We start from the raw sequence: 528,484 nt of genomic DNA on the forward strand, positions 1-528,484 counted from the left end.
ACTTATCCCCTTCCCCCTACTTTCCTGTAGTATAAGATAAATTTTCATAACAAATTGAGTGTGTATGTTATTCCCTCCTTAGGTGAAATGGTATGAGAGTTAGGTTCACTTTTTTCCTCTCAACCTTCCCTCTCTAACCCCCTCCATTGAAAAAGCTTTTTCTTGCCTCTTGTATGTGAGAATTTGCCCCATTCCATTTCTCCCTTTCTCCTTCCAAAATATTCCTCTCTCATCCCTTAATTATTTTTTTAGATATCATCCCTTCCTATTCAACTCACTCTGTGCTCTCTATGTGGGATATAATCCCTCCAACAACCCTAATACTAGGAAAAGTCTCAAGAGTTACAAATATTATCTTTCCATGTAGGAATGTAAATAATTCAACTTTAGTAAATCCCTTGTGATTTCTCTTTCCTGTTTACCTTTTCATGCTTCTTTTGATTCTTGTATTTGAAAGTTAAATTTTCTATTCAGCTCTGGTCTTTTCATCAAGAATACTTAAAAGTCTTCTATTTCATTGAATGACCATTTTTTCCCCTGAAGTATTATACTCAGTTTTGCTGAGTAGGTGATTCTTGGCTTTAATCTTAGCTCCTCTGACCTCTGGAATATCATATTCCAAGTCTTGCAAACCCTTAATGTAGAAGCTGCTAGATCTTGTGTTATCCTGATTGTATTTCCACAATACTTGAATTGTTTCTTTCTGGCTGCTTGCAATATTTTCTCCTTGACCTGGGAGCTCTGGAATTCGGCTACAATATTCCTAGGAAGTGATTGGTAGATTCTTTTTATATCTATTTTACCCTCTGGTTCTAGAATATCAGGGCAGTTTTCCTTGATAATTTCTTGAAAGATGATGTCTAAGCTCTTTTTTTGATCATGGCTTTCAGGTAGTCCCATAATTTTTAAATTGTCTCTCCTGGATCTATTTTTCAGGTCAGTTGTTTTTCCGGTGAGATATTTCACATTGTCTGCTATTTTTTTATTCCTTTTGTTTTGTTTTATAATTTGTTGATTTCTCATAAAGTCATTAGCTTCCATCTGCTCCACTCTAATCTTTAAGGAATAATTTTCTTCAGTGAGCTTTTGGATCTCCTTTTCCATCTGGCCAATTCTGCTTTTCAGGGCATTCTTTTCCATATTGGCTTTTTGGATCTTTTTTGTCATTTGGGTTACTCTATTTTTTTCAGTGCTATTTTCTTCAGCATTTTTGTGGTCTCCTTTAGCAAGCAGTTGATTTATTTTTCATGATTTTCTTGCATCACTCTCATTTGTCTTCCCAATATTTGCTCTACTTCTCTTACTTGATTTTCAAAATCCTTTTTGAGCTTTTCCATGATCTGAGACCAATTCATATTTTTGTTGGAGGCTTTGGATGGAGGAGCTTTGACTTTGTTGTCTTCTGTTTGCATATTCTGGTCTTCCTTGTCACTAAAGTAAGATTCCATAATCTGATTCTTTTTTCTGTTTTTGCTCATTTCCCCAGCCATTTACTTGATTTTTGAACTTTTCGTGGGCCTAGAGCTCCAGAAACAGTGGCTGCAGCTGCCCCTGCTGCTGTGGCTGTGGGGGTTCCTCTGCCCCTCCCCCCCACCTCCCTGGGGTTGGGGCCTGACCATTCTACAAATTCCACAGGTTTTTTCCACTGACCTTACAATTTATCCTTGGTGTTTTGGGATTGTGAAGTCTGGAAACTGTCACAGGTATGTGAGATTCAGTCCCCCCAAGGCCTGCTCAGGTCTGGTCTGTGCTGGTGTGGCCTACACTGGACTATACTCTGCTCCTAACTCTGTATGACAGACAGTTCCTGTTGACTTCCTGGTTATCTTGGGCTGGAGATTTTTTTCATTTGGTCATTCAGTGGGTTCTGCAACTCCAGAATTTGTTTAGAGTCATTTTTTCATAGATATTTGGCTGGGCTCGGGGACAGTGCTCTAGAAAGTGTGTGCTATTATTCTGCCACCTTGACTCCACCTATGTATACTCCTTCTAAGGACCTTAATAATGTGAAAATGTTTATCATCTATCATCTATCTATCATCTTCCCATATATGAATATAAGCATCTTAACTTTACTGATTCCTTTATGATTTCCCTTTCATGTTTACTTTTTTATGCTTCTCTTGAGTCTTAGATTTGAAAGTCAAATTTTCTATTCAGTTCTGGTCTTTTTATCAGGAATGCTTAAAAGTCTTCTATTTCATTCAATGTCTATTTTTGCCCCTAAAGGATTATACCCAGTTTTTCTGGATAGGTTAATCTTGGTTGTAATCCTGGCTCCTTTGCCTTCCAAAACATCATATTCCAAGTCCTCTAATACTTAAATGTGTAAGCTGCTAAATCTTGTATGACCCTGACTGTGGCTCCACAATATCTGAATTGTTTCTTTCTGGCTACTTGAAGTATTTCCTCTTTTACCTATGAGCTCTGGAATTTGACTGTAATATTCCTGGGAGTTTTTATTTTGCAGTCTCTTTCAGAAGGTGATCAGCGTATTCTTTCAATTTGTATTTTACCCTGTGGATCTAAGATACTTATAATTTCTTAAAATATGCTGTCTAGGTTCTTTCTTTCATCATGGCTTTTAGTCCAAAAATTCTTAAATTATCTCTTCTCAATCTGTTTTCCAGATCAGTTGTTTTTCCAATGAGGTATTTCAATTTTCTTCTATTTTTTTCATTATTTTAATTTTCGTTTCTTGGTGTCTAATGGAGTTATTAACTTCCACTTGCCTAATTCTGATTTTTAGGGAATTATTTTCTTCAATTTTTTTTTATACCTTTTTCCATCTGGCCAATTCTGCTTTTTAAGGAGTTCTCATTAATGAATTTTTGTACCTCTTTTATTATTTGGACAAGGCTATTTTTCAAGATGCTATTTTCTTTAGTATTTTTTGTGCCTCTTACCAAGCTGTTGACTCTTTTCATAAATTTCTTGTCACTCTAATTTCTTTTCCCAATGTTCCTCTACCTCTCATTTAATTTTTAAATTTAATTTAAAATCGTTTTTGAGCTCTTCCAAGAATTCTTTTTCTTTGAGGGATTAGCTGCTTTGACATCGTCTTCTTCTGGGGTTGAGTCTTAATCTTCCCTATCACCAAAGCAACTTGTTATGGTTATTTTTTATTGCTATTTGCCCATTTTCCAGCCTATTTCTTGATTTATAACTCTATTGTAAAGTTGGGTTCTACTCCCTGAGGTGGAAGGATCACTTTTCCAAGTTTCAGGACTTTCTTGCTGTTTTCAGAGCTAGCTCTAGGGGGTCTGTAGATTTCCAGTGCTTCCAAGGTGGTATAATCTAAGGAGCGTTGTGGTCACTGTTCTCCTGGCCCGTGCTCTGGGCCCCCAGGAAGGGATATTATTCCCATGTAGCCATCAGTGTTAGCACTCCTCACGGCCCTGGAATTCTAACCAAGTTCCTTGCTGTTCTGCAGTTGCAATTGCTAGTGGTACCTTCTTAGAACTGATACTAGGGTTCCTTCTCCTCCATAAGCAACCACATGCATTCCTCTCTGCCCTGAAATGACCTGGACCCTTGTTCCTCTGTGGCCTCAAGGGCTATTGCTCCTTTTGCCTCTGTGAGCTGGAGCTGCACATAGGCAATGCAAGAGGATCCTCAACCCAGCACCAGCAAACAGTCTCCTGAAATTGTTCAGATCCCCACTCCTGTTACACATTTGTGGGCTGAGTTCCCAAAACTGCTGCTGCATGCAACTGTCCCCATGGCAAGGCTTGTGCTATGTTCCTGGGGAATTGTTTCATCTGACCTTTTGTTGGTTCTGCCATTCATAAATTCCGTCTAAGGTATTATTTTATATTTGTTTGGAGAGGAATTGCGGAGAGCTTGGTTGAGGGTTTCTCTACTCCACCACCGTGGCTCTGCCTCCCGAAGGGAGATAATTTTCATCTTACCAGAAATGAAATGAAATCATAAGTACAAGGGAAGAACAAAGGAGCTGTAAGTATGCCTGCCGTAAGATGGAAGGGAAAAGGAAGAAACATTTCATCAGGGCTTTCCACCCTTTTAGATACTTTGATGGCTGAGCAATGATACTAAATTTCTGTGAGAACTCTAAACACTAGGAAGCTGGAGATACAGAGGTAAGGGAATAAGTGTAAGTGGGATGTGGTTTTGTCTCAGCATCTGGGTCAGTACCTGGTGTTTGGGTCTCTCAGAACAGACTAAATTTATTCTCAGCACCAACCAATCTCAAGATTTAAGGCACACCCAGAGCACATACTTAATGTGAAACATTTAATTCTCAATCTCAATTCTCAGTAACACTAGCACCCTGAGGCTCTGCTTCTCTGGTGGATGTGGGACAGTTTCAGTGCAGATTTTCTAATGATTCTAGGTCAGGATCTCTTAATAGTTCTGAGAGCCCAGCAACAGATGAGAATTGTGGTGATGGGGTCTTTGGGAGCAGAGCTCAACTCAAGCCAGCTGAGAGTCTCTTCACAAAATAGAAGGGAATAAGGCACACCTGCACATGGAACCAATGTTCAGTTCCCAGTCTCTAAGTCCGTGTGCCTTTGTTTCACAGAATACTTTGCTTTTTAATTCCGTAATATATTCACCATGAGATATTCTGTATTATAACTATGTGTTGGTGTCTTATTTCCCTATTTAAATGTAAGCTGCTTGAAGGCAAAGATCTTGTCTTGTTGAGGCTCCAGAGGCATCATTAGTAGAAAATTAACATATCTGATCTGTAATCAATAAAAAGTTGAGTTGGGAAAAATTAACCTAGCACATGGAGTTAATGATCCTTGTACAGGCTAGTTAGTTTCTCAGGGTCACAGACTGCAACCTAACACATACTAGAAATATGTGGCTTTGGTTATGAAGGGGAACAAATAAGACATTGTGGTTAGCTCTGTACAATGTAAACTCAATACCAGAAAAAAAAAATCAAGAGAACATTCTACTCAGGTAGATGGATCACTAGTACCTTTTTTGTGTATGGCAATTTGGAATACCCTCCATTCCACTCTTCCTACAAGCTTTGAGAATTGTCTGAGGCCCAGAGAGGCTATGATTACATAGTGTCAGATATGTACCAAACATTTTATTCCGTTCACTGTGTCATACTACCTTTGTAAATGTTAGAGAAAGAAAGAGTACAGAAGTGGGATGCACTCCCAACACTAATGAGGGCTAGTAAAATATCTAAATTTCATACCACAGTGCTCTGCCTCACTTTTATTTTTATAACCCTTCTACCCTGGGGTCTCTGGTATCAACACATCAGTAACAGTCTCAGAGGCTGGGGTCTGAAGAAGAGTCAGGGGTGGAAAAAGTAGAATTCAGGAAGGAAGAAGAGGCGGGAGGAGTAAAGTTGAGTTTCTAGGTTTTTAAAAAAAAAGACCTTTGGCAGTAAGTTTTGTGGAGCAGTAAAAATTTTCTGTGGTCTAGAATATAACTGCTCTACAGATCAGCAACTGGGAAGTCAGACTGCTTTGGAGATCATCTAGTCCAATCTCTAATTTTACAGATGAGGAACCCCAGTCCAAGACAGAAATGACTTGCTCAAGATCACACTTGATTCTCTTAGTGGCAGACCAAGAACTAACAATCCATGTCTTCTGATTCACATTGTGATATATATCAATTTTTGTGTGTACTTAATTGGAAAGCTTATAGAAACACATTAGACACGGGGAAATTGCATTTGTTCCTATTGAACTCAGAGCTCTTCATTTTTAGTGGGAGAAAAGAAAAGGCAGCATGATCTACAGGTGTGAGCACAGGCTTTGAAATCAGGAGTCCTGCCTCCATTCTCAGGTGGTGGTGATTGTAAACAAGTCACTTTTAAAAAGGTATGGAGTAGGGCAGCTGGGTGGTACAGTGGATAGAGATGATTGCCTTGCAAAAAAAAAAAAAAAGTTATGGAGCCTGTGAAGCCACCTCATTACTGATCTTGGCTAGAGCAGTTAAGGCTGAGACTTGATTACCTACCATCTATAAAATGAGGGGCAAGACTGGTAACATTTAAGGCCTCTTTCTGGCCCCAACCCTATGCTTCAATGAATGCCTGCCCATTGCCAGATTATCAATGGCAACCCTTGCTTTCAAGTTTATTGAGAACACTACCAGCTCGCTGATTATTTGGGATCTTGTTATTTCACATTATTAACAACCTATCCTGTTCAATAAACATTTATGAAGTGATGCTTGGCAACGAGTGTACAAAGAAAACTTACAATCTTACAAAGGAGACACACTATGTATACAAATAATTACCATGAAAGTTAGAACTACAATAATAGATAGATATCTAACCTTTACAAAGTCAAAGTGCTCTAGGGAAAGTAGGGAAAGAAGAAATCCCTTTCAATTGGGAAGGATTCTTGGAGGAGACTGACCAAAGATAGTGAAGTGGTATATCCTAGGAATGGGGAAAAAGCTTATACAAATGCACAGGGGCCAGGAGAAGGTAGAACAAATATCGAAGTTAACCAGTGAGGAGGGAGTGCAGAGATGTAAAATAAAGCTGAAAAGATACTTAGAAGTCAGATTATGAAAGGCCTTAAATGCCAAGCTGAGAAGTTTGTGCCTTATCCGGTAAGCAACAGTGAACCACTAAAAGCTTATGAGCAAGGAAATGTGATGCTTTGTTTCATACATTAGGAAGATTATCTTGGAAATGAGGTAAAAAATGAAAATAATATATGTAAAGAACTTTTGTAAACCTCAAAACAGCACATAAATCCTAATTACAGAATTACTACAACAGAGCAAGATGACCTTAGAATAAGTGACTATACTAATGTAGGTGAAAGGTGATAAAGGCCTGAACTAGGAGGTGGCAGGGTAAATCTAGAGGAGGAAAGGATGCAGATTTGTGGAGGTAGAACCAACATCTGGACAACAGACAGGGGTGGAGGGTTGGGGTGGGGTTTGTGTGTGAGTGAGAGCTCATATCAACAAATAGTAAAGTAGGAAAGAGAGGCAACTTTTGTTTGGTTTTTGGAGGGAATAAAAGAATAAAATAATTGAACTATTTTTTTGAAGACAGGGTTTATATTAACTCTCACTTTACATGAAGGCCACACTCCAGTACAAAATCTCTTTGAAGCTCCCTCTTTCCTCCACAAATAAATCACTTTGCCTGTTGGTGAAAGAAAAGACAAATCTGCTTAGGTTATTATTCTGCTGTTTTGAAATGAGCAGTATATTCTAAAGATAGAGTCAACTGCAATGAAGTGTTGAGCAGGTGGCATGCTAGGGATACTGGGATTATTTTTCAGTTCCTCCTGTGTTCTAACTTCTTCACAATGTGGCCTTATTATCTGCTCTGACATACATTCTCAAATCATACACCCTATGTGTAAAATATAAAATCACATTCCAAGGTCAAACAAATAATTCTAAGGTGATTTTATATCTTCTGTTCCTCACTCAGATTAAAGCTTTAGATAATCTGACTCCTTCCCCCTCTCCCTAATTAAACCCTGTCTGCATTCTTTAAAAATTAAGTCCAGCAATAAGTAATCTTGTCCATACACTTTTGGACAGTCAATGTGGGAATTTGTTTTGTTTCACTGTGTACATGTTACAAGGTTATTTTTTTTCCCTGGAGGGTGTAGGAAGAGAAAATAAATGTTTGTAAATTAAAAAAGAAAATCTAATGAAAACTGATCTTGGTCACCCTAAAATCAGCACCTGCAAATTTGATTGTTCCAGGAATCTATTTTCTTTAGGAAGCTAATTTTTTTTTGGTCTGTTTTCCTTGCAATGATAAAATGATGCTGAAGGTGTTATAGAGTTACCCTGAAGCCTTATCCCAAGTCTTAACAAGTCTTGTTTTACTTCCAGTTATAAAATGCTTATGCTGGAGGGGCCCTTCAAGATCACTAAGAAAGCATAACCCTTTTATTTTGTAGGAGGAAACAGGAATAGAAATTAAGAAACCTTTTCTAATCATTGGGTTGACACAACTAATAAAAAGATTTAAAATATAGGAACCTGCGAAACCTTTGGTAACTATGCAATGTGATACAGTCCATCCAGGCTTCAAGATTATTCTCAGTCATATCTTTCCCACTCCCCTCTATTTACAGCTGGCTCACCATTATCTACAAGTTAACTTTAACCTGCAGTTAGGCCCATTTGCTCATTCCCACTGAAAACTTCACCCACAGGACCTTGGCCGTTTGTCTTTTTAGGCCTGGTACTTGATTTCCTTTGGGTCAAACTGATGTGCTTGTGTCCCACGTACATGATTTCACAGCACTGAGAAGTTAGTGGCATTTTAGGAAGCAGAGACCAGTCCCTTATTTTTACCAGTGGGGATCAGAGAGTGAAGGCCCAGAGAAGTGATGTAACAGACAAAACAAAGATCTACCTCAAACCCAGACCCTCTGGCATTAATTTGGTCCTCTTTCCACTCGTTGGAGCTAACTTCTGGGAAGGTTGCTTTGCAGTCTGAAGATCCTTTATTCCCAAACCTAATTCTATTAGGATCCTCCACTTAGGTTTCAGGGCTTAAAGTATCAGCTTTTCCAAGAATCAAAAAAAATCACCTTGTAATCTGACTTTTCCCCCCTTTTTCAGAAGAAGTTGAATTCAAGTACTATTCTGCCTGAATGATGGTATCTAGGAAAAGTTGTAGGGTCCTTTAAGTTCCTTGCTCAGTGAACAGAAAAAAAAATCAAGGTCTCAATTTCACATTGACATTTTTATTAACGCCAACAGTTTTTTTATTATTATTTTTTTAAAACAATAGCACAAAAAATGTTTCAGGGAAGCAGTCTGACAGTTAATCTGATGACCTTCTGAAATAGTTAAGCCACACCAAATATGAATTCCTGTTAACAAAAAACAGTGGGTGGGGGGCAGGAAAGGGAAGAAGGGCTTAAAAAAAAAAACCCCAAACCAAAAAAAATCCCCATAAAACCCCACTGGATTAGATGGGTGAGGTCTTGTTAGTAGAATATATTGTTGATAGAACAAAGGGTGGCAAGAGATTTATACTCTTACTTTTACCAGTTATCACTAAGATACAGTTCAGCTCTTGCAATCAGTTATCATCCACTTCACACATGCACAACAATTAACCAGGACAAGCTAATGCCATTTTGGCCATGAAGAGGTACAATAGCTGGATCTGTCAGACAAATAATAGCATTTTCTGTAGAACAAATCCCTCCAGAAGACCCAAATGAAACCCTTTATAGTTTTACTGCTGCATTTGCATGCAATTTAGGACTCTTGCAAAAAAACAAAAAAAAAAAAAAGAGGGAAAAAAATCACCTTAAAAAGAAAAGAAAATGTGAATCAGTTTCTCTTATTTAATGTGGCTATTAAAGATGTTTCCTTATTATTCCTTTACCTCTGAGAAGGACACCAAGAGGTAGGACCAAGAAGGAGGGAGAATTGGGTGTTTTGTTTTGTTTGCCAAGAGGTCACACAGAAGGGAAGGAGGCAGAGAGAGACTACTATCCTTGGTTCTGATTGCGTTATGCAGGAAAATAAATCTCCCAGATTATCATCCTTCTACCCCACCCCCCCCCAAAAAAACACACTCGGAATTATGCACAGACTCAGACTATATACCAGCTATCTGCCTTTCATATTAACCGTTCCCCAAATGCACACTACCCTTGGCTCATAGGCTGTTTGTAGAGGCGTTAACCCATTCCTGCCCGAGACACTTCACAAATTCTTCTTGACCCAGAAGCCTCTCAAATTTCCTTTTGTAGGGTTTTACAAACAGAACATCTGCCATTAACATCATAGGAGAAGTGTTAAATCCTTTTAACCACTGACAAGGCTTCAGGAAGTTTCACAGTTTCATTATGCTCTATTTTATTACTATCATATTTACATTTTTTTTTTTTTTGCTGAATTGATTTTTTCCTTTTTTTAATAGAATTTAATTCTGGAGTGTGAGCAGGAACCAGTTAACTACATTCATTGTTCAACCCCCATTGGTTTGAGAAAAGACTCCAAATTCTTGGCATATGAATCAGCTGTAGGGTAGCTCCACCTTCTCCTTGCCAAGAGGCAGCAGGACAACAGTGGTTGCATGCTTGGGGGTTCACACTGTGGGTTGAGAGGCCTTTCGCTCCAGGAGGTACTGATGGATACTTTCGGCATCTCGTTTCAGCCACGCAGCGTTCAGCAGGATATTTTCACAGCACTGCTGGATGGTACGCTCTGCAGAGGGAGCTGGGTGGCTCTCGAAGAAAGCCTGTTGCAAAACAACCCAGAATATGGGTGTTTATGTCATGCTTAATGAGCATTTGAATTCAGAGGAAGAAAGCAACATTTTAAATAATGTTATGGAGGAAAAAATTTAGCTAGCTTGCAAAATTGTCACAAGACTTACTAATAAGAAATTACTACAAGAATCTTCATCCATTTTTTAGCTACTTCATTCCACACCACAAGGCTAAGAAAATGTAAGGAAACCATTCAGAAATTTTAAGATCAATTCTTCTCAAATAAAGTTTATGCAAAATAGCAGTAAGAAAAAACTAATTCTCTTTTTCTTAAGCTCACTTTCTTTATGATATCCTATAGGAGTGTTAGTTTGTAAATGACAAGAAAGCTTGAATTCTGTTTGTATTTTTCTTTCAAGGAGCCCTAGATACTACTAATTTAGTACTGGTCATTCTGCAGTATTTTTCTTTCTATATTTTGCAATGTGATTCAGGAGAAACACTATTTTCCACCAAATGCAGCTCTTTGTATGTAAAACAAGGCAACTATTGAATAGCAAACATAGCAACAGGGTAAGATTCTTTACTTTAGCTGGGGTTCCAGTGATAAGATGCAGAATATCCTAAGAGAGTCAAACTAGCATTCTGGAAAAACTTTCTCCTCCAGAGGCAAGTTAGTTACCTAGTTAACTAAAACAAACATGTCCTTCAGACAGTTTTCTTATATAGCTATCAGGCCTAAAAATCTTCAGATTCTCAGATTTTAGGACCACAGTTTTAGAGCTGGAAGAAAGAGATCATCCAGTCCAATCTTTTCGTTTAACAACTGAGGAAATCTGGGTGAGGCTAAGTGATTTGTCCAAGGCTGTACAGTGACAGAGCCAGGAATCACAATCAGGCTCAGATTTATACTTATGATTCCAAGTTTAATGTTGTCTGATAGACAGGAGAAGTTTGTTTCTAAATACCGAAATTGTTTGCTGAAGTATTTAAAATATTTTTGTAGGTATAAACATCCAGTTTGCTAAGAGCAGAAAATGAGAAACAAGAGCCTCAAAAGTAGTTAGACGTGACATACATGACGACACTGAGGTTGAAGCAGACAACCCCAAAAGGTTAAATGCACTTTGGAAGAGCATAAAGCCCAACTGTTACATGTACATTTGACCAGAAAGATGTATGGAAATGGAGCTTACACATCACTGATTTCCCACTACTAGTAGCTATAGGAAACTTCTGTCAACAGTAGTTCCTATAATTTTCAAGACTGCATATAAATCAAGATAGTCAAGAAAGCCTAAGGAACTGTTATAAACAGTAAAAAGGAAAAAAAGGGGGGGGAGAAGTGAGAGAAAATATATTACATGAAAACTTGTAATCACATTCCTTCTATTCAAATTCCATTCAAATGTTAGTTTGTCTTAGATTTACCCAGTGAAAGGAGATATTAAGGAAAATGGGAGCACTGTAGGTTAATTCCTACATCTAAGTTACACACAAATTACATTCTATGTATGATGCCTTCTGGGAGTGGATACTACTCCAGGTGATCTTAAAAACTAACAATTATGGGGGAAGGTCTCTTTGGACTTACAATGTGAATCAAAACTCTACTTTTTGACACTTTGCAGTTACCCAAAAAGGCTAAAGCAAAACCCAGATTTTAAAAATATTCAGTGATTAAGTAGCCAAGCAATGAAAGACACAATGATCAATTTGGGTCTACAACAAATATGTCAAAATCCCCAGGTGCACAGTCCACATTACAGAGGCAGCATCTTGCTTATAAACCCAGAAAGGCATCTAAGACAATCCTCAGTAAGTGTACTGTTATATCTAAATAGGATTTTAGCCATTTTCCAATTGAGTGTCCAGAAAAGATAACGCTATCTCTTAAGTTTTCTTGAAAACAGACAATCCAGGTTGACCAATGTCATCTTTTCTTTAGATAAGAAACAAGAAACATGTAGATGCCTGAAATAATCTAAACCTGATAATGTCAATGAAATGTCAGACCTAGCTAAGACAACAACTTAGCAAGAACTATTAAAGAGAAATTTTTCATGCTAAAAAAGTTAAATTTCAAATAGTATTCTTACCTTAACTTCTCCAGCCATTTTATCAATTGCAAATCCTTCAACTGAGAGCTGAAAAGGGATAAAAGCATGCACAGTGTTTTAAATTTAACCCACTTCAAAGAAGAATGTTTCACATTTAATTGGTAAAAGAAGTCAGAAACAAATTTCTACATGTCTAAAAACAAATTTTACTAACTCCCAATGCCTTAATATGAGAACTGGGGGGCTGGAGGTTGTGTGTGTTGTGTGTGGTATTTCACTTTGAACAAAAATAAGTCACTTTTTAAAAATAAGAATGGTCTCCTTTGTATGTTTAGAATATAAGCTCCTAGAGAACATGGATTGAATTTTGCCTATACATTGTGGAGGTATCTTAATAATAAACATAAATGATCTTATGTACCTTTATTAGTCTTGATATTAAGAATCCTCCTTGGTAGCGATTATAAAGTTCTTCCCAGTTGTCTTTTATAAATTTCCAAGCAGCTTTCCTCCCCTGCTTGCTACCTCCAGCTACCCCACCAATAACAGACACAGTATCCTGTGGACGTACCTCTTCCTGGAAAAAAATTAAAGAAATCAAGGGTTTAGTCTTTCTAAACTCGCTGTAAGGTAATACTTAGGTAGAATAAGTGGCTAGGTGAACAGTAATCTCCAAAGTTACCATTATTTAGGTAAATGACTACGTGGTATAATGGAAAGACAGATGGATTTGTAGTCAGGAAAGACTTGGATTTAAGACCTGTCTCAGATACTGTGTGACTTTTAGGCAAATCTCTGGACCTCAGTTTTACCATGACCTCTAAGTTCTATGACCTCTAAGATCTGTGATCTAAATGAAGCCACTCAACTTATCTTGAGAAAAGTTAGGAAAAGAGAACCCTATTGGACATGAAGATGGGGCATGAAAAACAGTGCAACAAACCAGATAATTTATAAAAACGCCAAGGGCTCAGCAGTGCAAGATTCTTGTAGGGCAAGGGAAGGGCATGACTAATAGCAAGCACTGAGTCCCCTGGAGAAGGAAACCTTCCCTGAGAAGGAAGTCTTCAAATAATAAAGCTGATGATCAGAAGGCCAAATCAGAGACACCTGAATCAGGTCAGCAGACTACAGCTAGCTTCGAAAGCAATTTTCCAGTTAACTTACTGAAAGTGCAAAGGTGAGGACTTTTTGAATTAGTTCAGGTGGTGAAGTGGCCCCCAGGACTCGTTCAATTCTATTCTTTTCTTCTTGCATATCTGCTTCTTTATGAAGCTAGAAGGAGTAAGAGTACGGTTATTAATTGCCTCTAGGCACTGCTACACAGACTATGCTCTAATGAAATACAACAAAAACTTCAGTAATTAGCACTAAACAACAAATAGCCCCCATTGATTTTACAAAATAATTCACTGCTAGAATTTTGACTTATAATACCCCTTTTTCTGATCTAAGTAGAAACCATGGATGCTAGCCCACTAGATGGCACCTCTACACTAAACTTCAAGATAATTATAGCACAGCTGGTTCCTCCATCCCCCTTACTCCTGTATCACCAAGAGAAAATAAGCCTCATTCTGCCACCAAAGGTAGCAATAGAAATTATTTATTTGAGCTAGGTACTTGGATAATATGACTAATAAACTTTGCGAACAGAACCAAGTAATTTTCACCATTTGTTCTAATTATTGTATGCATTATAGTCTCTGCAAAGAGAAATAAGAACATGCAATTTTTAAAAAGTTTTTAGTCAAAGCTTCTCTCAGTACTCTTTAAAGTAGACAAGAGTTTTGATAGCTGATATGAAATGCAAACGTTCATGTGATTCATGTGGTCCTCACTTATACCAAAATTTCAAGTCATCAAATTATTTATAAAATACACAGAAACTATATCTTCTTCACTAGAAAGAACAGCTTATCTTTGTGAAGAAACTTCAAATGTAATTATGTTAATGACTTTTCATAAACTTGGAGCTGAAACTTAGGAACCCAAAGGATTTCAATTTTGAATTGTTTATTAACATTAACTTATTATTCATAACTGTTTTAATTATAATAACAAAACTAACAAAAATGCTGCCTCACAACCACACAAGAATTTAGGAAATACAAATATTACTATCCCCATCTGAGAGAAGGAAATGGACTTAGAAAGATAAGGTGATTTGGCAATGATCCCACAATATATCAAGTATCAAAGACAAAATCTGAACTGGGGCTTCCTATTTCCAAGTCCAGGGTTCTTTTTCCTACATTATAGTGCCATTTATAGAGACAAATTTTATAGAGACAATAAAACTGCCAAGAAGTAAAAAAAAAAATAATCTTTATTAAATCATTTATGATATACAGCTAGGTGGTGTAGTGGATAGAGCTCTGTGCCTGGAGTCAGGAAGATCTGAGTTCAAATCTGACCTCAGACACTTGACCTCGAGGCAAGTCATTTAACCCTCTTTGCCTCAGTTTCCACATCAGTCAAATAAGCTGGAGAAGGAAACGCAAACCACTCAAGTATCTCTGCCAAGAAAACCCCAAATGGGATCACAGAGTCAGACATGACTAAACTGACTAAACAACAACAGTACTATTCTCTCATTGTCTTTTTATTGGAAGATTATTCTCTGTTGGCGATATGTCCCTTGCCAATTACTAGCAATTGATTAAAAGTAGTCAGGAATGTGAACCTGCTTCCACATGTACTCACCTTTAGCATTATGTCTAAGGTAGTGCTATCACCATGCTTCAAAACAGTCAGATATACCTAAAAGTTAACAATCAAAGAGAAAATTTGGTTAAGTATAACTTTCACTTTCAGATATTCTCAGACATAGTAAACATGTCAAAAAATTAAAAGGTTCTGTGTAGCTGCTATTTACAGTCAGTCAACCATTTATTAAACACTTATGAAAAAAAGAGGGGCAAAAACAGTCCCTGCCTTCAAGCTCACATCCTACAGGAAGGAACAACCTCTGTTTCATGCTTGACTCCTCACATCTCCCACATCCCATCTGCTGCTGAAGCTTGCCAATTTTACCTCTTTCTCTACTCTGCCACCACCCTGGTAGAGGCCTTCATGACCACACACCTAGACTACTGCACTGTCTGGCTGATTGTCTCAAGTCTCTTCCCCACAGTCACTCATCCTCCACTCGGCCACCACAGTGATCTTCCTTAAGCACAGCCTCCTATTCGATAAACCACAGTTGCTCCTAATCACTTCCAGGATCAAATATAATTCTGTTTGGCATTTAAAACCTTTTCATAATTGAGCCCCTTCTTACCTTTATACACCTTATTCCCCTCTATGAACTCTGCAATGAATGACACTGTTCCTCACAAATGACATACCAAATCCTGAAATCTGAGCCTTTTCACTCCACCCTCTTCATTTCTGCCTCCTGGCTTCCTTCTAGTTTTAACTAAAGTCCCACCTAATGTAAGAAGCCTTTCTCACTCCTTGCCAACCTTACTGCCTTCTTTCTGAGATTATCTTCATTTGCATATCTTGTCTACACGTGGCTATTTGCATATTGTGTCCCCATTAGCCTATGAGCTAGCCCCTTAAGAGCAGGAACTGGCTCCCCCTCACCCCCTTTTTTAATCCTCAACACACAGCACAGTCCCTGGCATATAGTAAGCACTTAATAAATGTTTGCTGACTTGATGTGACATGGGTCAACTTTAGCTACTGAAAAGGAAAGAAAGAAATTTTAAATCAAATGATTTAAATTTGTGGGACAGAGTACTCAAGTAATTTAAATAATGTAATAGAGGAACATACAGGACTTCTTAGATCAGCAGAAAGAATCTGTTTCCCATCCACATGGTCCTTAAACCGACGACGTGCTTCTTCTAACGTTGGCTTATGTCCTGATTTTCCTAGTTTTCCCAGAACCAAACCCCTCAGGAGCGCATCTAAATGACCTATGGAGGAATGAGAAAAAATTATGACTAGTTAAATAGGATTCTCTTAAATCTGTAGCCACTTGAACTTCATACTATTTCCACAATATTGAAGGAGTAGAGAATGGTTTTATGACATAGCAAAAAGAAGCTCTCTGATTCAGGAAATAAGGCTTTTGCTTATCATCATTTTAAAATGGTATAATATGCCTAATATTGATAGCGACAAGAAAATATCTTTGGAAGATCCCAGTTCCTGAGATTCCAGCGATTCTGAATGCTTGCAGGTCATCAGCAAAAACTCATTCCTCAACCCCACTTCCCCAATTTCTTTTTAATCTCCCCCTCAATTAATCCTCCCAAAGTCCCAAACAAACACTACCCATACCCTTCCATGGTGCCTTCTGGAATGCATACTCCATTGGCAACAAAATTGTTTTCATCTTTAAAATTTCCCTTTCTCACTCTTGTCCTCTTCTGGCTCCCTTCTCATAATGACACAGCCTCCCTAGCCACACTTCCCAGGAATGGCTCATTGGCAGAGGTGGGGGAATTGGAATATTTACTCTCCACTACCACTTCCAGGTTCTTCTCCATCAACTTGTTGTTATTCAGTCATTTCAGTCATGTCTGGATCTTCATGAGTCCATTTCTTTGCAGCAATACTGAGGAAGTTTGCCGTTTCCTTCTCGAGTTCATTTTACAGAGGAGGAACTGAGGCAAACAGGGTTAAGTAACTTGCCCAGGGTCATATCTGCACTCATGAAGATGAGTCTAGTGCTCTATCTACTGGGCCACCTAGCTGCCTCCATCACCATTATTCAGTAATCTCTTCTCCTTGAAGAGGATCTCCTTCATTTACAATCCACATCTATCACCCAATCAAAATCCTAGTAGCTCTTGTCTGCAGAATATTCCCTTTCTTTCCTCAATGAGTTCAGTACCTGGTTTACAATCTTTCTATCCTCCTCAACTCTCCCCTCGTACTAGGGCACTTGAACATAGACACTGATGCCCTCTCAAACATCCTAACCTCAGTTCCTCTGTGTTCTCATTTCTCATAGCCTACTCTTCCCCCAACCTTAGCCATGAAGATGATCATACCCTTGATGTTGCTATCACTCACAAATATAACACCTCCATATGTCCACAAATTCTGAAAGTCCTTTTTCCATCACAATTGACTGGCTTTCCACCTCTTCTGCCTTCCAATACTAAACCATGCCAGGATCTCCACTTCTTCAACCCCTTGGTTCTTTTCCAGGCCATCACCTCTGCACTAGCCACAGTTTCTTCCTTTCCTGATTTTGACCCTTCGGGGACCCAGTTCAACTCTACACTGACTTACTGAGTACCACCTCCTCTTATCATATCACTCATTTTTTCCCTGGCCGATCATTCTCACCATCTGCTACCCTCACTCCTATACACACACTGCTCAACAAAGATGTAGAAAACCAGGGAACTGCTTATGACTGGGTTCACTGGGTCCCTTTTATGTTGCATAACCTCAACTAGGTCCTAACTGCTGACAGGCAATCAATCAACTTACTTTCCCACTCACCCCAGCAGCTCTTCCAAACTTTTCAACCCTCTTTTAATCCTCCATGGCTTGACCTGACCCCACCCTCTCAGCTGAGAAGTCTAATATTTTACTGAAAAAACTGAGGCCATTCACCAAGACCTCCCTTTTCTTCCTTCCTCCACCTCCTCATCTCCTATTACTCTGATGCCTTCTGCCACTCTCTCCTCCTTAACCTTTTCATGTGAAGAGTTTGCCCTTCTCCTTGCCAAGGCTAATGCTTCTACATGTAAAAGTTTCATCCCAACTTCTCCAATAGACTCCCTATTCTATCATCCCATTCTCTCACTTATCTGCAATCCCTTCATATCTACTATCTGCTTCCCCACTGCCACAAACATGCCTATGTCTTACTCATCTTCAAAAACCCTGCACATGTTAAGCCCATCCCTGTTAACTATTATCCCATATCTCTCATGCCCTTTGTGGCTAAACACCTTGAGAATGCTACCTACAATAGCTTCCTCCATTTCCTTTCCTATTACTCTCTTCCTAACTCTTTATTGTCTGGCTTCTGACTTCAGAACTGAATGAAAACTGACGTTTCCAAACTCAGCAATGATCTGTTAAATGTCAAATTTAGTGGCCTTTCTCAATCCTCATCCTTCTGGACTGCTCTGCAGCCTAACTGTACTGTAAGACACTACGCATTGCCCTCTTTTCCTTGATATGCCCTTCTCTCTAGGTTTTTGGGATACCACTCTCCTACCTATTTGACCACTCCTTCTGTCTCCTTTGCTGGATTATCCAGGTCATACCCATTAACTATAGATGTCTCACAGGACTCTGTCCTAGGACCTCTTTTCTTCTCCCTCTATCCAGTGCTTCTTAAACTATAAACCTTATGGGAGGGAGGGTGTCATGAAAAATTTGGCAACAGTAAAACATTTCTGAACCTCAATGACAAAAAAATTTATTAGAAATCAAACACATAATGAATCTGAGGTGTTTCAGGCAGCGCTTGCCCATGTTGCATCGAACAACTTCACTGCAACCTTGGTTTCTTTCTGAAGACAAAGCGCATGTACTTTGCACTGAGCATGTCAACAGGCCACGCAATGCCAACAAATGCAGCTGAAAGGCTAGAAGGGGTTGTTGTGGAAAAAGTTTAAGAAGTTCTACAGGCCCTACCTCTATACTACTTCACTTAATGATCTAACAGTTCCCATAAACTCAATTATCCTCTCTATGCTGATTATCAAATCTACTCATCCAGTCCTAACCTCTAATCTTGCATCCATCTCTGCTGCTTATAGACCTCACAAACTAGATGTCCTTCTCTTTCTTCACTCTAGTCTATCCTCTCACTCAACTGTAAAATTAATCAGACCATGTCATGATTCATTCTATCATAACATTAAATTTCAAGTAATATTACTATTATTTATAAAAAGTTAATGTTTACAACTGTAAAACATTAGTTCCCTAGTCAACAGCATACAATAAAAAAAAGTCAATCCAATAGAAACACCAGCATTTTTATTTTTACCTCCTAAGCAGCAACAGTTTATAGGAAGACAGATAAAAGTTCAAAGGAATTATGTGAACCAAGATAATGATCTTCTGCTTATCAGGGCCTAATTGGAATTGGTGGCATTAAAATAAGCATATATTTCAGATATGGCTATGGATCTATGGATCTCTGTCTTTTACACATTGCATTTAGCAGGTAATTTAGACAACAGATAGACAATCCCATCTATCAGGCTCCACGTAACTTTCAAGGAGAAGAATGATACGAATGCATCAATAGGAACTTTCAACTTATTAAAAACTGATTAATATCATTCAGGGTTTAAAAACTACATTAATGTCACTATATCAACTGACCAATCTTAATTCTGAAATATGTAAGTATACATCCCCTTACCCTCTCCAGGTTTAGGATCCCAGCCCAGCCTCTCTCCTATAGGTGAAAAGACATCTTTCACAAATAGCTGGATTTCCTCATAGAAGTCTGTGTGGGACAAGAGAGTTGAGAGAATCCCCAGGTTACAGCTCAGGTCACTCCAGACAGTATAATTGGGCTCATTCACAAAAGCCTCCATGACTTTTAGAACATCTACGGTGCTAATGATTCCAGCTCGAGCCTGGGAGAGAAAAAATTAAAATTAATCTAACCTCCAAACAGTATTATAACACATAGATACACAAACAAGTTCACCATTATTCTTGCAAAATGTCTATCTCTGGAATCTGAAGTAAATGACACAACCTAAGTTCAGAAGAGTACTTGTTAGGATAAAAATCCTACTATAGTAGGATAGACAATGTTCTAATAAAATAAGCAAAACTATTCTAACTATTTAGGATGAAAGAAAACTTATCAGTTTCTTGATTCTATTAAGTTTCTGGGGCCTTTACTTTTTAACAGAGGCTCTTTCAAAGTTGGGCCATCCAAACTGTGTCAATTTTACCCTGTTCTTTACAAAATTGAGAAGAAAGTTGACTGAAGGGCACTAAAGCATTCAGAATTCTTTCAAACTCTTCTGTGTACTGACAAGCAGAATTAGGAAAAACCCAATTTCTATTCTAGCAGTCAACTGCACAAAGAGCCTATTCTCTTGAAAGGATGAATCTGTCACTGCAATCAGCAGATTTGAGGTTTTGGGCTTCAATGCTAATCTACATTTATACAAAACAGGAATCCAAAACCAGTTATATCAGCAGGAGGTAGGGAAATCTCAAGATTCAAATTAAAGCAAACTTCATGCTGAGCCTAATAATTATTACAGGTATCCAGAATTATCCAGACTGTCAAAAGCAACCAGAAATTATCTAACACATGTTTGACTATTAAATTAAATATCTCACAAATTCAAATGTTATGTGGTGTGGGGCTTGAAAAAAATCAAAGCATTTTTAAGGGAAAACAGCCTAAGATTCCCATAAGTAAGAGCTATAACTTTTATTTAGTAAGCAATTCTGAATAAAGCATTTTTAAAATCTCAGTAGGAAAGACTATTCATCTATTCAAATAGATTTTCTATAAAAATGAAAAAATTTAAACCTTGGGCAGAGGAGACTCTACAAGGAAACAACTAAACACAACTGCAGAATACTAGTTTAGATTGATGACAAAGAATTGTTACTGAGGGAACTGTGCAAGTTCAGTTGTATTACACTAATTAAGTGACACCTGAAAGCCATAACCACCTTTAGGAAGACTCAAGTCCTTTGAACTATAAGTACATTATTAGTCAAATATTCTAATAAGAGCCGAAGTCCTCAACCAACAAAGTCTGTCATATCATAAAAAAGGAGGTACTCACCAAAGAAAAGAGATCATTCTGAAGCCCCAGTCGGTCCACAGGGGGTAGAGAAAGGTCTCGTATTCCTGGCAATAAACTCTCCAACATAGCAGAACTGTATTGAGTCCGATAAAATCCAACTGTTCCTAGGTTTAACTAGAAAAAAAAGTAAAAATAAAATACCCAACACATATATGCATGCATGCACGCTTATGTATACACATATAAAGAGTAAGATATAAAGTTCCATTTGTTGCCAAGCCAACTTTTAGCCCTAGAAATTTCACATTCATACGGAAAGGTAGTAGTAGCATGGAAGAGTGGGTGGGGGCCAGCTTTGGAGCCCAGAAGACCTGATTTCTAATTGTGCCTCTGACATACTGGCTGTTTGACCCTGAACCAGTCTATAAATTTCTTAAGCCTCATTTTCTTTGTATATAAAACAAAAGGGTTATTAGACTCAATAACCCCCAAGGTCATTTCTAGCTCTCTATGATCCTATGGAGAGAATTTCAAATTTCAGTCATTGTAAATAGTGTTAAATGTCTGAGTTAACTAAGACTACAATGCTGCTAATTTCAAATACTTCGCTGAGGTTATTGTCTCCTTAAGATGACAAGCCATGCTTGCAAAACTGTAACTGCCTCAAGTGATTTACTGCACCCAGTGGTAAGGAAATACTTTACTTCCAAAAAGGTTAGAGAACTTTTAGGAATAATCTCCAGTAACATTTCTCTGCCCTAAGGTCCTCTTTTCTCCTGTATTATGGAGATTTACTGGGATTAAAGGGGAATTCTCTAGATCAGTAGTTCCTAACTTGAGGTCCACAGATAATTTTCAGAGAGGTCTGTGAACTTGGATAGGGAAAAAAATACATCTTCATTTTAAAATGTAATTGGTTTGCTTTGTTACTGACATATTTTATAACATTCTGAGAGAGTCCATAGGTTTCAACAAGTTATGATACAAAAGGGTTAAGAAGTCCTACTTAAGGTATAATTTACTAGATAATCCCTAATTTCACTTTTGTTTAAGGTTATGAATGATATGGCATTATATCCTTCTGATCAAAATTACCTGACATAATCCAATGGAGCCCTACTGAACTGTAAGATGAATACTTTATAGAATGTTAGAGCTTAAAAGCAGTCTAACACCTTCCCTTGCCTTCTGTTCTTATTAGATTGAAGTAGCTCAAACTGTGCTTTGCCTAAAGTCACATGCTAACAAATGGCAAAACTATCTTTAAGACAGAGGTGACACAGTCATGGCCTCAACCAAGACAAAAAATGACAGTTTACTTTGTTATTTGTTCCAAATACAGAATACCAATTGTCCTACCACCACTTCCACATGCTAGCACCGGAAGGGAGGAAAGAAGAAAATAGGGATCTCTACTTGTAACTGAGATTTTTGAGCCATAAGGCTGAGGATAGATGAACTACTACTTTTAACCTCAGAAATTACATAGTAACTATTCCACTCTCAACAAGGCCAAATCCATCCCTCAATGAGAAGAATAATCCACATGGTACCCCAAAAACATGTTCTACAGGGATACAGATTCTCATTCTCTCTACATCATTTTATACAATACTGATCCTAAATACAGTTCTTTTATTTTTGTTATGAAATTAGCTTCAATACTGCATGACAATTAAGGAGTCAGAAAAGCAAAACCCTGACATAATCAATCTTGATTCTCCTAACATACTACCTATTAGATGGTAGAAGCTGTCCATAAATAAAAGTTAACATCTTGGAAACAAAAAAAGTATTTGCAAAAACTAAATGAGGCACTTTTTCCATTCATAGATATGGATAGATTTGGCAGAAACACTTAAGAGCAAAACTACAGCCTAAAAAATAACAAAAAACAGCACTCTTTCTTCACAGGATGGACTTTAGTTAAGCTGTGGTTGCTATGGGGATATACAAAAAGCTGTTCACAGTTCAATTCAAAAGCTGTTCCTGGATTTGCCGATGGGACCATTTGATTTGTCGTGCCTGGACTTGCAAAACAATATAGGTTGTATTATGTGAGATCTTTTTTAGAAGAAAATTTTTGGTTCAAGTCAAACGAATACATGGCAAAATCAGTTTACAGGACTCGAAGAATTAGAGAAAAGAAAGGAAACAGGTCTATCTGGAGCCAGAAAGTAAAGGTCTACTAAACAGAATAAAAGTGCCACAAATAGAACTAACCTTTACCCACTGGTCTAGTTTAACGTTTTTCAAAACCACACTCATTTCTGGTTTGTCCATCAAAATTTTCAGTTTGGCTTCATTAGGCTCATCACTGGTAGAAATTGTTATAGGAACCATCCACTGGGGACAATCCTCTCCTAAGCAAGACAATGACAAAAAAAAGACGCTTTGAGGAAACGGGATTTATTTTCATAATCAAAGGCCTAATTCTATGTGCAGATGAGTAAAAGGCTCAGTTAAAGGGGTTTATCTATTTCTTAGGTTTCCAGAATATCATTAGTACAAAAGAACAATCTACTGATATCCTAATTCCCTGAAAGACTGATTCACCTCATAAAGTTGGGAAATAGCTTACTCATGTGTATGTTTGTATTCTAGTTACTTTAATTGAATTTTGCTGTGCCCCCCCCCCCCCCCCCCCCCCCACTCTCTGTAAGTATAAAATGTTGGGACTGGAAGCTCAATTCCGTGTGGACAGTCTCGGGCAGGTAAAAGTAGGACTTCTAAATCTTAGAGTCTTACGAGGCCCTCCATGAACAGCGGGGGTTCGAGAAGGTCAGACTGAGCTAGCTCGGCTAGCTCGGGCATTTCCGCCTCTCCCCCGGAGATACCTGATGAGTGGAGTCTCCCTGCCCTCGAGGTCGTCCCGGATTGGAGCACACTAGTTACCTAACAGCACGGTATTGAGATGCAAACTGTGTGGCTGAAGATTAAGTAGGATTGAGGAAGCCAGAAAGCTCTCTTTTAGCACGTGTGGAGCCAAAGAGAAAAGTAGGGCTCCGCTTCTTTTCTTTCCTCTCTCCCCTCCCCCTCTCTCCCCGCTTGTACTTCTACTTCCAATCCCTTAAGCTTAGCCTTCTTAGGAAATCTCCCCCTCTTCGTCCTAAGAAAGAAGACTCCCTGCACTTGTAACCGAAACCCTGTAATAAAGCTCAACCCCTGTTTGACTCTGGAACGTCCTTTCTCTCATATGTGCATCCGGCGTGGCCAGCCGAAGACCTCGGGAGGTGAGGTAAGAAAGACTCGGGTAGCCCAATACAGGCCTCTAGGCTTGGCAATAAAAAGGACAAAAGTTTGAGGATTTAAATGTTATCCCAGATGGCTACACTAATTCTCCAAATGGGGGAAAGGGGAGATTCCAGAAACCACATACCAAGTGACAGAATCACAGAAACTGAGTTGGAAGGGTCCCCAAAACTATGTTCCCTGATATAGATGAACAATAAAATTCTGGAATGGATAAATTAATCAGATCATACACACAATACATAGAAAAAGAAAGAAGGAGCAAGGAATCGGTTGGTCCAAGAACAAAACATGCCAAATTGACTTTATTTCCTTCTATTTCAAAAGACAATAAAAAGTAGATGAAAGGAATGAACTGGTAACAGTATACACAATAAATCTAGATTTCAGAAAGGCTTTTGGTAAAATCTCTCATTCTATCTTTGTGGACAAAATGAAAAAATATGGGCCGGATAAAATAAAATTAGGTGCATTTATAGAGCTCACTAAATGACCAAATTCAAAGTATGCTGACGTATACCTGAGAGAGGCTCTTTAGTAGTATGATACTAGGCTCTGGCCTCAGTTCTACCTTGATCAACATTTTATCAATGACATGGACAAAACATAGACTGCAAGCTATCAAATTTGTGAACAAGCTAGCAGGAATAGATAATACACTGGATGGTAAAATTAAGATTAAAAAGAGATCTGGGAAGGCTAAAACAATGGGCCAAAACTAATGTGATGAAATTTAATAGGACTCAATGCAAAATCCTGCACGTGGATTAAAAAAAATTTGGGTTGCTTACATATCATAGGATGAAAAGAACTGGCATAACGATTTCAAAAGGATTAGGAGTCAAGAGTGTGACACGGCTGTACCAAAAGAAGTAGAACATCCAGAACAAGGTACTGTTTAAAATAAGTCACACACTCCATTCTGCACTGGTCACAACAACAACCAGAAGAGTACTATGTTCAGTTCTGTATGCAAATTTAAAGACAGATACTGAAAAGTGCACTATTATTTTTAAGAGGAAGATCAAGATGATGATCTGAAAATTAAGCTGTGGAAGGGACAGTTGAAAGAGCTGGAGCTATTAATCGAGTGAAAAGGAAAATAAGAAATTCTATAACTGTCTATAAATATCTGAAGGCACGTTTTTTTAAAAAAAAGGATTAGTTTTAATTTTTGCAGCTTCAGAGGGTTTTATAAAACAAAATCTGAATTCAATATGGGATAGGTTTCCAAAAACTGAAAAGTCTATCTGGTCAAACACTGAGTTTTCCATCATTGGATGCACTCAAGCAAAAGAAGAACAACTATTTGTTATACACAGCATTTCTATATATGGCATAAAGTTGGGCTGGATCACTTCTAAGATATTTCACAATTTTAAAAACTGAGAAAATAAACTGAGGGGGTTAAGCCTCTCAGATGGCATCTGAGAACAAAAATTTGCATTTTTTTTTTTTAGGCTTGCCATACATTTCTATACATATAGTCTAAACTTCTGAAAAATATGTGCATGTAAACATACGCATACGCACACACGTCAGTGTTTGCTTTCAATTTTTACTACCAGGAAGGCACACTCAAGGAGTAAATCTTTGTTGAGTCAGATAAGTTAGCTTTAATGCCAGGCAACAAAACCAATCCTGCAGTAAGGTGCCAACTAAAAAGACACTGTGCATAATATACAGACAGAGACGAGATTTTTGTTTTCATAAACTTAACCACTAACAATTCAATTCCTTTTGTAAAGATGCATTTGGAATTTTAATCTTGAACGTTAAACTCTTTTAGCCAGGAAATCTAAAAAATGAGTTCAACCCTACAAAGAAACAGCACACTTCAAATGAGACACTGGGTAAGATTTGTACATTAAGTGTTATATCCTTTAAAGACAGTAACTACCACAGGAAAAAATTTCCTCTGAGTTTTATTTTTAAATCTCTTCCTTTGCTTTCTAAAGAGAAATTTAAGTAACAAAACAAACAACAACAAAAATCCTACACGTACACATATACATATAAATGTGTATAAAATGGGAAAAAATGGCACACAGCTCAGGAATAAACAGTCAATTACATACATTACATAGAATGTCTCTCAACTATGTAAAAACATCTCTCCATAGACGTGCCCATGGTTCTTCAGTCCTTCCAACCTTTGATCCCACAATTCCATGGAAAGCACAAAAGCCATGGGGCCAATCCACACAATGCCCCACCTTTTTTTTTTAAATTCCTAAATCCAGAAATATCTTTTAATCCTCTCACTCTACCAGACTCCCAGGAAGGTGAAATCAGCATATATACAAAAATCACTTTCATTCCCTCTTCTAAATAAGTCTTCCCTTACCAAAGATCTATAGGAACAAAGACTGCAACAGTCCCAGTGCAGGGCAGTCTGTAAGTTTCATTCCTCAAGACAAGCTAAATTAAAATGCACACTCATTTTATTTAATCTATTATCACATATTAATTTTGATGTCATTCATTTAAAACAGAAATAAACTGATGCAAAAAATTATTAGTTAGTTGACAAACTGCTGGTGCCACACACATTAAGCTATATTGATTAGCATCTTCTTTTCATCATCAGCTTACCACTATATGGTCCACTGGCAGAGAATTTCCTTTGGGACAACTTCAGCACTCTGTCATCTTCTACCTAAAATGCAAAACAAAGGCTATAGTAGTATTAACAGATTTTTTTTGTAATATTTCTGTGAAAAAGCACACTGTAATGCTACCTCAATACAGAGTCCCTAAAAAAGTACAATGTGCACTCAACATTTACTGGCAATGACAATGCTATGTAAACGGAGAATATTTACAAACACATAATATATGTGCGCAAAGCACTCTCACTACATTCTGGGGATACAAAGGAAAAAAATGTTGCAGTCACATCATAGGACCAGAGAAAAGTATGATAAAAGTATAGGTGTGATGATAACAATGGAGAGAATCAGACAAAAGCACTCTAGGAAAATTTAAAGAGGAGAAAAATGCTCTGGTCTTGAGAAATCAAGTCAGGCTTTATGGAGGAGGTGGCAAATTAACTGACTTTGGAAAGAAAAGGATTCTGAAAAGCAGAGATGGGAATGAATACATTCCAGTTATGGAGGATGGCTTCCACAAATGAAGACGGGTAGGAAATGAACTACCGAATAGATCATGTAAAGTGAAGTAATGAGAAACAGGGCTGGATAGACAGATTAGATCCAGATTATAGAGGGCCTCAAAGATTTTGGATTTTTATCCTACAGACAAAAGGGAGTCACTCAAGGTTTTTGTGTAAGGGAATGAGACATTAGGAAGATTATTTTGGCAGCTGCATGAAAGATGGAAGAGAATCAAGTCAAGAAGACTAAATAGGAAACTGTTATAGTAGTCAAGGCAAGAGTCAAGGATATCTTAAAGTAGGATGGCCATCTGAGTAGAGGATGGGAAAAATTTGCTATAATAGGCAGCAACTTACTGGATATGGGTTAAGGAAATGTCAAAGATACATCAATGTGTCAAACTTGGGCTATTTGGAGGATGGTGGCATAATTTACAGACATAGAGAAATCAAGAGGAGTGTTTTAGAGGAAAGATAAACTTGATTTTGGATATACTGAATTTGATATCTAAATAGGAAAGCCAGTTGGAAAAATCTAGACAGTTGAAAATACGTAACTGAGTTTAGGGGAAAGACACAAACACACTACACTACATCACATCACATCACATCTACATAGAGCTAACCAAATTGATGGGAATAGATGAAACCACTAAGGGATAAAACACACAGAAATGAATGCCTATGACAGATCCTTTAAGGATAAACATTTTTAGAAGCAGGAGAAAGATGAACCACAGGACACTGAGAAGGTATAAATCAGGAAGGAAAACAGTAGAAAGAAGTGTCACAGATGTCAAGGAAGGAGAAAATACCCAAGGAAAGTGGAAGCTAATGACTTCATGATACATCAAGAAAGAAAGTCAAAAGACTGAAAAAGTAAAATAAAATGTAAAATATCTCATTGGAAAAACAAATGACCTGGAAAACAAACCGAAGAGGGGTAATTTGAGAATTACAAGACTACCTAAAAGTCAAGATTAAGAAATTATAAAGGAAAACTGCTCCAATATCTTACATCCAGTCAGTAAAATAGAAGTGAAAGAATTCACTGATCACTTCCTGAAATCTGAAAATGAAAACTCCCAGGAACATTGTAGTCAAATTCCAGAGCTCCCAAGTTAAAAAAACAAAACAAAACATTGGTAGCAAACAGAAAGAAACAATTCAAGTATCATGGAGCCAAAGTCAAGATTATACAAGATTTAGCAGCATTCACCTTAAAGGAGTGGAAAGGTATGGAATATGATGTTCTGAAAAGCAAAGGAGCTACGATTACCACTAAAAATATACCTACCCAGAAAAATCCAGTATAATCCTTCAGAAGAAAAAATGGATATTTCATGAAATAAAGGACTTTCAAGCATACTTGATGAAAAGAGCAGAACACAAAACTCAAGAAAAGTTTTAACAGGTAAACAATAAAGAGTAATCATAAGGGATTCAACAAAGTTACACTATTTATATTCCTATATAGGAAGATGATATATGTACTCCTAAGAACTTTATCATTAGGGTAGTTAGAAGGAGTCTACAAAGAAGGCATGAGTGTGAGTCAATTATGTTGAGACTTTAACGGGCTGAGAAAGAGGGATGCACTGGGAGAAGGGGGAAAGGAGTAGAATGGGGAAAATTTTCTCACACAGAAGAGGCATACAAGGAAGAGTTTTTATAGTGGAGGGGAAAACAGAAGGAAAAGATGGCAGGCAATGTTTGAACCTTATTCTCATCAGAAATAGTTCAAAGAGGGAAGAATATATACATACATACACACACACACACACACACACACACACATACACATATACACACATACACACATACTTATCTGGGTATAGAACTCTATATTCCCCAATAGGGAAATATGAAGGGGAAAGGATAAGAGATATTTGGGGGGGAAGGGGGTGCAGAGAAGAGGGGAGAAATGATAAAAGGTAGGGCAGATTGAGGGAGACAATGGTAAGAAGCAAACCAGACTTCTGAGGAGGGACAGGATAAAAAGAGATAAAGAATGATAAAAAGAAGAAAACAGGATGGAGGGAAATACATAGTTAGTAATTACAACTGTGAATATGAATGGGATGAGCTCACCCATAAACAGAAGTAGACAGCAGAATGGATTAGAAACCAATAATCCAACATTAGGTTGTTTATAAGAGACACACTTGAAACAGAAAGACACATACAGTTAAAATAAAGGACAGGAGCAGAATTTATTATGCTTTAGTTGAAGTAAAAAATTTAAGGACAGCAATCATGATCACAAGCAAAGCAAAAGCAACACCAGACCTAATTAAAAGAGATAATCAAAGAAACTACATTTTACTAAAAGATGGCCAATAGACAACAAAGTAATATCAAAATTTTTACAGCAAGTTTCTCTGATAAAGGCCTAATTTCTCAAATATATAGGAACCTGAACCAAATTTATAAACAGAAGAGCCATTTCCCCAACTAAAAAATGGTCAAAAGGTATGACCAGGCAGTTTTCAGAAAAAGAAATCAAAGCTATCAAGAGTCATATGAAAATTGCTCTAAATCATTATTGATTAAAGAAAAGAAAATTAAAACTCTAAGGGACCACCTCACACCTATCAGAAATGACAAATGCTGGAGGGGAAAACACGTACACTAACAAACTGCTAGTGGAGTTGTGAACTGGTCCAACCATTCTGGAGAACAATTTAGAACTATGTCCAAAGGGTTATAAAACTGTACATACCCTTTGACCTTGCAGTACCACCACTAGGTCTGTACCTCAAAGAAATTATTTTTAAAAAGAAAAGAACCTAAATGTATAAAAATATTTACAGCTCCTCTTTTTGTGGTGATAAAGATTTGGAAATTGAGAGGATGCACATCAACTGGGGAAGAGCTGAACAAGTTGCGGCATATGACTGTGGTCTATGGATTCAGAAAAAACATGGCAAGATCTATATGAACTGATGCAAAGTGAAGTGAGAAGGACATGGAGATCATTAGACACACTAATAGCAATGTTGTAATGCTGATTAACTGTGAAAGACTTGGCTACTCTGATCAATACAATGATCCAAGACAATTTCAAAGGACTCATGATGAAAAAATGCTTTCCACCTCCAGAGAGAGAACTGATGGAATTATGAGTGCAAATTGAAATAACTTTCTTGCTTTATTTTTTTTTTTTTGCAACATGGAAAACATGGAAACATTTTGCCTCATTTCATATGTATAATTGACACAATTTTGCTTGCTTTCTCAGTAAGGGAAGTGGGAGAGAATTTGGAACTCAATTTAAGAACGCTAAAAAAATAATTTTTTTTGGAAAAGAAATTATTGGTAATCTTTGAGAAAGCAGCTTCAAAAAGAGTATTGGGGATAGAAGGCAGATTACAAGCTAATAGTTATCATTTAATGTACACCCCTAAAAAAAGATGATAGTACTCAAAGTGTCCCCCTGGAGAAAGATTTCATATATTCAAAGGCTTAATCAACTATTAAAAAACAACACAGTTTTCTTCTTCATGGAGCTAAGTAGAAGAACGACAAGTTTATAAAGTGGGTTAACATTTGGACTCTGCACCAAAACTCAATTTCAGGATTCTATTGTGTGTGAAAGGACACTTTTCTTTAGGTGATTTACTATATAGTAACATAATATAAGGGTTAGTACAGATGAGAAAAAACTCTACAACTGAAAAGTCTGAAGCAACAGCAGACTCTTATAAACAGCTCATAAGTTAATACCTTTACTTTAAAAAAGAACTTCAACACTCTACTTGTAAGAAAGGGAAAAGTCCCCCAAAATATCTAAACAGGAAGTTTTCTTCAATTAAGAATGGACTGTTCATCTAGAAAAAAATACATGAACAGTTAAGTTGGGCTGGAGTGTTTGCTGCAGTGACAATTTTATACATAAAGAAATAAAGCCAGGTGTCTGTGCTCCTGAAAGAAATACAAAAAAACATATATAAAATAAACTCATAAAGACTTATTTGAATAAGTGCTCTAGAAACAGATTGAGAGGATAGGAAATATTTAAGAGTTGTAAAGCTAAGGAAAAATATGAATGATGTGTGACTATCAAAAGGAAATTCAATCAGGCAATATGCTTTCTTTAAGCACATATTATGTGCCAGGCACTGTAAGCTTTCTATTACAGATAGTTTTTGCATTAGAAATTAAATTGACATTATGCAAATTTGACTTTATGTGAAGAATTTATAAAAAGAATTCTGAAAGAAATACTCATTCCAAAAACACACCTATGTTGACTTTACTGTGCAATCTCTCTCTCTGCTCCTACTCCTTGGCTTAGTGTTTTGGGGCCTTCCATCCTCCCATCCCCAAAACACCTACAAGTGAAAGCAGAAGAATGGAAATGGGGGTGAGACTGCCACCACAGATGATGTTACTGGATGGGGGCTTGGCTTGAGACCTCCAGCTCCAAGAATGAAGACCTTTGCTTTGTTCCTCCACTCCACTGATGTATGTCTGTCTTCCATTTATCTGAGCTCAGGAACCATGTGTCTGTCTGTGGCCCCACATGTTGACCATCTGTTCCTGTCTATAACCAGTTTCCATGTCTGCCCCCCTGTATTCTTCCTCCTGGTTCTGGCCAGACCCCATGTGGCTGACATTGGCCCTTGTAACACACAAAGGCCTCCTGCTCTTACTTCTCTACCCTGGCCTCTAATTGTCCTTGAACCATGTGCCAGCTCTCACCCCAGCACACAGCTCCTTTCCTATTTTACTCCTTCCCTCTTTCCCACCTCTGCAAGCAAATTCATTATGTAAAAATCTCTTTACGTAGAAATCTGCAGAGCCCACTTACATAAAGCAAGGTTTGTTTCTATGACAATGTCAATAACCAGTGCTGAATTTGGAATTAAAGGACACATTCCTACTACTGTGATTTAGAGCGTCACTTTATCTCTCCAAATCTCAGAGGATCATGGGTTTAGAGTTGGAAGGAACCTAAGAGATCATCCAGTTCAATTTCTGAATCTACAGAATGAAGGAGATGGCCTAGATAACTTTGGAGGTCACTTTTAGCTCTACATGTATGATCCAATAACAATGTAACGCACATATTGAGCACAATAAAATTTACTTAAAATCAGTCAAATGTCCACCGTGTGCAGACATTTGGGGCAATAAAGTAAAGTCAAAATCCTAAATTTGCCACTTGCTGATGACCTTGTACAGGTTATTTTATTTTTTTGCTGCCTCAGTTTCCTCATCTATAAAACAGTGCTTCTACCTTTGTAGAACCACAGTGAGAGCAAAGGTAGACTTAGTACTTCATTGAAATGCATGGCCTTAAAAAATTTCCAATGGACTCTTGAGGCAAAACACCTTCCACATCCGGAGAAAGAACTATGGAATGGGATCGCAGATAGAAACAGACCATTTTCTTTTGTATAATGTTTTGTTTTATTTTATTTTATGGTTTCTCTCATTTATTTTAATTCTTCTATGCAACATGTATTTAATAAGAAAGTATGTGTAGAACCTATATAAGATTGTACACTGTTCTCAGGAAGGGAGTGAGGAGGGAGGAGGAAATGAGGGGGAGGGAGGAGAAAAAAACTAAGATATATGGAAGTGATTGTCGAACACTGAAAACAAATAAAATAATTTAATTTAAAAAAATAAACTCGTCTTTCAAAAAAAATAAAATAAAGTAGTGCTTCTATTACTAACTGTCTACTATGGTAATATAAGAGGTATGATAAAAATGATAAACTATAAAGGACAACATAAATATAAGCTATTACTAGTATTACGGATAGAAAAATCAGACTACAATCAAGGTCTTCTGTATTGACATAACTTTCCCTTTCTAAAAGGTAAAGAATATTAGCTTCAGAGATACCAAGCTTTGCCTATGCCAGAGGACTGTGGGACTGTACAATTTTCTAACCTGGAGCTATAGTGTTTTCTTAGCCAATCAACACTTATAGCTGGACAAATTCCAAAAAGTTTAGACACCATATAAATTAGATGACTTAAGTGAAGTGCACTTTAAATTTCCTTCACCTCTGGTCATATAAAATGGCCAAACTTACTTTGAAAAGAAGGTTTGGGGTTCCTGCATTTTCAAATAACAAAATGAAAGCAACCTAATCCATTTTCTCATCTTTCAAAAGAAGAACATTAATTTGGCATTCAGTGAAAAAAAGAAAATCTCGGGAATATAAATTACAATTTTCTAATGTAGGAAACAGAACAATGATATTAGGTGAAAATAACAATGGTGTGTGATTCAGGCAATCTCTCACTTTACTAATAATTAGCTGTAGACCACTGAGCAAGTCAATATCTTTGGGTCTCAGTTTCTTTTTCTCTAAAATGACAGAACTGAACAAGATAATCTCTAAGAGGTATCTTCCCATTCTAAAATTCAACGACCATCATGACACACATTTGTGTTACATATCCAGTAACTTCTATATTTTGCTTTTAAAATGTGAGTATTCTGCCTCACTGTTTAGGTTAGATAAACCTAAGATCTAAAGTTCAATTTACACATACTTTTAAAACAGTAACCTCACATAGCTAACTTATAGCATCTATGGGCTGTAAAATGAGGACTAGATAAATGACCTTTAAAGTCTCTTTCTAGTTCTCATCTACAATCCTATGACTTTTGGTTCATATTTTCAGTCAAACACTTATCCTTAAATGTGAATGGAACACTTCTCTTCAATGCTATTGTTTTTGCCAACATCTTAACAAAATGAAAACTACTATAAATTTTATGGAGTCCAATACTCTTAAAAAATCTGCTACAACAGAACAGTGTAGTGAGGGGGGAGTGGGGGAAACAGCAAACAATGCTGTTAGTCAATAAAATTTAACAGGCATACTAATCCATCAATTTTAATACTTGGTATTCTCTAATCACTTATATTATCAAATTCTTCCAGCCAATCTATTAAATAGATCAAAATGCAGCACCAGAATGGTAAAATGCAAGTCACAGGATTATAATTATTAATATAATTATGAAGGTAAAATTTTCAAGGTAAAAGTACTCCAAAATTTTGCACACTTTGGAATTAAATGCACTATGGAATTCTGCCACCTGCAAAACCTGAGCAGTTATAAACCGATAGCCCTTGTAAAATAGAGTTAACGTCTCAGTCAACAGATGTATAACACCAAGGCATGTTTGATTAAGGATCTGTCCCTGCTTTCCACAAAAAAGGAACAACAAATACAACAAAAAAGTTTAAATGTACCATATAGTTCCTCAGCCTCCCACAAATTAAAGTGCATTAACAGTTCATTTTTTAAAAATAATGTATTTTAATTTTTTCAGTTCTAAATTGTCTCCCTCTCATCTCTCCTTCTCATTGAGAAAGAAAGAAAACAAAACTAATTACAAATATATATAATCAAGCAAAGCAAATTCCCACATTAGCCAAGACCAAAAAAATATGCTTCAATCTGCACTCTGAATTTATCACCTATTTAGAAGCATGTTTATTATAAGTCCTCTGGAATTATGTTTTAAGAGACATTAAGGATGGATGTATAATTCTCACAGTTCTATTGGAGGTTAACTCAGACTTCAGTGTCACTCCTTGAATTCAGTAAACTATCTCTAAAACACCACGTAATACATTCTAATCACACTGTCACCCAACCAATATCAAATATCAATTCCACTGAAACACTGATCTGGCAAGTACGTAAATAAAAGAGAAGAATCTAAAAATAGATGTGGCTTTCTTATCATCTAGAAACTTCAGTTAAGACATCAAGTAGCTTATGTAAGAAGTCTGCTAACATTCCAGTGGGTTTTCTCTTACACAGAATAAGATACGATGCTGGATTTTGTCAATTTACCTGTTCTGATTCCACATAAATGAGTGGAAACCCCATCTGTTTGGTCCATGTACTCATCACAGCTGCAATAGGTTTACCACTGGCATTTTCTAAACTTTCCCAAAGGTCCTCTGAAAAAGAAACACAACCAGTGAAAATCAAGTTCTCCAGAATTCTTTATGCCAAACAAATCAGAAACTATGTCTTTAGGCTACATCACAAAGGTTTTAGATATTATTTGGCTCCTCCTAGATTGAATTCTATTATAAAAACCAATCATTTGTTTTAAGTTAAGAGGTTAAGCTTTGATTAAAGGAATCAATAGCACTAAGTGAATGACAATGTATTTGAATAGCTTTGTTTTCATTTTATTATAAGGGCTCAATTAATACTTTCTTGTGCCAATAGCTGTAATAAAGATATTTTATTTTATTTCTACTAAAAATTATTTATCTTCAAACATCAAAACAAATGGTAAAGAGAGCACTAACTGTTCCCATGTTCAAATGGAAAGCATTAATTAACTGGCATTAATAACTAGCAAGTTAGTCAGATGCATGTCTTTTGACACTTTTGCTCTCAGTCTGATAGTTCATTTATTTACCTACCTTCATTAATTCAAAGAAAGAGATACGTATTAATGTATTAAGCACCTATTACACCTTGAATACTGTACTAAGCTTAGGAAATATAACGATTAATAGTATGCCCCAGTCAAGTAGGATAGATAATATGCTCACAAATAGTTATAATACAGGATAAAATGTAAAAGTACACTACTAAGTATCAAGTGCTTAGAGAATTCAGAAAAAAGAAGAAATTACCATAAGAGGAAGGGGATAATTATGGAAGACTTCTGGAGGAATTAACATGTAAGTTGGGCCTCCAAAACCAAGTAGGAATTGAAAGAAATTGGGGTTTGGGGGGAGAGAGAAGGAGAGGAGCAGGACTGTTTTGTTGTTGTATCCTCAGCACCTAAAGCAGTTCAGGGCATACATAGTAGGTACTTAATAAATGTGTGGCTCAAATATGACTGATAGGTCTATATCCTGAAGACATTTAAAAAAAAGGGAAAAAGGCCTATTAGTACAAAAATATTTATAGCAGTTCTTTTTTTTGGTGGTTAAGAATTGGAAATCATATGAGCGTAATGGAACATTATTGTGCCATAAGAAATCTGGACTTACATGAACTGATACACAGTGAAGTGAACACAATCAGAAAAATTTTATACACAGTAACATAGGTTCATAAAGTAGGTGATACCACTCCCTGGGGGGTGCTAGAATGGATCCAGGGGGGTGCTATAGTAGTTTGAAATGATGCAAATTTAAATAACAAAAAAGCTGTTAAAGAAAGTAGATTTCAGGAGGGTGCTGAGTAATTTTTGTGTTTGAAAAGGAAGTAGTAGGCCAAATAAGTTTGGAAACCTCCGATAGGAGTTTTTTTTCCATCCATCTACAGGTAGCTTTGATTTCTTCTTCTGAAAACTGCCTATTTATATCCTTTGGCTATCAAAGGGGAAATGGCTAAACAAATCGTATATGATTGTGACAGAGTACTATTATGCTAAAAGAAACGATGAAGGAGGTGGTTTCAGAAAAAACAATGATAGGCAAGACCTATATGAACAGATGATGAATGAATGGGAAGACCACTGTGTAGTGACAGCAATGTTGGAATGCTGATCAACTGTGAGAAACCTGATTACTCCGATCAATGCAATGGTGCAAAGAAATTCCAAAGGACTCATGATAAAAAAATGCTATCCACCTCAAAAAGAGAATTCATCAACTCTGGGTGCAAACTGAAGTATAATTTTCTTTGGAAATATGGCTAATGTGGAGATGTTTTGCATAATTTCACATATATAAATTGCTTGCCTTTCAGTGGGCATGGGAGAGACAGAATTTCTAAGTGAAAATTTAAAAAAAAAAAGTGTGTTTTTAAATTTTTAAAAATATTGAAGAAAATAACTCCTTAAAAATCAGAATTGGCCAGAGGTAGAAGAGGTAGAAAACCTCAGTGAAGAAAAATAAAACTCCTTAAAAATTAATTGGCCAAATGGAAGCTAACAACTACATGAGATATCAATAAACAATAAAATAAAATCAAGACTGAAAAAATACAAGATAACCATCAGACACACTTTTAGTGGCATGCAAGTTTATACTATCATTACACTCTGCCTGGTTTTAACTTCATGGAAAAAGACTCCCCAGATGGGTACCTCTCCTCCTAGTGTTCTTCTGTGCCCCCTCCCTTCTCCTGCTTCTTTTGTGTGTTGTTTCACCCTTTAGACTGTAAGATTCTTCAAGGCAGGGATTTTTTTTTTAAATTAATTGTATTTCCAGAGTTTAGCAGGAGCCTGAGTGAAAGCAAATGCTTAATAAATGTTTATTGATTGGGAATGGATGAAGGTCAGTCACCTTGGTCACCAGAACCTTTTCTGTCTACCCCTCCATAATGTAAGACCAACACCATCCCCTTAAATCCCAACTGCTTGTGAAGATTTATGCACATCCCAATTTTTCTCCCTCCCACCCCTGCCCCACCAAATCCATCCCAAATTTAATACTGACTTTAACATATGAAAAACTGAAAAGTACATTATGAAAAATACACCAGGGACAATTAGGTGGCGCAGTGAATAGAGCACTGGCCCTGGAGTCAGGAGGACCTAAGTTCAAATCCAGCCTCAGCCACTTGACACCTACTCGCTATGTGAAATTGAGCAAGTCACTTAACCCTAATTGCCTTGCCTTCCCCCCTCCAAAAAAAGAAAAGAAAAAAGAAAAATACACCAAAAGAAATGTATATCCAGGGAGAATGGAACACTAATTTCAACACAAAGGTTATTATAACAATCAAAAACAACTGTGAGCATTACAGATCAGAATACACTAAAATTACCTCATTTTAGACCCATAATCCCATGTGACCATTTTTAAAAATAGACACTTCCAGATTATTTAATGATCAATTACCTCACAATTGTCTAACAAGCAAGAAAAAAGTTCCAGAATCTGGACAAAGGCCTAGGGTATTCTGCTTGAGGTAAATACAGCACCTTCAGATAATTAAAGAGACTCATTCCTTAATACACTTACCCTACTGTACACTAATCTAAACAGAAAACAGGGCATGTGAGAGAACATTGAAACTGTTATGAGTCAACGTATCACATCAAAGAGTCGCTGAATATAAAACGTAAACTTTCCTTTACTTTTCATACCCTGAAATATTAAAGATTACCTGTGGCTGCATTCTTCTGTTGAAACTTGGTTAAGTATATGTTCATTCCTTTCTTAAAGTCCTGAAAATATAATTTTAGAAAAGGTAATAGTGTCACAATATCAGATTTGTGCCCATTTGTTTCCACACTGATATTCTCAATTCTCCACTACTGCTTTTTATCTCAATTTGTTTCTCCATTTTGGTACTTGAAATTATAGTTATTTTCAAAGTCAGAATTGTACATTTTAAATATCAATGGGTCTTCCTGACTTATAAAAGCTTTCTGCCTGCTACTTGAGAACATATGTACTCCATACATTTCTCTACCACCCCAATTTGTAGTCACTAAAACAAAATCCTTCCCAGAAGAAAATAATGAAAAAATAAACCATCAGTAAACATTAAGAAAATATAAAAGAAAGCAATAGGAAATTCAGAAAAGGACACAAACAAGCAGGGCTGTTTATGCACTACATTGTTAAAATTTAACAGAATTTTTTTTAAATGAGCTATTCTTAAGAGACTCAAGGTTTTTTATAAAAGTCTTTTTGTTCTGTTCTTTGAATATGGAAATAGTTGTTTGTCAAGTTCATACATATATTTAAATGACAATTTTAAAAGACCTTTTTCCATTTCCACTTAACATAAATAATCTAAGCTTTACATTTTCAACTATCTAAGATCATGACAGTCAAGGTAAACAAAACCTAAGGATAAACTAAAATCTAGTAAAATTTCTATAAATAAGAACTTGTCGAGCTATTAAAAATTTCATCTAAATAGAGAATTCACTTCTAAGGCTAACATATTAATACATTTCTTCATAAACAAAAAGTAATGCCTCACTATAAACTTTACCATAAATGGTAGAAGACAGTTTTATGTGAGTTTTTTTTTTTTTTACCTTATCCCCAATGTAGTCATGCAACATTCGGATGACAGATGCCCCTTTGCTGTATGATATAGCATCAAATATCTCATCAACTTCAGAAGGATGGCCCACACTGACCTGGTAAATATGGTATGATTCAAGGTTAATAAAGTAGAAAGACTAAAAAAATTAAATTACTTTCCTAAAAACCTTTATATTCCACAAGAGATTTCTGTCCACTCATTATATGTTACTGACCTACCACAAATTTTAAGTAACATACTAATAAAGCAGAATGGTTAACTTTTATCTCCTCCTGTTTGTTATTCTCTCACAAAATAAAATCAACCTAATATGACTGTCTGGAATTAAAGAAGGAATAAAAAAAAAGCTGGGAGTGGATGAAGTGTAATGAGGGAACCCTAAACCAACAGATGTTTCATTTAGTTTCTCATACTAAGAATAATGATCTATAGCTATGTATTACCATGATCAATGATGTCAATGACTCTCATTTTTGATGTTCAAGACTTTCATTCTTAGTAAATTTTTTTTTCAAATAAGTTAACTGGGACAAAAAAAAAAAGGTTACATGACAATCAAAAGTCATACAAATGCAATGGAAATAGCTACACTGAGCTAATCTTTTCATGTAAGTTTTTTTTGAAAATTCAATTTATTTTAAGTTCCAAATTCTCTCCCTTCTTCTCCCTCCCCATCACCCCAATCACTGAGGTGAGATAAACAAAAAACTTCACAGATATGTGTAGTCACACAAAACAAATTCTCGTTACACATGTCCAAAAAAGAAGGAAAAAGAAAGATGCTTTAATCTGAACTGAGTTTATGAGTTTTGTTTCTGAAAACAGACAGTATGTTTGAAAGGAGTTCTTTGGAGTTGTAGTAAGTCATTGTGTTGATCAGAGTTACTAAATCTTTCAAATTTCATTATCTTTATAATATTGTTGTTACTGTATAAATTGTTATCCTAGTTCTGCTCACTTCACTTTTAATCAGTTCCTCTAAGTTTTCCTACGTTTTTCAGAAACCATTCCCTTCTTCATTTATTTGAGCACAATATTATTCCATCACATTCATGTATTATAACTTGTTCTTCCATTCCTCAACCGATAGAGGCATTTCTTTCAGTTTCCAATTCCTTGCTAACACAGAAAGAACAAATTTAAATATATTTGTACATGTGGGCCCTTTTTTAGATCTCTTTGGGGTATATAGATTTAAGAGCAGTACTGACAGATCAAAAGGCATGTAGGATTTAACAGCTTTTTGGACATAGTCCCAAATTGCTTTCCAGAATGGTTGAACTAGCTTACAGTTCCACCAACAGTGCATTCATGTACCTGTTTTCCCATGTCTCCTTCCAGCATTTATTTACCATTTTTGTCAGCTTAGATAATGTGATGAGTGTGAAGTAAGTATCTCAGAGTTGCTTTAATTTGTATGCCTCTAAATATTTGTGATTTAGAGCATTTTTGCTGTTGATAGCTTGGATTTCTTCCTCCAAAAACTGCCAATTCACATCCCTTGATCATTTATCAATCAAGGAATGGTTATTATTTGTGAAAATTTGACTCAGTTCTCAATATATCTTAGAAATAAAAATTTTCAGAAATACTTGCTACAAAGATTGCTCCTCCCACACAATTTCTTACTTTTCTTCTAATTTCAGCTTCATGTTTTGTTTGCTCAGAAACTTTTAAATTTTATCCATTCTATCTCCTTCAATCTCTTACTTAGTAGTGATCTCTTCCCCTGTCCAGAGAGCTAATATGTAATTTCTTCCACATTCCATTAATTTGCTTTTCACGTAAATTCTTAAAATATAAGGAGCAACAAATTTTTCCCAAAAAAATTTACAGTTAATAACTGTACAGTGAAGGCCAGTCTAAAATGTGCAATTTACAACTATACTTGTCAACAAGTATTTACTGAGTGCCCCACAGATTAGATAATATTCTAGTACAAATTTATATATACCAAACAAATTCCCAGCCTACTTTAAAAATAACCTAAATTAGAAGTTAGCCTTACTAGATTTTGAAAGATTGAAAACATTACAATACAGCAGATAAAAGTAAAATTAACTATGCAATCCTTTCCTCTTTTGGGATTCTTTGAAAAAATTCTCTGTAATAAGTTACTTTTTTTTGCTGAAAAGTGAGATAGCTCTATTTTTAAGGCTAACAGTGGGAAAGAACAGCTTACTTTACTTACTTCAATAGGATGACTATTATCTAAAGCATCAAGCTCCTGGGCTCGGGTATAATCAGCAGAAACAAACTGAGTCCAGATATCATATTCTGGGAAGCAATGGTCTACGCACAGATACTCAATCCAAGAAGCAAAACCTTCATTTAGCCAAAGATGAGTCCACCACTCCTTAAAAAAAAAAAAAAATTGAGGAGCATTTTAAGACATCTATTCAAATAATTTGTACAACGATTCACTTGGCCTATGCCCCAAACACTAGCAATTTAATGAATTATGAAAGCAATTCAAAACATCTAGTAAGTAAACCGTTTCTTTGGAGAAAGCTAAGTTTCATAAAAAAGCAAGCCAAGCAGAACCATATGGAATAAACCTTATTAGTTTAGTGAGGATCTCTCTCAAATGACACTAGCCACTTACAGGTAGCTTTCACTACACCACAATGTGTAGGAAAAAGAAGGGGGCTAATGGGTAAGATATCAAAGAGAGAAAAAATGAGAACATGTTTGTGTAGTTGATTACGACTGGGGAAATTCTTTTCAAAGAAAACAGAAAAGTACTGAGAGAAAACAAGGCGATGTAAAAGAAGCTTCCCATGCTGGCAGAAAATAGCTATTGTCAATCACAATGTAGGTACCTAAAAAAGGTTATATGAACTACATTGAAGGACATGAGCAATCAGTGGGGGGCTAACAGTAGTTTGAGAGCTCTTTAGAATTTCATATGAAACTATATTATGAATAAAATCAATTTTCAATTTATTTTTAGAGAAAAGATCTTGATACAATTTTTGTTATATTTGCTAAGACAAATGGAGAATGAATTCCAACGGATTAATGTGACTATAAAAAACCTTCTAACTTTACTTTCAAAATTCCAGATTTTTTAAAATATCCACTTTATAAGCTGGATGGTGGTCACTAATCATAAATACTTCATGTTATTTAGTCTAACTAAGACTGTAAGTTAGTACAAAATTTTTCTCCAATTTATATGTTCATTTCAGTTAATTTAACTTTAATGGTATCAAAGAATTAGCATTTCATGATTAGGAGAACTGAAGTTATCCTAAAATGTAAGGCACTCTCCCGGTGGAGAGAAATAAGCTGCAACTCACGCCCTCTTCTGATAGCTGTGCAAAAACATTCTTTGTCTGGAAAGAAACAACTAACCCAATTTTACTATGAGAGACACTTCTGCACAACTCTCAACTTTCAAGTATGAGAACACCACTTTTATATTAAATTATTTTTCTAAGAGAACTTCCCTCAACCCAAATAACATTTTAGGATTATCAAAGGGATTTATTTTCATTAAATAAAAAGGTGGGCTTTCTTTTAGAAACCTCAAATATGCCATGTTGGTTTGATAAATTCTTCATTCTTTTCCTTGTTGTGACATATGGACCCAAGCTCCATCCAAGTCACATTCTGCTCTTTGGCAGCCTGAATACCCCAGTTAGGGAATTTGGCTGGTTCCAGAATCTCCAAATCCTTTCACTGAAGTGTTACTTCTAGTTCGTTTATTAAATACTGTGCTTTTGGCATGGCAATCTACTTCCCAACCTCTAACACAGTTGGCTTCCATAAATAGTATTTGTTTAAGGGGTGAGAGAAGAGTGGCAGACTAAGTCTGAAGGACAGGGACTATTCACTGCAGAAATCTAGTAAACAAGGTTTTCAGTATTACAGTGTGGGAATTTATAAACACCTTTCAGCTACACCATTTTCTCTTTGCTTTGATTCCCATTTAAAAGGAGGGAGAGAGGGTGGAGAGACACTACATACAGATCATATCCAGAAAGAGTAATTAAAAAAAAAAGAGACTCATAAAAATTATTTCAAATGCTTTAACAAGTGACCTCCCCCCCAGAAACTCCACCCAGTATCAAAATAGCTGTTTAGCTTGGTACCTGATCAAAACTCTATCTTATTATAGTAATTTAATACTTATGTATAGCTGTTTCATTTAGTCAATGAAAAACTTATAAACAAATGTGAAAACAAGTTAAACACCTTTTCTGCTGAACAAATAATATTCAAAAACACCCAACCAAAAGAAGGATTCTGAAACTCACTTTTCAAGGCAGATCTTTTAAAATAATTCCTCTCCATCACCCAATTATTTCTTTGTGCACAATACTCCAGCCTACCCCCAAAATGCCGTGTAGTCAAGAGGATGTGCAGCAGTAGCAGGATGAAGGTAAATATATTGAAAACACTTAAAAATATTAGATACCATAGTAACAAGATTTCCAAACCATTGATGGGCGAGTTCATGTCCCACAACCAGAGCAACCCACTGGCGGGATGAAGAACAGGAGTTTTTTGGATCAATAAGCAATGCAGTCTCCCTGTGTTTAAAAAGAAAAAAAAAAGTTGATTAATACAGCAAGAAAAACCTAAGTAATGACAGGAAAATACACTGAAAAAAGAATTTCCTGCAAAACAGCGCATAAAAATATCAAATTCAATTCCAGAGACCTACAAGGAAAACATTATTCCATTGTATGCAATATAAGGACAGGAAAAAAAATAAAATTAGATTAGATCTTAATAGAACCTGAGTACTTATAAAAGATCAAAGACTTAACCAGAAAGGCAGAATCTTCTCACTTGGAAGGTAAACTATGAGACTGTCTAAAATCATGGAATTTCATCTAGAAGATAAGGAAGAATCTTGTGTTTCTCTAAAAAATGGAGAAGAGAAAAAAATGCATTCCACATAAACAAAAAACGAAACACTGAGCTGACTGTTTGAAATGTAGTTCATCTGAGCAGACAACTGAAAATGGAAACTGGGAATTTGTTTACAGACAATGCTTTAAAAACCTAATATTTCTAGTAACAGAGATGTACAAACCTAAATTAGAAAATACACAATGGAGGCCAGTTTTCAATGCTAGAGTAATTAACTACAGAACTATTATGGGGAGATCATACATCAATTAAAATTAAATGTATGAAAAGAAAAATCATCTGAAAAATTCCACTAGCGCTCATGTTGAAATCCTTCAACTTTGCATAGCAAGCCTGAAGTGCTCATATGATTTTCTGAAATGCACTCCAGAGGCATTTTTTTAAAAGAAAAAAAAATTTAATCCTGTTATACTACTTTTTAAATGTTTAATGTTCACAGAGGATGAAGTCCAATGTCAACAGTCCTTATGCATAAAAACTAGGAAAGCAAAAGTAAGGCAGGACAATGTGCTGTTAACCTACCTATAAGTAACAAGGCCCCAGTTCTCCATGGCACCTTTATAAAATAAAGACAAAAAATTACAGATATTTATAATACATTCCACTTTCTTATAATATAATTCAAAGATCAATACAATTCAGCAATAAAATGAAATTTACTTTACCAGCTGCAAAGTCTGCAATAGCAATGAGATCAATTTTGGGTAGAGGATAAGGAACATTGAAGTAGTCCTTATAAAAAGGTAGCGTTTTAGCAGCAACCTATAAAAAAATGAAAACAAGGACAGGCCTGATAAAGCTTTTGATTGCAAATGGCCGATAAATCTCAAGGGGAAATCTGAAACTACCCTGGAAATATCAAGTTCCTAAATACAGAAAACACCATCTCCAAAAGAATATCCAAATCTCAGGATTTACAAAAAGTACAGACATTCAAATTCCAGTCAATAATAAACGACAGTATTAAAATTATAACTATATTATTATCCTTCTGTCCCTGGATAAAAGTCAGTATCTCTTTTTATCATAACTTGGGATCCTTTTAATTTACATATTGCAAAACAATAATTCAACACCAAGTTCAGATTTTCTGTTATCCCAACAGCAACAAAACCATAAAGACAAAACAAATTTTTACTAGATAATATTAATTATAAAATAATCCATTAGAAATACAAACTCTCCAACATGGATCCCCACCAAATATATTTACCTCTAATGCAAATTTTCCTTGTTCTGCTTTGCCAACGGGTGTATAAACACGAACACACACTCCATCTTTTGATCTCGTTTCAACGAAGTCATATTCTCCCACAACAAATGCCACCAAGTATGTTGACATGACAGGTGTGCGGGCAAATTTCACTTCAACCAAATTTTCATCATCAGGGTATGGTTTTCGGTCAATTACATTCTATCAAATAGCAGAAAAAGAAAGGAAAATACATTCGTCACTGACAAGCAAAGCCAGTCTACAAAAATAAAAATGCAAAATTCACAAAGTTTTTCTTCAGGCCTTTCTTTCCCATTTAGCTCCCTATCAATTCCCATCCATAATAGGCCCAGTTCTATACACAGTCCTGACTCCCCCAATCTAGTACTCCAACCCTAATCACTGAAAGCTTTCTAACTCATTCATAGTAGGATGTTAGGGATCAAAACATCACTTCTCTGAGGAAGATTGATATTGTAAAAGATACTTGGAGCAGGTGAATATAAAGAAATGATTTGTTAATGGGAGAATATTCTACTATGTCACAAATATTTTTAGAAAGATGTAAGTCTTTCTTAACCAAGTATCCAATATCAGACAGTTTGAGAAATTGACCCAAGTTTGCCCAACAAATTTTATGCCTGATAAGTTCCACTACTCCTTCAATTCAGGTACCTGTCTTCCTGTTTATGTCAACAAAATCAGGTCTTAGGAAAGAACAGGAAAAACTTATTGACCTAAAGGTATGACTGTTTTGGTTTTAGGTATTATACCTTTCCCAAAGACATCTGCTTTCTAATTAACTGACAAAGAATAAAGGAACAAAATTGTGGAATTTCATATTAGCCATTCAGCGTGGGAGAGGTCTGTTTGGAGGCTTCTGAGTCTCTAAAGTCTTTCCAGTGTTACTGGAATCAGTATCATGATGGCTTCCAGCTCTGCCTACTTGTAATGTCACTGGTCATGGCAGTTCTTCAAATGTCATCATACACATGGACTGCTATTTATGAGTAAGATTAGCCCTGGTTACACAGAAATGATTCTAACATATGATTAACTACCAGCTTCCCTCTGTAACACAAATATAAATCTTGAAGCTTATTGAGAAAAAGCCAAAACACTTTCTTCCATCATGTAATAAAAAATTTTAAGTACAGCTTTAACTGGATTCTTGCTTAGCTACTTACAATTAATTGTACTACAAGGGGACATTTCTTTCAAAAGAACATAGATAGTAGATTCAAATAAAAGCATTTAAGAAAATTTAAATCAGTAAACCAAACTTCTGACAGCTTGATACAAGTTCCAAACTACTTATTTACACATACATACCATGTTCGATAAAGCTACTCTGTCCTTAGGGACAACCAATGAGATGTCAAATGTTGCTTTGATAGCAGGTTCATCCCAGCAAGGAAAAGCCCTACGGGCATCAGTAGCCTTAAGAAAAGAAAAATAATTTCTAAATTAGAAAAATAGGAAGCTTCATGAAGAAATCACAAACATTCTATTTTTTCACTGGCTATCATCTACTTAAGTCCTTGACAATAAAAATAGCAGTAGTAATAGTTTAAATTATATATAATTCTACTTTCATCACAAAATATTACACCACTTACTTAAGCTTAATACAAACATATTTACCAATAATATTCACCTCGATAGGAGAAAGTATGTAATAATCAACACATAACTAAGTATATAAGGCTAGGACTAGAAGAAAAGTTAACTCCCTTATTTAAAAAAATAACGTAAAATAGTTATGGAGCAAAATAGAAAGACCTTTTGAAATGCAGGGCAGTCATTGTTTTTAAGTTTCCATTGGACTAGTTTTCCTCAACTTATCTGGCTCTTAGAATTGAATTATAGACATCGTGATGTGCTTCATTCTTTAATAGGAAAAGTAGGAACAGCAATGCTATGGGATACATATCTCCTGATGAATGAAAAGAAATGTACTTCTCTACTAGTTCACACAAATTATATCCCCTTTTGACAAAAAACAAAATTAAGGAAAAAAGCAAAAATACCAAAAAAAGAAAAAAAAACAAACAAAAAACCCCAAACTCAAATCCAACAACTGAATCCTTCTTGAAAGAAAACAAAGCAAGTCTATTTCAGATAAAGTCAAAATCTCAAAGCTCTAAGGAACACTTCCCATTGCACAGGAAATAATCTTCATTCTTTAGATGGTTCGGTTTTAGTAGGAAATTGTCACTTTTCAAACACTAAAAGAATTCTTCTGATTATGAAGAGTATCTTTTCTATTATCAATCAAAATACCAGATACCCAGTTCCCTATCTGTCTGGTTTTGTTTCTTGTAAATGAAGCTATACAGGATGTCCCCAAAGTCTCAGCCCAGAATTAAAACTGGGCTGAGACTTTTGGGACATGAAGCATAAATTCAATCACCATTATAGTTATTTTACTGAAGATGAGACAAAGATTCTTGAAACCACAAATATAGTTAAGGTTAACATCATCTGGCTCTGACTAGTTACTCAATATAATGGAATAAACTTTACTTCAAATACTAATATTTCAAAAACTAAAGTAGTAGGGAAAACAGTACATACCTCAAACTGTGTGACAGCAGCATAACGCACCTCTCCAGAAGGAGTGGTGTATTTACTTCTATAGAAACCTTTCATTTTATCATTTAGTTCTCCAACAAAATCTATCTTTAAGGTTCCTGTACCTGCAACAGAGGACAAATGAAAATCATTGTTATGAAGTTAATGTTTACCTTAGAAACAATGAGATAGCTAAAATTAAGTGCCAGGACTAATTCTAAAGCAAACCTTAAGAACTTTTACTTGTTTAAAAATCTATTTCACCTTTTGGGGGAGTAATATTTTCATGTGACCAAAATCACAGTTAGTATATATCTTATTTAAAAAACATGAGTTAAGGTCATATAACCATGTCACTTGATTAACTTTCAGCCTAAAACTACTAAAATAGGAATGGCTGGGCAAAATGTGATATATAAAGGAATATTATTGCACCTTTGGAAAGGATGAGTATCAAGAAATCAATCTTTTTGCATATGAACTGATGCCAAGTCAAATACGCAGAACCAGGATGATAAATTACATGTACAATAATGTAAAGGAAAACGACCAAATTTATAATTTCATTAATCCTGGAAACCCCTGCAGCAATGCGAGCTGAGACGTTCTTTTCAACTTATAGTCTTTGAGAACCACTAAGGAACTGAAAGGAAAGAAAACTGCCCAGAACCCCAGTGTCAACCTACGTCAGAAATAGGCCCTGGATCTACTCTGCACCCATCTTTAAAAAAAGGCTGCGGTGTGGGTGTGGGTGCGACAACTATATTGCAGGAGAAAATTGTAACTGCTCTTTTTTATATTCTTTGTATATCAGAATGTTTGTGTCGATGTTCATAATAAAAATTAAGAAAATGTCAAAATGTGCATAACAAATAAATCCCTAAGAAAACTCCATAAATAGTCTTTCTTTATCTAGGTTTATTCAAAATAGGACAATGGTTTTTCATCTTGACACCACTGTAATCCTTTATAAAAAGTCAAGGATTGGCCTGAAAGAGGTCAATAAAATGAACCATAAAGATTACCTAACTTTCAGATAACAAGTAACTATACACACTTAATCTATAAGTAATATAATGCCTACAAAAATGTATGATAAGACAGACAATTTCATTCTGTTCGAGCTCAGCACAATCATTCCATCTGAATCTGACTTCCAGAGTGATCAGATTACAAGTGCTTCTAGGGTTCAAGATATAAAATAAAACTGTCACCTATGTTTCACATACCAGGTTACACAAAGAAAAATGGTAACTCTATTACTAATTGCTAACAATCTAAGCATAGTGCTTGGAAAATTCATAAATTTAATTAGGAGTATGACTATAAAGAAACAATTAGAACTTATATGTATCTAGAAAAGTACCACCACTGTTCAAGCAGTCACTTTGGAAGCCACACACTTAGTCTTACTTAGGTTGCCATTACTCAGAATGTTTTGGAATGCCCCTTTCAGAACCTAAAGTTGGAATATCATCAGTCAATCACGAATGAACAAATGAAGAAGCATGTTTTTATTAAGTGCTTACTGTGTACACAATTCTATAGGAATACAAATTTTTAAAAAGACAGTCCTTGCTTTCAAGGAGTTCGCATTTTAACAGGAAGAGAACACAAAAGGTTTCAACTAAAAGTCCGTGAGCCTTGCTTCGGTTGAGTGACAAGCTTGATGATATGCAACTTCTTTAATTCGACAGTGCCAAGGACTCCGGGAACAAATAATGTGTCTGGTTGAACTGGGCAAAATACTCTGGCCAAAAACAAGGCAACTATAAAACAATAATTGATTTTTTAGAGTGAGGCTTCAAAGTTGGTTTTGAAAGCAATTTTGAAAGAAAAGTTCTAAAAAATAACTTAAAATATTAATAGCATCACTGGGCACTAATTTACAGGGAAGGTCATCTACTTGGATATGTGTTCTTGCATGTATTTATCGCATAGCCTTATAAACATACCTCACACGCCACTTCGTTAAAAGGAAAAGAGAAGAAACTCCAAGATAAAAAATGTTCTCTATCTCTACATTCTTTCTCATGTCTCTTAAAGAAGAAATGCTTAGAGACCTAGGACAATAAATGCCTATCTAGTACATGAATTTAAAAGAAAATTGAGACAAAAGGGAACTAGGTTCTTTAAACTATGCTGCCTCTTAAGGAATTTAAAAAAAAACCAAATCAATGAAAAAATGGTTGTTGTTTTTTATAAAGAGAGAGGACTAGTACTTCACCATGAAAAATGCTACTCCACAGGACACAAACCACCAATGTTGAGGTTGCTAAGTATTTAACAATGGTTATAGGCAACCAGCCGGCATTCCTGATGGTGCCAGTTTCAAAAATTATTTTTGTTCAACTGCACATTAACTAGTTTTCACAATGATTACTAGTTTAATAAAGTAAAGAAGAAAGATTACTAATGCCCATCTATGATCTGTTGAAAATTTCATGCTGTTTTTAGGGAAGAAAAACTACCTGTAAGAACTGCTGAAATTCAAAGTAAGGAGAACCTCTCTCCTTGAGCATTAAATGACATAGGCAGTCTCACAGAATAGAATTTGAAAATAAAGATTACACCAAGGAGCTTTAAATCAACTAAAAGCAGATACTCTGTTTCTCTCAAAATGAATTAGGCGCTCTTTAAAGGAGTACAAAAATGGAGCTGGAAACCATTCACAATATAGTTTAGAGCAGCAACCTAAACCATCAACACATTGTTCCCAAGTATTTCTCTTTGGACTCTTAGCACAAGGCTAGAAAGCTAGTGGGGAATAAGGAAACACCGTCCGTTAATGAATAAAACACAAACCACTAAGTCATTTTGTAGTAATTCACCTTATAGTTCTTGATGGCTGGTTTACAAGTAACTGATGTCAGATTTAAACCGACAGCATAGAAATGCCAAATGTTGTGTTCTAGTATCATTCTCCCCTGATTGTCAGATTCTAGTCCTATCCCTTCTTTTTTGAAGATAAAATATAGAACCATGGTGACACAATGCTAGAATTCCTGCAACAGATGATAATAAAAATTATGATAGGAAGTAAGAACTGCAATATTGCCTTACAGTCTCTATCTTTCTAGTCTTAATACTTTATTCATCCCACCACATTCTCTGCAATCTATTATTGCACACTCCATTTCCTGACTCTTTTTGCTTTCTCCAGTTGTCCACATGTGGAACTCTCACCCTCATCATCTCTGTCTCTTTTTCAAGTCCCAACTAAAATACCACCATCTCCAAGCTTTTCCTAATTCCCCTTAATGCTAGTGCCTTCCATCTGTTGATCATTTCCAAATTATCTGGTCTACACCTTGTGTGTACGTAGCTCTTTTTGTATTTCCTCTTCCATTATGCTATGAACTCCTTGAAAAAAACTGCGTTTTACCTTTCTTTTTTCCCTAATGCTGAGCACAAATCAGGCACTTAAATGATTACTGATTGAGAGTAAAATGGATGAACTAGATCACTGAATTATCTGAGCTCCTTTTCAAGTGTGGAATCCATAATAACAGACTATAATTCTAATAAGGTAAACAATACATATCTTAATAATCAGATAAAAAGAGGAAAGAATAAGGCTCTGTTTCGCTTCTTTGGGGAGTAGCTGTATCTTCATTTGACCAAAATCACAGTTACCAGAGCTTTTTCAACAAAAAAATGAATAAAACTATATATTATACCAGCCTTAGCTTTTATTATTATAGATGGAAAGCATACTACTCAGTAACATGTTACTAAAAACTTTGTAGAATAGACAGTTAAAATAATTTTAGCTATATGCTGCTAGTTTTCATCAGAAAAAAAATTAGTTCTTCATTACAACTAAAAATTTATTCAAGCATGAATACCAGCCATATAAATAGAATCCCACTAGCACAGGACAAGTGGCACTTGAGAGGCACATAATCCATTAATATATTCCCTGCAGCCCCTTCCAACCTCTGGGGAGAAAAGAAAAGACACATCACCACCAATCATCCACACAGTACAGATTCTGTCCTTGAACTCCAAGACTTTGGTTCTCCCCAAACTTCCATTCCCAGTTCAACTTTCAGCAAAAACCACACAAGTGGGTAAAAGCATTTCAGAATGACTGGCAAGACTGCCAAAACACAAAGAAGACCATGTAAACATAATGGAAACAAGAGATAGCCCACATTGTGTTTTTCAAATTATAAAATTTGGGAAAAGTAAAATCTCAACAAATACTGATCACCCTGTTCCGGAGTTCATCACTTGTGATAAATGCCTAGGCAACAATTCATGATGATGATTACAAAATATACATATACACATACAGACATATCATGAATGTATACATACACATATGTACACATGCATATACTTTATGTGTATGTACATAGAGATGTAAACCTATATAGGAAGTCTTCAAGAAGAGCAAACCTGCCTATAATCACAAATGTTTAGGGATGAAATTTGCAGTCACTCAAGATTTTTCTGGACCTATATTGCTTTGGCAAGGTTTCAATCAGGTACATATTTAAAATAAATTCCTTCACTGTTGGAATATTATTACTTTAGTTGTTATAGTCAATACCTTGCCTTCTAAAATATAGGTAGAACCTGCTTTAAGAAAATCTGATATCTGAACTGACAGAGCAGATGAATTCTGGAATGATTATTTCCATTACAAAAGGATTCCTGTCTCATGAAAAGCATTCCCTATAAGGCTGTTTTAAACAGCAGACCTCCTTTACTTAACCACCTTATAGACCATTAACTTCCTGGCAGGCATAAAGTGAAAAACTGAGTGAAGATCAACTAGAAATTAAGATAAAACATCTCTGAAAATTATAAATTTAATTCAGAGGAAGAACATGATTGATTTATACACGTTCTTTGAATACTACAATGAATTATATAAGATGACCCACTTAAAACAGGGTAAAGTGACTACTTTTCTCGCTCAGTTCATCTCTTTCATTTAAAAAAAAGAAAAAACTGTTGACCCAGGAGTTGCACTACTTTCAATGAACCTGAATCTCCCAAAAGATGTGCCATAATATTTAATCTACTAAAAATGAACAAGGCATAATATAATTTCAAACTAAATGCTTATACATGTATACATATATGATAAAAAACATGTGGGATATATATTATTGGATAACTAAACATTTTCAAGATGTTAATCAAAATAAAACAATGAAAAATCAAGATATTCTGAATAAAAAATAAGCTGTGTATCTCAGAATTTTTCAGAATACTATTACATTGCTTACCTGTTTGAAGTGTACTAGGAAACGACAGAGTAACTTTCTCATCTTCATTCTGATAGTTAAATCCTGTGGCATGTATTTCTGAAACAAAAAGAATAACAATTTAAACTCATGAAATAAGTTCAGACAATAGCCTATATCAAACAAAAATTTCCATTAAAATTAAATCCTGTACCATCTTAAACAATTTAGCAAATAAGTCTTTTTAACTACTAGAAGTATTATATATATATGTGTATGTGTATATGTGTAATATATATATATTCATAAATTTGAAAGAAGCAGCAAAAAGATAAGGTATCCCTCCAGTTTCTCTAACATGTTTGAGAAATATGTCCATCCTATGATAATTCTTTCTGTGTTGTAATTTCTCTCACACATACTGAAGACATTAAAAATCATCACAATTTCAGCAGATCAAAGAAGCAACAAAGAAAGTTATGCTCCCCTGCTATAAAGACCAATCCTATTCAAGCTCTAAAAATACAATACTTTACAGAGAGCTCTCTTTGTGGAGATCCAAAAAGCTAAAGTTCCACAAAGTTTTTCGAAACAGTAATTTTTCATTGGGAGGTTACTTGAAGTATAATGGGCTGTGATGAGGTATACTTTCTAGGAAACCTCAGAAAATTGATTGAGTCAGCATATTCCAAAATTGAGGTGGGATTTCAAAACGAATCAGAGAATTATAGTCAAAAAATATTTACTAAGTGCCTACTATGTGGCAAGCAGTATGCTAAGTAAGCTCTGGGGATATGAAGAAAGGCAAAAGATAGCATCTGCTCTCAAGGAACTCAACAGTCAAACGCAACAGAAATACAACAACTATATAGAAACAAGCTATGTACAGGACAAGTAAGAATAAATAACAGAAGGGGAAGCACTAAGAGCAATACCTTCATTTTGCAAAAACAAGTAAACAGATTCAGGGAATTAAAGTGACTTTCCCAAGCTCACACAGGATAATAATAAGTGGTAAAGCCAGGATCTGAATTCAGATCAGAAGATCATAAATTTAGAACCATGAGAGATTTTATGAGGTCACGTATACAACCACCTTTGACTTTACACATTCTCAGACTGTAAATTCATCACTGTACACAACCCTAGATAAGTGTCCATCATGATTTCTTTTTAGTAAAACTAACACTAATAGAACTCATTCTTTATCTTACAGGAATCAAACCAAGGTAGGAATCTTTAAGAAATGTTTTTAATGTAACTTTCTTTTGGAGCCTCCTAGAGTTCAGTGTTAAGACGGCCAAAATCTCCTCTTATTCTAATTACTCAAAACGCAGATTCCTGGACATAACAGAAATCCAACATTTGTACTCTACATTATTTATCAAGTTTCTAGATTTAAACGACAATGAACCTTGACCAACAAAAAGCTAGAGATTAGCTCCAACCTAAGTCCCCTGTTTCCAAGGTAGGTATCATGCGCAGCACTTAGGGGAGAAAAAACCCCCACACATTGTTTATAAATGTTCCTTTCTGGCCAATACGTGACATAGCTCTTGGGGAAACTACACACAAAGATCAGATACACCCCAGTGAAGGATGCTAATGTTCACTCAAAACTTAAGAAACAAGCTTCAATATTTCAGTAAATGGAAAAGATCCAACAGAACAGTAATCTTAATAAATGAAGTATCCTCTATACATTTATATCCTACAAAATGTAACATGTAGATAACTATGAAACATTTAATACACATGTTCTAATAGTTACTTTCTAGTTAATGGAACCTAATAATCATAACTTTGCTTTAAAAGCTGGAAACAGGGGGGCGGAAACAGGGGGGCGGAAACAGGGGGGCGGAGCCAAGATGGCAGAATAGAAAGACGCACATACACATAGCTCCGAACCCACAACCCATAGAATATCTGTAAAAAAGAACCCCCGGAGAATTCTGGAGCAGCAGAAGCCACAGAACAGAGGAGTGGATGAGATTTCTGTTCCAGAGAGCCCTGCAAACCTCTCGCAAAAGGTCCGTCGCGCTGCAGACGCAGAGTCGAGCCCAGCCCTGCTGTGGCCATGCGGCACCGAGAGGAGCAGATCTGAGCAGGCTTCAGGGACGGAATCACCAGCAGCTGCGCGGGTCCCTCCACCCACAGGTGACAAGGGTCGGCGAGAGGGTCTCTTTGGCGGGTCGAGAGGGGAGCGGGGTGCCCCCATAACTCAGGCCCCCTCGGGAGGCAGCAGCAGAAGCGGGAGCAGACCAGGGCTCCCCAAGCAGGCAGGAGCCTGGATCCATTGTTGAAGGTCTCTGCATAAACCCCCTGAGGGAACTGAGCTTGTGAGGCGGCCCTGCCCCTACCTGAGCATCTGAACTTAATCTCACACTGAATAGCAGCCCCACCCCCACTGAAAGCCCTGAGGCTGGGAAGCAGCATTTGAATCTCAGACTCTAAGCACTGGCTGGGAGGATCAGGAGGCAAAGCAGGTGTGAAGAGAATATTCAGAAGTCAAGTCACTGGCTGGGAAAATGCCCAGAAAAGGGAAAAGAAATAAGACTATAGAAGGTTACTTTCTTGGTGAACAGGTATTTCCTCCCTTCCTTTCTGATGAGGAAGAACAATGCTTACCATCAGGGAAAGACACAGAAGTCAAGGCTTCTGTATCCCAGCCCACTCAATGGGCTCAGACCATGGAAGAGCTCAAAAAGAACTTTGAAAATCAAGTTAGAGAGGTGGAGGAAAAGCTGGGAAGAGAAATGAGAGAGATGCAGGTAAAGCATGAACAGCAGGTCAGCACCCTGCTAAAGGAGACCCAAAAAAATGCTGAAGAAAATAACACCTTGAAAAATAGGCTAACTCAATTGGCAAAAGAGGTCCAAAAAGCCAATGAGGAGAAGAATGCTTTCAAAAGCAGAATTAGCCAAATGGAAAAGGAGGTCCAAAAGCTCACTGAACAAAATAGTTCTTTCAAAATTAGAATGGAACAGATGGAGGCTAATGACTTTATGAGGAACCAAGAAATCACAAAACAAAACCAAAAGAATGAAAAAATGGAAGATAATATGAACATAAGATGAATATGAAAAACAACTGACCTTGAAAATAGATCCAGGAGAGACAATTTAAAAATTATGGGCCTACCTGAAAGCCATGATCAAAAAAAGAGCCTAGACATCACCTTTCATGAAATCATCAAGGAAAACTGCCCTGAGATTCTAGAACCAGAGGGCAAAATAAATATTCAAGGAATCCACAGAACACCGCCTGAAAGAGAACCAAAAAGAGAAATTCCTAGGAACATTGTGACCAAATTCCAGAGTTCCCAGGTTAAGGAGAAAATATTGCAAGCAGCTAGAAAGAAACAATTCAAGTACTGTGGAAATACAATCAGGATAACACAAGATCTAGCAGCTTCTACATTAAGGATCGAAGGGCATGGAATAGGATATTCCAGAAGTCAAAGGAACTAGGACTAAAACCAAGAATCACCTACCCAGCAAAACTGAGTATACTACTTCAGGGGAAAAATTGGTCTTTCAATGAAATAGAGGACTTTCAAGCATTCTTGATGAAAAGACCAGAGCTGAAAAGAAAATTTGACTTTCAAACACAAGAATGAAGAGAACCATGAAAAGGTAAACAGCAAAGAGAAGTCATAAGGGACTTATAAAAGTTGAACTGTTTACATCCTTACATGGAAAGACAATATTAGTAACTCTTGAAACTATTCAGTATCTGGGTACTGGGTGGGATTACACACACACACATGCACACGCACACGCACACACACATAGAGACAGAATGCACAGAGTGAATTGAAGAGGATGGGATCATATCTTAAAATAATGAAATCAAGTAGTGAGAGAGAAATATATTGGGAGGAGAAAGGGAGAAATGGAATGGGGCAAATTATCTCTCATAAAAGAGGCAAGCAAAAGACTTACTAGTGGAGGGATAAAGAGGGGAGGTGAGAGAAAAACATGAAGTTTACTCTCATCACATTCCACTAAAGGAAGGAATAAAATGCACATTCATTTTGGTATGAAAACCTATCTTACAATACAGGAAAGTGGGGGATAAGGGGATAAGCAGGGTGGGGGGGATGATGGAAGGGAGGTCATGGGGAGGACGGAGCAATCTGAGGTCGACACTCATGGGGAGAGACAGGATCAAAAGAGAGAATAGAAGTAATGGGGGGCAGGATAGGATGGAAGGAAATATAGTTAGTCTTATACAACACGACTATTATGGAAGTCATTTGCAAAACTACACAGATTTGGCTATATTGAATTGCTTGCCTTCCAAAGGGAAGGGGTGGGGAGGGAGGGATGAAGAGAAGGTGGAACTCAAAGTTTTAGGAACAACTGTCGAGTACTGTTCTTGCCACTACGAAATAAGAAATACAGGTAAAGGGGTATAGAAAGTTGTCTGGCCCTACAGGACAAAAGAGAAGATGGAGACAAGGGCAGAGAGGGATGATAGAAGAGAGAGCAGATTGGTGATAGGGGCAATTAGAATGCTCGGTGTTTTGGGGTGGGGGGAGGGGACAAAAGGGGAGAAAATTTGGAACCCAAAATTTTGTTAAAATGAATGTTAAAAGTTAAATAAATAAAAGAGAGAGAAAAAAAGCTGGAAACAGAAACATAAAAAAAGTAAAAAAAACAAAAAACAAAAAACTTTACAGGGACTCCTGAAAAATCATTATAGTTTTATTGTTAAAGACAGATACCTGAGGTGCTCTGTAACTGCTATTTTAATTTTAAAGTGTCTGACAGAATAGGAGAAACTAAGGTTGATAAACTAGAAAAGTTAGTTTAAAAAATTATACAAGAATAACAATTACAAGATAAACACAGGATTAGCTTTATATGCCATTTGTACAAAGCATTTGCCTTATATTTGACTATAATTTGAATGTACTCTAGATTAACTTGCAATGGTGATTAAAAACAAAGGAGAGAATATCACTATAAACACTTTTCTAAATTTAAAAAATTACCAGTGAAAGCACCACTAAGATTTAAAGTAAAATCTCAATTAACCGGAAGATACAAGGCTCTGATTAACTGAATAACAACCAGAAAAATCTCTGCTCCCCTTTAATCTCCTGTTAAGTACCATCCTAAAAATATTATTTAGCCCTCTTTCCTGCTCTTATGCTGAACCTAATTTTAATCATACTTTTATGACTGGAGATCTATCTACACTATTGTTTTTCTGTTCAATAATGACAAGAATAGGAATGCAGCTTTCCTTAAAATGGTTAAGTAGTATCTATCTAAAACCATCATCAGCAAGCATTATCTGTAATGGGGATAAGTTCAAAGCCTTCCCTAAAAGATCAGCGTTTTGTGAAGCAAGGATGCCCACTATCATCACCATCATTCTATTCTGTTCTAGAAATGCTAGCTACAGCAGTAAGAGAAGAAAAAGAAATTGAATTACAATAGGCAACGAGGAAACAAAACAAAACAATCACTCTTTAGAGCTGATATGATCACTTAGAGAATCCTAGAAAACCAATTAAAAAACTAGTTGAAATAATCAGCAACTTTGGCAAAATTGTAGAATATAAAATAAATCCACATAAATCATCACCATTTTTATGTATTATCAACATAGCCCAAAAGCAAAGAGATGAAAAGAAAAATTTCATTTAAAATAACTGTAGACATAAAATATTTGAGAGTTTACTTGGCAAAACAAACCCAGGAACTATGTGAACATAGTTATAAAACTCTCTTTTCACAGATGAAGTCAGATCTAAACAACTGGAAAAATATTAATTGTTCATGGGTAGGCTGAGCTAATATAATGAAAATGACAATTCTACCTAAATTAACCTACTTAGCCATAACAATCAAACTACCAAAAAATTATTTTATTGAGCTAAAAGAAATCATAATAAAATTCATTTGGAAAAATAAAAAGTCAAAAATATCAAGGGAATAGGTGAAAAAAAAAATATGAAGGTGGAATAGCCATACCAGATCTAACTGTACTACAATAATCATCAAAACAATCTGGTACTGGCTAAGAAATAGAGTGGACTAGATTAGGTACACAATACACTGTAGTAAATGCCCATAGTAATTTAGTTTGATAAACCCAAAGATCCAACAACTCACTACTGGACAAAAACTGCTTGGAAAACCAGAAAACAGTTGGGCAGAAACAAGGTACAGACCAACATTTCACATCATTTATCAAGATAAGATCAAACTGGGGACATGGTTTAGACATAATGGGTGATATCATAAGCAAATTAGGGGAGCAAGAAATAGTTCCTCTGTCAGCTCTATGGATAAGGGAAGAATTTAGAACCAAAGAAGAGAGAGCATTACAAAATATAAAAATGGATAATTTTGATTATATTAAATTTAAAATGTTTTGTAGAAACAAAACCAATGCAACAAAAATTAGAAGGAAAGCAGAAAACTAGGGGGAAATTTTACACCAACTATCTCTGATAAAGGCCTCATTTCTCAAATATATAATCAAGTCAAATTTATAAGAGTACAAGTCATTCCCCAATAGCTGTATGGTAAAAAGATATGAACAGTTTTCAGATGAAGAAATTAAATCAATAGACATCTGAAAAAATGGTCTAAATCACTATTGATAAGGGAAATGCAAATCAAAACAACACGAAGGTACCACCTCACACCTATCAGATTGGCTAACATGACAAAACAGGAAGCATTGAAATTATGTCCAAAGGGCTATGTAACTGTGTATACCATATCCTTTGATCCAGCAATACCACTACTAGGTCCGTATCCCAAAGAGATCATAAAAAAGGGAAAAGAACCCACACATACAACAATATTTATAGCAGGTCTTTTTGTGGGGGCAAAGAATTGGAAATGAAGGGGATGCCCATCACCTGGAGAATGGCTGAACAAGCTGTGGTATGTAAGAATAATGGAATACTACTGCGCCATAAGACATGATGAGCAGGTGGATTTCAGAAAAACCTGGACTTAGGTGAATTGATGCTGTGAAGGGAGCAGGACCAAGAGAACACTGTACACTGTGTGATGATGAACTGAGACACAGCTCTTCTCAGCAACACGACGATCTCAGACAAGTCTAAAAGACTCATGACGGAAAGTGCCATCCACATCTAGAGAAAGACTTATGGAGTCTGAATGCAGATCAAAGAATACTTTTCTCTCATGATCTTCCCCTTTTGTTCTGATTCTTCCTTGACAACATGACTAATGTGGATATATGTCTAATAGGATTGTACATGTATAACCTCTACCAGATTGCATGTTGTCTTGGAAAGGGGAGGAGAAAAAATCTTGGAAAATTTGGAACTCCAAATCTTATAAAAGTGAATACTGCAAACAATCTTTACATGTAATTGGAAAAAATAAAATACTATTAAGTGGGGGAAAAAATATGAGCAGGTGGATTTCAAAAAAACCAGGAAAGACTTACATGAACTGATGCTTAAGTAAACAGATCGGGAGAAAATTATACACATTAATGCAACAATTGTGTGATGGTGAACTCCGGCAGACTTAGCTCTTCTCAACAATATAATGATCTTAGACAATTCCAAAAGACTTGTGATAGAAAATGCTAGCCACATCCAGAGAAAAAACTATGGAGTTGGAATGCAGATTGGAGCATACTATTTTCACCTTTTTCTTTCTTTCTTGTGGTTCGTGCTTGTAATGGAATACTATCATGCTAAAAAAAATGATGAGCAGGTTGATTTCAGAAAAACTTGGAAGGACTTGCATGAATTAACACAAAGTGAAGTGAGCAGATCCAGGAGAACACTGACACAATAACAGTGATATTCTACGATGATCAACTGTGAACGATTTAGCAATTCTCAGCAATACAATGATGCAAGACAATTCCAAAGGATGCATGATGAAAAATGCTATCTACCTCCAGGGAAAGAACTGATAAAGTCTGAATGCAGATCAAAACATACTATTTTTCACTTTCTTTCTCTTTTTTTTGTTCTAGTATTCTTTCACAAAATGATTAATATATATGTATAAGCTTATCAGATTGCTTACCATCTTAGGGAGGGAGGAAAGGAAGAAGAACAATCTGGAACTCTAATTTTTTTTTGAAAAGAATGTTAAAAATTGTTTTTCCTGTAACTGGGGAAAATATTAAAAAAAATAATGACTGAGATCAATGTAAAGTATAGAAGATAGCTCTACTTAATTGTAAACTCCTTTCTTTTAAACAATCTCTGACTAAATCTCTCATTGTTTTCTTTAAGCTGAATAAAGGAAAAATCAAACTAAGGTGTGACTATAGTTAAACTTGAAAAATAATTTTAAGTTTCATCTCACTTATTCTTCCTCAATCCATTCGCCATTTTTGTTCTTTCCAAAAGATCTTATCACAAGTGCGTGTGTATCTTACTTACAAGCATAATAAATAACCAATGTAAATAGCATCAAAATGCCTTTTCAGTTAAAGTGGGATATAATTTCTCCAGAAAAATGGAAGCTACTAGAAAGCGAGTGGAGACATATGCATTCAGGACTATGCTGGAAGGAAAATTATAAAATCAACATTTGAGAAAAGCGAAGTATGTCAAACTTTTCATTCCTAAAATAGGAATACTAGTCCTCAGAACTTGAAAATTAGTTATGTTCACATTAAGGTAGATGTCTGAAATTTTGATGACATTTCACAAAGAAGCAATGTTATAAATTAGAGGCTTCTTTGGCCTAGACTATAAAAATCTACTTAAACCTATAGTGTAGTGTTAATACAGGTATGATACTACTTGATAGGGGTGTGTGTGTATTTTCTTCTGCTGTATGTTTTGCTTTTCATTAAAAATCAGAGAGTCAAGCTAAGTTCTGTGTTATTATATCTTTCAATGAATGTAATCTCTGAATGTAGCTATCGACATGGGAAATATCGTGAAGTAGACCACACAGTGCAACAGAAGGAATTTAAAATGTTTTTGGAGGGAAGTGGGGGAGAGGTAAAGGAAGCGTGTGTGTGCGTGTGTGTGTGTGTGTGTGTGTGTGTGTGTGTTTTACAGTTTAACTATTATGAAGAGGAATAAAATTTACTGCTTCAAAACAGGGATAAATATGACATACTATTGTACTGTAAGAAACGATAAGATGGTATCAGAAAAACATGGCAAGAGTTTTATGAGATGATATAGAGAGAAGAGGGCCGAAGCAAGAGAAAATTTTACACGTTAACAATAATATTACAAAGACAATTTTTATACTAAGACAAAATTATTTTTCCTTTAAAAAATATTTATTAATATTGTATTTTTCCCCAGTTACATGTAAAAACCATTTCTAATATTTTTTTTAATTTTGAGTTCCAAATTTCCTCTCTCCACCTTACCCCTCCCTGAGACAGTAAACAATTTAATATAGATTGTACATGTTTAATCGTACAAAACATATTACCATTCTACTCACATTATGAAAGACATAAATCCAAAGGAAAAAACAAAATAAAATACAGAAAGTAAAAAATAGTATGCTTTGATTTGTATTAGAACTCCATCAGTTCTTTCTCTGGAGGCAAATAGCATTTTTCATCATGATTCCTTTGGAATTGTCTTGGATCATTCATTACATCGCTGAGAATAACTACATCATTCATGGTTGATCATCATACTGTACTGCTATTACTGTATACCATGTTCCCTTGGTGCTACTCATTTCACTTTTCATCAGTTCATGTAAGTCTTTCCAGGTTTTTCTGAAATCATCCTACTTTTAATTTCCTATAGCACAGCATACTCTTATTACAATCATATACTACCACTTGTTCAGCCATTCTGCAATTGCTGGGCATCCCCTCAATTTCCAATTATCTGTTGCTGTAAATATTTTTGTACAAATAGGTCTTTTTTCCTTTTTGTTTTGATCTCTTTGTGATACAGAACTAGTAGTGGTATTGCTGGATTAAAAGGGAATGCAGTTTTATAACCCTTTGGGCACAGTTCCAACTTGCTCTCCAGAATTTGATCAGTTCACAAATCCATCAACATGCACCTGTGTCCCAATTTTCTTATACCTCCCCTCCAACATTTATTATTCTCCTTTTCTGCCATATTAGCCAATCTGATAGGTGTAAGTGGTACTCAAGAGTTATCTTAATTTGCATTTCTCTAATCAACAGTGATTTAGAGTATTTTTTCGCATGATTATACATAACTTTAATTTCTTTATTTAAAAACTATATGTTCATATCCTTTGACCATTTATTAATTGGAAAATGACTTGTAAGAAAAAACTCTTTGGAACTCTGACCAAAACAACAACCAACTACAATTACGGATGAAACTCAGATTGTAGGAAAGAAGTGATGGAATACAGATTCAGACTTTTTTTTGACATGGTCAATGTGGAAATTTGTTTTGCTTGATTATACATTTGTAACAAAGGTTTTAGTTTTCTCGCTTTCTCAATGAAGGCAGGAGGAAAGACAAGGCAGAAGGAAGAGAATGAGGAACTGAAAATACAATTTTAAATTACAGCAGGATCTAGTATTTCCCGTACCTTCCTGTCACTTATATAACAAACAGTTGAAGGCTACTGTAGCATCTTAATAGTAATATTCTCAATTTGATGCTATAACATACTCATTTGTACTCTTGTGGAAGTTTCCAAAGGATTAAAGTTGTTGATCATCCAAAGGGCAACAGAGAGGTGCAAGGACAGCATGAACACAGAATGAAAAATATTACCAACAAAAAACTTGCACAGGAGTAGTGTAATGGATATTGGAAAAGAGGATTTAATGAAAAAAGGAGGTATATTGGCTTGGCACAGAAAGTCAAGAGATTCAGAAGAAAGCTCCAAAAATACTGGGTGGGTGTCCTGAGGAAGATGTTATAAAAGTACACAGACAGAAAGGCATGGAGGAACATTGCACTCTACACTAACATATTACCACATCAACAACTACGTAGATCCAAAGTATCTTTGAAATCTAAAAGGCTTTTGCATGATAGTCTGGGAAATTATCTGCCTTATAATTATAACACCGCTTTTATAAGACAATCAGTTCTCTAGTATTTCATTTTCTTGAAGTGTCATTATTACGGATATCCACCCATGATGCTCATTTCACTCCCAGTTCAACTCTCTCTCCAAACTGCTTCAATTTCCCACCAGCTACCTTGTCCACCTTGGAATGCCTCCACCCTAAGGCCTGCTACCTGGCTGGTGAGTTCTTACCCAAGATCTCCATTTCCCAAGGAGCCTCAACTATGCTCTTCACTTCACTTTCAGCTTAACTCCCTCTCTAGAATGCTTCTAATGGTTACAGTTATTCTCACCTCCTTCCCCTTTATCCTTCCTCTTCTGTTCTTCCTCCTTTCACTATTAGAATGCAAACTTTTTTAAAAAAAGAATCTAAGCTTCTGGACAGCAGGAACCATCTTGTTTGTTTACCATAAAGATGTTAATTTTATTGCATAAGTCAGTCAACAGGCATTTATTAGACACCTACTATGTGCCAGGTATTTGTTTTCCTGTGTTTGTGTTCCAATGCTTGGCACAGTGCTTGGCACATACTAAAACAATGAATGCTTTACTTACACAGGAAAAGAGAATATGATACCTGAAAGAAAAACTGAGCAGAATAGCAGCTGTGTGGCATGGTACCCAGAGAGAAGACAATGTTGTAATCTGTGGAATCTCTTTTACCTGAGAATGGCAAAATGAAGAGCGAAAGAAATTTTTCAAAATATTTTTCCCCTAACCACAGTTCTGAGCATCTTCAGTTAGTGGATGAGAGATAATAAATTGACCTGGACCCCATTCAATCTAACCTCTGCTTTACAAAATCCTTTTCTTCCTTTAAGACCTACGGGGGGGGGGGGGGGGGGGGGGGGGCAGAGCCAACATGGCAGAGTAGAAAGATGCATATACTCTCATGCTTCGCCCACAGCCCACAAAATACCTGTAAAAAATGACTCTCAACAAATTCTAGAGCAGCAGAAGTCACAGAACAACAGAGTGAAAGAGGTTTCCAGCTAAAGGTAACATGGAAGGCTGACAGGAAAGGTCTCTCTCATGGGACGCTGAGCGGAGCAGAGCCTAGCCTTGGCCACATGGCACTGGGAGGAACAGTATCTGAACAGACTTCCAGAGCAGAATTCCCAGCAGAGAAGGTTCCAGATCCCTCAACCCACAAGCAAAAAAGAAAGCTCCAAAGGTCAGTGTGGGAGGGCTTTCCCAGTTGGGCGAGAGGGGAACTGGATTCCCACAGAACTGGCCCCAGGCTTCGGTATCAGCAGCAGCAGCCAGTGGCAGGCAGCTACACAGAAGCAAACCTGGGTCCACTGTCCACGCAGCTGATCTGAACCTCAGCCCTCAGTGGTGGGCCTGCCCCCACCCAAAGCCCCTGGGGGAGTTGAGCAGCTGATCTGTATCTTAAGTCTTGAGCACAGTACTGGGGAGAGGAGGAGCACTAGGACCCTCCTCTTGACAAAGGATTCAGAAGTCGAGTAAGTGGCTGGGAAAATGCCCAAAAAAGGGGAAAAAAAAATAACACCATAGAAGGTTACTTTCTTGGTGAACAGGTGTCTCCTTCCATCCTTTCAGATGAGGAAGAATAAGGCATATTGTCAGAGGAAGTCAAGGAATCTGCCTCCAGTACCTTCAAAATGAACATGAAATGGGCTCAGGCCACAGAAAAGCTTGAAAAGTGTGTCAGCAGCCTGCTAAAGGAGAATCAAAAAAATGCTGAGGAAAATAACACCTTTAAAAAGACATTAACTCAACTGGAAAAAGAGGTCCAAAAAGCCAATGAGGAGAAGGAGGTTTTAAAAAGCAGAATTAACCAAATGGAAAAGAAGGTTCAAAAGCTCACTGAACAAAATAGTTCTTTAAAAGAGAGAATTGAATTTAGGGAAGCTAATAACTATGAGATAAACCAAGAAGTTAGAAAACAAAACCAAAAGATTGAAAAAATAGAAGATAATATGAAACATCTCATTGGAAAACAAACTGACCTGGAAAATAGATCCAGGAGAGACAATTTAAAAATTATGGGACTACCTGAAAGCCATGATCAAAAAAAGAGCCTAGACATCATCTTTCATGAAATTATCAAGTAAAACTGCCCTGATATTTTAGAACCAGAGGGCAAAATCAATACTGAAAGAATCTACCGATCACCCCCTGAAAGACAGCCAAAAACAGAAACTCCTAGGAATGTTGTGGCCAAATTTCAGAGTTCCCAGGTCAAGGAGAAAATATTGTGAGCAGCTAGAAAGAAACATTTTGAGTATTGTGGAAATACAATCAGGATAACACAAGATCTAGTAGCTTCTACATTAAGAGATCAAAGGGCTTGGAATAGGATATTCCAGAAATCAAAGGAACTGGGATTAAAACCAAGAATCACTTACCCAGAAAAACTAAGTATAATACTTCAGGGGAAAAAAATGGTCATTCAATGATACAGAGGACTTGCAAGTATTCTTGATGAAAAGAGCAGAACTGAAGAGAAAATCTGACTTTCAAACACAAGAATCAAGAGAAGTATGAAAAGATAAATCAGAGAGAGAAAACATAAAGGACTTTCTAAAGCTGAACTGTGTACATTCCTACATGGAAAGATAATATTTGTAACTCTTGAGACTTTTCTCAGTATTTGGGTAGGTCAAGGGATCACACACACACACACTACAGGTTGAGTTGAATCAGAAGAGATGATGTCCATAAAAAAAAAATACAAATTAAGGGTTGAGGGAGGAAAATATACTGGGAGGAGAAAGGAAGAAATGGAATGGGGCAGGTTATAACTCATAAAAGAGATAAGAAAAATCTTGTTCAATGGAGGAGAAAAGGGAGGAGGTGAGGGGAAAAGTGAAGCTTACTCTCTTCACATATGGCTTAAGGGGGAAATAACATGCTCACTTAATTTGGTATGAAAATCTATCTTACACTACAGGAAAGTAGGGGGGGAGGGGATAAGTGGGGTAAGGGTCATGACAGAAGGGAGGGCAAATGGGAGAAGGGAGTAACTAGAAGAAAACACTTTTGGGAAGGGACAAGGTCAAATGAGAGAATTAAAAAAGGGGGGGGGGACACGGTAGGATGGAAGGTAATACCGTACGCAACATGACTATTATGGAAGTCTTTAGCAAAACAACACATATACAGCTTGTATTGAATTGCCTGCTTTCTCAGTGGGCATGGTAAGGGAGGGAGGGAGGGAGAGAAGTTGGAATTCAAAGTATTAGAAACAAATGTTGAGAATTATTATTGCATATAACTGGGAGATAAGAAACACAGGTAATGGGGTATAGAAATTTATCTTGCCCTACAAGAAAAGAGAGAAGATGGGGATAAGGGAAGGGTAAGGTGTGATAGAAGGGAGGGTACATGGAGGGAAGGGGTAATCAGAATACAAGATATTATGGGGTGGGGGGAAGGGAGAGATGGGGAGAAAAATTGGAATTCAAAATTTTGTGGAAATGAATGTTGAAACCTAAAAATAAATAAATAAATACCAAAAAAACCCAACAACAACAACAAAACCTATCTGAAGTGCCGCCTTTCCTGAAATCCTCAACTACTAGCACCCTCCCACACAAATGAGCTAATATTTATTTATATTTATTCTGTACATACTTATACAGGTCCTTGCCATCTTCTCCATTAGATGCAAACTCCTTTTGAGTAGGGATTATTTCATTTATTATATTTGTAACCTTAGAGTGTCATACAGTGCCTGGTACACAGCAGGCCTTTAATAAATACTTGTTGAGTGACTGATTGGGGCATTAAAGGAATGAAAAGAACAAGATCCAGAATGGTGTAGGTCAGCTGATCTAAATGTCTGTAATTCTGAAATGGAAATGAATAGGGTGAACATCTACTTCAGGTAGTAACATCACTATTAAATTGCTTAGAAAAATACATCTCTAAATCTAAGCTTAAAAAATGCTTTATATACTAAGAGTCCTGAACAAGGCACCAATAGGACGGAAGGAATCCCTCATGATTCATGACTGTTTGATGATAATGATAACCATGACTAGCATATATGTATGCATGTATGTATGTATATATATATATATCTGATACATATCATAGATAAGAAAATTTTAAAGTGATACATACATATATTTTCAAATCACTTTCTATACAATCAAGGTAACAATGCACTTCTAAAGTTTGCATATCTCATATGATTCCCACAACAATACTGTGAGATAGGTGCTATTATTACTGCTACTTTAGAGATGAAGCAATTGAAGCTGAGAAACATGAAGTGGGTTGCCCAGGGCCACACAGCTATTAGTATCTGAAGCGGGATTTATATAAGTAATACAGATTAGAAAATGGTAAAATACATAAAGATCCAAGACAGCAGCCTAAGAGATTCAAAGAGAGAAGGATCACTTCTAGCTGGAAGAAAAGGTAGAAGATTACAGCATGAAGAAAAAAATGGCACTTAAATTGGACTTTCAGTATGAAAGATACCAAGATCAGATGGTGAACACTCCATAGCATAGAGAAGTTAAAGAGAATAACAAGAAAGCCTTTGATGCAGTAATTATCTATGCAACCTCATAGGGTTATAGTGTATGTAGTAAAGTACTCTATAAACCTTGAGTATGAAATAAATACTTATTATTAGATAGGGAAAATAGTGTGTGTCAATGTATACAGGCAGGGAAAGACAGTCTAAAATCAATCAGAAGTATTCCAGTTTGGCTAAAGCACAAAGTGGGCCAAGAGAAATGGATAAATTATTTAACCTCATAAGCCTCAGTAATTTTATTAGTAAAATGAGGGTTTAGACTAGATTTCTAAGATCCTTTCTGGTTTTAAAATCCTATTTAAGATTTTAGAAAAAATAATGAAGTATTTCATGGCACTACTGAAAAAAATTAGTTTCTTTACCTACATTGATGGAACCTATTTTTCTCTCCCAAAATTTATGTAATTTGAAAGCAATCTATGAATATTTTCTTAGTACTTAAACCACTTTATAAAGTCTTAACAATGGGTATCCCAAAAGTGAGGTAAAGTATCAGGTGTGGTGTGACTATGTTATTATACATTAAAACCACACTGTAATGTATAAGGGTCACTAGAATAGATGTATGGGGAGACTAAGTCTTTAATGAATTTCACTTGCTATTTTATTTCTAAAGCTCTTCCTGAAGGAATTAAGATACCTATCTCTTTTAACCAAATTCAATAAAAGCAATCACTAGTAAAAGAAATGTAAATTAATAGAACTGAGATTTTACCTCATACCCAGCAAATTTGCAAAAATAATTTTAAAAGTCAACTCCAGACAGGCTGTAAGGACAGATACACTAATACACTATTGGTAGAACTGTAAAATGATCTACCTCTTTTAGAAACTGAGCCTATTCCTCAATGAAATCAAAAAAGAGAGGTAAAGAACACATAAACAGGAGGAAGAAATTACCTTTCAGATTAATGGATTAAACAACGGATAGAATGGATCACAGGTAGATAAAAATAGTTAATTTTGATTACATAAAATTAAGTGATCTAAAGATAGAAGAGAAATAGTTAACTTGAGGGAGATTATTTTACAGTAAACTTTTCTGATAAAGGTCTTGATTCAATATAACTGATTCACACTTATAAGAATAAGAGATATTCTTCATAAATTGTCAAAATAAAACCAAGCAATTCTCAAAGAAAAAAATCCAAAATAATAAATTATCCAAATCACTATTAAAGAAATACAAATTAAAGCAACTCTGAGGTTCTGTCTCATACCCATTAATTAGATTGGCCAAGATGACAAAAAAGAAAAACGACAAATGTTGCACAGGCTGAGCAAAATAGACAAATCGATGAACTCTTGATGTAGTTGTGAACTGGTACAACCATACTGGAAAGCAATTTGGATCTCTCCACTTAAAAGCCACTAAATTGTGCTTACCCTTTGCCTCAGTGACATCATAACTAGGCTGATTCTCCAAATATGAAAATTAAAGTAAAGGATAAATATGTACAAAAATATTTACAGCAGTTTCTCTTGTAGTGACAAAAATAAGGAGATATCTCTCAAATGGGGAATGACTGACAAATAACGTTATACGAATGTTATGGAAAACTACTGTGCTGTGAAGATATGACTAAGGGAAAGGTTTCAGAGAAACCTGGTAAGACTTGTATAAACTGAACAGACTAAAAAAAAAACCTAGGAGATAATTTATTCAGTAACAACTACACTGCAAAGACAAAAAACTTTGAAAGTCTGAGCAACGGAAATGATCAAGCACAATTTCAAAAGACCAATGATAAACAATGCTGACCATAACTTATGACAGAGAGGTAAGGGATGAAAGATGCAAAATGAGACATATTTTTGGACATAGTTCATGTAGGAATTTATTTTGCTTCACTATACATATTATATTCCTGTCCCCTCCAACAGAAGAGAAAGAAAAAATATTTTTTCTTAACTGAAAATATTAATTTTTTTCAAGTCTCATATATGAAAATAGTGTGGCAGCAAAAACTAGAAACAAATGGGTGAATGTAGTAATACTATGTATGACATGGTAGAATATTATTGCACTATATGAAAAGAATATAAGGAATTCAGAGAAACTTGGGGAAAACTAAGAACTATTACAGAACAAAGTTATATTGGAGAAAAATATGACAATAATAATGAGATATGTCAGAATTCAAATTAATATATTGACCAATTTTTACTGTATAGGACTCATGATGAAGTTAGTCTGTTTACATTTTAGATATGGTCAGTGGGGGGTGAGGAGTAGGGTGAGAAGAAGAGATGAGTATTTCAGAAAAAAGGGGAAAATACCTACCACATCCCACAAACAAAAATCAATGAAACCAAATTACTATTTTCCAAACAACAGGAGAAGAGCATTCAATTAATTTTTCAAAAATCTAATTTCTATGTGAAATATACAACTCAAAATGTCTTCAACTTCTCTGTTTCATTCAAGTTATGTTTGCTTGCTTGCACACTTAGAAAACTATGTATTCCAGGCCAGAAACCTATTTAGAGCCATTTAAAACTGGTGCTGATACATTTTTAAAGAAGGTAATCAGTAACACATATCCAGTTACCTACAATTTGCTCTAAAACAAAACTAATAAAAAAGGCCCATTACACCACCTGTGGTCAGGGGCTAAAAACTTTACTACGATGGCTTTAAAAGACAAAGAAAGGCATTAAAAGCTTAAAGTTTCTTCTTGTTTATTGAGGTTGGAGTTTTATTCTAGTTATCTTAGATCAAAGCTAAATGGTGTGCTTATTTGCAAATTAATATACCTTCGCATTGGATCTATAGTGTATTTTATAAGGAACCTAGAAATCCAAAAAAACCAGGAATTAGAAACTTAAATTATTTTCTCAGCTGAGACTGAATAAATCAACTCAGCTTTCTCATCCACATGAACCTGACCTCTGAATTGTCATTAATAACAATGAAAAGTCACATCTATATAATACTAAATATCGGGCATTATGTTGCACAACAATATTATATTATACTGGAACAGCTCACTGGCACAGTGGATGGAGCGCCAAGCTTGGAGTCAGGAAGATTCATCTTTCTGAGTTCAGATCCAGCCTCAGATATACTTCCTAATTGTGTGACCCTGGGCAAGTCACTTAACCCTGTTTGCTAAAGTTCTCCATCTGCAAAATGAGGTGGAGAAGGACATGGCACACCACTCTAGCATTTGTGCCAAGAAAATTCCAAATGGAGCTATATAGTGTCACATACAACCAAAACAAATGAACAACAATAAGCAGCTTTACAAAGTACTTTACACATTCAACTTATTTAAACCTCATCACCAACAGAAAACTCAGAGTCAGAAAAGTTAAGTGACTTGCCCATGGTTACACAGCTTATATAATTAAATTAGCAGAACCAGGACAAGAATTTAGATTTTTTTTTTACTGCAAACCCAACTGTACTTTCCACAATTTCATGCTCCTTCATAACTCACTAGTTTTGCCTAAGTTAAAATACAGCTAATTTCTTCATCTTCAAGAATCAACAGCACAATTAAAGAGCTATTTAAAAAAAACAAACATAAACATACTCTCTGATTTGGTCAAAATGCCTTCCCATCATTACATTAGACTTTAGGCTCCTTATAGGTGGCAATTTATAAGGATTAACTTTTACATAAAAAGCACTTACCATATAGCATCATCCATATATAGTGTAAATGTTTTCTGACTTTACAAATTATTTCCTGGCTAAGAGCATGGTTAAGCTCACACATCCCTCAAAATGCCAAGATCACAAAAGAAACACTACCTTGGGGCTCAATAAAAAAAATTTAGGAAAATCAAAGTAGAACTTCAAGTTGTTGGATTGAGCAATGGTTTATAAAATACTGCTCAGGCACTGAGAATTTACACTACTTCTTGATCAATTATTTGAGGAAACATCAATAAATTTTTAGATAAGTCAAGTTTTAAAATTCCTATTAAATAAGACTGAATCATAATGTAATCATAATAAGATTGAAACATAACAATAATAACACTTGCAAAGTAATACCAATTGCCTTTCTAGCAATCCCCTTCATTGAAAAAGTATGACTGAAATGTCAAACAGCCAGGAAATTATGGGAGAAAAAAATCCATCGTTCACCCCCCCAACCCAAATTAAATCACTGCAGAATTTATAACTTCCAAAATGTCCAAAAACCTAGGGACTTTCCAGATCGGGCTGAACAGCCTCATGATGATGGCACAATTTTGCCAGGGTATTAATACTGGTAAAGTTTGGCAATATCTAGCATGAACCACTTGTTAACACGTTAAGGATGTAAATTTGGTCTAAGTAACTGCAAGTAGAAACGTATACAACTGAAGCAAAGTCACCATTTGAAATGGTCTCATTTTCATCTTTTTCCCCAAATTGGGCAATAACTGTTAACATTCCCATTATATCTGCCACAAAACCTATTAAGTATTACCTTAAATCAGATCCCTGCACTTCTGAAGTACAGTATGTTCATTCTTCTAATACTAACACAGAATCAACTCCAAAAACTTTTACACAGGGCACCACAAGATATTCTACAAGATTTCACAAAGTAAATGTGTATGTCACTGGAATAGTTTCTAAATTAATAAATGGTTAATAGTCACCAAATTTTGTATGTGTGTTTGTTTTTTAAATCACTTTAGTTGCTCTTTAAACTGTTCTCGCAGTTAAAAACTTTAATGTAACCCTCAGATTACCACAACATTGACTAGATCATTTATTATTAATATCTGGTTCAAGGGAAGTAATTTCTTTAACAACTAGAGTTAAATGAAATCTGCAAACCACCACCCTTCTTTCTCCTATTCCTGAGTTTGTTCTGATCCACTGTCAATAGAACAATAGTAGGACTGAGTCAAGTAACTGTCTATTTGGTTTCACATCATAGTTCAATCAACAAGTTTTGATTAAGGGCCTATATGCCAGGCACTGCTCTCAAAGGGCTTACAATCTATTGAAGGAAACAATGCATACACACCAAAGTAAATACAAATTTCCCACAAGGTAAATCTAAAATTATATGAATGCAAAGGAAGGACACCCCAGCTGTGATATTAGTGTCACAGAGGAGATAATGCTTGGTTTGAGCTTTGTAGGAAGCCCTTAGAGGCATGAAATGTAGTGTGTGCATTCCAGCAGTGGGGAACAGTTTGTGCAAAGACATGGAGGCAGGTGATAGAATACTATGTAAGAGGGCAAGCAGGCCATTTTAGCTGGAGAGGAGAGCACATGAAGGCACATAATGTATAATAAATAACCCTGTTCCAGGTAGGCCAGAGGCAGATTATAAAAGGTTTTAAAAGTCAAATGTTTTAAATGTATTTTATCCTAGAGGCTTAAATTTAAATATTTAATATAGTGCTTTAGTGGACAATCTGTTCAGAAAACAATTAAGCGTAGGGAAGAAAAGGTAAAAAAATACACGTACCACACATACCTTGCCCTCAGTACTTACAATCTAATAGGAAAGACATGTACAAACAACCATGATAGAAAATACTGAGAAGATAGCTATCATAATGTTATCAATTTTATATCTGACCCAGAGCCAATAGACAACCCTTCATGTAAGCCTGAGATGAGCTTCGAACAAGGTGAGGAACTTCACTGAGGAATAATGGTATACATTCTAGTGATGGGGAAAGGTACAGTACAGAGACGACAACGGGGAAGATGACAACAGGGAGATGAAATAGGTCCAAAAAACAATAGACTACAGATTCCTGAACACCAGGATAAGGATAAGGCACTTTTTTACTTGCAACCAAAATTTTTAAGATTATTTGCAGCTTGAATAAATGCAAGGACTATGTCATCCCACTGTACTTCAAATATAACTAAATCACAAAACACTTCAGATTTTTAAAAAAGAAAGGGATTTCTTGATATCACTATCATGTTCATCTTTAAAACAAAGAAAACATAAACTATAAAAAAATATAAAAATAAAATATATAAAACTCTGGACACAATTATATTTACATTTTTGAGTTAAAAAGTCTAATCACTTTTGAGGGCAAAGATTCATGTATCACCTTAAAAAAAATTTTTTTGGGGGTATCCTGAGCATTTAACACTGATTTGGAAGAGATATATACTTAATAAAGTGCATCAGATGCCAGAAGCAGGGTGAAACGCAGATCTTCTTGGCTTCAAGGTCCGCTCAGCATGCCACTTCTCATATGCAGTAAAGCACAGTAGAACCAGAAAAAAAGACCACATGTTTAGAATGACCAGAGAAGAGGAAAGTGGAGTGAATGGACAAATCTAGAATTTTTATCAGATTTGAGGGAATGACTGAAAAATATCAATATTCTGTACACTGAAATTAATTTAAATATATATTCCCATTTCTTTTAAAGCTTAACTCAGTTACCACCACCCTATAACTGAGGCCTCTCCTGATCCTAGTTTCTAGTGCCATCTGCCACCACTCCAAAATTTGTTTTATGTTTATTTTGCATGTTTTTGAAAAATTTTTGTGCATGTGTTTATGGTGACCTACAGACAGTAAGCTGCCTAAGGGCAAAGACGTAATTAGTTTTCTGAATGAACTGTCTACTAAATATTTAAATTCAAGCCTCTAGGATAAAATGCAGATACTCTTTGGCATTTAAAGCTTTTTACATAGATAACATTGCTATATCTCCAAACCCTACTCCAGTGTCTGACACAGAATGGGCACTTCTATAAATGTTTGCTCACTGGTGTACAAGTTACTAAGAAAGTTGACTACACTGATACTCAAAAGTTAAATAAAACATTTAATTTAAAATGCAACCTTAATGTAAAAAATGACTGGGGATGTTAAACTTATAAAATTGGATCCTCTGAAAATTAGTTAAAAATTAGAAATATATTTGGTTCCTCGATTGAATCAAGCACATTCAGTGGTTTTTGCCCAACTAATCCTCCTATTCAGAATAACGCAACATAAAATGGACTTCATGCTATGTGTGCCTTTCCTGCAAATGCACACATTTAGGAATCCTGAGTAAACGCGAGTAAAAGTCCATTCCGTCCTAGTGCCAATGAGCAAAAGCTATCAAATAACAGTTTATGCTATGTTTTGAGAGCACTATACCATAGTTAGTGTTCATGAGTCATGCCACTGACAAGGATCTTTATTTTGATATCCTTTACACTATTTATATAGTTTCTTACTATTATATCATACAGCTATGCAATATTCACAGAATTAGCCACAAACCTTGCCTATCACTAAAATTCTTTGGCATAACAAGGCTCAGAATTGGAACTATCCTTGGATTCCTTCCACTTTTTAGGTAGTTTTCCAAAGTGCCTTACAAAATTCCGATTCTCCTAAGGTTATTTTTTGCCAATATCTTGTTTTCAAAAGATATACTAAAGCTAAAAACTAATCTTGTTCATATTTATCGATTCTATACTAATACAGTATTCTGGCCACATGTTACACATTACACACATTACAAGCCATCGCCTATCTCCAGAATTCTATCATTTCTCTAATGACGTGGTCTTCTTTGGCAACGAAGGACGAACACAACCCCGCGAGCAAAGCCAAACAACTGGGACTTTGTCTGATGTAAAGAAGATGGGTCAAGCAGTCTCTGGGGCAAATTTAAGTTTCATTTTGAAATCCCTGCCTATCTGGCAGTATTCCAAACTTTCACATTTTCTCTTTCTCTGTCCCTCCCTTCTCTATCTCATAAACACACTTTCAAAAATAAATCTGTTAAAATGCATATCCCATGTGATTTCACTGCCTGTAAAATCTATGTATCCGAACTCTGAATGAAAATGTTCTTATACAAATAATTTTACAAACAAAATTCTCATAATGTAAACAGAAGAAAAAATAGTACAGACTGAAGCGATTATTTTCTAGGTTATGTCCAAGCCATCTATTAAGGATAAATTAAAAGGCTCTTTACCTGTCAGGACCTGAGTTCAGGCACTCAAGAGTTTCGTATTTCTCTTGCGGGAGGTGATGACAATACTAATCCCTGCACTGTGTAGGGAGGTGCATTCCTTGCACTGGTTTAAGTGCTAGTGATTTCACCAACCCTTGAAGTGCAGAACAGTAAAAAAACAGTTTTCAGCCGTTTTTCTTACTGATTTGTTATTTTAAAATATTACAAAGTAAGATTTCAAATGTTTTTAAAATAAACTATTTCTATTTAAGGACAAGTGACTTAGCTTGAAGCAACACAGGCCAAGAAGTCTTCCTGGATTACTACAGCAGTCCTTTTTCCATTAATGAAACTTAATAATGAAAGTTAAATATATGGTAATGGTTTCATGCCTTCAAATTATCATCATTTTTGTCTTAATGCACCAAAAGTTAGTCCTTCCTACAGCAAATGAATTAGCTTTTCTGAGAAGTTAAAATTTGTTGTGAGAAGCTATTTTAGATGGTACAAGACTGTTGTTTCTCCCATTTCCCACAATATTTTCATTAATATCTAGCACTTGAAATCTAGTATTAGGATCTTGGGAATCAAATTTAGCAAGTTCTACTACCAGTTTATGGAGAAATATCAAATGAGCATGACTACCACTACTCAAGGGCAAGTACATACTGAGTTACCTGGAAACTGTGATTACTAATAAAATAGCAAGTTATATACTCTGGGTGTAGTTACAAAATAATAATGTTAATAATACTGTAAATAAAGTAAAAAATCACTCTGAATTGTTCAAATTTCTCCATAAATACTTTAAAATAAGAAGCTAGTATAACCTGCTAGCACCAAGTATTTCAAAGTTTGAGTTGAGCGAACAGGCCCTAAAATCTAGGTTGAGGGGGGTCTCCCTCCCCCCTTAAAGCATTGATTATTAATAGCTGTAGGGGACTGGGGCCAGGAAATAAACCTTTGCCTCGTTTGGAGGGAAGAGGGAACTTGAAATTTTCTAAGACCATTTAATGCCTTGTCTGTATTTTTCTCACAGCCTTCTTTACTTCCTTACAAGTTTTCATTTCTCTCCACCCCCTTAATACACCCACTACTTCTTCCGTGGACTAGAGATCATTATCAAGTTGGGCACCAACTTTGAATGTATGCACATTCAAAACTTAAAGGCCCTCTGACTTCTTTCCAGACATTTTCAGAACAATTTTCAAAGAACAACAGACTAGATAAAAATCAAACACAAGCTAACCACCATGCCAGCCAGAGGAGTATTCACTAGTACTGTTTTACTTTTCCTCCATATCCACCACCTAAGATTGGGAACCACTTAAAATTTCTTTGGCATCCCTCCAATTAATTCAAGTGTACTTTCAGTCCACAGCAAAGAAGAAAGCTTGACTTGCTATGGCTGGCTAAGATGCTTCTCATTTTTCTTCACAGTTAGAAAAATTAGATAATCACTCTTTGATTTAACAAGCCATTCCAAACAAACCTGGAAGTTATTCAAATCCATTTAAAGGATCTGCTTCCTCTAAACCTAAAACCACAGCAGTTTGATCCCATTTGTAATCAAATTTAACACAAGTGCTTCATGGTGTTAATATGAACATCTGCCATTTACATTTTGCTTCTTTCCCATGGGCCCAAGAATTTTTAAAATAATCATCAAATAGATCCTCTTGGGTTGTACTTAAACACTTCCTTGAGCAGGCTGAGATGGAAGAGAGTAAAAAATATTACTCCAAATACTCAGTTAAAAACTCAAATCTCTAATTCTTATGGCATATCCAATAGTCTCTTATTAGGAGTAGCAAAGACGCTGATAACTAAGAAGGAATGCCATGGGAGGTAGCAAGTTACAACTTTACTTTTAAAGTCACAGGATCTAGGTGAGATCCTTGCTTTTCTACTTACTATCTATGTGACCTTGGGCAAGTCACTTAACCTGTCTGGTCGGTTTCAGTTGTAAAAGAATAAGCTTGACCTCCCAGGTTTCTTCCTGTTCTAAATATATAATCCTAAATTAGAAGTCAAAAGTAATTTTGCTAGAATTGTCAAGTAATTCTATAAGTTTATGCCAATCATGATTTTTACATGGCAATTTGTGTAGGATTAAAATTTCAACCATCAACTAGCTTGTTAAAACAATCCATCTCCTAATTGCATGATTTAATAAGACCTCTTCTGATCATTTAAAAGATGCCAATATGTAAGTTTCATACACAATGGATTATATTTCCTTTAAATATACTCCTCCTCTATTTAAAGTACCTTTTAACCATTTCCATTTCACCATGGAAACTTTCTTCGCTCCTTTGTTCAATAAGATTCAAGGGTAAAACTAAGAAAACTACATATGAACTAGAACCAAGTTAATAAACTCCTACACTGTATATTCTATATTCAGAGCCCTTCAGGACTTTTAAGCTTAACAGGACTAGTATTACAACAGTTTCAATTATGCATTTGCAAAAACTGCAATCCAAGTTCTTATGATTTATTTACCCAGGGCCACAAAAGAATTCAATGAAAGAAGTAGGTTTAGAATGCTTTCATTTCCATCATCCTATATTGTATTTATTATTCTCAGATCAGAGCATGGCATTAAAATGTCTAACATTCTACATCTAAGGAATTCTTATACAAAGACATTTACTTTCTAAAACAACACACATGTTATAGCATTATCTTTGTTTAACAAGCCAGAGCAGAAAATGGTTCTTACCTTCATCTCCTTCTGGTGCATAGGAAGCTGTAATAATGTCAATGTCAGCACAATTCATCACAATTTGATTGGTGGCCTGCCTTACCTAGGAAACAAGAATCAACAATGTCATGAATCCTCTTGATATTTCTACAAGATGTTTGCTCATTCATTTTAACTCTATGCCATTGTTAATATTTGTTTATGCCAAAACTTCACTTAAAAGTGGACTGTGATATTAAGAGATCAGAAATGGAAATAGAATATATAAGTACATTAGCATAAATCATTAAAATATGTCAAAATTATGACACCTATATTAAAGAAATTTCTAGAATTTGTATATCCTCCAAATGAGTCAAGTAAATAAAGCACTCCTCCCCAAAATTCTGGTTATATACAAATTTATTTTGAAGTACTAAATGAATACAATATTCATTTTAATGAGATGACTCAAACACCTGAACAGCAGAAAACAGTGATGCAAATGTCCTAAATGAAATTGCAACACATCAGAACATCAAGTAACGATTTCTAAACAATGAAAATTGATCACTTTGATCACTAATTATGTGAGAAATTTACATCTAATAGCATACCTCAAACTTATATAAAGATTTAAAGTTTGCAAAGCATTTTATGTACCACATTACCTCATTTGAAACTCATAACAACCCTGTGACACAGGTACTATTGTAAGTCCCTCACCCCTGTTTAATAGATGAGAAAATTAAGCCTTCAGAAATTTTAAATTACCTGCCTAGTATTACATAGCTAGTGAATATCTAAGTAGAATTTGAATCCAGTTCTTCCTCATTCCAAGGCCAGAACTCTACCTACTACTCCATGATGTCTTTGGTAGGGAGACAATTATACCACTAAAAACTAGAAGACAAAATTGTTACATTTTAAAATAGTGATTAATTCTTAGTCAATAATGGCCTTAATCGAATCATTAAAAGTATGGTGTTAAATCTTAACAGATTTTAAAAATCTTCCCCAAGTTTTCTTTTTTCAGTACTAAGGCATTACTCAGCATGCAACATTTTAAAAACATTTGTTCCCACAATTTACTTCAGAAAAATACCCTCAAATAGCATTAAATCAATTATATCACAAATGGCTATTTAATCGACAATATTTGGACTAAGAAGTCTCACTATTCATAAATTACCAACTATTGTACAAGATTGTTACTTTGGAGTAAAGAACAACACATAAATGAAGCAGTGACTATCAGGGTGGGGCCTTGAGGAAACGGGTTCCCCACCCCTGGAGACCATTCCCCAAACAGGCTAAGCATATAGTGATCTTTTGTTGAGTTTGAAGTTTATACTGATATAACAATTACAGTAACTCAGTTACATGTTTTTCTCCTTATCTAGGCAACCACATTTTCATTCTGTCAACATCTAGTGTAGACTTAATGGTAGCCAAGCAGTTAATCTACCAGCTTCAAAATAGTACTTACTCTTAAAATGGCTATGTCAAATTACATTCAGTATCTTACCACTGTTACAATTGTGGAGTAAAGTATGGGCATATCTGAGAAGTTGATAATCTACAACTTCTAGTTGGATATAAATTTCTAATATATTTAGGGAAAACCACCTGTTCACACTAGCAAATTAAAGTGTTTGTTGAGCAATTACTATTTTTTTTTTGAGAGCATTTGTCAGTTCTAGAAAGGGTGGAAAGGAAGTCAACAAAAACCTAGAGTTCAAAATTCCTCATCTCTGTGAAGTCCAATATTAGAAGCTCATTAATCTTTAAGAGCTCAGAAGATGTTACAGCAAACACTAATGGATTCCAACCATAAAGACGCTGTTTTGAGCATTACTAAACATTTTATATTACTTATATAAGATTAGAAAACAATATGCTATATTGAAGTACTTTTAATCTTAGTAGATACTACTCATAGAAGCTATTAAAAAAAATGTTAACAGGCACAGATTAACCTTGGGTAGGAAATACTTGGATGTTCTTAAAACACATTAAAGAAATAAGCAGATTAAAACAAATGATTTCAAAAGAAAAATATTCATTGAACCCATAAAATGGATACTGTAAAATGGTATACACATGGTTCTAAGACGCATCAAGGATGATTACAAAGCTATGCAAAACCAACCTACTCCAAGCTGGTACTTTTCAAATACCAGCACTGATTTGATATGATCTGAGATCAATGATTTCCTTCAGCAGCAAGGTCATATTAACTGTACTGTTTTGCCATCAATTGAACAGATAAATAGTTCAAAAGAATTTTAGCATTACTGCCTTAAGGTATCTTCTTGCTCCAAGGTCCCTAACTTCATTTTCTGGATTTAAAGTAAATATTAAATGCTAAAATTAGCTGCAAAACGTTTTGATAAAAAGCTCATTTTCAACTTTTTCATTTTATTCTTCTATGGAATGAAACATTAGAATGTTCATGTATCCCTTGTTTCCTTCCCAGGTTTCCTACCAGGTTGTCAGCTACAGAATGCTCTTCAACTGAAATGAACACTGAACTGAACTAAACAAGACAGCTTGACCCTTGGTAACAATTTTACAAAAGAGGTTTCCTATGCTTAAAAAGACTGCAATCTGTAGCAGCTCCTGTTTTTCTGAGTAAGTTTTTTACTAGAACCATTCAGAAAGGTATTTGTTATAATGTGAACCAAGAATCTTTACTAAAGTCCAGAAATGTCAATAAAACAAACTCCAGTTGTGGCATTTTCTAAATGCCAGTCATTTTAAAGTCGGACTCACTCATATTAACAATATACTTGAGTTTCACCATGTGTATATAAAATTTATAATAATCTGACTGTGAAGCAGTAATGTAATTTCTCAAGGCAACTATGAGAAGATGATTTGTGAACACAAATATGGGACAAATTTTCTAACACCAAAATGTAACAAGTAACAAAGAACAAGATTATACAAATAAGCAATTGTTCAAGCTTGAAGTTTAAACCTCAAAAACAGATTTCAGTGTCAATAATTCAGAAGACTCCTATCCCACTCAACCTTACCTTGCTGGCCAAAATAGATTAATATTATGACCACAGGGCATGCTCTAGACTAAGTATAAACAGATTAACGAATCTCAGATATACAGAAAAACTCCATTGTTAAGTATAATAAACAAACAATAACTTACTACAATAATAGCTCACTTGCCCAGCAATCTGAACCATGCCAACCATCACTGAAAACCAGGAAGGCAAGCAAAAAAGTCCCTAATCATCTAAAATGCATGACACAAAGTGTATGCATTAAAAATCCAAGCACCTCACCCAAAGGAGATGCCTCAATTTCTCCTTCGGACTATTGTATATCTGATTTTCCAGCCCACAGGTGGTTAGAAGTCACAAATTGGAAGTTGCTTCTTCCTTGGGCACAAGGCATGTAAAAAAAACATTACAAGTCAGGATGAAGGAAGACAATGGAGGAAATCATTTAAAAAGACGCAAGGCTATGAAAAATTTGTCAGGCAGGGGCCATTTATTCTAGGAGTAAATAGCTTTATATACACCTCAATAGCCAGAGTCAATGTCATAACCTATTGATATAGCAGAAAAAGCACAGGATTTACAATCAAAGGAACTAGTGTCAGTACTAGCCCTGTCACTAGCTTGCTGTGTGACCTTGTGGAAGTTTCTTTGATGTTCATCAGTTTACTCCTCTATAAAATAATCAAGTTAGATTAAATAATCTCTAAGGTCCTTTCTAATTGTAAATCTATGATACTGTCATGGCATCTGAGGGAATTGTATTATGGCACAGTAAAGTAACTGATGTTTACAATTACTTTGACTAATTAAAGGTTATATTATATTTCATAAATTTTAAGGTGACAGAAGTATGTAATGCAATTCAGAAATATCTCCATTCAAAATAGTTTACATTTTTTAAAGTTTTGGCAGCTAAGTGAGTAGTAAACTTCAGTTATTTAGAAAACCTGACTTCCTTCCCTGACAACGCAAGCCAAAGGAGTATATTACTGCGTAACAGTTTACTGTACTATAGGCCTCCTCCAAACGACTTATTCAGAGGAAAAAACAGTGACAAGTACTGAAGTCAGTATATGTCAGAACAAAGTCCAATTAACACCTTCAAAGCATTTACTGATCTGAAAAATGCAAGTTCAAGTATACCACCATTCCCCAAAAAGTGGGGATATAAAGAATATCAAAATGATTGCTCGTGGAATATAGAAATGTTTTGAAGACTACCACACCACATGGAGCTGACAATATCCATTCAGGAGCCAGGGGTACTTCCTTTCAGTCAAATTAACTATTTTAGTTGTAACTACACTCTATGTAATACATATTTTTTAGCTGGCATATCCTGATCCCTGGCCTTTAAAATGTGGAGTAATTTTCTGTCTTATCACAGGAGAAAGCCCAAGTATTTTATCAGTCATCATTACAGGCTTATAACCAGGGCACAGAGCCACATTGACTAATTTGTAAACTACTTTAAGTTTACTACTTGAGATACCTACCAAGTGCATTTGCCTCAAAAAATAATAAGACAGAAAAAATATGGCTTGTTTTCCTAGTTATAAGGAAGTAAGTTTTCAAAATCCAAGTCACATACACTAATTTTACTCAAAGGCAAAAGGCCAACACATGGACTAATTTCTTCACCTCCCCCACTCGTCCCCACCCAAAACAAAGTTAAAAATCCACTAAGTTTCTAATATGTAACCTGTACAAATACTCTAGGCTTATCAAAAGATTTTGCAACTAAAGCACCTGAACAGTTTGCATACTTTTTTAAGATACTAGGCCAGTAGAGTTAATTCAATCCATATGCATTACAACCTAGGTTTTTAAAGGTACTAATTTTGTTAATACTCAAATGATAGGAAGAGGAAACTTCTTGTTTTAGTTCACATGATCATTAACAAACCTTGCTAAACTCTCATATCTACATACTATGCCCACCTTTTCACACCTACATATTCTTCTTTTATTGTATATTCCAATATTTTATATGTATATAAAATGTATTTTTATTAAACACTCCAATATTTTAATATATACTCTCAGTCCAAAAATAAGCTTTTATGTAATGTTCATCTCTTTTGGAAAAAAAACAACCTATATTTGCTCCAGGTATTCCATCACAAAGAAAACCTCCAGCCCTACACCCTTCTTTCATTCCTTGAATAAACTATAATGATGAAATAAGCTTGAAATTGTCTTTGCTTGTACATATTTTCTAAATCTCTATGTACTTCTCATAAATCTGCTCTTTGATTTTGAAAAAATGGCAATTCTACCGCTTAAAGAAAGGGTGAAAAAAAAAAGAGTTTTTTAAGCATTACTCTTTTCCCACCATACAAATTCATTCACCACTAAGGTCAGTCTTCCAGCAGGTTTGCCAAGTCACAAGACAAAATAATGTTTACAAACCCTCCCACCCAACCCCCTGTTAATCTATATCAAACAGCAGGAGAAAATCACTCTACTTAAATCATAACTAGACCCAGACTCCCAAATCCTAATTTTAGACCACGATCTTCTCATTCTGCATTCATTTATATAAATGGAAAAATTTTAAGTCACCTTATTTTCACAATGCTAAATTCTGCCTTTTGACGCAGTAGCACATCAAAAATATTCCGTCTGTTTAACAACCATTTTGGAAGAATTTTCACCGTTTACCTTGCCCTTTCGGCTGTCATAGAAGTCTGCCAACTTCACTGAATGAGCTTCTAACAAACATTCCAAGACTAGTTTATATCTCTTTAATTTCACTGATAAAGCCTGTCCTCTAGAACGGAGGCCTATTGGTTTTTTCTATCCTTGGTTGTAGTAAAGAAAAAAATGGGGTGGGGGGAGCCCTAAAATCATTTTAAGTAATTAAGTGCATTATTTAATCATTTTTCTTCTAAAATAGCACGTGTTTTAAAGAATATGCCTGACCCAAGCCAGACTGAACATTTCATATTCCAAAATTCCATTTCATTCTTCTAAAATTGAACCTCTCTAAATGGTACTCGTGTAGGCTTGAAATTTACCCCATGTTTGAGATGATGCAGCCGCGGATAAAAAGTGTGACTTACGCATATCTACAATTACAAGGAACAGAGTATTTTCACCCATGGTATGCTAAAAACTGTTCTTCTCAGGGGGAGGCACCGGCTTGGTAACTATCACTGCAGCAATAAATCCACCTGCTTCACAGTCCCCTAAGCAGGGGCGGTGGGGCTCTGAGAAATGAAGAGAAAGAGGCAAGGGGGTTGCGCCCCAGCTTCGAATGGGGGTGGGGGGAGAGGGGAACAAAGTCACTGCTGCACTGTCACTAGGGGGAGGATCATCTTCCTGGCCTTAGAACAAGGGCGGGGAGACTGTGCCAACAAACCGGACTGAGATTAACCTTCTCCCGCCTCCCCCGCCTCTAATCTCTCCCGGCCCCGGCCCCGGCCCTCGGGGGGCAGAGAAGGGACAAGCTGGAAGGTGGAGGAAGGAGAGGCACCCCTCCAGCGACCCCTCTGCCAACCTCAGTCACCCTCGCAAGAATAATGCAGCAAAGCCCGGAAGGGGCGGAGTGGGGAGACCCACACAGGTGTGCTCCGACGCTCTCTTTAGGGGAGGGAGAGGAGACGCGGGAAGGTTTCTGGGGCCCCCCTACCCCCAGTCTTTTGCCACTGCTCCTCTCCCATAGGGCCTTGCCCCCCCTTCCCCCGGCGCAGGTCAAAAGGAGAGGGAGAGGGTGGGCCCGGCCTCCTTCTCCTCTCGGGCCTTCCAGCGGGGCGGGGCGCGGCCCCCTGCCCTCCTCGCCGCCTCCCCCCCCCCTGCTATGCGGCCTAACTGCCCGGGATACCCTCGCACGCCCACGCACGCCCCCCCCCAGTCCCGCGCGCGGTCCCCGGGACCGATCCCCGGGCTCGGGGGCTACCTGGGCGGCGGCCTCCAGCTTGCCCTCGAAGGTGAAGTCCAGTAGGTCGGGCTTGAGACAGAGACTGTAGTTGATCGGGGAAACGTCGGCCGGCAGCCGCTCGAAGGGCCTCTTCTCCGGCATCGCGGCGGCGGGGCCCAGGCTGTGGAGGCGGCGGCAGAGGCTGAGACGGCGGAGGAGGAGGACGAGGGGGGGAGGAGGAGGAGGGCCGAGGAAGCGCAGGCGGCGGCTACGGGGCAGGCGGCGAGCTAGGGAAAGGGGGGCGGCGGCGGCGGCGGCCAGCCACATCCACAGAGCGCGGGCTACCGCCTGAGGAGACCGAGAGAGAGCCGGGGGGAGGGGGAGACCCAGCTCGAGCGACTGCGAGGGGCCGAAGGAGGGAGCGAGCGAGCGATCGGGCGGCACACGGGGGGAGGGGGAGGGGGAGGGGAGAGGAGGGGGTGGAGGGATGGGAGGAGGGAGGGAAAGGGAGGTGGAGGCGGCGGGAGGCATGCGTGCGCGATCCCGCAGTCGGGCGCGCCCCCAGCGCGGCGCGCACGCCCAGGGCTGTGACGCGACGTACGGGGGGGCTGGGGCGCGGGCCACAGCCCAGGGGAGCGGAGGGGGAGGCGGTGCACCTGTCGGGAGGGGGGCGCCGTGCCCGTGAACAGCGCGTCCCGGAAAGGCCGGGACCTAGTCACTTCGGCGAAGAGAAAAGATCCAAGTTTTAGCGGGACTTTTTTTTTCCTCTAAGCGAAAGCTCGGCCAAGGCTCTAAGGCCGGGCCTCGGAAAAATTCGGCCAGGAAAATCCCCTCTTGGCTTCATCAACCTCGTGGAATCTTAAGGGGATGAAAAACTGGGAGGAAAATTCTGCCGTGGCTCCGGCTCGCGACGCCGCAGCCCAGGGCAGAGCCGAGGAAGCGACGTGGAACCTTCCCTGCGGCCGGGGCGGGGGTCTCCATCCCGGACCGAATTTTCCCTCGTCCGACAGCCGTCTTTTGTTAATTAATTTAAAAGGCACCTATTAAGAGCCTGTTTGTGCCATGCGCCGCGCTGCCAGGAGCCCCGAGATACCAGGACAAACCACGCCGCCCCTCAGAAGGCTGGCATTCTACCGAAACCGACGTGGGATTGGAGAGCTGGAGCTGGAACGTCTTAACGTCCTGTAGGCCCATCCCATCCTTGTATTGTACAGACGAGCTAACGGGGTCATTAAGTTTAAGTGACTGACTGTGAGCAGCTAGTATCAGCATAAGGTCCAATCCATTAGCGTAGCCACTAGAGCTAGATTACATTAAAAACGGAGGGAGATTGGTAAATGGGGGTGGGACTCTGGAAGGGCGTCCTGGAGACGATTGCCGCACTCAGGAGAGAGTCTTAAGTCACGTGGAGGAGGCAGAGCCTTCTGGGCATGTGCAAAGGCCCAGACGTGGGGAGGGGGGGAGAGGGCAACAGGTAGACCAGTGGGGCTGGAAAATAGGAAGTATGGAAAGGTAGGCTGGTGCGCAGTTCTTTAGAGCAAGGTCTTTAAAAGCCAGACGGGAGTCTGTTTTATCTGAGAGGCAAAAGAGAGTCCCCTGGAGGTTCTTGGGCAAGGGCGTGACATGGTCAGAACTGTGCTGGAGGACTATTAGTTCGGCAGCTGTGTAGGAGATAGATTGGGCAAAGGGCAATTGTTAGTGCCTCCAAAAAGTCTTCCCTAAGCAATTTGCAAACTATATATCAATCTATAAATGAAAGTTATTCTTCTCTTAAACTACCTCCCAGCTAGAAATACTCTTCTGCATGCTCATGCTACCTCTTAGTACCCTTTGTTATTGCCCTTATTCTGTTTTGTCTTACGTGCAGATTACCTCCACAAGACTATATGCTTCTTGGGTAGTAATTTCTACTTGCCAAAGCTAACCCCACCATTTAAACCTGTCCTCTCCCAGGGATCTTGTTTGTTATTCATCCCTTCTTTGTCATATTTGCTGTATCTATCTTTATTTGCTTCTTCCCTTCTCCCTACAAACATTGATTTTCCTCTCTGTAAAAAAAAAAAACTTCCCGAAATTAAAGCTATCTATGAATATATGAAAAAATGCTCTAAATCACTATTAGAGAGATGCAAATCAAAACAGCTCTGAAGTACCATATCACACCTATCAGATTGGCAAACATGACAGAACAGGAAGATGATAAATGTTGGAGAAGATATGGAAGAGTTGGAACACTAATTCATTGTTAGTGGAGCTGTGAGCTGATTCACCTATTCTGGAGAGCAATTTGGAACTATGCCCAAAGGGCTACAAAAATGTGCACACCCTTTGACCCAGCAATGTCACTTCTAGGACTGTATCCCCAAGAGATCATAAAAATGGGAAAGGGTCTCACATGTACAAAAATATTTATAGCACCTCTCTCTGTGGTGGCCAAGAACTGGAAATCAAGGGGATACCCAACTGAGGAATGGCTGAACAAGTTGTAGTATATGAATGTAATGGAATACTATTGTGCTATAAGAAATGATGAACAGGAAGACTTCAGAGAGGCCTGGAAAGTCTTACATGAATTGATGCTGAGTGAAAGGAGCAGAACCAGGAGAACTCTACATAGCAACAACCACAGTGTGTGAGGAATTTTTCTGGTAGACTTAGTACTTCATTGCAGTGCAAGGACTTAAAAAATTCCCAATGGACTCTTGAGGCAAAATGCCTTCACATCCAGAGAAAGAATTATGGAATTCTATAACAGAATGAAGCAAACCATTTTCTTTTGTGTTTTGTTTTGTTTTATGATATCTCCCCTTCATTTTAAATCTTCTATGCAATATGACTATGGTGAAAATGTTTTTAATAGGAATGTATGTGTAGAACCTATATAAAATTGTATGCCATCTCAGGGAGGGAGTGGAGAGAGGGGAAAAAAATCTAAAATATATGGAAGTGATTGTAGAACACTGAAAACAAATAAAATAATTTAATTAAAAAAAAAACTTCCCTCCATTCAACTAGCATCTGAAGTTATCATCCCATCTTTTTTTTTTCCCCACTGTTAAACTTCTGGAAAGAATAGTCTACACCAGTAGACTGTTGTCCCTAGTCACTGTTTTCTTAAGATTCCTAAACTCTATTGACTTCATTCCTACCACTGCTTTCTCTATCACCAATGACCTCTTTATTACCAAAACTGAAGAACTTTTCTCAGTCCTCATTTTCCGTCACTTTTCTTTGACTTTTATTGGCCAGTTCTTTTTCCCTGACACTTTACTTCGCTGATCTTCTATGAACTTCCCTTCTCCTACCTGTGACCACTCCTTAATTTCCTTCTATGAGTCATCTTCCTCCTCTCTAACTGCAAGTATTCCCTATAAATGAGTGGAAGAAAAAAGAATGTATTAAGTGTTTTCTATGTGCCAAGCACTATATTAAGCCCTAGGAATACCAACACAAAAGTGAAGATTGTCCCATCTGTCAAGGAGCTTACATTCTAATAGAGGGAAGCAACACATAAAGGAGTAGTGGCCAGGAAGGGATATTTTGGTTTGGAAAGATGCAAGATGGTACATGGAACCAAAGTGGGATAGATTAACAAATCCTTTCCTTTTTCCAGTAGCAGTGACAGTATTGATATTGATTTGGATATATTTCCAAAATTGGAAGAGAAAGATGGTAGGGAAGTAAAGCAAAGCATGGATGGAACGACAAGTCAGGGACTCACCAATCAGGATTTTGGAGTCCCAGGATAGGAGCTAAAAACGGTTAAGTTCTCTAAGGCATGGCCTTTGGTTTTGCTGGCAGGACTGCTCAGAACGTAAATGGGGAAAATAATGAAGCTTTTTTACACACTTCAGCCTTCTTGCCTCTCACTACAGTGTCTCCCTTAGTGATCATAACTATTACCAAGGCTTGTTATCAACATCTCTATGCAGCTGATTATAACATCTGCACATCTAGCCCCAGACTGTCCCTGGACCCACAGTACCACATTTTTAAATGCCTGCCCCTCCTTTTCCTACATTCCTTCCACATTTCTGCCTGTTGAAACCTTTTTTCAAGGACCAGCTTACCTTAATTACCCCTCACCTCAAGATCAAAGAACTATTTCTTTCCTAAAATTTCTTATACCACTTTGGCCAGGCCTCTTTCTTATCATTCTTGTCTGTGTTCACGTATTAGTCCATTAGTAAACCACTTGAGAAGAAGGGTTGTAAATTTTTTCTAATTGCTATCATTGTTTCGCTCAATAAACTATCAACCAAGTCTGTGTGCCTCTTCCATTTCATGTTGCCTACACTCTAGTTTTCAAGCCCTAATAAATTTTTACTTAGATTACTTACTAACTTCTTAATTACTTTACATTCAGCTTCTCTTTCCAATCCATCCTTGAAACAGCTGCCAAAATAAGTTCAAAAATTTTCAATGGCTCCCTCCCTCCTATCAGATTAAATATGAATAGCCTTCTACAATCTAGCTCTCATCTACTTTTCCATCTTTATTTCCATTTACCTGCCCTCATACACTGTTTCAACCAAAATGAACAACTTCAGATATCTCCTGATCTTACCCTGTTCTTCCTCTATACCCAGAACATACTCCCTTCCACATTTCTGTCTGATGAAATCTTTCTATTTCTTCAAGGTCCACCTTAGTTGAGATACCTCCTGATTATTCTTATTATTCCCAAGATGAAAGTGCTATTTCTCTACTAAAATTTCTTGTAGCATTTTGTCTCTCTTCTGTCCTTAGACTAAATTTTATTCTTATTTGCATACATATATTATCCCCCTATTAATAAGCCCTTTGAGAATAAGGTCTCTATCTCCTTTTTTAACCCCTAGCATAATGTCTTGCTTAATTCAATAAACAAAATGAATTATCTTTGCTTTGCACATAGTAAAAATGTAATAAACTTTTGTTGAATGAAAGACATTCTACCAGTTATGGTCGTCAGAAGCAACACAAGGGAACAGAGAAGGAAATGTCTCATTTTGAGAGAACAGGCTGATTTTAGCTGTACAAATCACACTAAATATTTAAATACACATATACATAGTAGATACATACTCTTCATCAGTTTTTTGTGATATGTAGTGCAGAAAAATATTTAGTCATCTAATTAAAATAGAGCCCCTACAATGCATTTCTATTACAATTGTCTTAAAATGCATGTATGTAGTGATAAATTTATTTCTAAGCTAGGTATCAATTTATAGACATATATAAACATGCGCACACCCCACATATTTTGTAGATAGGGATAAAAAAAATGTTGCAAGTGGTAAATCGAGGGACAAGAAGGTCCTGAAAGAGATCAGGCTGCAGATTTCAATCTAAAGAAGTTTCAAAAGGTACAATTCACTCCCTAACTTTTAAAAGCTTTCCACAAACATGCTTTGACTGGCCTGACGACCTTACTTTCATCTTGAGTGGATCCTGTACACCGTTTTGAGGGACAGACTTCAAAATTCTACTGTCTTTTTAAAATTTTATTAGAAAGGAGGGATGCAACTCCTTGTGCAGGAGTCTTTTCCAAGTCTCCCCAACTGCTAGTACCTGTCCTCAAAGGTTACCTGCATCTGCTCTGAATTTATGTTTTACATACCCATTTACGTACTTGGTCTCCCTCATTGGAATTAGAATGTCAGGTCTTTGGTAAGCATGGCTATTTTTCACTGTCTTTCCATCTTGGCCCCTACACACACACACACACACACACACACACACACACACACACACACACACACACACACACACACACACACACACACACACACACACACACACACACACACACACACACACACACACACACACACACACACACACACACACACACACACACACACACACACACACACACACACACACACACACACACACACACACACACACACACACACACACACACACACACACACACACACACACCGGACTCTTGGCAGACTACCTGGAATGTAGTAAGCACTTATTTGCTAAATAACTGACTGGCAACTAGATGATGAAGTGGATAGAGAGCTGAGCCCGGAATCTGGAACACCTGAGTTCAAATCTGGCCTCAGACACTAGCTGTGTGACCTGGGCAGGTCAAATAACCCATTTTGCCTCAGTTTCCTCATCTGTAAAATGAGCTGAAGGAAATGGGAAACAACTCCAGTATCTTTGCCATGAAAATCTCAAATGGGGTCACAAAGAGTGGGGTACAAGTGAACAACAAATTGACTCATTTGTCCCACAGACAAATGAGCTATCATTCCCTTATACTTTCGTTATTATAGCTTTTATCTGCTCTCCCTGCCTCCAACCTCTTCCTATTCCAATTCATCCTTCATATATTCAGAAATGCTCTTTGTCAACTAACTGCAGGCCAGCATCATTGCTGTCTGAAGAAAGCCAGCACTTGGCTACAGCATTGCTTACAGAGACCCCTCCTCCAGTAGCCACAGTCATAGCAGACAACCTCAGCTTCATCATTTGTAAGATGAAAGGTTTCAATTAGATGATTTCTAAGACTCTCCAGGTCTAAAACTGTGATGATAATACATCATACAATTTGCCTCAGTTATTTACACCATCTGCTGACTATTACAATAGATATAAATTCATAAGCCCAGCTAACAAACAGGCCTCTCCACCATCCTTCATTATTTGCCTATTTTATGTCCTCTTACTTCACACCCCCTTCATACCTACTGAACTAAATTTGTTGTCCTCTAATGCACTTCTGCTCATTCCTTTTTCCGTGCCTGTGCACATGCCAGTGTTGTTGGATTGATTTCCTCTTTCTGCCAGCCAATCCCATGTCCTTTCTCTTCCACAAAACTCACCTGATCTAAGAAGCTACCTCTGATTAATTCCACCATATTCTGTTTACTATTACTCAGTGATCTTTCAACACTTATGTACTCAGTTGTGGATATGTGATTTTCTATTTCTTTGCTCCTTAAATGCCTTTTTCATTTGTTTCACGTGTTCCTAACTACAAATATCACATCTTCTAATTATTTTATACCCATTCCACCACCCACTCACCCCCACAGGGTCCTCCTATAGGATTTTTCATCCCAATTATTGTAATGTACTGAAAAGGAACAATTTCCTACATACTTTATTCATTTTCCCCTCACCTTACTATTCTTCACGCATTGAGATCAAGATCTCAGAAAGGACTTTCTTTTGTAAAGGCTCCAAGATGTAGAGGTAGCTATGGACTTCTTAATAGTGAAAAATGAAAGCACTAATAGATAAAAGGTTGAACCTTGTTTGACCCCAGTCCTCACAGCTGGGCAGCTGCAATGCAGGAAGTCAAGGGTAAACTCAGGATTTGACATATGTTCTGCTTATAATGTTGGGTGGGACCAGAGATAGGCACATGGTGTAATGTCTATGTATATTCTAGGCATATATGAGGGTCTAGGATGGGGGGAAGAAATCATACCTCACCCCACATTGCTTTAGAAGGTCTAGAAGTACAAGTATTGCTTCACGGCTAATAACTATTTCCTGGACTTTCTTGGTTACCCGGAAGCACTTAAGATTTTTCAGATAAAAAACATTAGGAAAAGATCGGTTTTACCTCTATCTTACATTACCAACCTTGGCAGTTTGGAGATATGTCAACTTGTGTGTGTCAGGTCCACCAATGACTGGCTCTGTCACCTAGGGGCACCATTCCAGAAGGACTTGTGTAGAACAGGTGTTCAACAAATGTTATATTGAATAGCTTTGTACGTCAGCCCTTTACCTGCAAAACAGATGAGAAATGATACCTGCATAAGCCATGTTCTTACTAAAAGGTGCTTCTTCAAATGTGATTTGGGCTGGCCTAAGGAACTTTTCTAATTCAATACATTTAAGCACTAGGGATAGCAGATGAAAGATTGGAGTAAAAGACATAAAAGGAAGCACTGGAAGGGACATTTTTAAAGTAAAGCCTAAAAAAAACTTAAGAGATGGATAATGGGAAAGAGTGAGGGAGAAAGAGAATAAAAATAAAGCATCACTGGTTGTATAATCTTAAAATGGAAAAAGCTAAGGAGAATGCTGAGAACTCATTAAGATACATCCATGGATCTAACATCTCGCCAACAATGCTACTCTTTCCACACCCTCTCATCCTGTGATTCTTATCTGTATTTTTTGGTAAGTCTTCTACAAGGGACACACCTACTACTCTGGAGCTTTCCTTTGGTTATTTTAACATTTTGGAGACACCAACAGAGTGCATCTGGTGTCTCAAATTCTCAACTACACTATCAGTTTACCTCCTCTGGTCATCTCTGACATCTCTGACAATGTCTTTTCCATCATTTCATGGAAGCAATAAATGATCACTGGTAACATTTTGTAGCCTTCTTATATCACCAGCCATCTTTTCATTGTATTTTGACTTATAATTTTTATTCCAAGATAATTTTGCACCCTATGGAATATTAGTATTTAAAAGATGGGCTTTCACAATAGCAAATAGTTTAGAATCATTGAAAAGAGGGCAATTTTTAAAATGCACTAGACAGAAACCTACTACTACAAAGTTCTAGGTCCAGCTCATTGTCTATCTGCCCTGCCTTATCCGAGATACATATATTGATAGATTAATTCAATAGGCTACCCAATCCAATTTTATGGGCCAAAATGGTTTTCATTCACTTTGCTTTTATATAGTGTAGATAGTTAGCTCTTTCTGCATTGCTTCAAATTTCACTGAAGAGGTTCTGTAGCATTCCAAGTTGTCATTCAATTAATACACTGTCATCTGTAAATGGCTCTGGTCCTTCGTTGATGACATCACTATGCTAGAGTCAAATTTCAATGTGTCTGACTGTGGTTGATCAGACCAATATGAGCCTGGAATGCTCTACCACAGGTCGGGCACAAATAGTCCATGTGAACATTTGGGGTGGATACTCTAAATTTGAGCATCTTGTGTTTCCTTTGAGCTGTTTCAGTTCTGTTTTGCTCACAGAACATAGCACCTTCTGCGATGTGGGCACACCAGTCCCCTGTCACCTCCCATGTCACACAACCAATTCCAAAGTTCTTAAGAGAGACCTTGAAAGTGTCCTTTTATTGCTTCTTCTGACCACAATGTGAATACTTGCCCTGTGTGAGTTCTCCATAAAATAGTCTTTTTGGCAAGCGTACGTTTTGCATTCAAACAACATGGCCAACTCATTGGAGTGCTCTCTGAAACAGAATTTGAATGCTTGGCAGTTTAGTTCAAGTAAAGATCTCAGTGTCTGCTACCTTATCCTGCCAGGTGATCTTCAGAATCTTCCTAAGACAAGTCAAATGAAACTGATTCAGTTTCCTGGCATGGCATTGGTGGACTGTCCAGGTTTCACAAGCAGACCACACAATGGCTCTGTAGACCTTCAGTTTGGTAGTCAATCTATACTTCTTATCTAGCATAGGGAATCCTTTTGCATAGATTCTGCAGGATATACTCTATAGCCTTAGCAAATATATACCTTAGGTGAGCATATGTCTCTTTGTTTTATGCCTGGACTGATATTGCTGAACAAAGTTATTATTTTCATAATTATATCTTTCACAAAAATCTGTATAATTTTTCCCTATTAATGATAGATATCTTATTGGATGAGAACCTTCAAGGCTATAATTTTCTTCTAAGTTGGAAGTTTTGGGGTTTTTTTAAATTAACAAACAATAAACAGTATTTTTTATCTTCTACACTTTAATCAATTGTAGGACCATAAAAAGATTGTCTGCTATAGAAAATGGTCAGCAAAAAATCAACCTACACATTCCCCTCCCCATCAATTTCCACCTCTTACTCAAGGACTGGTAATCAAATCAATCATTACCATTACCACTGTGAAGGACGTGACAATCTTCTCCCCCATGGTTAAGCTCAGAATCCCAACAATTCTAAGTCTTCTAAAGTCACAGGCTACCTAGGCCAAAGCTCCTTTCATGGGTCACCACTCTTTCTACCTCATACCTTCTATGTCAGCCTTATCCCTCCAATGTCCCCATCCCATTCTACCCTACCTTCCTGCCTTGAGCCCTTACTTACGTTTGACAAACTGTTCTTCACACTAGAATGAATACTCTCCCCACAAATTGCTTTGTATAATATATTTTATATTTAATTTTCTATATTCACATTGTTCTTCCCCATCCTTCACCCCCCCAAAAAAAAAAAAATTTCTCCCACTGAGAGAAAGATCTGGTTTTTTGTCACCATAGTGCCTGGCACATAGTAAGCACTTAATAAATGCTTGCTAAATCATTACATTTTCATTGATACCATCTAAGCATATGATGCATTATGTAGATTTCTTGAAAAAAAAATTGCTGTAAATATCATGGCCTAACTAACTGTTCCCATAAATTTTAACATGCCTGCCATCTTCAGGTGTGGAAACTGTAAACATCTCAATAACGTGTTTCTTACCTACAGAATGTGTTGAATATGCGGAGTTCCAACATGAAGGCAGAAGTCCACAAAAAAAAGTTTGATAGCAAGCTATTAGACACTGATGTCATGTAGACCTAATCTTGACTCCTTTCTGGAATTCAAAATGGCTGTTGGGATGACCGTTGAAAATGAAAAGTACAGATGGAATGTTGCCTGTCCACCCTGTAGGTTAGGCTAGCTCTGTAGGCCATGCTTGCTTTAATAATACGCCATATGTAAACATATAAATAGTATTAAAATAGAAGTGTGTATAGATATGTTGATATGTGTTACATAGAAATATGTGCATGTGTATATATGTATGTCTACAGATATGTGTAGTCTGTTGCTTTAATTATTGACTTTTTTTATGCTGACCAAGTGACTTCATCAGTAGGAAGAACTCTTGGGTATGCAAACTTCTTCCTCGAAATAGTGATCAGTAACTCTTCTATCTTAGAGAGTTGTGCAGGGCACTAAGAAGTTAAGTAGCCTGTGCATGATCAGTTAGTTGATGCCAGAGGCACAGTTTGAATTTCCCACTTACCCATCTGTTACTTCATCCACTATGCCAACAGCTGCCTCCCCTTAATCCCTGAATGATGTTAAACACACAAATGCCCATATAGACCTGGTGATAGACTTTATTTCTATTTTTTGAGAAGCAGTCTAGAAATTTTAATCACAGTTGGATGAATTTTTTTGGCCCTAGCAATTTTCCAAGACCATCTAAGTCACAAAAGTATACTTTGATGGAAGGACCACCACCAGAACTGATGAAATTAAAGTACACTAAAGTGATTATATAGAGCAGAACTGCACAACCTGTGGCCCAAGGGCTGCTTCGCCAAAGGATCTCAAGCGGCCCAAAATAAAGGTAGAGGCTGTTTTCCTCTACATTTTTGGGGGGGTCACCGGAGATCCTTTGGTGGGCCACAGGTTGTATAGGCCTGACATAGAGTATGATAATGCTTTCTTTTTGTTTGCGATTGACAGCATGAGTACCTCATGCATGTGAATGTGGTTGAAGGAAGGCTTTTTATATACCTCAAATTCTTTTAATTCTCTTGGTATCTTTCCATCAGGAAGTTGAAATTGAGTCATAAACTAGTACTCTTACTTCCTTTCTAACTTCTTTTTCTTAACTCACCTCTTCCTTCTTCACCATACTTGACCCCAAGTCTAGCACTAGCTGTTTGCCAGCCCCTGATGACTGAAGCAACATGACCAAACCCAGCCCCTTGCCACTAATCCTCAAATCAAGATGAGCCAGTCTGGCTAAAACCTCTCCTGGCGGGTTTGCCACAAAGGCTTTGCAAAGTGTACATCCACCACTTCAGTACAGCTCACACCCTCCATTGCTGACAAAAATGCATCTGTGGGTGTATGAGGCGTGGGTCTCTGGAATGCTACTCCAACATTTCTCGAAGAATCCCAAGGCTGTAAAGGTTACAGTTCTGTAGCTGACATGTTAGTATTAATAGTAATTAGTTCCTTTGGCTGTCTGGTTGGGTTTTTTTTTTTTAAGGGGAAAACAAGGGGGAAAAATGGATCAGAACTGAACCACTCCAATGGAGTTAACTAAAAGAGAGGAGACTTAAAAATCACAAAATCCTGGAAATCTTAGCATCCAAGTGGCCTCAATTTCTCCTCCCTTTAATTTTATCTCTAATCTGCCATTTTATGGATTAAAAACAAGTTTATGTTGACCCTTTCACCTCACAGAAAGCATTCCCAGTCTTTGTCTAATGTTAGGTTTGAGGTGAGCAGATTTTTAAAGCAAGAGTTTAGTAGACTCAAAGATATGCAGGTCTCATGGGGTCTGTTTTTATAAGGGCAGGTGTTTGCCCTGGGGGCTTTTGTCTCATACCATAAGCAATTCAGTATTTGGGATAGTATGCTATCTGCTAATATAATATGACCCTGAAGAATCTGTACTGCATATGGGTGTAATAAATCCTTCAAGAGCCTAAGAAAGCTAGAACTTGATTCATGTAGGATGATAATTTTTTCTGGCAGACGTATTATTTATACTAACTAAAATGTTGCTGTGCCCGTCTCCGTACACACCTCTGACCTTTTTTTTTTACTGGTTGTCCCCATGCCTAGAACACTCTCCCTTTTCTTCATTTCCTAGCTTCTCTGGCTTCCTTCAAGTCTCAGCTAAATTCCCAACTTCTTCAAGAGGACTTTCTGAATCCTCCTTAATCTACCCACAATTTATCATTATACAAAATTGTTTTCATGTTGTCTCTGCCATTAGAATGTGAACTTCTTGAGATCAGAAAGCTTGTTTTTGTTTTTCTTTGTATCCCCACAGCTTAATGTACTGCGGGGCACACAGCACACTAGCTAACTGCCTGCCACAAATAGTAATAAAATTATTGTTTAAAAAAAAAAAGATATTTGCTGCTTTATAATACAATCTGACATCTGGTAGAGCTAGACCACCTTCACTAGCATTTCTTTTCATTAGTTCCCTTGATGTTCTGGACCTTTTGTTCTTCCCAGTGAATTGTGATATTATTTTTTCTAGCTCTAGAAAATAGTTATCTGATAGTCTGATTGGTATGGCACTGAATAAGTAAATTAATCTAGGTAGAACTGTCATTTTTATTGTATTGACTCGGCCTACCCATGAGCAACTGATGTTTTTCCACTTACTTAGATCTGACTTTATTTGTGCAAAAAGTGTTTTGTAATTGTATTCATATAGTCCCTGGATTTGTTTTGGCAGATAGACTCCCAAATATTTTATGGTGTCTACTGTAGCTTTAAATGGGATTTCTCTTTCTATCTCTTGCTGTTGGGCTTTGTTAGTAATATACAGAAATGCAGAAGATTTGTGTGGGTTTATTTTGTAACTTGCAACTTTGCCAAAGTTGTTTATTATTTCAAGTAGTTTTTTACTTGATTCTCTGGGATTCTCTAAGTATATCATCATATCATCTGCAAAGAATGATAACTTAGTTTCTTCTTTGCCTATTCTTAATCCTTCAATTTCTTTTTCTTCTCTTATTGCTACAGCTAACATTTCTAGTACCATATTGAATAATAGTGGTGATAATGGACATACTTATTTCACTCTTGATCTTCCTGGAAATGCATCTAGTTTATCCCCATTGCATATAATGCTTGCTGAAGGTTTTAGGTAGATACTGCTTACTATCTTATGGAAAGTTCCATTTATTCCTATGCTCTCCAGTGTTTTCAATAGGAATGGGTGTTGTATTTTGTCAAAAGCTTTTTCTGTATCTATTGAGAAAATCTGTTTCTGTTAGTTTTGTTATTGATATGATCAATAATGCTAATAGTTTTCCTAATACTGAACCACCCCTATATTCCTGGAATAAATCCTACCTGACCGTTAATGTATTATTCTCATGATAAGCTGCTGTATTCTTTTTGCTAAAATCTTATTGAAAATTTTTGCATCTATATTCATTAAAAAAATTGGTCTATAATTTTCTCTGTTTTGGCTCTTCCTGGTTTAGGTATCAAAACCATATTTGTATCATAAAAAGAATTTGGGAGGACTAATTCATTGTTGGTAGAGCTGTGAGCTGATCCAACCATTCTGGAGAGCAATTTGGAACTGTGCCCAAAGAGCTACAAAAATGTGCATACCCTTTGACTCAGCAATACCACTTCTAGGACTGTGTCCCCAAGAGATCATAAAAATGGGAAAGGATCCCACACGTACAAAAATATTTATAGTAGCTCTCTTTGTGGTGGCCAAAAACTGGAAATCAAGGGGGTGCCCATCAATTGGGGAATGGCTGAGTAAACTGTAGCATATGAATGTAATGGAATACTACTGTGCTATAAGAAATGATGAACAGGAGGACTTCAGGGAGGCCTGGAAAGACTTATATGATCTGATGCTGAATGAAAGGAGCAGAACCAGGAGAACTTTGTACACAGCAACAACCACAATGTGCGAGGAATTTTTCTGGCAGACTTAGTACTTCATTTCAATGCACGGAGTTAAAAAATTCCCAATGTTCTCCTAAGGCAAAATGCCTTCCACATCCATAGAAAGAACTGTGGAATTCAATTGCAGAATGAAGCAGATCATTTTCTTTTGTATTATGTTTTGGTTTGTTTATGATTTCTCCCATTCATTTTAATTCTTCTATGCAACATGACTAAGGTGAAAATGTATTTAATAGGAATGTATGTGTAGAACCTATATAAAACTGTATGCCATCTCAGGGAGAGAGTGGAGAGGTAGGGGGGGAGAGAGGGGAAAAAAAATCTAAGATATATGGAAGTGGTTATAGCACACTGAAAACAAATAAAATAATAATAATAAAAAAGAAAGAAAACCAGTAATAGAGAACTTATTTTCCCTACCCCTTTTCCAAACTTCCCTATTTCTGTTGAAGGCCTCACCATTCTTTCAGTCTCCTAGGTGTAAGCCTCACTTATCCTCCATTCCTCATCCCTCATCCTTCACATATCCAATCAGTTGCCACATCCTTCTATTTCAATCTCCGGCTAGATTATAATGATCTTCTAATTACTCTCTTTGCCTCAGATCGCTCCCCACCCCAATCTATCCTCTACACAGCTATCAAAGTGATTTTTCTAAAGAACAAATCTGACTATGTCATTCCCCTACTCCAACAACATCAGTGGCTTACTTTTGCTTCTAGGATAAAATATAAACTCCTCTTAGCTTTTAAAGCCCTTCACAATATGGCTCTAACTGATCTTTGTTGCTTCACTGGATATTACTCCACTTGCTACAATCTACAATCTAGCCAAAAGAGACTTCTTTCTGTTTCTCACACAAAATGTCCATCTCTTATCTCCTAGTTTTTGCAATGGCCATCGTCACATGTCTACTATGCACTGTCTCTTTACCTCCACCTCACAAAAGCCTTTACTTCAAGACAGATGCTTCCAACAGCTAGGGCCCTCCCTTCCCTGAGGTAGATTTAACTATGTTGTATTTATTCATCTGTCTACCCTACAGAAAAGAAGCACTTAAAAGAGTAGGCATTATTTCATTTTTTGTATGTGTATTTTCAGTGAATAGCACAGTACCTGCCTGGTACCTAGCAGGCAATTAATAAGTGCATGTTGACTGACTGAATAAAACCAACTCTGGGACTCTTCAGTTTTCAGACATGCAGGTTTTTGGTTTTTTGCTTTTTTTTTTCTTAACTCTTGCAGCCATAGGTCAAGGAGAAAAACTAGTGTATTTTAAAATATTAATTTAAATAGTGTCCCATCTGCAGACATTATGGCTGTATTAGTTCAGGAGAGCTCAAAGAAGAGCTCTGATAGTTACTGATTTTCTTTGGCCCTGGGAAACCACAGCATGTTTCTAGATATAGTCTATTTTAGTTCAAAGTGGGATGTGTATGTGTTTGTGTATACATATATATGTATATATGTATGTATGTACTATATATATGTATGTATATATATACATACATATATATACAGATTTATTTATATAGGATGGGCCAGAGCACAGGTACCCTAGGTGTCTGACAACACATGTCAAGGCAGTGCACAAAAGAAAAATAAAGCTTTTTTAGTCAAAGAGGCCTAATTCAAATCATTCAAGGAAGGTTTACTAATTGTACACTAATTGTCCAATGGTACAATAAGCTCTAAGGGACAGAAGATAGATTGAGAAGCCCACTGCTCTCAAATGTTTTACATTATCAAAAGCATCATCATCTTCAGTGGACTCTATACATCTCAGAGGATTCAGGAGCTCCTCTTACCATCTTATGCTAAACAGGGAAATCTATCTAATATATGAGAGTAAAGGATTAGAAGGTCTGAGAGAGTAGAGAACGAAAGAAAACTTATAAGGAAGCAAAGGAAAAGATGGACAGCTCTCAACACAATGTGTAGTATTTATTACATAGGCTTTCTTGAAAATGGAAATTTCTTGTTTATATATTTTGAATCCTCTTTTATGTTCTGTGTACATGACATACTTTTAAAAATTTGTATTTAAGTTTCAATATTTAAATTTAAATGTTTCTTTTTTCCTTTCTTATTGTGTATTTAAGCTTTAGTAATTAAAAAAAGAAAAAAAGGTCTGAGATAGTTGAACGAAGAGGAGGGATTCATTAGTCTATAGTACCTGCTATCCTTATTCTCTGTTTTGTTTTGTTTTTCAGGAGAATAGGACTATTAGTTCTATCTAAGGGGAAGCTAGGTGGTGAAATGCATAGAGTGCTGAACCTGGAGTTAGGAAGACCTCAGTTCAAATTCAAGCCTCAGACATTAGCTATGTGATCCTGGGCAAGTCACTTATTCCTGTTTGCCTCAGTTTCCTCATCTGTAAAATGAGCTGGAGAAGAAAATGGCAAACTACTCCAGTATCCTTGCCAAGAAAACCCCAGATGGGGTCATGAAGAGTTGGACATGACTGAAAAACAACTGAACAAACAGTTCTATCCAAGTTGAGAAGAAACTCAGTTCCACAAATTGCTATCCTGGAAGCGAAGGCTTGCATCATCCGAAATAGGAATTTAACTGGTCGGCATCTTTTTTTTTCCTTGATAATACCTTTGGTCCCCCTCACTGATCTTTCTTTTTCTTCTAGAAGAAAGAGACACAAAGAAGGCCTGTCATGTTATGAAACATTAAGGTTCAGGACTTAAGCTGAGCCAGAGGTCAGAGAAGCTGAAATCTGTTTAGTTTTTGTTTTGTTGTTGGGTTGTTTTTTTTTTAAATACTAAACATAGCAAAAATAAGTTTTGGGAAAAAAATGGAACCCTAACCCTCATGAAGTGGAGGGGCATCTGAGAATTTACCTAAAGTCTAAAAAAGAATATTGTTCTTTGAAATCAACTGGATTTCTAATTCCCAGTTCTGTTCCATATTGAAATATACTTGCCTTCCTAGGTCACTGTCCAAATTCCTATTACCCAAAGACAACTAATTAATGGTATCCAGTACTGAGCACCTATAACAAGCAACTGTTGTGCTAATCATGTTAATATGTGGTTTTCTAAGTCAATATACAGCTGGCAGGGATCCTTATCTACAGGGTTAGCTCCCTTTCTTCTATTTGAGTTTGATGACACTGCTCCACAAAATGAATTAATATACCCTACCTATTAAGAGGTTACAGTGCTTTGATGGACTTGGGGGACCTTTGAACCAATCCAGCTATAATTTCCGCAGAGATGGCACCATTTAAATTAAAAAACAAAAATATAGTACAAGACTGGACTTTAGTGCTGTAAGAGATTAAAAATCACTTGGGGTGGTTCAGAAAAAGAAAGAATGACTTCCCATTATATTAAGTAAAGCATCATTAAGGAAGCATCATTTATGATGGAGCTGGGTAGATGTTCATCAGGCAGAAAGTGGGGTAAGGCAGAAAAAACAGCATGAGCAAAGGTATTCCAGTAGGAAGGCATTGGGTATGTTCATATTCTACCAGGGCTGAAGCACATGCATAGATAGGGCTGTAGCATAAGAAAAGGCTGAAGAGATAGACTGGGTCATGTTGTGATGGTCCTTGTATACAAGGTTGATTAAATCTTACTAGATACATAGTAATTCACAATGGGAGGTATAGGGCGACTCTGTGAGTATAGTTCACATGGAATAAATTTAAAACAAATGAAAGGGTAATTATCAGTTTGTATCTTAGTCTTCCTCACTTTGGGCCAAAGGGCCACGCAAAAAAGCAAGAAGAGCTGGTATCCAAGCCAAATAGCAGAAAGGAAGGCTATAATGTGACAGTCCATAGATATTTATCAAGCACCTACTATGTGCTAAGCAAGCAGTTACATGGCTCAGTGGATAGCAAGCTGGTCCTGGAGTCAGGAAGACCTGAATTCAAATGTGACCTCAGGCATGAACTAGCTGTGTGACCTTGTGCAAGTCACTTACCCTCTGCCTAGGAGGCAGCTAGGTGACACAGTAAATACAGTGCTGAGCTGAAGTTAAGAAGACCCAAGGTCAGATTTGACCTCAGACACTTACTAGCCATGTATATGTGATCATGGGCAAGTCATTTATCTGCAATTTGCCTTAATCCCCTGGAGAAGGAAACAGCAAATCACTTCAGTATCTGCCAAGAAAATCCCAAACATTATGGTCCATGGGATCATGAAGAGTAGGACATGACTGAACAGCTAAACAATAACATGTGACAGGCACTGTGCTAACTGATGGAATACAAACACAAAAACAAGACAGGGCCTGCCCTCACAGAGCTGACAATCTAATGGGAAGACAAAACACAAAAAGAAGCTGGAAAGGAGAAAGAAGAGGACACTTGGGAAGGTCCCCCAACCAGGGACATGGAGGTCGTGGCCCCACCCACTAATCAGAAAGGCAGAATGTGTGATGAGGTAGAGTACCAAGGTTGAGGAGATATTCCAGAATGAGAAGTTCAACATAGTGCTAGCATAGTATAACCAGGAGAGAAATGAGATGTCTGAGTTGGGAGAGCCAGCTCTTTAATGGAATTTTGGAGGTGGTGACGCAACACACTAAAAAATCAAATCCCATTTCTGAGCATCAGCTGTGAGTGAAAATAATACTCCCCTTTAAACACTGTCTAAGAAATACTCAATAACACTGAAGTTTTCTAGCCCACCTTCTAGAAAGAATACCAAGGAATGGATTCCAACTAGAGAAAAAGGCTTCTAAGATGGCTTAATGATCTGACATAATTGTGACCTGTTCTACAAACAAAAATTACATGACATTTCCCCCTCAATTTTTCAACAGAAGTATAGGCTATTAACAAATTTCATAGTCACAGTTAAGAAATTTTTTGAAAATGCCCAAACCCACAATCAAAGGTACATACTGTATTCATCATTCTAAAACATCTTGAACTGGATGTCTCATAGGTATTTCAAATCAACATAACCAAAAAAGACTCATTATTTTCCCTCAAAATCCTTTCTTGTCCCTAATGTTCCCATTACTGTTAGGGGTACTACCATCCTCCAAGTCACCCAGACCCGAAACCTCAGTGTCATCCTTAACATCTTTGCCACATGTAGTAGGAATAGGCATCTTTGAGGTCATCTGTCAGTTTGTTTGGCTTACTTTTATATATTCCCTGATTCCTAGAGTTTGAAGACCAGGATTCAAGGCCCAGGACTACCACTTACTAGTGACCTTGGCCAAATCACTTAATTTCTGAGCTTTGGTTTCCTCATCTGTAACATGGAGATAATACCTGGACTTTCTATATCTACATAGAGATATTGTAAAATCATATGAAATAATGTACGTGTAATGCTTTGTAAACTATAAAGTACTATGACTTTATAGTTCTGCTAATACTATTATTGCTGCAAGTTTCTTCACTCCAAATTGGGAGACGACATACTTAGAAGAAAATGGTAATAATTCAGGAAGAAAAAGTTGGTTTTATTATTAAAATATATTTTGTTCACCACTGTGTTTTTTAAGCAATTAACTTTTCAGTGTTTGAGTTTTTTCCTCTGTAAAATGAAAAGGACAAACTAAATTATTCTAAGGTCTGTTCTAGCTTTTGACTTCTGTTATCCTCTTTTATGAGGAAATGTTCTACATCATATATTGTTCAGCCCAGTCAGCTAGAGGTGATGGGGTTCTGAGCTGTGGGCTCTAGTTGCTTACTTACTCCTTTCTATCTGTCTTTCTGCATTTCCATTTGACATACTCTTCCTGTTTCCTAAAGACTCTTCATCAGCAGTATCCAAGCTTTTCACAACCTGTTCTGCTTCATCATATATTCCTGCCCTCCCGTGCTTTTATGGTCTAGCCAAATTGGCCTCTCTGTTCTTCATACCTAACTCTAACTCTAGTCTCTGTTAATTTGCATTGGCAAGTCCCCTCAGGCCTGTTACACAATCCCTCCTCCCTTCTACTTTACATAAAATCAAGATAAAGCTCTTGTACCACCTTCAACCCAAAGTCTTTCCCAATCCCCCAACTTCGAGCAGCCTCTCCTTCTTAACAACTTTTTGCTTATTTTTCATGATTCTCTATAGATTTATTTTGCTATACTCATACATGTACATGTCTCCTGAAAGCAGGAATTGTTTTTTTTTCTTTGAATCCCCTTACCTAGCACAGAACCTGGCACGCAGCAGGTCCTTATAAATATTTGTTGAATAATTCTGAGTTATCAAGCTGGAATTCACCTTAAAAGTTATCTAGTACAATCCCACCCCATTTTACAAATGAGGAAACTGAAGACCAGAGAGGTTACACAATAAGTGGCAGAACTGAGATTTTAACCCAGGTTCTCTGACACCAAATTCAGCCTTCTTTCCATTATACCACAGTACCTCTCATGTCCCCCTAGTTCTCTTATATCCTTTTCATTTGTTTCCTTCATCTCATTCTTTTCAGTCATCTTTCTCTCTGTCTCTGTCTACCCCTCAATATTTCTTTCTCAGGTTTTTTGTTTTTGTTTTTGTTTTTGCCATCCTGCCCCACCCCTTTCCCTTTTTGTCCCCCTCTCTACTCTCTCCCTTTGGAATCCAGTTCAACTCCACCCTGGCTACCCCTTGGCATTCTTTTTCTTTCCCTTTGTGTTAGCTATATACTTCAGGGATAAAGTGCTTCATTGGGAGTGCTGGCCTAGACTTTAATGACTTACCTGGTGAAGTAGGTAGAGGGCCAGAAAACTGTAAATATCCACTGGCTTAAGACTTGGCCCTTCTATCCTTTGGTCAGCAGCCAAAGTTTCTTGTCCAGTTAACAGGGTAATGTTGTTCAGGCTGAGGCCCTTAGCTTTATCCAGGTCAGGACGTGTGTTTGCTGGCTAATGCTTCCTTATTATTTTTTTGAGGCTGTCTGAGAAATGATCTGAATGACCTCATTTGTCTCTCTGGTATTTTTCTTCTAAGAGTTCTAAATATTTATTTGAGAAAGAGGCAATTAAAAAGTCAGGAAGCCTCTGATACTTACCAGCTGTGAGATACCAGACAAGTCCCTTCTGCTTTTAGATCCTCAGTTTCCTCAAATGTTAAAGAGGAATGATAATGTATGTAATACCTGCCTCACTGGGCTATTGTGTGCATCAAATGAGATAATGTATATAAAGTCCTGTATAAAGCATTATATTAGTGTCACCTTTTATCTGCCTCTTTATTCATTCCCAAAAGAACATTGGAAGGTAGGGATGCTATCCTCTTGGTTTAGATAAGAAAATGGAAGTATAGAGTGACCTTCCAAAGGTCATGCAGTGAACTAGAGGCAGATATGAGTGTAGAATGTGGGTCTTCTGATTCTTAGCCTGGGGCTCTTTCTGCCAAACTACCTTACCCTATAAATGCTTAAGATGCTGAAATATTTACTTATTTATTTCATTCCAATTATGCTTGGAAAATGAACTCAAATTTTTCTTGATAGAACTCTGCAATTCTGGATAAACCCCAGTGGTCTGTCTGTCTCCTCTCCCCCTCACCCCCACCCCCCGACCCCGCCTTTATCACTTGTCATTTTGGTTCACACAGCTGAGATGTTCATAGAATCACAGAGTCATCAGAAGATCATAAACTTAAAGATCATTTTGTAGATGAGGAAACTGAAACCAAGGGAAGATAAATGACTGGCCTTAGGTCATACAGGGAATAAGTGAAAGAGCTGAGATGTAAACCCAGATCATAGGTATCCAGCCCCAGGACTTGTTCTACTGCACTCCTCCACATGCTACTCCCCTCTGAAAAAATGATGTGGCATCTTTTATGAAGAGTAAAGCCTGCTGCCACCTAAATGTGGAGAAGAGACTGGGATTTGGAATCAGAGGACCAGGGTTTAACTCTCAACTTCCTGGGATGTCAAGCAAGCTGCTTCACCTCTCTAAGGCTTGGTTTTCTTCCCTGCAAAATAAGGAAGATGAACCAGATGACCTCTAATGTTCTCTCCTGCACTAAATCAATGAGCCTAAAGCCCTAAACTGTTGGGACATATCACTCAGAGAAGTGGTTATCTCCCCTGGAGATTTGTAAGGTAGACTATTATCTGGAAAGGCTCAGGTACAATCTTACTGAAGGTAGGAGGATGAGTGAGATGACCTCTGGAGATTCCTGTGCTTCTTTTCTTCTATCACCAAATACCATGCAAGTTTTCAAGCTCTGAGTAGTCTGAGATCACACTACCAAAAACATTGACAGAATGGTTTGCAAAAGATTCCTCTTAGGGATCCTGGAATCTTTTTCACCTGCCCCTCATTCTTGCTCTCCCATTCTCCTTTACCCATCCCCCCAAAATAGTACAAGGTATCTGACATTATTACAGAACATACTGTTTCTGATTTTGTACAAGCTTCTGCAAGAAAACCCTTTTTCTCCCAGGCACTTTTTCTCTGAAATTAAATTGAAAAGTAAAGCACCTTCCCCAACTCTCACTGTCTGCCTGTTTCCTCTTGTTATTCCCCACCTCAAATGGATCATTTGGCTACCTAGTTGCCCAAATCTCCCCCAGACACCTCATAAATCTTGGCTGAACTGAGATTCAGAGAAGAGCAATTTAACCTGTTGCTACTTTTCTGTTAAGAAGGTTCTACCAAGGTTTCCAGGATGGAAAACCAGACCTTCACTGAAGAAGTAGTAGGTTTGAGTGATGATTTTCACACTCCACTTTCTAGCCACCACTCTACTGCTTTCCTTCTTCCTATCTATTTTTCCCTCTCCATCCTCACATACACACAGCAATGACATCAGCTCAACTTGGGTCTGGAACTTGTTTTTCCTAGGGCTTGGGCAACAACAAATCCCCTTTTCCACAGGGGCATGACTAGAGGAGTAAGCAGGGGCCACAGCAAAAAAACAAAAATTGGAGCAGAATTTAGAGATCAGAAATAGAAATATGGTTGGGGGAAATGGAAGCCTGGCCAAACTCTGACCTGCCATGTTAATTAAATTTGCAGATGACACAAGCTGAAAAGGATAACTAATAATATGGAAGACAGAATCAAAATTTCAAATTACATTCCCAATTCAGAAGGATTAATTTTAACAGGGATAAACAAAATCCTGCATGTATGTTCAAAAACTCAGTTCAGGACGAACAGGACGCTAAAACTGACAGTTCATGACCACAACCTCAAGGTGAGCCAACAATATAACAGTGACTGCTTTTAAAAACAGCTAATGCAGTCATAGTAGCTTTAAAAGAAAACAAATCTCACAACAACATCAACAGAGGTGATAATCCCATGGCACCCAGCACTAGCCACAGCAAATGGGTGCTACATTTTAAGAGGTACATTGACCAGCTACGTAGAATGTGCTCCAGAAAGACAGACCAAAACAGCAAAGGGTCTAGAAACCACATTATAGGAGTAAAATAGAATGTTTAGCTTGTAGAAGAGAGTACTAAAGAGCAATAGAAGAGCTATGTTATAATATGTGAGGAAGGGGTATCATGTAGAATATTTAGATTGATCCTTTATAGACCAGTAAGGCACAGTGAAGATCAATCAGTGAAAGTTACAAGGTGACAAATATCACCTCATTACAAAGAAATAACTTGATAACGATAAGGATTATTCAATAATACAACAAGTTGATTCACAATAATGAAAGCAGTATGGTATAAAGGAAAGGGCACTGGATTTGAGATATAGTCCAGCAATTCTGTAAAGCAATTTGGAACTATGCCCCTAAAGTCATTAAACTGTGCATAACCTTTGACCTGGAATATATTATCACTTCTAAGGTTAAGGCACATATAGATCAAAGAAAAAAGGAAAATGACATTGTACAAAAATATTTATAATAGTTTTTTTTTAATTATACTAAGAGAACTGGAAACTAAGAAGGGTGCCTATTAATTGGAGAATGACTGAACAAATTATGGTATGTTAATGTAATGAATATTACTTTGTAGTATGAAACGATTAAAGGAATAGTTTCAGAGAAACCTGAGAAGATTTATCTGAACTGAGGCAAAGTGAAATAAGCAAAACCAGAAGAATAATTTATACAATAACAACCACATTGTAAAGAAAAACAACTTTGAAAGTCATAACTACTCTGAACAATGCAATAATGAACCACCATTCCAGAGGACTGATGATGAATTATGCTACCTATATCCTGACAAAAAGGTAAAAAGGTAATGGATCCAGTGTGCTAAGTGAGACATTTTCAGCCACAAAGGATGTAGGAATTTTTTTTTGACTATGCAAATTTGTTAGAAGGGTTTTATTTTTTTCTCAAAGGAGGAGCTTGTGTTAAAAGATAAAGAGTTTCCACTGAGGCATTCTTTAAATGCATAGAAGAGTATAGAAGGAAGGCCAGAAGGAACAAACAGGGCAGCTTCAAAAGTTACGTGTTGAATTTATTATATACTTAAAAGGAAAAGTAAATCATATGTAATTGAGATTTCTCATTTCATGTATGATCTTCTTCTGTTCTACTTTGGATGTGAAAATGCTGATTTTATATAGTTTTAAGGAAATTAAGTTTAAAAAGGACCAAAGAGACTACGAAAAATTAGTGATATCAAGATCAAATAAATGATATTCATACAGTGCTTTAAAATGTACAAAGCTTTTTTTTTAAACAGACCTATGATTTCACTGGTGTCATCTCCTGTCAATGTATCCAGGTACCTGCTCTGCCACTTGTCATCTTACATATATATATGTATGTGTGTATGTGTGTGTGTGTGTGTATATGCTCAAGGTACTGAGAGTGAATTGTCCAGGGATACTCAGCCACTGTGTATCAGAGGCAGGTCTTAAACCCAGGTTTTTCTGACTCTAAATCTAGTTCTCTCTCAACTATCCTAATATTATCTCTTTTTATAATATACAAAGCTCTTCATATATAATTTCTGTAGCTTTTGTGTACTCATTGTTCTCTTATCTATTTGAATTACTTATTTTCCCTACAGGGGATGCTGATGTAAAAGGGTCAATGAGACAAGCTGGTAAGTCATTTCAGGTAGCCACCATGACCTTCTCTCTGGGAAGCTTAGATTCACAAAAGGCATGAAGCCATGTGAAAGGACAGGGAAGTGACACAGTTTGCATGCAGGAGCCTGGGTTTTCTCTCATGGCCTTTCAGACAGAGACTGGAGATACAGGTGAACCAATATAATGAGATGGTGACTTTGGGTCTGACTCCTATGTGATCGTAGCCTCAGGTTACCTGGACCCAAGATTCTATCTGTGATGACCATGGCTGGAAACAGAAATGATGAAGCCTTCCTTACAAAAGCAACATAGACCATGGAGCAGAGGCATGAACTGGAGTGTGAACAGTGCACAGTGCACAAGTCTATAGTGAATATTACTAGACTGGTGAGCCAAGAACAGGGAAACCAATGTTCCCTCCAATGCTCCCCTGCCTTCCCTTATTTATGCTCCCTGACTTGGAGCTGGACCTGGTAATCACGTGCATGCGCACACGTACACACACACACAAACACACACACACACACACACACACACCCTTCCTTTGTTTACTTTTCAAAATCTACGGATAAATATAGTTCAAAAATTTCCTGATTATATCAAAAGAATGAAAAAGATAAATAGGAGGAGTTTGTGGAGATAAAGGAAAGTAGGAGACTCCATGGAGAAGTACTTAATATTTTTCCTTTCATTTTTGCTATGTTCAATAAATTATGAGGCCATTATAAAAATAAAAATAATAAAATGAGAGGATTGGATTGTAGTTCTTTCAGTGCTAAAATCCTAAGTGTCAAAATCCTTGTCTTTGGAAGTTGTCAAACAGAAAATAACATGCCTTTCTGCCAGATATAGCATAGGAAAGATTTTTATATTATATGGACAGTTGGGTAAAACTATTTTTTATTTTTTAGTTATGAGATGACTAAAATGGAAGGAAGGTGAATTAGGCACAGAGAATAGAAGTAATACCCTGATGAAGAGGTAGGGTACATGCATATCTGGAAGAAGGGAAGGGTGGCTCCACATAGAGGTAAACAAACTCTGTGTTATAAAAGAGAGGAAAGCAACCACGGAATACTACTGGGCAAAGTTTCTAGTCTACAGCTTCTAATACTTCTTCCAGCCCAATAGGCTTGGGATTCCAGCTTTGCTGCTTCCCCTTTCCCTCCCTTTTAGGCAGCTCTTATGGAAACTTTGAAATTCTTTCCTTCCTTCCAGATGGAGAGCTCTGGCAGAGGGAATGTTTTGGCCAGGATAAAATGACTCCTTCTCAGTCATGGGATAGAGCTGAGGTTTGCTTTCTTGGAAACCAGCTTTTGTTATTAGGAGGCATGATAATGGCTAGGGAAAGACAGAAACTCTTTGGTAATAAGAAAGTAAGAACAGATATTTCTAGGATTCATTTAAGTAGTGAGTCCCTAGAAAGATATTCAAAGTTTTGAGTACAACATTTGAGTACAACTGGAAGTAAAAGTCATCTCAGTTACTCTGCTCCTCAAGTTACTTATTCCATATGGTATCTTCAGAATTCTACCTGACACAAGTATATTTTCCAACAGCCAATCTTGAAAGCTCTGTCAAACACCTCTCTTCAATTGACTGAGGAACAAAATTAAAGTTAAATTTTAAAAAATTTACAAGTACTTTTTATTGCAAGGTGACACCCTAGGTGGTAAGATTGAAGAAACAGAGGTGACACAGTCATTGGTCTCAAAAAGCTTACATTCTGTTCAGAGGGGGAAGAAGGGAAGGAAGAAGACATCAAACAACTCTGATATGAGGAAGACTACTAAATGCAAAGCAAAAGTCCAAGCAATGTACCACCAGAAATCTTAAGTTCACCTACAACTACAGGGTGGACAAAAAAAGGATGTTGGGAAGCTTCTGAGTAGGAAAGGTATTGTGAGTTGGGGCTGGAAGAAAAGGAAAAATCTGAAGGACTTTGAAAGATTTATATTCTCTTGTGCTAATTTTGGCCTAACAACACCAAGAAAACACAGGTGCTCCATCAGTCACCACCACACCATTCATATGTAGAACCATCAGTTACAGCAAACAGAGAAGTTTTGAATGCTGTAGATAAGTTCACTTACCTTGGTAGAGTCCTTTATAGAAATGTACACGTTAATAATGAGGTTGATGCTTGCATTGTCAGAGCTAGCTCAGTGTTTGGAAGGCTCCAAAGGAAAGTAAAGGAGAGAAGAGGTATTAGACTGATTACCAAACTGAAGGTCTATAGAGCCATTGTGCTGACCTCATTGTTGTACCTGTGAATCCTGGACAGTCCACCAGTGCCATGCCAGGAAACTGAATTGTTTTCATTTGAACTGTCTTAGGAAGATTCTGAAGATCACCTGGCAGGATAAGGTAGCAGACACTGAGGTCCTTACTTGAAATAAACTACAAGCATTCAAACTCTGCTTGAGAGAGCACAACTTTAATGGGCCAGCTATGTTGTTTGAATATAAAATGTACGCTTGCCAAAAAGACTATTTTACGGAGAACTCACATAGGGCAAGTATTCACATTGTGGTGATCAGAAGAAGCAATAAAAGGATACTTTCAAGGTCTCTCTTAAGAACTTTGGAATTGGTTGTGTGACATGGGAGACACTGATAGGGAACTGCTCAGCTTGGTGTGCTCACATCAGAGAAGGTGCTGTGCTCTATGAGCAAAGCAGAATTGCTCAAATTCTCAAAGGAAACACAAGATGCCCAAATTTAGAGTATCCACCCCAAATGTTCACACAGATTATAGTGCCTGACCTATGGTAGGGCATTCCAAGCTGATATTGGTCTGATCAGCCTTAGTCACACACACTGAAACTTGACTATAACATAGTGATGTCATTCAAGAAGAAAGGACAACAACCAACCAATGACCAACTCTCTTTTGGTAGAGGAAGGGAGTAGGAAAAGGAAAGGAGAAGAGGGAATAAGGAAAAGACAGAATGAAAATGAGGGGTGGAGAATAATGCAATTTGGCTGGAATGAAGTCATAATTAATAGCTAGCATTTATGTAGTGCTTTAAGATTTTAAAGATGTTTTACATAATGTTGACTCATTTGATCCTTACAACCCTGTGAAACAGGTGCTAATAGGCACCCACATGACATAGTGTCCGAACTCGGGTCTTCATGACTCCAAGTGCCACATAATCCACTCAACCACTTAGTTGCCACAATCTGATATGATCATGCCTTAAAGCAATGATTTCTAAACTTGTTTGATATACATCCCTATCATTGAAAAATTGTTGGGCCCACCTCCTTAATATCTGTATATGTATATATCCTTAATATCTGTATGTGTGTATGTGTGTGTGTGTGTGTGTATGTGTCAAATATGAGTATTATCAAGGAATCATGAATTTTTTAAAGTACCTGTTATGTTCTAGGCACTGAATTAGCCACTGGGGAAAGATACAAAGACAAAAGTAGAATACTCCTTGCCCTGAAGGAGCTTACGTTATAAGATGGGGAGACATGTACAAACAGAGATGTATATAAAACATATACAAAGCAAATATGAGTTAACCTTGGAGAAAAAGGAACTAGCAGTTGAGAGGATAACTTGAAGGAGCCTAGGAATTCCAAGAATTAGCAGTTGGGGGGAGGGGAGTGGAAAGAGGAAAGTATTTCTGGTGTGGAGTACACAACCAGTGACAAGACATCAAGATGGAGTACTTTGTGTGAGAACAGTAGGTAGTGCAGGGTCAAGGATGAAACTGTTTAAAAAAAAATGAAATATTGTATTCTGCATTTTAGGCCCAAATCTGCCAGAAACCATTTTATTAATTTAACATTATTCTAAATCTAAGCATTTCCAGTTTAGATAAACATCCGAGCTGGCAAAGTTTTCCCATCACCTCAGACATCTCTCTAGAAAGGTTTGAAATAACTTTCTCAGAATCTTGAACAAGGAAAACAAAACAAACAAATAAAAAAAAACAAACTTGAATAAGCATATTACAAATATGCTTCAACATTCTAGGACAGGGGTAGGCAACCAATCCTACTGTGGCCTGTTTGGGTAGGGGAGACTTGTGCCTAATAGTACAAAATTAAAACTTTTTTTTCTTTTAACAGTGTTATCTCTAGGGTTTTTTTCTCTTTTTAAAAAAAAATTTTTATCCCCACCTCAGCACAGTGACTAAAATAAATGTTGATTAACTACTGCCTAAATGACTTTTACATTTTTAAATACAATTCATTGCATTTTAAAATGTAAATACTATCCTTCATAAACTCTGAGGAAAAAAATACACAGGCCACAGGTTTGTTTGGGGACTCCTATTCTAGCACAAGTCTCATTTAATGGTCAGCTAAAACTAGTAGATTCCTTCCTAAAACAGCTCTTTCCAAGGACTGAAAGGGCTTCTTCTCTGAGATCAATGCCCTAATCCTTTCTGAATGGCTTTAGTTGGATTATAGGACCACGCATTCTTGTGACAGAGAGGCAAAGATCTTAACCAGACTTTTTGTTCTAAGTTTGGGTACCACCCTTAAATCTATTTTGCCTTTATTCCCTTAGTTTTTTGTTCTTGACCTTCTACACATTTTTCTAAAAAGAAAAGTATAGATAGGATTAATCACAACTAGATAAATTTGTTATTGTTCAGTCCAACTCTTCATGATCCCATTTGGGGTTCTCTTTCTCCAGCGCTTATTACAAAGGAAGAAACTAAGGCAAATAGGTTTAAGTGACTTTCCCAAAGTTACACTGCTACCAAGTGTCTGGGGCCAGACTTGAATTCAGGAAGATGAGCCTTCCTGACTCCAGGCCCAGCACTCTATCCACTGTATCACCTAGATAAATATTTGTTTCTTAATATTTTCATTTGAACTAAAAGGGAATTTTTTTATTGTGTTCTCATGTGACGGAGGTTGCAAACCAGAGTGACTGGAAGGATGGTGGTGCCCTAAATAGTAAAAGGGAAATTTAGAAAAGGGGTGAGTCTTTTGGGCAAAGATGAGTTCTGTTTTAGACATGCTGACTCTGAAATGCCTATGGAACATCTAACTGAAAATATCCAATAAGCAATTGGTAATATGGGACTGGTGCTCAGGAGAGAGACTAGGGCTGGCTATATAGATCTGAGTAGTCATCTATATAGAAATAATAATTGAAACAGTGAAAGCTGATGATGTTACCTAATGATAAACTATAGAGAAGAATGCCCAGGACAGACCCTTGGACTATGCTCACAGTTAGTAGTCAGCAAAGCAGACTGAGATGAATGATCAGAGGGATGGTAGAAGGAACTCATAATGGCCATGGTGACTACCAGGTGACTATCACAAGCATTTGACACTGTGGACCACGTTTTGCTAGATATTCTCCTCCCTCAATTTTCATGGCACTGCTGAGTCTCAGTTTGCCTCCTATCTCTATGATCAGGGCAAACTATGTCAATGGGAATTTTCTAATGGATTCAGAGGACCCTCTAGCTTTATCTTCTACTGAACAGCATCCATAATTTTCTTCATACCACAACTCAAGTGCCAGCTCCCTAATAAGGCCTTGGCTAAGTGACCTTTCTCCCCAAATTATTTATTTATATTTGTATATACTACTATTTCCCCAGAAAGAATGTAAATTTCTTGAAGGCAGGAGACATTTTGTCCTTATCAGGTTCCCAATGCCTAGAGCAGTGCCCTGCATGGAGGAGGCAACAAATAAATGTTGCTTGATTGTTTGCCTCAACTTTGAAAAGAGTCTAATTTTTACCCTTTACTAGAAATGTGGTCAATGTAAATCTTAGCTATTTCTGTAAAGCAGTTTCAAGAATAATGCATTTCTTATCATCTCTGTGCTAATGATTCTCAAATCTGATTATCTTGCCTTCCCTGCTGCCCTCCAGTCTTGCATCACTGACAACCTATTGGATATCTCATACTGGATGTCCTACAGACGTCTTAAACTCAAAATGCCCCAAACTGAACACGTTATCTTTTTTTATAAATAGTATTTTTTCCAACAACATGTAAAGATATTTTAAACATTCATTTTATAAGATTTTTTCCACTCCTTTCCCTCTCCCTTCCCCAAGAAAGCAAGCAATCTAATATAGATTATAAATATGCAGTCATGTTAAATGTATTTCTTCATTATCTTTTCCCCTAAGTCCTTCCCACTTCCAAAATTTCTATTATTGCTGTCAAGGGCACTACCATTCTCCCAGGTCCCCAGGCTCCCAACCTAGATGTCCTCAACTCCTCCCCATCTCTCACCCCCGATTATCCAATCTGTTGACAAAGCCTGACCATTTCTCCTTTGCAACATCTCTAGATTTCACCTCCTTCTCTCCTCTCACACAGCTTCCTTCCTGGTGCAGGTCTTCATCATCTCATGCCTGGACTATTGCAACAGCCTGCTAATTAGTCTGCCTGCTACCAGTCTCTTCCTATTCCAGTTCATCCTCCATTCAGCTGTCAAAGTGATTTTTCTAAAATACCAGTCCAGCCATGTCATCCCTCTACTTAATCAACTCCAGTGGCTTGCTATTATCTCCAGGAACAAATAAAAAATCCTTTGGTGTTCAAAGCTCTTCTTAACCTATACCACTATCACCACCCCTTCTAGCTTTCCAGTCTTCTTACATCTTACACCCCTCCATGTATTCTATGTTGCTGTGATACTGGCCTTCTTGTCTCCTTGTTGCTTAAACAGCACACTCCATATTCCACCTCCAGGCATTTTCCATGGCTCTCCCCCAACCTTGGAACTCTCTCCTTCCTAATCTCTGCCTCTTGGCTTCCCTGGCTTCTTTCAAGTCCCAGCTAAAATCTAATTTTCTACAGGAACCCTTTTCCCAATCCCTTTCAGTTCTAGTGCCTTCCCTCTGTTGATCATTTCCTACTTATCCCATATATATAGCGTGTATGTATATAGTTGTTCAATGTTGTCTGTCCCATTAAGCTGTGAACTCCTCGCATCAGGAAGTATTTTTGTCTTTCTTTGTATCCCCCGTGCTTTAGCACTGGGTGGGCTCATAGCAGACACTTAATAAATACTTACTGACTGTCTGACAGTAGAGTAAATGTAGACTGATTTCATTCATTTTTACTAACACTATAATCTCCAGGACTGGTATTTGTAAAATCAAGTGGCTGGACTGGGAAACTTCACATACTTGTTTAAATGTCTGAGATTCTTAGAAACCGATTAAAGAAACAGGTAGTCTGATTTTCCCGTTGGTTCTGATCCAGGGATGCTGATGCTACTGATATGGAGCCATAATATCTAGAGAGATTTGGGTGATACTTGAGTAATCCCTGACAAGTCAGGAACAGTGAGTCAGTGTGGACCTCTGTCACCCTTCTGGGAAACCTCTCCAGTAACAGACAGTAAGACAAGACCGGCCTTTCTTTACCAACACCTTCCCCCTGGGGCTCCTTCCCAGTGGTTTCACCCTAGTTTTCCCAGCAGCAGTAATATTCAGTGCCACACCCATCCTAGCTGTAGTGTCCAGTCTTCCCTCTTCCAATCCCACAACTTTACCCAATGTCAAGGAGAAAGAACTGGCACATTCCAAGAAATGGGCATACATCAGGGAGATGTGATGAGTGAAAAAGGAAAGTCCAGAGCTGGATAGAGGGGAAGCACTTCAGAAGACCTGAGGTAAAATGCAAGAGTAGACTCTCAACCCCAGGAATGAATAAGAGGAGGAATGTACTAACCTACAGCGGAACTGGGCAGAAGCAAGGGCTATAAAGTTAGAGCTGGAGTTGGGGAAGCTGAAAGGGGGAGGAGGGCAGAAGAAATTTAAGAGGCCACCTTGTTCAATCCTTTCATTTAGAGATGAGGAAATTGGGACTCAAAAAAGCTAAGTGATTTGCCCCAAATCACGCTGGGATAATGGCAGAGGCAGGTTCTTAATCCAATAAGTAGTACTAGGTACTGTGACTAGGAATTTTCCAACCTGGAAGCAGACCTTCCAACCAATAAATCAACAAAAATACAGAGTTGGCAACTGTGTTGTCAAAAAAGTAGACTTTTGGGTATACAGACTGAACTTCTAGAAGTCTCCTCTCTCCCTCATTTTCCTCCAACTCTGAACTTAAAAAAAAAATTCAGTGTGACAGAGAATTTCAAATTCAGCAAGAAGCCTATAGAGATAGGCAAAGTAAGTCCTGCTCAAGAATGGGGATCATAAGATCTCAAAGTAATCACAGATTACTTGGGTTCCCCAAAGTTCCAATTCCAATGCAGTTTTAGTGCCCTCTAGTGGGAATTTTCCCATATTCATAAGACTGCTCTGGCTTGACTCCGAAAAGATGACAGGCCTTCTAAGACTGTTGTCTTCAGTCAGGCCCATGCAGCCCTAAATTGACCCTAGAGTCACATGAATGACTGGATTTTAAGGGCAAAACCAAGAGTGTACCTTGTACACAGTACTAAAATTACCTTCAAGGTTTATGAAGTATTTTATATACATTCTGTACTATAATCTTTACAATAATCCTGTGAGGCAAGCACTACAAGTTTTATCCTCATTTTGTAGATGAGGAAATAGGTACTTAGAAAGGACTCTCCTGACATCAAGTTCAACTGTCTTTCCATTACACCATGTTAAGTAAGTATTTCACAAAACCACCGAATGTCAGAGACAGAAAGGGCCTTAGACATAATCCAGAGAAGGCCCAAAGAAGTAAAATGACTTGAAGACAGAGGGAGTTTGTGGCAGATCTCAAACTAGAACCGGTCTTTTAATTCTTAATACCGTCTTCTTTGCTCTGTTCTACCCCATTTGTTAATTGAGGGAGCTGGTAGAAAGATTGAACTGTTCTGGCAAGCACCCATATAATTAGCAATTCTTAGGGAGAGAAGAGAAAGGGGGAAAGTTAAGTGATAACATCTAAGAATTGCACCCTTCTTCCCTGTCCCATGCCTAACTGTTTAACAAACATTTAGAAAAGAGTTTCTGTGTATAAAGTCCTATGCTGTATAGAAAAAACAAAAAAATGTAAGAAAAAATTGATCCCTGATCTCAAGGAATTCACATTCTAGCAGGGGATCCATAAATACAAGATAATTTGTAGAGGTAGAGAAAGCACTAATCAATTGTTCCCTCCTATGTGGTTCTGTGCTCAGCAAAGGTTTGAGACTGGGCTTGAAGTTAAGAATTCTAAAAGGTAGAGTAAAAGAGAGAATGAATTCTATGAAGAGGGACCAGGCAGCCTATGTACACATGCCTTTTTGGCTTGACCAATACAAGGGCTGATTTCCTCACCTTCAGGCTCTAGCTGCTAACCTTCTTGTACCCCTGTTAGGGAAAGAAAGCACAAAAGGGGTTGTGAGAGAAAGTGTGTAGGACAGGAAACAGCCATGTGAAGATCTGTCTCTTGATCAGAACAGAGTTAGCAAGGTGAAGCATCGGCAATAGCAGAAGCAGGTGAGGAGTTAAGAGAAGAGCTATCTGCTCCATTCCACGCTGTACCTTAGACTGCTGCTCTTAGATTTATCACCCTAGTTAAATTCTTAGTGTGTACAGTGAAAATGGATAGCAAACCATCCATATTCTGAGAACTAGAACGTTCTGAGACTAGGGGCAAAATTTATTCAAAAATGAAGTTGCTCAAAATAAGTAGTTTAAATAGCCCCATTTCATGGGGTGGGATATATAAGGACCTGGGGTAGGAGGGGGAATAAATGCTAGAGTTGCAAGGACTTGATTAAGATAAGATTAAGAGGAATGAAGTGGTGATGGTAAAGTTGGGAAACTCAGAAATTCAGTTCTTTCCCAGGATAAAGATAATATTCTTAGACTATTTTCTTTATCCATACCTGTTATTTCATTCCATCCACACAGGGAGGTTCCCAATGAGAAAATTCCCTCTACCAATTCAGGTAGGTAACTGTTCAGCAATTTATATTCCTAGGGAGTTGCATGGGACCCCAAAAGATTAAATGAGTTGACCAGAGTCATATATCCTATCTTGTGTCTGTCAAGAGGTATGACTTCAGGCCAGTTCTTTTGGATGAGGCTAGGTCCCTGTCCACTACGTCTGGGCTGCCTCTCTTAGCTACATTAATTTAGTAATAAAACCAAATACTGTACTTGATCTTTTCCATTTCTTTTGTACATAACTTGCCAAGATCACCAAATGCTATCTGATACAAAAGCTTGCCTTTTCAAAACCAACATTCTTCTGGTGATGAATTCTTGCTGAGAATCACTGCAATATCTGAGGAGTCAAAATTGTGGGTAACCCAAAGGACAATAAGAAAATGCCAGGTGGGTTGTAAAAACATGACTTCGATGCATAAAATGTTAGAAAAGGCATTATTAGAGGCATTTACAAACAGAAAAAGGAGATGGATCAGTCACAGAGTGAGACTGAGAGATAACAGTTGAAAAGCCTGAAAGTAAACAGCAGAATCCATGAAATATTAAGAACTAGAGAAAGCCTTTAGAGCATGTGATGGATCCTTCATAAATGGACAATTTATAAAAGGTCACAAATAAGAATTACACAAGAGAAGATATGAATAAATTGTAATCTGTAAAAAAAAAAATGGTTATATATGCCAAAGAACTGGTAACGCCCATCAACTGAGAAAAGATCAAACTGTAGTACATGAATGTAATGGAAAATTATCATGCTATAAGGAACAGCAAATGTGAAAAATAATGAAGCATGAGAAGATTTAAATGAATTGATGCAAAGTGAAGTAAGATGAACCATGAACATAAAGTATACACTATGAACACAATGTAACTGGAAATTCAACAACAAAAAATGAAATGAAACTAAAACTGAATACTATGTAACTATTCTATATAATTGAAATGAGCAAGGTTAGCCCAGAAGAAAAGATGAGGAAATGCACCTTTCTCCCTTCTTCGGAGAGACAGGGGACCATGAGAATATGATATAACATATACTTTCAGACTTGGTTATTCTTGCTGAAATACTTTTTCCTCTTTTTTTTATTCTTTATTATAGGGGATAGTTCTCTGGATAGGGAAGAGACAATGGTATATTTGGAAATGAAAGTGATATAAACACAAAATACATCAATAAACAGTTTTTATTTCTTTAAAAATTGCAATCTGTGCCAATAATGGAAGAACCCACATGAGTAAGATCATGGATGCATCAACAGTATCTCTCTGTGTCTTTCTCTCAGTCTCTCTATGCTATGTACAAAGGATACATATATGGTATTTAAAGCCTATGATTTTTGGTTATTACTTAACATTTCATCTCCTACCTCCAATGCCTTTGTTACCAATTGTTCAGCACACCTGAACTGAACTCCTTCCTTACCTCTACCTCTTACAATCCTTAGCTTCCTTTAAAATAACTTAGGAGCCACCTGCTATGGGAAACCTTTCCTGACTTCCCCCTCCTTCAATCAATAAAAAAGCATTTTTAAGCACCTACTTTATGCCAGGCTTGTGCTAGACTTACATTCTATAAGAAACTTACATTCTACTAGTTATTATTATTCTCTTCCTTCTGAAATTAGGTATCTTTACCCCCTTCTTGAGGGCAAGGACTGTTTTGTTTTTGCAATTCCAATGCCCACCATGATGCCTGGTCTATAACAGACACTTAACAAATGCTCACTGTTCTAGTGGGGAGGTGGATGCTAACTTAGGCCTTTGGGAACCCCAAATTTGAAAGCTGTGTCCTTTACTATTCACTAAAAACTCTGAGCCTTGGCTGTAACGTGTGACTTGACATGATAGCGTGTGCCTGGGAGAACAGAATTTGGAGACAGTAAAATTAAATTTATAAGGACATTTTAGAGAATGTCACCCATTGTGTGTTAGGTGGCTTTCTACCTTACCTACTCCTGGTGGAACCTATATATACCCAAATTCAGCTACAAGTGTGTCTTGATTTGCAATTCCCAGTCCTCCAGGTTCACAACCTAGACATCATCTTCTAATCTTCACTATCTCTCCCCCGCTATATCCAATGTGTTGATAAGGCTGGTCCATTTCAGCTTTGCAACATCTCTCCAATACATTCCCTTCTCTCCTCTCATACTGCCACAATCCTGACATTGGTCCTTATTACCTCATGCCTAACTATTACACTAGCCCACTGGCTGGTTTGCCTGCCATAAATCAATCTCCACTTTAGTCCATTCTCCAAGTCTGATCCATTCAGCTGACAGTGATTTTCCTAAAGCACTGGTCCACCATCTCCTCAATCAATTCTAGTAGCTTCCTATCACCTCCAGAATCAAACACAAAATCCTCTGTCTGGCATTCAAAGCTCTTCATATCCTACTTCTCCTGTGCCCCATCCCCCTTTCCATTCTTCTTACATCTTACAGATCCCATATACTCTTTAATCCAGTGGCCTCCTTGTTGTTCCATGAACAAGATATTCTATCCCTTGGCTTCTGACATTTTCTCTGTTTGTTCCCTATCTGGAACCGTCTCCCTCCTGTTTTCTTTAGCTTCCTTCAAGTCCCAACTAAAACCCCACTTTCTACACAAAGCCTTCCCCAATCCCTCTAAATTCTAGGGCCTCCCCTCTGGTGATCATTTCCTACTTGTCTTGTATGTAGACAGCTTGTTTGTACATAGTTGTTTACTTGTTGTCTCCCCCTTTAGACTGTGAGTTCCTTGAAGGCAGGGATTTCCTTTTGCCTTTCTCTGTATCCCTAGGCCTTAACACAGTACCTGGAATATAGGGGTGCAAGGGGTGTTCAGGGACAACTAACACCTCCTGTTTGAGGGCTTACTGAACCCTTTTCAGGACTGCTTATCCACCTTTGGTGTGCAGTTTTCACTGAACTCACCTGCGGATCCAAGAAGTTGCAGCAACATGTCCATAAAACATAAGCTAAATCAGGTTGAGAGTAACCAGCAAGTCTCAAACCCACTGGTGAATTAGGGAGGTGTCTATTCCAAGCATGTGAAGATTTCCCCTGGCAGAATGGGCACATGAGAAGAATTTATTCCAATGGCCATGAAGGTAGCTGAAGCAGGCACTGTGGAGAGCTTAAGAGTTTGGGCAGACATGGAAGATGTCAAGGTCATCCACTGTATCCCAGACTATCACCAGCAGTGTTGATTTTTGTCTTGTCGCTGGACTTTAATGATTCTGGAAGAGAGAGTGAGACTAATGACTCTGTGCAACTCACTTAAATCCAACTCACTCAAAAGTCAAGACATCACCACCATGTCATTGGTCCTCTTCAAAACAAAGGACAAACAATAACCTGGCCCATAGTAAACTCTTAATAAATGCTTACCGACTGACAGAAGAGCTAATTGGGCTTAGTACCAAGGGTAACTTATAAGACCCTGGGAAGGTACTGTCCAGAAGAGTATAAAACAACTTTAAGGATAACTAATTTTGTGTGGTGGCAAAGAACTGGAAATTGAAGGGTGGCCCATCAAATGGGGAATGGCTAATCAAGTTGTGGCATGTGATTGTGATGGAATACTACTGTGCTCTAAGAAATGATAAGCTGGTTGATTTTAGAAAAACATGAAAGACTTGTATGAAATAATGAAGAAGGAAATGAGATGAGGCAAGAGAACAATGTATATGGTAATAATAAAACTGTTTGAAGAGTAACTGAATGACTAAGCTATTTTGAGTATTATAAATATTTAAATCAACTGCAAAGGACCTATGAAGAAACATGCTATCCATCTCCAGAGAAAGAGCTGATAAGTAGAAGTATGCATGGTATGCTTTTTTTATATGTGTGTGTGAAATGGCGACTTTCTCTAGCGTAGGGTGGGGAGAAAGGTAGGGAGACAGTTTGGAACTTAAAATGTAATGAAAGAAAAAGAGAGAACTACAACTCATCATAGGGTAAAGGCCTTTAGCTACTCTCCATGCTCTAGTTCAGAGGGGTGAAACAGAAACCTACTGGCAGAGTGCTATCCAACCAGTTTAAATGTAATTGGAAAATGTTTAAAAAATAAATAAAAATACAATACAGCATAGAAAATGTGTATTTGTGGTTTTCTAAGTCAATATGCAGCCCACTGGTATTTGTTTCTATTTGACTTTAACACCGCTGCATCTAGTTTACCAAGGGTCACAGTCGTATCCTAGTCAAGCTTAGTCCTTCCTATTTAGTGAATAGAGAATTCTGGCATGAGAAAATATAGTCCCTAGGGTCTGTGAGAACTCCACATTCCAGAGTCCAAAAACTCTTGGCTGTCCTTTCTCTCTTAACCAGAAGGTGTCAGATTTATTCTAGTCCTCCCTCCCCTTGCAGTGGTAATCTCCAAGAATGGAAATGGGTTGCAAGCAGATTACTCTGATCTGTAAGCTTTGCCCCCCTCTCTCTTATCATGGGGGGGAGTCACAAATAGCCTGAAATTCCCTTTTAGGATTACTGTTAGATTTACTAGTTGGGGTGAAAGTGGAGAGAGAGGAGGGGGGCATAAAGCTGGAGACAAGGAAAGGATTAACCCTGGACACCTGGGGCCCATCTGGTGAGAAAGGGATGGAAGGTATCCCCTCGTGTATGCATTCCACAAACATAAAGGCAGTGTTTTTGTCCCAATGTTTTTGTGTGCCCAGCTATTAACAGTGCCAGAAACATAGTAGGTACCTAAATAGCTTGATTGATTGTTGTGTTACAGCATATTAATCATTAAAGAAGCTACAAAATTTAGGTAAAACATTCTCCCTGTCCTTACAGAGTTTAGTCTAATTCTGAACATGCTCCTGGAAAATCTTTACCATCCTTGAAGGGGAGGAAAAGTCCGCCCCAAGGCTCTAAGAGCAGCGAAGGGGATAGAGGCAAGAAGATACTTCACTTTCACTTTCAGACTCAAAAGAGTTTAGGCAAACAATCCTAGAGGTAGTATCAGTCGTCCCCCACCCCATCCCCCCACTTGAGACCTCAGGAGAAAGGGAGTTAAAGGACTTCAGAATGATTTCCAGATCACTCCCAGGATAGGAGCTGCCAACAACTTTACATTGGTTAAGAGGTAGATAACCACCTATGTCTAGCCCAGAGGACAAAAGCATATTCCTTGATTATGCCAGATATAACCCACTCCTTTCAGTACTTCCAGATGGCTAGCAAGCACTGCTTGGTGGTAGCAAATTACCTGACAAAGGCACCGAGTCTCTGAGGGTAGGGAAGGTAATACCTTGAGAACTGGTGGGCAGGTAAAGCTATGCTAATGAATGGGATGATGATGCTAACAAGATTTACCATAGAAGAACAGCTAAAGATCAGTAGAGAATATTGCCTAGAAAATAAATTTCTTAAGTCCTCTGAATAACCCTTGGAAAAATCACCTACCCTCCATTTTCCTCTATTTCTTCGAGATCACATCAGCCTTAAGTGCCCAAGAAAGGAGATATATAGTATAAACACAAGGCAAATCTATTATTTTCAAACTACATGTCATTTAATATCAAAGCCTCCTGATTTTTAAGGATTCCCTCCCCAAATTCAACTGGGCACACATCATCACAATGCAAGGCCAGGAAGTAAAGTATCCAATGGTTCAAGTCACTGTAAGATACTTCCCCACTAAAAGGGGATGAAGATACAGATATCCCCTGCTGCTCCTTGTAGAAAGAATCATCTAAGTTGAAGCTCAGTGACAGCCTCAACAGAGGATACTACATATTTCTTCTCCTTGTGTCTCCGAACAGACAACTCATGTCTGACACTCTGCTTCAGTCTTTCCAGTCTGTTGAAGAAATGTTTATTACGCACCTAGTATGTGGTAGGCTTCATATTTCAAGGCTGTTCCTGCTATATCTTTCTTTCTTCACTAAGTTACACAACTAGCCTTCCTTCCTCCCTTTTCCTCTTACTCACACCACCAAGAATCCTCTTGCCTAAAAACTTCCCCGAAATGTGAACAGCTGAAACTTTTATTTTAGAAAACATCCTCAAAAGTGATAGTTCCTCAATAGAATCACTTATCATTAACAACCTTCTATTTCCCACATGGATAACCAAGAAGGGTTGTACAACAAGGATTATTCAAGATTTACTTCTAAAAGATTTTAGAAGATATTATTGTTCAGTCCTGACTCCTCATGACCCCAGTTGGGGTTTTCTTGGCAAAGATACCGGAGTGGTTTGCCATTTCCTTCTCCAGTTCATTTTACAGAAGAAATTAAAGCAAACAAGGTTAAGTGACTTGCCCTGAATCACACAGCTACTAAGTGTCTGCATTCAAATCTGAACTCAGATCCTTCTGGCACAAGAGTGGGTGCTCCTTCTACTGCACCATTTCCCTGTGGTTTAGATTTAAAAAAAAAAAAAAAGGTCCCTGAGGGAAATGCATGGCCTCCTTTTTAATCTCCGTATCCCCAGAGCCTAGTAAAATGCGTTATCCATAGCAGGTTTTTTAAATAAATATTTGGATTTCATAAACAGATTTTCCTAATTCTGTTTTATCTAGGTTTATGCTTAAAATGAGTCTTCATTCACCCAACAGTATCAAAGGGGAGGCAGCTTAAAGGGGGGAGAGTCAATCAATGCAGGCCTTAACACATGTAGATGGGGGGATGAAGAATGGGCAGCACTGAGCACATGAGGCTAGGGAGTTTGATGTTGGGGTTCTATAGGAGGGACATCGATTCTGCCAGTTGGAGGCTCATTCATGGGAGCTTTTATGTCTCCTACCCATCTCACTAACCACTCCCAAGAGCCAGCCCAGGCTCAATAGACGATCTTTGAATAAATATCCCAAATAGCGCTTCTTTCCCTAACTCTCTCTTCTCTTTTTAAAGGACCTCAAAGCACTTACCTGTAAGAAACATGACCTCTCTCATCCCCAACATTTGATGATGGTAGAGGAGAAGGCAGTTTCTTCCCCTTGACTGGTTACAGGTGAGGAACCTGAATCCCAGGGAAGACAAGTGGCCGGGGTCCAGGTCCCCCTATGTGTCAGGGTCGGGGCTAGGCCTCAGAACCCAAGAAACCTGGCCCCTTCTGCCGCCCCGCCCCCTCCCCGGCCTCTCTGTCCTTCTAGGGGTCATGGTGCCCTGTGTACACCCTAAGATCACTGGCAAGGCGAGGGTGGGGATGTAGTCTCTGCCAGGGCTCGGGGACGCTCCCTGCACACCCGAGCGAGGAGAAGGACCGGGGTGCAGCCGCCCCCTCCCAGGTGCCAAGGACGGGGACTACTCAGAGCGAGGGTAGCGCGCAGGCGCAAGCGCAGGCTCGCCTCCCCCCTGCCCAGCTCTCGGCCTGGTCCCAGGCGCGTGGCAACCTCCGTACGCTCCCGAGCGCGAGCCCGAGGATTTTCTGCCCCTAGCTAGGGAGGGAAGCGGGGAAAGGGAGAGGAGACACTGGCCGCGCGCCCTGGAAAATTCCACTCCCCGGCTAGGCCCCACCCCGTCGTCCTCGCACGCACTCGCTCGCTCCCGCTCCCCCCCGCCCTCCCTGCGCTCTCCCACCTTCCCGGCGGCCCCCGCGCTTGCAACATGGCGGCCCCCGTGAGGCAGGGGATGGTCACCCTGCCCCGGGCTTTGGGCAGGTATTCTCGCCAGGTGGGTAGCCGCGGGCACCGGGGACGAGGAGCAGGGAGAGACGGGGTGGTGTCGACCCCTGCGGCGATATCCAGGCGAGGCCCAGCTGAGGAGAAGCCGCGGGGTGTCTGGGTCAGCCCGAGGCTCCGAGGCCGACCCGTGGAACGGAGGAATGAGCATTTATTTATTAGACGCTTACGCCGTTGTAAGCGCCGGGGATACGCGTCCAGAAGCGAGACATTGCCTGCTTTCCAGGGTCTACACACTTGGGAGAGGGTCTAGCCGCAAGTCCGGTGGTCCCCGAGCTGCTTCGGCAGAGCAGTTGGTCATCTTCCGTTTGTGGGCCGCCAGCGCTCAGTGAGTGCCGCGGGTGGGTCGGCTATAAAGGAAGGCCAGCAGCCTCCTCCAGGAGCTCGCAGTCTGCGTGCCGACTGCTGGGTGTACGAGGTGAACGGGAGGTGCTCTCGTGTGCTGGGGCATAGCGAAAGGCAGAAGGTGGGATCTTAGCAGAGACTTGAAGGAAGCCAGAGGTGGAGATGAAGACGGAGAGAGTGCCAGGCTTGGGAGGCAGGCACTGAAGGTGCAGAGAGCTGGGAGATGCAGCGTCTTATTCGAGGAGCTGCCGGGAGGCCGGAGTAAGTGGAGGGCAGTAGGGTGTGAGAAGGTTGGAAAGGTCGGTTATGAAGGGCTTGGAAAGCCAAAGAGATCTTGTGCTTGATTCTGGAGTTGGTTGAATGTGATCAGACCTGTGCTGCTTTTCAGACGTTCCATGGATGAGACCATGTTGAACCATTTGATAGTGCGAGGATTTGGGGACGAGAACTTAATGTGCTGGGTCTTTTTTTCCAGTGGTTGTGGTTATTGAGGAGGCAGGGGCTGAAGCCCCTGCGTGAATTCAGAGGCATTCGTTTCCCCAAGTTACTCCCTTGAATGATTGGGGGAGACTGCTATTTCTGGGACTCTTAGATTTACCTGCTTAATGTGGTAGTTGGTGACAAGATAGTAAAAAATCTCTCTGTTTGGTATCCCCTCAGTAAACATATACAAATTGTATATTCTGTTTCTCTGTTTTTGTTGGTAACCTCCATCAATGAAGGCTGCTGGGATTGGTCAGGAGACAGGGTGTACAGATAGGAGGATTACTATTCCCCAGGCTTTTGGGCTCATTGTGGGCTGAAGTGTCTGTAACCAGGGTGTGAGCAGAAGTGATGGTTGGAGAGCAGGAGGTTGACCCTGAGATATGTGCTACCTTCTCTCTCTCTCCATTTGGGCCCTGCTGCCACTCTTAGCTAGGCTGGATTGTCTGGTAGCATTTGAACTTTTGCCCTCTTCTCCCTGTCTTCCCAAATTCTTCCCTTCCAAGTAGAGGGAAGGAAGGAAACCAGAGTCTCTAGGGGCTGTGGTTTGAGCAGACCCTATAATTCGAATGTAATCCCACACCCCTTTTAGATTCCCAAGCTAATGGGATGCTTATAATTCCTACCCTGCAGAACCAAAAGTCAAATTATGTAATCTTTTGGGGTCTCACCTTCTTCCTTTATAAAATAAGGGGGTGGGACTACAAACGCCTCCATTAAAGACCTTAACAACCTGACTACAACCTACCTTTCCATGATTGGAATGCAAGCATGACTCTCTCTCACACTTTATGTGATCCAGCCAAACTGTCCTTGCTGTTCCTTACATGTTGCACTCCATCTCCCATCTCTGCCTTTGCACAAGCTGTTCTTCATGCCTGTAATGCCCTCTCTTTACTACTTGCTTACTTATGAGGTTCTTAGAGAGCCTGACTTCTCTCAGAGTCAAGATCAAGGGTCAAGGGCCACCTCCTCCCTGTTGCCTTTTTGGATCCCACCACCCTCCACATCTAAATTACCTTCTGTCTGACTTTGTATATATTTTGTATGAGTGTATACTTTTGTTAGAATTGAGGCTCCTTAAGGAAAAGAGCTGTATCATTTTTGATTTGGTCCCCATATCACCTTAAACAGGCAGATAGGCTGGGGTAGGCTTCATCAGATAATGTGGAACAACTGTCTAGGTGTCTTATAAGATCTCTTCCAGCCTTGATCAGTAACACATGAAAACCTTTGCAGAGACTGTTGACAAAAGCAAAGAAGCAGAACATGCTTGCTTGTTCTTTTTGAGGAGGCACTCAATAGAGAAAGGTTTCTCAGCTGAAAGTATTCAGATAAGCTACACAAACAGCAATTAAGTGTCTGCTTCTTCACTGTACTAAATCCTCCCAGTACAAGGATGAAAAATAGCATATCCTTTTCCCTGGCCTAAGGAGTTTACAATCCAAGAGGATGTACACAACTAAATATGATAGAAGGTAAGATATTAAAAGGGGAAAAAAGAAAACCATGCAAAGTGGAAATCTGCCTTAAGGAAGATACAGACAGAATGCTCTAGGAAAATTTGAGTTTTCATTTGGAGAGATTAGGTATGACTTTGTGGAGGAAGCAATACTTGAACTGGATCTTGAAGGATTTTTAAAAGGTAAGAATGTGGGAGTGCACACCAGGCATAATAAACGAACTGGACAGATATGCTGAAGCAGTAGAACTGGATGATTTTTAAAAACTAGTAGCCCAATTTGGTAAGCAACAAGCATTTATTAAGTGTTTGTCATGGGCCAAGCATTATGCTAAGCCTGGGGACCCAAATAATAAAATGAGACAGACCCTGCCTTCTAACAGCTTTTTTTTTTCTTCTTTTGCATTTGGGTCCTCAGGCTTGCACAATGCTGGCCCATGGCAGACACTTAATCAATACCTGTTGCTTACCAAAGGCCATTGAAAGAAGTGGTTCTCAAACTTAACCCTGACAAAAACTAGGGGTTCCAATAGGCTAAGGTGATAAGGATTGCAGAGTTATCATGTATAGGGAAAAGCAAGGTCAGTTTTGCTGAAATATACAGTGTGTGAGTGAATGAATGGATTTTAAAAATTATTAAGCACTTATTAATATTGAGTACTGTGCTAAGTCTTGGCAATACAATACAATCAATACATGTCTATAAAGCAAGCACTTTTTGTGTGTCAGGCACTGGCTAAATACTGGGGATGCAGAGACAAGAGGCCGTCCCTCCCCTTCAAGAGCTTAAAGTCTAATGGGAGAGACAACATGCAAACAAATGTACGCAAAACAGACAGTAAATAGGAAGAAATTAACAGAGGGAAGGCTTCTAGTAAAAGATTGTATTTTAGTTACGAGTTAAAGGAAGCTAGAAAGGTGAGTAGGGTTTAGTAGGTAAAGTGGAAGAGGGAGAGCATTCCAGGCATGGGGGACAACCAGAGAAAATTCTCAAAGCTGAGAGATGGAGCGTCTTGTTTATGGAATGGCCAGGCAGCTAGTGTCAAAGACAGTCTCTTTCCTGGTGGAATTACTCCTTATAAAGAGGTGGGCAGAGAGGGATATTTTTCTTCAGCAAGTTACAGAGTAGGTAAATGGATCTATATAGAAAGTAGATTGACATATTTTTCTTTCCCATCTGAATGGCGGTGTCAGTTTGATTATGGTTCTAGAACTGGAAAGAGGGTGGTAATCTTAGAGCTGAGAGTGGACATCTGGTAGCAAAGTTAATGGTAAGAAGATGGAAGACAGAAGGGTAATATGTAATCAGCCCAGAAAAGTAGGCTAGAGTCAGGCTTTAAATTCACAAACTGAGGTTCTGTATTTTATCCTAGGGGCTTTGAGGAGCCTCTGTTGCTTCTTTAGCAGGAGAGTGACATGGTCAGACTTGTGCTTTTAGGAATCTCATTTGGGCAGCTATGTAGAGGATAAATTGGAGAAGCTAGACTTGAGAAGAAGTAAAGGGGAATAGTGTAAAATAATACAGGTTGGAGCCAGACTTTGAAGAACTTTAATTCTAGGCTAAAGAGGATATATTTTATTCTTTAAGAAATAGGGAGCTCTCAGGGTGTTTGAGCAGGAGAATGGCATGGTCACACCGATGCCTCGATGACAGAATGCATAGTTGTGCTAGTCTGAAATGAAACAGATGAGGGCATGTACTGTGATACTGCCATTTCCCTATAGTAAAGCTTCCTTCTTCTCTTTGTTTGGCACCATGATATCTGTCCATGGTAGAAACTCAGGGAATGTTTCTTTAATAAATCATAGGTGTTGAAGAGGCAGAGTTTTTTCCAAGGGGATAAAGCGTGTCTTTTTTTTTTTTTCTACTCCTAGACTTTAGAAGTCCCATTCTGTCCAGCCCGAGTAATCCAGCCTATCACTGTGATCCCAGTGAGGACCAAGAAGCGCTTTACACCCCCTGTTTATGAGCCTAAATACAAAACTGAGAAGGAGTTTCAGGAACATGCTCGTGCAGCAGGGATTGTCATTCCCAAAGAACGTCTTGAGCGTCCCATTCATTTGGCCTGCACAGGTGGGGATCCAGGATCCAGGACTCAGACCATTGACCACATCTGACCTCACTGATGTCCTTGGAAGTGGAGACTCTTCAGTTAGGAGGAGTAAGGCTGAGATCAGTTCAGCCTTAAGAATTACAGCATTTACATAGAACCCTGTTTCCTAAGCACTTTTCTTTCTTTTACCTTGATTATTTTCACTCCATCACTGGGTAGCAGACAGAAGTGGGAATAAAACTCACCTTTTTCCAGAAGAGGAAACTGAGGCCTAGAAAAGTGAAGTGATATGCCCAAGGTCACAGTGCAAGAACTGAGACTTCAACTCAGTCCTCCTTATACCCAACCTGAAGCTCTTTCCCCCAAGAGCATACTAACTGTTGACTTTACTGACTCTTTGGAGTGCACAGAACCTAACTTAAATTCACTTCCTTTCATTATTCTCTTTAACATAGTATACCCAGGATTCCTGATTTTTATGACCTCTTGGCACTTTCCTCCTATCTCTTCACCGTCACATCCTCTTTTTTCCTTCCCTTCACAGCTGGGATTTTTGATGCTTACATTCCTCCTGAGGGGGACGCTCGCCTCACATCCCTCTCTAAGGCTGGCCTGAAGCAGAAGACAGAGAAGCTAAAGCAGAGTGTGGCCTCACAGTTGGCGTAAGTGTGTGAGCTCTTGGGGTTTAACCTGGACACAGCTTCCTGCCTTAGCAGTCAGGTATTTTATTCCCAAAGGGGGCACCCTTAATTCCTTATTATTTGGATTAGCCAAACCCTTCATAGTCTAACAGAGCCACTTGGTTCAGTTTAGGAAGTTAATAGCAAGGCAATGTCATGTGCTCTTATTCTTGGTATCTCAGCTTTCTTAGCATTTCTTATTCTATACTTGGGATCATCCTCTTAAATCTTACATTTTAGGGGGTAGAAACACAGAGAATTAGAACTAGATTTTAATGACTGCCTAGTTCAACACTCATTTGGTAGAAAAGGAAATTGAGGCTCATGGAGCTGGTGTTACATGTTAGGGTTTGCATAGTTAGTGGCAGGCCTGGGACCAGAACCCGGGTCTGCTAATTCCCAGACTAGTGATCTTTTCTACTAAGTCAATATTTCTCAAACTACTGCAAGGAATCCTGAAACACTCTTAAGTTGTTTTAAATAAACTTTATTTTGTTTGCTAATGGTCGTTAAAATAACAGTTAAGAGAATTTGGCTACAAGAGTTCTATCACAGATTTGTTTAAACTGAAGGCTTTTACCACTGAGGAAAAGCTTGAGAACCACATTTACTTAAAAAAAAAAAAAGACCTCTGCAGTAAAGGCTGGATTACTGTGATAGGACTGAATTAGCTTTACCATCATGCAGATTATACCTAGAGCACAGGTTGTCTTAGGTTTGAGTAGGCTTGTGATAATGGAGATCCTTGGTTCCCACCTACTTGTCTATCTTTTAGAGGCAGGGTTGCATGGTGGATAGAGAATTGCTGTTGGAATCAGGAAGAATTAAGAGCTCAGTCCTACCTCAGACACTTGCTACTTGTGTGATCCTGAGCAAATCACTTGAAATTTCTTAGTCTCTGTTTTCTTGCCTGGAAAATAGGAGTAATTATACCTGTATAGTGACCTGTTTCGTGAAGCTTAAATGAGATCATGTGTGTAAAGTGCTTTGCAAACTTCAAAGTGCTATACAGGTATTAAAAACGTTTTTTCCTGCATTTTGCATGGTATATTTTGAAATTGTTTTCATGCTTTCCTCCCCAGAATTCGGAAAGTGGCAGAATATGATGCTGATTTCCGAATCAAGACCTTCCCAGAAAAAGCTCAGCAGATCTTTGTTGAAGCTCACGAGTGCCTCAACACGTGAGTGAGGGGGGCTCTTCATCTTGTATCTTTTGTTGTATCATTTTCTGTATATCACAGATTATTCTGTCTAGTTTGGGGAATACTGGTTTTTGGAATTCCTGGACTCTCCTAGGGCACAGTCAGCTGCTGATTAACCTTCCAAGAAACTTTGGAATCTGGCTCAGTCATTGACCTGATGTGGAAGTTGGCAGAGTAGTGATTCTGAAAACAAGATAATATTCATTTCCAAAGAACATAGAGATAGAATTAATACTCTTGAAATATATTTAAAGGTTTGTCCTATATTATTTGCTATTGGGAATATTGATGAAAGTAAACTTAAGATCTTTAAAGGGGATGGCCAAGCCATACTAGAGAGCTATGAATTTCTTTTAATGTCATTGGCTGTGCCAGGCCAGGTTTCTTGGGAAGAAATAAGCTACAAACCCCACCCCCACCTCCCACATTTCAGTCAACCTCACAGTTTAAAATGATGCCAAATAATTTTCTCTGCTCCTCAAATTTCAGAGTTCTTTTATTCTTCCCTTGGGTCTCAGATTTTTAAAGGATATTTTGTTGTGTAGCTCAGTTGGCTTCAGATCCTTATCACTGCAAAGCTCTAAACCCATAGCACAGAAAGCAGAAACCAGTGACATGTTTCTTTTCTTCTTTAGCTCAGACCATGACCGACTTCATGCCCTGGTGACTGAGCGATGCTTCCCGGTAGGTCCCTTCCCTTGTTTGGGCTTCAGGCATCCCCTGTGTTTTTGTTTGTTGGTTGTTTTTAGAAAAGATCTTTTTTGAGAGTACATGGAAATTAGCATACCAGTTTTCGTTTTGTAATTTTTGTTTAGACGTTGATGACTTAAATGATAAAACACAATTACGTTGTATATTTATATAGTGCTTACAGCTTCGTTAAGGCTTGCCTTAATAGTGCACATTTATATAGCACATATATACAGCATGTTATATTGCAAAATACTTTTCCTACTTCATTTAATAGTCAGAACAGCTCTATGATATAGATGCTATTATTATATATTTTACAGATGAGGCAATAAATGACTTTTCTAGGGTCATACATCTAGTCAATGCCCAAGGCAGGATTTGAATTCAGGTCTTCCTGACTAGTATGCTTGTCCTCTGCACACTATATTATGTTATCTTGGGCTATAGTCAGACCCAAGTCAACTGAGTGCACAGGGTAGTTGGAGTATATAATAGAATAGATATGTTTTCTTCTCTAGAACTACTTACACTTACATAAATGCTCAATGTGCCAATCAAATACTCTTGGGGCATATCAAGGAAAGTTGTAATCTTTGCCTAAGAGTGCTAGTTGGGGAAACAAAGAGAGCAACTGTCAAATCAATAGAAATACAGGCAGTAATGAGCAAATTCTGAAAGAACATGGAGAGAAAAGTCTGGGTCGAGTATGTTGACAGTTTGGAGAATGGGTTAGGTCAATCTGGAGAGGTTTCCTGGAAGAGGTAGACTGAACTTTTATTACTGTGAGAGGAAAGATGTGGCAGGAGGCCATTCCAGAACTTAAGCAAAGACTCAGAAGTGGGAAAAGGAAAAACTGAAGAAGATGGGACAGTCAAGAGGAAATTTGGCTGAAAAGGATGGTATTGGGTTCAGGTTGTAGGATATGTGAGGCAGTATGTCAATTTCAGCTGCTTCAGAAGGAGAAACAACTCATTTAATTTTCTATAAAAACAGGAAATGGTCTGGGACATCCAACTTAAGACAGTACGTTGGAGTTTTGTAGAATCTCTGGAACCACCCAGGGTAGTTCATGTTCGTTGCCCAAATATGGTGAGCGAGGGCAACATATATGGCCAGGTCACCGTCCGTATGCACACTCGGCAGGTAAGGGCACCACTTCTCCCACGCCACCTCATTGTATAGGTTGTACAGCTTCCCATGGCAGCAGGTTTTGAAGGTTCTAGAGTGGACTCAGCCCTGTATTTAGTGCCTTCCCCTTTTATCACCACCATCATAGGACAGAACTGGTAGGAAACCTCCCCCTCTATTGATTTGTGACACCCTGGGTTAGTTGATGGAATTTGTACATTATAAGAAGATTGTCCCAAGCGAGACCTACATGCTTTCCCTTCTCATTTCTCCTGACTTTCTTCAAAAGCTTTCCATGGACTATCAGACCAATTTTTTTAAATTTCTACAGACGCTGGCTATCTATGACCGGTTTGGGCGGCTGATGTATGGACAAGAAGATGTGCCCAAGGATGTGTTGGAGTATGTGGTTTTTGAGAGACATTTAACAAACCCGTATGGGGCATGGAGAATGCATGGCAAAATTGTCCCTGCCTGGGCCCCTTCTAAGGAACCCATCCCCAAGGTAACATAACTAACTGTGTACCTAATAGGGTTGACTGTTTCCGGTACTTTGACTTCTCAGGTCACAATGTGAGGCTCCACCTAGTGGGGAGAAGTGGCAATGTAAGGACCAAAAGTAGAATTGCTAGAGGTACCAGATATACCATCTTGTATTTGCCTTGGGTAGGGTAAAGGATGACTCTGCTTTCTGTTCTTTCAGACGGTGATGATCCCCGGTCCCAAACTCAAACCATGGGAAGAATATGAAGAGGTGAATGTAGAAGTTCAAAAGCCTCAGCCAGTTCAGTGGCACAAGTAGAAAGGTCGAATGTTGGAGCGTTTCACAGAGCATATGAAACCAGGTCTTCCAAATGTTATGGATCCTGAGAGCAAGAAGGAAGCCACCCTCAGCCATCTTTCAGTTCAAGAAAGAGGGGCAATTTTTTGAAATAAAACCCTCTCAGGGTTTCAAACTAGTTTTAATGGGTTTTATAGTTTGTAGTCATCCGTACTGGATTGGAAATGGAATTTAAAATGGCAGATGTAGCAGCCACAGGAATCGGAGAGAGAGTGGGATATGAGTGATGTGACATCAACTAAGACAGTATAAACCTGTGAGAAAGACTTGTATTCCCTTCAGTATTCTTCATCAGGTTCCTAAAGGTCATTTACACCCCAGCATGAACCTAGCATGTAAACCTGGAGGGGAAGGGGGTATAGGGTAGACTGGTCTTAACTGGGAAATCAGTCTACAAGACTTCATTACACATATCAATACCTCTTGGCCATAGTGATCACCAGAAAATAGTAACATGTTCTAGTTTTCCCCTTCCTGTCTCAGGTATAAGAAAAAGAGAAGAATTGAACCCACATAAGGAGCCAGTAGACTTTTGCAGTGGCTAATTTAATCCTCTATCCCCAAACCCATTAGTACCAAAAGAAACTTTCAGGATTTCCCATTCTGCTATGTTCTTGAACTATCAGTGTGCTATCTGAAAGCATCATCCTTGACCCACACATGACCCTTTGAGGAAACTTAAGGCTGACTCTTTTATTTATTTTCTATTCAAAAATGGATTCATTTTTCCAGGAAAAGACTCAAGTCTGTCATTCCATGGTGAAGGGATGAGGGTATAGAGGAATTTGCCATGGATAGACAGGAGACTGATTTTCAACTGGCATTGACCTAGTTTGGAAAATTCAGGCAGGGGTGGGAGTTAGTCTAGTAGCAGAGTTTAAATATCCAAACCTTCTAAAACCACCACATCAGCCTGGTCTCATGGAAGCAGAAGTTTGACTCTCAGACAGCTGTGAAGGAAAATCTCTGGCTGCAGAAACAAAGGCCCAATCCCACCCGCCTTATGAAAAGAATAGTGTTTGGTCATTTGAGGCCAATCGCTACCAGTTTCCTGGTACAGCTTTCTTTTAACTGAGTCCTTAGCCATTTTGTCTTGATAGTTACAGTTTTGTAGTGTTAACGTACATATGGCATCGATAGGGGATGGTAACACCTGATTTACTTGATGAAACAAAAAGAAAGTACAAAGGATAGACCTAGGAAATAGGAGACAATAGAAGATAATCTTGGGAGGCAGAGATTAGAGAAACAAAAAAGCATCCTTTAAATGAAGAGTCAAGGAATTAGTTCTGTCTACATGTGAGGAAATCTATCACATGTATTTTTTCAGGGAGGGAAAATGTCCTTGTCTCATTCCCCTAGACCTGTATTACTGAGCTAGGACATTGGGAGATTCCTAAGTATCCATCTACTTGCTTACCATCAGGGAGCAGGGGATAAATATAATTTCATTTCCCTTTGATACCAAATCTGCCAGTGAGTAGATGGCTCCAGATGTTAAGGCAGTGCTTAAAGGGCCAAGCAGGAAGCCATCTGTCAGTGCATCAGGAAAGGGTATGTTGTCAGAGGAGCAGCCAGACTCACCTTGGGGCTCCCCCATTCCCCTCTGGCAAATGTTCTTTGTCCTACTAACTGTGATCCCATTTACCTTTGGGACAGAAATTGACATCAGTAAGCTGAAATCAGTTGTGATGGTCAAGACAATATGTTCTTCATTTTTGGTGCTATACACTTTATCATAGAAGAGACAGTAGCCAACTTTGCTATTCAGAGACAGACCATATTGTAGTATGATTTATGGAATGAGTCAGCATAGCAAGTACAGACTGGCCCAATATCTACAGTCTGGACCCTAGCCAGTATCTAAAGCAACCTGCAGTTTTTATTATTTAAGTTCAGGACAAGGGTTTGCACAGGGTGGGTAGGAGCATTTCAGAAGTATTGAAGAGAACTTCAATGGAAATGAGGTCACCCAGTCCCTGAAAGTGGATGCAAGGTATTACTAACTTTTCTCTCTTCATTTTCCTCACTTTTGGAGAGAAAGTACTTGACTGTCACTATAGAAAGCTCAAGGTTTGAAAAGGGTATTTTTTTTTTTAAAGACATATTGATACCTTTTTGTCCTTACATCACAATCATTTCCCCCTTCAGGGCATTTATTCCTGAAAAGAGCACCTTTGTCCATCTTGTAACTCACTTGGCCGAGGTTAGTCCTATCTGACTCCTTGTGACTCTGTTTGGAGTTTCTTGGCAAAGATGCTGGAGTAGTTTGACATTTCCTTCTCCAGCTCATTTTACAAGTAAGAAAACTGAGGGAAAACAGGGTAAAGTGACTTGCCCAATGTCATTTGAATTCAGATCTTTATGATATAAGGCCTGGCTTTCTATCGGCTATACCATGTAGCTGCCCAAGTCAGTCCTAGGGAGAGCTGGAAGCTTTTCCTTCTCTGCTTTCTATGTGTTAGGTATCATCCTATGGGATTCTTTCCTTACCAAAGGTGACTCCCACACCTGTGCATATGTAGGTTGAGGATATGCTATACCCAGGATTGTGGTCTCTATAGCTTGCTGTGTTAGTACCCTTGCTGGAATGGGCTTCTGTGTTTTACCTCTCCCCTGCCTCCCCCTTTCTTCTCTGCTGTATCTGCTAGTCTTGGAATTCTCTTATCTCATACATTTTAGGCAAGCGTGTTTCTGAAAATAGCCTGACGGGTATATAGGACAAATCATGAGAAGTCTCTTTTGCATTCTTAAGATTAGGATTCTTTGTTTTTACATACATGAAGTACTTAACCTGTCCCACCTAGGTACTTCTGAAAATTAGAAGAGCAATATTTAGTGACAGTAGCTGCTAACTGTAGACTGGACTGCCCTGCTTTTGTGTGCCCTTTTCCTTCTTTGGGAATGATGGTATGAACACAAGAATACAGTCAGTTTGCTGGTCTTGGGCAATTGACTTGGAAGAGTTCCAGCATTGAAGCAAGAAGTGTCATTTGGTCTCCTTCCTGGTAGAACTATGAAGGAGGTAACTGATCAATGAATGATAAGGATTGAGGAGAAGGAAAGGAAAGAAAATTGTGATGAAGCAAGCAATTTCCCTTCTAAATGAGCTTTAGTAGAGAAAATACCTTCAAGCCAACAATGTTGGGTTAGGGTCTCCAAAAGGTAAGGCTAGGGATAAGATATTTTAGAAAGAAATCTATTGAAGAGAAATCTATACTGAAGAGAAGGACTTTGTTTTTTCTTGACCCTTCCCTTGGGGGAGGGATTCCCAAGCATTATTGTGAATGCCTGGGTGGTGAACCAACTTCAGTAATTTTATAAAGAAAATCCATTGTTTTCCCTAGTGACAATAAATCAGAAAGCAGATAGGGAAAAAATAATCAAAAGTCAGTATGACAAGATTAGTAAGGCACTCCAAACTGGTTTCAGTCTTATACCTAATTATGTATCAGGTGGGAACTTGACTTAACTACGTGCTAACCCACCCATTGTAGTCTTCCTGACGGTAGAGACCATGTTTCTGTCCTGGCTATGGGACAGCTCTGTCAGTGTAATAGGGCAGAAATTCTAGGGCAGATGTGGCTGACCTAAGGGTTACAAATTCTTGGTATGATTTGGTTTTTGTGTGCATGTATTCATACAGACATTTGAATTATGCCATTTGTATACTTCAGCAGACCTGGGAGCCCTATTGAAAATAGGTAGGGCAGGAACTGTCGACTCCTTCCCAGATCACATCACTGACTTAAATGAGGAATCAAAACTCTAAGACTGATGACAAACGCAGAAGGTACAGCATAGTCTAGTTGACTTGGAGGATTCTCCAGAGGTCCAGAGTCCTTTTGGTAGGAAGGGGTAAGTGGGAGACTAAAATTGAGGTGGAAAAGGAGTGGTTTATATAGCTGGAGAATCAAAACCACTGGAGAATTCAGGTCTGGCTTATAGTAATTCCTTTAAAGTCAATTTCTTTGAGGCAATCAGATGGCACAGTGGGTAGAGCCCCAAAGTAAGGAGGACCTGAGTTCAAGTCCAGCCTCAGATATTTAGTAGCTGTGTGACTGTAGGCAAGTCACTTAACTCCAATTGCTTCCTCCCCAAAATGAATAAATAAAATCAGTTTGCTTCTGACCCATTTAGAGGGGGAAGATACCAACTCACAACTCTAGGAACAGAGAGCCCAGGGTTTGAATAGGGTGTTTATTCTTTTTAAAAAACTTATTGATACCTTCTGTCTTTTGACAATCATTTCCCACTTCAGGACACTTATTCTTAAAAAAAAAAAAAAATCTTTGTACTTCATGTAACCCACTTGGCCAATTTGAGGAAGCCTGATCCTAGGGAGAGACAGTTGGTGAGGTGGAGTCACTAATTTGACCCTCAGGAGAAACTGTACCTTGGCCCTCTGATGAGGAGAAAAGCTGTTGATCTTTGACTTCTTGGATACTGGTTTCTGAGGTTGGGCCAGCCTCTGGCTTTCCCTCTAGAACATTTTGGGATCCGCTATCACCTTCGAAAGAACTAACAGTAACCTTGGGAACAGAAACTTTGCTTTCTGGAAAAAAGCCCAGAGGTCTGGGAACTGAAAGGCTAGATGGCTGACCTTTAACCTCTTGGATACTGGTCTTTGAGATTGGGGCAGCCTCAGGCTTTTCCTCTGGAACATTTTGGGGTTCACTTTCAAAAGAACTGACAGTGACCTCAGGGATAGAAATTTTGCTTTCTGGAAGAAGAGGTCTGGGAACTGAAAGGCTAGATTGCTTCTCTTGGACTGATAGGGGGATTTCTGCTTCAGTTTCTTCTGAAGCCTGAGGGGCAGGATTCATAGGCAGGGCTCCTGTCCCTTCCCTGGGATAGATTTCTGCCAGGACACCCTCCTGTTTATTTCCTCCTAGTTCCATGCCTTCCCAAGGGCGTACCTCTGCTGTTATGCTCCCCATACTGCCCTGGCAAGGGACTTTGGTTTTCTCTGGCTGTAGGAAATCACCCCCTGGGTCTGTCCTCTCCCAAGGGCAGACTTCTTGGCTAAGTTTCTCTGTTTCTGAAATGTGTTCTCCAGTCTCTCTGGAGCTCCCTTTTCTACATATTTTTCCCTTCAGTCCTTGAAACTCTACATCTGTACCTTCTGCCCCTTTGCTTTTCTCCCAGGGACAGATCTCTGTTTTCCCAATGGGTTGAGGATCCTCTACTTTGCTTGGACTCATCTTGCCCTCTATACCTTCATATACCTGAGAACCAACTTTGGGTTCAGCAGTGTCATGAGGATCATCCCCCAGGTCTGTGCTCTCCCACAGATAGACTGTCTCTTGCTGGCGGATTAGCTTCCCTTGCTTTTTATGTGTAGTGACAGTCACAGCTTGGGTGTCTGATTTTTTAGAGGGTTTTCTTTTTTCCTCTTGAGATTCTCTGCCATGATCCTGCCTCTCTGTCACTTTCTCAGTTGGTTCTTTACTCACTTCCCAAGAACAGATTTCTGCCACATTGCATCCTGGTACATCAACTTGTGGCTCAGTGGCTTCCCATGGATGCACCTGAATCACCCTACTCCCAACACCACCAAGGTTTTGGGAGCTCACAGTGCCCTGAGTGTCTGCTTGGATGGACAGACCCTCTGAATCCGAATCCTCCCATGGACAGATGGATTCCCTTGCTGCACTGAGTGTGATTCCTTCTCTAGAAGGGTGATGTTGAGTCTCTGCAAATATTCCCTCTTTCTCAAGCATTGCATGATCTTTCTTCAGGTATTCTTCATCTATTTCCTGTCCCAGTCTCCCTTTCTCTGTTGTTTTGTCACTCACTTCCCAGGGACAGATCTCTGCTTTCTTGTTGGAAGCATCCTCTTCCACTTCCCAGGGACATACCTCAGCTACTTTGCTGTCAGATGACTGACAGGTCACTGGGGCCTGAACTGAGTGCATGCTATCATCCCAAGGACAAACAGATTCCTGTTTTGCTACTTGTTTGGATGTTTTACCTCCCAACTCTCCAGAGCTGCCCTTTTCTGTAGTTTTCCCTCTATCCTTGGATTCCCCATCTGTTTCCTTTCCTAGTTCCCTTTTCTGAGTTGCCTCTTCTTTTACCTCCCAGGGACAGATCTCTGCCTTTGCACTGGATAAAGCTGCCTCCACTTCCCATGGACACACATCAGCTGTTCTGCTCCCTGAAGCACTTAATACCTGGAAACCAGCTTTGAGTTGACCAGTGACTTGACTGCCTATTTGTAAGGAGGAGTCCCCTCCATCTGAGTTCTCCCGGGGACAAGTGGCCTCTCTCTCCGGGATTAGCCTCTCTGTCTTTTCCTGAGCAGGAACAGCTGTTTCTTTGAGTCCTGATTTTCTTAACCCTTCTTCTGTATCCCCATGGGAATCCTTAGCTACCTCAATTTCCAAATCAATTTTCTCTCCTCCTACATCTTTTGGCTTCCAGGTCATATCTACAGTGTCAGTAGACGTAGTCTGCACTTCCCATGGACAGACCTCAGCTGCTCTGCTCCCTGTACTCCCTGATACCTGGGACCTGACTGTAGCTTGGCCTGTTTTCTGAGCATCTGTCTTGAGAGAAGCTATCTCCCAGGGGCAGACTACTTCCTGTGTTTCAGTCAGCTCATCTAACTTTTTTGAAGCTATAGTAGTTGATTCTTTGGATTCCCCCTTGTTCTCTAGGCATTCCCCTTTATTCTGTTCCTCTGCCCTTTTCTCTGCTTCACCTTCCCTCATCTCCAAGGGATAGGTGTTCTCTTTGGTAGACCCTGTCTTACTTATACTTGGTTCAAGGGCTTCCCATGGACATATATCTGCTGTCCTATTCCCCATAAAGCCAGGCACTTTAGCAAGTTCTGATTGTGGAGGAAGGGCCTCTGGGGCTTTGCCTTCCCAAGGACAGGCTGCCTCCCTTTGTTGTTTCTCAGCTTCTTTCCAGACAGAATGTCCAGCCTCTCCATAGCTCTCTTTTCCAGAGACTCGTTCCTTTTCTTGTACCAATTCACCTGCTTCCTGGCCTGGTGTCCCTTTTTCAACCGTTTTATTCATCTCCCAGGGACAGATCTCAGCTTTTCTGCTAGACAAATCCTCTTCCATTTCCCATGGACATACTTCAGCTACCTTGTTTCCCACACTCTCTGAGAACTCTGAAGTCACTGGAGTCTGAGTTGGGCTGGCTGAGGGACCCCTAAAATCTGTACTCTCCCATGGACAGAGAGATTCCCATTCACCCAGTTTCTTTTCATCTTTCCGAAGCATTGCTTTCCTAAAGATCTGTTTTTCTTCCAGTGAGTGCCTATACATCTCCTGGGGCAAGTTTTCTTCATGTTTTGTTCCATTACTCACCTCCCAGGGACAAATCTCTGCCTTGGTACTATCTTGTTCATGACCTTCCACCTCAGTCACTTCCCATGGACATACCTCTGCTGCTCTTCTTCCTATGCTGCCCAGTACCTGGTGGCTGTCTGTGAGGCGGCTATTGTGTTGAGTACCTGGTTGGGTTGCAGGGCCTCCTAGGTCTGTGCTTTCCCAAGGACAGACTGCCTCTCGGTCCTGCAGCTGCTGCTCAGGCTTTTTCTGATCAGTGACCATCATTCCTTTGGGTCCTGACTTTTCAGGAGTTCTCTTTTCCTCTTGGGACCTCCGTTCTTGATCTTGTCCAAAAGTTCCTTTACTCATGTGCCAGGGTGAGGCCTCTGCCTTTAGGCTGTCTGGTTTATCAGTTTCTAGCTCAGGGGCCTCCCATGGACATATTTCAGCTGTCCTGCTATCTGTGCCGTTAGGCAGCTGAGGACAAGTTTTAACTGGATTCTCATATCTTCCTCTTAGTTCTCTTTCTCTCCCAGGGGTTATCTCAATTGTCTCACCATCTCTGCTCTTGCTGAAAGGATCCTGTCTAGTCTGCCTTAGAGTGGCAACCTCCTTCCACTTTGCTTTCTCAGACCCATGGGAAGACCCCCTAGGCTTGCCCTCTTGTTCCTTGCTCCCCTCCTGGGAACAGCCAGCCAGCATTCTACTGGTGTGAGTGTTCTGCTGGTTCTGGATCAATTCCTCATCATCACAAGGGGCCAAAGCTGCTTGTTTGCTCACAGGTTTGGGCCGGCCTGCTCTTGCAGTTCTATTGGCTGACCCAGTACCCTCTTCAAAAGCCTTATTCTTCCCTACCCTTTCAAGACTGCCATTTTCTTTCTCCTTGTAGCTGCTCCGGGACTTAGTTAGAGCCTTGATGGCTAGTCCTAGGCTCCGCATGGAACCCTGTTGAATGGGAGTCTTGAGGCTTTGGGATTTGGGAAAGATCCTATGTCTTTCATCATCAGTCTCATTAACATCTCCCTCTGGATGCTCTATTCCAGCCCCGTCACCTTCTGTAACCTCTTGCTTCTCCACTGCCACTGCCACAGAAAGGGCTCTAAACAGCCGGGCTCGGGCTGGGAGACGATTCTCCCCTCTATCTGTCCCAGGAGCAGGCTCCTGGGTTGTATTTTCTGCCCTGACTGGTAGTTCTGCATTTTCCCAGGGACAAATATAGGTCAGTAAGGTGGGGTCTCGAGCTGGGGCTGGCATTGGGGGTAGGGCAGGAGCTGGAGCCAAAGTTGATGTGGGGGATAGTGTCTGTGAATCTCCTAAGCATGCCCCACCTAAAGCCAGGATGGGCGTGGAGATCTGATGCCTAATAGGCGAAGGTGGTGGCCACCTTCCCCCTGTCTCATGAAGCTTCCCAGAGGCATGGGAACTATCAACACTGCTGCTCTTGGCAGGTGATGGAGGAGGTGACAAGGAATCTCCTCGAGTCCGCTCTAGTCGCCTGGCTGATGGCCTTCTCGCTGGGCTCCCTGCCCTTGCTTTTCGTCTTTCCTCCCGCTCGAGTGCCAGCCTATAGCTCTCTTCCAGGTAGGCTTGGCTGGCCAAGAGCAGTGCCTTCTCCCTAGAGCCAGCTACTACACTGAGTGATTTCTGCAGAGAGGGAGGCTGTGCCCGGGGAAGCCTCTCTCCCACTGCCAGGTTGTGGGCACTGGCTGACCTGAAGCCAAGCAGAGAAGGCACTTCCATGGAGTCCCGGCTTCCTCCCCTTGAAGCCTTCTTTGCCAGCTTCCTCCGGAGAAGAGAATCAAGGAGTGGTGGGTCCTGCTCCCTTCGATGGTCATAGGTGCTATGAGATTTGCGCAAAGTTGGTGATGGTCTCTCAGGTGTCTGAACCCCAGAACTGAGGAGACGCCGCCGAGAAGAACGAGGAAAGCTACCCCGACCCAGGGAGCTAGAGTCCCGACGGGCCACAGCCTCAGGGAACTCAGCCAGGCACCTCATAAAAGAGCGGCCCAATCCCCGGCGGGAGCTGCCTTTCTTCTTGGGCAGGTGTGGGTTGTTTACTGCCATCTTCTTGGTTTTATGAACCTCCAGCTGGGCATAGAGCTTCTTTAATTCATCCTGTATAAGCAGGTAGGATAATTTAGTTAAAGATGAAATACAACACACAGGTGTACCCTGTCCCTTTTCTCCTCTCTCTAAATCAGAACTCCATTCAGCACCTGCCTTCATATAAGCGCTTAAATGGCAAAATCCTCCCTCCACTAAGCCAAATTTCTTCCAATTTTTGCTTGAAATTTCTTCTATAAAGCCTTCCCTGGCTAACCGCCACTAACTTCTGATAGCTGTTTGACAGAAGGTCCATCCCAGTTTGAACTCAGCTCATACAATCATCATTCACCGAGCTTGTAACATAGCAGAAGGAGCTCTTGACCCAGGAGTCTGGAAAGATGAGTCCTAGCCCCAGGTTTAGTGGCGATGACTGTGGCCTCAGGCACTTTACTCCTAGATCTCAATTCCTCCCTCTTCAAAAAGAATAATAACTACCTTCTTGGGTAGGTTAGGAGTCAGGGTAATTAATTTCATTGCAGATTGGTAGCCTTTAGCCTTAGGGAATTACCTGAGTTATTGTGAGAATGGCATAATAGATGTGAAAATACTTCGAACAAGATTTAATGGACTCTTATATTGCTATCAAATGGTCCCCATTTTAATGACACCCTAACTTCAATAACAATGACCTGTGTTCTTTGAGCAAAGAACTGGTTTAAACGAACTAGTATAGCAATAGAAAGGATAAGAAGTGAGATCTTGAGAAGAACTTGGCTGTTGGATATAGGAGGGAGTGATGGAGGAATCATCCAGCAGCCAGACTTAACTTCAATGTGAGGCATACGTGGTTGGTACTTTTGCTGGGGGCGTTGGGGTGAAGCCTAGCCACTAATGACTTTGCATTGAGAAGAAATCAGGAGAGTAGGAAGCGCTTGGAGGGATAAGGTATTTGAGTGTAGAGCAACAGGGAAAGGGAACCTGGGTGACTCAGTTGCTTACTATGCCAGTTCTGAATAGCTAACATCAAAGGGAGATAAGGAGAGCTGTACACACCCGAATGTCTCCAGGGTCAAGGCTGCATTCACTCCAGCCAGAAGCAATGCTGCTGTTGAGGCAGGAGCCTGATCTTTGCAGGTCCAGCTCATCCTCATAGACCTCAGCTGCAATCTCCTCCCGGGGAGGGACCCCTGGGGTCAGGAACTATAGTTGATAGAATAGAGAGAAGAAGCTTTCCTTCCCTGTTCTAGTGTCTTCCCTCCTCCCCTATGTTCCCTTTGCCCCATTTTCCTTTGATCTTCAGATGACTCTAGGAAGAATCAAGCTATAGGCTTGAGTTGGGACCTTCTTAAGAGCAGTCTCTCCATTAGGAACAGCCTTGTTTTTTCAGATCCTACCTGAAATATCACCATCACACTTGACCCAAGGGTCTTCAAGACTTCATAACTTTTTTCCCCCAAGTATTAGAAGGACATAGGGGTAGGGATTGTTTTCCCCTTCCATCAGATGCTCCTTGTCTTTATACCACCTTCCTTATTTTATCTTTACCCTGTACTAGGATGGGGCAGGGGCCAGAAGGTGGGTGGGAGCCTAGTGGCTTCAACAGGACAAATATATCAACTCTGAGGTTGGGGTGACTTCATTCTCTCAAATCCCCCAGGGAGAAAAAATAAGAGAATGCGAGGAGGGAGGTAAGCCAGCTGGCACAATACCTTAGGGACAAAGAGCAGAGCCAGAGTCGTTGTGACTGTACCATGGGTGTGGATAAAGAAGAGAAGTAGGGTCCAGTCTGGATGTAAGGAGGGGACCAAGATAAACCTGTGAATGGAGTGAGAACTTGGAGCTATAGAGATAAACAGACTCTATATCTCCCCTCCCCTCCCCTCCCAACCCACCCCCAGTGTTGCATTGTTTTCTTGTCCTCCAACTCTGAAAGCTGGGAAGCAACATATTGGGCATGGGAGTGCCCCATATTTTGCATATCTTACTAGAAACTTTCCTTCAAGACTTAACTTAAGTTCCATGTCTATGAAGCCTTCTAGACTATTCCAGAAGACTGGAATAAATGACCCAGCCCTCCTAATTTGACTTTCCCTTTGAATTACATTTAGTTTGTGCTATTTGATACAGTACTTAATTGTATGTTCTTGTGTTGATCATCATTATTTTACGTATCTCCTCACCTCAAATAGAATTGAGGAAGTATTCTCACCTGGCTGCATGGAAGGCAGCAGAGACCAGAAGCTCATTGTGTAGAGCGATACCCATGTAGCGTGGCTCATGAAAGGCAGAGGGCACTGCCCGAGTGGCATAACAGAGGAAACTGCCCCAACAGAGGAGGAGCATCTCAGCTTGGAGGGAAAAAGAGTCAGAGGCTGGGACACATTTGTCAACAACTGTGATCAAAGTATCTAGTCCCCTTCTACAGAGGTGTGTGTATGGTGGGAGGGGGAAATGGGGAGGGGAGCAACACTGAGGAGGATAAGATGGGGGACATTAAGGAGGAAAAAGGCTGAGATGAGACTGACACTGAGGGAAGAAGGGGAGGTTGAAGGATTTGGAGAGGGGTTCATGCTGGGAACAGGAAGAGAGCATCTCACCCACAACCATGATATAGTCCCAGCGATCATAGTGGCAGAGATAAAAGTGACGGCCAGCAGATGTGTGACCACGAATAACCAGGGGTGCATGCTGGGGCCCCCTTTCCAGAGTGCCCACGGTCCAGGCTGCCAGGAAACACAGAACCAGGAGTAAAAGAAGCCCAAGACGCCTCAGCAGCCGGCTACTGCTCAGGTGAGGCCCCCGCTGGGCTGTTCTGGACAGGAACAGTTGGAGTACTCTGTAGGGGAAGGAGGAGGTAGAGTTAACAGTGATGGGAGAGGTCTGAGGGCAGAGGGGTAGATTATAGGGTAATGGGGAGGGGCTTGAGGACCAAGGGGTGGATTATGTAGTGATAAAGCGTAGTGATGGAGTCAGTAAAACAGGATGATAGTCCTGGGGTCAACATATGAGAAAATGCTCAACAAATGAGAAGTGCAAGAAATGAGTTGGGACCTGGGGTTGTGCTTTCTGATGAGTATAGGCACCGGAAGACTAGGTTGGGGGAGCTGGAGCTGGAGCTGGGGTGGTCTTTGCCCTCTGGCACTACCTGTATAGCTTAAGAGTGATGGTTCCATAGACAGTGACGAAGCCAAGTAGGCGCACCCACCGAAGAACTATGCATCGGAATATGCTTGGCTTAAAGTAGAGGATAAAGACCTGAGGCAGACAGGGTGGAGAGTCAGGATCAGTGACAGCTATTGTTAACCTCTAGTTTGAGGGTTTTTTTCTCTTTGTCCCACTGTTGGCAGTTCCATCCCTTCACAGTTTGCGATAGTCTAAAGGAATCCCCCCCATGATCGTTTTTAGCTGCCTGGAGATGGGGAGATTGTTTAGAACAAGGAACACAGGGAGAAGCAGAATCCTAAGGAGGTGGTAAAGACTGTAGGAAAAGGGAAGGGACATGAATACCTAAGCAGTCAGGGAGAAGTGAGGGAAGAACCTAGGGGGCTAGAGTACCCAGGCCCTGACCATAAACTCACAGGGAAGTAGAGCAACAGAGATCCGAAGAGGATGGTCTCCAGTAATATGACCCCAGATGCTCGGATCGTCTGCAAGCCCCAGAAAAGAAGAAAGTTTCTGTGAGCAGGCATGGCACTGGGTAAGGATGGATTGGGGCTCTCACTTTTACTTCATTCAGTAGTATCCTCCCACCAAAATATCCTCAGCCTACACCCATGGCTCTGCTCCTGTCATTAACTCCAGTGAGGTGATGAGCAGTTTGAGCACTGGCCTAAAGTTAAGGAGACCTGATTTTAAATCCTGCCCCAGACACTTCTAGCTGTGTGACCCTGGGCTGTGTGACTTAACTGATGCCTGCCTCAGTTTCCTTGACTGTATAAAATAGGGATAATAATCACATCTACTTCACAGAGTTGTGAATGAAATATTTGTAAAGCACTTGACATGTAATAGGTGCTTAATGCTTGTACTCTTCCCTTCCCTACCCTCTTACTTCCCAGTCACACTTCTGGTCCATCCTTATTGTCATCAGCAGTCCTCTCCCCATAATTCCATTTTTTCCACCTCTAGACCCAGTCCCACCAAGTCACAGCACTGATAGCTTGGCCTCTAACTCCCTACTCTTCCCAGATTGGACAACACTGATCTCATCTGGACATGGGCTTATTCAAACAGCATGACTCACTGCTAGGGAGACCCAGAGAAAATGTGGCTTGTTGGGAGTATGATGTTGGAAAAGGGGATTTTGATAAGGAAGAACTCAGGCTTGCCTTGCTCCTGCGGCAGTGGTAGGAAATCAGCATGCTGAGAAAGACGGCCAACATGCAGCAGGCTTGGCAAACCAACACAGCTGCTCTGAGCACCTGTGTCTCCTCCACCAAGCACGGCGTGGCATCCACACAGTTGGCACAGCCTTCTGGGCATGGATGGCATCGAAGCAATTGGCTGGAACTGCCTCGGAGAGCCCTGTACTGCCCCATGGGCTCTGCATTGCTCTCACCTTCCCCTGTAAGAAAGGCTCCAAGAATGTGAAGGAGAGGTGCTGGGCATGAGTCCCCCACCTTCAGGGGCACCTCCCCCTACCCACTATCATGGGGCCACCCTATTTCCCCTTCCTTTCGGCAGGCAGTGGTCAATTCAATTCAGTAAATGTTTGTAAAGGGCCTACTATGTGCAAGGCACTGGAATTTTTTTAATTTAATTTTTTAATTTAATAAAATTGTTATAAAAATTTCCATGGAGCTATTTTAGACAACAGAAGTGGAGGAGAGTGCCCTAGATCCCTGCTGATCCGTATGTGATTTGACCTCCAAAGATACACACGTTTTCTTATCCGGCCTTTTTGCCCTTTCCCAACCCCTCCTTTGGTTCCCACAGGAACTTCAGGCTCTTCCCCTTTTTCCTTCACCCAGGATGTGATCCCAGCTTCTACTCCTTTCTCCCCCACAGTGCTTTCTCAGTCAATAAACATTTATTAAATGCCTACACCAGCCAAACTCCAGGTATACAAAAAGAGGTAAAAGACAATCCCTACCCTCAAAGAGCTTAAGTCCAACATGGGAGACAACATGAAAACAAATCTATACAAAGAAAGTCATAGGCAGGATAAATAAGAAATAGTTAACAGAAGGAAGTACTAGAATTGAAGCTTCCAATGAAAAAAAGCAGGGGGAGAAGTGGAGGAGTTTAGTTGGGACTTTTTGGAAGTCAGAATGGTCGTCAGTAGGCAAAACTGAGGAGGGAAAGTGTTCCAAGCATGGTTGAGATTAGGTGGCTCCAACCTGGGAAAAAAAGACACTATTGGCAAGATCTGAGGTACCTACCCATGAGGAGATTTGGTCCATAGAAGCCTGGTCGGCAGCGGCAGAGGTAGAGGCCAAGGATGAAGCCATGACTCTTCAGGGGAACACACTGCAAAGAGAGTAAAACTCTGCATTGGTATGGGAAGTGGAAATTTCCTGGTGGAGTCTTTTTTTCTCTAGATAACTCCCCTTCTCCCTTCCACTGCCTCACCACCACCACCACCACCACCACCACCACACACACACACAGAGGAGTACCATCAAGATCCAACTGCTGTGTAGGGAATCCTTTCTTCCCCAGTCATATTTCCCCTTTCCTCCCCTGTATATCTTCTGTCCCTGCCTGTGACCTGAAGATTAGGAATCAGGGGCAGTCATTTGTCTTCCTTATAAAGGAAGCCTCTCTCTCATTTCAGTGGGTCCCTTTTGTTCTTTCCCCCCAAATCCAACCCCCTTGGCACTCTAGTGCCCTAGGCAGGGACCTAGGGTACTCTCCTCCACTTCCCACTCCCTGGGACCCGCAGGGGTAAATAACTTCCCCTTTCTGGAGCCATATGGCTTCAGTGAAAGACTGCACACCCCATCAGAAGTGATGCCAGGAGAGTGAGAGGTCAAGGCCAGACTTTTATTTTGCCTCCATTCCTCAGTCTGTCCAAGATAAGGAAGGACTAAGATCAAGTCTGATAGATGATCAAAGTTATCCCCAAATCTAAATCTTCATCTCCAACCTCTGTCTAGAGTTTTACTTTCATTTTCCACCTTACAAAAGTCAAGGAATAAATGTTGACTTCTCCTTTCTCAAAATGCTTACCTGTCCCTCTCTCTAACCCTTGCTCATCTTTGACTCTTCCCTCTTTCTTATCTCCTATAATCATTCTGTTGCCAAGTCCTCTGTATTCTATTATCACACTATCATCTCTCTCCTCACTCTGCCCTAATTCAGACTCATCATTTTGTTTTTTCTAAGCAACAGAAATAATCTGCCTGCTTCCTTTCACCAGTTTATCCCCTTCTAATTCAATTCAATTCAGTAAATGCTTGTGAAGGGCCTACTATGTGCAAGGTACTGGAATTTTTTTTTTTAATTTAAATTCAATTTATTATTAAATTGAATTTAAATGGAGGAATTGAAAGGGTAGCTTTGGGAGGCTGGACAGGAATTAGGAGTCCTTGAATGAGGAAATGTTCTCACCCAGCTGCATAGAAGGCATTTAGAATTTTCTGCTAGGGGATAAAACATGTAATCAGATAATAAATATGAGGCCATGTGAAGAGGAAGTAAACACTGACAACCAGGGGATTGGGAAAGGCTTCCCATGGCAACTGGCAAATGAGCCTTGAAGGAAGCTAAGTCTTCTAGGAGGTAGACGGAGAATGGAGTATATTCTAGATATGATGAAACAGCTTGTGTATGGCATTACAATAGGAGAATGCAAGTTCAGAGAACAGTTTAGTAGGACAATTTTTCTTAAGCATAGATTTTATTATTATAATAATATAAAGATGATGATAATAATAGTGTATCATAGTAAATAGAACCTTGAACATGGAATCAGGAAAGCCTGAGTTCAGATCCTGCTGAAGAGTCTTATTAGCCATCTGACCCTAGTCAAGTTACTTATCCTCTCTGTGCCTCAGTTTCCTCCTCTGTAACGTATGGAGTAATACTAGCACCTACCTCCCAAGACTATTATGAAGATCAAATAAAAAAATACGTGTTAAGTGCTTTGTGAACTTTAAGGCACTGTTAGCTACTATCATGTTAGCTAATGATTATTAATCTAGCATCGTCCTACCACTGTATCTTTGTACAGCCTGTTCCTCCATGGCTGCAATGTCTTCCCTCCTTACCTCCAGCTCTTAGAATTTTCAGCTTCCTTCTAGAGTGAGCCCATTTGCCACTTCTTAAGGGGAAGACTTTTTTGATTGCCAGAATTGGTTAATACCCTCTTCTTGCACTTATTATTAGTATATGTTATTACATTATCCTGCATTTATTATTCATTTGCATGTTATGATGTACATGTGTGAAAGTAATATGAAGTAAGGCAGGAAAGGTATACTGGAAGCAATTTTTTAAGGGGCTTTAAATACCAGGTTGAAAAGTTTCTATTTTATCCTAGAGGCAAAAGGGCAAGCCACTGAAGATTTTTGAGAAGGGGAGTGAAGCACTCAGAACTACACTTTAGGAAGATTATTTTGGCAGTTGTGTAGGAGATGGATTAGAGACAGGAAGACTAAAAAGCAGAAAGGAAAAATTAGAAAATTATTATGATAACCCAGATGAAAGGTAATGGGGACCTTCCATGGGATAGGAGGGTGTGTATGCTCATGTGAGTCCAGAAAAGGGGACAAATTTGAGAGCTATAGTGGAAGCAGCATCTATAAGATTTGGGCAGGTAACTAGAGTACAGGAGGAAGAAGAGTCCTGAGCTTGTGAACCTGGGGGACCAGAAGAAATAGAAAAATCAGGAGCATTTTGATTCTTAGATCCCTTACAGACATCCATATGGGGAGTTGACTCCAAATCACTTTTCCAGTTGTAGCTTACATTACTCTCCTTGTTTCTGTCGTAGTCAAACAGAACTGCTCACCATTTCGCCTTCTCATCTTACCTCTATGTTTTCTATGATCTTGTTCATAATGACCTTGTCTGGAATGTACCTTTTCCCTTGCCTTGAAATCACTTCTTTTCCTCAAGGATCGGTTCTGTCAATCTCCTTAATGAAAGCCCCCCTGATTTCCCCAAAAGAAAACAGTCTTTTTCATATCAATATTCTCATTCTGTCTTGACTTCTATTTTTCACTTGCATATTCTGTATTGTCATTATTTGTGTCTTTCCCTCCATTAGATTGGAAACCACTTGAGAGTACATTGCATATAATAGGTATCTTTTAAATTGAAGTTGGTGAAATAATGCAGCAGGATAGAACTGGGAGAGTCTTTGCCCAACTTCTGACATTATCCCAAAAGAGAAATAAATGATAGGAGAGAAAAAGAGAAAAGAAAGGGAAGAAATTGTATTCTCATTGACTCATTGGGTAAAGAAATCGAGATCATAGTAAAAACTGTGTCCTTGTCTTAGCCACTTGCTTTCCATAGAATTTGGCTGTTATCTATTGCTAAGGAGAGTTATCCAGTCGTCTCACACATTGGAGACTACAGATGTCCCCCAAATATGGATGATTCAGAATCAGTCCATCCCCTTTCTTGAAGAAACCACTTGAATCACACACCCTACAGGTGAGTCAGATCATCTTTGTAAAGGAAAGGTAATTCCAAGCATCCCCACCAAATGTATACCCACTCTAGTTAGCACAGAACTCTGTAATGTCTTTGCTTTTCCAGAAAATAAAGTGTGTATGTATTTTGGGGCACTCACTCTTGGGAGGACACACTGTATGTGAGTACACACCCTTATCTCTATTGCATTGTAGAGACATCTCCATTGGAATGAAGACCTTGAGTTGACTTCTGTCCAAGGCAGATGTGAGATTTCCTAGAATCACGGATCATAGATTTTGAACCGGGAGAGAACTTAATCTGAACCCTACATTTTATAGATGAGGAAACTGAGGCCCAAAGAGGTTAAACAATTGGTTTGAGAGTCACAAAGACAGAAAATGGCAAAGCTGGGATTTGAGCCCAGGTCTCCTGACTCAAAATCAATTAATCAACAAGCATTTATTAAGTACCAACTCTGTTCTGGGCACTGTTCTGATTGCAAAGGATATGAAGACAATCCACCCCTTCTTGGAATCAATACTCTTCCTCTATATCATGTTTATTCAGAATAAATATGAGGTAGATCTTTGGAATTCCTGGACTTCCTCTCTGGAGCTGCAGTGGTGATCATCAATCATCACCTCTTCTCAGCTCCACTCCATTACTCATAATGCCTCAGTATTGATGTCTGTAGTTGCCAATCTGTTCTTTTATCCTTTTCTCTGCATCTCTCTCTATAGTCTGTTTTTTGTCCCCCAGCCACCAGGAGTGTCCCTGGTAAGGAACAGACCCTGAAGCATGGAGAGAGAGAGAGAGAGTATGCATCAAACACATGGGCAGCTTTAGGGGAAATATGTGGGGACAGAGCACAAATGGGCTCCCTTGAAATCCTCTCCCCCGTTCCCCACTGGACACTCTGGTCCCATCACTATGGTCTCAGTTCAAACCGTGGGAGCAGAGATTTCAGCTTGTTTCTGCTGCTTCTGGTGGTGTAGGTGATGGGAAAAGGAAATGGGACATGAACTGAAATCCTGGGATAAGGAGTTCCCCCCCCCCCATACACACACATATCCATCCACCCCAACCCCAATCTGTCCATACCTGGGTGCTATTGAGGTCACACTGGTGTGTATTGGAAAACCAGCCAGGGCCAGTGGCACATTGATCAATATCCACACTCTGAAGATCCACATCCATCTGCACCAACCCCCTGAAGCAGAAAGGGTGTGGAATGGGACACCTTCCTCCTGGCCATGCTTCTGAGAGAGAGTCCTTTCCCTAGCAGGGACATAACTCTCCCCAATAAAGCTCTATACCCCCTAACCCTACCCCTCCCTCAGCTTTTCTGCTGCTTTGATGGCTCTCTAAGGTCTCTGATGAGTTTGGAGATGGAAGGAGAATTTTGACTGTGACAGATAGAAATGAGCTGTAAGCTCCTTTTCCCAGGCCATGTCTAGGGAAAAGGAGGAATCTAAGTCTGGTGGAATTGGGCACCACCAATGGGAGGGGCTCAGTCTGGAGAACTGGAATTCTGTCAAGAAAGTATTTACACATTTATTCAAACACACACACACACACACACACACACACACACACACACCATATTACCTTCCACCACTCCCCAAGTCACGAATTGTCACAAAGAAGTGAGCATGAATTAGAGCACCCCCAGGTCCTGCTGAGCTGTTCACACCCCAGCTCTTTGCTGTGGACAAATAGGAGAGGGCTTGGCATAAAGGAGTCGGGTGCCTATTAGGTGGAGAGGCATCCTGCTTGGGGGAGGGGGGGAAGTGGGAGAGCTAACAACCAGAAAGGAAATGAACACCTGAAACAATCTCCCTGCCCTATGCAAGGCTGTGACCATGAAATCTTTGCCTTGCTTATCCAGCTGCTGTTTGAGTGCTTAGATGTTTCAGGCTCTCTGCTTGATTTGTTGAACCTACTTAGGGGTTGTGACAGAGCTGGAGAAGGATGGGGTGGGTCAGTTTTTAAGGGGTATCAAGTGCTCCATTGGTAAAGGTAGAGCAGATCTGATCTGTGCAATAACATTGGGAACCAAAAGGATTTGGAAGCTGAGGCAGCTTCCAGAAAGAATGGGCCTCCTAGAACTTGATTGGCCTTAGGAAGGTCCTCTCTCAGAGTTGTTAGTGGTCAAGAGACAACTTCTGCCCTAACTCCCCATGTGGCTTGGAAGTTAGGGCTGTCATCATTTTCCTCCTTTCCTCTCATCTTCCCTACAATACAAAAGTGCTCACCTGATTGCACACATCTTACACTAAAGACAAGTGGACACACATCTGTATATACACACTTATATACACATAAACATATGGACAACTGCACATACCTGTACATGCCTGCAACCAAACCTGTGCAAACATAGCTATGTTGGTGTACAAATCCAAGCATGAATACATATGCACATAAATATTTGTGGATTGCTATGCAAATACATAGGCCAGCATGAGTAGGTAGACAAGTTACACAGAGACAAAAATGTGTCCTCTAGTCCTATATCTACACCCACATAGATTTCCAAAGTATATCCATGTACACACCATTACGCACACCTATATGTGCATATATACTTTACATATATGTATACATTTTACTTATAGAAATAGCATGCATGTGCATATACATATATGCATGTTATTTATACACAAATGAACAAGTGAAAACATACTCACCTGACCTCAGGACTGAGATCGGGCTTGAGCCCATAGAAGGTGGTTGAAAGCTCAACTAGCCATCCAGGTCGGAGCTGACCCCCTTGACATTCCAGAAAGGGGGGTGAGAGACGAACGTGACTTGTGTCTCCTACGTACCCATCACCCCGTGGCCATTTGGGGCTGTTTAGGCTGCCCAGGTCGTTGCTTAGTACTCGCTTTCTTAGACCCATTGTGACCCCAACACTAGCTGGTTTTGCATCCTGGACTCTGGCCATGGATAAATCCTGCAAGAGAGTCTCCTCCCCTGTCCTGGTGGCTCGAAGTACCAGCTGAGGCAAGGTCGCACCAGGGGCAGGATTGAAAGTCAATGATGCCCGGTATGCCTTTGGGTCACCCTCAGCCACACTTCGTACCAATGCTTGGTACCATTCTATATCCTCTTCCACGCTGGACTCTCGGATGTCATTGGCCTGGAGCAACATGTTAAGGAAATTTGCTGCCTGTGTCAAGGTACCTGCAGCTCCCTGCAGGATTTGGGGGAGTCCCAGGCTGCCCCCGGCTCCTTGTGCCTCATAGCGCCTGCTGCAGTTGGTTCCAGCCAGTTTCTGGGCATCCCCAGAGTAAAGGAAAGCTAAAGCTGCCTCTGCCCCTTCTGGAGGTGTCCGAGTGGGCACAGCTCCTAGTTTGTCTTGGGAAGTCAGGAGGGGCAGAGATCTAGAGTCTCGGGGACCACCCAGGGCCCAGTCACAGAAGAAACACCAGCTCAGTAGTCCCCAAATGCCAGGGGCCATCACCTGTGCTCTGATGCTTACCCTCATGCCAACTGCAATGGATTGCCCAACCTCTGAGAGACTTCAGTATCCAGACCACCTGAGGAGGTGGACAGTTCAGGAAACTCTGGGAAGAGGCTGGCTGCAACCTAGAGAGATTATTGTCTTCATGCGTACTGAAAATATGCCTTTCCCTCTTGCTCTCCCTGTCTCTATCTCTCTCAGGCTCGATCTATCTCAGCTGTTATTCCTTTCTCTTTAACTAACGTCACAGGCTGATTCCTGGACGTAGGCAAAGGGGCCCTGCCTCTTCTCGCTCTCCAAGCAACCCCCCCCCCCAACTCAGATAGACTTAATCCTGACATAACATCATCCCCACCAATTCAGCCTACCCCCCTATCCCAACATCTGCTCCAAATACAGATAGACACAGATGGGATGGAAGGGAAAAGAGATGGAAGGAGAATTGTCTGGAATTCTCTCTCTCTCTCTCTCTTTCTTTTTCTCTCTCTTTCCCTTCTCCCTCCTTCCTTCCTCCTTTCCTCTCTGTCTCCCTCTCTCCCTCCCTCCCTCCCTCCCGCTCTTTTGCTCCATTAGGAGAGATGGGCAAATCCGGGAAGGGGAGCCATAGCAACCGTGGGGGAGCTGGTGCCCCCCCCTTCCCACACCTATGCTCTACTGAGCCTTGTGGCAGGAATTGTATCAGGCTTGATGCACAGCCAGGTTGTGGCCTCAGGCAAGCTACTCTTGCCTCTTCCCTCCTCTAAATTTGGAGATAGATGGGGATGGGGTGGGGTTGGGGAAAGGTTGGAATTACTTCTGGAACCAGGGATCATGGCAATAATAATAACATAGCTAAACAGCATTTTAAGGTTTGTAAAGCTTTTTCTTTATTACAACCCTATAAAGCAGGTACTGAAAATATCTCTGCCCTCATTTGCTGGAAATCATCTGTTGTGTCCAAACAAAATGCACTAATACATTTGTTAGAATGCACAGATCCCTTCATTTTACAGTTGTGGACACTGTGACTTAGAAAGGTCAAATCACTAGCCGAATATCACCCAGCCAGTAAGAAGCATTTGAATCACAATTTAAGCCTTACTCTTGACTCTCTCCACTACAACACACCATAATGAGAACAGAACTAGAAGGAATCTTCTGAACATCTTTCTTTATGAAGGAGGAAACTTAGGCCCAGAGATGAGATTTGTCCAAAGTCATGCAACAGGTGGATAGCAAAACCGGTTCTAAAATCCAGGTGTCTTAATGTTTTTCCTACTCTACCACAAATTACAGCCGCTGCAGCAAATGATAATTATAATAATGATGTCATAATGAGCTAAGAGAGACATAAGGGATCTTTTCATGGTTTTAGAAGTTAGAATGTAAGCTTCTTAAGGCCAGGGACTGTTCCCTCCCTCTCTCCCTGCCTTCCTTCCTTCCTTCCTTCCTTTTTAGCATTTAGTAGACACTTAATAACTACAATCTGTCAATCAACTGATTTTAAGTTCATATTCTCCCTCTCCTTCCTTTGTGGGTTTTTATCTTGTGATGCTAATCTTCCTCAAATGAGGAGAGGGCCCTGAACATCAGCTCCCCATATGCCATACTGGAGCCAGTGTGTGTATCTCTGGGTCCCAGATGCCTGGGACAAGCACCTGAGGCTGGAACAGCAGGGTCCCTGTGGGAGGCTCCCGGCAACAAAGCCTTGCCTTCCCTTTCACTCTCCAGTGACCTTTTCTATCACTGAGGACTTCCCTCTACTTTCCTCCCCCATATTTATATTTCCCTTTGATAGAGGTGAGAGTTGTCTCCTTCTTCTGCCTTCACCGAATCTTTTTTCTTGGTTTTTCCTCAATCCATCTTGCTCCTGAGTTAGTCAGAAGGGAAGAAAGGAGGGGACAATTTGAATGGCTCTCAGCCCCACACAATAAACCTCAGTTTCCCTCAGCGTGCCCCATATTTGCTGCTAATTCAGCCTAAGCAATGGTATAAATAGCAGAGAAAGAATGGAGATGGAACCTACAGAGGCCAATGAGCTTGGACTTGAAGGCTAAAGATCTGGATGTGAATTCCTCTTACTAGCTGTGTTCATAAGCACATCCCTTAACCTCTCAGAGCCTCTACATCTTCCTCTGCAAAAATGAGGGTGATGTTTTCACTATTTGCATCTGCATCTTTCCTATTACAAAAAAATAGCTTCTATCATTTGGTGTATATGGGTCCTTTTTTGGTCACTGATCCTTGGGCATATGCCTAGTAGTAAAATCTGCTTTAACTCCTTCATTCTGCAGACAAAAAAACTGAGGCTCAGAAAACTGAGGTGACACGCCCAAGGTCACACAGAAGCAGGATCTTGACTATAACTAGGTATCTTGACTCATAGAGACCTCAGTAACTTTCTGGCATTTCTTAAAGACAATTCACCAGCATCATCCACTCTTGGGAGGCTGGAGTGGGAATGCTGAACATCTTGAGTCTTCCCATTCCTGGACCTAATCACTGAGTTCTTTGGTACAACAAATATGAAGTGTGTGCGTGTGTGTGTGTGTGTGTGTGTGTGTATTTGTGTGGACCCGATCTTATGGAGCCTGGAAAATGTCCTGGGTTCAGGGGAATAGAGATATGTATTGGCCCCTTTCTGTGGGAATGTGCCCTTGCTAAAGGATATATGTAACCTAGCAACTCTTGGTTGGCACTTTCATCTTTATAATGGGATTACCTTGAGCCAGGTAGATAGGTCTCCTTAGCAGAAGAGGAACAGTTCACTTTGGGGCTTTGCCTCTTCTCCCAGGTATTCCCATGAAGAGAAAAAGGGAAGAGAGAAAGGGAAACATGCTGGGAAAGAACCTGTTAAGATAACTGTAACAAATCCTGAAGAAGCTGGTGGGAGCCCCAGTGAGAGGTATCTTTTCTTTGTGAAAACCAGGACCAATCTGGAATGGGATCACTCTCACAAGGAGGCCCCTTTCTTGGAAGGAATAGAAAGCATCAAGATTCTAGTGGCATTTGGTGAGTTATTGCCAGCCCCTGAAAACCCAGGAGAGAGAATATAAATCTTATGCCAGAGTGTACCCCTATCTGTAGCAGGTGTCTACGGTTAAGATCCTGTGGGATTTTGGAATGTGGAGATGAATATGTTGCTCCTAAAACGTAGGCCTAATTCCAATAGGATGGGCCATGGTTTCCAATGCATACAAAGTAATTGCAAGAGGAAGAGTGCGGATTCTTTAAAGAAGAGGATAAGAATCAGGGAAGACGGGTATAGAAGATAGTACCAGAACTGTGCTTTGAAGAAAAGTAGGAATTCACTATAGCAAATAGAGCACTGTAGAGGGCATACAAAAAGATGGGAAGATCTGCCACACGCACCTCTACTCTCCCACCCCACTTACCACCTTGCCCCAAAGACCATAGGGTCTAGAAGCAGAGCAGAAGACATTCCATTTAGCAATTTGAGTGTTCATTGGGTTTGAAGTGCAATTGAGGGAGCAGATAGTCATAGATGCAGAAAAGCAGTCAATCAAGGAAAGCAGTAACTTTGTGGAATGGGAACTCTGCTCCTGCCCCACTGTTCACCCCCATTCTGGCAGGAGAAAAGAGGATTAGCGATGGAGAAAAACAGACTCAGGCAATCTAGGAAAGCAAATACCCAGAAGGCATGATGTACCCAAGGGGAATTCTATGGGGAATCTGCAAAGAGAAAAAGGACTTCTAGGTCCTTCAGTACCAGGAGTTATGAGGTGGCTTTGCCATACCTTTATCTTGTAAGTGTACCTCACTATTATTGTATTAAAATTTTGAGCCCACTCCTCCCATGGATGGTATCTATATGGAATTGTGGGAGGATACATCCCAGGTTTGTGGGGAGAATGCTTTGTAGCCACTGTTTTTTTACTATGCCATCTTAGTAAATGCCTTTGGTAAAAGCAAATCATGTCTATTGACTCATTGTTCATGGGAAGTACACTAAAGGAGGCTTGTGATATTAGGCATGCAAACCCATGGTGTTATCTCCTAAAATCGTAGGTAGCAGCTGTCTGGTGGGGCCTCAAATTTCAAATGAGAGTACAGGTTGTAGAAGTATCCCAATAAGATTTCTACAATTCTCTTTATTTATTTACTTGCACCACATAATATTTGTAGCCATAGTGTTGATTGCCTGTATAATATAAATATAAATTTCCTAGATATGAGGTAACAGCAAGTTATAAAGATTTATTTTTCATAACCTCTAGATAATATTGAATCAAGACCAGAGCTATGCTGGAGCCAATTCAGACCAGCTTATGAGTGCTAATTGTGCAAATATGTGTGAGCATTTATACCCTGGAAATCACCAAATGCAAAATTCAGACTTTGATTTATTATTTTATTGTCTACACTTAAGAAAGTGATGAAGAAAATATTAATAATGCAAATCAAACTTTAAAATGTATTGTGCATTTTGGAGAGCTGGTTATTAAACATTTTACCAGCACATTCTCTGATCAGGACCAATACCTGGTTTCCTTATGAGAAGCTAAGTAAGTATCAGGCAATGGAAGAGAAAGGTAGGCTATACACTGTACGGTAGGAATATTGCAATAGGAATATTGCAGGAATATTGTAGGGGATACTCTAGCCTTTGGGAAAGCCCCCACAGGTGACTGGTTGGACACACTCTGAGGGAACCACTTGAGTGGCAAGTTGTTTAGAGCACTTGCTGATGGCTAAATTACATATTCTACTCTTGTTAGTTAATTCATAAAAACACAGATTTAGAGCTGGAAGGAATCTTGGAAATAATCTAGCTCAAAACCCTGTTCATTTTACAGATGAAGAAACTGAGGTTTAGTGAGGTTAGATGTTTGAACAAAAGTCAAATCCACCAAAGTGGGATTTGAACTGAAGTGGGTCCTTGGACTCCATACCTATTCATTTTGCCATTGTCCCACATTCCCTCTGTAAATTCACAAAAAAGCAGGACATGGGCCAAGTATAGGCTATTATTGCTACCGAAGCATCCAAATGTCACTCGGGGGACACCCATTAAATGCCCACTAAATTCTCCCCAATGTCAGTGTACTTTTTAGTGTGCTTTTTAGAATTTTATGGTCTCAAAAGTCCCTGAAAGCTCTGACATTCTGTGGGTCTTATAAACCGCATATAAGCAAATTGTACAGAAATATAGACTAATATTTGTAATTAAAAAAATTTTGGGGGGTCCATAATATTTTTTTCCTGGTCATCAACTAAGAAGGACACCAAAGATTTGGATGAAGATTCTCTGCTGTCTCCTGAAAGGGAATTTTTGTTTGCTGTGCACTGAATAGACTAAAAACTTGAATTTAATTCTGATTTTTATTACTTTGTACCTGTGTGGACCTTGGCAACCTGTCTGAACCTCTGTTTTAGTATCTGTAAATATAAAACTGTTAGACTAGTTCACTTCTAGCTGTAAATGATATATAAATATCTTATGTAAGTATGATCTCATGAAGTTCCTTGTTTCTCTCCATGACTAATGACAGCCAGTAGACAGCAGAGGGAGCTGCTCAGTCAAGACCTCACTTTATCACTCATTGAATATGGAATCTAGTATCGCTGGAGCAAGGGAAGACAGTTGGACAGGGAGTCATCTGGGAGCCAGGAATTCTGAGTTCTCCACAGGTTCCCTTAGATGTTATGGGAAAGAACTTTAGTGAAGGTCTTCTTTTTTCATGTAAGGAGATGATTCCTGGTTTGAGTGAATGGGGTGGCTTAAACAAGGAAGGACCTTATTTGGAATTCTTTCCCACTGGGTCACAATGATTTACTTGCAGCAAGTGAAGGTTACGGATTTCCTTAATTTTACTTCCTCTACACCCTGTCCCAAGAATCATCTCAGTGCAGTGAATATGAAGGCTGGAAAACCTGGATTTAAAATTCCATCTGGGATATTAGGTATGTGACCATGATGAAGTTACTTAACTTTTCAGTGTACTTTGGCAGCTATAAGTTGCAGTTCATATGTCTATTTGCATTGAAGAAAGAAAAGGAATTTCCATTTCAGGAGTTTCCACATTGATGCAATCGCAGAAAGTGTGTGTGTGTGTGTGTGTGTGTGTGTGTGTGTGTGTGTGTGTGTGTGTGTGAAAAGCCCCACAAATTATTTATTCTTGTAGCCTCTTACTCCACAGGCCCCTTTTCTTCCAGCATGGAATTGATCTAGCCTGGGAAAACTGTCTGAATTACCAGGAAAGAGAGTTAGGAGGAGTTGCCGGTAGTGGTGATGTGGGAAGGTGAGAGGCACAGGACTGGATTTATCATCCTTATCATCAGGATCAGTCTTGTCTTTCCTGCAATAACTTATATAGCACTTAACAGTTATAAATGTGCACAGCCCTGGATGTGTGCCAAATAGTTTTTCCAGATGAGAAAACTGAAACCCAGAGAGGCTGAGAGACATGCCCCAGGACACAGACATAAATGGTAAGCCTTTATCGCAGACCAGGTCTTCTGCTTGAGCTCAGCCTTCTTTCCTTTACACCTGGATGCCTCCATCTCCTTTCCTGCAATAGATTTTGCATCCCCGGCCACTATCTCCAATTCTGTTTGAGAAGCTCAAATGGCACTGACTGACTGTGCTCAGCCACCTGAGCACAGGGCTCTGAACAGTAATCTCCTGTAGTGACAAGCCTTATGAGCTGTGGAAGATTACCAGCTATTCCAGGTCACAAGCAAGATATAGGATGTGCAGGAGGGGAGGGAGGGATGCAGAGTGAGGGCAGAATAAAACACAGCTGCCCTGGAACCCAGAAGGCATTGTGATACAGTCGAAAAAGCTCTGGGATTCAGGGATTTGAGCCTAATTCTCGCCTCCGAGGCCGATTAAATTTCTTATAATTCCAAGGGTCTCAGTTTCCTCATCTGGGAAATGAGGTGGTTGGACTAGATCTGAGGTCCCTTCCAGAGGCAGGTCTGTAGACCTGGCCAAGTCAGGTCAGAGAATGACACTTTTGATCCTTTCTTTGACTTTGTCTGCCTTTTTTTTTTTGGTGTGGGGGGAATGGAAAGTTTCAGTTTTCCCAGGGCTGAGGACACAGACGTTGGAAGGGGAGAGAGGAGAGGGAAAGTGAAAAGAGAAGAAAGAGAAATGAGGAGGGAGGGTGGGAAAGGAAAGGAGAGGAAAGGGCAGAGGAGGGGGGAGAGAAGAGGGAAGGGGAGGGAGACAATAAGAATATTGGTGGAAAAGAATGAAGTACTTTGACTTCGAAGACCGCGTGCGAACGAAGAAGCGCGGGGTTTTTAGTCAAGAGGAGGGTGGAAGGAAAATTGAGTGACGTTCGTCGCGGTGCGAGGCACTTCACAAACATGTGCCCCAGATCCTGACACTGACACAGACCCAGCCCCGGCAAAAGAGGAAGTTGCGTCTGAGCGTGGGGGAGGAGAGCAGGGAAGAGGGCGGGGCTTGGTCACTCACGGAAGTGACGTTAGACCGGGGCGGGGGGCAGCTTACGGCGGCGGCGCGCGGCTGGGCTCGCGCCGGGCTCCCCGGCCTGCGCTTCCCCCTCCTCCCCCGAGCCCCCGCCCCCTCCCTCCCCTTTGCTGCCTCCTCCTCCTCCTCCTCCCTCTTCTCCGCCCCCGCCTCCTCCTCCGCCTCCTCTTCCTCCTCCTCCTCGCCGCCGCCGCCGCGCTCCATGAAGCGGAGGCCGCAGCGGCCGTTGGCGCTGTCGCTCCCGCTCCCGGGGCCGCGGCGGGCGGGGCTCCGGCGGGGCCCAGCCTAGTCCCCTGCGGTCCCTCGCTCCGCGCCTCGCTCCCGCCTTCTCCGATGCAGGGGACCGAGCTCCGGGACGGCGAGGCGGCGGCGGCGGCGGCGGCGGCAGCGGCGGCCTCGTACCGCGTCCTGAGCCGCCTGCTGGGCTACGGAGAAGCGGCCTCGGAGCCGGCCCCGCCGCCGCTACCGCCGCCGGCCCCGGGCCATGGACCCCATCCGCCGCCCCCGGCCCAGAGCCCGCTCCCGCCGCCGCCGCCGCCCTTCCTGCCGAGGCCGGGACCCCGGAATTCCCGGCCGCCGCAGCTGATGGTGTTCCGCAACGTAGGGCGGCCGCCCGAGGAGGAGGAGGCGGCGGCGGCGGGAGCTGGGCCGGGGCCCTCGGAGCTGCTGTGCCCCCGGCACCGTTGCACCCTGGACCCCAAGGCCCTGCCGCCGGGGCTGGGGTTGGGGCTGGGCCTAGGGCTGGGGTTGGAGCGGGGCTGGGGCCCGGCGGCGGCGGCCGCGGCGGCCGCGGGGCTGGAGGCCCACCTGGCAGCTCTGGGGCTGGGGCCGGCCAGCAAGGTCCCGGGGCCCGCCGGGGGCAGCTGTCCGTGCGCCCCGCAGCCGCCCGCGCCGCAGCCCCCACCGCCCGCCGCGGCCCCGCAGGCGGGAGAGGACCCCACGGAGACGAGCGACGCGCTGCTAGTGCTGGAGGCGCTGGAGTCGGAGGCCGAGAGCCTGGAGACCAACAGCTGCTCGGAGGAGGAGCTCAGCAGCCCGGGCCGGGGGGCGGGCGGAGGAGGAGGCGGCGGCGGCGGCCGATCGGTGTCCCTGCAACCCCTGGCCCCGGAGCTGCCGCCCGCGCCCTTCCCGCTGCAGGACCTGGTGCCCCCGGGGCGGCCCTCCCGAGTGGAGCCCCCGCCGCCCCCGCAGCAGCAGCCCTCGGCGCCCCTCCGGCCGCCCCTGGGCACCTCCCGCAAGGGCTCGCTCAGAATCCGCCTCAGTCGCCTCTTCCGCACGAAGAGCTGTAACGGGGCCTCGGCCAACGGGGATGCGGCCGGCAAGAGGCCTCCGGGGGAGCTGGCTGCCTCCTCTGTGAGTCTCACCGACGTGGGAGGCCCCAGGGCCCGGGAGCCAGAGGCGGGGAGGTGAGCTTGCCGGCGGGGAAGGGGTGGGGGGCGCTGGTTGTCAGATACTGCCCTTGTCCCGCATACTCCTACCCCCTCCCCTTTTTCTCCCTTCTTTTCCTTTTCTCTCCCTCTTGTCTTCCTCCTCTCCCTTCTCTTCCCGCCTCTCTCTTCCTCCCTCTTTTCCCCCCTCTTTCTTTCCACCTTTTCTGTCCCCCTCTAAAACCTCTCTTCTCCCTCCTCTTCTCTCCCCTTTTGCCCCTCCTTCCCCTCTTTCTTCCTCTGCACCCCTCTTCCCTCCTCTATCTTTCTCTTTCCCCTCTTTTTTTCTTCAATCTCTCCCCCCTCTCCCTCTTTCTCTAACCCCTCTTGCTCCTTCCCCCATTCTTCCCCAAACTCCTTCCCTTCATCTTTCCTTATTCTTCCCCTTGTCCCTTTCTTTTCCCTTCTCCCCTTCTCCTTCCCCTAATAGGATCTTCTTGAGTTTCCAGGGACCATGTTGAAATAAATAAGACTGGAGGAATGGCACCTCCACTTACTCTTCGAGGACTTAGTGAATTTTATAACTGGTAGAGGAGTAGGTTCCGAAGTCTCCCCCACACTTAAGAATTCTCAGTTAACCTGACCTGGGTGCAGGACTCTTGAACGTAGGCTGATATGACCTGTTACTGGTCTTCACTTTCTATATAGTGCCTTTCATCCTTCCCCTCTGACTTCATGAGTAGCTTCTCATGAGTCAGATTTGTGGTCTTTTGGGATTAGGATTCAGATATTTCTCCCATTTCTTCAGAGGTATTTCCTAGTGTACTCTAGAGTTCACTTCCTTGGCTAATAGGGTCATAAGGCAGAGCAGTTTGAGTCCTCTTGAAACTGGAGCAGAACTTTAGTTTTAGAAACTTAAGTTCCCCAAGTGTATTATAAGGGATCCATGCTGTGTATTGCCAATCTAATTGTGGGCCAGTTGGTGAAAATTCTGGTTTAGAAAAGGACTTTAATTTTCTTCATTTCTGAATGGAGGTGGAATTTTCTGTTAAAGATGTAACTGACAACATTAGTACTGTAGTGCTGATTTAGAAGACTGGATAACTGGTTTCTATCTAGTGGCATTGCAGCTTCACTTGTGAAGACTGCTCTTACGGTTTCATTTCCTGAGTGTTACACACACACACACACACACACACACAGACACCCCCCCCCCCACCTCCCCCCCCCACCTTATGAGTGACATATTCCTGAAGAAGTCTCCATTGTACTGGCATAAGCCTGGGCCATATGGCAGTACCTAGAAGTGAAGAAGGTGGGATCGAGTCAATAGGTGGTGGTCGGAGCAGGCACCTGTATTTCACCGTTTGGTATTGTCTTCATTTTACTGAAGTTCATTTTTTTCTAGAAGATAGGAACGTAAGGTTGATTTGACTTTGCTGGTACTTTTGAACAGCCTTGTTCTCTTCCCGTTGGAGATCAGATTGTACTTGTTTCTAAAAGCTGTTAGTGCATTTTCCCCCTTTAGATGGGTGAATGTTTACCCCTTAAGTATCTTTAATGGATTAATGATGAGAATTGAAGTCTTGAAGTGTGGCTGCTGAAACAGCTTTTTGTGGTGGGTTGTGCACTTGGAATTCTACTTAGTAGTGAAGATTAAATTTTCATCAGTGGTAGGGGTTGGTGAGAGAGTCAAGCCAAATGTAATGACATAAGAAAATTTGCTAATGTTCTTGTGGTTTTTGTATTGCCTTTGTTCTTTATTGACCATGACTTGGGTCTGTGATTCCAGAATCTCCAAATATGAGGTGTGGCATGAAATTAGCTGCTACATCCAACAGATTTGAGGGTGGAATACACTCATATTGTTACATGGCTTTTGCCTTTGGTAGCAGAATTTAATGACCTTTGGGTGTTCTGGCTCCAACTCTCACAATGAGCATAATGAAGATTTCTGCTACAAGGCAAATTGCTCCGCAAAGAGACTAATTTCAGGAAACTGGAGAATTACGGTTTTTGGTCCAGGGACTTTGTGACAAAGGTAGTAAGGTAGTTGCTGATTGTGAACATGTCCAATGTTATGCAATGGCCATTTGGTGAAAGTGCTGAATTGGTTGTCTGGATTTAAGATACCTGTTTGGATTCCAATATCAGTTTGGTAACCTTGGGCAAGTTCCTACTTCCTTTGTTTGCCCCATTTCCCATTTCTAAAATGAGAGACTAATCTCAGTCCCAACATCTTGTGCTGTTTGGAAGAAAAGCTAAGGATATAATTGCAGTAGAAGTTAAGTCCTTTTTAAGTGCTTGGCTGTGGTGCTGCTTGTCATATTTCCCATAGCTTATGATGTGCCAGTCTTGCTGGCAGCCTCACAGCTGTGAGAGACTTGTTAAAAGTCTGTTCCTGGTAGCTATGATTTCTATAGATCTTATTAGCCCAACTCCCAATACAGCCTTGCTAGGGGAAGGGAAGTAAGTAAGATTATGGTTCTTTGAATCAGTGAGACCTGGTAGAGGTCAAACACCTGAACCTCTAGCCAAAGGGTAGATCCCTGTTTGATGGCTGTAGTTAATTATGGGCCTATGCTTTCATTGGGACATAGTTTGACTTTTTTATTAACCTCTGAGTATGTTTGCTACTATCTCTTCGTTCTCCATTCTTTCCACTCCCTCCCCTCCTATTTCTCTGATAGAAATTGACTCTAATGCCGCTACCACAAGCTATTTCACTTGGCTTAGCACTTCTTTTAATATCCTGGCACTAAGCAACAATTATAGTTCTTTTTAAATGCCTACAAAATTGCTGCATGGTTTTACCCCCTTGCATTCTGAGACCTTTGGGTTTAGGATCAGTATCTGTTTAGTGAACACAGAAGTGAAGAAAGAAATGGACCCCACTAGTTAATCAAATTTCATTCCAAGGAATCAGGCTAGGATTTATAACACAAATATTGAAATGGGAACAGCAAAGCTACCACATATGGCCTAAGTCTGGATAGAGCATTGTTTTGGAAAAACCAGAGAAATACCCTAATCCATTTTAAATGTGTTGAAATGGTTGCCCTTTGAATTTGGAAGAAGGAGGGTGGCATCACTTAATATTCTATTTGCCTGGGCCTGCCATTCTCTGGCCTTCCTAAATTGCCTTCCAGATACAAACACAGTTGGAATCTGGTGCCATGTGTTCCTGTATATTCTTCTAGGCAGAATTCCTTTAGGAACTAGTTGATACCATTTTTAACAGTCTTCATAATCATGGAATTGAGGTGGAGGGTGGGTAGAGACAGTATAATTATGGTACTTTTCTTTTTATGTGTATTTAAGGAAGAGATGCTAATCTGTCTTGGTACCAATTTGAGGTCTTGCTGTCATGAAGAGATCTGAAAATTTATGAAACCTTCATGTTTTCTTGTAGTAGTCATTTGTTCAAGGGTTGTTTCTGAATAATTGATTATTCTGAAATAATTTGATTCGTCATCTGCAAAAGTTATCATTTTGGTTCTGTCATCCTGTTGATCTTAAAGTCATTTTCTGTCCTCTCCATTATGGTTATCATCTCCCCATTTATAATAGAGCTTGATATATGACTTCAGTAAGTTCTCTCCATGTTAAAGTCTTTAAGTTTTTCATACCCAGAAATGACACACCGTTATTCTTAAGACTCTAAATGTTGACCCTTTCTATTTGATTTTCCTTGAAAGTTCCATTATTGGGTGCCTGGAATTGGTTCATGAGAGTAATTTTTGACTCTGGTCTTGCTGCATAGAGGCCTTTGTATTGGAATTGAAAATGAACCTCAGGATTTTTGTGCCTTTTTGTATGGTTTTTCTCTCTTTGCACTCATTACTTATTAAGGGGCCAAGATACTCTTGGGCTGTAAAGCTTGGGGGTTGGTATATGACAACTTGGCTTGATTATTTTTGTGTGTGGTTAAATTCTTTTTTTTTTTATTGTTATAAACTTGACAAGTGTAAATAAACACAAACATTTCCATGTACATGAACAGGAAAAAAAAGAGGATTGTATATAAAACTGTGAGTCTCTTACACATACAACTTTTTAAAAAGTATATATTAAATTTAATTCAGTGATGCCCAAACTGCACCATGTGTCTCTCCTGGCTCCAAATTTCTTTCTTCTCCATGGATACCTTTCCCCGCCCCCTTTCACTTCTATGGATTGTCTTCCCCTTGCTTTAGAATCCCCATTCATTAGAATAGTTCCTTGAGGTCAGGGACTTTCTTTTTCCTTGTATTTGTATTCCTTGCACTTAGCATTGGTGCTTGGCATTTAGTAAGCACTTAATAAATTCTTATTGACTTATCTTTATATCCTTCTGAACTTCATTTTGTGTATTTTTTGAAAGAATGTTTTATTGATCCACTATCAATCTTTCAGTTCTCCTACAAAAAACCCCCAAATCTCTTGTAACATAAGTAGAGTTCAGCAAAACAAATTCACGCATATTGGTCCTGGCTGAAAATGTATTCTTCTTAATATTTTTTTCTGCACCTCTAGTCCATCACCTGTTTCATTAGAATCTTCTGAAGTCCTGATTGATCCTTTCATTGATCAGAGTTCTTACTTCTTTCAGCATTATTTTCCTGCATAGTGTTGTATAGATTGTTCTGGTTCTAATCACTTTACATCAATATACACGCAAGTCTTCTAGTTTTCTCTGAATTCATCTTTTTCATAATTTCTTATGGTCTAATAATATTTTGTTGTGTATACGTACCATATTTATCTCTTCCCCAGTTGATAGACATTTCCTTCATTTCCAGTTTTTTGTTACAAAAAAGTATTGTATAAATATCTTTGTACATATGGATCCTTTTTCCCCCTTTTAATCTCTTTTGGGTATTTGCTTAATAGTACTAAAACTGGGCCAAATGATATGCACAATTTAGTGACTTTTCAGGTATGGTTGCAAATTGCTTTCCTTGAATGGTTAGATCAATCCACAGCTCATACCAGTGCCTTTGTATTATTTTACCTTCTCACAGCCCTTCCCAACTATTTTAATTTTCCATTTTTTTTAACCTATCTGCTTATAAGATAGAACCTCAGAATTTTAATCTGCATTTCTCTTACTAGTGTTTTGAAGCATATTTTCATATAGTTGTTAATAGCTCACTTTTCTCTTCTTCTGAGAACTGTTTCTTCATATCCTTTGATCATTATCTATTGGGGACTGGCTCTAGTTCTTCTATGTTTGTATCCATTTCCTGTTTACCTTGGATATTAGACCTTTACCAGAGAAATTTATTTCAAAGATGTTTTCCCAGTTTACAGTTTCCCTTTGAATTTTAATTGCCTTGATTTTATTTGTATAAACTTGGGACAAATTTGTCCATTTTATCTAATGAGATCCCCTTTACTTCTTTCTTGGTTAAGATTTCTTCCTCTAGTCATGTTTGTGAAAGGTATCTTCTTTCTCCAGTTTGTTTCTGATGTGACCCTTTATATCTGGGCTCTGTTTCTGTTGGTAACATTGTGGTATATGATATGAAACATTAGTCTAAGCCTAATTTCTTCCAGATTGTTTTTCAGTTTTCTCAGCAAGTAGTTTTTGTTGAAAATTGAATTCTTAACTTAGTAGCAGGAGTCCTTGTGTTTATCAAACACAGTGCCACTATATTTGATTGCTTCTAAGTCTTGTATTTGTTTCTTGCCATTGATGAACTTTTCTATTTTTTTTGACTTGTTGATTTTTCAAGGGGGTATGTATGCCTTAGAGAATATTTGGGAGATGGATGAAAAAATGAATGGAGTAAGGAAGGAAATTTGACTTTCACAGGTGACCTGTATTTAGCCATAGACACTGGCTATTTAGCCACAGCATTGGCTTAGTCTGTGCTATGACATTGCTTTTTTACCCTTGTTTAAAGCTGTGACATGCCTATAAATTTGTTGCAGCAAAACTAGTGATTTGGATTGTAGAATCACCTTATAGTGCAGCTATTCTATAGCTATAGCCTGGGGAGCAAGTAGTATGCCCAGAACTGTGTTAACTTTCATCCAACTGAGATACTGCCCAGCTGAATTCTCACAATTGACTGTTCCAGTCTCCTCCATACATGCTCTACTCTCCCTACCCATTTTCTATTGCTGGCAAGGACATTATGGCATTGTTATAGGTCCTGGCATATTGCTTAAATGACCTAGGGAAATAATATAGGGGGAGGGAATGATATGGACAAAAATGTACATTTGTTGAAAGAATCCAAACTGTTACTGATACATTAATATTGGTTCCCAAACCTGGTACATTTTGCCCAGGATGATTTTTGATTGGATAGTTTCCTGAAGAGACATTCATCAAGAGGTGAATTTTTAGCTTCTCAATTGTTTATAACTCCCCTAGCCAGGGTTTTCTCTGAATAAGGGAAGTCAATCAGGTGAAACTGTTTGGGGCTTTTGAATGACTGAGCCTAGGCTTAAGTTCACATACTCTTTCTGTTTCATGCTTGTTGAATTCCAGATCCTAGAAATTACCCTCCTCCTCCTCTTCCTCCTCTTGGTTTCTAAAATGCGGAGGCGAGAAGATAGCTGAAGTGAGAAGGCCTCCACAAGATGTGTGCATTTTGGGTACTGCCATTCCTTAGGGTTTGGCACTAAAGAGACTATAGTCTCCAGCATGGGCAGATGGCAGAGTAATGTAGTTTTCTTTGGAAAAAGGCAAATGGCCAAATGGCTGAGGTGTGAACCTTTTGAAAGACCAATGCTTTAGGTTTTTGCTTACTGAATTTAATGTGCCCCCAAGTTATTTTTTAAAAAATCATTCTGGAAGCTCTGTAGCAGACTTAAAGATAGATGTCTATTCACTGGAGTTAAATTTTCCTTTAAGGAGGACTGCAAGTTAGAACTGAGCTTTAGACAACATGATAAGTACTGCGTATCTTTTTTTTTTTTTTATACAGCCAACTGAGTGTGCAGGGGTAGTTTGTACAGCGTATGCATGATGTTAAGAGTACGTGTCTGTTCCCAGCTTAGATTGAAATTTACAGGGAAGAACTGAAGAGTAGCCAGGTTGTGGAAACTAGACATCTTCTCCATTTTTCTCCTCAGTCTTTTACTTTATGACTTCATTGTTTTGTTTTGAAGATGTGGGAACAGTGGCATCAGTTTTACATTGGCTGGGACGGTTCTCCTGTAAAGGATGCAAGGATGCTGTGGTCCTTTAGGTGATGGTCTATAAGGACTGATAGGAACACATATATGTACATAGTAAAAAGTGATTGGAATGGACAGGCACCAACAGCTGGGGTGGGGGTCAAGTAGGAGGTGGCCTTTGAGCTGAGCCAAGAAGGAAACTTAGGGATTTCTTAGACTCCTTAGAAGTAAGGCAGAAGTGTATTCTAGGCCTGGGGAATCTATGCAAAGGCATAGAAATTGAAGATGGAATGTGTATGAAGAACAACAAGAAGGCTAGACTGACTTTAACTGCATTTGATCTTAGAGGTGACAGGGAGCCACTGGATTGAAATAGGAGAGAAACATGATTAGAAATGCACTTTAGAAAAAATGACTTGGGCAGTTGTGTGCAGAATATGTGAGGCGGGGACACTTGAGGAAGGGAGACCAATTAGGAAGCTGTTGCAGAAGTCCAGGAGGTGGCAGTGGGTGTGATTAGAGAGAAGAGGACAGATGGGAGGAATGGTATGGAGAAAGAATCACCAAGGGTCTGTTACATGCAAAACACTGAGCTGGGTGCTGGAGATAGTAAAACCAAAAAAGGAGGGGGAGGGACACCTGCCTTAAAGGAGCTTACTTTTTCACCATATGACTACTCTATAACTTATAATTATGACATTCGTGTGTGTGTGTGTGTGTGTGTGTGTGTGTGTGTGTGTGTGTGTGTAAAACAGTTTTCCTTTCAAAGAGATCTTGTTTTACTGGATCAGCATTAAAACCAGCTTAGATTTGGGAGTGAGCATTTAGGGGGAAAGGTAAACTGACTTCTTTTGACTTTGCTGTTTTGAAACTTTTAGTTCATTTATTAACATGTATACCTATAAGCATGCACATAACATATAAAATGAATATAGGGTGTTTCTAGGAGGTAGGGACCAGCTGGGGGAAATTGGGAAAGGCTTCATCTAGAAGATTTCATTTAAGTAGAGTCTTGAAGGAAACCAGAGTCTGAGAGGCAGAGATGAGGAGCAAACCCATTCCAAGTATGGGTTTCTCTTAATTAGAGCATAAAGGAATATTCTAGTTTCTTGGTGAGAAGCCAGGTCTGATTGAGGTATGACTATGAACTCAACTTTTCTGTGATGTTTCTCAGGAGAGAGTTTGTCTTCAGGTTGGTGCCCCAGAGAAAACCCCAAGTTCTTCATTTTGTAAAGATATCCTCTGGAGCAGAGGATAATGCTGATGAAGAGCCTTAATAACAGGAAAGTATTTGAGAGAATAAGATCAGGGGGAAAGATGTGGGTTAGAGGAGAAACAAATTCTGTCTAGAAATGGATTTATAATAGGCTTTTCTATTTCCTTCACTGATTTCAGTGAGATGGAACAGGGTGAGAATTCTTTCCATGTGAGCCTGTGATGGACAGTGATGGGGCTTTGATTAGATTCAAGAAAATGCCTATTAGGAGAAGGTAAAGGAAAGCATGTCATCTTTAAACAGTTCAGAGAGGACCCAAAGAGGTCTCTTTGGGTTCTGGACTATGCCCAGCTCACTGTGGGAGCTCACTTGTTAATTGATGCTTAAGCTTTTTAATTTGACTGTTCCCTGAGGCCTTTCTTGAGGGCTTGGAGACCTCCTGGTTTATTTGTGCAAAAGTAGTTGAGATCTACATGTGTCTTGTGTAGTACTGTACTCAAATCTAAGTTCTATGGGTATCTTTTAAGACTTCCAATTCTAACAGCAGTCCCCAGGGGGAAAACCGATGCTATGCTCTGGCTTCCATTCAGGTTTGGAGCCTCTTTCTTGGCTCTCATATGAAAATTGACTCTCCATCTGATTCCTTCCTCCTGAAATGGATTTGCTAATTACCACTCCAGGTATTTTACTCTTTTAACGTGCTGGGGGTATGGACAGAGATCCAGAGGGATTTCTTATTGCTTTGTAGGCTATTGAATTCTGAAGCCAAATCTGTTCAAAAAGCTGCTTAATTATTTCATTTCCCCACCTCTTAAATTTTAGGCTTTATTACAAGATTCTTACCAACAGTGACTAGGGATTTCTTTTATTTTTCAGTGCATCTGAAATTAAGTTTTCCAATGAATTCAATGCTCAGGTTTTCTTTCTCACCCGACATTCTTTTTTTTTTTTTTTGCCCTCACAGGAAACCCAGGTTGACAAGAACTCAAAGTGCCTTTTCTCCGGTCTCCTTCAGCCCCTTCTTCACAGGTAAGCCAGGTATACTTGTCATTCTGGTTACTTCTGCTGTCACTAGTAATATCTCTAAGCATCCCTCCCTTTCTTCCTACTGCCACCACCCTTGCTTGGGCCCCCATCACTCCTCACCAAGACTGTCAAAATAATCTCCTAGTTGGTCCTCCTCTCTCAAGTTTCTTACCTCTTCAGAAGTCTCTACTAGCTCCCTATAGCCTCTAGGACAAAATACAAACTCCTATGTTAGATCCTTCAAAATCTGCCTCCAGTCTGCCTTTCCCAGTTTATTATGCAATACCCCACATCACGTTCTACAGTCTAGCTAACCTAGCCTTGTTGCTATTCCTCACATACAGCATTCCATCTCCTTTCTACAGCTTGTCCCTCATACCTGGAGTATATTCCTTCCTCACCTCCACCTTTTGGATTCTCTAGTTCCATTCAAAGCTCAGCTCAAGCACCACCTCTTTCTTGAGGCCTTTCCTGATTTCTGTCCCCAATGGCTAATACCACCCCCTCCTCCATGATTTTATAGTTTCTTTTTATATATTTGTTTCTCCTGAAAAAATGTGAACTCCATGAGAGGAGGGACTTTTTAACTTTTGACTGTTTATACCCAGTACCTAGCATGGTATCTAGTAGGTGATGAGTAAATATTTATTGATTGATTTCTGACAACCTAAAAGGAAGAGTGGATCTGATATCTGTCACAGAAATGCCCTTCTGGGTAGACCATAGAAAGGACTGTTTTTATGGTGTTGAGTATATTCTAGAATTTTAGGGCTGATTAAACACAAAGAAGGATTAAGGCTTGTGGCTTGAGGTAAAGGGCACTTGCCTATAATTAGGAAGCCCCCCCCCCCCCAGCTCAAATGAAGTACACAAACTCATTATTATGACATGAGGATTAAAAGTAGAAATTACCAATATATATGATCACAGTGAAAAAAACATCCATTGGAAGGTCCTGTAGTCCTAGAGCTATAGCCCAAACTGGACTAAAATGTAATGGGAAATGTTTGAAAAAGTAAATATACATGCAGCATATATAATGTTAATTGTGGTTTTCTAATCAGTATGTGACCCACTGTTTCTGTTTGAGTGTAACACCACTGTCCTGGAATATCCATGGATTAAATGACTGGATTCAGGATTATGTAGTAGATTTTTAAAGACTTCCAGTGAAGGGAATTATGTAGTCTTCATATGGTACTATTATTCTGTCTAACTGCCTTTCAGCTGTTAGAGGGGTTCTTCTTTGTGTCCAATATAAGTCACTCCTACTGTTTGTAGCTTTAGCACTGTTAGGAATCCAGAAAAGGATTTCTGGTGTCCTATGGTAACAGCTTCCTGGTTCCTTTATGAGGAGGCTCTCCAAAGAGGGGGAGGCCTTTGTTTCTCATGTTAAGATGATGGTGTTAAGATGATAGGCTTCTGTTTTAATAGACTGTAGTGATGAATAAAGTCCTAAATTTTTGTGGTTTAGCACTTTGTATTGAGTTTTGGTGAGAGAAGGATTGATCAGTCAAAACCTTTTTGAAATTCTTCATTTTGAGATGCCCTAGATTTTATACCTTTTCTTAGTATCGAGAAAATATCAGACCTAGATAGTAGGTTGTTTTCATATGTATGTGACATGAGAAATGATGTCACATTGCTCCAGCCCTCAAATTGAATAATAAATGTTTCTTCCCAGCTATTAATTATTCCCTCCTTGAAGTTGAGAATGCTCAGATTTGTATGAGTCAGAGTTCTTGTGTTAGACTCCCAAAACTTTCTTGATTTCACATGTAACCTTGTAAAAAATGACTTACATTTACCATTCTGGACATCTTTGTTTTTGTATCAGTAAAGTAGGTTGTTAGCAGTTGGATTCTTGGTGACCAGTTTGATTGTGTCTAGTCCTATATGGAGCCACTTGGGCCTCTCTGGCCTATAAGTAGGGAGGGGAGAGGAGGAGTTAATATCACACTCCTTATATTTAATTATTTTGATCCTGATAATAGTGTTGACCATGGCTTCTGAAGGATTGATTTTTGTCTTCTGAATGAAACCAACATCCTTTCAACAAGATGCTAGTGAAGTGTTCTTGTAGCTGTTGTGACCTTTGACTGGAGTGACTTTTAGGGTTGTAGATATAGTTTTCAGCCTCTGTGGTTTTAGTTTTTTGGATTAATCTGAGATTAAAAAAAAAAAAGACTGGCAAAGTGTTCTGTAAAAATCAGAGCCATCTAGAAGGAAATAACTGGTCAGTGATTTGGGATCTTTACTTTTGTTACCATTGCCAGTGTTTTTATTACAAATTATTTTCCTGTCTCTTTCTTCCTGTAAACTTACAGCAAGTGCCCTGCCTTATTTTCTAAGGCAGAACTTTCCAAAATGATGCTTATTTGGCTTAGGAGTCTGTGAATATGAATTGTGATAAATAGGGTTTATGTATATGTGTGTGTTTGTATATCTGTCTATCCCACGGATACACAAGTTATTGACAGAACCTAGATTATGCATTCCTACATGTATATCATTTCCCCAAATGCCTCTTATTCTGTGCTTAATATTCAAAATAGGCAACCAGGTTTAAAATGTATTTTATTACCATGCAGTGAAGACTTAAGCCCTACAAAATAAAATAGGCTTTGGACTTTTGAAGAGTTGTGGCCCATCCAGCCATCCTTGACCTTTGCTTGCTTTTGACCTTTAGCCTCTGCTTTCTGTAACATGCTTGCTCTATGAATCTATCCCTTAGGTGAAACGGTGTCACTTGTGGACGTGGACATTTCTCAGCGAGGTCTGACCTCTCCACATCCTCCAACTCCCCCTCCTCCTCCACGAAGAAGCCTCAGCCTCCTAGGTACAACGCTTCTCCCCTTCACTCTTTCTTGCCCTTTGGGAGGTGGGGTGGCAGGAGTGCTCAAGTGACAAGTTTTGCTTCAGTGGGACACAAGTGAGCCTTTGATGGTTCCCAGTATTAGCCTTTCTGCATTCTTCCCTATCCTATATCTCCCTTCCTTTGCCTTCCTGAAGCTGGAGTTCTTGCATGTCGTGGTACTATTGCTGCTGTATTGACTTCGTTTTTATTTCTACCCTACCTTGGGTCTCTTGCCATTGAGCTGCTTTAGGAATAGAATCATTACTTTCCCAAACACATTGTACCCAAATCTCTCTCCCATTCTGCATTCAAATGCCAACCAGGTTAAGGTGGTTGTAGGGATGCGCCTTCAAAGGCAGGATGGATTAGCCCATATTGCTTTAGGGGGTATCCTGTTGCTTACCACCCCCACTGCTTACTCTGTTCTTTCATTTCTGAACTGCTTGCTTTTGTTCTCTTTTCTAGATGATATCAGTGGGACGCTGCCTACATCTGTCCTAGTGGCTCCGATGGGGTCTTCCCTGCAGTCCTTTCCCTTGCCTCCACCTCCTCCGCCCCATGCCCCAGGTCAGCTTAGCTTTAGTGGCAAGACTTGAGAAAGTAGGGCATATGGTGTGATTAACCCTGGGTGGGGAAGAGGAGGGAATTCGGAGTGAGAGTGGGGACTGGAGCTGAGGTTGAGTGGAAGAAGGGAGGGATTCTATTTGAAAAATGTAAAACTGGAAGAAAACTTGAGTCTTGCCCCCTTGGCTAGGCTAGACTACTAAGAGGAAGTCTGAGCTGTCCTTTCTTTAACATCTTTCTTTTGTGAGTGAATCAGATTTTATTAGGAATTGGGGTCCCCTTATTGAATTTTCCCTGTTTGTTACTAGGAATGACCAGTTTGTAGGTCTTGCATAGTTCCCCAAATCTTCTGTTGTAATAATGGAAGGGCTTTATGAATAACTGGTCATCAGTAGTACTGTGGTTTTTCTAAACTTTTGGTTTTCGCTGCAGCCTGGTAAATAAGTACCAAACATTTAGCAGCCAATACCCATTTTTGCCAGCCTACTAGGAAATAAAATGAATGAGTTGAACATTCTTTTCTACTTGCCTGGCGTAAATTGTTACTCTCCCTGGGCAAGTAGGCGAGTGTCTATTTCCAAGGCTGTTTTACCTGGAACTTTACCTCGATGTGGGAGAAGTTGGAATCTGCTCTAGGCTGGTGAAGCCCCTGAAGTAGTCACCTTAGTCAGGTTAGTGAGTTGCTCCCTTGTTTCTCTGGTGGGGTAAAGACCCCCGCCCATCTTCACTAGCCTTCACAGCTCACATAAGCCCACACAGCTTTCTTTTGGTCCATCCAGCTCTCTCCTATTGCTTTGGCTTTTCCCTTTTCCAGCTTAGCCTCTAATGCTTTGCCCCACTCCCAGAAATTAATATCTGTTTTGGGGGAGTGAACAGATGACCTCTATTGCCCTGCAGATGCATTTCCCCGGATTGTACCCATCCGAGCTACTGAATCCCTACATAACCAACCCACCCAGCACCTTCAATGTCCTCTCTACCGACCTGACTCTAGCAGCTTTGCAGCTAGCCTTCGGGAATTGGAGAAGGTAGGATTGTGCTGGGGACCAGAGGTGCCTTCCTTCTCATACTCCAATTCCATTCCCCACCACCGGGGTGCCTACTATTCCTTGGCCTTTCCAACCTTTCCTTTAGGGCAGGGGTTCTTAACCTTTGTTGTGTTAAAGACCCACTTGGAGGTCTAGTAAAGCCTAGAGACCTTGTTTAAGAAAAAAAAGTGTTTTAAAATCCAAAAGGAAATCATTTATATGGAAATGAAATTATCAAAATATTTAAAAAACAAGTTCACTGACTCCAGATTAAGAACCCCTGCTTCTTTGCCTCATTTGCCTATAGTGAGAATATGGTCTACTCTTGTTAAGTCCAAGGAGAAGGAAAGGGTATTAGATTGTTAATTCATAAAGTCTTTGAATGGTAGAGAGAGTTTTATTTGGGGGTGGAAGAGAATTTACATAAGGAGCTGGATCACTTAGTCAAACTACATCAGTTTACACCAGTGTTCCTTAGTGCCCCTGCTCCTGGAAACACTAGAATTATTCTCCTATAATTGCAAAGGACCAGAAAAACAATGGGCTTATTGTCTATTGCTGATAGGCAAGGCTGTTCCCAGCTAAATTAGCTGCTGAAATGTTTTGAGGATGTGTTTTTCTTTTGGTGGGTTGAACTGTTTTAAATAGTTTACCATTTCTCAATTCTGTTAACCAAAAACCTTCTTTTGTTTTGGTAGTGTGGCTGGTATTGGGGGCCTATGAATTGGGAAGATGCTGAAATGAAGCTGAAGGGCAAGCCAGATGGTTCCTTCCTGGTACGGGACAGCTCTGATCCTCGATATATCCTGAGCCTCAGCTTTCGATCCCAGGGCATCACACACCATACCAGAATGGAGCACTACAGAGGTAAGAGCAGATGATGTTCTCCTTTGAAGAGCCTTGGAATCACAGTGTTTTAGGACTAGAAAGGACTCTAGAGAGGATGTTAAGGTCCAGAGAAAAGCGCATCAGTGGCCAGTGATCATTTTAGTGCTTACTGCAGATAGACCCTTGCACTAGAAATTTTAGTCAAGGGGAGACTATGTTATGCAGGAGAAGTAGAAAACATGATCCCTGCCCTTGAAAAATGTATAGTCTATTCGAGTTCTTTGCTATTATGTGCCATTTTGCCTTAAGATCCATAAACTCTGCTTTCAGTGCTTCCTTTCAGAGTTTACTGCCTGGTCTTCTTTGGAAACGAAGGACGAACACAGCAACTGCGTGGGGTAGCAGCTCAAGACTGAGAATCTGAGTTGGTTCCCTTATTAGCAGATAGCCAACTTACTGCCTTACTTATAAAGGGGAAAAGGAGAAGGGTGAGACTGCAAATAGGAAGAAACCTGACAGAAGAGACTTCCATGAGGGGGAGGCTAGCAAATGTCAGTCACCAGAATAAGTGGTTAAGGGGGCATTGTCTGTGTAAGGGTTTTCTTACTAAATTGTTTCATGAGTAGGAGAGAGGGGTCAAGATAGTTGGGGAAGCTTCCAGTAATGAGTAGCACTCTTTGTAGAAGGAAGACTCAGGGTCATTAGATAAATTGTCCAGTGCTTTGATTATAATTAAACTCCAGCATCTAGAGACTTTTCTGTCTCATGAACTATGCAGATGTGCAAATGGGGATATTTTGCTCTGATCTCCTGGTTGTTCTTTTCTGAGCCTTCTTTGCATCTTATTGTCTATCAGTATAGTAATAAAAATGTCCCTTATGGTCAGCTTTGAAGCCACTTAAACAAGCCCTCTTCAAGAGGAACTTAAGGTGGAGGAGCCTTCAGGTGCCAAACTCTCTTGAAATCAGATGATACTTAACTCATTTCTGTAGTCCTATCTGATTAGAAGTTGACTTGTTGGGTTTTCTAAGGAAGTTGAATTTTTCGCTTTTTTATTTGGTATGTGCCCAAAGGCTTGTGGTGATAATTGAGGTTTAGCCTTGGTAATATGCCCTCATCATGATATCTGTATACTTTCCAAAGAAATGGAAGTGTATATCCTTTGAAGATGTCACGTGATCACTTAAGGTAGGGATCTTAGATCTTTTCCCTCTCTGTTAGGCCAATTGAAACTCATCATGCCAGGCAAGATCTTCCTTCATAATCTTCTTGAACACTTTCTTCTCTTCCTTTCCCATTGCCTCATTTGGATGACATAGGTAGGGTCTGTATCACTTTTGTGGCTGGTGTTAGTCGTTTAGGTTAGCAAGAACTCTATTCTTGTTGTCCCTTAATAGCCTCCTATTCCACCCTAGGGCAGAAGGAAGGAACTTGATTCCAAAGGCTTGGGAACTAATTAGTGTAGCTGTGGGATCAGCTGCTGCCTTTTCTCCAGCTGTTCTTCAAAAAAAAATTGCAGAGCCAAATACTTTGATAAACCAATGAAAATGACAAATAACTGGGCCACAGGAAAAGTAAAGAGATAAATGTTTGACCTTCATATTCCAGGTAGGGAAGATAACAGGAACAACCATTTTAAATCCTTCTCTCTTCCCCCCAGGTTCTTTTCTTTCTGGAATCAATAGCATTTTTAATAGAAACTTTATGTAGCTTTTTAAATACCAGTTTGCCGTGGAACATTTGTCTTTCTCTTTAAAGAAACACCTTGAATAGTGAGTTGTCCCTTCTGCGGTCAGTATCACTTTTTCAGGCAGAACCTTTTGGATACTACTGATTCCTCCTTTTGAAAAACAAACATCAAGAATGTTCACCTTCCTTCTTTTCATTAGGATCCTGAAGTTTTGAGAGTAAATCTTGATAATGTGCTAGAACTAGGAAATCTGTAAGGAGAGACAAGATGCAAGTTCACAGCTTTCTGTCTCGTCTGTTTCTTGCTTATCACAAGAAGACAAGTGAGAGCCCCAAAGGTTTAACTTGTTGATTTCTTTTTAGGGTCACTATTCCTACCTTTACCACTGTTTTAATTATTTATTTAATGGCCAGGTTCCCTAGTATCTTATAGCAAAAGGTAAAGCCTAAAAATGAATTTTGAATGAATAAGGAGTTAGGACCTTTTCTAGAGGATATCCAGAGGTGATTCAGTGTCTGGACTTTAGCCTTCAGAAATTGTGGGTCTTTCCAGAAACTTGTAATCTTTTAGTATCTTCATTTTATATATGACTTGACTTAATGAGCTTACTTAATTCAGACTAGCTATTACTTTTGTGTTGCCATTGGAAGCAGTGCCGTTTTCTTAATGTTGTGAATAGAAACAGGGAGGTTTGGCATTCCACAAGTTTTTTTTTGTTTTTTTTGCCTTGTCAGATGTTATCATGAACCCCAAAAGGTTCAAGATTCATGATTATGATACAGAATACACCTCTACCTCCTTCTAATATGAGTTTTCACTTTCTGATGAAAGGAACTTTCAGCCTCTGGTGTCACCCCAAGTTTGAGGACCGTTGCCAGTCAGTTGTGGAATTTATCAAGAGGGCCATTATGCACTCCAAGAATGGGAAGTTTCTCTATTTCCTAAGGTCGAGGGTTCCAGGTAAGATTTTTGTGTTTTCTAACTGACTTAGATATGATACTGACCTACTTTAGGCTATTGGTTTTGTTTTTTAAATTTTTACTTATTTACATTTAACATTGATTTTTTAAAAATTTTGAGTTCCAAATTCTCTTCCTCCCTCCCAGTCCTCCCCTACCTATTAAGGCAAGTAATATGATATCAATTATACATGTAAAGTCATGCAAAATTTATTTCCATATTAGCTGTGTTACACACAAAAATAAATAAAAAGCAAGAAACATGAAGAAAGTGCAACAAGTATGCTTCGGTCCACTCTCAAAGTTCATTAGTTTTCTCTTTGGAGGGTGGATAGCATTTTTCATCCTCGATCCTTTGGATCATTGTATTGATCAGAGAACCTAAATCTCCCGCAGTTGAGCATTGTTACAGTATTGCTGTTACTGTGTACAATGTTCTCCTGGTTCTACTCAACTTTACTTTGCATTAGTTTAGATAAATCTTTCCAGGTTTTTCTGAAACCATCCTGCTTGTCCTTTCTTATAGTATTCCATAACAATCTTATATTGCAACTTGTTCAGCCAATTAGTGGGCATCCTCTCAATTTTCAATTTTTTCAGGCTGTTGTTTTTGACTGAGATTGTTGTAGCAACCTTTCTTGCTGATGTGTCATGTGGTAAATCTGTTGCCCTTTGTATATTAATGTCTTAGCAAGTTGAGGATGTCTCTCTGGTCATCTGACCATGTGAATGAGAAAATGGATCCCAGTTGTGTTCAGGCATGTGGTGAGCAATTGACACTTTGTGGTGGTCATTTGTCCCCTGCCATAGTCATATGAGCACTTGTATGAGAATTTAGTAATTATACAACCAGATCTGTAGGATTAATCTGTGCCGAAGTAGAAAAGCTAACAAGTTCTTGCTTAGCAAAGCAATTGTGAATGTCAGGGAAGCTGGTTTTACTTAGAGTCTGTTAAAAAATTAAAATAAAACAAACCACCATCATTTCTGCCCAGTCCCCTTCTAACAATAGATATTATTTATAACTTGCCACCCCTACAAACAGTGACAGTGAAGACTGCCCTTCATTTGAGGGAATCTCAGCAGTCGCCATCTTTTGCTCCTTGTCATCTACTTTTCCTGCCCCCTAAATTGGGGGCTGACAGCATAATCCTATCTAAGAAAGAAAAGAAGTAATTTTTTTGTGGGGGTGGGAAAGAGAGAGCTTTAACACATTAGATAGAATAATGGGAAAAATCTGCAGATTTTAAATGAAGGTTTTGTGATTCTCTTTGGGACCATTTGCAGCATGTGAGTAAAGTTGGTATGGAGAGAATACCAAAAACTGAAGAGTACTGGAAAACCTCTGGTAGGAATGTTAGTTATAGGATTGATCCAGTTTATTGGAATATTTGAAATCCTGATAATTTAACTAAGATATGATGGATTGTAAATTAACTGTATTCTCACTTCCTTTGCTGGTGTCAGCATAGTTGGGTCCCTCATTTTTTTTTTTTTAAGAGGAGAAACTTGTAGCAGTTAGGACTCCCACTTCCATATTGAAATTGCCCCTCTTAACATTACTTCTCTACACAGAAAGATGTGATCTTCTTTGAAAGGGTTTTAACTAAGATTCTCAAAACCAGGGGTGAGGAACCTTTGACCTTGAGGCCACATGTGGTCCCTCTAGGACCCTTTGACCGAATCCAAACTTCACAGCAAATTTTTTCTGTGAAGTTTGAATTTGATCAAAGGACTGCACTCAAGGACCTAGTGGACCACATATGGCCTTGAAGCCGAAGATTATTCCTTCCCTGCTCAAAACTATACTGAGTTTTTGAGGAAGTGTTGCATGATAATCAAATAAGGAAGTGGAATCCAGTCCAAAAAGGAGATTTTTGAGAGGACAACCTAAAATGGTTGTGTTGTACTAGGTAGGCACAAGAAAGAATAATTTTCCAGGAATGATTGAGCATGTTTGCTACATGTGGGAGATCATACAATTAACATTAGAAGCAGATTGGGGAAGGTTATGAATGTTTCTTATAGAAGCTACCTCCCACAGAGTTAAATTTCACTGGGGTAAAGAGGGCAAAACCTACTTCCTTCTTAGCCATTACTTCCAGCTCATTTTTGCTTGTTCCTGTAATGTGGGCAGTACATGAGTTCAGTTTAGCACAAATTCATTTCCATTACTGGAAACACTACTTAGAGTGCATGTCTTGTCAACTTGTCAACTCTTGTTGAGAGTATCATTATCACATGAAGTAGGACACATTTATTTTAGTTACAGGCTAGACACTAGGATTAAATGGTTTTGTTGGTAAGTGTGAGAGGACCAATGAACGGTTGACTTCTAGCTGAAAACTTGGCTGATCTTTATAGGGTATAGGCCTCTGTTTTAAGAATCACATGGCAAGTGGCTGGAGCTCTGAAATAATGCCACTTATAGTTAACTGTGCAAAATAACAACCTGATTATAAGGAATGTATGAAAGTATGTAAGTCAAGGACAAAGATCTCTGGACCACAGGGAATGGTTAGGCATTGCAAGAAGACCCTAAATGCCCAATCTTCTTTTCTCTAATATTGCTTTCTTGGGGAGGTAGGGAAAAAGGGAGAGGAGAATGTTACGGAAGGAAAAGAACTAGGGAAGAGCAAGTGCTGATCACATCCTGTCAGTCACTGCTACCCTATCTTGGATTTCTCTATGTGTTTAATCCTTTCAATTTGACACTGGCCTATGGCAGCAAGAATCTAGATAGGTGGATTTATTTTGGGCAGAACTGTCTGTTTCATGAAACTAAATGGTAAGATTAGCACTGGAGTTATCTTGGTTTAAATTGCCATTTAGGAACCCAAGGACAGAAAGTAATAAAATAGGCAAAGTAGATAAGCTCATTAAAATTCAAGTAGGTGTAAAACATCAGATAATTGCAAGCTCCTTTTTTTTTTTTCTGTAGGATATTGATTTAGACCTGGAAAGGACCTTAAATGTCATTTAATCTAACTTCTCACTTAACAAATGAGCAAATTCTTAGACCCAAATGTTGTAATTTGCCCAGGTTATACTGGCAATAAGTAGCTGAGTCTAAATTTGAACCCAGGCCTTTGAACTAGCACTTTTTACATTGTGTTAGGCTACCTTCCAGTACTAGGTATGTTCTGTTAAAAGAGATTATGTATTACTTAGGGAATAGATATATAAATTAGTTAATTTATCAAACATATTGTGGAATTCAGAAGCTTTGCATTATTTTCCTTTTCTTTCCAAATGTGCATGCCTCCCCTGCCTCCCATCCCCCCATGATTTTGCTGTTACTGAAATGTAATTCATTTAGCTTTAAATATTTAAACGTTTTAGTTTAAATAAAATTTTTAAATATTTAAAATTAAAATCTATTTGATTAAACTTGAAACATTTTTATACATATAGGATCTTTTCCTGTTTCTTTAAATGGAAAGAATAATAGCCCCTACCTCTCAGAGTTGTGAGAATCAAATGAAAGAATATTTGTAAAGCACATAGCATGATGCCTGGCACACGGTAGGTCCTGTATAAATGCTAGCTGTTCTTATCATTGTTATTGACAGCTTAGCAGTAATATAGCTAGGTCTGTGACACACACTGTTTTAGTAACTTCTTGTGTATAATTCCAAATTGCTTTCCAGAATGCATTCACGGGTCAAACAGTGCACCAATATATCTGTTTTCCTGCAGCCCCTCCAACATTTATAATTTTCCTTTTTTTTTTGTCATCTTTGCCAGTCTGATAAGGTGGAGGTGGAATCTCAGAATTGCTTTAATTTTCACTTCTAATTTATAGTAATTTTTGTAACATTTTTTTCTTATAGCTATAGATAGCCTGGATTTCTTGCTTTAAGAACTGCCTGGTCACATCCTTATCCCATTTATCAGTTGGGGAATTGCTCTTATAAATATGTGTCAGTTCCTTATGTGTCAGGGAAATGAGACCTTTATCAGAAAAACTTGCTGCAAAGATTTTTTTCCCCAGTTGTTTCCCTTTAATCTGAACTTTATTAGATTTGTTAATGCAAAACCTTTTCAATTTCATGTAATCAAAACTGTCTGTTTTATTTGCTGTGATCTCTCTTGTCCCTTTTTTGGTCATGAACTTTTCTTCTCTCCATAGGTCTGATAGGTAATTTTTTAGGTTTCTCCAGTTATTTATAATGTGACCTTTTATATCTAGGTCATGTATCCATTTGCCACTTTTCTTGGAATAAGGTATGAGGTGTTGGTCTAAATCTATTTTCTTCTATACTGCTATCTAATTTTCCCAGCAGTTTTTATCAAATAGTGAATCTTTATCCTCCTAGCTAGAGTCTTTATCTCTTTTGAGCATTAAGGTACTACATACATTTCTTCTGTCTGTTGTATAGCTAATCTGTTCTATTTTTTTGATCTTTTTGTTTTTTAAAATCAGTACTTAATTGTTTTGAGAATTATTCCTTGGTAGTGTAATGTGAGATATGGAACTACTAGTCTTCTTCTCACTTATTTTTGTTATTTCCCATGAGATTCTTGACCTTTTTTGCTTCTACATGAATTTCATTATTAATTTGGAATGGCATGGAATATTTTTTTAATTAATATTGTCATTTTTATTATATTGACTCATCCTATCCATGAACAATTAATATTTTTCTAATTATTTAGGTCTTTATTTTTGTAAACACTGCTTTGTTGTTTATATTGTTCTTATGTGTCTTGGTAGGTAAACTCCCAGAAGTATTTTAATACATTGTGTAATAATGTTAAATGAAATTCCTCTTTATCTTCCTTTATTGACATTATATAGAAGTGCTAGTGATTAGTATGAACTTATCTTCTATTCTGTGAGTTTGCTGAAGTTACTGTTCCAGTGATTTTTTTAGTTGACTCTTTGGAGTTCTTTAAGTACAATGTTTTATCATCTGCAAAATGATAATTGCATTTTTTCTTTAGCAGTGCTTATTCCCTCTGTTTTTTTTCTTGTCTTACTGTTATAGCCAGCATATGCTATGTCAAATAGAAGTTGTGGCATTCATTATGTCTTTGTTTCATCCCTGCTTTTATTGGAAAGAATTCTTGTTTAACTCAGTTGAATACAATGGTTGCTCTTGGATTTAGGTATATACTATTTACCATTTTAAGGAAAGGTTCATTTAGTTCTATGTTTTCTGGTGTTTTTAATAGAAATGGGTATTGGATTTTGTCAAGGTTTTTGTGCATCTTTTAGTATATTATCTTTGTCAATTTGTTGTTGATAGTTTTTCTAATATGAAATCGGTCCTACATTCCTATTATAAATCCAACCTGGTCATGGTGTATAATCTTTGTAATGTGCTATCTTAGCCTCTTTGCTAATATTTTGCTTAAATATTTTGCATCTATATTTATCCCTAAGGGATATTGGTCTTTAGTGTTTTGGTTATTTTGTCTTTTCTGTTTTGACTGTTCCAGATTTATGAATCAAAGTCACATATACATCAGAAAAGGAATTTGATTGGATCCCCTGTTTTACTACTTTTTGCAAACACTTTGTGTGATTGGGTTTGGTTTTTCTTTAAATATCATAGAATTCAATGAATCCATTTGGTCCTATATTTCTTTTTCCTTTAGAAGTTCATTTGTGGCTTGTTCAAATTATTCCTTTGAAACTGAGGTATTTAAATTCTTTATTTCTTGTTATGTTAATCTGGATATTTTATATTTTTATAAATGTTTTATCAGTTTTATTGGAATATAGAGTAAGGGAAAATTGTTTCTAATTTCCTTTATTTTTAATTCATCATGAATTCTTTTTCATTTTTGTTACAGGTAATTTGGTTTTCCTTTTCCTTTTTGATCAAATTAGATAATAGCTGTATAGTCTTCCCCTTTCCTACCAAAAATATTTTATTAATTAATGTTTTGTTTTGGTTTTCAATTTGGTTACTCTTTGATTTTTTTTTTTAGGCTGTCTATCTTGGCATTTAATTAGTTTTAGAATTTTGTTGGTTTTCTAGTATTTTTAGTTTCATTTCTGTTTCACTGATCTTTTCTTTCTCTTTTTTTATTAATCAAAGTGCTGACAGATATAAGTTTTCCCCTAAGGACTACTTTGATTGTTTCTCCCCAGAATTGGCATTAAATTGTTAGTCATTATCTTTAACAAAATTATTTATTGTTTTTGTGATTTGTTCTTTGATCTACCAATTCTTTAGGATTAAATTAAAATGTTGCTATTATATTATCATTTTATTGCGTTATCAGTAAAATATGTGTATAATCTGCTTTTCTGCATTTATTTTTGAGATTTTTATGTCTCAAGACATGATCACATTTTATAAAGGTGTCATGAATAGCTGAGAAATATGTGTATGCCTTTCTGTTTCCATTCAGTAACTGCCTGAGATCTGTCATATCTAATTTTTAAATACAGGAAGTTTTGCAATTTTAGACTAAGGTATATGCATTGGTGCAGTGCAGTTTTTTTTTAAATCCATAAGGCAAAGAAAATACAGATGGTAGGGTGAAAAATTATTTCACAGTAAAATTAGAATGTCCCCTTGCCATCATTATTTATATTTAAAGTACATTTGCATAGATAGAAGAAAGAAAATATTTTCACATCTATTTCCTGGTAATCATTTATTCAGGAATCACATCTTGAAGACTTTTTTGTAGCTCATTTACTTCAACCAGTTTGTTTTGTTTTGTTTTTTTGCAAATGAAACATGTCATCTCCTGTTCTGGTATTTTGTAGTGTCACATATGCATTATGTTTTGACAGTAGGAGCCCCCATGTCTTCAACCATTGTTGCTGTAATCTCTGATTTGCCATTTGAACAGTCTTCTAGGAGGTGATCCGTGGGTTCTTTTAGTTTCTACTTTGCCCTGGGTTCTAAGATTTCTGAGCAGTTTTCTTTTATGATTTCTTGAAACATGATGTTCTACCCTCTTCTTTTGTTCATAGATTTCAAGTACTCCAGTGATCCTTAGCTTGTTTCTCTTCAATCTGTTTTACAGATTAGTTGTTTTTGCTATGAGATTCTTTACATTTTCTTCTTTCTTTTCTTCTTCAGTGTTTTGACTTTATTTTATTATTTCTTGATGTCTCAGAGTAATTTGCTTTTATTTGGTTATTTTTAATTTTCAAAAAGTTATTTTCTTTGGTAAGGTTTTGTACAGTCTTGTTCAAGCTATTCTCTTCTTAGAGTTTTCTTCTCTAGCTATCACTTCTTTTCCCATTTTTCCTCTACTGCTCTAATTTTATTTTTTTTAAATAATTTTTTAGCTTTTTAAAAAACTCTTGCTTTAACTCTTTTAGGAATTCTTGTTGAACTTGTGTCTGTGATGTATTTTTCTTTGAGGCTTTGCTTGTAAAATGTTTTTGAATCATTCTCTTATGGATTTATGTCTTGAGCTTCCCTATTGCCATAATAACTATTCATAGTGGGATTCTTTTTCTGTTTGCTTATTCTCCCAGCCTACTTCTTGACTTGGGATTTTATGTTAATGATGGGCTTTGCACTTTTTGGGGAGGGGGAATGGGAGTGGCATGTGGCCTGACCTGAGCATCTGTCCTCTTATATCCTGCTACTTTCACACCTTAGGCTGAGACCATTGAACTTTTCTAATTCATCTAATGTCGTAGACTACTTAGCATTGCCTGTTACTTGTTGATCCTCAGCATTTGTACGTTTCTGAACGTTTCTAAGCATTGACTTACTAAGTAAAATTTGTGGGACTTTACAGTATGACATGGGTTGTTGAATATAAAGTAGGACCAAATCAGTGTATAATATTTAGCTGTTGGAAGTGTCTACACATAGCTTGAGAAGCAACAGCTCATTGTAAAAAAGAATCATTTTTATCTTTCAGGCATTGTGGACCTTCATCTCTTTTGTCATTAGCTTACTGTTTATTAACATTTATATTGTCAGTTGTTGAAGGAACTTTGTTGATAGGAAGAATCATTGCTGGAATCAAATGAAGAATTCTCTTTCTCTGCCTCACCTATTTCAATTGTAATAATTATGTCATTGAATTCTGAAATATCTGAAAGCTCGCCCATTGGATGAGTATGATGGGACATTTCTTAATAGTTCTTTTTTTAATTAAGTTTTCTTCTGTTTCTTACATCATTATAATTATCTCAATTATTTTTCCCCCTCCCAGAAAATCATCCTGTGTAACAGATATTTTTTCAAGAGGAAAAATATGTCTAATCAATATGTTGAAAACGTCTGAAAACATGTAACACCTGTGGCCCTTTCACCTACACAAAAGGGTAGTTTGGAGGAGTCCTCTTATATCTCTACACTTGATTCCTGCTGTATCTTTATATTTCTTATAGTTCTAAAATATTTTCATCAGAGAGTCTCTTGGATATTTTATCATTAATGATATAAGCAAAACTATGTTACTATGACAACCAATTCGGATTTTGAAAATCTCCCCCAGATTTTCAAGTTAGCAAAATAGGAAAAATTACATATAAAGATAAATTTATGCTCTATTAATTGTTGACAAATTTTTTTAAACATTTGACAAATTCTACTGATATTCCAAGGGGAAAAGGCTAATAGTATGGGCAAAGAAATGACCCAGTAGAAGTAGTTGTAAGATCACATCTTCATATTTACAATAAAATCATTCAACCAACACATCTGGTCCTTATAGGTAAAACCATATTTAATTTTTTATATAATGTGAAAAGAGCTTTGGAATGCTAAGGAAAGTTGATAACAAAGGATATAGTTGAGGTATGAAGTAGACATGTCTTTTTGAGTTTCAAATGTGCAAAAAAAAAAATATTTTATCATTTGATGAGCCCAGTCCTGTTAATAAGCATTTATTTTTTTCCCCTCTCCCCACTGGAAAAAAAGAAAAACAAAGCACTTTTTAACAAATAGGCATGGTCACACGAAACAAATTTACAGGTTGGCCATACCAAAAAATTTTATATTTCTGTACCTTGAATCCATCAGTATCAGGATGTGGGTATCATGTGTCATCTTGGGTCCTCTGGAATCATGGTTGATCATTGCATTGATAAGTCTCACTTCACTCTGTATCAGTTCATATAAGTCTTCTCAGGTTTCTCTGAAATCATTGCTTTTGTCATTTCTTACAGTACAATATTATTCCATTGTTTGACTGTTCCCCAGTTCATGTTACATCCTTAGTTTTCAGTTCTTTGGGAAAGAACTGCGTATCTTTTTCTCTTTCTTTCCTTTTTCTGGTTTCTTTGGCTTAATAGTGATATTGCTGGTCAGAGGGTATGCACAGTTTAATAATTTTGGGGGAGCTTAGTTCTGAATTGTTTTCTAGAATCCCTGGACCAATTCACAGCTTCAAAAACATTGTTTTAATGTATCTATTTCCTGCAACCTCTCTTATTTGTCATTTTTCTTTTTTTTCCCCCAAGTTGGACAATCTGAGGTATGCAAGATGGAGTTTCATTTTTTTAAATGTACATTGCTCTAATTATTAGTGATCAAGATCATATATGGTTATTTGATAGCTTGCATTTCTTTCTTTGAAAACTTGTGCAAAAACTTCAATTTTATGTGATCAAAATTGTCTATTTTGTCTCCTGTGATCATATCCCATGTTTAGTCAAAAACTCTTCCCAGTGCCTAACTAGCTCCTTCCATTCTTCAGATTTTGATCTAAATTATTTATTCTCCTTTCAGTTTTTTCCTTCAGAGCTTTTATTTTGTTATAATTTAATTTTTTTTAATATATTCACTTTTTCCAGCCATTCTTATAGTCTTTTGGACCCAACTAAATTTTTCCCCCTCTGAGGCTTTCTAGATTCTTGTAGAGTTTTTTTTTTTTTATATCTGAGTTTACTTGGGTTTAAAAAAATCTTTACCTATAGTAGTTCTTCATTGTGTTTAGTGTTTTCATCCTCCCTTGGTTCCTCTAAGCTCAGAATTTGACAAGAGGAAAAGAACAGGTTAGATTGCTTTTAAGGACATCATAAAGCTCTATTAATAAATGTAGTTTTCTTCTCCCCTCCCCCCAAAAAAATTCACCTGTTTTTTTCTTTTTTTAGTGGTGGCCACCTAGTATAGTAATCATGGTGACAATTCATATAAAATGAAGTGTTCCTAAAAGGAGTCACCTATTTTGAAATCCTCACACACCTTCCCAAATATGTGGGATGCCAGAAGAAAGATCCCAAAGAAGTCTTATCAATAGATCAGAGGAAGGATTAAATTAATGGGGTGAAGGAGTGCACATGCATATCTTATTCTTAAAAGCTCTACTTACTAAGTGGGGGAATAAATGGCATGTGGTTTTATCCGGTTCAGTAAAGCTTAAAAATATTGAGAAAAAAAACCTGTCAGGGCCATGTACTTTCTAATTTTGGATATAGCCACAGCCCCTTTCTTTTCCAGTCAATATCTGAACATTTTTCTCAGCTCTAGAGATGGAAAGGACAATTGAGGTTATCACAGCTAAGCCTCTCAATTTGCAGATGAGAAAACTGAAGCCCAGAGAGATTAAATAATTTTCTTGCTCAGATCACCCAGCAACTAAATGTCTTGTTTTTGTTCCTAAAGGACTCCCACCAACTCCAGTTCAGCTCCTCTATCCTGTGTCCAGATTCAGCAATGTCAAATCTCTCCAGCATCTTTGCCGCTTTCGAATCCGACAGCTTGTTCGGATTGATCACATCCCAGATCTTCCTTTGCCGAAGTATGTTGACATTTGGATTTGGGGGCAGAAGGGGAATATGGGAAAAGATAAATATATTTCCTGATAAAACCTGTTGGCTCAAATTTCAGAGATGAAGCTTGGCATAAAATGTTCTTAGCTATCACCCTTTCCAGGTCTTATTTCTTCCTAACTCTAACTCTAGAGCTGTAGTATGCATCCAAATGAGGAGAATGTATATGTATGCCTAGTAATCTCCATGGAAAGTTAGGTGGGGAAGAACATGGTAGAAGTAATATTGGGATTCCTGAAGGTTGAAGCCAGAGAAAGAGCATAGATGAAAATATGGAAAGGGATCTGTATGAAGAGCAATTGAGAATGGTCTCCCTTGTCTATAGGAGGAAGGGAATAGAGCCTTATTTTTCTTTAAAAATTTTTATTACATAATATATCTTTTATTATAATTGCTCCTGCCAATTCTGTGTCGTAGGCCTCTGATTTCTTACATCAGAAAGTTCTACTACTATGATCCTCAAGAAGAAGTATATCTGTCCTTGAAGGAAGCGCAGCTCATTTCAAAACAGAAGCCGGAGGTGGAGCCCTCCACGTAGCGAGGGGCCCCCATGACAGTTGTGTTGCTGTCAGGTCAGGTATGTGCCCTACTCTGCAGTGTTCTCCTCAATGATTTCAGAGGCATGAATTGAGTACTTTCTTTCTGTACTGAACCCTGTATTAAGCGCCTTCTTTCCCTCAAGGAGCTTATAGTCTAGAATAGAGAGGGTCGTAGGTGTAAGCTAGAGCAGACTTTAGAGGCCACCAACTCTAAATTTTGCATATGAGGAAACAAGCTCAGAGAGATTAAGCTATTTGCCCAGGGTTGCATGGGGAGTGAGTGGCAGAGCCAGGTTTTGAACCCAGGCCTGTGACTCCAAATCCAGTGTTTTTTTCCACTTCTGTCTTGATACCTTAAGACATTAATGTGAAACACCTAAAAGAATATTTAGAGAGAAAGGTAAAGATACCTATAAATGAATATGGTGCTGGATACTAAGTGGGTAACTTTTTCCACCTTTCTTGGAAGATGCCCACCCTGAATTTATTCACCCTCAGGTACATAATCAGCTGTGGTGGAGAATAATTTTTGGTTTCTCTCATATACAATTATTTAGAAATCAGAGAAAATCTCTCATCACCAGCAAATTAAATGGCAACCATAGTCAAGAACTCAGAGCATAGGGAGGGCAGCTATTTCACCTCTTTCTAGAGTTCCATTTGGACCACAGGGGGAAAATTATTGGAGACAATTGATGAACCAGAAAATTCACTTTAAGAGTTTATGTACCCTTTGCTGGCCCGCTAATTTTTCTTCCTGTAAAGCTCTTTGGCATCATGTATTTTTAGAAAAATTCTGAATCTTTCTTAATAAAGGATGTTGAAGGATGGAAGAAGAGAGGGGAAAGTTGCTGGAATTCTGTTGTCTTTTTTTCTTTAGAACTGGTAAGACTCTCCCCAAAAAGCCAAAACAAAAAACTATCAATAGAGGTATCTTAAAATGAAAAGGGAGCTTTTACTTTTGATCTTCATCCCTACTGCCATTCTATAATAAAGGGAGAGTAATTTTACATATATTTGCCCATGTTATATATACAACACACTTTATGGTGGGTCTATGTTTTCCTTTAGCTAAGGCTATTCATGAACTTCTCTGTGCCCTTTCTCCTGACTCTAAGTATTCTAAGTCTTTCTTTAGTAAATGAGTTATGTAGACCAATAAGAACAGGGATATTTTGGCAGGATTTAGGTAAATTGCATCTCGGGACCACCTATTCCAACTCTTTTAATTTTATAAATGTGGAAACTAAGACCTAAACTAGAAGCAGGACTCAAATTCTGTCTTTCATGCACTAATTTTGGTGTTGTTTCCACAGTACTAGTGAAATAGTATCTGATGCATAGATCTGTCTTAAGGCAACATTTATAGAAATCTAAGGGATGTAGTAACCAATAGGATTTCTCTGCATGGTAATTTTAGAATGTGTGTACCATAAGGGATGAAAGTGTATGCAGTGTCTCACAGTGCTTCCAAACGTCAGTCAAGAAGTCCTGGCATTTTTATTTCCTGGTTTGCCAACACCATCCCAAATGATGAGACTGTTGCACAGATCTATAGAACCACAGTATTAGGCTATGGGTGCCACCAAAAAAATGTACTTCCCAAAGACAGCATCATTTCTGTGCCCATCCTTTTTTAAAAGGAGAAATTTTACCCTCCACAACCTCCTTCCCCCCACTACCTTATTAATCAGAGTAAGATTATTTTTCTTAAAACTCTGTGGCTAACCCAGTACAGTTGGATAATAATAGATTCATCCAACTCTCTCCTGTGGTTCCAAGAAGCTGTAGCATGGCTAGACCATGAAGGTGGTTGAAGCAGGTGCTATGGAGCACTTAGAACTTAGTCAGACACTTAAGACACCAAGGTTATATCCACCACATCCAGGGCATATCCACTGCATGTAGGGCTCTTGTCAGTTGTCTCCATTTTTGTCCTGCTGCTAGACTTCCAGTAACTCAAGAAGAGAGTGAGGCTGATGACCTTGTGCAATTTTGCCTTACTTAAATCCAATTCGTGTCACCCTGTGATGCCATTGGACAAACAGTAACAACAAGAATAACCCTATATGGTTCCTGCTGTACATATATTGTGAGACCCTTGTCTTACATGGTTATGGTACTTGTTAGTCTACAACTTGAGTCTCAACTGATAAAACCCTTCTTAAATCAGGACCAGTACAAAGTTAAAGCAGCCAACCTCAGCAGCTGTTTTCTTGACCATTTGGTGTAACTTTCCCAAATTGGTGACAGCCTATTAGGAGCCAGGCACCCAAGATGTTAGTGAAGTAATTATAGATTGTTTTAGCCCCAAGGCACTATCCATAACTGTGCCTTGCCTGTGAGGGCCACTTGTGAGCCTATGGGGAAAAATAGAAGGCTATGAGACCTTCAGGAAAGGTGTTAGGGGACACAGAGAAAAGGATAAGGAGTCATAGGATGCCACCAAGTGACAGGTGCCACAAGATGTCTGCCTTTGTTACATAACTTAAGATAATTTTTGTTGGTACCCTTGGTACCCATTGCATTTTACTGTTTAACAATATCCATTCTACTTCAAGAATGTTGGGCCTTTGTCCTTATTGATTTGATTTTTCTTTCTTTTCCACCTAAGGTATTTTGGTGGCCACGCTCCAGTTGCAAAGAACCAAATAAAGCTGCATGGTTGATAAGGGAAGTGAAGAGCAAATGGGAAGAAGGAACAGTTAGGACTTTCTGTACAAAATGTTTGATTCCCAGATAAGGCACAGAAGAAGCACACAACAACAAAGTTCTTGAGGTGGGAATGCCACCTGCCAGCTCTTAATCCCTTGTTGGGATCATACAACTGGATCAGCTCCTCGGAAAGGTGGAAAAAGTCTCAGTACTGTTTCTTTTTCAGAAGTTTTATTTTTGATATTTCCATTTTCAGGATGGAAAACAGTCTTAAAAGCAGCTGGAGATTGTGCCCATTTGAGGTGGGTTTGGGAAAGAGCTGCCCCAATCAGTGACAAGAAAGGGCTTATGAACAGACCCTTTGGTGCTCTGCAGTGGAGAAAACATGTCATAAGTAATAGGGACCTGAGGGAGGTCAGAATGAGGAATTTGGCGTTCCCTAGTTAAGAGCCTTTTGTATAAAGTATAGGCTCCTTAGAGGATCTGATGAATAAGGGCAGACAATATGGAACAAAATATTGTGGGAAAGAAACTGACAAATGGGTCGTGTTCACAACGAATTTGAAGTCTTTTCACACCTGTTTGAGGTCTGAGATTTTGAAATCACATGCCTCTGACATTTAGAAGCTTTTAAAATTTGCTCTACCTATTTCCTGAAATCTGTGACCTCAGGGTACTTCTGTTCCTTCTAAACAGGAAGAAATAAAAAAAAGCATTTTAGTTCTCCCTTCTCTCCTATAGCAGCACATTTTACTCCGGACATGGTACATCCCATCGCTTCTACAAAGGAAATAGTATTTTTATTGTTGCTTGAATGATTCAAAGCCCCAATTGTGGTTTCATATTCTTCATGGAAACATGTAGTGTTTCCCTGCTAATCCATCCACCAGTTACATAGAATGAGGATAGAGGTGAGGGACAAAACCATTGCCCTTTTTCTAGAGATGCTATCCCCAGAGTTCAGGATCCTTAGAATCAGCAGAGTGTTAAATCTCATGTTTTAAAGTTTATCTTCCTGTCTAAGCATGCCATTCAGCTTCTGGACTAGGGAGGTAGCAAGGGGGTGAAGAATACTATGGATCACTGCCCTTCTTTTGATGAGAAATCCAATCCAGTGCTGATTTGTAAGCTTTTCTGTCCTATGGCATTGACCCTTAAGTATTTCTGTTGAAAGGGAAAATGCAGGGAGGCTTTTTGGAAGCTTAAAACTTGTCCCAAAGGTGACCATTACCTGACTCTGAATGATAAGCTTTTGAGATTGTTGTCATGTGGAATTGACTGATTGGAAATTTCATATTAAGATGTAAACTTATAAAAATTCTGATCTAAGAGGAACTGCAGTATAAAGAAGACTGTTCATGCCCTGCAATAGGTGCTCCATGAAACTGTCTCCACAGTTCCCCTGTGTTTATCTCTACTTCATATTACTGTTAACAAACCAAGATCGTGGTTTCCTGAAAGTCTGGAGTGGGGCCTGAAGTGTGTCTCAGTAATTTGTAGAAATACCTCATTTGGAAGCATTGACTACTGAAGGCTGAGATGGTGACTCCTCCTGTCACATGTCCCCCATCTCAAATGATTGGTCTCCCAAACTATAAATCTTTAAAAGGATGTAAAGACACCTAGGAAATCTGGCCATGAAATCTGTTTTGCAGTATTAACATAGCCCGCCACTCATATCACAAGGATCATTTCCTTTCTGTGGCTCTTAAAGGAACACTGTTAATGAAGAAATAGACTGAGCACCTGTGAACCTTGATCCTGAAGAGGAAAGTTGGGATCAGAAAAAGACAGATGCTGAACCCCTATTTTCTTTGTCTATTGCTAATGAAAGATTGATCTTCCGGTATTTTCAAGGTATTGTGGGGATTCAAAAGGAGTCTGGAATCTGATTCCTGCCCTAAGTTTAGATAAGAATTTGGGGAGATACTTTACATTACACAAAGCATTTAAAAAACAGTGTTACAATGTAGAATCAACTGCCAAATTGCAGTAGATGTTTAATAGGAGTTAAGGGAGCGGTCTCTGTGAAGTAGAAGCAGGCAGGGAAGGCTTTGTAGATGTGAAACTTGAAAGCTTGGTGGGATTGAAATAGGCAGAAAGAGATAGAGCAGCATGAGTAGATACCCAGAAGGAGTGAGACATGTTGGGAACCACAGAGCCCCAAGCCATACTAGTTACATGCATCAGCTTTGAGTTTTTCCTCCTTTTCTTTCAGCTCATTGGTTTATAGTAGAAACCTCCAAGATTCATCAGCAGATCTGAACCCCAAGAGGGTATCTGGAGGCAGACTGCTGAGTGGTCTTCAAGAACTACTTTCCGCTTTCCTGGCAGCCTCTCAGGGCCCTCTGAAAACTGCCAACCCCCACCTATTGTTCCACAGGGACAGTTGAGGAAGTAATGTGTAACATTGCCCTTTTCTCTAAAGGCATTTGGATTTCACTGGCATTATTTGAATTCTCAAATCCTCAAACTGACCTGAAAAATTGACAGTTCTCCCCACGTCTTCCCTCTCCTTGGTTGCAGAGGCAGCTGCCCTGCTGGCAGCCTCTTGCTGGTTGCTCATCCCACAGCAGGGTATGGTAGAGCAGAAAAGGGTGGGAAGGGACTTGGCTGTCCTCAGGAAGTGAGTCTGGGAACAACAGAAAATGGTGGCTGAAGGAGTGGCTGAAGTGACCCTGAAAAATCAGGCCCAAGGGGTTGGAAGTAGAACAGGGAAAGGCCGAGCAGCTATGCTAGAAACATATACCCTTCATGCCCTCCTTCAGATACCTTCTGATTAGACTGACTTACCTACCTCTTCCTCATTCACATTAAACTCGATGAAAATGGCAAGTTTACTCATGAACTCATTCTTCCCTACTCCCGTTTTCTTTTTAAGTCACAAAAACTGGAAAAGACAGAGGATCATCACTTCCAAAAGGGTTGGCTTGGGCAAGTGATGTCAGTTGCACCCTTGGGCTATTTGCAAAGCAGACTCACTGAATTAATCCTCTTGTCCATTATTTACTGTAACCTTCCTTAGGACAGGAAAAGATTTAGACTTATGTGAGCTAGTGACAACTACTGCTATAACTTGCTATTACTTGAAATTCGTATGCTGCGATGGGGGTAGGGAGGGTGGGACTTGTGGGGAGATATACATCTATGGGTGAGGACAGATGGCTTTGAGGCTCCTGATCAATAATGTTTGCCTTGGCCTGGGGACCTAGTGGCCCTGTGCCTAGATATAATGATTGGAACCCTCTGGAGCCTGAGCTGCCTCAGGGAAGGGACTTGGAAAGGGGTGGGGCCAACTCCATTCTGTTTCTAGTAGAGCTGCTTATATAAAAACCCCTTCTCTTTATTAAGATTGGGAACAGTGTGGAGGTGACAGGAGCTTCCAACCCACTCTGCTCCCAAGAAGAGTTGAGGGAGGTCAGGGCACCCAAGAGAGGTGCTGGAGATGAGGCAAAAGGAGAGAGACATGCTAGGAGAAGGCCCAGCCTCTCAGGTCTTTGCTCTGGGCTTCTGGAACAGCAAAGCTTTCCTGAACCCTCTGCTCTTAGCAGAAAAAATGTTTTTGTTTTCTCTTTTACCTTCCTTGTTGCCTCTAACTTCCTTTTGAGCTCTGGGGTTGAAAGTCCCGGCAATGATTCTAAGAGGTCTGAAAGTCTGGGTGCATGTCTGTTTTCACTTACAGAATTGTTACCCATCATTTGGGGAGTTGGGAGCATCTCTGTTGGGGGGGACCTGACATGTTTGCCAAGCTTAAGAAAATGTCCTCTGCCCCCAAGGGAGGAGCTTTAGAGTTAGACATTTTCCCTATGGGAATCTTTTGGTTTGGTTTGTGGGGGGTGGGGAGGGTCAGAAGAGGGAGAGGGTAAGTGCTTTTATCTATAGTCTCCAACATAGCTGGTCTTACACTGAATTTGTGCTATTGCATACATGTAGCCATCTTTCTTTTCACTGCAGCAGTGTTTATTGGTAGTTCAAAATGATTTATTTGCTCCTGGGGAGTAAAACTTTTTTTATTTAAAAAGAAAAAAAATTAATGAACCAACCTCCCCCTCTCCCTTTAAAATGACCTTTATAATAATTGTCTAAGGATTATTGGGTCATAAGACTTAAGAAGGCAGAGTCAAGTACAGAAGTCCTTGAGACATCCAGTTATAACCTGGAGAACGTGATCCTTCATGCTCAGCACAATCTAGAGGAGGATTTGGAAGTGATAGATTTGGGGTAGGGGTGGGGTATAGGGGGTAAGCCACAAAGACAGGAAAGCTAGGGATCCAGGTGCTGCAGTTAAAACAGAAATGGTGATGCACTGTTTTTAAAGTTTTATTTTCTGACACAAGGAAAAACCTTTACTTTACATGCAGATTATGTGACATTTCTGTATTTGTCCTCTTCACTCCTTTTCCCTTTTCTGGCTTGGTGCTGCCACCATGTTCCTTCCTCATTCTTCCTGTTGTTCTCCATCGGTCTCTTTCCAGCCAGCCCTGCATGCTGGGTTTGTTGACTCATCATCATTTGTATTTCATCTCATCTTAAAGAGTCCATGGAACACTTCCCACAGAAGGGCATGAGGCAGCAGCCTAGAAGGAAGTCAGGCAGCCAACAGTAGGATAGACTTAAATGTATGGTCGCAGCTGGACTGCGATCTTCTTTGCCCCTAGAGAAGGAATGCAAGAAAAACACAGTTTATACCCTTTACCAAAACTAAGGTGGTCAGTCACAGATGTAGAGCCTCAGCTCAGAAGCTGGAGTCTTCTCTGTCTTAGCTCCTCAGCCTGCAGAAGTGGATCAAGAACATCTGCTTGATTTCTCCCACCCAGGATTCTCTCTTGGGAAGGTTCTAACCCCTAGAGTTGCACCATGAATTTTCCAAAGAACATCAAAATCCAGACACTGATCTCTTGCAAGATTAGCTTGTTTGAATGCAGAAACTGGTGTTGTCAGTGACAAAACCATTATCTGTCTATTCGTGTTCTAGGGAAACTTTAAAAGCAGGGTGCTCAAATCTGGGCTCAGGTTGTTTGCTCATTCTCAACCAGAAGCTAGCCAGTCCCTTCCCCTTTACTTCCCACCCCCAACTTTATGCCCTTCTTGAAATCATCCTCACTACCACCAGCCCAAAGTGACCTGGCTTCTTTTCCCACTGAGTTTGGACATATTTTTCTTCCTACCTTCCCCTTGTTCCCTATCTTTTGTGCTTAATTTATTAAAATAGTTGCTGTATAATTTATTTTCATAAACTATTAAAATGTACTAAATGGTTAAAAAATAGACTTGCAGGCCAATCTTTAAGGGGGGAAGAGTATGGGGGATGGGAAGATGTTTTGATATAAACATAACAAATGCACTTTGGGTGTGTTTTGGTATTTTTCTTGGGGTGGGGGGTGGGGGGATGTTTGGATGTACCTGTAGATTAGTTACAGAATGGGGATTGTCTGTATATATTGTATTAATAGGCATGTTTGGACTCTTGTATTCAGACATTAGTAGCTGCTGCAGGTCCTGTTTGGAAATCCCATGTAAAATTCCCAGTTTTTTTGTAAGTGTTGGTGCGGGAGACATTTGACTCTTGTGTTTGTATCTCCTTTTTATGACTGTTGTTCAGACCCATGTCTTTTTTGGGGATGGGTGGGAAGGGGATTTGAAATAAAAATGTTTAGAAATGGCTTTGTGTTGGTTTCTCTCTAGCTTCCTTGGCCATATCACACAACTTCATCCCTAATAATTAGTATTATTTACTCTTTAATGGAGTCAGATGGCCTTCCTCTAAAGATTGGGCAAATTCCTGGATGCCAGGTAGAATTTTCAAAGGGGAACTTGTGAGATTTAATGATGCCAGAAGGGATGTCGGGCAGAAGCATATGGCACTTGGTAGATGTCTGTTGATAATAATTGTTGACATTTACACAATGTACTTTATATCCATCTTATTACAAAACCTTTATGAAGTCCATATTCCAGGTATCATTCTCATTTTACAGATAGGAAAACTAAGACCCAGAGACAATAAGTGACTCACCAGTGGTCCTATTTGTCTGAGTTGAGAATTTGAATAAGTCTCACTGGAGTCCCCAGTCCATCCATGTTTCCACTTCCTTTCTTGTCTAACTCTTTTCCCTTTTCCTGTCCACCCACAAAAAATGGAGGTTGTTTCAGGCCATTGACCAAAGGCCTCCCTATCACAGGATCATAGATTTGTAGGCGTAAGATTTGGGGGTGGGGAAGAGTAAGAAAAGGAAAGAAATTTGTTGAGAAATGTGGTCAGTCAGGTGACCCCAAGATGCCTTGTTTGAGATTGGTGGTGGAGACTGAATTTGTTTTAGAGAATAGTGGATCTCCATTGTCTCCTTCCTTTTTGTAGCATCATTGTAGTGTGGACCATTACCACTTCTAGTCCACTATCCTCATTTTTTTTTTTTTTTAATATATTAGGAAACTCAAATCCCTGGAAGGAACAAGATCACACAAGAGCAACCAAGATTCATTCTCAGCCCCATTCTGCTGATTCAGTAAGATGGAAACTTTAGAAATAGCTGCACCAGTTCTAAGCGCCTTCAATTTAGGAATTACATTTTTGTAGATCCTAATGGAGAAGGAGAAGCAGCAAAATCTGTCAACTGGTGATAAAGTATTCTAATCCCACTTAAACTTCCTTTTCTCCCTCTGCTGTCTTTTAATAATCTCTCTTCATGTAGTACTGCCATGGCCTTTCCCTCTTTCTGAGACTAGACCAAAGGGCAGTATTGAAGGCAATACAACTGAAAACATGGGGACTTTGAGAGTTTGCTTCAACAGTTTTTCCCTCTACAAAATCAGGAGACAGTGAAAAGGAAAAATGAAGCCTAAAATTTAAATGCTGAGGCATTTGATAATTCTGCCTAAGAGCCTTCAACATCATAACTACAACACTTAGACCTTCTTAGATTTTAACCTGGATCTTTAGGAGTTTAGGTTGCTTCAGCCATCCTCAGGAGAGAGTCACCTAGACACTTAGTGTAAAAAAAGAAAAATGTCAAGTTTCTCTGTGATTGAACTTGTGAGTCGTGGCTGCATTTTCTCCATAAAGAAAGTCAGTATAGCAGTCAAACAAACATACAGTTACCTAACCCCAGAACTGTGGAAAAACACTATATTCACTAAGTCTCCCTATCTGGAATTCATTGACCATCTTATGAAGACACACTAGCATGTCTGTCTGGAGGACCCAAGCAACTGCTATGGCAACCACATAGATAGATGTTTTTTTGTAAACAAGGAATAAATTGAATTGTGCTTTAAAAAAATAACCATTTGGTTGTTTTGTGCAAAAGACTATGCTAGGTTCATAGAAGTAATCTATAGTCTCTACCCTCATGGAGTTTACAATTCAATAGTATGATAACAGTATGATAAATTTTTACTATCCTAATTCACGATAGGGCAGCTAGGTGGTGCTAGGATAGAGTGCTGGGCCCAGGAGTCAGGAAGACTCATCTTCATGAGTTCAAATCCAACCTATGACACTAGCTGTGTGATCTAGAGAACTTAACCCTGTTTGCCTCAGTTTCTCATCTGTAAAATGAGCAGCTAGTGAAGGAAATGGCAAAGCACTCCAATATCTTTGCTAACAAAACCCCAAAATATGGTCACGAAGAATTGGACACAACGTAAACAACAAAATTCATGATAATATGAGCATTGGACTAGCTGAAGTTCAGCCTTTCATATTTCATGGGGGGATAGGGTGGGGAAGGAAAGACAAAAACATGTAAACAAGATAGGCTGAAGAATGTTTAACCTACTAGAGAACTTTTCAATCTCTTGTTAGCATATGTTTGAGTACAATGCTAATTATAAGTAGTTTTTGTCTTTCAGAACCTGTATATGCCAACATCAGAGTAGTTAATAATTTGAATGTTTATTTCGAATAAATAAAATTTTAAGTTTCTTTTTAAAAATATGCCATAAAGTCTTTTCTTTTAAACTCATTTAGGTGGGTGGTTTTTCTAATAGTTCAAATCAGTGATATTTTGTTAGACGTAGGATTTGAGGTATGGTATAGGTGACCATAGATTAGTCTCATTTGACTTGTAGTAAACTAAAGCTCGGAGAAGTTGAATAACTTGTGTAAGGTAAATAAAATGATGGCAGGAAGATCCTTCCCAAATTCCAGCGAGATATCTTAATGTAAACATGATTTTGGTTTCTCTCCAAAACCTCCAAAATAAATGTGCAATGGTCCCAGGCCATGGAAGAGCTCAAAAAGGATTTTGAAAATCAAGTAAGAGAGGTGGAGGGAAAAATTGGGAAGAGAAATGAGAGCAATGCAAGAAAATCATGAAAAGCAAGTCAACAAGCTCACTAAAGGAGACCTAAAAAAATGCTGAAGAAAATAACACCTTAAAAATAGGCTAATTCAATTGGCAAAAGAGGTCCAAAAAGCCAATGAGGAGAAGAATGCTTTAAAAAGCAGAATTAGCCAAATGGAAAAGGAAGTTCAAAAACTCACTGAAGAAAATAGTTCTTTAAAAATTAGAATGAAACAGATGGAAGCTAATAACTTGATGAGAAACCAAAAAATTACAAAACAAAAGAACAAAAAAGTGGAAGATAATGTGAACTATCTCATTGGAAAAACAATTGACCTAGAAAATCGATTCAGGAGAAACAATTTAAAAATTATAGGACTACCTGAAAGCCATGATCAAAAAAAGAGCCTAGACATCATCTTTCATGAAATTATCAAGGAAAACTGCCCTGATATTCTAGAACCATAGGGCAAAATAAATATTGAAAGAATCCACTGATCACCTCCTGAAAGAGATCCAAAAAGAGAAACTCCTAGGAATATTGTAGCCAAATTCCAGAATTCCCAGGTCAAGAAGAATATTGCAAGCAGCTAGAAAGAAACAATTTGAGTGTTGTGGAAATAGAATCAGGATAACACAAGATCTAGCAACTTCTACATATGATATTCCAGAAGTCAAAGGAACTAGGATTAAAACCAAGAATTACCTACCCAGCAAAACTGAGTATAATACTTCAGGGGAAAAATTGGTCATTCAATGAAACAGAGGACTTTCAAGCATTCTTGATGAAAAGACCAAAGCTGAAAAGAAAATTTGACTTTCAAACACAATTATCAAGAGAAGCATGAAAAGGTAAATAGGAGAGAGAAATCACAAGGGACTTACTAAAGTTGAACTGTTTATATTACTACATGGAAAGATAATATTTGTAACTCTTGAAACTTTTCTCAGTATCTGGGTAGTTGGAGGGATTACACACACACACACACACACACAGAGCACAGGGTGAATTGAATAGGAAGGGATCATATCTAAAAAAATAAAATTAAGGGATGAGAGAGGAATATATTGAGAGGAGAAAGGGAGAAATGGAATGGGGCAAATTATCTCATAAAAGAGGCAAGAAAAAGCTTTTCCAATGGAGGGGAAAAGGGAGGAGATGAGAGTGAAAAAGTGAAGCTTACTCTCATCACATTTGGCCCAAGGAAGCAATAACATGCTCACTCAATTTGGTATGAAAACCTATTTTACACTACAGGAAAGTAGGGGAGAAGGGGAGAAGCAAGATGGAAGGGATGATGAAAGGGAGGCCAAACGGGAAGAGGGAGTAATTTAGAAGTAAACACTCTTGGAGAGAGACAAGGTCCAAAGAGAGAACAGAATAAATGGGGGACAGGATAGGATGGAGAGAAATGTAGTTAGTCTTATACAACATGACTTTTATAGAAGTCATTTGCAAAACTACATATATATATATAGCCTATATTGAATTGCTTGCCTTCTCAGTGGGGATGGGTGGGGAGGGAGGAAGGAAGAGAAGTTGGAACTCAAAGTTTTAGGAACAAATGTTCAGAAATGTTTTTGTATATAACTGGAAAATAAGAAATGCAGGTAATGGGGTATAGAAATTTATCTTGCCCTACAGGACAAGAGAAAAGGTGGGGATAAGGGAAGGGAGGGGTGTTAGTATGGAGGGTACATTGGTGGAAGGGGCAATCAGAATGCAAGGCGTTTTGGGGTGGGGGGAGGGGAGAGATGGGGAGAAAATTTGGAACTCAAAATTTTGTGGAAATGAATGTTGAAAACTTAAATAAATTTAAAAAAGAAAAAATGATGTGCACATAATAGATGCTGAATAAACGTTTGTTGAGTAAGTGAATGAATGACTGGATAAATCCTCAAGTCTCATCTATGAAGTCTTTCTTGGTACCACTCACTAAAAGAGATCCCTGTTGCCTGGAATCTTTCAGACCACTCTGACCTCTTCTGTGTACTTAATCATTTTCTATTTTGTGCTACATACCTAATATCCCTATTGTGTACAACTAGCAGCTTCTTGAGGGCAAGGGATTACATCTTGGTGCATTTTGACATGCCCAGTGCCCAGCAGAGTGCCTCAGATATAGCAAATATTTTAAAAAGCCTTTGTTCAATTGAATTGCTCACAGAATCATAAGATTTGGAGCTAGTAGGACCCTTGGAAGTCATCAACATTGATTTTACAAATGAAGAAACTGAGGCTCAGAGAGGATAAGGTCAAAAGTCACACAGGTAAGTAAGGTGCAGAGTGGTTGAAGGAGTGACTGGTTCTTTGAAGTAATTGTCCTGCCCAGAGTCAGTGGGAAGATTGAGAACCTCAGGAAATCTATTTTAGAAGAATAGCTTTTAGAAAAGGACATGTGTGTGTGTGTGTGTGTGTGTGTGTGTGTATACACACAAAAAATATGTATAGCAGTTGTTTTTGTGGTGTCAAAGAATTGGAGATTGAAGGGGATGTTTATCAATTGGGGAATGGCTGAACAAGTTGTGGTATGTGATTGTGATGGAATGCTATTCTCCTATAAGAAATGACAAAGCAGGATGGTTTCGGAAAAACCTGGGAAGACTTACATGTACTGATGCAAAGTGAGCAGAACCAGGAGAACACTGTATACTGTAACAGCTATATTGTAACAATGATTAGCCATGAAAGACTTAGCTACTCTAATCAATATAATGATGCAAGACAGTTCCAGAGGACTGATGAAAAATAATGCTATCCACCTCTGGAAAACTGATGCACACTGAGAGTAGACTGAAACATTTTTTCATTTGTTTTTATTGCTTTTTTTAAAAAAAAATTGTTCTTTTGCAAAATGGCTAATCTGGAAATATGTTTTGCATGACTTTGCTTGTATAGTTGGTATCATATTGCCTCCTGAAGGGAAGAAGAGAATTGGCAACTCAAAGTTTTAAAAAATGAATGTTAAAATATAATTATTTCTTAAAAGCACATAAAATTTTTATGCATTACTTTTAAAACTGTGAGGAAAAAAAGTGTAGCCTTTAGGAGAGGGACTTGCCACAGAGAGATACAGATAGAGTCAAGTGAGGGTAAGGAAGTGGCAAAAGACAGAAGAGCTCCTTGAGGAGTAGAGAATAGAAAAAACTCAATAGAAAACGTAGATATTGGAGGTTATATGCAGAGGTCTATGGCAGACTTCCTCTGCCACCTAGTGGCCAGTGTGAGCTATGTCGTTCTACGTATACGGGATGCTTGGAAAGGCATTTCTAACTTGACCCATAACCATTACTTAACACTACATGGACCTATCCTGGGGGATAGTGCACACCCATTGGAAGGAAGCTGAGTTTTAACCTTCTTTGTGGTTCTGCTGGGAAGCCAGGCAGCTTCCATCTCATGAAATCAGGTTATCAGTGCTAGAAAGGACCTTCGAGACCATTTTTAGTCCAGTCCCGTAGAGGAGAACACTGAGTCTCCTAAAGGGCGAGAAGAGTGGGCGATAGCTTTCTTTATGCTTTCTCTAGCCTTTTCAGGCTGAGGGAACTGACATCTTGGAGGTGAGAGAGATTCTCCCATCCCCCCTCCAAAAAAAGTGGGTAGATAGATGCCTGCTGGTGGCAGTGCCCATGGAAAATGCTATATCCCTTGCCTCTCAAAGACATAAATGGGACTTAATATCCCATAGCTTAATACCTTCTTGGAAAGTGGTGTGGGGTGCGCCCCAAATTCATTCAGCTTTGTTTGTCTTAATCTTTTTTTCTCTCCTTACCACTACCCCCAACCCTGCTCTCCTTTTCCCTCCAGAGAGAGCTGTCATTCCCCTCCAAGGAGGACATCTGGAATGATACTATTGTTGCATCATGTCTGACTTCTGTTTTATAAAGCAACAAATGGCATCTGGGATGGGTTTAGCCCCAGCTAATCCTTGGGGAGGGAGGGCACTGACAGGAGAGACCAAGGGAAAGTGTCCAGGGATAGCTGCTTTCACTGTAAGATCAGATAGAACCCTTCCCCCTCCACCCCGTAGCTATCCTAAATCCTGTCTGCACCCTCCATGATGTTCCGCCTCCCCACCAACGCACACACACAAGACACACATAATCACTTCCTCCCTCCCTCTCTCCAGATCTTCCTCTCAAATGCTTTGCAATCTCAGCCCTCCCTCCCCAGGATTGCATCATCTTTGGCTTTGTTCACCAAGCAGCAGGTGGAGGATGACAACTAGTCCTGCTTGCCCCCTTTCTTCCTCCCATCTCTTCCCCTCAGTCTTCGGTTGTTTTCCCCATCCATCCTGTCCCAAGATAATTCAGTAGCTTCCTTCCTTACCTGCTGCTCCCAGATTCAGCCCTTCCCTTTACCTCCAGGAAATCATCAACTTAGAAGAAATAGAGAGAATGGCCTCAAACGAAAACGGGAGAAAGCCAGGATTTATAAGTCATTCCAATTATTCCTATTCCCCCACCTGGTCTCTGATTTGCCTGGCAGAAGCCTGGTGGATTTAGGTCAACAAGTCAACAAATATCTACTTGCTCGTTGAGGAGTAGCTTGACAGTAGCTAGAAAGCTGGCTCCCTGACTTCAGTCCCTACCTGTGACACAGACCATGTGACTCTAGGCTAGTCTCTTAACCCCCTCAGCGCTCTAAATAACTCTAAGACTGAGTAGTAGAGCTAGTGCCAACTTGCTTTGGTAGAGGGAATTTTCTAACCTGGGAGTTCCCTAGATCAATAAAATCCTGGGTACAGCCCCTATCCCTATGTACTTTGTCTATATACTTTAGATTTATTTCTCTGTGTAAATATTGTTTTCCCCTCATCCCCCAAGGAAATGTAAAGCTCCTGGGGCGGGGGCGGGGGAGAGGGGAATATTTTTTTTGTTGTTGTTTTACTTGGGTGAAAGGAGCTTCCTCACTGGAATATCAGCGAAGTCACAGGTCCACTCCTTCTCTCCATCCTATGTACCAGGTAACAAAAACAAAGGTCATACAGCTAAAGTAACGAGCAGAGAATTGTTGAAAGTGTTGGTAGCTCTTTGTCTGAAATTATAACCTTGTTCAATGGCAAAGGCATTATTGAGAGCCTCAGGAAGCCTCTTTTGCTTAAGGAGAAGCATTAAATATGGAGAAGTGGAAATAAGGTCAAATGAGGATAGGAAACACATTCTCTGGTCTGCTCCTCCTCTCCGTGTCTGCTGCTCTCCCATCTCCCCACTCCCATAGCACTTCAATGATGCTCTGCACTAGAGAGGATTTTTAATATCAACTTCCCAACCCTCTTTCTGCCTGTCATTTCCTTCCCTCATGGGAGGGTTAATCTGCTGGCCGCCTCAGCTTGGGCTTGGAGGCAGGGAAATACTATTGGTTGTCTGTCTAAGCAAGTCTCCCTTCTTGGTCTGTCTCTGCCTTGGAACAGACTCTGTCTGAAGGGACAAAGGGACCCATTGACCCCATAGCCTTGTGACCCCACCCGTCTAACACCACTCTTATCCTCCCCCCTCTACTCCACTGCCAATTGACACAGACTCTTGGATGGCATAGTGGCCACTAGGGCAAAAAGAGGACATAGGAGGGAAGTTGAGGAGAGAACTGTGCCAGTCATCTAGGGGACACCGAGAGGCATGACTGCCCAGAACCCTGGGAAGCTGGGAGAAGGGAGAGAAGTAGAAGTAAAAGGATCTGGATTAATGCTCCAGGGGAGGACCCTAAGGCTTCTGGGCAGAGCCATAAGTGGTATCCCTTCCTTCAAACTGTCTATGGCCAAGCTGTCTATGGGGGTTGGAGGAATCTGGCCCACTGAGGGGGAGTGAGGGAGTCAGACTCCTCCTTACCTCTTTCTCTGGCCCTAAACTAAGTTGTCTTGGGGAGCTCTGGGCCTCCCTGCCCCTGGTCTACATTCCTGCCTCCCTCACCCCAGCACCCCACACATACCCTACCCATAAAGCCCCCTTTGTCCTCAGTTCCCTCCCCTCCAGAAGCACAAAGGATTTCCAACTTTGTCCCTGCCTCTGTTGTGGTGCCCCCCCCCCCCCAATTCTCCCCACTCCAGTGCCTGACAGTGGAATAGGGGGAGGAGAGAAAGTAGAACCAAGTTACCAGAACAAAAAAGACTTGTCCCTTTTTACCCTGAATAGTTTGCTGACTAAAGGAGGAGTCTGGGCGGAGAATCTACCTCCTTGACATACATGGCTCCCTTCTCTCAGTACAAGATCTGTCTGGGTTAATTACTGCCCCCTCCATGCTCCCTGACTGGGTACCCCCACTTTGGGCAGAGTGCCCACCTCTCACATGCCTACTCATGTGACGTCCTTTTGACTCTGGCTTGCCTAGCCAGGCTGGATGTTTCAGGCAAGAAGGGCACGGTTGGCATAAGGAACACCACTCAATAACTCTTCCCTGACAGTCTAGGATGGGAGAAAAACATCTTTTTATCTCTCTCTCTCTCTCTCTCTCTCTATCTATGTATCTATGTATCTATCTATGTATCTATGTATCTATCTATCTATGTATCTATGTATCTATGTATCTATGTATCTATCTATCTATCTATCTATCTATCTATCTATCTATCTATCTATCTATCTATCTATCTATCTATCTATCCATCTATCTACGCTAACCCTGTAGTGTCTCAACAGGATTCAAAGTGAATGTCTCTTAGCTAGGGAGGCACAACATCCTTCAGACAAATTGGTCACATTCCCAAAGTGCCAGGTTCTTTGGATGCTGTCCAGGGACTCTGGCCACTGTTGTCCCTTCTCTGGAACTGGGTAAATAATGTGGATTACTCTTGTAAGAGGGGCAGCATGGTATAGTGGATAGAGTTGGCCTCAGAGTCAGGGAGATTTGGGTTTTGATTCTGCCTCTGACATGCTGCCAGTGTGACTCTAAGCAAGCGACGTAACTTCTTCATGCTTTTGGCAGCTCTGTATGACTAAATTGCAGAAAAGGGGCTAATCTGCATGGGTACAGGGGATGAGCACCCAGACACATGCTCTATTGTCCTTTGTCCATGCCCCCCCACCCCCACCCCTCACCACAATATAAACACAGGGAATTTGGGGGAGGGAATTATTTATGCCCTCAACTCAATTAAAAGCCCTAGAGACAGATGTAGATGATTAAATTGAAGATTCCGGTACAAAACTGAGTCAGGGTTCCCTCATCCTCATCTAGTTTGTCCACTCCTCATCATCACTGGAAAATCAGCAGGCAAGACCCTTTGGCCAGACCTTCCAAACCAACTGGTTTTCAGGACCTGCAGTGTTTTTCACCAAAAAGACAGGATTTACTGAAAGAAGGAATGATGGGGTCCCTGAGCCTCTGGGCTTTCTCTGCCTCAGTCTGGGAAATAAAAGTCAAGTTTTTCTGGGAATGAATGATCCCCTATCTCACTCCAGATGATGTCTCCCCACATTTTTTCTCCCCACTTGAAGATGTTGCAGATTTATTTGTCCGTGGGGCTTGAGTTCCCTGACCCCTGAGAAGGTGATGACGGGCCTCTCCCTTTGAGAGTCCCTCCCCTTCCAATGCCGAGCCTGGCAACCACATGACACGTCTGCAGCCCCTCTCTCTCCAGTGCCGACAGAAAGCAAGGTGCAAAGAGGGGTGGGAGGTGTTGACTGGGTGGGGTCTGTGTTACCGAGTGTGAGTGTATGTGTGATGCCTTCATCAAAGAGGGGCGGGGAGGGGGCGGGCAGAGGGGCGGGACCCGAAGGGAAGGGAGGGAAGGGACTGGGAAGGGGCGGTTGGTGTGCCAGACATCAGCAGCTGCTTCTCTGCTTCGCCGCGGCTCCCCTGCCGCCTGGTGCTGGTGTTGGCACTGCCTGGCCTTAGGCTGGGGACAGGACCTGCATGGAAGGCCCGCTGCCTCCGCTTCCCTCTCCCGCTGGCTGGGCGAGGGTGGCATAGAGAGGGCACAACATGGAGCAGGTAGGAACGGTGGCGGATTGAGAGGGAGAGTGGGAGAGGGAGACTCTAATAGCTGGAATGGATGCTGGAGTCTGGGGACCGCCAGAGGGGAGAGTCCTTGGGGGCGGAGGAAAGGCCGCTCCCTGATTAAGCTGATGGGGGCGGGGCCGCGAGGCTACCCCTGGGCACGGGCGGGAAGGATGCTGGGTTCTGAGGAAGGGGTGGATGTGACATGGAGTGGTATCTCTCTCTCTCTCTCTCTCTCTCTCTCTCTCTCTCTCTCTCTCTCTCTCTCTCTCTCTCTCTCTCTCTCTCTCTCTCTCACACACACACACACACACACACACACACACACCCCATGGGTGCTTCAGGGTAAGCTCCCGCTATTGTCCCCCCACCCTCTTAGTCAACATCTAGGGAGACACAAGGAGAATTGAATTAAAGCATACACCCAGGGAGTGTACATGGGGTACACACGCACTCACACTCATGCGCGCATACACGTATCGCCTTCCCTCAACACTGTACACCTCTCACTGCTATCGCATCTAATGAAAGAGTATCCTACATTTACTAAATGTCCACAATAAGTCTACACAAGTTATGCATGCTCACGGTTTTTCTTTGTGAGGTGTGGTCCCCTTGGGAGTAAGTCCTATTTTGGAGTAGGGGAGGGGGAAGGGGAACTTCAGATTACAGCGATGGTAGCCTTCAGGGCTAAGCAAAGGTAAGGATGTCTGCTTGCTTGGCCCTCCTTTTGGTTCAGACCTCCACAGTGAGATCACTCCCTCCCCTCAGCCTTTCCCCTGAGCCTGGGCTCCCCCTTTCTTCTCCCTCTCTTCTTTTTGCCCCATTACAACAGCAGGAGTTATTTAGTTAACATTTCATGACACGGGAATATGGAGTAGGATGGGGTAGGAAAAGGACTCTGACTGTACCCTTCAGGTACACAGACATGCAGACCCAAAGAGACTCTGTGCATTGGCCTGGTTGGTACATGCCTGCCCACATGTATACACCATGAGAAGTGACATATCATAAGGAGGTCATCAAGAAGCATGGATGCTGGGGATAAACTTACGTGTGTGCCCTGGGGAAATCACATCCCTTTTGTGCAGCAAAGAGTACTTTTATAGACACACACCTGCGTGCATTGTTGTGGGGGGGTATGTGTATATATATATATATATATATATATATATATATATATATATATATATATATATATATGTATATATATACATATATATACATGCACACATATACATAGATGTATATTTATATAGATCCACACTTGTACATACATATATGTACACTTATATACATGTGTATATTTTATATACACATATGTATATTTTCACATATATTTACACTCTATCCCCGAAAAGCTTAATGAAGTTGTAAGCTATTTAAGCCTAAATATACACCCATACCCACACCCACACAGGTGGCTCTAAAATCTTAGTGTATTTTTAAGCTTAAACAAATACCCTGTGTGTACACACACACACACACACACACACACACGTATACGTGTGTGTGTGTGTGTGTATTGGAAACCCCTTTTAAAATAGAATCAGTCATGTTCATCCTGTCAATAAACAGGGGGAGAAAACACAAGCCCAGGATTTTACTTACTGAGCCTCAGAAGTGACTTTTTCTAGGGAGAAGATATTTCCCCCCATACTCACAGTACTCATGTTCACCTAGCTATCCAGAAGTGTGCTGCTTCTAAGGAGTTCTGTGTATATGTAAGGGAGGTAGCCATCGGACCAAAGGCTTTACCCACCCACCTGGACTTCTGAGTGAATTGGGAAAAAGTCTAGGTCCCAACCCATGCATCATGATTCCTTCTGTCCTGATTAAGGATTATCCCTAGAGTAGAGCCAACAGCTGTCAACTGCCAGATGTAGGCATATTTGTAGGACTGGATGCTTTCTTGCTCCAATTTTCTTTCCCAATTTGTGCTCTGTATTCAGGCTTTCCCTATTCTCCCAGGTATCACTGAATAGATAGTCCTGATAGGACCCTGATGAAGGGAGGGCATTAAGGCCATAAGGGAAGTGAACACAGGTTATTCACCTAGTTTAGTGCTGACCAATTGGGGAATCTAGGGCTCAGGATCCCAAGTCATCCCACGTTGTCCCAAGTCAGAGGTAGCAGGAAACATAAGGCATGAGATAGTTGACTTAGAAGTAGATTGATGATCCAAGGAGATGGAGTGTAGAGAAGTTTCCCATGACAAATGTATTCATGTTATATAGCCTGTCTGTGTGTATGGGCAAATATTTCCATCTTTGTCTCTTCTTCTTTCTTTGCTTCTGCTTTAGCAAGGAACACCCTGAGAGGTGTGGTCTAGATCCTTGGTTCCTACTGTATCCCCAGGTTCTTCAGGACTCAAAGCACTCAGCTCAAACAGTATTAAATTCCTGCTATGTGGGGTGGCTAGGTGGTGCAGTGGATAGAGCACAACCCCTGGAATTAGGAGGACTCAAGTTCAAATCTGACCTCAGAAATTTATTAGCTGTGTGATCCTGAGCAAGTCACCCAACTCTGATTGTCCCCCCCTCAAAAAAAATTTCTGCTGTTTACAAAGCACTGAAAATGCAAAGATGAAATTTGCTACTCTCAAGTGACTTAGGTTGGTGGCTAGGTGGTCAGTAGAGAACTAGAAACAGTCAGGAGAGCCTAAATTCAAATCCTGCTTTGGTACAATTTTGTTAAAAAACATTTGTGAAGTGTCTACTGTGTGCCAGTTTTTGTGCTAATCATGTAAATATTTAGAAGCCTTGTGACCCTAGACAAGTCACTTAACCTCCTTAACCTCTGTTTCTTCAACTGTGAAAAGGTGATAATAAAATCACCTTCCTCATAGGGCTGTTGGGAGTCTCAAATGAGATAATATGTAAAGTGCATTGCAAACCTTAAATTGACATATAAATTCTAGCTATTATCATTATTACATTTTAGTGGGGGTGGGGATGGTGCCCACAGATTAGTAAATATAAACTATATGCAAGGTCCTATGGGAAGGGTATGAAGAAAGCAGTAGCTACCTGGGGATATCAGGAAAGACTTCCTGTAGGAGGTATCCCTTGAAGCTTGAGGGGAGCTAGGGATTCTAAGAAACAGAAGTGAAGAGGATGAGCATTCTAGGAATGGAAAAGTATATAACACTCCACCTCTTAGTGGTAGAGTACCTTCTATTTTCTTGAGTTCAAATCTGGTCTCAGACACTTATTCGCTATATGACCCTGAGCAAGTCACTTAACCTTGTTTGCCTTAGTTTCCTCATCTGTTAGAAGGAAACAGAATCAAGAGTGGTGGAATAGGGGAGTGGGAATGGGGATAAGGAGTTAGAGCATCAGGAGGTTGGGATCTGGTATTGGGGTTGCACAAATGCTTACTGCTGGGGTCTGGAAGGCGAGTATATTCCACTGGGAGATGATGCCAACTGACCTCCAGGCCTGTTTGGTATCTGGGGCTTTTAATTCAAATAGTCCCTGGCAGCTTCATAGAACTCTGGGCCTTGGAACAAGAAGACAGGAGGATGGAGGTCTGTGAGTTGAGAGCTAGGATGGTTTAGTGCAGATTAATTGGATTTCTGCCAACATGCCCAGTTGGGGCTCAGGCACTCGGAGATAAGGAGGCGGTGTGTCCCTCCCAGAGGACCTGGAAATCATCCTACTGATTCACTAATGGATTGGGCCTGGAAACAAACTATCTCACTACCTAGTTTTATCTGTTGAAACATCAAGATACAAACTGTCCTCTCTCTCCCATTCAAGCATTGAATCACATCCTTTCTTGTTTGGATAGAAATTTTGGGGTAACTTGATAAGATCTCTCTAATTTCTTAAGACATGTGACTTGCTTTGGATCTTCCTCATTAACCTATAGGTTAGCACCTAGCCCACATAATAGCCCACATAATAAAAATAATAAGAGCTGGCATTTATATAGCCCTTTAAGATTTGAGAAGTCCTTCATATATGTGCTACATCTCATTTGACCTTACAACAGCCCAGTGAGGGATGTGCTTTTCCTTTTGGAGGTCATATCTCTGCTTTATAGAAGAGAAAACTGAGGCTGACAGAGGTTAAGGGACTTGCCTAGGATACTTCCTCTAGTAAGTTGTCTGAGGTAGGATGTTAACTCATGTTTTCCTGATTCTGCTTCCTGGGCTCTAACCACTACGCCACCTAGCTGCCTAGCAAAATATGACAGTATGGCACACTGCTTAGGTCATCAGATGTGGGCACTCTCACTGACCATACATGTATGACCTGAGGGAGTCACTTCCCTTCTGCATGGGGTGCAAAAAGGAGTACTTTTACACAGGTACAGACGCACTTCCCTCCTTCCCCCTATACAGTGTCCCAAAAGTCTTTGAATTGCACTAAGGCTTTTGGGACACTCTCTGTGTGTGTTTGCACATAAATATGTACATATGTATAACTCTATCTGTGCATTAGACTGAAGGTTTTTTGGGTGTGAGCTCTTCCTATTAATGCAGATCTTCACTCCTCCCTGGTTTAGAGTTATAGTCTCATAGTTCTAAAGCTGAAAGGCAATATAGAAACCATTTAGTTTGATCCCCTCCTTTTTCAAATGAGGAAACTGAGGCTTAGGTTAGTGACTTGATCATGGTCTCAGAGTCATGTTCGAGTAGCAGGAAATTAACCCAGGTCTTCTTGACTCCAAAGTCAGTTCTTTCTTCAGTATTAGATGCTGCATCTTATGTTATTTTTAATAAAGACTTATGCATAATGCCTCAAAATTCCAATCCCGGTGGCCCATAGGTATTTCAGAGCACATTCCATGTGCTCTGCTACAAAATGCTGGATGGGTAGGGGCAACAGTTATGCTAATCAGTCAGCACAGGCTGAACCCAGGCTCCCGTTGGTCTAAATGACATCTAAGGTCCCTTCCAACCTCATTTCATGATTCTATTTCTTCTTTTTCAATCCTTTTCTCATGTCATTCTGACTCATGGGATGTATCTGCTGAGGGAAATAAGCAAATCAGCGCTCTCCATTGTATTATTAAATGTAGCCACTAAATTATTTCTGTTATTATCACGATGGACTGTAGCTAATCTTGACCTCATATATAATGAGTGGAACCCAATGGCCATGCTGGTGCATTGCACTTAATAGCTTCTCTGGAAAATTATACATATGTAGAATTTTCATTAACTGATTCCTGTCTTAAAAAGACAAGGACGAGAAGTTATTTAAGGACCTCTGTACTGAAAGTGAAAAAGCCTTTTAAAATGCAAAGAAATATCCCCTGATATGTCCATTTGGTGTGCCTGGCTTTTCTGCAGACAAAACAAAACAAAGCCAATGTTAAAAAATGGAACACAGCTAAAATTTATTGTTGAGCCAGGAATCGCCAGGTATGACAAAGGTGATGACTTCCAAAGTGACATCAAGGTGTGATTAAACCCTTATCCTTTACCTTTCCCCAGGTAATTCTCCCCTCTCCTTCCCTACCTATTTCCCCCTCTAACTTTTTCTCCTTTCCCCCCAGTCTGGGCAGCTTAAAGTTATTATCCTAGACATAAAGCTACCTTTTCCTCTCTATTGTTTTAAAAAAACAATAGCTTATATTTCTATAATAATAGTGTATAGACAAGACTCTGAGATTTATAAAGCAGTTTACATATGCTATCTTTTTTCCCTTAATAGTATTTTATTTTTTCCAGTTACATGTAAAGATAGTTTTCAACATTTACTTGGATAAGATTTTGAATTCCAAATTTTTTTCTCCATCCCTTGCCCCCCGCTGCTCCTAGACTTCAAGCAATCTGATATAGACTATACATTACATTTGCTCTCTTATGTAATATACACAATAACCCTGTGAGATAGGTAGCTACAGGTGTTATTTACCCCAATTTTAGAGATGAGGAAACAAAGGCTCAAAGATAGGGAGTGACTTGCAGAGGGTCACCCAGCTGTGAAGTGTCACAGGTAGGTAGGATTCAAGCCTAGGTCTCTTCTGATTATGAATCTGGCATGTTCCCCATGCTACACCACTCCGTAGCAATACGAATACTCAACATTTCCCTCAGGACAACTCTATGAGTTGGTATTGGATACATTTTACAGATGAGGAAACCAGTCTCAGAGAGGTGACCAAATATCACATCCCTGGAGAACAATGGAGGGCAGGGCTTGAACTCCTGGTCTCTGGATTCCAGATTCTATTGTCTTTTTTACTATTTCATGCTTCTTCTGAAAAGGGAGGTCTAGGGCTTCCCCTCCCACCTTGCACCCATTGCATATGCTAAAGAAAGAGGAAATTGAGCTGACCAGGGGGTGTGCCCAAATGGGAAGTTTCTGAATTCAGCACCCTTTCTTAATTGGGTAGGAGCTTTATGACTCCTATGAGAAGCCAGATGAAAGAAAAAGAAATAAGGCTGGGACCTGGCTGTCAGTGATGTTCACAGGGATCCGCTATTGAGTGGCAGCCTGGTATAGTAGATAGAGATGGATAGAGAGCTGACCTCTATCTTAAACTCTAAGGCAACTGAGCTCTGAAGTTGCAGAAAAAGTGCTAATCTACATTGGTAGAGGGAATTTACGCATCTGAGAGGTTCCTATAATAATGAAATCACAGATCCAGTTCATATCCCTTCTAGCTGCAGTAGCTGCTCAGGTACAGAAAGGTGGTACAGTGGTTAGATCACTGGGCCTTGAGTCAAAAATACCAAGTTCAAATCCAGCCGCAAACATTTACTGACTATGTGACTCTGGGCAAATCATTCATCCTCTGCCTCAGTTTCCTCAACTACAAAATGGGGATAATAATAGTACTTGCCATTCACCTTTCACAGTGTGAATGGCATATGGTAGACACTTAATGCTTTTTCCTTCCTTTCTTTCTCCCAAACTGTCCCCTGTCCCAGTTCCCATGATGTCCAGTTAATCCAAATGAGTGTTTGAGTTCCCACCAAGTATGCTCAGCCCAGAGTGGCAGGGAAATGGAATCTCTTAGATGGCAGTGGATGTAGAACAGAAAGGAACCTTAGATCTAGTTTTTTAGATGAGGAGACTAAAGCTTAGGGCAACAAGGTGGCACAGTGGATAGAGTTCCAGATCTAGAGTCAGGCTCATCTTCCTGAGTTCAAATCTAGCCTCTGACATTTGTGACTCTGGGCAAGTCACTTAACCCTCTTTGCCTTAGTTTCTTTATCTGTAAAATGAGCTGGAGAAAGAACTAGCAAACTGCTCCAGTATTTGTGCTAAAGAAAACCCCAAATGCAGTCACAAAGAGTTGGACATGACTGAAAAAGACTGAAATAACAACAAAATTAAAGTTTAGTAAAGAAGAAAGAAAAGAAAGACTTGCTCAGGATCATAGAACTAGGGAGGGAAGTGGCAAAACTGGGATTCTAACTCAGGTCCTATGACCTCAAATAATCTTAACTTAATGTTGCTGTGATGCTTTAGGGTTTACAAATCACTTTCCTCAAAATGACCTTATGAGGTAGAAAAGGCAAATATTATTGCTCCCATGTTGCAAATGAGGAAACAGAGGTTCAGAGAGGGTAATTTACTTGACAAGCGGTAAGTATCAAATACAGTTCTTTTCTGACTCCAAAATCCATCATGCAAGAAATTCCTTGCTTTGAGAGGTCCACGCAGCTAGGAAATAATATCTCTTTTCTCATCCAACACACAGGATGGACCTCAGTAGAGAAAGGAGACATCCCCACCTCTGCTACCCATGCCAGACCAATATAAGGTACCTGGATAATCAGAGAGAATAGCTGATGCTGGGCAGAGCGGCACGGATGTTCCCTTGACATAGCCCTCACCTTGCAGTTTTCATTCTTGGTGCCATTAGGCAAGAAGTTTAACCTTGATCATCAGTTTCCTCCTCTGTAAAAAGCAGAGGTTGGGCTAAAGCAGCAGTCTCCAAACTTTTTTGAAAGCTTATCCCTATGAGCAAAAAATGTTTGAGCATAACCCCAAACATGTGGCTATTTATTTGTAAATTATATTTGCAGATAACAGTACTTATATATATATATCATAAAATATATGCAAAAACCAGTTTTAAAAGGATGAAAGATGAAATGAATATTTAAAAAATGATTTTCCTTTTACTAAATTTACAAAACTTCTTTATGTTTTCACTAGAGCAATTGTAATGTTTTAATGAAAACAATGTTATTGAATCTGCATATTTGTTTAAATTTTGAGTAAAACATTTTATGATCTAGTGATTCAAAGCTCTGTTTCTAAATTCGGTGTTATTGGCCATCAGTGTTGAAAATGATACTTTCCAAAGACACGGAGAGCCAAATGGAAGAAGCGTATCATTAACTACTCTTACTAAATCATAATCAAAATCCCATCTTCCGATTATGCAAAAATAGTTGATTTTCCAAAAAAAAAAAAAAATCTACTAGTTAAATTCCATTTTCCCTAATGTCAGTCATTCTTGCACATTAATCAGAAAGTGTTGCAGTTTTATATTTTTAACAAATAGGTTCACAATTCATCATTTGGAAGATTTTTGAGTAGGATAGAACATTCTGCTTCCAAGTTCTTGAAAGTGGGTAGATATGAGAGGTTTTTATAGGTGACACACACGTCATTTTGGCAACCCAAGCTTTGCTTTCAAAAGTCTTGCTAAGCACGATGACTCGATACTATAATTGGGCAATATTTCTAGACACAATATACCCTTAGGTAAAGGTTCATCATTAAAGCAGTAATGGAAGTAAATTATATTTTAAACACTCTTCTTGATACTCTAGAATTTGTTTTTTAGTTCATCTTCTTATCAGATCATCGTTTTTGCCTCTTCACCTGACTGATGAACTTGGAACTAGGAGCAAGCGAAGTCTGGGCTGTGTTTTTTCTTTGTTGCTCTATTTTATTCAAATAATTAGTATTTCTTGATTTCTTCGCAAGAATCTTTTTGATGCACTTGTCCATTCAGTGAGGGGTAGTTTATTTAAAACCAGATAACATAATCCATAAATCCACTTCATTAGCTACGACACATTACAACAGGCTGAAAATGAACCAGTGGGGATGATATCACATTCAGCCCCATCCCATTATAGAACTCCAGTCCTCTCCTCTCAGGATACTTTGCCTTACAGTGCATGACCAGACAGAGTGAGGGCACTTAGGTGAATCTGTAGATTAAATATTAGCAAAGTTTAATGTCTTATACTTAATAATACATATAAATATGGTGTAATATTTTTTCTTGCACCCCATTCCATCATCTTGTGCACCCCTTAGGGGAGGGTTGAGGAACCCGTGGCCTCAAGTCCACATGTGGTCTTCTAGGTCCTTGAGTGTGGCCTTTTGACTAAGTTCAAGTTTTATATGACAAATCCTTTTATTAAGGGGATTTGTTCTGTGAAGTTTGGATTCGGTCAAAAGGCTGCACTTGAGAACTTAGAGGGCCATATGTGATCTCAAAACTTCAGGTTCTCCACCCCTGTGCTTAGGGTGTGCACATTTCTTGGAGATGATTGGACTGAAAGATTGCTGGGGACCTTCTAGATTTAAATCTAGGAAATTCTGAAACAATTTTCATTGTCCCCTTCCCTATGGAGGGTAGAGGTGGAAGTGTTTCTCAAGTCTGTGATATCAAGTTGGTGGCATCAGTGAGGTGATGGTGAGTGGATGCCTCCCTCCCATTACTTGGCTGGAAAGATCCAGTCAAGAGTACAGTAGATATATAAAAAAAGAGTAGAGTAGATAACCTTCAAAAGAAATTAACGTTAGCATCTCCTCTGGGAGCAATCCCATCCTGGACCTGTGGCCACCCTTTTGTTCCACTGGGAGCACCTGTGGGTTCTGGAGAGGGTAGACGAGAGGTAGTGGGAAGAAAGAATGTAGGGCGGGGGGAGGACGAGGAGAGCAGCCAGGCTAGAGTAATTAAAGGTGGGAGCAGACGCAAAACTGATTTAACAACCCACAATTTAGTTTCCTCCAGCCTGCCTATATCTTTCCACAAGAGGGCGTTGTTTCTCCTTTGGTTTTAGTGCCCGGAGTCTGAAACCTTTTCTCTCCTGTCATAATTCCTTCCCAGAACAAGAGCCCTCCCCCTGCGTTCTTCTTACCTGCCTCCTGGGGAAGAATGGTTTGGGAGGCAGCGTATTGCAGGGCCAGTTTTAGGCTCTGAGACACTTGTCTCAACTCTCCTCCCTACTTTCCCACATCCCCACTTTTAGAGGGAATTAGAAGATTTGGCTTCATTATCCTCTTCATCACAGCTTTTGGAGCTGGAAGAGACCTTAGAGGTTTGACAGCCAGGATCCCTGTGGCCTTGGGTAGGTCTCTTGCCCTATCAGCCTCAGTTTCCTCCTTTATTAAAAAAATAATTTAGACTCAATGTTCTCTAAGGTGCCATCTAGCACTGAATCCTCTGATCCTTGATACAGAACCATCAATTGGTGTCTGTTCAATCCCCATCTAGAATTGGAGTTCCCCTGGCATTTTTGGGGGGAGGGAAAGGGAGACCCTGTTTAGCCATAGCCACCCATCTATAATTTCTCCCTCATCTCCAGCCACCACTATCTAGGCAATACAGAGAGGGGAAAGGGAGAGAGGGAAGAAGAGGGAGAGGGAGAGAGGGAGAAAGAGAGAGGAAGGCAGAGAGAGAGGGGGATGCAGAGGGAGATAGGGAGGAGAGAGAGAGGGAAAGGCTGAGAGGGAGGGAGAGGGAGAGAAAGAAAGGGAGAGAGAGGGAGAGGAAGAGGGAAAGGGAAAGGGAGAGGGAGAGGGAGAGAAGGAAAGAGTGAGGGAGAGAGGGAGGCTGAGGAAGAGGGAGACATACATTGAGGATGTAATGAGATGTGAGGAAGGAAAATCATCAGATAGGAGGAGAAGGTAGGAGGAAGGTGAAGAGGCTGGAATTTGGGGGGCAATAGGGAAGGAAGGGATAAGGGGATGAGGGGCATAAGATGAGATAGAAGAGAGAAGTGCAGGGGTATGAAGGGACAGGATGGGTGTCTGGGTTGGAGGAGGTGGGTCTACAGTTCAGGAAGAGGTGTGGAAGAGCAGCGAGGTGGGGGAACTTTCTGGGAAGTGGGTGGGAGCAGGATTGGGGGTAGTAGTCAGGGGTTGTGTGTGTGTGTGTGTGTGTGTGTGTGTGTGTGTGTGTGTGTGTGTGTGTGTACTAGTGTATTGTGGACTAAGGAATTTGGCCGGATGGGAGTGTGAGCTCATTTCCTCTTGCCTGTTTCAGGAACTGAGGGCACCACAAGCTGGAAAAAGTGACCAGGGGGCACCCCAGCAGTCACCACTCTCCTTCCCTCCCTTGGACTCAGGTCATCATGCCTGATGCCAGTACCCAGATTCTTAATCAGTCTCAGACTAGTGAATTTCACTCCCCCTCCCCTCAAGGCAGCCTGTTTGTCCAGGAAGGGGAGGATGAACTGGAGAGACAGAGCACTTGGGAACCATTCAGCAGCATGGAGGAAAGAAGTGGGGGACCATGGCTTGAGGAAGTGACAGGAGGATATAAAGAACTGGCAAGAAAAAGTGGAGCAGCACTACAGCATGAAGGATTGAAGTTAGACAGCAAGAATGATTTCCTGTGTTGGGGAAATTCGTGGGCTAAGATGCTCTGAGTCAGCCCTCTGTGTTCTTAAGGCTGGAAGCTTGGTGGGGGTTGCTTCAGGGTTCAGGAAGGCATTTTCCCTCTACCAGATGGAGCCATTTCCACATAAGCATATGGCAGAAGACATAGCCTCCCATTCAGCACCAACGTGCCTTGAGATGAGGTTAAGGGGTATATTTGGGGGTGAGGATGGGGGATCAGGGATAGGGCAGAAATTAAAATAAGACATTCTTCCACCAGACTAAGGAGCCACAGATAAGAAATGAATCTCTCCCTGGGCTCCTTAGGGATAGCACTACCATTCCCCCCATGTTTTTTCCAGCTCTGGAGACCCAACTCCTGCCTTGGTCCAAGGAATGGAGGGCTGGGAAACACTAGATACAATCAAGTCATAGAGAAAGGGTCCCAGGGAAAGGATAAAATAAATAGATGAACAGAGAAGTTTCTCTGCCGCATTTCTAGGCCATATTCCTTTGTATGGACCCTGAACACTTTCCTTTAATCATCTGGAAGCACAGGAAGGTTATCAAATCTGCAAAGGGGTGGAGGGAAATGAAAGGAATACTGAGTTTCATGTAGCAGAAAATATAGAGGTTAGATTGCAGGAAGGACTTAATAACCCGAAAGGTCAGGTGCAACCCAAAGAATCTTGGGTTTCTTCCTTCCTCCCCTTCCCCTCCTCCCCCCTCTTCCCCTCCCCCCAAGTAAGAACATTGCCAGGCTAGACTGAGGGTAGATGGATGAGGGATTTCTAGGTGGTGGTTGAAGGGAGGTGGATTCCTGACACACCCTTGGGATGCCCTTCCAGGCAAATCTTTGTGACTGGCTCAGTGTTAGACCGGAAAACACTCTAGGTGCCTTATGTAGGAGTCCAGTGACTCACAGGTATGTTGTCTGTGAGTATGTGTCTGTCCAATATTTCTTCTCTCATTCTGCACTCCTAGACTAAGATCTTTTTCTCTGGAGGCCACAACTAGTGGGGATAGTAGGCGATAAAGGAATTATGGGGGTAGGAAGGAATTAAGGTAGTCGCTTTATATCTTTCTCTCTGCTACCTCCTTTCTTCTATGTAATTATATTACCCTGACTCCCAAACACATGTACCCCAGGGGGAGCGGAATCAGGAAGCCTGGCTTAGAATGCTTTCCTGGGGAACTGATGATCTATGGGGAATACTGCATTCTTTCCCATGGTGTATCACCACCAAAAGATAATAGTCCAGTTAGGATTCCGACTACCTCTCTCTGTTTCTCTCTCTCGTACATGAGTCTGCCTTTCTGTCTTGGCTCTATGCCTTTGTGTTTCTGTTCATCCCCATGTGTCTAGTAAGTATTTAAGAAATGCTCTGTTTGCCTATCTATCCTGCCTTGTGTAGATCTATATTTCTCTAACTTTCACTTTTGCTACTTCCCATACCACTGTCTCTGTGACTATGTCTGTTTCTCTGTATTTCTCTTTGTCTCTCTGTGCCAGTTCTGGGTAAGGTGCCCTTGACCTCTTTCCCTGACCTCACCAAGCTCTCTATCTGGGCCATTCTGAGGGAGGCAAGTTTTTCTCTCCTCTCCTCTCCTCTCCTCTCCTCTCCTCTCCTCTCCTCTCCTCTCCTCTCCTCTCCTCTCCTCTCCTCTCCTCTCCTCTCCTCTCCTCTTCTCTCTCTCTCTCTCTCTCTCTCTCTCTCTCTCTCTCTCTCTCTCTCTCTCTCTCTCTCTCTCCCTCTCCACTCCCTCTCTCTTTTTCTCTCCCCTTTCTTCCTTTTTCTGTCTCTCTCTCTCCCTTCCTCTCTCTTCACTCTTCTTCCCTCCTTCTCTGCCCCTCCATCCCTTTCTGTTTCTCCGTACTCTCTGTCCCTCCCTTTTTCTCTCCTTTTTTGTCTTTCTCCCTCTCTCTGTGTCCCTCCTTTCTTAATGTCTTTCCCTCTCTGTCTCTATCCCTCCCTCTCTGTTCCTTCTTTCTCCCTCTCTCGCTAGCTCTCCAATCACCATTCTCTGATCTCTATCCTACCCATCCGTTTTCTCAGCCCCAGGGTTCTGTCTGATCTATCATCCCGCGGGTTCCGATGAGCTGGGCAGGTTCTGAGCTCCGTTTCTCTCAGGGTAGGAAAGTAGGGTGAGTTCTCTTCTCGTTTCTCTCTTCCACTTTCTCGCTCCTCTCTCAGTCTCCTCTCACTGGGGTCTGGGTCGGTTCTTCTCTTTGCTCGGTGGGCTTGCCCTTTCCCTACCAAGATCTCCACCTCCTCCTCCTGGGCCCCTTCCTATCCCTCCCAGGTTCCTCCCACTCCCCGCCCAAACTACTCCCACTCCTCTCCAGGCTCCGCCTCTCCCCTCCCCCTTCCCTCTCCCTGTCCCTCCCCAGCCCTGATCGGGCCCCAGAGTCGCCGCTGCTGCCCGATGAATGGAGTCACCTTCTGCCTGGTCGGGATTCCTCCCCGCCCGGAGCCCCGGCACCCCCAGGTGAGAGGAACTGGCAGGGAATATGGACACGAAGCCTGGCTCTAAGGGATACAGGGTATGGGCAAGACGAGTGATGCTACCCAGGAATGATACTGCCACCTCACACAGAGTTCTCCCAAGTGAGAACTGGACATGGGGAGGATCCCCTTCCTGGAATGGAATTGGTTGGTTGGCAACTAGGGGTCCTGGATCCTGGGTCAGGCTGTGGGTGGAAAAAATCTCTGAAGCTACTAGGTCTGCTCAAGGATGGGTATAGTGCCAGGACAGGAGTGGGCATCGAGGGATGGCAGAGAGAGTGGACAGTAAAAACACTTGCCCAGGTAAATGGTGAGCAGGCTTCAGGAGTGAAAGGGGGAGGCCCGATCCCTTTGTCCCTCCGTTTGCCTGCCAGCCAGGCAGGGCGACTCTCACTCCCGTTTCCTCTGCCCGAGTTTTCTTTTTCCGTTGGTGAGGCCCAGACACAGCTGGAGAGGGAGAGAGTGGGGGAGGGGGCTCCTTTCAGAGCTGGATGTCCTCTCCGGGGCAGGCAGGGCAGGCTTTAGGATGCCAGCTTTAGGGCTTAAGAATTGGGGCTACTTCCTCCCCAAGGCCAATGGCAGACTGGTCAGTTTCCCTCCTCCCCCATAACTTACAGCCTCAGGACATATGGCTCCTCAGTTCTCTGGGGGAGTCCCCTGCCCCCACCCTTTGCTCTTGGGCTGCTTGTCTGGGTGGGTGGGTCTGGCCTGGAGGTGCCAGGGGGATTAGTCAGAGCTGTAGTGCTCTCCCTCCCTTGTTTGGGTTCTTTCATCTACCCAGCTGCTGAGGATGGGGAGGGACTGTTCACCCAGAAGCCCACAACCCAAAGGCATCATCCTAACTATCCTGCCTGCATGACAGAGAGGACTGATCTGGGGGGAATACCTTTCTGTCAATAAAGGAAGCCTCATCATCTCCAGATAGGTGCCCCTCTGGTCAGAAACTTCACCTCTTTTCCTGAGAGGGTATTATTGTTTTGTTGCCTGGAAAGGACATTGGAAACGAGGGGGCATTTATTGGCGGGGAACTGCTATACTCCGCTGTACTGTGAACCTCTGAGCAAGCCAAATTACCACTTTCTGCCTCAGTTTTCTCATCTGTAAAATGGGGATAATAATAGTACCCACCTCCCAGAATTGTTGTGAGACTCAAAAGAGATAACCTGTGTAAAGGGTTTTGTAAACTTTAAAATCCTACATAAATGTTAGAGCTATCATCATTAAGAGTGACCAGTGGGTATGGAAAACACCATACCAAGAACGATTCAGCTTTGGGGTCTCTATTGGATCCTCTTCTATCTTTAGGGTTAAATTCTTAGGGACCTCCCTGCCCTAACCTTTTCATTATATGGTTGAGATTTGATATTTGAGAATTCCGTGCTTGTGGGTCTGCGTTTGTCTTCCCAGGACCGGTATACGATGAGATTCTCATCTCTCGAATGACTGTGCCCGCCTGCCCCCTCTCTTCACTCTTCCCCCCCACATCCAAGCCCAAGTGTGTTTCCTAATTACGAACTTGAAATTCAGGATGAACTGGGGGGTGGGGTGGGTCATTAAACATGAGTCCTTTGGATATACCCCTTTTCTACATCTTCCAAAGAGAGGGTGGTTGGGCTGTGAGCCCGTGTGATTGTCCCCCTTAGGCAAAACTACAGCCCCATTATCAAAAGTGCTGGGATTGTTGATTTGATGTGTGCTTTTGCATGTGATTTGCCTCACTTTTATGGGACAATCCCTTTCACCCCAAACCTGGTCCAAAGCTCTCCAACTCCAGTCTTCCTAGTGCCTCTAGTCCAGGCAGGGGTAAAGTGGGCAAAAAGGCTATTTGAGATCAACCCTGTTTCTCCTATTTGCTAGGCACCTCCTCTTCCCTGGCCTTAGAGATATTTTGGCAGAGATGTCAGCTCACTCTGGTACCTTCTTGGGCAGGAACGAGGCAGGGGGGATAGGGGAGTAGTGTTGGGAAATTGGCAGCAATACCAGGCTCAGCTGGGCATGGAGTTGCCATGGGGGTTGGGATGGGTGGTGAGGAGACCAGTTCCTGATCTTCACTCAAGGATTTTGTTCTCCATCTCCCTCCCCCACTCCCAACTGCAGCCCCAGATCTAGGTCTCTTCCCAGCATCCTGGGAGACATTGGGCTAGTTAGGGGAGAGAATTTTGTGCATCTGGATGAGTGTCCTATATTTCTGTTCCTTCCATGCCCTCAAGGAGCAAGTGGACATTCTTAGTTTATCAAAAGTAAACTTGTGCTGCTTGGGCTTTCTTAGGGATGTGTGTGACTGTGTGAGTGTGTGTTATGTTGTATAGTGTATTGTGTATGTGTTGTGTGTAAGACACACATACAGAGACAGCCAGAGACAGAGAGACGTGGAGACATGGAGACAGAGAGGGAGAGACAGAGACAGAGACAGAAAGAGAGAGACAGAGAGAGAGAGAGAATCTGGTTCTAGGTACAGAGTAGGAAGATGGATAGTTTCATCTTCCAGTGAAGGAATACTTTGGAAGGCTTCTTCTCATGCATTACATGACAGGAAGACATTTCAGTTTTTAGCATGAGATTGAGGTTAGATGTCTAGAAGGGATAAGATGAAATGATGTAGTAGGAAAAGCCCTAGATCTTTATCCCAGAGACCTGAATTCAAATCCTAGCCCTTATACTTACTAACCTTATGGTCCTGGATAAAGCATTAAACTTTTCTTAGCTTAAAGTTTCCTTATTGGTAAATCAGGAAATGGTAATATTTTCAGTCTACCTCTTCTGTTTTTTAAACTGTAAAACTAAAAGGTATGAGCTATTGTTATTATCAATAAGCTTTTGTAACTTCTGTCCCTGGTGCCTTGAACAGTGCACCTGGCCCATGGCAAGCACTTAACTGATTATTGATTGATTGATATGGAGGATTGTGTGATGAGGGAACACTAGGCAGCAGAATTTCCCATTCTAGAGTCTCTAAGTATTAGTTTTCTATCACTAGAGGGGGTTATTCAGAGCCTTAGGGCAGACAGAGTAATGATTAAGATGATCTGACAGGAGGAAAGAAAGAGAAAAAAAAACGAATATGAAGAAATGGTTGCTACATCTCCTTGGGTCTCAGTTTTCTCATCTGTAAAGTGAAGAGTTTGAACAACTAGATGATGTCTAAAGCCCCTTCTAGGTCTAAATTCTATTAGTCTTTGGATGATGGCAGCATACATTTAGAACTGGAAGGAGTGTGCTGGAACCAGCTTGAACTGGATTCATGAAAGCTGATTGTTAAATTTTCACTGTGCTCATTTATGCCTCAGAAATGGACAAACTACAGATCAGGGCTTGATTTATTGTTTTGTTGATTTCTAGACCTAAGAAAGTAATGGAGAAAACATTAATAGTGCAGAATAAACTGAAAACTGTGTAATATATACGTCCCACCCAAAGAGCTGGTTGTTAAACATTTACTAGCACACTCCTGCCTAGACATTTAGTTCAACCTACAGGTTTTACAAATGAGAAAACTGAGTCCCACAGAAGTGAAGCAACTTGTCTGAGGTCCTAAGTCTAGCCTTTCATTACACACTAGAATCTATGCAATTTAGTACAAAAGTAATTTTATGAAGATAATTTGTCTTTAAGACTCAGTCAACAAACACTTATTGAGCTCCTACTATGTGCCACATATTATACTAGGTGCTTGGGGATATAAAGAGAAAAATTATACAGTACCCTTTGCTCCGAAGGGCCCTACATTCTACATTCTACCAGGGAGTGTTAGAACAGTACTTCTGTCTGCCTTTGATCCTTTGTCTAAGTTACCTCTACTGACAATCTGATGACCACCATCAATTCTAGGATTTTGTCAAGGGATCACAAGATTGCAGGATTTAGATATGGAAGGAACCCTAGAGGTCATCTGGTCCAACCTCCTCATTTGGTACATGAGAAGACTGAGGCTCAGAGAAAGAAAGCCACTTGCTGAGTCACACAAGTAGTAATGGAAGTAGAGTTAGAGTTTGAATGCAGGTCTTTCTGACTCCTCATCCAGTACTCTTCCCTTCAAGTCAAGGATGACTAAAGTAGGTCTTTCACTCTTCAGCTTGGGCAGGGAGAATAGTGCACAGTATTCCGGGAGATGGTGGGTACTGTTCAGTTCCTTCTTTTCTGACACTAACAGGTCCAATTCACTTTGAGGTTGTGAGTGGATGCTGGGGCAAGGAGAAGGGAGATAGTCTAATACAGCTTGCAGAGGTGAAGAAGGTGGAATGAGAAGGTGAAACCACTGAAAGGATTTTGAATTTTGTATGATTTTGAATTATCTAGCCAATTGACTCCCTCTATCTCAAGAAACATATGAATAGGGCCTGAGAGAGCTGGCTCTGCCTTCCTCCTAACTCCCTCACTCCCTCCTCTCCAGGCACACAACCCGCCTTTAGATCAAGGGCCCCTTTACATTGTGTGAGATGGTGCCAGCTTGTCAGCATGGTCGTGCCAGCCAGTACCCAGTAGGCACCCCCTCCCCCTTCCACTTGCAGGGATCTAGGGCCCAGCCAGCCTTAGAACTGGATCTTAGGACAGGTCCTGATCAAGCACAGTGGGATGAAATGAGGGCATGATTAACCCTTTGTGTTCTCTACTAGAGCAAACATCCCTGAGGTCCAGGACTCAGGAAGGGAGAAGACCAGATGTTTTTAACCTAGAATTTATGAACATTAATATATATATATTTTAATAACTGCATTTTTATATAACTGGCTTCCTTTGTAATACTATGTATTTTATTTTATACATTTCAAAACATTATTCTGAGAAGGAGTCTATGACACACAAAAAAGGTTAAGAACCCTTGGAGTAGAAGGAAGAGGAGGTTTGGGAAATCAGAGAGATAACAAGATAGGATGGTGGGAGTAATTCACAGCCTATCAGAACTTTCTATGGCTTCATCCATAGGAAGTGGCTGGCATTAGTCTTGGGAAGACAGATCAAAGGAAATGTCAACTCACTTTCAGTTATCTGCTTTGTGGATCATTCATTCATTCATCGTCCAATCCAGTTCAATTTAGGAAGTATATATGAAGTGTCTGCCATGTGTAAGACTCTGTGCTAAGCCCTGAGGGGGACAAAGATAAAATAATAAGTAATTCCTGCCCTTGAGTAAGTAGGCAGCTTGGGCTGGAACTTAGAGTGTGCAAAGAAAAAGTTGGTTCCAGATGGTAAGGGACTTTTAGTGACCGTGTTGAAAAGTGTTTTCTGTCCTTGAGGCAATAGGAAGCAACTGGAGGTTATTGGGGGAAGGTGGGGGTGGCATGCTAAGATTTATGCTTTATCAAGATCAGTTTGGCAGTTGTGTAGAAAATGGAATGAAGAGGAGAGAGAGAATGGAATCTGGGAGTTCAGTTAAAAGACTGTTGCAAAATAGTCTAGGTTAGAGGTAATGATGAGTAGCCTGAATTAGGGTGGTGTCCCTGAGAGAGAGGAGAAAAGGCTGAGATATGAGACTTTCAGTGGAGATAAAATTGACAAGATTTGGAAACCGATTGGATCTGGGGGTCGAGAAAGTGGAGGAGTTGAGGAAGATTGAGATTGTGAATCTGGATCACTGGAAGGATAGTAGTGCTCTCCACACAGGTACAGATGTGTGGAGAAGGGATGGGTATTGGGGGAAGATAATGTGTTCTCTTTGGGACTTGGTGAAATTGAGATTTCTAGATGAACTTAGATGTCTAGCACCCTTAGGTGCTTGGAGGATCCACCCTTGTGGAGTTTACCTTTGTATGCTTGAGAAATACAAAGTTGTTTCAACATCAGTCAGATAAAGAGAAGGGAAATCTCTGACTACCTCCTCCTCTCCCCTTCCCGCCCCCCTTCCCGTCCCCCACTCCAAATCCTAAAATGCCTTTGGGATAAAGTACAAAGTTTTCTGTTTGACTTTCAAAGCCTTTTGCAATCTGGCTCTTGCCTGCCTTCCCAGACTTAGAGCAAATTCCTTCATGTACTCTACATTTTAGCCAAACTGGTCTGCTCAATTTTGGAAAGATTGCTGCCTCTAAAGTAGGAGGATCTGTGTGAAGAATTTCATTTCTGATGCTAACTGCCCGTGTGGTCAAGTCATTTATAGAATCTGAGAGATGGAAAGCACTTCAGTGTCCATTTAGTACAATTCATGCACTGAAGGAATCTTTATTATAACCTTACCTGTCAAATGGTTGTCCAGTCTTTGCTTGAAGACCTTTAAATAGGGAGGGGCATCCTATCACCTCTTGAGGCAGCCCATTCCACTTTTGAATAGCTCAAATTGCTAGGACTTTTTTTTCCTTGACAAGCCTAAGTTTGCTTCTTTGCAATTTCCATCCATGGTTCCTGGTTGTGTCCCCTCCAGACTCTTCCCCTTTTCCCCTTGACATCCTTTCAGATACTCGAGGATGACTATCATGTCTCCTCAAATCTTTTTTTCCAGGTTGAACATGGCTAGTTTCTTTAACCAGTTCTCTGGTCACAGACTTGAGAGCCTTCATTATTTTGGTTGCCCTTCTGTGGGCCCTTTCCCCCTTCTCAGGGTCCTTGTAAACTGCAGTGCCCAGAACTAAATGCAGTACTCCAGATAAGGTCTGACAAGGGCAGAGAACAGTGGGGCTACTATCTCCCTGTTCCTCAGAACTAAGCCCCTTAATACAGCCAAGGATCCCATTAACCTTTCTGTCGGCCACATCAGGCTGCTGACTCATGAAGCTTGTAGTCCACTGAAAACCTCAGATCATTTTTAGAACAAAGACTTTCTAACAATGCTTTCCCCTACCTCCCACCCCCACTCCAGACATTTAGAGTTGATTCTTTTGTATCCAGTTTTACATTTATCTTTATTGAATTTCATCCATTTAGCCAAGTACTCTAGCCCATTGAGATCCTTTGGGATAGGGATCATGACCCATCCTATGAGCAGTTCCTCCAAGAATCGTGTTATCTACAAATTTGATAAGCATACTATCCATGCTTTTATTGAAGTCATTGATAAAAATGTTAACTGTCGTAGGGCCAAACACAGAACCTTGGAGTACTCCACTGTAGACCTCCTGCCACATTGACATTGAACCACTGAACTCCTTGAGTCTTACCATCCAACTAGTTCCGAATCTCTCTGACTATCATACCTCCCCAGCTTCTTCACAAGAATCATAGGAGATAATTTACTAGAAGTTTTGCTAAAATCTAGGTAATCGATAGCCACAACATTCCCCTCTTTTACTAGTTTAGAAATCCTACCAAAAAAGGAAAACAAGATTAGTCTAGCCTGACCAGTTCTTATTGATGATCTGTTCATAGACCATCTCTTTCATGACCCTTTGTAGAAATCCCCCTGGGACAAAGTCAAGCTCATTGGTCTATAGTTTAGAGACTTTAAAAAAAAATTGTGGCATTTGCCCTTCTCTAACCTTGTGATACCATTCCTATCTTTCAGCTATCACTGACTGGCTCTGCCATCACATCTGCCAGTTTTTTCAGGACACAAGGTCTCTCTTATGGGCCAAGAGACTAGAATTCATCAAGAGCAACTATCTGCTCTCTTACTCTCTCCTTACTTTTCTTGACTATCAATTCTTAGTCATTTTTGTTCTGTCATTTATAAAACTCATTCAGTAAAAAATTCATTAATTGAGTATATTAATATTAACTATAAAATAATCCTTTTCAGAGAATCAGAAAGAAAATAAAAATTGAGCAACCCTGCCTTCTTTCTGCTATCAGTTACCATTGTCCTGTCTACCCCCAAGGATCTTTGCTTCTTTGATCCTCCCTTGTCTCCCATTAGAACTAAGAAACCCCTTTTGGTTGTCCTTAGCATTGCCAACACTATTTTGAGAGAGCCATGTCATGCTCTCATACTCATCTTCTCTTACATCATCCTGTTTCCATCTTCTGTAATTTCTTAATGTAGTTTAAATCTCCTGGGCCTCGGTTTCCTAATCTGTAAAAAAAGCTGGTTGGACTAGATGGCCTCAGAATCCTCCCAGCTCTGGGTCTCTGAAAGTAGAATCTCCTGACTCTGTGTTTTTGCTGTCTCCTGTGCCTAGAATATATCCCTTCTCACCTCTGCCTTGTGAACTGCCTAGCATTTTATGCACAGAAGTCAAGAACCACTTCCATCAGATCCCCTCGGTGGATGGTGCCCTTCCCCAGAAATTACTTTGTGACTACTTTATATTTAAATTTCTGTGTGCATGTTATTTTTTAATTATATTTTTAATTTATTCATCAAATATTTCCCAATGGCATTAAAAATTAATATTAATTTAAAAAATTTCGAATTTTAAATTCTTTCCTTCCTCCTTCAACCAGTGAGGAGATAAGCAGTATGATATCAAGGATACATGTGAAGTATTGCAAAACATAATTCCATCTTAACCATGTTGCGAAAAAGAAAAACAACTACTGTGCCCATGTTATATATCTGGGGGTGGAATGGAAACATCTAGTGGGCAGGCACTGTTTCATTTTTGCCTTTGTGTCCTTTGTGTCTAATTGGCACTTAATAGCTGCTTGTTGAAGGAATGGATGCTTTTCAGTCAAATAAGAAATGCTTTTACATTATTCACCCCTTTCATTATCAGTGCCAGATTTTCCCTGACCCTAATAATCCTGAGATAATTCCATTTTTTCCCCCCAGAACAGGAAGATGCCTCTATGAAGCTTTAAAGGAAAAATCTGATTTCTAGTCTCTCATAGCACTCAGTGGTTCAGAACCTTGAGCCATTTATATAGAAGGCTAAGCAAGGGCTGTGTTGGGAGCTCCTGACTGCTTTCTGTGAGAGTGGGAGGGAGGACGGGCTGTCTGGGGCTCCCAGTGCACCCTCTCTGGAAAGGGAGGGGCTGCCATGCTCATTTGGATCCCTTAGCCCAGCTTTTTATGACCCAAGGTCATCTTTTCTGTTTCTCAGCCTCTCTAGACACCAACTTCTTTCTTCTTTATCTTAGGCAGAGGAGAAACAAGGGTCACTCTTGTTTTCTCCATCCAAACCATAAATAAATAAATGATAAGTTTATTCATTATTATAAAGAATTGTTATAAATAAATGAATACACTTCATTCCATCATTCGGATAGCTAACTATCTGAGTGCCTTATTTGTGCTCAGTAATGTTCCAGGCACTGTTCCAGTCCCTGCCCTTATGGGGCTTACAATTCAGCTGGGGAGGAATGAAAATGCATGAAAATGGATTTGTAGAAAGGTAGTTAAGTGCATAATCAAATACACAAAATGGTGGCATAGAATACAAGAGTTTTAGGAATTTATATGTGAGGGAACTCTGGAGCAATCAGGGAAAGTTTGGGGGAAGTGGTGGGGGACTTCACCTCAGCCTGAAGGATGGGTGGGATTTGGGGAGGCAGGAAAGAATTGAGTATGCAAGCTTGAGCAAAAGGTGTCTATAAGGATATCAGGCAGTTCTGTCCTGTCTAACTTGGGTCTTTCCTGCTGCACCCAAGCCTTAGTGAAACGGCTCCACCCTGAGGTTGAAGGAGGAGAGATGCCAGGGGTGTCTCAGGGGGAGGGATATGGGGGAAGCCTCTGGTGGTGGCAAAGAGCCCAGGGCTGAGATCGGAACTGGGGGAAGAAAGGCTCCTTGTATCCAGTGCATTTAGGGGTGCCCAGGGGGTGGGGGAACAGTGAGGCCATTGTCTCAGGCCAGGGTCGGGAATTTGGCTGCAGAGCCAGAAGAGCTGTACCTCCCTCCTCCCTTGCCTGGGATGCTAGGCTGTCAGAATTTACCGATGGGTCCCCTCTAACATAACCTCTGGGGGCCAAGCCAGAGACATGGGGGGAGAGAGACAGTCCTGGGAGGAGAAGAGGCAGATAGAGAGAAACAAGGAGATTGTCTGCAAGCTTTGAGTGTTTCCCTCTGAGGGGCAGGGGAGGATAAGGGAGGGGGGCATGTGGGTCAGGAGGAATGTAGCCGTTGCTGTGGGTGACAGATGGAAACCATGTGGTAGAGCCTGGGGCTGGTTGTGGAAAGGTTGGGGTGGGGAAGAGTCCACAGATGGAGAAACAGCATAGGGGATAGAAAGGAGATTTGGGGAATAGTACCGTTAGATCAGTCCTGCTTCGTGGTGGCAGTTAGTCTCACAGTCTGATTTCTTTCACTAGCAACTCTTTTTCCTGAAGGTGTGAAATTCCCCAAGATTTACCTCTCTACCCATGAATATGGGGAGGGGGGAGTTGTAATGTGAGGACTACAATGTTATCAGTCAGCTTTTCCTTCTCTAGAGTACCTGACAGTCAGGAGGGGGATAGAGGGAGAATGCCACCCTCCCATACCAATCACACTTCCTTCCAAGGGGTCCCAGTGTTGTCCCATCTTGGTCCTCTCTGTTTCTGTCACATTATCTCTCTCTCTCTCTCTCTCTCTCTCTCTCTCTCTCTCTCTCTCTCTCTCTCTCTCTCTCTCTCTCTCTTATCATCATCTCTCAATATTCTCTACTCTCAACACCTTTCCCTCCCTACACTTTCAATCTTCCCTTAGAATGAAAGCAAGTCAGGGGCTGATAGCTTCCACAGTTATCTCATCCCTAATCTCACTCCGCACCCCCCAGGTGCAATTATTATTTATTTTGAAGCAATATTATAGGAGACAGCTAGGTGGCACAGTCGTTAGAGCACTGGGCCTGGAATCAGGAAGATCTGAATTCAAATTTGACCTCAGACTCTTGCAAACTCTTTGATCCCAGGCAAATTACTTAACTTCTCTTTGCCTCAGTTTCCTCAACTGGGAAAAATGGTGATAATAATAGCACTCACAGGGTTGTTGTGAGGATCAAATAAGATAACATGTATAAGGTACTTTGGCACAGCACCTGGCCACAGTAGGCGCCATATAAATGTTTTGTTGTTATTCAATCATTTTTCAGTCACGTCCGATTCTTCATGACCCCATTTCGGATTTTCTTGGCAGAGATGGTGGAGTGATTTGACATTTCTTTCTCCAGCTCATTTTATAGATGAGGAGCTGAGGCAAACAGGGTTTAAGTGACTTGCTCAGAGTTACTCAGTTTGTAAGTATCTGAGGTCAGATTTGAACTCAGCAACATGAATCTTCCTGACTTGAGATCTGACGCTCTATCAATTGCACCACCTACCTACCCTATGTCAATGTCAGCCATTTTCAGCATCATTCTTAAAATTAGTATTATTATCATCATTATAATTATCATTGTTCTTATGGAACTAATCAGTCATCCAACAAACATTTATAGGCACTATTCTAGTCACAGGTGATAAAAAGATGAAAATGAAACAATTTTTGTCCTCAAACACCTTACAGTTTATGAAAGGAAACACCATATACAAAATAAACACAAAGTAATTTTCTGGAAGTAGGGAGAAGAGGCTGGAGTGGGCAGGAACAGCTGGGAAGGTTCATGTAGGAGCTGAAATATGAGCTGAGCTTTGAAGATTCTAAGAGATGGAAAGCCAGGGGGGAGTGACAGCTTGTGCAAAGGAATGGAGATGAGAAATCATAAGCGAGGATCAGCCAGAAGGCTAGTTTGGCTGGAATGTAGAGTCCATGAGTATATGACGTTGTAAAGGTAAGTTGGAGTCACCTTGTGAAGAGCTTTAAATATTTATATTTTATATTGGAGTCCAAAGGGAAGCATTGGAGCATTTTGAGTGGGGTAGTGACATGACCACCTGTGCTTTAATACTATCATTTTATATATTTTGTTGTTTTTCAGTCATTCATATGTGTGTATGAATGTATACATGCACATGTGTATGTATAGTGTATAGTTTTTGTGGTTGTCCAGTTATTTCAGTCCTGTCCAACTCTTTGTGACCTCATTTGGGGTTTTCTTGGTGGACATACTGAACTGGTTTGCCATTTCCTTCTCCAGTTCAATTTACCAATGAGGAAACTGAGGCAAATAGGATTAAGTGACTTGCCCAGGGTCACTAGACACATAACTAGTAAGTGTCTAAAGCCAGTCTTGAACTCAGGAAGATGAGTTCTTCCTGACTACAGTCCTGACACTATCTACTGAGCCACCTGGTTGCCCACCATTTTACATATAGAGTTCTCAAAATCAAGTTAGACTTGGTATTTCAATTGGGATATCTTAAGGCAATTTAAAGAACTGGAGAAAACTGATAGTAATATCATGGAACCCACTGTTCAAAGTTTTTTTTTACATTTAAAAAAAATTGTATTTGCTGCTGGTTGTAAATTTGGTGTTTAATAAAATACTGTCCATATAAAAAAATTAAAAATATCATTTGGGCAGCTGTGTGGAGTATAGAAAGCAGTAGAATTTAGGGGAATTAGGAAAGGTTTCTTGTAGGAGGTAGAATTTTTGCTGGGACTTGAAAGAAAACGGGGAAGACAGGAGGCAGAAATGAAGAGCTCCCTGGGAGTGGGGGACATCCAGGGAAAATGCCTTGATCCAAGAGATGGAATGTCCTGTCAGGAGAAGACCAAGGTGGCCAATATCACTGGGACAAAAGAATATATGTGTAAAAAACAAAAGAGTATATGTGTAAAGTGTAAGAAGATTGAAAAGGTGTGGGGGAGGCAGGTTTTGAAGGTCTATGAACATCCAACAAAAGATTTTATATTTGATCCTGGAATTGATGGGACCATTGCAGTTTGTTGAGTAGGTGGGTGATATGGTCAGATATGAACTTTAGGAAGATCCATTTGACAGCTCAGTCGAGAATGGATCGGAGTACGGGGAGATATGGCAGGCAGGCTAGCTAGTAGGCTATTGCTGTAGTCCAGGCATAAGGTGATGAGGGCTTGATACCACAGCATTAGAAGAGGGCATATTCAAAAGTTATTACAAAGGTCAAGTTGACAGATAACAGATTGTATACAGAAGATGATAAAGACTCAGGAGTTTAAGATACACTTGGGTTGTGAGCCTAGGTGATTGGGACGATGGTAGTGTGTGTTCATCCTTCATTGCCAAAGAAGACCATGCTATCAGAGAAATGATGACATGACTTGCACTTGACTTTGTTTTGAGTGAGGGAGGGCTGTACAGGTCGTCAGCCTCACTTCTCCTCCAGAGCCATCTGAATCCAGTGACCAGATATTCATCAGGATGACTGGAGATGACCCAGGATGAGGCAATTGGGATTAAGTGACTTGCCTAAGATCACTCAGCTAGTGAATGTCAAGTGTCTGAGGTGAGATTTGAACTCAAGTCCTCCTGACTCCTGGACTGGTGCTCTATCCGCTGCACCACCTAGCTGCCCCTGAGGATGGTAGTACCTTCAGCAGTAATAGGGAACTTAGGGAGAAGAAAGGGTTTGGGAGGAATAATGAGTCCAGCTTCAGAGTAGTTGCAGATCTGCATTGATAAAAGGGATTTCCTCATAAAGAATCATCTATAACAATAAAATGCAGGTATGGACCAAAAATGAAAAAATTCACAAACTAGGTTGAGTCCAAGTAGGAGCAACCAAAATGCTGAGGGCTTGGAAGATTGTCATATAAGGACCAAAAGAAGAAATTAGTGATGGAACTAATCCAAAGAAGAGCTAGGTTGGGAGAGTCATGGGAGCTATCTTCCAATATTTTAATGACTGTCCCTTCTTCTTGACGTAGAGGCATCTGAGTGGTGTAATAGGGTAGCTAGGTGGCACAGTGGATAGAGTACTGGGCTTGGAATGAGGAAGACTCATGTTCCTGAATTCAAATCTGGCCTTTGACATTTACTAGCTGTGTGGCCCTGGGCAAGTCACTTAATCTTCTTTGCCTCAGTTTCCTCATCTGTCAAATGAGCAGGAGAAGGAAGTGGCAAACCACTCCAATATCTTTGCCAAGAAAACCCCAACATGGGGTCATGAATAATAAAGGGAAATAATATAAAGCTCTTTGCAAACCTAAAAATACTAAATAAGTAGTTATAGACTCTATCTCCACTTCCTCTTTGCTTAATGATTCAGTCACCAGGTATTGATGAGTGCCTGTTATATGTTGAGCACTTCAGTGTGGCCTATAGATACTTGCCCTGAGACAATCTGTAAAATTTCCTTAGGAAGATCAAAATTCCAAAAAAAAAAAAAAAAAGCTGACATTTATATGGTGCTTTTAGGTTAGTGACACACTTTGCCTTCATGATCTCACTTGATTTCCACAAAAACCCTGTGAGGTCAATACTTATAGGTATTATACTCATTTTAAAGAAACTGAGTTTCAGAGGAAGTGAAATGGCTTATCCATGGTCACACAACCAAGAAGTGTTACCGTGGATCACACAACAAGTAGGTCTTGGAGAGAGAATTCAAACCGGGGTCTTCCTGACCCCATATGCAGCATTTTGTCTACTATCCCATGATTTCTCTTGATGAGTAGGGGAAGTGGTAGTAGTATGAGGTAGTGAGTTAAAGGTCCCAGATGAACAGCATAGGACTTTAAAGGCTGTAGGGGTTCAGAGAAAGGGTAGTTTTTATGGAGGAGGAAGGCCTTGACCTTAGCCACGAAAGCTGGATATGATTTGGATTAGGATGAGAGTCAGAGGAGTGAGAAAGTTATTCCAGACTGATCTGTTTGTTATTTTATCACATACACACTCCTCCAACCTCCAGTCCTCTCCCACTCTCAACATATTCCCAGTTTCTTGAATATGGAAAAGTCACCATGCAGGAGATTTCACCCAAGATGGCAAAAAGAGTAAAACTGAAATTGGATTTCACAAAGGCAGTTAAGTGGTATAGTGGAAAGAGTTGTATGGCAGGCTCTAGCCTCTGGCATGACTCTCCTGCTTTCCACTGGCACTGGCTGGATGGGGACCCAGAGATCTACTACTACAACTCCCTTCAGGGATATCCTTGAAGGGCTACATGTGTCTTTCCGAAATTGTAGCTCATGATCCCCCACTGGTGTACTTTCCCTATGATTACCAGCTGGTATCAATAAGCCAGGGCAGCTAGGTGGTGAAGTGGATAGAGTGCAGGGCCTGAAGCCAGGGAGACTCCTCTTTCTGAGTTCAAATCTGACCACACATACTTCCTAGACCCTGGGCAAGTCACTAACCCTGTTTGCCTCATCTGTAAAGAGAGTTGGAGAAAGAAATGGCAAAGAACTCCAGTCTCTTTGCCAAGAAAATCCCAAATGGGGTCACAGAGAGTCAGACACAACCAAAATGACTAAATAACAACGACAATAAATCAATTAGCCAGTCAGACTTCTAGTTATCTTTTAATTAGGGCATATTTATTAAGGGGACTTAACAGTAAGAACGAAACATTCCCTCTAAAAGTCTGTGACACACCCTCCCACAAGTACCTACAAACTATAGGAGAAAGTAAGCATATGGCAAAGGAGTTAGCTCGACCCTCTTGGGAGTCCCTTTGCCAGAATTTGCTAGATGTTCGCTTCCTGAGAGATGGTGTAACTTTCTGCTGGGTTCTTTGTAGAGGCCTGAAGCCACCTTTCCTCAGTGTGTCTAATTTGACTTTGGCTCCTGATGAAGACATTTCATGAACTGTTACTGGGACATTGTCAGAATGAGGATGCCAATGGCAAACCTCAAATCCTTTGGCTTATCCAAGTTCACAAGTCCCTCCTTTGGTTGAGGAGGGAAAAGAGAAGGAGACAGAGACACAGAGGAGTCATATGCAGAATAATCATCTCACTCTACTCTCCACCAAGGGATTCTTTCTCAGAGGTTCAATTCTCTAGACTGCCAAACACACCAATGCTCCATTTTAAACTGTCTTTCTGATTTTTTTACAAGTTCCATAGATTATAACCAAATCTCTTCAGCTAATCCTTGTATACTTCCTGGGCAACACCACTCTGTTCCATTCAATAATAACTTTATGAATAAAACATTTATTAAGCCCTTACTGAGTGCAAAGCATTTTGCTAAAAAGTAAGATAGTCCTAGCTCTCAAGAAGAGAGGCAAACACATAGGGAAGATTTTGGCTACAAGTCACATGGAAATGTCTCATGGTCTTCTTTAGGGTACAGCGGCAAAGCAAATGGCAATACCTCTTCTTTAATGGTATTTCCACTACTAAAATCATATCAGTTTCTGATGTTAAATTACAAGATAGTGTCCAGGATTTAATGACAAGAACTTTACTTTCTAGGTTTTCAGTAGCTGTGGCTGTAGGCCCTGTAGGAGCATTTGCCAGGCTAGATCTCCACAGAAATTGCTTCCCAGGATGATAGCTGAGGACATTAGACTGGATGCATTCCTTTTTCCAAGCTTCAGGGTCCTAGACTGTCTCCACCAAGGCCTGAGGGAGACATGGTGAAGCTGATTTGTTTACCCAGCAAGTGCTGTGTCCTGCCTCCCTCTCAGGTAGCTTCAACTAGGCTGGCCTGCCTGCTCTGTAGGTGGCATCTGATTAGCCAAAAGCTTTCAAGGATTTCTAAACTGATTACTAGGTGATGGAAACAGCTGACATGATCGAACAGCAACAGTCAAGGGCAGCTAGGTGGATGGAATGCCAGGTCTGGAGGCAGGAAGACTCATCTTCCTGAGTTCAAATCTGGTCTCAGACACTTACTAGCTGTGCGACCCTGGGCAAGTCACTTAATTGTGCCTGCCTCAGTTTCCTCATCTGTCAAATGAGCGGGAGAAGGAAATGGTAAACCATTCCAGTATCTTTCCCAAGAAAACCCCAAATAGGGTCACAAAGAGTCTGACACAGACTGAAAATGACTAAATAGATTTGATTGTGACTTTTTTTGCACTTATTCTAAAGCCTTTAATTGTTTGATTCAGTAGAGGAATTCTTACCTGGTTAAGGTATCAGGGCATAATAGCTTGTTAATTATTTCAAGTTGTTAGGGTGATTGAGTGATTAACTAAATCAGTTGATCTTTACCCTTACAGAATGTTGGACTTGAAGTCAAGGAATACTTGAGTTTGAATTCCACAGCATACATTTCCGAGCTGTGTAACCCTGGTCAAGTTAGTTAATCTCTTCCAGCCTTGGTTTCCTGATCTGTAGAATGGGTTTTCAGTTGTGTCACGATGGGAACTTGTGTGTTGAGAGGTTAGGGAGGGACGAAGGCACTAGGCTGGAGAGTTCATGCTGCTTTCTTCCTCTCTCATCTTCTATCCTTCTCCACAGCCTCACTCCCCAGAAACCGAGAACCTCAGGGATAGAAGGGGTGTTACACACCATCAGATAGTACACCCATCTAGCACGTATGGAAGAAGACCAAAGCAGTATGAATGCTGGAGAATGTTGTGGGCAGGGGCCCTCTTGTCTGACAGATCCTAGGGCTTGGTATGTGTCACCTAGTTTCACCCCCACCCTGCTCCCATCATGCTGTGGGGTGAACAACTTAGGGCTCTGAGTTGCATAGTGTCCAACTCTGCACCTTCTAAGAAAGGGCTAAGACCCTCTCCTTCATGGGATCCCTCAATCAGAGATGTCTATGGACTTATTATTTTGTATCTTACCTACATATTAGTCTCTAACTCTTCTCCCCTTTCTCCCATTGTCCTTGTCTAAGTAGTCTCAAAACAGGCTCGTTCTCCCTCCTGCCCTACTCCTCAAGCTCCGTTTCATGACCCCTCCTCTCTCATCTCTAGCATGGCAGGGGGAGGGGGTAGTGCCCCAGATGGCCCTGCCTGTTCTATTCATAGCTCAGGCGGCTGACATGGTTCACATACTTGACATTTCTGATGTCTGGCCCCAGGGATACTGCCCCCCACCTCTCTCTGCCAGCCTCCTCTTGGTGTTCTCACTTTAGGGTTGACAGGGACCTTAGAGATCAACTGGTCCATTTCACAGAGGAGGAGACTAAAGTCTAGAGAGGGGAATGACTTGGCCTAGGTCACATAGCTAGTGATTGAATCAGGACTAGAATCCAGGTGTCTTGACTTCAAGCTCGTGGCAATGTAAGGTGATAGTGATGTAGAAAACAAGATATGGTGTGTGTGTGTGTGTGTGTGTGTGTGTGTGTGTGTGTGTGTGTGTGTGTGTGTTAGGGATCTGGTAATCAATTAATCAATCATTAGCCATTTTATTTATCAATTGCCAGGCACCATGCTAAGCACTGGAAATACAAAGGAAGAAACAGTCCTTGCTCTTGTGATCTAATGGAGAAGACAGCCCATACTATTTATTTATAGGTTGTACATACAGGATACCCTTAAAGCAGATGGAAGCAACTTTAGTAAGAAAGGTTTTAGCAGTTAAGGTGACCAGGAGAGGTCTCCTCCAGCAGGTGGCATTTGAGCTGAGTCTTGAAGGAAGTTGGGGAAACAGAAAAGCTGAGATGAGGATGGAGAGTATTCCAGACATGGGAGATTGCCAATAAAAAAGGATGAGTGTCCTGTGCACAAAATAGAGAGTAGCTCAGTATCTCTGGGTCATAGAGTGAGTGCATGGAGGAGAACAAGAGTAAGAAGACAAGAAATGTAGGGAAGATCCAGGAAGGGTTTTAAATACTAAACTAATGCCTGGAGATATTTCCTCCTGGATGTAATAGGGAGCCATTGCAATCTGAGGGGGTGGAGGTGACCTGATTAGATTTGCACTTAAGGAAATAGCTTAGGTGGAGGATGAATGGGGAGGGTCTTGAATCAGGGAGACCAATTAGAAGGCTATGAAAATAGTCAAGCAGAGAGGTGAGGAGATCCTCAAATAAGATAACCAGAGGGCAGAGGTGACACATACGAGATGGTATGAATATTTTTTAAAAAAAGACAAAATTTGGCAAATAATTGGATATATGGGATGAATGAGAGTGGAATTGAAGGTGACAATGAGGTTTCAGGCCTGGATGACTGAGGATGGTTGTGCTTTTTACACAGTAAAAGGGAAGTTTGGAGAAGGGAAAGATTTTGCTAAAAAGAGAATGAAATCTCTTTTGAACATTTTGAAGTTTCTAAACAAGAGCCGAGGAGAGCTAGGTGGTGTAGTAGCTAGAATGCCAGGTCTGGAGTGAGGAAGAATTGAGCTCAGATCTGGCCTCAGACATTTAGTACCTTGTGTGACCCTGGGCAAGTCACTTTACTGTGTGCCTCAGTTTCCTCATCTGTCAAATGAGCTGGCAAAGGAAATGGCAAACCACCAGTATCTTTGCCAGGAAAACTCCAAATGGGGTTAGAGAGTCAGACAAGACTTTAAACAACTGAACAATGAGTAGGCTTTTATTTGGAAATGTCCAATAGGTAGTTGGTTATATGAGACTGGAGCTCAAGAGAGACTGAGGCCAGATAAATAGATCTGGGAGTTATTTACTATATAATTTATTTATTTATCAGTTTTCAACATTCACTTCCACAAGAATTTGAATTCAAGATTTTCTTGCCATCTCTCCCCACCCTCACCTCAGGACAGCATGCATCCCATCTACTCCTTCCTCCGGTCTCCTCCTTTCTATTACCCACCCTTCTTCCATCTCCCTTCCCCTCTATTTTCCTGTAGGGCAAAATAGATTTCTATACTCTGGGAGTTATTTACTAAAGGATAACAACTGAGCAACTCTGTCTAATCAAGGCCTCTTCCCAGACCCTATCTGCCCCACTTCACGGAAGTGAAGAAAGAGGAAAAGCTAGGTACCTGGATAATCCATTGGGTATCTTGCCCCTGGATGATTAAAAATGGAGTTTCTTCACGGAACCCCAATCTAGATCCTGCCATCTGACCTTTCCTATGTTTTCCTTAGGGATGGAAACAGCTCAGGAAATGGGGGTGGGTTAGGGAGGTTTGGCGGGTAACAGACAGATAGGAAGCAGACCCTTTCCCCTTTCTCACATGGGGGTCTAAGTTAGAAGAATTTAGTCTCTTGAGGCCAGGATATCCCTGAACTTCTCTGAGAGGAAATATTCAATTAATTTCAATAAGCATTTATTAAGTGTTTGTGTAGGGCACTGTGCTAAGGGCTCAAAGAATAAAAAAAAAAAATCCCAAACAAGAAACAATTCCTGTCTCCAAGACACTTACAAAGGGGAAAGGGGAGGGAACAAGATTGTGTGGGAGTGGGGACAGGGAAACATATAAAAACATATCAAAAATCAGCAGCTCTTTCAGGTTACCAATAATTTTATGCATGTTATCTCATTTGTTCTCATTCCAATGATTCCCGGATCTCTATATATCCAGTTTTGGTCTCATCTGAGCTCTAGTCCTGTTGACCCCTGACTGCCTGTTGAAAATTTTGAGCTGAATGTACCATAGGCATCTCAATAAGCTCAACATGTCTAAAACAGAAATTATGTTTTTCCCCAAACCTACCCCTCTTCTGCTGGCAAGGGCACTATCTTTCTTCTGTTCACCCAAGTTCACAATCTCATCATCTTTCCTTTTGACTCCTTATTCTCCCTTCCCCCATCTCTCCAATTAGTTACCAAATCTAGTCTTTTGTACCTCCACAATTTTTCTGAAACTAGCCATCTTCTCTCTCACCTATAGAGTTGCCACTCTAGTTCGACTCCTTTTGTGTTCAGTTATTTTTCAGTTGTGTCTATCTCTTTGTGACCCCCACTTTTTTTTTTTTTTGGTTTTCTTGCCAAAGATCCTAAAGTGGTTTGCCGTTTCCTTCTCCAGCTCATTTGCTAGATAAGGAAACTGAGGAAAACAAGGTTAAATGACTTGTCATACAGTAAATGTCTAAAGTGGGATTTGAACTCAGGTCTTCTTGACTCCAGGCTTGGTGCTGTATCCACTGAGTCACTTAGCTGCTCTTAATACCTCTCATTTAGGTTATTGTAATAGCCTCCTAACTCAGCGACCTGTCTCAAATGTCTTCTCTGCTTCAAACCATCCTCCACATAGCTGCCAGTGATTTTCCTGAACTATAGGTGTCACTCCCTTGCTCTATAAACTCTCTAGTGCTTCCCTGTTACATCTAGAATCAGATATAAACTGCTTCTCTTCTTTCATTTAAAGTCCTTTAGAACTTGGTACCAATCTATCTTTTCAGACTTGTTATTAAACATATTGCTCACTTTCATGTACTCTAAGGTCCAGTCAATTTCACCTTCTTAGGTGAAACTTTTCCAGATCTCCCTAGCTGTTAGTGCCCTCTCTCTTAAAATCATCTCATTTTTATTTTGTTTATACCCATATAGAGGTTAAATGACTCAACCAGGATCACACACTAGTATAGGATGCAGGGGGATTCTAACTCAGGTCTTCCTGGCTCCACGTCCAGCACTCCCCTAGAAATTTAGGAAAGCATGGAGTCTTAGAGCTGAGGGTCTAATACCCTTCCATGAGAGTCTTTGTGGGTTGGTAGAAGTCGTGACGACTTGGTTGACAGTGGCCAGGGAAAAAGAGGGCAGAGGCATGGATGAGCATTCTGAGGATGAGGGAGACATCTCAGACTCATTTCAAAATTTTATGCCTTTGTTAACTCCTACTTTTCACAATGCATTGTGCTGGGGACTAGGGGGAAAACTTTCCTTGCCCTCAAGGACCTTACATTCTATTGGAGGTGTTGGTGATAGTGTGATACAACATATACACTGATAAGCAAATTACCAGTTAATTTTGGTGTGGGGGGAGGGGAGGAGTGAGGAGAGATAGGGATGGATAGGAAGAAGGTGATTCCTGTACTGAGCAGAGGAGAGGACTTGATCTTAACCCCTTCCATTTTCAGAACTCCTATCCCATAACCAGGCAGATTGTGGGAAGGTTCTTAATCTGAAAGTGTGTACTTCCAGGAATTCCTTGATGATCAAATGAAATTCTGTCTGTAAAATGTTTAACAGTGCATCTTCCACATCCAGAGAAAGAACCGTGGAACTGGATTGCGGAATGAAGTAGACCATTTTCTTTTGTATTCTGTTTTGTTGTGATTTATGGTTTCTCTCACTCATTTTAATTCTTCTATACAACATGACTAAAATGAAAATGTATTCAGTAAGAATGTATGTGTAGAACCTATATAAGATTGTATACTGTATCAGGGAGGGCATGGGAAGGGAGGGAAAAAAAATCTAAGATATATGGAAATGATTGTAGAACATTGAAAACAAATAAAATAATTTAATAAAAAAATTTTTTAAAGACCTAAAAAAATGCTTAATAGTGCCCTGCACATAGTAGGCACTTAAAAAACTGCCTATTCCTCTTCCCTTTCCTCACTCCATCCCTCTCAGACAGCCCCTCTTTCAATGTCCCCCTACCCCAATCTCCCCAATGATAGGGAATGAAGACAACTGGGGCTGGGGATGGTATTCAGTTCAGGATCTCATCTGCACGCTGGCATTCTTGTGCTTAGGAGATGTTCTATTGGAGATCTGCCTTTTCCAGAAGAGATCCTCAAATGAGGCTGATATTGGCATTATGGTTTCAAATGGGAGGAGATAGTTGCTTATGCTTGAGAAAGTCTATTGAGTGATAACAGGGAGAAGAAAGACGGGCTGACTTGGGCACAGGCTGGGCAGGGACTGGAGTGAGGGGGTGGGTAGTTTCAGGGGCAGGGCTGAGAACCACTCCTTACCAAGCAGCCCCAGGTGCCCTGAGGAAACTTATGGAAGCTGCTTAGACCTGCCCAAAGAGGGAGGTGTGGCCTAGGCTTGGCTCTGACTTCTCCTCTTGCTCCTCATTGTCCATGCACCTGTTGCCTGGGTTCATCTCTCTCCTGGTCATGAAACCAAATGACCCTGGTGGCGGAGCACAGTGATCCCGGTCTTGAAATTCTCCGCTTTGTCTCTTCCAGACCAACCTGAAAGAAAGAGCTATGGGGTCTTGACCCACAGTGTAGGAAGTGCTGAAGGGTTCTTGAGTGGAAAAGGGTTAAGAAACTCTGGTCTAGAAGAGAGGCAGGGTGGTGGGGGTGGGGAAGATTGGGTAAGATTGGGTAAGTATTGAAAAGAGTACTGAGCCTGGAGTTTAGAGACCTTGGTGCTGCTACTTCCTAGCTGGGTGGCCCTGGGCAAATTACTTCATCTTTCTGCATTCCAGTATCTTCATCAGTAAATGATAAGGTGGGACTAAAGAAGGTCTCCAAGGTCCCTTTCATTCTGGGATCATTGACTCCAGAAGATCCTGTCCTGTAGTTTGGAAGAGAGCCCTGAGAAGTCATTTCCATCATTCCCCTGCCTAGGCAGGGCTGCCCCTATCCCTTACCCAGGCCGGACAGACTCATGTTCTCCTCCCTTTAAATAATCCAGTTGTTGTGGGATGGGAACTTAGCTTTCTTCTATTACTCTTTTCCCTGAGGATCTAACTTACCATTCTGGATTGTAGTCTAGAGTTGAGAAGGACCTCAAAAGAGTCAACCACTAGAACCTCATGAGTCCACCCTCATTTTACATATGAGGAAACTGAAGCTGGAGAGAGTAATGACTTGCCCAAGATTACATTGCTAGTAAGGGATTTGAACGCTTGAGCTGTGACTTGGGGGGCAGCTAGGTGGTGCCATGGTGTTCAGAGTCAGGAAGACTCATCTTCCTGAGTTCAAATCTGGTCTCAGACACTTCCTAGCTGTGTGACCCTAGGCAAGTCACTTAATCTTGTTTGCCTCAGTTTCCTCATCTGTAAAGTGAGCTGGAGAAGGAAATGGCAAACTGCTTCAGTGTCTTTACCAAGAAAACCCCAAATGGGGTCACAAAGAGTCAGCCATCACTGCAAATGACCAAACAGGTGTGACTCTAAGTTCATTGTTGTTTTCTGCTGCCTTTCTGCCTCCCACTTCAACTGTTAGTCATCAAGGATTTATTAAGAGTCTACTCTGTGCCAGGCACTGTGCTAACCAGGGGGGACCCAAAGAAAGGCAAAAAAAAAATACTGTCTCTGTGGTCAAGAAATTCACATTCTAATGGAGGAAACAACAAAGCAAATAATTACATTTATACAAAATATGATTAAAGTGGATGGACGGACATCTCGAAAGGAAGACTCTAGCAGAGGTGAAATGGGGAATAAAGCCTTCCACTGAAGGTGAGACTTGAGAGCTGAGTCTTGAAGTCAAGAAAGTAGGCAGAAGGGAAAGGGACAGAATTCTAGGCTTAGGGAACAGCCAGTGAAAAGTCACAGACTATTAAAGACAATAGGTGGAATGTCTTGTTATATTGCTGTATTTTAAGGTGGAAGAAAATTGGAAGAGTAGGAAAGAGTCAGGTCATGAATATTTAGTATTTTATTTTTTCCAATTACATGTAAAGACAAGTTTTAACATTAATTTTTAATAAAATTTTGAGTTCTACATTTTGTCCCTCCCTCCTTCCCCTCCCCTTTCTTGAAGACTGAGTAATTTGATATGTCATGTATGTGCAATCATGTAAGACCTATTTGTGAAGGGTTTTTAATGCCCAAAGAACATCTGACATTTGATCATGGGGGTAACAGGGAGCCACTGGAGTTTATTAAGTAAGGGGGTGATGTGGTCAGATCTGTGCTTTAGGAAAATCACTTGGGCGGCTAAGTGGAGGATAAATCAGAGTGGGAAGAGACTTGAGTCAGGGAGGCCAACCGGAAGGCCGTTGCAATATTCCCAGCATGAGGTGATGAGCTCATGCACCAGGGTGGCAACTAGATGAGCAGAGAGAAGGGGACATATAGGAGAGATAGAAGGTGAAGGTAGAAATGACAAGACTTGGCCACAGGCTGGATGTGTGGGGTGGGTACTGTAAATTCCTGGGCTTTTCTGAGCAATTGAGTTCAGGGTGAGTGAGAAAGGTGGGTATCAGGAAGGTGGAGATAGGAATAAGAGAAGCCTGAATCTGGCTTGTATGAGGGAGGGGGAAAATGCCAGGATTGTGCCAGCAGGGGGCTCTGCTTTCCACAGGGACCTGACTGTGTGTGTTAGTGTGTGCAGATGTTACTAGTACTGGTAACTTAGACCTCTGTGGTGTTTTTAAGAATTACAAAGTACTTCTCTAAAAGCTCTAAGTAGATAGCACAACTATTATCTCCACTTTACAGATGAGAAAATTAAGTCTAAGAGAAATGAAATGACTTGCTCGTGATTATACAACCAGTATATGTTGGAGCTGGGAATGAACCCAGGTCTCCTGACTATTAAGTCCTGGCCTCTTTTTGTCTCCAATAACACTACATGTCTGGATGAATATGGGTGTGTTGTATCAGTAAGCACATGTATACATATGCATTGCCCGTATGACTGAATGTGCATGAACATCTGGCTGGATAGACTGAGAGATTTACTTTATTAAGCGATTACTGTTTGCCAAGTTCTGTGCTAAGAGCCAGGGATAAGTACAAGCAATGCTTGCCTTCAAGCAGCTTATTCTTCAAATGGAGGAAGACAATACACAAAATGAGGATGAGAAGTGCAGAGGAGAGGAGTCCTGGTTCTTGGTAAGTTTAAGGGAAATTCGCCAATCAGACCAGGAGTTGTCTAGGGTGGAGCCAGTGAAGGATGAGAGTGATGATTGGATTTTAGGCATCATGGTGAGGAGTTCAGTTGTTTAGAATTTTGTGTTGTTCAGTGGCCATAGGCTGTATCCATCACAGCATGTTCTCTCCCTCCCCTGATCCCTCTCCACCCCACTCACTCCAATCTACCTCCCAGATGTGGACCTTGGACCCCAGAGTCACAAACCAAAAGTTCATATCATCTCATTATGCATTCATTTAATACTTATTTTTAAAATAGATTTTTACTTTTGTCTTTTCTTTTTATATTACCAAGATTTCCCCCTCTATCTCTTACCCTCTCCCTATCCCAGGGAACCATCCCTAATAACAAAGAATGTTTTTTAAAAAAAGAGGAAAAAGAGAAAGAGAAAAAATCCTCAAAACTGATACATAAAACATTTTAAAACCTGACATTATATTAGATGCTCCATATCCAAGGGTTTCCCTCTCCCTGCCCCAAACTCCTAAGTCATGGAGGAAGGAGTCTTCTTATATTTCTTCTTTGGGGCTAAGCTTGTTTTTACCTATCTTGTGGCAGTAGGTTCTTTTTGCATTGCTGTGCTCATTGTCTGTGTTGTCTTCTTGGTTCTGCTTATTTCACTTTGTATCAGTTCATGTATACCTTTCTTATAGTACTTACTGTAACAGTGTCACTCTTGCAAGAAAGTGTTCTAGGTATGTGTCACATCTCTCTTGTCATGACTTGGAACTTCCTAAAACAGGGACATTGTAAATATCCCCTTTCTTTGTTCCTCTGTCTCCCTATTCCCAGACCCTCAGCTTCCTCCCCTTCATAGCTTCACTACTACTCCTTTGGGCTTCTCTTTGTCTCTGTCTTTTCTTAAAAACACATAGGACAACTTCTGTATCTGGGCAAACCCAGCTCAGCCACAGATGGAAGTTTACTGGAGAGTAGTGGTGGAGGGAAGGAGTGTGTGGAAGTATTTTTAGGTAGTAAATGACGATGCCCTGACCTCTTCCAATTCACCAACAAGCATTTATCAGGTGCCTACTGTGTACCAGGTATAGTGCTGGGCACTGGGTGATACATAGAGAAAATAGAACAATTTCTGCCCTCAAGAATCTTAATTGTATTGTTGTTCAGTCATACCCGATTCTTTGTGGCCCCTTTTGGGGTTTTCTTGGCAAAGATACTGGAGTGGTTTGCCCTTTCCTTCTCTAGCTTATTTTAACAGATGAGGAAACTGAGGTAAACAGTTAAGAGATTTCCCTAGGGTCACACAGAGAGTAAGTGTCTGGGGCCAGATTTGAAATTTGGAAGATGAGTCTTCCTGACTCCAGGCCTGGCACTCTATGCACTGTGCCAACTAGCTGGCTAACTTAATTCTATCAGGGAATCTTGAAAATAGATACATATATGTCTATAAAGACAAATACAAAGTAATAAGGGAGACACTAGTATCTGGGTATTCGAAAAGGCTTTCTGTAAAAGATAGCACTTAAGTTGAGTTTTAAAGGAAAATAGAGAATCTAAGAAGGCAGAAGTAAGGAGGGGATGCATTCTGGGCAAAGGAAACAGCCACTGCAAAGACATGGAGATGGGAAATAGAGTGGTCTCTGAGGAGCTGTAAGAAGGACAGTTTGATGGGACTGGAGTGTAGAAAATAGGGGTAATATATAATAAAGCTAGAAAGGTAGATTGGAGCCCAGTTATGAAGAACTCTAAGTGTGGAAGAGAGGAATTTATATTTAATCCTGCAGATAATAGGGAACTATTTGAAGTTTATTGAGCAGGGGAATGACATAGGTTTTTACTTTAGGAAAATTGATTTAGTAGCTATGAGGTAGATGGATTGAAATGGGGAGAAAGAGGGGCAGGAAGACCCAATTAGGAGGAGGCTGTTTGGAAAGTCCAGGAGAAAGATAACCTTGGCCCACAGCAGTGTGGTGGCTGAGTAAGTGAAGAGATGTGATAAATGATGTGGAGAAAGAAATGATAAGATTTGGCAATGGATTGAATATGGGGTGAGGGAAAAGAGATGCAAAGGCAGGAGATGTAGATCCCATCTTTGGGGAATTCCTGTTCAAACAAAGAAGCTAGGTCGTACTCAGGAGACAGAAGGAGGAAAAATGAACAAGAGCAGTATTTATGTAATAGAAAGGAATGGACTGGTGGTGAGAAGATGGGTTTGTGTCCAGTGTGTGTCTGCTACTTGTTGCCTTTAGAGTCATTCATTTCCCTCATTGGGTCTCAATTTCCCCCTCTGTACAGAAGGGACAGAAATGGCTGCATCCATCGAATCTAAGGCCCTACACAGCTCTGACAGCACATGTTATATGGAGTGAGGCTAAGCTTGTGGATATTGGTGCTGGGAATGGGGAGGAGGAGGAAGAGAAGAAGGAAAAGGGGGAGGAGAAAGAAAAGGAGTGGGGAGAGGAGAGGAAGAGGAGAAGGGGAGGGGAGAAAAGGAGGAGAAAGAGATGAAAGGGAAGGTGAAAGGTGGAGTTAATCTGGGAAGGCTTCTTGGTAAAGGGGGAGGGGATTCAAAGCAAGTCTTCCCCTCCCCCTTCCTCAGATGACCAAGAAAATGCCTTTATGTTTATTTTGTGGTAGGACTCGGGACTCACCCTTTCTGAAACTGCTTATTTCCCACAAGCTGTGGGCTCCATGGCCATCTAGGCCTGTGGGGAAAGGCTGATCATTTCCCTCCTCCTGCATTCTGTCTCCTCTCCCCTCCCTTGACTGCTCCTTCTCTCTCCAAGGCCCCTCCCCTTTACCTTCACACTGGGGAAGCTGGCTCCACTGCTGTGTAGGGTAGGAATAGGGGATGGGGCCAACCTGGCACCTTTGCCATCCTCCTCTCTCTATCCTGGGAGCCTTAGATGGATGAAGCCTTAGTCTCCTATGGATCCTACAGGAGAAGCCTGGGGTTACTTGTCCAGAGCCTCCTTCTACTATAACACTAGTGAATTAACTCAGTGGTTACTGAGGCTTCCTCCCCCACACTCTCCCAGGTCTGGGGGTAGGGAACCAACTCAGTGGCACTGTAAGTGTGTCATCATGTCTGAGGATAAGATCGTCTGTGTGTATCTAAGTGCATCTTTGTGTATACATCTATCAGTCCATTTATGTGCCTTTTGCTCATTACCTGTGTGTCTGAATGTATTTACTGTGTTTCAATAGCTTCGCAAAATACAATAGAATAACTGTTACATTATTTGTTGTTTTGGATTGTCTGTACCATTTTTTACTCTCCGATTCCTTCCCATATCTTTTCTGGGATAATTAAATCTGCCTGTAGTTTTTAAGTTCCTTTCATACACACACACACACACACACACACACACACACACACACACACACACACACACACACTCCTCATACCCCACCTTCCTAGTCCCATTGGGCAGGAACTCTGGGGAAGAACTCTCCTTTTCCATATACACACATCTGTCTCCTACTATCCCTTAGGGATAGAAAATGAGAGTATATTTTTTGATGCAGTCAGGGTTAAGTGATTTGCCCAGGGTCACATAGCTAGTAAGTATCAAGTGTCTGAGGGCAGATTTGAACTGAGGTCCTCCTGACTCCAGCGCCAGTGCTCTATTCACTGAGTCACCTAGCTGTCCCAAGAATTTATTATATTACTTTTCATTTTCACTGACTAGCTGTCCTGCCTGGAATGCTCTCTCCCCTCATCTCCACATCCTAGCTTCCTTTAAATCTCAGCTAAAGCCCTGCTTTCTACAAGAAACATTTCCCAGTTCTCCTTAATCTTAGTCCTTTCCCTCTGAGATTATCGCCAGTTTATCCTGTCTATATCTTGCTGGTACAAAGTTGTTTGCGTATTGTCTCCTCAATTAGAGTTCAAGCTCCTTGAGGACAAGATCCCCTTCTGTTTGCTGTATCTCTCATTAGTGCTTAGCTGAACACAGTGCCTGGAACATAGGAAGCCTTTATAAGTGCTAGCTGATTTATTGATTGATGGTGATTGTTGCAGTAGCACATGCTCAGTAAGTGTCTGTTGAAGAAACAAATGAGTGAGTGAGTGAGCGAATGAATAAATGAATGAATGGAGGCAGAAGGAAACTATATGATAGTTGAAGATTCATAAACATGTGCAGTCAGCCAGGGTGGTGGTGGGCAGTTAAGTCCCTGATCATGTATGAGCAGATTAGAAGTTAAGATGAAAATTGAACCCTGGTGTTACCCCAGGAACCTTGAAGGACAATCACTTGGGATGCTAAGTATGTGGGAAGAGTAACCCGACTAGTGCAAACCTGAGGGAGACCGAAGCCCCAGAGGAGAACTCAGGGACCTGAAGAGGTCGCCATGGTCATCTCCTTGCCTCTGGGCTCCTTGGCTCTCTGTGACTTAGGAAGGAGATGGGGGTGGGGGTGGGGAGAGGGGTGCAGGGAGTAGACAGTCTTGCTTGGCTGGCTCAGTGACTTGGCTTGTTGGGGCATGTCAGGCAGTGCTGGGAACCAGGCACCCATTGTGGGGCAAAAGGGCGGGGAAGGGACTGAGGGGGTGGTTGTCCTTGAAGGAGGGGACTGGGGCAAGGGTTCATAGGCATGGGGATGGAACATGTATGGAATTTGTTTGGTATCACATTTTGTGCATGCCTGCTGAGTGCGCAATTGGTTTGGTTCTTAAAGTTGGGTGTGATTTGGAGTGTGTGTGTGTGTGTGTGTGCCTGCTGCACACGTGTGCGTTGCTCCAGTATACTGAATCCTTGTGTTGCTCTATAGTTGTCAGAGTGTTCAATGTTGTAACTCTCCGTCTCTGTTTCTATCTCTGTCTCTGTCTCTGTATCTCTCTCTCTGCATATGTAGTTTTTCGGAATTATTTGGTCTTTGAACCAAGCACTTGGGATGCTTAATGGAGATATACAGCCCACCCCCAACCCACAATGAGCTTGCATTTCTGGGAAGGGAAGGGGATCAGATTGAAGGAAGGAAGGAAAAAGGGTGATTCCTGATCTTTGAGGGCCCTTCACTCTTACTTCCTGTTCCCTCTCATCCCTCAACCACTATCAACATTCCCAACCCCCTTTTTTTCTCACTCTATCTCTTGATTCTTGGGCAAGAATTCTTCCAGGGTCATCTCCTCCATTCTCCAGTCCCTGGGCAAGACTTCCTCCCTCCCCCCTTTTCCCGTCTCTGTTCTCCCCCTCCCCCCCAGCTCAACCCAAAGGAATGTCTGTTAAAGTGGTTCTTCTATTGGCTCTGGAGTCCTTGCCCCAACCAAACCATGTGCTCCACACAAGAAACAGGACCCCTCAACCCTGCTCCCAGGTCTCCCTGATTTTAGAGAGGTTAAGAATTTTGTGACATCTGAGAGTGGAGCCCAGGTTCACCTATATCCCAAGGTTCTAAAAGATAAGGGTCACCATGGGACAGGGGAAAGAAATCCTAGATTGAAAGTCAGGAGGCTCAAGTGAGAGGCAGTGAGGGGCAATAGACAGAGTTAGATTTAGAGTCAAGAATACCTGAGTTCAAATCCTACATCTGGTGTTTTCTAGCTGTGTGACCCTAGACAAGTCATTAGCTGTATGGACCTCAATGTCCTCAGTGGAGATAATCAAACCTCTAGTACCCACTCTATTAGATTGTTTTGGGGTTTAAACGATATGCTATTTGTAATGTGCTTTGTAAGCTATAAAATGCTTTATAAAGTCAGCTGTGATTATTAGGGATAGGGGCTGAACTTTTTATTTCACTGGTATAAGGAACTTTCTGGGAAGGAAACTCTACTATTGCAAATCAGAAGCTTCTCTGGAAGTCAGAGAGCTGCCTAGGGCAATGAAAACGTAAGTGATTTATGCAGGGTCACATCACTGAATGAGTCCAAGGGAGAACTTGAACCAAGATCTGCCTGCCCCATCCAAGATCATCCCTTTACCCATAGTGCCATGATGCTTCTCTGTCATTAATATTATTATGCTGACTAGACTTGTTATTTTACTAGGGAAAAGGAGTCCTCAGTGAAGAACTCCCTCTACCAGGGAAGACCAGCACCTTCCTTGAATTTTGTAGTCTTGAGAGCATCTAAATGTTGTAGTGGATAGTCAGGAGGGCCTGAGTTAAAATTTGACCTCAGGCACTTACTAACTGGGTGACCTTGGGCAAGTCATTTCATCCCTATTACCTCCCCTCCCCCCTCCAAAGAATTGGAGAATTGTTGTTGTTCCACCTTTGTTTTCAAAGAGTACCAATGCCACATATGACACAGGTAAGAGTTCAGTGAAGGTGGATGAGCAGCCCTGATAAGGGCTGGGCAAGCCCTTACACCAAAGGTGGTAGTCCTCTTTGAGCACCCCATACTCTTGGGGAATAAATGAGATAAGGAGATGGTTATTGAATATCCAGAAAAGAAAGAGGTGATTACAGAGAGCCAGAATAGCTTCAAGAACAGGTCATGCCAGACTAAACTGATTTTCATGTCTAATAAAGCTGGTAGATCACAGAGATGCCTAGTTTTTAGAAAAGCACTTGATAAAAGTCGCTCATATTATCCTTGCAGGAAATAAGAAATGGAGAAATGTGGGCTAGACAGGACCAGTTGTACTATGGGTCACATCCCCAAATAGTCACTAATAGTTTTAATGTCAGTTTGTAGATCTTCAGTTGATTTCCCCAGGGATCTTTGTTTTGCCCCATGCTATTCAACATTTTTATGAGTGACGTGGGAAAAGGAACAGACAGTGTGCTTCTAACTTTCAGTTGACACCAAGCTAGAATGGCTAGCTCATTGGGGAAAAGTAAGGAATTTGAAAAGATCTTGATCAAGTAGAACATTGGGTCAAATGGGATAAGATTAAATTTGGTAGGGGTAAATGTAGTCTTACTCTTGAGTTTAAGAAATCAGCTTCATAAATACAAGAAGAGACAGGCGTGTCTAGATAGGAGCTGGTCTGAAAAAGATCTAGGGGTTTTAGTGGACTATACACTTGGTATGAACCAACCATGTGATATGGCAGCTGAAAATATGAATGCAATTAATTATGCAATTAATTTTCAGACTACATTAAGGAAAGTTGTATCCCCAGCTATGGGGATAATAGCACTGTTGTACTCTGCCTTGATCTGGACCACGTTTTGAGAAGGGTATTGATAAGCTACAGAACATGCCAAAGAGGAGAACTAGACCTTGAAATCATATCATAAACAAGATACAGTATAAAAAACAAACAAAAACAAAAACGGGGGCAGCTAGGTGGCACAGTGGATAGAGCATCAGCCCTGAAGTCAGGAGGACCTGAGTTCAAATCAGAATTCAGACTTACTAGCTGTGTGACCGTTGGCAAGTCACTTAACTCCAACTGTGTACAAAAACAAACCAAAAAAAGGGCACAGTTTCCAGGATTTAGGCAGGTGATAGTCACACTCTAACAATCAGATCACATTTGGAGTGTCACATTCAGTTCTGGATGCAACAATTTAGAAAGATTTGCTAATAAGCTAAAGGAATGTTATCAAAATGATGAGAAGACTGGAGATTATGTCCTATGAGGATAACTGAAGGAACTGGGCATATTTCACCTGGAAATGAGAAAACTTGGCTGGAGGTTGGGGTGGGGTGAAGAGAGGACATGACAGCTGCCTGTCATGTGGAAGAGAAAAAAAAATATGTTCTGCTCAGCCAAAGAGAACAGAAGTAGGAGCAATGGATGGAAGGTGCAAAGTTACAAATTTAGACTTGATGTAAGGAAAAATCTATATCTCTATCTAAAAATGGAATGGGCTATGTGAGAAGATAGAGGGGGTAACTGGAGGTCTGAAAACACTGAAGTGTTAGATTTTGTAGATGACATTCTATTTTCTAATAGAATAATATTAGACTGCAGAAAAGACTAGTTCACCTCTCCAGTTCCCTTAGTACCAGCTTTAAGGAAAGGTGGGTCAGAATGAGAGATATGAGAGTATTATACAGGTTCTCATCCCTTCCTCCCCAGGAGTGGTTCCCCTTGTTCATCCCCAGGAGACCAGCTTGGATTGCCTGAGGGGTAGAGAAAGTTGGGGAGGTGGTCAGATAGGAGAGGTATCAGAAAGTCTGCTGGGTAATTCTTGGTTTTGGGGGGAGAAGGACTTGGGAGAGGTCATTGGGTGGGGGGAGGTGGGGCGCCTGTGGCAGGAAGCCTCAGAATAGAATCTCAGCAACGCCTGGTATTTTGAAGTGCTTGGCCCCCCTTCCCCCACCTCCCTCCTTTGCCCACCCCACATTCCTTTCCCAGAGGAAATGCTGAGGCTTGAGGGAGAGGGACAAGAGGCATGAGGGACCCCTCCCCTTTCTTCCAGATGGTGAGCCTCAGTGACCCCTCTAAGCAAGTCTTTCTTAGAGGCAGCTAGGAAGAATGGTATGGGGTAGGGGTTGGGGAAGTTGGTTTGTTACAACCCCACCCCTCACCTCTGACAGCCTAGCTGTTTGACTGACTAAACATCACACATGGCTGTTACATTTTCAGGACCTCTCAGCCTGGGATAGAATGAAAACACCAACACCTTCCTCTCCTCTTCCCCCCTTCTCCCAAGCTCTTACCATGTCCCTGGCATATTAAGTGCTTAATAAATGCTTGCTTGCTTGCTTCCTTCCTCCACTTACCTCTTCAGGACAGGGGATAGGAAAACCGAAGTTTAATTGGATTGTAGATTCATAGGATGGTACATTTATTCCCAGTATTCCTGGAGGGCAGGGTAGAGGAAGACTGGATGGATTGACTGAAGGAGAGATAGAGGTGGTAGTGGTGATGGGGTGTGAGTGTGTGTGTGTGTGTGTGTGTGTGTGTGTATCTGTGTGTGTACTAAGAGAAGAGGCAAGTGAAAAAATCCTCTGCCCCTTAACTTCACAAATTTGAAAGAGAAAGTGCTCTTTTTGTAGGTAGTGAAGGGGCCAGTGAGAGTGGAGGTGGGGAAAGGACAAGATGGTCCCTTCTTCTGGAATCAGAGGATCTGGACTGGCTAGAGAGTTGCCTTGGGAGGGAAGGGAGAAAGACCCCCTACCTTGAAATTCTTAGAGGAGCTAGACTCCTCCCCATTGCTGAACTGTTCCTTCTGTGTCCTGAATCCCTCCTGACTCAGCCCCTGTAGCTGCCTCACTCTTCCCGTCCGGCTTCCGCCCCCCGGGGGTGGGGGTGGGGGTGACTCCTGCACAGGGGGCCCAGCTCAGCCTGCAAACAGGAAACAGGAGAACAAAACAACTCCCAGCTCAGGCCAGCCCAGGCCTCCCCCACATTCCTCATCCAACCCTTCCTCCCCTCTTCCCTTTCTCTCCCTTCTTTAATCTCTATGTCCTCCCATTCTTTCCATTCTCTTTACCAGTCTCCCCCCACCTTCGGTCCCTTAGTCTCCCCCATTTTTTGTCCCTTCAATTTCTTTCCTCTCTGTATGTCTTCAGTCTTCCCTGTTTTCTGTTCCTCAGTTCCCTCCTCTTCTGCCTCTTAGTCTCCCTCACTCTTTCCCCTCTGTCTTTACTACACTCTGTCCCTTCAGTTCTCTGTCCTCCTGTTTTCCACACTCTCTTAAGTCCTTTTACAACCATCTGACTTCTAGGCTTTATCTCTCTCCATTCCCTCAGTCTCCCCTCTCTGCCTTGAGTCTCTCTCAACCTCTGGCCTTTGGGCTAAATTTCTCTCTGTCCTTCTGTCTCTCCACACCCTGTTCTTTAGTCTCCCCCATTCTCTCTCCCCACAGTTGCACCCATCTTTGATGCCCCAGTTGCTCCCATTTCTCTCTTTCAGTACCCCCCCATCCCTCAGTCTCCTGTCTTCCTCCTACCCCTCATCCTTCAGTCTCTGCTTTTCTCCTTTGCTGTGTGTTTGAACTCCTCAACTGGAGGAACTGACTTAGTGATAATAACAAGGAGACTGCACTATGATACCACTTGGGAGGCACCCAACTTGGATGATGATTCGGGTCAGAGGCAGCCTTGGTGAGGGGTGATGGATGGGGAGATCATGCTCTGCATTAGACCAGTGGTTGTTCTGGATGAAAACTCTCTATTCTTTCAGGATTCTTCTCTAGTTTGCTTTCTCCAGGAAGGCCTCATTGACTTGAGTAGCTGGTCTGTGGTGTGGAGAAGCCTATCTCTCATCATTCCTCAAAAGCCTGCTCTCTCTCCCCTCCCTTGGAAAGAACTATTTCAGATCCCTGTTTGTAGAAGGGAAAGGGGGTCTGGAAAGAGCGGATAGGAGCAAGAAATGGTCCCAACCGTGGGCCCAGACCCCTGCTCCACCTCACAAACATACTCATACCTGACAGGTCACAGTTACTACCTGACTACTGGGGGAGGAGAGTTGTTTCTGGAGGGATCTATCCCAATGGTAATTGACAAGAAGATGACCCCGAACTGAAACTATTTCACTGATATTAGCATTAAGGATATGAGATACACTAACTTCAGTTTTCCTCTCAACCTACATTTATGGGGAGATATGGGGAGCATTCAGACAGCTGGTACTGTGGGAGGGGTGGGGTGTTGCCTCCCTGTCACCCTGCCAACTCTGGGAGCTGGGTGGGGTCTTTGGTTTGGCTCTTATAGATAGGTAGCATTGGTGTGTGTGTGTGTGTGTGTGTGTGTGTGTGTGTGTGTGTGTGTGTGTATACAATGTTTACAACTCTTCTATGGGAACTATGTATAGTATCACAGGTCATGCTGGGAGTGGGGGAAATGGAGGGGTGGAGGAAGAGGATGGTGCCACTCTGATGAATGGGGAGTAATATTGTGATGTGTCTCTGTGGTATGCTATGTCTCTAGTATGTGCCTTGGGGAGGGCTCTGTGGTGTGGTGTATATAATGTATATCTGTGTAGTTATGTGTAGTGTGTGTGTGCATGTGTGTGAGATTTGCCTGTATGTGGTGAATAAGCAAAGTGACACGTTGGAGAGCTGCAACTGATAGATTCCTGGTCTGTGCATCTGGGTGTGCATCAAGTGTGTGCGCTCAAGTGCCTGTGGGCAGTATATATTTGCATAGTATGTATTTGTGTGCACGCGGAAATGTGTGCGCATAGTGCATAGGCCAGTAGTTTTGCAGTGTGTGTGTGTGTGTGTGTGTGTGTGTGTGTGTGTGTGTGTGTGTGTGTGTGTGTGTGTGTGTGTGTGTGTGTGATGCGCATCGGAGCGGCGTGGAGCTCCCTGGGCGGAGGGAGGGGAGGAGGGGAGGAGGGTGGCCTGTGTGGCCGCAGGCTGGCTGGGGGCCGGCCCTGGGCTGGGGGAGGCGTTTGCTCCATTGCCTGAGTTGCTGGCGTGTCCGGGCTTGGGAGCTTTCAGCTGCGAGAGACTCGGGAGGTGACGGCGCCGCTCCCGGGCCCCCCTGCTCCTCTCCGGCCCCTAGACCCCGGGACCCTCCAGCTGGCTCAGCACGGCTCAGCCTGGCTCAGGAGGGCGGGGGCCAGGGAGGGGGCCCCGTCGGGCTCTCCTCCCACAGGGAGCGGGCCGGGGCGAGGAGCTGGAGCGGAGCAGCCCCGGTTCCGAAGGAGAGGAGGAGAGAGAAGTTGTTCCAGCTCCGGGGAATGCCGAGCCCCTCCCTCCTCCGCTCGTCCGGCTCCGGAAAGCTGGGCCCTCCTCTCTGACTGCTCCCGGGGCCCCTCGTGGCCCGCGCCTGCTCTCGCACCCCTGCGCCCCCGGGCCATGTCGCTGGTGGGTCGTGCGGTGTGGCGAGTGGAGAGGGCCGGGGGTGGGGGCTGGCGCTGGGAGAGGGCAATCGGAGTGGACTGCAGCTCCCCAGAGCCTCGCTGTCTCTGGCTTCCGAGTCTCCGCCACGAAGACCGGCGGCTGTTGGGGCCCCACCGTCGGGGGACAGCGACTAGGGGCAGGGTGAGACGTGCGGCCGACCCTGATGGGACACCGGGGGTCTAGCATTGAGGGGGCTGACGCCCGGAGACTGGGGGGATTGCTCCTGAAAGCAGCACCGATGTTTTGAAGAGCAGAGCTGAAGGCAGGAGCATGGCTGGCACTTCTTGGGTCTGGGAAGATAGCTGTGCCATCTCAATGCCACGTGCAGCTCCCATGCAAACGGGTCTCAAGATACACAGGAAAAGGCCGAAGGGGAGAAGCTTAGGGTTTGTGGGGCCTCTCAGGGTCTTAAGTGTCTAGCTAATTAACTACCAGAAATTCAACTCCCCATTAACCCCTGAGTTTTTCACACCTACTAGTAATTTCATAGTATAACTGGACATTGCTGCCCTCCAACACTAAAGTTGTCTTGAATGAAAGAAAGAGGAACATCTTTGGAGAGACATGCTCAGACAGGGCATCAGGGAAACTGAGCAGGGTGAAGGATGGGTTGGTAGGCACTACCCTGCTTGGTATTCTGTTGATGAAGGTGCAGATAGGTTCTTTAACTGGCACCAGCAAAGTGCTGAGGTGGCAGAATGGTCCATCACTGGGTAGTGACCTCAGGACAAGGGACTGAGAGGGGTTGGGGGGGTAGTGTTTCCAATGTTCGGGATAGACCAGGCTGGTAGGGCATGAGTCACAGTGGGCACATTGCCCAGCATGAACTCTATGCTCTCTGCAATGACCTCTTTATTCTCCCATGTGCCAACTGGGGGGGGGAAGGGGACCAAGATTCCTGAGTTTGGTTCCCTGGCATTGCCACCTACCACGTGCACAGCTGCCTCACTTGTCAAATTTTTGGACAACTGAATAACCCTAGAATTCTTTCCCTATAATTTCCCATATCTAGATCTTAATTTCTTACTTCTGGTGTGGGTGAGTTTGGGTGCTTACAAGGCTGTGACCCTAATGGGGATGGAGTACGTGTGATAGAATGTCTTTATTTACAATGTCTATTGAGGCAAGAATATATGGCCAAAATGACTGCTCCAAAAAAATTGACCAGTAAAGATAAGCCTGAGAGGAAAGGAGAGAGGAGGAAAGAAAATGGAGAGACACAGACAAGAATGGGGGTGGGAATGAAAAAGTTTCAGTGAAAGGTGATGAGGGGTTGAGGTTTGTCCAAATCTCCTGGACTACAATCAGGAGTAAGACATGGTGGATTGTTGGCAGCTGCCAGAACTTTGGGTGTGTGGGCATCGGGGGCAGTGCCTACGGAGGGACCTGTCATGGCCACTTCCCATCCCAGGGACAGCTGTGGACTTAACTATAATCCAGGGGGACGGCGTATGGACAATGAGAGCTGTAGAGAAGCTTGGCAGTGAGGTTGGGGTGGGGGGAGGGGTGGCATCATAAATCCCTGAGGATGCCTAGGAAGTCTGTCAGGATCGGGGTGGAGAACTTATAAGTAAGAGCATCCTCCTTTCTTCAATTTGCTTCATGATAGGAAAGGGTTGTAGTTTCTCCCTTGAGGCCTCCCTCTACCCCCTACCTCTCAGTCAGCAAATATGGGGAATCTTGGAAAATTTAAATCTCCTTAGAATTCCCAGTAAATATTTTCCTCTTCCCCTCTTCCAGAGCCAGGGTTATTGAGTAATCTTCTCTGAAGCCTAAATTGTCCATGATGCTGAGGTTGGGAGTTGGGGGTGGGGGTGGGGATGGTGGTAGGACCAGTGGCCCTCTGTTCCACAGAGCCTACATCAGAGGATCAGACTCCAGCTATAGCTAGCGAACATAACTTCACAAAATCACAGAATCTTGAAGAGACCTCTGAGGTCTAGTTCTATCTTCCTCCTCCATGCTGGTATTCTCTCTATAACATTCCTGACACTCTCTATTTGAATACATCTACTGGAGGGAAGCTCACTATCTAACAGGTAGTTCATTCCATTATTATCCTGATGTAATTGTTAGAGAATTCAAGAATCTGATTTGTAGGAACAAGGATATACTGGATTGGGAGCCAGAACACCTGGGTTCTGATCCTGCCTCTGTTTCTTATTATTTGCATTTCTGTAGTCTCATCCTTGTCTCCACTCAGCCCTAGGTTCCTAATATGTAAAAAGAGGGAGTTGGAACAAATGATTTCTAAAATTCCTTACAACTCAAAAGTTATTGTCACTTCCTTACCCAATAGTCCTATTTCGCTCTCTAGGCTATACAGAGCAAATCTATTCCTTCTAACACAAGACAACCCTTCAGATGATTTAAGACATTGATCATATCCCCTCCTAGGTCTTTTCTTCTTGTGTTTCATCTTCCTCCCCCTCTGGTTTATTTTTCAAAATTTTTTTTCAATTTTTATTTATTTATTTATTTTTAACATTCTTTCCCTGTCTAGTTTTTTTTTTAGTCCACACATTTCAATTTGATGCTCCTTATTTTTACATTTGTCATTTTCTACCCACTGCTTCCAAAAGGAACTCTCCCTTTTGTTGGAGTAAAGCACTTAAAAAAACCCAGCTGATTCGGAGAATATGCCTGATGATGTATACTGTATTCTGTCCCAGTAGGCCCCTCTGTGCTATGAAGGAGAAGGGATATAGTTCATCAGTTTGGTTTTTGTATTTGTCAGCCTCCACAAGCATTATGGCATGGTGGAAATGAACGTACTCAAGAGGGAGAGGACCTGTATTTAAATCCCTGATACTTACTATTATTAAATTTCTGATCCTTATTATCTCTGTGACACTGGGCAAATCAGTTAACCTCTGGGCTTCAGTTTCTTCCTCTGTAAAATGAAGTAGGGTAGCTAGATGGTGTAGGGGCAGCTCTGATAGCGCACCAGGACTGGAGTCTGGAAGAACTGAGTCCAAATGTGACCTCAGACAGTAACTAACTGTATGAACCTGGGTAAATCATTTAACTCTGTTTGCCTCAGTTTTCTTATCTGTAAAATAAGCTGGAGAAAAAAATGGCAAACCAGTTCCAGTATCTTTGCCAAGAAAACCCCCAAATAGAGTCATGAAGAGTCGAACATGATTTAAACAACTGAACAACCACAAAATGAAAGGGTTGTCCTAGCTGTCTCCAGTCAAATCTTTACAGCCTTCCTTTTAGTGATCTTTACATTTCAACCCTCTCACTATTTCAATTCAATATAACATTTATTCATTGCCTTTGATATGAAAAGCTTTGTGCTAGGTGTGGTGGATAACAAAGAGAGAGAAAAAAAGAAAGGAAGAAAGAAAGAAAAGAAGGAAGGATGAAATAGAAAAAAAGAAAGAGAGAGAGAGAGTCCTTACTTTTAAGGAGCTTACATTCTGTTGGGGGCCAGGGAGATACAACGTAGACACAGATATAAAGTAATACAAATTAATTTTGAGAGAGGGTGTGAGGAAAGACCTCTTGTAGAGCAAAGGCTCCTGGGCTGTCCTTTGAAGGAAGGTGGGTTTCCAAGAGTTAGTGGTGAGAAGTGAGGGCTTTCCAGACTGTAGACCACCAGGTGCACAGTCATTGAGGCAGATGATGGAATGCCATGTACAAGTAACACCTAGAAAGTTCATTGACTAGAATGGAGAATTCATGAGAAAGAGTAAAATGAAATGAGTGGAAAGGTAGATAGGAGGAGCCAGATGGCATTGGTTTTGTACTTTATGCTAGAAGTAATAGGGATGATTTTTTGAGTAGGGAAGTAACATGCTCAGATCCATGTTTTAGGAATATCTATTTAATTGGAAGATTGGAGAGGTGAAAGCCTATGAGGGGAGAAATCAGTGAGAAAGCTGTTACACACATTGGTGCTGTGAAAATACCTGCTGTGTGGATTGGTGGAGAAATAAATCAATGAATCATTCAACAAATCTCTCAGAGAGTTTGGCAGCAATTATTTTGAACTTTATCCCCAATCCAGTTGGGAAAATCTCAAGAAAGGCCTTCTTAAGGAGGGCATGATATCAGGATGGTTTGTTCCACCTTCTGTTTCTGAAGCCCCCACCCCCATCCCAGTCCTTTCCCTGTGCATTCCAGACAAAAGCAACTGCATTAAAAGAGATGAAAGGTGTATGTGGGGGATGAGGAGGGAGTATTTTTTTGGGGGGTGTAGAGTGGTGGTGTTGCAGAAATGAAAGTGCCTAGCTAAGGTTTAACCTTTGGGGAGAGTGGGGTTCCTTCTTACCCCAGAGGGTTTAAATTGAAGAGAAGTGTCGTGGGATTTTCCCAGCAGCTCTGCTACTTGATAGTGGCTGGGTTATGAGAGGAGGACAAATGAGGAGGATGTTCCAAGGCAGTATCTGGTGCCCCTTGGGCTCTGGAGTGGAGCATAAGGTTCAAAGAATCTTGTGGGTGGAGGAAGAGTGAAGGATCCACAAAGAGAGACCTAAGGGCTAGAAAAATATCACTACCTCCCTTTTTTTCCTCTTGATCTCTGTATCTCCTTTCTTTCCCTTCATCATTTTGATTTCTCTTCCCATCCTTTTCCTGCTGTCTCTCGCTCTCTTTTACACCCTCCCTTGTTTCTGTTTTTTCCCTTTACGTCAAACTGTCTCTCCTCCTGTCCCTGTTTCTGTCAGATCCTTGAATCCTCAATGTTGTGTGTAGCTTTGAGTACTTAAGGAGAAGGGGAATTATTTGAATTAAAGTGCAGGAGCTCTGTCGCCTTCCCTTGAGCAAACCTTTTCCTTTCCTTTCACAGAGGGGGTCTCAGTTTTACTGGGTTCATAGGATCATAGACTTAGAGGCTGTCAAATCCAGCCACTTCATTTTGTAATCAAGAAACTGAGGCACGGAGACATTGAGTGACTTGTCTAGGGTAATATAACTAGTTAAGGTCTCATGATTTGAACTCAGATCTTTCTGGCTCCAAGCACTCTATTCAGCAACTATTGTATGCTGTCTCTTTTACTAGTTACCACCCCGCTCCTCATCTCTCATTCCACTTTCCTGGGGAATCCCAAATATTCCAGAAAGGGCAGGCAAAGGGCAGACAGATTAAGAAGCATATCTCCACACACCCAGCCTGTTTTAGACATCCTTGGGGATTGAGCCACTAGGCTGCTGGTCTGGAGCCTGTCCTCAAAGAAAGTCCTTTTTCTTACCTGTCCATTCCTGCAATCTTGATCTTGCTCCTTCTCTAGCTATTGCTGAATGGCGAAAGCTTTCTTGGAGGTTGGTAGGAACTCCTCGAGGTAAGAATGATGGGACAGAAAAAAAACGCAGTCAGCAGAAATATGAACTCATATGGACGACTGAGGGAGATAGTAAAATTTCCCTCCCAAGACGTATTTCTCTTCCTCTTCCCCATCTCCCTCCCTAGGCTTTCCTGGCTTGGGGAAGAGACTATCCCATCAAAGAAAGAGGGATAGAGGAACTGGATGTTGGGTCTTTAGCAGTTCACAAAGTACTGATTTAGGGAGTATTCCTAGAGACCTAGAGTCAAGAGGATGAGGGAGGTTAGGGGTGGAGGTGGAGAATGACTTGGTGAGAGATGATTGCAACTATATGATGGAAAGAACACATCAAGGGAGGTTGGCTAAGGCATGGGGGGGCCCAGAGTGATGGAGGCAGAGTGGGGTTTAGTATGGAGAGAGCAAGAGAAAACTCTTGTTCCTCTGCCTCTACATCCTTATATCATGACACTGAGGACTGTGTTCTGTTTTTAGAAAGAATTCAAGAAATGCTCATGTACACTACTGAAAAAACAATAGTTGGTGTCTCTGAAGTTTAATCTCAAAGCATTTTACAACTGTAATTTACCAACAGTACTTTTCTACTACAAAGCAAGGGGAAACATAAAGGCAAAATAATTCATTAAAAAATAATCCAGAAATCAAGGGGAATAGGAAAGAACTGCTGAGGGCATCTCATTCAACTTGCGCCTGAACGAGAATCCTCTCTCCAAGATATACAGTAATACACCTGGTCGTCAAACCTTTGCCTGTAGCCTTTGAGTGAGTGGGAGCTAATTCCCCAGGTCAATCTCTTCTACTTTTGGATGGTAGTCAAGTAGTTAATGTACACAGGAGCCAGTTGAAATGAACTATGGTTAAATTTTCAGTTCGAGCATTTATACCCTGGAAATCAGCAAACATGATAAATCAGGGTTTAATTTATTGTTTTGATGATTGGCTAGACCTAAGAAAGTGGTAGAGAAAATGGTAATAATGCAGATTTAACTTAAAGGTATGTTTTCTTTCTTTCTGGAGAGCCAGTTGTTAAATATTTATCAGCACACTGCTGGTTAACAGGCACCTTCAGAGATTCTTAAACTGTGGATTGAGATCCCATATGGGGTCAAGACCTACAGTTTAAGAAGCACTGAAGGGATCTTGAGTGGAAAAAGCCCTGTTAAGCCATTCATGTCTTTGAGCACTGTGCTAAGAATTGGTGATAAAATAGAGCACCAGACCTGGAGTCAGAAGGAATTAAATTCAAATCCAGCCTCAGACATTTATCAGCTGTGTGATCCTGGGCAAGTCACTTGTTCCAGATTACCTCTTTAAAAAAAAAAAGAGGATTGATGATTAAAAAGAAAGAAAGACAAAGATATTGTCTCTGCCCCAAAGGAGTTCACATTCTTATGGTGGTGGAAGGAGAACATATAAATTAATATGCATGTGTGAAATATATTAAGTGTAAATGGGAATAATCTCAGAGGGAAGGTGGGGATTGGAGGGAATGGGAGAAGGAAGACAGATTGGTCAGGATGGTGACCTTTCAGGAAAAGATGTGATTTGAAGGAAACTAGGGAAATAGAGGCAGCAGTAAAGCAGGGGAGCATGGGGGGGGGGCAGCCAGCAAAAAGGCATATAGTTAGGAGATAGAGTGCCATGTTCAAGGAATGACAAGTAGGTCAATGAATCATAGAGTTCATGGAAGGGAGTAATGTCTAAGAAGACTGGAAGCATATATATTTGTGTGTAATGGTAGCTACCTCTAGGGGAGCAAGTGAGGGGGGAGAAGAAAAAAAAGGAATTTAGACGATAACTTTATAATGTATTTAAAAGGAACAGGAAGCTGTACATAATGGATTTGCAGTTTCATGTGCAAATTTTTTTATTATATTATGTTATAGAAATGCTTGTCTTGTCCCATAAATTAAAAATAAAATAAATCATTTTTTTAAAAAGACTGGAAATGTAGGAAGCGACCAGTTTGAGAAGGGCTTTAAAATGCCAAGCAATTTACATTTGATTCTGGAGATAGTAGCAGACCACTAGAGTTTATTGAATTGGGCTGGGGATAACAGAATTAGACCTTTGATTTTGGAAAATTTCTTTGACAGCTGAGTGGAGGATGGATTGGAGTGGGGAGAACCTCCAGGTCAGGAGACCAATCACAAGGCTAGGAACTTTCTCCTCACATTAAGACCAAATTTGTCTCTTGGTAACTTCTACCCATTCATTGCTCCAAGTTCTGCCCTCTGGGAAATGAAAGCTGGGCTCTGTCTCCCTTTTAAGGGTTCTTTCCACATGTCCCTCCTCTTCCTGTGTATGTATATAGTCATGTTTCATACCAGTTTGGGCCAACTTTATCCAGGTCAGAACTTCAACATTATTCTTCTTATCTCCTCATAGCCTTCACTGGGCCCGAGAGATGTGTGCTCTCTCGGACCCCCCCATCTCTGGCCAGGGCCCAGGACGCTGCTGTTACACAAGAACCCACAAGATGGTTTTGGCTTCACCCTTCGGCACTTTATTGTCTACCCACCAGAGTCAGCTGTGCACTGTGGTGTGAAGGTATGGAGTTGGGCCTGAAGTTACCCTCCCCTAGAGACCAAGGAGGGGACCTGTATCAATGGGATATAGTTAAAAAAAAAAAAAAAAGGCATCAGTTATGGTCAAAAAACCTAGGTTCCAATACTAGCCCTCATTTCTCTAAGCCCCATTTTCCCCATCTATAAAATGGAGAATGATGATACTTTTTTTTAGTTGACAAAAGACAAGTTTAATAAGATTTTAAAATTTTATTTTGTATATTCCTACAAAGGACTAGTATTTTAATACATGATATAATAGCCAAAGTAAGCGCTTCTCTTTTACATAAATGAAAAATTATTTTTAATTTCTTAAGCAAGTCACTTTAATCTTTCTTGGAATTCATTTCTTTGTCTGTAAGACAGGAAAACTGGATAAGATGATGTCCATGTGCTGAAAATAATAATGATACTTTTACTGCTTAGATCACAGGGCTGTTGAGGAATGTGCTTTACAATTCTATATAAATTTAAGCTATTATTATTACCTTTGGTATAATAATAAAAGGTGACATCCTTTTCCCCACACTGTCAATAATATTCCCTGCCAGGAAGTCCTTCTTTGGGTCTAACCTAAATGTCCTCTGCTGCTTGATGGGGCTGTGGCTTCTCCTGCCTGAATCCTATTCTCTGCCACCTCCCATCTGCAAAACAACTAACATTTTCGTAATACAAATAGCTCTTCTCAACTGTAGGTTAGGGGAGGGAAGAAGAGGAGGAAAGGAGGAGAAAAAGAAAAAGGAGAGAGAAACAGAGATAGAGGTAGATGCAGGGAACATTAGCTTCCTTGCCTACCTTCACCAAGGGGCCTCTTAAGGCTTCCTAAGTAGGGACAGGATGTAGGAGGCATTTTGCTACCAAATCTGGGAGTCTAGAGGCCTGTGTTTTAGTCTTGGCCCTTGAGCAAATTGCTTCTTCTTTCAGGGTCATTAGTTTCCCCATGTCTAAAATAAAAGGAAAGCTTGAATGAAGAGGTCTCTAAATTCTCTAGGGCAGTTAACTGACACAGTGGATAGAGTGCAGGGCTTGGAGTCAGGAAGACTCAACTTCTGAGTTAAAATCTGTCCTCAGATACTTACTAGCTGTGTGACTCTGGGCAAGTCACTTAACCCTGCTTGCCTCAGTGTCCTCATCTGTAAAATGAGCTGGAGAAGGAAAGGGCAAACCACTCCTGTATCTTTGCCAGGACACCCCAAATAGGCGGTTAGGGTTAGGGTTAGGGTTAGAGAGAGTTGGACTAAAGAACAGAGTGCTTTTCAGCCCTAATCCAAATCTAAAGGCATATGAAGGAGGAATTGTTGACATGGGGGCTGATCCACAAGCTCAAAGTCAGACAACCTGGGTCTGAATCCTGCCTCTAATTAACTATGAGACCTCTGGCAAGTCACTTAATTTCTCTTGGTCTCTGTTTCCTTATCTATAAAGTGAGGGGGATTGGATTAAACGATCACCATCTTTTCTAGAGCAACGATCCAGTGGTTCTTTGTTCTAGATTTCGGCTCCCCTTACTCTGATCAAAGGTCTAAGGTGAAGTCTGGGAGCTGAGGGAGATTCCAAGTCTCTTTAGTCTGGCCAGAGGTCTAAGGTCAAGTCTGGGAGCTGTGGAGTTGTGGGTGGAGACAGATGCAGCCTCCAAATGGGGGTGTGGCCCCTGCCACTGCAACTGGAGCAGGTTTATTTTGGAGTTTCAGAGTAAATTTGTGATTCTCTCTACACCCTGGGAGCTGGGATTAACCCACACAGCTGTTAAAGGGTTACTCCCTTGAGGGGCTCCAGGCCCATCTGCTAGAGGACAGGGGAGTCAGATTACACTGGGCATATCTCTGAGTTTGAGTGAACCTATGTTCACTATGTGTTAATGTTGATGGATGGAAGTCTGTATTTGTGCATTTCTCAGATGTCTTGTGTCCGTATGTTTCTGTGTGTAGGTGTGTCCTTGAAAGCAGGGGTTGGGGAATCAGACTTGGACTGATTAAAGCTAGTGGGCTCTTCCTAGGCTATCAAAGGACACTAATACCTCCAGTGCACCCTTTTTGACTTGATCTATCTGTACTGCCCAATTTCCTTGTCCCTTCCTGCCACAGATCTCTCAGCTTCTGGCCATTTTCTCCAAGCCTCTGCCCTGAGGGAAAATGCTCATTTGCTCCCCTTTCTCCTGTTCCTTAGGTAGAATTATCTTAGGTTTACAGAAGTGGAGGAAGGGTTGGTCCAAGCTCCAGTTGAATTTTCCGACTTCTGGGGCTGGGAGATTGTGCCCTTTCCATCACTGGGAGGCCTGTTCTGGGTTTGGGGAAGAGCTGGCCAGCCCAGAGGCAGGAGGATGGCTGTCTTCCATCCTCAGTGCTTCCCACCTGGCAGTGGTGGCCCAGAGGCAGCTCAGCTGTCTAAACATATCTATTTCTTCTTCCTCCCGCTTCTGATGTTGTCAGCTCCTATCAGTGAGCACTCTGAGAGAAAAGGATGGTACCCAAACTGGGTCCCTGCCCACTAGCAGTGACATAAAGCCTCCATTTCTGTTACCTTTCTCCCCTCCTGATCCAAGCTATTACTTCCCCTTCTTCCTTCCTCTCCCAGCAAGGTCCAAATCCCTGCATGTCAAGGTGATAACAGCAGATGCCTAGTCCTTCCACACCTTCACCCTTCCCTTTCTCCTGCTACACAAAGCTACCAGATTCATTTTCTCCAAAGCGTGCTTGCATATTGCCCCTTCCTGGCTCAAGAACCGAGATGACTTCTTATTACTGCCTTTCCAGGCAGGTAGAAATTGTTCTATTGGGCCTTCAAGCCCTGCCCTCCATCAGCAGCTGACCTGTCTCATAAACTTAATTCCCTTGTTATTCCCTGATATAGACCCTACTGATCTGTCCCCTTTCTACATCTGATCTGGTTTATTCTTTTTTCTTGTGTGGTCCTTTCCTCCCACTAAGGGTGTCTTTTTCCCACCTCCTTGCACAATTGATTTCAAGTCCCCTCTTAGAAAAACTTTTATGATTAATCCTCCCTGGCTTTCATCTCTCTATGAGTCCATGTTCTTCTGTAATTGATGCTGCATCTTTCATTTGCACTTGTCTCCCTCTATCCGTGGTTCTGTCTGTATCTTGACTGTGTCTTTCTCCCCAGTCAACATGGGACTTCCTTCAGCCTGAGTGAGACTGTTTCCCTATCACCTTGAGAGAACCCTGAGGGAAAGGCCATGTGGTGATAAAACTTGGGATAGAGGGATGGGAGAGGAGACATAATTTCTGACGCCCCCCCATCCATTCCCCTGCACCCTGCCCAGGCTGCCCCAAGGCACTCTTGATTTTCCAGTTAGTTTTAATTCATCTGGCAAGCTAGTAGCATGAATGAGGTGGTAGGGGGTCTGGATAGGTTGTATCAGTTGGCTGCACACTCCCTCTTCAGTTGGCAGGAATTGTCTTAAGGGTCCCCTGTTGGATCTTAGCTACTCATACCAATCTTTTTGTCCTCTGCAGGAGGAAGAGAATGGAAATCGAGGAGGTAAGGAGAGATGATGGTGTAGGAGGCTGGGGCCTGGAGGAGGGTTCCAGACTGGGAGTTGGTCTCTACTTCCTGGGTTCTTGTTCGTTCTACGTTTCTCCATCTACATCCATGTCTAGTGTTTCTCTTGGTCTCTATGCTATCTCCACTCCACCCTTTTCTTTCTCTCTCTCTCCTCTATCTCTCTTTGTATCTCTCTGTCTCTGTCTCTGTCTCTCCCCCTCTCCTCTGGATATCATTGCCTCTCTCTTGTTTCATTTGTCCTTCTCTGGCCAAGTGTTTGTGTCTGTGCTACTGGATCAAAGGACAGGGCGCCTATCCATCCATCAGGTGAGGAACGGGCGGTAGTTGTGGGATATCTCTTAAAATGAGCTGATATTACCATCTTCAACTTTTGTCATTGGCCTCCAGTGTCTCCTCCCCTCCCTTCAGAAGTATGGAATGTCACATGCCCTGCCAGTCTGTGACAGATTGAAACTAGGATTCTCTGTTCCCAGGGCGATGCCCATGGGGCCCTATACATCCTGACCTCTAGTGGTAGAAATTGGGATAGAAATCTTGGAAACTGATATCCTTTTTATTCAATTGATGAGGACCTGTTAAGCTCTATTTCCTCTATCTCTTTTTTCCAACCATTCTGGAGAAACTTTCGTCCTTAGTTCTGCCCTAAGGGGGTGTGTGGGCCACAGTCTTGGAGGAGTTCGGTTCGTGGGGGTCAGGAGAGGGGGAAGCTGCAGAAGGAAGATGGATCATGACCTTCCATAAGAAAAGGCTAAATTTATTGACTCCAAGTGGCTAGGTGGAGGTTCTGGGTTTGGGGGGTGAGCGGGGTGAGAGGAGGAGACTGGAATGAAGTGATCTCACGAGGGTATTAATTCCAGTGTATGTCCCCCCTTCATGGACATTGGGGTGCTCTGGTGCCTCCTTGGAAAGTCCAGCGCTGGGATCCTGGGTTTTCTGTTTTATGTGTTTCTGTTCTCTACGTCTTAATATCTCCCTATGTCATCTCTCACCCCGAGCCCAGCACAGAATGTCCACTTGTCTCTATGGTACAATAGAATGGGAACTGAATTTGGAGCCAGAGAATCCTGGGTTTGAATGCCTCTTCTCCCAATTGCTCCCTGTATGACCTTGGCCAAATCAAGTAACCTCTCTGTGCCTATTTATCATCTCTAAAATAAAAGAGTTGGACCAGATCAGGGGTTCTTGACTTTCTGTGCTGTTGATCCCTCTGGCCATCTGGTGAAGCCTATAGACCCTTTCTCAAAACTGATGTTTTTAAGTGCATGAAATAAAACACACAGGATTACAAAAGGAATCAGTTCTATTGAAATAAGGATGTTCCTGACATCTATCTACAACTCCTTGAGGGGAGGATTCTGTAGACCCTGGGTTAAAAACCTTGGACTAGATCATTGGAAGTTCTCTTCTGGCTCTAAATCTCCACTCCTGTGGTCTTTTGTATGTTTTCGTATCTTAGTGTCTATCTATAGTTCTTGTATACCTTTTTTGTGTTTCTCTGTATTACGTGTATGTTCGTGTGTCTTTGTAAGTTTCTATGTGTTCTCTCTGTGTGTATGGCTACATGTCACTGTGTGTGTATATGTGTTTTACTAAGTATACCTCTGGGTATGTGTGACCCTCGGCCCCCAACCCCCAGCTAACCTGGCCACTGCCTACCAGGGCCCTACCCCCGGAGCCATCTGGAGCCCATGGATACCATCTTTGTCAAGAATGTGAAGGATGATGGCCCTGCCCACCAGGCTGGGCTTCGGACAGGTGAGGGACATGCATGAAGCTCTCTCCATTGGCAACTGCCTTGCTCCTTGCTCTACTTCCTCACGATGCTTGGGGAGGATGCCTTCTGGGTTCCATGAAATAAGTTCCTCCACACCCCCACATCAAACAAATCATGATTTATTTTTCCCTTGTATGGTTAAAATGGAATCCAAGGTATTGTAGGATTCTAGGGTGGGAGGGCTAAGAGAGAGCAAGGGGGTCTGGATTTGTTGCCTGGTTGAGGCAGAAGCTACTCATTCCCCACAATAAACTTTTGTGGGGGGATGGAAATCATGTTCTGAGAGACAATCAGGGTTGCCAACAAGGGATGGTGTGTGTCTCCCTAAACCCCATCCCCAAGAAGTTCAGGTGTGTCATATCCTTAGCCTCCCCTCCCCTCCCCTCACCCCCACCTCCACCTCCACCCCACCCACAACCTGTATCATCAGGAGACCGGCTGGTGAAAGTGAATGGTGAAAGCATCATTGGGAAGACCTACTCCCAAGTTATTGCACTGATCCAGAACAGGTGAGTAACCTCATTTTCTCCACAACCTGAGTTGTGCCCTCAATTGATCAATCAATCAGTCATTATTTACTAACCTACTCTATGTCAAGCATTGAATTAGGCACTGTGGATTAAAAAAATGCAAAGATGTTTACAATCTAATGGGGGAAACAACAAACAAATATATACAAAGAAAGTTATATATGGGATAAATTGGAATTAATTAACAGAGGAGAGGCACTGGGATTAAGAGAGATGGGGGAAGGCTTCCTATAGAAGATGGGATTTTAGTTGGGACTTAAAGGAAGTCAAGGAAGTCAGTATGTGGAGATGAAGAGGGAGAACATTCCAGGCATGGGGACAGCCAGAGAAAATGCTTGGAGCCAAGAGATGGAGTGTTATGTTTTTAGAACATTTTGCATGAAGAGTATGTCTGAGGATCTGTAGTCCCCTGTATTCTTGGACTTCCTTTTCTTCATCTCTCCCCTTGCCTTGGTGTTTGTGTGTGGGGGGGGGGGAGGGGGTGTATATGTGTGTGTATGTGTGTGAAGAGGTGGATTCCAATGGTGTTGGCTGACCACCTTCTCTTGCCTCTTCAGTGATGATGCCTTGGAACTCTCCATCATGCCCAAGGATGAGGACATCCTCCAGCTGGTGAGTTCTCATTCCTTGACCCTTTCCCCAGGCAGGGAATCTTAGCACCCTCCGCATAATGTCTTTTCCTTTTCCCATTAGCACAACAAGAGAGTGAGGAAAGAAAGGGTTAATCCATGGGGGAGGGGTACCTGGGAATTGTCCAGATTGCCCAATGTCAGGGCACCTCCTGGGGGTGGCAGAAGTGTTGCTTCATTGAGGGCAGTTATGAAGAGGTCTCAGCTGGTGATGCCCAAAGTAGATCTGCCTAGGTAGCCTACATTAGGCTACCTAGTACAATGTCAGTTTCAAGAGGACCCTTAATCGTTCTACAGACTCCTCCCTAGATTGAAGAGTCCTTCCTCTCTCCTTTTTCTCCATCCCAACTTCCTCCAGTGAATGAGACTCTCCAGGAGACCAGTTCAGGATGGCCCTCTCCAGCCTTTCTCCTCCACATGTCTGCACACTGATCTTCAGCCTGGAGTGGGCAAAGACCCTCTCCCAACAGTAAAAGGAGTAGGGTGGGATGTTGTCCAGCTTCAGGCTTTTCCCTAATTGCCTGCCCAAGCCTAGGGACAGCACTTTCTGCCTATCCATTTCTGTCTCATGGACAACCCAGCTCAGTCTCCAACTTGGTTTGTTGGGCAGGGTCAGCATGATTTCTGCTTAAGAGAGTAGTGGAGGCTCCGAGGGAAATTTGTCTATTTGTGTGCTCTGCAGCGTTGGTCTTCCAGCTTCCTCAGCCAGCTCAACCTCATAATCACAGGAATCATAGTGACCTCAATTAGTACTTCCCCCATTTCAGGAACTTCAGAACCCCTGACCTAGATCGTTCCTTTGCCTTTCTGGGGGCCCTTTTGAAAAGAGGAGGAATTAAAGACAGTTCTGGCTCTCCTGCTTCAACCTTCATCTCCCTATTTTTACAAAACCTCAGAGAGATTAAGTGATTCACCCCAAATCATGGAGCATGGAGTCAGAATCCAAGCTCCGCCCAGTAAACCCCTCCCTAGTCTTGATGGGCTCTGGGTCGGAAAAGAAACAAATACTGTTGCCCCGGGATTGGGGGGAATGGAGGGGAGAGAGTGTGAAGGAGGATGGAACATGGAGGATAGAGGTCCAGGGGTGAATTCAGAGGGTCGGGAGGGTACTGTGAGAAGCATTGGCATCTTACAGGGTGGCACCTTCCCTCTTGTGCCAAGCATAGTGAGGGGAGGAGCCAGCTTGCATAGCATGAAGGACGGTGTGGAGGATTCTGGTGCCCACACGGAAGGGGTGGACAGAGAGCACCAGATGTCAGTATTTGGACGCAGGCCACTCTCTCTCTCTGTCCCTCCCCCCCCCCCCCAATTCTTCAACAACCGGCAGGCCTAGGAGGGTGGGGCCCAAGCATTCCTGTGGTTGGGTGCCAATACTGCCAGCCAATCAGGGTGCGGGCAGCCACTGACGCCACCGCTCGACACTGTCTAGCCCCCCCTCTCCTCCCTCCTCCCTCCTCTCTCCAGCCTCCCCCCACATCCCGGTCTCAGAGCCAGGGTGGGGGCCCGGCCAGGGAGAACAGGGCCCTGAGAGGAAAGACTGAGGACGAGGCGCCAGGCCTCAGCTGGTTAGTGAGGGCGGAGCTGAGGAGGGGAACCCAGGAAAGGGAGGAGGATCTGGGGGTGGGGAGGCGATGAGCAGAGGAGGCGTGGTCAGGATGCTGTGATGTGGGGAGCCGGCAGGATGGCCGGGAGGAGAGGTATGTGTGTGTGTTTGTGTGTGTGTGTGCCCTTGTGTGTTTGTTTCAGTAGTGCGTTGGTAGTCTCTTGGTCCATTTCAGGGAGTGTCTTCTAATTGTGTGATTGTGTGTGTAGTGTGTGTGTGTGTATGTGTGTAGCCACCCTCCCCACCCCTATCCCCGGTATACCTTCCCACTGGATTATTTCCCTAGATAAGATCCCTTATGGGGCGTTAGGGAGGGGCCAGAGACCAGCTGGTCCGGAGCCCCCAGGCTTCTTCTGGCCAAAGGCTGACGGGGTCCCTCTGTCCTGGGGGCCGCCTCCTTTTTTGGCTGGGTGAGGGCCGGCTCTGTCACTGCTCAGCAATGCAGCGCCAGCCTCAGCCTTGGAGCCAAATTCCAGGACTGAGGGGGGGGCCTAAGAGTCGGGGATGGGGGGCGGGCCCGACAAGCCCCTCAGCCAATGCTGGCGCTGGAGCTGAGCACAAGCTGAGAGAGAGCAGGAGATGGGAAAGTCTGAGATCAGGAGACTTCACATTCCCTCCCTCTTTCCTTCCCTCCTTCCCCTCCATCCTAGGAATCATTTAACCAACAGTAAAAGGCTAGAGGTTTTTGGTTCCCTACTGGGGCCAGAGAAATTATCGCCTTTTCCCCTGCTGCTGCCTCCTCTTCCTCCTCCCAGCCTCCATCCTGGGCTCCTTGAGGTTGCCCCTCCCCAACGCCAGCCTCTTTTTCTACCTCTGGAAGGAAGCTAGGTTTGGTTTCTGATGAGGCTCTAGGCTCTCTCCAAGAGGGGTGTGTATCGCCCCACTACCCTAAGGAATAGAGCGGGGTTATTTCTGGGGAAAGGAGCTGGCAGATCAAATCCTCAGCGCTTAGCTGCCAGAAACAGCCTTTGGCTTAACCACACAGTAAGCATAATATAATTGGCCCCATGTTGGTTTTCTAGTATTTTATATTGGGTTTTGTATTTCTTCCTTCTCTGGAACTCAACAAAGCTTTGCTCTCTCCAGTGCTCCCCCCAGCCCATCTCCATCTTTCCCCAAAGCAGTTCCCACTTCTCTCTGTAATAATAATGATACTATTTATATAGGCTTGCAACACACTTTATGTATGTTATCTCATTTGATCCTCATGAGAACCCAGGGAGGTAGGTGCTATTATTATCCCCATTTTACAGATGAGGAAACTGAGACTCAGAGAACTTAAGTGACCTGCCCTTGGTGACCCAGCTAGTAATTATCTGAAGCAGGATTTGAATTCTGGTCTTCCTGATTCCACTAGGCCAGTCCCTGACTAGACAAATGACCAGTTGGACTTCATTGACTTCTTTCTTCTCTTCCTCTCTCTCGCCTCAGGCTTATTCCCAGGATGCCTACCTAAAGGGGAACGAGCCATACTCCGGAGAAGCCCGGAGCATACCAGAGCCACCTCCACTCTGTTACCCCCGAAAGACCTATGCTTCACAGCCCCGGGCCTCGTCCCGGGTCACCATGGTGTCTGAGCCCCACTCAGCACCACCCACTGACCACTGGCGCCCTTCTCCTTGGAGTGATCCTGGCTATCGGGCTCCACCATCCTGCCCCCATCCAGACAACGCCTGTTTTGGGATGAGCCAGCCGCGCCCCAATCCTAGTGCCTTTCCCCGCCTTGCTCCTGATCCTCAAACTTCCCGTGCCTTCCAGGACCCTGGGGTCCGGGCACCCCCAAGCAAACTGGAGTGCCAGCAGGCACTGTCCCACTGGCTGTCAAACCAGGTGCCTCGGAGGAGTGGCGAGGGGCGATGCCCAGTCATGCCCCCTCGTGCTCGAAGTGTCTCCCAGGACCGACTGGGAGATGTTGTGGCCCATCGGCCATGGCCCTGCTCTGCCTCGCAGGATACCCTATGTCATCTGGGGCATGAGGGTTGGCATCGAGCCCGGTCTGATGACTACTTAGGTCGCTTTGTCCGCTCTGCTGAAGCCCTTGGCCCAGGGACACTGGTGTCTCCCCGATTTGAACACTCTGGGTGGGTGCCCCAACGTACGCCAACCCGACCCCCTGCCTGCCTGCCCCAGGATCCCCCAGGACCGAAACCCCCAGCTCAGCCCCCTCATCCCAGCTTGGATGATACAGGTTACATTGGGTACCGAAGCTATAGCCCCTCTTTCCAGCGCCGGACTGGCCTTCTTCAGGCCCTTTCCTTCCGGGACTCCCCCTTTGGAGGGCTACCTACCTTCAACCTCCCCCAGTCGTCTGCACCACATTCAACAGAGTCCTCGGAGCCACTCAGGGTTACACGGCCAGAGCCCAACACCCAACCACCAGAGCTGCCCACTGAGGAGCGGAGGGAGGAGGTGGTTCTTCGACAGAAACCACCAACTGGGCGCAAGGCTCAGCAGCCTCCTCCAAGGCAGATGAACTTTGGGTTTGGTGATGAGACCTCAGAACCTGAGTCAAGTGGGCAAGGCGAGCATCCAAGTAGGAAGGTGGCACCACTGGCAGCTGCTGAAGACTCACTGGCATCCATTCCCTTCATAGGTGAGTGGGGGCTGGTATGGAGCAGGATGGGAGGATAGGTAATCCGTTCTCCTTCCTATGCCCTTTTTCCTACCTTCAGTGGTCACAGATTTGTTCTGGGTGATGATAGGGGAGTCAGAGGAAGGGAGAGATTCTTTGCCCTTGAGAAGCTTGATGATGATGGTGATGGTGGTGATGATAACTAAGTGTGTCAGGCACTGTGCTAAAACATTTCACACTTATTATCTCATTTGATCTTCACAATAATCCTGGAAGGTAGGTGATATTATTATCCTCATTTTACTGATGAGGAAACTGAGACAGAGGGTTAAATGACTTGCCCAGGGTCACACAGGTAGAGTCTAAGGCTAGATTTGAATTCAAGTATTCCTGACTCCAGATCCAGAACTCTATCCATTGCATCATCTAGGGTGAGACAAGGTCCTACCTGACTTGGATTAGATAATGCCTAACTGGGGATATCAGGGAGAGCTATTTTGGAGAGATTCACACTCAGGGAGGATCAGGAGGGAAGAATGCATGATGAACCAGGCTAAAGTCTCCTTTCCTACTTTTCCTGCTTTTATCCTTCTGAAGATGAGCCTACCAGCCCCAGCATTGACCTAAAAGCCAAGCATGTACCAGCCTCAGCCGTTGTGTCCAGTGCCATGAACTCTGCCCCTGTTATGGGCACCAGCCCATCCTCCCCAACCTTCACCTTTGCCCTTGGCCGCCACTACTCCCAAGACTGCAGTGAGTACCTGTGCCTATCCTCATTGTACCCCAAGCTTACCGCCTAGTCTGTTCATTACTTGATTTGTTACTCTCATCCCCTGATGTTTATGAAGGTTGCGATCTGATTTCTTTTGGACCCACTATCTGATTTTCAGTTGCACCCCCGCCCCCCCGCCCCATTGTTTTCCTTTGTTCATGTGGTTAGAGCTCTGTGATCATTTTCACTGCCAGGTTAGAGACTCTGATGTGGGAATGCTGGGAGGTAGTCTGGGGCCCAGGGGGGGAGAACGAGGGAGGAACCAGGGAAGCACCAGATGTGCCTTCAACCCCAAAATGTACGTATTGGGGATGGGCATTACAGGCAGTATCAAAGCCGGCCGACGTTCATCCTATCTCCTGGCCATCACAACTGAGCGCTCCAAGTCATGTGATGATGGCCTTAACACCTTTCGAGAAGAGGGCAGGATACTCCGGTAAGTCACTCTTCATGATATGGTTTGGTGGGGGACAGAACAGAAGAGGGACATGGGATAAGATCACCTACCATATAAGTAGTACTATAAGTACCTCATTCACATAATGCTAGTTGATTGGGTAGGACAAGGATGGAGGCAGTCTTCTGAATGTTGGATTTAGAATAAAAAGAAAGGGCTTGTTTCAAATCCTGGCTGTAGCTTACAGTTGGTGTGTCTTTCAGCAGGTCACCACCCATCTCTGGGCCTTAAGTTCCTTATTTGTAAAATGAGGGAGGTAGAGTCAGACCTTGGGATCTCTTCTAGCTCTTGATTCAGAGACCCTTAGAACCTGGTATCTCTGCCCTGTTGGAGGGCAGTGTTCTAGTAAGGAAACCCTTAATCTTTTGGATATTCAGAGAAAAGTAGGAGGGAAAAATCGAGTCCCCTTTGCCTTATCCCACTCATTGTCCCCTCACACACCAGTGCTTCTCTCTCCAGACGACTCCCTAACCGAGTGCCCAGCCTTCGAATGCTGCGAAGCTTCTTCACGGATGGGGTAAGTTGATGAAGGTGGGATGGGTTACAAGTGATAGGATAAGCTACTGAAGGTGGGATGGGTTACAAGTGATGGGGTAAGCAGCTGGAGGTGGGATGGGCCTCAGGAGTCCGGTAAAGGGAACTATAAAAGCTGGCAGGAAGCCCTGCCAGCCAGAGTCTTGGTCCCAAGTCTTCCCATTTGGTTAATCTCTGTAACCTAGGACAGCTCACTTATCTGGGCCTCAGTCTCTCCAGCTATAACATGTTTTTGGAATCAACCCTACTCTTTCCTTACATTAGGAGACAACAGGGAGAAATGGATTTATCTTTGGTCATTCTTTTTAGGTCTTATTGACAGTGGGTCTTAGGGGAAGAAGAAAATGGCCCAGTCTTAATTTCACTTTCTTCTTGATGTGATCAGGGCTTTTGTTTAGCCCTTAGAAGACCTTGTTACCTGCTCTGCTAACTTAACTCCTGGTGATCACATCATTTCCTTTGTTTATTTAACTCCTTATTGACGTTATTAGTCCCTTTGTTTACTTAACTCCTTATTGACAGTATCACTTCCTCTGTTGATTTAATTCCTTCCAGTCTGAAGTTGAGGGTTTAGTCAAGTTTTCTCTTCCTAACAGTGTGACACTTTGGGAGGTCATATCCTTTACAACCCTCCCACATCTACTGTGTACATGTCTTATGACCTCAATACAGGAGACTCAGAGAGGTTAAATAAATTACTCAAGATTTCATAACAAATTAAAGAAGAAGGGGAAGACCAGACATAGTGCCCCCCACCCTCAAACATGAGGTATTTGAAGAGGTGTTGGTATGGAGCTCCTGTCTGACCTACTCCTTCCCTTTTCATCACAGTCCTTGGACAGTTTGGGCACATCAGAAGATGCCCCCTCCAAGAGGCATTCAACCTCTGACCTCTCAGACGTAACCTTTAGTGATATCAGGAGAGAAGGCTGGTTGTATTTTAAACAGATCCTCACCAAGAAGGGAAAGGTAAGAGAGGGAAGGGTGGGGTGCAAGACTGTGGGTTGCTATTTGTCTGACCCAAAATCCCCTATGTCAGAAAAGTAACAAGGAGAAGGGGCAGATCTCAAAACATCCTTTACAGAGAAAAGTTCTTCAGAAAGCAGCTTAGGAACCAGAGGAAAATAGCTTCAATTACAATATGAGTGTCCAGTTCAATTCAGTAAGAATTTTTAAAGTATATTGGGCATTGTAGGTGCTGAAGATAGGTAGAAAGACAACAAACGAAGCCAAAAAACTTCCTAACTGGAGTTAAGGCGGCAGAGTTGACTGGGGAGATGTGTCTGTGTATGTATATATATATGTGTATATGTGTGTGTATGTACATGTGCATATGTGTGTATGTGTGTGTGTGTGTGTGTGTGTGTGTGTGTGTGTGTGTGTCCCTGAGTTCAAATCCCTACAATACCAGGTTATGGCAGTGACCTTTCTTTTAGGACTATACTTTCTTCTTTAAGAAGAGGGTATTGGACTAGATGACCTCTAAAGTCCCTTCAGCTCTAAGACTAATAGGATCCTATCATCCTAAGGAGGTTGGATAGAACACATTTTACATATTGATAAAAAGATGATACCATTGGTCCAGGGCTGTGCTGGTAAATATTTAACAACTGGGCCCTTAAGAGAAAAAAAGGTCCCTGTGACACATTTTTAATTTAATCTGCACTATTAACATTTTCCCCCATTTCTTTAAGTCTAGACACTTAACAAAACAGTAAATTGCTTCTGAGGTATAAATGAAAATTTCACAGTTGACTCTGGAGGGCTGATTCTAGCTGGCTCCACCATATCCCTGGATTGATCCCTCTGGTTTTCAGTTGACTTCCTGGGATGACTCTAGCCCCAAACTAATCCCTTTAGAACAACTAAAGGTGCAAATATAAGATAGAAGGGTAGGGGCCTTGTGTCCTGGAGCGGGGTAGAGGGTCTCCCAGAGATGTTAGTGCTAATGTAGCTCCAAAACCTTGGGGACTGGGGCAGGATCGTAGAGAAGTGAGGTAATGGGAACCTGGATCTCAGGAAAGGGAGCAGGCTTTGAAGGAGATGGGGCATTTTTATGGAATTTATAGATCTCACAGAGGCTGGGAGGGCCAGTCTGGAAGTAGTTAGAGGAAGTATTGCTGGGATAAAGTTTCCTCCTCCCTCTATTCCCCTTATAACATCTCTTATAATTGCTCGCTAGGTTGTCTTTCTTCCTCAAATATGCCTTGCCTGTTTCTGGAGATTGTTAATAAACAGCAAAAGAGCCACCAGATTGGGATTTTAAGAAGTCAGGGAACCTGGATTATTCACTCCCTGGATAATCCAATTTACATCTTGGGCAATCAGACACACCCAGTCCCAGCCCCATAAATGCCTACTACACTCTTTTGCAAACCTTGTAATTAGTTCATTTACTCATCCTGGTTAAATGACTGAGAACTCCTTTCCCCAAATTAACCAGATACGGGGAGAGATTTGAGGAAGGGAGGAATAGGAGAAAACTTTTTTGGGGGGGCTTCCAAGCCTGGTTTTGGTTTTGTTCTGCTTTCTTGGGGATTTTGGAAGTCATTAAGTACTAATGATAACTGACATTTACCTCCAAAATTTGCAAAGCACTTCACCTATGTTAGGGGTTCTTAATCTAGAGTCTATAGACAACTCCCCTCCTGTCTCCTGGAGTTTGTGTGTAGATTTCATGGTAGGGGGGAGGGGAGGGTGGCTATGTACTTGTCTAGGAGATAAATTGAAATTTTATTTCAATATAATTGGTTTTCTTTGTAATCCTATAATTTTATCTTATGCCTCTATAAACATTCTTTTGAGAAGAGGTCCATATGCTTCACCAGTGGTCCATGATACACAGTAGGTCCAGAACCCCGGACTTACTAAGCGTCACAAAAACAACTCAGTACTAGGAGTTGTGACAAGTATTATTATGCCCATTTTATAGATAAAGAAATTGAGGCTCAGGAAGGCTATTTCCCATGGCTACATAGTGTGAGAGATGAGATCTGAACCCAGCATTTTCCTGATATCAATCAAGCATTTTTATTTACTACAATTGTACTGCCCCTTGTTTCATGCTTGCCGTACTGTTACCTCTCACTTGTAGATCACTTCAGATCTCATTCCCTTCCATAGCCTGGGTTTGTAGGGAGATTGGGTCTTCAGAGATAACCCATGATATTTTGTGATTATACAGAGAACCCCTCTGATTTCTATCCTCTGATATCTCTTTTTATTGCTCTAATATTTTTATTCTCTATACTCAGCAGAGTATACTCTGCTGGCCGGGAATGAACTGTGATGTGATATTAAACAAAATGAGGACGTGCCTGTTGGGGTCAGCAGGGGGGTGTTTTCCAACCCTATGGACAACCCCACTTTTGCTAGTCACTTAGGGGAAAGCCTTTCCCTTTGGGAAGCCTCATGTATGATAAGAGAAATGTTTGATCCTTTCCTTCAGGGAAACTGCTACTATAGATAGATCATTACTGAATTGGAGAGACAGGTAGCACAGTGATCTGGAGTCAGGTGGCCTCTGCTACTTATTACCTGTGTGACCTTGGATAAGTCACTAACTTTCTGTCTCTGGGCCTTGGTTTCCTCAACCGTTAAAAAGAGCAGTTTAGACTTGATGACTTCTAAGTTCCCTTCTAAATTTGTAAGCCTGTGATCCTATGAATTTGAAAGGGGGGACTCCGAAAATGAAGGTGTCAAGTCCTTTCAGGAACCTGTTCTCTGAGGAAGGTAGGCAAAAATTGTGAAGAGACATAAGGGGTTAAGGGCTTTCTTTGGGAACAGAAGAGGTATGATAGAGGGGAAAGAGTATGGGGTATGGAGTTCAAATGCCACTTTGCTTCTTACTACTTGAGTGGCCTTGGGCAAGTCATTTGGGCTGAAATTTCTTCATCTGAAAAATGAGGAGGTTGGGTTAGGTAACCTCTGGGGTCCCTTCTAGCTCGAAAACCATGATTAATAGGAGTTGAACAAGGGTTTGGGACCATCTGGAAGAAGGTAGTGTACCTATGGCCTAGTTCTCCACCACCTCACTACCATCTCTCCTCATTTTCTGCTGCACACTCAGAGGCCCTAGCTGAGTGACAATACTTTAAAAGGAATGGAATTCCCTGAACAGCAACTGACCATACCCACCATCATGGGTCTAGGAAGGTCAAAGGAGTGCTGGGAGGAGGGGGGCAATTGAAAGTTCAGGTTTTCACCTCTCTCTCTTCTTTCCCCTCTCTGTCTGTGTGTCTTCTGCAGAAAGTGGGTGGTGGCCTGCGCCAATGGAAACGTGTCTATGCTGCGCTCCGGGCACACTCACTCTCCCTGGGCAAGGAACGACGGGAGGCAGGCACGGCGGCGGGCGCAGGTGAGGAGGAGACGGCGCCCGTCTGCATCAGCTCGTGCCTGGTGGACATCTCCTACAGCGAGACCAAGAGGAGGCATGTGTTCCGGCTCACCACCGCTGACTTCTGTGAATATCTCTTTCAGGCTGAGGACCGTGATGATATGCTGGGCTGGATCAGAGCGATCCGGGAAAACAGCAGGGCTGAGGGCGAGGTGAGGGCCAGGGGGCTTCCCACCACGATCACTCTAGGGCAGTGGAGACCATCTCCCCATTTGCCTCTCTTAAACTATTAGAAAATTTCCCACTCCCATGTATGCCCATCTTGTCTACTCTGAGTAGACAAGTGAAGATTTTCCTTTTCTGTGGATCTGAGGATGAGATTACCTTCTCCCTTTTAAGTCCCCAAAAGCAGAGTTGACTCAGGTTACCTATATGGTAGGATTGACCTAGAGAGACAAGGACGGATAAGATGACCTTGAAAAGAGAAAGAGAGGCCTAGCTATTGGAGGCAGTGTAGTAACTATCTCTCATCTCCACTTGGTGCTGTTTCCCAGCGTTTTAGGAGCAGGCATGGTCTGTATTAATATTAACTGAGTTTCTTGGCCCAGGGGAGAGGCCAGTGCCCTCAGAATTGGGCCTTGTGAGTCCCAGCTTCAGCCTCCTAACACACTTCCTGACTTTGTGTTGAAGGGCAGGATCCCAGTGAGTACTTCCTGGTATCTTACCATTTGACCTCTTTATAGCCTCTCTGAGAAGAGTGGGCTTATTCTTTTCCCTCTGCCCACCACAGAAAGGAGTCTCTTGAGATACCCATATCCAAGGAACAAAAGGGTAGACCTCTCTTCCAGGGGTTGCCACACCCAGGTGGTAATGGCATGTCCAGTGATCACAGATATGGGTACCTCAGTGGTGCCTCAGGAAGGGAGTAGGAGTTGGCCTTAAGGGTTCACCTTTCTGTTTTGGGTATGTAAGTCTTTTAACAGGAGAGAAGAGGGTAGGTTGGAGCAAGCACCAAGAATGGGCAGTGGAGGAGAGAGATGCCTGCTGCTTCACTGGGCACTTATGTTTGGTGTATTTTCTCTTTCTCCCCATCCTGCCTCCTCCTCTCTGTCTTTATTTCTCTTTATTCTCCCTCCTTCACCCACCCTTCCTTAGGACCCTGGCTGTGCCAATCAAGCTCTGATCAGCAAGAAGCTTAACGACTACCGAAAAGTAAGGTGAGGACCACCAGGCATTCCCCCTGCACTGCAGCAAGGATAGAGTGCTGGGCTTGGAGTCCGGAAGACCTGAGTTCACATCCTGTCTCAGACACTCACTAGCTGTGTGAACCTCTTATTGACTTCAGTAATAAATCGGAATTTAATAATAGCATCTACCTCTTAGTGTAGTTGTGAGGATCAAATGAGACAATGCAGGTAAAAGTTCTTGCAAATGCTAGCTATGCTTAACCCTGGTTTTCCCCTCTATGGCCTTCTACCCCATAACTGGAAATGGTCCCAGGACAGAGATAATGATGGAAGCTATTTTTTGTATAATATCCTGGCCTTGGGGATTACAGTTCTCCCTTTGGGCTTCCTTTTTAAAATAAAAGAGTTGGATTAGATGACTTCTGAAGTTCCTTCCAACCTCCATATCTTGTATTTCCATGAGTGAAGAGAGTGGACTATGAGGGTGGTCTACTGTTGTAGCAGAAGTGCAAGGAGCACTAAACCGAGCCTGCCAGGAGACTTAGGTCTTCTAGTAATTGGTTGGGTGACTTTGGACAAGTCACTTGCCCTGTCTGTATCTCCAAGTTCTTCTCCTGTGAGATGATGAGTTGGATTAAATGATCCTAGGAACCCTACAGCTTTGAAGGAGACCTCATGTGGAGGTTAAGGGAGCATGTGTCCTGGGATGCCCTTAGTCCTGTTGGGAAAGAACCTGGCCACCATGCCCGTGTCCTGGAATGGATAGGGGCAGCACCTGTGGGGTGGGGCCATCAGACTCAGGGAAAGGAATGTCCTATTGTGGTAACCTTCAAATGAAGACTCCTCTACCATTTTGCTTTTATTTCTTTCCTAGCCATATCTCTGGTCCCAAAGCAGACTCTTCTCCCAAGAGCTCCCGCGGAATAGCAGGGCTCAGGTCAGAGCTCCTGAAGCAGAATGCTCCCCGATCTCCTAGGACCCAGGATCCTCCTTCAGGGACCAAAGGTAGGAGACTGAAAGAGATGTGGGAGGGAACTGGGGGAGGGTCTATGGGAGGGTGAAGGGAAGAGGCCTTCAGGGGTTGTTTGGGGAGAGTGGACTTGGGTCCTTTTGTATCTCTTCATGTGTATTTCTGAATATACGTGTGTTTCCATGGGATTGCCATGTAGATGTGTCTGTATGTCTTTGTCTCAACTCCTGGGGGATCAATGTCTCTGGCTCCCTAAGTAACAACTGTGTGTTCTTTTTCCCCACCCCCACCCCAACCTTGGTACCCTCAGATGATAGTGCTGCCACCTCGAGAGCCCCCTGGGGCATCAACATCATGAAAAAGAATAAAAAGCCCTCCCCAAGGGCATTTGGGGTTCGTCTCGAAGAGTGCCAGCCTGCTGCTGATAACCAGGTGGGGCCTAAGAACTGAGAAGCAGTGTGTAGGACCAGGGGCTGATACCAAAGACTCTCAGAAATTGTGTGTGTGTGTGTGTGTGTGTGTGTGTGTGTGTGTGTGTGAAGTTACTGGGGAGACAGGAGGCTTTGGAGTTGTCTTATTGAGACCCCATAAACACCCATACATACACACAAGTGGAAAAAGGGAAGATAATGTTTCTTGCCCACTTCCTGCCCCTCCACCCCCCATAGGGCTTTGCCTACTAGGAACAGCCTGAGTCTTGATCTTGGTGTGTTTCCTACCTCTTCTGCCTCCTGCCCCTAACATACTTATATCCATTGGTACCAGCTCTAATGGTGATGCCACTGTATTTGTCTGCAGCGGGTACCCCTGATTGTGTCAGCGTGCTGCCGGATGGTGGAGGCAAGGGGGCTTGAGTCCATGGGCATTTACCGAGTGCCTGGCAACAATGCTGTTGTATCTAGTCTGCAGGAACAGTTAAACCGGGGGCCTGGGGACATCAACCTTCAAGATGAGGTAAGTCTGTTGGAGCACCTCTTCTCTTTTTTTGTTTTTTCTTAAATCAGCATGTTGATCTGAGTGTATGGCTAAGGACAGGGGTGTGGTGAAGGCACTTCTGTACGTTTGATCTGGTTGAACGCTTGTCAGCTGAGGAAGCATTAATGGAGCACTTACTGTATCAGGCCCTATAGACCTGTTCTGTTACTGCTCTGCTCAAACCCCTTTTAGAGCTCCCTATTGCCTGAGTAAAGTTCAGATTCCTTTCCCTGGCATTTAGGGTCATCTACAATCTGGTACTGTCCCCACTTCTCCAGCTTTATTTCATGATTCACTCAAATGGGACTTATACTCTATACCAGTGGTGTCCAACTCAAATAGAAATGTGGGCACCAATCTGTAAATAAAGATCTCTGCGGGCGCCATGGTGACTTCATTTTAAAATGTAACATTGTCCATGGTTTGTTGCATTTTTATTTACTTTGTTAAATATTTCCCAGTTACATTTTAATATGTTTCTGGACGTACTTAGAAGTGTTGCAGCCATGTGAGGCCTGCCATAGATTTGATGCCTCTGTTCTATACTTTGCCACCTCCACGCTTTTGCTCACTTGTTCCTTAGGCCTGAAATTTCCACCCATATCTCCTCCTTGGGGCACCTGCTGCTGACTGTGGAGTCAGGAAGGCTCATCTTCCCGAGTTTAAATTTGGCTTCAGATACTTACTAGTCGCGTGACCCCGGGCAAATCACTTGATCCTGTTTGCCTCGATTTCCTCATCTGTCAAATGAGCTGGAGTAGGAAATGGCAAACTGCTCCAATATCTCCACTAAGAAAACCTCAAATGGGGTCACACAGAGTCAGACACAATTGGACAATGTCTCTTATCTGTTGAATTCCTATGTATCTTTTAAGGCCAAACTCAAATAATACCTCTTCTAAGAAAGTGTTCTCTGATCTCTCCCTCCCCTCATAATGACTTTTCCCCTCTTGGACCTTACATAACATGTTTCTTTCTCCTTTTTAAGGAATTCCTCACATATTATATTTTACTTTAATTATTTGGATATGTGACCACCCCTGTTTGCGCTTCTAAGTTCCATGAGGCAATTAGGTGGTTCAGTGGATAGTGCACTGAGCCTGGAGTAAAGAAGACCTGAGCTCAACTCTACTCTTAGACACTTAGTAGCGATGTGACCCTGAGCAAGTCATTTGACCTCAGTTTGTCTCAGTTTCCTCATCTGTCAAGTGAAGTTAATAGCACCTGTCTCCCAGGGTTGTTATGAAGATCTGAAGAGAGAATAATTGTAAAGCATTTAGCACAGTGCCTGGAACATAATAAACACTATATAAGTGTTAATTATCATTACTACCACCTGAGTTCATATCCAGTCTCAGACATTTACTAGTTTTGTGATCTGGACAAGTCACTTAACCTCTGCATGCCTCAGTTTCCTCAGCTGCAAAACAAGGATATAATAATAGCCTCTACCTTCCAGAGTTGTTGTGAGGATCTCATGAGGCAATATTTGCCAAACTTTGCAGTGCTTGGCACTCAGTAGGTGCATTATAAATGCTTCCTATGAAGGACTGTATGGCTATGTTATATCTTCCCAGAGCCTTGATTGGTTGGTGTTTGTCCTTTGTTTTCAAAGAAGAGTAACATGATACTGTACTCATTGCTGGAGCCAGTTTGAAGGGCTGGAGAGCTGGTTGTTAAATTTCAGTGTGAGCATTTAGGCCTCAGAAATTGGAAAATGCTGCAAATTAGAGCTTTATGTTTTGCTTTGTTGATTGTCTAAACTTGAGAAAGTGATAGGGAAAATATGAATAATGCAGATTACACCTAAAATTGTGTTGTGGGTATATCACATGCTGCTACCCCAACAAGAGCTGGTTGTTAAATGTCTACCAGCACACTCCTACGTCTACACCCAATAGCTTATTAGCCTTAAGGTTAATAAGTGCTTGTTGAATTGGTTTGGGAGGGAGAAGATAACCTGGTATGGTGAAAAGAATGCTGGCTCTAGAAATGGAGAACATGGGTTTAAATGTTCACTCTGATAATGTCTTTGTGATTTTGGACAAGTCACTTCACCTTTTGTGCCAAAATTTCCTCCATAAAATGAAGAGGAGGCTTCCTGGCAGAAGAACAGGAGTGGGGTAGAATTAGTAAAGGTGCAAAGACTTAGGGAGCTGTACTGAGGCACTGTGAAGAGACCAGCGTTGGTGTTGGAAGAGGGAGCGGTAAATGAGTTGAGGTTTGTGGAGGATGGATGAAACAGGGGTGGGTTTCGTTGCTAGACTAAGGAGCCATGTAGGTCCTTTAGCAACAGAATAACATGGGCAGAATTATGCCACTTCCACCTAGACTATGTAATCATCTTGTTGTTCAGTCACGTCCAACTCTTTGTGACCCCATTTGGAGTTTTCTCAGCAAAGCTACTGGAGTAATTTACCATTTTTTTCTCCATCTCATTTTACATATGAAGAAACTGAGGCAAACAGAGTTGAGTGACTTGCCAAGGGTCCCACAGTTAGTTGGAAGTCAATTTAAGTTCGGCTTTTCCTGACTCCAGGTCTGATGGTCCATCCATTGCACCATGTAGCAGCCCATATCTTAAGAGCCTCCTAATGATCTTCTTGCCTCAAGAGTCTCCCCATTCTAAGCTATCTTCCATTCAGCTGCCAAAGTGATCGGGTCTGATCATCTTTCTGTCTCTGTCTCTCACTGTTCTCCATCTGTCTCTGTCTCTGTCTCTGTCTCTCCCTCTCTCTCTCTCTTTCTCTATCTCTCTCTCTCTCTCACACACACACACACACACACACACACACACACACACACAGTACTCAGACTCTTCCATGACTCTCCCTGTTACCCTGAGGATCTAGTACTGGCCCTTCTATTTGTATTTAAAACCCTTTTCAGCCTGGCTCCAGATTGCCTTTTGTTCCACCTCACACATTTTCATGTCAACCAAATTGTCTTACTTGTTCTTCCTTATACTGTACATTTCATCTCTAGTCTCCATTGTCCAGGCTTTCCTCCCTGCCTGGAATGAACTCCCTCCTCACCTAGCCTCTTGAAGAAACCCTAACATTCTTTTTTTTTAAAATTTAATTTATTTGTTTTCAGTTTTCAACAGTCACTTCCATAAGTCTTAAATTTTCTCCTCCTACTTCTCCCCTCCCTCCCCAAGATAGCTTGCAGTCTTATATGGGTTCTATACATACATTCTTATTAAACACATTTTCACGTTAGTCATGTTCATAGAAGAATTAAATGAATGGAAAAAACCATGAGAAAAACCAAACCAAAACATAACACTGCTTCATTCTGCATTCCAATTCCGTAGTTCTTTCTCTGGATGTGGATGGCATTTTGCATCAAGAGTCTTTTGGGAATGTTTTAGGTCTTTGCGTTGCTGTATAGGGCTAAGTCTATCAGAAACAGTCCTCACACCCTGTGACTGTTACTCTGTATAATGTTTTCCTGGTTCTGCTCATTTCACTCAGCATCAGTTTATAGAAATCTTTTCAGGTTTTTCTGAAGTCTGCCTGTTCATCATTTCTTATAGCACAATAGTATTCCATTACATTCATATACCACAGTTTACTCAGCCATTCCCCAGTTGATGGGCATCCTCTTGATTTCCAGTTCTTGGCCACCACAAAGAGTGCTGCTATAAATATTTTTGTACATGTGAGACTCTTTCCCCTTTTTATGATCTCTTTGGGATACAGCCCTAGAAGTGATATTGCTGGTTCAAAGGGTATACAAATCCCTAACATTCTTCAGAGCTCAGCTCAAGTACCAGCTCCTTACAGGAAGCCTCTCCTGATCCCTCAAGCTGCTCATACAGTTCAGTTCTACCCCTAATTAGTTTTTCATAGAAGTATGCATGTATCTATATATGGATAAACACATATAGTCCTTACTTACTTTGTACATATTGTTGCAGCCAATAAGATGCAAGATACTTAGTGATAAGGATTATTTCAGTTTTTTTTTTGTCTGCCAAGTGCTTGGCAGCACATAGTAGGTGCTTAATAAATGCTTGTTGAATGATGTATATGGAATAGGGTTGCTGCTAAAGAGACAAGTTAAAGGACTGTTGCTGTAATCCAAGTGGGAATTCTAGACTGCCTAAGTAGTGTGAAGAACTGAGAGAACTAGATGGATGGAAGGAAGGAAAGAAGTATTAACTCAGTGCCTACTGTGTGTTAGGTAATATGCTAAGCACTTTACAAATATTATGCTATTTGATCCTCACAAGAACCTTAAGAGGTAGATACTATTATTATGTTCATTTTAGAAATGAGGAAACTGAGTCAGAGATTCTGAGCTAATAAGAGACATTTACTAGCTGTATGACCTTGGGTCAGGAAGACTTGAGTTCAGATATAGCCTCAGGTTCTTACTGCTGAGTGACCTTGGGCAAGGTAACCTCTTAACCTCACTTTTGTTTCAGTTTCCTCAACTGTAAAATGGGGATAATAACAGCACCTATCCAAGGTCACATGGCTAGTGTCTCAGGTCTTCCTGACTTCAGGCCCAGCACTCTGTCCGCTGAGTCACCTAGGCACTTAGAGCTCTTTTAAAGAGACAAAAGATAACTTGATGCCTTTAGGTATAAAGGAAATTCTAGATGACATGGTTCAATAAAGATCTTGACACTGAGTTGAATCAAATATTTGATTTGAAATTTATAAGGATAAATGTAAAGTCTTTATGCTTGGGGCTCAAATAATCTATGTCCCACATAGATGAGCAAAATATCAGCAGTTAACTTGAAATGGATCTGTGGACTTGAGGGAGCCCCAAGCTTCATTTGAGTCCAGAGTATAAAACGACAGCCAAGGCAGCTTTTAGCTTTAAGAGGCAAAACCTCCAGAAATTAAGGGATGATGGGCCCAGAGGGTTCTGGCACTTGTTAGATGACACCTGGAGCTCTGTGTTCAGTTCTGAGTTCCATGATTTGGGAAAGACTTGGATAAGCTAGAAATAGTCCGGAGAAAAGTAACCAGCATGGTGATGAATGTGGAGTTCATGGCCCCTAGGGACTAGTTGAAGGAATTGGGAGTGTTTAACTTGGAAAAGAAAAAACTCATGAGAGGATATGTATAACTAGCTATCTTAAAACATTGAAAAGGCTGTCTCCAGGGAGAGGGATTAGACTCTTGTTCCCCGAGGCATAATTAGGATCAAATGAATGGAAGCTGCACAAGGTCAAATTTAGGCTTAACAAACACCTTCCTAATAAATAGAGCCATCCCACAGTGGAAGAGGTAACTTCTAGAAAGAGAGACAGCTTAGGTGGTACTGGGCCTAGAGCTAGGAAGACTTGAGTCCAAATCTGGCCTCAGACACTTACTAGCTGCATGACCTTGGGCAAGTCACTTAACTGTGGTCTGCCTCAGATTCATCAAGTGTAAAACAGGGATAACAATAGTACCCACCTCCGAGGGTTGCTGTGAGAATTAAGTGAGATCATATATGTAAAGCTCCTAGCACAGAACCTGACACATAGTAGGTACTTAGTAAATGTTCATTCCTTTCCTTCCCCCACCTCATCCCAGGTCTTCAAGCTGAGGTTGGATGCCCACTTGTCAGGAATGTTGTAGAAGGCATTCTTGTTCAGGGATAGGCCTGCCTGGATGACTTCTGAGGTCCCTTCTGAAATTCTGGGATTCTGGGAGAGAGAGAGTTGTCAAGACTGATGACAAGTTTTTGAGTTTTGAGTTATCTATTACCATAGATAGACACAGGAGAGTGGAAGAAGACAGCTGCTTTTGGAGGAGGAAGGTGATGAATTTGGTTTGGGACATGTTGAATTTGGATCATCCAGGCAGATGTCCAGTGCTTTTCTTGATCAGTGCTGATTCCTTGCCTCTGAGATTATCTTCGATTTATCCTGTCCATATCTGGTTTGTAGATAATTGTTTGCATGTTGTTTCATCCATTAGACTGTGAGGGAACAGTACTATATTAGGGATCTGGGCATTCAATTAATTTAAATACAACCATACTTCTTAAATCACCCACTTTATAAATCCTGAGGATACAAAGAAAAACCAATTACCTGCCTTCATGGAGACACCTGTTGAACCAGTCAGAAGTTAGTTCTTTAAGAGAGAGATTATATTGAGAGAAGAGTCAGAGGGCTGCAGATTGAGTTTTGGAGAACACCCCAAACTAGGGGGAGGAGGAAGAGAATGAATGTTTAAAGAAGTAGGAGTGAGGCCAAGGTAATGCAATAATCATAGAAGGCCAAGAGGGTGGATCTCTATTGTCTCTAGAGGCCGATGTGAGATAGTTTCAAGAAGGGGGTGATCTATGAGGCTGATTTATGGTGTTGAATGCTGTAACCTAAGAAAATTGAGAAAAGGCCATTGGATTTAGCAATCAGAAAATCATTAGTGACTTCAAGAAAGCAGTTTCAGTAGACTTATGAGCATTAAAGGCAGATTGCTGGAGGTTGGGAATAAATCAGGAGAGAAGGAGACATGCCATCTATTTGTTCTTTTGTATAATGTTATCCACCATGCCCTTGGGGAACACAATTCTCTGTCTCAGTTTCAGTAGTAAGGAGTGGATGGTAACTAGAAGGGGAAGCAGAGATCCTCTGTGTGTTTGCAACCTCGTTTCCAGCCCTAAGTCTTCACTCTCTTCACCCTACACATCCCATCAGTTGCCAAAGGTTGTCATTTCTATCTCCACAGCATTTTTGCTATACATTGTCCCCTTGCCACTTACATATGGCCACCATCTCAGTCTGGGTGCTCATCATCTTTTTTTTAGATTGTGGTAATAACCTTGTATATGATTCCCCTGCTACGAGTCTCTTTTCCTTCCAACCATCCTTCAGAGAGCCATAAAGTGATTTTCCAGGTCTTATTCTCAATAAATGAATCAACAAGCATTTATTAAGTGCTCACTATGTGATAGACCTTGTTGTGGGTGCTGGGGATGAAAATGCAAAAAACAATACAGCCACTATTCTTTGTCCCCCTTTTAAAAATAGTATTTTATTTTTTCCAATTGCATGTAAAGACCATTTTCAACATGCATTTTTTGAAAAGATTTTGAAGTTCCAGATTTTTCTCCCTCCCCTCCTTCCCTCTCCCCAAGACAGCAAGCAATCTAATATCGGTTATACATGTGCAATCATTTAAAACGTATTTCCACATTAGTCATCTTGTGAAAGAAGAAACAGTACAAAAGGAAAAAAAACACAAAAAACCCCAAAGTGAAAATAGTCTACTTTGATCTGCATTCAGACTCCATGAGTTCTTTCCCTGGATGTGGAGAGCATTTTCCATTATGAGTCTTTTGGAATTTTCTTGGATCATTATATTGCTGAGAGTTAATCATCGAGCACTGTTATCATTACTGTGTACAATGTCCTTCTGATTCTGCTCGCTTCTCAGCATCAGTTCATGTAAGTCTTTGCAGACTTTTCTGAAACCCACTTTCTTGTTATTTCTTATTGAACAGTGATCTTCCATCACAATCATATACCACAACTTGTTCAGCCATTCCCCAATGGATGGGCATCCCCTTGATTTCCAATTCTTTGTCACCACCAAAAGAGCTGAAACAGCCATTATTCTCAAGAAACTTGCTTCTGAGAAGGGAAGATAATTACTTATATAAATTTTACAGTCCGAGGGAATCAGGAAAGACTTCATGCACTAAATCTTGGAGGAAGAGAGGGATTTTATAAGGTAGAGATAAAGAGGTAGGCTATTCCTGGGATGGGGCATAGCAAATGCAAAGGGAGAGAGACAAGAGAAGAAATCCTGTGTGTGAAGAACAGTGAGAAGAGGAGCTTGGCTGGCTCACAGAATCTGGGAGGGGAAGTAATGTATAATGAGGCTGAAGAGATGTATTGAGGTCAGGTAGTGGAGTGCTTTAAAAGCTAAACAGAGGAGTGTGTGTTTTATCTTAGAGGCAATAAGGAACCACTGGAATTTATTAAGTAGGGGAGAGACGTGGTCAGATCTACCCTTCGAGAAAACAACTTTGGTAGATGAGATAGAGGATGACTTGCAGTGGGAAGACCAGCTAAGAGGCCACTGTAATAGTCTGGGAAAGAGGTGGCTAAGCTGGTGGCTGTGTGAATACAAAGAAGGCTTCATAGAGATGATATAGAAGTAGAAAGGCAAGATCTGGCAGCAGACTGGAGGATATGTGGAGCAAAGGAGAGTGAGAAGTCAGGAGTAATGCCAAAGTCATGAACCCAGGGGACTAGAAGGATGGTGCAGTAATGTGGAAGCTCAGAAGAGAAAAAATGGGTTCTGTCTCAGAAATGCTGACTTGAAATGCCAATGGGACATCTGAGTGGAAATATCCAATAGGCAGCTAGTGACTCCAGTAGGTAGTGTACTTGTGACCTGTGACTGGAGCTCAGGGGAGAAACTGGAGTTGAGTATATAGATTTGTGAATCATTTATGCAACTCATGGGAACTGATGGACACTCACATTTAGGGGGCATACTATGGATGATGAGTCAGCAAAAGTGATAGAAGCGGGATGGTTACACAACTGCGAACAGAGGCAGGAGAGATCAAGAAAACCCAGGGAGAACAGACTATCTAAGAGGAGAGCATGGTTAACAGTGCATGGTACATGGTAATAGTGTCATATGCTAAAGAGAAGCCAAAAACTTGAAACCTGATGTGTCTCATCTCTCAATAAAAAATTCTCGAGGCTCCCTATTGTTTCTAGTATCAAAATATAAACCCCCGGGGCTGGGGTAGGAAGGGGTACAGCTAGGTGGCACAGTGAATAGAACACCAGCCCTGGAGTCAGAAGGACCTGAGTTTGAATTTGGCCTCAGACACTTACTAGCTTGTATGACCCTGAGCGAGTTACTTAACTCCAATTGCCTTCCTACAAAATAAAAACTCTTCTGTTTGATTTCATTACAACCCTTCCTACCTTTCCAGACTTCTTACACATTATTCCCCTACTCACACTTTCTGATGCAGATATACTGGCCTGCTTGCTGATCTGCAAATACAATACTTCATCTTCCATGTCCATACCTTTGGACTTGTGTTTCCCCATGCCATGAGTGTACTGTCTCCTCACCTCTGCCTTGTAGAATTCATGGTTTCCTTTAAACTTCAGCTCAGGCATCACCTTGTACCTGAATTCTTTCCTGACCTCCTCAGCTGCAAGTGCCTCACTCCTCAAATTATGTTGTATTTAACATATATATATAAAACATTATAACATATATATATATGCATATAACATATATATCTCCCCATTAGAATGTAAGGTGCTTAAGATCAGGGACCTTTTTCTTATCTCTCTAGTGCTTAGCATATTATCTCACACTTGGTAAGTAATTAATAACTATTCACTGATTGATTGATTATTGTGTGAAAGCTATGATAGGACCATTGGATAGAGCTGGTTGTTTTATCTTGTATTCATCCATTCTACTCACTCTCACTATTGAATAACAAGACATTCTGGAAGATTCAAAAAGAAACAAGACTTAGCCTTTGTTCTCAATGAGTTTGTGGTCTAGTTGGGTAGATGAAGCATTAGGTCAGAGATTTAGACCTGATGTAGCCCAATCCTTTTATAGATGAGGAAACTAAGGCAGATGAAACTGAAGTAACTTTCTCAAGGTCACCTAAGTACTATGTAACAGAGCTGAGATTTGATCCCTTGTTCTGATTCCAGATATGGTGCTCTTTCCACCTGACCCCACGGTCTCACACATGTAAACAGCTTTAGTTCCAGGTTGGATGAGATCAAGTTCCTTAAGAAAGTTACAAACAGAGTTATAGTGACACAGAGGAGAGAGTGAGAATTCGGATGAATAGGGAGGATTTTCTTGGAGGAGACGACCTTTGGATCTGAGTACTTGAGTTGCCATAGATGGAGATGGGGGAGAGGGGAGGTCAAGGATAAGGTAGCTTTCAAGATGAGAGGGGCAGCAAGAGTAAGAGGGAGGAAAAAGCATGAGTGTTGGTTTTGGGGGTTTGTGTGTTTTTTTGGGGGAAGCAAGTAATCCAGTTAGACTGGAATGTAAGATGTGTGAAGGGGGGGATAGCCAGTGATAAAACTGGAAGGGATGTTGGGGGCACATTTGGAGAGGGCTTTAAAGGACAGGTGAAAAAGTTTGGATTTTATTAGGGAGGTAAAGGGAAGTTGTTGGAGGCTTGTAAGGAGTGGATGGGTGATGTGTGTGATCAGAGCTTATCTTTAGAAAAACTCCACTCCCCTGGTGGTCTAGGATGCATTGGGAGTGGCCCCAATTTTCTGGATCATTGAGTCAAACTGCAGTAGAAATGAAGACCATTCAAAATGCCGTCCACATCCACTATAGAGTCGGAACACAGAATGAAGCAGACTGTTTTCTGTTTTGTTATATTTTGTTTTGATTTGGTTTTTCTCATGGTTTCTCCCATTCGTTTTCATTCTTCTATGCAACATGACTAATGTGAAAATGTGTTTAATAAGAATATATGTTTAGAACCCATATAAGACTGCATGCCATCCTGGGGAGGGAGGGAGGGTGAGAAAATTTGAAATTTATGGAAGTGATTGTTGAAAACTGAAAACAAATAAATTAATTAAAAAATGAAGGCCATTAAACCACACATAGGGATCTCTGCAGCTCATGTTGATTTAGAAAATCACATATTAGCATTATATAATTTCATTGTATTTTTGTTAATTCTGTTAAATATTTCCCAGTTACATATGAATCTGCTTCCTGAATGTTTGATACCTCTGATTTGTACAATGGTCAATCAGGACTTGAATTAGAGGCTGGCAAAGGGAGTGGAGACTGTGGAGGGAGGACAGGACTTAGTGATAGGTTGGACATGAGGGGTCTAAGCTCTAAGGTTTCATGACTAGACTGGAAGATCTGGTGCCAGGAGCAGAAATAATGTTGTCGTGTGGTCGTTTTCAATTATGTCTGACAGTTTGTGACCCCATGTAGGATTTTCTTGGCAAAGATACTGGAGTGACTTGCCATTTCCTTCTCTAGCTCATTTTACAGATGAAGAAACTGAGTCAAACAGGGTGAAGTAACATGCCTAGGGTAACCCAACTAGTAAGTGTCTGAGGCCAGATCTGAACTCTGGAAGATGAGTCATCCTGACTTCAGGCCCTTCAGTATATCCACTGTGCCACTTAGCTGCCCCTCCCCCAAAATATGGAATGTTTCATGAATTTGTGTGTCATGTTCTTTGCATATATTCTCTCATTTGAGACTCATATCAACTTTGTGAGGTAGATACTATTACTCCATTTTACAGATGAGGCAAATGAGGTTGAGAAGTTAAGTGACTTGCTCTGGTATCTGGCACATCGTTGGTACTTAATAAATGCTTTTGACTTGACACAGCTAGGAAATATCAGAGGGAGGATTTAGAACTCAGGTCTTCCTGACTCTAGGTCCAATCTACTCACAAGGCCAAGCTGTCTTCCATAAAGAAGTCAGAAGGAGAAGTGGGTTTGGTGATTAGAGTGGAGATGATGGTGTTCATGTTGTTTGAGGTACCAGTGGGACATTCAGTTGGATATGGCCAGGAGGCAGTAGGAGGCCAGAGGTCTGGCTAAGAGGAAAGGTTAAGGCTAGAGATCCAGACCTGGAATCTTCCCCAGGAATCTCTGAAGCCGTGGATCACAAGAGAAAGTATGGCTGAGGAAAAGCAGAGATTGGGAAAGATAGCCTTAAAGAAGATCCAGATTCTGAAGGAGGTGTGAGGTGGAGAGAAAGTGAAACCAAAAGGGGAAAGAGGAATGGGCCAAGAGCCACATTCTTTGATCTGGAAGGGGACCCCAGGGATCATATAATTCAACCTGTGTCTGAACAAGAATCCATGCATGCTAGAATATAGATAGTTAGGTGACAAAATGAGTAAAGCATTGGACCAGGGGTCAGGAAGCCCTGAATTCCAATCCTGCCTCAGACACTTATTAGCTGAGTACCATGGACAATTACTTAACCTTTGTAGGCTTCAGTGCCCTCATCTGCAAAATGGGGATAATAAATAGCACCTCTCTCACTGGGTTATTGTGTGAATCAAAAGAGATAACACGTGTAAAGGGCTTTTGTAAAGTCCTGCATAAATGCCAGCTATTATTACAGTGATCATTCGCTTTCTGACTGAAGATCTCTGTTGAAGGGAGACATGCTCCCTTTCCAAGACAATCCATTTCACATTTTTTAGAGCTCTGACCATTAGGAAGGTTTATCCTTGTGTCAAGATTAAATCAGCTGTGTGTGGTAGAGCTGCGTTAGAGACGGGGGACCATTTGATCTAGTGCTCTGATCTGGAGGCCATCTGTCTGAGGGTCCTCACTTTACAGATGAAGAAACTGAGGGCTAGGCAAGATATGACTTGACAACCAAGGTCCCACTGGAGGGCAAGCATCAGAGATGGAATTTGAATCCAGGTTCTCCAGATGATAATAGCTAACATCACTGTGCAGTGCTGCTTCCCAGCTCTGCTAAATATTGCTTTTGTGACCTTGGCCCAGGCACTCTGCCATCCCTTGGCTTTGGTTTCCTCACCTGTAAAATAAAAGGGTTGGACTAGATTGAATCTAAGATTTTTTTTTTAGGCCAACTTCTTTCTAGTCTCACCTCTCCCATGTTGACTTTTTAAAAAAAAACACACATATAATACTTCAGAGGTCTTTTCTTTTTCTGTTAGAAGAGCTAGAAAAGTATGGTGCTACAGAAGCCAGGGGAAGAATGGGAATGAAGGAGGACGAGTGGTCCGAGAGTATCAGATACTGCAGAGAGGTCCTGGAGAATGAGGACTGGAAGTCGGTCACCATAAAACAGTTTCAGTAAAGCGGGGTCAGCAGGAATGTGTACGTGAAGGGCATGAAACCAGACTGCACGAGTTCAGGGACTGGCAGTTGATGAGGAAGGAGGGGATACATTAGTGTTTTGAGAAGTTTGTTACGTTGCATCTTGAGTTAAATTTGTTGGGGTGAGGATGCTGTGGTTGGTCTTCCATGGTATATGAGGCAACAGTGCCCTCTGGTGGTGTGAATGTATAATTATTTAAGCAGGCTTTCAGAACCCAGTGAAAGACTCACGTCTTCCATGTATTCAACTCAAACAATCATCAATCAATCATTAAGTGTTAAGGCCCTACTATGTGCTGGGCATTGTGCTAGTTGCTGGAGATACAAAAATCTCCCCCCTCCAAGATAATCTTATATTCAATCACTACATGTCCTCTGGTTCTTTCTCTGTTGCCTACAACCTCACTGAGTCTTCTCCATCCCTAAAAACCTTCTCTGACTCTTTCTGTCCTGTAGCATCCTATATCTCTCTTCCCCTTCTCAGAAAAACTTCTAGACAAAAGCTCTCCGCACTTGTTGCTGCTTCTTTGTTTTATTGTTTATTTGCTTGTTGTCTCCCCCTTTAGATTATGAGCTCCTTGAAGGCAGGAACTGTTTTTTGCCTCATTTTGTATTCCCAGTGCTCAGCACAGTGCCCGGCACGTAGTAAGCATTTAATAAATGTTTAGTGATGGATGCTTCTCTCTCTTTTTTTCAATTCTTTGCGATTTGACTTCTTCCTTATCACATGCCTGGAACTCCTGAGAAAGGAGAACAAAGTTACCAGTGAGATCTTAAATAATTGCTAAATCGAATGGCCTTTAAAAGCCATCGTCCTCCTTTTCTGCAGCATTTGACGCTGTTGACTGTCTTCTCCTTTCGAATACTCCCTCTGTTCAGCTCTCTTTCTCTCTCAGTTCTTCTATTTGTGTGACCACCACCCCTCATTCTTCTTTGCTGGATCAGTATTTATATCCCGCTCTGTAACTGTGGGTGTACCCCAAAGCTCTGTTCTAGGCTCTCTTGTCTTCTGTCTTTTTGTCTCTTTTTCTCTCTCTGTCTCCATATCTTTCTCTCCACGTCTCTCTTTGTCCCTCTTTTTGTCTCTCTGTCTCTCTCCATCTCTCTGTGTCTGTCTCTCCATCTCTGTGTCTTTCTTCTTCTCTCTCTCCATCTCTTGCTTTCTATTCACCCTTCCTCTCCTTCTCCATCCCGCTCTATTTCTTTTTCTCTGTCTCTATCTCTCTGTCTCTGTCTCTGTCTCTTTCCCTCTCTCCTGTACTGATGACTATCAGATCTATATATCTTTCCCCTGAGCTCCAGTTGCACATCACATACTAGTTACTAGACATTTAGAACTGGATGCTCCATGTGCATCTCAACCTCAACATGCCCAAAATAGACCTCATTATCTTTTCACCCAAAACAGGAGTGGGAAATCTCCAACCTCAAGGCCACATGTGGCCCTCTAGGTCCTCAAGTGTGGCCCTTTGACTGAATCCACACTTCACAGAACAAATCCTCTTAATAAAAGGATTTGTTCTATAAAACTTGGACTCAGTCAAAAGGCTACATCCAAAGACCTAGACTTTGTCTTCTGATTTTCCCTGTCTCTGAAGAGGGCACCACCCTTTCAGTTACCCAGATATGTAACGTTGGTATCACCTTGGGCTCGTCATTCTCTCTTGATTCACATATTCAGTTGCTGATAAACCATGTTGCTTCATCCTCTTCAAACAATATCTCTTGTGACCACCCCCCCATTCATGCTCCCATAACCACTGCCGTAGCTCAGGCTCCCATTATCCCTCTCCTGGACTATTGCAATAACCTCCTAATTGATTGACCAGCCTTGAATCTCTCCCCTTTCCAAACCATTTTCTCTATAGCTGCTTTCCTTGTGTGCTCATCTGACCATATTATTCCTTTATTTCCATAAACTCCAGTGGTTCCCTATTTCCTGAAGGTTTAAATACATGCTACTCTGTTTTTTTTTTAAAGCCTTCCCATCCTTACCATGGCCCCATCCTACCTTCCCAACTTTATAACATATTATTTCCCTCCCCACACATTACAGTCCAGTCAAAATGGCCTCCATCCTGCCCCTCACACATAGCACTTTATCTCGGGTCTCTGCTTGCCTTTGTGTTGACTGTCACCCAAGCCTGGAGTGCATTCTCGTTTCACCTTCAGCTCTTAGAATCCCTAGCTTCCTCAAGGCTCAGCTCATGTCACCTTCCACATAAAGCTGATCTCCCTAGATATGGGTGCCTTCCCTCCCAATTACCTTGTATTATTATGTATGTACATATATGCATACAGACACATATATGTCTCTCTTTTCTAGATTATAAGAAAGTGACTAATTTTTTCTTTGTATTTCCAGTGCTTAGCACAGTACTTGGTGCTTAGTAAGGGATTAATGAATGCTTGTTATCTGAGTGACTGAAATAGCCTCTGGCCTCAAGCAGCATACTTTCTATAGGATGTAAATGACAGGTACAACAAGTCTACACGTTGTTGTTGTTGGTGCTCTTTGTCCTTCATTCTCAGAGGACCAGTGACACCGTGAGGGAGATGTCTTCACTTGTGGATGAATTAGACATGAGTGAGGCAGATCTGTGCAAAGTCATCGGCTTCATTGGAGTGGGGGGACCCTAACAGCTGGGGGATTCAGGAAAGGCTTCGTGTAGTAGATGGTGCTTAAAACTGAGCTTTGCAGGAAACCAGAGATTCTAAGAAGGCAAAGATAAGGAGTGAGTACATTTTAGGCATGAACTGGGGATAGGCTGAGTAAAAACATGGAATTAGGAAATGGAGGGCCTGTTGTGGGGGATGATAGCCAGTTTGGCTGAATTAAGTGTACGAAGTGGAGAAATGTATAAGAAAACCCAGACACTCAGGATGGTGTCAGGTTGTAAAGAATTTTAAATGCCAAACAGAAGTTTGCCTTTGATCCTAGATGTAAAAGGGAGCCATTAGTGTTTATTGAGCAGCATAGTGACAGAGTCAGACCTGTGCTTCAGGACTGCTTCTTTGGTAGCTGAGTGGAGGATAGATTGGAAAAAGGCCAGATCTGAGTGCAGAGAGACCAATTAGGAGTTTATTGTGTATTCCATGGCCTATCGTATCATTTGAGCAGCTAGTGGTGCAGTGGATAGAGCACTAGGCCTGGAGTCAGGAGGATTCATCTTCCTGAGTTCAAATCTGGCCTCAAGACACTTACCAGCTGTGTGAACCAGAGTAAGTCACTTAACCCTGTTTGCTTCAGTTTCGTCATCTGTAAAATGAGCTGGAAGAGGAATTGGCAAACCACTCCAGTATCTTTGCCAAGAAAACCCCCGATGGGGTCACAAAGAGTTGAACATAACTGAACAGCATGTGAAACAGCAACCATGTGAAAGTTGATGAAAGATGGAATTAGGATTGTGGCCCTTTGAGTCAAGAGACAGAGATAGATACTTTGTAAAGTCATTAATAATAGCTAGCATTTATAGAGCGCCTGGAGGTTTGCAATGTGCTTTACATATGTTATCTACTCTTAGCCTCATAACAACCCTAGGAGGTAAGTGCTCATTTTTTAATTTCATAATCCCCATTTTACAGATGAGGAAACTGAGGCTAAGAGAGGTTAAGTGGCTTGCTCAGAGTCACTCACTTACACTCAGCTGTAAGTATCTGACGCAAGATTCCAACTCAGATCTTCTTGATTGCAAGTTTAATTTCTAGCTGCTTAGGATTGCCCAGATTCTACCATTTGTTAAGTATTTATTGCATGTAGAGCACTGTATTAAAGCATGGAGGAGCTGAAAAGCTTGGATAAGGCCAAAACCCTGGTATCAATGAGAATATAGCTTAGTTAGGAGGTTCTGACACATATGTATATCTAGAGTTGCAGAAGATCCTAGGGATCATCTCATTCTTTAGATGTGATAACTGAGTTTCACAGATGCGCCCAAGGTCCCACAGGCAGTAAGTGGGGAGGACCAGTGTTAGAACTTTTACTTCCAAGTTTACCAGCATTGCTGCATAATAACTCAAATTGAAGTCTCTCTCAAGGCATACGAAGTATGCCTTTAGTGATACCCTTTGAGGTAGATGGTACAAATATTACCAGGCAGGAGGATTCCAGGGAGAAAGCTCTGGCCTTGGAGTCAGAGGATCTGCGCTTGAACCTTTGTCTCTCTTACTTCCTACATCTGTGACCTTGGGCTAATTACCACCTCTCTGGACATTAGTTTCCTCTTCTGTGAAAAGATGAGATGGCCTCTAAGCTTCCTTTCAGCTCACAAATCTATGGGACTTTGATCCCTTTTCTGTAGATGGGGAAAAAGGCACAGAGGAGTTAAGGGACTTTCCCAGAGTCACACAGCTACAAAGTATCAGAGCCATTTCAACTCAGGCCTCTCGGCTCCAAGCCCAGAGTGCTCTATGTAACTGTAGCAAAAAGAAATACATGATAAGTTAGGTACAAAGTGATGTTGAGAATGTGGGAGAAGATCAGTAGGATTTAGGGAGGAGGCAGTCTTGGAGCTGGGTTACAAATGATGGACAAGATTTCAACAGGTGGGGTAAAAGAGGAGAGGACATTCCAGGCATAGAGAACAGGTCCCGGAGGTGAGGCAGTGCAGAGAACAAACAGGGTATAGTGAAAAGCCAGGCTGTTCTCGTTGTCCAGTCGTTTCAGTTATGTCTAACTCTTTGTGACCCCATTTGGTAGTTTGCTTGGCAAAGATGCTGGAGTGCTTTGCCATTTCCTTCTCCAGTTCATTTTATAGATGAGGAAATGGAGGGAAACAGAGTTATGTGACTTATCCAGAGTCACCGAGCTAATAAATGTCTGAGGCTAGATTTGAACTCAGGAAAGTGAGCCTTCCTGACTTCAGGCCTGGCACTCTAACCCCTGTGCCACCTAGCTGTCCACTACTGCACTCTAAGCTACTCTATACTCCCTCCAGCCAAACCTGACCTTCCCCTACCCCAGCATGTCCTTCCGCTTTTCCCACCTTCATGGCCAGCTTCCTGTACCTAGCATCCTTTCCCTTTCCTCCCATTTTTCTGACCTGTTCAATTCCTATGCATCCTTTAAAGCCCAAGTAAATGGCACCTTCTTATCCAGCAGGTCTTTTGTCATCTCTATGCCCTATTCTTCCGTTAATAATGACCTTTGCTTCCTCAGATCTTACCTAGTATCTTTATATTCACATCGTTAATTTGTGCCTCACCTTCATTTCCCAGTTTATCATTCCTCCTCCCCTATTCATAGTCTCTTAGAACAAGAAATAAAAAAGTAAGGGAAAAAGCAGCTTAGTGAAATGAAGCCATGCAGGAGTGCAAGAGTCAGGGCCAACTTGCTTGCCTATGCATCCTTCCATATCCATGTTCTTCCATTTCTGCCGAGAAGGCAAGGGAGCTGCCTTTTTACGTATCTTCTTTGAGCATTCCTTTTAAAAATAGTTTTTGGTTATTGTTCTTTCTTGAATTCTTGTTGCATTCATTTTCTCATCAAAGTTATTTATGGATGTGCCATACCACTACTTGATGGTAAGTTTTCTAAGTCTTATAAAATGATAATAATGATAATTTTTAAAAGTCTTATATCCTCCAGGACCTAGCACAGTGTTATGCATGCATTTGTAACTTACTAGCTATACTGAGCTGAATTACTTGAAAATGTTTGCCCAAAAGACACTGCAGTCACAGCCCTGGAGCTGCTCTCTTATTGGGCTAACGGGAGGGAGAGGGAGGTAGAGGCTTTGTTGGGTTTGTGAGGGACTTCCTGACTCTCATCTTTACTTCCTAGCGTTGGCAAGACCTCAATGTCATCAGCAGTCTCCTCAAGTCTTTCTTCAGAAAACTGCCAGAGCCTCTGTTCACTGATGGTGAGTGGCTGGAGGGGGAATGGAGAAGAAATGTTCCTCTCTTAGCTACAAGCCTCTTTTGAGTGGAAGGCCTAATAGTGGGCCAATTTCCTGAGTCTCTGAGAGATTCCATCCTCCTGCACTGTTGCTGGTCCTTCAGGGGCTTCCCATGAAGCCTTCCGAGGACTGGTCTCTAGAAGACCTTCTCCCTCTAACCTGCTGAATTTGGATTTCTCAGAGATAAGTAGATTACTTCCTTCTGACCATTGTCCATTAGCTCTGATCTTTTTCCTCCCTTGGCCAGATATACACAAAGGATGTTTGAGTACAAACGATGATAGATCAGAGAGTTCCATGATATTAAGAAAATGAACACACCCAGATGTGACACCTATAGCTGTCCTTCCCATTCTCAGCCCAGCAAGTGATTTCCTTAATGGTATTAACCATGGGTGGGCAGAATTTGTTTTCACTTGGGGTCTATGAACTTATTTTCTTAATATTTTGATAATTGTATTTCAGTATAATTGGCTCCCTTTGTAATCCTGTGTGTTTTACTTCATTCGTTTAAGAGCATCATCCTGAGAAGGGGCTCATAGGCTTCACTAGACTGCCCAAGGGCAGTCACACAAAAAGGTTAAAAACCCCTGGGACTCACTAGTTTCACTAATGGGGACTTGTATACTTTTACAGATAAATATAATGACTTTATTGAGGCCAATAGGATTGAAGATTCCAGAGAGAGAATGAAAACACTGCGGAAACTGGTATGGAAAGAGAGGGGTTATTTAGACAGAGAGGGAAGCAGATGTGTTATAGGACAGGAGAGCCAGTATTCCTTCATTGGGAGTCAAGAGGTCTCAATTTTTGTCCTAGTTCTGTCATTAACTTAATAAGTGATAATATTAGGCAAGCCACTTCTCTACTCAATTTCTTTCACTGTAAATTGAAGGGTTTGACCCGAATGATCTCTAGTTTCCTTCTAAAAATCCAGTGGTTCTAGAGAATCATTCTTCACAAAATTCTTCAGGTATGGCCATACTTCCCATCCCTCCTTTTACCACCATTTTCCCACTTCTAAACCATCAACAAATCACAGAGATTAGAGAAAGGGGAGAAGAGGGAGATAAGGAGAAAGAAGATTCAGTGTCTGCTCTTGGGAATTGCCAGTCTCATGGGAGAGGCATGACATTTAACCTCAAGAAGATTCATCATCATCACTGTCACCAGTTTGGTCAGCACATTACACATGTTATCTCACAAAAACCCTGTGAAGTAGGTACTCTTAGGATTCCCACCTTATAGATGAGGAAACCAAGTCTGGTTTGCCCAAGGTCACACAGTGAATAAGTGTCTCAGGCAAGAGTTGAACCTAGAGTTTCCTGTCTATTACTTTCCCCATTATGTCACACTGACTTCAGGGGAGTTCAGTTTTCTGAACAGGTCGTGGGCAGCATTTAGGTTAAAGGATACATTTAGAGAAGAGTAAAGAACTTAGGAGTGTGTGTGTGGCAGGGTAAGGGGGTAGGTAGTAATGTAGTAGAAGCCCTGAAGGGAATGCTGTTGAAAGGGATTGTGGGCAGATTCAAAGAAACTGACATAGCCCTAATCCCTTTTCTCTCCTTTTTCCCTTCCAGATCCGGGATCTTCCTGGTCACTACTATGAAACTCTCAAATTCCTAGTGGGGCATCTGAAAACCATTGCTGACCACTCAGAGAAGAACAAGGTTGGTAAGCAGGAATAGGAGAGGAAAAAGCCAGGATTCTTCCTGGGACTCTAACGAACCAGCTTATAAAAATGAAAGTGCCACCTCTCTTACCCTTTGTACCTCTTGAGGTCAAGGCATCTTACCTTGTGCCTCTCTGCAGTCCCTTTACCTAACCTGAGTGTGCTGTCTTCTGATCTCCTGAGATGAAGACCCTTGAGCCTCCCAGTGTTTCCCACCAATCTTTGCTAGGAATCCATCTTTTCACCCAGCCATAATACTTCCTACAGAATTGTCTTAGCCTGTTTCGTTGATCGTTGCCCTCTCTCCCTTGGCTCTGGATGGAATAGGGCTTCCTTCAATTTTTAAAATATAATCAGGGCTGCCTTCACTTGTCCCTTTCAGGGATTCCTGCTCCAGATAACTGGGAAGTCCTATCTACCATTTTACCTTTTTCTGTTTTCTGGAATTCATCTTGTATGGAGCAGGCTTGCAGATTACATACGTTCATTCACATGTGTACTTCCATTTATACTGTATATGTCTGATACATACAGTTATTCTCCCTTGTTAAGAATGTGAGCTCCTTGAGAGCCAATGCTTGTTCTCAAACACTTAGCACAGTGCTTGGTACTTGGTAGGCACTTAATCGATGATTGATGACTTGACATGACTTTGTGTGCCTAGTTCTTAGTAAATGTTTCTGTCTAACTGGGGCTTTTGTTTTGGAGCTTATATGGGGCTAACTGGGGCTTATTATGGAGCTTATAAGCAAATGAGACTGAGATGGAGGGGAAGAGAGGAGTTGTAAGGAGTTGTAAGATGGTGCTTCCTAAGAGGGAGGGAGCTCTGTGGGATGTGGATAGAGCCAGAAAGAGAGAAGATTGAAGACCTTTGGGAATGGGTAAGAGGAGAGACAGTAGAAATCACTGACCATCATTTACTTTCCCTCCCTTCATAAGATGGAGCCCCGCAATCTCGCACTGGTATTTGGGCCCACTCTGGTGAGAACATCTGAAGACAACATGACGGATATGGTGACTCACATGCCTGACCGGTACAAGATCGTAGAGACACTTATCCAGCACGTAAGGAGAGCCTGCCTTTTGTATATTTACCCATAGCTATGGGAGACCATACAGCCTAGATTTTCCTAGATAGTTTCAATTTCAGGTCTTCTGTTCCATTCCAAAATCAGAGAAACATCCTATGTCATGTAACTATTAGGATATATGAGGATCCTGCCCAGTCACAACCTGGACTTACATATTGTTCTTTTATGAGCCCAAGGGCAGGTTGTTGGTTGTTGCTCAGTCGTTATAGTCATGTCCAACTCATTGTGACCCCATCTGGGGTTTTCTTAGCAGAGATACCAGAATGGTTTGTCATTTCCTTCTCTAGCTCATTTTACAGATAAGGAAACTGAGGCAAACAGGGTTAAGTGACTTGCCTCAGGGTCACACAGTAAGTGTCTGAGGCCATATTTGGATTCAGCTCTTCCTTATTCCAGGCCTGGCATTCTATCCACTGTGCCATCTAGCTCCCCCTATGGTAGGACTGGAATCCAAATACTCCTGCTCTCATCTACCACCAATGCTTGTTGCTCTCTGACTTGTTTTTCCAGTAGTAGGGGTGAGTTGTACTAAGCCACCTATATTCTCACCATGAACAATAGGCCACATCTGCTAGAAGGCTGGGTAAGGATGCCATCAGTGGCTGGGAATGAGGACTTTTAACTGTGAGAGTGAGAACCCTGTCCCTGATGGAGGAGCCCCAGGGCTGTCTCTATTCTCCGCCCCCAGTGAAGGAACCAGCCTAGCCTGTGGGTAGTTAGTCAGATCTCAATGGGCTCCTTCAAGTATATAATTTCTAAGCCATTTCTTCCCTCTACTCCCTCCACCCATCCCCAGCTCATTCCTGGATGTGCCCTGCCTTCTGAGGTATTGGGAGATCAAAAACTGTGTTTTAAAATAGTATTTAATTTTTTCCAATTATATGTAAAGCAATTTTTTAACATTCATTTTTAGAAAATTTTGAGTTCCAAATTTTTCTCCCTCCCTCCTCTCTTCCTAAAAAGGTAAGCAAGTTGATATAGGTCATGTATGTGTGATGGTATAAAACATATTTTCATATTAGAGACTGAAAACTTTTTAATGTGAATCAGTTCACTGGATGTAAGTACAAAGAATGAAGCAAACCTTACTTGTAATTAATTTACATTTTAATTGGGGAGACAAGTATAAATAGAAATATATGCAGATAAACATGAAGTTAAAATCAAATCAAAGGTAGTTTGAGAGGGTGAAAGCATCAGCAGTTGGAGGGATTTCAGGAAAGTTCCTGAGTGGCATTTTAAAGGAAAAAAAGAACTCAGTGAGGGGGAGGTAAGGAGAAGATGCATTCCAGGCAGGAGGGAGGCCAGTGTAAAGGCTTGGAGATAAGAAGGAATGCTATGAGTAGGGGACAGATCAAAGGTCAGTTTGCATCTCCAAATGCAAGGGATGGGAGGAAGGGGTTAATAAGCTAAACAGGAAATATTTTACATTTTATTGTAGAGGCAATAGGGAGCCAGTGGACTTGGTGGAGTAGGGGAGTCACCTAGTCAGATCTATATCTAAGAAAAATAATCTTGGCAGCAGTGTGGGGCATGGATTGATGAGGCAGGTGGAGTAATTGGGAGGGTATTGCAGCAGTGTAGACAAAAAGTGATGAAGACTTCATCTAAGGTGGCAGCCATGAGGGGAGATAAGGGATTGGATTCAAGAAATGTTGTGAGGGTAGAAACGGCAAATGATTGATATACTCTGTGTAGGATGAGGAAGGGAGAAGGCTTGAAGATAAAGGTGACATTACCAACCTGGGAGACTGGAAGGATAATCATCTCTTTGAGAGATTTTTGTTGTTCCATCCTCCATTCTCAAAGAGGACTGATGATATCAGGAGGGTGATGTCTTGACTTACAAGTGAATTGGATTTAAGGGAGGGAGGCAGAGCTGCAGTCATCAGCCTCACTCTCCCCTCCAGTTATTGGAGTCCGGTGGCAAGACATAGGTCAGGGCGACTGGCAGTGGCCCAGGATGCAGTGGGAGACCCTGACTTTTTTAAGCTAAGGTCTTTCCTAGATCTCAGTTTGTCTGAGGCATCACCCATTTAGTAGTTTAAGGCTAAGTCTGAATTGAGGTCAAAGATGGCCTAGTTTACCTTCATGGAAGAATCAGTCAGCGAGGGGAAGACCTCAGAATTTCTGGTCTTTGAGAGAAATAAGAAGGGAACCCAAGTTTCCTCCTCTGCAGAGCATGGATAAGAATTCAACTATCTACCTTAGAGCTGATGGTGATTCTAATTAATTGATCTGTAGGAAATAGAAGTAGGCAGCTTGGTGTAGTGGAGAAAACCAACTTCTGAACCAGGAAGACTTGGGTTCCAGTCCTGCTTCTGATGCCTTCTGGTTGTGTGATCCTGGGCAAGTCAGTGAATGTTTCAGTTCTCTAGGAAACTCTTTGAAACTAGAAGTTACAGAGAAGATGTGAACCTGGAGTGGTCGGGAGAGTTTCCCCATCTGAGAGTTCCCGGCGCCAATTAAATCATGTCTAGGTGGCATAGTGGGTAGAATGCCAGGCCTGGAATCAGGAAGACCCAAGTTAAAATCCAGCCTCAGACACTTCCTAGCTGTGTGATCCTGGGCAAATCACTTAACCCTGTTTGTCTCGGTTTCCTCATCTGTAGACGGAGCTGGAGAAGGAAATGGCGAACTATTCCAGTGTCTTTGCCAAGAAAACCCCAAAAGGGTTCATGAAAATTCAGACTGTAAAATGACTGAACCACAGAAGTCCAAGATGCAGAGGCCAGAAGGGAGGGTATTCCAGGGCTGGAAGGGAGTGTGTGTAAAAGCACTGAGATTGCAGAAGAAATATCATCACCAGTTTAGCTGAAGTGTAGAATGCATGAAGGGCAGTAATATGATTTCGGCACAGAAGGATAGGTTGCGGTGAAAATGCCGAACAAAAACGTTTGTGTTTTATTCTAGAAGCACTAGGGAGCCACTGAAGCTTCTTGAGCTGAGGAGCACAGTCAGAGCAGTCATTTCTTAGATTGGTAGCTGAAAGAAATGTATCACTTAGTCACTAGTGTATAAGTGTTTCATTAAGACAGTGGGCACAATCTCTCACAATATCCTTGTGGACAAGGTGGATAGCTGTAGACTGGATGATGATACAGTCAGGTGGGCTTAGAACTTGTTAAACAATTGAACCCCAAGAATAGTTGTAATGGAACGTTGCCAACCTGGAAAGATCTCTTGTGGAGTACGGCAGGGTTCTGGTTTTGGCTTCATGAAATAAATAGCATGATTGTTAGATTGAGAGATAAAAATAAATTGGGATGCCTGTCCAACATGTGGATAATAATTATTCTCATTAGCCCTATTAGACTGATCTCCTTGAGATAGGAATTGTATTTTTTTTTTTTTTGCCTTTCTTTGTATACCTAGTACTCAGTATCCCCTGGCACATGATGAGTACTTAATAAACACTCATTGGTCCGACTTGATAATATACAGTTATGTTGATATCATGTGACTGTCAAAATCTTCCTTTAAGGTTTGCAAAACACTTTCCTCATGATAACCCTTGGAGGTAGATGGTGTCAATATTACTATCCTCATTTTCTAGATGAGGAAACTGAGGTGCAGGGAGATTGAACTTGACAACCGTGATCATATATGTAGTAAACATGTGAGCTGGATTCAAACCCAGGTCTCTTGACTCCAATATTCTGTCTACACTCTACCTTGGCTGAGCTGGCAGACTCAGGATTGGAAATCTAAAAATTTCAATCAATGCACTAGTATTTACTAAACAGCTACTATGTTCCCATCATCGTCATCATCCTTAGCATTTCTGTATTGCTCTAAGGCTTTGCAAAGCGCTTTCCAAATATCTCTTTTTTATCTTGTCAACAGCCCTGTCTCCAGGCCCCTCTATCCACTGTTCCTCAGTGCTAAATACTGATGACTCAAGGACAAAAGTGGTGCAACTTCTGCCTTCAAGGAGCTTATATTCTAATGGGAAAGACAACACATACATAACAAATAGATATCTACATAATATACAGAAAATGAAGTTGTTTTCTTATCCCAGGCTTTGTAGCCCTTTTGGGTTTTTTTGGGCAGAGATACTAGAATGGTTTGCCATTTTCTTCTCCAGCTCATTTGACAGATGAGGAAACTGAGGCAAGCAAGGTTAAGTGACTTGCTCAGGGTCACACAGCTAGGAAGTGTCTGAGGCCAGATTTGAACTCAGGAACATGAGCCTTCCTGCCTCCAAGCCCAGCAATTTATCCACCATGCCATCTAGCTCCTGAGTACAGGGTGCTTATGGGAGGGAGGACACTTGGAGAAGGGATCAGGAAAGGCTTCATTCAGAAAGTGTAACTTGAGTTGAGTCTTCAGAGAAACCTGTGGATTCTAGGAGATGGAGGTGAGGAGGGAGAGCATTCCAGGTTTGGGGTGGAGCCATTTCAAAGGTATGGAGTAGCATGTGTGTAGAGCATCAAATAGGCCAATATGGCTGGCCTGAAGGATAAGAAAGAAAGTAATGTGGAAAAAGAGTGGAATAGTAGAAAGTAGCCAAGTTGAAAAGAGTCTTAAAATACTGAATGGAGGAGTTTATTTTTGATCTCAGAGACAATAGGGAGCTATTAGAATTTAGTAAGTAGGGGGTGAGGGTGGTGACATGATCAGATCTGAGCTTTGGGAAAATTACTTTGATAGCTGAGGGGAAGATGGATTGGAGAGAGGGAAGACTTTAATATGTGATTTCACTGGTGTGGGAAACTGAGGTGTGGCTATTCCTGCGTTTTTATCTTCTGTAATTTTGGCATTTTGGAGAGAGGCCTGAGATAGCATTTATATATTGCCTTAAAGTTTGCAAAGCTACGTATGTTATCTCATTTGATCCTCATAACAACCTTGTGAGGTAGGTGCTATTATTATCCCCATTTTGCAGATAAGGAAACTGAGGCATACAGAGATTAAGTGACTTGTTCAGGTTCCATGGCTAAGTCATTGTCTGAGGCAGGATTAAAACTTGGGTCTGGAGATTCAAAATCCAGCATTCTACCTCCTATACCATCTAGCTGAGGTGTTTAAAAAGTTCAATGACTCCTTCATGGTGACAGAGCTAGTATGTCTCAGAGGCAGTACTTGAATCCAGGTCTTTGCTGCCTGTACCATTCAATCAGCCGCCATTTGTTGAATATCTGCTACATGTCAGGTACTGTGATGGACTCTGGAGATGACAAATACAAAGGTGAAATAGTCCCTGCTCTCAAGGTGCTTTTATATTCTGTAGGGGAGGCAACGGGTACTTCTATGAGTATGTACAATACATATGCAAAGCAAGTGCAAGGTAACCTGGGAGGGAAAGATGGTAGCAGCATGGGAGATCCTTGTGCAGAAGAGATGCCTGCTTAAGACAAGTCTGTAAGGAAGCCAGAGATTCTAAGGGATGATGGGGGTGGTGAGGGAAAGCATTTCAAGATATAGAGGGTTGCATGTGAGTAGCAGGGTGTGTATGCATGAATTGAAAAGTACCCGAAAGGGAGCAATATGGCTAGAAAGGCAATGAATAGTCAGACTGTGAAGAGCTTTAAATGCCAAATAGAGGAGCTTGTATTCGATCTCTAAGGGCAGCTAGGAGGTGTGGATTGAGCTCTGGGCTTGGGATCAGGAAGACTCAACTCTGAGTTCAAATTTGGTCTCAGACATTTATAGCTGTATGATCTTGGGTGAGTCACTTAACACTGTTTGCCTCAGTTTCCTGGTCTGTAAAATGATCTGAAGAAAAAAATGGGAAACTCCTCCAGTATCTTTACCAAGAAAACCCCAAGTGGGGTCACAAAGAGTCAGACCTGACTAAAATGACTGAACAACAAATATTGGATGCTAGAGATGATTGGGAGCTGCTGAAGTTTATTAAGTGAGGAGTGACATGCTCATACTTGTGGTTGAGGAAAATAATTTTGATGCCAGTGTGGAGGATTGTTGGAGTGAAGAGAGACTTGGGGAAGAGGGACCAATTCAGAGACTATGATGAGAGACAGAACTAGGGCAGTGGCTATGGGAATAGGCAGAAGGGAGGCAGATATGAGAAATGATTAAGTGAATGAAATAAAAGGCATGTATTAAAACTGGGGAAACAAAGAGAAAGGTAAGCTGTCCTCAAAGAACTATATTTTAATAGAAATAGAGAAGGCTTCAGCTACAAGTCAGATGGAAAAGCCCCATGGTCCTTAGAGGGCTGGCAGCAAAGAGAGATGTTATATTGATAGAAATGACAAGATTTGGCAACTGATCGGACATGTGGGGTGAGGGAGGAGTTGGGGATGACACTGAGTTTGTGGACCTGGGGGACTGGATGTTCTTGACAGAAATGGGAAAGTCTGGAAGAAGGGTGGGTTTAGGAGGGAGGATAATGAGCTCTGGTTTGGAAATGTTGCATCTGAGACGTCTATAGAACATCCAGTTAGAAATATTCATTAGGCAGTTGGCGATTTGGGACAGAGTTGAGAAGAAGCTGGGTCTGGATCTGTGAATCATTTGCAGAGAGATGACAATTGAACCCATGGGAACTGATGAGAATAGGGAAAAAAGATAAGAGAGCCCAGAGCAGAGCCTTAGGCGACACCCACAGTTAGTGGGTGTGACATGAATGATGATCCAGCAAAGCAGAATGAAATGAGTGGTCAGACAGGTAGGAGAGGAGTAGAAGGCAAGGGGGTGAAGAAGAGAGAGAGAGAGAAGGGGAAGGAGGAAGGGGGAGGGAGGGAGAGAGATAAGAGGGAGAGAGGAAAAGAAGGGGGAGGGGAAATGAGAGAGAGGGAGAGATGGAGGGAGGGAGGAGAGAGAAGGAGGGAAGGAGAGAGGGAGGAAAGGAGGGAGAGAGACAAAAAGGAGAGAGAGCAGAGAAAAGGAGAGAGGGAGGGAAGAAGGGAGGGAGAGAGAGGAAAAGGAGAAGGGAAGGGAGAGAGAGAAAAGATAGACAAGAGAGAAGAAAAGGAATGAGAAAGAGAAGAAAGGGAGAAAGTGGAAAAGAAGGGGGAGGGGAGAAAGAGAGAGGTAGGAAAGGAGGGAGAGAGAAGAAAAGGAGAGAGACAGTGATAGAGAAGGAGAGTGGGAGAGGAAGGAGAGGGAGCAACACTAGTGTCATGAAAAGCTTGAGAAAAGGTGGTCTACAGTGTCATATGCTGCAGAGAGGTCAAGAAGGAATAAGACTGAGAACAGGTCATCCATTTTTGGCAGTTATCACAGGTAACTTTGGATGAGCAGTTTCAGTTGAATGATGATGTGAGAGGAAATAGAGGTAACAAGTGTGGAAAGTTTTTTCAAGCAATTTTGCTGAGAAAGGGAACAGAGATGTAGAATGGTGGCTAGTAGAACTGGGAGAATCTAACAAGCATATGTTTTTTGAAGATGGGAAGTCTTGGGAATGTAGGCAGCAGAGAAGGAATCAATCAATAAGAGATCGAAGATTAGAGAGAGAGAAGGGATTATAATGGGAGCAACGTGCTGGAAAAGATGAGAGGGGATGGGATCCCTTCAGGGAGAGATACAGAGGAACAAGGCCACATTGAGACTTGAGTTAAGGAAGTAGGGAAGGATGTCAAGAGACTGTGATATAAATGAGCTGAAGAGAGAATTCAAAGAAATGACTTTGAGTTTCTCAGTAGAATAGGATGCGAGGTCCTCAGATGAGAAGTCACAGGGAGAAGGTTGCTGTGGGAGACTTGGAGACAAAAAAAAAGTTTTGAAGTAATTTCTGTAGTGAGTGGTACAAGGAATCAATCTGGGAGAAGCAAATGGATGGAGGTGCTGCAGTAAGGGCCCAATTAGGATCAGATGTCATGTATTTGCAGTGGCCCCAGTCAGCGCAGTTATATGACTTCTTCCAGTTCCATTCAGCAGCATGAGTAGTAGTGGAGAAGGTGGATGGTGGAAATAATCCAGGTTGTGGTTTGATAAATTGAAATGGCAACAGAAGAAGGTGGCAAAGGATTCAGTAACCTGTAGAAGAACTAGTTCATCAAGTGGTCTTGATTAGAAGGGAGAAGAGTGTAGCTGGAGCCTGGGAAAGTACTGAGGGGATGAAGCTCAAGTTGGAAATGATTTAGGGAGGGTCAGGAACAGAGGTGGAATGATAGGAGATTCTGATAGGATAAAGGAATTTTAGAGCTCTCGATCAGAAAATTGCTGCACTTCTGGGTGACAGCAAGGTCAAAAGTATGAACCTCCCCCCCTTTCCTCTTCCCTTCCTTCCTTTTCTCTCTCTCTTGCTACTCCTCCATTCTCCAGCAGACCTGCTGGAGATTTAAAGGGTACAGTGTGTGATTTCTCACCTATCTCTGTTGGAATGGAGTTGAAGTGCAAGAATAGATTATGAGAGTTGAGTAGGTTAAGAAATTGGGGAATTAGGATATTTGAAGGAACATTGACATGTAGGTTTAAGTACCCTAGGAGAAGGACAGAAGCTGGGGTAGAGGAGACTGTGAGCAAGGCACTGAACTCCTTAAGAAACAAGGGAGAATGTTCAGGGGCTAGCCCACAGTAGCCACCAGGATCTGAATTGGGTGATAAATATGGATAGTATTAATCTCAAAGGTGAAGCAATTGCTAAGTGCTTGAGGCAGAAAGAGAATCTTCTGACTGTTTTTCCAGAAATAGTGCTTTGGGGCAGCAGTGGTGGAGGGTGAACTGGACGGTGGGAGGGGTATGAAAGCAGGTGTGATCAGTACTGGAAAGGATAGCCAGGGATACAGTATTGTCTGGGGGGAGGGGGAGCCAGATATTTGCCTTGAAGAACAAGGAGGGATGTGATGACTAGCCTAGTATTTGAAGAAGAATAACTTCAGAAGAGGTATTAGATTTGTTTTGCTTAAGAGTTAGGACTAGGACAGAGTTAGGAGTAGACCAAGGACACAGAGTTAGAACTAGGTCCAGAAAGATGGAGATTTGGGCTCATTATAAAGACTGTCTTAATAATTAGAGCTGTCCAAAAATGGAATGGGCTGGTTTGGTTAGCTCTCTGTCACTGGAGCTGTTCAGGCTGAGATGAGATGACATTTGTTGGGCGTGTTATAGCGCTTTACAACTTCATGTCAATGATGAGTGATGCAGAATCATTGTAGATCAAAAGAAATGTGAGACATCTCCACTCCAGATGTTCATGTGGACTATTTGTGCCTGACCTGTGTAGAGCCTTCCAGGCTTGTATTGGTCTGATCAGCGAGGTCATTTTGGTTCTCTCCAAGAAGGTACAAAAACCAACCAACCAATTGTATCATATTTCAGGGCGGGCTTGGACTAGACCCTAAAGCTATCCTTCAGCTCTGAGATTGAGGTCTCCCTCTCCATACTGATTTTTGCCTTATTGTGCCTCAGTTTACCCTTTGAGCCAAGCTGGCTTATGAGCAGAAGGGTGGGATTTGGGGCACAGTCATTTATCTGTTCTCAGAATACCCCTCCTGCCCCAGTGTAACCCTCGTTCCCTATCTTGTTTTCTCTGCAGTCGGACTGGTTCTTCAGTGATGATGAAGAAAAGGGAGAGAGAGTAAGTGATTCTGAGGGCTTTTGGGAAAGGGGAGAGACCCCCTGAGTGGGGTTAGAGGGATGATATCACAGAAGACACCAAAACATAGGTGGAGAGGGCACAGGGAACTCTCCTAAGTGTCCTCAGAGTTCAGTGTTGGGCATTTGATGGGTAGGGATGAAAGAGGAAGGGGATTGAAAAGATTTGTTCCTTGTCTTGAGGAGCTCTCAGTTGGAGAGACTCAATCCTTGTCCTCAGGGAGCTTCCTGTTGGTTGGGGAAGAAGATCTTGCCCTGAGGGAACACCTAGTTGGATGAGAGGAAGTGTCCCTGACCATAGTCCTAGGGAGGCTGCCCTCCTTCAGGGAGCAACTAATGGGAAGGGGGAAGACAATTTCAGCTCACACTGATGGCTGTCTCTTTGCAGACTCCAGTCGATGAAAAGGAATCCCAATCAGTACCCAATATAGAGTACCTACTGCCCAACATTGGCAGGACGGTGCCCCCAGGAGAGGCAGGTTCAGGTGAGTGAACCTTTGTATATGGCTGGGGAATCTCCACTAGTCCCAACTCACCCCAGCACCTTTTCTGGGCTGCCTGCTTCCCCTCCCATCCCACTGGCAGCACCCTACTCCCACTCTTGCATGCAGCAGCTAAGGTGGAGGGAGGAGTTGGGTGAAGAGACCATCCCCTCCCACCTGGGGAGGAACCAGCCTGGCCCAGTGCTCCCCACCTCCCTCCAGCTCCAGGGGTTGGGTTCTTTCCCTGATTTCTTTTCTGAGCCTTTAATTTCCTTTAATTCTGGCTTGTGCGCGTGTCCCCTTGGCCCCTGGGCACTGTTTCTCTTTTTTAATATTTCTTCTGTTCTCTCCTTACACCCATCTCTGCTCTCTCTGTCTTTATGACCTCTTTCCTCTCTTCTCTTTACCTTTTCTCTCCCCCCCCACCTCTTCCCTCTTCTTCCTTTTCTCTTTCTTTCTCTTCCTGCTCCTTGGTTCTCCCTTTCCTTTTTCCTCCAGCGGACCTGTTGGAGATTTAAAGGGTACAGTGTGTGGTTTCTCAGCTCTCTTGGATACTAACCCTCGTGGGTGATTATAAGAAGATGGGGGTGGGGAGGTGCCAAGTACAGTAGGAAGAAATGTTTGGGGTCATTGTGGTAGCAATGGCAGGGACACGGGACATGTCACACAGACATAGACACAGACACAGAGCACGGCCTCATGGTAGGAGTATGTTCTGACCCTGGTCTTTTCTATAGTTCATAGTTTTCACCCAACAGCAGTCTCTCTCTGTCTCTCTCTGTCTATCTTTCCGTCTGTCTGTCTGTCTGTCTGTCTGTCTCTCTCTCTCTCTCTCTCTCTCTCTCACACACACACACACACACACACACACACACACACACACACACACACATATACATAGTACATGCTCCCACCCCACCCTGACTTGAAAGAATATGAAAAACAAGCCCAGTCAATGATCAGTTTCTCTTATTTGGGACACTGACATCCCCAGCCCTCAGAGTTTATTGGACACTAGCCAGCATCTCCTGAGAAGACAGCCTTGGGTAGGGGTATAAAGAGATGCCTGAAAGGAAGGTTCATGCAGTAGTTGATTGGTATGCTTAGGAGGGGTATGGAGGGAAGCCCCCATTTCTTCTAATCACCCACTACTAACTCTCAACCTGCGCGGGCTGTGCTTGTCACTGTGTGGTCAACTCATCATCGCTCTTCTCACTGTCTTGAGGTGGGTGGAGAGGGGTGGTGCCAGGAAGAAAAAGCCTAACCTGCTTGCCAGGCAGTATGGATTAACTGGGGCCCCCACCTTCGTGCAAATCCAGAGTCAGGTTATTGCCCCATCTTGAGGCTCATGGAAAGAGAAAGTAGCCATGACAATCATCTTCTGTATCCCCTCCACCCTATGAGTTCCCAACCTCGTCTTACAGACCAATAGAATGAGGTTCCCAGATGCCACGCTAAGTACAAAGTTATATAGCCTTGATTACTCTGCCCTTCCCTTCCACTTAAAAAGAAGAAACTAAGCCCTAGTTGATGCCAGAGAGAACCTGGGCATGAGGGCTTCCAGTGAGGGCTTTCCTCTGCCCTACCTCCTATATCTCATTCAGTTTGTTTCCTGTCCCTTTTAACTAAACAGCCCTGAATGGCCCCATTCTCTCAGGCTGGTGGTGGAGGAGGTGAGGTTGAAGGAAGAACAAACGTCTCACCTACCTTCCCTTCCTCTATTCCCCCTCCTTCCACCGTGGTCTCCATGTATCTAGGACATCTGTGATCTGCTGTGTTTCACCATTGTGGTTTGTGTGGTTTTGGTCTGACTTGTTTGCCTTTCTGCTCTGGTGCTTCACATTAACACAGGGGTGGGACATGGGAAAGAAGAGACCCCACTAATACCCTCCCTTCACCATAGGGTAAATGAAATAACTGAGGTCATGTAGTGCCTCAGGGCCTAAGCTTAATGTCAGTTCCTATTTTGAAAGGAAGCGGAGCCTGACATCTCTTCCTTAAATGGGTAGTTCCCCGGTTTCTGAAGGCACTGAAGAGAGGGTTTATATTCTCAGAGTGTGCTCTCTTCCCTCCCTCACCTCCTCTGCCTCTCCCCTACCCAACTTCCAGTTTTCTTTTTGTCTCTTGCCTACAGATTCTATCAACTGTGGTTCCACCAAGTCCAAGGTAAGGAAGGAATACTACCAAGGTGGGTCTTACACTAAGGGAACTGGGGCTCCATGAATTTCTCCTGGTTGGTCAAAGGCAGTTTCCTGAGAGCCTCATACACTATGAGGGATGGAGGTTAGATTATAGAGAGTTTATTCTTGGAGGAAAGAGGTGTATGGGAAACAGGAATGAGTGAGTAAAGCAGAATGGAGAGTCTCTCTCACTGGTCATCTTTGGAACAGTTCCCAATGATCAGTATAAATACAGGTGAACCATAACAAGTCCACAATGTCAAATAATCCCCAAACATGCCTGTTTGGCTATATGATTAAAAACAAAACTCATAAAATTGTCCATGCCACATTCAAATGAATTTTTATTCCCAGAAGTCACACGCCACCTAGTGGGTCTAAAGAAGTATCTCACTTGTTGAGTGATAAGCTGTCAAGACAACTAAAGTACTTGTGAATACATTGAATTGCCATATTTTAACTGAGTGCTTACTATATACAGCATCCCTGAAGGAATGAATATGGCCCACTCCCTGTCCTCATGGGGTTTATAGTCTAGTTGAAACAATACATAATAAAAAGAAAGGAAAATAATCAATTTCAACAGCTGAAAACAAGAGAATGGATGATATAAGTCCCCTAGAACTGGATATTTGACATGAATGACTGTATCCTGAGGATTTTTTTGGTTTCTTTTCTCTTGAAAATATGAAAATGTTTAATCCTTCCAGATTTTAGGTAAAAGAAAAATTAGACTTGTTTTGTGTGGCCCAAAACAAAAGCAGAATCAATGGATAGTGGCTAAAATGATATATATTTGGGCTTTAACATCAGGGGGAAAGAGTAAGTCAATTCTCTAAGGCTATAGAGTTGCAGATGAGATTCTGATTTGCCTTGATAGAGGGAGTTTCTCCGGATGAAATCCTTGGTCAAAGAATGATCCCAAAAAAAGGAGAAAAAAATGACTAGCAATTAGGAACAGCTGAAAATGAGTTGGATTGCAATCAGGAGGTAATAAAGGCCCTGTCATTGACAGTCCAGAACAGAAGCTGGAGGAGCACCCATGGAGGACATTCTAGAGTGCTTCAGGTACAAATTAGACTCTCAGCTTCTTCCAGTTTGGAGATTCTTTGATTCATCAGGGTTCTGAGGGCTCCCACCACATCTGGGCCTCCAGTTTTAACTTGTGGCAGGGAGTGAAAGATCCATACTTACTGCCCCAGAGACCTGAAGCCTTGTTGAGCTCATTAGCTTCAGAAAGAGTCTCCTTCCTCATTGAAACCAACCAAGGAGACCTTTGCATTTGGCATCAGGGTTTATTATTTTGTTATTTTATTTTTGTTTATTTTTATGATTTAAAATTTTATTTTTGTTTATTTATTTATTATTTTAAAACTTCTTAATATCCTCCACTTCTAGATGTGTTTTCTCCCTTCCCAGTAAGCCATGCCTTATAACAGTTAGTCAATCAGTCAACTAAATAGTTACTATTGGTGAAATGATTTACACATATTATGTCATTTGGTCCTCATAACACTCCAGAAAAGTAGGTGCTTTTCTTATCCTCATTTTACAGATGAGGAAACTGAGGCTAGAAAAGACTTGCCCAAGTTCATGTGATTAGTGGGTATCTGCAGCAGGATTTGAACTCAGGACTTCCTGACTGCAAGCTCCAGACTCTAGCCACTATACCATTTAGCTATCTACAAAGAGAGGAAAGAAAGGAAAAGAAAACAAAACAATTGGGCAAAATGAACCTTCCTATCCATGGAATCTGATGGTTATGTGCAAAGGTCTGTACCAGCAGCTGACCTTAGCTCTGCCAAAAGTAGAAGGAAGCTAAACTGTTCAGTGATCATTGAGCTCCCTTCCAGGCACTGACTCTACAGTTATCTTTCTTGGATCCCTCTGGCTCTCTGGGGACAGAGGTCTGCTGCGATTAATTGCCTTTATTCTTAAACCACTGCAACTAATGCCTGGATGCCCCAATTTTTTTGTTGTTGAGTCATGTCTGACTCTTCTTGACCATATTTAGGGTTGTTTTTTTTTTTTTTTGGCAAAGATCCTGGAGTGGTTTGCCTTTTCTTTCTCCAACCCAATTTACAGATGAGGAAACTGAGGCCAACAGGGTTAAGTGACTTGCCCACGGTCACACAGAGGCCAGATCTGAATTCAGGAAGAATGAGTGTTCCTGACTCCAGACCTGGCACTCTGGGCCCTATGGAGCCACCTACCTGTCCAAGTGTAGCACTTTTTTCCCCTCATTCCTGTCTCCTGTTCCCTCCAGACCAAGAAAATAGGTTTTGTTTACAAGGGAATATACAAATTCACAAATAATCATAGATTTAGGGCTGGAAGGGACCTTAGAAGCCACCAATTCCAACACTTTTCATTTTATAGAGAAGGAAACAGTCCAGAAGAGGTTAAATATGTTGCCCAAAGTCAAGCAACTGTCTGAGGCAGAATTTGAACAGGCGTCCTCTTAACTCTTAAGTTCACTGGTCATTCTACTGTGCTGTATAATACATCCACTTAGAGGACCAATGTTTGAAAGATAAAAGGAAGCAGATTGTGCTGAGAGGGTGGTATAATTAGAAGTGGCAGTATAAAAGAAAATGATTCAGTCTCAGCCTAGGCATTGCCAGGTCTAGCTTGTCCCATCATTCAATTCAGTAAATACTGATTAAAGGCATCCTATGCTAGGCACTTAGGATACAGTGACAAAAGGACAGGATTCTGACCTTTCCTGCAGCCAGGAGCTTTGGGTTTTATTGTGGTTCCCAAAGAGAATGATGTCATCTACCCCAGAACACCCTCACCCGATTAGGAATTTTACTCTCTGGGGGCCCTTGACCAAGTTCATTTGACATTTTCTTTTGACAATACAATGGATCAGTTAGGTGGTGCAATGGATAGAGTGCCAGGCCTAGAGTCAGGAAGACTCATCTTCCTGATTTCAAATCTGGTCTCAGACACTTCCTAGCTATGTGACCCTGGGTAAGTCACTTCACCTTGTTTGCCTCAGTTTCCTCATCTATGCAATGAACTGGAGAAGAAAATGGCAAACCACTCCATTATTTCTGCAAAGAAAATCTCAAATGGGGTCACAGTCAGGCACAACTGAAACAATTAAACAGTACAACAAACATTTCTTTAATGTTTACTGTGTGCAGAGTGTTGTGAGTTAGCTAGCAGTGGCATTGTAAAGCTTAGAGGAGACAAAGTCCTTACCCCCAAGGAGCTTAGGATCTTGTAGGGTAATAGGATGTCCAGGCAGCTGATCACAGAATATTATATTATCAATGCATTAAAGACATACAGAACCAAATTCTCTGTGAGCCTCGAGGGAGAAAATGGTTACCAACCTGAGAGATGAGAGGAAATATTTTAGAAGAGTTGTAAATTTAAATTGAGTTGTAAAGCTTGGATAGGAATTCAATAGATAAAAGAGGAGTGAGGGATAGACTAAGGACTGGGAGCTGCTAACAATGGCAGCTAGGTGGTGCCATATTGCACAGTGTCAGGCCTGGAGTCAGGAAAGACTCATGTTCCTGAGCTTGAATCAGACCTCACACATTTACCAGCTGTGTGACGCTGGGCAAGTCACTTCACCCTGTTGGCCTCAGTTTCCTAATCTATAAAATGAGCTGGAGAAGGAAATGGCAAACCATTCCAGAATCTTTGCCAAGATCTTATCTGGGTGGGCTCAGAGGTCTGTGAGTTGAATCAACACCTACTGTATGGACTGCATTAAGGACTGAGGATATGAAAAGACAAAAGACAGTCCTTGCCCTCAGGAAGCTTAGAGTCTATCAGGGGAGATGATGAGCAAACCAATATATACAAACAAGTTAAATACAGGATAAAAAGGAACTAATTAAACAGCAAGGGAGGGATTGAAGATGAAAATTGCAAGGAGATGATTAGTTGAGCAAGGTCAGGAAGGAAGGGAAAGGGATCAGAGGCACAGGGGGGCACCTTTGCACAGGTAAAGATATGAGTCTTGATGAGTTTGAGGGATAGCTTTTCTTTTTGACCAGAGGGAGGAAGGAGGAGGAATAGGTCTGATACTATGAAATGGCAGTATTAAGAAGAAATGAAGGAGGGGAAAGCTGAAGGGACCTCACGTCAGAAAGTTTCATTCCTCCCTCTGCCCAAAGGAAAAACAAGAAAATACAAACAGATAGGAAGAGTATTCCTATCATGTAAAAAAAAAAAAATGAATACAGTAAACCTCCATTCTGAAAGAACCCTGAGATAAGTCAATCCATTTCTATTCTCTCACTCACTATAGTACTAGGGCTGGAGTCAGGAAGAGCCAAGTTCAAATCCAGTCTCAGACACTTACTCTGTGTCACTGAGCAAGTAATTTCACCTTGTTTACCTTAGTTTCCTCATCTGTCAAATGAACTGGAAAGGAAGTGGCAAACCACTCCCATATCTTTGCCAAGAAAACCCCAAATGGGGTCAGGAAGAGTCAGACATGACTGAAATGGCTGAACAAGAAGAAACTGTGATTCGTAGGACCTTAGAGTGGAATAGGACTACAAATGTCCTCTAGTCCAAACTCCTAGAAATCCCTGCTATGATAGGAGTTATTTAGCTTCTGCTTGAATCTTAGTAAAGGAGAGTTCATTCCCCTATTCCTTTTTTCAGAAGGTGCTGATTGTTAAAGATGTTCTTTCTTATGCTGAAGCCAAATCTGCCATCCTCCTCCAAGCTCAGTTTTACCCTTTTGGAGCTATAGGAAGCTCTTTCATTCATTCTTCAGCCATTGACTAAGTGTGTTCTATCCTCTAAGCACTGGGCTAAGTGCCGGGGGATACAATGACAAAAAAAAAAAAAAAAAAAGAGGAGAAAGGAAATAGTCCTTGCCCACAAGGAGCTTCTGTTCCATTAGAGAGGAACAACTTTATATATAGTTGCAAAAATTCAGTTATTTCAGAGGAAGGGTAATAGAACTGAGGTGTAAGGGACATCTGAAAAGACCTCATGGAGAGCCTTGAAGGCTCTTAGGGATTCTAAGAAGCAAAGGCTGAGGAGGCAGTGCTTTCCAGGCATGGGGGACAACTTGGACCAAGGTGCAGGGCATAGGAGGTAGGTCAATTTGGCTGGAATATGGAGTGCAGGAAGGTATAGAGGGTAAGAGTAATGGGCAGTAAGCCTAGAAAGGCAATCTGGAACCAAATGATTTAGGGCTATAACTTCCAAACTAAGAAGTTTGTATTTTATCCTCATGGCAATAGGGAGCCTTAGGAGCTTCTTGAGGGGAATGACAGGGTTAGATCACCTTGCTTTAAGAATATCATTTGAGCAGCTTTATAAAAGATAGCGTGGAGAAGGGAAGAGATTGGACATAAGGAAACCAATTAGGAGGCTTCTACAGTCATCTAGTTGAGTGATGATGAGTACCTGAATTGGTGGTGTGATGTTTATTTCCACATGACAGTCCTTCACATCTATAAGAACAACTATGATGTCTCCCTTTAGCCTTTTCTTCCCCTTCTAAGGTAGACATCCCTACCTCCTTCGTATGTCCTCATGGTCTCTAGACATTTTTTCCTTTCCTTTGGACATATATTCCCCAGTTTGCAAATTGCCCTCCTAAAGTATGGCAGTGCTAAGGACTGAACCCAGTCCAGCCTCAGACGGAAAAATAGCCAGGTCATACTTTGAGTTCATGTTGAACTTGTACTCAATGAACCACCCCCATACCTGGGAGTAGTTTGGGGGTTTTGTTGTGGTGGTGATGGTTTTTGGAGGCAGTCAGGGTTAAGTGACTTTCCCAGGGTCACACATCTGGTAAGTGTCTGAAGCTGGATTTGAACTCAGGCCCTCCTGACTCCAGGCAGGACCAGTGCTCTATCCCCTCACCACCTAGCTGCCCCATGTTTTGTTTGTTTTTCACATGAGCTTCTGCCAGTTAGAGTCTCTTCCATATAGTATTCCTTGCAGTTAATTAATTTCAAACCTAAATGCTTAAGGTTTTTTTTTATCTATCCCATCATATCTATTTATCATATCCCAATATACCTATTTGTATTTATTTATTTATTTGTTAGGAGCATTTTGATTTTTTCTGAACAGATGTTCCTCAGAGATGCATTTTCAAAATAAACAAAAGACTTTCAACAGTCATGACTGGAGGAGAGGGAGTAGCTGAAATAGTTGTTGGCAGAAGAGGTTTCTGGGTAAAGGGAGGCTGCAACAGCCCCATCAGATCAGCAGGTTTGGAGGAGATACATCATAGGGATAGAGACTGTATTTGAGATTTCATTGACATAGGGAATTCCCTCAATCAAAGCAGATCAGCACCTTCTTTGAAACTTAGAGAACTGCTTAGGGGAACTGAGATCAAGTGACTTGCTCAAGGTCACACAGCCAGTTGTGTGGCAGACATTGGACCTGAACCCACATCTTTATAGCTCTGGAACTGGATCCCTGTCCACCATACCACACTGCCTCATACAGAGTAACACCCTCCTAAGAGAGAACAGTCTCAGATAAAAGCTATCTGTTTTCTTGCTTTTCTTTCTCTGCTCCCTTTTCACACTGGGGAAGGTAAAAAAGACAATAAAAAAACAGCACCTGTTTTGTCATTTACACTATTATCCCACTGGAGCATTACAACACTCCTACAAAGTAAGTATTAGATTTTCTTATCCTCATTTTACAGATGAATAAACTGAGGCTCCAAGAATCACTTAATGTGACTTAATTATCTTTGTGGCTATAGACAAGTGTCACAGTCAGGATCTGAACACTGCTCTTGCTGATTCTCATTCTAGCACACTATGCAAACGAAGAAAAACCTTGGTATAGTCAGGAAGACCTGAGTTCTAATCCTGCATCAGACTTTTTAAAACAGCCATATCACCCTGAGCAAGTCACAGCTTTCCTTGGCCTCAGCTTACACATTTGTAAAATGGGATTCATGGTGCTGTGGAAAGTTACATCAGAATCCCAGCTCTGCCACTTACTAGGTATGGGACATTGAACATGTTACTTAGCTTCCTTAGGTTTCAGTTTCTTCATCTGTAAAAGGAGGAGACTGGACTCAGTAACCTTTGAGGTCTCCAGCTCTAAATCTCCGCTCCTATGATTTTTGGCCAAAAGAATAACGCTAATCCGAACCACAAACCCCTCTTCCCCAGAAACAGAGAGATAACCATTAGTGATGCTAATAATACCTAACATTTATATAGTGCTCGTGCCAGGCACTGTGCTAAGTGCTTTACAAGTATTATCTCATTTGAGCCTCAGAATAACCCTGAGAGGTGGGTGATATTATTAACCCCATTTTACAGTTGAGGAAACTGAGGTGAACACAAGTTATAACTTGCCTAGGGTCAAACGCTAGGACATGTCTGAGGTTACATTTGAACTCAGGTTTTCCTGACTCCAGGCCTAGCACACAGAGAAGAACTTAGAAAAGAGGGAGATGCAGAGAAGAGGAAAAGGTGTGGGGAAGACTGGCCAGTTAGCTTTTGCTTAAAGACCTCCTCTCTCCTGAGACCACTCATTTCATATGTAGCCCTCTTAGGAAGTTCTTCCTCCCACAGAGCTAAAATTTACCTCTTTGCAACTGCCACCCAATTCATTTTCCATCAATAGACTCAGAGGAATAGCCTTTAACAAAATCTAAATCTCATATAGCATGTATGTGAAAAAAATGCAACAAGAACAACAATTTTTAAAAATAGCATGGCAGTGAAAGAACTTTAACCAATATACTCAAACGTATCTTTCAAGGACAAAAAGCTGGTTATATTCATAAAAGAGAAATACTGGAAGCTTTCTCAGGAAAGGAAGGATGCCTACAGTCCCCACTGTCACAACACTACAGGGCTGGAAGGGACCTCAATAGGGACCTCATCTACTCCAACCCCAACTAAGCCTCTCACCATCCTCAACAATGGCTTCTCCAGCCTTGTGTGGGCGTCCCCATGACAGGACCTCCTGAGGCAGTTCATTCCATTTGCAGACAGGTCAAAGTGTTTATCTATGTTCCCATTTATAAGGGGATGGTAGGAGGTGGTCAAGACTGGCACCTTGACTGGTGATTTCATCAATGTGAGGGAAATTAAGTATGGAAGAAGGTTGACAACTCCCCCTCGTAGCCTTAAGGGAGTTAATTAATCCTTTTTTTTCTTCATACTGAGTCCAAATCTCTAGTTTCCACCTGTTAGTCCTACTTCCACTCTTGGGGCCATGGAAAACCTGACCATTCCCTCTCCCACCCAAGATCTGAGGACTGAGTTAAGCATTTCGAGATCAGCCGAGTGTTAGGAAGGCTAGCTGGAGCAACGAGCCAGTGGGACCCCGGGAGGCCCAAATTGGAGGTTTGGTTCCTCTCCCAATTAACGCTCCCTTCTCTTCCCAAGGGCTCGTGGGCCCCAAAGAAAGAACCGTACACTCGGGAGATGCTGGCGGCTATCTCCTTCATCTCGGCGGTCAACCGCAAACGCAAGAAGAGGTGCGAAGCTCGAGGGCTGGGGAGCAGCACGGACGACGACTCGGAGCAGGAGGCCCACAAGCCGGGGATGGGGCTGCCGTCGGTGGCGGTTCAGGACGGCCCCGCAGGGCAACCACCGGAAGCCAGGGACGCCGGGGCGCCGAGCCGCCACAGCCCCCCGAGGGTCCCCAAAGAGGGGGCTGGGGAGCGGCCCGCCGCCGACACCCGCTCCATAGTCTCCGGCTACTCCACCCTGTCCACCATGGACCGCAGCGTGTGCTCGGGGGCCGAGGGCCGCGGCGGAGGCGGAGGGGGAGCGGGCGACGAGGCCGACGACGAGCGTAGCGAGCTGAGCCACGTGGAGACCGACACGGAGGGCGGCGGCGGGCCGCGCCCGGGGTCCGAAGGTCGGCTGCCCCGACGGCCCTCCTTCAGCTCTCACCACCTGATGCACTGCGACACCCTGGCCCGCCGGCGCCTCTCTCGTAGCCGGCCCGACGGAGACGACGGGGGCGCCGGGGGCCGGGCTCCCCACTCCCCCGCCGACCTCGCCGGCTCCGCTTCGTCCAGCAGCCAGGAGTCGCTGCGGCCGCCGCCCGCAGCGGGGGGAAAGGCGGCCCTTACCGCCCGCCCCTCGCTGACCGAGCAGCTACGGCTGCGGCTCCGGGGCTCGGCCGATGACATGTTCGGGGTGAAGCTGCGGAGGCCTCTGTCCCCCGAAACCCGACGGCGCCGCAGCAGCTGGAGGCGGCACACCGTGGTGGTGCAGAGCCCCCTGACCGACCTCAACTTCAACGAGTGGAAGGAGCTGGGAGACGGCGGCTCCCTGACCCCTGGCGAGGGGGCCCCGCCCCGGCCGCACAGTGACATTAAGGACTCGGGCCTCAGCAGTCTGGAGTCCACCAAGGCTCGGCCCTCCTCCTCCTCAACTTCCCTGCCGCCCCAGGCCGGGGAGCTGTCCAGCTCGCGCAGCCAGGCGCCCAGGAGAACAGCTACGTCGCGGCTCCACCAATGTCTGTGACCCCGGCGCTCACTCCTTCGCCACGGAGCCGCCTTTCTGTTCTTGGGATTCCCCAACTTTCCATCTCGGGGTGAGGGGGCTGCTTCTGTCCCTCCCAGAGTCACCTTTAATCTTCCTGCTTGGTCAGAAAGGGGGGAAAGGCAAGTGAGGTCTCTTGCGACTATGTTTTTGTGCTGGAATTGGTGAGAGAGAAGAAAATGGGAAGTTGGGGGCCAAAGTGAGGGAGTGTGAAGAGGACAGGGATGGAAAAAGAGAGAGAGCAAGTCAGGGAGCGAAGAGAAGCAGATAAGCCCTGGAGAGAGAAGGGAGGGGAATATATGAAAGACGGATAGGTGAGGTAAAATAAAGACAATTCCAGGCATTCTGTGATCACCTGTATGTTTGCTTGTATGTATCCCTCTGGAGCCTTACACCCATGCGCCCAAACATCCCCCTTTAATTATGCAGGGGAAGGGCACCCCCTGGTTTTATTCTAAAGGAAAGATGAATGATGCCAATCGCTTACTTCTCCCCCTCTCCTGACCCAGCACTAGTCGTGGATACCTGATTCTCAAGAGTTAGGGAGAGGAGTAAACAATTTCGCATCTCCTGGAGCTGTTGTGTGTAGGAGCTGAGGGAAGCTAGTTAATTACCTTATGTGGATGTATGCCGTGTGTGTCTGTGTTCGTGTGCACTGTAGTCCCAGCCAACAAATTTCTGTAGCAGTTTTCGACCTGCCCCCTGCTGTCTAAAAGCGGTCTCTGCTTGAAGTCAACCTTCACCTGCTTCTTCCTGATCCGTGGAGACTGGGCTATCTTTCTCACTTTGTCCCTTGCTGCTTGTCTAAGTGAGGTCAGAAGGAGAGACAGGGGGCCACGCCCCTGAGGCAAAGACAAACACTAGAACTTCCCCTAACTCTAAACGTTTGCCAAATGTCTCCAAGCTTTGATCATCACCCCACGAAGGGCTTTGACCATGGGGAGCTGCAGTAGCAAGATCCCCATACAGTTTTTTTTTAGGGGGGAGGGGAAACTTTAGGGCCTCTTTCTACTTCCTTCTACTTCTGTTTTGTTCTTCCAACCCAGTCTGCTCTAGTTTTCAGGACTTGTGCATCTGGGCCACCATTTCCCACGGGGAACAGGGATCACTGCCACCAACACTCACCTACATATACACATCCTACTGGCTAAGAAGTCAACTTGTTCCCTTCAAGGTGGGTGGGCAGGGCTACCACCTCTCTCCCCTACATTGTAAATAAACTGAAAATAACCAGATGACTCCACTCCAACTCCAAAATCCAGTCATTCCTGGGAAGCCTTGATGGATTTCACTTTCCATGGCTGGCAGTTTTCCTGTTTTATGCAAAGATTTGCTGTAAAATGGATTTCTCTCCCCACCCCCCTTTTTTTGTAAATAGTGTCTTTAAATGTGTAACATATTATAAAGAATTTATAAGAATTTTTAAAGATGTTTCACTCATTTAAAAAGTGATGTAACAGTGTTGGATAAATTTCACTTTCCCCCCCAACTCTTCCCCTCCCATGTCCGCATGTCTCTTCTTTCTGTGTGTCATTGGGACACCTTTCTTTAGGCAACAACTAAAAGTTTCTGCTTCTGAAAAATCCTGTCTTAAAAGTGCAGTCTATATATTGGAAATAAATGACCTTCTTCAAAGACTCTGTGCCTCACTTGTTTTGGTAGGATCAAAGATTCTGATCTTCAAGAGCATCTTATCCAGTGATTCTTAACCTTTTCTGTAGCACAGATCCCTTTGGCAATCTGGTCAAACCTAGAGACTGCCTTCTCAGAATAACTTTTTTAAATGCATGAAATAAAATGCGTAGTATTACAAAGGAAATACAATAAAGAACATTTTTTTTAAAGTTCAGGACATTAGGTTAATAATCCTTGGATAGTAATCCCCTGATTTTACAAAGAGAATGATGCTAGAGAGGTCAAGTGAACTGGCCAAAGTTACACAGACAGTTATGAAATTCAAGTCCAGAAATTCCAAATCCAGATCCAATACTTTTCTACTGTACCTTGGAGAAGGATGACACAGATTTCAGGGAGGAGAGGTTACAAGATCAATGAGATTTAGATTTGGAAGGACATATAGCCCAATGTCTCACCCCCATCCATTTTATAGAGAAATAGAATTGTTTCTTTACATGCAAAGAACTGTCAATGTAATTATCATTACATCAACAATAATAGCCACCATGGTAGTCCTAGGGTGTGGCTCTATAAGTCTTGAATGCATTTTAGGGTTAATTGACTGGTGAATATACTTTTTCTGTTCTTGTTTGGATTAAGGGTAAGACATGGTCTCTTGTTACAGAAATGAGTCAGTGGATGCCTCTCTTGACTCCCTAGTAGTGTGAAGGTGACCCTGGATTCTTGAAGGCTATGCTTGTGGAGTTCAAACCCTAGTAGGTCCTACCAAGTTGAAAAAGCTTCAGTTACTGACTGGGCTATTGCCTGTGTAGCCTGTATCTGTCACATAAGACTAGCTTCGTACAAGTGGCATCCACTCGTCTTGAGTACAGAAAAGTTCATATATGATGAGGTGTTTTTATATTTTAATTTTTTGGGCACAACTTGCGTAGACTGTTAAGCTCCTGAGGGGATTGAAATTTGTTTCTGTGGAAATCACAAGCCTTTACACGTTTTAAACAAAATATTGTGAACATTTTATTTCAGTATAATGGGTTTCCTTGTGATCCTATGTATTTTATTTTTATTTTATGCACTAAAAACATTATTCTAAGAAGTCCATAGACTCCACCAGGTTGTCAGAGGGGTCCAGAACACAAAGATTTCTAAACCCAATGGCAGGAAGCCATCCTGATTGACTGAGTAATTCTGAGACTGTAGAATGGAAAAAGGAGCCCAATCCAGAGTATTCAGGAGAGCCACTCTTCAAATGGTGTTTCATGGTAGGAGCAGAGGGTGTTTTGGTTTGACAGAATGTCATTCTCAGTACTGGGAAGGCCAACTACAAAATGAGGGAGTTGCAGCTCCAGACATAGAGAATAATTCAATGGGATGCGGGAAAACTTTAATTAAAAGATAACTAAACAAGTCTGGGATTATTCATTTGGGGCTTGTTAATTTTCTGTTTCTTGGTAATGTTTCTGTTTGAATATCTGTAATTTTATTCTTGACTCATCTATCCTTTTCCCTTCTGAGGAAACCCAAGAAAATGAACACCTGTGGTCTGGAATACGTGGCACTGGGGAAGGAAAGAAGGAAGTAGGGCCCAGAAGTACAGCAACCACAATGGCAAAAGAAAGTTGAAGGGTCATTAGCTTCTTGAGACCAGAGACTGTTTTGTTTTTCTATTTGTAGCCCTGGTGCTTACCACAATGCCTTGCACATAGTAAAACTATAATAAGTGTTTTTGGGTTTTTTTCTCATTCACCCATTCATTCTTTAAGACTTGGGCTTGCTAAGTTCCTCATGAAATCATTCTTTAAGTTCATTCACTCCATAAGTCTTGGGCCTGCTGCTTCTCTTTTGAGATCACCCTAAGATTCAGGGTACTTGCTTATTTGTCAGCAGAAGGGATGGAAATCAGTTGTAAAGAGGGACTTCCCCATGAAGAAGACTAAGGTTTTATTTTTTATGATACTGAAAGATAAGGAAACCTAGGCTAGAGGAGCCTGGAGGCAGACTGAGTCAGGATTCTCTGCCTAGACAGTGATGAGTGTGGAATGAAGGGTGAATATATATCTTGATGAGGCTACGGGAGAACAGGAAAAATCCTAGCCATACTCACAACCTCTAATTAATATTGTCTGTATGATATGCCAGACAAATTTATTTGTAGTGAGACAAGTTTGGATCAAACTCCAAAAAACTTGTCCATTTCTATGCCTTTCCATTTTGTTGCTTTCTCCTAATTTCTTGGAATTTTTTTTTTAAAAACTCCATCTCTTAAGGAAAGAGAGTTTCCCTCATCTTGGTCAGAGTTGTATAGCACCCTCCCTAGGGATCAGGAAGGTAAGGCTGGGGTGGGTGTGGGGTGGCAGTCACCAGCCCAACTCTGGATTCCAGGGAGAACCAGTGGGATGGGATAAAGACAAGTGGAATGCCCAAGAAGGGCAGAGTTTGGGCCAGCTATGATGGGCAGCACATTGCCTCCTAGTGATACACCTAGTGTCAGGGCTGGCAGAGAACCATTTGAATAAACCTCAAGTGAGCCTGTCCCATTGGGCAAAGTAGACACAAGTCAAAGGGCTGTATAATGTCTACTATGAATTTGGGTTTTCATTACACTGGAAACTGGGTAGTACCTTGAGCTATTAGAGAGAGAAAAGAGATGCTGGCAATATCCAAGAAAGTGTGCAGAGAGCTGGGTTTGGAAGTCAGAAAGTCCAGCTCATACAAGAAAACACTTCCCTTCATTCCTTTTTTGGGGAAGAGGGGGTGGTAGTGTCCAAAGTTGTGGGTTATTGTATGTATTGTCAGATTTTTTAAAATGTAGATTGGTTTTGCTCATCTTTATCGTCTTGCTCTTTTTAGTTTTTTAAATCTTTGTTATATATTCATTTGTTTTACTCGTTTCCCCCTTGTTATTTTTATTTTTTTTAAAAAATCTTTTGTTATATAGAATTGCTATCTGGGGGGAAACAAGGGGAAGGATAAAGAAAGAAATGTAGGTGATGTAAAAATAAAATATCAATAAAAAGTTGGGTTTTTAAAAAACATCTCAACAACCAAAATGACACTGTGGCTGTTGGAATGAAAGAAGGGTTTGCTAGAAATACTAAGCCTCACTTTGGTAGAACCCAAAGTGAAGTCAAGAGGATGCAAGGATTTACAGCTCTGCTTAGGAATAGTAAAGAGCTTTCTAACAAAGTGTCTGATGATGGTTGGCAGTGATGCTAGCAAGAGAGCAATGGGCCAAGGGAGCCAACAATCTGATCAGAGGGACTCAAGAAACCAGGGTTAATAAGATACATGAGAGCCCAATGGGACAGGCTCACTTGAGGCTTATCTAAATGGTTCTCTGCCAGCCCTGCCACTAGGTGTATCACTCAGGGGCAATGTGCTGTCCCATCACAGCTGGTCCTAACTCTACCCTTCCTGTCTGATCTCAGCCCCACTGGTTCTCCCTGGAATACGGAGCTGGGCTGGTGACTGCCACCCCCACCCCAGCCTCACCTTCCTGATCCCTAGGGAGGGTGCTACACAACTCTTCTGTACTGACCAAGGTGAGGGAAACTCCCTTTCCTTAGGAGGTGGAGTTTTTCCAAAGGAATTCCTAAGAAATTAGGAGAAAGTGGCAAAATGAAAAGGCATAGTAATAGACCAATACACACAAATACATATCTAGGTGATTGGCCATAAACTGGACACTGTGGGGGTACCCAGGCATTCAGTTGGACATGTGGCTAACTTCCCAGCTACCAGGCAATGAAGTGATTGGAAAGAGAGGGGAGAGGAGGCACAGCATCTTGGAAAGGATATTGTAAGATGGCAGAGTAGCTCCCCCTCCAGATTCAGATGATTGAGTTGGAAATGAAGGAGGAAGAGATGGTGCTGCGGAGATTACTCAGGGACTGGCTGGGAGTTGATTTAACAAAAGATTTGATTGGCAAGAAGTCCTAAAGTGGTGGCAATTTCTGGGAGGGAAAGCAAGAGTCAGGGTCCTCCTTCCTGGACAAGGTATATGTCAAAGTGTAATGGAAGTAGCCTTTAGAATCAAAGTATCAAGTCCTGGCTCTCTATTTCCTAGTTATAGGACCTAAGGGAAGTCCTCATTTCTTTAGTTTCCTTCCCCAGCTGGAAGGTGCTCTCTTGGGAACAGGGTCTACCCAGTGGATGGGATTTAAGGTCTTTGACTCAAATTGGGGTTATCACCCCCAGGGTCTAGGGAGGCTATAGGGACTAGAAACTACTCCAGGAAAGTCTCCAGGGTCTCCAGGAAAGAGCTCAGATTAAGCTTCAGCATCTTTGAGAAGCAGACCATTCCAAAGAAGGGCAACATCCAGGACCTTCATAGAACAGAGAAGTTTATAACTTCAAACTAGTAATACTCAGTCACTGGGGGGTCCCCAGAGGAGGTTTGGACTAATATACAAGTTTGCAAGGAGGGGTGTGGTGAGGATTTTCCATTCAATGATACCCTCAGAGTACTCAGGGGGTGGGTATGAAGAGATCTGGGAAACAGCTCCTCAGAATCCTCCAGTTTCCAAGGATACACAGTGGAAGAGTGTCTGAGCTGACCTTAGAACATGAGAAACAAAATAAATAAGTGTTTAGTCCTGAGTTGGCCCTTGAGCCAGTCCGTAATCACTCCAAGGGCCCTTTCCACCCATAGGAAGGGAGCAAGACCCATAGGCATTTCTGGACATCTGCAAGAGGACAGAGGGAGCTGCCAGAGGCTTAGACATCATCCTGACAGCTATCTGGCAGGAGCTGGAGTGGAAATGTACAGAGAGGCATCACACCAAGGGAGAACTGTTGATCTTTGCTGGACCTGAAGGCACATCAGACTGTAATTTATCCAAGAGGAATGTAGGATACATGTAGGAAAGAATTCTTTGGCCTATGGCCTTCCCTGAGTAACCCTTACCCTACTCATGGAGACCCCCTTTACTGGGGGAAGGATGTCTGGTGGAGGCAAGAAGTTAGTGTGCTGCCCAACAGGGAGTAGGGAGTCTTGAAACAGGAAAGCAGAGTATGTTCTTGATGAAGCCAGGGAATAGAGCTTTAAAATAAAGATAGCACTCATCATGGCAGCTAGTTGACTACCAGAAAACCTCTCCTGAGATACCAGCCTTGAAACAGACTCCAAGAAACCATTACTGAAGACTAGAATCATCATTTTAAAAAGGCTGACAGAACACGTCAAACTAGCTCAGCACGATGGAGAGAAAGGGTCAGGTAAAGGTTTGGAATTTCAGGAACTCAAAACTTTGGGTTGTTTCAGGACCCTGGACAGCTGAAAGCTGAGGAGAGGAAGCATTCTTTCTCCCTGGGGCCAAGACCAACACAAGACCCTAGAAGGCCAGGATAGCACACAAGAGCAAATATATTAACAATCCAAAATTATAAGGGAACACCTGGGAGCCCACATCTGGAGAAAGAACATAATACAAGTTCTAGGAGGGGCTTGAGACAGTATCATTCCTGGAAACGATGCCAAATCAATTCTCTCAGGCTAGCTTTTGAGGAATGTGCCAATTCAGAAATCTATTCTTATGACTCCTCCCCTGTACCTTGTGTAGTTACATGGGGTGATAGCGGTGAGATGGATGATAAAAAATGGCTGGGAAATCAGAGTCCTCTTAACACTTTCCGGTGTCCCAAGGAAGCTAGAAGGGTGAAATAACCAGACAGCAGCCCACAGAGCAGGAGATCCAGGAGAGGAAAAAGAAACAAGTTTTATTAAAGCCCCAAACACTTGGCTAGAAAAACCAAAAAGGAAAGATGAGGAAGGACATTAAAAAAGTGGGAGGGAGGAGAGAGAAAGACAGAGACAGAGAATACAGCAACCCTTTTCCATTTAGAAATTGTCAAGTTACACTGACAGAGATCACAGAATATTTAAAGCAGCCAGTCATTGCTACACCAACATGAGCCCCATGGGGGATGGGGAAGGGGGAGCACAGAGTCGCCCCAGCCCTAGGAGACCCCACTCAGGGCTCTTGGGGTGCGGCTCCTGTGGAAACAGCCTACTGGGGGGAAGAAAAGGAAAAGAAAATGCCCATGCGAGAGCCACGGCACAGCAGGGGAGAGAGAGGGGGAGGAGGCCCCCCCCCCCAGACTTCTTAGATTTCTTTTTGTCAAGCACACACAGACGGACAACAGAGAGTGCGAGCAGTGAGGCGCATGCAGCAAGCAGGGCGAGAAGGGCAGAGTGGAAACGTGCTGTGGGTGGGCTGGGTAGAAAACAAAACTTGGTGGGGTGGGGGGCAGGGAAGGGGGGTCTTTATCTGGGGGCCAGAAAGGGCATGGGATTGGTCCATTCCCTTCCCCTGGTGAAGGCTTCGGGAAAGGGACGAGAGGGGTGGGACACAGGCTTGTGCACGGGGGCACCAGGTGCATGGACAAGCATGTAGATGGACACATGCACACTCACAGGACCACGTACCTCCCTTCTTCCTCTCCACACACACAAAGTTGCAAGGAAGGGGAAGAAAGCATCCTCTATGTCTCCCTGGACTCTCAGCCAGCAGAGGTGCTGGGGAGGAGAGCAAGGAGGTCTTTCTAGAAACACATCTGTCCCCTCACCCCTTGGCTTCACACAGGCCACAAAGGGACGTTACACTCAAGACAGTGACAGTGGGCAACACACTTGGCCTCCAAGGGAGAGGGACAGGAGGAGCGCAGGCTGGGGGAGGGGGCAGGTAAGGGAGGGGTGATGATCCCCATAGGGCAGGAAAGGTGCAGTCTGTGGAGGGAGGGCACTGAGCTCCAAAGAGTAAGAAGGAAAGGTCAAGGCTGGGGGAACAGCTTGGGGGGATGGGAGAGGGTTGATCCACTCCCCTAGGTTGAGGTGGGGGAAGGAGAGGGGTGTCTCTGTACAGCCAAATTGAACCAAACCAGAAGTCAGACAAACCTGCCTCCCCGACCCTGGCCTCCCGGCCCCCTCCCCCGCCAAACAGTGGCCAGGGAGAGTGCTTAGGTTTCTTTTTTTTCCCGTTTTTTAAATATTTATATATATTTATATTATGTATATTATATATATAATATGTAAATATATTTTTAAAACAATATAAAATGTTAAGACACTTCACTTAAATGTAAAGAGTTGCCTGCAATTAAAAGTAATTGCATCATTTATGAGGTTCCCCTTTTTTCCCTTATGTTTTTTTTGTGGAGGGGGGGTTCAGGAGGGTTCAGTTTTTGTGAGTTTTTTTTCCTCTTCTATATTATTCTTCAAAAAGCCTCACACACTTTCATACAAAAATGATCCCAATCTTGAAAACAAGAATAAAAACAAAACAAAAACCCAAATTTCCAAGTGTAGCCCCCCTTGCCCCTCCTCCTCTCTGTGCTTGTACTCTCAGGAGACCCTGTTCCTGGCTGAGCTGATTGCACGACCTTGTTTCATGCACTCCCTTTACTGGCACTCATGTACCAGCTGTGCTCCAGATGCTGGGGGAGAGAGTGGAAGGGACCTCCTTCTTTTCTATTCTAGGTCCCCTCCCCCAGTTTTCATTCAGTCATCTATCCCATGGAAGTACTATCCTGGACCCTGGGACAATATCGGATTCGTTCCAGTCCAAGACCCACTTAATGGTCTTCAGGACACCTCCGGATGGGCCCAAATACTCTACAGGGCCCTGGGCCAGTGCAGTTCCTAGACTGGTATGGCCTGAGCACTGGCTGGCTGACCAGTTCCCTTTGTGGCCACCATGACCCATGTTGGGGGTAGTCCAGTGATTCTGGATTCATGCCTGTTGCTCCACCACTTCACTATTTCCCTGAAAATTCCTATATTTCTTATGAGGGAGAGGAGAATCAGATAAACTTCCTTACCCTCTTCTCTTTCCTACAGTCTTTCACTGCCTAATCTCCCAGATTTCCACACAATCTGGCAGACTCCCCCCCCCCCCCAGTACCACATCAGATTCCCAAAGTCACCTATTTCCCTCTGCCTTCCCCCCTCCTTTTAAATAAATTAATGACATTTAAAGTGCTAAATTAATCAACTAAAAGTAAAGTTCCTTCCTGGGGTGTCCTCACCCCCAGGGCAATGTCCCCTCAACACTGGACTGCCCCTGCCCCTAAACTCACAGAATCCAAAACAACCCCCCTCAGCCCAGCTCTGGACTCCGTGGGTAGTTCCTTATTGCCAGTAAATGTCTTCTCTCTCTCGAAGACACGGAGGCCTCCCTGCAGCCCCTGAAGCTGGGGGGAGGGGGGGGGAGGGTTCCATCTCCAGTTCATTCAGCTTGGCTTCCAATGCCTCTTCCAGGGCAAGAGAGCCAGGCTAGCAGCAGTGACGGATTAACAGTCATGTCCAGAGGTCAGACAGTCAGGAGATGTTTCAGGGTCTCTCCTTGTCCCCCCATCTCTGAGTCCCCTCATTGGAGTTGGGTTCAATGTCCACTTCTTCTCCCACGAAGGTATCAGGGTGGGAGAGGGGGTACTTTTCACAGCTCCAAGTCCTCATGGCTTGGAAATTCCAGACATGGGTTGAAGTTCATTTGGAGCAGTATCAGGAAGCCAGAAGGGAGTCAGGAAAAAGGAAGGGGGGAGAGAAGGAAGGAGAGGATGGGTGAGAAGAATGGGGAAGTGCAGGATGGTGAAAGAAGAAATTGGGATAGAAAATAGGAGAGGATGATGGCCTAAGAGGAAACCATTCTGGGACAGAAAGGGATAGGTGGTGTGTTTGATTTTCATTTTTCTTTTGTTTTGGCTTTTTAAAAAAGGTCATTAAAAGTGGATTATTTTAAAAAATCAAAAACACCACAGGTGGTGGTGGGGGGAGGTAGGGCAGCTAGAAGGTGGGCATAACTTCAGCAAATCCTGTTGAGATTCTGAAGAAGGGTGTGTTGGGGGTGGGGAAATGAAGGGAAAATGGTGAGAGGTAAAGTAGAAGGAGACAGAAGAGGGGAGGAAATAGGAGGAAGAACTTTAGAAGGAGATGGAGGAATTCCTTGCCCCAAAGGAAGTCAATACAGGGATGGAGGTTCTGGAAGCAGAGGGTTTTTCTGAGACTGGGCTTGAGGCCTCGTTTGACCCGCTCACTTCTTTAGATGGTCTATTGACCTGGAAAAAAAAAAAAAGCAGGGGTCAGTGGGGCTGAGGGCCATGCTCTGTGCCTCTAGCCAGAGAAAAACCCCTCTAGGCATCTAGGAGAAAACTGTCTTAAAAAGAAATGTGCCAGAAGTTAGTCTGGAGAAGAAAATTCCTAGACTGGGGGTGGGGCTGTGCATACAGATGTGTGTGAGAGAGTATGTTGGACGGAAAGTTAGAGGAGCCAGTAGACCAGGAAGAGAGTGGAGCCTACTAAAGGAAGGTGAGAGAGGAGGAAGTAGGTGGGACAAGGGCAATCCATGCCCAGAATTCCCAGAGAATTAGGGGGGAAGGGCAGGAATAGGAGATGGAGAGGAGGGAAAGGCAGGGAAAGGGAGGAAGAAAAAGTGAAATGTTAGCTCTGGTGCAAACAAGCATCCCTACTTGCGGCAGCATGAGATAGATAGTCCACGTTGGATGGCTGGGGGAAGAGAACACTGTGAGACTCACCACAATGGCCTGAGGGAAGGACCAAAGTTAGGCTTCACTCTGACAGCCCATCTAACCAACTCTGCCCCTTCTCCTTGGCCTGAGGTCCAGGATGAGTAAGGCTCCAGAGAGCACGGCTTTCAGTGGCCCGAGAGAGGAAACTCTTCGATCTTCTCTAAGAAATCTCAAGTTACTAGCCTTGAATATAACTGAATTAATCAATATGTGTTTACTGATTAATGCAACTCCCTTGCCTCTTCACAAAAACCTAAGATATTAGTAACACCAAGACGTCAACAGAACTCATCTATGTGAACCTTCCATCAGATACAGGAGTATCAAGAGTCCCTCGGGCTTTCCCAACCTAAAGTATATACACCTCAAGAAGCTTGTCAAGGGAATGACTTAGTAATAAGTGTATCCTATTGGAATTAAACTCTTATTTTATTTCTAGTGTGAATGCACATGGCAAACTCTAGAAATTATTTCCTTTCATACTGAGTAGGGGAAAAGAGAAAGTTTGAACAAACCCAAATTGTCTGGGGACCAGAAAAGGTGAGGAACACTTTGCTCAGATGGAATCCTTGATGGGTTGCACCCTAACCACTAAAGGTTACTCCAAACTCATGTTCAAAAGATTTCCTTATATTGAGCTGAAATTTGCCTTCCTAGAATAGCCACTCATTAGCCCTAATTCTGCCTTGCAGTGTTCAAGGAAAACTAACTTCTCTTCCACCTGAGAGCCTTTCAAATTCATGGAGGGTTAACATGTTCTCCCCTTAATTCTTCTCTTCCAAAGGCTAAATATTGCCAGCACCTTCAACTGTTTCCTGTGTGACACATTCTAGAGGGGATTCTTGTTCTAATGTTTGTATGTTTGTCCTTCATTGCCAAAGAAGACCATGCCATCAGAGAAATGATGACATGACTTGCACTTGACTTTGTTTTGAGTGAGGGAGGGCTGTGCAGGTCACCAGTCTCACTTCTCCTCCAGAGCCATCTGAATCCAGTGACCAGATATTCATCAGGATGACTGGAGATGACCCAGGATGAGGCAGGATGAGGTTAAGTGACTTGCCCAAGGTCACACAGCTAGTGAGTGTCAAGTATCCGAGGTGAGATTTGAACTCAGGTCCTCCTGACTCCTGCACTGGTGCTCTATCCACTGTACCACCTAGCTGCCCTCTTATTCTAATAGAGGTTTGAGAGATGACCCATGAGTTTCCTTCAAACTCTGAATGTCCTCATCATCTTGGCTGCTCACTTCTCAATGTGCTCCAGTTTGTCAATGTCTCCCACAAAAGTTAACACCCCAAACTGAATACAAAACTCCAGATGACCAGCAGAGAGTACAGAAAGACAACCTTCTCCCTGGTTTTGGATACTATTCCTTCCAATGATTGAATTAACTTTTTGGGCAACCATATCCCATTGAACTTGTAGACAACAAAAAAACCTCTGGGTCTTTTTCACATGAGTTAATACTAAATTTCACATAAACTGCTAATACCTCCCCAACCTGCATTTGTGCCATTGATGTTTTGAGCCCAGGTGTGGGACTTTACATTTATTCCTGTTGAGTTTCATCCTATTAGTATCATCTTACCAATCAAGGCTATTGAGATAATTTGAATCTTGATGTCATATAATGCATTAGTTACCTCTCCAAGATTGGTGCCAACTTCAAAGTCAGATATCACTTATGTGGCTTCATCTAAATTACTGATAAAAAGTGATGCCCCTTGGCACATCATTAGAACCTTCTACCAGAATGACACAGGCCCACTAATTAAGCACAGTAAATTATATAGTTTATCCAGCAAACGTACTGTCATCTAGCCTACATGTCTCCATTTTATCCACAAAGATATCATGGGAGATGATTAAATGCCCTGTTTAAATCAAAGTATTGACTGTTATGACTGTGGCCTTCCCCTGATCTAACATTCCTTTCATAAAAAGGAATGGGTATATTTTGGCTATGGGACAAAGGATAAGAATGTTGGCTTGAAAAACAGGAGGACCTAGGTTCAACACATACTAGCTATGTGACTCTGGACAAATCCCTTAATCTCAGTGCTCTGGACAACTAAGACTCTAAGTCACACAGAAGGTACATGGGCAGATGGAACTTTCTCACCTGGAAGTTCCCTATGCCAGTGAAATCATAGGTCCAGTTCCTCTTCCTCACCTTGTTCTCAGTCAATCCATGTTACCTCCCAATGATCAAAATATTCTGAGTCAGTGAGTGGTTCTCAATCTGGGGGTTAGTAGATGGACTTCAGGGGGTCCATGAACTTAGATAGGAAACAAATTGCATCTTTAATTTCACTAACTTCTAATTGAAATTTAGCATTCTTTCAATGATGAATTAAAAAAAAACAAACCAACATTATCCAGAGAAAGGGTTCATAGCTTCACCAGACTTTCAAGGGCACCAAGATACAACAAAGTTTAAGAACTCTTGTTCTAAGCCCTCACAAACCATATGCTCAGTAATTCATCCTGGATCAATCTCATTGGCCTGTAGTTTCCAGAATTCTTTTTCCCTATTTTGGAAGTCAGAAAAACTTGCCCATCTCAAGCCTTCTTGCTCTTCATGGTTTCTTCATGTCTTTCATGACATGGCTCCATGATGGAATCTACAGGTTCCTTCAGTTTCCTGGGATGTCATTCATCTGGGCCTGGAACTCTGAATTCCTTTAAAGCAGCTCAGTGCTATCTCCTCTCATAACTTTGGATATCAAGTCCTAGAATTGTGATCATTTAATCCAACTTCCTTTTTCTTTCTTACAAAGAAGAAAACAAGGCACCCAGGTAGCACAGTGAATAGGGCACCAGATCTGAAATCAGGAGGGCTTAAGTTCAAATCTGGCCTCAGACACTTAGTAGCTGTGGGACCTTGGGGGAGTCACTTAACCCCTACTACCTCCAAAAAAGAAGAAAACAGTAAGAATGAAATAGGTGAATTAACTTGCCCAAGGTCACATAACTATTAGGTAGCAGCGCCAGGAGTAGAACTCAGATTTTCTCATTCCCCATGTGTTTTTGCAACACCCTGATGCTTCTTGATGCCTCTATCTTTCTCTCATCCATATTCATTCAACCTTGTCCACTTTGAAGAGCCTTCTCCTTGGTGGAGAAGCAGACCAGGAGTAGGGGAGCTATGACTAGGCTGTGGTCCCATCCTCTCCTCATCCTTCATCTAACTTCATCTAACTTCAAACACAGCTTCAAAGAGCTCTTTCCCTTCCCTTTCCCTTTTTTTAAAATTTCAGCTCATCCTGAGCTTCTGCCTTCCTGACCCTGTTCTTGTAGATCTGGGCCACTCTTTAATACTTATCTTTGGTTATGCATCCCTCCTTTTAGGTTTTGTTCTCATCCTTTACAAAGCTGAATTCATTAGTGAGATCCCTGGGCTATCTTTAGATTTTGAAGCCTTTCCCTTTTTCTTTGCATAAGGCATTTGTGATGACAGTATCAGAATTTTGTTTTTAAACAGTGTCCTAGCCCTTTACTTCTTAGAGGCCTGGGCTGTCAGATCATACCTACTTTTAATTTTTTTTTCCTTTGAAATCTGTCTTCTTAATATAACAGGTGCTTCTGCATCACTGTTTCATCTCTGTGTGAAACCAAGGGACTCCAATGTTTCCACAGAGGGAAAAAGAAGGTATAAGACACTGGGAAGTAAAACTGCCAATGTTCTCTCTAGAGCAATCGATCAATTAACATACATTTATTAAGAACTTACTATGTGCCACAGGATGTGGAGAAGTGAATAGAGCACTGGGCCTGGAGTTAGGAGTTCAGATCTGGCCTCAGACACTCACACACAGCTGTGTGACCTTGGGCAAGTCACTTAACCCTACTTGCCTCAGTTTCTTTATTTGTAAAATGAGCTGGAGAAGAAAATGGCAAACCACTCCAGTATCTTTGCCATAAAAATCCCAAAAGGGGTCAATCAGCTGAAATGACCGAACAACAACGCGCCACATCCTGTGTTAATGAAGATATAAGGAAAGACAAAAAATATGGATCCCTGATCTCGAGATCACATGCTAACAAAGGTAGGGGCTGGGAGGAACAAAATAGTAATAACTAGAAACATACAAGATGTACACAGAGTAGATGGAAGGTAAGTTCTAAGGAGAAGGCATTAGCAGCAAGAGGGACCAGGAAAGGCCTCATACAGAAGGAAGCATGAGACCACAGGGAAAATGTACTTACTGCCTAAGACCATGCTGAGGAAGGAAAGCTGCCTACAGCACAGAGGGAGTTATGAGATCTGTACAAAGGGTACGTGATTGGCCTCCCTCCTTCTTTTGATGCTTCCCTTGAGAGCTGGACTTTTTGAACACTGTGGGAAGGATGGATTTGTGGATCCCTAGGCAGCAGGTGCCCCTGGATTGAGACTGTTGAATTTCCCTGAAGTACCTCTGAGCAGCTTAGCAACTGTATCCAACTGTTTCCCAGGGTGGCCCAAGACACTACTGGTCATTGACTGTGACTGTTGGAGCTCAAGGCTGAGAAGGAGACCCAGAACCTGGAGCAGAGACAGGGACCTGAGTGTGCAGAGGAAGGAACCAAGTCCTGAGACTGGCAGCTATTGAGGATCTTGCCAAGTGGTAATCAAGAAGGGAGAAGCCTGGTTTCTCCTATAGCTCTTCCCTTATTTTCTCTCTTCCTAAAGAGAAACTAAGGTCCCAGGCACACACACTTCTCTTTATTCCTTTTACACAAGATATGGGCATGGGGTAGTTCCCAGGAAATTCCTCCTGCCACCCCCACAGAACTGAGAGGGCAGGTAGGAGTAGGTTTCCACTTCTTTCCAGTCTCCTTTGCTGAATCATCAACCACGTCACACTCACAGTGAAGTAGACCCAAAGCTTGGGCTTAAGTCCTCTACTTTCACTGCCCTGTCTCTCCTGGTGACCTCATCCATTCTCATGGGTTCCACTACCATCTCCATGCAGATAACTCCCAGATCCATATATCTAGCTCTAGTTTTCCTCCTGAGTTCCAGTGACACATCAGTGGGAACTGCCTACTGGACATTTCCAACTGGAGGTCCTGCAGGCATCTCTAACTCAACAAACTCTTTAAAGCAGAACTCAAAATCTTTCCTGCCAAACCCAATCCTCTTTGGAGATCACTCCCAGCTCCATCTCTATGATCTCACAGGTATCTCATGTACTTGTCTCCTTCTCTCCTCACTCACACAGCCACCACTTTAGTTCAGGACCTCATCATGTCTCACCTGGACTATCACAATAGCCTTCTATTTGGCCTTCCTGCCTCAAGCCTTTCCTCACACTTCAATTCAGACTCCACACAGCCAGCCACCAAAGTACACAAGTCCAACTATGTCACTTCCCCTCCCTCACTCAAGAAGCACCAGCAGCTCCCTGTTACCTATAGGACAAAAAATTAACTCTGGCATTTCAAGCTCTTCACAACCATCCTACCCTGGTATCTTCCTTCTTTTCTCATCTTCTCCCTACAGTCTGGTCACATGGACATTACTTGCTGCTTCTCACATACAACCCTCTTATCATTGTGGTATATTAGATAGAATTCTTGACTTGGTATTTGAAAGACCTGGGCTTGAGTCATACGTCAGACACTTAATAGCTATGTGACCTAATCTTTCTGTGACTCAATTTTCTTATCTGTAAAATGAAGAATTTGGACTTGACAGCTTCCAAGGCCCTTTCATTTCTAAAGCTATGACCTTGTAATCTCCTGTATTCCATGCACTAGCTGTCCTCCCCTCCTCCCATACCTGGAAAGCTTTCTCTTTTTACCTCCACCCCTTTTTATCACTGGTTTTCCTTTAAAAGTCAACCCTATTCTCTTTAAGAAGCTTCCCCCCACTCCTCCCGCTAGTGCCTTGGGTTACATTTTTAAACCTATTTTGTTACACTTACTTATAGACACATCTTCCCCATTAAAAAGTAGCTTCCTTGGAGACAGAGACTCTTTGATCTTTGCATCTCCATTACTTAGCACAATACTCTTCATAAGGTAGGTACTTAATCTTTGTTGACTGATTGATTGGTTGGTTGATGGCAGAAGGCAGATAGCTCCATGTAGGAGATTTTTTTCCTTCTATTCTGATTATTTTCAATAATCTTTATGATAACAGTATGTGAAGTGTCTGAGTTCTGAAAATGACTAGAGAGAAGAGTCTAGATGTGGGGTAGTTAGATTAAATCCCAGATGCTTACAGCCATGGGTTTAGAGGAATTTGAGAAGGGAACAGGCTTGAATGCCCCCCACTGGCCAGTAGGGATACTGAAAATTTTTAGGAATGTTATCTCAAGCAAGCTCCCGAAAGATTCTTGAGATCACTGAGCTAGAGATCCAAACCAAGGGGAGTAAGTTCAGATCTTGTACTCCTTGACTAGATAACTATTATTGCTTTTTCTTTTTTGTAGGAAAAGCTGGGAACTGAAGTTGGGAAGATTCATCTTCCTGAACTCAAATCTAGCCTCAGACACTTTCTAGTTATGTGACCCTGGGCAAGTCTCAGTTTCCTCATCTGTAAAATGAGCTAAAGAAATGGCAAACGACTCTAGTATCTTTGCCAAGAAAACCCCAAATAAGGTCAAAGAATCAAAGAGAACTGGAAACGACTAAGCAGCAAAAATAAACCTACAAAATTTTTTCTTATTAGATTTCACCCAACATGCTAGCTTGCTAGGATTTTTGCAATGACTCTTGTCATCTAATGTCAGCTAGCCCAAGTTTGTGTTATTTAAAAATTTAATAAGTAGATTATTTATGCCTTTATCCAAGTTAGCAGATAAAAGTGCTAAACAGCATAGGGTCAAGCACAGATCCTTGGGGCACTCCATTGTAAATCTTCCCAGGTGATATTGGACCAATAGTTACTCTTCTTTGAGTTAGACTATTAAACTTGTTCTTAAGGTACCTCACTGTACTATGGCCTAGCCAACATCTTTTATTTTCCACAAGAGTAACATGAGGGATTATGTCAAAATGTTTTGTTAAAAGTTAGGTAAGCCAAATCTAGGTAAAGCTTTTTCTAATCTCCCAGTCTAGTAATCCTGTCAAGAAAGAGAAAAAGGTTGGTCTGGCATGATTTGTTCTTGATAAAGTCATGCTGGGTCTATGTGATCACTGTTTCTATGGGTAGGGGTCCAGGGACTGTACCTGTGATTTCATTAGTACAGAGAAGAACTAATTTGCTGTTGAAGAACTTCCCTCTACCAATGCCGGTCAGTACATTTTCCATAAGTTTTTTAAAGAGGATTTTAGGGAATTGTCCACAATGCTGAGCATTTAAATAACATGTTCAGGGTCACACAGTCAATATGTATCAGAAGTGGAATTTGAACTCAGGCAACCTTGGCTCCAAGACAAATTTCTATCCAATATATACACACACACATAATCAGCATTTGGTATTTTGGGAAAACAACAATAAACAAAACAAAGAAATTTATGCAAAAATTCTATATGGCATAAACTACCACTTGCTTCTCAGATTCAAAGAAGATAAAGAATTTATGGACCTGCTAAAATGAGAAAAGAGATACAATAAAGAGAAAGCCAAAAGAGCATCTGGCTCCAAGGCCAACTTTCTAGTTAGCCTAGTACTTTCTAGATGCTTATTAATTATACCTTTAATATGTCCTAGAATTTTGCCATAGATCTAAACTAAACTCACTCTCCTATAGGTTGGAGACTCCATTTTCTTTTTTATTGAAGATGGAGGAGGAGGAAAAGAAGGAGAAGGAGAAGGAAGAGGAGAAAAAAAGATTATGATGATGATGAGGATGATGACAATCAAGACATTTGCTCATTCCTGTGGTACCTCTTCAATTCTCTGTATTCTCTCAAAGATCACTGACAGTGGTTCAGTCATCAAAGAGTCATTTTAATAGCTTTTTAGGATTTGTAACCTATTTGAACCTTGGAGTACTAAGGAGTAACTTGCCCAAGGTCATGCAACTAGTAAGCATCTAAGGCTGCATTTGAATTCAGGTCTTCCTGATTACAAGTCCAGTGTTCTATCTGCTGTGCTACCTAGCTGCTTCTTATATTCTCCTGTTCTTTCAGTATCCATAGACATAGATCCTTTTTGGAAGCTATCTCCCAAGATTTTGGTTGCTTCTATATAACCAACCAGATTCTCCAGGCCAGCAGTGAGAATGGTTCAAATTTAATCCAGAGTAGTTTCCCTTTGACCTGGGATAAGATAGGGGTCATCATTAATCTGTCAACCTTCTCTGTCAAAACACATATTTTAAAACAAACTTAACATGAGTCCACATCAGTCTCTCATCCTGACTTTCCTCTTTCATTCAACAGCATCCGTTTTTCTGTTTCCAACTCATTTTCTTTTACTTCTCTCCTTGTCTCTCCTAAACGTCTCTAAGCCTTATTTCTTCTTTCAAAATATCTCTCTGACTCATTCTCTCTCCTCCATCCCCATTTCCACAAATCTAATTTAGCTCCTTTATAATGTCTCAAGTATGGGCCCTTGGCCATCTCCTCTCTGTCCTTGATCATCCCTCTCTTCAATGTTTTCCCCTTGGCTTTACCCCCTCTGCTTTCAAACATGCTCAGATCTCCCTCAGCTTGGAAAAAACCCCATACCTCTACTTGATACCTTTGATCCCTCCAGCTACCATTCTCTCTCTTTTCTTTTTTGCCTAATTTCTAGAATACATGATCCACCGTCACTGCCTCTATTCCTCAAAACTCACCCTTTCCTTTATCTCCTTTCCATCCCCATCATGCTATTTAGTATACTGTAAGGCCACTGACCTCCCAACTACTGAACCCAATGACCTTTCCTCTGTCTTCATTCTGCACTGTTTCTCAGCACCATCTGGCACTGCCAACCACCTCCTTACTTGATGTAATTCCCTCTTTACTTAACACTATCTTCTTGATAATACATTCCATTAGTTCTGCTACATTTCTGACCTCTTCTGCTATTTCTCATCATGATTAATAATGGTAACAAGAAACATTATTTTTAGCACTTTATAATTTGCAAAGCTCTGTACAAATGTTATTTCACATGAATTTGGCAACAGTCCTGTGAGACAGGTACTATTATTGTCCCCATTTTACAGATGAAGAAACTGACCCTGAGAAAGATTAAATGACTTACAAAGGCTTACAAAACCAGCAAGTGTCTCTGAGGTAGGATTTGAATTCAGGTCTTCCCAACTCAAAATCCAGTGTTCACTAAGCCACCTAACTGTCCCACTATCAACAGTCATTTGCTGAGTGTCTATTATGTTTGGGTACACTAATGATATAAATTCACTTCCACCAAAGGCCTTATGATCTAATTAAGGAAACAGGATATATAGGCAAAAAGGGACTAACATAGATTCCAGTTAATCTATGTCAAAGACCCTAAGAATGGGATAATCACTTGCTTGAGAAGTTCAGAGGCAGAAGAAATCAAGAAGAGCTCTAGTGGGGCTTCAGAGAAGCCTTCTTCCTCTTCTCCTCCTTCTCCTTTTTCAGAATTAATCAGGGTTGTGACTTGCCCAGGGTCACATAGCTAGCTAGTAAGTGTCTGAGACCAGATTTGAACTCAAGTCATCCTGATTCCAGGGCCACTTTGCCACCTAATTGCTCCCAGAGAAGCCTTCTGAGAAGAGGTGGGGCTTCCACTAGATTTTGAAAGAAGTGTAGGACTTAGGAGGAGGAAGAAACATTTTTTGGAGGGGGGAATGTGTGAGAATGAATGAATGAAAAAGCATTTATTAAGCACTTCCTAAATACAAAGCCTTGTGTTAAATACCAGGGATAGGAATAGAGCAGAGTAGGTGATCCTTGGCATAGAAACATGAAGGTGGGAAAGAGTGAGGCATGTGCAGAGGACTGGGCTGAAACAAAGGTTTGGCAGGGAAGGAGGAAACAATGAGTCTGTAAAAGGTTTAGTTGGAGCCAGACTGTAGTGGATCTTAATTAATTTCAAATAAATAAAACCTTAATTAATCCAGGATACATGGTCCTGAATGGCCCTTCAATGATCAGGCAATGAGGAGACAATGAAGGCTTCACAAGTGAAAGGTTTCATAATTGTGAATGAGGAAGATTAATCCAGCACTGGAATTCAGGATGGATTAGAGAGAGGTAGGGAATAGGGAAAGGAAGACCACGGAGAGTGTGTATGTACATATTGTATGTAGTCTAGGCAGCAGGTAACCAAAACCTGAACCAGGGCATTAGGAGAAGCATGGAGATAATGACTTAGAGACACTAAAGAGAGGGAATCAGCAAGATTTTACACCTGATCACAACAAATAACTGAAGCAAAGCGATAGAGGCAAGGCTTGGTATGTAAAGGATGATTCTGGGATTTTGACATTTCCTTGTCCATGTCTGCACCTTGGCTTATCCTGTTCCTCCTCCTTGGAAAACTCTCCCCCAACCCCTCCACATATTTGATGACCATCTATCTACTACAAAAGTCAGCTAGAGTCCTTGCCTCTGGCAAGAAAATTCTCTCTGACTTCCTCTGGATCCATAGGGATAATAGCTTCAATTTTATCTAGACCTTTCTAATATATAAAATGCTTCCCTCTGCCATCCATTTCAAGAGAAAGAACTGATAAATAGAGGTAGGCTTGGTATGGTTTTACATATAGAAATATTTATGTAATAATAGATAACATAATGTAAAATATAATACAAAATATAAAGCAACATGTAATAAAATTACATCTATAAATATACGTACATATACATATATGTTTGCATCAGATGGCAGCCTTCTCTGGTGCAGGAAGGGGAGGGAGGAAGGGAGATAGTTTGGAACTTAAAATGTAACTACAAAAATTAAATTAAATTTTAAAAAATGCTTCCCTCATAACAGCCCTGTGAGACAAGTAGTATAGGAATTGTTATTTTCATTTTACAGATGAGGTAACTGTGGCTCAGAAAGACAGAGTAACTTACTCAAAGTCCTATAGCAAGTGACAGGATTAGTACTCAAACCCAAGTGCTCCATATTTCCCATCTGGTGGAGCACCATGAGGGCTTCATGAAATGCCCATCACCCCTTGGGGTACATCATACACATTACTTAGGCTGGTTAATATTTTGGCCATAAACAGTACCTGCCTTGTCTCATCTAGATTCTGAGCCCCTGGGCAAGGACATGGTCTGATGCTCCTCATGTCCCCCTTGGCTCCTAGTACAGGGGCCCTGTAAGCAGTGGAGTTTAATAAGTAGGAAGTGATTGATTTTTTTACCCCCTAATTTCATTCTAAATTCCCTTGCAACTTTCTCACTACTCTTTTAAAAGGACCATGCCCCATTTCACAGAATAGAAAATTTAAAGCTCACATCAAATATAATCAGATTTTTACAAAAAAGCAAAACGGTGTCAGGAAGTCCTCAGTTTAAATCTCCCCTCCTATGCTCACTGTCCACATGACCCACTTCCCTCCCTGGGCAAGTCCTTTCACTGCTACGGGTCTCAGTTCCTTCATCTGTAAAATGGGGTAACAACAGCATCTACCTCACGGGCCTAATGTGAGAACCAATGAGATAACAGGTTTCAAACATCTTGCAAAAAGCTTAAAGCACTATGTCTGGTAGCGAGAATTAGGTCATTTGTCCACCTCGAGGAGTGTTCTTATAGAAGGGAATGACAGGAGGGGTGCCATGAAGAGCAGGGGAAAGGAGTGGAGCTAGCAGAAGGTCAGTGATGGGAGATGATGGCAGAGCCAGAAAGAGGTGAAAGGAAGATAGAGGGCTAGGGGAGCAAGGTCAGTTACTGCCTCAGTTTACATCTGGGCTCCAGGAAGGACGCTGCAACTTTCACTTAGGAGAAAGTGATGAGGGCACAGGAAAGGGCAAATGCCCTTTGGTTGGAGCTTAGAGAACTGCAGGGAGTCAGGAGGAGAGTCTCCTTCCTACTTCAGGGGTATTTGGAAGGACTGGCATGGTGGGCACCAAGGGGCTAGCCGCCCCCACCCAGAAGTGGGCAGGTCTCCACCTTCATACCTGCTGCTGGCCCTGGATCCTCATGTACTCGGACCGCTGCTTGCTGTGCTTGCCTTTGTCTGGGCTGCTTGGCTGTCCTGGCTTCAACCTGGATGCTCCTGGCGTCACCATCTTCATAGGTGGGATGGAGACCCCGCCACTCTGTGGAGGGGCAAAAACCGGGGTGAAAGTTAAAGAGAATCCTAGAAAGAAGGGGCTTTGGGCTGGGCTTAGCTAGCCCTTCTCCTTCCTTTCTCTGGAGCTATTCTGGTCCAGTGCTCTCTGGGCTTGGGGCCTTATTTGTAGGATCTCTCAATAAAAAGGAAAACATGCTTCCTAGCCAATTCTTCACTCCTTTAGTCAGAGCTAAGCAAACAAAATGGGTATTGATCTCAGCAGATGTCAGCCTCCTCAGTCTTCTAGAATAGGGGTTTATAACCTTTTCTGTGGGTGTCATGGACTCCTCTGGCAGTCTGGTGAAGCCTAGGGACCCTTTTTCAGAACAATGTTTTTAACTGAAGGAAATACAAAATTTTAGTTAGAGGTCAGTGAAAATAAAGATGCAATCCTTCCCACTCCATTCTTCAAGTTTATGACTCTGTGGACCCCAAATTGAGAACTCTTCCTTGAGAGGATATGGGATAGTGAAATGAAGTAGGGTAATGGATAGAATGCAGGGCCTGGAGTCAGGAAGACTCAGCTTCCTGAGTTCAAATCCTGCCTCAGACACTTACTAGCTGTATGACCCTGGGCAAATCACTTGACCCTGCTTGCCTCAGTTTCCTCATCTGTAAAATGAGCTAGAGAAGAAAATGACAAACCATTCTAGTATCTTCACCAAGAAAACCCCAAAAGATGTCATGAAGAATCGGGCACAACTGAAAAATGACTGAACAGCAAACAAATTTGAGAGGGTTCTCTTCTGGGGTTCTCCTGCCCCCTGATCATGGGAGGTGCCAACAGCCATAAGAAGAAGGCCTTCCCAGGTCACTTCAAAGAGGAATGTCACTGGCAATGCTGATCAGAGCATAGCAGGACAGAGATGGCACTGTGCCTGCAACAAGAGAGGGTTGTGTTGTGTAGTGTATGATCTCCATACCCAGGCAAAGAGCCCAGGACCAGAGCACTACAGCTGCCAGGGATTTTAGAAAACATCTCCTGTTAGTGTAATGCTCCCATTTTGCAGAGAGAGGAAACTGAGACTTAGGGGTAAGAACTCCAGTCTCCTGATGCTGCTCACTCACTGTCCCTCATACTACATTGCTACATGCTTAGAGGCCAGGCTCTCCTCTCTTTTTTGGTTAATGGGCCTCATTCTTTCTACCTGCCTTCCAACCATGGGTAGGAGCTCTGAGAATGATGGATGGCTGCAGACTCACTCAAACACCAGGCCCTGGTCCTAACCAAAGAGGAGAAATAACAAGAAGCTGGAAGGGAGAGACGCAAGCAGAGATAATTCAAGAGACAGAGAAAGAGTCAGAGACATAAGTGGTGGGAACAGGGGTGAGGAGGAGGGGGAGAGTATTTTTATTTGTTAGCTTGTGGATACAAAGCAGGGGGTGGAGGACTGGGATAGGGCTGGGGGTGGTCACAAGTAGGAGTTGGACCCCTCTTGAACCATCTTCTTCACACCCTCCTCTCATTCCAGCGCAAGAGCCAGGAAAAGAGTTGGGCAAGGGGTCAGGTGAGCCGACTTCCCAGCCTCACATGGACACAGTTCCCCCTGGACTTCCAGTCTCTCACATTCTACAGTCACAAGGCAAGGAGCAGAAAGAGACCCCAGGGCAGGTGGGAACAGAGCTCAGGTCTCTTCCATCCTCCCCTCTTCCCACAACTCAGAAGGACAGAAGGGAGAATTGTGTGGAAGCAGGAGAGGATACAGGATAGATCAGCCACCTGGGAAGTGGGGCACTGGGACAGGGTCCCAGAAAGGGTGCCAACGGGGGATGCTGAAGGGGCCATGACCATCGCATTTAATGTGGCCTCCAGCTCCTGGATTGTCTCCTCCAAACTGTCAAATTGCTGGAAAGGGAGCCAAGGACTAGCATCCTTCTCTGCTGAGTCCAGACCAAGAGGACCTTTCTCCCTCTGGGCCTGAGGCACAGTCCTCTCTGCACAGTCTCCCATGGGCATGTGGGTACTGTGCCCAGTGTGTGTAATGGTTTCTTCTGGTCTCACAGTGGCAGAGGCAGCACCTACAAAGATGCCTGGACACCGACTTTCGTCTGACCCCTCTCCCCTGTGGCCAGTCAGCCTTGTTCCTTTTTCTTCCACCAGCTGTTGGATGGTCCCTTCTGTTGGTACTTGGACCTTGATGACCACTGTTTTCAGTGATTCCTTCTCCTGCCTTGGTCTTTTGGTACTTCCAGGTGGGCAGGCATCAGCTTTTGCCTGAGGCCTCATTACCACCAATTTGGCCCCTGCCAGGTCCTGGCCAAGTAGTGGTGCTTGGCACTGGTTAGTGACTCTGCTTCTACTAGCACTCACTAATGTCCGGGGCAGTGGGATGGGCATTATCTTTGTGCCTGCCCCTTCAGCCATAACCTCTGGAGGTGATGGTGGGTTGGAAGCACATTCGGTTAGGATGATCTGAGGGATACAGAAGCTTCTGGGCAGGGGAACAATCTGGGGGGAGAAGAGAGATAAAGAAGAGTGAATAAAGGACCCCCCCACAGGGGTCCTCTGAGCTATCCTGCCAATCCCACCTCTCCCAGTTCTTTCTGGGGGTTTCCCAAAGCCAGCTAAGGGAAGGTTCAGTCTATACCCATCTCTACTTCTGCCCAAACCCAGGGAGTCCATAATCCCAAGACTACCACTAGCCTCTACCTGGGGTGGTCAGTGAAGCCACTTGGAGATGGCACCAGGAAGGTGTAAAGAGAGGTACAAGAAACCCCTTCCCCTAAACCCTACCCCCTGCCTGAGGTGTGTACTTACCTGCTGCTGGGAGGGGTGAAGCCTCTAGGGAGGCTCTGGGTGAGAATACTCAAGTTGGCACCACACCCAACTGGCTCCACCTTCTGATGGTGCAATGCAGGACACAGAGTGGGCCCGTCCGGTCTGATGCTCTGCCTTGGCACATATCTGTGCATGCTCATATGACGTACGTGCATGTGTGTGTGTGTGTGTGTGTGTGTGTGTGTGTGTGTAGCAGGCTATGTATGTAAGATTACCACTGGTGGTGAGGGGGAGAGGCTATGAGACCGGCCTCTCAAACCCGGTCAAGGAGTTGCTGCTCATACAAGGTGGGCTCACTGCTCAGCTCCTCCTCTCAGGGCAACAGCTCCTTTGCTACCAGGCCCTGTGGTCTCTCAAACCCTGGGCATCCTGAGAATGACTCTTTTCCAAGGTAACTGAGTATTCCTAAGCTACTCTCTCCTCCCCGAGGCACCTGTCCCTTGGGGAGAAATTACAAGACAGCCCTGGAGCTTCTAAGCCAGAATGGAAATTGGACTATGGCCTAGAATGAAGTGAGATCAGGGAGTTATGCCCTTTCCCCCTAATCCTGGAGCAGACCTTCCCCAAGTTGAAAGCACTCAAGTTCCCCAGGCTCTGTCCCCCTCTTCTACCAATGGCATCCTCCCATGGCAGAACCATCCCAGGGTCCCCAGGGAGTACAGAAGCCAGAGAAAAGGTGTGGAAGTCAGACAGCAACAGGGACCAAGCTTAGAGAGAAGGAAAAACTTCCAGATGCTAAGAGATGATAGGACCAGAGAGAGGCTAAGGGAAGCTGTGGGATCTCCCAGGAACATAGATTCACGGATTTACAGATGAGGAAGTTAAATGTCTCAAAGGTGGACACAGTCTCCCTGGACCAAAGTGAGTGAGATGAGGCCGAAGAGGGAAGAAGGGGCCAAGGAGCAGCCTCATCCCCCAATTCGGGGGCCCCTGGAGAGGGACACAGCTGGAGAGAAGACACAGACTTAGAGACATAAGGTCCCTACCCTGGGTCAGGCCCCAGAGGGGCAGAGGTGGTGGCCATGCACAGGCGGGGGACCAAGAAGTGGATTGCTACTTGGGGGCCCAGGCTGAAGAATTCCTTCTGGAATTGGGGGGCCACAGGTTCCCCCAGGGGGAGGGTAGGAGGTTGTCAAGGAAAGGTTAAGTGTCCAGTTGGTGATGTGAGGGCAAGTCCATAAGTGTCATTCCCGGTAAGTGAGAGATTGGAGGAGACCATGAGCAGGTGAGCAGCGTATTAGCGTGTTAGAGTATTAGCGGGAAAGAGGCAGCAGTGGCAGAGGGAGCTGTGAAGGGACAGGCAGAGAGACAGCAGTTGAAAAGAGGTTCAGGCTGGTTACCTTCCGTGGGGGGCCCGGAGTGGGCCCAAGGGGCCCAGATTCCTGGGGGGAGAACGAGGCTGGGAACAGCTGGCAGCGGGGCATGGGGGAGAGGGGCATTGAACTTCTTTCAAACACCTGAGGAGGCAGAAGGTTGGGGGTGGGTTTGGAGTGGGGGATCAAAACTTTGGGATGGGGGGGGTCTGTTCAGGTCAGGGACTCCTAAAGAAGATGGGGGACATTGATCTAAGTTTCTAGCCTTGCTTAGGGAGGTGAGGGAAGAACCAAGGGTGGGCTGACCTCCCTCAAGCGGCCAGGATGCTTAAGAAAGCAACTCTACTTCTCCCTCTTGTCTCCTTCCCATCTGGAGAACATAGTATAACCCCCACAAATTATTCTCTTTCTTCAATCGCAGAGCTTTTAGGTATGAGAGATCTCTAAGTCCTTAGCTATAGAAATCCCAAAGTGATTGAAGAAGAGAAAATGGAAGAGTTTTCCTATCAATCTCAGTCATGTGAGGAAGCAAATCAGACTTCCTCCTCACATCTTACAGTGGGGTGGGTGGTAGGGAAACTGAGGCAAAGAAGGATACTGTTAACTCATAGTTTGCTCAGAGACTTGGGGGGCAGAGTTGGGAACAAAAGCTGGGAGTCTGTCTCCTCCTGGCCTCAGGCCCTGTCTTCTTTTCCTGGGCATGGAAGAGGGAAGGAGCTGCTGTGCCAGGAGCCTGGAGCCTTGAGCCTGGGCTGAACCCTGTCACATACCTCCAGTTCTGCTATGATTCGGTCCTCATCATCTTCATCCTTGATGGCTGACGCCATTATAGGCGGCGTGGAGGCTGGACGGGCCACCTCAGACACTGTCCGGCGCAGTTTCACTTGGGGTTTCTGGACCTCCAGCTCTTCTGACTCTGCCTTCTGTAAGTGACCCCAAGTGGAGTAAGGGAACCCAATATCAGCGCCTCTATCCCCTGACCTCAGACCCAATTGCTCTGTTATCCTATCTGCCTCTCCTCCCACCCTCTGTACCTTACACAACGTCTCTCGCAAAGATAAGATGTTGTAGAGTGTAAAGAAACAAGCAAGGGTCTACCCTGCCTTGTCCTAAAATACACTTTTATTGTTGTGTCCAACTCTTTGTGACCCCATTTGGGGTTTTCTTGGCAGATACTGGAGTGTTTTGATATTTCCTTCTCCAATTCATTTTACAGATAAGAAAACTGAGGCAAGCAGGATTAAATGACTTGCCCAGGGTCTTGCAGCTAGTAGGTATCTGAAGCTGGATTTGAACTCACAAAGATGAGTCTTCCTGACTCCAGGTCTGGCACTCTGCACTAAGATGTCACCTAGCTGCCCAATGGATGGTCTTAAATATTCCTTTCATTATCTCTATCCCAGCCTCACCAAATTCCTTGATATCCTCCTTCCCCCGTTCCACCCTTTGCTCCATTCTAGAAAGGATTCTCCTTCCACATCTCAAAGGATCAAGAGAAGTCATCCTGAGCTGCCTTTAGAAAGGACCTCACAAAGCCTCTCTCTGCTCAGCCAGAGGGTTCCAGCATGCCTAAGGCACACCCTCCCTCCCCATTGCATGCTACCCTGTCCTTGACTGAAGGGTGCCCCTGTCTGGCAATGGGAGATGGCAGTGGTACCTTGATGAAGGCTGAGTCTTTCTTGCTGGTGACCACGACTTCTCCGGTGCGGGTGGTGGTGAGGCCGTGGGAGGAGGGGAAGCTTCGTCGAGGAGGGGGTGGTGGGGGTGACTTAGAAGGCTTTTCTGTTCGGTATCGGGGCACAGTCAACTCATCTAGAGACAGACAAGGGAGAGAGTCCATCAGAACACTCACCTGAGTGACATGGGGACACGCATGCCATTCCAAAGGGAAGAGAACTGAGAGTGCAAGGCCTAGTTCCCTTGGCCAGATCCCAGGAAAAGTAGCAAGTCCTGATGCCATCCTCAGCTCAGGACTAAATCATTCTGCTTTCTCTTTTCCACACTACATACTACAATGGTTCCTCCCATTCCACAGGACAGAAACTATGCTTCTTCCCTTCGTTCCACTCTACCAGTGCCCAGTGCTTGATTTGGGCCTCCCCTACCTGAGCCCCTCCGCCCACTGGCCTCTCCACGGGGGGCTGCCTTCTGGCCATGGGGGGCTTTGGAGGGTTTATGCTCGGGGGTGGGGGCTGGCCCCCGAGGCTTTCCTGCACAATCCAGGTCTGGAATGGCCTTCAGCAGCTCAGCCTGGGTCTCTTCCAGCAGCCGGTTAATGTCCTTGGCACTGTACTGACTCAGGGCCGCCCTCTTCTCCTCCCAGTCCCTCTCAGCTGCCTGAGGGAAGAAAGAAGAAAATGGAGGAGACAAGAGGAGACAAGGCTCATAGCTGACCTTCCAGGGAACCCTTGGCCAGCCTCTGCTTCCTCCTACCCCACCCCATCCCTAGGAAATAGCAGGGATAGAATGGGAGGCTCAAAGAAACATCTTTGCTATCCCTCCAAAAAAGAGGTATCAGGTTTGAGAACCTGGAGGCGCCCAACCGTTTGATACTTTGCAAAGCATTTAATGAAACCCAGGAGCTTCATTGGTTAATTAGCCAACAATTGTTTATTAATTATGTGCTATGTGCCAGGTACTGTGTTAAGTATGGACATTTTAAAAAAAAGGCAAAAAAGTTTCATCTTGAGAAGAGGAGACACTTAGATTCCCCTTGGGAAGCTGTAATAAATTTCCACATTCCTAGTCATTTTCTCCATCCCAGCCTTCACACTCAGCCATCTGGCCATCCCTCACTCCACACCTCCCAACCCTGGACCACCTAGGGACAGGAACCCAGACATGTATGTCCCCAACAGCCCAAGCACCTCCACAGATACGGCCTTGTCCACGCTTCTCTTGCTGGGTGTTTCAGGGCCCCTGGAAGGATTGCTCCCCTTGGGTGTGTGAATGGAGCCCTCGCCTGGCCCCCCCAGCTCATGGAGGCTCAGAGGAGGGCTGGGGGGTGGCACCTCGAAGTCCAGGCTTTTGCCAAAGTCACACTCAGCTGTCACCTTCTTTGGAGACTGGCTCAGGAGATTGTTGGGAGGTGGCCAGGTACCCTCATCCACTTGCCTGGGGAGACAGGTAGCTGTGAGACCCTTGGAGTAAGGGAAGTGAGGTAGACAGTCCCTGCTTGTCCTCCTCCAAAGGACTCCTGCATCCTCTGGTAGTAGACATGTGAGATGAGCTCTGGGGTCATGGGATTGTAGAGAGGGGACACAGGGGATTGTAGAGGAGTGACTAGGCTCACATGGAACACTTCCAGGCCAAGAAGAAGAGTATTGGGGCAGGGGGAGCTAGCAGGTAAAATGTATCGAGAGGGTAAGCTGGGAAGGGTCTGATTTCAGATCTGGGGCCAGAATGATCGCATGGGATAAGGAGAGTCCCAAGAGCAAAGCTGGCTTGGGGATCTGAACTGGAGTGATGGTGACTCTTGGGGAAGGGGGTGGGGGAGGTCATGCTGACCTTCGGATCTGAGCCAGTGTGTCCGTGACCCCTCGACAGCGCTTGAGGAGCCCATCCAGCCTCTGTGGCTCCTCCTTTAGGAACTTTACTGCCTCTACTTCCACCCGGAGAACCACTCGCATCTTACTCTGCAGCCCAGGGAATTGGGCTGCGAGGAGAGAGCAGGAGGGAAACAAGGAAAGTGAATGTAGGGCACGTTGGAAGAGAAGAGTCCCCATACCTCAGAGACCATCTGGGCAGTGCTGTTACAACATTCCAGACTCCATTGAAGACCACTAGCGAAAAGCAACACAACTACCTCTCTAGGAAGGCACTTTTAACTCTAAGTATTAAGAAGTCCTTCTTTCTCATTTTGTTGTGACCCATTTGGGGAGTTTTCTTGGCAAAGATACTGGAGTGGTTTGCCATTTTCTTCTCCACTTCATTTTACAGATGAGGAAACTGAGGCCAACAAGTGACTTGCTGAGGGTCACACAGCTAGGAAGTGTCTGAAGTCAGATTTGAACTTAGGTCCTTCTGACTCTAGACCCACTGTGCCACCTAACTGTCCTTGAATTTTTCTCATTTCCCCTACTCCTTTGCAGAGATTGGGGGGCAGGGAGTGTCCACAGGTGTGGAACATTGCATTTAATGTCAGATTTTTGTGAACTTACCAGTTTCACTTAAATTATCTTATCTTCCTTTTTTTCTTTTAAAAAATTTACATGAACCAGGCATGGTGATACATGCTACTGGAAGAGGTTACTGGTAGATCACTTGAGCTCAGGAGTTCTGAGCTTCAGCTGAGCTAAAGCCAATTGGGTGTCTTTGCACTAAGTCCTAAATCAATGGGGTGAGTCTAAGGAGTGAGGAAACACCAGGCTGCCCAAGAAGGTATGAACAGACCAGGCCAGAAACAGAGCAGATTTGAGTGCTGATTGGCAGTGGGGTCAGTCCATGAGTGGCTGGGGAACCAGATGAGAAATGGGGAGACACAGTCTCAAAAAATAAGAAAGAAAAAATATTTGTCATTAGGCAGGGGTTCTTCACTTTCTGGGGTTGTGGAGACCTTGGACAGTCTGTTAAAACCTATAGCCTCTTTCTCCAATAAAGGTTTTTAAATACATAAATAAAATACATAGGATTAAAAAAGAAATCATTGAAAAATTGAAATAGTTATCAAAGTATTTTTAAAAGCAAGTTCAGATTAAGGACATACATTAAATAGGATGGAGGAGGAGAAAGAAAAAGGGGTACAGAGAGGCATCTAGGCTATATTAATATATATGTATATTTAAAAGTCCTTTTGTCCAACAGGTTGTCTAATATAGATGAGCAAAAGTAACTTGCTCCAGTCCTCCTTCCTCTTTCCTTATGAAGATGTGACCATCTAAGCTTTGAAGCAAATTCTGCCTCATGTTACTTTTCCCCACTGAATGACCAAACTAAGACGACTCTCTATAATAATCTATTTAGCGATGATGGGGGAAGGGGAAACTGGAAAGAGACAACTAGATAGAGCAGTGAATACAGTGCTGAGCCTGGGGTCAGAAAGATCTGAGTTCAAATGTGACCTCAGATATTTACTCACTATGAGACCCTGAGCAAGTCACTTAATCTCTTCCTACCTCAGTATCCTCAACTGGAAATCATAATAATAGCACCGATCTCCCAGGGTTCTTGTGAATATCAAATGAGATAATGTTTATAAAGTGCTTAACACAGTTTTCTGTAAAGTGCCTGGCATATAGCAGGAGCTTAAGAAATACTTCTTTTCTTCTTTTCCAGCCTCGGTATGATTCTCTACAACTTACACTCACTGCTTCTAGCTTTGTCCTGTGGGGCGAAGTTGAATGAGTCTAATCTTTTTTCCCTAAGACAGTCCTTCAGCTACCTGAAGACAACAATCACTCCTACCCAAGTCTTCTCTTCCGCAGGCTAAACAATTGTAGGTCCTTCCATACATTCTCATGGAACCTGCTCTTCAGCCTCCTTGCCATCTTGGTTAACTGCCGCTGGATACAATCAAGCTTGGAAAGTCCTTCCCAGAACATAGTGCTCCAAAATCAACACAACAGAGTTGGCTTGGTCAGAGTCCAGGGCAGTGAGTGAGACTATCATCTCCCTGGATATGATACTGTATCTCTATTAATTCTGTTTAAGATCACACAGTTGTTTCAGTTGTGTCCGACTTTTTGTGACTCCATTTGGGATTTTTTTGGCAAAGATGTTGGAGTGGTTTACCATTTCCTTCTCCAGTTCATTTTACAGATGAAAAAAACTTGAGGCAAACAGGGTTAAGTGACTTGCCCAGGGAAACAAAGCTAACTAAGTATCTTAGGACAGATTTGAACTCAGGTCTTCCTGATGCCCAGCCTGGTGCTCTGTGCACTATGGTACCCCCTAACTGCCCTGAGATCATACCACCTAGCCTTGGGGGGCTCCAGATCACACTGTGGATTCATATTGTTCTTTCAGTCTATTAAAATGATGTTGAGACACTAAATAGGAGGAATGGAGGGACTGCGCAATGAAGGAAGGGGAAGTTAGAGTGAGTAGGTAAGAGCAGGGCTGCCCCCCATCCTGGGCCAGGCTACAGGGAATCACAGAGTCTTAGAGATCTTCCATGGCACCCCTCCTCCCTGCTCTCCTCCCTCCAAGAAGCCCCCAGGCCAGGCTTACTTACACTTGAGCTCAGTCAGGGTCTCCCCCAGCTGTTTCAGCACCAAGGCCTTCTCCTCCAGCTCAGGGCCTGGAACCAGCCGATGGTTATGGGACACCTCCTTCTGGATCTTCTCCACTGACTTCTCCAGGTCGCTGAAGCCAAGGAAGACACCACTGCTCAGGACCCTCCACCCCCTGCCCAGACCTACCCCTTCCTCCATCTTCCTGGGTAACCCAGGAGCTAGCACAAGACATGAGGCAGAACAAAGTCAGAAAAGGCTGTTCAAAATTAGAAGAAAATAAGGGTAGGAGCCAAGTCATATAAGTTCAAGTTGGAGGGAACCTCAGAAATCATCCAAACCAGCTTATCCCAAGAGTTAGTAATCATTACTACTACTATTACTACTACTACTACTACTACTACTACTACTACTACCACCACCACCATCACTACTACTACTATTATTTTGAGACAGCATGGTATATTGGGGGAAAGAGTGTTGGATTTCGAGTCAGAGGATTTGGGTTCGAATCTCAGCTCTGCTTACATAACCTTGGGCAAGTCACTTCCATTCTCTTAGCCTCTATTTCCTCATCTGTAAAATGAGGGGTTGGGCCTGAGATCACTTCTAGCTTTAAGTATGTACTTGTTGACAGATGGCCCCTTCTTGAACACTTCTAGCAAAAGGAAGCATATTGCCTCGTCCATTCCATTTAGACCAGAGTCAAGAAGACCCGAGTTCAAATTCAACCTCAGACACTTATCAGCTGAATGACCTTGGGCAAGTCACTTACCCTCTGCCTGCCTCAGTTTCCTTATCTGTAAAATGAAGATAATAATAGCAACTACCTCCCAGGGTTGTTGTGAAGATCAAATCAGATAATCATTGTAAAGCATTTAGTATAGTGATGGGCACATAGTAAGTATGATATAAATGTTAGCTACTATTACGATTAATTTTTAGGACATTCTTCCTTATGTGAAGCTGGAATGTGTCTCCTTGAAAATTCTATAAATTGCACATAGTCCTGCCTCCTGGAGTCATAGAGAAAAACTAATCCCTTGACCTCTCCCATAAAATGGAAGCAAATAGCAGAACAGATCAAAAACCAGTATCCTACAGTACGGTGCTTAGAAGAAACACACTTGAAACAGAGAGATATACACAGAGTAAAGGAAAACCTGGAAAGATTTGTATGAACTGATACAAAGTGAAATCAGCAGAGCCAGAGAACACTATACATAGTGTCAGCAACATTGTGTGATTATCAACTATGAATGACTCAGCTTTTCTCAGCAACACGATGATCCAAGACAAGTACAAAGGACTCACAAAGGAAAATGCTAACCATATCCAGATAAAGAACTGATGAACTATGAATGCCGATCAAAGCACGTTTTCCTCACTTTATTCTTTCTAGTGCTTTTTTTTTACTTTTGATCTGTTTCTTCTTCTACAACCAAGATGAATATGGAAATATATTTTACATGACAGCATATGCATAAACTATATCAAATTGCCTAACCATTTTCAGAAGGAAGAGGAAGGAGAAAAATTTGGAATTCAAAATCTTGTAAAAATGAATGCTAACAATTTTCTTGATTTATAATTGTGGGAAAAAGTACTATTTAAAGCAAAACAAAGAAAAGAAAAGCTAATCCCCGCTTCAGACCATAGTTTGCCCTATCAGTAGCTAAAACAAGAGGTCATTTCCTTCCCTAATTCTTCTTCAGGCTAAACATCTTTAGTTACTTATAGGTCTGATGTTTCTATGAGATATGGAAACATCTCAAATGAAATGAGGTATATAAAGAGTTTTGCAAGCTCGAAAGTACCTTATAAATTCCAGCAATTAATAACAACTAGATGATGGTGGGGATGGTGGTGGGGATGATGCCACCACCAGCAAATGAGATCATGAATAAATGCAATTAATATAATGAAGTTTGTAAACTTGAAGGCACCATATAAATTGCAGCTATTATTAATTAGCAATAATCAATATATAATTATATAACATCAATCAAAAAACACTTAGGAAGTACCTACTATGTGCCAGGCACTGTGCTAAGCGCTAGGCATACAAAAAGGGGCAAAAGATAATCCCTGTCCTCAAGTTGCTTACAACCTAATGGAAGAGACAACATACAAACACATATATATACAAAGTAACCTATATGGAGAATGTAGAAAATAATTAACAGCGAGAAGGCACTAAAATGAAGAGTGGCTGGGGAAAGCTTCCTACAAAATACAGCATTTTGGTTGGGACTTAAAGGAAACCAGGCAGAGCAGCTAGGTGGCTCAGTAGATAGAGCACTGGCCCTGGAGTCGGGAGAACCTGAATTCAAATCCAGCCTCAGACCAGATTCTTGACACTGTGTGACCCTGGGCAAGTCACCTAACCCCAAGTGCCTCAAAAAAAAAATAAAGGAAGTCAAGGAAGTCAGTGGGTTGAGCTGAGAAGGAAAAGAGTTCTAGGTATGGGGAGGAGGGGGCAGGGACAGCCATTATGTAACAATAACCATGTATTTATTCTGAGGCTTCTTGAGAGTCTGTTATTATACTGCTAACTCAAAAAATGTTCATGATCACTTAACATGCCTAAAGCTTTTTCATATGATCTACTTTCAAGCCATGTTTCCTTATCTTGTATCTTTTGCAACTGAATTTTAAAATTTTTTAAATTTAAAAATTAAAAAAAATTAACATAAGACTTTGATGAGTTTATCCTTCTCAAATATCATTGCTTTAGCACTGGTCCATCATTCTGGTCTGTGATGGTCATTTTAATTCTGATTCAGTCATCTGATGTATTAGCTCTCCCAACTGGCTTGACATCATCTGAGGATGAGATAAGCCTGCCTCCAGCCAGGCTGTTGACAAAATCTGTAGATCTGACAAGACAAAGATAGAGCCCTGGGGCATGTTGGGAGAGACATCCTCCCGGGTTGACACTGAGCCGTGAATCAACTGTTTGCACCCAACCCACTATGAGACCACCTACCCAGATAATCAATAGCCTGAAGCTCTCTCCTCCTCCTCTTCCACAAGGATAATATGGGAGACTTTGTCAAGGACCTCGATGAAGCTAAGTTTTTCTATCAGGCAAAACCAAGCAGAAGTCAGAATGGAAGAACTCCTGAGGGGAATAGCCTCTAGATGTCCAGTGAAGATACAAAGCTGTCTAAGAGGAATGCTATCTTTCTCCCAAAGCAGCAAAAGGTGGGCTTCTTGGAGGCAGGCAGGTTATAGTCTTGTGTTTGTATGCTCGGTATCAAGCATGAGGCTTCACACAATTTACGGTTGCTCTTGTTACATCACTTCAGAAGCATTCCATTTGGGGTTTTCTTAGCAGATATTGGAGTGGTTCATCATTTCTTACTCCAGCTCATTTTATAGATCAGGAAACTGACGCCAACAGGGTTAAGTGAATTGTGCAGGGTCATACAGCTAGTAAGTTTCTGAGGTCATATTTGAACTCAGGTCCTCCTGAGCTCTATCCAGTGCACCACCTAGCTGCCGATTCATACAGCAGTAAGCACTTGCTAAACATTAGTTATATTAGATAGGAAAGCAGTGACTCACTATCTTCTGGGCCTGGAGCTAGGCTCTGATTGGGCCCACCCTTTTCCCAGAGAACTGGTTTAAAGAAGGAAAGAGGGAGGAGCATCAGAAAACACTCAAGGACTAAAAACAAACAAACAAACAAACAAAAACAGGCTTCAGGGCAGGATTCTTATGAGGAAACCCTAGGAGAGTCATCCTTTATGCATAAGGAAGGAAGGATCACACTTGAACAGACACTGAGTCCAAATATTCCTCTGACACATAGAGATGTTACATCAGTAAATGTCTGACAGCTTGCAATCTATACCCACCCACATGATGTGATTTTGATCCTTGTAACTCGTTTATGAGGGAGGCAAGTCAGGGATAACTAAAATATAGGGAAACTGAGGTCACTCCTTTGAGAGATGTTACAAAATAAAAAAATAAGGAGGAATCCTCACTGAAGGGGAGGGAAACTGTGGATCAATAGTTCATGGAATAAAAGGGATAGAAAAGGTATGTAGTGGGGTGGGGCGTCATGAGAACAAAGATGAAGGTGCCCTCTAGAGAAGGGCATTCCATTGCTATCCCCAAGAACACCGGAGAACACTCTTATTCTGAGAGCCTTGAGAATGTCAGAGTTTTGTAACTCTCCATGTTTATTATTTTTACCCCTGCTTGTCTCAATGACTGTTGGCAGCAGAAACCCTCAGGAAACTCCCAGAGGGCTGTGCTTCCTTCAGGGACAAGAGGGTTGAGGAGAGGCTGGGTAACTGCCAGGGAATAGGCCAGAAAAAGAGAAGCCCTGGCAGGAAGAAATGAGAGGAGGGCAGCTGAAAAAAAGCTGAGGAGTCACATCAAAAGAGAAGAATATTGTAAGGCGAGGAGAACCTGCTTAAGAAATGTTTTCTTTTGAATATGGCATGGGGAAATATTAAGGCCAGGAAATTCAACACATGAGAAAACTGAGGCACAGAGGTGACTTAATGGCTTAATCACAATCACAGTTAGTAATTAGCAGAACTAAGATTGCAACTTAGAACTTGCTTCTCCCTTTCTCTCAGGAAGGGTTAGGGGTAAAGGGTGTGTTGATTCCAGTGGAAGATGATTATTAATTTTCACCTTCCTTAGAAATCTGCAAATGCTTCAAATCAGAACTTGATTTATCATTTTGTTGGTTATATAGGCTTAAGAAAGTGATGGGGAAAATGTTGATAATGCCAAACAAACTGAAAAATGTGTCATGTATTTTCCGAGAGTGGGTTGGTAAGCATTCATCAGCACCACCCACGGTTGGGGAGAAAGGAACAGGGGAGTAAGATGGTGGTACCTAGTATATAGTAGGTACTTAATACATTTTATTGACTGATTGCTAAGTCAGACTAATAAGAGACTGCTTTTTTTCATTAGATTTGGATCAGAAATTCATCCATTTGACCCTGAAAAAGCGCTTCTAGGGACATGTCCCAAAGAGATCATAAAAACTGGAAAAGGACCCACATGTACAAAAATATTTATAGCAGCTCTTTTTGTGGTGGCCAAAAACTGGAAATCAAGGGAATGCCCATCAATTGGGGAATGGTTGAGCAAATGTGGTATATGAATGTAATAGAATACTATTGTGCTATAAGAAATGATGAACAGGCAGACTTCAGAGAGGCCTGGAAGGACTTATATGAACTGATGCTGAGTGAAGTGAGCAGAACCAAGAGAACATTATACATAGTAAGAGCCCTAGTGTGCGCGGACAGTATCTGATAAACTTAGCCCTTCACAGCAATGCAAGGACCTAAAACATTTCCAAAGGATTCATGATGTAAAATGCCATCCACATCCAAAGAAAAAAAGTATGGAGTCAGAACACAGAATAAAGCAGACTATTTTCTCTTTTGTTGTATTTTGTTCTCATGGTTTCTCCCGTTAGTTTTTAATTCTTCCATGCAACATGATTAATGTGAAAATGTGTTTAATAAGAATGTATGTGTAGAACTCATATAAGATTTTACGCTGTCTTGGGGAGGGAGAGGAAGAAAATTTAAAACTTATGGAAGTGATTGAAAATTGAAAACAAATCAATTACAAAAAAAATGAAATTCATCCCTTTCTATACACTTGCGGGTTTTCAGACCCTTTCCTTTCCCCTTCTCCCAACATGAACATACTTTGTTACCTAGTTTAAAAGAAAAAATCCTTCTGAAAATCTCACTCCTGGCTCAACAAGATGAAAGTTTTCCACACTTCAATAAGTAGAGAACAGGGAATCACTCTGCCCCTAGTGGTCATGGATGTTACGATGGGGCAGCTGCCCAAGGTATCAGCTCAAGTCTTAGGAGAACCCCCAACTCAGGAAGATGGGGAGTCAGCTAGCTGCAACAACCAGAGTGTCTTTGGCACCCACAACCCTTTACACTGGTCACTGGCCAGAAGAAAAACCAGACTGTGGGCCAAAAGCAGGGCTGAGACGCAGGCAAGTTAGGAAAACTGCAGCCCCTGCATTTCTGCCAGTCTACTAGAGGCTTAAAGCCTTCTTCCTATGACATGTGAGTTGACCAAAGACAAAAGAAACGCTTGAATGCCCTGGGGAATGAAATCATATTCAAAATGAGCTGCTGAGTGGCATAATGGGAAGGGCACTAGACTTGTCCTTAGCAGCCCTGAAGTTTATTCCATCTCCCACCTCTGTGCTTTTGTCCTGGCTGTCCCCCATGCCTGGCTTAGCTTCCCTAGCTTCCTTCAAGTCTCAACTCAAATGCCACCTTCTACAAGAGGTCATTCCCTACCCCACCTAAGATTACTTTCCATTTTCTCTGAATAGATCTTGTATACACAGTTATTTGCATATATGTTGCCTCCCCCACACTGAAATGCACACTCTTTAAGAGCAGAAACCTCATTTTTGCCTTTCTCAATATCCCCAGCACTTAGCACACTGCTTGGTACACAGGAAGTGCTTAATAAATGGTAGTTGACTGGACTGACCATGCTGTTACTTATTAGCTGTGTGATGCCTTGAGATCTCTGAGCCTCAGTTTTTCTCATCTGTCAAATGGGGATGACAATACTCACGCTCACTACCTTGAAGGCTTGCTATGAACAATGTGAGTTACAAATCCTAAAGCATTATAGAAACAAGAATTATTGTTGTCATTTAGGTAAAGGAATCTTCAGAAGTATCCCTCATCATTCATGGGCTCATAGGTGTAGAGTCAGAAAGGACCTTGGAGGCTACTGAGCTCAGTGCTCTCATTTTATAACTGCAGGAACTAAGGTGAAGGGAGGTTAAGGGACTTTACCAAGGTCACACAGGTTAGTAAGCATCAGAAGCTAGATCTGAACCTGGTCTTTTGACTCCAAACTCTTTTTACCACACCACATACTGCTCCACATCCTTTGACCTAAGCTCTATGTCAAATTCCAATAATAGGCAGATACCCCAAAGAGATTAAAGACAGACAGGAAAGTCCCATATATACCAGCATACTTATAACATCCCTCCTTCCTCCTTTGGACTGTGCTATAATGATGATGATGATGATGATAACAATAGCTAGCATTTATATGGTGCCAACTGTATGCCAGGCACTACACTAAGTACTTTACAAATATTATCTCATTTGATTCTCAACAACCCTGGAAAGTAGCTGCTACTATTATCCCCATTATACAGTGGAAGAAACCAAGGTAAACAGAGGTAAAGTGATTTGCCCACAGTCACTCAGCTATTAAGGGTCTGAGGCCAGATTTGAACTCAGGTCTTCTTGGCTCCAGGCCCAGTGCTCTAACCACTGAGTCTAGTGCTTTAGTCACCTGCCTCCTGTGTCTACCCCAACTCTGACTTTGGCCAGAAGGAACCAGTTCTCCTGGGTCAGGAAAACTATGAACCAAAGCCAGCCTCCATCCTATGCCCCCTCCAAAGGAAGGTCCCCTCACTTGAGCTGCTGGGTGACGAGTTCCTCCTCGCTCAGATAGCGCAACCTCTCTTCTTCCACCAGCGTACGCTGCCGCTGCAGGGGGTCCTCCTGCTTCCGAACTGCTTCAGACACCCGAAGACTCAATTCAGCCTCTGTGCGCTTCAGCAAGGTTCGAACAGATTCCTGATTTTGCAGCTGCAGGGAGACAGGAGAGACTGTGTCAAGATGTGGTAAGAGGGACTCTGGGTCAGAGATGTGGGAGTGGGGGATTCTAGGTCAGAGATGTGGGAATGGCGGACTCTGGATCAGAGATTTAGGGGTGGGGAACTCTGGGTCAGAGAAGAGGGAGAAGGTTCAGTGCCAGGGATGATTGAGGAGGGACTCTGGGTCACAGATATGGCAGGGAGAGTGGATAAGGGGTCTTAGGAACAGAAGAAGAGGGGCTTTTGGTCAAGGGTGTGAAAAGAGACTATAAGCTATGGATGCAGAGAAGTAGGGGCTCTGGGCCAGGCATTTGGAGACAAGAAGGCTCTGCTCCAGCAAAATGGGGAAAGGAGGTTTGGAGTCAGGGGTATAAGGAGATCCTCTAGGTCATGGATATGAAGGGGGAGCTTTGAATAGGGATATAAGGGACTTGGGGACAAGGCTGTGGCATGTGGAGAGAAGGGATGAGTCAGAGATGTCCAGAAGGAGAGGGGAGGCCAGTGTCACACACAGGGAGGGGGAGGGTAGTGCATCTCAGTATCAGACATTCAAGGATCAAAATCAGGAATATAGCGGATGAAAGATGGAGGTTCAGAAATCAGAGTGTGGATAGGAAGTGTAATCACGTAGGGTTAAATGTCTGCATGTAGACACAGAGAGCAGAGTACCAGGAGTTGAGAGCTGAGTGTTCTAGGTGGAAGACTGAAGTTCAGCCATAGGTTAGCGTTTCCTAGGCCCTGACCCTTGGCCTTTTCTTAGGCAAGAGGCTATGAATCTTGTCCTACAGCCCAGATGGCAGTTTATTCCTCCTCCTCCTGGCCTGTCTCTATGCATTATCCTCACCTGAAAGGCAGTGGTTCCCTCACCAGGAACTATGCACAGCAGTGCCCGGCTCCTGCCAGGTAGCACCATCTGCCAAGAGCAGCAGGTCAGAGATAGAACCAGGAAGCCTGCCCTAGCTCTGGGCTGACAGAAAGTGATGGGAAGGAAGGGAGATTTATTGCTTAATCAGGAAGGAAGGAGATGACTGGTCAGAGAGATTAAAGAATATTGAATCAAGGAATGTGAGCCCAAGAACCCAGAATTTCCCCTGAGCTACGGAGTCCCAGGGACTAGGCTAAGTCCTCAGGCTGGGGCCGACTCCTACCTGCATTTTACGCAGCTGCTGGAGTTGGTTGCGGAGGTCACTGGCGTTGTGCTGTAGATCATGGAGGTGCAGCTGCATGTGTAGACGGGTGATGGCCGTTGGGGGGCCCGCGGGGGTGCTGCTGGCTGAAGGGGGTGGAGGTGCTGGAACCGGAGGGGCACCACTGCTCCGCCCGCCCAGCCCACAAGCTGCAGGATGACAGGTTGGCATAAGGGAGAGTCCAGGAGGAACACTCCAAGCCAGCAATTTCCCCCTCCTCCTCGTGCCCCTGCACTTAATCATCTCCACCTGGAGTGACACAGGTCACACCTCCCTGCTAGGAGGGAAGCTTCTTGGTGGCAAATGTGACTTCTGCCATCTTTGGAGCCCCAAAGCCAAGCATGGCACTCTACATAAAGGAGGTTCTGACTATTTTTATTAACTATTAATAATAATTATTAGTTATTATTCATATTATTTATCATATAGTAATATTACTAATGATATGCTAGGCACTGTGCTAAGAGCTTTCTAATGATCTCATTTGATTCTTATAGCAAACCTACGGAGCAGATGCCATTATAATTCCCATTTTACAGATGAGGAAACTGAGGCTAAAAGAGGCAAAGTGGCTTGTCTAGAACCACACAGCTAGGAAGAGCATGATACCTGATTTGAATTCAGGTCTTTCTGACTCCAGGTCTGGTGCTCTACCCACTGAGTCACCTAGCTGCCTATTTTTAACACATGCCTATTACAAATAGGGCAGCTAGGTGGTACAATGGACAGAGTGCCAGGCTTGGAGTCAAGAAGGCTCATCTTTTTGAGTTCAAATCTGGCCACAGACACTTTCTTGATATGTGACCCTGGGTAGGTCACTTCACCCTGTTTGTCTCAGTTTATTCATCTGTAAAATGAACTGGAGAAAGAAATGACAAACCACTCTAGCACCTTTGCCAAGAAAACCTTGAATGGGGTCATCAAGGATCAGACATGACTAAATAACAGCAAAATTAAAAACGAACTGAGATCAAGAAGGGACTCAGAGCAAGGAAGCTGATTTCAGAAAGTTAGAGTTAGAAGGGTTCATATCAATACATCAGTGGACTCTAAAACAGGGGCACTGAATGGGTTGGTTTTTTTTTTTTTTTGACATAAACCCCTTAGTTGAGCTGGGGAAGCTTATGGATCTCCTTCAGAATCGTGTTTTTTAAAAGCATACAATAAAAAACAGAAGAATCCAATTCTATTCAAATGAAGATATTCTTAGACCACCTGAAACTGATTCACTGACCCTTGGGTGGTGGGGGTCCATGGACTCCAAGATAAAACCCCCGCCCTAAAATCTCTTCCAGATCTTAAGTTCTGCAATCCTGTGGCCACCCTCCACCCATATTATCAGTCTGTGGAAGTGGACTGAGCAGAGGGAGTAGTCTGAAGCCCTTCTGAGGAGCAGGGACCCCAGGAGAGCAGGTTTCCTGCAGGGGCATCTGATAAGGCTGCATGCCTAGAACAAGGAATGCCCCGAGGTGAGGACAGTAACCCATTGGCCAGAGGGACAGGGGTACACTCACGTGCGGAAGGGGTTGCTGCTCCATTGGAACCTTCAATCTTCTCACTGTGAAAAAGGAGATGAGCAGGGTCAGCCATAACTAGGGAAACCCCACTCATAGAACCTGAGAATGTCGGAGCTGGGAGGGATCACACAGGCCATTTAATCCAGACACACACACACACCCCCCCTTTGGTCTTTTTTTTTTAACAGAAGAGGAAACCAAGGGAAAGTAACTTTCTTTGCCATTTGTTTAAATATCTTTTGATTTGGACTAATATGTCATCTGATGAACTGGAAAAAAGAAGGTCATTACTGGGGGAAAAGCGCAGGAAGATGGCAGGGGAATAGTAAGTTATGATATCAAGTGGCTGCTGACAAACACCCATAGTGTACCCAGACCCTAGGGCAATGGGGGAGTCTCAGAGGGGTCCTGATCCCCTAGGTAACAACTGTTCCCTCCTCAAATGATAATGTATATACTTAATCTGTTTTCAAGTTGTATCCCCCAGCAGAATATAAACACCTTCAGGACAGGGGCTATTTATCATTTGGTCTCCTTGTGTCTAGCATAGTGTAGGTTCTTAATCAATGATTTTTGACTTATACTTGATTTCTTAAGGTCCCGCAGGAAGCTGAAAGGAGATCCTAGGTTAGTGGTTGGCAGGTCCCCAGGAGCTCTGGTCTGGGATAAAGGTGGGTATCTTACCTGGGGGTTTCAGCCTCTGAACCACGGAGAAGGGCGCTCTGCACCAAGCCTGTCAAACTTGCAATCTGCTTCTCCATGGCTTCCATTCTCTCCCTAGAGTGTATAAAGGAAAGGCCCAGTGAAGAGACAGCCCCAGTCAGGGCTCTAGAGACTGAAGTTCCATCCCTTCCCCCCAACCTATAAAAACACAGCTCAGACGCCCTTGTTCTCCCTACCACTGGGGTGGGTCTATCAGACAAACTCCCCCTTCTCTATTCATGGCCCTGAATAATTTTTTTTAATGAAAGCCATAAACCATTCATTTTCACCAGCTGGTTTTTCCCTTTCATCAAGCCCATACCCAGGCCCACAATAAGGTTGGGAAGGGAGATCTGGCCCTATAGCTGTCCCCTTGTCTCTGCTGCTGAGGCCTCCTTTGGAGAGAGGCTGGGCAGGGATGAAAAAGACCAAAGGCTCTAGACCAGATGGGACCCTTCTTCCTCATTTCTCTTCATCTGTTTTTTCAAACTGCAATCTCACTTCTCTAGGGGCCCCTGGTGTTCTTTCCCAAAGGACCCTCAGGAGCCCGCTCAGCATAGGGTGCACCTGACCTTCCCTACTTGCACACACTCAGATTTACATGATACACTAACATACACTCACATACAATGTACAACTCTTCAGCCCCCCCACCCCCACCAAAAAATATCCACTCAGCCCAGGGGAGGTTCTGGCCAGTAGCCAAGCCCCACCCCAGGCCATCCCAGGTCCCCCTTACCTGGTCTCTGTGTCCTTGGCTGGCACCGGAGGCCCAAAGCCTGCCAGTGGGCGCTCCCCAGGCCCTGGGAAAAGCTCTGATGGGGGCACCCCAGAAGATGAAGAGCCCCCCCCACCCCTTGGCTTGCCCCCTGGGCTCTCGGCAAAAACAGAGGATGATGAGCCAGAGTCCTTGCGGAAGGACTGCCTGACGGGAGAAGAACGGCTAGGAGGCCCAGAATAAGGGCTATGGGGCGGTGGAGGGCCGCCCTGGGGTGCTGCCACCTCCACCAGTTTCTGGGGAGAAGCAGGGGGCAGACGGAAGCCAAAGCCATCCCCATAGAGTGGCCCGCTGCTGCCAGTGGCTGCTTTGTAGAGGGAATCCTCCAGGTCAGACTGTAGGGCAGTAGCGGAATATGTGCTGAGGGATCGGACGGAGCCCCGTTTATAAAGTCCCCCACCGGGGTAAGCGAAGGGGTCCCCTCCAGCCGAGGCCAGGCTCAGGCGCCCCTCATGGAGCAGCCCGTAGGGGTCTGCATAGAGGCCCTCCCCTTTCACTAACATCACCCCTCCTCCCTTGCCCGCCAGGTCTTCATCCGGTTTCACGTCCCGCCTCTCCAAGATGGCACTGGGGCTGGGGGAGACTCCTGGGGCAGGGGGCACACCCCCTAGCCTTTCTGAGTGGTGGACAGGGCTGCCAGCATAGGATGGGGGGCGGCCCCCACTCCCTCCTGCATAGGAGAGCCTGGATCGGGAAGGTGAGGCAGAGGGCAGGCCTGGAGGTGGGGAACCTGAGGACAGGTGGGGGGCCGGGGAGAGGTTGTTCAGGCGGCGGGTAGGAGATGACTCTCGGGAGGCGTAGACCATTTCTCTCTGTGGGAAAGAGAACACCCAGCCCCATACTCCATGTTATGTTTCATATCTGAGCTACCCCGACCTCAGATTTATGATTACTAACCCTATTCTTTAAGATGCAGTTTTAAAATTCAACATCCATCACTTGCCTACTCTGAGCGATTCAGAGGTGCAGGGGCTAGAGCACTGATTGAGAAGACCTGAGTTCCAATGTGACACTAAATGTGTAACTTTGGGCAAGTCATTTAATTTCTGTTTGCCTTGGTTTCTTCATCTGTAAAACAGGAATTAATGATAGCGCCTGCCTCTCCCAGGATTATTGTGACATCCAAATGAGACATCTGTGAAGTGCTCAGCACACAGTAGGTACTACATAAATGCTACCATTATTCTGTTTCTATGCTATTTGCAAAGCATTGAGCCAAGCTCTGGGAATAGGAAGACAGAACTGAAACAGTCCCTGGCCTCAAGAGGCTTCTATTCAAATGGAAGGACTAGCATGGACAAAAAAAAGGTAAATACAAAGTAATCTATGGAGGTGGGGGCGGGGGGAGATAAGGGCACCCAGGAGCATCAGGAAAGGAGATGGCAGTTGAGCTGAGCCTTAAAGAAAACTACATACAGATTCTAAAAGGAGGAGTGCATTAAATGGGGAACACAAGGCAAAAAGGTGGAAGATAGAATGTTGGTTCAGGGACAGTAAATAGGCACTGGGGTGGGAATACAGAATTCAGAGAGTCATGGAAAAGAAGGCAGGAGGGTGGAGCCGGGTAGTGCCAGGCTGATGAATTTGCCTTTCATCCCAGCAGCACTAGGGAGCCCCTGAAGCTTTTTGAGCAAGGGAATAACATTATCTTTAGGGATTTTTCTTTAGGAATATCATTTTGACGGTTATGTCAAAGATGGGGATGGGGAGTGGAAGGGAAGGTTAGAAGCAGTGACATCAGCCTGGAGAACTCTGCAGTAGTTTAAGTAAGAGGTGATAAGGACCTGAACTAGGGTGATGATCATGTGAGTGGAGATATGGGAACAAATGTGAGAGGTATCATAGAGGCTTGGCATCTGATTGTCAGAGATAAAAGAAGAAGAAAGCACTGAGGACAACTCTGAGGATGCAACACTGGGTGACTAAGAGGATCATGGTACCCTCAAAAAACCCTGAGAATTCTTGAGTGGTGGATGAAGGGAGGGGGATCAGAAGGGAAGGGAGGAGAGTGAGTTCAGCTCCAGTTTCAGACAGACTGAGTTTGAGATGTCAACAAGACTTCCAGGTGCTGTCCAACAGGCAGTTGGGACTGGAGGTTAGAAATCTGAGGTTAGAGATCCAGAGAGCCTGGATCTAGATAAATAGATGTAGGGATTGTCTTTGTAGAGATAATAATTGGGCCCAAGGGACACAAGAGGGAACTTAAGAGAAAGAAGAGAGAGATCCAGATGGAGCCCTGAGGTATGCCCACAGTTAGTGGGCAGGAGGATGGATTAAGCTCTAGCAAGGGGAACTGGGAAACAGCAGTGGGGAAGACAACTTGGAGAGAACAAAGTCAATGAAATTCTCAAGAGAAGGCAGCAGTGTTGAAAGCTTACTGCTATTTCAAGGAGGAAGCCTGAGAAAATACCATCAGATTTAGAATAATTTGCCCTGACTTTGGAGACATCCTTTCTGTTGTCTGCCCTCAGTCTCTCCTACTGCAATTTTGGCTTATTTCCTCAGTCCCATTCCTATAAGGTTATTCTTCTGCTCAGTACTGGTAGAAAAGTAGATGGAAAAACAAAGAGATAAATGGGGTGTCCTCTGAAAAGGCTCCAGAGGGGTCAGGAAGGGTAGATGCATAGGACTGAGGGCTTATGAAGATGGTAGTTACAGGTGTTGGATCCATTTTCTCTCATAGTCCCATGAAAAGCCTATTTCTCTTCTATCCTCTAAGACTTATGGCCCTCCAGGTTTCTGCCATATGGCTTTTCCCAAACTAGGTCTCAGCCTAGGCAACTAAGTAGTGCTGTAGAATGAACATTGGACCTGGAGTCAGGAAGATCCAAGTTCAAATCCAGCGTCAGACACCTATGAGCTGTGAAATCCTAGGAAAGTCACTTCTGACTGCCTTAGTTTCCTCAACTGCAAAATAGGAATATATCTCAAGGTTTTTGTGAGAATCAAATGAGATATCTGTAAAGCCCTTAGCACAGTCTGCCACATAGCACACCCTTCATAAATGCTTGTTCTCTCCCTTCTTTCCAATGACTTGCCACCCAGGCACCTCGTGAGCCCCTCTACACATCTCTTCACTGCCCTCCCCCAGCTTCAGAGCCTTCAGTCCTTACCCGAAGATCCCCATTAGTGAGGTGGGAGCCAGGAAAGGCAGAATAGAGTGGTTCTTTCCTGTAAATCTTGATAATACTTCGGTCTTGGATGTCCCTGGGGAGAGATGAAGGCATCACTGACCCCCACATCCAAACACATAGACTGAGTGCCCCTCACTGAACATTGAAAGAAATGATTGTTTTTCTCTTCTATTAATAATCAATTATTAAATTAGGACCAAGGTTTTTTCACTTTTTTATTTCCTCATTCAGAAATCAGCCCCTGCAGGTGATTCTGGTAGCCTTTGAAGTGCAAGGCTGATTCAGAGAGGGAAAACTCAGATCTGTTCAAAAGGTAAAGAAATTTTGGTTTAGGTGAATTAATTAGGATTCTGGTCCAGTCTGCTTTACTCAGACAGGTCAGGGAAAATATGGATTCCATCTTTTGTCTAGATTACCCCAGAGGGATGATGTGGGTATAGATAAGTCTCTTTGACCAAAACTGAGTGATCCGAGTCGTCTCCCAGCCCCTCATTAGAATAAATCCTCTCATTATAATGTCCATTTTCTCATTACTTATTAACCAATCAGAGTGGATTTCTACCCTCAGGTGCACCCCCCTTTCCCAAAGGCTTTATAAGTATTGAAGGTTTCACAGGTTAGATCTCTTTTGGTGTTGATGGGACAAATGAGCTCTTTTTGTTAAGCTGCTTGCTAACAGTAGTTAATAAAATCAATTATAATTTACCCAGAAACTCTGTCAATCAAATATTTTTACTCGCAACAACTGCCCTGAGCTTCATTCTATAAAATGGGGATAATAACAGCACCTACTTCACAGAATTTGCGAGGATCAAAGCAGATAATATATGAAAGCATTATATAAATAGGTGGTGTTAAAATCATTACCATCTCACTACAGGGATTGGTGGTGTATGGGAAAGAAGGGGGCTAGACAAGGACCCAGGAGTCCAGACACCTCAACCCAAGAGTCAGAAGGAGATCTGTGCAAGGATACTATCAGTTAATTCATCAATTAGTTAATTAATTCATCAAATAATCCAGAGGTTGATGTGCCAGCGCTAAAAATACAATGAATGAAATAATCCCCACCAACAAGGCACTTACATCCTAGAGCAGAACTTGCCTTCACATTATCTCCCTCTCCTCCACAGGGAAAGTGGTAGAGGTATTCCTTGCACCTCCTGCCTTTAAATGGAGAGAAGCAAACCAGTCCCTGAAGCATAAATGTTGCTCCCAAACCCCTGCCCCCTTACCGGACATCCTCAAGCTCATAGAAGATATTTCGAGCCTCATCTTTGATGAGGATGGCTGTATTGGGCGACTTGAGCATGCCCATGGTGAGCTTCTGTGGGAACATGTGAGCGATGAGGGCATGGAGTGTGTCCAGGCTGCTGACCTCATGGGTGATATGCACCCGACGTGTCTCTTCCCCGAACTGCAGGAATAGCACCCCTTGGAGGGGCAGGATACTGAGAGTCAGTCACTCAGCCCCTATCTCTGACCCACATCTCAGCCCAGCCTGCTATGAAAAGAGCTGGGGGAAAACTTTCTAGGAAGCAAAGGAGAAAGGGGGGGGGGGGGGCGGTGCTGATGTGGCTAAGTTTAGACTCTGGCTGTATACACCGTATTGGAGCTGTGTGGTCTTTTAAGGCGTCTCAACACTAGCTCCTGGAGAGTGGGTTGCAAGAGAATCCTGAAGCATATGAAACCTGAATGGGCAATATGGATGCCCCATACAACCACTGGTCTGATACCACTGGTGACCTTGCGTCCCCATGCTATTCATTTTCCCAACTGGATCCCAAGAGAATTACAGCAAAGAGAAAGAAATGGAGAGAAAGGAGCTGAGACTGAGGAATTAGAGAAAGAGAAGCCCAGGGAAGGAAAGAGAAAATAAAGGAGGGAGGGGAAAGAAGAGCAGAGGGCAAGGAGGGAGGGGCTAGGGTCAGAGGAAGCACTGAGTGCTAAAAGGTAGTGGACTTCGAAGGTAATTATGTCATGTCTCCTCCCTGAAGTTGGACTTATAATGTCCCATCTACCTTTAACACTCTCTGATTCAGGAAGAGGGGAGGGGTCAGCAGGGATACAATGGAAGAGAGGCAGAGGAAGAAAGGAACCTGGGGAACGGAGCTTTGTCTGGCTAGTAGACCGAGAGAGGGGCAGGCTCTGGCGGAATCGATTCATCCTGCTGAAGCCGAGGGGCAGCTCAGCCTCCGACATGGTCTCCAGTGACTCAGCAGAGGCGAAGGATAACTTAGCTGCCTGATCTGCCAGCCCTGGCTGGGCACCTTGTGAGTGTCGGGAGCTTCGAGTCTGGGGCACGGAGAGGACACAAAATAGAACACAAAATAATAGCCTTAGTCAGCCTCCCCCCACTCCATTCTGTTCATTATCCCTGATTCCAAACATATAAGGCTCACTGATCTAGAGCTGTGAGGGACCCTCAGAAGTCATCTGATGCAAACCCCTCATTTTACAGATGAGGACACTGAGACCCAGAGAAGTTAAGCAACTTGCCCAAGGTCACACAGCAAGCATCAAAGGTGGGATATGAACCCAGGTCCTCTGACTTCAGACCTATCTTTCTTTCTTTCCACTACTCAAATGTCCCCACTCATTTCATTCTCAATCCCTCACCCACATGCTCCAAACACACAAAAGGTGGCCTCTTTAATCAGCACCAAAGATCCGCAAACCAGCTCTATCCCTGATGTGCTGTGTGACCTCAAGAAAGTGACTTAAGCTCTCTGAGCCACATTTGATTTAGGGTGGAAAGCATGGGATTCAGAAAGAGAGAAATCTTCTCTGAGACCCTTGGAGATAGAAGAGAAATCACTGAAACCTAAACAAGTGGCCACCCTGCTATTTTAAACTCAAAACAAACACCAACAATGGACCTATTTGGAGGGGAAATTAACCGCCCTGTAAATTGCAGCATTAACTCCAAACATTAACTAAGCCACCATGAAGATCACTTCTCCTAGTTAAAGCTAGGGAGAGGGTTTGGGGTGCATTCTGCAACTGTGATGTCACACAGGTGAACTTGGGGGCAGGGGAGAAAAGAGGCTGGTTCCCAAGTCAGAACTGCATCCAGAACACACACCCTCTTCTTCCTCTTTTCTTCCTCCTCCCCCCATCCCTTGTCAGTGCCCGTTTTAAGGACTGGTTTAAATGGGAGTCCATGGAAGGCACCTTCCCATCCCATCCATTCTCATATCCTTGTGCTGCACAAGCTGGCCCTCTCCCCACGTCACCCCTGCCACCATATGCCATGAGCATGTCTGGTGAACGTTGGGAGGAGAGTCCTGCTAGATCACAATGAGGACTAGATCTGATGTAAAAAACTGCATTGGAAGCCTTGCCCTGATCTATTACTCCCTCTCTTGTGACCTTAGGCAAATCACTCTCTCTTCTCTGGATTTCAATCTCTTCATAAAATGTGGGGATTGACTCTTTTGTTTTGTTTTGGGGGAAGGTGGCACTGAAGGAAGCTAGACCTGTTAGAGCCAACATAGGAAGAAATCCAAGAGTCTCAACTCTCAACCCCAACAAATGATGGGCCTGGAAGTCCATACCCTCAGAAGACACAGGTATCATGCTGAGATCAGACTTCCATGACCCTGAAGCTGAGTGCCAGTATGGCAGACAGGGAGGGAGCACCAGTTCTAGGCTTTGCCCAATGTTCCTCATCCCTTCAGACCCCCAGGGCCAATGGGGTTGGGAGTCCCCCAGTGGCTGAAGGAGCCAGGCCTGGCCTAGCCAGCATGGTGCCTGTGCTTGGGTTGCCAGGCAACTGAAAAGGTCAGTAGTTGCTGGGCAAGAGAGGACAAAGGGCTGTGGAATTCAAGGCAGATGGAGGGAGGCTTGCAAACATGAAGAGTCTGGCATAGCTTGCAGTTGCAGTGGTTACCCAAACCTAGCAGGCAGGCATTTTGGCCAGCTGGAGGCATCTGGAGACAGGCAAGGGAACAGAGTGAGGGCCATGGAGCAGAAGGCACTGAGAGCAGAAGGGTAGGGAAGTGAGTGGGTAGGGAGCAGAGATGGTCCTGCTAAGCATCCTGGGCAGGTTTATGACCTGACAGGAAGATGTGTCCTCTTTAATCTCCACTTATCTCATGGGCTCCTCTGACCTGGCATGCTCATGGGGGCCAGATGCCGCAAGGGCACTTCTTTTCACCTTCTTGCCATCCCTTGGGTGAGAAAGAAGGAAGTGGGCTGTCAAAAGGGACTTCCCACCTAAGGTGAGAGAGAAAAGGGGAACCTGTCCATTGTTTTGGGGACATAACCTGAAATTCAGAGGCCTGGAGTTAGAGTTAAGGGAATAACAGACAACAGCACCCCTAAGCTCTGTCATGCTCTCAGCTTCTAAGTGCTATGAGCGATGCAGAAGGAAAGTAGACATGAACCCCACAAAGGCAGGCGATCTATAGCAAATGTTTTTGTTGTTCAGTCATTCCAGTGGTGTTCGACTCATCATGATCCCATTCTGGATTTTCTTGGTAAGCATACTGGAGTGGTTTGCCATTTCCTTCCCCAGCTCATTTTACAGATGAGGAAACTGAGGCAAACAGGATTAAGTGACTTGCCCAGGGTCACATCTCCAGTAAGTGTCTGAGGCTAGATTTGAACTCAGGAAGATAAATCTTCCTGATTCCAAGTCACATGATTTACTCACTGCACCACCTAGCTGTCCATAAAGCAATGCCCAAGCTCATGCCACCTGAGAGCTGGACAAAACCTGAACTCCAATCATGGAACCCTAATCCTTGCCAAATACCCCAAATCAGGCAAGATGATCCTGAAGTCGAGTCCTGTGGTAGACAGCAATACCAACCAGGATGAGAATGGAAGAGCGGTAAAGGTCTCCTGCAAGGGCCTTGCCAACCTAGGTAGAGGAGATGGGGAACCTCACCATAATTAACATGGCCCAGGCCCCTACCTCCAACAGTCAAGAAGTGGCTTTTCTCCTGCTGAGTGCTTTCTCCTTCCCCACCCAGACAAGCCTCTTACCCTTTGCCCTAAATGGGTGTGTGGCACACCTGGATGCAGGCCAGGCCTGATGAATGATACAGCCTTAAAAAGAGGTGTTATGTGGTTGATGTTGCTGGATGGTTTTCCTGAACTGCATTTCCCCTTCCTCTTTCAGCTTTATTCTGTTACAAGAGATGGCTAGCCAAGCAGGGAACGAGGCAGGGGAATAGTTCAGAAATGAAGGTGAGACATTAAAATAAAAGCTAGCAATACATTTTTTTAAAAATGAAATGAAAGTGTAAAGGGGAGCCTTTCTGGCCTTGAGACAGTTTAAATGAAGTTTATTCAATGCATATGAGCAGAAGTGACTTGTTCCAATCTTGCTCCCCCCTTGCCTACGAATGAAGAACTCCACCTTTACTGACGTGACCATCTTAGGTTTGAATCTAATTTTGCCTGATATTACTTTCTCTCCTGAATACCCAACTAAGCCAACTCCCTATAAGCTTCAGGCAAGGGACTAATTGGCATTGGTAGAAAAAATTTCTCACCGGAAGCTCGCTACACCAATGAAATCACAGATCCAATCCCCCCTTCCCTCCCTTACCCTCCCCCAGACCCAACAAATTACCTAGCAAAATTGTATTTTTAAACCAATAGCATCTCAGTGGGATTATAGAAAGAAGAGTACTTACGCCTAGCCTAGTTAGGCCAGGAGATGGGGGAAATCTCAATACCCCAGAGGCTGGGCAGGGGCTGGCAACTACAAAGAGGAGGCTGCCTCTCCCATCCCCAGCAGGTTGGGGCTCGTTTGGAAGATAAGGAAGAGAGGCCTATGGTTCAACTGAGATGGATGTTTCTTTAGACAAAACAGGAGGATCTTTTCCAGGGACTAGGACTGTATTCCAAAATACCCTCTATAAAATGAGGAGGTTTTGCTTCTGAATACCCTCTGTGCCATCACCCCATCCCCCACAAGTCATGGCGGGTGCCCAGGTTTTCCCCAGCAACAAAACCAACAGCCTCCCCATGGCCCACCGCCCCCTACCCCTGTGAGATGCCCGTGCAGACACACACAGAACATGTGTGCAGTGGGAGGGAGGTGAGGGATAAGCACATGCAATTATCATAGAAGCGGGAAATATCAGACACACTGACCTTAAAACTCCAGTAGTTGGGCTGCTGACAGAAATAAGAAAAAAGAGGGTTATGTGGGGGCTGTGATGGAAGATGAGAAGCCCTGGGGACCCCTGGGAAAGACTGCCTTTACTCCTGGCTGCCTCATTTGGCCCATTGGCCCAAAGGGAGGGGCTAGTGGATCTCCATCCCTTGAGTTAGGTGCTTGCTATGAGACCTGGCAAGCTGACCCACCCTGGGCAGGAAAGAAAGGAACCCTTGGGGAGGCCAGAGATGCTCTCCAAGGTAGCTTAGGGCCAGGAAGCACAGCAGGAGGAGGAGCAGCATCCAGGGCTGGCAGAACTTAACCATCCAAGGCCCCATTTACTCACCCAAGACTCTTTCATTCACTCAACTGCAGTATCTGCTGAGTACTCACTCTGCACAAGGTCATATGCTAGACTTTCAGGGGGATGTAGAAATGTATAGGACGGTCCCTAAGTGACAGGGGCTTACGATAAAATAACAGCTAACATTTCTATAATGCTTACTATGTGCCAGTTGTAAGCTGAGTGCTTTACATCTATTATCTCATTGGAAGCTCATAAGAGACCTAGGAAGTAGGCGTTACTATCATCCCCATTTTACAGATGAGGAAATTGAGACAAATAGAGAGTAAGTGCCTTGTCCAGGGTCACACAGTTAGTATCTCAGACTGGATTTGAACTCAGATCTTCCAGACTCCAGGCCCACTGCTCTATCTACTTCACCACCTAGTTTCCCCTAGCAGGGGAGAGATGATAGATGGACACTTAACTAGAGGACAAAGCAGGATGCACAGAAATAATAAGTTAACAACATTTATATAGCACCTTAATACTTACAAAGCCCTTTACATATATGCATTATCTGACCTGATATATACAGCAATTTTGTAAGGCAGGTATCATTGTTCCCATTTAGCTGAGGTCAGCTAAGTGACTTGTCCAAGGTCACACAGCCAGCACAATGCTGTCAGAGACCTGATTAAGAACTCAGGTCTTCCTGACTCCGGGTCCAGACAACTAAATATCTAATAAGAATTTTGTTGAGTAGTACAGACTAATAAATAGAGACAAAGAGCAATTCAGGCCCACGGGGATGACCAGAGAAAGCTTCATGGAGGAGGCAGCATTTGAGTTTGGCCTTGAAAGACAAGGAGGCTCTCACTGGATGGAACATAGGAGAGAGGATGGAGACCCACGGCTTGGAGAATGAAGACTGAACAATAACAAGCTGGACAGGAGAGTGGCATGGACAGACCCACCTGCTCATCAGGAAGACTGACCAAGCTGGACTGAAGGGGAAGAGCCTGGAGACAGGGGGAAAAGCCTGGAGACAGGGAGATGAGGTAGACTAGGAGAGTCCAGTAAAGAGATAAGGTGGCCTGAACTAACTCGGAAAGAGTTAGTGAGAAGGAAAGGAGAAAGTAGATCTTAACTTTCAAGGTTCCAACTGGTGAAGAAAGCTGAGAGGGATAGGAACTCTGGCCTGACCCCATGTCTCTACCCCTCTCCTCCTTCTCAACCTCAGGTTTACTGCAGGAGCACAGAGAAAATTCCTCAGAAGAATAATTTCTGGCAAAGGGGCCCAGCAGAGGTCCCACTGTACAGATGACTTTTTTTTAAAGACTAAATCCATGATTTCATTGGGAAAGGGAATGAACTTCCAGCGAGGAAATGCCCTCTACCAAGGAAGCTCAGTATCCTACTCTGCAGCAGGAGTCACAAAGGCAGGATATGTCAGAGGTGTGGTCAAACTCTAATAGAAACAGAGGTCACTAATCTATATATAAGAATCCCTTCAGGTCATATGGTGACTTAGAAAACCACTATGTTCTATTATACTTTATTTTGTTAAATATTTCCCAATTGCCTTTTTAATCTGGTTCTCATCATACTAGGAAGTATCAAGGGCCCCTGTTTGACACCTCTAAACCATTTCACTACCTCTCCTGACACTGATACCTTGAAACATATAACATATTGAAATTTTTTGTTAATTTTTTACTCTGAATTTAACAAATGCTCCAAAAACATGAGAAGTTCCTTATTAATAAATAAATAAAAGGATTATTTAAAATTCTGAATCCCCATTCTATAAAACTTGCTTTTTAAAAAAAAGGTAATAAATTCAACACGTGACTTTTAAGGCTTTTCTGTTTATAGATTGTATCCTCCAATTTTTTAGAAAAAGCACTACACACACCGCACACACACACACACACACACACGCACGCACACACACACACACGCACACACACACACGCACACACACGCACACACACGCACACACACACACGCACGCACACACACACGCACACACACACACACACGCACACACACACGCACACACACACACACGCGCGCACACACACACACACACACACGCCCTGATGGTATTACTACATACACCTGATATATGAGACTAATTGACTTACTTGAGTTCATACAGCTAATAAGTGTAGGAGAGGTAGGTCTCAAATCCAGGGTCTCTGAATCCCTAGCCATCAATACCACCAGGCCCTGGGATACAGGAGCGTCCAAACACTTGCACTCAGGTGTCTTGAGCAAAGCACTGATCTTTCTTACCAAGGAGAAGTTGGAAGCAGAGAACACCATTAAAAAGCTCTCCACGGAAAGATAATGAGGGCTTGAACCAAGAAGGGAGAGGAAGGGTGGCTCAAAGGAATGAGGGAGGAGTAGAACTGACGGGATTTGACAAATAAATAGAAGATATGTGTGAAGGAGGGGGCATCAAAGACAACTCCCCAGCTTTGAGCCTGGCTGACCGAGAGGATGCCAGTGTTATTCACTAATGATCAGGGATCAAGATGCCCTTGGACCCTCGAGCTTGGCAGCACAGGTAGTTTCTTGAAGATTCTGGGGACCCCTCAAGCAAGGATTCATAACCTGGGATCCTTGAACATGTTTGTAAGATTTTGTAACTGTGTCTTAAGATAACTGGTTTCTTTTGTAATCCTACGCATTTTATTTTATGCATTTAAAGACACCATTCTCAGTAGTGGTTCATACCCTGACTCCAAAGGGTCCAAGGAACAAAAAAAGGCTAAGAACTCCTGCTCTATGGAGACCAATCTCCACCCAAGAATTAGGAACTCTACTCCAGATGAATGGTGCCCTGGAAGGAGAGAGGGGGCACCCTGCCAATCTGTGCCAGCCTTAACAAAATCTGCCCAGCAGGGGGAGGAAGGGCTACAGATGGCAGAGGCATTGGGGAAGGGGTACTTGGCATGGCCAGAATGAAGATGGTGTCCACTGGGATTCTCTCCCAAGGCCTAGGGCTCGTGCTGACAGAGAAAATAGGAGAAGGAGGTGGAAAGGACACGATCCCAGGTCCTTGATAGGTATCACAAAGTGACACACTTTCTAAGATTTCCTGTACCGCTGCAAAGGGAAGAGTATAGTGGGGCCAAGCAGGGCTCAGAACAACATGCCACCCCCTTAGAAGCCAAGTAGGTACCAGGAGGCACAGCCAAAACCCTGTAGCAAGACAGATGCATAAGGAACAGTCACACAGCCTGCAGGCATGGGGGGTGGGCAGTTCTCCAGGCAATCCCATAAGCCTATTTTGAGGGTTCCCCTTTCCCCTCCTTTGAACCATCAGTCTTGTTTTGTTTTTCTTGCAGGCTTCAAACATCAGTACTGCATGGAGCAAAAAACAGAGATATGGCTTATTTTTGGGGGGGGTGGAGACTGATGAGGAGGGGTCAGAATAGCATCTGCTTCTCTTCTCTGGAAGCCTGGTCCAAAAAGGGTAGGTATAAGCTGGTCCCCATGAACTGACTATTCCAGAGGCACCCATAAGGGAAAACAAGAGGGAGTGTGGCTCTGACCCTGCTGCCTGTGGTACAGAGTGGGGAGGGGCAGCAGAGGGCACCAGGGTAACTGCAATGGGAGTTATGTCTGTGAAGTGAGTGATGATGGGAGTCTCTACAGAGGAGGCCCAGCTTCTCTCTCTCAACACAGCCAGACCTCACCCGGGCACATTCACAGCCTGGCACGCACCAAGAGACTGACACAGCCCCTACACCAGAACCATATGGACATACAGTCTGGTTCACCTTCCCTTGGATACACTTTTGTGTTTGTTCTCTCTTTCTCTGTCTCGGTCTGTCTCTCCCTTCTCTCTGTCTCTCCTCTCTCTCTGTCGCTCCCTCTTTTCTCTTTCTGTCTCTTTCTCCTCTTTCTCTCTCTCTGCCTCCTCTTTTTTTTCTCTCTGTCTCTCTGCTCTCTTTCTCTGTCTTTCCCTTCTCTCCCTCTCTCTGTCTTTCTCCTTGTTTTCTCTGTCTCTGTCTCCTCTCTTTCTTCCTCTTTCTGGCTCTCCTCTCTCTGTCTATGTTTCTCCTCTTATTCTCTGTTCTTTCTTTGTCTCCCCCTTCTCTCCCTCTTCCTGTCTCTCTTTGTCTTTCTGTCTCTCTCAGTCTCTCTCTCTCTCTGCTCTTTCTTTGTCTGTCTCTCCCTCCTCTCTCCTTCTCTCCCTCTTTCTGTCTCTGTCTCTCCCTATTTCTCCTTACACACAGAGGCATTGACATTCAAATGACTACACATAGATACATGCAGAGACTCCACAGCCCCTCTCAGCCATTCCCAGACATAGACACCCTTGTACATACCCACATTCAGTCCCCAAAACACAAATAATGTACACAGACATACATGATCACAGAAGGAAATGCCTTTTCATCACTCTCACCTATGTCAAGGTCCCTCTGGCTATCATATTTATGACCTGACAGAAATAAGGTGGACAGGTAAGAAACCAGGCAGGGAGGTGGTGGGGAAGGGAAGATTGAGCCACTAAAGTCAGAGTATTCCAATATCTTTCCCCTGACCAGCCAAGCCAAGGAGCTAAATCTGTGCACCATTTCCCTCTGGTTCCCCCCCTGAGTCACTATTCTTTCCCCTCTTTCACCTGGGGTACCTCATGTCTCCCCATCTCTGCCAACCATCCAGTCAAGCCCAGTTCCCCTCTTCATCAAAGACAGAAGAACATTCAGTCAACTATTTACTGAGCACTTCCTAAGGGGGGCACTAGGTTGGATGCCACCATAAACCCTCACCTTTGCAAAGTGGACTTTGACAGTGAAAATCCTTTCATGTTCACTTCCTTACTTGATCCTAACAACTCCTGTGAGATAAACAGGACTAGCCAACCTTATTCTCCCTTTGGAGAGATGAGGATTAAATAACTTGGCCAAAGTCTCACAGCTAGTGAGTAGTGAAGGTGAAATTTGAACCCAGGTCTCCTGGTGCACATTCCATTGAACCTCACTGCCATAATACTAACAGAACAACAGAAGACATTTCTATAGACTGGCAAAGTGTCTCACTTCTATTCCCTCATTTGGGCCCTAGGAGGTGGGTGCTATAGGTATTATCAGACCCATTTTACAGATGGGGAAATAGGCTCAGCTAGTGTCAGAAATTCAAACCCAAGTCTTCCTAACTCCAAGTCCAACACTCTTTCCACTAACGTGCCCTACTTCTGAGATATTGGTAGTTCCTTACCCTTTCTAATAGTTTTTAACTGACCATCTGAGATCAGTTTCCCTCCCCACCCCTATTTAAGGTGGAGAGGTTAAATTAACAGACAGAAGAAACTCTCTCATCAAAATTGAGGTACCTGGTTTGCCTCTTAGCTATGTAGTGCTAGTCCCCAAGTAGAAACATTGTCATCTCATACAATGTGGTCACAGCTCCCCTGTCAGTCCAGGGAGAAGCACAGCATTCACTGGGTGCCAGAATGGGATCTGGCCAGTTGCAGAGAAGATGAGATTTAGTGAACCCAGGAAGCTTTCACCACTCTGACTCTCTTTCTCCACCACAGAGATGGCCACTCAGGAGCCAATCTCCCTCCCCAACTCCCCAAGCCCTGGCAGTCAACTCTCCTCCCCACCTAGCATCCAAGCTAGAGAAATCGGAGCCAACTTTCCACAAAGACTCTAGAGAAATTCTCAACCCTTTCTGAAAAGTCACCAACAGTCAACTGCCTCAGTATTTCCCCAGGACTTAGCACTGAGATCTAGTCCAAATCCTAACAGAGAAGGACTCTCTCCTCCAGTATCCTCAACATGGGGCTAGCCCTTATTGAAGACTTCCAAGGATGGAGAACTCACTACCTTATTTTTTGTTTTGTTTTGTTTTTAGAGGCTATCTGGGTTAATTGATTTGCCCAAGGTCACACAGCTAGGAATTCACTACCTTCTGAGACAACTCATTCCACATTTGGATAATTCTCATTGTTGGGAAAGTTTGTTTTCATATAAAACTGAAATCTGTCTACCTGAAATTTCCACCCACTGTTTCCCTCTTTAATGTAATAATCCCCTTTCTACAAGATAGGGCAGCTAGGTGACAAAGTGGATAGAATACTAAGCCTGAAGTTAGGAAGACTCATCTTTCTGAGTTCAAATCTGGCCTCAGACATTTATTAGCTGTGTGATCCTGGGCAAGTCACTTCTGCTTGCCTCAGTTTCCTCCTCTGCAAAATGGACTAGAGAAGAAAATGGCAAACTACTCCAGTATCTCTGCCAAGAAAACCCCAAATGGCTTAGAGTCGGACACAACTGAAACAACTGAACAACAAAATCCACAAGATAACACTTGTAAAGATAATCATGTCCCTTCTAGATTGTCTCTTTTTAGGCTAAGTATCTTCAGTTCATTCCACTGATTCTCCCAGAACATGGCTGTGAGTTTTCTCACTATCCAATCAACATCAGAGAGGCAGAACATGTCACCATATAGATGACTAGGTGACACAATGGAGAGAGTATTAGACTTGGAGCCAAGAAGTCCCGAGTTCAAGTCCTTGACACTTCCTAGCTGTGTGACCCTGGGCAAATCACATTGCCTCTCCTAGCCTCACTTAGATCTGTAGAATGGGGATATAAAAATAGTACCTACTTTCCAGGGTTGTTGTGGGGACCAAATGAGAAAATACATGTAAAGCACTCTGCAAGTCTTAAAATGCTAGCTATATTTATTTGTGAATTCTTCAGTCTAGCACAGAGTATTTGGTGCCAGAGGAGAGATTGTCAGTGATCAAATACTGGGCTAAAGATGGAAGAAAAGTGGTGTCTAAACCTAGGAGACCAAGAGCTAAGTAGGAGGCTGGGGTACAAATTCCTGGGTCCTTTCCCTCCTACCTCCTCAGCACTCTTAGGTGGATTTCAGTCTGTCTGTCTGTCTCTGTCTCTCCCTCTCCCATTTCATCTGGCATGGCACCTTTCCCCACTCTGGCTCTCCATCCCTTATATAGGTACTAAGTATGAAATAAGTTGTTGAATAATTAACTTGATCCAGTATGACTGTATGCGTTGCAGGGAATGGAGGGAGGGAAGAGAAAACAAATTCATTCTTCAAAGATTGATGAGAGGAAAGACTCCCTAGCTGCACTATCCAATCAAGGATCCAATACCCCTCAACACAAGTGCAACTTCTTATTTTCTAACCCAAGTTATTCCTGCTGCATACTAAATGAGTCAAAAAGGAGCCAGCATGTCAAAGGAGGCACAGGTTGAGGAATCTTGGGCATCCCTTTCACCAACACTTCCAATCAAATTCAACTCTATGAGGCTTCTTCCCCCAGAGTATTCATGAAATCATCAAAGTATTCATGAAATCCATTAAATCAACAGGAAACTGAATGGCCATTGAGAAAGCTTCCCAGGAGATGTGGCTCCCAATCTAAATTGATAATCAATACCCAAGGGCTTGCCTTCCTCCCCTACACTCATAGAGGTGTCAGAATCTACCATCCCACCTCCTTCAGTGAAGGGGAGGGGTGGTGGACAGTGGGGGAGAAATAAATATCTCCTGTCCAATGAAGTTGCCCACAGGGCAGGGCCTCCCAGGAACAGAGACCAAACTGGCAGTGTGCCCTGGAAGGACAAGATGGATGCCAAACCCGTGCCACAATGACAGCTGCTTATGGAGTGCCTGGGGTGATAGAACAAGGGGCAGAATTTCCAGCCAGGGATGAGGACAATGTTTGACAGCTTCTCCCAGGAGCAAAACTTGGACAGGGAGCCATTCCTTATCTCTCAGCCAATGTAGCTAAGCCAAGAAATATCTCTCTGGGGGTTAAGGAGTTAACCCCTCCTTTCCTTGTTAGCTGAAGATACCCCTCCTCACATCTCTGCCTAAGCTGGTGGCACCCTATGGTAAAGTGACTCACTGTTTCTCAGCTTTGCTAGGCATGAGGAAGAGACCTTTACTCAGAGACCTCTCCATTGGAAAGCTGAGATGAATGATGGATCAAATGTGTCAAAAGGATTAGAGAAGGATTGTCTGGTAGTCTGGGGAATAATCAGGAGAAGGGCCCCCTCTGAACCTCACAGGGACTTAGGGTCCATGTGGAAGAAGGTGTTATTACACCCTCCTTACCTGATGACACATAGATAGGGAATCTCAGGGGAAGGGCAATGGATTGACTGGCCTTCTAAATTAAACCTTCATTCCCTGGGGGAGGTTCACCCTCTCATCCTCAAAAACACAAGGGCACACACCACCTGCATATAAACTCAAGGATTGGCAAGTATAGGTAAAGGGGGCCACATGTAAACTCTAACACAGACAAGTACATACAAAGATGTACATAAATACATACATACATACATATACAACACACAAAGGCACATGCAAACTCCTACCTCCATCCCACCTCACACACACACACAGGCACACAAACACACACCCTCAGGTGTGCAAACACACATGGGCTCCGAAGGAGGCCTCCTTCCCCAAGAGACCGACGGGGCGCCCCAGGTACCCCGCTCGAGAGAAAGATGGGTGCCCGACTTAGCCTGGGGAAGGTCATGACTCCTCGAAGTTGGGGGGAGGGGCCGCCGCGCCCTCGGGAGCTGCATCCTGGGGGAGGGGGTAGAAGGGGGCGGGGATGCGGCCCCGCGGCAGACAGCGCCAGCTCCCCACACTCCTCTCAGGGGCCCCCCTCCCGTGCGCCCCGCGGCCGCACCTCCCTCTCCAGCTTACCTGCGGCCACAGGTGTGTCCGCTCGGGCCCGGGCCTGGCCCCAGGGGCGCAATCGAGAGGGTCTGGGTAGGGAGGCTGGTCCCCCCTGGCTCCTGGGCTCCCACCCACCCGGGCTCTCCCCGCCCCCGGCCGCCTCCGCAGCCGTCGCTGCCCTTTGCTGCAATGCGAGACGAGCCGCCGCCGCCGAGCCGGCCCGGGCCCTGGTCGCCCCGGTAACCGCGACTCCACCTGGCTCGGTGCAGCGCGCCACCGCGCACTTCTCCCCTGCCTCCGCGCCTCCTCCTCCCCGCCCCCGGGCGCGGCCCCGCCCGCGCGGCCCCCGCAATCGCCTCAGCCCCGGCGGCCGCTGCTGCTGCTAAGGCTGCTAAGGCTGCTGCTGCCACCACCGCCACAGCCGCTGCTTCCAGCTTGGACACCCGATCTCGCAGCCCGCCGCCCGCCGCCGCCCCACCGGCCCGACACCTGGGACTCGGGTTGCAGCAGGAGGGAGGGAGGTTAGAAAGCCCAAGGGCCACGGGGGAAGGACTCTCGGGCCACCTTCTGGCTTCGCTTCCTCTGACACCCCTGCTCTCCCTTCCCCCAATACACACACACACACACACACACACACACACACACACACACACACACACACACACACACACACACACAAGCTTTGGGAGAAATCGGAAAGATCCTCGTTTCTTATAAGATGCCCCCCATCATCCAGTAAGTGGATGGGGGCTCCTCTCCACCCCCAAGTCTAGGTAGAGTCCTGCTGCTCTTTGTGCTTTCATAAACAGTTCCAACTTCTAGGCCTGAGGAGACGCCTAGGTCCCAATTCCCATCTGCTCCAACTTGCTGTGTGACTCTGGGTTAGTTGTTGAACCTCTGGACCTGAACCGTAGAATGGCAGAAACTAGCAGGGGAGGAAAGGACTGCACAGGTTAAGAGAGGTCTGAACACTGAATACCAAATACTCTACTCCCTGCCTTTTCTATAGCAAAGTAACAACCCTAGAGCAGACTTCTGCAGGGTGCTCCCAGCTGCCTTCCACTCCTTGGGAATCACTGTATGATTTAAGATTCCAAACTGCGAACCTCACAACTGGGGGAGACCTCAGGGGTCAGCTGGTCCAATTCCTTCCCCTAATGCATCCACCCACTCCACAGCATTATCGAATCCTCTTTTTCACTCAGTTAAGTCAAACTATCTTTGCATGGAAAACTATGGTACCAATTCCAAATATTCAAGTCACATACAAAGTTTTGGTGGGGGACAAAGATAAATTTGTAGCCTCTCTCTTTGCCTGGCTTCCTCACTAATGCAGATCAAAGTAACATTACTTGATACAAATGTTTCTATTTTTGTATATACAAATACAAAAACAATACAAAAAAATAACAAAAAAGAGCCTAATGAATTAAAGACAAAACTACTACGTCCTGTCTCACAAAGCCCAAGCATCTTCCTACTTTATCTTTAGTGGGGAAGGATGCTTCAGGGTGGAATCTGGGAGGACAGGATAGGAAGAAACTTCACATGAGAGATCTCTAAGCTCTCTCTCACACATACTGTCATCCTGACCCTCACTGTCAGGGTACCCTAAGTAATCTCTAAGGTGGCTAGGGTTGTGGGGCTAAGGGATGCTGCTCTCTCTCTCTCTCCTTAGGGATAGAGTCCCAGAACCAATGAGGCCAGAAGCCTATCTCCTCAATGCCAGACTCCCTAGCCTTCTTTCCTCATCCCCATCCCCTCTACAGCCTCAGACATCTCCACCTAAGATGAGATCCATTTTGTGAAAGGGTCTAATGAGGAAGAGGAAATGGGATTTGAACAAGTGGCAAAATACTAAAATCTTTGTTGTTGTAAAGCTTTAAGAGGTAACCCTATATTGCAACAGGAGGGATAGAAGTGAGCCATCAGACTGTTCTTGATACTATGGATACTAAGGGAAACGGACAAACATGCTCTGGATAAAAGAGATTACCAATATGACTTGGGGGGGGCAAATGTAGAGAAAGAAAAATGTGCCAGCTAGGGGAGGTATCAAAGATTGGGAAGGAAAAGTACAATAAAAAAAAAAAGTTTACTCTTAATACAGTATCAGATGACCATCCCCCTAAAAACAAAAAGTCCTTCTGATACCCACGTATGAAGGATGCCTACTTGGTGAGTAGCTGGGAACATTCCCTTTCCTCCCCCACCCCTCAACATTTGTACAGGTGTGTGCCCCACCCCTGCCCTTTCTACCCTGGCTCCCTTTCCCTGCCTGCCCAGGTCTATGGGGTTGGAATGGAGGTGAACTCACCTGGGCAGGCTGGCCAGCCACAGTGGGGGCAGAGTCGCCATGAAGGTGGGAGCAGAGGGAACTGAGGAGACACACGTGGTCCACTGTCCAGCCGCCAACCTGTGTGTGTGAAGGGGGGACACCCCGTTAGGGGGAGTGGGGGGAGGGCTTCTGGAATGGAGGGCAAGAAGGGGGGGGGAGGCCCAAGGAATTGGAGGCTGGAAATCAAGGACAAGGAAGGCGCAGCCTTGACCAGAGCCCTTGGCAGACATATCTAAAAGTTCATCTGATTACTATTCAATTCTAAAACATTCGCCCTTATCTACAAGTATCTTAAAGTGGGGGCTCATTTCCTCATCAATCATCCCCTCCTTTAACTCCCTTCAACTATTCTCTGATAGTCAGGTCACTGATGACATCCTCAAGGTCTTTCCCTAGCCTCCATCCTGCTTGACCTCTCTTCAGCATCTGACATTGCCTACTGCACCTCTTTCTTTTCCCTTTTAGTTGATTCTATTTCATCCCTTCAATTTTCATATCTATGCTGATGACTTTCAAATTATATCTCTAGTCTTGACCTCTTTCCCAGGGTCAAGTTCAATAAGCCTTCAGGACATCTCTAGTTAGACATCTTGCAATCTGGCTTCTGACCCAAATGCTCTATTCTCCAAGCAACAGCTCTTCTTTCTCCAAGGTTACCAATGATCTTTTGCCTGCTAAATCTGACGGTCTTTTTGCAGTCATCCTTCCTGGCATTTCAGCAGCTTTTGACACTATTAACCACCCCCTCCCCTGGATACACTCTCCTCCTTCAGCAATTGTGACATTGCTTTCCCCACTCTACTCCAACCTGTCTGGTTGTTCCTTTCCAGTTTTATTTGCTGAATTATCATCCATCTCCTGCCTCCGAAGCATTCATGTCCCCCAAGGTTCTGTCCTGAATCCTCTTCTTTTCTCTCCCTACACCTTCTTTCTCACCTCTACACCTCTCTCTGATGATCTCATCAGCTCCCATGGATTGAATCATTGCCTTAAAGCAGGTGACTCAATATATCCAGCCCTCATCTCTCTCATGAAACAGTCAAGCATTATCCACTACCTGCTGGACAGCTCCATCAGGATGACCTGTCCTTATCTCCTACTCTGTCCAAAAAGGAATGCATTTTCCCCCTAAGCCTATCTCTCCTCCAAAGTTCCTGATTTCTGTTGAGGATGGTGATCTTTACAGTCACACAGGCTGACAATCTCAAAGACAGCATTGATTCTCCTCTCTCTTGCCCCTATGTTCAAACAGTTGCCAATTCCTGTGGATTCTACTTCCATGCCACCTCTCCCATACATCCCTGTCTCTACTCTCACAGCCATCACCCTCAATCATATCCTTACCACCTCTCACCTGGGCTACTAAAATAGCCTTCCCATTGATATCCTTGCTTCCATCATCTCCCACCTCTAATCCATCCTTCATATAGCTGTCAACATAATCTTCCTAATGTTCAAGTATGGCCATGTCACTCTTGCTCAAATGTCATCAATGGTTCTCTATTGTTTCTGGGATAAAATGCAAACTCTTTGGTCTGGCATAAGCCTTCCATGTCTTACATATGGCTTTTCATGCACTTCATTCCAGCTGAGCTAGCCAACTTGTGGTTTCCTGAACCAAGTGTTTTATCTACTGCCCCCTCTCCCTGGACTTTGAACACACACACCTCCTTCCACATACATACATACCTGGAATGCACTTCCCCTTTGCCTTAGCCTCCTAGAATCCTTAAAATTTCCTTTAAGGCTCTTTTAGGTGCCAGCTCTCATGCAATGCCTTCCTGATCCCCTCCCATTTTCTCTCTCCCTCTTCTCGCTTATACTTAATTGTTTTACACATTGCATACCCAAGCAGAATGTACTCTTCAAGGGCAGAGACTGCTTTTTCTTGGCTTTGTACCTCCAAAGCCCAACACAGTAAGCTTGCATGTGAGCTGAATTAACCATCGTACCGGCCCCTCAAACTCAATATGTTCCAAGCTGAAACCATCATTGTCTTCTTCCCCCTTTTTGAAATTTCCTTGTTTCCAATGATGATTCCACCCAAGTCACTCAGGCTCAAAATCTCAGACACACTAAATTCTTTCTTTTTCTTCATGATCCAGTGCTGGGAAGAAGCATGATATAGATTTGAGAAGACCTAGGCTCAACTAGTGCCTTGACACCACCCTTTCATGTGACCCCAGGGAAATCACTTAATCCATCAGGCAACTCTTTGACTATAAATTGCATTGTAGTTGCCAGTCTGCATGGATTGGCCTTTCTTTACCAAGAGTTCTGAATACCAATGGAATTACAAATCTTGTCCAAACTACCCCATCTCACCCCTCAGACCAGTGTGTCACCAAGTTCAACTCTTCCTTTGGAATATCTCTTCCATCTTTCTGCTCTCCATCCTCCTGACCACCATCCTAGTACAGGCCCTCAACACCTCCCACTTGGACTCCTGCCTCAGTCTCCTAAGGAGGCTCTCTGCATCCAATCTCTCCCCATCCAAAAGATGGAATCTATCACATTATTCCTAAACCTCTGTTCAAAAACCTATTCATTAAGTCAGCGCAGTCCATACTCCAATATCCCATTCCAGCTTCTCAGGAACATCTCTCTCCTTTGCACATCTGCAGCCAGCTCTTCTTGCCCCTGATCCTGCATCTGATCACATACAACTCAATGTGGGTTACTTGGTTCTTTCATATGGGTTATCTCCCCAAGTAGACTTAAGCTCCACCAGAGCAGAGACCAGGTCTCATTCATTCATCTTTGTAATCCTCTCAGTCCCTAGTACAGGACTTTGATTAGCATAGGATAGGGACTTTTAACTTCCTTGCTATATGGAACTTCCAGGTGGGAAAACTTCATCTACCACTGTAGGTCAGCACCTTCTCTGGAAATTATAGTCCTAGAGAGTTGTTTAGATCGGCAGCAAAGTGAACCCAAGAGCCCATCACCAGTATGTGTCAGAGGCAGGATCTGAACCCAGGTATCCCTAGTTTTGAGGACTCTCTATCCATGACACCAAACTGCCCCTTGTCATGGCCTCTTGATATATTTGGGTGCTCAATAAATACTTTTTGAAAGACTGAATGGATGAGCAAATAAACACATGAGTGAATGACACTGAAATTTGACATTGCTTTCTCCTTCCTGTATATTTTTCCAACATAACTTAAAGCCCCACCACCAGGTGAGCTGAGAGATTGACCAGCACAATGATGGCATCTGGTAAAAGCATGAGATGACTGGGACGCACCGGTATCTTTCATCTGCCTGTGATCCAGTCAAGATTAGAAGTGCAGACAGAAAGTGGGGAACGTCCTTCCTCACAGGAGCATTGGCAGTACTGAAAGAGGCCTGGATACTTAATGGGGGTGAGGTAGGCAAAGGGTTATTAGTGGATGGACTCCTCATCCCTTCCCAGACCATATGTCAGGAAAGCAGTCTCTGAGCTAGCTCAGCAACTCTCCTGGAGTCAAACTGATGTGTTGTATTGTTCTGAATACAGACAACAACAGGATATAGGTAGTATCCTTTAAAATGAGATCTCTTGTCAAAACAAAGGGATATGTCTATATACATATATATATAGACACACACATATTATATGTATATGTATTATGTGTGTGTATATATAAATTATATTAATAATATATTGCTATACCCCCAATACTTTATATATTAACAATATATTAATATTACTTATATTACCAACATATTGCTATGCCCAATAATTACTATACTAACAGTATGTTAATTAATTATATTAAAAACATATTACTATGCCCCAATAATTAATGCTGATTATGACTGCTCTTAGGTTTAGAGAGACTAGATATAGGGGAACCATGTGCCCTATATTTGGGCAAAAAGGGAGTGTAGAATGTTGGAATTGGAAGAGGTACCTTAGAGACCATTTAGTGCCATGGTTTTTAACCTTGGGATCTAAGAATTTGTTTTTTAAAAAAATTACGATAACTCTATTTTAATATAATTGGTTTCCTTGTTTATCCTATATATTTTATTTTGTGTATTTAAAAATATTTTTTCTGGAACTACCAGGAAGGTTCATTAAAAAAAAAAAAAAACAACTTTAAAGGTTAAGAACTAGTGAACTTTTCCAATTTCCTCATTTTACAGATGAGAAAACCAAGATTCTGAAGGCTAAAAAGTGGCAATGTTAGGTCCAGCATTCTTTCTTTCCACTACCATATACCTTATAGTATCCCACGGGTAATGTTCCTTCCAGACCTAAATCTGTGATTTTGTGATGAAGAGTTGCATGGCATCTTACAGACCAACTCCAATCCTGCCCTCCCCCCCCCCCCCCCCGGCATTTTAAAGATGAAATTGAGGAGGAAAAATAAGATGAACCTCAGGCTCAGAGAGGTTAAGAGGTTTGCCCATCATCATACAATTTTGAGAAGTCAAAAAATCGGGATTTGAACCTAACTCTCAACTCCAAATCCATTGCTCTTTTCATTATGCCATGCCAAGGAATGGAGAAGGCCTCCTGGGATGGAAAGCAGGAAAGAGGAAGACCCAAGGGATCGGGGACTGGAAAGTTAGTATACCAGCATATCAGGCTATCTCCCAAGCTATCACTACAAGGCAGATTCATGAAAGAATCTTTCTGCTAGCAAGATGGAGAGATGTTCTTTCATGAATACATGACCTGGAGATACAGAGACAGTTTAAAGGACAACCCTTTCAACACCAACAAGGAGATAGGCAAGATTGACCTATTCCTAGGCCCTTTCTCCCTCCTTACAAGGAGGCTGGGCCTGATTAGCAAATAAAAGAAACTTCCCCAAGTATCCCCATAGAATACTTTTTCCCTTTCAAACTCTGACCCCAGCCTCCTGAATTTTCCAAGAAATGACCCTTCCCTTACCATTTGAAAGAACTGTATATGCTGCGGACTACTTTTCCACTTCATACAAAAGAATATAAGAAATGTGCAAAAAGTTTTCTCCATGGAGTCCATCAATGGGACTGGAACCTCTGGCCACAGGCCTATTTTACTGGGAGTAGCCAGAAAGGACTCTAGTTTTGGATGAGAGGAAAAACCAGGTGTTGAGCATTGCTCCAGTCAGGGGAAGGATGCGATGGGGATTTTCTCTAGCCAAGTTAAATAAGATCCAGGTAGATAGGAGGGAGGGGTCATTGAGCCAGGAAAGTATTTCCCTACTCCAATAGGATATATTTGGAAAATCATGGAATGTAAGGGTACCAGCTCATTCCCCATTTTATAGGTAAGAAAACTGAGAGAGAAAGAGGGGAGGTACGTTGTTCAAGGTCACACAGGTAATGCACAGAACCAAGACTTCAACTCAGCTCATCCAATCAGAAGTCCGGCATTTCTCACATTAGCTTGTCTGCTGCTTTATAATTTAGTAATCCTATGCTCTTTCATTGTTATTTTCCCTTTATGCCAATAAAGCCCCTTTGGAAAACCAACATCTGTTTCCCAAAGAAGACAAAGGAAAACAAGGAGGTGTCTAAGATGGGCTAAGCAAGGATTGGTGGGCTCTGTAGAGTAATTCAAAAGAGATCAGATGCCAACGACTCTCAAGAACCATGAAACAAGTCATGATCCGCCACGTTGGATGTATGCCTATCCAGTTAGGTTTACTACTGGAGAGTTCATTTCCCTTCCTGCCCAGAATTCCTCACACAAGTCATAAAATTGAAGAACAGGAGGAGAGAAAAAGATATTTGCCTAGAATCATAGGACATATGGTGGGGAGATGGTGGAGAAGGGGGAGGTAAAGTGAAGCCTCTGGACTCCCTAATCCTGTCCCTGACAATGAAAGCATTTCATGTCTTCATGCCCAGCTCCAAAAGGTCAACTCAGCCTGAAAGGATCAAAGTTAACATGCCCAAAGCAGGTACCTGGCCAATCATAAACTCTTCCAATTTGAACACCAAGCCATCCAATAGCTGGAGCCCTTAGGCCCCGAATACCCTGTCTACCACATGGCTGCACAGGGGATAGGGAGGGCGCTATCCTTAAAAAGGTTTGTTTACTCCAACCAGCCTTTCACTTATAGTTACCCCCAAATAGTTACCAAGTAAAATATACATGGGACAGAATTCTTTTTCAAGACAGCCCTGATAAATGCCAGGCTTCAAAGTCAAGGCTTCTATTTTCTTTCTCTCCTGGGAAAGGCAAACAGGATTAAGTTTTCTCCCAGGCACCTAAAGGACCAGCAAAACTGAACTTTGGGAGGTAATTCCAGTGTCACCTGCCAAACTGCCTCCTGGTGTTGTTTAGTCCTCAAAGTTCAGCTCTGGAAGACCCTCAAGTTTGGAGGATTGGTGGCCCTTAGGAACCCTTAGGATAAAACCCCGGGAGCTCAGAGATTAACAAGAGGATTTGTCCCCTTCTGAGCATGCCATGCCTACCACAGCCTCTCACCTGTTCCCGGAGTCGGTCCTGCTGGCCTCGGAGGGCAAGGGCATGCTGGGGGTACTTGCTCTTCAGATGGTCCATGAAGGCATCTCGCTTGCGCTCTGCATCTGCCTTCTGCAACCCACTGAGTGCCTCCAGACTCTGGGCTGCAATCACCGTGTGCCTCCTTTCAGAAGTGTGCACGAGCCCCACATTGGAGAAGCGCCGGCCCCCGCCCCCCCCACTGCCCCCACCCCCAAGGGTCCGGTACTCTCTTGGGTACTCCGCGTCATCTGCAGACAGCATCGGGGGGCTGCTCCGCTCAGGATCTGCATGGGGTGGGGAGGAGGGAAGAAAGAGGAGGGCACAGGCAGGGTCAAAAGTGGCCCACTCAACACTCCCCATCTCTACTGGCTAGGGGAAGGGAAAGAAGGAGTCTTGTTTGGAAATAAAAATGAGAGGTGATGTTGAATGTGAGTGGAATCCTAACAATATGGCTGGATTTCTTCAATTACTCCTCACTTCCCTCCACCTGGTCTTGTCTGTTTCTTGGGACAATATGATCAGAGATCTAGAGGTGAAAGGGACCCTTAGCTTATGGATGAGAAAGCTGAGGTGAAGGGGGAATAAGTGACTTGCCCAAGGTCACATGGGTAGTAAGCATCACAGGCAGGATTTGAACCCAGCTCTTTTGACTCCAGAGACAGAGTTTTTTTTCTGCCATACCATTTTCTTGGGGAGTAGGGGGGGCTGAGTGCAGAAAGGGATCTATTTGAAAATAACTCTTCTGAAAGGTGAAAAAAGGAACCTGTCCATTCTTTCTTCAAGCATCTTCTCTCTAGGGACAGGGCTGAACCTTCTCGCTGCTCTTTCTCCTTCATAATCCACCACATGTGGGATATAACTACCCTGATCATTAGAGATTGGGTAAGGACACTGTGGAAAGTTCACCAGCCAGGTCCAACAAGAGATCAAGATTCCTGAGAGTTCAGAGTACTTGGAGTGACTCTGAGGAAAGGAACAGGGGTTGTGGAGTCCCCCTCCCCATCTTCACCCCATCCCCCTCCCAGGAGAGAGACAAACAGAAGGACAAACAGGAGAGAGGCTGGTGACAGAGAGGACAGCAAGAGAAAGGAGAAAGCAGACAGAACAGTTCAAGACTCAGGGGCCCCCACTTGATTTATACTATCCCATTCCATCCTCCAAAGTTGGTCCAGCTTTGGGGTAAAGGATAGGGACTTACAGGAAAAGACAAAACATGGAGAAAGCACACAAAAAGGAAAAGAACAGGCCGAGGGTTGGGTTGGCTATCTTACACACACACACACACACACACACACACACACACACACACACACCACTACCATCACCACCATACCACCACCCCTCTTTACCAAATACACACTTTGACATTAAACTCCCCCTGGCTCTCCTCATTTTAGTCATTCCCCTGCAGCCCAGCTCCCTGTTCCCCACCTCTGCTGTCTAGCAGAAGCCATTTCTCTTACCATACCATCTGGTGCTTTAGTGCCCTTTGTAAGCCTCTCAGGTGCCAATTAGCACTCACCTGCCACTAAACACCCAGCCAGAGGTTGCACCTTCCCCAATTCTGCCTTCCCTTCTCACAACAAGCTTCTACTTACAGTCTTACATGGATCCCTAATTATATATAATCACACACCCATCATGGCTCAGCCCCACTCCATCTCACCCTCCAAACACAACAAAACCAGATTAGCTTGTCTCTAATCTATCCATCAACAAGTATTTATTGAGTACTGTCTGTGTGTGATAGTGATATGATGGGAAGAACACCATATTTGGAATCAGATCCTTGGATCAAATTCTGGCTCATCTACTTATTATTTACATGATCTAGGCAAGTCATGTCTCTGAACCTCAGTTTCCCTATCTGTAAAATAGTCTCTAAGGTCTTTTCTAATCTTAAATGATATGATCCTATATGCTGAGTACTATAAGGAACAAACCAGAATCACAGGACCTAGCCTCCACTTCCAGAGAATTTACAACACCTTTGAAGAGGCTAAATGAACACAGCCTCATATCCCTTCATTGAGCTCTCTCACTCTCTCACATAGTAAATGGGAAAATCTGCCTGGAAGACTTACTTGCTGAATTCCTTGGAATGGGGGAGCAGAGGAGAGAGAGAGAGAGGGAGGGAGAGAAAGAAGGAAGGGAAAAGAGAGAGGAAAAGGAGAGGGAGAGGGAGAGAGATCCCGATCGCTTTTAGAAGCCTTAACGACTGCTTGGTGCCAGTCAGCCCCAGCCAGATTCTCTCCATCCTTTACTTCCTCCTCCACTTAACCACCATTCATTAGCCCTAGCCCAGTCCAGGCTTCTGTCTGACCCACAAAGAATAAGAGATTTTTAGAGAGAAAATCTAGCAATGCTCAGATTAAATCTATACTTATTGTTAGCCCAGGGTCAGTTCATTTAGATCATTGCATTTTTAATGGGATTTAAAGCTGGCAGCATCCTTAGAGATGATCTAGTCTAATTCTTCCATTTTATAGATGAGGAAACTGAGGCCCAGAGAGGGAAAGTGATGCATATGTAAGTAGCAGAGTCTGGAGTATCAGTCCAGGGATTTTTTCTTCATACCCAGCTATTTTTTTTTTAAATTATTCTGCATAGAGAAGAGGGGCACGAGAAGGGTAGAGTGAGGAGGTGGAGAAGAGAGTTGAAAGCTTATGGTAGGGGGGGAACCTTGGTCAGAATTCCTCCATCCCCATTCTGATCTGACCTCCACCCTCCATCTCTGAGGCAGTGTGGGTAAGTCCCCCTCCTTCTAGGCTTCCCTGAGAGCTAAATGGCCTTAGCTGGACACAAAGGCAGGTGCTTCCCTGACCAGTACCTGGGATACCTCCCGGACCCTAATAAGAGGCTCCACTCAATCTCCCCTCACCCCCACCCTCAGTGGCTGGAGGAGTGTAGTGGAAAGAGAGTGAAGAGTCATGGTGAAAAGGGACTGAGGGAAATGACCTGAATCCTAAAATGGCTAAAGCTTTTCTACTACTTCTCTCCTCTCCCTTTTCCTCAAGCTGACTTCTGTCCCCTTCCTTAGGATTATAGCTCTAAATCTAGAAGAGAAAAAAAAAAGAGAAAAGAGACACACCTCCAGTAGTGGGGAGCACAGTGGCGGAGAGGAGGGGACGTCGCTCCTCCTCTAACTTTTCCCCTGTCGCACTCTCTCTTCCCCCTTCCCCATCCCCATCCCTGGGCTCCTGGGCAACTCTCGGCTCCCTTTCCCTAGGCTGCACCATTCCTTTTCCGCGCTTTCCCAGGGCCATGGGGACAAATGGATGGGGGATCTTTGAGGCAGCCGCTTACCAGGCCTGGATCGGCAGAGTAGGGGTGTAAGCAGGTGAGGGGCTGCAGAGCTTAGAGGTCCCGGGAGCCTGGTCTTGCCCTCCTCTCTCCCGACCCTTCCCCCGAGGCTAGCGCGCGGGTCTGACCTGCCTCAAGCCCTCTGGCGAGGCCGGGGCTGGGGAAAGGACCGGAGCTTTCCCCCAGCCCATCCAGACCAAGCCGGGTCCGAGGGTCTGCCGGAGAGAATGGAGGCGGGGTGGGCTGGGGGGCTGCGTGAGCCGCGGCCGCAAGCCAGTCCCACGGATCTCACAGCCCCACTTTATGACTGCAGTCCCATAAATCTCCGGCCGCGGGCTGGGGAGGGGGCATAGGGTGCGTGGCGGCAGCTGGAGAGAGCTGGGAGAGCCTTGGCGGCGGCTGCGGAGGTGCTTAGAAGGGTGCCTCCACCCGGAAAGGTGCCCCCGCCCTACGCTCCCTCTTGCCAGAGTAAGGGGTCAGGGTACCGATCCTCCGGCAGAATCCCCGCCCAAAGTGAAATTAACCACTTCCATGTCGGCCCGAGCCCATCTCCCTCCCCCCAACACCTGGAAGAGTGAAGGACCGGGACTGGGGCAGAGGACGGGTATGGCTGGATTGATGTTCTCTAGGCCCCTGGAAGTAGAATACATCCAGTCTCTTTTGACTCAGATCCCGATGGACCTTGTGAGGAAGGGGGGGGAGGGGCGAGAGGAAAAGAGGAGAGACAGTCCCCCTCCCCTAGAGTCACTGTACCAAGGCGCTAAGAATCTGAGGGAGAAGACTCGAACATTTGCCCTTGGGGTCGGAGGAGACCAGCTGTGCCCTTGACATCCTTTGGGAGTGCCAGATTAGCCTTGGGCAGGATGTCTAGTTCATTACATCCTTAGACCAGGAAGGGATGGGGCGTTTCTTCCAAAACTCAGGAGGGTTGGGACAGTAAATACTGAAGGGCCCTGTCCTCCTCCCCTTCCCCCCCAGTTTCCCTCATCCCTTCAGACTGGAAAGAGATACTTGGGAAGTTGGTACACTTGGGGAGAAGGAGAGCACCCACTGTGATGCCAGGCCCAGAGAGAAGTCAAAGGTAACATTCCACCTTCTGCTGCATCTCTCTCCCCTCCCCTTTTCACTTTCCTCCACCACAGGGAGGACTGTGTGGTCCTTCCTCCTCCCTCTTCTAGCTGAGTAGCTCCAGCAAATGACCAGAGAAATCGATTCCAATCTATCAGGCAACTTGAGTGAGGCCGCAGCCCCTAAGACACCAAATCAATGTTTCCTGTTACACTGGGGGTGGAAAGTGGAGAGAAAAGCAAAAGGGAGTGGTGATGGGGTTGTAGCTGAGAGCAATGGAGCGGGAAGCCAACCTCAGATCTTCCTAGTCTGGGACTGCCCATTGTGACCCAAGGTCTGGACAGACTATACCAAAAGATGAACCAAGGCTGGAAGAGGTGTGAACCCCGTCTTTGAGGATAGAAACTGGAGGGGTGCTTTGAAGGGAAGGGGCCAGAGCTAGAGGGTGGGGCTGGGAGAATTTCTCTGCTCTCTGTCAATGAATAACATATAAATTGTATGCAAAGCAATATGCAAATCAACACCTGTTATTTCTGAGTCACTGGTGCTGGGTTCTTTGGGGAGAGGCCTTCAATGTGCATGTTGGGGGGTGGAATTCTGCAATGAAGGCTCTTGGTACTGCTGAGGCCCACCCTCTAGCTCTGCTGTTGAGTTATGGGGGGGGGAGCCGTGATAGGAATTCCTGGGGATGAGAAGAACAAAGGAGAAATGGCTCCCCCTTCCCCAAGTGGCATAGCTAAGAATGAAGGCCTAGGACAGGACTCAAACAGTTTTTGTAAAAAACAAAATTAAATCTATATTTATGGATTTGACTTATTTTTATCACTTACTGTATTGTTTAACATAAGGTAATTATAAACTCATGATTAAAATTAAAATCACAAATTTTTAATTAAAAGATCTAGTATCAGACTATACCTTGTCTTTACCCTAGATTTCACAATCTGCTCCCTTTTCTGACTGTCACACAATGATGTTCCAAAATGGATCATCCAAGATGTTGGATAGAGGGAAGAGAGAGGGGAGTGAGAGGAAAAGGAGGGAAAGAGGGGAAAGGAGATGGAGAGATGAAAAAGGAGGGGAGAGAGAAGAAAAGAAACAGAAAAGGAGAGGGGAAAAGAGAAGAAAGGGATAGAAGAGAGAGAAAAGAGGAAGGAGAGAGAGAAGAGAAGGAAAAAGAAAAGCGGAAGAGAAGGAAGGGTAAGAAGAGAAAGAAAAGAAGAAAAGAGGAGAAAGGTGGAAGAGGAGGAAATGAGGAAGAGAAGAAAGAAGAGGGAAAGAGATGAGAAGGGATGAAAGAAAAGAGAGAGAAGAAAGCCAGAGAAGAGAGAAGCCAGGGAAGTAAGAAAGGAAAGAGGAAACAAGAAATAAGTCAATCAACAAGATTTTATTAAAGGAAATAAATAGTGAAAGGGGGAGAAGCAAATAGAGGGAGGGAGAGGAAATAGCATAGAAAAGAATCAAGAGAGAACAGATTTCTTTCTCCCTACTTATCCAGCCCCCAAAGTGACCTTTGCCAGAACCCCTTGGTAGGAATGGGGAAGAGACTGTGCCTGGGGAAAGGGGCACAAGACCTGGGTGTGCACCACCTGTGTGCTAAGCATGTCAGTTCACCTATTTGCCCAAATCAACAGCTGGGTGTGCCTTCAGAGAGGTGCTCAGGGAAAGAGCTGGAGGAGGGGGCTGATACGAGGGGAACAGAAAGCCCCAAACAGACAGAAACCCAAGAGGAGCTGGATGGGGAAAGAAAGGATCATCTCCCCAGCTCAATACTCTTGAACCCTAGCTTCCTTGCTCTGCCCAAGTCTCCTCCAGCATCCACAGAAGGAGGAATAAGTCCCAGAGCCATCCAATGGGAGCCTGTGGCTCAGCCCCAGGGAAGCCCTGAGGCTGCTGCCAGGGCCAATTGTGGGTAATGGCTCCATTAGGAAGCCCTTTGCTTACTGCCTGCCCTCTCTAGCAAAAGGCATCTACCAGAGAGTCTCTAGGTTAGAGGATGGGCAGAGGGCAGAGTTCATCAAGTGGCTTTAACCATTCTAGCTAGAGAAGACCTTTGAGTTCATCCCCTCATTTTATAGAGCAGGAAACTGAGACTTAAAGAGGGGAAATGACACCCAAGAGTATAAGGAGTCGGCATAAAGTAAGACTAGAACATAGGTCTCCAGAAAGGTCCAGTGAAAGAGTATACATGAAAGTCATTGGCCAAGTATTGTCTAACTGGTAACATCTCAAGGCAAGGAATTCTCTTGACCTCCCCTTTATACTCTTTTAAATTTTAACTATGAGGGAAATCTGCATGTAATTATGTGTGTGCTCATGTGTTTGTATTTATTTCTTTGAGTCCCTGTGGCTACAGGTCTGTGCATCTGGGTGTCTCTCTGTGTATGTGTCCATGCCCGAGTCTGTCTGTCCTTCTGGGTCCTTGTGAGTGTACATGTTTTGGTTTTTTGCTTGTTTTTTTTCCCAATACTATCTTTTCCGCCACACCACAGCAACCCAAGTTATTTTCCAGGCAATTGCCTTTCTGTAAACATTCCTGTGTAATATCCCCCCACATGGCTAATGCCCACTGCTGTCACCCTGATGAGCTGCCTATCTTTCTAACAAGAACCTCTGAAAACCTGGGGGGAGAGAATGGGAGGGCAGGCAGAGAGAGGAGTGAGAGATTAGAAGACAAAAAGCACTGTCCTAATGAAGGCAAGGCCATCTCCTGGCACTAAAATGAAGGGGAAGGAGAGGATCCATTCTGCTGAATGACTAAACCTAACTGAGCCAAAATGTCCCCACCCTCTTTCTGACCCAGGACCTGTTCTCAAGATATCTGACATCTCTGGAGTAGGGGAGAGACAGAGTGAGGGAACAGGGGAATGGATGGGATACTCCCATTCAATACCTCCCTAAGTGCTTTGGAAAATACTTTTCTCACAGTACAAATCTGTGAGGTTGGGAGTGCAAATGTTCTTAGCACCATTTTACCGATCAGGCAAATAAAAAGAAGCTAGGAACTAGGTGAATCTCTCAGGAACACCCAACAAACTGCTGGCTCTCAGTAGAGGTTCAGGAGAAGGAAGGATTTAGAGAAAGATGACTTGAAACAAGTAGGTTTCCAATAGAGTGTTGGCCTTGAAATCCGGAAGATCAGCGTTTCAATTCTGCCTTAGGCACTCACTAGTTGTAGACTCTTGGAGAAATTCTCCTTTCAAAAAGTCACTTTAAATAATGCTATTTGAACTTTAATAGCTTAAAACTGCAGTAAGACCTTTGAGTCACTCTATACTAACTAGTGTAAAGCAAGTTATTATTATTGTGTTAAGAATCCTCTCTCTCTCTCTCTCTCTCTGTCTCTCTCTCTGTCTCTCTCTCTGTCTCTCTCTCTCTGTCTCTCTCTGTCTCTCTCTCTGTCTCTCTCCCTCTGTCTCTGTCCCTCTCTCTCTGTCCCTCTCTCTCTGTCTCTCTCTCTCTGTCTCTCTCTGTCTCTCTCTCTGTCTCTCTCTCTCTGTCTCTCTCCCTCTGTCTCTCTCCCTCTCTCTCTGTCTCTCTCTCTCTGTCTCTGTCTCTGTCTCTGTCTCTGTCTCTGTCTCTCTCTGTCTCTCTCTGTCTCTCTCTCTCTGTCTCTCTCTGTCTCTCTGTCTCTCTGTCTCTCTCTCTCTCTCTCTCTCTCTCTCTCTCTCTCTGCAGGTAAGTAGCACAGTGGATAAAGCACTACTCTTGGTGTCAGGAGGACCTGAGTTCAAATTCAGCCTCAGACACTTACTAACTGTCACTTAACTCTGCCTCAGAGGGAAAATAATCCTGCCTCTCCTACTTACTATATGCTTGACCTGGGGCACAGATTGGACTAGATCTTCTCCAAGGTTATAAATTATATGAGGCATGGAGATTAGACAGCAAGAATAGGTGGGCATAAGTCAATTATTTAATAAGCATTTTATGAAGTGTTTTCTATATGCCTGGTGCTGTGTTAAATGCTGGGAATATAAAGAAAGGCAAAAGGAATCTGCTGTACCTATAAGGAGCCCACATTCTAATGGGTAGGATAATGTGTAAATAACTAGGTACATACAAGATATATACAGAATATACAGAAGGCAATCTTAGGAGGGAAAAGGCCTCCTGCAGAAGGTAGGATCTGAGCTGCATCTTGAAGAGAACCATAGAACTTAGAGGCTTCTAGCTAGCAGAAGTGAGGAGGAAGGGAATTTCAGGCATCAGAGATAGCCAAAGGCATGTAGGAATGTCATCTGTGAGGAATGGCAAATAGGCCAGTATGGCTGAAATACAGAGTTTATGGAGGTGAATAAAGTATAACAATACTAGAAAGGTATCAGGTTATAAAGAACTTTTCATGGTAAATGGAAGATTCTATATTTGATCGTGAAGGTAATAGCCACTGGAGTTTATTGAGGAGGGGGTGGTGATGACTTGGTCAGATCTACACTTTAAGAAGATCATTTTGAGGGGAGGATGGACTGGAGGGAGGAGAGACTTGAGACAGAACTGATGAGGGCTTAAACTAGGGTGTTGACTGTGTGGATGAGAGAAGTGGACTTATCTGAGAGCTGTTGTGAAGAAAGAAATGACAGGGTTAAATATATGGGGTGAGGGTGAGTAGTTGAAAATAATTCCAGGGTTGCAAGTATGAGTGACTTGGAAGGATGATGGTATCCTTCACAATAATGAGAAAGTTTAATTTTAAAAAAGTAAGGCTTCGGGGAGAAGCTAATAAGTTCAGTTTGAGATATATTAAATTTGAAATGTCTACAGGACATATAGTTTTAGATATACAAAAGGCAGCTGGTACTGGAGTTCAGAAGAGAGACTAGGGCTGGATACAGAAATCTCTGAATCATCTACCTTAAGATTTCATTTAAAAGCATGAGAGCAAATGAGATCATCCACTGAGATAATATGGAGTAAAAAATTAAGAGATGCCCAGACAGAGCACTGGGTACAGCCACAGTCGCCAGGTATGATATGGATGAAGAGCCAGTGAAGGAAGGATCAGTTGCGTAGGAGGGAAATGAGGATAGAACAATGTCTTGAAATTCAAAAATTCAGAGAGAATATCCAAAAAGAGAAAGTGATCGGCAACTTCAAATTCCTTTGAGGGATCAAGAAGGATGAAGATGAGACTTGATAATGAAGAAATCAACAATTACAACAATATTGTTTTAAGAACAGCTTTGATTGACTAAGTTATTTTGGCTATTATCAATAACCAGATTAGCTACAAAAGACCTAGGAAGGAAGGTGCTATCTGCATCCAGAGAAAGAACTGATAAACAGAAGTATGTATAGAATGATTTTACATATATATATGTATGTATATATATATATAGACATACACACATATGTATGTATACACACATATTTGTGTCTAATGATAACCATCTAGGGGGAGGGAAGAAAAAAAGGAAAAAAGACATTTACATGATAACTTTATTGTATATTTAAAAGGAATATCAAGTTGTACATAATAGATTTGTAGTTTCATGTGCAATCATCTTTTTTGAAAAATTCTACTATGTTATAGAAATGCTTGTTTTATTTCCTAAATTAAAACTAAAATAAATATTTTTTTAAAGAGAGAAATCAATGGGGGCAGCTAGGTGGCATAGTGGAATGAGAATTGACCCTGGAATCAGAAAGACCTGAATTCAGATACTTACTAGCTGTGTGACCCTGGGCAAGTCACTTAACCTTGAATGCCTCCAAAAAATAAAAATTAAAAAAAGGGAGAGATCAATGATAACTTTTGAGAGAGCAGTTTTAATTGAATGATAGGTTCAGAAGGCAAATTGCAGAGACTTTAGAAGAGACTGAGAGGAAAGGAAATGCAGGCACCTAGGTTAGGCAGCTTTCTCAAGGAGTTTGGCCATGAAAGGGAGAAAACATATATGATCATATCTAGCAGGAGTAGTAATATAAATTTATTTTTAAAGATGGGGAGACACAGGCATGTTTGTAGTCGGTAGGAAAGCAGCCAGTAGAGAGGGAGAAATTGAAGATTAGTGAGAGAGGGGGATAATAGAGGGAGCAATCTGCCAGAGAAGATGGGATGCAATGGGATCACTGATGCATAGAGGGAGGTTTTGTCTTGGTAAGGATGAGGGACATCTCTTCATGTGAAACAGGAGTGAAGGAGGAGATTATGGCAGAAGGCATGAGTGATGCGAGATAAGGAGGAACAGAGGAAAGAGAACTTGTTACAAATGCCCTCAACTTTTTCAGTAAAGAATGAGGTAAGTTCCTCAGTTGAGAAGGTTGGGGGAGGGATACTGTGAGAGGCTTGAGGACAAATAAGATTTAGAATAGCCACTGTGCAGTGTGGGATCATGAATCAATTAGGAAGGAGCAGAATGATTACCTTCTGCAGCAAGATTAAATAACAAATTTGTAGTGGACCCAATCCACAGGATTTCATGATTTCCTTCATCTCTGTCCAGCAGCACATGAAGTGAAGGAGGTGGAAGGATTTGGTAAGATATGATCAGGAAATAGAACAAGGGGGGAGGGATTCAAATATTGAGTTAAGTAGATTCACCAAGGGGTTGAGATAGGGAAGGTAGGAGAGTATAATTTCAGAAAAGACGATGAAGGAATCAGGGAAATTTCTATCACATAATGTAGTGGGGAAAGTGATGGATTTGAAATCAAGGAATCTGCATTCAAATTCTGACTCTGTTACTTATTGCCTGTGTGACCTTGGGTAAGTCACTTAGCCTCTCTAGGGTCTTGGTTTCCTCATTTATAAAAAATTAAGAGGTTGGATTCAATGATCTCAAAATTCCTTCCAATTTTAAAAACCCCACTCTCCTAAAGTCTCCATAAACAGAGGGGATTGTCTAAGACTGTCTCACTTGGCTAGAAGTCAAGTAAGATTTGTGGTGAGATTTCAGCACAGAGGGAGAAGAATGGATATAGCGGGCTGTCTATCCATCAGTGACACAGGTGAGAAGAAAGAATTGACCAAGCAACCTTCCATCAGCTCTCCTGACTTCTGACCTGAGGGCTTGAGCTGCAGAGGACTGGGAGCTAGGGGTAAGGTAGACTCCAGGTAAGAACCACTTGATATGGACACCAATCATGTACCCTACCAGGGACCCAGAGCACAAGCCAAGGAGATGCTCTCCTTAACATTGCTTACTGCCCAGGCACCAAATGAGCATGAGGCTTGGGGAAGATTTCAAGCAAGTGTTTGGCTTATGTCAGACTCCACCACTACCCATGCACACCCATTCAGCCTGGGGGAGGGTGGGTCCACTTTAAAGAAGAGAAAACCCAAATCATGAGAGGTTCATAGATTCTCCCCCTGGGAAACAGCTGAGAAGTCTTAAGGAAAAACTGTGGAGTGTGGGGAGGGGGGCACAGAGAGAGTGCTAGTGACTCCAAGTCTCACAAAAAAGAAAAAAACACAAACTAATTTGGGCAGATTTAAAACTCACCAAAGGCCACTTAGCTGGGAAATGAGAGGAAATCTAATTAAAGGGTTTCATCAGCATCAAGGCTGAGAGAGTGTGGAAGGCTTACCTGCCTGGGAGCCTGCTTAAATAGGTGCAACATCTTCTAAAACTTTAAATTTTAAGTCCTTTACCCCCAGGTTTCAAGATATTGGGCAGGGAGTACATGGGAGGGAGACATACACCTTCTAGAGAAAGCACTGCCCTGCTATCCCCAGTTCAGATGTCTTCCACATCTTTGCAGACTGACCAAATCAGATGTATAGAAAAAGGTAGTAGATGCTAGTTTTCTTTCTTCCCCTCAATGCCTCCCCAACCCATGCCTAGCTCATGTCACCCTCCCTGATATTAAAACTGGGAAGAAATGAGGTGATCGGTTGGGACCTAGGAAGGTGGGAAGGGAGAAATAGGGAGAGGTTGGGGAAGGATGCCTAGCTTGCTCCTAAATGTGGTGCCTGGGGATAAGAACCTCTGAGTGGGACCTGGGCCACAGAGAACAGCTGGGCCCTTGCCATTATAGTTTGGAGGATGTGATAGGAGAACATGCCAAGCTCTGGCACTGGCTGCTCCAGCTGTACCCAACTCTGGCTGGCACAGCCTGAGATTCTTGCCACTTGGTCTGCTGTGGGTAGAAAGAGCTGCCCTGCCCTCTTTCCTTTCCCAAAGGCCATATACCCAGTTGTGAAGGCACTATAGCTACTGAATGTCTAGCTTTTCAGGACATGGTAAGATATTTGTGTCTTCCTAACTACCCTTAATTTGGGTAATGGTGGGAGAAAGAGAGATGTCTTAGCTTCCCAGTTCAAGTTAGATTATACCAAACCCCTCTCGCAATAGGGGGAAGGACTTTCATATCATACCCAGCTTGGCATTACTATGTGGCCCTTATAAGTCAAGAGGTTCTTCCTATAGTCTGGCCTTCATATATTCAATTAGTCAATCAACAAGCATTTATTACACACTTGCTGTATACAACATACTGTATATAGCAAGGGCTGGGGGGAGGAGGTGCCAGAACAGGGGTGAGGATACAAAAATAGATACAATACAGTCCACGACTTCGAGGCATTTATAATAATCAAAAGGAGAATAACATCTGCACAAGGAACAATGATATAAGAGAGCATGTGGCAAGTACAAGGAAGAGGTCCAGGCAAAGGCTAGGAGAAATCTGAGGACAGAGATCACTTTCAGTTGAACAAGTCTGGGAAGCCTTCATGGAGGAGTTTGGAACTGAAAGAAGATAGAGACTTCCAAATGGAGATGAGAGAGGGAAAGAAATCTCTGGGTTGGAGAGTGGGCTATTCCAGGTAGGGAGAATCATATGATCATTGGATTTAGGATGGAAATGAAACTAAAAAATCATTTGAATCCAAACCCTTTGATACAAATGAGAAAAACAGAGGAGTAAAGTGACTTTTCCAGGGTCACACAGATAAATAAGTAGCAGACTTGAGATTCTGACACATGGTCTCTGACTCCCAATCTAAAGCTCCTACAGTCCTGCTGCCTCTCCAGTATGAAAAAGGTATGGAGAGAAGAAAAACCAAGATGAGAAAAACAGACTATGGAATGGAGTCCAGTTTGCCAAGATCTCCTGCTTTAGCCTGGGTTTGTTTCCTTTGACTAGAGCATCCCTGAAGATGGCATATATCAGGCAGCTTCCAAGGACAACATGGAATCAGTCATTCCCTGAGAGCCCTTAGGGCAAGGATTCCTATCTTTTTTGGTGTCATTGGCAATCTGATCAAACCGATGGATCCCCTCTCAGAATAATGTTTTTAAATGCATAAAAGAAAATCCATGGAATTACAAATGAAACCAATTCTATTGAACTATAATGGTCAATATGTATATATGTGTATGTGTGTATATATATATATATATATATATATATATATATATATATATGTGCATACATATGTATGTGTGTGTATGTGTTTAAGAGTCAAGTTCATGGATCCCAGGTTAAGAATTCCTGCCTTAGAGAAAAGGAAAGTTTTGAGCTCCAGTCCCTAGAAATGTAGGGAAAGAAGCAGCTTGGGAACACACACGTGACCCCAACCAAGGCTTCTCGGAAAGCTTCTGTCTGGGGAATCCTCCCTCCCCCCAGACCCTACCTCCCAAAAGAGAAACAGACTAACAGCCAGAGGAGAGATTTAGCAACAGGGCAGAAAACAGATTCCATCTGGAAGAACCCTCCCCTTAAAATACACATGGAGTCCACCAACCCCCATATCCACCCCCAGCTAGCCCAAGAAAGAAGCCAGAAATCAGGGGAGATTATCTTTTCCCTGATGTGGTCCCCACACTCTAGCCTCAGTTCACACTACTGACATCCATGTGTTGGAAACTCCAGGCAATCTGTACCACTCACTATCCTCTGTACATTCCTAGGCCATGCTGCCTCTGGGCATTTATAGGACAGCTGTCTATAAATATCAACCATTATATAAAATATTTTATATAAATTACTATATTATGTAAGCTACAAATATAAACTCTGTACCAAGGATCCCTTCCCTTCCCATTCAATTCCCACTTGATCTTTAAAGTCCAATTTACATGCCACCTCCTCTAGGAAGCCTTCTCTGATTCCTCTGGGATTAATGACTTTCCACCCCCTCTCACATAACCCTTTGCGCTTCTGTAATGCATTGCTCACACATTAAAGTATCCAATCATAGATCTATTGGTTCAGTAGCAAGAATGATAGCTCTTAAGCCAAAGGACATGGATTCAAATTTTGCCTCTGCCACTGACTACTTGTATGTCTTTGGGCAAGCCACTTAATCTCTCTAGACCCCAGGTTTTAATAGCTTCTCTTCTTTCTCCAAGGGCCTCAGAGAATGTTCCTTTCTTTTTAACAACCACACTTGAATCAATGAAGCCCGGAGAGCTTAAGTTACTTTCTTTAAGGTCATGCAGAATACTAAGGATGGAGCTGGCTTTTGAATCTTTGGTTCTGACTGTGATTGGAGTTGGGATGGAGGATTAAAGGGAAATAGTATGTGGGCATTTGAGTAGGAGGCAGTGCCATACAGAAGAAAGAACTTGGGCTCTAGATTTAAAAGACCAAGGTTCAAATCTTAACTTCAGACTCTTACTACCTAAGTGACCTTGGGCAAGTCACTTAACTTCCCTGGACCTCAGTTTCCTCATCTGTAAAAGGAAAGGTTTTGAATTTGGTGGTTTCTGAAATTCCTTCCTATAGCTATAAGGGACCTCAGAGGCAAATTTAGTCCCACTCCTTCATTTGGCAGGCGAGCATAATTGACTTGTCCAAAATCACACACGTTGTAATTGGCCCAAGTTCCCTGACTCCAAATGATACAGTACACATGCTAGGTTTACACAGTATCTCCTTCTGCTAGCCTTTGTTCCAGTATGGCAGGGAGAATGACTTATCTAAACGTTTTATCAATCTTGAGTTCCATTACCAGGCTAGGTGAATGAGATTGAGTTGAATGCTATCCCCCATCCCCATCTCAGGTGGTCATGATATTCAGGGCAGTGCTTATCCTCCCTTGTTCATGCAGATGAATTGAAAAACACTTTCAGTGAGAATCCCTTCCTCCTCTTTAAAGTCCCACTTACATGTCAATTCCTCCTGGAAATCTCTGATTCTTCTAATGACTCTCCACCCCCTCCCAAGACTTCATATAGCCCTTTGCACCTTTCTAATGTACTTGTCATAAACCAGAATATAGGATTATTCTTAACCTCCTACCTTGCCCCATCCACTGCCCTGGAGAATGATTTGTGCAAAACCAATCTGAAGTGAAAGGAAACCAATTGAACTGGAAAGGGAAAGTCAAAGAAAACCAACTCCTCATTTATTCTAAGGTCTTATTTCTATCAGAACCCTAACTGTGGTATTAAAAAAAAGTAATTCTGCTAATGAGGATTTGGCTAATTGGCTTCCTTGAGGAAGCAATGTAGACAGCAATGAGCGTGAGTGTGTATGTGTGTGTGTGTATGTGGGGAGGTGGTGAATGTCACCCCTAGTCACCAACCCAGAACCCAGCACAGCTAAATATAAGCCTGACACGTCCCTGCATTGCCAAGCGGCGTTAAGAAGTCGTCTCCTCCACATCATCTCTGTCTCTCTCAGTCTCCCTGGGAAGGTGTTGTGTCAGCTCCCTGTCTCCTTGGAGAAGCAGTGGAGAGGAACTCGGGCAAGCAGAGAAGGAGAGAAGAAGGGAGGGGAAGGTTAGACCCTCCCAGGCTTGCTATCACCCAGAGAAGGTTGGCAAACCCTGGTATTACCCACAGGGTTCTGGCCTTGCCAACTGGGAGGGGGGCCAAGGTAGCTGTGCCCTAGGTGAGGCAGAGTGGGGGAGAGGCTGCTATACAAACACACCCCAGATCTCCCCCACACTAAGAATGAACAAGAGAAGTTTCACAGAGTACTGAACAAGCAAAATAAAAACGAAAACCACGCAGGCGACTGCAGCAAAAAGGATAAAGGTTAGACTTGGGAAAGGCCTTCTAAAATCTTACAGTGATGCATGGAAAGATCCACCACCTTTCCTAGAGGTCTTAGGAGAGACTCTCGATTCTCAATCTGTTTTCAAGTCAGTGAGAAATAATGGACAAAGTGCTAGACTTGGCATCAGGTAGATTTAGGTTCCAATCCTTCCAATAGTCATTTTTTAAAATAGGATTTTGAGCTCCACATTTTTCTTCCTCCCTTCTTCCCCTCCCCCCTCCCCAATCTGATATAGGCTCTACATGTGCAATCATGTTAAACACCCAATCCTTTCTCAGACACTTATTATCTATGGGTAAATCACCTAAGCTTTCTGAGTTTCCTCATCTGTAAAGTGGGCATAATAACATCTGTAGCATTTACCCTACAGGATGGTTATGATGATCAAATAAAATAATGTGGATGCAATAGTTTGCCAACTCTTAAGAGTTTTATACATTTCAGTTATTGTTATTATTAGGAGGAGGAAGGCAGGAGGTGAGAAATAATGTTACACAGAGGAAGGGTGGGGATTGTGCCTGAACAGTCATCTCTTCTAACTAAAGAGAAGTTCCTTTGGTGGAGCTTCTAGGGGACTCCTCTTTTTCTGGTTAGTCTACTCAGGTCTTTTTTCTGTGAAGTGCTAGCAACCCCTAATACCTCCCACTGTAGAGATGGGTCTATTCTCCACTAAGAAACATCACCCAGTCCACAGCACACTTGGAGGATCTCCTGGCACTTAGGGTCTCCTCTGTCTATGGAGAGAGTCCCAGAAACCCCTATATATCATACACTCTCATTTGCATGTATTTATACATAACGTATTATACATTATACATAATGTATTTATATATAATGTAACACACTCAGACTCACAAACTTTTTCTCTTTGTCTATCTGTCTTTTTTCTTTTTCTATCTGTCTCTGTCCCTCTGTCTCTCTGTCTGTTTCTGTCTCTGTCTCTCTCACGTGTGCACACACACACACACACACACACACACCACATGCTCACAACCACACATATGACTATGCACAGTTGCACGCTCAGACACAGCCAGGTTGGCCATCGCTGCATAGGCACCGTGACTCATCGTTCCATAATCATAGCTGAAGCATATGTCAGGAATACTTGGATTAACAGCTACATAGCATCTCTGGGCAGAAGCCCATATCCTCAAGTCTCTAACAAAAAAAGGGTATACAGGAAACCTAGCACTAAGTTCTCAAGTTCCCTGAAATGCCAACTACCTGCCCCTAGTTGGGGAGTGATCTTAGGGAAATAGCAGAGAGGGAAAAACAAACTTCACCTATCCTGGGTCCAGAAGTCATTTTGTCCCCTTGGCTTAGGGCCACACAACACTAAGTCACTCTGGGAGCTCCCTCTCCTCTCCAAACAAGTTTCCATCCCCTCCTTATCTTTTCCCCATTGCTGGGCTCCTAGTTCAGTGATTCCTTGAGAAGTTTTGAAATAATAACATTAGCTCACATTTATATAAGCGCTTTAAGGCTTACAAAGCACTTAGCATACACTGTCTTGCTCAATCTTCACAAAAACCCATTTGCTGGCATTACTGGTGGCATTACTACTCCCATTTTACAGATGAGGAAATGGAGGTTCAAAAAGAGTGCATAACCTCCTCAAGGTCACCCAGCTAGTAAGGGGCTGGGGAGAGGGATCTTTTTTCCTGACTCCAAGTCTAGCACTTGGATACATTTTCTTTGCCCTGCCATGGAATCTGATCATCTCGATGGCATATTCTCCCTACTTGTCCAATGGACTAGATGTTAACAGTGCCTGAATCCCTTCCTAACAGGGCCATGGGAAGGCTTGCCTCTGCTGAGGACCTGGCCTTTTTCACACAGGGAGAGAGAGGAACAAGGAAAATAGATAGTTCCCCAGCTTTCTTTTCTTTGGCATCCCATCTCCTGCTGCAGAGGACAGAGGGCAAGGACTGCTGTATTCTGGGGGTGGCCGATTGGAGAGTGGAAGGCGGAGACCTCCCTGGTTAATTATTCTCCCACCCTGAGGAAACCAAGCAGAAAGCAAACAGGCAAATCTGCATCCCATTATTTTCTGTTTCTAGGGACAGCCAAGGTTAGAATCAAATGAGGCTCAGGAGCAGGGTGAAGGGAGAGGGGATGGGAAGGGAAGGGAACAGGCATCTGAGCTCCACAAGGAGGAAGAAAACACAAGCATCTCCCCCACTAGACTGGGTGGGAGCCATTTCTCTCTTTCCAGTCTTCCACCTCAGTCACCACTGTCGGAAAGTACAGTAAGCTTTGTTGTCTAATGCTCATGCTGCCATAAGAACTGAGAAGGTGAGGGACCAGGATGGGAGGATGGGAGCAGTAAGGTCAGCCTCATTCACCTGCCAAGGTCCTCTCCACAATCAAACAATAAGTCCTGATGGGGTGTCCACAGGCCCAGCACTACTCTAGATACTGAGGAATCCCAGAGAATGAGGGTCTTTACCTTCAAAGAACTTAAGAGAGGCTAAAGAATGCTGTGTGGGGTTTGGGTCAATCATCCAGCCACCCTGTGGTCTAAACCCAGGTTGACGTGGACCAGAATAGCTTCCAACCTGCACCCCAGAGAGAAAATAGACATTTACCCATAGACTGAACTGGAAGGGACGATAGAGATCATCAACTCATTTTACAAATGAGGAAACTGAGTCTCGGGGAAATAACTTGTTCCAGGTTACCCAGGCCTTTGGTGTTTGGAGTTCTTCACAGCCTGGCCCTTCTCAATTTTCTTACACTTTATTTCCTTCTGACAAACTCTCTGATCCAGCCATTTAAACACACTTGCCATTTCTTGAACATGACGCTCAGCCTCTCTTCTCTGTCTGCATTGGCTGTCTCATATCTCCGGAATCTAGGTGGTACAATGGATTTGGAGTCAAGGAAGACTCTTTTTCCTGAGTTCAAACCTCAGACACTTACTAGCTGTGTAATCCTGAGCAAGTCATGTAACCTTCTTTGCCTCAGTTTCCTCATCTGTAAAATGAGCTGGAGAAGGAAGTGGCAAATCACTCCAGTATCTCCGCCAAGAAAACCCTAAACGGGGTCACCAAGAGTCAGACATGACTGAAAAATGACTGAACGATAAGAAAAATGCCTAGAAAGTTCTCTTTCTTCTGCTTCTTAAGGTCCTGGCTTCTTCAAGATTCAGCTCAAATGCCACCTTCTTCAGGAAGGCTTTTCTGCTCTGTTCAGCTGTTGGTACCTTCCACTTCAACATTATCTTGCATCTCTTCCTGGTGTATCTTATATATGCCTACATATATATATATATATATATATATGCCTACACACGTACACACACATGCGCGCACACACACGCACGCGCACACACACACATGCACACACTCATACACACACACACACACACACACACACACACACACACAGGTCTTCTGTTAGCACCTTGAAGACAGGAGCAGTTTTCACCTTTTTTTTTCATATGCTTAACATTTATCACCATGCCTGGTCCATAGTAGGCGATTAATTGGTAGGAAAAAAATTGGGGTTCCTGAGTCCCACCCTGTCTCTCTTATCACTAAAAGCCTATCTGAGCCCAGATGATAGTTCTGAGTCTTTAAGCAGATCTCTTCACATCCCCACATACCAGGCTGCCTTCCCCAAAAATCACAATCTTGAACATTTTCCAACTTCCTCCTTCTCCCCACTTTGGCCCATCACATTGCTGGGGAGGATCTTTCCCCAAGGAGATGCTGAATCCCAATTTAAAGGGAGAGGGGAAGGCCAAGGACTCCGGAAATCCAGAGAGGAGCTGAGTTCAGATGGAGGAGCAAGGAGTACCAAGCAGCCTGGGATCTAATAAGACTATTCTTTCAAAGGGCTTAGGGTATCATCCTACCTTCTTTTCTCTGTTCTTTTTTGGAGGCAATTGAGGTTAAGTGACTTGCCTAGGGTCACATAGCTGGGCTGGATTTAAACTCAAGTCTTCCTAATTCCAGTGCTGATAGGCCTCCCCCACCCTACTTTCTTCAGGAACAAATGATACCCTGGAGCGCTCTCTTTTTCTCCAACAGCTTCAAACTCATAACTGTACACAGTGGCCAGGAAGCAGACAGAGGCACCACCTAAGTTTTAAGATCAGAATTCACCTCAGGCAACTACTGCTCCCTCCCAAGGCCTGGATACCTCCTCCTGTGTGGGCCTGCCTGATGCTATAGTCCCTTGTCTGATCCTTCTAATGTGTACCTCTGAAACCTCCAGTCTGTCAGACCTATTTTATCCTCTTGCTTAGCTGGCATCCTGGTCCTAACCCCTTCTAGCCAGATTAGTCAGTTAATCATGCCCTGACATAAGGAAGGAGAAAAGGAAGGAAGACAGGAGGAAGGGAAGAATAAGGAGGAGAGAGTGGGAGAAAAGGGGGAAAAAAGGGAAAGAAGGAAGGAAAGAAACAAACAAAGGAGCAAAAGAGGGAGAGAGGAAAGAAGGGAGAAAGGGAAAGGAAGGAAGGAAAGGAGGGAGGAAGGAAGGATTTATTAAATGCCTACTGTGTGCTGAGCACTGTGCTAAGTGCTTTACAAATATCATCTTGTTTGGTCTTCACAACAGCCCAGTGAGGTAGGTGACATTATTACTCCCATTTTACAGTTGAGGAAACTGAAGCAGACAAGTTAAGCGACTTTCCCAGGGTCACACAACTAGTAAGTAACTAAGGATCGATCTTGGGTCACCCTGAACCAGGCCCAGCATTCTATTTACTGCATCACCTTATCTGGATTTGAAGTCAGAAGACCTGGGTTCAAGTCCTTCCTCTGCCACTTACTACTTATGTGACCTTGGGAAAGTCATTTAACCTCCTTGATGTTATTTTCTTCATCTGTATAATAAGAGGTTTAGACTAGAAGATCTCTAAAACACTTTCTAGCTCTGAAAAATCCTATGATTCTATAACAGACCAGATCCCAAGGAGAACTGAAAAATGAAGTAATTTACTGTTCAGCTTCAGGTCTCAACTGTCAGCCAGGTGTCAGAAATTTTTCTAACCATTTCTCCCTTCTTCTTCTATTGGATTGGTCTGGGGACAGGCTCAGGAAGTCAGACTAGGAGACAGGATTGTATAAACTAATAACTACGCTGTTAACTGTAACTATCTAAGCTTTTGTTCTGTCAGTTCCCCCCTTTGTTACAAGGTTTTAAAAATTCTAACCTTTCTACAGTGTTTCAGTTTATTTAAATCCTTGCTTGTTTTATGGGAAGAAGAGTTTTTGGTCCTTACCAAAGCTAGGGTTAGGGTGGGGGTGGGGATGGAGCTTAAATCTTAGGATTTAGAAGAGAAAGGGGCTTTAGGGATGATCCAGTCCCATGCCCTCATTTTACAAAGGAGGAGACGCAGGGAGAAGTGACTTGCACAAAGCCATGCTGGTAAGTAATAGGGCCTAGGTTTGACATTCCAGGTCCCCTCTGATGCCTGTCTGGGGCTCTGAGGTTCAGGACTACTAGAGAATAAGGAAAACCTCAAAGAGAAAGGTCTGGGGCTCAGCTCCAAGGACCCCACACACCCCCTTCTCACCTGAAGAGCTCTTGTACCAGCAGTCCACTAACAGTTCCATTCAACAGGTATTGATTAAGTCCTCCTCTGTGCCAAGAACCTTGTATTCAGAGACAACAAAAAAGAAACAAATAGTCCCTGCTCTCAGGAAGCTTACATGGGATCAGAGATTTTTAGAACTGAGAAAAGACCTTCGAGACCATCAAGTACAACCCTCTAATTTTACAGATGAGGAAACTGAGGCAGACAGAGGTTAAGTGACTTTCTCAGGGTCGCACAATCAGAAAGTATCTGAGGAGGGATTTGAACCCAAGTCTCCTTGAACCCAAATCTCATCCCCTGTCTGCTAAATCAAATGTCTTCATCATTCACATTCAAGAGGAGGGGGGAGCCCGGGAGGAATCCATGGACTGAGACCTAGCTGCTCAGAATCATAGCTATCTCCAAACTACTAAATCAAAATTTTATGACACAACTTGGCATACAACAACCACACAGAGCTACAAACCTACTTCCTCTTTCCCATTGTCAGTTCAAATCACGGCAAGACACCTCTACCCAGGGAATAGACCCCATACTTAGAAGAAGACCCACCACACATACACACACACACACACACACACACACACACACAATCCCACCCCACCTCTACTCTCTGCATATGCATCTGATGCTCTGCTCCTTGGCTAATTCTGGTATCTCATCAGACAGTAATTATGGGGGAAGGAACACTGCTGACAGCTCCCAGCTCTCAGCACCTGTCAGTGGGCCCGCCGTGTTGTCACTGTGGCTGCCATTATCATGCGAAGATGCAACAGGAAACAGGGGGGAAGAGGAGAAGAAAGGGTAAGGTGAGGCATCCACCTCCTTCCCCAGGTTCACATCTGACCTCTCTTCTTCAATTCCCTGACTTCCTCCCACTGGTTCCTAGACATCAGCAGAAATAGTACAGGATAGGCAGCCTCCAGAACACATCACAGATGTGTTTTCCTTGAACCCCAATTCAGATACACACACACTCATATACACACACATATACCAATGATGTGTGGTCCCAGTCGGGTGGCATCCTGGGAAATCAATGAGGGGAGGGGTGGAAGGGGGTGAAGGCAGATCTCTCTTTTCTTCCATCTCTAAGCAAAAGAGAGTCATATCAATAATCACATACAGTTTGTAAAGCTTGGGGAGGGTGGTGGTAATGGAATACTTCAACTTTGTAAGTGTGACTGATCCCAACTAGATGTGAGTCTATTCTGGGCTTAAATATTCAATATTTAATCATTACCACAGCCTATCATTAAGGCCATTTAAATCTGTTTAAAGAGAATCCCCTTGGTAGATGTGGCTTGAGAAAACTAGGAGGTGCAGTGGATAGAATGCTGGGCTTGGAGTCAGGAAGATTTGGTTTCCTGAATTCAAATCTGGCCTCTGACACTTCCTAGCTATGTGACCCTGGACAAGTCACTTAACCCTGTTTGCCTCAGTTTCCTCATCTGTAAAATGAGCTAGAGAAGGAAATGGCAAAGTACTCCAGTATCTTTGCCAAGAATACCCCAAATGGGATCAAAATGAGTCGAATACGACTGAAAAATTATTTAATCACAAAAGATGTGGCCAGCTATATCTCATTTATCTCTCTTACCTTCCATTCATCTACCTATCCTCCATTTTAGCAGATGAGATGGAGCAGGGACTTCAATTCACCCTTCACATTACTGCCCAAACAACTTGACAAATGTCTTTTCTCTACTTCAGGTCATCCTCTGCTCCATCCTCTGCTCAAAAACTCCCACTGGCTCCTCCCTACCCATTAGGGAAAAACACAAACCTTTTAGACTGCCATCTACTGCCCTCCACAACCTGACCCTGACCAGTCTTCCTGGCCTTAGTTCACATCACTTCCTCACATTCCAACCAAACAGGAATACTAATTTCCCCCTTTGCTCATGCTGTCCCATATAGCAGAAATTATTCTACACTAGGAATATTGACAGAAGATAAGTTCTGTCCATGAGGTTTTCTCAGCAAACATGCTGGCATACTTTGCTGTTTCCTTCTCCAGTGGATTAAGGCAAACAGAGGTTAAGTGACTTTCCCAGGGCCAAGAAACTAGTAAGTATCTGAGACTGGATTTGATTTCAGGTCTTTTTGACTCTAGGCCTAGGACTCTAGACACTGAGTTGCTTAGCTGCCTCCTAAGGACACAGAACAGAGCACCAGGTGGGGAGTCAGGAAGACCTGAGTTCAAATCTGGCCTCAAACACTTAAAAGCTGTGTATCCTTGGGCAAGTCACTTAACCCTGTTTGCCTCCATTTTCATATCTGCAAAATGAATTAGAGAAATGGAAAATTAGTATCTTTGCCAAAAAACCCCAAAAGACTCTAAATAGGGTCAAGAACAGTCAGATGTGACTGAAATGAGTCAACATCAACAGGACTGTTGAAATCTTCACCTTACTTCAAGGGCCAACGAGGCATCACCTTGTCTTTGAAGGCTTCCTTGATCATCTCGTATTGGAAGTGACCTGGACCTCTTTAAATACCTCCTCAAACTTCATTTATATCTCCCATCTATCCCAGCACATAGTTTTTTCGGTATTTATGTCTTAGTTTCCCTATTAGATTAAGTTTTTTAGGGTGTAGTCTACGTGTTATTTCATTTTTAAAAAATCCTCATCACCAATAATAGCACCTTGTAATACAATTTAGCTCAAAAACATTTATTAGGTACAAGGTACTAAGCTAAGCCCTGTGGTTATGAAGGTAAATATGAAATAGTCCCTGCCCTCAGGAAACTTGCAATCTATTATGGGATAAGTTAGGAGCAATATCTACCAGGCCCCCTGTCATATAGACTAGACTAGTTCTGTTTCCCCCACCTAAAAAAAAGGGCAAGGAAACTTGATTGGTTCAAGGGCTAAGAGTAAAGTCATGGACCTGGCTCCATGGTTGCCTAAAAGTATAAAAAAAAACCAGCGAGGTTATGAGGGGTCAGTGTCTTCAAGCTTGGCAGATATCTCATGGCCCCAGAAGTCACAGCATCTTTCCAGCTGAACAATGGAGCTTCAGTATGAGACAAGGGAGTCCACAACTAGTAAGGTAAATCCTGTATTCTGGCTGAACATCCTTTCCACACAATAGCTAAATAAATCTACTTTAAGTGTCAATCAGTCAACAAGCATGGATTAAATGCTTACTGTGTGCCAAGTGCTGTAATATGCTCTGGGGATATAAAAAAAGATCAAAACAAGTTCTACTCCCCCCATCACTGAGTCCACATTTTAATGGGGATTATGTTTGTCCTTTGTTCTTGAAGAAGACCATAACATCAAGATGATGACATGGCTTGCAGTTGACTTTGATTTGAGTGAGGGAGGGCTGGGCAGGTCACCAACCTCACTTTCTCCTCCAGGGCCATCTGGGTCCAGTGGCCTGATATTTGTCAGGATGACTGGAGATGGCCCAGGATACAATGTGGGACCCTGGCCATTTTAGGATAAGGTTTTATCAGATTCTCACTTTGAGTGAGATACACCCATTTGATGAATAGGCCTCTTTAAGTAGTTGCTCAAGGGATGGTCCCTTTTAATAAAAGAAAAAAAAAATAACCAAAAAAATCAAACTAGAAGGGGAAGACCCTCAGGGTTCCTGGGTAAAAGGGAAACAGTTACTATTTAGTAATTACTAAATAGTTAATGGGTAAGATAACATGTAAATAGCTATGTACAAACAAGGAAAAAAGCACTTCATAAATATTATCTCATTTGATCCTCTCAACAACTCTCAGAAGTAGGTGCTATTATTATCCCATTTTATAATTTAGGAAACTGAGGAAGACAGAGCCTAAGTGACTTGCTCAGGGTCACACTGCTGGTATGTAAGACTAGATTTGAACTCAAGTGTTTCTGACTCCACCTAAAATGGCCAAGATTTCCCATTGCATCCTGGGCCATCTCCAGATCTTCTGATAAATATCTGGCCACTGGACCCAGATGGCTCAGGAGGAGAAAGTGAGGTTAGTGACCTTGCACAGCCCTGCCTCCCTCAAATCAAAGTCAACTGCAAGTCACATCATCATCTCCCTGATGTCATGGTCCTCTTTGAGAACAAAGGACAAACACTAGATACAGTGTAGACAGAGGGCAATCTCCAAAAAAAGGCATAAGTGGAGGAGGGGAGGGACCACAATCATTACATTGTCATCTCCAACCTAAACTTTGGGATTAGCCCAAATCGGGCCTGGCCTACAAGAGAAGCATATAACGTACCCTGATAAGAGTAATACAAGATGAGGGATGAAGGAGCAAAAGAAAGATCAGACAAAATGCTCTAGGAAAATTGGAGGAGACAAGGCTTCACGGGGAAAGGGTCCCCAGAAGTGATCACACTTTTCCCAACTGACCAAAGACTTTTCTGTACAGGGATAGGAGAGGTCACATACACCAAGAGAAGTCCTGTAGTCTGGCTGACTGTTCTTTCCACACTATCTAAATCAATCAAGGTAAACCTAAGCTGGACCTTGAAGCAAGATAAGTATTGTGAAAGATGACAATCAGGAAGGACTTAAGAAATAATTTGTTTTCTACATCTGTAAAATGAAGATAATAGCACCTAGCTCACAGGATTATTGGGAGGATGAAGTGAGATGATATTTGTAAAGCACTTTACAAACTCTAAAGTGATATACACATAAATGGTAATGAGAGAATGGTAAGGGTGACAGTGATTGGGATGTCCCCCAAAGGTGCTGTGACAAGCTGCTGGTGAGGACTTTAATCTCCGGTTAGTACTTTCCAGTCTCTAGGGGACTAACAGCTTCTTTTTGGCAGACAACAGGCATTTATTTCCTTTCAGTAAGACAACCTGCCCAAGCCTTAGATCTCCCTCAGGCAGAAGAAGCCTGGGGTGGAAGGGGTGCTTTACTCAAGGACATTCCTAAAGTCAATGGCCACGGTGGGGGGTTCGGGGGGTGGGGTGGGAAGAGAGGCACTAATGATGGGTGAAGTTACAAGAAGAATGGAAAACCTCATCATTTCCTTAGGTTTGAGGGAGGTGAGGAAGAGAGATCAGGGCTTCAGCTCTATAAGAAAAACACATTTTAATTAAGAAGCAGATGAACTAAATCATTTCAGAGTTGTGCTATTAAAAAGCCATCACAGTAGTGGTGGCCGCTTCTTCCCAGAACCACCCACCAGGTCTGTGATTCTAACTCAGAGGAGTCTAGAAGCTCCATCTTCAAAGTTAGGAGGTGGGGGAACCTGGAGGTAAATTTCTGCCTGCCTCACCCTCCTCCCTTAGGTGGGACAAAGCATTCCTGTGGTCTAGGCTAGGTTCAGATGGGGCACTCCCTGAATACTGCTTTGAGTTCACCCTTCATATGGGAGAATCAACACAAAAAATATCTATATGCCATGAAGGCTAGCTAGTTTTCTAGCATGTAAAAATATATGTTTATAAAAAGATTCAAAGACATCTCTCATTTCTACTCCCCCTCTCCCACTGTGGTCATCTAGAGGTCATCTTATTCATTGCCCAGACTCCATATCATACCAGACTCCCCAGACTAGCCCTCAGATGAGTATCCATTGAGATCTCCAGGGGAAGGGATCTTAAAACATCCCCCAATCCCATTCTCCTGATTTCTCTGATCTCACCCTGAGTCTAGGTGCTCCACTCTAGGTATCCCTAGTCTTACCTGTCTCCCCTCCTCAAATCCTTTCATTTCTCCATTGATTTAGCAGTTTTGGAGGCCATTTACTCCAATGCCATCATTTTACAGGTGAGGAAGCCAAAGCCTGGAGGACTGAGAATCTCCCTGTGTTTAGTTCCCCTTCCAGCCTTTCTCCATGAAGTTACAGACTTCATTTGCAATTTTGAATGCCCCCTTCCTTCTGGGAAATTCTCAAGAAACCCAGAAACACTAAGTGATTTGCTCAATGTCACATGGGCAGTAAGTAGAAAACCCAGGATTTGAACTTAGGTCTCCCGACTCCAATTTCAGCACTCCTTTCAACTACACCAAGCTGGCCACATCCCTCCTTTACCTCTCCCAGAGTGGTTTCCCTCTCTCCCTGGGAGCCTCCTCCAAGCAAATTCTCCCAATTTCTCAGAAAGGAATAATCATTTATTAAGCACCAACTATGTGTCTGGTGCTGTGCTAAAACATATATTGTCTCATCTGATCCTTATAAAAAGCCTGGGAGACAGGTGCTATTATTATTCCCATTTTACAGTTGAGGAAACTGAGGCAAACAGAAGTTAAATGACTTGCCCAATGTCTCTTCCTGACTCTAGGTCCAGCACCCTATTCACTGTGCCACCTAGCTGCCAATCCCAGTCTCTCTAGTAAATTGGATAGATTCCATCCACAGTCTCCCATCTCTACACCTCCTTCCCCAGCAATTCAATTCATTTTATTCAGCTTGCAAAGACCAGACGCAGGCAGTAGACTGCTCCTCTTTGATGCCCTCCCCCCAAGGCCAGGCCAGTACACCCCCAAGGAGGCTGAACCACTGAGCCTCAGAGTATCCCAGGTCACTGCTACACCCTTCCCCTCCCTTCCCTAATATGGAAAAGGTAAACTGGGCAGGTTCCCTTCTCCCCTCCAGAAATAACCCCTTCTTTCTCCAGGAGTCCCACCCTGGTTCCTGCCCCCACTTACTCAGATGCGCTCTATGCCCCCTGAGCCAGGCATTTCAGGATAGCACTCAGATTAAGGAGTGAAGGGGGTGGGAGTCGCTGCCTCTTCCTCTCCTTTACTAACCTGGAGACTTTAAACAGAGGGAACAGAGTCCTCCTGGCTTCCCTCCCGCTGCATGCTGGAGCCCTGGGTAAGGGATAGGAAAGGAGGAAACTCATGAATGCTCATATCTTCATGGCAGGGGCTCCAACTAAGTGGGGAGGATCTGGCACTAGGGACGGGGATGGTGCGGTTGGGAAGCTCACAACAGGCATATGGGAGAATTTCCAAGACCTGGTCTTTGGATGGAGAACCATGGGTGGAGAAGCCTCCTGGGTTCTCAGTGACATACATAGATGCCACAAACATTGGGAGTGGGAGGGAAGCCCTCAGGACCTTCAGTGACATACATAGATGCCACAAGCATTGGGAGTGGGGGAGGAGACAGAATAGGTACTTTAGACAAAGAAGGCCTGGAGTATAGCATAGGGAAATCTTGGTGAAACAGGGAGAGGGAGATAAGAATAAAGGTCAAAGTAGGGGCTTCATCAGGGAAGGGAGTAGGTAACAGAGATGGAACAGACAGACACACACTGAACAGAGGACAGACAGAAGACAAACAGAAAATAAAGAAAAGCTCCCCAGAATAGATGGTCTCTAGAAATTGACCCATTAAAAGCCATCTCTCTTTCCAGCAATGCAAAGGACAAATTCCAAACCGCTAAACTCTGTGTTCTCCCTGCCAGTCCTACCCCCCCCCCCGACTTATACAGATTACAGATTGAATAAATAGGATGCTAGGGGATACAACCTCTCCCCAAAGGAGGTCTCCTGTTTTGTTTATCATCTTCCAAGGAGAGATGAGCAACAGTGATCTGAATACTCTACCATAGGGTCTGGGATGAGGGACCCTTGGAAGGCTTGGAGATTTGTAGGATGCTCTGTGCTCAGCAGTGAAAAGCTGCTATCATAATTGGTTTTTATCCAAACCCAAATTACTAATAACCTTCCAAGTCTTAGCCCCTCTGCCCTATTCCCTGCCTTTTCATGGAGATGGTTAGAGGAGTAGAAGAGATACCATGAAATTATTGGAAGGAGTGCTGGTTGCTACATCAGGTGAGTATTCATGGTACCCTAGGGGGCTTGTGGGAATTTTCATGATCTGACTTCTGCTCTCAGGGAGCTCCTCTTGCCCTGCAGATGGCATTTTGTCTGTCCTCCATCTTCAGATTTCACCACCCGTCAGACAGGTGGATATCTGCTAAGACCTCTAGGGGAAGGGGTTCTATGGCCTCCCTCGGTTACACCTGCCTTATATTTCCCACTTATTCCTCCAGGAATCATTCCTAAGTCATTCCCCTAATAGAATATAAACTCCTTGAGGGCAGTCTTTCCTTCCTTCTTTCCTACTTTCTTTCATTCTTTCTTCCTTCCTTCCTTGCTTTCCTTCCTTTTTCTTTCTTTCTTTCTTTCTTTCTTCCTTCCTTTTCTTTCTTTCTTTTTCTTTCTTCCTTATCCCTAGGATCTAGCCTATACCTGCTACATAGTCAGTGCTTAATAAATGCTTGTCAATTAAGTGATGAACGAGTTCAACATACTCCCTTCACACTGCAGGATGACTCCATATTCTTTTGTCCCTAGCAGGAACAAATGGCAGACAGCATCCCAACCTTTCTTGTCTGCATACATACAAACACACCCAGACACAGACATGTAGTCTTGTATGCATTATGTCAGGCATTCACTCCACTGGCTCAGACCCATACAACAACCATATCACGTTTCCCTGAAAGCATTTTTAGAGCCCCCTGCCATTTCCATCTTTCCAATTTTCTCACTGATTACCCATGACGTAGGCATCCTAGGGAGAAGCAGCTGTTGTGCCCAGATGTTTGGAGACTGAATAGCAGCAGAGAATTGATAATGTTTCCTAAACACACTTAGTCCTGGAAGTCTTCCTGAAGGAGGTAGACTTGGGGGATAGAGGGAAACAGGAACAGGCAAACAAAACCCATGACATTCCAAGCTTTCTTCCTTCTCTTTACCTTTCTCATTGCTCCTCAGTACAATATGTCTTTCCCCAACCCTCCTTTCTCCTAGCTAAGTATGATCCCAGTAGGATAGGGATGGGGATGAAGCTCACTATGAGAAGAGTAAACTTTTCATGGATTGAAAAACTAGAGAGACAGAGGTCTCTCTAGGACTGGCCTGGAGAGGTCATTTTGTCCATCCTCCAATAATCTGGCTCTACCACCCTTAAATAAGAAGAATCTCTCCAAGGTCTAGAACAGAGTTGTGGCCTCAAGGCCACATGTGATCTTCTAGGTCCTTGGGTGCTAGGTCAGTCCTTGGGACTGAGTCCAAACTTTACAGAAGAAATCCTTTTATTAAAGGAAATTGTTCTGTGAAGTTTGGATTCAGTCAAAAGGCAGCACTTCAGGACCGAGAGGGTCACATGTGGCCTTGAGGCTGCAGATTTCCCACCCTGGTCAAGAGATTCCTCCCCAACCCTAAGTCTTCCCCTGTCCCCTATGGAGCTGCAGGCACCAGCTGCATTGTTTCATGTCTTCTTCCTTCTAGAATGTTCTTCCTTGAGGTCTAACCTCAGTTCTTCATGGGATGGACTGGTTGTTGTCCTTCATTCTTGAAGAGGACCAAAATGACATCACTATGCTAGAATCAAGTTTCACAGTGTCTGACTGTGGCTGAGCAGACCAATACAAGTCTGCAATGTTCTACCACAGATCAGGTACAAATAGGCCATGTGAACATTTGGGGTGGATTCTCTAAATTTGCACATCCTGTATTTTCTCTGAGCTGTTTCAACTCTGCTTTGCTCATAGAGTACAGGACCTCCTCTGATGTGGGCCAGTCATGCTGGATGGTCCTGTGCCCCGTGTCTCCCATGCCACACAATCAATTTCAAAGTTGACTAGCTATCCCTCATTTCTGTCATTCTCTCCCTACTCACTAGCACCTCTTGGATCCCTTATTGCCCTCAAGACTGAGCTTGAGCTCCTCCTGCTGAAGGCTTCTCCTAATCCCTCAACTGTTACTGCCTTCCCATTTTAAGGTTATATCTCTTTTGTCTGTACCATGTATATAATTTTAGATAGGCATTCTGTATCCCCCATTAGAAGGTAAACTCCTTGAAAACTTCCTCTAGTAACATAACTTCAAAGCAACATATCGTCAGAGAGAATTCTCTGGGGGCAGTAAGAGATTAAGTGACATGGCCAGGGTCATTCATCTGGTGTGTCAGAGGAGGGACACCCCCCCCGGTCTTCATGACTGGCACTGGCTCTCTCCATTATGCCACATTGCCTCTCATAGACGTACATACTCTCAATCAATCCAGGCCTAATGTCATTCAGTCCAGTCACTTGGGAGTGCTCACTGTTGGCATTATATTCCTATCACTTAGAACCATGCCTGGAACATAGTAGATAACTAATAAATGCTGATTGGTTGACTATTAGATTGACTGGGGTTCCTCTCCTGCTTATCTTCACCTCCACTCTGGGTAGTGAGGAGACAAGACATCCCAAGACATCCAAGAAGGAGGGACTAGGGGCTGGAGTAAAGGAAGGCACATTTCCTCTGCTGAGACTGAGGAGGGGGGAAGGAAAGGGATAGGAGGGTGGAAAAGGAAGGGAAAGAGGAAAGGGAAAGGGGAAAGAAGAGGGAGAATGAAAGAAAAGGGGGCAAGAAGAAGGGGAAAGAAGGAGAAGAGGAAAAGGAGAGAAGAGGAAGAGGAGGAGGAAAGAGAGAAGAGGAGAGAAGACAAGGAAAGGGGCAGGAGGAAGGGGAGAAGAGGGAAAGAGGAAAAGAGGAAAATGAGAGAAAGGGAAGAGGTGAGAAGAGAGGAAGAGAAGGGAGAGAAGAGAGGGAAAGAAGGGGAAAGAAGGGAGAGAGGAGGAGAGAAGAAAGGGAGAGAAGGCAGGGAAAAGAGGCAAGAGGAAGGGGAGAGGATGAGAAGAGAAGAGAAGGGAGAGAAGGGAGAAGAGGAGAGGAGAGGAGAGGGAGAAAAGGTGGAAAGGAGGGAGAAAGAAGAGAAGAAATGAGGGAAAGGGAGTGTGAGATAAAGGAGGAGAGGAGGGGGAGGCAGAGCTCAGTCCAGCATCATCCTTGAGTGTCCTTAACATTCTGTCCTTCATACAATAGAGAGAATGAGAGACAGGGTGGTTAGAGCCTCCCATTAATCACATCCCTAACTACTCTTACTCCTTGTCACAGGGAACCCCCACATCATAGAGGAGTGAGCTGGAGGCCCCTCATCATCAACCAAATATCTCTGTGTGTTCCCAGAAGAAAATCATAATAAATAAAAACAGGTGCTGAGGGTCCCCTCGGGGAGCAGGAAGGAACTGAGAGCAGTGTTAAAAGCATGCTGGTTCAGAGCAGAAGAGGTTAGCCGGCAAAGGCTGCCAGTGCTGCCCACCTCTCCCAATCATAAAGGGCCCTGCCACCATTCTAGGCTCACATTCCTGGGAGAACTCAAGGGGAAGGAGAGATGCAGGAGGAACACTAGATTAAGAGTCAGGAAACCTAGATTCAAGCCTCAGCTCTTACCACTCACCAGGTGTTTCTTCCCTTCCCCGGACCTCACTTTCCTCCAGTGTTAAAAGAGAGAGAGAGAGAGAGAGAGAGAGAGAGAGAGAGAGAGAGAGAGAGAGAGAGAGAGAGAGAGAGAGAGAATTCAACTAAATGATCTCTAAGGTATTTGGAGCTCTTGCATATACAGGCCAAGATGGCAGGGACGTTTTTTCCTCAGCCCCATCACAGTAGGGGGTACCTACAACCGTGATCTTTGGTGCCAACCCCACCAGGGACAGGGATTTGGTGACTCCTACAGTTGGGCTGTTGTGGATCGAGCCACAGTAGAGAGGGTGAGAGCGATGTGTGTGCCTGATGTAAATGAGTCAGGGAAATGTTTTCCAAATGATGCCAGGATCGTTAATTTTTCCCCAAACAAGACAGATGCTGATGCCTGAGGCAGCCTCAGGGATGCCTGCTGTGCTTGCGTGCATTCTCCCATGCCCACAATTATTTCTTGCCCTCTGGGGGGAAGTGGAGGTGGGTCCCAATAGGGCACCCCATCCCACTTCTCTTGTCAAGCCCTCATATATGTGGCAGGGGACAATTCTATGCAATTTCTGTTTGGGGGGCCCTTCTATGGGATCTCAGAGTGGAGTATCTCTCCCTCTCAAGAATCTTTTTGTCTAGGACCCCTTCTGTAGGATCCCTCTGTTTGGAGATCTTCCCCTTACAGTCTCTGTTTGGGTCTCCTCTATGGGGTCTCTCTGGGGCCTTTTTCTGTAGTGCTCCAAAAAGATAAAAATGGTTGCTCCTCCTGCCAGCTACACTAGGGGAAAGAGAATGCTCAGGAAAGGAACAGAACTGCTACCGCCTGGGGCTGATGAGACAATGACAAAGGTCCCTAGGGAAGACAGAACTAGCTGCCCAAATCCCCTTTTGGTTCTGTTTTCTCTGCATTGGAGAGAGGCTTTTGAACTGGAAAGTACAGACCCATAGGGAAGTAGAAACCCAAGAAGAGTAGGGAAATGGTGAGACATCATCAGGGGTAGCTAGATGGTGCACTGGATCCAGAGTGGGCCCTGGAGTCAGGAAGACCTGAGCTCCAATTCAACCTTAGACACCCACTAACTGTGTGACCCTGGGCAAGTCACTTTACCTTGTTTGCCTCAGTTTCCTCATCTGTAAAGTGAGCTGAGGAAGGATCCTGGAGATCCTAGAGAAGGAAATGATGAACCACTCTAGTATCTTTGCCAAGAAAGCCCCAAGAAAGTCACTTTATCTTGTTTGTCTCAGTTTCCTCATGTATAAAACAAGCTGAAGAAGGATCCTGGAGATCCTAGAGAAGGAAATGACGAGCCACTCCAGGATTTTTGCCAAGAAAGCCCCAAATGGGGTCATGAAGAGTTGGACATGACTGAACAAAAAAAGACACCATGGAATTTCCTTTGATAAGCTTAAGTCAACAGGGGAGAAGGAACTTCACCTTACCAGGGTTCTGAAAGCACAAGACAAGTGAGCCACTGTTAGTCATCTTTGAAAAAGTATTATGAGTGGGAGAGGTATCCCAGAAATGGAAAAGGGAAAAGCTCATTCCAGTCTTGTTTTTAATGGAAAGAGAATGAATTCTTCAAACTCCAGGCCAACAAGCTTAATTTCAATGGGGGAGAGGGGATTTTAGATTCTAGAACAAAATATTAAAAAGAGTGGTCAGAGAACACCTAGAAAAAGGGAATAGAAACCATAAAGAGCCCTCATGGCTTCACCAAGAGCAGGTCTCACCTGACTATCAATAAACCAAGTACTAATTTAAAAAGTTTCAGAGATCAAAATTAACATTCCTTTGGGCAAGCTTCTGCAGGTAAGGACATGATACCCTATGTGAAAAAAAGAAAAGAGAAAAAAAGAGCTGTGTTGCCCAACTTCCCACTTGGTCATTGGGCCCTGATTGGCTCAGAGTGAATGTAAATAACAATTGTTTCTGATTTGGCCAGAAACTCTGAGGGTTTCCCCTCTCATGTTGATTTTTTTTCTTTAACTAGGTAAGGAGACCTTTCTCAGCCTCATTTCTTACCTAGTCTTAATCAATGGATGGGTGCTGCTTCGGTCAAACTGAGACCTGTTAAACACCTTAGCTTAAAAAGACCAAGATTTCCCCTGGCATCTGGGACCATCTCCTGTCAGGATTGTTATCCTGAACTATATATCTGGCCACTAGACCCAGATGGCTCCAGAGGAGAAAGTGAGGCTGGTGACTTTGCGCAGCCCTTCCTCACTTAAATCCCATTTACTTTCATGTCATGGCGCCACCTCCCTGATGTCATAGTCTTCTTTGAAAACAAAGGACAGCAACAGCTAAGTACTAACTAGAGACTGGGGATTCAAAAACAAAATTAACAGTTCCTCTCTTCAAGGAGTTTACACTCCATAGGAAAGACAACATGTACACAGGTAAGAATATATAAAAGAAAAACAAGGTAATTTGGGGTGATACTAGCAGTCGAGGGGATCAGAAGAGGTCTTGTGTAGAAGGTGGCATTGGAGTTGAGCTTTGAAAAAAACAGAGATCCCAGGAGAAGGAGCTGAGGAGGGAGTGCATTCCAGGCATGGTGCAAAGGCTGCGCAGAAGTATGGAGAGAAGGGATGGATGGTCCAGTGTGAAAACCATGAAAGTCAGTCTCTGGGAAGTGAAGAAAGGGGAGTAAAATGTAATAAGCCTGGAAAGACAGGTTGAAGATGGGTTATGAAGGACCTTAAATGTTAAACAAAGGCAACTTGAATCCAAGAGATAATAGGGAGTCACTGGAGTGTAGAGTAGGAGAATAACATAGCCAGTCTTTTGCTTTAGGAATATGACTTAGGTGTGGAGGTTGAATTAGAGAGGGGAGAATATTTCATCTGATTTTACATGTATAGCCTACATCAGATTGCATGCCATCTTGAGGAGGGGAGAGTGGAGGGAGGGGAAAATTTTTAAGAACGTAAAATCTTATAAAAGTAAACGTTGAAAACTAAAAATAAATAAATAAATTTAGAGAGGGAGTTGAGGCAGGGGCTCACTAAGAAGATGAGGGTCTGCACAAATATCATTCCCTTTTTTCTTTAAATAGGGCACAAAGCTGGGTGGAATAGCATATTTATTGGACAACAAAGCCAGAAACTGGAGGGTAATGATAAGTTAGACCATTGGGTCAAATCTATGATGAAATATTTTAGTAATAAATGCAAATTCTTTCACTTGGGCTCAAAATATCTATTCCACAGAATATAAGGTAGGAGACACTTGGCAGAACAATTCTCAGAGCAGTTACTCTAGAAAAGATGGGGGTGGGGTGGGGATTTAATAGATTAAAAGCTTAATGTGAGTCAACAGTGTGATATGGTAGGGAAAAGAGCAAATTTGATTGCAGGCTGAATTAAAAGAGGAAGAATATGCCCAAGACTAGCCAGGGGACAGCCAGGCTATTTGGTCACAGGTAGATCATATTGGTTCAGGTCTGAGCTCTATATATTTTAGAAAGAATATTGAGTATCTTGAGAACTTCCAAAGGAGGCAACCAAGTTAAGGACCTTGAGATGATGCCAATAGGCTCAGCTTTAGATATTTAACCCAAAGAAGACAAGTGGGAAGGGGGAAAGGAGGGAGGGAGTTGGAAAAGAGGACCCACATCATCTGACAGTAGTTTTTTAAGTATTTGAAGGGCTGTGACCCAGAAGAAGGATTAACCTTGTGTTGTCTGATCAAAGAAGACAAAACTACAAGCAATGAGGGGACTTATGTGGGGTCCTCTGGTTGCCAAAAACCCAGGGTTTTCTATGACTGGGAGACAGACACTGCTGAAGTATGGGGCCCCTGACACCATCCTAGGACCTCCTCTCTCTTGGTGATTGTATCCAATCCATCCCATTATCACCTCTATGTGGATGAGTCCCCAGTCTCTTTCCTAAGCTCTACCCTTGTGTCTCCACCTTCCTATTAGACATTTATACTTGATTGTCCTACTGGCCCTTCAAACTCTGCATGTCCAATTCAGAATTTATCTTCCATTCTAAGCCTGCTCCTCCTTTGAAATTCCATATTTAGTCCCAATATATCCACATTCAATTCAATAAAGTTCCTACTATGTGCCAAGCAAGGAACTTATGTTCTCCTGAGGGCTTACAATGAGTGTACAGATAAGGAAGTACTTCACTCCGATGTCAAAGTGATCTTCCTTCAAGCACAAGCATGACCGTGTCATTCTAATATTTAGTTAACTCCAAATGACTGCTTCTATTTCCTCTAGGATCAAATAGAAAACCCTCTGTTTGGCTTCTGAAGACCTTTGTAACCTGGCCCCTTCCTACCCTTATAACTTATTTCCCTCTGCATACTCTAAGATCCAGTGACCTTGGCCTCCTTTACACCCCCATCTCCCACCTCTGAGTATTTTCACTGACTGTCCCTCATCCCTCCTCACCCCTTTCTCCTTTCTTCATGGCTTTCCTGGCTTTCTTACATCTCAGCTAAAACCTCACCTTTTACAAGATGCTTTTCCCACTTCTTAATCTTAGATCCCTCTCTCTGAGACTGCTCCCCAAATGATGGTGACTATAGCTTATTTGTAGACTATGAGCTCCTTGAAAATAGGGACTTTTTTTCCTCTTTGCATTCCCTGCACTAAGCACAATTCCTGGCACAAAGTAGGTGCTTTAAAAATGCAAAAAACAAAAACCAAAAACCAAAAAACCAAGTAATAACAAAGTCAGTTGGAGAGGGGCATTAAGATCTTGGGAAATCAGGAAAGGCCTCATATAGGAAGTGGGTTGAAACCCAGGGGTCACTTTTGACTCTTCCTTCTCCCTCATCCTCCAAATAGTTGCCAAGTTCTGTTAATTCTATTTCCACATCTTGCAGGTCCATTCCATACTAAACTCTACCTATACTGTCACCAGCCTCACTCTGGCCCTCATAACCCCTCACCTGTAGTAGTACAGTCCTAATTTGTCTCCTCTCTCCAGTTCCTCAGACAGTTGCCAATCTGATCTTCCTAGTTCCATAGTCTGGTCATCTCCTAGTTAAAAAAATGTCAGTGGTCCCCTATTACCTATAGGATAAAACCCCTTGGCCCAATAACAACAGCTTTAGCAAATGATATTTGCCAGGTACTTTGCAACCTGAGAAGGTAAGTGCTAGCATCCTTTTTGCAGAAGGGAAAACTGAGACAGACAGAGATTAAATGACTTGGCCAGGATGACACAGCTAGTAAATGTCAGAGGCTAGCTTTGAACTCAGGTCTATTCTGATTCCAAGCCTAGCACTTTAGCCACTGTACCACCCAGCTGCCTAGCATTTTAAAGTCTTGCACAATCTGGTTACAGTCTTCCTTTCCAGTCTCATTTCACACAATTCTCTCTCACAGAGTCTGTTTTCTAGCTGAGTTAAATTTTGAGCCCTTCCCAAGCTGCATCCTCCTTTTCATCTCTCCAAGCATTTCCTCGATATTTTCATCAAACCTGGACAGCACTCCTTCCGTATTTTAGTAATTAAAATCCTTCTTTCAAGACCTATTGAAAGTGCCACATCTTCCATGAAACCTTCTTAGCTTCCAGATAAAATTAATCTTCCCCTATTCAAACTTTCCTTGATCACTTTGGGTCTTCATAATAACTTGTCTTTCTATCTATATCGTCCTTCTCCTCTTTCTTCCTCCAGGTCTCCCATCTTGACAGGCTGAAAATGCGACAACCACTCATGGGTCATGGCCTTAACCCCCCACAATAGTTTCCCTAGGAGCTTTGATCTTCTAAGTTTCTGATCTTGGGCAGGTTTGCCTCTCCTAAGGTAGCCTCCCCCCCCACCCCACCCCCGCCCCATCCCAGAAACTCATCACAATGGTGTCAGAGCTAATGTGGACATCCAATCAACTTAGTCCTTTGCAGCTCAGAACTCTTGAGCTCATCTAATCCTCCAGCCTTCACCTCCCAGTAGCAGGGATTAGTGGTACGTGTCACCACACCTAGCAAACGACCTTGTCCAAGATTTACATGTGCCATATCATTTCTGCCACGCCCCTCCCTCCACAGAAGGCAAGTTCCTCAGGGATAGGATGGTGTCATCTTTGTAATACCAGTGCTTTGCACAGAGTAAATCATTAATATATTCTAAATGAACTGGAGAGTGGATGGATGGAGAAGCAAGAAAAAAAAGACTTTTTGAACACATATCTCTTTTCCAGACTTGAATCACTTTATCTCAGGGCTTATGGAAATCAAGGCAAGAAAAGTGAGAAGGAAGGATTGAGAACCATTGGTTCATCCATTCCTTTAATAAGGATTTGTTCATCACCTACTCCATACCAGATACAGTGCTAGCTGCTAGGAATATAGAAACATAAATGAGGAATTCCTTGCCTTCCAGTATCTCATATTTTATATGAACCAGTCACAACTATGACCAAGAAAAACCCAGACCAAATCTTGGCCCCAGCATGTGCAGAAAGAATACTTCTGTCCAGAATATTAGGGTCAGGAGAAATCTGTTCTCATTACAGTTACAGTTGCCCACCTTCCCTGCAAGAAGGAAAACCAAAACTAGAACTGCCTACAATTGGGACTATTGATTATTTTCATTATAGCTCCCATTTAGATAGCATCTTAAGGACTGCAAACCAAACAATCACGTCTGCTGAACTGAATCAGACTGAAATAGGCACTTTGTTCTCATCTTTTACAGATGAGGAAACTGAGGCCTAGAGAGATAAAGTGATTTGCTTAAGTAGTAGAGGAGATAGAATTGGAATCCTGCCTCCAAGTTCAGCTTCCACTGGGTCACACTAACATTGTTCGCATATGGGGGAGGGGAGAGGAAAGAACTGTCTCTCTTCTGAATTTGGATTGGTTGTAGGCCAGGGAAGGGAAGAAACCCTTGTTATAAACATTATTTTTCTTCTCCCTTTTTGGCCCACACTTGGAAACAATCTCTCATTTGCTTTCTAGAAGAGATTTTATCCCAGAGGAGAGGGCAGTTTAATTCAAAAACTACAGTTATCCCTTCCACATCTTGCAAATTAGGGGCATGGTGCCCCCACAATTTGGAAAATCCATGTGAAATTTTTTGGCCTTCCTTTCATACCAGAGAAGTCTAAATTATTATGGTATTAAAAGATAAAATGTGTTGATATTATACAATACTATACATATATTTTATGTATTTCTGAGTTTCTAAATTTTTCCATGTCATCTGCTGACCTTTGAGTGTCCTCTACCTACAAAATTCCTAAAGAATTCCCTTTTAATTTCTTATGCCAACCCTTGATATATCAAAACCACGATGGGGAAAGTCACTATGTGGAAGGGATAACTGTATTGTCATTCTTAAGATCCAACCTAATAAGCATTTTTTAAGTGCTGTCTATTTGCCAGGGGATATTTATGCTTGGCCCTTGGGATGCAAAGACAAAATTAAGAACTGTCCCTGCCCTCACGGAGCTCCCATTCTACTGAGCAAGTACATCCATGAGCATTGTATTACTGAGGAGCAAGCACCAGCGGTGCAGGAAAGACCTTCATCTGCTGTTGTTGCTTGGTCATTCAGTCATGTCCAACTCTTCGTGACCCCACGGACCATAGCACACCAGGCCCTTCTGTCCTCCACTATTTCTTGAAGTCTGTCCAAATTTGTGTTCATTGTCTCCATGATACTGTCTATCCATCCCCTGCCATCCCTTTTGCCTTTTGCCTTTAATCTTTCCCAACACCAGGGTCTTTTCCAATGAGTCCTCTCTTCTCATTATGTGGCCAAAGTATTTAAGCTTCAGTATCTGACCTTCCAGTAAACAGTCTGAATTAATTTCTTTAAGTATTGACTGATTTGATTTCCTTGCAGTTCAAAGGACTCTCAAAAGTCTTCTCCAGGAGCTGGAGTGTCAATTCTGAGGCACCCAGTTTTCCATAGAATCCAACTCCCACAGCCATCCTACTACACTGCTACTGAAAAAAATATAGCTTTGACTATATGAGGACCTTTGTCTTCCATATGAGGCTTCCATATGAGATGGCATATGAGCTAAATCTCAAAGGAAGTTAGAAATCCTAAAAGGTGGAGGTGAGAAAGGAAGTGCTTTCCAAGTACTGGAGACCTGAGGTGGAGCATGGAGTACTGAGTTCAGGGAGCAGTAAATAGACTGGACCAAAAAATGACCAAAGAATAGGGATGTGAGATAAATCTGAAAGGCAAGATGAAAGCCAATCAGGGTAGGGCTTAAGACACCAAACTGAGACATCTGTATTTTTGACTACAGGAAAAAGAGAACCTTCCCGGAAGTGAGAATTGACCTTAGGGAACATCTAATCCAGCTCCCTCAATTCAAAGGTCAGAAAAGTGAATTTCAAATAGGGAAAGAGATTTGCCCCCAAGGTCACACATGTAATGAGGAAGTCAAGTTGAAACTTGAAACCAGGTTGCCTTATTCATCCTTAATGCCCTTTTCATTACATTTTATTTCTATCAACTAGAACTTGGGGTTAGGGGAGGTATAGAATACCTATGTACTCTCCTCACTTATGCCTCTATCCCTTACTGGGGATTAAACCTAGAGTTAACTTTGCCTTTATTAAGATACGGCTAAAATTATTGCAAAAGTCATCTCAGCTAAGTCCCTCTCTCCAGACAAGGCTGCAGTCCCTACACACTCCTCTTTCCCTAGCTCTCAAGAAAAAAAAAAGTGACAATATCAGCTCTTAGTCATTCCCATCCAGGGCTTACTTGACCAACCTAATGCTTTGGAAGTCCTTCCTCCCATCTGACCTCAATCCCGCCCACTATAGCGTAGGCGTCTTTCCTCTCATCTTGTCCTCAGCAGAGATGGGGAACAGCAGGTTCAGCTCCCAGTCATCTAAACCCTTCTGTTAGCTCACCCCCACAGCAGGCAGATTGAATGGGGGTAGGGTCTCCTCTGGGGGGCTGGGACCTAAGCCCAGCTCCACAGTAGAAAGAGGAGAAAGCAGCCTTCTAAGTGTGGAAGGAATAGCTCATTTCCTGACCCTTACAGACTGTGACCTACCAGCAGGACAGGAACAAGGTATCTGGGAGCCCTAGGCAAGGTTTGAAAATGGTACTCTCTAACTGATGTCAAAAGACTTTGTGCCTTCACTGTAATTTATGTAACTTCACGGTGCCTTGACCTATCACAAAAAGAAATATCTACTGGTCGTGGAGGACAGGGATGGATTTTTTGGCATTAAAAATATGTGCCTTCATAAAAAAATTGAAAAGCAGACCTTGTTACATACACTATGCCCTAGCCATCTCTCTGCTATGCCTACTCCTATTCTAGTCTATTCATCAAGTAGATCCTCATTTAAACTAACTAGGTGTAGCTAGGCAGTGCAGTGAACAGAGCAATGGACTTGGAGTCAAAAAGATCCGAGTTCAAATCTAGTTTCAGACACTTACTAGCCATGGGACCCTGGGAAAGTCACTTCCCTTCTCTCAGCCTCAGTGACTTCAGTTGTAAAATGGATATAATAACACTCACTTCCCAGGGTTGCTGTAAGTAAAAAAATAAAATAACAACACTCTGCAGCCCTGAAAGCCCTATATAGATGCTAGCTATTAATGTAAGCTATTAATTAAATCACCGGGATGAGAATCCTATTCCTGGATTTGGAGACACTTTGCCTCTTCCTTCCAACCAGAGGAGAAACTACAGCTTTCCTCAGTTTCCCACCCTCAAGCAATCCTTCCTTAGATCTAAACCAGACCATGTCTGACATAGGGCAGGTCTATTTACTTAGGCTAGTCCTCCAAGGCTGAAATATAGCCTAGGGTTCTTTTGGAGATTCAAAGACGGTAATTTAATATTCTGGCCCTGCATCATCTCTATCTCAATCTCCACTCACAGTCCACATGCAGGTAAAGGAAATAGAGGTGCAAAAAAACCCAGAAACAATGTCTAGCTGTGCTACAAAAACATCTAAACTGCTTATACCTTCTCATACAGCATGATCACTCAGGCATGCTTGGGACCTCCCCTGGAAGGTCGAAGACAGAAGGGAAGATCTTATATATACTAAGATAAATATTTTATAGCATTACTTCTGTGATGGTAAAAACCTGAAAACAAAGTGAGTACTTACCAATTTGGGAAAATCTGAGAAGGATATAGTATATTGAGACAATGAAATATTAAGGCACCATTAGAAATTACAACTATGAATTCAGAGAAACTTGGAAAGACTCATGAACTAATGATGGGCAAAGTAAGTAGAACCAAGAGATCAGAATACAAAATGACCACAGTAAAGTAAAAGAAAACAATGCTAAAAGTATCAGAACTCAGAGCAGTACAATGACCCATCCTGAACAGAGAACACAGGTGATAAAATCTACTTCTCCCTTCTAGGGAAAGAAGTGGTGGGTCACAGGGATTGAATGAGGTATATGCCTTCAAATATGGTCAAAATGTCCATTTGTATTGCTTACCTGCATTTTTTTTAATACAGGAGAGAGTTCTCTTAAGGGGGGGAATGATTGAGAAATTAGTTATCTAATTAATTGACCCAGCAATATCACTACTTCTGAAGATAATTAGGGGAAAAGAAAAAGAACATATATGTTCTAAAATGTTTATAGCAGTCCTCTTTGTGGTGGCAAAGAACTGGGAATTGCAGGGATGCCCATCAACTAGGGAATGGCTGAATAAGCTGTGGTATATGATTGTAATGAAAGCCTACTGTGCTATAAGAAATGATGATTTTAGAAAAACAGGGAAAGATTTACATGAACTAATGAAGAGCAAAATGGACAGAACCAAGAGAACACTGAATACAGTAATAGCAATATTGTTTTAAGAGTGACTTTGAACAAATAACTTATTTTGAACATTAGAAATTCCCAAATTAACAATAAATAAATAACTTTACATGCATTTAGAGAAAGAACTGATAAACAGAAGTATGGATAGAATAATTTTACATGTGTGTGTATTATATTATAGAAATACTTTTGTTATTATTATATTATTAAAATAATTTAAAATTTTAAAGAAGCATTAGTAAAAAAATTTTTTAAAAAATCATGACCAGCTCCAATCATGTGAATTTAGTGAAATTGGGCACAGGACCCAGGGTTAGGAAAGGTAAGCCTCAAAAGCCCAAATTCATGGTCTACAAACACAGCCAAAGGAAACCAAGCAGCATAAATGAAAGTAAAGCAGGCAGTGAGAAGAAAATCAGGCAACAAAGCAAAAAAAAAAGAGAAAATGGAAGCGTAGAAGACTTTTGTTGTTGTTGTTTCTAAACCTACACAGTTGAGCAGGAAGGGAACTGGGTAGAAAGATTGAGAGAAATTAGACATCAAGATGAGAAGGGTATCTAGGAGTGATACTAAATGGAATTGTCTTTTCCCTTCTTTGCAGGGGCTGCTGAGGATCTCACCATCGGAGACTGACTAGCTGAGTTAGACAGAAGTCGCTGTCCCTGGTCCCTGAGTCAGTTTCCCAACTTAGCTGTTCTCTTACCTCCTTTGTTCTACAAACCCATCAATGTGACTTTGGCTGAGTCACTTCCCCTGTTTGCGCCTCAGTGTTTTTTCCCTTTTTTTCCCTTCCTGTTTTTTTCCTTCATTTTTTCCTGACATAAGGAAATTGGACTAAATGATCTGTGAGGTTACTTTCAGTTCTAAATCCTATCTTATTCATTGATTCCCATGAGGGGACAGGGAGACTGGATTCAGGGGCCTCCTAGGAACTTGTTTATCCTTTACCAGCCTTAGGGGCCCCTCTACTCATTTATATCTGTCTAGTTGTACACATTGTACTAGTTATGACTTACAGACTTTCCCTAGTAGAGGCAAGGGACCATCAGTCACATGGGTAAGAAGAGGGCCAATATGGTATGTAGGAGAATGAGGACTGAACAGGGAGGCAGAAGACATTGCTAGCCTCAAAGTGTCATAAATTTAGAACAGGATGGGACCTTGGTGGGAGAAGGAGGGGAAAGGGAAAAAAAGCATGTATTAAGTGCCAACTCTGTGCCAGACACTGTACTAAGAACTTTACAAATATTATCTCATTTGATCCTCACAATAGCCCTGGAAGAGAGGTGCTATTATTGCCCCTATTTTACATTTGAGGCAAATGAGGCAGCCTTAGGTGGAGTGTCTTGCCAGGGTGACTCAGCTGGTCAAGTCTTCCTGACTCCAGGCCCTTGGAGATTACCTAGTCCAGGACCCTAATTTCAGAGGAAAAAAACTGAAGAGAGTATGATTTGCTCAAATTAACATAGCTAAAAGGAAAAACTACCATTGCACCCTTGATTCAGTTTATTACTTTTCAACAAAATACTTTGCCCAATACCAAGCCTGAAAGGCACTTCCTCTTCATCTCAGCCTGTCAAAATATTTCTCTTCTCTTCTCTTGGCCTGAAGAAGAGTTGAAAAAATGTAGTTGATTTTTTCTCTTGAAGAGGTGGAGAACAATGAATGTGGAATACCACCATTGTATACACTCAAAAACTAGGTTAATGTGTTGGTTGGTTAGTTCTGCTGAACTGCTTTCTTTCCTCTTTCTTAAAAAAAAACCAACTCTTTGTTACAAAGGTTAGCTCATTGGATAGGGAAAGGAAAAGGGAAATATTGGGAAATGAAGGTAATATAAAAACAAAAAAAAAATAGCAATGATTTTTTTTCCCAAAAAACAAAACAAAATCCTTTTCAAGACCCAATTCAAGTAACTATCTCCTCAGAGAAATTCTGTGGGATTCCCCGACCTTAAAGTGATCTCTTCCTCCTCAAATTTTTTCCAAGTACTTTGTCTGGGTTTTTTCCTTTGGCCTTTATCACAAGGTACCTTGGATAGTATTGCTGCGCAAGCTTGTTGAATTCCTGACTCCCCCCACCTCCTTTAGAATGTAAATTTCTCAAAGGCAGTGTTTATATCATGTCATAGGATCATGGATTTAGGACTGGAAAGGAAGCCATCTAATCTAGCCTCTTCATCTTAAACCCAGAGAGGTCAAGATCTCATAGGTGGTCAGTGTCTCAGCTGGACTTTGAATCCAGGTCCTTTGACTCCAAATCCTGCCCACTTTCTATTGTGCCCACACCCGTGGCACAATGCCTCAGGCACAAGAGGCATTCAATAATGCTGAACTGAATTAAAAGTATCAAGTAACATACAATCAATCAGCCTTTATTTTATTAAGTGTCCACTATGTGCCAGGCACTGTGCTCAGATACAGAGCAAGAAGTTGTTAAAAATGAATCAGAACCATCCTGGTGCTTTGCTCTGAGATAGTAACTGGCAGCCGGAATGATCTCCTGAGGGACTTTTAGTCCTTCCTCTCTGAGACTCTCTTTCCTTTGCCTGGCCCCTGATGGACTACAGGCCCCTAATGGACTATAGGCCCCTGATGGATTACAGGCCAGGTTGGGTTTCCTGTAGCTTAAAGGCAAGCTAGTTTTGTAGCTAAAGCCCAGCAGGTTACATATATTTGAGACTGGCATTTTTCATCTGTAAAAGGAGGGGCTTGGGTTCATAAGATGATTTCAAGCTGTAAATGCTGTGTTGTTGTTCAGTCATGTCTGACTCTTTGTGACCCTGTGGACCATACTGTTTATGGGGTTTTCTTTACAAAGATACTGGAGTGGTTTGCCATTTCCTTCTCCAAGGTATTTAGGCAAATAGAAATTAAATGACTTGCTCAGCTAATAAGCTAGCTGAACCACTAGTAAGCATCAGAGGATGCACTTGAACTCAGGTCTTCCTGACTCCAGGCCCAATGTTCCATGTACTGTGCCACTTAACTGCTCTTGTAAATGCTATACTATCTTTTTACTCCAACAGGCTATAGAGAGGGATTTTTCTCAGGTGATTCCTGAGATTTCAACATCCTTTTTCTAGATGTTTTAGGAACATAAAAAAATGTCCCACATTATCTCTGAATTCTGACTCAGAGTTGAAAGGTCCCTAACAGATTATCTCATCCAAACTCTTTATTTTCAGTGGGAGAAACTGAGGCTCAGAGAGGGCAAGAAAGTAGCTGACCACAATTTAAACCCAGGTCCTCCAACTCCCCCTCTTCTTTCAGACAGAACCCAACAAAGTAGAAGGTCCTCTCAAGTTCCAGTTGCTCAAAACCTCTCTTCCCTTAAGTCAATCGAGACCTGACTTGGTAAGAATAGCTAGCATTTAGAAATTGCTTCAAAGTTTGTGAAGCATTTTACATAAGCTTACACTTTTATACTTACATATCTAGGAAGTATCTAAAGCAGGAATTGAATCCCAGTCTTCCTGACTCCATCGTTTTATCCACTGTCCCACCTAGCTACTTAATTAAAGGTAATTAAAGGAAAATGTGAAAGCAGTTTACAAAGGAGCAAACAGGTTGGGTCATTTAATCCTGACTCTTACCTGGTCTCCCTTGGGCCAGAAATGAGCCACTCCCAAGGAGCAGCACTGGAAAGAGATCTCAGATGACCTGAGCTATGACCCTCGCTTCTTTTAACATGGTGGCCAGTTAGTTGACCTCTTGGGGTCTCAGTTTTCTCATCTGTTAAAAAAAGGGTGAGGGAGAGACAGCTATTCTGGAAAGCAATTTGGAACTATGCCCAAAAAGTGACCATACTGGGCACATATTCTAAACCACCTGATACCTCTGATAGTCTGACAGTCCCCTAACAAAAGAGCAAAGAAAGAGGGAAATTACCTATGCATACAATAATATTTATAGAAGCTCTTTTTGTCATAACCAAAAATTGGAAACTAAGGTGGTACTCACCAGTTGAAGGATGACTGAATAAATTATGATACAATAATATTGTGCCATAAGAATTAATGAAAGGAATAGTTTCAAAGAAACTTGAGAAGACTTTATGAACTGATACAGTGAAGTGCTCAGAATTAGAACAATGTATACAATAACAACTGTACTGTAAAGACAAATCACTTTGAAAGACTTTTCTGATCAACGTACTGAACAACCATTATTCTAGAGGGCTGATGGTGAAACACACACTACTCACCTCCTGCCGTGCTGGTGATGGACTCTGGGTGAAAATTGAGACCTATATTTTTGCCACATGATCAAAGCAAGAATTCGTTTTGCTTGCCTATGTGTATATATTAGAAGGGTTTTGCTTTTCTTTTATAATTTTTTCAATGGGGGGATAGAAGAAAGAAAAAAGTAGATTTTTATTCATAAAAACATAAATAGTCTTAAATGGGGAAAGGGTGCAGCAAAATTACAAAAGCAAGCACGGCCCCAAAGAAGAGATATGAAAAACATTTCTTCTCACCCCCCCCAACAACTTTTCAGAGGTGGGGATGAGGAGTCCAGAGACGGGGAACATTGCATATGCATTGGATGATTTTACTTATTCTTTTTCTTCCTCATTTTTCTTAAAAAAAGAATTACTTGTTATATGGGATGGCTTTCTGGAAGAGGAGAGGGGAAGGGATACGAAGAGAAATGTAGGCAATGTCAAAACAAAAGACATAAATAATTTTTTTTAGTGGAAAGTGGACAAGAAGACCTCTAAGGTCCCTGCCGGATCTAAATGTATGTATTATGATCTCCCAGTTCTCTCCTCCTTCCCACCTCCACTTGTTAGAGAAGGGAGGAGCCTGAAGGCAGAAGGTTCTGCATTGCTATACCTCTTCCAGTAGACTGGGACAATGAGAGGCTAGAGTGCTGGGGCGGGGGGGGGGGGGGGGGGGGGGGGGAAGAGGGGGGAGGGGGGGGTTGCGGAGTGGGGTCTAAAAAAACCTTGTCTCCCCTTTTCTCCCAAAGCTCTTTAGGGATCTAATTCCCTGCGGGGCAGACGCTTCCCTGCAGTCATAGATCCCAACCTAATGGCTGAGGGGTAAGGGTTCAGTGGTTGGAACAAATAGAGGAGAAAATATAAATAGGGGGAGGGGGGGCAGAAGCTTTTAAAAAAATTAATGGAACCTCTCAGTAGCCTTAACTCTGAATGTTCTCTGGGAAAGAGAACTATCCTTTAACTCTTGACTGGGCCACAGCCCCCAGACCCAGTTTCCCTCTCTCTTACCAGAGAGAGGCAAGTTTCAGTAAGTCAGACTTGGCTGGCTCTTTCTACACATCACATAACAGCTCTAGACAACTCTTGCTTGGCACCTTTCTCTGAGGCTTGTTAATGCACGGGCTGCTGGCTGGTGGGCTGGGGGGGAGGAAAGGGGGGCAGGAAAAGGAATGAAATCATAGTTATGATCCAACCTTTTCATAGTCACATATGATTCAGAACTGGCAGGAAACTTAGAGAGCACCAGGGGTTCTTAAGCTGAGGTCCATGGATAGATTTTAGGGGGTCTGAGAACTTGGATGAGGAAGAGTGATATTTTTATTTTCACTAGCCTCTAACCAAAATTTAGCATTTTCTAACAGACTATTATTTAGAGAAAGAGTCCGTAAGTTTCACTAGACTGCTAAAAGTGTCTAGAACACAGAAAAAGGTTAAGAACCCTTGAATTAGTGTAATTGACTTATAACTGAGGTAGAAACACAGATGCAGAAAAGGGAAGTGACTTTTTCAAGGTTAGTTGCCTGGTAAACTGCGACAGAGACCTCCACTGATCAGATAACAGTGATCAAGGTCAGAGAGATAACTTCCTGCTCCCAGGGACTCCTCCGCTCATTCTGAGAATCCACTATAGCTGTGCCCTCTGCAAAGATGGAATGTAGGAAGGCAACAAAATGAGCCTCCCTAGGGAAGGCCAAGAGGTAGAAATCCTCAGTTCTATCCTTGTCTTTCAAGTGCTCTTGACCTTAGCTTTCTTCCATCTAAGAAATCCAAGAGAACCATTATTTCAGCATGGGAACCATCCCCGGCTGCCACTCAATGTTTGCACATCTAGTATGTGCAAATTCAAAATCGCTCCAATTCTACCTTCTTTAGGAGGTCTCCTCATCTTTTGTATCCTCCTGAGATTGCCTTCAATTTGCACTGAATATATGTTACATGTACATAGTTATTTGTATTTTGTCATCCCCCCATGAGAATGTCATCTCCTTGAGGGCAGCGACTGTGTCTTTGCCATTCTATGTATCTCCATCACTTTGCACAGTGCCCAGTACACAGTAAGCATTTAATAAATGTTTCGTGCCAGACTGACTAGCAATAGAATGCCAGAGATGGAAGTGATTTTAGCATTCATCTAGTCCAGGTGTATCTGTAGACTCCAGATTAAGAACCCCTGATCTAGTCTGACCACTCCCTCATTTTACAGATGACAAAACTGAGGGTCAGGGAGTATAAGTGATTAATCCAACGTTAGAGAGTTAGCAGTCTATTCAAGACTCAAATTCGGGTTTGTAAACTACAGATCTAAGAGTCCTTACACTATATTAAACAAACATGGTTAAGCAGGGCACTGTCCCCCAAAATTAAATGCCTCAAGAACCAGAGAAAACCTAGGAGAATCGCCCATTGACAAAAATTTGTTCTAGGGATTCGAAGGAGAAAGAAGGCCCTCCTATTTGCATCCAATACCCTGGGTAGCATAGCCCAAAGCCTTGATGAGTGGGAGGAAGCAAGGAGTAGTTCCTGTCCCTCAGGCCCTTAGGATCTATCTAGTACTGGAGTTCACTGGAGTAAGATGGTGGAAAAAAGGGAATATTAGACTCTAGGAACTGGTGCGTGGGGAGGAGAAGGGGGACGCTTAGGTAAGAGGAGTCAGAGAGATATGCAAGGGGGAAGGACCTGAAACTAGAGGCAGTAGGTGATAATAAATCTGCTCTGATGATGGAGACTAGGAAAATAATCGGAGTCTATGAAGCAGAGGAGAGACATTACAATGTCAGGGCAAGGTGCCTGCTGTGGTCCTAGAGAAATGGAGGTTGGGTCAGTGAGGAGGGGAACATAATAACTGGCTACCCCATCATACACACGCACACTCGAGCACGTACACACATACACAAACACACACACACACACCATCACTAAGTGCTCAGCATGCCCCCTTCCGCTTGGCTGAGGATAACCGTGGCACCTGACAGACCATAATAGTCTGTATCAATCTGACTCCTTCCGCTACTCCTCTCCCCCACCCCACTTGACTGCTCCACCTCCCAGACAGTCCTAGAAAGCAAGAACCAAGGACCAATCTCAGATGAAGGAAGACAGAGTCTGAGAGAAGGGAAGACAGAAGCATTAAGAGAAAGGAGGCTGATGGATAGATGACAAGATTGAAGGACACAGAAAAGGGCACAGTGAGGGACCAAGAAAAGTTGAAAGGACTGTGATAGGTGCAGAGAGGAGATGCTCAGTTCCCCTCAGAAGTGAATGAAAACATTGAGACATGAGGGAGACTGGAGGACAGAGAGGGGCTTATTGGGCAACAGAGAAAGGGGAGACAGAAGAGAGGAAGCTAAGGGATAGACAAGAAGAATAACAGAAAGAGATGGAAAGGGGATGGTAAAAGAGACCCAGAGAAAGATGGCAGAGAGGAGGGTGAGAGAAAAGGGAAATGGGGAATAGAGAAAGAGGCTGAGGGACAGAGAAAAAGGAAGATTAAGAAAAACCGAGGAAGAAACTGACAGACAGATGATGAAAGCAGTGGACAGAGAGGAGGAGGTAGATGGGCTGGTAAGAGTCAGAAACACAGAGAAAGGTGTCAGAAGGAAATGGGAGGGGAAGAATAGGGAACAGAGAAAAGAGAAAATCGAGAGACTGAGGGACAGAGGAGAAGCTGAGGGACAAAGGAGGAACCTGCGGGACAGATGTCAAAACTAATGGACAGACAGGAGGAGGAGGAAGTAGAGAGACTGTAAGATATGAACACAGAAAGAATTGTAGGGGGAAGAGACCATAGAATGGAGTGGAGAAAATGAACAAAGAATCAAGACTGAAGGTCAGAAGAAGGAGAGAGATTGAGTAATAGAAAGAGAGAGACTGAGGGACAGGGTAAGAGAGAGATGAAGACAGAGGCGCATTTAAGCAGAGACAGAGCAGATATAGAGCAAGAAATCCACCTTCCCAAAGTCACTTGGATGAATGATAAAGCTGAGTACAGAGCCCATCAGTGGGGAGTGGGGTATGGGGAGGGGAGAGAAGATGAGGGGAGATAAGGAGAGAGCAGCAAGCCTGGAAACCATCTTCATGCCCCTTGGCCCAATTCCTCTCACCCAGTTCCTCTAGGGGCACTCGGGAAACTTGCCCTTCCTTCCAATTTGGCTTTGCTGTTGCCCAGACAAATCCAAAGCCATCATCTCCCGGCTTGTCATAGCCTGGGAAGGAAAGAAGGAAAAGCCTGCACTGCCCTCAAACCTGCTGATGGCCAGATTTCTTATTATCCTCACATGGACTCAGGGAAGCACATGAATAATTTTTAAACTGCCATTTGAATGGCTCATTGAAAACTCTGCACCTGCACTCCGGGCCATTCTAGAATGGGAGATGGGGGAAATGCTTGCTTGGAGAGGACTTGGCTCCTTTCCTTGCCTGAGTGGCCCAAGACAGAACCAGACTAATGCTGCTCCCTTCTTCCCCACCACAGTCCAAGAGAACATCAGAGTGGTAAGGCTCTGATGTTTAAATTGGTTCAGCCCCTTAGTGGCTGGGCCACCTGCAGCAAGCCTCTATCCTTCTCTGTCCCTCCCAAACATGAAAGAAGGGAAAGCAATTCTTCCCCTCCCCCTCCCAAAAAATAAGAAATATTTGGTGTTCCTAGAAAGAGCTATGACAGAGTGTTTGTGGAGGGGCACTAGACCTGTTATCTCTGACTTCATAGCTCCCCCAGTATGCATCATCTACCCTGAACTGCTTACTGATGCCTCTCCCTCTCAAGATCCCCCTTAAATGCAGACACACCCATCTTCTTTATCCTCTCTTCTCCCCAACATTGACTCATTAATCCCAGGCATTTCTAGGAACCCTGAGCCCATTAGTCCTTTGCTGCATTAAATAGGGCATGAGAGAAATACTCTGTTCATTTCATGCCCCTGACTGTCTCCCAAGGGAGCATGAGCCCCTCTCCCTAGAGTTTCTTTGGCTCACATCCTCAGCCCCTAGCATAGGATCAACCCAGCCCGAACCAAAAAAAAAAAAAAAAAAGGGTTCCCAGTCACCCTGCTCCTTACTTGCAACTATACCCCAGGCAGAACAGGAACAAGGAATACCAGGGTTGGCACTGGGCAGATGGCAGTCCTGACACCAGACCCCAGCTCTGACCACACAATTCTGATGGATGCCCACAGCCAGGGTAAAATCAATTACGCTAATTAAACCTTTTTCCTGGGTCAGGTTCAGTCATCCATGAGGCTGAGATCCTGATACTCAAGGCCTTAGGCATCCCTGAGATACCAAGACTGGTAAGGAATCAAAGGATGTCATAACCCTCTCTGCCCCCCAAACCTCCACCCCCCAACACACACACAGACACACTCAGCTCAGCAGACATATTCAGTGGGACAGGGGTGGGGAGGAGATAGCTCATCAAAAGCGGGGCACTCCAAAACATAAGGGTTTCCCAAAAAATACCGTCTCTCAAATGTAAACACTCATCTTCTTCCCCTTCACATTACTGCCTGAATAACACATATGCCCCCTCCAGGACCCCAGAGGCCAGAACCAGATTGGGGGGAAATGTTCCCTCAACCCCCACCCCATGTTGGGAGCATCAAAGAGAACCAGACCTTTGTGGGGAGAGGGCGGAAGGAGTATGGCTGCAGGGGGAGCTGGACAAAGACCTTCTTGTCCCAGAGCCATTGGTGGCAAACAGCCAGGGTGGAGACTTTGGCACCATGGTGCCAACTATGCCTGAATGCCAGGGGAGTACGGGATAGAGAGGAGCTGGAAAGAGGGGGATGAGGTTATTCTTGGAACCCACAGAGGTACCCCCCTCCAATCAAGGCAACAAAGCAGAGAAGAACCCACCATACCAGCTCTGTGAGCTATTATCACTGAGATGATCTCTAAGCACTTAACATATGTAAACAAGTCTAATTTCACTCACACAACTGCGCACAACAGTCGCTCAGGGAATTACAGTTGATAATAGCAATAATATTAACATTCTACATTTATATTGTGAAAGCTACTATCGCACTCCCAGTTTCCCTGGGACTTGCAGAAGGGATGAAGGGTAAACTGAGGCATAGAGAGACAGCAAAGTCCAAGGTCACTCAGCCAAGCTCCTCTGAGACCGAACCCAGGAGTTCTAGATTTCCCCCCCTCCTCCAAATCTCGAGATTGGAGAATACTTCCACTTATAACCATTATCACTGCCCCCCACATACATACATGCACACACACTATACCCCTAACTCCCTTAAGTGTCTCTGGAGACACTAAGTTGGGGTAGGGGGAGTGTCTCTGGAGACACTAAGTTGGGGTAGGGGGGAGGCACTTAACTCAAGGGAATCATCCTCTCCCTCCCCAAGTTAGGCAGAAGACCACAGGGCCAGTTTGGGACTACTAGAATCCAGGCAAAGCCCAGTAGAAAGGGTGACTCTTTTCCATCCCCAGGTAAGCTCTATCATCTTAGGTGAAATACACCTGGCCAGGTTCCCCTCCCCCCCACACACACACATATACCCATTCCTCTCACCTTTTTCCCCTCGGCCCCCTGGTTCCCTCTGTCCTGCCTCCTCTCTGGGTGGCCGGTGGCTTCCCTCCACTGTTCTCTCCCACCATGCCAGGGCAAAACGCCGGAGACAGTGCCAAGGCTGCATGGGGAAGGCTGGGGAGGGGGAGGTGTGGAGAGGTGTGGGGCAGATTGCCCAGCCAGCACACACACACACTGGTATGCAGGCACCCAGGCACCAGGACACCACAGCCCTGACTGCTGAGCTTCCCAGCTCCCCACCTGATCCCCACCGCCTCCACCAGCATATTGCTCCCCCACCCAACAGGAGCCTAGAGCTGGGGAGCCTCTGACGTATTATAAAGTGGGGGGAGCAAATCTAGCTCCTTTCTCCTCCCTAACCCCACCCCAAGCAACTCCTACCTGCAGTATCCAGCCACCAGTTTATCCTAGACCCCTTGCCCAACCAGAATCTGGCCTGTCTGGTGTACCTTTTTGCCCTTTACCCTTCTATGATCTCAGTGAGGGTGAGGGGAGGGATGGAGAATAAGAACATATTCCATGACCCTATAATCCCATCCCTCCTCTTCTCCAGACTCCCTCCCTCTGTGCTAAGTGGAGAGACTATCAGCCTGCCTCAGTCCCTGGTTTCTTCCTGATGCTGCTATGGCTGCTGGAGTTCACTCTCCGAGACACAGGCCCCAGGGTGATTTTCTCTCCCTGGGGACAAACCAGGCCCTATATCCTGGCAACATAAGCTACTGGGGTAAAACACACCCCCTTCTTCCCTGGGGGTGGAGGAGGCCACTGGCCCCTTTACAGCCTCCCTGCCCTTCTTACCACTTGGCAATAGAAGTGAAATCTTGTTTGAGGGGTTTTTGCATCAACCTTCATCCTAAATCTCCCCTACCCCACGTCTCCTCTTCCTGCTACACCTGCCCTCCCTTAACTCCCCCTACTGTCTTCTGTCTCTCCATCACCTCTCATGGCTTTTCCCCTCCCCCTAAATCTCATGCCCAACTCCACCCTACATCTTCAACACCAACCCTCCTTCAGCGTCCCCCCTTACTCTGCCCCCCACAACCCTTTTTTTAACGCACACACCTCTTTTTCAGCCAGCCAGGCCAGCGTCTTCCCTTCCACCCCCCCACCCCAAGCACGTCTCTTCATTCTCTGGCCCTCTCCACCCTGTCTCTTGGCTCCCCTGGCTCCCTGGTCCCCGGCATCTCTAGACCCCCCCCTCCCCCACCTTTGATCCAACGACTCCATTCCTCAGTTCCCCATCTCCGGTCCCTGCATCCACATCCACACACACCTGCACCCCCAGCATCCGTAGCCCCGGCCTCCTGGAGCCCCCCACCCAGCCGCCTCCCCCACCCCCGGCCGAGGGGAAAACACACAAAGAAAACAGAAATACCTTCCACTTAAGCATGGAGGCACATTAGGAAGGAGAGAGACAGGGACATGCCTTGGGACGGAGCGTTCCCCATCGGACGTGGGGGGGCGCGGGGGCGGGGGCCCCGGGCGGGCCGGCCTGCCTGCCTGCCTGGCGCTCGCTCGCTCGCTCTCTCGCGGGCTCCTCGCTCTGCCCCAGCCCCGGGGCGCGGTGCCAAGCAGGAGGCGCGGGGAGCTGGGCTCGCTCGGGGCGCGGGGTGGGGGGGCTCGGGCCCCGCCGGGATGGATGGAGCCGCGGTCGGGTGTGTGAGTGCGCGCGCGCGGGTGTGTCACTGCGAGTGTGTGTGTGTGTGTGTGAGCGCGCGCGCGCGCGCAATTGTGTATGAGCGCGCTTGTGTGTGTATGTGTGTATGTGTGTGTGCCTGTATGTGCGCGCGGGCGGGTGTGCCACCCTGTGTGAGTGTGTGTGAAAGAGAGCGCGTCCCCGCGCGATGCTCTGAGTGCGCGCCTGTGGCTGGGACTTACAAAGGGACCAGTGGGTGGGGGCACATCCACATCGGTTCTGTCCTTTCCTCTTGCTTTCCCTTACCTCTCCTCTCCCAGTCTGGAGTGTCTGTCTTTGTAAGTGTCTGTGTCCTTTTCTCTGAGTGTCCGTCCCCCACTCCCAACCTTGCCTTATTCTGTACTAGGTGACCTGAGGTGCCAAGGAGACGGGAGTGGGGTGGGGGAGAGGGCGAGGGAGGAAGGGAGGGAGGGAGAGAGAGAGAGAGAGAGAGAGAGAGAGAGAGAGAGAGAGAGAGAGAGAGAGAGAGAGAGAGAGAGAGAAAGAGAGATGCCTACAGAGAAACGCTTCTCTCTACCCCTCCTTCCAGTCTCCCTCCAAAAAGAGACTTTCGTGGCCCGAAGACGGTCGACTTCCCTTGTGGGCCCACCCAGCCCAGAGGTGGGATGACAGCAGACTCAAGGGGGTCTCTACTTAGCAGCCCCTGCTGTGTGTGATCTATGGGTTTGGAGAGATCGCAGGTCAAGTACTAGGGAACCCCCAATTCTCCTGGATCCCCAGACTTCCCTCCCCGCTCTTTGATTCTAACACTTCACTCCTCAGTGGACCTGAGACCAGAGGAGGAGAGAGGATGAAGGAGACCACGAAATTGTTGGGGCTGATTTTGAACCAAGGTGACCCCAAAATACGGGAAATAAAAGAGAGTTGGATAAAACAAGATGGGAAAGGCTTCTCTCCCCTCTTCCCACGACTTCTTCACCTTACAGTCTGCGATATGCTGTGACTAGTCCGAGCCAGATCTCCGAAGCCCCTCCTTCAGAGTAGGGTTCCTGCTCCCCCAAAGAGTATCCTCAGTACCCCCTGCTGAAGTTGCCCCTACTTCTCAGTCTTCCTCTAGTTGTTAAAGACTTCTAACGTCCAACACAGGGACTTGGGGAAGGAGGTTTTTGAGAGGGGGCAAAATCTTATTGCAATACTGTGAACATGTGCTCCACCCCAATCAACAGTCCTTCCACCCAAGTCTTCCTCCCCTCTGTGTGTAGGGCCCACCACCCTTTACCAGACCCTCCACAGGAGCTCTCCTTCCTTCTAACCTGTAGCCCACCTGCTCCTTTTAGCTTCCTTCTCCCGTTTAGCTTCAGGTCCCTAAACCGGGCCAACACCCCCCCTCCCCCCGCCCAGGGGATCTCCCTCCCTCCTCTGCCTGCTTACAATCTGTCTTTCACAGTTTCAGAGAGAGAGAGAGAGAGAGAGAGAGAGAGAGAGAGAGAGAGAGAGAGAGAGATTAACTGGGGGGGGCCAAAATCCTTGCCAACTCCTCCTCCATCCTCATTGAAGATTAGGAGGAGTAGGGTCTTAATTCCTGCCTTGGGCTATAGGGCACGCTGGTTACTTGATTAAAGGATTGTGGACCGGAAAAGGGGGAGGTTGGGACAGGAGACCTCACCCCAAACCCAGCCCACCTCTAGTTGCCCAACTGAAAAACCGGTTTCCCCACTTCCCAGCCTGCCTTGTTCCCAGGCTCTCTGTGGCTCTCCCAAGTTTCTGTCTAGCTCCAAGCCTAGTTCAGCCCTCTCCCAGACCAGAATGGTCCCTTTGCCCATCTCCCCTGATGCATAGGATAGGTGGTGTGCTCCAGCTGCATAAGCAAACATCTGAATGGAAGGCAGGTAGTGTGGAGAAAGTGGAGAGGGAAACGAAAATGAAAGAAAAATCAGGCAAGAGGCTTGGGTCATGCTAGGAACACAAGCTTCTTCAATTTCTTCCCCTCTCTAGCCAGGAGCCTTCCTGCTAAAGGAATATGCATAGGGGGTAGGACTGGGGGGGGGGGGGGAGGGGGAAGTTAGGTCTGATTTTTTTTTAGCAGAGAAACAGGTCTCCATCCACATGCCAATCTTATTACTGGTCCCAGGGGATGGAAGTGGAAGGAAAGTAAGGGAATCTTGGGGAACAGGAAGATATGCAGGAGACACCTTTTCCCCAATCAGTTAAATATATCAAGTTCTTCCCCCACCTCCCACCAAGGGTCCAGGGGCTCAGACCAGCCCCATCATTCCCCACAGATCATGGTTTCCCCTCCGTTTCTCCACAAGAGTGCCCACAAAAAGAGAGGGTAAAAGAAAATCTGAGCTGGGTGAGCAGGATTCCCTCCCTGACCCCAACCTCCTCTTTAGCAGCAATGACCTAGAGAGGCTTTCCTAGTTCAAGTCAGTACAGAGGCCATAAGAAACAGCAAATGCCTCCCTTACCCCTTCCTGCCCAGAGCTGGTGATCAATTCAGAGCTAGGAAACAGAAATTATTAATATTTTGAGGTAGCCAGGAATGGTTGCACATCCCTGCAATCCCTACAGGGAGCTGAGACTGGTAGATCAGTTCCTCGGTTCTAAATTGTAGTAAGGTTAAAGCTGATCTGGTGTCCCACACTAAAGTCCTCCATCAAAATGATGGAGCAGATCCTAGCCAATCAGTACTAAGATAAACCAGGAGAGACTGCTGCACCTCTAGCTTGGGTGAGCTGGGAGAGCCAATCTCAAAAATCAAGCAAACAGAAATAACAATAATTGGGAGCATAGGAGCTGAATTCAGATATTTACTAACCATGTGTCCCTAAAAAGGGATACATTATTCCATTTTTTATTCTAGGCCCTACAGATGAATTAAGATCAGATTCAGCTGATTTTTTAAAAATATACAATAGCAAAAATAAACCTTTGAATGTCACAGGATTTTTATGTCTGTGGCCTCAGCCTCATTTTATCCTCTCTAGATTAGAAGGATCAGCTATTCAGATGACCACCACACCTCTCTTTGAAAGAAGTGGGAGAGGTTGGGGAAGGATAAAATCTTCCTCTTGGCCCTAGAGAAACTGTCCTAAAAGAAGAACATTCTGAAAGGGTTAACGTCCCTCTCAGGTTCTGATACCAACAGTCACAGGATCACAGATTCAGACCTGGGTAAGGCTTTAGAGGCAATCTAGTCCAGCCTATCCATTTTGCAGATGAGGAAACTGGGGTCCAAAAGTATTTAAATTACATAGAATGACCTCCCCTTAGTCTTTACAAATAGGATGTCCATTTCACCCAAACCACCAGCAATTTGCTCACTTATCCGGGAAACAAAAGTATTGCCCATCCTGGACAAAGGATTTTTTTATCTCCTAGAAGTTGGCATGGTGCCTGGAAACAGCCAATGCACCAGCTGTGTCCACCTTAGATGCCTCAGGCCTCAACCCCTTTCTCCCCAACAGGTAGCTTAACTATCACGTCTCTTATCTATTTCTTTGTTACTGTCCATGTCAGAGGGGAGAAAGCTGGCAAGTATCTGAGAGTGGGAGAAGGAAGATGGAGAAGAATGTTAAGTGGCTCTTCAATTCCTCCAGGAAGTAGTGAAACCTCCCAAACCCACATGCAGCAATGCAGTTTCCATATTGTCTTTCCTCAGTACCTCATGGGAGAGAGCCAGGAAGCTCACCAGCTGGCTGCTTCTAGATTTTGTGTGGGGAGGGAGGATAGTGTTCACCATGAACTGTGAAAGCTATAGGATCTCAGGGGGAAAAAAGGATGTGTGAGACCTGTCCTCTTTATACTATAGGTATCTTCCAGGATTCAGGTGTTGAACCTAGGAAGACATCCGGACAGCAGCACATGAGTATCTGGGGAAGACAGAGAGTCAATTTGACCTCTAGGGAGAGAAATTTAAAAGGAAAGTCAACAATCATCATGAACAAGCTTGCCCCTTCCCACAAGTCTCCAGATCACATATTACCCCTTCCTTCTCATAGATTTTCGTAGACTGTACCCTGGTAGATTCAGTCTGATTCTGGTAGGATCATAGTTGGAAAAGGCCTGAGAGAGCCTAATTTTCTCATTATACTTAAAAGGAAAATGGGGTCAGAGAAATTAAGTAACTTGCCTTACAGACAGTAAGGATCACAGCCAGGACCTCTGACTCCAGATTCAGTACACTTTCCATACTGTCTCTCATTGTACCAAAAACTCCACGTGGCTTGCTCTCAGCCTTGGACTTGCCCAGGATGTAATGGTACCCAGTAGGATGCAGCCCTTTGATTGGGGATGGGGAGAGAGCAGCAGTGGCTTGGGATCAGGAGACTTGTTTTCAGCTGAGGAAGGGGGAGAAGAAAAAGGGGAAAACAGGAATAACTCACCAAACACTTCTGCCCTGAGCTGGGTCAAGCTGAAACCTGGGACTTCTTGGCTCCATCCCAATCTCTAAACTCCTGCTGGACAGCTCCTTCCTCAATTCTATCTGTAACCAGTCCCATCTCTGGCTTCTGGTAAGCTGACCTGCTGTAGATTTCAATAGAGTCCCCTCATTCCCTCTGGTCACCCCTGAAAGTGCTTATTATCATAATGAGTACTAATGATACTCAATAATTGATGTTCCTGATTAGCACATCAAACCAACTTTTAAAAAAATGAAAAACAGAAGCCTTATGGGCAGCTGGGCATGAGAAGACTCGGTCACCTCTGGAGAGACTTCATTTCTGTGCCATCTTGTGAGAAGGACTACAGACTGAGTCTATAAAACTTTAGAAAACCTTTAGAAAAATCAGTTGAGTAATGACATATGAATTCAGGCTTCAAAGGGGTAAAAAGTACAGAAGGAAAGAGGATAGGGAGGCAATGTCTACGGAGACATCTCTCCCCCTCCTTCACCAGACTCAGAGCTCCCTGAGGGCAGGGCCTGTATCTCCTCAGCCACATAAGAAACTCTTAAAGAATAAGTGTTTTCTAGATCCCTTTCCCCCTCACTGCCTTCCACCCCCAACCTCTGCCCCTGCCCCTGTCCCATATCCGACACTGGGTTTTGTCCATAGAAAATGCTCAGTGATGTAGAAAAATTCCCTTTTCACTCTAAATTACACCAAATTTCTCTGCCAAATGTCTCCCAAAAACATTAACCTTCAAAACCCTCTCCCTCCACCACCAACTCTTGCAAGGGGACAGCATAATGTACTGGAAAGAACACCTCAGTTTGGAATCATAAGATGTGTGAGATCCAGTTCTGGCTCTGGCACTTACTAGATGTACGGTAGTGATAGGAACCAGATTTGTGATTTTATTGGTGTAGGGAAATGCCCTACACCAATGAGGAGTTTTCTTTACCAACCCACACCTGCACCTTCTGTTCAGCTTAGTCTAAGAGTTGCCTAGAGCACTGAGAAGTGACTTGCCCAGGATCACACAGTCACTTTGTGTCAGACATGGGATTTGAACTGAAGTCTTCCTGTCTCCAAGGCCAGCTCAGTATATCACAATGCCTCTCTTATTCCCTATGTGGCCTTGGATCGGGGGTTCTTAACCTTTTTTTGCATCATGTATTCCTTTGGCAATTCAATGAAGTCTGTGGACCCCTTTTCAGAATAACTTTCTGAAGTAATTGAAGGAAAGGTTAAATTTCTGCTAGAGGTGAGTGAAAAACAAAAATGTAATTTAAAAAACACCAATCTCATGAATCCCCTGAAATCTATCCATGAGTCTATGAACCTCAGGTTAAATACTCCTGATTTGGATAAATCTTCTACCTTCACTGGACCTCAGTTCTCCTATCTAAAAATTAAGATTAGATTTAAGATTCTTGCTAGTTCTGCCAGTTTTTCCTTCTACCCCTTCTATTCTCTGCCATTTTAGTGACAGGGATAGATCTTGTCCCTAAGAGAAGGGAATAGAGGTTTAGGGAAAGACCCATTAAGAGAATCCATCTCAAGTTTGACCTTCCCTAAAGATTTGCCAACAGGGAGAAGAATCTTGAAACAACAGTTATCTTGTAAACATATAGTTTTCCTCCCCCTTCCAAACCACTTTGTCCCCAACCTCCCACCTTCCCCTCCTTTCTATCTCTAAGGCACAATAGATTAAATAAAGCCAGAATAAATCTCAGTTAGAAGAACTGGGGATAAGTGCTTCAGCCCAAGAGAGAAAACAAAAAAGAGAGTGGAAAAGAGGAGGGAGTGGAAAAGGGGGAAAGGGGAAGAAGAAAGGAAATGTCAGAAAAAAAAGAACAGAAAAGGAGATGGAAGAGAAAAGAGAGGAAGTAGAAAAGGGAATGGGGCAGGAAAATAGGAAAAAAGGCAGAGGGAAATAAAGAAAAGAAGAAAAGGGAGATCTCCAAGAGTCTTGTCTAGAGGAGAAAAGGAGAGGGGGAAAGAAGAAAAGGAGACAGAGAAATGTTGAGGAAAAGGGAAAAGGAAAATTAGCTTTGCCTTCTGATTTGAGAAGTGGGAATTGAGAGCTGGGGTCAGGGGACAGAGAGATGAGAGATCATTATTCCATAGGCCCCAGTTCAGTGTGTCCAAACACTTCCTTTTTCAGTTCAGTTTTCTAGACTAGTTTTCAAAGTTTTTTTTTGGTTTCAGGGCCCCTTTACACTCTTAGAAATTATTGAGGATATTGCCACTCCCCCAAAGGGCTTTTATTTGTGTCGGTTATATCTAAAAATATTTACTTCATTAGAAATTAAAATGTATTACTATTATGAAAAATAGCTTTGACCTCATGGATCCCCTGAAAGGGTCTTAAAGATTCCCAAGGGTCTCCAGACCACACTTTGAGAACCATCCGTCTAAACCATGCTCTGATATTGCCAATGTTCTGTGCTTTAGCAACTCTATCAGAACCACATACTTGTCTGTGCAGATTGTCTGTAGATTTCTATGATGCTTCTGCTAACTGGGGAAGCTAACACTATTAAGTTCTGTGGTGCTTTAGGTTTCATCCATTAACAACAGAATGCTTTAAGGCCAGGATTTGTCTGTCAGCTCCATGCCAGTATTTGTTAGAGCAAAAACTTTCAAAAATGATCTTAAAGTTAAAAGTCATCTAATCCAACCTCCCAACCCAGACAAGGAACCCCTTCTTTAAAGTCCCTAACAGAGGGGTCACAAATCAACATAGTTTAGTCCGTATTTGAACAGCACTAATGCTTAAGGTGGAGTGGACAGAGCCCTGGCTTAGAGCTCCTCTTCTTGAGTTCAAATCTGGCCTCAGACACCTACTAGCTGTGTGATCCTGGGCAAATCACTTAACCCTGTTTGCCTCAGTTTCTTCATCTATGAAATGAGCTAAAATATGGAAGGAAATGGCAAATGACTCCAGTATTTTTGCCAAAAAAATCTCAAATGGGGTCACAGAGAGTCAGACATGACTGAAGTGACTGAACAATAACAATGCTTGTTTGTTGCTTACATTCATATTTAGAGGAATGTTAAATTTCAATGAGAAGTTAGCAAAAAATTAAGAAGTAATTTTATTCCCATATATACACATAGATCTCTTGGAATCTATCCTGGGACATTGTCTTGGGATGTAATATTGGTGACAAACTAATAAAAACAACTAGGTAGGATTAGTTAGACAAGTAGGAGAAAAATGAATGGAAACCAATGTCATGAAAACTCAGAGAGAAGAGAGTATCTAGGAGAAGAGGGTGGTCAAGAGCATCAGATGCTGCTGAAAGGTTGAAAAGGATGAGTGGAGTAAAGGCCATCAGATTTGAAACCTTTAGAAAAATCAGTTGAGTAATGGCATATGAATTCAGGCTTCAAAGGGGTAAAAAGTACAGGAGGAAAGAGGATAGGGAAGCAATGGCTATAAACAGATTTTTCTAGGAGTTTGGCTGTGAAAGGGAGGAGATATATGGGATGCTAACCTGAGAGACTGCTAGTGTTTAGTGAAAGGTTTTTGTTGTTGTTGGTTTTTTTCCTCAGAATGTGAAAAAATTGGATTTCAGGAAAGGAGTCAATAGATTAGAAGAGGCATATAGAGGTAGGAGAGCTCTGATCCAAACCTAGGTCTCTGACTATAATACTCAGGGCTCCTCCTCCTCACCAGACTGCCTCTATTCACATGGACCTTTTGATTTGTCGTTAGCTGGGCTGTCCTTTATTAATGAAACAATCCAATGAGATCATGTCTGTGAAAGTGCTTAGTAACGGATGATGATGGTGACAATCACTCCTAGGACCATCAGATCCTAGATCTAGAGTTGGAAGGGACCCCAGAGGCCACCAAGTCTACCCCCCTCATTTTACAGGTAATCAATCCACAAGTCTATATTAAGAACCTCCCATGTGTGCCTGGCAACAGTGATGCAAAGCCAAACAGTCCTTATGCCAGAGACGATATGCAGACATCGAAGCGAATACAGAATGTACACAATGAAACACAATGATGGTGATAATGTGCTTTCAGTCATCTAGGTAACAGTCACCTTATCAAAAAAAAAGTCTATTTTTTTTTTTTTTTGGTAATTTTAACCATTTGACAGGTGAAAAAACTGAGGTTCAGCAGCTATTGAGTTGAATCCAAAGTCGGGGGAGGAAAGAGCAAAGCTAGAAGCGAGAAGACAAACTGTATTTTGTGCCCAGATTCATGGTCTTTTGTCAGAGCTAGGAAAATACCCCTGAGCCCCTACAGGCTTACAGAAACAAAGGGAATGTTAACCCAGTAAAGGGAAGACTGAAATAACTGTCCCCAGGTGTCTGAGGGAGGAGGCTGGCCAAAGAACATAAATGGACTTTTCTGTCAGCAAGAGAGATTTAAATTAGGCCCACAAATGACCTTCTTGACAGTAAAAGAGAGTTGGTACAAGTGAATGAGGAAAGTTTGGGGATGCCTGTCCCTCCCTAGAGATCTTTGAAAATGGAATCAAGGGCAGAGAGCAAGAGACCTACCTGGAGGCAGAGAATCGGTGCACATGACCTCTGAAGTTCCCTTTGAAAGGTCAAGATTTTAAGACTGGGAGGTGGGAGGGGGAATACAAACCTGAATAAAAGTTTATACAGTGTGGGCTGTATTCCACTTGGAGCTTCTCCAAAGATTAGGACTGTCTCCTTCTCTACACGCAGCACAATCTTCCACCCACTCAACACTGATCAGTACCCAGAACAGGGTCTGCATTCAGTCTAGGCTTCTCCTTGACTGTGCCTGACTAACTGACTGGGAAATGTTTTGAAATTGTTAGTGGACCTTTAGGAAGCTCCCAAAGAGAAATCTGAACGTGATTCATTTGAGGAAGTGGAGCTATAAAGCCTGATTAAAATAACTATGCAGAGGAAAGAAGGGAGAAGAAGGTGGGAACTAGTCCCAACTCAAGCTCCCACCATCTCTCTCCCTCTCCCTCTCCCTCTCCCTCCCTCCCTCCCTCCTTCTCTCTCTCTCTCTCTCTCTCTCTCTCTCTCTCTCTCTCTCTCCCTCCCTCTCTCCCTCTCTCTCTCTCCCTTTTCTCTTTTCTCTCTCTTCCTTCTCTCTCTTTCTGTATAGAAAAGTAGGCCAGTTTGGAATATGTCACAGATATTTTAGACATCCCCATCTGTACTGTAGCTTCAAACATGGCCAACGTGAATTGGAGTGGGGAGGAGTAGAATGGCTCCAGATGGAGATGCGGGGGGGCTTCCTCATTTACCTGCTGCCACTGGGATTTTAGAAGCTGGTTTAGGGTCGATGGGTGTGGACAAAGGAAATTTCTTTCCCAGAAGACAATAAGATGTGAGCCACTGGGGTCTGGGAGGTAATCTGTTGGCCTATTTTCCTGTGGAAGAATGGTGGGGGATGGAGAGGGGACCAAAGGACCTGAATATCCCATCCAGAATCTGGCACCCAGGAATTACATTTGGGTAGTTTCAGGACTCTGCATCTGCCTCCTTTCCTTCTCTAACTGTGATTCCTTAAATGTTCTCCAATAATTTAGGTTACCCACAAGGTTAGGGATGTCAGCTCTCAGAAAAATCATAACATTGGCCAAAAGTTCCCTAGACTATCTCTTTCTTTGCCTTTTATTTCCTTTTCAAAGCCCCAGCTCCATCCAGATAATCACTAGCCTCTCCTGTCAAAAGGAAATTATTCTGAAAAGTGAATTCAGACTAAAGTGTTAGTGACTGATGAAAGCTTGACAATTGCTCTCCCAAAGGTTTTTCATCCTAAAAGAGAAGTCTGTGTATTCCAAAGAAATAAAGCATAAAGTTATAGAATTTCAAAATTGGGAAGGACCTTAGAGGTCATCTGATCCAATCTCCCACCCCAAACAGGATTCCCCCCCGACAATATTCCTGACAGATGATTGTCTATTCTCTTCATGACAACCTCTAAGTGGCCAATGATTGATGTGTCATGGAGCAGCCCATTCCATTGCTGAGTAGCTCTCATTGTTCAAGAGCTAAAAATCCTGCATCTTTGTAAATTTTATCCATTGAATCTCATTCTGCCATCTGGAACTATGCTAAAAGCCACATCTACTAGGGTTCCAGCCATGTAAGCTGGGCTAATTTTTCCCTAAAAGGCAGAGAAGCTATCCCTCAGATGTGATTGATCCAGGATGGGGTTTTTCAGTTACCATGGACATAAAAAGCCTAGCCCACAGGGAGTCAGTGCCTCAGAGACTAATGATCTCATTGCCATGCCAGTCAGCATACCCTTCTGACCAGACATATTTCCATTTGGAGACAAGGTGAGGACATAGACTTAAACTAGCATTGAATCCTTGAATATCTTTTCCATGATTTGGTTACATACCCTCCATTTTTGTTATAAAGTCAGGTAGTCATAGGTATCTTATTTTGTTTTAACCTTATAGCCTGAATCAGGACTGTCCCAGCATATTTGGCATTAGTTGGCAAAATTGGATGGGAATGACATTGTAGCTGACCTGTGGTTGAAGTAGATGGACAAATGGACAGAGGTGTCAGTCTGGAATCCTTGTGGTCATGGTCTTTCTGCCCACTATTGGAGTGTTCTCTCAATAGGACATAGAGGAGGTCCTTATTGATGGACAGGTTTAGCCCAGTAGGTATTAATGAAGGTTGACATGGAAAATTAAGAAGATGTACATGAGCCCTACTATTGCTAATTGTCCTAGAAAGGCTCCATAACATAAGGAAAATGAAAGTAAACTGTGAGTAAATAAGTACAAACAGAGTTGTTGTTTTTTTTTTAATTCCTAAAGTTTGTAGCCTAAAGGCAGATTACTTCACTGACCTTCACAAGTGAAAGGGACTACGCAGGTGGCATTGGGGACTAACCTACCAGAAATAGAAAATACAGTCTCTGACCCAGAGATCTCACTGGAAAATGTGTCAAATCCCACTAAGATCAAGGCTATAAGAGAACAGAGCAGGGGCAGGAGTGGCGAAGAGAACTGGGTGAGAATTCATGAGAAATCTCATGAAAAAAAGTCATGGACTTGCCTTAATACCACTCCCCGAGGTGTGACCTCTCTTCCTGCTCTGTTGTGGGTTAGGTTGGACATACACATTAGGAAAATAACTTTGGTAACTGTGAAATGGATTGAGATGGAGAGAAGCTTGAGTCAGAGAATCTAAATAGGAAACTATTTCAGTAGTCTAGGAGAGAGGTGATGATGATCTGCTTGAGATTGGTGGTTATGTGAGTGGAGAGAAGGTAACATGTAAAAGATGTTGGAGAGAAAGAGGGAGGGGATTACTGGAGGAGGGGAGAGAGAAAGAAAGAGAGAGGGAATAAGAAAGGAGAGGGGAAGGGGTGGGAAGGGGAGAGAGAAAGGGGGGAGAGAGAGAGAGAGAGAGAGAGAGAGAGAGAGAGAGAGAGAGAGAGAGAGAGATGGCTAATGATTGAATAGGGTGAGGGAGAGTAAGAAGTTGAGGACAACCCCAGGGTTGTGAACCTGAGTGACTAAAACTCAATGGTACCCCCAATAATAATAGAAGAAGAGTGAATTCAAGGGAAAATGAGTTTGTTTCGGATGTGTTGTTTGAGCAAATACACCAACGGTGTTAAATTGAAATAGGAACAGGGACCACTACATCATTCATACATAAGGATCCCTATGGATTCATATTGACTTAGAAAACCACTTATTAACGTACTCTGTGTTCTATTGTATTTTTATTTCTTTTGTTAAGTATTTCCCAATTACATTTTAATCTCTTTCCAGCTACACTCAGCAGTGTTGCCAGCCCAGTGTACCCCATGTGTTTGACATCTCTTGACCTATGGGACCTCTAATTGAAAACATCCAAAAGGCAGTCAGGGATGAGGGACTGACGTCCAAAAGACTACACTTAAATAAATAGTCCTGGGAGTCATCTGCATAGATATGATAGATGAACTCTTGAGAACTGATGAGATCACCAATTAAACTAATATAAAGGGAAAAGAAAAGAGGACCCAGAATTGAGCCCTGCGGATATCCATCCCCTTAGTGGGCATGATATGGATGAAGATTCAGCAAAGGAAGCTGAGGAGTGGTCAGACAGGTAGGAGGAGAAGCAAAAGAGCAGAGTCACAAAAACCCAGACAGGAGAAAGGATTTAAGAGGAAGGGGTGGCCAACAGTATCAAGTGCTACAGAGAGGTCAAGAAGGAAGAGGATTGAGAAAGTAATATTTAGATTTGGCAATTGAGATCATTGGTAACCTTGGAGAGAGCCGTTTCCATTGAATGATGAAGTCAAAAGGCAGAATTTCAGAGGATTTAGAAAAGAATCCATAGAAAGGTTGAGGTACCGAGTATAGACAGCTTTTCCAAGAGCATTAGCTGAAAAATGGAGAGATATAGAATGACAGTTGGTGAACAAAGTAGGATCTAATGGGAGGAGGAGTATTTAAGGATGGATTTGGTCATGTTTTTTAGGTAGCAGAGAAGGAACCAGTAGATATAAGATCAAAAACCAAAACAATTATGGAAACAATCTAATGGAGACGACAGAAAAGGATGAGCTCAAGAGCACATGGAGGAGGATTTGCATGGGCTAACAGAATAACCACTTCATCATCAGAAACTTGAGAGAGAGATAGAAGAGATGTCAGAGGGATTGAAGATGAGGAAGAGGGGAGAAAAAAGAACTCTTGACAAGTGGTTTCAATTTTTTTCAGTGAAGTGAGAGGTAATAAGTCTTTGAGGTGTGGAAAATATGAGAGGAGAGGAGAAGGTTTAAAACAATCAATAAGTGAGTCAGGAAATCAATTCAGAAGGAATAGTTTTGTCTTGCTGCAGTGAGGGCCCAGTTATAATTAGATACATTCGATACACTATGTAGACTTGTAGTGAACCCTTTCAGCATGTTTTATGATTTATGCCAGTTTCATTCAACAGCATGTGAGTAGGAGAGAAGAAAGCAGATGGTAGGAATAATAAAAGGTTGGGATTGGCACGGTGCGGTTGTTGACAAGAAGAGAAGACAAAGGATTCAAGAATAGAAGAGAGTGAAGAGTAGGTGGCATAGTGGCTGGAGCACCAGGTCTGGAATAAAAAAGACTCACTTTCCTGAGTTCAAATCTGACCTCAGACACTTACTAGCCATGTGACCCTGGGAAAGTCACTTAACCCTGTTGGTCTCACTTCCTTGATTTGTAAAATGAGTTGAAGAAGGGAAAGGAATTTCAGAATTCTCATACTCCCAAGTATAAGAAAGGAGTAAGAGTGGAATATTTACGGGTGATAGCAAGATTAAGCATATGACCATTCCTGAATGTAGCTGAGGTAGAAGGGAGAGGAATTAGCGATGGGAGTTGAGTAGATTGAACTAGATGATCACCAATTGAGGAACGACTGAACAAGTTGTGGTATATGTGCAAGTCATGTCCTCATTTCTCTGATGTCAGGGTCCTCTTCAAAAACAAAGGACGAACACGACTACACAACTTGTGGTATATGATTGTGATAGAATACTAGTGTGCTATAAGAAACGATGAGCTCAATTGTTTTAGAAAAACATAAAAAGACTTGCATGAAATAATGAGCAAAAAGAGCAGAGAATATTGTATACACAGTAACGGCAATATTGTTTTAAGAACCACTTAGAGAGAATAAGTCATGTTGAATATTACAAATACCTAAATTAAAAACAAAGGACATATGAAAGAAGACAGTATCTACATCCAAAGAAAGAACTGAAAAGTAGAAGTATATATAGAATGACTTTATATATATATGTATATACATATATAATTACATATTTGTGTCTACAGCAGAAGCAGGGGAAGAGAGGGAAGAAGAAAGAGAAAAAAGGAAAAAAAGAAATTTATACCATAACTTTGAAAGGAATAGTAAGTTGTACAACATAGATGTGTAGTTTCATGTGCATTCTTTTTTTATTATGCTATGTTATGGAAATGTTTGTTTTATCCCATAAATTAAAAATAAATGAAAAAATGAAAATTGAAAAATGAACTGAAAAGTTAATAACATTTGATGGAAGGTTGACACATATGTTGAAATCTATCATGAGCTCTTAGGAGTCAGTACCTGTATCAGGTCTTACAACAACCTCTATGCTGATTGTCCTTGGAGTTACCAGACCCATCTGGTATTGTTAATGCTAAACAGTACAGGTATTGGGATGTGCAAAAACTTTTTTCTTTAGTGATGGAACTGAAGGAGGGTGGGAAAGTTTAGTAAGCCACATCTCCTCATAATAACTATGTGGGGAAGTCAGATGGCATCTGGAGTCTTACAGCAGACTACAGGAGCTAAGCAAATGTGTCACACTTTTTGCTGAAGCTGACCTCCTACCAGTGAAGGATTTGGTTGACCTGGTTAAGTGACATAGAGCTGTGGACGTTGCTAAAGTCTTTTCTTTTCTGTATTCCCATGGCTTAGACTAATCAGGAGCAGCTCGATTTCACCTGGGAAGGAATCCATTCCACCTTTACTGACATTCTCCAGAGCTGCCAGAATACCCCCTCATGCTGCTACCACGGTCGGGTGAGCAGAGACCTGAAAGAGGCCCCACTTCCTGAGGACCTTGGTGTCTACCACTAATTATATCAGTAACCGTAATATTGACAACATGAAGCTAGGCCATAGTTGTTCAGTTGTTTTTCAGTTGTGTCTGACTATGACCCCATTTGGGGTTTTCTTTGCAAAGATACTGGAATGGTTTGCCTTTTCCTTGTCCAGCTCATTTTACAGGTGAGGTAAACAGGGTTAAGTGATTTGCGCAGAGACAGTGAGGGTCTGAGGCCAGATTGAACTCAGGAAGATGAGTGTTCCTGAGTCCAGGCCTGGTACTCTGTGCACCTCAACATCTAGATGCCCCAAGGCCATTGTAACAAAGTACTAAAAATCTAGTTGTACTAATGCCCATATAAGAAATCAGAGGATAGAAGGTCAATCCCAAGAAATTCCAGGTAAGTTTTGGGTAACACAGTGGGTAAGGAGAACCCAGATGATTCCAGATACAGTCCACAGTAAGTGATTGACGCTCATCAGCCCAGAAGGCACAACAGAGGACACTAATGGCAGCACATGAACTAGGACATAGCTTGCACTAGCAGTGGGCACTAATAATACATTGTATTGTATTGTATTGTATTGTGTTGTATTCAAGGGGTGGGTAGAGGAAGAAAATTTAGAATTCAAAATCTTTTTTAATGAATATTTTAAAAATGTTGATGTAATTGGGAAATATTTAATGACATCAATAAAAACATATAAATGTATATATGGAGAGAGAAACACATGCACCACCAACTAGGTCGTCAATCTGGGAGCAGGGAAGGAGGTCCTGGTAAGTCATCCCATTGGGCTGAGCTGTGAGTCATGTGTCTGGGTTATGTGACTCTGGACAAATAACTTCAGCCCATTTGCCTCAGTTTCCTCTTCAGTAAAATGAGCTGGAGAAGGAGATGGCAAACCACTGGTTTATCTTTGTCAAGGAAACCCCAAAATGGGGTCATGACTGACAAGTGACTGAACAACAGCAAAAGAGCCTTGAAGGATGAGTCAGATGGGGTCTTGATTTACAGTTACATGGCAGCCATGGATGATTGGCCAAGCCAAGTGGGCTAGGGGCATGGAGGGAACAAGACTGGACAATTAAAGACCCTTGCCTTTGGGGTCAGGACAAGTGGAAGATGTTGGGCCAACATCTGGTTCCCTGTAACTTTCGCCCCTTAGTCTCAATTCATTGATCTAGGACTGACTGTGCAGAACATATCTTCTTCCACACATGAGTCCTTCAAATACCTGAAGACAGAAGGGGTGTGTGTGTGTGTGTGTGTGTGTGTGTGTGTGTGTGTGTGTGTGTGTGTGAGTGTGTGTGTATGTATGTGTCCCCTCTCCCATTCCAGGCTAACCATTCCCAACTCCTCCAACTGATCCTCATCTATCCAGCCCTTCATCATACTGGTTGACCTTCTTTGGGCATGGTCCAGTTTGTCAATGTACTTTCTAAACTACAGTTCAAAATAAAGTTTATCAGATGGGATCTTGCCAACCCCAATGCAGCGAAGAAAGAAGAATTAGTTTTCATTTTGTTTTTTGGTTTGGAGTGGGGTTTTTTTTTGTTTGTTTTTGTTTGTTGTTTTAGCATGGGAAATCCACCACAGTGCCAACAATCCAAAAGAAATTCATCAGCAGGCTTCATTAAAGTTCAAGCTTTGGGCCTTATCCTCCTTAATCTCTTTTGATATGCTATTCATCGTTTCATCAAGTCTTGGGTTGGGGTGGTTGGACTGGAAACGTTACTACAGATAGAAAACTAGGTTTCCAGAGACAGTGAGGAAGGGGTTAATTGTCAGCTCTATGTTAATGACTCATAAACATATATATGTATGTATATGAGTCATATACATATGTATGTGAGTCATATATATATATCTGTTAGCATATATCTATGCACATACACACATATATATGTGTATCTGTATAGATATATATACATATATATCCAACTTCAATCTTTCTACTGAATTTCAGTCTAATATCATCAATTACCTATTGGATATTTTTTAAAACATTTCTTTCCAATTACATATAAAAACTTTTTAATATTTGTTTTTTAAAATTTTGAGTTCTAAATTCTCTTGCTCCCTCCTCCTCTCCCCTCTCTCCTCACTAAGAAAGCAAGCAATTTGACATATACATGTGCAGTCATGAAAAGCACATTTTTCTGTTAATCATTGTTGTGAAAGAAAACACTGACCAAGAAAAAAACTCAGAAAAATAAAGTTTAAAAAAAGTTTTGTGATCCACATTCTGCCTCCATCAGTTCTTTCTCTGGAGATGGATAGCATTTCTTATCACGAGTCCTTTGGAACTGTCTTGGATTATTGTACTACTGAGAATCACTAAGTCATTCACACTTGATCATCATACAATATTGCTCTTATTGCGTACACCATTTTCCTGATTCTGCTTACTTCAGTGCATCAGTTCATCTAAGTCTTCTCAGATTTTTTTGAGAGCATCCAGGTGATCATTTCTTACAGGACAATAGTACTCCATCACAAGAATTTGCCACAACTTGTTTAACTATTCCCCAAATGATGGTCATCCACTTCATTTCTAATTTTTTGACACCATAAAAGAGCTGCTATAAATATTTTTGTACAAATAGGTCCTTTTCCTTTGGGGCAGGGGGAATCTCTTTGGGATACAGACATAGTAGTGGTATTGCTGGATCAAAATGCACAGTTTTCAAGCCCTTTGGCCATACTTACAAATTTCTTTCCAGAAAGCAAATTAAAACAATTCTGAGATGCCAACTCACTCCTATCAGATTGACTAATGGGACAAAAAAGGAAAATGATAAATGTTGAAGAGGATGTGGGAAAATTGGGACACTGACGCACTGTTGGTGGAATTGTGAACTGATTCAACCATTCTGGAGAACAATTTGGAACTATGCCCAAAGGGCTACCAAACTGTTCGTAACCTTTGATCCAGCAATACCACTGCTAGGTCTATGTCTGAAAGAGAACATAAAAAAGGGAAAAGGACCTATATTTGCAAAAATTTTTATAGAATTCCTTTCTGTGATGGCCAAATATTGAAAGTTGAGGGGATGCTCATCAATTGAGGAATGGCTGAGCACGCTGTGGTATATGAATGCAATGGAATACTATTGTACAATAAGAAATGATAAACAGGCAGATTTCAGAAAAACCTGGAGAGACTTGTACAAACTGATACAAAGTGAAATGAGCAGAACCAGGAAAACAATACAGTATCAGCAGCATTGTGTGATGATCAACTATGAATGACTCAACTCTTCTCAGCAACACAGTGATCCAAGACAAGTACAAAAGATTCACAAAATAAAATGCTATCCGTTTCCATATAAAGAACTGATGGACTCTGTTGATCAAGGTATTTTTTTCAACTTACTTTATACTTTCTCATGATTTTTAAAAATCTGTTACTTTTTTCACAACCTTGACTAATAGAATTTTTTACATGATAGTACAAGTATAAACTATATCAAATTGCCTACCATTTTCAGAAGAGGGGAGGAGAGAGAGGAAGGGAGAAAATTTGGAACTTAAATCCTGTAAAAATGAATGCTAAAAATTTTCTTGACACATAACTGGGGAGAAAAATAAAATGATATTAAACTTTTAAAAACATTTAAAAAATTTTTTTTCTCCTTGACCTGGAAGCTCTGGAATTTGTCTATAATATTCCTGAGAGTTTTTGTTTTGGGATCTCTTTTAGGAAGTGATCAGTGAATTCTTTCCATTTCTATTTTACCCTCATTCTAGGATATCAGGGCAGTTTTCCCTGATAATTTTTTGAAGATGATGTCTAGAATCTTTTTTTTTTTAAAAATCATGGCAATCCAAAAATTCTTTAATTGTCTCTCTTCTATTTTCCAGTTAGTTGTTTTTCCAATGACATATTTGACATTTTCTTCTGTTTTTTTTCCTTCTTTTGATTTTGTTTTATTTTTTTTCTTAATGCCTCATGGAATCATTAGCTTCCATTTGTCCATTTCTAATTTTTAAGGAATTATTTTATTCAATGAACTTTTGTACCTCTTTTTCAATTTGGCAAATTATGCTTTTTAAGGTGTTCTTCTCTTCAGTAGATTTCTATGCTTCTTTTCACATTTGGCCCATTCTGCTTTTTAAGGTATTTTCTTCAGTATGTTTTGTGCTTCCTTTATGAAGGTGTTGACTGTTTTTCATGATTTTCTTACATTGCTCTTAATTCTTTTACCAATTTTTCTCTACCTCTCTTATTTGATTTTTAAAATTCTTTTTGAGATCTTCTGTGTCCTGAGGCCAATTCACATTTTTCTTTGAGGTTTTGGATATAGCTGTTTTGACTTTGCTATCTTCTGAGTTTGTGTTTTGAACTTCTCTGTCACCACAGAAACTCTCTATGGTCAAGTTCTTTTTTTATTGTTTGCTAATTTTCCCAGACTATTTCTTGACTTTTAACTTTATGTTAAAGTTGAGCTCTGCTCTCAGGGTAGAGTAGGCTCTATTCTAAGCTTCAGGTTTTTCATGCTGCTGTTTTCAGAGCTAATTCTGGGGGTCTGTAGGTTTTCATTTCCTTCAAGATGGCATGATCTAAAGAGAGGTGGCTATTGGTCTCCTAGTCTGTGAGTAATCACAAGTATTCTTTTCTGCCCTGGAATGGTGACCAAGGTCCCTACTCCCCTTTGGCCACACACTCTAGTATACTAGTGCTCCTCCTCACCCTGGGATTGGGACCAGGAACCAATATGGGAAATGTCACAGAGTCCTGCACCCACTGTCAGCAAAAGGTCCCCTCTAATCTCCTTCTTTTTTTTCTTTTTTGACTTTATTTTTAATAGCATTTTATTTTTTCCCAATTACATGTCTAGACAATTTTTACCATTCATTTTTACAAGATTTTAAGTTCTAAATTTTTCTCCCTCCCTTTCTTCCCTCCCCTCTTCCAAAAATGGTAAGCAGTTTGATGTAGGTTATACATGTGCTATCATGTAAAACATATTTCCATATTAGTCACAGTTCTGAAAGAAGAAACAGATGAAATGGGGAAAAAACAGAAAAGAATAAAGTAAGTGGAAAAATATGCTTTGATCTGCATTCGGAGTACATTAGTGTTTTGTCTGGATATGGACAGCATTTTCCTTCATGAATCCTTTGTACTTGTCTTGGATCATTGTGTTGCTGAGAAAAATGGAGTCATTCATAATTGATCACATAATGTTGCTGATACTGTGTACAGTGTTCATTTCACTTTGGATCAGTTCATACAAGTCTCTCCAGGTTTTTTGAAATCAGCCTGCTCATCATTTCTTATTGCACAAGACATTCATATACCACAGCTTGCTCAGCTATTTCCCAATTGATGGGCATCCCTTCAATTTCCAATATTTGGCCACCACAAAAAGGACTGCTATAAATATTTTTTTGCAAATGTAGGTCCTTTTCCCTTTTTTATGATCTCTTTGGGTACAGATCTAGTAGTGGTATTCCTGGATATAGTTTCAAATTGTTCTCCTGAATAGTTGGATCAGTCCACAACTCCACCAACAGGGCATCAATGTCCCAATTTTCCCACATCCTCTTCAACATTTATCATTTTCCCTTTTTTTCTATTAGTCAATCTGACAAGAGTGAGATGGCACCTTAGAGTTGTTTAAATTTGCATTTCTCTACCACAAAGTGATTTCGAGAACATCTTCATATGCTTATAGATAGCTTTGATTTAGTTATCTGAAAACTGCCTGTTTGTATCCTTTGACCATTTATCAACTGGGGTTTGTATTCTTATAATTTTGATTCAGTTCTCCATATATTTGAGAACTGAGGGCTTTATCAGAGACACTTGCTGTAAAGATTATTCCCTGCTTTCTGCTTTCTTTTTAATCTTGGTTGCATTGGCTTTGTTTGTAGAAAAGCTTTTTAATTTAATATAATCAAAATTATCTATTTTACATTTTGTAATGTTCTCTATCTCTTGTTTTGTTATGAATTCTTCCCTTCCCCATAGATCTGACAGGTAGACTATTCCTTTCTCTTCCAATTTGCTTATGGTGTCATCTGTTATACCTAAATCTTGTACCATTTTTACCTTATCTTGGTTTATGGTGTGAGATGTTGTTCTACATCTAGTTTATGTCATTGTTTTCCAGTTTTTCCAGCAATTTTTGTCAAATAGTGAGTTCTTATCCCAAAAGCCAGGGTCTTTGAGTTTATTAAATATGAGTTTACTATGGTCATTGATTAGTGTATCTTGTGTACCTAATCTATTTCACTGATCTATTACTCTATTTCTTAGCCAGTGCCAGATGGTTTTGGTGATTACTGCTTTATAATATAGGTTGTGATCTGGAATTGCTAGACCATCTTCTTTTTTTTTTTCATTAGTTTCCTTGATATTCTTGATCTTTTTTCTTTCAGATGAATTTTGCTGTTATTAGTTCTAGCTCTGTCAAACAAGTTTGATTGGTATGTGTTGGGGGTGTAAGCTCAGTTCCATATGGACAGTCTCGGGCGAGTAAAGGTGAGGACTTCTAAACCTTAGAGTTCTCATGAGGCCCCCCAGGGAACAGCAGGGAATTGAGGTGTGAGACCAAGCTATCTCATGCATTTCCGCCTCTTCCCGTGAGAAAAGTGCTGGGAGAGAGCATCCCCGCCCTCGAGATTGGCCCAGATCTGAGCACACCTATTGTTATCTAACAGGCACAGTATTCAGGTGCAAACTATGCGGCAGGAGAGCTTAAGTAGGGTCAGGAAAGCCTGAAGGCGCTCTTAGCGCTGAGGGACCCTTACAGGACAGAAGGCCCCTTTTCCCTCTCTCCTTCCTTCTCTCCTCCCTCTCCCCTCTCTCCCCACTTCCACTTCTGCTTTCAGTCTCTTACTGTAAGATCTTTGCCTCCTTGGGAGATTTCTCTCTCTCTCCTAAGGAAGAGTTTCCCCTGCACATGTAACCAAGACCCTGAATAAAGCCTAACCCTTGTTCGACTCTGGAAAGTCTCTTCTCTCATACGTTTATCCGGTTTGGCCAGCCGAAGACCTGCGATAGGTAAGGTAAGACTCGGGTAGCCCTCAGGCCTCTAGGCCTGGCAGGTATGGTACTGAATAAGTAAATTAGTTTTGGTAGAATGTCATTTTTATTATATTGGCTTGGCCTACCCATGAGCAATTCATATTTTTCCAACTGTTTAGACCTGACTTTATCTGTGTGAAAAGTGTTTTGTAATTGTGTTCATATAATTCCTGGGTTTGTTTTGGCAGGTAGACTCCCAAGAATTTTATATTGTTTACAGTTATTCTAAATGGAATTTCTCTGTCTATCTCTTGCTGCTGGGCTGTGTTGGTCATATAAAGAAATGCTGATGATTTATGTGGGTTTATCTTATATCCTGCAATTTTGCTAAAGTTGTTCATTGCTTCAAGTAGGATTTTAGTTGGCTCTCTAAGAATACCATCATATCATCTTCAAAGAGTGATAGTTTTATTTCCTCATTATCTGTTCTAATTCCTTCAATTTCTTTTTCTGCTCTTATTGGTATAGCTACCATTTCTAGTACTACATTGAATCATAGTGGGGATAATGCACATCCTTGCTTCACCCCTGATTTTATTGGGAAGGCTTCTATCTAGCTTGCTATTGCTATTGCTTATCATTTGAAGGAATGCTTCTTTTATTCCTATGCTCTCCAGTGTTTTTAATAAGAATGGGTGCTGTATTTTGTCAAAAGTTTTTTCAGTATCTATTGAGATAATCATATGATTCCTATTGGTTTTGTTATTGATATGGTCAATTATGTTGATAGCTTTTCTAATGTCGAACCAACTCTGAATTTCTGGTATAAATCCTACCTGGTCATATAATCCTTGTGATGTATTGCTCTAATTGCCTTGCTAGTATTTTGCTCAAAATTTTTTTCATTGATATTCATTAAGAAAATTGGTCTATAATTTTTTTTCTCTGCTTTAGCACTTCCTGGTTTAGTTGTCAGTGCCATACTTGTGTTACAAAAGGAGTTTGGTAGGACAACTTCATCACCTATTTTTCTAAATAGTTTATATAGTATTGGAATTAATTGTTCTTTAAATATTTTGTCGAATTCACTCATGAACCCATGGGGATTTTTTCCTAGGGAGTTCATTAATGGCTCGTTCAACTTCTTTTTCTAAGATGGGGTTATTTAGGCATTCTATTTCCTGATCTGTTAATCTAAGTAATTTATATTTTTGTAAATATTCATCAATTTCACTCAGAATGGCAGATTTATTAGCATATTATTGGGCAAAATATTTCCTGATTGTTTTACTTTCTTCTTTATTGTTGGTGGTTTCACCCTTTTCACTTTTGATACTAAATATTTGGTTTTCTTCTTGATTTTTTTTTTTTAAATCAAGTTAACCAATGGCTCATCTATCTTATTGGGGTTTTTTTTTTATAAAACCAGCTCTTAGATTTATCTATTACCTCAATAGTTTGTTTGTTTGTTTGTTTTTGCTTTCAATCTTATTAATCTCACTTTTGATTTTCAGGATTTCCAATTTGGTGCTCAATTGGGGATTTTTAATTTGTTCTTTTTCTAGTTTTTTTTTTAGTTGCATGCCCAATTCCTTGATTTGTTCTTTTTCCATTTTGTTGATGTAAGAATTTAGAGAAATAAACTTTCCTCTAAATATTGCTTTGGTTGCATCCCGTAAACTTTGGTATGTTATGTCATTGTCATTCTCTTTGATGAAATTAATGATTGTTTCTATAATTAGTTCTTTGGTCCATTTATTCTTCAGGATTAGATTATTAGATTTCCAATTAATTTTTAATCTGTCTTTCCACTGCCCTTTGTTGAATATAGTTTTTATTGCATTATGATCCAAAAAGAATACATTTAATATTTCTGTCTTTCTGCATTTGATTTTGAGGATTTTATGCCCTATTATATGATCAGTTTTTGTATAGATGCCATGTGCTGCTGAGAAAAAGGTATATTCTTTTCTGCTCTACTCTCCTTCTGGGCAGATTTCTGTCCCCCTTACCCTCTTTGAGCAGAGAGCTCCAAAAGCTGCTTTTGCTGTTTTAGTAGTGCTACACAGACACAGACATAGACACAGACACAGACACAGACACAGACACAGACACACACACACACACACACACACACACACACACACACCAAAGCCTCCTTGCTGACTTGGCCAGGGCATGGTCTGCACTGTACTGGTGCTCCATTCTAACCTCAGTGAGATAGACCTTTCCTGCCAACCTTCAGTCAAAGGGTTGCACTTGAGGACCTAGAGGGTCACATGTGACCCTGAGGCTGCAGGTTCCCCACCCCTGCTTTAGTGGCTTCCTTTTGCCTCTAGAATCATATATAAACTTTGTTTAATTTTTAAAGTCCTGTCTATCTTTCTAGCCCAGTCATACATTAATCTACCTCCTTCACTTTGCATCCTAATCCAGCTGGTCTTCTCTTTATTCTTCCCATACCACATTCCACTTCTCACCACCATGCCATTTCACTGGCTGTCTCCCATGACAGACATGTGCTTCCTCCTCACCTGTTTCTCACAGAAGCTTTCCGTTTCTTCAAGACAAAGTCCAAGCACCATCTTCAGTGTGAAATCTTTGTCCAAAAACCTTGTATTTAACTTTGTTTTTATTCTCTTTTTCTTTCTTCTGTATATTAATATAGGGCAAGGCTCTGTAACTATTTTCCCAACCTACACTAGTATTGGTGGGTCCGGTTCCCAGAGCAAGGCTACTGTTCCATCTCTCCTCTGGGTTCTAGGAATGTCTCTGAAGGGCTGTGGAGTTCTTCTATTGACTTAAGTCCCTCTTCCAGCAGGTTCTTCCTAATATCAATCAACAGGGATTACTGCCCCAATATAATTTGCCAGTATCTGGCTAGTGTCTGCTCAGTCTCATTTAACTAGTTGATATTTCCTTGGTATCATCAATAATTAGCTTTTATAAAGAGATATTTACTGAGAAGACATACTTAGGCAAAAGTATGCCTAAACATATTGGGTCACACTCTCCCCTCCTGGAGCAACAAGGTAGTTTAGTGGATAGAGTGCTGAACCTAAAGTCAGGAAGATCTGAATGCAAATTCGCCTCAAAGCTTTCCTAATTGTGTGACCCTGGGCAAGTCACTTAACCCCTGCCTGCCTCTGTTTCCTCAGCTACAAAATGGGGATAATAATAATACCAACTCACAAAGTTGTTGTGAGGATCAAATGAGACAATATATGTAAGGTGTCTGGTACACTCTAGGTGTTTAATAAAATGCTTGTCACTTCTCTCCTTCCCAACACTTGAGTCCCTGGGGGAATGGTAATTAGAAACATTCCTTTCACCAAGTTCACTGTTGAGGCAACAGCCAATCCCTTGATTATGTCTCAGCTGCTGGGTTGATTCACTGTTGGGTTGGGTGGTTCCTTGTAGCTGCCCTGATTCCTCACCCAACTCAACTTCAGAGGCTACAGCAGTCTCTGACACAGATGCCCATCACAGGATCTCTGTTGACTGCTCCCTGTTGACTCCAGTATTTTGAGGTTCAAAAGGTCATTCAGTCTCTGATACATCTTTACCTAAGATCAGGAAAGAAGAGACATAACAAGGATGGAGGAAACATCAAGCCCACACAAGTCCACAAACCATATGTAAGCCCCTATAGGGAGGAGATAGGACAGTCAAAGCTCCCTTTCCCCACCTGGAGGCTCATCACCAAGGAAGAGAATGAATTGGAGCCTTTTGTAAGTACAAACAGTTCTGGCTCAGCAGCTAACTAAAAGGCTTTCTGTCATCATGGAGTAAGCTGACAGAAGACAGTCCTAGAATACTTGCACATGCTCTGACTTGGAGAACAAGGTCTTCCATTCCACATTCCCAGAAATAGGCTCACCAGACTTTCTGCATGATTTGACAACACCTGTGCATACTTGAAGGACTGGGCCCAATTGACCAGTGCCCTGTCTCACACATCCATGTCCTTGTTGTCTCCCCTGTTGGAATATAAGCTCCTGTGGGGATTATTTCATTTGTTATATTTGTATCTCCAGTGCCTAGCATAGTACCTGACACCTAGTAGGCACTAAAAAAAATGCTTATTAATTGATTGATTGAATTGGTTGAGTGATCAGGAGTAAACAGAATCCTAGAAAGCACTAGAAATAGAAAGCCAGGGGTGGGAGGGGGAGTGGGAGGGGTATGTGGGGGAGGAATAAGGGTTGAGTGACGATCTGTTCAAACTTTAAGGGAGCAACATGCAAATGAGATGTAAAGTGCCTTACAAATAAGCATCTGTTATTTTTCAGTCAACAGATCAGATACTTTTGGGAAGAGTTCTCCAAATTTGCCTCTCAGATGATTTGCAAGGACCCACTACTAAAACCGGGGTAACGGCAGTTGCCAAGTAGTCCCTGACCAATGAGGATAGTGCCCAGTGGCCTGGACACAGAGTCAATTTCAGAGTTTGAAGGGATATCATGTCCTATCTGGAGGGCCTCCTCTTCTCTCCTGGATCCTTCAGTTGATCCTACTAACAAAGCGATGCTCTAGCATTTGTGAGGATCAAATGAGATCATATTTGTAAAGCACCTGGGCACTCTATAAATGCTTGCAATCATTTGCTATTATATTATTAATATGGGAGTATCACATTGTGTAAGTAATTGATTAGTTAATTCAGTAGGTACCTACTTGCTGCATAATATCCAACACACCTAAACACAAAGAACAGTTATTCCCTTCCACATCTCAACTTTTCCCCATCTCAGTTTCAATTTATTGTGAGTCAGCATAAGAAATAAAATGAGAATTTTGGGGGAGTTTTGAGGAAGCCGCTGACAACATAGCAGATGACACAGGAAAAGTTTAGAGACTCAGAAATGCATAAAATGTATGTGTAGTATTGTATAACATCAACAATGTTTATATTATTATAATATATATTAATATATAATTTATCAGCTTCATATATTTATATGATTCAGATATCTTCTTTGGAACGAAGGGAGGGCCAAAAAAATTTTACACAAGTATTCCAGATTGCAGGGGTGCTGCTCCCCTAATCCCCAAAGTGTGGAAAGGATAACTGTGGTTGTTTGTTGAATTAAAACATGATACTCTCCCATTGTCCTGGGTATTGGATATTAAGATGTACAAGATACTCCTCTGCCTTTTAAAAGTTTACAATCTAGCATAGGAGAGACTCTCAGTAACTGGAATAAAACTAAAGCTGTGTAGGCCTTTGGGGCAAAAAGACTGCCTTGAGAAGTCAGAAAAATTGGGGTTCAAGTTTTTCAAAACTGGATCTTCTACTCACTCTCCTTCAGCTTTCAAGAAATCTAATTGTTCCCTTTACTCCTCAAGTAAGATGCCCAAGATCCCTTCAAGTTCCAAATCAATAATCTTGAGTAATTGTTTCTGAGAGCATTTGTCTGCATAGCTGAAACTCTGTACCTTTAAGTCCCCAAACTAGGCATTTTGATAATTTTGAGTGAAAACCTTTCTGAAATGCATGACACACTTCCTTGCCTGCTTTCCTCAATAGAAGCTTCTGAATATCATTTAACTTTTTCTTAGTGATTCAGGTTTGTCCTTAACTACCTCCAGTATTGAAAGGTGGTATGAAATGGTGAAAATAATAATGCATGTAAAGTCAGAGGACCTAAGTTGAATTCTAGTTCTGACATTGTGCCCCCTTGGGCAATCAAACAATAAACCAACTAACAAGCATTTATTAATTACCTACAGCATGCCAAGCACTACAGTAGTTATTAGGGATACAAAGACCAAAAAAAGTGACCATTCCTGCCTTCAAGAAACTTCCAGCCAGGGAGAAATAATACAGACACATACAATAAGAAGAAGCTAAGTAGTCAAGCTCAGAGAGTCAAGCACCAAGTCAACGTCTAAGGCAAGATTTCAAATCTGATCTCCCTGATTGCAGATCCAGAATTCCATCCACTACAACACCCTAGCTGCTTATATGTAGATTCAAAGTAGGTACAAGGTAATTTCTGGAGGGTGGTTATCTGTTCTTCCCAGGGATGGGGCTGGGGAAAAAATGCTGGGGTTGAAGGGGTTGCATTTGAGCTGAGCTTTGAAGGAACCTAGAGACTCTAAGAGGTGGCAGTGAGGGTACCACAGATAGTTTGAAACAGAGATGAAGTGCCCTGTGTAACAAACAAAAAGTAGGCCAGTTTGGCTGAACCATAGAGAAAGAATGAAGGAGAGAAATATAGAATAAGTCTGGAAAGATAAAGCAATCATTTTTATTCTCTGGCAGTACCTCAATTTCCCTATCTGTAAAATAATCGGTTTAAACTAGATGATCTCTAAAATCCCTCCCAGTCCTAAATCCTATGAGCTTACACTGTGCTATAATACAGTGATGGCCTCAGGGCTTATTAAGGTGAAGAGTCCAGTCAAAACATTTATGTGCCCTGGGCAAAGTTGGAAAATGACATCCCCTGTTTGTTACTGTCCTGTCCATCTGAGGCACTCAGCAGTCAGTGTAACACATATAGCTTAACCTCAGTTATTTCAATGTTTCAAGGAGCTGTCATTTCTTTGGTAGGGATAATAATAGCTGACAATGACCTTCTTACCTCTGTCTTACAATCTTTAACTTCCTACAATGCTGGGGGCAGCTAGGTGGCACAGTGGATAGAACACCAGCCCTGGAGTCAGGAGGACCTGCATTCACATTCAGCTCCAGACACTCACTATCTGTGTGACCCTAAGCAAGTCACTTAACCCTGATTGCCTACAAGGCTCAACTCAAGTTTTACCTCCTAAGGGAAGGCTTTTCTGGTCTCCCTATTTTTTAGAGCCCTTTTTTTCCACAAATTATGTTGTATTCAGCTGCTTAAATGTTGTATCTCTTCCAGTACAAACGAGAATAAAAAAGGATACCCCCTCACCACTATTAGTTGACTTCATTCTAGAAATGTTAGCAGTAGCAATAACACAAGAAAATCAAAGCAAAAATAAAGGTAGTGAAAAGGAGACCAAATTATTCCTCTTGGCAAATGACATGATAATATACTTAGAAAATCTCAGGGAATCACTGAAAGAACTAATTGAGGTTTTAGTGTCAGTAAGGCAGCAGAATATGAAATAAACTCACAAAATCACTAGCAGTTCTATCTAGAAGATTCAGAAAAAAAAACTGGGAAGTAGGAATTTCCATTCAAGATAACTTCAAAATGTATAAAATATCTTAGAGCTAACCTACTAAGATGCATGTAAGATTTATATAAATACAAAACACTTTAATTAATAAAGACAAATAATTGTTAAACTATTTATTGTTCATGGATGGGACATGCCACAATAATGGTACTTAAATTAATTTACACATTTAGAGCTATATCAAAATTTTCTAGAGGATATGTTATAAAATGAGGCAAAACAATAAAAATTCGTTCAGAAGAATAAAAGGTCTAGAATCTTAAGGGAAATCATAAAAGTACAAATGAAGGGAGAAAAGCATTTTACAAACCCTCAAATTACATTATAAAGCCATAATCATCAGAACTATTCAGTATTGGTTCTTAAAAAGTCAAATTGTGGGATTGACTAGATAAACAGGAAATAAACTCAATGAGAAACAATAGTTCAGTATTTAATAAACCCAAGATTACTAGGATAAGCACTCAGTTTTTTACAAGAACTGCTGGGAAAACTGTAAAACAGTACGGTGGAAATTCAGTATAGACCATGATTTTATACCACAATATGCTCAAACTGACATTCAGCCTAAATGTAAAAAATAATGGCATAAAGATATGTGAGAGGACAAGAGGAAATATCTTGCATAACTATAGTTCAAGGCAGAATTTTTAACCAAATGAGAGATGAGAGGAAATCATAAAAGAAAAAATAGATTTTTTTATCATATAAAAGGTAAAGGTCTTTGCATGAGCAAAATCATTAGACAGAATAAGAAAACAAACTATAGAATGAAGTAACGCAACAAATATCAACTAACAGAAGTCATATAACCAAGATACATAGGCAGCTAGGTAGTACAGTAGATAGAGTGGCAGATTTGGACTCAGGAAGACCTGAGTCCAAATCTGGCCACAGACACTAGCTGTATGACCCTGGGCAAGTCACTTAACCCTGTTTGCCTCAGTTTCCTCATCTGGAAAAAATTAACTAGAGAAGGAAATGGTAGGTCATTACAGTATCTTTTTTAAAAAAACCCAACCCAGATGGAGTCATGAAGAGTCAAACACAACTGGAATGAATAAATGAAGGTACAAACAACAGCCACCACCTCCAAGATATATAGGGAATTGACACAAATACATAATACCAAGAGCCATTCCCCCAGAAGACTAGTGGTCAAAGGATATGAAGTTTTCAAAATAAAAAATTACAAACTATAAGTAACCATCTGAAAACATACTTCAAATCACTAATAGTAAGAGAAATGCAAATTAAAACAACTTGGAGGGTTCACTGCAAACTACGCAACATGGCAAAGATCACAAATAGCTACACGAATGAATGTTGGAGGTACTATGGGAAGACAAACATACCGTTGGTGGAGCTATATGAATCAGTAGAGCCCATCCAGCTGTTCAGGATATCAATTTGGAATTATGCAAGAAAAGTGATTAAATTGTCCAGATTGTTTGACCCAGTGATCCTACATTTGGGCACATACACTGAAGACATCAAAGTCAGAAACCAACGTCCAAGGTAGACCAAGATACTCATAGCAATATTATTTATGGTAGTAAAGAACGAAAACAAAGTAGGTGTATCTCAGTAGTGCCCTTCACACACAATACTCTGTCTCCTATCTTTGAGTCTTTATGATACTATCCCCTATTCCTGGGAATGCTTCCCTCATCACCTCTGTCTCTTAGCATCCTTTGGTTCCTCCAGTTCTCTGTTCAAATATCACTTCTTCCATGAGCTTTTCTAGTTCCCCTGAGCTGCTAGTGTCTCCTCACCAAAACTGTCTTATCGTTTCTACACAGCTGTATGTGTATGCAGGTTGTATCCTTCTGTAAAATGTCAATTCCTTGAGGGTAGAGGTTGTATCATTTTTGCCTGTGTATTCCCAGTGTCTAACACATAGTAAATGATAAATAAATGCTTATTGATTGATCTATTGATTTATTGGTTAGAGAATGGTTGAAAACTATAAATATGAATAGAATGGAATATTAAGGATGAGCATGAAGAATTCAGAGAAATAGAGAAAATTTTATGTGAATTCTCACATAGTAAAGTAAGCATGGGGGATAGCCAAGTGGTGCAGTGGATACATTGCTGGGCCTAGAATCAGGAAGACTCCTCTTTGTGAATTTAAATCTGGCTTCACATTTACTAGTTATGTGGCCTTGGGCAAGTCACTTAACCTTGTTTGCCTCAGTTTCCTCATCTATAAAATGAGCCAGAAATTTGTGTTGTGTTTGTCCTTTGTTCTCGAAGAGGACCATGACATCAAGATGATGACATGACTTGCAGTTGATTTTGATTTGAGTGAGGGAGGGCTGTAAAATGAGTCGGAGAAGGAAATGGCAAACCATTCTATTATCCTTGCCAAGAAAACCCCAAACACAGTCATGAAGAGTCGGGATATGACTGAAAAACAACAAATTAAGAATGACCATAAGAACAATGTGAGTTATGAGTAAAACAATGTAAATCCAAAGGAAGTTGAGGTCTAAGTAATTAAAAAGCCATTGGGAGGGAAGAGACCATTAGAGCAGAATGTTGTCTGCATTGTGAAATGTTTTCATCATATCTTATTTTTTGCTCAATTATTTTTCTTCTGCACAGGGGAGGGCTCGATATGGATATAGTGACGGTTGTTTTTTTTCAAGAAATGGCTATAATGTAAAGAGAAAAGACATCCAAAATGTATTTTAAAGTAAAATATGGATCTTTCACTTTGTCCTATTTGCATATCCCCTGTCACTGCTCCCACACTTGGGCAAACATAGGGAAGTCTGGATAATCAGCTGGAACCATATCCTTGCTCTGCATTGGACAGCTAGATCTTTACAAGCTAAACAAACTTTTTCTTGGATAACCCCCTTGCTTCTTACAGGTCACTGATGCCACCCTCATACCTGAAGTTAGGATAACTACCAGCAGCTGCCCACCGCACAGGTAGTACATGTTTCCATGGCTTCCCTCTGTGGTAATTGGAACCTTCAGTGGAAGAGTGAAGACCACTGCTGAGCCTGATGATAGAGAGAGTTCAAACCCAGGAGTAGAAGCAGAAACTGGGTCAAGAGAATGTTTCAGTTGCTGAAGGCTGCCAACTATGGCAAATCCCAGTGCATCAGTGAACTATGGTGAATCCCAGTGCATCAGTGAGGGCAGAGTAGATAGGTGAAAGATACCTACTGCCATCCTCGTATTTCCCCTACCTCCCCTCTTTTATATTCTTTAGCCTAGAAAAGAGTTTTCAGAAACGTATCTTTTCCTTCTTATTCCCTCTCCACCATCTGTAAGCAAGTATAGTTCAGAAATCCCCAAGGAACATCTGAAAATGGAAATGGTAATTAGGAGGACTTTGGGGAGATGGTTAGGGCAAAGGACTCCATGTGCTTAACTCCAAAGTGCTTAACACTCTCTTCCATTTTTGCAATGTCTAATAAACTATGTAACTACAGTATGTTGACTGCTTGCATCCTGTGAATGTGGGGATGGTTAATTGAGAAGAGAGCCATAGATTTCCTGTTGTTAAAGTGTTTTTGAGCAATATCCAATAAAACCTCCTAGTTTAAATTTAGAACCTAGATGCCATAAGTTTTAAAGAACTCAGCTACTCAAGGATGACCAGAACACTGCAGAGGAGGGAGCTCTGTCTCACTCGCATATCAGAGATCCTCTAGGGAAACCACTTAGTTGATGGCTCAAATAGTGCACCATCTTGTGGAAAGCATAGATACTGCTTTTGTTGGATGTATTATTCATATAGTGATAACCTGCAAGGTTAAAGAAAGATACCTCTGAACTAATGTGGGCTACTTTTACGCTGAAGACTCCACATGGAGTGAACCAAGTGTCACAAGTGGTATTTTTTCCACAGGCATTTCAAATGAAAAAATTGAATAAAAGTGTTATTTGTTGTTCGGTCACATCTGACTCTGTGACCCTATTTGGTGTTTTCTTGGCAAAGATATTGGAGCAGTTTACCATTTCCTTCTCCAGTTCATTTTACAGATAAGGAAACTGAGGCAAATAGAATTAAGTGATTTGCCCAGAGTCACACAGTGAGTAAGTGTTTGAGGCCAGATTTTAACTCAGGAAAATTGGTCTCTCTGACTCCATGCCTGGCACTCTGTACACTGAACCACCTAGCTGCCATAAGGTGAGTTTAAAATAAAAGTGTTATGAAAAAACTGAGATCACTTCTCACTGGGGCAGATCAGAGAAGACAACTCCCATTGATTTAAGCTGGGCTATTTGACCTGGAGATTGAAAGATAGACCAAATGGCCTCTATCCTGCTATATTATATAGGGATTCATCCAGCTAGGGGCTTTTACATCCTTCCCACCCAAAAATTGACCTTTGAATTCCAGGCCTGAAAAAAAAACACAATCCACAATCCACAAATAGCTTAGGATGGACCTTGGGATGGGAGGGATCCCAGGGGAAAACTCTGAAGTCCTGACTCCCTTAGAGAAACTCTCTCTGTGCTGGCCTCTCTCCAGTCACCAGAGATATGTGTGGGGATCTTGTTCTCTTGGAGGAATTGGGGGGGAGTAGATGGGTCTGTCCCATCTCCCTTTGACCTCCAGGCCCCTCAGAGCTACTCACAATCAGGCATTTTATCCCTCCAGGAGCTGGAATGAAAGAGCTATGTCTGTCTCCCGAGCACAGGCTTTCCCCTCTTGTGTCTCTTACTCCCGCCCCCTCACCCCACCCCTTTCGTATCAAACATACCATCTTATATATTCTTTTCCATCTGCTACTAGGACAGAGACCCTGCCTACCACCATCAACACCCAGCAACAGAATCATTCAAAAGTTCCAGAGACAGAGGATACTGTCCTCATTCTTCTGCCTCCTCCCCTTTCCCCACCAACTGAAGAACAGTCCTACTCATTTTTGTTGATCATTTATTTACTGTTCAATGTATTTATTAAATACCTACTATGGGCAGGGCACTAGGGGATATACACAGAGGAAAAATAACATAATTTATGCCCTCAGGAAATAGATATTCAAACTTTAAAGTTTGGATATAGTCAAAGGGTCATGCTGAAGGATCTAGAGAGCCACATGTGACCTCAAGGCTGAAGGCTCCCCATCCCTGACCTAAGAGGTCATCTAGTCTAACCCTTTGTCTCACAGAAGAGAAGTTGAAGTCCAGAGATAACTGGCCTAAGATCTTCTTATCCAGTTCAACTCACTTCCAGAACTCTCTGCTCACCAGCAGCCTTCTTACCCCACACACATTCCCACTTTCCATCACCCCTTTATGTTTTGTCTTCTTCCATTAGAAGGAAAGGTGCTTAAGAATAAGAACTGACTTGTTTGGTATCCCCAGTGTCCAGCATATAGTAAGTGCTTGATAAATGCTTTATCTGTCAGCTACAGTTACCCTAAAAGTGAAAGAACTGGATTTGAGCCCAGGTCTTTGACTCCAAATCCAGGGATACTATATTTTACTATATGTAGAGGACCAACAAGGTGCTATGAGAAATGGAGGGAAAGGAAGACACATTTATTTAATGCCTACTATGTGCTGAGCACTTTACAGATATTATCTCACTTGATCCTCACAATAACCCTTGAAGTAGTTGCTCTTATAATCTCTATTTTGACATTGAAGGAAATTGATGCCTATAGAGGTGAAATAACCCATCCCAGGATCACACAGCTAGTAAGAGTATGAAGCAGGATTTGAACTCAGAGCTTCTTGACTCCAAGCCCAGTGTTCTAACACTTTTAGCTAGGAGGGCATGGGACCAGATGGATAAGATAGAGGAGGTAGCATGTGAGTTGGACCTTGAAGGAAGATGGGAACTTCAGGGTGTGGAGTGGGGTAGAGGACTCATATGAGTTGAGGAGTGGGGAAACTGAAGAAGACAAAATGAGCATGGTTCTGGGCAGGGGCAGAAATTAGGCCATTTTGACTAGAAGAGAAATTTATATGCAGGGAAAGAGAATGAGATATGACTACAAAGATAGTTTGAAGCCACATTAAGAGCCTTAAATGGTAAGATCAGGAGTTTATACTTAATTTTGTAATTAGTGAGGGACCAGTAAAGGTTTTTTAACAAAGAAGTGATTGAAAAGAGTGGTGTATTGGGATGATTACTTGGGATGCAGTCTGAAATGTGGAGAGAAAAGAAACTGAAGACAAGATCTTTCTGGGGTCCTTAAAGCAGTCCATGCAAGAAGAGGTGAAGACCTGTACTGAGGTTAACTTAAGTGGAAGGGAAAAGGAGAAGACAGATAATAAAGACAGGATGAATGCAGGGTCAACAGAACATGACAAATTACTGGATTAAGGTGGTGAAAGGGAGGGGAAAGGTCAAACATGAATCCAAGGATTCAAGAAGGTAAGAGATCTGGTTCCTTAATCAACCTGGTCATTAAACTCCCTGGTCCTGTTTCCTCATCTGTAAAATGGGGGGAGGAGGTCAATTAGACCAGAAGAAGGGAAATAGGATTTATTAAGCAACTACTATGTGCCATACACTTTACAAATATCTCATCCTTACAATAGCACCTAAGGTAGGTGCTATTATTACCCCTATTTTACAGTTGAAGAAACAGGTTAAGTGACTTGCCCAGGATCACACAGCCAATAAGGGCCTGAAGCCAAATTTGAACTCAGGACTTCCTGATTCCAGTACCAACTCTTTATCCATGGTGCTACCTGATAAAAAGCTATCCAGTGTCCCAGATGAGTCTAATCTATGACCCTGTGACTAGGAGAAAGAACAGTAACTAATGAGGGCAAACAGTGCCTTCCTCCCCAATGCCAACCTCTTCCCTCTGATTTCTCCCTCCCCATAGAAGGGCTTGGGGCTGGACTGCCCCCTCTGCAGGCATAACTACACCCATAGAAAGATAAGGTGACCCTTCCCTCTCAAACTGTTTTGGTCAGTGATAAAGTCTTCATTGTAGCTCTCTTAACAGGATAGTTGTTAACCATCAACAGAAATAAAGATTTTAGGGATAGGAGCCAGATTTTGGAGGATAATTCCTTTTTGTACAGGCCAACTTAAGATGTTTAGTGGGACTTTTAGGGGAAGATATAGAGAAGGCAATTGGAAATAAAAGATGAACTAAGAGAAATTGAAAGTGAAAGTATGTCGCTTGGATTTGGAATTCAATCAATAAGTGTGTATTATGGGACTATGTACCAAGCACATACAGGTGAGAAATGAAGCCGGGATAGAAAAAAAAGCATCTGAGGGGACAGAATAGGGCCAAGAATAGAACCTTGAAGAACATCCCTTTTTAAAGATGAGGAGAAGATGAAAAAGACTCAACAAAGGAGACAGAGAAGGGATGGTTGGGAGGGGCAGGGGAGAAGGGAGGGGGCCAAGCACCAAAATCCAGGTATGGAAGTGACCAATCATTTCAGATGATGCAGAGTGATCAAAGAGGCTGAGAACAGGAAATAAAAATTGCTATTGGATTTATTGACAAAGGAGGCCACTTTTGGCTACAGAATTACAAAAAATAAGCATGAGCCCAAAGAAGAAATATAAGAAGACACCATCCCCAATTCCTTTGCAGAGATGGGAGGTCCATGAGGGTAGGCAATGGGGAACATTGCACATATTTTCATACTTTTTTGATATATTGACTACTTTTGCTGAATTTTTGTTCTTCTTCTTCTTCTTCTTTTTCTTAAAAATAATATACTGTGATGGAAAATCCCAAGGTCTTAGGGTTAATTGGAAGGGTTTAAGTAGCAAAAGGCAGAGGAAGACTACTGAGTAGATAAACCAAAAAAGGCAAGTCTGAATCCTAACTCTCTCCGTCACTTGCTGTGTGAATGCGAGGAAGCCGTTCACCATCTCTGTGTTTTAGTAAAAGGTAGGGGGGCAGAGGGGAAAGAGAAAAAACATCTATACAGTGCTTACTACAGGCTAGGCAATGTGCTTTTTATGGATATTATCTCATAGTATAAGCCTTTATATATAAATCATGTACCCATTTGGACTTTCTTTTGGCATAAGGTATAAGATATTGGTCTATCCCCAGTTTCTGTCATACTATTTTTCCAGTTTTCCCAGCAGTTTTTGACAGTGACTTCTTTTTCCAGAAGCTGGGGTCTTTGGGTTTATCAAACATTAGATTACTATAGTCATTGACTACTGTGTATCTAACCTATTCCACTGATCCACCTCTCCATTTCTCGACCATGACCGTGACCAAGTGGTTTTCATGATTTCTGCTGTATGATTCAATTTAAGATCTGATGGCTAGTACATCTTCCCTAGCATTTCTTTTCATTAATTCCCTTGATATTCTGAACCTTTTGTTCTTCCAGATGAATTTTATTATTTTTTCTAGCTCTATAAAATAATTTTGGTAGTTTGAACAGTAATATTATCTCATTTAATTCTCACATCAATCCCGTGCAGTGAGTGCTATTAGCCTCACTTTATAGTTGAAGAAACTGAGACAGAGGTAAGTGACTTGCCCAGGATCACTCAGCTAGTAAGGGTCTGATGCAGATTTGAACTCAAATCTTCCTGATTCAAGCATAGTGCTCTATCCACCTCACTGAAGAGGTAGAGAAGAAGGAGAAAGGGGGAAGCAGGAACCATACATAATTTCCCATGCTATTAGACCTCTCCCAGAGGCCAAGAAGAAGCTCTGAGGCCAGAACCAAGACAATAAGGTGACCCTGTCCTCACCTCTTTTACCTGCCTACCCACTTCGTAGGCAGAACAATAAGGGGAACAGATATCTTCCTTCCTAATACTACTAAGGGATCAGGAGCCTACTTTTAGATGAAATATTAAACATGCAAATCGAGACATTGCCTCAAGAAGCGACAGACTGTGTGATCAGAACCTATAAAAACGTGAGGCACGATGTTGAGAGGGATGATGAGATATATATATATATATATATATATATATATATATATATATATATATATATATATACACACATATATGTGTGTGTATATACACAAATATACATAGATATTTATCTATATAGACATTTAGACTTACATATGTCATACATAGGATAGTCATTATATATGTGTGTGTATGATATAAATAACAGGAATATCCGGATATTAAAACTGACTAGTTTTCTTGCTTTGTCGGGTTGTGGGGGGAGGCGGAGGGAGAGAATTGAGACCTCAAAATAAGATAGTTTTTTTTTTAAAGAAATGGATTGGATCAGCAAATGAATAGGGAGATGACTCCTGGAAAGAGAAAAGCCACAAACCTCCAGGAGGAAGCTGAGCTGGAATGAGCTAAAGCAGAGCCAGGTTCCTATCAGGTGGTCAGAAGAGAGAAAGGAGTCTTTGCCTTGGGACAAAACTCAGAGAAAGGGGGAAATCTATTTTAAGTTAGAGAAAGGGGAGCAAACTATGGGGACACTGGGGATTGGAGGCCAGAAAGACACAAAGGGGAACAAAATTAGAAGAGACCCTTAGGACAGTGGAGACAAGGGAGACATAAGAAAATGTGGGAAATGGGAGAGAAGATGTAAGGAATATTCAGAGAGGGACCCCTGAACCCAGAGAGGGCCCAGACAGAGACACCATGCAGAGTTGGCCAAGACAAATAAAATTCCTACTCCCATCCCAATTGAAACCTTGCACAGAAAGGTTTAATGAGATAAGGCTCAGAGCCCAGAGAGACTCCTCAGTGGTGTCGACCCAGAGGGTTCCAGACTGACCCCTCTACGTCAGTTTCCCCATTGGTAAGACAGAGGCACACATGCATTCCTTATCCCATGGTAGACCCCTCCCCAAACTGACAGACTCCCAGAGAAGTTGGTGGACTATAGAAGTCAGAATAGACAAAGGATAGGTTCTGCAGTGAGGACAGTGGGCAGGGGCTCATGGGAGCTAGGAGACAGCAGGGGGGCTCATTCTGGGGCTGCTGTGAGCATAACTGTAGGCTGAGTAGAACTTGGCTAGGTCCAGGGTTGGCTCTAAGAGAAGGTGCTGCTGCTGCAGCTGATGAGAGGGAGGAGGTGGGAAGCGGAAGGCAGAGTGGGCACAGGGCCCGGGTACAAGCAAGAAAACCATTCCTGCCTGGTAGGGGATTGGAGGCTGGCATCCAACTTGAGCAGAATTTGCTGTTCCCAAGCCCCATACCCATTCATCCTGTCCTTCCAAATGGGGTCAGTGGTATCTCAGATGCCACCCCTAATTAAGACCAAAGATCCAGAGATCAGATATGGGATATGAATGAGTCAACATCTCCCTGACAGAACATAAAAAGCTAGATCTCCAAAAGAATGGGGATCCCTGGAATGGGATGCCCTCCCTCCCTAATCCTGCCTTAGAACTGTACACCCTCCCAGTATTTCTCTCCCATACCCCACAAACCTCCCATACATATACTCCGTGTAATAACAGAATATCCTTTGGCCATGTCTAGAAAAAGGGAAAGCAGAGAGAAAGGTTCCCCATCAGACCCCAAGGACAGGCCCCATTAAGAAAGTCTCATCTATGTGACTTGTTCCCAAATTGCTTATCACATCCTGCAGGAATGGAGACATGATAGAGATCACACCAAGACCCTCCCCATCTCACCAGGGAATCTTCCAACTTCCTACCTAACCAAAGGTGAACTCCTTCCTGTTCTCCAAGATGGAAGCAAAAGAGGAACAGAGAGAGAAGGAGATGCTGTGGAATTCTGATGGAATAACAGTAGTTAAGAGAAGGGCTTCTCTGTGCCCCCTGAGTGCCACATATACATACACATATACCACACACACACACACACACACACACACACACACACACACCCCTTCCAGTTTTAGACACATGGTCCTCCTCAAATATCCCTCACCCACCCTCCAGTTGAGTTCAGGTGGATGGAAAAGAAATTTGTCTTCTCCTGACCCTGCTTTCATTGCCATTTCCTGGTGCCTTGAAGGGGAATGAACTGGAATTCTTCTTCTTCTTCTTCTCCTTCTTCTTTCTTCTTCTTCTCCTTCTTCTTCTCCTTCTTCTTCTTCTTCTTCTTCTTCTTCTTCTTCTTCTTCTCCTCCTCCTCCTCCTCCTCCTCCTCCTCCTCCTCCTCCTCCTCCTCCTCCTCCTCCTTCTTCTCCTTCTCCTTCTCCTCCTCTTCCTCCTCCTCCACCACCACCACCCACTGAAATCATAAAGACCCAAGTTCAAATCTCACCTTAGACATTTATAAACTGTGTGACCCTGGGCAAGTCACTGAATTCTGTTTGCCTCATTTCTTCATCTGTAAAGGAGAGATAACAATTACCTCCTCAAGTTTGTCATGAGGATTAGATGAGATGATATTTGTAAAACATTTGTTCAAACCTTAAAGTGCCATATAAATGCTAGCTATTGTCGTTGCTGTGTAGTGCTTTAAGATTTGCAAAGCACTTTGTAAAAATTATCTCATTTGAGTCTCACAACCTTGTGATAGAGGTGCTATTATCGTCCCCATTTTACTGATGAGGCAACTGAGGCTAAAAGACATTGTGTGATTGCCCAGAGTCACAGAACTAGGGTCTGAAGCAGGAGCTAAACTCTTCTTCAGGACTCCCAAGTCAGCATTCTATTCATTATGCCCTCTAGCTACCAGCTGGGCCAGAGACCAACAGAGGCCCAGGGGCAGGCATTAGGCTCTGTCCTATTCTGAGCTGGCCACAGCAAGTGAGCCCCATGAATAACAGCTGCCTTTCTGGAGGGGTGGGGATGGGAAATATAAATGGGCGTCCCTAGTGACTGGCTGCCCTCTAGTGGGAGTGAGAAGAGCACCCCTTGGGCTGCCTGGTGCTCTGGCCCCGCTTTCCTCCCTCCTTAGGGATTAGCTTAACTAATCCATTCATTGGGATTCTCTTCTCCATTCCTGACATCTTTCCCCATTGTTGGAGGAGTTCTACAGGTACTCTGATCAGCCGCAGAGGCTTCTGGAAGAGCCCAAGAACTCTTCTTCAAATCTCTCCCTTTCCTGTCAGTGCTGAAGAACTGATGGGATGCTTAATTCCCCCAAACCTCTCTGGGTGCTGATCCAGATTTCACCTTAATGCAGAAAGAACACATGTACACACACACACACACACACACACACATGGACACACACCCACTCAGCTGCTCCCCAAGACACCTCCATCTCCAAATATACACACATACAAATACACATGGGTGTAGGTACACACACTCACAAACATACACACACACACACACACACACAGCAGCCTACACAACTGAGACATTTACACAGACATTCAATTCCTCCCTGGAGGCAACTCACTCTCTTGAGCCCCACCCCCATCCCCACTGGCCCTCGTCCCCATCCCCAAAAACACTGAAACACATTTGAACATCAGAAAATGCCTGTCATTCTCTCTCAAGGCTAGGGCTCAGCACTTCTCAGGCCTCTGGGGATAAAGAGCCCTAGATAATGGGAAACACAAGAAATATTCCCAAAGCCCAGCACAATCTCCAAATCTCATCCTCCATCCTACTCCTTATATTCCCTTATAGAATTACAAGGGGGCTTGTATCCCCAAAGATTTCCACTGTATCTCACAGAGTGGGAGACTGGGGAGGAGGGGGAGGTTTTCCCTCCTGTTTCCATGACATCTCATTTCGGTGGTGCTTTATTATGCCTGTTGCTGACTACTGACTAGGAAGAGAAACACACCAAGCCTCTAAGCTCCTCCCATTGTAAACCATCCATCCCTATTCCAGTAGCCCATCTCATCCCATTCCCAGGAAGCATTTTAGCACAGGGAAAGAAATTAAGACACAGACTAAGAAGAAGGAAGAAAGCGCAGTGTACAAAAAGGCAAGAAGACAAGACCAAGGGAGAAGGGGAAAAAGAGAAGGTGAGACTGAGGGAGAGAAGGAAAGAGGAGATTCAGAGGAAAGAGCTTGGGAAAGAGATAAGAAGTAAATTAGAAGACTGAGCAAGAAGTGAGGGATAGAGAGAAAAGGAGAAAATAGAAAGACAAAGAAATGACAGTGAGGAACAAATAAAGGAAATACTTAGAGGCAGGCATAGTGATGGAAAACGAAGGGACAGAGAGAAAGAGAGCAGAAAGGACAAAGACAGGAGAGTAACATACAGGTAAAAGGGGGTACTGAGGGAGAGAGAAAGGAAAGAGAAAGGATAGGGAATGAGACAGAAAATATAAAAAACTCAGGACCAGAAAGAAAGGAAAGAGATTACAGTCCAGAGAGAGAGAAGGAGATTGAGAGACCGAAGAAAGGATAAATCATGTGACAAAAAAAAAAAAGGAAAAAGACTGAAGACCAGAGAGAGGATTGGGGTTGAGAATATGAGAAGAGAAAGGCTGAGACAGAGAAAGAAAAGGAAACTGAGGGACAGAAGAAAAGAGTAATTGAGGTGTAGAGAAGATTCTGAGAAACAAAAATAGGGAATGAAACAAAGAAGGGAAACATGGGGGAAAGGGAAGAAACAGGTCTAAAGAGAAGAGAGGGAAGAAAAAGACCAGGACAGAAAGAGAGGGAAACTGAAGGATAGAAGGAAAGGGAGATTGAGAGAGAAGCCTAAAGAACAGATAAAAGGAGAAACTAAGAAAAGAGTCTAGAACAGAGATTAGAGAAATTAAGAGTCAGAGAAAAGAGGAGAATAAGGAACAGAGAAGAGAAAAAAAGGAAGAAGGAAGGTAGAAGAAAGGAAGGAAAAAGAAAGACTGAAGGAAAGAGAAAGGAGTGGTACAGAGAGAAGGTGGATTAAAAAACAGAGGGAAGAGGAGATTAGGGGTCAAAAAGAGGGGGTTCTAAGGGACAAATACAAAGAGAGACTAGGTAAGAGAAGAAGGAGAGAGACTGAGGGCCAGGGAGAAGAAAAAGTAATAGAGAGGAGAAAAATTTGTGATAGAAAGATAGGAAGCTGAGGGGGAAAAAAGAAAGGAAGAGAATGGAAAAGGCAGGAAAACTGAATGGAGAGGAGATGGGGATCAGAGAAGGAAGATCAGATACAAAGGATAACTGATGGAAAGAGAAGAAAGAGACTGGGATAGAGAGAAGACAGGAAAAATGGGACAGAGAGAAAGAAGAAACTGTGGGGGAGAGAGAAGGGGAGGAAGAGAGTGAGGGAAAGAGGAAGAAGGGTGACAGAGAGAAGCGGGGAGGGAGACACAAACAGAGAGGGGGAAAGAGAGGGAGATAGTGAGAGAAACTGAGAGAGAAGGAAAAGGAGATTGAGTGGAGGAACTCGGGAACAGATAAAGGAGAGACTGAAATAGAGACAAGAAAGACATTGGACCTGAGAGGAGAAAAACTAGAGGCCAGAGAGAGAGGAAGAGAGTGGGGGACAGTGGAAAGGGGAGACTATTGCAGAAAGAGGAGAGTATGGTAAACAAGAAAACACAGATGAGAGAGAATGAGGAACAGATTAGGAGAGTCGGGAAAAGTGAGTGGTATGATTTCTACTTCAGTCTCTGATCAAACACACTAGAACTATGACCACAACTTTCATCTAGATCCCAACCATAAAAATTGACCTGACAGGTGGAAGGAACCTTAAGAAGACAGAATTCAACTTCCTGCCCAGCTACAGCCTTGGCAGACTTTGTCCCATTTCTAGCAGGGCGCCCAGACTCACAAATGTCTACCACTTTTAAACCATCAATGTGGCAGATTAGTGTGCATCTCAAACATGCAGCCTGCAGTGAGGAGGGAGGGAGTGGGAGGGGGAGCCATTGACAACCACAGTAAGCATCCATTCCCCCTTATAAATGTGAATGCTAGATCTCATAGAAGGTGGTGTCTTGATCAGTCACTTGATACGTGAATGGAGAAGGTAAGACTCTAAAGTAGATACTGGATGTCTTAGCTCCTTGATTAGATTATGAGGTCCTAGAAGATGAGGAGCAAATTGCCATGTGAATAGTGAACCTTCAATATTGTAAATATTGGTTCATTAACGCTGTCCAAATCGGGAATCAGCATCTTTCAAGCAATCTGGCTCTGGCTCTGGCTCTGGCGAAAATCTGCCATCTAGTGGACAGCCTTAGGACTACATCGGAGCTATAAGCCGAATGCTCCGTCTCATAGCAAACTAAATTGCGTATTATGTTTTAAATAAAGATAAGGCGCAATCCAATGTTACCCGTCATAATAATAAGACCTTGTATATCTCTGCCAGAGCTGTGATCTGGGATTTAAATGTGAAATAAGTAAAAAGAGACAAGGGAGACCCAGACACTGAGGTGGAGAAAGGAGATAGAGGGAGTGGTCCCAGGGGATGGGGGATTAGAGGAAAGGAGGGAACAGGAGGAGGGGGGAGGGAAGAGAAGCCAGGTGTTGGACCAGCTCTGACTAGAGAGATCTCTGGATATTCAGCAGGGGATGTGAGGGTGGGGATAAGAGAAGAGAAGCAGGGTGGGGACTCCTGTGCCTTTTTTTTTTTTTAACAAGGAAGGCGAGAAAACACAGTTCATTACTTCCAAGGTACAGCAGGAGACCTGAACTGATAAAGTAGTTCCCTTCCTACTGTGGGAAAGCCTCTGAATACAAAAGAAAACATGACGAAATAAATGTTTGCTGAAAAAATATCACCTAAGAAGTCACGTGTCCAAATCAATGCCAACGTGAAAAAGAGAAGAAAGAGACAGACAGAGGCAGAAATGGGTAGAGAAAGCATTTAATAAGCTCTTTCTATAGCAGGCACAGAAAACAAGAAACAGGGAGAGAAGGGTAGACAACAGGGAGACAACGGGAAAGGAATATGTATTAATGCAGTGCCTATTATGGACCAAGTACTACGCTAAGCATTTTACAAATCTTATCTCACTTAATCTTTACAAGAACCCGGAGAGGAAGATGCTATTATGCTCCTCATTTTATAGTTGAGGAAACTGAGACAAACAGAAGTAAAGTTGACTTGTTCAGAATCACAAAGCTAATAAGGACCTGAGGCCACATTGGAATTCATCTTGCAGATAGTAATTAACATTTACATAACACTTACTAGGTGCCAGGACCCTTACATTATCTGGTGTGATCTTCACAACAACTCTAGGAGGTAGCTGTTACTATTATCCTCATTTGGCAAATGAAAAAACTGACGTTAAGTAACTTGTGGAGGGTCACCCAGCACTAAGGTTTGAATGAAAGTCTTCCTGAATACAGGCCCAGGACTCAACTACTTCACCACTTAGCTACCTGCCTAAGAGAAAGACATGGAGAGTCACAATGAACTAACTAATAATACACAGAAACCAGAGATGAAGAAAGACAGAGAGTCAACCCAATACCCAAAGAGTAGGCACAAGGATACATTCATGGTAGCACTGCCTTATTCATTACACATGCAAACAGAGGTGCTGTGACATTAAGACCTAGATCAACACACACATAAAGAACTTGCCGGACAGCTCTGGTTCCCTCCTGTGGTGTGGGATTGTTTCACATGGTTATGGATCTTTTCTTCTTAGGCTATTATGTTTGTGACTATTTGGAGTGGCTCTACAGTTGGAGCTCAACTTTTAGGGAAAAAAAAAGGAACAATTTCATCCAAGACTTTAAGTCCTAATAGGAGAGCATCTGATTTTCTCTACTCCCTCACTTGGCTGTTAAGAATTCAAGCAGATTGGTGGCCCCCAATGTTTGAAATGTTCCATCCTCCCCCAACAACCCTCCCCAAAATATGCATACACACACACCTTTCCTGTTTCCCCAAGCCCCATAATGTATTCAGTGATTCTCCCCAAGCAGATTGAAAGGTATTTGTAGTGCTGTATTTAAACTCACGTAGAGTTCTCTCCCCTCCTCACCATTATCTCTTTTACTTCACCCACCCTTTTCCTCTAGGGAGCCTAGGAGCCCAATTAATGGGACTGACTCTCAGCTCCTCTGAGGAAAGAGTTTGAAATGAGTATTTCTTTCCTTAATCCACCCTTCCCCCATCCCCATCCCCCATCTCCTGTTACTTCTGGTGGGCTGAGAGAGCTTTGTGACACAGGCCACATTACCAAGTGAAAGAAGGTTAGCCCCCATCCCCCCTCCACAACCCACCCCTCTTCACCTTTCTCCTTCTCCCCTTTTCTTAACAGCATTCCTTCACCTTTAGCTCTCAATTCCCCCTGCTTTTGTCTCTCCCAGCTTACCTCTTTTTCTCCCCTACTTCCATTCTCTTCAATTACTTCTTTTCCCATTTCTCCCTCATCCCTCTTCCCTCTTTGTCACCAACCTCCCCCCCCCAAAGGTAGTCATTCCAAAAGAAAATCAGCAGTTGGCTGTTTTCCTTTTCTCCCCCTCCTCCAACGCCATATCTCTCCTCCTCCAAAACACAGCTGGTTAGGAGGAGGTCACTAGGGTTCATAGGGCCAGATGTTGAAGGGAGAACTATGCCTAGCCACTACTCACCCCCAACAACAAAAAAGAAACAGAGGAAAAGAGAGCTACAGATTTTTTTTAAAACAAGAAATCCTTTGTGGCCCAAGATAGTTTTCCAAGAGTCCCTTCTCTGTCCCACTCATAAGTAAGTGGAGATGGGGAACCCTTCCCCAAGTTTCTTCTGCTAGAAAAATGGGTGAAGGCACTTTCAACTACAACCTGCCCCATCACTGCCAAAGAACCCAACCTGCAATTTCTTTTTTGAAAAAAAAAAAAAAAAGACTGGTGCCCCTAATTCACTCTTTGGAGAAGGAGCAAGGTGAATCAGTGAATTCAGTCCAACACTGAGGACCCAGAATTTTGGATTTGTGGAGTTAGACCTTACCCACTGCCACACTAAAATGCCAACCAGAGCCAAGGTGGAGGCAATCCCCTCTCACTGGCTCAGTAGGTTCTTCTTTGCCTCGAAGACCCTATTTTCTTCTTCCCATCCTCTAGTTGGTAGAATTCAGGGGGATAAGTGGTCCCCATGTAGATGGGGGGGGGTAACCGAACAGATCTGGCTTATCTCTCCACTTTCCCTTTTCTGTGTAAATAGAGCCTCTGACCCCAAACCTAATCCCTGAGCTCCTCCCTCCTCTGATCCATCAAGAGATCTCTGACAACCAGCTAAATACCCCCCAAGTGCCCTTTTCTGACTACTCGGCTAAGGGAGCAGGCAGAGGAGTCTTTTCTGTTTGCTTTAACGAGATCTCCCTTCACCCTCCAACCTTCACTATTCCAAGCATTTGGAAACAATCAACCACTTATTCCCAATTTGCCTAGCAAAGGTCTCTCCCATTTTCTCCCTCAAGAGCTGCTTGGTTCTGTATGTCACCACCACCACCACCGCTCCCACCCCCATCCCCAACTCCAGGCTGGGCCTGACCCACCCAGCTCCAAGTAGAGAAACCTGTGCATAGGAAGCTCGAAAGGCAACTCGTTTGGTCTAGATTTTATTGATTTCTTCATCCATCCATTGCTTTCCCTGAGACAACCTCTCACCCCCTCCTCAAAGTCAGCAGATTGGGGAGGGAGGGGGCTTCTTCCCCCTCCCCTTCAGAAGTAGAGCCTAGCCCCCGCCCAGTTTGTTTTTCCAATCTTTTCCAATTCCCTTTGACACCCCCCCCCCCCATTGCCACATACACTCCAGGATTGGAGGGGGAAGGGAGAGGGAGACCTAGCTTCCCAAGCAACCTCCCCCCTTCCCTACTTTGAGAAATCCCCCAAAGGAAAAGGAAAACAGTGATGATGGGGAAAAACAAAAAACAGATGTAGGAGGAGGCAGGGAATGGTTGCTGGAAAGAAAGAGGGTCTCTCTGGTTGGGGTCACCAGTATTGTTAAGCTGAAGGTTAGGGGAGGAGATGAAGAGGTGTAGGCCTCCCAATTCCCCAAACCGGCTGTTACAGAGTTTTGCTACTTTTGTCCAATGGGGGTTGGAGGAAGAGAAAAAACCTGGGAAGGAGAGGGAGGGGAAAGGATGCGGGCAGTTAAAGTGCCAGGAGTCCCCGAATTGGAGGAGGGTAGGCAGGGGATCGATCCCCCTTCCGTCACCTCTAACAACAGATTGCTTCTCCGACCCCCGCCCCATTCTGTTCTCTCACTGGAACAGAAGTGTTTTCTTCATTCCCGGGGTCTTTTCTTTAAACAACGCCGAGCTGGTTTCCCGAGGCGGTCCCCCGCACCCCATCCCCTTAAAAACCAGAAAGAAGAGCCCAAAGCTGGAGCTACACTCTGCGTGCCAGTTCGGGCTTATTTTCCTCTCCCCTGACAATGAGGTGTCGCTGGGGTGGGGTAGGAGAGATAGCTGGCTGGGTACTTCACCTTGACTCCACCAGGCTCCCTGCCACCCTTGGAGATACCCAGCGAAGAGTAGGAGTTTGGAGGAGCATGTTATGTAGGGTTCTCTGCTCATCTCTCCAAATGGACAGACCCCTGCAACTTCCCCGCTTTAAGAAAAGAATGTGGGGAACTCCTCCCCATTCAGAGCCTGTCCAGTTTGCGCCCCCAGAATTTAAGACTGGGAGGTTCGGGGATAGCGGGTCCTCCGAGCTGCCATCTCCACAGCGGGTGGGCCGGGGGCGGTCGGGAGGAGCCACAAAGCCTTAGTGAGGATGCGGGCCTCAGGTCCCCGTCTTCCCCCACCACCAGAGCTGGAGGACAGGGGAAGCTGGCTAGGAGGTTGAAGGAGCTTTTGGTCGGGAGCGACGCTGGGGGACGGCGAACCTGGGCGCAGCGCTGGGGAGCTACGGGCCGCCGGCGTTTCTTTACCGGTCTCCCAGACTGGGCTTTCGTTGGGGACGAGACTGGACGGTCAGATACTCTTCGCAAACTCGGCCCGTCCAGCACGAAGCCTTTCGCGTAACACCAGAGTTTCGACTGGCGAATTAAGCGATCGAAATGTTCCCTCCGGGGATCATCCGAGGGGGCTGGAGCTCCACTGGCCAAAGCAGTCTCGGGGCTAGGGTCTGAGGTCTCAGAGGGCACAGAGGGTGAAATGTCCTCGGGGGAGGCAGCTTTGACCTCGTCTCTCTGGCTAAGAGGCAACTGCTGGGACTCTACTCTCGGGGCTCCCAGCTCCCGCTGGGCAATCTGGGGGTCCGAAGGCATCAGGGGAGGAGGCAGCAACTGGGGACTGGACGCCGGGGGCAGAATGGCGGTGGTGATGGACGAGGTACTGATCTGTGGGACTAAGCTAGGGGTGGATTGGGCAGGAAAAGACGGGGAATCCCGAAGTGAGGGAAGAGCTGGGCAGGCTAGAGCGGCCCTGCGAAAGCAAATACTCGGCTGTCCACGATCTTCCTCCTCTTCGCTGCTGCAACTCTGCACTCGGGCTCCCAAGTCCTCGCCGTCTGAGAAGTCGCCGGCTCTGGTCGAATCCGAATCGCTAGAATAGCCCGCAGACGTGCCGGGCTTAGCCGGCAACCACTTTAGGCTTTCCCGGGCCCGGCTGGCCCCGCAAAGAGGGCCCATGAGAACTGACGCCCGCGGCCCCAGCTCCCCCAAACAACTGTCCCCGGCCACTCCCTCCAGCCCGCGGACGAGGCCCAGTTGGGGGGCCCGCAGCTTGGCAAGGGCGCAGAAGGCAAGGGCGCGCAGGCAAAGAGGAGAGAATTCTTGGGGACCCCGGCGTGGTTTCCGGGGTGTAGGGGAGCACGGAGATACCCGGGGGGCGGCCTGGACGGCTGGCCGGGACGCAGGGCATAGGGTCTCCATGAGGAGGCCTGGAGGGTCACCCACAGGGAGGATCCTCTTCTCACTGGCCTGGTACCCACGCTTCCCCAAGGCCCCGCAGAAAAGGAGAACATTGCCCCCCTTCGACGGGAGGTCTCTTCTTTGGGGCGTCCCCCGCCGGCTCCCCAGCAATCTCCGAGACTCGTTTTCTTGCCCTTTCTTTCGTCTGCTCACGCGTTCAGCCCCGCCACCGGACTCCTGGGTCCTCTGCTAGTCCTGGCGTAGACAGTCACCCGGTCAGGGGAGCGGGGCATGATGCAACGCCCCGGAAGGGGGAAGAAGGAAACCTTCCTCTGGCCGCCTTCACCCCAGCCCAGACTGGAGCCCCCCTGGAGAAGCCAAGAGCTCAGAGGCTGGGGAAACAAAGCGGCTGGGGAGTAAGGCGGGGAAGTTCCCAGGCTTCCCCGCACCCCCAGTCCTCGGCTCCCGGTGGCGGCACCTTCTGTTAGGGCTCCTTTCTTCCCGGCCAGCTCCGGAGGACCGCGTTATAGAGAACTGCCCCCTGGCTCCCCCAATACCAGAGCTGGGGCTCCGAGCCGGGAGCTGATTGGGTGGTCTGGACGCGTGACGTCAGCTCAGTCCCTTTACCCCCGCCCCTTTCACCACCCACCCCTTCCCCATTTCACAGATAGACCTACACACACGTGGAAACCTCCTCACAGTGCCCGGGGGTGGGGGGGGCGGGGTAGAGAAGAGAAGGGGGGAAAATGTGTGAATGTGAATCTCTGAGTATGTGTTTCGTGTAAATGTGGGAGTGACTAAGTGTGAAAGTGTGGGAATGTGCCCAACAGTGTGTTTTGTGTGTGAGCCCTTGAAGTAAGGAATGTGTGTGTCCGAATCTGGATACTTTTAAATATACGAATAAGACTGGGCCTAGAGATGTATGGATAGACTGACAAACAGTTCCCTTTCCTCTCTGCTTTTTGCCTCCATTGCTTTGTCTACATTTTGTATACAAAAACCGATAACTGAGCGGTTCCATTTCAAATCCTGGGCCACTCCACCACCACTACTTACAACTAGAAGGGACCTTAAAAGTTGTCTTGTCCAACCTTCCCTTTTTGTCAAAAAAAAAAAACCTGAGGCTCAGAGAGAGAATCTTCTTAAAGTTCCCAGGTTTACTCCTTCTGTGGTCCTGAAATACTCCATGGGACAGAAGGAGTTCTGGTAGGATTTATCCTCAATGTCCTCCCCATACAAGGGTTTAGGGGGTGGAGTCTCTGTAGAATAGAGAGGGGGAGTCTTTAGCCCAGTGCCTGTCCATTTACCCACCCCCACCTTCTCCAGAAACATAGTGGGAGTCTTTGGAGATGGGCATCTCTATTCAAACATGAGGGATGGGGGATGGGGAATTGGTATTCTTACATCCCTGAGCACTATGGAAAGGAAGGGATCTTGGCAGAAGCTTTCTTCTCTCCACAACCCGAAAAATAGGTTTCAAGGTGTGGGGGAAGAAACAGGCTGGAGGTGGTCTTAGCTCCCTTCCTCAAGAAGAGGTAAGCAAAAGTAAACAGACTTTCAGTAAACTCAGTAAATAGAATTGTACTGAAATCTTTCTGGACCACTTCCCCTAGAATGGAATTCCAGTTGTTGGAGTGAAGCTTGCCCCCAGGTAATTAAAGGAGGGAAGGTGAGTATGATGGCCGGAATGAGGATGAGAGGAGAGACAAAAGTTTATCTTCTACTAAGAAAGTAAATTGTGTGTATGGAGGGGGGAGGGGGTCAGGCGTTGGTATGCAGAAAGAGGACGTGCCTGGATTGCCACCTTGAATGAAGAAGACAGCATTGTTTTCCTCAGGTGTTCCCCCAACAGTATCTGGATAAGAATGAAGGAGAGTCATTCCCCTCTTCCCTTTGTAATGCCTGGAGATGAAGCTATTAGTTGGATGGGGGAGCACCCATCCTACCCCTAGGGTCCATTCTGTAAAAAGGGAGACCAGAGGAAGCATCATCAGAGACCATTTCTGGAATCTCCTCTATGTACTCTCTGCATCCTCCCCATCAGCTTAAGGATTCATTGAAGGATGTATAGAATGGGGTGTCTGCCATGAGGAAACACATACTCAAATGCACAAATATATGCATTCATTCACAGAAAGGAAGCACGTTGTAGTGGAGAGTGTCGGTTTTTACTGTGAAGCAACTGGAATTCAAGTCCTAGTTCTATTACTTATTCTCACTAGTCACTGAATACCCTTCTCTGAATCTCAGTTTTCTTATCTTGAAAAATCAAAGGGCTAGATTAGATGATCTCAAGGGTCCCTTCCTGTTCTAAATCTTATGACTATGACTGCAGTTAGGCATTCTGGACTAACAGAAGGATTGGTAGACATGGAGTCAGAAAATATGAACTTCAGACTAGGATCTGCCACTTACTAGCTCATGGCCAGTCCTTTAAATTCTTTGAGCCTCGATTTCCTCTAGTGTAAAAAAAAAAATAAGATTGTTAATACTTCACCTCACAATGGCTTTAAAGTACAGTGGTGAATATAAATGTAAGTTGTTCTAATTATATAAATTCTTCCATAATCAAATATGCACAGTGACAATATTACACATTGATCAGACACCCAATCACACACCCACATTCTTGTATACATGGAATCATATGCACATACCTTTGTACATCCAGACTCACACACTCTCTGTGACATTCTCAGAACCCTGTGCTCACATACTGTTGCCCTACCATCCCCCAAACAGGACTCTCTGAAGGGCTTGATTCTCATTCTGCCTCCCATGAATCAGTAACTTACTCGCTATCAGTTCTTTCCTGAATGGAGCTTAAAATGAGTATTTGCTTCTCTTAGGTAGAAAAATCAAAAGTCCTTTCCCCTCACTTTCCCCAGAAGACTCAAAGTGATTGAGGGAATTTGATATGGAACTATGGGTCAGAAAAGTATAATAGGGTGTAAATTTAAAAAAAAAATCAGGAGACATAAGTTCTAGTTGTCATTTAACTTCTCTGGGCCTCAGTTTCCTTTTCTGTAAAATGAAGGCATTGTACTAGACAGCGATTAGGAGTGAGTGAGTATGTGTGTGTCTGTGTGTGTGTGTGAAAGACACTATTGGAAATGGCATGAAGCCTCTGAACCCCTTCTCAGAATAATGTTTTCTAAATGCATATGATAAAATATATGGGATTACAAGAGAAATCAATTATACTTAATTGTCATCAAAATATGCATTTTGATGACAAAAGTCATCAAAATGCACATTTTTTTTTAAGTTCACATAGCCCAGGTTAAGAACCCTTGGACTAATGATCCTCCAAGTTCCCTTCCAGATCTGATATTCTCTAAGGTTCAGTGACTCCAACAGAAACTTCTATGCCTGAGAAGGATGGACTACAGCCTCAGTCTAATTCCCACCCTACCCCCATTCCAGCTGCAGACATCTGGGGAGGGAAGAGAAGAAGAAACTCTTCTCCATTCATAAGCATTATGTAACAATCATCCCTGCTTCTTTTTCCAGGATTCAAGACTCCCTTTTCCCTCAACACTTCCAGGAGGAGGGAGAATATCATTTATTTGTAGGGCAAGGTAGTTTAGACAGCCTCTAAGTGACCAACTCAAATTTAAGTCCCAATCCTGTATTAATGGACTTCTTCTGAAGGATTCTTCCCTGATAGAGAGCCTCAGCCTAGACCTAGCCAAAAACCTCCACATCCCTCCCCACCCTCATCTTTCCCAACCTTCCCCACAGGTCCCTTCCAAGCACAGAACTGAAAGTGAAGCATGCATTTTTGAAAACTCAATCTGGTTCAATCTTGATTCCTCCAATAGAAGATACCGCACCCATTTGCCTACTGAAGAAGTAGAGAATTGATGACTGGAGAAATGGAGAGAGGAAAGGCTTTTCCTTCCCCTCCACCTGCATCTGAAGTGCTGTGGTCAGTTCTGAGTGACACATTAGAGTGGCCATTATACTACATGAGTGACTTGAGAGCAGAGACTGAGTTTTTTTTGTTTTGTTTTGACTTTTCTTTGTATTCTCAGTACTCAGTACAGTGCCTAGCACATAGTAGGCACTTAATAAATGTTTACTATGACTGACATTTTTTAAGAAAGACATTGGCAAGTAGGAGCATATCAAGAAGAGACAGAAAAGATGGAAATTTGGGAGCTGGAGACGATGTCATATGAGAATGGAAGATGGGGTGAAGGAGCTTGGTGTGGTTAGCTTGGAGAGGACTGACAGGGGAGCATGATAGCACGATAGCACTCTAAAGTAGCTGAAGAGTTCCCACATCCAAGAGGTACTGGGCCCATCCTACTTGGCCCCAGAAGGCAGAAGTAGAAGGCAAGAGTTACAGAGAGGCAAATTCACTTTGATTCAAGGAAAGAGCACCAGCCCTGGATTCGAGAAGACCTGAGTTCAGATCCAGCCTCACACACTAGCTGTGTGATGATGGGCAAGTTCGCTTAACACTAATTGCCTACCCCCACAAAAAAATTTTTTTTTGATTCAAGGTGGGAAAATCTTTTAATCATGAGAATGAACTAAAAATGGAATACAGTACCTCAGTAATGAACAGATTCTCCTTCATACAAATGTTTAAACCAAAGGTCAATGATCCTTTATTGGAGATGTGGTGGGAATTCTTGTTGGAAAACAAGTTGATCTGCACAACTCCTGAAGTTTCCTCCATCTCAAAGGTTCTAGAAATATCCAGAAGTAGGTTGATTTGCCCCTGAAGTAGGTAGGTTACCCCATCATTCGATATCTTCAAGCAAAGGCTGGAGGAGTCCTCTTTAGTGATGAGTATTGAAGGGACATTCTAAGTGAGGGACCTGTGGAGTAAGTGGTCTCCTGGGCTCCTTTCTTCTCTGAGAGTCTGCCATCTTGTAAAGGAATTGTCATCCCTGTAGAGGAATAGGCTGGGAGCTGAGGCTACCAGGGTCCTGATCCCTGTTCTGATGTTTCCTCCTGACATCTCCAGCCCTGGATAAGCTGAGAATCTCAGATACCAATGGAAAGATGATGTTTGGAAAGGACTATGTTAAAAAAAAAACAAGTGGGAGATTATAGGGGAAAGACCCTAAGACTGGGAGGTTGACCTGGATTTTGGTCCTAGATCTGCCCCTAAGTAGATGTATGAGTCGTTAGGGCAAGTCACTTCTCCTTTGTGGGTTTCCTCTTTTGTAAAATCAGAGAGTTGGTCAACGTGATTTTTAAGATCACTTCCAGTTCTAACATTCTAGGGGCTAGAGAAGGAGGGAACAAGCATTTATTAAAAATCTACCATGTATGACCCTGGGCAGTCACTTAACCTCTGTTTGTCTAAAAGTAGGTGGCTCAGTGGATAAGAGCACTGGGCCTGGAGTCAGGAAAGACCTGAGTTCAAATCCAGACTCAGATACTAGCTGTGTGAATTTGAGCAAGTCACTTAACCTCTGTTTGTCTTAATTCACTGAAGAAGGAAATAGTGAACCACTGTAGTACGTTTCCCAAAAAAAACCCCATAGACAGTACTGGTATGCTGTGGTACAAGGAGACACAAAGAGTCAGACATGACTAAATAGCAATGTCTCCGGCTCATTATCTCATTTTGATGTTTTAATATTAGCCCTATTTTTGAGGAAATCAAAGAAGATATGAATAGAGACATGCCTGGGGTCACACAGCTAGTGTCTGAGGCAGGATTTGAACTCAGGTGTTCCTGTCTCCAGGCCCAGTGCTCTAGCCACTTAGCCACCTAACTGATTATAAGTCTCTGGTTTCGGAGAAAGGCAGAGCCCTAACCTTGGGGTCAAGAGCCCTGGGCTCAAATCTGGTCTCTGACTCCAATGGTACAACCTTAAGTAAAGCATTTAAATTCTCCGTCTCACTCCCTCATCCATAAAACAGGAGCATTATTAATTAACACTTTCATTACATATCACCACAGAGCCATGGTGAGCAAAGTAGGTTGTTAAGGGCTATACAAATCTGAGTTGTTATTATAGATGAACCCCACTGGGAGAGGGAGCAGCAGGTGGGCTAACAGGGCCTGGGAGGCACTGTAGAGAGGAACATTTATTTTGATTTGGGAAATGGCCCCAAGAGGGACAAATGGAGAAGAAGATGGGGAATGAGTTTATCTCCTGGTTATATCTGGAGAATTCCATAGAGGCTTGGTCTGAACATGGAATCAACTTTGGAAGTAGTTTAAATTAGACTTGCAATGTAGAAGTAGTGTAAATTAAACTCAAGTAGCATCTCTGCAGGTTTTTCCCCTTAGTTTGTATTCTTCAGAGACAGTGGGATCTGGGTCCTGGATCCAGGAGGAGACTAGGGGGAAACCTCTTCCTGCTTTTCCCTTGGGGGATACTAGGGGAAAGGAGCAGCAGTGGTTTAACCCCCTTGGACAATCTATCCAGTGGCCCAGCCTCAGTTTTTCCAATCATAAAATGAAGGTGTTGGAATAGATGATCTATGAGGCCCCTTTTAGCATTGAATCCTATAATCCCATGGCACTCTGATTCAGACGATCTTCTCTATTTAAACCTCTCTGATTGCCTCCTTCACCTCACCTTCTCCCACCTCTGAACCTTTGTATTCGTTCACTTGTTCATTCACTAAAGAAATCAACATCTAAACTCCGCAGGGTAGGAGACACAAAGATGAATCCAACACAGTATGGGCTCAAATAACCAGGGAAAGCTTTCCAGAAGAGGGTGGGTACAAGTAGAGTTTTGAAGGATGGGTTAAATCTAGATGAGGAGAAAAAAGAGTAGAAGACCCTTCTCAGAAAGGATAAACCAAAAGAGCAATGATTTTATGATTGGCCAAGTCAGGAATCTGTGAGGGGCATTTGAGGAGAAAAAATTGAATGGGAGTGAGAGTTTCTAGAGGAGCAGTGGAAGGAATGGCCCCCATGGAGCTTACAGCCCAGTGAGGGAAGTAAAGCTTGTTAGACATAAGTGAAATAAGGAAGTTATTAAAACACACACACACACACACACACACACACACACACACACACACACACACACACACTGGGAGCTGAAGAGGACGGATTTATTTCCACTGAGTATCGATCGAGGAGACTACATTAACCTTGAAAAATGGGTAGAAATGAGAAAAACAGTGGGGTCAGGAGTAGTGGGGGCAGATATTTCAGGCAGAAAGAATACACTGAGTCAGAGAAGTGGTGAGCCTTTGGGTCATGCTTAAGGATCTGTAAATCACCAAGTGTGGGGACTTGAAAGGGTATAGTGGGAGACAAAGCTGCAAAGGTTGAACAGTGGAAGTCTGATGAGCAGACATTGAATCTTGGACATTGTTTGCTAGATGATGGGGAGCATTAGAAGGTTCTGGAGCAATGGCTGTGCTTTAGAAAGATTATTGTGAGGAAGTGAGAAGGACAGATTGCTGAGGGGAGAGCTGGAGGCGGGGAGACCAGTTTTAAGGGCATTGCATTAGTCCAGGAGAGAGTTAATGAGGGCCTGAAGTAGTCTGGTTGCCATGGGAAAAGAAAGGAGGGGCCCAACACCAGAGGAGAGGGGAATCCTGTTGTAGCAAAAAGAACAATGAATTTTGAGCCAAGAGTCTTGAGTACAAATATTCTCTCTGCTACCTGTGTGACCTTGACCAAGTCATGTCAGTATTCTGAGTCTGTTTCTTCCTCTGTAAAAGGGTTGGACTCTTTACTCAGAGATCCATTCCAGTTCTAAATCTATGATGCCCTCGATCTCTCCTCAATATTTCATTCTGATCAGTGCCAGAAGTAGAACCAACAAGGTTTCTGATTGGATAGTTGAGATAGGGGGAGAAATAGAGAGAGAGTAGACAGAGAGAGAGAGACAGACAGAGACAAACAGAGAGAGAGACAGAGAGAGAGAGAGAGAGAGAGAGAGAGAGAGAGAGAGAGAGAGAGAGAGAGAGAGAGAGAGAGAAAGGAGAGTGAAAGAAAGAGAGGGAGAAGCATGGAGAGAGAGGAAGGAGAGAAGGAGAGACAGAAGAAGGAGAGAGAGGAAAGAAAGGGGGGGGGAGGGAGGGATAGAGGGGGAGAAGATTAAAAAATGGTGCCTAGGTTTGGAGTCTAAGTGGCAGAATGGTGATGTCACTAACAGAAATGAATAAGTCAGAAAGAGGTGCCGGGTTTTTTGGGGGTGGGGGGTGAGAGGGGGAGTGGAAAGCCAGTGAGTTCAGTTTGGGGCATGTTGAGTCTGAGGGTTTTGATATAAGCTTGGGAATCATTTGCGTAGAGGTGCTAAGTGAAATCATGATGAACTGGCTAAGAAAGAGAACATAAAGGGAAGAAAAGAGGGTGGAGGAGACAAGCCTTTGCCCAGGTGATAGCCCTTGCCTCAGTTCTCTCCCTAGCCCTATACCCAGTTCCCTCTCCATCCCTTTTTCTTAGCCCTGTATTCCTCTTGCCCTCCCTCTCCTCCATAGAGCCCACCCTGATTTACCCCACCCTGCTCAACTCCCTCCGATCTGGTCTTTTCCTTTGATTGGTCCATGAGGCTGAGGTCCTTCCAGATGGTCTGCAGGCTGGTCTCTTAGAATAATAATGTTTATAACATGACAATATCTATTCTTAGGTTTCTGGCATGACTTAATAACTTAATTGAGACAGCCCTCATTAGCATCTCAGCCAAAGCAGGGCTAATCTTCCTATTCATTCTGATAAGGGTTAGGTTCTTTCTTTCCCTCTCTCTCTCTTTTTTAAGGGGCAAATGTGGTCTGCGAGGCCTTTGTCCTGACTGAATGACTGAAGTGGGTCACAAACTGAAAAGGTTGAGAAGCGCTGTCCAGCTGAAGACCCTGTCTCTCCATCTGCATTTGTCTCTGGATCCTGGGTGTGTAGTGTCTGCCCCATTAGCCCACTGGGGGCCCTTGGCAGGGAGGGGATCATGAGAGCTCCTTCCTCTGCCTCTCCCCACCCCACCCCTCCCAGAGCTTTACCCTCAAGGCCCCTCAGATTAGGAGGAGATAGTATTGTCTGAGGATTGAAGGGCTGGGGGAGAGGGAAGGACCTGACAGGGCTATGGCATGAGAACAAGAGGCAAGAGGAAGCAGATATCTCTCGTGGATGGGTGAGTTAGAATGTGGAAATCAAATTACAGGGCAAGAAAGACTCTGGAGAGGATATTATTCTGTTTGTTATATTGTTATTTCCCCACATGCACACAGGCACATACTAATGCTTAAATAAACGAATAAAGGAAGAGAATAAGCACTTGTAAAGAACCTACTATGTGCTGGACACTCTGTGAAGGACTTTACAAATATTTTTTTCATTTAATCCTCACAAGAAAACTTCACAGTGTTACTATTATCACTCCCATTTCACAGCTGAAGAAACTGAGGTCTTCCTCTCCAAGACCCACTGTTCTATCCACTATCCACCACCTAGCTGCCTTGAATAAATAATCAACATTAATTTGTTGAGTAACTACTAGGTGGTTAGAGACAACATGGTCCAGCGGATGGAGTCTGGACCTGAGTTTGAATCCTGCCTCAGAAATTTACTAGATGTGTCTCCAGGCCTCACTTTCTTCATCTGTAGAAGGTGGGAGGTTGGATCCCATCACCCCTAAGTTCCTCTATTCTAAGGTCCTCATCATCTCCTTGCCTTCATGCCAGACCCCACCTCAGCCTCATTTCACTTTTTTTCTTTATTCTCAGATCATCCATGGGACCCTACTAGTTTCCTTCTCTCAGTAACTCCCCACAAAACTCACCAGAGCCTGACAGGAGAATAAGTTGGCAAGTGGAAGACATCAGATAGGGCAAGGGAGGATGGGGTTTGACCAGAACATGGAACCAGAAATTCGTGTGTGGGGGACAAATTCGGTTGGAGCAAAAAAACAAAACAAAACAGTGAGGGAAGAGGGAACAGAGTCAACCAAAGAACTGAAAGCTTTTCCCCCAGACAATATGGTCTGCATCCCCTGGGGATTGAGAATACTTGAGTTTGAATCCTGCCTCAGACTGGCTGGCTGTTTGACCCTAGGTGCTGCTGCTGTTGTTCTGTTATGTCCAACTCTTCGTGACCCCATTTGGGGTTTTCTTGGCAGAGACACTCACTAGAGTGATTTTCCATTTTCTTCTCCAGCTCATTTTACAGATCAGGAAACTGAGGCAAACAGGGTGAAGTGACTTGCCCGAGGTCACTCAGCTAGTAAGTGTCTGAGGCCAGATTTCAACTCAGGAAGATGTCTTCTTGACTCTAGAATTGGCTCTGTCTACTGCCACCTAGCTGCCTTTTCGATCCTAGGAAAGTCACTTAATCTCTCTAGGACTCAATTTTTTTCATCTGTAAAAGGGTTGGGGCTGAGGTTTGAACTCATTAAGTTCTTAGGTCCTCTCCAACTCTATGATCCTAAGATTCTGTGGACAAAAGGAAAGAATTATGCCCAGGACCCTGAGAGTAGCAGGTCTGGGGTGTAGGAGCACATCTCCCCTATGATCTCTCCTTCCAGACACTGGAGCAATGGAGCAGTTCCCTTCCTATCCCTCTGCTGCTCCCAGCTGTGGATGAGATGGGGGGGGTGGATCTTGCTGGGGATGTGCCTGGTTCTCAGCCCCACCTCTCTCTTCCCTCCTCAGAGCTCCTCTTCCTCCTCCTCTCACCATGAGGGCAGTGCCTGGGAGCTCCTTGAGGGCAGCAGGGATGCCAAAGGGAAAAAGTCTTCCAGTCACAGACTCAGCCACAAGGGCAAGAAGTTGATCAGTGGGAAAGGCGTGGCCAGCTTTACCTCTGCCTCCTCCTCCTCTTCTGGAAGGCCCTGAATGTGGGAGCACTGGAGCCTAGGCTAGTGTTCAGCTCATCTGCACCTTTTAAAGAAAAAAGGATATGAGACCAAGTGTTTTAGTGGTCAAGGAGCCAGTCTCAGAGCCAGGAAGACCTGAGTTCAAATCCTGCCTCTGACACCTACTGGCTATGTGACCAGAGGCAAATCATTTAACTTCAAAGTGCCCCAAAGAGCTCTGTAAGGCAAGGGCTTTTAACCTTCTTTTGTGTCACCACCCATTTTGACAGTCTGATGAAGTATATGGATCCCTCCTCAGAGTAATGTTTTTAAAAGAAATTTATAATGAAAGGAAATGATCATTTTCAGTAAGAGATAAATGAAAATAAGATGTAATTGTTTTCTCCCTATTCAAGTTCACAGACTCCTTGAAATCTCTCCATAGACCCTAAACACTTAAGTGCCTACTATGTACCAGACCCTGTGCCAAGCGCTGGAGATCCAAATGCAAGCAGAAAAAAAAAGCGCAAACCCTGCCCTCAAAGACCTTACAATCTAATGAGTGAAGACATACCTAAGAGGGAGCTAGCTAAAAAATAGGGAGGTGAAGATAGAAAAAGGAAAAAGAGAAAGAAGTAAAGGAGAAGGAAGAGAAAGAAAAAAGAAGAAAAGTAGGAGAAAGAAGAGAAGGAAGGAGAGGGGAACAGGGAGAGGAGAGGAAGTTAGATTGTCACAGTTCCTATCCTATTCAGCCCTTGGAGGGAGAAGGGGTTTTAGGGGGAAATTCCTTCCATCAGTGCTGGTTGCACCTTCTCTTCACTTTGTAGTCTTGAGCAAGAACTCAACTAGCTTAAGATTTTGCTGGCTATTATTACTTATTACAGAGAACATTGTGCTGCCTACTGAGTGGCATACAAAGAAAGATACTGAAGGCACAACAGTTCCTACTCACAAGATGCTTAGAGTCTAGGATGAGTTAATATTGCTAAAGTGCTATATGAATTGTTTTCACTAATCTCCCCCTCTCTATAACCAGATATGATAAAACTTTTAGAGTTGCCTGAGTCACAAAGTGATTAAATGACTTGCCCAGGTAAGGTCCTCCTGATGTCCAATACTCTATCCAGTACTATGGACCAATGCCTTTTACTAGTCACTATAGTATATATGATATGGTAAAGGGCTGTCTCTTTCTCTCTCTATGTGTGTGTGTGTGTGTGTATGTATATGTAAGTATATATGTATGTACACACACATATGTGTGTATATATGTGTGTATGTTTGTACAGATATATATGATATGGTAAAGGACTCTCTCCATATATGTGTATGTATGTATGTATACACACATAGGTGTATATATGTATGTGTATGTATATATATGGTATGGTAAAGGGCTGTCTCTACATATATATGTATGCATGTATATACACACACACAGACACATATATATGTGTGTGTTACCAAGTATGCAGCAGATGAGATGATATACTATGAAACTGATACACTAAGTGCCCCCAAAAACATAAAGTTGGTACTGCTGTCATCCATGACCCCTTTCAGGATTTTCTTGCCATAGATATTGAGTGGATTGCCCTTCCCTTCTCCAACTCATTTTACAGATGAGGAAACTGAGGCAAACAAGGGTTAAGTGACTTGCCCAAGATCACACAGCCATCAGACAAGATCTGTCTGAGGTCAGATTAGAACTTACAAAGTCTGACTGATTACAGGCCCACTGCTCTATCCACTGAGTCACCTAGCTGGTGCTATGATCATTCAAAGATGAGATCATTTTCTGGTGGGGGAAATTAGGAAAGGCTTTCTGAAAAGAGTGGCATTTGAGCTGAGCCTTGAAAGATGAATAGTAACCACAGGGGTGGAAGTGTGTGAGGGCAGTGCATATGTATATGTGGTGATGAATAGGGTGAAATATGAGTCAAGTTCATGTTTGTTAAAAACTAAAGGCAGCTAAGCAATACAATGGATGAAGCATTGATCCTGGGATCAGGAACACCTGAAGTTCACATCTGAATTCAGACACTTCCTAGCTGTATGACCTAGGCAAGCCATTTGACTTTTGTTTCCTTGCTCTGGTAAAACAGGAATAATAGCACCCACCTCCTCAGGTTCAAGAGCACTGTACAAATGCTAGCTGTTATTATTATCAGTGTTGTGAGGTGTAGCACTGTATGTAGCACTGGGAGGAGGCAGGGTGTAGCTGCGTAGCTCAAAGAGAGCCAGAACAGACATCTGTAGCCTCTTCTCTCCACCCCCACCCCTTCTCCAAGGGAGACTTTAATTCCTGCCAGGAGAG

The 528,484-nt window shown here is 42.5% G+C and overlaps 7 protein-coding genes and 1 long non-coding RNA gene across 29 annotated transcripts; 3 read left to right on the forward strand and 5 right to left on the reverse strand.

Moving 5' to 3' along the window:
• Positions 1–8,661: 8,661 nt before the first annotated feature.
• Positions 8,662–128,283, reverse strand: NPEPPS (aminopeptidase puromycin sensitive). 4 transcript variants are annotated; one of them, XM_072646216.1, is made up of 25 exons: positions 128,151–128,283; positions 124,202–124,506; positions 93,741–93,888; positions 79,299–79,383; positions 53,195–53,272; positions 47,955–48,076; positions 46,710–46,817; positions 45,378–45,578; positions 44,830–44,926; positions 44,687–44,720; positions 43,704–43,818; positions 41,472–41,636; positions 39,270–39,374; positions 38,384–38,444; positions 35,150–35,259; positions 26,794–26,857; positions 23,170–23,309; positions 20,986–21,120; positions 19,584–19,803; positions 16,010–16,152; positions 14,933–14,989; positions 13,394–13,501; positions 12,648–12,803; positions 12,266–12,313; positions 8,662–10,195 (listed from the first exon to the last, which is right to left on the reverse strand). In XM_072646216.1, exons 4-25 carry the CDS (start codon positions 79,354–79,356, stop codon positions 10,043–10,045), a joined length of 2,478 nt encoding a protein of 825 aa, XP_072502317.1. In that variant the 5' UTR covers positions 79,357–79,383; positions 93,741–93,888; positions 124,202–124,506; positions 128,151–128,283; the 3' UTR covers positions 8,662–10,042. The 4 variants fall into 4 exon arrangements, with proteins under 4 accessions (XP_072502317.1, XP_072502316.1, XP_072502315.1 ...); XM_072646215.1 differs by lacking the exons at positions 124,202–124,506; positions 128,151–128,283 and adding an exon at positions 96,565–96,681; XM_072646214.1 differs by lacking the exons at positions 93,741–93,888; positions 124,202–124,506; positions 128,151–128,283 and adding an exon at positions 86,184–86,664.
• Positions 128,284–128,365: 82 nt separating this feature from the next.
• MRPL45 (mitochondrial ribosomal protein L45) lies at positions 128,366–137,909 on the forward strand. Its single transcript, XM_072646218.1, is given in 10 exon segments — positions 128,366–128,668; positions 128,670–128,803; positions 128,805–128,895; positions 133,069–133,267; positions 133,792–133,909; positions 135,010–135,108; positions 135,765–135,813; positions 136,816–136,965; positions 137,282–137,455; positions 137,654–137,909. Coding segments are annotated over 10 exon segments (1,401 nt in total). The 5' UTR covers positions 128,366–128,380; the 3' UTR covers positions 137,753–137,909.
• A 4,068-nt stretch (positions 137,910–141,977) lies between these two features.
• On the reverse strand, positions 141,978–159,274 carry GPR179 (G protein-coupled receptor 179). The gene is made up of 11 exons (XM_072646219.1): positions 158,403–159,274; positions 156,814–156,922; positions 152,508–152,595; positions 151,455–151,690; positions 150,705–150,773; positions 150,272–150,381; positions 149,724–149,962; positions 149,336–149,474; positions 148,836–148,941; positions 148,180–148,326; positions 141,978–147,195 (listed from the first exon to the last, which is right to left on the reverse strand). Exons 1-11 carry the CDS (start codon positions 159,200–159,202, stop codon positions 142,129–142,131), a joined length of 7,110 nt encoding a protein of 2,369 aa, XP_072502320.1. The 5' UTR covers positions 159,203–159,274; the 3' UTR covers positions 141,978–142,128.
• A 7,471-nt stretch (positions 159,275–166,745) lies between these two features.
• On the forward strand, positions 166,746–204,830 carry SOCS7 (suppressor of cytokine signaling 7). 2 transcript variants are annotated; one of them, XM_072646220.1, is made up of 10 exons: positions 166,746–168,022; positions 177,277–177,341; positions 180,073–180,177; positions 180,661–180,762; positions 181,657–181,787; positions 182,486–182,654; positions 185,137–185,265; positions 195,806–195,941; positions 196,390–196,549; positions 199,126–204,830. In XM_072646220.1, the coding sequence occupies exons 1-9, from the start codon at positions 166,950–166,952 to the stop codon at positions 196,508–196,510; spliced, it is 2,031 nt and encodes a 676-aa protein (XP_072502321.1). In that variant the 5' UTR covers positions 166,746–166,949; the 3' UTR covers positions 196,511–196,549; positions 199,126–204,830. The 2 variants fall into 2 exon arrangements, with proteins under 2 accessions (XP_072502321.1, XP_072502322.1); XM_072646221.1 differs by lacking the exon at positions 180,661–180,762 and having other exon boundaries at positions 166,751–168,022.
• LOC140528416 (uncharacterized) lies at positions 203,471–211,911 on the reverse strand. Its single transcript, XR_011975183.1, has 2 exons — positions 211,782–211,911; positions 203,471–203,820 (listed from the first exon to the last, which is right to left on the reverse strand). It is a non-coding gene; the product is annotated as an uncharacterized lncRNA (long non-coding RNA).
• A 3,446-nt stretch (positions 211,912–215,357) lies between these two features.
• On the forward strand, positions 215,358–338,809 carry ARHGAP23 (Rho GTPase activating protein 23). Of its 8 annotated transcripts, none has more exons than XM_072646226.1 (24): positions 215,358–215,381; positions 274,013–274,174; positions 277,665–277,689; positions 279,373–279,468; positions 279,918–279,996; positions 280,575–280,629; positions 283,681–284,842; positions 285,419–285,574; positions 285,918–286,029; positions 286,495–286,567; positions 287,416–287,553; positions 290,833–291,132; positions 292,076–292,137; positions 292,982–293,112; positions 293,388–293,509; positions 293,876–294,031; positions 312,655–312,733; positions 313,406–313,479; positions 314,350–314,439; positions 315,381–315,506; positions 324,981–325,022; positions 325,428–325,524; positions 327,656–327,687; positions 336,065–338,809. In XM_072646226.1, exons 1-24 carry the CDS (start codon positions 215,373–215,375, stop codon positions 337,154–337,156), a joined length of 4,470 nt encoding a protein of 1,489 aa, XP_072502327.1. In that variant the 5' UTR covers positions 215,358–215,372; the 3' UTR covers positions 337,157–338,809. The 8 variants fall into 8 exon arrangements, with proteins under 8 accessions (XP_072502327.1, XP_072502326.1, XP_072502331.1 ...); XM_072646225.1 differs by lacking the exon at positions 215,358–215,381 and adding an exon at positions 228,776–229,414; XM_072646230.1 differs by lacking the exon at positions 215,358–215,381 and adding an exon at positions 228,779–229,414 and having other exon boundaries at positions 286,510–286,567.
• Positions 338,810–344,509: 5,700 nt separating this feature from the next.
• Positions 344,510–431,858, reverse strand: SRCIN1 (SRC kinase signaling inhibitor 1). 11 transcript variants are annotated; one of them, XM_072646235.1, is made up of 22 exons: positions 431,434–431,858; positions 409,563–409,864; positions 403,127–403,225; positions 391,823–391,846; positions 387,811–388,006; positions 386,947–387,145; positions 385,691–385,784; positions 382,539–383,389; positions 381,782–381,874; positions 381,095–381,138; positions 379,542–379,666; positions 378,210–378,385; positions 370,748–370,878; positions 368,083–368,230; positions 367,443–367,689; positions 366,681–366,912; positions 366,233–366,387; positions 365,346–365,498; positions 364,603–364,719; positions 362,204–362,932; positions 360,329–360,469; positions 344,510–347,866 (listed from the first exon to the last, which is right to left on the reverse strand). In XM_072646235.1, exons 1-22 carry the CDS (start codon positions 431,471–431,473, stop codon positions 347,732–347,734), a joined length of 4,431 nt encoding a protein of 1,476 aa, XP_072502336.1. In that variant the 5' UTR covers positions 431,474–431,858; the 3' UTR covers positions 344,510–347,731. The 11 variants fall into 11 exon arrangements, with proteins under 11 accessions (XP_072502336.1, XP_072502333.1, XP_072502332.1 ...); XM_072646232.1 differs by having other exon boundaries at positions 379,542–379,729; positions 391,823–391,843; positions 431,434–431,857; XM_072646231.1 differs by having other exon boundaries at positions 379,542–379,729; positions 431,434–431,857.
• Positions 431,859–513,190: 81,332 nt separating this feature from the next.
• On the reverse strand, positions 513,191–515,952 carry EPOP (elongin BC and polycomb repressive complex 2 associated protein). Its single transcript, XM_072646244.1, has one exon. The coding sequence runs from the start codon at positions 515,462–515,464 to the stop codon at positions 514,232–514,234; it is 1,233 nt and encodes a 410-aa protein (XP_072502345.1). The 5' UTR covers positions 515,465–515,952; the 3' UTR covers positions 513,191–514,231.
• Positions 515,953–528,484: the final 12,532 nt, after the last annotated feature.

The sequence above is a fragment of the Notamacropus eugenii genome, chromosome 2 (assembly GCF_028372415.1).
Source record: "Notamacropus eugenii isolate mMacEug1 chromosome 2, mMacEug1.pri_v2, whole genome shotgun sequence".
Classification (NCBI taxonomy): Eukaryota; Metazoa; Chordata; class Mammalia; order Diprotodontia; family Macropodidae; genus Notamacropus; species Notamacropus eugenii.

What these genes read in the sequence shown, in the direction of transcription:
- NPEPPS (XM_072646214.1), bottom strand. Translation starts at nt 86,471, where the DNA reads ATGTGGCTGGCCGCCGCCGCCGCCGCCCCCCTTTCCCTAGCTCGCCGC. An exon ending in ATAATAGTCATCCTATTGAA is followed by an intron (nt 39,375 to 41,471) that starts GTAAGTAAAGTA and finishes CATATTTACCAG; the next exon opens with GTCAGTGTGGGCCATCCTTC. An exon ending in TAATATCAAGACTAATAAAG is followed by an intron (nt 12,314 to 12,647) that starts GTACATAAGATC and finishes ATCCCTTTTCAG; the next exon opens with CTCTCAGTTGAAGGATTTGC.
- GPR179 (XM_072646219.1), bottom strand. Translation starts at nt 159,202, where the DNA reads ATGAGGGTAAGCATCAGAGCACAGGTGATGGCCCCTGGCATTTGGGGA. An exon ending in GGACTATATCATGGTTGTGG is followed by an intron (nt 149,475 to 149,723) that starts GTGAGATGCTCT and finishes TTTCCCTCCAAG; the next exon opens with CTGAGATGCTCCTCCTCTGT. An exon ending in TTGACCCTGGAGACATTCGG is followed by an intron (nt 147,196 to 148,179) that starts GTGTGTACAGCT and finishes CTGCTTATACAG; the next exon opens with GATGAATTAAAGAAGCTCTA.
- SOCS7 (XM_072646220.1), top strand. Translation starts at nt 166,950, where the DNA reads ATGCAGGGGACCGAGCTCCGGGACGGCGAGGCGGCGGCGGCGGCGGCG. An exon ending in AAGAAGCCTCAGCCTCCTAG is followed by an intron (nt 180,178 to 180,660) that starts GTACAACGCTTC and finishes TCTCTTTTCTAG; the next exon opens with ATGATATCAGTGGGACGCTG. An exon ending in CCAGATCTTCCTTTGCCGAA is followed by an intron (nt 195,942 to 196,389) that starts GTATGTTGACAT and finishes TCTGTGTCGTAG; the next exon opens with GCCTCTGATTTCTTACATCA.
- ARHGAP23 (XM_072646223.1), top strand. Translation starts at nt 266,292, where the DNA reads ATGTCGCTGGTGGGTCGTGCGGTGTGGCGAGTGGAGAGGGCCGGGGGT. An exon ending in AGAGAATGGAAATCGAGGAG is followed by an intron (nt 277,690 to 279,372) that starts GTAAGGAGAGAT and finishes ACTGCCTACCAG; the next exon opens with GGCCCTACCCCCGGAGCCAT. An exon ending in AGCCTGCTGCTGATAACCAG is followed by an intron (nt 293,510 to 293,875) that starts GTGGGGCCTAAG and finishes ATTTGTCTGCAG; the next exon opens with CGGGTACCCCTGATTGTGTC.
- SRCIN1 (XM_072646231.1), bottom strand. Translation starts at nt 431,473, where the DNA reads ATGGAACTGTTAGTGGACTGCTGGTACAAGAGCTCTTCAG. An exon ending in TCAGAGGCTGAAACCCCCAG is followed by an intron (nt 381,139 to 381,781) that starts GTAAGATACCCA and finishes CCTTTTTCACAG; the next exon opens with TGAGAAGATTGAAGGTTCCA. An exon ending in GACCCTGACTGAGCTCAAGT is followed by an intron (nt 368,231 to 370,747) that starts GTAAGTAAGCCT and finishes CTCTCCTCGCAG; the next exon opens with CCCAATTCCCTGGGCTGCAG.
- EPOP (XM_072646244.1), bottom strand. Translation starts at nt 515,464, where the DNA reads ATGGAGACCCTATGCCCTGCGTCCCGGCCAGCCGTCCAGGCCGCCCCC.